General features: G+C 40.3%; 7 protein-coding genes and 2 long non-coding RNA genes across 60 annotated transcripts; 4 read left to right on the top strand and 5 right to left on the bottom strand.

The window, feature by feature from the left end:
* Window positions 1-30,818: 30,818 nt before the first annotated feature.
* On the bottom strand, window positions 30,819-34,756 carry LOC129736409 (uncharacterized). The gene is made up of 2 exons (XR_008732964.1): window positions 32,806-34,756; window positions 30,819-31,383 (listed from the first exon to the last, which is right to left on the bottom strand). It is a non-coding gene; the product is annotated as an uncharacterized LOC129736409 (long non-coding RNA).
* Window positions 34,757-35,277: 521 nt separating this feature from the next.
* Window positions 35,278-119,803, bottom strand: UBE3D (ubiquitin protein ligase E3D). 5 transcript variants are annotated; one of them, XM_055714051.1, is made up of 10 exons: window positions 119,669-119,803; window positions 118,964-119,163; window positions 116,952-117,042; window positions 109,314-109,545; window positions 103,392-103,461; window positions 100,846-100,915; window positions 99,888-99,996; window positions 94,595-94,764; window positions 70,140-70,278; window positions 35,278-36,962 (listed from the first exon to the last, which is right to left on the bottom strand). In XM_055714051.1, the coding sequence occupies exons 1-10, from the start codon at window positions 119,728-119,730 to the stop codon at window positions 36,942-36,944; spliced, it is 1,164 nt and encodes a 387-aa protein (XP_055570026.1). In that variant the 5' UTR covers window positions 119,731-119,803; the 3' UTR covers window positions 35,278-36,941. The 5 variants fall into 5 exon arrangements, with proteins under 5 accessions (XP_055570026.1, XP_055570027.1, XP_055570024.1 ...); XM_055714052.1 differs by lacking the exon at window positions 35,278-36,962 and adding an exon at window positions 45,815-46,041; XM_055714049.1 differs by lacking the exon at window positions 35,278-36,962 and adding an exon at window positions 64,140-65,963.
* Window positions 119,804-123,721: 3,918 nt separating this feature from the next.
* Window positions 123,722-191,832, top strand: DOP1A (DOP1 leucine zipper like protein A). Of its 11 annotated transcripts, XM_027797972.2 has the most exons (40): window positions 131,435-131,451; window positions 135,307-135,354; window positions 135,707-135,897; window positions 137,191-137,372; window positions 139,560-139,730; window positions 141,346-141,535; window positions 142,109-142,207; window positions 143,362-143,461; window positions 146,185-146,294; window positions 148,440-148,548; window positions 150,166-150,286; window positions 151,024-151,143; window positions 153,807-153,921; window positions 154,364-154,393; window positions 154,780-155,013; window positions 158,112-158,736; window positions 161,790-162,064; window positions 162,737-162,889; window positions 166,828-166,928; window positions 168,195-168,454; window positions 169,107-171,114; window positions 171,223-171,334; window positions 172,289-172,468; window positions 174,726-174,851; window positions 175,191-175,325; window positions 176,301-176,356; window positions 176,852-176,956; window positions 177,675-177,741; window positions 178,064-178,208; window positions 178,440-178,519; window positions 179,064-179,173; window positions 179,344-179,493; window positions 180,794-180,855; window positions 181,329-181,481; window positions 182,722-182,858; window positions 184,209-184,264; window positions 185,141-185,305; window positions 186,897-187,026; window positions 189,048-189,107; window positions 191,239-191,832. In XM_027797972.2, the coding sequence occupies exons 3-40, from the start codon at window positions 135,760-135,762 to the stop codon at window positions 191,542-191,544; spliced, it is 7,476 nt and encodes a 2,491-aa protein (XP_027653773.1). In that variant the 5' UTR covers window positions 131,435-131,451; window positions 135,307-135,354; window positions 135,707-135,759; the 3' UTR covers window positions 191,545-191,832. The 11 variants fall into 11 exon arrangements, 9 of the variants coding, with proteins under 9 accessions (XP_055570238.1, XP_055570241.1, XP_055570242.1 ...); XM_055714263.1 differs by lacking the exons at window positions 131,435-131,451; window positions 135,307-135,354 and adding an exon at window positions 123,722-123,820; XM_055714264.1 differs by lacking the exons at window positions 131,435-131,451; window positions 135,307-135,354 and adding an exon at window positions 123,858-123,878.
* PGM3 (phosphoglucomutase 3) lies at window positions 191,824-204,740 on the bottom strand. 3 transcript variants are annotated; one of them, XM_005434023.4, is made up of 13 exons: window positions 204,609-204,740; window positions 202,241-202,446; window positions 201,425-201,609; window positions 200,832-200,899; window positions 200,395-200,528; window positions 200,042-200,237; window positions 197,427-197,584; window positions 196,368-196,451; window positions 195,589-195,687; window positions 195,134-195,250; window positions 194,253-194,375; window positions 193,264-193,437; window positions 191,824-192,834 (listed from the first exon to the last, which is right to left on the bottom strand). In XM_005434023.4, the coding sequence occupies exons 1-13, from the start codon at window positions 204,706-204,708 to the stop codon at window positions 192,748-192,750; spliced, it is 1,731 nt and encodes a 576-aa protein (XP_005434080.2). In that variant the 5' UTR covers window positions 204,709-204,740; the 3' UTR covers window positions 191,824-192,747. The 3 variants fall into 3 exon arrangements, with proteins under 3 accessions (XP_005434080.2, XP_055570244.1, XP_027653782.1); XM_055714269.1 differs by lacking the exon at window positions 204,609-204,740 and adding an exon at window positions 202,833-202,950; XM_027797981.2 differs by lacking the exon at window positions 204,609-204,740 and adding an exon at window positions 202,709-202,731.
* Window positions 204,673-208,099, top strand: RWDD2A (RWD domain containing 2A). Its single transcript, XM_027797983.2, has 2 exons — window positions 204,673-204,805; window positions 206,568-208,099. The coding sequence occupies exons 1-2, from the start codon at window positions 204,788-204,790 to the stop codon at window positions 207,243-207,245; spliced, it is 696 nt and encodes a 231-aa protein (XP_027653784.1). The 5' UTR covers window positions 204,673-204,787; the 3' UTR covers window positions 207,246-208,099.
* Window positions 208,100-210,382: 2,283 nt separating this feature from the next.
* On the bottom strand, window positions 210,383-395,556 carry ME1 (malic enzyme 1). The gene is made up of 14 exons (XM_055714270.1): window positions 395,362-395,556; window positions 347,875-348,008; window positions 341,234-341,383; window positions 315,952-316,027; window positions 314,573-314,734; window positions 290,476-290,579; window positions 250,599-250,708; window positions 240,802-240,899; window positions 238,943-239,056; window positions 225,569-225,674; window positions 222,986-223,128; window positions 220,318-220,491; window positions 212,976-213,074; window positions 210,383-210,742 (listed from the first exon to the last, which is right to left on the bottom strand). Exons 1-14 carry the CDS (start codon window positions 395,461-395,463, stop codon window positions 210,584-210,586), a joined length of 1,731 nt encoding a protein of 576 aa, XP_055570245.1. The 5' UTR covers window positions 395,464-395,556; the 3' UTR covers window positions 210,383-210,583.
* Window positions 395,557-397,095: 1,539 nt separating this feature from the next.
* Window positions 397,096-398,189, top strand: LOC129736362 (uncharacterized). The gene is made up of 2 exons (XR_008732835.1): window positions 397,096-397,184; window positions 397,586-398,189. It is a non-coding gene; the product is annotated as an uncharacterized LOC129736362 (long non-coding RNA).
* Window positions 398,190-434,386: 36,197 nt separating this feature from the next.
* On the top strand, window positions 434,387-446,488 carry PRSS35 (serine protease 35). The gene is made up of 2 exons (XM_055714609.1): window positions 434,387-434,528; window positions 440,469-446,488. Exon 2 carries the CDS (start codon window positions 440,485-440,487, stop codon window positions 441,724-441,726), a length of 1,242 nt encoding a protein of 413 aa, XP_055570584.1. The 5' UTR covers window positions 434,387-434,528; window positions 440,469-440,484; the 3' UTR covers window positions 441,727-446,488.
* A 15,664-nt stretch (window positions 446,489-462,152) lies between these two features.
* SNAP91 (synaptosome associated protein 91) lies at window positions 462,153-533,235 on the bottom strand. 36 transcript variants are annotated; one of them, XM_055713269.1, is made up of 30 exons: window positions 533,085-533,235; window positions 532,010-532,174; window positions 512,240-512,382; window positions 511,079-511,154; window positions 509,220-509,322; window positions 507,583-507,676; window positions 506,221-506,332; window positions 504,705-504,811; window positions 503,297-503,338; window positions 499,574-499,644; window positions 498,104-498,131; window positions 496,605-496,714; window positions 495,343-495,443; window positions 490,341-490,355; window positions 490,025-490,195; window positions 483,767-483,874; window positions 482,994-483,251; window positions 482,709-482,786; window positions 482,530-482,601; window positions 481,966-482,049; window positions 481,002-481,085; window positions 474,641-474,778; window positions 473,205-473,354; window positions 471,837-471,867; window positions 470,494-470,605; window positions 469,577-469,600; window positions 467,357-467,440; window positions 467,182-467,286; window positions 464,867-464,967; window positions 463,528-463,574 (listed from the first exon to the last, which is right to left on the bottom strand). In XM_055713269.1, exons 2-29 carry the CDS (start codon window positions 532,137-532,139, stop codon window positions 464,875-464,877), a joined length of 2,724 nt encoding a protein of 907 aa, XP_055569244.1. In that variant the 5' UTR covers window positions 532,140-532,174; window positions 533,085-533,235; the 3' UTR covers window positions 463,528-463,574; window positions 464,867-464,874. The 36 variants fall into 36 exon arrangements, 30 of the variants coding, with proteins under 30 accessions (XP_055569252.1, XP_055569254.1, XP_055569261.1 ...); XM_055713271.1 differs by lacking the exon at window positions 533,085-533,235 and adding an exon at window positions 532,782-533,006 and having other exon boundaries at window positions 473,205-473,339; XM_055713268.1 differs by lacking the exon at window positions 533,085-533,235 and adding an exon at window positions 532,782-532,994.
* Window positions 533,236-576,716: the final 43,481 nt, after the last annotated feature.

Here is a 576,716-nt window from a genome sequence, read left to right as displayed (position 1 = left end):
GCTATTCAGAAATGCGCTGGCATTTGCAGACCAGTTGAAATGAAGCAATCACAGAAGTTCTTTGTCCCATTTCTCACATGAAATTCCCATTTGCTTACTGCACTGCACCTTCACCCTTGCCCTTGCTGGCTTGTTTATGCTCATGTTTACCTCTCTTTTGTATCCACTGGCATCTTCATATGTGTTTCATTACTAATTGTTTTCCTCTGTCAGTAAGTAAGACATTAGAAATTTGATGGCATTTCTGATCTCATCTAACCATGCACCACTTCTTATCTAACCGTGCACAGTGAGCCTTTCATTTTCCAAGGGTTTTCATTAATTTTCTGGGTGACCACCCAGCATGAGATGTGAGACCAAAGCCAGCACAGACTTGTTCCCTTGATCTCAGTTCAATAAAGAACAAAAATTGCCCTTTCACTACAAATATATTACATTGGGTGCAGATGTCAAGGCACCGGGGGGCTGCAGGGGTGGCCCCTGTGAGAAATGGCCGGGGGCTGCCCCGTGCTGGGCACAGACATTTCCAGCCAGAGGAAGGAGCAGCACAGGGCAGCATTCATGTACAGACTGCAACCCCCTCATTCCCCACCCCTCTGCGCTGCTTGAGGGTTAGAAGATCGGGAGCGAAGCAGTGAAGCTGAGCATGAAAAAGAGGGGTAGAAAGGTGCTAATTTAATGTTTTTCATTTTGTTTCTCACTAATCTATTTTAATTGGCAATAAATTAAAACTAATTTTCCCTCAGTCAAGTCGGTTTTGCCCAAAACAGTATTTGGTAGGCAATCTCCCATCTCTATCTCAACCCACGAGCTCTCTTGTTCATGTTTTTTTCCTGTTTTCTTCCTCCATCCCGCTGGAGGGGGTGAAGTGAGCAGCTGGGTGGGATTTTGGCTGTTAGCCATGGCTAAGCCTCTGCAACAAGGTTTTGTTCTGATGTTTGTGTTCTTAATCTCTCAGATCTAAGAGACTTTCCATCAAGCCCAGAATTTCAGAAACAAGACTCATGCCCTGCCTGCCCTCTGCTCTCCTCATATTCCAGTTCAGTCAAACATTTCAGCAATCCATTTAGATGCATTTTAAGCTTTAACACAGTTGTTATTAAGCAAAGCATTTCAGCGGGTTTGGGCATTAGTAATTAGAAACCTTCATTTTCACAGCTGAAATACTGACTGATTCAGTTCTCTTTCTGCCAGTTGCTGGAAGGTCTCCAGAAGCACGCCACATTATTCTTACTTAGCTTTTTCCTCAGAGCACTAAACTAGCCCGCATTTCTAACTAATGCTAGCACTTTTTATCCCAGCATGTTCCTTCTGATCCAAATATCGCAAAAAATTCAGACTTATATAAGACAGAGCCCTTTCTTTTCCCATCACACAGACATGTTGAACAATTAAAAGCTGCAAGTCCAAAAAGTATGCGCATTCCAAATTCACATCTGAAATACATCTTCTATTTTCAGGCAAAAAAAGGAGACAATTTAAAGCACATTACAAAAGAGAGAATAAGGGACGAGCTAGGCTCCTTAATAGCTGCTATCAGCTGTTATGACACAAGAATTTGATGATATATTTTGAGATATTTGGGGTATGAGGGCTAGTTTGGCACTCGGGGTGTACACAGTGTAACTTCCCCACTTTTCCTCCATATCCTACCTAGGCAGATGCCGGGAGACACACACAGGGCAGACACAGGGCACTTGGAGGACATCATTATCGACCTTACTGTACTCCCAGACCTTCTCCAGGTGTCTCCAAAGCAAGGAGGAAGGTAGGCACTCAGACACACACACACACACAGAGGAGAAATCTACAGTGAGACATAATTAACCATTGAACAGCTGCTAATGGGAACCGTTTATTGGAAGATTTAATACTAGTTTTCATGAGCAAGAAATGCTACTGCTGCGCTTCCAGGAACTGCTGCTGTTCTTGGGGATCCAGGCTCTCACATCTCCAGCTTGGGGCCCTTAATTCTAAAAGTGTAGGTTTTAATTCAATACAGTACTCTGCAATTAATTAGGACTCTCATTAAGGGAAATAAGTCTTTGCTATGTAACAAAATTCTGAAAGGAGCTTGCCATGTGACAGGTGGTGACTTAAAGGGAATGTGATCACTCTTGCTCTGAAACTCAGAAAGTTGCTTTTTAACACTGCAAGCACACAAGGAGAGCTAAAATTCGTATTTCTTGATCTGTTTCTGCCATGGTCAATCCTGTACCTGCAGATTTTTGCAATGTAATAGATGAATTTGTTCAGTATTTTCCTAACTCAGAAGCCACAGTGTCCTTTTAAAGTCTGGAGATACTCTTGAAAAGGATGTCATTACCAAATCTGACAGGTTCCTGCAGCAAGCATGCAATGAGTACATTTTAATACATTGTTAATTCAACTTTGTCAAATACAAGTCATCATTAGGCAGAGGAACATGAAGCAAGAAAGTAACTGTCGTTTTAAATCAGCTTCATATTGTAGTTATAGATTTCTAATATACATTTAATTACACTGATTACAAGCCCTTATAAATTATCAGCTAAGTCTTTGGGAATATGACTCCCTTTATTTCACCCTGCTTTAATTTATTGTTCCTAAATAGAGGACAATTATCATTTGCAGCCAGCTGCTCCTCAAACACACTAGAGAAAAGGGATTTGTTTCTGAAGCTCTTTCTCAGTTGTTTCTCCTTTTATATTTTTTTACACAAACACATTTCATGTGCTTTCTTTTTAAGGCCAACACACAGTCCTGTTTTATGGCCTCCCAGGACCAGCCATCACAAGCTTCTGAGTTTAGAAGGACTTTCAGTGGACGCCAGGGATGTGCCCATGAGGATGCAGGTGGCCAGTCATGCCCCAGACTCCATTTGGACAACTGAGTTGAAGTCTGCCCAGGATGGTAGCAGGAGTAGGCAGCAGAATGGTAGCTGGAGTAGGCAGCAGGATGGTAGCTGGAGTAGGCACCAGAATGGTAGCAGGAGTAGGCAGCAGAATGGTAGCTGGAGTAGGCAGCAGGATGGTAGCTGGAGTAGGCAGCAGGATGGTAGCTGGAGTAGGCAGCAGGATGGTAGCTGGAGTAGGCACCAGAATGGTAGCAGGAGTAGGCAGCAGAATGGTAGCTGGAGTAGGCAGCAGGATGGTAGCTGGAGTAGGCAGCAGAATGGTAGCTGGAGTAGGCAGCAGGATGGTAGCAGGAGTAGGCAGCAGGATGGTAGCTGGAGTAGGCAGCAGGATGGTAGCTGGAGTAGGCAGCAGGATGGTAGCTGGCGTGTGGGTCCCTGTCCCAGAACCTGTGAGCCCCTTGCACCCACCCAGCCAAGCAGGAGCGGGGCCCGCAGCTGAGACAAGGGAAGTGTGAACAGGAATTAAATAAAGTGGCAATGCATCAGAGGGAGTAAAAAGGGAGTTATTTTTCTTTGTTATTAGTCAGTCTTCTGGTCTGTTCTGTTGTAACACAACACCCAATAATAGCATATACATATATATCGTAGTGGTTGACCTTGGCTGGATGCCAGGTGCCCACCAAGCCGCTCTATCACTCCCCTCCTCATCAGAACAGGGTGGGGAGAAAATAAGATCGAAAAACCCTTTGGGATCAATATAAAGGCAGTTATAGGAGAAATTTAGACCCAGAGTCCCAAAGATGCGAAGCGTAAATGCAGGAAGTTCCTCTCCACAGTTTCAGGTGACATGAGAATATCGTGGCCTTACCTGGGCCAAGAGCTGGGCATGGTGCAAACAGGCTGAGTGTGGTGAGCTGCAGATGACAGGGCAATGCAAACCATGCCATAAGCCTTTGGTGGGCCATGGACCGACACCTGACAGTAAAGCATGCCCAAAACCATCGCAGAGGTGTAGCAGGGTGTCATTGTGGCGAGCCAGTGCTGACGCGTGGCTGTAATGACCCTCAGGGCTGGTGACAAGGGCAGCACTGTCACACAGATGTCCAACACTGCATAACATCTGAGCTGTCACCATCACGCACTGGAGCCAAGCCAAAGCCCAAAGCTCACCACTGGGACCAGCTGGAATGAGCATCACTAAATCACTGGAGAGATGGGAAGGGCAGGTCTCAGTTGGTGGGGGTGTCCAAGTGCATGAAAAGCCGTTTCTGGCAGAGCCTGACCCTTGCTTGGCCCGCTAAATTAGATCGAGCTTTGCAGCATCATGTTGTCTGGTGTTCCTATTCCTCCCCTTGGCATTAGGTAAAGCATGTCATAAAGATTTGCAAACTTGGAATATTCATTAGAAAAAGATGAATATTTTATCTTTGTCCTAGTAACAACCCTAACAGAAAAAGCTACTAAAAATTGCTTATTACAATTCTAAACTTAAATCAGCATAAAGGAGCAGAAAGCAAGCTGAAATAGCTGTAGGTAAAACCTGATTTAGGCAAAACAGGGCCGTGGTACAAAGAACACAGCTATCAGCCCCCTCAGGGTAACAGGAAATGCTTTTCGTGAAGTTCTGTTGACACAAACAGGACTACTGTGAGTGAACTAAGGAGAAGCCGTAAGGAATCAAGTTTAATGTAGCATTATAAATTTCAGTGCTCTGTAAGAATTAGAGGTAGGTAACAGACAGCTGGACTGTGACAAGAGTCTGTACAGCTCTTGTTAAAGACGTCTTTGGTAGAGGACAGATAAAAGAGCACTGTAAAATACCGCCCTTTCAGCAATGGATTAAAATCCGTGGTTGCTTTTGGGCAGAACATTGTTGCTTCCTTTTGCTTGCAATTGACCTTGGTCAGCTAACCAATGGACACTTGATTGAATTTATTCCGTTGTTAAATGCATAGGAAATTGTGCAGACAACCCAAATGGACTTTATTAGCAGCCTTAATGATTCAGCTCTGTATCAAGGAGAAGAGAGGAAGGTACAAGGCATAATTTTCTCACAAATATTCAAGATAATCATGCAGCAGAAAGCTGGGCTGTCTTTCCCTTTAATTTTTAATGACGCCCCCCTTCCCCACTTTTGCAATGGGATATCTGAAACAAGAGGTAGTACAGCTACTCCTACAGGAAAAAAACTAACCATTTCAAGATTTTTTTAATCTCAGGCTCATACCTCTGGGACCATGGTTCTGTGATCACTAGTGCTTATTAGTGTGCTCCACAGTACGAATATGATCCGAAGCAGGAACTTATTCCAGCTTGATGCAATCGGGAGCGCTGGCTGCAGAGGACGGCTGAAACCTGACCTTGTGTAGAGCTTCTCAGTACAAAGTTAGCCCACCTAACTCCTCTGGATCCAATCTGAAACCACAGGGTGCATTCATACCATGCCAACCTGCTGGATCATTTTGGGTCCAGTATCCAGAGTCCCGCAGCCAGACTTACCGTGCCATGCAACCACCGCCTTGGACCCAAAGTCCAAGCAAGTGCCCTTGGCAGTCCCAGAAACGTTAATTCACTCATGCCTGAACTCTGTAAAGAGGGTGTTGTCCATTGACTCCAGGCTAATTATATCAACACTAACCAAGGCTTAGTTAAAAGTTTAAAAGGTTTCTGATTTATTAACACTAAAACAACCATGATTTCTGATGTACGTTATGCGGTATCAGTATTGCACGCAGCCCTCCTGTCTGTAAGCAACAACAGCAGGGACTTAACAGCTTGGACAGAGACACGAGTCGTGATGTCTCCTGCATCCTCACGCTGTGACCCCCAGGCTGGAGGCACCGACGCACTGAACTACACAGCTCAGGTTGAGGTCTTGCAAGTCTCCACTGTGGTTTCATCGTACGCTTGCTTGTGCATGCTTTTACACGTGGCAGTGTGCTGATGCAGGGCCAGTGGCAACAACGGCATCCACTGCAGTTACCCAAGTCTAAACCAGAACTTTCAATGATTAGTTAAAATGTTTTAGACCATTCCTGCTTTCAGTGCCTTTCATTAACTTCTGCTTTTGGATTGGTAGTGTGTATCGGAACCGTCCTTGGCCTTTACATCACTGGACGATGCAAGTTTGCTTGAGGGATCTATTCCATTATACTTGTACACATCTGGGAAGAAATTCAGTTAGCACAATGCCTCAGAAATCACATGTATTTTCCTATAGCCCTAATTTGCTCATTTTAAGAGCAAAATAGAGACATAACTGCTGCATAACACCCATGCCCGTGTGATTTTCATCACTCTCCTGCAGGTGATCTAAGCTGCGCAGCAAGCATTTTGCAGCTCTTTAACAACAAAGACAAGCTGGTTCTTTATCTTTACCTTACTTTTCTCGTTGGCTTCCTTCAGTAGGCTTCTTCCTGGCTCCAGGGACAGCAGAGATCACTAACACAAATCTAATATTAGAAACGTCTTCAGAAGAGCAGCATTCATGGGAGTGTTCCTCACATGCCTGGTCCCCGCCAGCAGCAGGCAGCAGCATCAAGGGCATGGCGCTGGCCCACCTGCAGCCGTGTGCCAGGGACACAAATGCCCTGGCATTCACTCCCTGCTTGCAATAACTGTATCCCTTGCAAGTAATCTGGAAGAAGGAAAGGTGTGTAATAACCTTTACATGATTACTTTCAGTCACTGGTATCTTAAGGGTAGATTAAAATTATTCTCAGGGTTGAGAATAATATTTCTATATTGTTGCAAGGCCTAAGGAGCTACAGCAGCTTGAAAATAAGCTAGATATTACTTTTTCTTGAGTATTGGGCTCATCCGGAAGACGGTAAACAAGTCTGATGATGATAGGAAGCTGCAGTTTGCTACACAGCCATGGAATTGTATGGTTCTTACAGAGGGTATTTTGAGCAGTAACTTTACCAGCCCTCTCATCTCACAGTACAGGGCCAGGTACATTTAGAATTTTGCAGGTTTAATATCCAGCCCCACAAATAACTGAGAGGAAACTTATGCTCCTGTCTACAGGCATCTCACTACTGCCAAGATCTAGAGAACTGCATTTTCAAGTAAGACCATTTGTTAATGAAATGTAAAAATAGCTAAAAATCAGTTTCTCTCACCTCTTGTTTCACAGCAGGAAAAACAGCTTACAGTTCTGTAATACCTACCTAATGCCATGACAAAACCAGTGTGCAGATGTAGCAAGGTTATTTTTTGGTCTATCCAGTCTTCTGCAAGCCATTATCTTCCATCAACACCCTTCTTAACTTCTTAGCAGCATAACATTCTCTTTGCAGCTTGTTCAGCTTAACTTCCAATGCTTAAATATGACTTGATAAAAATAATTATTTCAGAAACCACACAATAACATTTCAAATAGGTAAACAGTTTGACTTAAGGTGGAATGGCTAATAAAATTATATATAGTACTGTCTGGTAACCAAAACCAAATAGAGAAAAGAGTAATTTCCTCAGGTGCTGGTCAGCACCAAATACTGCTGCTTCCAGAGGAGGCTGGCAAGGATGGAGAACAAAAGCCTTCCCTTCTAATACACCAATTTAAACCCAGACTGCCAAGGATTTTCCATAGAGACCACCTCGATACCTCTGATTAAGACAGTGGAGGCTGGGGAAGGAGGGGGGGTGGGGGGGTGGGGGTGGGAATCTGACCTCAAGTGCCACTTTCAAATTAAAATTGACATATAACTTACAAAAATAATGGGATCTGAGTTGCTGTTAGGAGTACTACCTCCAGTTAGTGAAAGGATACTGCCTGAAAAGTCATTTTCTAAAAAACATATGCTAGGACTGGCAGGGAGTCCGAAAGAAAGTGGTGTAATGACAGTGGCCAGTTCAGTGGAGAAGGAGAGGCTAATTCCTCCCTTCCCACCCCCTGTTTAATTTGAAGAAGGCAGGAATGATAGACAGATTCAAAGGACTAAGACAGAATTGGAGCATCCTCAAGGAAGACTCAATGGCCAATAAAGCTACTGTCCCATAAGCAACATCCAGCATAAGACTGGAGGAGTAAAGGTGAAAAAACCCCAGTAATATGTTTCAAGCTTACATAAGCTGAGAGGAGAAGCCTCCATGAGACTGAAACCTGCACCTTCCTTATATCCATCTACATGCACCAGGAACAGATATATTAATCTCAGTTCACTGTATTTTTCTGTCAGATACATAAAGCATGGGGCAAATAGTGCCTCCTTTTCATAAATCAGGTATCACCCAATAGCATAGGCAGAGCCTTGAAATACAGTGGAATGCCTTTGATTTCCAAAAATCTCTATTACAGTTGCAATAAAATTACAGAAAGGAGAGGCAGAACTGCCTGTATGCAAAAGAGTGCCCAGCAAAACTGGAAGTTTTAAACATGTATTTCTAAAATGCAGAGCAATAAACCCATGCTCACATTATCATCACCGCTCAGGCATTTAAAGATTTGCTAGACACATTCACCACGCCTGCAACCTTTTCTTTTTTTCCGTAGTGCAACATCATTAAATGAACAGCAGGACAACATTTCCAAAATGGACACATAACAACATGGGGAAATATGTTTCTCTAGATTCTCAGGCTGTTATTTCCAGCATAAATACTGTTCATCTTTGGTTTCTTATCTGTATTTTTAAGAGGATGGATAGGAAGACAACACACACAATGGGTGTAGAGGAATGAAGGCAGGTTAATTAACACTGATAACATACAGCTGTGGGCTGGCTTCAGGGGCGGTGGGCTGGCTGATGTGGATAACGTGCAGCTGTGGCTGGTTCCTGCTAAGTGGTTAAATAGCTCTAAGGGGTAGGGAAGGGGAGCACTGGATGAAGAGAGACCCAGAAGAAGCAGAGGGTGAGGGTGCCTGGGTGAAGAAGGGGACCTGGAAGAGGAGCCTGGAGAAGGAAGAAGTGGATGCAGCAGAGGCAAGAGGCAGGGTGGACTGGCCTGAAGAGGATGAAGAAACAGCACAGACAGTAGGTGAACTTTTGAAGCTTTGTAGAGGATTGGTGGCTGTGCTGGGGCAAGGTGTGGGGACTACTTGCTGAAGTTAACCTGGTGTGTGATGGTAAAAGCCTTGTTGCATCTAGCCAGTTTTGCTAGTGTTGTGACAAATTGGTATCTTCTGGTTTGCATATGCTAAAACTGTGATATAAGAAGGACAATATAAAAAATTATACCAGTACTGGAGCACAGTACTGATGGAGGCTGAGGGATTCTTTCAGTCCAAGCCACAGCTTTGGAAAAGGCTGCAGAGTAAACCAGGGGCATTGCCTGAAAGACTAGAAGACTTGCAAAGGAGGAGCAAGCTGGTGGAGGATATTGACATTGCTGATGGCTCTTATGAAGTTTGCTCCCCAGCCAGGGTGAGGAACCTGGTGGATGTTGGCCCAATGTTGAGTAGGGTCTTGGAGCTGGATCAGCCCCAAAGTGCTCTCCAACCTGTGCAACACTGTAGGTCTAGGATTATGTTCACTAACTGGTGTGTTGTTACTGTCTTGCCAGATTGTGGGGAGGAGAGGCAGGGTAAGCTTTGTGCCCTGGAACGGGCTGGTGGGTAGTTGTAGGCAGAGAGGCTCCTTTAATCCTGCCAGCATAACTGGGCAGTGCCCTCTTCACCTGAGGCCAGAATGCATTTTTCATGTGCTTGTTCTGCCCGTCAGGCCATATGTTTCTGGCCAGTGCACTGGACAGATGCCTCTGCCAGACATACTGACTTGCACGGATGTAAACATAATGTCAGCTGCAGAAGGGTGGCTGTTTTCATCCCCTTTGTGCTGCTATTACTGTCACGAAGAGCACTCCCTAGGAAAGGGACTCTCCCTCTGCCACCTTCTAGGCTGGGAGCCACGCCTGGCACCTCAGTGGTACCACAAACACCATGTTCCTGAAGCACAGCAGATTCTAACAGGATTTCGGAGAGCTTCACAGGGGACAAATCACACTTCTGTTTTACAAACAGCATGCAGAGATATGGGGAAATGGCAGTCACATACCAGATCCCAGTTTCTAATTCACAGTTTTATCCCATTGTCCTGGTTTCAGCTGGGATGGAGTTAATTACCTTCTCAGGAGCTGGTGTGGTGCTGTGTTTTGGCTTTGATGTGAGACTTGTCAGTTCCTCAGGCCCCACTAGCAAAAAGGCTGGAGGGGCACAAGGGATTGGGAGGGGACGCAGCCAGGACAGCTGACCCGAACTATCCAAAGGGATATTCCGTGCCATGGGTCGCCATGCCAGGTATATATACCCGGGGGGTTGGCCGGGGCAGGTGGGTCATTGCTGGGGACTGGCCGGGCATCAGTCAGCTGGCAGTGAGCAGTTGTACCGTGCGCCACGTGTTCTCTTCTGCCTTTCCCTCTGGATGTCATTCTTTCCATTCCCCTTTTCATTATAACTGTTATGGTCATCACTGTTACTATTGTTCTTTCATTTTTATTCTTTTTCAATTATTAAATTGTTCTCACCTCAACCCTTGAGTTTTACATCTCCTTCCAACTCTCATCCCCACCCCTCTGGGTGGCCGTGTGGTGCTTAGTTACCAGCCAGGGTTAAACCACAACACCTATTCACTTTCTCTAACCAGCTATTGCTTTCAGTCTGCACTAAGAGCAAAGCCACCAGCCCTTAAGGTCCCAGATCCCCAGCAAAATATAATCTGCAGCCCAGAGATGCCCTCAGGCTTTAAACTATACAAGCTGAGCTCCTGACTCACCTGCTGGGAAACCTGCCAGTAATTGATCTGCAACACTTCATCTTGTGGTGAGATTCATCATCAGCTTGGGATATTACTGAATTCCTAATGATATTAAAGACTTTATATTACTAGTACTGCATATTTAAAAAAAATATCTTTAACTTTCAGAAAGATCACTGCTGCTAGAAAGAACATGATCATAACTGCCACAGGAAGGGAAATGAAGATGAGGATTAGCCAGCAGATAGTGTCTGCAGGTAGTTTCTATGGATGAGGAGGGGAAATGGGGTCACTTTAATTCTAGAAGCAATTTGGTTGCTGAAGCTTGTCTTCATTTACATTTAAGTGGTTATTGTATCCTGCTTATGCACTGATGTCTGTTGTTTAACTTTAGGCTCTCAGTAGTCCATAGACAGCCTTTATGCTTTTTTAATCAAAGACTGGAACATCTTCCCTGTATTCCTTCTCCTATAACTTAAGCTTCACTGTTGCATATCAGTTCAGGAGACCTTTTTTCTGCTGACTGGATTTTTTCCAGTCTTTCTGCCACATCTTTTTTTAGCTTCTCAAGAAAATGGCCGGCTTTCTTTTTAAAGGGTCCTGAAGTCCTTCATGGGAGCCCAACAAACAGGGAGTTACTCTCTCCTTGGCAGTACAAAAACATTAAACAATTTCCTCGGTATTCTACAGGATGAAGGTCCTGAAACAAATATGAGGTTTTCCTTAACAGCCTTACAAGCCTAACATCAATGCTTTCTGTGGAACAGATCTATATAATCCCCAGGCCTCAAAAAGATTTTGTAATTACACCAAATCTTTTGTGAGAAACTCAGGAAAATTTTAGTGCATCACTGAGCAGTTAACATCTGTGATTTCCTACTGAGTTCTGAGGTTTAAATCAATTAGCAGTAATCGGGACTGTTTACAGTGGCCTTTCATGTGGAACAAGCATATGCTGGAATTCTAAACTAAATATTCAAGCTCCTGCACCAAGTGACCATACTGCAAATTTTAAAAAATATTTTGACCCTATGCTGTGCTGTTAGCTTAGTCAGTAACTTGTTGTTCTAAGCAGAAGCTATTTCTGGTCTCTTAAATAAAAGTGAAATCATAAGGTTTGGAGAAAGAAATTTTATTTTATGTTCTCCATTTTTCAACATATAACTGTTTATGCTGCACTAAAATCACACGAACCTGAATTAATTAAATGTAACAAAACAGCTAATTTTGCATGGAGTGGTCTTGAAAATTACCTTAATAGGCAGGAGGAAATAAACCTACCACATCAAATTACACTCAGAAGTGCTATATGTAGTTTTCATAAGGGATCAAAGCCACTGATAACAGTAGTTAGTTGTGCAAAATTATACTGTGCTGTTTTAAATAAACCTGCTGATCTTTCAGTATGGAGAAGGCATCAAACCAAGAAGCTAGCTGAGCATTTGCTGTGGCATTTCACTGGCCACCTGGAGGCAAATTCCCAGTTAGTCCCTAGCTAGTGCACCATGAGGAGGGAAGGAGCAGTACACTCCCAAACTTTCCATGGTTTGGGAGCTTTCTAAACATTAAATAAGAAATTGGGTTGATTTATTAAGAGTCTGCAAGTTCTTCATGTCTTTCAGTGGATTTACCAGTACTAGCGCTTCTGAAAATTGTCCTCATGGATGAGACTGAAAGTAAGTGCCAACCCATTGCAGATGCCTCAGCACCTGCAGAGGAAGAGAGATGCTGTTTATCCCTGTTTAGTAAATGGGAACAAGGAACTACTGAGAAGTCTTGACACAGAAGCTGACACACATGATTTGTGCTAGTGATGTTGAGAAGCTCTTTCACCTTTTCACAGGAGGGAAAGCTAGAAGGTGGCTGTTGATGTAAAAATGACTATCGTATATTAGAACTGAAGCAGAAAGGATTAGTACAAATGCTTATTTCAATACTGTTATATTGCCAGGGAAATATATAAAAAGATAATAGTTATTGGAGAAAGCCAGTTCAACAAAGAAATGCTTTTAAAAAATTGAAAGTTGAATGGAGACACAATTATATTTTGTTTAGGTCAATAGGCACTTTCACTCAAGAGGGCAATTATTGAATAGCAAACAAGAAGATGCAAAGCCATCATTACTCTGTAATCAACAAAGCCTGGAGCTGGTTTAGCAACTATAACCTGAGAACACCACAATCAGCCATTTGCCAGTGATTTTTTTTTTTAAGCTAGATAAATGTTTACATAAAGAAAAGCAGGGAAGGGTGGAAGTGCATGTAACTTCTTTGTGAATATACATCTGAATTTTTCAAAGAGTGCTTCCTGTTAACATTGTTCTCTTGGCAAGTCTCCTTCCCTGGGACCAGGAGTGTACGTGGGGGCCTGGAAAGCCACCAATCCCCACAATGCTTTTGCAAAAGGGGCAGGGCCACCACACCTTTCTCCTGCTGTTTTGCTACCCAAGACATTTTCACAGCTTTGTGACACAGTCATGTTGACTCCTGTTTAAAGACAGGAGCCTGCTAGCTGCCTTTCCCCCAGATCTTCAGCCGCATGGCCACTTGAACTCAGCCCTTCCTCAGCTGGATACTATTTGTCCTGTTTCTCCCCCTCCTCTTCAGCCCTCTGCACCCACTGGCCATCCCACCAGCGCCCTTGCCTCTGCACCCTGCTTTGGGCTTCTCTGCCCTTGGCATTTTACAGTCTGAGCACACACAGCTGCAAAGGGTTTGTCCTGTTGAGTATAATGTCTTCAAGGCAAAGAGTTATCCTGGAAGGTAAATGCCAAAAATACTGTTACTCCAACAGTAATGGACTGTCCTCACAGAATCACAGAGTAGTTGAGGTTGGAAGGGATCTCTGGAGGTCATCTCTTCCTAGGGCTAGTTGCCCAGACTGTGTCCAGACAGCTTCTGAATATCTCCACAAAGTCCCTGGGCAACCTGTGCCAGTGCTTGATTACCCTCACAGTAAAGTATTTCCTGATGTTCAGAGAGAAAATTCTGCATTTCAGTTTGCCCATCACCTCTTGTCTTGTCGCTGCTGAAAAGAGCCTGGCTCTGTCCTCTTTGCACTTTTCCTGGAGGTATTTGTATACACTGGTACAATTCCCCCGAGCCTTCTCTTCTTCAGGCTCACTATTCCCAGCTCCAGTGAGATGCTCTGGTCCCTTCATCATCTTCGTGGCTCTTTGGTGGATTCTCTCCAGGAGTTTTATGTCTCTCTTTTGCTGGGGAGCCCAGAACTGGACATGCACTGCAGGTATGGTCTCACCAGTGCTGAGTTCAACTTAGTCATCAATGACCTGGATGGAGGGAGAGAGCGCACCCTCAGCAGGTTTGCTGATGGTACAGAGCTGGGAGGAGTGGCTGACACACCAGGAGGCTGCGCTGCCATTCAGTGACACCTGGGCAGGCTGGAGAGCTGGGAGGAGAGGAACCTAATGAAGCTCAACAAAGGCAAGTGTAAGGTCCTGCACCTGCGGAGGGACAACCCCATGCACCAGCACAGGCCAGGGGTGACCTGCTGGAAGGCAGCTCTGCGGAGAAGGGCCTGGGGGTTCTGGGGGACAGCAAGCTGCCCATGAGCCAGCTGTGTGTCCTGGTGGCCAAGAAGGGCAATGGGATCATCTTGGGGGACATTAGGAGGAGCATGGCCAGCAGGGAGTTGATCTTTCTCCTTTAATCACAGAATGGTCAGGGTTGGAAGAGACCTCTGGAGATCATCCATTCCAAGCCAGCGCCCCTCCTAATGCAGCCCAGAACATCGTTACCCTTCTTGGCCGCAGGGGCATACAGCTGGCTCATGGGCAACTCGCTGTCCACCAGAACTCCCAGACTCTTCTCTGCCAGGCTGCTTTCCAGCTGGGCAGCCCCAGCCCATCCTGGTGCACGGGGTTGTTTCTCCCCAGGGGCAGGACCTGGCACTTCCCTGTGCTGAACTTCATGAGGTTCCTGTCATCTCATTTCTCTAGCCTGTCCAAGTCCCTCTAAATGGCAGCACAAACACCTGGCATATCAGCCACTCCCCCAAGTTTTGTGTCATCTTCATCCCCCTGACCCACCTCACCTGCAGGGGAAGCCCATGACCACAGCCAGAGTTGGGGGCCAGCCCGGAGCCCCGCTCCCAGGTCTGCCACGGGGAGCAGCCACGTGCCCATGAACCTGTCCCTCTGCTACTTGGGCTCTCTCCAAGGAGCACTCCTAGTGCAGAGGTGGCTGGAGGAGATTGTCCTCCAGAAGGCCGTACCCCCGGCCCACCGATGACCTGATACAGACTATTTATTTCACCCTGTGTAACTTGAACCATTTAAATCCTGCCTGCGCTGCGCAGCATGTGAATGAGGTCTGTTTGTGCAATTATCTTTCTGTAACCTAATTCTGCAGAACGTGGTTCTCATCTACATCGTGTCTCCTTTCCACTGCTCTGACATTGCAAAAAGGGACAGGCAGTTAAAGCCACTTCAGGAATCTTTGACCCAGCAAATACAGCAAAGCAAAGGAAAATAGGCTTACAGCCTTCCAGAAGTCCGACTGCATGTATTTTCTTTAACTGCAGCAGCTGTTCCTTGTTCTTTCTTCCTGTGCATTACCTGTGTGGGTTTGGCGCTTTTTTCATCCTAGCTGATCTTGTATCACCCTCCACGAGCTTTCTGAATGTAAGGCAGGTGATGCAAATTTAGAAATTCATCTTCCAAAATTTGTCACAGTCCAATTCTTTCACTATGGTTTCTATTTCAAACCCAAAACACCTCTAATTTGAGGAGGTGAGTAGTCTGTAATGATTAGGGTGATGACAGAGCAGGACAACTGATGTATTTTTTGTCCTGCCATCTCATCCCATTCTGATTCAAGAGAAGTGTTCAAATTGCCTTTAAATATATAATCTGATATTCAGGCTTCACTGTCTTTACATTAATATAGTGATATTGCGATGCTTTACTATAATTTCTAAGTCTTTCTTATCCATTGAACAACATGGGCCTCATATTAAACAGTTTCAAGTGTATTTGAGAGACGAAAGGTGACAGAACGGGCAATTACCTCATTTCTCATTAAAGATGACTTAGTACCCCAGGGACCCATATTAGAATAAATATTCTATCTCCTGTTTATTAACCTTTGTTCTTTAAAATAGTGAATGAGTGCTGATAAAGCTATCATTATTGTGACTGCCTCAGGAGCTGATGATGTTTTCCCAGCTCCTAATATGGTTTGGAGTCACCTTACCAAAAATAAACAGAACTTGACTCTATTATGCTCCACGCTGTCTGTATTTCTAACATACTTTAAACCTAAATATACGGGCAGTATCAGGTGATGTGTCACTATCTAATATGAATGAAACCTACTATGTAACTCTTGCAGAGTCTTATATATGCTAAGCTATAGTAAAGCAAGTGCAGAAATATGCAGAGTCCCTACATTTCCTTGGCCAATGTTTATTTTGGAGGGTGAGCTCTTTTTGGTAAGGAACATAAACACTCTTATGTTGTATAAGAACTGTCATCTGTCCTGCTTCCAACTGTAGCCAGAGCAAGCTGCTTCAAAAAGAAGTTTCCAAAATTCTAAATTTGGCTTTTTTAGAGCAACTTACTTGCTCAAACCAAAGACAAATGTCCTGAAGCAGAAGAGTTTATAAGGCTTCAATAACTGATAATTTTAGATCTGGTGATTTCCCCTTAATGCCAGAGTTAATGAAGTATTATTGTTTCAACTGCAGAACCTTAAAAGAAACAGAACAAACAATAAGGAAATAGAATAAGCACTGATTTAATAACAAAACAGGACCGTGCCTTGATGGAGAATAGGCAGCTGCAGCCAAGAAAAGTGGTGGAATATCTGGGTGCTACCATGTCATTTTGGACAAACATGGTAGGAATAAGTCCAGTAAGTATAAGAAACAAGATAACTGTAATCAAGAGGACTAAACTCTCAATGGGATCAGTCAACATCTTCAGAGCAAAGTAACTTGGTAGCATTTCTTATCCTTGTGCATATTAATATTTTTGGGCTCAGTGTCCAGACAACAAAAAGATGCTCTATCACATTGGCCTTTGCATAAAATTTCAAAATATTTCTTTTTCCAATCCAAAAATGCAACAAATTGGATGGCCTGTAAGGATTTCAAAGCTACCAAAGAGATTTAGGGCTGAGCTCAACCACGCTGCTATGGATGCCTGTCATGGACACAGGAAGAAGTGCTTTAGTCATTGCCTGTCTAATAAGCTGTGACCACGGACAGCAGACATGGGCTGAAAGCTGGATGCTCTGAATCACTCATTAAGTTTCTAAACGGCGCATGGGGGGACGGACATAATATGATTATCAAACGCACAGCCTCTACCAGCACTAATGGATCTGGGCAACAGCAAATTTTCACTGGCGTTAAAAAACCTCTGGAGAAAAAACCCAGCATTTATATACCCTCTTTATTTTTTGCTATAAAGATCCCCAAGAATGATGACAACTATTTTTGATAAGAACTGGAAGACATACCTAAAAGTCAGCTACACTGATTGCTTTGTTACCTTTTAACTTCTCTGCCTGATGGTCACGCTGACAGGTTTGACACTTTATTAAGTGGGGATTGGTAGCAATATCTTCTTGGGTAGACTCTTGACACCTACCTCATCTTATTATTTTCCTGTGCATCTCCTCCAAGGGCTGATTCATTTCAGTAGCATTTCTCACAAGCAGAACCCATTGGAGCACAAATTGACAGATGAGAATATGAAGACTTCCAGTTATCCAGCTCAGTACTCATAAGTGGTACAGGGAGCCATGCCAGAGGCAGCTAACCAGGACACTTGCTGAAGTCCCTCAAAACCGTACGTGTTACTGAGTGAATTTCAAAGGGAACACTCAGCCTTCCTAGTTTACTTACTCACTGAAAATTATACAATGTGAATCGAAACACAATCCCCCATTTCTCTGCTTGAGAGACCTGGCCAATTCTCTTGGACTGCAGAATATCTGTCTTACTGTATATGACAGGTATACAACAGAAATGAGCTCAGTATGATTTCAAATGAAAAAAAAAAAATACAGTAGGAAATACATAACAAGAGAAGAGAGTCCATATCCTATCTTTCTTAGATGAGCATCCCACCTATGGGCTAAATAGGTGAATGTCTTCTGCTTAGTGAATCGTAGCAATATTCTATGTAGTCAGCCACCAGAGCTGGCATGGAGAAAAGGGCAGGATTCCACGGCTGGTGCAGCAGAGCCCCACCTGTTACTGAACCATGAGATGATATTGCTGAGCCAGCCCTGCATGTGGAAAGACTCCTGTCTCAGGTACCCCATGTCCTGGTGATGAGTCTGTCACACAGCGAAGGTCAGGTCCTTTCAGGCAAAGGTGCAATCTGAATCTATGCCTTCTACAGCCCAGGTAAGAGCTCTGCCCACTTGGTCAGCATTTAAAATGGACTTGCACTGCTCTAGTCCTGTTGAAGAGGAAGTCTAATATTCACCACTCTTCCTTTTTTCTCCCCCCAAAGAGTGTTACACTTAACTCTGGGGTTCAGAGTCATTAAGAGGCAGGAGCCTGTCTCCCGTGCACCTCCTGGCTGCTTGCATTCTTCCCCTCCCGGGGGTGCAGCCCCGTGGGGCTGTGCACAGCATGGGCTCCATAATTCTGCTGGGCTGCTCTGCCAGTCCCACATGCCACAGCATCTCACCTTCATTTGTCAAGCTCGCTTTCAGCATGCCCTCAGCCTTACTTGTGGTTGCTAGGAAGTGCTGCTTTTTTGCTTGGGAAAACAAAAAAAGGAATGCAAAAAGAACTGGGTAAATACTTAGGGGCATGCGTTATTACATCTATGCCTTTGTTGCCTTGCTTAAGAGATGGCAGCAGTAATTCCCTTTGCTGCTTTATGACTTACAAGTGGGAGTATGGTGCTAACAAATGTTCTGACACGATTGCTGGTGAAGTACTTGCATCCCCAGCAAACCAGGAGCTGCTCATGAACAAAGAAAGAAATGGAGAAAGACAAGCTCGTCCTTAACATACAGGTCTGCTTTTTCAGAGAGGAACAAAACCACACCATGACTCAAGTGCACCAGTGGCAAATTCCCTCAAGGCTGCTGAGATTCTGGTGTGCTCACCAGCATCCTACCCTGCTAAGAGCCTCCGTAGGGATCCCTCAGTGAGGGAAGAGGTGACTTCCCCTCCTCGTCCCTAGGAGACCACTTTTAGGGCTGTGGCAGCCTTCAGCAAGAAACATCTTGTTTTTAACCAAGTACTTTAACTCCAGTAAGGTTAAAGCAAAATCCAAACTGGGGTGGTTATTTACAGCATCCAAAATAGACACCACAGTAACAAAGGTCGTTTAAGGCATATGAAAGAGGGCTATGCTTATCCTGCCTACAAGAGAAAGTATAAAAGGTCCTTTTTATTCAGTATCTCACCCATTTGCTGCAGGTGCTTTCCTGCCTGACATGTCAGGGATGTGGTCTCCCTCTGCATTATGTGTTGCAGGCTGCACTTGCCAAGAAAAAAACATTTCCTCTACACCATCATCTCTAACTAATCTCCTTTCCAGGGCCTCTCAGTAGATTTAGTTTTTCCTCTTGAAACTTTCTTTCTTTCCATCTTGAAACTTGCTTCCTTCTAACTTACTCAGCAGATGATCTTGACACTTCTCCAGTTAAATTAAGAAAGTCTCACTTCTCTGGAGATGCAAATGTCACTTTGTCAGACCAGCTGTCATCCCCTGTACTTTACTAGCCAACAAGCACCTTCATGACTGAGTGCCGCTTTACCTGCTGAACCTCTCCTTCCCTGCTATGGTGACTCAATTACTTTTAATGTGAAGGTGTTTCCAGGCACCGAAGCTTGTATTTAAAATGAGCTAGAATATGCATAAACACCCTTGGCACAAACATCTAATGTAACAAGTGAACACAGTCATTATCATCCCTTGAATGAGATGGTAAGACTGGGCTTAAGGCAGCTGAAGGAGACAGAGAGGAAAACCTTTCTTCCAAATAAGCCATGAAAATATCACAAAGCATTGACAACAGAACAGCCTTTGGCACCTACAACAGATATGTTCCTGGAAAATGTCATATTTTCAACCCACGGTAACTCTCTATGGAATGAAAGGCAAATCCAGTACAAGTAACAATTCAAGGGAAAAGTCCAAGCTATTTTGCACATACATTTGAATAAGGGTCAATTTTATTTTGAGCCTACTCTTGGGATGACCCGTTTCCGTTAAGGCTTTCTATATGTTTCTGGATGGGATGACAAGCAAATGACAATGGAGCTGACAGCTCTATTAGCTGCAGAAACAGGATGGGTGAAAGCTGCGTTGTATCACCTCTGGATAATGAGCTGGATTTCTGAATGCAGCCTAGATTCTTGCAGGACAAGCCCCAGTGTGACAGGGTTAGTGGTAGATGAAGCAACGCCAGCCTGAGGACTTCTTTTATATCCAGGGCCTTTACTAACGTAGCTACTATATATAGCGTAGAGAAGGCAGGGGAAGTCCTGAATAAGAGCTCTATGCTCAGCAGAAAGCACATTTCGGTTACCTGCAAAGGGCTTGCCGGACAAGCCTCTGAGCAACATGCTGCGGGTGTAATCAACCCAGTGTTTTCCCCGGCAGCACTCCACCCCAGCGCAGCTACAGGTCAGGCTGGTGATTCCTCACCTTTCCCTTTCCACTTGCACCACAGCTCAGGGGACTGGAGTCAGTGGCTGTAGGGGTGCAGACAGGGGGGTTCTCTCTGTTTCTGCTCCAGGACCTTTCTGCTCTCTCAAGAAAGGCAAGGCAGGATTCCCCGGGAGGAGCCAGGCGGGGTTCCTACACCGTGGTATGCTGCAGGGATGGGGGCAGCTCTGTGTATAAAGGCGTTAGTGTGTCATGATCAAATGCATCGAAGTCAGAGGTGGTGTTTGCCTGCAGCCGGGAAGCTCCCCGTTTGGGAATTCCTGGTATTCCTGCATTCAAACCAATGCTGGTTTTCCTCTATTAAAACATACACTGGAATCCTAACAAGCTATCCAGACACGGGCTGTTGCTAGGCATGCCTAAAACATCGGCAGTTGCTCTTTTTTGTCTCATCTTGCTTGGTTAGCTGTTGTAGAAATCTGCTTCTTCCAAGATTTTCCAGAGAAATACTTAACTGTGGAGAAATTTCTTCCCTTCTCTTCCCTTTCTTTGCCTGTGAAAAAAACCCTTTAAACAAGAAGGATTTTATAAAAGAGAAAGAAAAAAAAAAATGTAAAAGCACACAAAACCCCTGAACGACAACATTTCTGTTTCTATTCTGAAGTGGTATTAAAAACATGATTTACTGGAAAAATACGTGAAAAATATCCAAGAGAACTAACATATTCCAAGAGTTCTTTAGACTATTATCTTTGTGGAAAAAAACCATTTTTGGTGGAAAGGCATTAAACCTCTTTTATATAGGTATTTAATAAATGGCAAAAGTCAAGAAGGGAACAGAAAAAAGGCTTGCTATTATGTGGAAGCATAGAGACAGACACACAATAGGCATGGGGACAATATTTTTTGCCATATTCCTAACTCAGATTCTTGTCAGTACTGCAAGAGAGAGAAAATCCTTCTAGAATTCTTTACATTCTTTCATATAAAATCTCTCAGCACCCATTTTCTCCCTGCATTAACACAACTCACAGCACATTCAAACAAAACAAAAAACCCCCAGTTGTTTCCATTTTTTAGTTTATAACTTGAGTCCAGAAGAGCAGAAGGGCCTCCATTTGTGACATGGTGAAAATAAATGTAATGGGAAAGTGGGAGGTGCAAATGGTTACCTTTCAACTATTCCTTCATTGGCTGTACTAAATATACTTCTCAAGCATACTTTCAGATGGAGAATACTGGAATTGCTGTAGCTCTGCAGTGAAACAAGAGGGGGAAAAAATGCATGTTGATTTGAGAAAAGCAGATATGGAAGGTGATCCATGGGACTAAAGAGTGACAAATTCAGAAACTGCCAGACATTAATGAGATGTATTGATCTAATTAGCCAGTGTAACATCATTTATCATGCTAACCACAAGAGACATGCACATAAAAGCTAGTGTTTGAAGGTCACGCTCATCCATAACATACCTACCGTGCTACACAAATGTCCAGCTGTAGAGATCTGTTTTACCTGGGATCTGTTTTAGACTGGGAAAGAAGTTATTGAAAGACAGTTTTGAAAAGCCTCCGTATGAATAACACAGCGCTATACGTTGCAATCGGGTCCATTCATCCTCTTAATAATCCGGGGGTTCTGGATTCACAGTGTTTAGTGGATTTAAATATTGGAGGAAAACAATAAAGACTTACTTAAATGGTAGTATCTCTAACAAGGTTGGAACGTGTCAGGACATTTTATTGTTTTGTAAGGGCAGGTTCACACCTGCCAGTCTTTTCTCCCAACTGCCTCTGCCTGTTCGTTATTCAGGGAAGAACTTAAACAATGATAAGGCTCCGAAAGAATTCTCAGTAGGAAAAAGCTTCTTAAGGGCTCATTTACAGTCTCAGCTAAACAGGAGTAAGACTCAAGTACCCTGACGAGTGAAAAGAGTTCCTGGTGATACATGCCAGTGTAAATGAGAGCTTAATTTGGCCCTAAATGAGAAACTCTGTCAGCTGGGGGCTCAGATATCCTATAGAATTCAGTGCTGCCCCTCTGACACTGGGCATTTCTCTAATTGGAATTTCCTTACCTTAGTGTGAAATTATTATTTTTAATTAAGTATTTAATGCCGTTTTCTTTTTCATCTTTTCACTTCTAAAGCTTGTGAAAAGTGTTTTACGAGTCGTATTTGTTTCAGGTTTTAAGCAGTGCATGGAGCTGTTATCTTTCCTAAGCATCTATTTCTTTAATTGAAACTCCTATTCTAAAAAAGGCATAATAGCACTCATATCTATTAATTCCCCCACCCACCTTCCAACCAGGAAGAATGAGAAAGGTGCATACACCTTCCATACCCACTGCGTGCTGTTCTGGAAGCACAACTTGCCCTTTGATCGCATGAACCCTCGATCAGGGGAATCTCAGATTGCAACAAAACAAAACTTTGCAAACAAAGCAAAAGCCCTCCTGCGTTTCAGGGAGTGGGAAAGACTTCGGCACTAACACCTACACAAGTGACAATCAGCACGAGGTCAAACTCGGCTGCAATGACTTCTGCTTGTGCTCATTTTGGATGCCTCAGAGTTCAACAAGCATGTTGGAAATTAGAGCCCAATCACAACTTTTTCAGTAAGTCTGGTTTTGCTATATTTAAACTTCCTTTACAGTGGCTGCACAGGAGAGCCAGGCTGAAGGATGCTTTCTGCTATAGAAAGAAGCAGGGCTGGTTTATACTGTTTTGGCTCTGTTTTGTGCAGAAGACAGAGAGCTGAAGTCTTAATATAGGTCTTCTGTTTCTTCTCTCTTTGTCTGCCTCACCCCTACTTGTTACCTTTCGACGCTTTCTTCAGGGTAATTTAAATTATTATTTATTTTTTTTTTAAGTTAACACAGTACTAAAGGACCATTTCTAGCACAAAATGGCAAAAGTGATTGCCCAGGGAAGCTGGTGTTACTTTCAGAGGTTAGAGGGCTACATTCCTACTGACATAAGAGATACAGGTTGCACAGTCAGGAGTATTTGCATGGTGCATTAATAGCATCAAAGGAAAAAGCCTGGTTAATAGTTTTTTAGTGAGAATGCAGGCACTTAGCAGGGCCCGTTGGAAGAGTTCAGCCTTTAGCTTTCTAGGTTGTTTAATGTAATATTTCCTTTAGGACCCTGCCTTACTCTTCAGATGATGTTTCTCTTGCAGGGTACTCAAGCAGCAAGGGAACATCAGCAAATATGTGAAATTTTATCTGCTATTATCTACACTAGGGACAGGGCATTTATTTGCCCACTAACTTTCCTGTATTACATATACTTCCTAAAGACCTGTGGGATGTTCAGCCCAGATAATACAATGAAACTCAGATTATACAAAAACAGCACATACTTGAGAAGTCACCTCTTGCTCTCCATCAGTGACAACAAGGATAGACAGCATCCCTCCTAGGTCTTAGCAGCTGCCTGTAAAAAAAGGGACACCCCTGACAATTTATCTGAGCATCTGGAGTGCAGCACTTTCGAAAAGGGGTCTCCTAGAATCCCTTAAAAAGACAGGATTATTCTGCCTTCTGCAAGGCAAGCATTAGATCTGGATGGCAGAGGTGGAATTACATCTTTCAGACTAATCCTTGCTCCTTTATCCAAGGCAGGAAATTCCAAACTTGTCATCATAGCAACATGCACACTGCATAACCCATTTAACTTTTTGCTTTTCAAACAGATGGATTAAAACAAAAGAAGCAGTGCACATTTTAAGAAGTCTGGACACTATATTTATATGTATACTCATATATATATTATATATATATAATATATATACTCAATGAGGGTATAAACAAGCTGTTGCAGTTTAATAGAAGCAGAATTTCCCAGACTAGCATGAACTAATGGATAATTTGCTAAAACAGATCTGCAGTCTCCTTTTGCCATAGGAGCCCAGCTATTGTGCTGATTTCAACAAAAGAATGATTGCAACTACAATAAACACCCTGGAATCTTGAAAAATATGGGAAGATATCAGTTGCTGTCAAACAGTGCAGAAACAACACAGTAGTGAAACTAATAAATAAATACAAACAGGTTTAAGGCGTCCTCTTTAGCAACACTATCCTATGGGTTAAAGATGTGAAGATTTAGCTTTTAACCGTTCTGGCATACAAGGAACCCATCCTCTCCCCTGTGTAAATGCTTCAGTTCTTGTTCCTGGCTACATAAATCACAGGCAGGGTAAATGTATTATGAGTGAAGAGAAGGAAATAATATGATCTCCTAGCAGTCACTGGGAGCAACAGCTTTTCACATATGTGCCAAAATGCCACACAACTATTAGTATGGAACAAGATACACCTTCTTTTACAGTGTATAGTAAATCCATATTTTATCTATTAAATCCTTGACTGCTTGTCCCCAAACTCACAGTCTTTAACATGTTTCTCCTCATAACCTCTTTCAAGACTAGACTCTGCTTTTCTCCCATTTTATAATCGCAGATGGTAGACATAGCTAGAGACAGGTACAGATGCACAAGAAAGAATTGGGTGGCCACATCCCAGAGCGCCAGCCACAAAGCCCCAGGTTATACTGGGCAAAAGCCATAGCACTGAGAGATGAAAGAAGTCGCTGCTCTGATATAACGTGACAGTGAAGAAGGGCCGACAGAGTCCATAGATGCTTCTGACATGTTACAACTCCCTTGGGACAGTGGATACACCTGAAAGTGGGAGACAAACAGATAATACAACATTGATCACGTTGTCCACATTTTGTGATCACAAATCAGTTTTCTGTTGACAAGGCTCATTTTTCATGGCAGCATCTTTGTCTCCAAGCCTTTGCCAAACAGTTATAACTTCATCAGTGCATTTGGGAATACATTTAACAAAATTGCCTTTTGCAGAAGTGAGATAGCACCAAAGCAATGCAGTTCTGAAAAACAACACTGAGAGAAGGAGAAAAGCTATCTGGAAAAACTAGTGAAGATGGCCCTCAATTCCCTAATAAAACACCCCTGTGCATCGTTGCTTGCCTATTATTCTCTTTATGAATTACAGTAAAATGAAATTACCAGTTTTGCAATGTGTGCAACACTATTTCATTAGAAGGTAAGAAGTCAAAATTGCACTTTATTATCAACAAACTATGTCCGTATTACGACTACTCATATGAGACCTTTAATCTTGAATTCCTCAAGAAATCAGATGCACAAGACATTATTATTTGAAGTAGCGAGCCCAGTCCCTGAAGCTTTATAGGAGGCTGTGTCTAAACACACGACAAGCTGAGAACTCCTTAATGCTTTCCTCCAAATAATCAAAAGCCTTTCCATACACATCATCAAAAACTTAAACCCATGCTTAGATTATGTGGCAAAAAACTTCAAGGCAAAAAATACCAAATGTAGATTTCCTTTTGCGCATACTGTATCATCTTCGATTAGAGGATCATATTAAATTAATAACTAATAATAATCTGGGATCTCTTCTGCACCTGTACATATGGCATTCCTGTGCAACTGTTGTGCATGCATTAGGGCAATAAAGACCATGGTATGTTTTAATATACAAAACACATTGCTCATCAGAGACTCCTGCAGACACTCCGTCCATCCATCCTTGCCCTCAAAGCCAGGCCACTTCTATTAGTGGCCTTCTGTTTGAGCAACACTAGCTTGACATGAATTGTTACGTGAAACAGACTTAAGCAAGACAAAGCCCTTCTAGTTGGTGGTGGTAGGCAGAGGAATGCAGAACGTCATGGTGAGAGACCAGCCAGCCTTTGGCTGATTGTCATAGCTTGCATTTCAGAAACGTTACTAGTGACATGGTGAAGATCATGTCACGTATACTCAATAGATCACATTTTTAAACACAGCTTGATGGCAAAAAAGTTCCTTCCAAGTAAGTTTCAATAAAATACATCAATGACTTAGCACTTGCTGTCTGTGCTGCTGTCTCATGGAGCTTTGATTCAAGTCCATGATCCCAAAGTCCTCTCTTCCAGATATCTGAAAACTTGGGCTCGGGATACCTATCACACTTTCACAAAAGAAAACCTTATCACAGGGGCATCTCCAATTACGGAGGGACCTCACACAGAAACTCGGGACCATGGCAAACCCAAACACCTTCCCCTCCAAGGCATGCTTCTCTCACTCGCCTCTGCTAACAGATACACTAAGCAGGGTGCACGTTTAAAACAAGAAAACAATCACCCCATGAGATCGACACAGCAGGCACACTGCACCCCTCTTCTGCAGAGAGGAAGGTAAGGCACACCTGAGAGGCGCTGCCTGTGTTACAGAACACGCAGAGCTGCTCCAACACTGCAGCGAGGACAGACTCACGCCACACAGAATGCTGGGTCTTGTGGGTAACTGGCTAGCTGAAAAAGGTCTCATAGACATAGTCCAGCTGGCCGGACAAAAATGCACATCGCTCTCAGCTTACCTGAAGTAAAGCAAAAATACACTGTCTTTGGCTGTCCTTGTTACACAATAACAGGAAGGTTTTGGTGGGAAAAGAATGTTGCAGGTGGGAACAGATAACTACAGAAGAGAAACTAGGGGCGGGCTTGGTATTTAGGCAACTAACCAATAATGAGCTTAACTTTTGTAATTGTATGAGCTAATTATAACAAGGCATAAAAGGTGACTGTAAGAGACAATAAATGAAGTCTGCTGATCACTCATATTGAGTGACTGTGTCTTCCCTCCGTCGCAACAGGATCTGAAGAGTTCATAGTTCAAAAAAGCTTATATAGGATATAGTGCATTATTGTTACGAGCCTGGGATATAAATAAATTGCACATAGAAGAGCTAAAGCACAGGTCTGTCACAGGTCTGTCAAAAGGCTCTTTGAACGTTTATGCACTCAGGCAGGGAAAGTATGGGTCCACCAAGTCCCATCTGTAGCCACAAAGCTATCAAGGCTAAACCACCAAGCACTCAACCTCAGAGCAGCACCAATTTCCATCAACAACTACTGGAATTTGACCAGTCTTGCTCCCACCACCATACTTTGGTCTCAATTTATTATCAGGCTGCGTTTGGCATTCCCAGCAGAAGGGATGGAATATAATGCTGCGTTTCTTAAAGGAGCATTTGGTTACCGGAATGATAGTCTCTTTGTACCAAACATTAAAATTCCAAACTGCGGGGGGGGGGGGGGGGGGGGGGGGAACTAGAAAAAAAAAATTTGAATGGACCAGCAAGAGAGCGCTAAATAAGAACAAGACAATCTGCAATTTAACAGCTGAAACATATAATACAGCAACACCTGTCTACCACAGGCGGGGGACTCCATTCACTGGAGGTGAATGTATGGTCAGGAACATGTATGGTCTGGTGAGTGTCGATGACAGCTGAAGGGCTGATTCTGCTTGGTAGATCAGGACCGGCACAGGGCTTGGGATGACAGCATTGAGATCCTGACTTCTGCTGAGGTCTGATTTCAACCCTCAAGGTTCAGCCTCCCAGCGGAAACCAGGAAGAGAAGTAACTGCCCAGAGAGAATAGTAGTTCCGCCTATGAGCCAACCTTACTAAACATTTGCACTAGTGACCACAGCACAGTGACATGGTCCACTAGAAATGTTTTAAGAACATTTGCTGATGTGAAAGTCAGAAGCATCATAAATAAAGCAGGATCAGAAAACTAAGGAAAGAATCAAACATACAAAGCACAATGTGTGTATGTGTATATGTACACATAGCCGCAAAGCATAAGTACATGTGAAATACTTACGAAATAATTAGATTTTTCTGCCAGAGAATAGTGGCGTTCTTTGGGTCTCCACGGTTGGAAATGGAAGGGAAGAAGAGCTGGGGTGTCTGCTATGAACCACCAGTGTGCCGCAGACATGAAAAAAAGAGAAGCACTCACTAATGTGTGAAGTGAGGTGTTCCAAAAAGAAATAAGGAACCATCAGTGTCACTTTGATAAGATGCACACCTTGTGCACAATGGGCTCGCTCCTGCACAAGGGAGATTAATTCAAAGTGGGACTGACACAGAGTTTGGTAGAACACAAAGTCTATCTTTGGGAAAGAAACCACTAATAAAATGAACACCGAGGAGATGGAACTGTTCCCTAAACATGGAATGAGGTTTAAGAATCCAGGAAGAAATCTAACTACCTACATGAAGGAATGCTGTTGGCACAACAACAAATGGGTGTAAATTAGCCTGGGATACACTTACCCCAGAAATCAGAAGATTCCCATCAGAAGAGTAAGGCTTTGGGTCAGTTTTCCAGTAAGGACAGTAGGACAAAAAAATCCCCAACTGATTAAATTTAGGGTGGATCAGGATATGAAGAGAGTCACATGAGAGGGAACCACGTGGAAGTGTGCCAGCTGTACAGGAGATGATACCTAAGTGATGGGAAAAGTCTTGCAGGTTCTGAACTCCAGCTTTTTTGAAAATGCTTTAAAATTATGTTCTATGGCCAAAACAAAAATTATTAATACTAACAATGGAACATTTGTCTAGTAGAGTAAGAGACAAAAATCCACTTTACAATGTGAAATGATACACAGCAAAACAAATAGCCCACGTGAAGTCTTTTTTACTTATTAGTCTTCTGGCAACTATAACAACAAATTGCCGCTCGTTTCCACTTCAAACGAAAGTTTTCTAAATTTGGTGAAAGCTAATCTACTCTTGTGCAGATGGTGACTCTTGCTGAGCAAGTGTCAAAATATAGAAGAGGAAGGTACAGATTGTAACGCAGACCCTAGTAAATCCACGGGTAATTAGAAATATTAGTTAAAAAAATCAGCATTGCTATATGACAAGATGTTCTTTTGAGTTCATGAGACCATCGAAAAAACCCAATGAGCTAGGAAATATGTTTTCATTTGCAAATTATGACACCAATTCCAAAATCCCCAACCCACCAAAATGTTTCTTCATATGCCTGCAGCAATCTAAAAAGCACTTCTAAAGACAGGAAAAAACGTCCATCAGGCACGCTGTTAATATCTTTTCCCTCTAAGCATCTTACAGAGCCCTTTGTCACGCTGTGCTCCCTGTCTTCGGCTGGGCTCGCTCATGTCTTGTTTACTTACCTACACAGAGAACTGCCAGAGCTGTGTTTGCTGGATCGGAACAGACACCGCTCTTTGTACTCTTGAGATAAGAGGTTGCAACAGTCAAGCCGTGTTTGTGCATCTCAGCCACAAAATATGATCTTAATAATTACTGTGAATCAACTAAAACGACAACTTGTATCTTCTTCTCAATAGCCATTAATTTAAAAGGCACTCTTAATTTAGTGCATTTTCATTTTGCTTCAAGTTTAAGGATATTTATTCCAATAAATTTGCAAACCCCTTTTCAGCAACAAAGCAGAAACTGTAAATTGTCCCACACCTCTGTTTTCTTTTAAAGCTCAAACAAAGGACTGTTCTTGCTCTTCTCTTATTAGGTCCACATAAATCAAAGCCTGGTAAAGGGCAAGTCTAATAATCTGAGCGAACAGCCCGCGTGAACTATACAACCGGATCGTTACATGTCATGCTTCCCATTACTCACAGACAGAAACTTTTGACAAAGTTTACAAAGAAGTTGAGAGCAGAGCCACTGCATCATGAATATACTCAATAAGCCTATTAATCTAGGACTGTATCAGGCAGAGCTGATAGAGCACTGACGGAATTTCTTTCTCCCCTCTTCTTGTTTTGCAGCCAATGTCCTTCTGCTGCATTTTCACTCTTGCGCTGCACTGAGCCCTCCTGATATGGTGATACAATGACAACTGACTCCGTGGCTGTCACAGAATCACAATGTGGTCAGGGTGGGAAGGGACCTCTGGGGATCATCTCCTCCAGCCCCCTGATAAAGCAGCTTCACCTGGAGCAGGTGGCACAGAGTCGCATCCAGGCAGGTTTTGAATGTCTGCGGAGAAGGAGACCCCACAGCCTCTCTGGGCAGCCTGTCCCAGTGCTCTGCCACCATCAAGGTAAAGAAGTTCTTCCTTATATTCAGGTGGAGCTTCCTGTGTCACCGTTTGTGTCCGTTGCCCCTTGTCCTGTCACTGGGCACCACTGCAAGGAGCCTCGCCCCGTCCTCTGGACACACTTGCCCAGACGTGGTGTGAGGCCTTTCTGAGACATACCCAGCCCTATTTCTACACGCGTGCCAACTCAGTTCTATATTCTGAAGTGGGACTGAGAGGGGAAGACAAGAGACGTCACCTCCCTCCTGTCCACACTGCACGTTGTTGGCTGATGTAAACTGGCAATGGCTCCACTGAAGTCAGGACGGCTACAGCAGCTCTATCGTACTCGCGGTCCGTCCCTCATCCACGTAACTTGGTTTATGGCCACACAGGGACTTTTCTCCCAGCTGCACTGCTGAGCAAACAACCTTGTCGCCGACAGGAGACCCATGACCCTTATGATACAGTCATAGTTTTAAAAGTGAGGAAACACGTGTAGTAACAGACAAGATGGCCAGCCAGCTGGGGTTGTAATTAGCTGGTATCAATAATGAAGGTGTAAAGTCTGTTTCACAAGCCCCTAGCTGGTGGAGCTGCCAGTGACACAAACACATGGCAGAGCCCTCTGCAGGTCTGCCTTCCTGCCCGCACTACAGAAAACCCGGTTATGGCAAAAAACCCCCAACCAAACCAAACCAAACCAAACAAACAACAAAAAAAACCCACAAAAACTTTGCAATCTTAAGGAAATGATTAAAAGCATGTATGTTAAAATGACACTTTATATTTTGAAATAAAGTTTTCTGTTGTTTACATGGTAAATTAACACACATTTATGTCATCCCTGAACACAAGCGGGTGGAAGCAGCATCTATCACTAAGGACACAGTACACAGACCTGCACAATCCACGTGTTAAGACAATCGGATGGCGATGAAGCATGTACCACTGGACACGATACAGCAGTGACACAACAACATTACTGCCAGGTTCAAGAGAACAACATCTGAAAGTACTGAACCACAGAACCGCGGGATATGAACACAGCAATTGCTGTCCACAGTAAGAAAAATGCCATGTTTCAATCAGATACTGGAAGATACACATGTTGCTGCTGAGCTGTTAGCAGGTGAACCTGCAAAATTCCTGCTATTCTGTGAACATTGCCTAATGCTCCTCAGCATCTGCTAGAAGGCAATTCAGCCTGCTCCGAAAGAATAAACCAAAGTAGTCTAGTAAAGACAGAGTTGCTCGATGTTTCTATAATTTGTCCATCTGCAGATTTTTTGCAGTGCTTCTACAACAGTGATACTCTGGTAGCCAGAAAACCTGTGGAGGAAAACCGAAAGGAATGAGGCTGATGAGCTAATGCAGTACCTCAGACCAGTTACCTGTCATTTATAACGGAGCACAGTTGGCTAGGAGAGAAATGAAAGGACGCGAAGTCTAAAATTGAAACCACAAAGTGGTGTTCTGGGAGAATGAAAATGAAGGCAGCAAAACAGAAAGAAAATTACTGAAAAGCATTTGCATTTAAACCCAGAATGCTTGAGTGCAGAAAGATCTATTATAAATTTTAATTAAAGTTGCTCCTTATACAGACAAGTTTCTCTACACAGAAAAGTAAAATGGAGGTAAGCTAGAACTCGGCCTTTGACTCACAGGGCAATACCAGTACAGGTCCCTGATCAAGCCTTTTGTTATTATTGTTCAGTTTATTCTTCCATGCTCTAGTGGGGATTTAGACAAAGCTAGAGAGCCACCCTAATTTTGGAATTAAAATTAATCCCATTGGGACTCAATTTGGTACACCAATTTAACTAACCCAGTTAAATGGTCAAACCTGTTTAAAAGAAGTAACAAGTCCTACACTAGTATATTCCCCCTGTGACCCGTTAATGACAGAAACAATATTGTTGCTAATGGAGGGAACAGTACTGGTCTGACAGATAGGCATGTTTTCTGCACCACAGCGATAGCCATCTTTATAACCCAATAGCACATTAAAATTAAAGCTGACATTTTTAATATCTTCTTGTTGCCATACACTATTTGGAAACTGCATATTAGGAAAGGATGCACATCTATCTCAGTTAATGTGAGTGGGGGACTTCTTAACGTCATTGCTGATTTATTATTATTACTTTAAGACTAACAGCATGCTTGGCACTACAGAAAGCAAAAATTAAGACACTTTCTGCAGTGAAAAATGCAGACTTAACAGATAAAAAGTGCTGGGGAGAGAGGGCAAGCGATAAGAATGACAAAAAATTTCCTAAGAACACAGCTTCTAGGCTAAGTCCTGTCTTGCTGCGTGCTTTTCCATCTGCACGGAGATACTGCCTGCACACTTCAAAACCAACACGCTTTCTGTTATGGATGTATCCAAACACGGCATTTAGACTAGACTAAAATGTGCCACTAACTCTGGATGCTAAGAAAATAACACAGTAAATAATTGTACTAATTGTACTTAAACAACTTTTCAAAATGCTGATGTCAACAACCAAATGGCATCATGCTATTCAACAGACAGAGAAATGGAGGCAAGGTGTCACGGTCCACTCAGCGGACTCGTGATGGGTCGTTTACTATGATCTCAAAGTGCAAAAATCAAGGCGACCGCGCCAAGGGGTTACGCTCTAATCAAGCAGCACCACTTTATTGTTTGCCCATAAAGCGGCGTGCGATAGGTAGAAAGACAGAAAGTGAAGAAAAAATAAAGTAAAAAGGAAAGAGGATTATAGCTACCACCACGGGTCCAAGGCGTCCCTGTGGTCCCAGGTCCAGGCAGCGTCCCGCCGGTCCTTCCGATCGTCGTGATCCTTGGTGGCGATCTCCTAAAATTCAGTTGCTAAAGAGTCCTCTTTTATGCCGAGCAATACACGTTGCTCCTCCTCTGGCCCATGGATTGTTGTCAGTCTCTGCCTTCTTGAGCAAGATTATCACGCATGTTCTGGTTCGTCGTAACGACAACAGTTGTTGTGCGACCTTATCGTAGTTGTTCCTTCCAGGGCCGGGTATCAGGGAGCGGCACAGTACTCCTCGTACCGTGCAGTTCTCCTTCAGGGTCACTGGGTCTCGGTGTCCATGAGGAGCACATTCCATCTCCAGGTCTCTGTTAGCAATGTTGAGACAATATCGTTCTCTTTAGACCGACTCTTACACAAGGGCAGTGATAGGCAAAGGTCAAGGAAGGAGCCTTGATAGGAACTCAACACATTTTCTTAAGCCAAGTCCACTGTTCATGAGAGCCCATGGTTAACTGCTAAGATCGCCCTGAAAAAATGGCCCAGTTTTGCTTTTATAAAGCAGCTAGAATGCAAGAAAGTGTCGTGTGAAGCTGTCCCATTTCAAGTCCACTACTGGCTAAGTAGAAAAGATCACATAAGAAATAGGAGGGGAAAAAAAAGCCACAAGTGTTATCTGCAGAAACAGGAATTCTGAATAATGTATTGCCTGGTATCTGGGAAAGTATCAAAAATATATTTTTTTCCTGAACACGGCCTAAGAAATCTATTTTTAAATGGAAACGTGTCCGAGGCATTTATATATTATCATATGTGGTCTGATATTTTCCAGATAATGTCAATGGTTAAATGTTAATGGAGGTCTCAGAGCTGGAACCAAGAAAGGGGGAACATGACACTGTCCTGCCGAGATGCATCAGAAAGTTTTATTCTTTTTCTTTTGGGGACTTTGCAACTTCTGCTTCCAATCGTGGTGGGTTGACCCCAGCCAGCAGCTAAACACCCACTCAGCTGCTCACTCACACTCTCCCTCCCCATTCCTCCACCAGCATGACGGGGTAAAGAACAGGAAGATCAAAAGAAAATTTGCGGGTCAAGACAAAGACAGTTTAATAAGTGAAGCAAAGAGAAAGAAAAAAGGGAAACGAAACCAAGTGATGCAAACGCAGCAACTCACCACCTCCGACAAGCAGACCAATGCCTAGCTGTTCTGTGCGCAACCATGACCTCGACCCCGTTACCCCTTTCTTCCTCCACAGTTTTTACTGCTGTGCATGATGTCCCTTCGGGGGGGGACACAGCTGTCCCCACTGCGTCCCCCCACCTCCTCTCTTCTTGCCCATGCTCAGTCTATTCACTGGGGGGAGGTGGGGGCAGAGCAGGAAATCAAAGAGAAGGTCCAGGTATAGTCAAAACATTGGTGTGCTACCAGCACTGCGGGAGCCACAAACCCAAACCACAGCACCATACGGGCTGCTATGAAGAATATGTTAACTCCACCCCAGCAAGACCCAGTTCACCAACATATAGGGTAAAAAAGAACAAGGAAAATCTTTAAACATACGTAGCCAGAGGGCAAGCTCCTAAAAAGTTTAATGTTTTAAGTGTACACGCTGGGCTTAGCCCTCTCTCAGGTTGTTTCCTCAACCATTAGCTCCCACAGATGAGCAGCAGACCAGGCAGTATGGGAGTGATCTGTCTTTCATCTTCAGAAGGGTTTTTTTCCCCAAAAAATACTCCCAGTGAAATGTCTGCATTCATCATCTGGATGATGATCTGTCTGCACTGGAGCATCTCCCTTCTGAGGGAAGCCTGAGAGAGCTGGGGCTGGAGAGGAGAAGACTGGGAGGGGATCTGGTCAATGTCTACAGATACCTTAAGGGCGAGTGTCCAGAGGACGGGGCCAGGCCCCTTGCAGTGGTGCCCAGAGACAGGACAAGGGACAACGGGCACAAACGGTGACACAGGAAGCTCCACCTGAATATAAGGAAGAACTTCATTTTGATGGTGGCAGAGCACTGGGACAGGCTGCCCAGAGAGGCTGTGGGTCTCCTTCTCTGCAGACATTCAAAACCTGCCTGGATGCATTTCTGTGCAACCTGCTCCAGGTGAAGCTGCTTTATCAGGGGGCTGGAGGAGATGATCCCCAGAGGTCCATTCCCACCCTGACCCTGCTGTGATACTGTGATCATTCTGGAACCAAGTATGTTACCAGAGATAGATCAACTCTTTCTGGCCACAATACCAAAGGCGGCATGACATGACAGAGACTGAACCTCAAAAGCATAAATATTCTCTGACATAAGATGGCTCCATACATGCAAAACCTTAACAGGGGTAATTTAAATAGGTCGGAATAGATTTTAAAGATGGAGTATTTCTATGTGACATGAATGTCTTCCATCTGCAAATTGCTCAGGCATATTCTGGGAAGCTGAAACTGTCACAGAAATTAAGCAGAACAAACAGTAAACTGATTTAAAAAATATATTTTGTTCATAAAATGAGTAAACATTGGTGCATAGACAAAATACCTTAAAGCTAGATAATTTCGTCCCTGAATACAAAACTCCGAATACTTTTGTTCTTCCTTCAATACTGAAAACTACAATAATAACAGAAAAATACGATGATAACCAGACTGGGAGCTAGGAGGCCTCAGCTCCTTGTCTTTGGATGTGTAAAACCCAGATAAGGTGCCCAACACTTCGCAGGGTCAAGTCCTACATTATGATCATTTCATGAGTAAAGGACATGTTAACTTTGCTTGAAATCCAGGAACTTTCAGAGAAATCATCTAACAGTAATATTCCCTCCAGAGTCCATCCTCCTAAAAATAGTTTTCCAACAAAGTAGGATCTTTTTTTTTTTTAAGAGGGGCTTTGAAAAAGCCAGCCTACATAAACAGGCTCTCTTGTCTTTTTTGTTTGTTTATTTGTTGGTTTGGGGTTTTTTTTCTGTTTGAATACCTTTTTATACCCATTTTGAGAACTCAAGAATTGTCACGCTAGGTCAGCCGAACCATTCCAGTACCTGACTGATTTGCCAAGAGCAAGTTTGAGGAAAACTGCAGATAATGGAGGCAGATACGGGATAAGAACCTGGAGGGATCAGGGGTCCAAAAGAGATGGTTGATACTAAAGGATCACTTCCTTCTAGCTCAAAAGCAGTCAATTCCAATGAGCAGGAACTGAAAAAAAAATGCCAGGAGACATCTTACCTGTTCCTTAGCCTATGCATGTATACCATCCTGTTCTCCTGGACAAGGGAAGGCAAAAATTGCTGATAACTAAGTGAGTAATCCACTCCAAAGCCAAAAATGTTAACAACTTTTGTATTCCATGGAAATGTGCTGTCATTCCTGTGGAAGGCAACTGAGCATCCATAACAGACAATGATGATTCAGAGTAGCTGTATTGACTTGCTACAAGTATCTTTCACCTCCGGCAGTTTCTGCAAGGCCAGCCTTCACACACATGTTCTTTTTTGAATTTGAAGGAATAATTATTCCAAGTAAGCATAAAACCTTGATTTTCTAAAACATTACCAATTTTTAAAAATTCAAATGAGGTATAGGAATACATGAACTGTCTTCCCTCTCTCCCAAGAAGGAAGATAAACCTTAATGTGGAAACAATATACATGATAAACATATATATTTGACAGAAACTAGAATTTACATTTTAAAGTTGGACCTCTAACTTTACCAGAGCAAAGAAAGTAAAGACCTTATGTTAGCATCCAGGACGTTAAATATTTTAAAACCTTTCTCTCCTACCAGCTGTGAATTTTCCTACTGACATATAGGCCACTATCAAACACTGTCTGATACAGGTAGTACTAAGATACATAGATAATTTCTTTTTAGCAATCAAGAGATCGTAACAGTCATTCCAGCTGGATGTGACAGGAGTGACAGGTAAGTCACTCTTAGAATGACATCTAAGAACGTACTGGATGCAAAAGTTAATTCTCTCTGTCTTTGGCTTTGAAACACGTCCAGATATGAAGAGTAACACATTTTGTTTCGTATTGACAGTGGATTTTTTTCCTAGAAGTCACGTCATTGGAAGTCATCTCAATGTTTCTGCTGAAGATGAATTTCAGAATAGTCTTCAACACAGGTATCCACATTCTTCACATCTTCAAAAAGGCAACCTGTAAAAGGAAGCAAGAATAACACTGTGATTAGTCTCAACACTGTGGGTAAACCAAAGATGTTTCATTGTATTAACTGAAATTACATATTATAATCATCTTTTTATTTTATAAAAATAACACACTAACATAATGAAAGAGCAGAGGCTATATTTGAAAGCAGTGTTACTGTCCCATCACTTTTCTAATATGTGTCTCCTAAAATTCCCAAGCTTACTCTTTTTGCTCAAGCACTACACTGCACTTGTTGCTGAACTACATAGCAAACTCTTTTTTTCCCCCAGAATAACCAAGCACGAGGTGTTCATCTTGTCTAACTTAAAAGGCTATTTGATAGAATTTTGAAACTAGACCAGATTAAATCTTGGATATATTCCCTGTTTTGTCCAAGTATTAGCTTGTTTGAACAGTGCTGTTGCTGTAAGTGAAATCCTGATTCCAAAGTCAGGACTAAAACTCCTGATGGAAAGTCCAAAGTCGTAAAGAAAAAATGCCTTACATTTTAAAGTGACCAGGAACCAAAATCCTACCCTAGGGGAGAAGACAAATACTTGTATAAGATCAGAACATTGCAAATGACACTCTTCTTCTTTTTAGTGCACTAAGTGGACTGTCATGTCGACAGCTATTCAGAGGGAAGGTGAGCCATCTAATACAAGAGACCTATAGGATTTCTGCTGTCCCGACTCAGTTGTTCTTGGTCACATGCATGCAGCAGTTTCTTGCGTATGGTTTTGGTTTTGTTTAGCCTTCTTCAGAACCTGCAGGATACTAACTCAGAAAGTTAAGTTAGCTGACTAGAAACATAATCACATGTCCAGATTTTCATCTGCCAAGAAGATTGCCTCAGATATTCGATGGAGAACTTTGCTGATCACAAGGACAGAAAGAAAGATGGACAGATGCCACCACAGAAGGACAAAAAAAACCCAACCCCTGAACAACCACAAAAAAACCCAAAAAACCCAGAACAGTGTTCCAAAAAATATAGCCTGTATCTCCTACCCCACAAAAAACACACAAGAAAAACCCCCACATTTGAGACATACATTTCCCCTTTTTTTTCTCTCCAAGACCTTTCAACGTTCACTTAAGTGAAGATTCAAATTACTATCAACTACCACTTTGGATTTTCAGAGCTGACCTTCAATCACCAATCTACTTGATACCATGACTAAAGAATGCATGAAGAATGATCAACCAGAAGGAATTGAATTAAAGCATAAAATACCACCAAGTGTTCAGAACAGAGGGCAAAATAGAGTAAAGACATTTATTTGGATCCTATGCCCAAGGAATTTATAAGAGAGAGTTACATGTCTGCTATAGAGGATGCAAAAAATTAAGCAAGTTTTAACATATCTAAGAGACTTCTCAGAAAAACATTCATGCAAAGGATTCATATCTAAAATAACATGACTACGAGGCATGAATGGTTAAGAATAGCAATTCTTGGTTAAAGATGAAAAGAAACCCACTAACAGCTATTAGAAAGTTGCCATGTTGCTACATGGAAGGGTTTGTACAGACAAGACAACTGAGATCCCCAAAAGCTTCCACATTTCTGAATCATTCCTTTCTTCTTCCAAACTGGAACTAAAATTCAGAAACAATAATTTTCATGTAGAACATAATTTTTCAGAATCGTCTATCAGCAAACCTGCCCAGCAAATAGCTGGCTGGCCAGGGTGGAAGTCTGCCTGCTTGCCCATGAAAATCTCATCACACTGACATATTCCCACTAAGTGTTTTCATTCAGCTCAGTCAGCATTTTCCAACAAATTGGAAAAAGCTGTTACATCAAAAACATTTCTGTCAGCTCAAGCAAGGGGTGTTGCAAAAGCTAGAGACTACTCATCATGTAGGGAAATTTATCCACTAGGCCAAAGACTCCTACCCTGAAAGACATAAAATGAAAGGAAAATCAATACAACTGTCACCTTTCTCATTATTTAGTTGCTCAGATGAATAGAGACGCATAATTAATAGCAAATGTAAAAGATTACCTGTGGGAAGAGTCACAAGTTACAAGTAACAGAGGCTAGGGGTGAAATCCTGGCACCAATTAAGTCAAAGACAAAAGTCACATTGACTTTAACAAGGTGAGAAATTTGTCCTTACATTGCAAGGATAAAAAAGAAAAAAATCAAGAAAAGCGATAACCATCTCAATAGACAAGATTCAAAATTTTAAGCATATTTTTCTACCCAAGATTGCAGGCTCCTTTGACACACAGTTTTGAGGTATCATTAGAGTGGATATATTTGTTTAATTTGACTACTTGCTGTATTTTATAAATTTTCACTCCTTTGAGAGGATTATTTGCAACATAATGTTTCCCTAGACTGCCAGGCTCCCCTACTGACCAATAAATTGAAAAACATCAAAAAGAATCATTTATTATTTTCTGTATTTATATTTACTAACAATGTGAAATGAAAAGAGCACGTTAGATCATCCCTGCAGTTGACATAGCTAACAAAAAAAGGGATAACACATGGAAATCATAAACTGCTTAAAAAATACCTGCAACACATGAAGATATTTGAGATCAAAACCAACTGAAACTAAACCACTTAAGTTCCACCTTATCTGAAGTTCAATATGAAGAATATAAAATATTTCTTTATTGTAACTGTAGATGCTCTTGAATCTCTAAACAGCAGCAAACTATATGTTCTACATAATAAATGAATTATCATAGGTTGGGAAAGTGTTTTCCATGTATTAGAATACTTTCTCTGCAAGATAGACAACTACTGGCCTATTCCAGGTCTACTAGCAATTTTTTCGGCAAAGTCTGCAAATGCAGTATTTCACTGTTACTAGCACATTTTGAAAGAAAAATAATGTGCTGAACAGCTATCTGATCTATGAACTAAGGTTTATCACTAAATTCAGAATAAAAGTCAGTTTTGTAATCAGTTTGTTCACAGATTTTTAATTGACCTTACCTCAGCACGCTGTCCCCTTCTTAAATCACTCAGCATAGCTATCCATCATTAAGAACTGATTTTTATATTCTATTATCCTTACTTCTATAATGGGAGACATTGTTTTGTCATTTTCTTTCAATTATTTCTGAAGACAATAATGATATCCTATCTCATAGTATCAAGTGCATCTCAGCACTCCACCCCATTATTTTCCATGGAGCCAGAAGCTGCTAAGACCTGTGGATAATGAATGAACATAAACTCCACATTTTCAAGCATTTTAAGAGATATCAAAACAGAGGGAGCAGCAGAGCCCCGCAGACGTACAAAGGATATAGCTTACAAAATAATTTTTCTTTAAAAAATAAAGCAGAAAAAAACTTTGTTAAATGCTTTTGCAGCCAGGGCAAGTTAAGAAACCCAGGTTGTGATGTTCAATTCTAGAAGCTGTGCTCTCTTAGCTTTCCCAGGAAAATGCAAAATGTCAAACTGTTACGCATACTCCAAACTACATGAGAATGGTACTAAGGAGTGAGTAAAGCATCCTGACAGTGAGTGTACTTAATGTGGTCAAACTTTGCAACAGGTTGGCCAGACAAGCGATGCAATCTCCTTCTGTCCTTTGCATATTCCAAACCTGACCAGAGACAGCCTGGGGCAGCTGGCTCTGGCTGACCCTGCTTGAGTGGTGAGGTTGGACTGGGCAGTCTTCAGAGGTGCCCTCCAGCCTCAGTCATTCTGTGACTCAGTGATAATTTTGTACATACACACACACAAGCAAGTTAAGCGGCAGCACTATGCTGGTGGAAACTCTTTTACTATAAGCTACAAAACCAGAGGCTGACAATATTCTTTCCTCAGCAGGGAGAAGGCAGTTATGGTTTCAGTCTTTCTGAAACTTTCCAATAACATTTTATTTTATAGAGTGTTGGTTTATATTGGACATAAGGAAGAATGTTTTTATGATGAGGGTGGTGAGACATTGGTACAGATTGCCCCGAGAAGCTGGGAATGCCCCATCGTTCGAAGTGCTCAAGGCCAGGCTGGATGGGGCTTCGAGCATCCTGGTCTAGTGGAAGGTGTCCCTGCCCATGGCAGGGGGTTGGACCAGATGATTTTAAAGGTTCCTTCCGACCCAAACCATTCTGTAACTTTGTGTGTGTGTGTGGTTTCATCAAACTGTGCATCAAAGCATTCTATTGACTTTATACAACAAAAATCTCAAGACAACAGTGGGTAAAGGGAATTTCCTACTGTATTAAGCATCCATTCACAGAGTCAAAGACTGACGATTAACAGGTGAAAGAAAAAAGTTGTAATTTCAGAAAGTATTTTGAAAGCTATGAAGACCTAATGAACTAGGGAGATAAAAGAAGGTGGTTCCAGATGGCAGAAGCTGCTGGAAAGAAATCTCTTCTACCCAAGCAGTAACACTTGGTGAGCGGGTGGAGTGGATGACTGCTCTAAGAGAAGCAGAAGCATGACTGTAGGCAGCTAAACAATATATTTTATAAAGAAATGCAATCTGCAAATCCAGTGCATACAATCTGTCTTGTGGAGCTGACAACAGACAGAGGAAACAGCACTAAGAGAAAATCATTTTCTTGCCTAAAAAAAAAAAGTGAAGGAAAAGCAGTTCAATCTTTCAATCATCTGCAAGAAACAGAAAAGAAGCCAGATCCTTAATCTCAACAAAAGCTGAAAACCACTTTATGCCAGAAGATGCATTCCCATGCTCTAACACAAACTTTTAAACTGTTCTTATGTTTGAATTCTCTTTAAAGGAGACAACGTGAATCACGCATAAATAAATATCTCTGTGTTATGTCTGAGGACACAGAATTTCTAATACCTATGTCTCTCCCAAGAGCTAAACAAAAGCAGGTAGAAGACACACTACAGAATTTCTCTTCAGTATTGGAGAGGGAATTGTACTTGCCTTTACTCCTGCATAATAGAAAGGAAAAGAGTGGGCTGAAAGTAGTTACTTATGCTTCGGTTTGAGCAGAAGAAAATGAACCTATTAAACCTACGAACATTTCCTGAAATATGACTGTTCTAGTTTTGCTTTTCCATTGCACAACAAAGAACAAAACTCCACCACCAGGCTCAAAACTGAGGCTTAAATGCATAAGAGACATTTTACTGTTGTCTTCTTTGAACATTAGACCAATTTTTAGACAGTATCACACACAGTTCATAATGCCACATTGTGTTCTAGAACACAACTTACATGGCTATCTTAAATTATATCTACTGCAAGCGGACAATCTGTACAGATACCCGCGCTTTAATCCCGCACGTGTGCTGGTATGAAATCGGGCATGATTGAATGACTGCAGAGGAGGTGCTGATTATACACCAATGAGGCTACAGCCTACAATCAACGTCAAATGCTGTCTTCATTTCCACCAAGGCTGACAAGTAATCAAGCAATGCCACGCCATCCATGTGCGCAGGAAGATAGTAACCTCCCCAAAAAGACATGGTCAGCTGTGGGCAGACCTCTGCTCCTAGATCCAGCTGTAGTGGTGCATGACATTAACTTCACAGGCTCAATGGTTTCCCTCTGCAACAAGTTACTGTTCCTTTCTCCCCACAAAATGGCATTTCAAAATTTCTACCTAGCATCTGGTGAAATCAGACTGGTATGCTAAACTCTAGTCAGCGCTAACCAGATTGATTTATCCAAGAAACAAGACAGGGAGGGTTTGCACAAACAATTCTCCTGGCAGATCACAGGGAAGAGACTAAGCTCTGGTGGAAACAAGAGTGAAAAGCTGAGAATAGTCAGTCTTTTTCTCCACACATACAGCTGGGTTTGGAAGATAACATATACTCAAAGCATCAGACCAATGTCTAATTCACATACAGATTTGTATGGCACAAAAGCTATGGCTAGTGTTAAGTGTTGTGGTTTAATTCCTAATAATTACAGCTAGTACAAGCGCTTGGGTGGTTGCAATTAATAGTGCAGTCAAGATGCCCTGTACATAGAATACATCTCTACCTTGAAAAAAGAACCAGAGAAAGTAATATAAACATGTTTGTGTGAGTATAACTAAGCCTACACGTAACTCCTCCTCTGTATTTACCAATGCACTGGTACAACTACAGTGACAATGTGCATAAACACATAGAGAAGGCCATAAAAACGTGCCTGACATTTCTTACCTCTGTAAAATAAAGACAGATCAAGGAGTGGCAGCATTCAAGCATCTGCACCACACCTAGGTCCCAGCTCTATGAACAACTGAATTCTCTGCTCAGAGTTTGGTGTTCCCACAGCTGCTGACAAGGACCAGAGGAGCCAAAGGACTACTTCCTTCTCTGAGGTGCAACAGTGGTGCTCTTCCCATTCCTGCACCACCACCACCAGAAGCAGCGATGCCTTACAGTTGTTACCATTACCCTGTGGATTAGCATCTATTGGCAATGGCTGCTTACGAACAGCCACATTAAAACTTCAGAGTTCGCCTGCTTACCCATACCACACAGTTTACATATTCACACTCACCTAACAGTCAGGGACCAAGTCCGCTGGTGCACAAATAACCTGTGCCAGAATTACTTTTTGGCACCAGTGTGAATGAACGGACACAAAGCAGATGGCATTAGATGAGCAGAGACGTGAGAGAACATTAACTGCTATATTTATGCTCACTCCCACTGAATCCACAGACCCATAAAAAAGCATCTGTCTTTTCCAGACTTAATGCTACCAAGCTGTTGCATATCTCTGAGGCTGCTTCTGGTAAGTGCAAAGGCATTTTTAGAAGAAATTGGAGAGGAAGGCAGCATATTCACTACTAGAAGAATGAGAGGAGCCAGAGATGTCCCTACCGTGACAGTGCGGGATTTCCTTGTCTTAAGATGGCCTCCTGGTAGTCTGCAAACTGCCTGGCTGTACTCCAGCTGCAAAGTTGCCCTCTGTTACACTGATACTTAATTCTTTTTCCTACACTCCAGGTTCTTGGGAGGATAGCTGAACATGATGCCACTGTATGCCTGTTTCCCCTGTGCCACAGAGGTCATCTAAGTAGACTTGGCTGCTCTAATATCCCCTCCACAGACAATCAATGGCTGCCACTTATCGCAACATGCCAAAAACAATTGTTTCAGGTTCTCTCAGAAAGGGAAAGCTTCCCAACATGCTTTAAAGGCCATGCAGTGAGAAGCCTGGCTTTGAGTACACATCAGAATATGAAAAGTGTTCTACATCATTACCCTTCCTTGGCATTTTTGGACTAAGTGAAATGAGAAACCACCAGCCTGTGCTCACAGCAGCAGAACTTCACACCACTAGGCTAGTAAGTCTTAAATACTTTACTATGGAAAACAATTTCAAACAAAAATGTCACTAGAGGAATACAAGTCCATTGAAAAGGTCACTAAAACAATATTACAGTACTACAGGTTGACTGAGCAGATACTGCTGGACAAGCCAAGTTTCAAATATTTAGTCAAATAAGGAGCTAAAATTTAGGGTCAGTATAAAAGCCTTCATGATTATCACTACCATGCTTGAATTGCAATGCAGACAGAAACTAAAATATATCCAGAATACTCTCCGAGCCAAACACGGCAGCACTGTGCTGCAGGGGACTATGTTGGTGACAGCAATAATGAAGTCAACAGAAGCACATGTTGTGGAACTGTGCTACCCTGACAAGCTGAAACCCTGCAAATTGGGTTGAAGAATAAGTGTTTGTGGAACGGCAGCTTTGCAATCTGACCCACTAACCCCTACAAGGCTCAGATTTGGGTGTGGAAGAGAGGACATTTTGTGAAGGACTCCACAGGAGGTCAAGGCCATTCTTTAGCATATGTAACTGCAAGGAATTTCCCATCTCAAAGAGAAGCTGTTTCAAGCAGCTTGAAAGTCTTAACGAAAACCTATTTTTGGTCAGTGCTATACTACCACAGAAGCAGAGGAATGCTGCTGGCAACAAAAGCTGGGGAGAACTTGGCTTCAGTAGCCCTATCACCTAAACAACCAAATTCCCCAAGCACTTCTAGGAGAAGGCTGGGGGAAGGCAAGTCCTCTCCTGTACAACGTGAAAGGCACGGCGGATCTGTGGGCTTTCCAGTCTTCATTGCAGGAAGAAACTCATTAGAATGTCACTCTGACAAATCACTTTCTTCTTCTGTCCAAGCTAGGGAAGATATAAAATATAACCAAAACAACCAAGAAGAAAGTTAAGTAGATTCCTTTCATTTAATTGCTAGTGGAATTAATTGTAACCAAAGCAAGGATTTATTTTTTTTAAATATGATTTTTCATTCTGGTAATGTCCCTTCAGGATTGACAAAATAAACCCATCTATGAATCAGCATGCATTCTTTCAACTAATCCTTCCTAAAAGTATTAATTTCTTATAAGAACGAAGCTGGATTTGAAATGTGACAGAGATAAATGAGAAAAAGCAAAAGATTTCCTCTGAAGTCCCAGGCTGTGCACGTGCACTGCAAGCTATCTCTTTGCTAACACAACAGTTGCATGCCGAAGCTTTTTCAGGCTTTAGAGGGAAAACTATAAGCAGCTGCAAAAACAGTAGAAAATAAACTTCTTCATGTTGTCATTTTATATGAAGACAATAGTTGTTTGGTTTTTTTTTAAATTTTAGATCAAGTAGTTCTTTGCGTGAAAAAAGGAAAACTTTTTGGGTTGGTTTTTTTCAGGTTAAGTTGAGAATGCTATTATTCTTTTGATTCTTTACATCTAGATATGAGAAATCCCAAACTTCATGGCTTTATTTTGTCTTTTGCCAAGCCTTCCTCATTATACTACTTTTATTTCCATTGCAGACATTACTTCTTGTAAAGTAAAAAAAAAAAAAAAAAAAAAAAAAAAGGTACTCATCATTAAGACAGGCACAGAAACAGGAGTATTATTTACCTTTGTTAGTCTTAATACAGTTTCTCTCTTGAATGCAGACCACAGTGGGGGACGAAACTTGGTACTCATGTTGCATTGCAATTACTGATCCAAAGCAAACGAGGCTGCAAAACCCATGGAATTTAGGATTTTCTTAACACCAGATGATGTTTGGGTTTTACTGTAGTAATTACCATGATGAACTTCACACTAATCAGGCAATCCGAGCAGCACATATTTTTCTGCATCAAGTGGTTTTAAAGTGCTGTAGAAAAGACATTTGTTTAAGCACATACTTGTAAGGGCAGTTGGGAGACACGTGTTAACCTAAAACAAACAAGGCACTGCAAGCTGCTGTGTCAATTTACAGCACACTAGCTACATCCTAAAGCTAGAGATGTGAAGAAATTAATCCCTGGCACACCAAACCTGAACATACGATGCAGCTCCTAAAAACTTTTTAGCCTCCCCGAAAGGTGTTGCACAAGGCTGAATTGGAGAAGGTTACGTTTGCTACCCTTTCGAAGACCTGCACTTCAACGCACAGCTCGCCATTTCACACCTTCACACACAGAGCCTGCTGTCACAGCAGGATTTGCTCTGGGCCAATTTCCTGAAAGTCATGTCAGTCTAAGGCTCTGTTGTATTTTTGTAGTTCTCCTTCCATGAGATTTCTTTGCATTCTTGGAAATCTGTTTCAACTTGACCAGCGTCTACAATACCCAAGCATTTCCCCAGAAAGGGAAAGGAGCGAACACTGTTGCTGCTTAGCATCCCACAACTGCACCTCTTGTAGTATTTCAGCAATGAGGAAAAGAATAAAAAAAACAACACCCCTGAACAAGGCACTCTGCATAGTCTGATGCCTTTTAGAAGAAAGGTCTAGATAGAGAGATACATGGATTTACTTTTTGACCACAAAGCAAATAAATTGTAGCTAATTCCATAGGGAATAAATAGGCTCAACTAAGCAGCAACATAATTTCTCTTCATCAGTATCATCAAATCACCACTCTCAAAAGCAAGCTGATAAGGTATGGTGTATGTCAGGTGTGAGATCGGAGATCAGTCAGCACACTATACAGTTACTTCTTTGATGAGATGCTGGCTTTCCCAGGTCTGTGAAGTTCTGGTCATGTGCATGGCTGTGGCTCTCAATTAGATTTTCTTTGACAGTATTCTCTGCAATGTATTTTATGAAGCATCCTATCTCAGCAAAATACCCTCTTACTGTATTCCAATTCTACTATGACTTGAAGACAGGGAAGTGCTAATAAATGTGAAAGAGAAGCACTGGTTTTAGGTCTTTACTACACAGTAACATGCTCAGCTGGATTCTAAGCTGGCAAATGTTTCCTTCCTTCCTCTCCTCCTGTCCCTTTTGCCACGAAGTACTGTAGCAAACTCTAAAATAGGAAGGCAACTTCCAAGTGCTCCATCATCCAAATCAAGAAAATGAACAATATAGTCTTCTATTACCAGCTTGTTTTTCCAGCTCAAATGTTCCCTTCATCATAAACTATTATTTTCTCTATTATTCCCTAATATTGAACCATTCACCATGTTAACTCAGATCTTCCTTCTCCTATTTTTAACAACTTCCCCTGACATTTTTCTCCTCATACCAATCAATCCTTCTCCCCTAAACCCACACAATACACCTTCAGTCAGGATTTACTTCCAGCCCGTGCTATGGCTCATACTACTACAGTAGGAGACATGTCCCCATGCAGTCTTGCTCACACTGTTTCCCTAGGAAAAGCAACATTACTACAAAAATAATTATTTATTGTTGCCCAGCTGCAGCACCAGGCAAAATCTGCAAGCCAGAATCCCCTTCGGTGCCTGGCTGGAGAATGCCTGTTTCTTGCTTGTGTTTCTTGTCTTCTTTCTCCCTCCCATTAATAGGAGAAAAAATAGCAGGCTAAGATTATTTTAATTTTAGAAGCAATACGGTGGAAAGCTAAAGAGAACAAGGAACTGGAAGCATAAGGAGGACAAAGTAGTATCTCTTGCTAAAAACTGAAGTTTAGACAAGCATCCACACTAAATAAAAGAGCTATGTAATTGGTGTGGTGCGTTATCAAGGCTATCATACAAGTAACTACAAAACTTGGGTTTCCCTCATGCTCTCCGCAACTCTCAGTGTAATAGCAATACTGCAAAAATTATCTGCAGGAATCATCACTGGCAAGACACCAGAGCCATTAGATATTAGTGTTGTAGGTCAATGCATTTTTTAATTGTAACTTAATGAAAATAATTTTTTCTTCGTCCAAATTTAGCTACCTGTTTAAAAAGTCTGTTTGAGACCACTCGTAAGGCAACTTTCTCATCTCTTACACCAAGATGCTATAGCAAACCCAACAGATAGGTAAAACTGACAGGAGAAACTATGGAGCAGCACCAGAGGGCACCTGCTCTGTCTTCCATCTGACTGTCAGGAAAAGCTGTATTAAAAACTGATGTGGTAAAGTGCTTTAAACAAAGAAAGAAGCCAAGCACTTCTGGTTAATACTCTATCTGCTCATGGTCTGGTGGGTGAAGTTCCACTTTATTTTTGCTTTCATCTTCAAACTGTGTTTCAGTTATATCCAAAACCAAAATCAGCAAAAAACTGGAAGTTAAGAAATGGTCTATAATCTTAATTTCCTGCAATGTTTAGAGCTAGCAATGCACAGAAACCAGTACACAGACGTAAACTGGGTTTAGAGAGTCTCTCTCAGCAAATGGCACATGAGCAGAGCACACTGTGATGTCATGCTGGAACTGCTGCAATATCTTGCCAGATATTCAATGTTGCCACAGTGTAAGACATGGCCATCTCCTGTGTGCACATCCATTTCTGAATACACCAAACACAAACACCACCTGAAGTGCCACTTGAAATACCAAGAAGATGCGGGGAGGGGGCAGAGGGAGCATGACACAGAATGGATGCATCAGAGAACAACAGAAATAAATGATATCTTTTAATGAGAGGTATTTGGTTATGTGCTTACATTTACATGCAATTAAAACGGTCCAAACAGTCGATCTACCGTAACTCAAAAGAACAAGGTAGAGTACATTAAAGGAGAATGTGGCACTTTTAAGTAACACTTTGAAACTAGTTTGAACAGGTGTCTTCATTGGGTTATCTTTTGAAAACTTTATGGAAAAAAGCAAGTTTGAAAAATTAGCTGCTTAAATTCTCTCTTCGCTTCCTGGCAGTTAAAACTGGAATGAGAATAAATACCTCCCTGCGTGAGGTATGAGGATTAATTTGTTTGTGTATATAAATGGGTATTTAAGTATCAACTACTATTTTATTTTTAACACCTTATTGGGACTACTGCATTCCTACCCGAGTTCAGCTTTTGGCAAGAGATTAGGATGGGGTTAAAATGGGAACAGGTGTTTGGAAGATGATATGGCTGTAATAAAAGCACTAACCAAGAAGATGAAGGGAAAAATAATTTAAATACGGCATTCCTTTGTATCCTGTGAAATAGAGAGACACCCCAAAAAGAAAAAAACAAAATCACAACAACTAAGGGATATTTAGGAAGATGTCTTTGCCGGCTGTGATTCATTCCCAGGGGGACACAATCTGAGAAGGGCTGTCCTTTGGGCCGGGTCATCCTGCTCTTGTACAATCTCATGATGCCTGTTAAAAGGCCAGGCATTCAATACACAACAGTTTCACTGCTTAATGCTGGCTGGGTAATAGAACATTTTCAAAGCCTCAAAAGGATGTAGTTTAAGGTCACTATCAGTGAGATCTGAATCATTACTAGGTCAAACTGATTTTTATTTCTAGGAACCGTGCACATTCTTTTTTGCCAGCTGCGGCAAGAAGAAAAGCTGAAACCATCCATTTCAAGGTTCAAACACATGAAAACAGATGTTTTCTTGGTAAAAAGAAGAGTTGCTGACCTTGAAGCTTCATAATATTCATACATACATACAATATTCACCGTTTTTAGAATATCTTTCCCCCAACAACAGGTTAATTGAAGATAAAAGCTTTCAAGTGCTTTTTGAAAGCAGACTGTGCTCAAAACCCAGTCCTGCAAGCTAAACCTGTTCACATCAAGACGTACTATTATCTTCATACAACAGTAAAAGCAAATAAAGCAATGATTTTTAAAAGCAAAATTGTATGGCGAGGCGGGGAGGGGCAGGGAAGGTGTTTCAAGATGTGTGGTGTTTATTACTACTTTGTTTATTGCCATACTCCATGATAGTTTCTTGTAAGAGTAGCACATAATGTACAAAACAAATGTAATTTAACTACGGAGATACTAGGAAAATTCTCCACGTGCAGCATGCATTTTCAGCTGTGGGAACTCCCAGTATGGTTGACCCTCAAAACTCAAAAGTTAGACTGAGGATATTGTCAGAAACTGAAGTAGTTTTCTAGACTATATCAAAGTCCCATATCACTTTCACCATGAAAAAGCTTTCCTGTTGCCCGTGGAACAACTGAATGCAGTAATGTAATTTCGGCATGCTAGATGTTTATTTTGCTGGTATTAAATGATTTTTGCATTTTAAGAAGGTTTAATACAATTATCTTTGACTTCAGTATGTTTAAGGTGCATCCCTTCCAAGTATTTCTTGTCAGTAGTCACCCATGAGAGAATTAGTCTATTAAATTAGTAAGTCAGTAAGGAAGGCTTTAAAATGACTGACGACAGAGGATTATCTCTTCGAAAACAATACTGAAGAAAACAACCTTGACCTGAGACAAATTCACATGTCCTTTTGATTCTAATGACTTCATCAACAAGAACATGATTATTCAGAAGCTGAACTTGGTCCCATATCATTGATTCTGCACACACATTTGAACAGCTCAGAGTGGCTCAATTTAACTCCATTGTCCAAAGGAGGCAATTATTCATGTGGTGAAGTGCTTATGGGAATCAAATCTAGATTCATAAATGTCTTATGGAATCCTGCCCCTGACAGGCATCGGACTACTCTAAATACTTATTCTCTGTCAGGACAGAATTGGAAAATTTTGATGAATGCATCAGTTAATGATCATTCTTGAAGTCACTGGAAGACAACAAATTGGTTTTCCAAAAGGAAGGGTTGTACAAGGAACCAATGTGATTTTAAGATGGAATTTGACTAATTGATGATACGTGACATGTTATCTGCAATAGCAGGGGACTAAATTTAATGAAACACGAGTTCCATGTGGTCCTAGCTACAGACCATTCCAGTTACTGCAAGTCTATGGGATAAAAACTGATCACAAAAGCTGACTACATCTGACTACATAAAATCCACAGCTAAACCCTTTCTGAAAGAGTCTTTTCATCAAAGTCCCATCTCAGCCTGTCAACAGAGCAGCAACAGTGGGAAATGCAAGTTCACACTTTGCAAGCAGAGGTCAGATGGACCCTACACTGTCTGGCACCAGGACACTAACCTCCACTGCAGGGGCAGGACTGACCTTTTGAGACGATGACCTTTTACATACCCTAGAATCACCAAAAGGTTCTGAGTTTCAGAACTCTGATGTCCTTCCCCTCAATAAACCACCACTGTCAAAAACGGGAAAAAAATGCATAAGTGTTCAATAAATCAAAACCAAATCCGTCACTCCGGCCTTTTTTACTCGTCAAATGAAAAGCCAGAGATTCTACAAAGACCCTAGTAGCCTTCACTAACATATTTCCCCTGAGGAGTATGCATTTCTTTGGTGGCCGTTTAAGCAATAAGCAAATGCCCTTGCAAACTTCTCCCCCTGCTGTGTCGGCACAGCTGCATAGTCACTGGATAAGGCAAAAGGAGCAGAGGGAAGAGACAAGGTGACATGAACAAGAGGCCCAGGAGAGATGGAAGGGCCACCTTAAACCAGATCAAATAGTTTGCTGCTGAATATAAAAATACCACCCTCCATACCACAGCAATGTACAGGCCATAAAAATAGTAAAAATAAAGCTATAGTCAATGTCATGTGAAGGAACACTGAACGGACATGGTATTAAAATGTCTGGAAATACACTCTGAAAGCAGCAAGTCCTGTAGTCAGCTGGTCATGTCATTCGGCCTTACCCAAGGAAGTCACACAAGCAATACAGAAGGCACTTTTCTCTATTATATTATACTCTGTTACTTTTGGAAGTTATTTTCATGTCTGATTTATCATGGAAAATATAGGTAAATGATCCCGTTTGTCTTCCCCGACCTCCAAGTGACACTGCCTAGAAAGACCTTTGCTTTCTCCAGAGATGTCCGTTATTTCTTCTAAACTGTGAGGAAGAGTTCACAACCTTCAACATGTGAAAGGTAAAAAAAAAAAAAAAAAGCAAACAAACAGCAAAACCTCAGGCATTTACATACATTTAATAATCAAAGCCACCAAGCCCATCTCTCAAGAAAACCCTCAGAGGGTTGGATTATTAAAGCTGAGTACGGGTTCACCTATGCAACGGTGCAGCCTCTCTTTTTCCATCACCCTTATTTATCGACTTCATTTCAAGTAAGAACATAACAGCTCTGAAACTGAGGACTGTGTGTCCATCATCTACCACAACACACACTTGCACTGTGACGGAACCAAAGGCCTCAACAAGACAGAAATTCCTGCAAGCTGTCTCCTTGCACTGACAATTTATGCAGCTCACAAACTGCTCCTTCAGTATTCATCTCCTGCAGCCTCTCTTTCCTGTCCACTTTTGCTGTGCTTTGATTTAAATTTGAAAATAATCTCCATGGATCGTGCACCCTGCTTTTAATTTTTCAGCCAAGTGCTGTGCACAGCTTTTGTCTGTAATAGTAACAGATTGCCCAAGGACACACACAATGAGTCATGGAAAGAGTCAGGATTTCCTGGCTCTTTATCTGATGCTGAGACAAGGCCTCTCATGTTTCCAATTTTCAGGGGCTAGCAGGTGGGAGGGGAAGAGAAGAGATAGGAAGGGAAAAAAGATGGAGAGAGACTTTTTTAGATAAGCAAAACAGACAACTAGAAAAAAACGTGCACAAGCTCTTTCCCTGCTCAGTTTCAGATGACTGATGCAACAGTAATTGCAAAGTCTGCTGAACAGCTTAAATCTGGTTTTAAAAAATGGAATGAATAAAACAGAGGAAAAATTAACGGGCAGCAAAAAGACACAAAATTTGATGTTTCTTAAAGCAGAAACAAAATAACCAGTTCACTCAACAAGCTTTGAAACAAGAGAAAGGAATTTACATGCTTTCAGGGCAAGGGGATTTGGGAAGCTTGCTCCCAAATGGGACAGCAGGTAGCAGCATTAGCATATGCCCACCCCAGAACTGTGAAAAAATCTGTGGGCTGTGAACATGCAAGTAGGTGACATGAATCAACCCTCAGTGGAACACACTTCAAAAACAGTCTGTGTGTTACACTAGCCTATTTCACTTAGGAAGCTGGTTCCCTCAAGACCACCTATAATTAGCAAGAGGTGAGGAACATTCAAGAGACAAATATAGATCATGCAGAGGTGATGAATCAGCAGCCTGAAAATAATTAATATCCATCCTAATAATGCTACCTACTCCAAAAGACTGTGCAACAGTTTACGAGACCCATAATGTCACAAAGGAATAGGAAAATAATTTTTCATCCCCACAAAAGTAGGCCACCCATCATATTCTGAAGAGGGATCCAAGCGAAAAAAGACAAATGGATTTTGAGACAAGTTGTACTCATTTGTCACTGCAAAACACCGTTCACACGTGGGCTTTGGCAGCACTCTGGCTAACTGTCTGAAATGAGACCCATTTCAAAATAAAATAGATATTAAAACACTGGTGCCATAAAAGACTTTAACTACAATTACACATCTATGCCCACATGTATGGGATATTTAGGGACTGCTTGTCTCAGGGGTCTGGGATAATGAGATTATTTAGAGATGACTGCCTCAGGATACAACTAACTCAGAGTTCATGCATTTCATTACTATCTGTATTACAGCAACAGCAAAGAGTCTTGCTGTATTCATGACAAATAACTGTACTCCCAACCATACCCTACCTGAAGAGATCTAAAGCAACATCTAGCAGGTACAGTCAGCCCGATATTGTGGGAATGGAGATGGCTTCTTTGGGTCCCTCTAATTAAATGATTAACTGCAACGACAACTGTCACCATGAACAGCAAACTGTTTTAGCAGAGGATGAGAACAATGTGAGCCAGGAGGTGGTTCTTTTCAGATTCTCAATGGAAGGTAAGCATTAGCCTGTACGTTGCCAGGGGCCCTGCTGACAAAAGACACTGAAAGCCCGAGGTACTCAATGCACATTTTGCCTCAGTCTTTACTGGTACGACCAGCCTGCAGGAATCCCAGGCCCCTGAGACCTATGGGAAGAAGAAAACTTACCCTTGATGAAGGACGACCAGGTTACAAAACACTTAAAAGTGGACATACATCTGCATCAGGAAAGCTGTTTTGCTAGAAAGTTGAGGGAGGTGATTCTCCACCTCAACTCAGCACCAGTAAGGTCACATCTGGAGTGTTGGGTCCAGGTCTGGGCTCCCTAGTATGAGAATGATATGGATTTCCTGGAGCAAGGGCTAACAAAGGGCCATGAAGATGACTAAGGGACTGGAACATCCTTCATATGAGGAGAGGCTGAGAGCTGGGACTATTCAGCCTGGAGAAGGAAAGGTCCAGGGGAAACATATCAATGCGTATAAATACCTGAGGGGAGGGAGCGAAGATGAAAGAGCCAGTCTCTTCCCAGCAGTGCCCACTAACAGGACAAGAGCCAATGAGCACAAATTAAAGAGCGTGAAATTCCTTCTGAACACAAGAAAATACTTTTTCACTGTGAGGATGGTAGAACACTGGCACAGGTTGCCCGAGGAGGCTGTGGAGTCTCCATCCTCAGAGATATTTAAAAGCCAAATGGACACGGTCCAGGCAACTTGCTCTAGCTGACTGCTTTACTCAGCAGCGGGTTGGACCAGATGATATCAAGAGGTCACTTCCAACCTCAGTGACTCTGTAAATATATTTGTTACACACAGTTTTTGAAGTGAACAAGCTCATTTACAAAGACTGGTCATTAAGGCGTTCTTCAAGACAAACTGGTTTTGTAAAACCTCCAGACAAGACTTTTTCCACTCTGCCCTTTTTTTGGTGGATTTAGATGCGGTGCAAATTTCACTTTCCCTCTTCAGTTTGCTCCCTAAGCTTCCTTTTCTATGCCAACTTCTTTCATTCACTTGAAAGATATTTGAGTCAAATACTGGACAGAAAAGACATCTGAATTAAATATTATCTTGCAGTTTTGGTTGACTCACCTTCTTCCCTTCTCCTCCCCTTCTCCTTTACACCCTTTTTATATTACAATAAAGTATGAATCTGTCCTTCAGCTAGTAGTTCCATGCAATCCATATTATCCTCTTCAAAATCCTTTTTTTCCGCTTTTTTTTCTTTGGCTATTTTTTAGCCATTGAATACTTTCCAGTTGCAGATGAAAATAACAGTTAAGTTTTATTATTATGAGACCTTTTCTTGTACTGATAAAAATCTTATTATTCAAAACAAAGCTAGCACGGTTTCTTTAACAATGAGATTTTCATGTACATTTTTTATCTTCTTTTTAGAAACATTAATGACCTTCAAGGAGAATCAATTTTCCGGTTTCTTTCTTTCTATTCTTTTTCTTATTTTTTTAAATCCAATTTTACCATCAAGGACAAGCACACATGAAAAAATTATACACTGGATTCATAGCTCCCTTGAGGTATCATTCTGGACTACTGAAGTATAATTATTACAGTGCATTGGTCTGCTCTAAGACTTCCAAAATCTTCTTTAAAACTCCTTCCTTAGAGCAAGACCACTAAAAAATACATTGTTAAAACCTAATTACCTGCATCGTAAAAAAAAATAAATAGCACTTCACAAAATTCAATGAATGAAAAATAGCGTAAGTTAGTAGAAATGTAGACAGATGATAATCAAGAGCATAGAAATATGTAAGACCCAAAGTTGAGGATCATAGCGTGACCAGAAGGTTTGAATGAAATAACCTGAAGTTGCTCAAAATGTAATCAGCTTTATAAGACAAACATCAAGAAGTAGCAAAGACTGAAACCAGATACACAACATTTCTGCATGAAAACTTTTAAGTCTACTGTACTGAGTTAGTGAAAAAAAGAAAACTGAAAAAATGTTTGCCTCAGACTCCAAAAAAACAATCATTGTCCTGGACTTCTCACACTAAACCCCTTACTGCTTGACAGACAATTTGAACATATATATTTTTGTTTACTTTGAATACTGGCCACATTTCACTCATTTTGTATCCTGAATTTAAACATTTTTATACAAAATCCTATTGTACTGCATAGACAAATAAACTCAAAAAAGACTAATTACAAAAGGGATTTTGATCCCCAAAACTGTTATATCCCTTAGTAAGCCATATTAGATGAGTATGTTGTTTGCATGTGCAAGGATTACTTTTATAATGTTACTGATCCTACCTACGTTTCATTATTTTAAATCATTACTTTTCCTTTAGCTAACTTCTAAAAATAGTTTTTCTAGTCGTTAAATCTCAGACATCATTCCAAATACCCCATCTTTCACATTACTTATATTTTATGCACAGTCATAGATACACATCTGCTACGTATTACGCAAAGTCCAAGTAAAGAAAAAAAATGCTTTGCACTTTCCCTTTCTTTCATTTCTCTGGCTGATCTCTTTCTGACTGTGAAACATAAGGAAAGCCTGTTTAAAAGACAGACAGGCTGAAAGACAGAAGGAAAGAAAATCACAGACCTTGAACACCCGGAGTAAAAATTAAATTAGTTAACTGCTAGAAGCATGAAGCGTGAACGAAACAGAGAACCTTCCCATTATGAGGAACATTTATTCAGTGTTAATTAAATTCTTTTATTCAAAATCTATACTTACCCAAGCATAAAAATATTACATCATATCAACAACTGCAGAGTGTAAGCAAGTACTACACTATAAGCATCTTTTTCCCCATCTAGTGGAGGGAAGTCTTGAAATCATTTATACTGTCTGAAATCTTCAGAGACATGACAAAAAATAACATAAAACCCTCTGCATGAACCAGCAGCCAGTTATTAATTCACTTTCTTAGAAACAGCTATCAGAGACTAGCTCTAAGCATTTGCTTGCAAAGTTCACATGCAATAGCGTTAATAAGGAACTTTCCAAGAGTCTGCAATAATTAATTCTCTACAATATATCCAGCTGGCTGGTTTGTTCATTTGCAGTCCAGTTCTGTACTGCTGAAGCCAAAGAGAGTTTTGACATTAACTTCAATAGGTCCAGGTCCTCGCCTACAATGTTGAGTTTTCAATACAAACGCTCCAGGTGCATTTCTGCAATATGACACAAACTAACTAAAGCAAAGCTGCAACTACTAAGGGACCATCTCTAATATTTTTAAGCTTACAAGATGAGAAACAGGCTCCTAAATCTTCTGGTGGACACGCTAAATAGATTGCCTGACTTTCAAAACTGCTCAGTATTTGTTCACCCAAATGAGAACTGCAGGTAATAATGGCAATTTTGATTGGGTTAGCCAAAAATGGAATGGCAAGTCACTTCTGCATGAACAGAGAAGATTGTGAGACTAAGACAATGTCTTCACATGAAATTCTTTCTTCTGTGACTTGCATCTTCTTTGAGAGGATTACTTATAAAAAAAATGTTATGGATTGTTTCGAGAATTATTTTGGAAGATTTTATCAGGCACTCAGCTGTTTTGTAAATTACCTGAAATAGGTTGGGAAAAGAGTATAATCCAGCAACAACATTTTGAGGTGTTGCACCTTAATAAGTAACAGTACTTTAACCAGTATCATCAGTACTGTTGAAGAAGAGCCACACTTGACTTCTGCATTGCTTTGTATTAGGAATGCATGCTTTGCCTTGGCAGGAAAGGCTGACAGAAAATGATTAGCTAGTAAGCGTCACCAGAGTTTTCTTCAGCTTCTGAGCTACGCTTAAAAATATGTAAACAGCATCTCACTTCTGACAGTTCATTTTAACTGAACCCCAGGAGCACAGTAATTTCCAGATGGCATTGGAGCTCTGCTTCATCTAAATCTGGTGTTGCAGATACAACCTTGTTGAATGCTAGAGTCCTCAGAAGATGGTCCGAAACCCAGGCAAATGGGGGTCCTCCTAGGAAAGGTCAGAGCAGCAGTATGCTGCTGGAGCAGTGAGGTATTCTCAAGTTCCAATTGTCCAATATCATCAGCACTTGAGCAGAGAAAACTTTATCTGAAATTCATCTTTACTTACATGGTTAAACTTCAGTCCCTGAGGATTTATTAGCTACATGGGATGTCACATGGATTTAATTTTATTTGCTTTTGAATTTCTTCTCAAAGAATTCCAGGTCGAATTTTTTAAACTGAAAAAAAAATCGTAACCTTGTTCACTGGTACCAAGTTTAAGTCCAGATTTTAGAAAGAACACTACAAGAGAGGGCAAACCCAGGTCAAAAATAAAGAGTAGAAGAGGTGAGTAAAAGCATACAGAAGAGAATACAGTAAGTTTTACAGACAGTATTTAGTCACATTCTAAATATCACCTTAAACTAGAAATAACAGTCACTTAATGGAACATATCCCCAGGATAACCATGCAGAATAGACAGGTCTGATTAACTAGTCACTAGCTACTGCTCTATAAAAATACAGCTGAAAATGCATTTCCTTTCTGTGGAAGCAGAGCAAGCAACCTCAAATATGAAGGTTTCTGTGTGTTCAGAAGAATTTTTCATTTAATAAGAATTAAAGTTGATTCTACTTTGTTACAAAGAAGGATATAAAGCCCTGTTGTACCCCTCCTAGCCTCAGTTTTTCTACCTTACCTGAAAAGAGGCAAATACAATTAGATACCTGTAAGTACTAAAAGTTAGTTTTTTAGTTTTTAACCAGTGAAAAGATGTAAGAGAATTACAGGGCTGTCTGCTCATAAATGGTATGGAAACAAAGTAAATTGGTATCTAATAGAAATGAGAAAGTAACATGGAAACTCATCAGTGCAGAAAAGCCAAAGTGGTCAACAAAGAGGAAAACAAGGCAGTCCTAGAATTTAATTTCTGAAAAGCTGGCAGATGATGAATGGAATAGCCTTTGTTTGAAAATTGAAATAGAGAGTAAGCAACAGGCTCTCTGATGAGTTAAAAAATAAATGCATTAGCTAGTCACCCCCCATTACACAATGATAGACTTTTTTTTTGAGTGGGTTTATGAAAACAAAAAAAATGCCATTAAGAAAAACTTGTATCTAAAACTGAATTATGCAGGCAGATAGTTATTGATAAGAACCAGAACTAGGGTCGGTGGTACTAGTCACGGAAAGTGAGAACATCTGAACAGTACGTTTAGTCATTTTCAGGGCCATATTTAGGAATGCCAGGCATTCTGGAAGAACTCAGAAGTGGACTGATTAGCCAGTATCTTCACTTGTACAAGTTTTCAGGTGAGATCCTTTTTCATGTAGCCAAGGTGCTTAATACTAATTTTTTTCCTCTATTTTCCTTATAAAATTCAAGCTCACTAAAAGCAACAGAAGGAATATGGCTCCCTGATCTGTTCCATCAATTCACAATGTCACAGCTCACAAAAGTAATGAAGACTGGGAACTGGCATTTTAAAATAGTCTCTTTCTCTATACACTATGCTTTTATAGTTTACGTTAGTGATATGGGAATATCTTTTTTTTTCCATAAAGCAGAATCACTTCCTATTTTACTCGTCAAACTGCTGGGAGACAAATAAAGAAACGTTAACCAGAACGCCTGGCAAAAGTCCAAACAGCAATTACATTCTGCCCACCCAACACTCCCTGTGATCTCACTCAGCTATGGCATCTTCAGATTGCTGCAAGTTTTTCTACATGTTGTCAAATGGTTGTCACGTTTCACCTCAAGGCACAACAGCTTTAGGTTGTGTTAATGCTTACATGCTGTTCTGCCCTTCTCTTTCTTCTTCCTGTACGACTATTCCAAACCTTATTTTAGGAGCACTATGAAATGCATATGCTGAGATACCTCCTCACACACCCCTAGTACAAATGAGCATTTGCCCAACGGATCTTTTTTACTGGTCAAAGCAGCAAGCAGCTTAAGAGATGATGGAAATAATTTCTTTATGGTCAGTCAGAACTGTGCTGGTGTATGTCAGTGGGAACAGTAACAGCCTACTGGAAGAGCAGCTGGTCCATCTTCTTTCTTATACTTCCCTTCAGGTCCTTCCCTGCCCCTGGACAGACAGTGATCTGACCTGTTTCCCCACGTGATGTTTCTGCCCATTCTAGCTTTCCTAAAATCCAAACCTAAAGTTCTCTTACTTAACAAGCAAGACCTTTCAAGCACTACAATTTGTCATCAGCTACCACCCCCAGATCAAAGACCTATGATTGAAGCACAGAGATTTAGAGCACACTGCTCTCTTTACTGACATCACAACTGAATGATGGACTTCTGCTTCCGAGGCAAGGCAAACTGTATGTTTCTCATACAGGCACTACAGACTTCTTCACCAAAAGATTCATTCCAGACTAATTTTCAACTGACAATAAAAGGAGAACTTAACAACCCTCTTTCTTTTCTTCCACCATGTACTTTATCATAGTCAAGTCATCGATTCAATTATTAAGCTCCAGCTTTGCAGACTTCTGTACATTTGACCATCTGTCTCCTTGAAGACATCATTACCGTTTCCAACCCTAACACACAACACTATTGAGCTGCTCTGAGCATCTTGGCAAGCTGCCTGTCTGCTAATACAATGCTAGAATTCAGTGACATACTCATTCAGGATCCCTCAAAATTTTGTTATCTGTGATAAGAACATACCTAATCCAGGCTACAGCGGAAATCCAACAGGGTTGAACCCATGTATTTTTAAAACACCTGTAGACCTGCTAAGAAGGACCCTTATAAATACATCTTTTTTTCTGCAGAGCTTTCTGGACTTCCTCAGTAGCTTCAGAGCTTCCACCCAGACTCTTAATGCAAATGAATAGCACCATAGCTTTCCATAACAACACCCATTCACAAAGCACGCAGCATAAAAACATGAAACTTTAAGGAAAAATTTCCATTATAGAATCTCGCTATCTAATGACTCTGTTATTTTCAAAGCAACAGTTGTCTATCTAGCTCTATGCAGCTGATAACCAGGTTTCTGTACCTTGTTGGCTAGGAACATGAAACTTGCTCCTCACATAAATCAATCCATTAATTATAACCTGGACAGAGTTTAGACTAAATTACAGAAACCAAAGTTTAGGAGGGAAGCAGCCCTAAAGAGATATATTACCTATAAACCATGTTGAACATGTATAGCATTATTTGGTTGTGCACAGGGCTAAGTATTTCTTTTGAGCAAAGTCTGTTTCTCAGTCACAAAGGCAGCAGCCTCAGTTAATAAACAGAAATGGATGTTCTACAAGTGTATTAGGCCTCCCGTAAGACTCTTCTTTATGTATATATTTGAGTACATAAAGTATGGGTATTTGCCTGGTCTCCTTCCATAACACACTCACAGTATGGTGCCTGTTGATAAAGGACTCAAACTCTCAGTTTCTCTTTAACAGTGCATTATGGACACAAGCAGCGGATAATCAAAATGTAACAGATACACTTTTAGATTCTGGAACTATTTGGGAAAAGAAGAATGTTCACAATCGAAGCAAACAGAAATTAAAATGAGTGATATCAATCAGGCATTTTCACTGCTAATTAGCTCTGTCTTCACCCCTTTCAAGCAGCTGGTAACATGAGGTATATCACACTATCTAAAATGGATTTCTGCAATCAAAAGTATATTCACACCTAAACAGAAAATTACTTTATTAGTTTGCATGGCAAGCTCTTGGTAGCAAGGGGAGCTACAGGGGTGGCTTCTGTGAGAAGCTGCTAGAAGCTTCCCCCATGTCCGATGAAGCCAATGCCAGCTGGCTCCAAGACAGACTCACCACTGACCAAGGCCAAGCCCATCAGTGATGGTGGTAGCGCCTCTGGGATAACGTATTTACAAAGGGGAAAAACCTGCTGCACAACAGCAGCCGTGGGAGAGCAGTGAGACTATGTGAGAGCAGCAGCTCTGCAGACCCCCAGGCCAGTGCAGAAGGAGGGGGAGCAGCTGCTCCAGGCACCAGAGCAGAGATTCCCCTGCAGCCCGTGGTGCAGCCCACGGTGAGGCAGGCTGTGCCCTGCAGCCCGTGGAGATCCATGGTGGAGCAGATTTCCACCTGCAGCCCGTGGAGATCCATGGTGGAGCAGATTTCCACCTGCAGCCCGTGGAGATCCATGGTGGAGCAGATTTCCACCTGCAGCCCGTGCAGGACCCCACGCCAGAGCAGGGGCATGCCCCAGCGAGGCTGTGACCCCGTGGGAAGCCCACACCGGGGCAGGGTCCTGCGGGACCTGTGGCCCCTGGAGAGAGAGGAGCAGGTTTGCTGGAGCAGGTTTGCTGGCAGGACCTGTGGGCCCGTGGAAAGGACCCTCGCTGGAGCAGTGTGATCAAGGACGGCACCCCCTGGGAGGGACCCACGCTGGAGCAGTTCCTGAAGAGCTGCAGCCCGTGGGAAGGACTCCCATGGAGAGGTTCATGGGGGACTGTCCCCATGGGAGGGACCCCAGGCTGGAGCAGGGCAGAGTGTGAGGACCCTGCCCCTGAGGGGGAAGGAGCAGCAGAGACAATGTGTGATGGACTGACCCCAGCCCCCGTTGCCCGTTCCCTGTCCCCCTGCACTGTTGGAGGGAAAGGAGGTAGAAAAATCTGGAGTGAAGTTAAGTCTGGGAAGAAGGGAGGGGTTGGAGGAAGGTGGTTTTGTTGCTCATTACCCTGCTCTGATTTAATTGGTTATTAATTAAACTCATTTCTCCAAGTCGAGTCTGTTTTGCCCATGACAGTAATCGCTGAGGGATCTCCCTGTCCTTATCTTGATCCACAAAGTTTTCATTATATTTCCACTCCCCTGTCCAGCTGAGGAGGGGAGTGATAAAGTGGCTTTGGTGTGCACCTGGCATCCTGTCAGTGTCAGCCCACCACAATGACATGTTTGAGTACATTTTCGAAGAAAACTGCTTTGAAATCTATTACCAGATGCTGATGTTATAGGTGGCTGTTGCCAGATTCCAGGCAGAGGAAATTGCATGTAAATGACATGGTTCCTCTGGCAGATCTTCCCTCTCAAGCAGGAGGGGACTGTTTTTCCAGGGGTGGCATTTGCCTGTGTGCTACATGTATGCTGCTTCTCACGGGAAGCTCATGGGGGTTTTTTTTGTAATTATATCTACTTCTGTTTAGGGTATGCCCACCCTAAACATTCATTCTCTCTGATTTCTTCTCTATTGGAGAACTGTCTTGGAAGAAAAGAAGCATTTAGCTCTTCTGAGAAACTGAAGACAAATTGTGAATCTCAGTTTAGAGCCACTGCTGTCAATGTCCTGACTGGCCATCACTGAGCACTGAAGTGATCACAGAATTTTGTGCTTTTACAAGTAAGCTCAGCCTGCATTTTTCCATTCATAGCTTCATTTTAGGTTTACATGTGATTGACCTTGTTCTGTTTCAGGCCAATATAAGTAGGCAGCTCCTTTCTGTTAGAGGAAGTGTTGCCATGCCACATATCAGATAAGTGAGGTACCACCTTCCCATCAGCATCTCCAAAACAGCACCTGATATTGCAAAACCATCGACTACAAATGAGAGCCTGTGTTGCAGATATGGATGAGTCCTATATGGTTCACATAAGGAGGTACAGGACACTGCTCAATATACTCCTGCATTTGCAGAGCCAAACAGTTCTCAGCTAGGAAACATTATATTTTAATAGAGTTTACGCAGGATCAGTAGTATGAAATATTTTTGGTATGGTTCAACAAAGACTTAACAATACTAATCACAGTTCAATTAAAAAAAATGTTCCGTTACAGCTTGAGGCTCCAAGAGGGCTCAATGATCTTAAAGGTCTTTTCCAACCTAATAAATTCTATGATTCTATGATTCTGTAAGTGGATAGGCTCAGTGTTTAAGAAATACAACTGAACACTCTAGAGATACTTTTAAAAGACAGCTTGTAGTGAACACCAAGTCAGATAGCCTGAGTGGCATAATAAAGAACAACTTAATATAGGACAATTAAGTAGCAAACAAGAAAAATAAACCCATTATCTCTTAATTGAACTTAGAAAACTCTTATCATCCTGCAAAGAAGTATTTAGATTTGTCTTTGAAACACTCCCTTAATATCACTTGCTCTTGTCAGCATTTGTTCAATTTCACCCCACCCCCAATTATTTTGCAGTGTTTCAACAGAATTATTATGGCTTTTAGTAAAATGCAGACAAACACAACAAAAATCCCAAAATATACATGCATTATAACTTCTTTTATTTTAAACTCAATGAAATATTTGTATCCATATTTTACAAAACTTCACCTGCTTTCCTATATAGGGTTTAAGTACTTATTTCCTATATAAAGTAGTTTGAAATCAAACTTAAAAGCTTCCACGTAATCATCACAATAAACCAGAAAATTAAGCTATCCTATGTCATCCTGGAAACCTATCCAAGTTAGTCAAAACTAGAAAAAGCATACAGAAGCACTTTTATACTAATCTGCAAAACTCAAAACACCTTTAGTTTGGGGGAAATAGGAGCAGCCAAAAGAGGCTGACACTAACTACACTTAGTTTCTCCTCACTGTAGTTCACTGTAGTTTACGTTTTGTAAAACCGGTTAGTTAAGGGAAGCAAAAATTGTACTTCAACAAGAGACTGCAATGGAGTTGCAGTGGTTTCTCCATATTACTGTCGATGTTCATTCAGAGGTTTCAGAGATATAAGCAGTCAGCAAGCTTCAGAGAAATATTAAAAAACACCCTGACTGTCAAAAATAAGCCTACGGTATTTAGGTACTCATCCACTGTCTGCAAAATGTTACAGAATATACATATTCAAATCTATAATTCATTTTGTGGGAGATCCTCAGTAAGCAAGTAGTAAAATTGTAATTTAAAAAAAAAATGTTTTAAAATATAGTAAGCTATTTTACTGCATAAATGGACTTATTTATTTTTCCTTTCTGGGACAGTTTAACAAAAGACACAGTAGTTTTTAAAGCCATTCCTTCCCTTTTAATATTTTCATTTCTTAAATCACTATTTCCAAAATATTTTTGAACCAGAGTAGCTCCTTGTCTTGTCTTTGCTGCTGTTTAACAGTGCTCCAAAGGAGTGCAGTCCAATTTAAAAGAATCTGTGCAACTTCTCCAGCTCCAAATGCCCAGAATGGAACAAAAGAAGGAGCTGAGCAGATTTTTCTAAATTTTACTCAGCTGTTTGCTTCAAAAAGGACTGTCAGAAAACACAGATGCATCTGCAAGCGTCCTATATCTTCAGCTAACCTCTTTGTGCAATAAGCAAGTTTGGAAGTGCTTTACATGTATATACACACCCATAAAAAATAGAAGTATCAATACTAAAACCCATGAATATCAAAGCACACTTTAGTTCAGACCATGTGTAGACCTGAGATAACAGTAATTTTGTGTTTTGCCTTCCATGAGTCCTTTGAGTACTTCTGCTAGTCATATACTAGAGTCATTAAACTAAAATTAATACTATAGTTATTCATTCTTACGTTTTCTGAGCATCTTGCCACTTTATATCTCTAAACCTGTTGCTTTTAGGAAGTTTTCTGCACTCTACTAAAACAGAACTCGTCAGGCTGTTCTATGAGAAAATTTTTTTCCCCTCCTTTTTCTGGAAGCAAAGTAACTGGAAATGAGTTTTTCCTTTAGAGACATCTCTAGGAATGCTTACTGCAACAACAGAATGAACACTTCCTGTTTTTTCTTAACAAAAGCAGACAGTGTGATTATAAGTTATATACCAGTGGCATTGGGTGCAGCACCGAAGAATATCAAGGGCTATTTCAAACAAAATTTTGAAACTGTTCAGCAGTTCTTAATCACAATCTTCTTTCAATTTCATGCAACTCTAAAGTACGAATAAAATCATGATCTATTTCACCCTGAGAACTCTTGTTACAGTCTGTGGCATTATGAGTAGTGCCTTCAAATGGCAAGTAAAATGCCTGGTTTCTCACAATAACAGCGGTGAGAGAGGGTGTGCTGAACAGCCCCATATATCATCATAAGAACTCAATATCCAGGATATTTTCCGTTCACTGTGCTTGAATTCAGAGAAAGATGAGATAAGGTTAGCAAAACACAGCAGAGATTACTTGTCACTTTAAAGCATCTCCCTGTTGTTAACTGTTTTGTGTTGTAGGCTCTAAAATACCAACACATCTTCCCAGACTGTGACGAGGAGTAGTAGCTGAATAGTTCAGTGATAAAGTACATGATAACTAAAGTGGGTGCTAGCTCCAAGTGCTTGCAAGTATTAAGAATAATACACAAAGTCAAGCCCAACTGTTCCTAAAGCAAAGGGCTGACAGCTCAGGTGGGTGGAGCCAGAAAAATCAAGAGTGTAGTAAGATAACACAGCTTTCTGTGAAGTGTAAGGGACCTGGAGAGAGAGCAGGACAGAGCTCAGAGCACAAGCAAGCTAAAAAGTATTTTAATCTTTTCCAGTAGTGAACTCCCTTCTCCCTTCTTACTGCTTTCTGCGCTGCTCCAGGATAAATATCAAGTGCCTATTCCCTTGCTCTGAGACATCCTTAGTATTGGTGAGGGATTACAAGCCTGGGAAGGTGCAAGTCAGGGCTGCAAACCCATGTTCTCCAGTAAACCCAGGAACAGCCATCAACCAGCAATAGTTAGTTTATTCACTTTGGTCCCTCAGTTTCCAGGCTCAAGCTTCCCAAGATTTAACTCTCTACAGCCCACCAGAACAATGCCAATGTAACTGCACAGGTAAAATGAGAGATGAGCCAAAGCCAATCTAGTACCTAGGATCAACAGCCTGAGGAGCTCAAAAGCTGGCTGCAGTGAGCACCTTAAACTCAGCAGAGAGCTATGTAACATAGTCTGCTGCTGCTCCTCTCTACCAGGCTCCTCCAGTGACATAAATCACATTGAAAGATCTTCACAGGGTCAAAATGGAACTGAGAAGTGATTTCAAATATTGTGTTACTAAGCAGTAGCACACCATTGGAAAATGAAATGTAATTTATGTCTCAGCACAGATATGGAGTCTGCTAAGCTAGTCCCAGACAGCACTTCTAGAGCACAAAGCAGAACAGAGCTTATTACAGAGGTGATTAGCAACTAAGCACATTTCCTTCGTGTGCTTTTTACAACCTAAACATCATCCAATACATAGGTATACCAACTAAAAATCTGGCTTGTCAACACCGCCATAGTGTAATATAATAGGGAAAGAGGGTAAATACAGCCTCAGCACAGGGGTGTGGGTGAGAGAATTTTTGGTTGTCTAATTACAAACAATTGGATTTTTTAAAGCTATACTGACATAGTATCGGGAGTTAAACTGTAACTTCTAGATCACTACATATACAGATGCCCGTTAAAAGCATTTTCAAATACTGTATCAAAACATAAAGAAAAGCACCAGTGGAAACTATGGGTCCATTTCTCTCTACACCACGTGTCCTACAGTGGGAACACCTACAAAAGTTGAAAACTCTGCCACTTTCTGGGGTTGTTTCCTTCTAACTCCCCCAGCATCCAGATGCCTGTGAGAGCCTGGCCTCTTGTTGAACCAGACTGCCACACGTGGACAACAGGAAACTGTGACTATTTTTAGTTCAAATACAAGGATTATTGTAATATAGAATTAAAATGTTGGGGTTTTTTCTAGACTACTGCCAGGTCTAGGACTACTGCAAAGTAAAACAAAACTAGGTTTTTTTCATTTTGCCATTAGTCCTTTAAGACACATGAAATATCAGTTTTCAGTTAGTGCCCTTTTATTATTCCCTGTTTGATTCACAACTTTCACCATTTTGGATGCAGAGGGATCTTTATGCCCAGTGAACAGCACAATTTAATATCATTATTCAAACTCTTCACAGATCTTGACTTTTTCCAAGAAAAATATAGAAAACCTAGGACATGTAACTCTAGTATTTACTGTACAGAAAGTGAACATGAGTACAAAGAAGCAAGCCAGAAAAAAAACCTGATAAGGCTGACAGCCCATTGTAATGCCTCAGTGAAAAGCTTGGGCAAACTTCATTTCTGCTTCATGGATTCACAAACTGAAATCCAAACAAGATTCACAAGGATAAAAAGAAGTAAAACAGTATTTTCCTGGACAGTGTTTGCCCTCCAGGACAAACACTTGGTGATGCTGACTGTCTGTCAAAAAGAGTGAAAGCTGGAGACAAAGCTTATCAAAACAGCCATTTTCCTCTCCTCCCATTTGGCAAAATAGAACATTATCTTAGCAGAGTGGGTTTCAGAACTTCGGCTTTTCAAAATAATTTTTGCCTTTTGTGCTGCTGTGAAAGCACAGACACTGGCCATCAGCTTAAAACACAGCACCTTCAGCCTGAATTCATATTTGCAACCAAGACTGGACATCGTCCCATCACCTACTTTGGCACACAGGTGGGCAAACTAAGATCTGAGCAGGCCAGTGCTGGAAGACGCTGTCCCCTACAGTACTTCAGCAAAGCACTGTGAATTTGCTTTCAGCTGTTCCACTGAAATTTGAGTTCGAAAAGCCATGGTCAGAAGGTCTCCAGGGGATGCATGGGGCCCTCCAACCCCACAGTGACATAACCCTACCCTGACTTGCTTCCATGGTGGGCCTCTAGGGCATCAGTTCAACTCCAGACAGCCTCACGAAGCTAAAATGACCCAGGAGCAATCAAGCACAATCATGGAGTCTGGCAAGCAAAAAAGAAAAGTCTGGTGTTTTGTGTACTCTGAGGTAAAAACCCTTCCTGAATTTACTGATTCATATCTGCACCACTGGACAGTCACTTATCACTTCCTATCTCTACCCAGCTACACAAATCAAAGGAAATCCTAAAGGCACAACCTGGGACCGACTACGCACAGAAACAAGACGGGACACAGCCTCAGCATACAAGAAGGGACTCCCTGTTTAATCTATCGTGGGTAAAGCAGAGAAGACTTTACCACAGATTACCGGCAATGTAACAGACAAATAATATATCCCCCTGGATTACACAACCAAAATGTTCACTTCTTAACAGGAAATGTGGAATATTCAACTGCATGGATAACTAGTACTGGCCAATCTTTGAAATGTGCAATTTTCTCAATCTCACTCTGCTGGCATCCAGGAGATTCTTCAATTTTATGGCCTGTGAATGTACAAGCCAATAACAATTCTGACCTTGGATACTAAATACAATGTTGAAATGACTAATGGCTGCTGACACAGCCAGTATTTCGCTGTACACAGATCCCCTAGTTCACCATACACAGATCGCCTGTCACCAAGCTCACAAGACGCAAAGTGAGCAGACAATGCCGGTACATACTTATTTCCTAACATCTAGACAAGTTTTAGCTGTACATCAGTGTAACTCTATTAAAATCGATTAATTGATTTGGTTCATGACCATGTTCTTTCTGGCTCCACAATTCTACAATAAGATTATTTTTCAGTAAACATAACTCTGGAATACTAACTAAATGTGCCTTAACTACAAACTGGGAGTATGGACAAATAGAAGCTACCAGATTTCATGCTATAAACTGTTTAGGACACTCACTCCCACTAAGATGATGATTCTTCTATAGCTGCCAAGACAAACACAAATTCAGGGATGTTTACTGCTCAACAGCTGGTTACTTTAGTTTTGCATCAATACATAACTGATGGACTATGTAACTACAAGAGAAGACAAAAGCATCATAAAAAGGTTGAATTGATATGCCGTATCATCATGGATTGAGATGTCTGTGTGTTTCATTTGCTAAAATCGTATGTTTTCAGACACATGATAAATACAAAACACAATTTAACATGCCTGCAACAACATTTTCTTACGAAAATTTCTATGGCTGTGAAGAACTTCAAAAGTAACATACAGAGAACACTGGACAAAACTGTGAATGCTTCACTCAATTTCTGAGATATTTTTTTTTTAAAGTCAGCAAGATTCTATATAATGATCCTAGCTACTCCAGCCTAAATTTGATGAAATTTCTTTAACCATCTAACTTAATTTGAACGGTGATTCACTGTTTAAAAATCCAGTAACATTTCCTGCCTTGGTCTTCATTTAATACAAATGAAAGAAACAGCACTACCAGAAGTTCCCCATTGCTATATTTAATATAATGGAGAGTCATACGACTATAGAAGACAAACCTTTACTCTGAAAGGGTTTATGGGCCCCAGGGATCTCTCTTTTTTTTCTAGAAGTAATACTTTTATATTGAAATAGCAGACGTTACTCACCTGAAAAGAGTTCATGCATCGAAGCGAAGGTGGCAGAGAGCTGGTGCTCAAACTCAGTATCAACAGTAATTCCAAACATGTTTCTGATGGAAACTTTAAAGGATGAACTCCAATATCATCTTCCCATGCATCAGCAAGGCTATAAAGGGAAAAAAATATTTCATTTTCTAAAAATGTATTGAAAACTGAAGTTCCAAATAAGTATTAAGAACATCTCCTAGTATTGCGATAAAAGATTTTCCCTGTAGAAGTCTGTTAAGTGTTTTACCAGAAATACAAAGTGAGTTTACAGTACTTTAGTCGTACCACCAACCTTACAAAAGGATACATAATGTGAAAGGAAAACCTAGCATACATTAAAGCAATCCATTCATGTTTCTAATTTAAAGTTTAATTGTTTCTGAAACAAATTTCATCTGCCACTGACAATTTCCCATCATATAGTGGTCTATATAGAGAGTATTCTACATAGAACACAATGTCTCCAGTTTCAATGCTGTTTCTAGAAAGAAAAATATCTTTTCACTTCAGAAAAGACAGGAGGTCAGGCGTGATTTTCAAAATTGATGTTTATGATGCACTCACTGGAACCTTATTACAGTTTATACCAAGCGAAAACGCAATCCCAGATCATTTTATACAGCTTTCTTCTTTAGATGTATTAAAATAAATAGTATTTCTAGAGCTAGTCATAAAAAAAAACATTTTGAAAGCACACTTGGATAAACTGTTCCTGCTACCACATGCTGAAGAACACAATTAGTTCAACAAGATTAGCTCAAAACACAAGAACGTTCCACTTTCTATTGTTCAGGCTTGTTTCTTTCTTAATGCACATACTGTCAGACTGATCAGTGATCCAGTTAGTTTAATAATTTTACCTGAGCAGCTAGTATCAGATACTCCAGAGCAAGACAGACACCAATTATTCTCAGCTGATCTGAGAGCATCACTTTAGAAGACGATGCTTGCTACACTTCCATGTCCAAAGCTTCATGATTTCATAATTTTGTGGCCAGTTTATTTGAGGAAAAGACTGCATAAAGACATCTAGACTAATTATATTGCATTTCTTGTTTATTAATGGTTCAGTTATTAGTATTTCCTGAAACAATCCCAGTGTATTCCCTTATTACAAACAAACCATGTGTGTCCTAGCACTTACTGCTCCAGGAACACTCAAGTCAGGAATTAGTCTTTATGGCATTTAACACAAGTGGTTGTGGGAAGTTACTGCTTTATTGGATCATTTCTTTTGTTCTTCTTTACCCCTGTTACTCTTGGGAGTATTTTTCCATTGTGGAGGAAGGAGAAAAACATCTATGCATAAAAGAAAAGCAAACCAAAACAAAACAGCCACCCACCCACCCCTGTTTTTTCACCTTAGTTTCACAGAACCTTTCTGTATAAGGAGAGTTGTCTCACTTCCAGCTGCTATCGAAAGAGGTAGACTGGCTGCCAGTGCTCCCCATAAACTGAGCCCCCACAGAGGACAACTCAGCCCATCAGCTCAGTGCTTCCTCCCAGACCAATCCCAAATGCCTACAGTCTGAGCTGGCTGAGACTTCTGTGGCCAGGCAAACAAAAACTGTGGTTTGCTCTGCTGATCTTAAAAAATAGAACAACTCAATTTGACATTAAGATAGGGCAAATTGTCAGAAGGAGTTTTTGGGAGGGCTGAGGAAGAAGACAGGAAGGAAACCAGTAGGACTCAGATGTGTACATGGTAACTTTAGATGTAGACAGAATTTAGCATGCATGTGCTCTGTTCCCCTGCTCTTCAATACCTTTACTCAGCAATGAATTCTTGCTTCTAAACTTCCCTTGAGAGAAAGCAGGCTGGGCCAAGCCTGGCCCTTTTGTGAGTAAAGGCAAGAGCCAGCATAATTCCCAGACAGCATAGCTTGCTATGCTGGCTGAAAGGAATAAGGGGGAGGTAAAACAGATTAGCTGAAGAAAGGTGAGGTTAACAAGAGAAATAATGCTATTTCAAGTTCCTCCTTCTGCAAACATTCAACTTTTCCACATTGCAAAGAAGTTTTGAGATTCTGGACTTCCTAGTTTGACAAAAAAACCAATAATTATGACCCTCAGTATCAATAAAATTCATAAATTCTACACAGATTCTCTAAGTCATCACAGGGCGCAAGACTGCATCTGCTTTATGACAGGTAAAATCTCACCACTACATATTGACCTTGACAGTGTTTGAGGGAGATATGACTCAGCTTTAGAAACCAGGGTTTAAAACAATGAGATGTAGTAAAACATACTCAGTAAAATGGTCCAAACTAGGAGCATGCTCTAAGTTAAGAAAAGGGCATGTCAGAGTGAATTTGTTCACAGGACATTAAATCCACCTCTGTAAATCATTATCATCCAGTTTTGCCTGCCAGTGTTCTCACCAACAGGAAAACCCAAATAGTTCTAAGCATCCTGTCTGTCACTCCATCCTTTCCTCTTTTCGTTATGCTCTCCTTCCCTAGAACTCTTCAACTTCTTAGCCTATTTCAACCAAATTTTCTTAAGATCTCAAATACATCAGGTTTGGGGAAGTTTCGTGTTTTCCTGAAAATCAAGTGTCTGAGCAGTGAGGAGAAATCCACATTAGTTACTCCACAGTGAAAAGCTGCTGATGGAGCTCAGCCACATATATACTGGTTAATCAAGTGATACTTACCTGGGAAAATATTAGCATAAGCTCAACTATATGACATTTCTTTCTAGCAAAGCCAACTACTATAAGCAAAGTAAACATGTTCTTCACAGCCTACCATACTCCCTAATGAGTGAGCCAAACTGAGACTCAGTGCTTTTACTTAAGTGCACTCGATTTTGTGTGTTCAGGACAACTGAAAAATAAAACCTCTTAAGTTTTGGGGCAGGAACAAAGGTTGGTGATAATGGAACGGATCCCCAGTAATACCAAGAGTCAGAGCTCTTCCCAGTGTTTACCAAACTTGAGATGCAGCTTCTGCAGATCAAAGCAACACCTCAAACTCGCCCCTTCTGCTCCATCTACAAGTTCCTTTCATCCACGAAAACACAACAAACAGACATGAAATTAAATGATATAATCAAAACCTTGACATAACTTTCATTTTGAGAAAGACAGAACTGCATATGATGAATGTTAATCAAACTGTTCAATATATTTCTGGCATACATTTCAGAACTGAAGTAGGATAGAAAGTGAACACAGAATTCTACTCAAGGGACAAGACACTTGGCTACTGTGTTAGATGCTGATATGAAATAACTATGTGCTATGTGCTGAACTGTCAGAATGTAGCATTCAGAACCAGTAAGAAACAAAGATGAAAGGCTGAAGCTATTTTCCCCCTTGTATTTTTTAATGCTTTCTCTAAGGAAGGGGTTATTTGAAGGAGAAATTTAGGGCATGGTATGATTGTCACATTCCGATAACCAGTCAAAGAAATACAGCTAGGAAAGTAAAATTCGTACAGTGATATGTGAAAGACGTTTTAGAAACTGAAGTGGTATTTTCAAAGCTGTTTAGCCGATAAGAGTGGGAAATCCAGGGAAATTTGGATTTCTTTAAAAAAAAAAAAAAATCAGCAGCTGTTATCTGAAATTCAACCAATTAATTCTGAAAGCAGAGATGAGCAAAACTTGAAAACAACTACTCAGGTAAGACTAAAGATAGAACAATTACTTCTCCAGTAGAAGTAATTGATCATGATGTTTTCAGATAAGCACATTTGATTCATCATGCATCAGAGAACGGTATTTCTCCACTGCTCGTTATGGAATTGATCCCAATGAATTGCTAAATGCCTACATAGTTCAGAGTAACATTTGAAAACTGTGTCTTTAAAATACAAGGTTTAAGGCACCAAAATCATGAAATACATTTATTTCCTAATTCCTTGATATAAGTACTAGCAAACAGAGTCATCCATCAGGTTATGGAACCCACCCATAATGTCCTAAGTCTTCATGAAAAACACAATACTCACAGCATGTCAGTGAAGCAAGAGAAACCTTTGTATTTCAAAACCAGGAAAAAATGATAAGGATTCTCACAAGATTTTCAAAAACTGGACCAGACTTCTCACTGGACTGCATTTCTTTCAAAAGAAGGCCTCTTCCATCAGTGCCATTTATGGCTAGTAATCACCCTCCATTACACAGGAGATTCACTTCAAAATGCAACTGTCACAGCAACAGGCAAAATAAGTCTGCTTTTCAAGCGGAACAGGTAAGCCCTTTTTTCCTTTCCAAAGCATCCCCACCACCACCTCTGATTTACCAGACTACTTCTATAAATACATGAACTTAGGGTAGTCTACACAGCTGAAAACTGTAAAATGAAAAAGCTCTTACTCAGAGGACTACTGACTGTTCCTACCAAGGCACTGAATTAACTTGACTTGATTAGTTATGATCTACGTAAATGCGCTCTGCATTTAGGGCTGCAAATGCTGTGAAATCCTTGAAGGAGATTACTACGTTATTAGCTATGGCTTCAGTGTTTCGCTGAATCAAGGCCGTGCTGAAGAATCCAATATAAAAGCTGACAGAAACTCAGCCCTGAGTCTCAGAGTTCACTGAATGTTGTTAAGGCTGCCTTTCCACGAGCTACAGCTCTGATATAAATGACAGATGACTTTACTTAACCAAAGGACAAACCTGCTAAATTAAACAACTATTTGTAAAAATTATTTAATCTAAAAACATTTCTAAATTATGGTTGATGATGTGTCTATATACTTAATATACCGGGAGGCTAAGTTATTTATACTTTTAATTATCCTTGCAGTGATCTAAAAATGACATAAAAATCAATGCATGCTCATTAGCTACCTAACTCTTGCCAAAATTTAAATAATATGGAACACTAAGAAGTACAGTGCTTACACAGCCTACAGCAAATTCCTTTGGAAAAAACAATACAAAACAAAACCCAACTTTCTTTACAGAATCACTGCTTCCCTTCTAAAACAAACATCTGCAGTCTTGTTCTAATGTTGTTTATTATACATCCTCAGTAGCTGGGAATGTTGTGTGGGTTTTGAGCAAATCTTCCCTGGGATCTATACTACTTGCGTGGTTTCCTAAACGAATGTGTATTTAATGTCTCATAAGAGACAACAAAGGGAAGAACAGAAATTTAAGCCACTGGTGTCCTTGCAATGAAGTGAGTAAGAGAAGAGCAACGTATCAAGGGAAGTAAGAAGACAGACGCTAATGATCTAGGGATTCACATGAAGGAGGGGCTTTTTCAGATTTATTGCAATGGACTGCAGTGGCCCACAACAGAAGCTCCATTTCTAAGTTTTAAACCTTAATTTTTTTCAGTTCATCACTATAGAAACAGGATGAAGTTTTATTTAACTGAACTTCTATACTTTAAGTAGTCTTAAGTACTCTCTCCTATAAAGCATTCTTATAAGAAATTTACAGATATATCATCCTTATAATAAAGTTACATCATATATCTATTATATAGTACGTAGACTTCAATAGAGTATACAGAATTATATATTAATCATATATATTCATATTATTACACAATTATGTGTATTTCTATAAATTAATATAAACAGATATAATAGCTGTATACAGAAGCATGTGACCATTATTAACAGTCTTCTGTCTTTTTTTTTAATGCATATTTTGAATGGAAAAAACTATGCAATTCTGGAGTCAGGTCAAAAAGAAGTTTTCTAGAAATCCGCTACAAAAACAATTCAGCAGGCTTAAAAATACCTTATTCTACAAAATGTAAGTCCTTCTTGAATTTCAGTGTGACACCATTTGAAAAGGACAAGTTATTTAATACTAACAGGAAAGGCTTATAATGAAAATTCAAATTTAACCTCAACAGAGTACTGTCTGCCCATTGCCATAATATTTTTCAGAAGGGCTGACATAAGAAGTATCAAATGTTCTTGTAATGTTTCAAAGGGCCTTTGAAGTAAAATTATGCTATTTGTTCCAATGAATGCTTCTGTGATTTAAAATAGATACTCCACACACCGTTTTCTCATTTCTAACTCCAATATGTAGCATAGATTGGACAACTCCTGCTAAAAAGTACATTAAAAGACAGTGGATTCAATTATTCTGTGTGCATTAGAAAACTGCATATGAATCGCAACTACACTGTTTTTATTTCTGAATTTTAAATTATTTTACTACTTCTTGACATGTTTTGATTATTTTGAACTATTTAAGGGAAGTCAGAGAAGAAGTAAAAGCTGCCTATCTCAACCTGTAAAGTACAGGCCAAATTCTCTTTCTTTTGTTTCACACTAACCAACATTTTTATTAGACTCAACTGTCCTATATTAACTTAAACGTAACTACACTGGTTTTGGTACAGTTATTAAAAAATGCTACTAGCACGAATAAAAGCCTGTGAATAGCCCACAGAATTCAAATATTTTTTTTTGAAAGTGGTAAAGGGCAAAACAGAAAACCAAACAACAGTGTCAGTATATTGTGCCAAGGCAGACAAGGTTGTTTACAAGTAGATTATTCCTCTGAAGCACAGAAAGCTATCCTGACATAATGCATCATTTTGCATGGAAATAAATCTCGAGATTTTAATCCTGTCCAGGAGTATCTTTGCCCTGGAGCATATGATTTCAAAAGTAATACTCAACATACTTCTCCGGACTATAGATTTTTGGGTGTTCACCAACTGCTTTTCCACATTGCCTTCCCTCCTCCAGCTGGCTGCTATGCAATTTCAAAAGTATTAATTTTAAATTGCAAACCCTATCACCCATAAAGTATTTTCATTCCACTGCAAAACAGCACAAACTGTACAGTCTCTGCAGAAGACAAAACAGAATTTCAGCTGCAAGAATCACTGAAATAAAGCTTAAACATCCCATGGAAGGATTAGCAGGTGCTCATCTATTCTGCAACCTTTTATTTGAAGAGTCATAATATCTAAAAGGAACGTATGAAAAGCTAAATCAAGTGACAATGTCTAAAGCGGATTTACGTTCGATGGGACACCTAGATGTGTGGGACCACAAACACTTGCAAATGTACTAAACTTAAAATTCATAACAGTACTCAAACCATGCACAGATGGTCAGTGGGTATAACTATCATCTTTATTTAGTTTCAGCACCAGGTAAGCAAAAATAGGCTGACTGTAGAATGAAGAGAAAAAGGAATTTTAATTTTGCAGGAACTGACCTTGGACATAAAATCCCAAGCCTGCCAGGTACTTCCCAGGAAATGTTCTACCAGTAAAAGCACAGCGCGTAGAGTGGCAGCGACAGCTCCATCCACAGAGCCAACCCGTAACAGCAACTGCCTATGGGGAGAGAAATCCTTTCTTCATTCATCTGCCAGATTAAGAGTTTGTGGCAAAAGCTGAAGCTGTAAAAGCAGAAAACTGCAGCAAATCTTCATCAGTTACAATGAAGTTCTGCTTTAGAGCATCTGACCGAGGAATACAAGCTCATGGAGAAAACAGCTCCTGCTGGGCTTCTGATGCTCAAATATATAGACATAATACAAAGAAAACATGGCAGACAGAATTCAACAGGTTCACGATGTGTTTCCTTGAAACTACTTTTTACAATTCCCTATGTTATTTTAGCCGAGCTGGGTGCAAGAGCAGAACTCACATATTAATTTATAAGTTCTACAAAACCAAGAAAAGCATAGGAGCTTGGCTCTTGCTGGGCATTGCCTAAAGTCTGCTGTGACCGTTCTTGAACATCCAAACTGTGCAGAATTGCTGGTGCAGCTCCAAAGTACAATGTAATTGCAGACTTCTCAGCAGCAAAGCAACATGGTCCCACTAAAAGAAGTGAATTACTCTCATAAAAACTGCATGGCCAATGCTTTAGAATGTGCTTCTTCACTTTAACCGCTGTGTTAAGGCTTTAAGCTGCAGTTTTTGAATGTCTTACTGCATCCCAGGTGGAAAGAATTCAAGTAATTTTTGAAAACAATAAAGATTGGATTGTTGTAGCCAGATCACTGCTGATAATTCACCATATTGGAGGACGGCACTGCTGATGGTCATCACCATCTAGACTGGCAACAGTTCTTCACTCTAGACTGCAGTTTTCTTGGATATGCCTACAACTCAGAATGAATGGATAGCTTTGCCTGCTCCTCAAAATACTTTTCTTCACCTTTAGCACCTCTTGATTCCTTCCTGGATACATCTTACTCTACATTAGAACAGATGGCTCATAATTTCCCTAATGTATGGCAATAACTGTAGACTACTGTGCTTGGGATGGATGCAGAGGACAGAGAGCACTGTGCTATTGACCTATGGCTAAAAGCCTGACTGGTGCAATCTCACTTACAAGGAGTATCAAATGTGAGCAGCAGCACCACTGACCTAAAAAGCCTCCCTTCCCAGCATGTATCAACCCAGTACTCAAATTCTGAGGTTACATCTCTCTTTTTTTTTTTTTTTAATTTCTATTATTTATTTAACCTTCCAACACTTCAAGTATGTAGAAAAAAGAAGGGCCACTGCCCTGGCAAATGGGAGTAAGCAGCCTCTAATAACACTCATTTCCTAAAGGGCAGAAGTGCACAGTAGGGCTGTAGAAGAAAAAACTACTATGTAGAAGCTCCTTCACAGCAACCGCTGACGTCAATATGGCTACTCTACAGTAAACGCACAGTAATTCTAAACAGTGCACCCTTGAAAGATTTGTGTAGGTTCAAGGATACATTTCCAACTGTTCATGGGACTAGCGATGTCTGGTGGACCAGCTGCCTTCCTCAGCAGATTGTTCTTGTAACCATTGTTTTCAACCTACAGTTTTTTGTCATTGGGGGATTAACAAGGATGCCCTCCTCTATACAGCCACCTGTTTTACAGAAATTGTGTGAACAGTATCATTCCGACTGTTTATCTCCAAAATTGTCCAATGTATTTAAAAGTCAGGGGCAAGAGAAGGAGGGTGGGGGTAACCGGTGAGGCAGACAGAAAGTAGTTACACACATTTCATTTCCCCAGAGAAAGAGAACATTATTTGCCTCAGTGTACTTTTTCCGTAAACCAACCTCAAGAACTTACAGAACCTTATCAAAGGACAACTCTGCTTGTTACCTCTATTCACCTTCCTACTTGTATGCACAGTAGCCAGCATCTCCTGTACTTAGCCTACCTTCCCACCTGGAGACTGAGACAACAGGCTGCCTCTCAGCCCCTCCAGGCATCATGACACCAAGCAGAAGCCCCAAAGAAAACACAAAATGACTCTGCTCTCACCTGGGCTACACTTCCACAAAACTTTCCTACAGGAATGATTTTACAGACACTTTCCTCACTCCTTTCCCTCCCACAGGTTGGAAACTCCAATCAAAATATATGAGGAAGACTCAGGAGGAAGACATTTATCAATACGGGCATGTCCTGAGTTTTGAGTGCCCAGTTGCTATCAATAGCACTACTCTCCTGAGGTTTCTTTACAATTCATCCTGAAACTATAACCTTAATTTAAAAATGATCCAAAAGAGATGTTATATTGCAGAACATAAAACATATGGTGTCAAGTAACCTATCACAAATACAAGGATGCTTTACCTCAACAGAAAACTTGCCCATGTACAAATGCTACATTCAGCATCTGAGAATTACTTCACACCATGTAAAATGTGAAAAATTGATAAACAGGCAATCAAAAAGCCCAAATCCATCATTCAAAACAGTGGCATGGCAGATCAAATACAAAAAAAAAAATCTGAACTAGTTCAGAATGAAAGATTGCAAAAACCTCACCAGTGGTCTGCCTGGAGTCGTTAAGGGTCAGATGATTGCCACGGTGCTTAAGAAATAAAAGACTTGTCTCATTTGAAACGGCATTCAATTCGCTTCCATTCACCCCTTCAGTTCTCAGATGAGCAAATTATTCAAAGAGCAAATGCATAAGAGAAGTTTAAAGCTGCAGACAGAAAAGAACTTAGCTTTCAAATAGGAGCAAAACTTCTCATAATGAAAATAGGGGCAGTGAACCAAGCTGCACCACCTTAGCAAGGAATTTTATTAGTTATCTATTTCAAAAGGAACAAGTATCAGTGTCCAAGATTTAAAGACCACAAGTACCATTCTCGAACTCTTATAATAATTCTAAGCAGCACAAACACAAATTCAAGAATTATTTTATTTCAGCTTCTAATTTCAGCTGCGATTGACTTGTTTCCAGTTTCATCTGTTTGAAGTTCTCCTCTTCTCACCAAGACATTACTGAAGTCAGTCCAAAAATACGTGGGTCACTTGTCCAAAACAGCTACCAGATGATTTCTAAATTGGTAAATCTGATTAAAATATCTACAGAGTAGCAGCAACTGTGTTGTGTGCCCAGTTTCAATACCCATTATTGACAAACTCTAGAATCTCACAGATACTGCAGAAAAAAAAATATTCAAGAGAAAAAAGGTAATGGTTTGGGGCTTCATCAGTGTCCTGGTTTCAGCTGGGATAGAGTGAATTTTTTTCTTAGTAGCTGGTACAATGCTGTGCTTTGGATTTAGTATGAAAATAATGCTGATAACACACTAATGTTTTAATTGTTGCTAAGCAATGCTTACTCTAAGTCAAGGACTTTTCAAGTTTCCCATGCTCTGCCAGTGAGCAGGTACACAAGAAGCCAGGAGGGAGCACAGCCAGGACAGCTGACCCAAACTGGCCAAAGGGATATTCCATGCACTAGAATGTCATGCTCAGTATATAGATGGCTAATTTCTTGAGAGAAACAAAGAACATTTTAAAGTTTCTGGATATACAGATTGCTCAGATTTACAGAAGTGGAAATGTCTAAAGCAACTCTGTAACTTTGAAAATCTGAAACTTAAAACTTCCTACCAACCACACTATAGCCTCTTGTAAAATATTTTTCCTAAAAATATTAGTTTCAATTTTTATAATTTAATTAAATGGTCTAATTTTATATGAGATTTTTAATTTCCAAGCCCTTAGAAACACTTTAATTTCCTAGTTACTGAAAGAAAACAAGAGGGAGTTAAACACAAAGTACCTCATGAAATACATTCCATTTAATTCTCCTCCTATAGCTTCCTAGGAGAAGGCAGTAGGGGGACACTAAACTGAGGTCCCAACAGAGGTATACATGAGTAAAAATTACCTCACAGAGAAAGAACAGAGATTTGGGTGCTGAAGAATGAGGTAAAGAAATCAGCTTAATTGTACAGGAGAATTAATCCTCCTGTAAAGAATGAGACAGATCTTTTTCATCTTCTGTTTTTTTCTTCAGTGTCACAAGTAGTTTCCTTCTAACAATGATAAAAGTCTTCCCCTGCTGGTTCCTAGTACAGTGAAATGGCCTTAAAATTCAAGAGGTGCTGTCACTCCATTTTTCTTTTTATATTAGCGGTTAATAGTAACTTTGGCTTTGCAGTAAAGGGATACAGAGGAAAGATCCTTCATCCTTCTCTTCATGATTTCAGTTCTACGTTTATCAAATTCTCTTCATTTTAAAGTGCTCTGGACTGTCTGAAGAGCAGCTTTGCTCTGCATGGCTAAACATAGAGAAGTTTTTGTCTTTAACAAGGGCTTAGATAAATAATCCCAAGTCCCAGTGGGTCTTGTTAAAGCAACATCATAAATTTTTTATACTTCCTTATGAGTTTGGAAAAAAATATGTCTACGTATCAGTCTGAGCTCATGCTGACTAATGTGGCCTTAGGGAAGGGACTGCTGAAATTCAAGCGTCTAGCCATTAGAAATGAATTTATAGATCCAATTATGATAAATCAGCACAGGTTTATTAAGTAATGATTAATTTAAAAAATAATTAGTAGTTACAGCTGTAAATAGAAGACATGCAGAACCAATGCTTAAATGCTGTAAAGCCGGTGTAACCTGTTGTTTCCATGCACTGTGAGCACGCAAGGAGGTATTAGCATCACTCAGTTTTAGGTATTCAGTGACCTGATTGATGAGCAGGGATGAGATAGCTGATGAAGATACTGGTCCCAGCTGTTGACCCCGCCTGGAGATCTGAACTGCTCATCACTCATTTCCTAAACTGCCACCGTTCACAGTGCAGTGTCTTTAAACAATCCAAAACTGGCAACAATTTACCTTCAACCATATGCTCTAAACTGCAGCAGCTGAGGACTTGACTGTCAAGTGGCTCAGATGTCTGTGCTGCAAAAGGAGAGCAAACAGTTGGTACAGCTAAGACCATAACCAAAAAGCAGGGTTGGCTTAAACAAGACAGCTTAAGTTCCTCATCTAGGCAGCACAGGGAGAGCAGCAGTGAGGTGGTATCCTCCATGGGCGGGCAGCAAACGCAGTAAGCAGTGTCACATCCCCTTGTCTCGTTACCAGTGGTCATACTGCAGTCCCCAGTAAAGGCCCTAACCACAAACCAAGGGAGCATGGCATTAGGCACTATGTCAAAAATACGGCCCATAACCACAGAGCTCACAGCTCATCTATCACTTATTAGGACAGAGCTGCAGGTTGAACCTTCTAGGCAAATGATGTGAACTGTACTCACATTAGATGCCAGTATCTTCCCACCAGCTCTCTCCAACAGCCTACCTCTCACTGCTCCTCACCACTGCTGTCGGATCAACCAGCAGCCTCAATGCCAGCACCTAGTACCAGAGGGATGGTGTCTTTGATACACTGTGCTGTCCTAACAGTACCGAAATAGGTGTGCGTTCAGGGTCCTAGAGTGGCAACAAATAGTAACACTTACTTCCTCATCATAATCAAGTAGACAAGCAGAAAAGAAAAATTATTTTAAAAAAAGATCAAATTAAATCAAAGTTGAATGAACCAATCGTTTGTATGACCAGCGATGGCACAGTGCTGCTCTTGCCCTGTACTTACAGCTCTGGGTTCCCTGGCCACAGCATAAAGCACTTCCCTGGATGTTCTCATGCAGGTTATTCCTACCAGCTGTGCCACATGAAGATTTGCATATGCTTCATAAACCTTAATTCCCTTTTTAAGACCTATTATACCTAGCAGGAGGCCATTTCTGAAGTTGAAATGGATTTTCAGAACAATATAAAGATGAAAATGTTTTCTGGCCTCTGATTTTTAAACCTCTGGGTAAAACTAAATCACTTCCACAGTGCTGTTGATATTCCATATAGAAGTATTCACAAATACCAGGCACTCCAGAACATTATGCTTGAATCCAAAGGGAGAAGTTATCCTGCTGTACAAATAAAAGCTGTAATCACTGTTCACAAAAAGCTCTCTGCTTGCCGCTTTAAAGTTTTCTTTTTTCTGGTGTACTGACTTCAGAAGAGAAGGAAATTCAGTATTTCAAGATGTAAATACATGAACCTGCAGCAAAGTAAGGAATACCATGAATTACAGAACTGGTTGATCCTGAGAATTCACTGACAGCAAAATTTATTATTTCCACCCAATCAATCCAAACTATCATCAAACAAAAGCCTAATTACTAAAGTTAGAACTTCACATATGCCGTATCTTCCCCTTCCCACTGAAGCTGTAATTTTCCTGGAACAGTTTATTTTTATCATTGTTGTCTGTCTTCACTGATATGATTGTCCCAAAATTTGTACAAATGCTTACTCTCTGCAGTTATAACACAACACTGACATTAAAATATCAGGTGTGGCTACAAGTCAAATCCAACAAGCAATTAAATCCTAAAAAAAACCCAACAAACAAAAAACTCCAAAAAACAGCAGTCAAGAACACAGCCTCCTTTCTTAAAAATAACATTAAAGTTAATTCAAAAGCATAAACTGGCACAGCAATGTTTTTGACGTAGGTCACACGTGTCCAAACTACCTTATTTTACTACATCCCACAGCCCACTTTGAAACCTCACAGTAGACTCATTGCCAATCTGGAAAGATCAACTTTCCACTAGCCCCTTTTCCCTGTCCTCAGCCAGTATGTGTCCTCACATGTCTGTCAGGTTTCCTCTGTGCATGGAAATATTCCTCCACAAATCACCACTCCATCCTTCACAAAACTGTCCCTAGTTTTAACACCTCCTCTCCTCAGAACTAATTCCCAAGTTTTCCCTTTCAAGTGCTCTGAAGCTTTCCCCTTCTGTCACGGCAGAGATTTAACGGTGTCTGTACAACCCACGCTTACATCGATGGAGCCCTCCACAGCACTTGTGCAGCTCCTGCAGTCCTGCTGCTGACACAAAGCAGAGCTGGAGGAATCACACACGCCATCAGCCACCCTTCCGAGACAGCACTGTGGGGGCTGCACTGCGCACACACGTGTACCTTGATACAGTCAGATCAGTGAATCCAGGTTATTTTCGCTCTTTAATTTAGTTTTATGAGCTTTCATAAAATTTATGGATCAAGAAGCACGGAAACCTAGTCTCAGCTTAGCAGCACGAGGAACAGGAAGCGGAGACATAGAGCCTGGGAGCTCAGTCCTGGACATGAGCAAGAGCAACAGAAGAAAACAGGAAGAGAGAGGGGATCTAGACTGAAGATTAAATCTAGATTTAGCCAAGTTAAGTCAATGCTGATGCAGGAGCTGATGTTACAGACAGACTAAAACCCAGCTTTGATGAAAGGAAGTAAAGTAAGCATGGAAAGACTGAGACACAGACACGAGCTCAATGAGAAGAGAAGCCTTTGAGTAGATGACCTTGTTCAAAGCCAAGGTACAGCAGCTGAAAGTAAGACAGCTGCAGATAAAGTACTATAAATCCTCTGCAAATAAAGTTAATTAGAACGGACTTTAGATGTAGGAGAACAACCACAAGTAAAGAAATAATGCCATAATCGGTAATTACTAAACTCTTGAATAGCAGCTCAATCAAGACCGTGGTACCAGTGCAGCTCTCCATGTACATGCAATCTGGTCACTGAAGAGCTTCCAGACAGCAAAAGAAATATGTTGAAGGTGAACTTCAAAGTCTTTTGGCAGGTCCATGACAGAGTTGGAAAACTGAACTACAAGGCATCTCCCATCCAGAAAGCTCATCTCCCTGAAAAAACAGCAACTGTGTCGAAGCATTCCTTTTTGCAATTCTGTTACACTTGATCTTAAAAGCAATTCTGTTTCTTGACAACATTATTCCTACTAGAAGGCTCTGCAGGAACCTCACTGCTCTGATATTAGAAAGCTTCAAATCTCCAGTCTAAACTTTTTCATAATCAACTATATCTGTACGTTCTCTCCAATTTCTACTGAAGGCAATCAGTGAACATTACCGTTATCTGGTATGCACTACTACCCTATGTTCTTGAAGCAATCTGCTGACTTATACTTTCATCAGACCTAACTGGTGACACAAGAAACTCATCTGGACAACTGTGTTAAATTCACCGGTCCTATGTGTAAAGGAGAGCTGCAGAGATGCCAAAGATGTCTGCAGAATTGCTATGTTGGGGGGCAAAAAACAGCTTCTCAGTAATCAATTTCTTCATGCACTAGCCAGTGAGTTTCATCAGTTTCAGAAAAACAAAATATAGTTTTCAATAACATCTCTCAGCTCAGCTCAGAGTTTGTATTTCTTAATCATCATGACATGCTTGAAAAATCAGAGACCTTTATAATATTAATGACAAGCAGCCACTTCTGTTTGAAATATGACAGCTGAAGAGCAGTTTGCAACACTAATATGCAAACAGCTGAAAACAGAAAGTAGAGACTATCAATGGATAGATTTTTTAGGTACAACTACAACCAGTAACCCTTACATTTGTTAAGAATATTGGATTCAAAATGCATGAAATCATTAAATATCTGATGGCTGTTCTTAGAGTCCCTTTAAGTCCCTCTTTCAGAAGATGATTCTTTACATTACCAGCATTAATTCCAGCTAGTCAAAACTATGCTGGATTCTCTCCCCAACCCCCCTGCCCCACTTAAAAGCTACTCCCCAGCTTCTAGAGGAGGAAGTTTAAAATCTGGGGGGAAAAAAGTGTAAAAAACACTTAGAATGCTTCAGCAGTGTTTTCCGTAGGCCACACAATTATTTCCATCACAAGACACCAACTTCAGACAAAAATGAATGAACACATGACATCGCTCAGCTACATTGCTTTGTGAAAGACACACAATAGTCGGGAAGCCAGTCAACAAGGAAAAAGAAATACACATGAAAGTGCAAATACCTCAACAATATTCAATAGTTCCATATTAAAATAAAACAGTTTTGGAGGGTTCAGAAAAATCATTGTCTACAGGGGAACAAAAACTGTGATTAGTTTAAAACACAACTTCTAACCAGTTCTGCTACTGATACTATGCAGCTGCTCGGTACCAGCTGAAGAGCCCCAGCTGCAGCACTGGAGACACGGACATCCTGACAAACACGCCTGCAGTCATTTCCTTGAAGAGCCATCTTCAATGAGACATGGTAAAATTTTGCTTTCTCCAGGAAAGCCAGCGAAATCAGGGCCCACAGAAGCACTCGAGTTACTCCTGCACTCCTGCCTCCAGGCCTATGGAGAGCTCTAATATCAGAATCCAGTCAGTGTCACGGTGAAGTAAGGAAAAATTTGAAGGCTTAACAGGTATTATGGTAATGCATACACTTTGGGAAGAATGCAAACCAAATTTAGTAACTCTTTTAACAACAGACAGAAGGAAAATGGGCATGGTCAATCAAATAGCTCACTTCTGAGTAGATCTAATAGTCCTGCCTTCAGTAACTATTTGACTGAAATTCTAAAATTCTGCAAAAATTTATATTCCTGGAACACCACCTTCCACCTTTGCCGTCAGATCTCCTCTTCTTCCTCAAACACTCATATTCACACAGGTACCACTTGTTACACCTATTAGTTGTACAAGTTACTTCATCTATAGCTTAAGGCTAGTACGCAGAGGAGCCAGCATGAGGACTGCCTGTTCTGTTTTGATGCTTAACAGCATTCAAAATAAGCAACCAACAACAATATCCTATTGTTGTCACACACAAATGGAAATATCCTGAACAACTTCACAAATTAGCCTTCCTTGGTCTCAAGTCATACACTCCCAATCTTCTTTAGCCTTACTGATTTAAAAAGTATTGCAAGTTAAATTAGCAGCCTAAATAATTTTGTTAATCTAAGTACTGTTAGTTTACACAGCCTGTCATGGAGAAACACAATAGAAACAACAAATGCTAAGTAATTTAAAACAGACCAAGATCCTAGAATTTAGTACATCAAGTTTTGAGGTTTAAATAGTTCTTGTCAGCATTCTGTCCAGCAGGCTTTTATAAGTTTTATTTTTTCACTCTTGGCTCGTTATCGGATTCCTGCCCACTCAAATGGATCCCGCATTTAAAAGACATTGCAGGAGTTGAGTACTTACAGTCCCCGAGTGAACCTAACAGTCTCTCTAAGTCTGTGAGAAATGAAGTGTAAGCCTTTAAGTGAAAAGCTGCTATAGCTTGACATACGATTATGAATTTATCCCCAGCGGATCACTATTGCATTTAGGCTATCTGGCTTTCAAAACAGCAGTTTTACAAGGAAAGCAAAATGGGTATTTTAAATAGATATATATGTGTTATAGTAAGACCTGAACAGATGTGACATTGCTGACCCTCCAGCAAACCAGCCAGTAACTAACACCTAAATGTAATCAACAAGAATGCTGCATGCTGTAATCCCAATGCGAAGTTTAGGATCCCCATGTTCATCTTCCAGTAGGAAATCAGAATTGTTTACTAAAGCCCCAATCCCAAATCTAGAGGCAACTCACTGAAACTAGCAGGAGATCAGTTTAGAAGAGGTCAAAAGAGTACTACGCAGCAGTAGTGAACTTCTGGAACTTGCTGTTACAAGAGATTGTGGAGGCAGACACCACCAGTAAGATCAAAAAAAAAAAAATTACTCAAATTGCTGGTCAGAAGACACACGAACAGATAGTAAAGGAAACAGGCACAGCTGTACCCTCCAATATCGTTAATACACCTAATTGAGCTGAGCAGTACGAAGAAGTGCTGGAGCTCACATACATGCTCTGTTCTAAAGAACACATCTGGATGTCAGAGGGAGGATACTGGGCTAGACTGTACACTGCTATGGCCCAGAACGGCGTTTCTTACATTATTATCATCCTATAAAAGGTGAATTAACTACCTGGCAATGCAGCTCTTTTACACTACACTTTTAAAATTAGTTTCAGATAGTCTACCTGCTTTTACTTCACAATTTTTTCCCATTCAGCTTGACATTGCTTTCATTTCCAATCCTGAGATTCCCAAAAGAGCTTAGCTAGAGCAATATGCACCACAGAGACACGAGAACTATCAAAATGGTGCTTACCTGAATTAAAGTGTTCTATAAATAAATACAAAGAATAATATGGAAAAAAATATACAAGCCTGAATTATTTTTTTCATTCTACCATATTACAGAATTGCAAATCCTAATTCAAAAGCGTATTAAATGTGACAGAACTTAATAGCATACTTATCTATTTTTTCTAAAAAATTAGAACATAAGAAGTAGCTAAGCAATACCACTTACAGTCATTTTCTTACTTTTACATTGCCAATTAGTATGTACAGAGCATTTAACACTTCTAATGCAGAGTACAACAGCAGTACCCTGCAAGAGGAGTAGTGACACACATCAGCATCTTTCACGCAATGTAAGAAGAAAGGCAGGCTATTCATCAGATTATTATCAAATGGCTAAGCGATTTGGGATTGCAAAATCCCTTTTTAAAAAAAACAGTCAGAATCCTACCTCTTCCAACTTCAACGTGGTGTCAACTCTTTTAACTTGCTTCCATGAAAGAATTCAAGAAAGGAAGAGAAAAAAAAAATCTGGAACAAAACGATCTTTCACGATCAATTTATAATCATACCCACTCATTTAATCATTCCAGAAGTTTATTATACTACAGAAATCACCTTAAAGAAAGCACAGAACAGTGAAACATTGGTCACTCCTCAGTCAGTCAACTCTTGGTCTGTGCACTCCCATGTGTTTTCTACAGGCAAGAGTTACTGAAACACTATGAAAAGGCATTCTATTTCAGACGTACAAAAAATCAGTGAAACAGGACACAGTTTGGTGCTTTGATGAGATGTGAATTACTCTAGAGTTACATACAGAATAAAAGCCATTCTTGGGACAAATAAACAACATTCTGGAAAATATCAGTAACAGCTTCATAAACAGCTCGCTATACACTGACTGTAATAAATTCACTGGGACTCAAAACCTCCCGGTTTTCAGCCACAAACTGAATTTGCTAGCTTATTCTGTCCCTCTAAAGCTAATAAAACAAACAATTTCTGCATCATTTTTCAACTCTCAAATGATAAGCAGCAGATTCTTACATAGGAGAAGGCTCCTGCAAAACCTGTAAACCATTCAGAGAGACTCTAGATGCATATGAGAAATAAAAAGCTACCAATGACTTTTTGACAAAGCTTTGCCTAGCACACACATAAAGGGAAAAGTGTAATCTCCTTTAACTGTACCTTCACATATATTTTCTGAGATCAAGTTATGGTTGAATTGCCATGTAACTGTATTTTCAATTTTCTTCATACATTTTTATGACAATCTCACTTCAGCAGTATTTACCATTATCAGTCCCAGCAGTCAGGGTTGTTTGCATAAGGTGTTATTTGCCAAGAACCTGATAACTTGAAAGGAAGACCTCTTCTGTCTGCACAGCAGATTCAGAGGTGGAGAAAAGTGGAGGGAATCAACTTAATCACATACACATCTTCCATAAATATCTAAGTAAGAACGGAGCAGAAAATGCATGGGCCATCCTTCTGTAATGGGACTCAACGACACCCATAACATACTTTTTTCATAGGTGACAAAAAGAAATGACAGCATATATTTTCAACTAATTTGTTGTAGAACGATTGCTCACAAACCTCCCGCAAGGGTTGGAAGCCTAACTGCAGACAACCCCATCCAGAACTCGTGCTATCACACACCTAAGTGTTTCCAGCCCTCTTTAACAGCTGAAGGAGTAAGATACAAATCAACACAAAACTTAAAGGCTACCTTCAGGAAGATCAGAGGAATAGGGCTCTGCAAGGAGAAATGCCAAAAGCTACACTATAAATAGCATGTCTGGATATACCTAGCCATGTCTTAACTTCACAATAACTTAAAAGCTACTGAATGTTCTTAAGCAATGCAGTCTAACATACAGAGAATACCCAGCACGCAACTGTTACTAATTCATTGCCAAAACAAAGGTATATGGAGAGAGGCTCCTCATGACATGTTCTTAGTTAGGTCCTACTCCACATCTCAGTTGCTCTCCCAGATACTGGAACAAAAGAGATGCTTCTTTCATTTACAGACAACACGAAGCTGGGAAGGGCCATCAGAACACCACATGTTGGAAATCACAATGGCCACAGCCAACAGAGAAGGTTCTGAACAAAATTAGGATGTAATTTGACAAAGGCCAACTGCACAAAACCAGAGGAAGGCTGCTTATTAGACTGCAATCTACCAGAAAGGATCTGCTGGTCAACACGGATCAGCAAATGGAACATGAATCGGCGTGTTGTCAATAAAACAGTAGATGCCATGCAAGGGGTAATCACCTTCTCAGAAACGTTCAGCCTAACTCAGAACACATTTTTGTTACAGCAGGATCGGCCACCTCCAAACAGCTATAGCTCCAAAGAGGTTAATTATCACTGCAGCTGGTAACACTCAGCAGCCAGTAACGAACCGTGAACATTTATCCTACTCAAATGTTTGTTTCCTTTGCATTGTTAACATTTAGAGTAATCCTGAATGTAAGGTATGGTGAAGGACAGGCCAGTGATTTACTGGAGGAGAGTTTCGCTGCTCGCTGAAGCATGGTGGTGTTCACAGAACATAATTCCTAGTTTAAGGGGAAAAAACACTTCCGTATCTGAGCAACAGAAATAAGCATTATTTTAATTATGAAGAATTGCAAAACTGTGCCCTGAATAAAGATGGAATAAAATGAGTTTTGGAGTGAGACTGTACATTTCTCCTGACATCCTAGAAGTCTGGAAAAGAAAGATCACATATAAAAGCTACTACAGGCCCTCCAAGAGAAATACTCAACTGCATCCAAAGGAATCTAGACCGAAGGGTTACTTCAAACAGCAGGTGCCTGAATGTGAATTTAGGCAATCCCAGCTAGGCTCTCTCTAGCAGAGGCAGCTTGCCAGGGGAGAGTTTCACAAAGCCCAAGACCTTAACTGGTACGATGGAACCATGTATTTATCTGACAGTAAGTAGACTTATGCTTGTGTAAGTAAACTAAGTACAGATTTTCTTTCATTTCTTCACCCCGGTTTTACAAATGTGTGATTATGTTATTATGTTTAGATATTACAAATAAACACTTTTATTTCTAGATTACCTTAATCTGTCTTAACCTATGGCCCAGCTACTAAGCACAGACTCCAGTGTCCAAAGGTAAGAAAGGTGCTTCCCTCCCATCACACAGATCAGATTCTGCCACTTCAGGAATCAGACAGGACCTGAGTGTACCCAGTGACTCGCAACAATTGAAAAGGCTCTCTGACATGTAACAGGGTATTAGAGTGCACGCTTATCCCTTGCAACCGTTGGGGTCTAGGTCACAAGCAGACCTGTTGACTGCTTCCTGCACACGAGGTATCCTTGCTTACTCCCCACTTGCAGGGAGAAGACCATGGGCTCTCAAACCTTTGCATTATTTCAAAGGCAGGTGTGTGTGCAGAAACAAGCAAGGTAAGTATTATAATTATTGTTGAAATGTGGGCATCTAAAGCATTTGGAACTTGTGCTACTCAAGAAGTCAGACACGTCGTTCAGAATCCTTGAAATAATATTTGAGATCTAAACTCAAACACATTGCATTAAACAAGCTACGCTGGTTTTGATATTTTTGGTTCTGCTGTGTTTACATTCCTGTAATACAGAAAGACTTCAGACTTACTGCACAGATCCAAGCAGTACTTCAACCCAGCTAAGAGATGAGTTAGTGAAAACATACTGAAGTGCTAATGTCCTTTTTACTGTTCTTTACTAGAAATATATAAATGGGAAAACAATTCTAAACCAATAGTTACTTCAGTTTCTGAACCTTAAAAAGAACCCTCTGTTCTTTCTCTTCCATTGTTGCATTTGTCCAGGGACTGCACAGGGAAGATGTCAATTACTGTCAGAGGAGAATTAAAACCTTCTGCTCACTGCAAAATCCTAAAGATAAATAGAAAGTAATCTTCACAAACAAGTGATTCGTAACAAGTCTGTCTGGGGAACTGGAAAGAACTGACTATAATCTCAGTAAAATTCCGCCGCTGAGAACTCTATTCAAGAAAAGCATTTATGAATGCTAGGTAAGTGACTAAGTAGATATGACTTCTAGCTAAATAACACGTCAAATATATAACTCATAACTCAATGTGTGTTAATGTAATTACATGTTCTCAGTGATAAAGAACTGAAACTTGAAAGACAAAACTGTAAGTTACACTTCTGTAAGAGTTCCCTTACCACTTCTGTAAGTGCTAAGGGAAGTATTCATTTTAGAACAGGTAGTGATTCTTGCAATATCTCCCACTCTAAGAATAAGTTTAAATGATAGTGTTTTAAGATGTGTTTTGGATCACTAAATAACATTTAGATCACAAAGGTTTCCCAATGCCAGCTTCTGAAGCTACTATATTAGTAAAGGTAATTGTCCTCTTCCATGAATAATGTTAATTATGCATTATGACCTTTTCTCTGACTACTAGAATTTTGCATTCTCTCATGTCAAGAGTTAATTTCAGTTATTCAGTATTGGATCTGTTTGAAAAATGAAAGGATACACTTGGCAACATTCAGGATAAACGCTATGATGAATCACATGTTCTTGTAAGGTGTGTTTTTCTCCTACAAAAATATTTAAATTCATACGTACATGGTTGCTTGTCTGAGACAACATTTTTGCTGTACTTTTATGAGGTCTTGGGCTATAAATTAGCTGCATACGAACTGAATCTGGAGGGAATGTCTTCTAAATTTTAAATACATCTGTACATAGTTAGATCTGTCATCTAGTTTCCAAGTGTTTAAAGGAAAAACAACAAAACCAAACAACTGTTTAAGTGTGACCTGTACAAAACCAATGCTTTCTTTTCTATCACTGCAGAAACAAAAGCAGAAAATTATGCTAAAATCAGATTCCATCACCTGCAAACATTGGACCCACTGCTTAATCAATATTCTCTTATCTTTGTTCTCCAGCAGATGAAGGCTTTAACATGTTAGGCAGTGTATGCTTTTCATAATGTAGACTGCAAAGCTTGCTGAAATCAAATGCTTCCTTTATGAGAGCTCCAGTTGACTTGGGCACATCCAAGAAAAACATTTATATGGCATTATATTCAACCACCTTCCTTGCCTCTTCTCTCTTCCCTTCTCTCAAGGCCCTGTTTCTTTTTGAACTAATGCCACCACTGGGCTGAAAGCAAGTTAAAGCTAAACACAGAAAGGCTAGATAACTCAATGAACTTGCTGAATCATATCAAAAAAGGACTTTCCTTTTGAGGATATGCTACATGCTGAGAGTAAGCTATACTGATACAACATTACTTATGTTATTCTGCTAGGCTACATGCACAAGTATATTTTAACAGAGACATTGTTAGATGCATTGTCCATGTATACAAAGATGATTATTATGCTAATTTACTGAGACCCACCAGACAACACCTGTAGTGCTGAAGATAACTTGGCTTAAACAGACAAATTCCAGTCCTGTGAACAGCTCTTTCTCTTGCAAAACAAAGCATAATTTTAAGGCAAAAAAGGTCAAGACTGAAGCTGGAACAGGGAGGTAGGATTTGCTGAACTATTAACTAGCCACCTCTACCCTCTTGGCTTCAGCTGTACCAGAGGTCCAAATTCTTTACTGTGCGAGTGCAGAGAGGGTTATTCCCATAAATAACTTGACAGATGAGATCAGGTTTTCACACAAAACCCAGAAATTGAAGGCGAAGAAGAAGATCTAGTTAAACTTGCACAACATTCAGGAATCAGCCCATGCTCCTTACCTCCCCTCAATTTTTCCTCCTCCCTGAATTATATCACCTGGAGCTACAGCTGCAGGGTGGCATGGTCTGAGACTATATGGGCAGAACTCACCCATTGTCCATGGGATTCCTAGCACCACCATCCTTCCAGCTTCTGCCAAGAGCTGGAAAAATGGCCAAGCTCTGAAAGTTAACACAGGGGCGGGGGGGAATGCACAAACGCAAAAGCAATTACTCTCCTGTGTAATGGAGACAACTTCCATTTGTATTACATACCTAAGTTATCTACAAGTGCCCCTAGAAACAACATAACTCTTTAGTGCAAAAACTTAACAACTAGATTTTCTCCAAATACCAAATATGATTCCACTATTCCTCTGGTGCAGAGAGAGGGAGGGAGGGAGAGAGAGAGAGAGAGAAATTGTATGCCATTTGAACAGACTGTCCAAAGAACCTCAAAAAAATATTGCTGGTCTGAAATGCAATACAAATCAAAGATCAGAACCTGAGGTCAAAAAAGGCTGTACTTACTCCTTATTCCTGCTTTTAATGCATGGCTGGTAAAGGACTTTGACAGCATTCCAGGTCCCCACTGGTCCAGAGCTAGGCATGAAAATATCTCCAAACAGTGTAAAAACACTGTGGGAAGAGGAACTTCCTGAAGACTCCACTAGCAATGTGTCAGAATTTAAAAGCCACATCTAGAAATGAAGAAATAATTTATTTTACTGTAGTTTACATCAATTTCAATTTGTTCCTTTACTCTGATCCTAAATCAACTGATACTAAAGCCATATTCTCACAAAGTTTCTAATAAAGTGTTAAAAAACATAAGTTCATGGTTGATTATTCACACAGTCTGCAGTTTCTAGTAGAGAAAACAGGTTAATACAATAAACTGATGTCTGATTTATCACAGTCACTCACTCTTAAGAACATTATTTCTGTGAAGCTGCCTCTTTTTGTGGCTGCAGCACATACCCTTTGCTAGTAACAAAAGAAACAGTCCCATGTTGTCTGTTTCACTACCAAATGGATTATTTCTCTAATTTCATAGGTTTTTAAGAATCAGTCGAGCATATAATGTTGAAAAACTGAGGGGTAAAGACAGGGAACTGAAAGATTGCCCACTGGAAGTGCCAGAAATTAAAGTTTTTTAGAAAAAGCATGACAGTTATGACTGGATAGAGCTAAGACATGCAAGGAAAAAGACAGCAATTAATGTGGTCTGAAAGGAAGACTGGGATTTAGAAACAGTTGTAACAGACCTTTACTTGGAAAATAAATCTTTATCAAACTTGCTAATGGGACTGGCGCTCTTCAGCACTACATGTTCACAGGAATTCACAGGATATTTACTGGAGAGAGTTTTGAGAAAACTGAACTTTTTGCATCACATTATGGATCTAATTAAATCTTTGTGACTGTGCATCAGTATTCCAACTTGGATTCGGGGCTTTCATGCTAAGCACTGCACGAAAAAGTCAGGCTTTTCTTCTAATCACAGCCTGCAGAATGAAGTGATCCAAGTTACCAATGGAAATCAATTTTTACAAGTCCTGAGCCCATATGAAATGTTTATATATGAAAAATTTAACAGAGAAAACAGGATTTATGCAGTGCTGCTCACTAGAGTAATCTTCTGCTTCTCATGACCTAATCAGCTTCAAGTAAAACGTGATGTTAGGTAGCAGACATACGATGATATCCCCTGTAGGGGGAGAAAACCATTGTTAACAGGACACACAGTATATGTCATAATTGAATGTGACAGTCACAATTTATCAGAGCCCAAGGCTCAGAACATTACAATGGAAGCTTCATAAAAGAGGAATGAGATATATTGATAAAGATGTCTTGGGAGGAGATGGGAGGAGGAGAATCACTTTAGCATATGCACATAAATGATGACAAGCAACTGCACTTGGCTTAGGAAGTGGCTGTTCATCAGTTTCGCTCTGGTAACTCACTGTACACACCCATAGCCGAAACTGCAAAATATATCTCATTAGTCAGGACCACTGCACACGATGCTTTAAGCCAAGTGTTGAAGAGATGTTGAAGAAAATGGGGAAAAAAGAGAAGTGTCTTGTACATACAGGCCACTGCCAACACGCTTAGCTTTAACTAAACAGAGTTCCATCCTTTTGAAATTATTAACACTTCCCTGTGAAGAAGCCCCCTGGGATGCTTTTCAGAAAGGGGAATATCCTTCAAACTACTCTAGGAAACAATGCAGCAACAGCTGTCTGCTCCTTTCAGAATCCTTCTGCAGCTTGCTTTAGAGAAAGCGATCAAACCATTTCATTTGCATGGTCCATCTGAAATGTACTTCCTTCTACCACAAGCGTTGATATGTGGCGTCTCACAATAACATTCTACCGCTTGTTCAGAGTATGTCTTTGTCTCAACAGCAATACAACAGATCTGTATTAATAATTTAGTACACAATACAGAAAAAGCAAATGAATCTTTGTGGGTGGAAAGACACTTGGCCATGAAAAAATCAACTTCTGAAACTACATTTGCTTCTTCAGGCAATCATTTTCTTCTTCTCCTCTTGCATGAATTATTTTTTGATCTTGCTTTTGGTCTGAATGAACAATCACCCACCAAGATTTGGTGAGTTGACTCAAAGCAGTTTAGACATGAGACTTCTGGCTAATGTAGTTTCAAATTTTGATCTGTGCTTTCAACTAAGTTACTCAAAATGTAATCTTTCCTTCCTCCCTACCACTCTGTACAGCAGAGCCTGCACAACCAAATCCCTTTCATGTTAACTCCAGTAATAAAAGAATCTCTACAGAAAGATAGAAATATAAAGTTTAGAATCCATTCATAGTGTGGATTGATGACATTTTCTGAAATGACAGCAGCAGGAGAAAGCGTTTGGGTTTTTTGTTGGTGGTTTTCTAGTTGTGTTGGTTTGGGTTTTAGATCATCTTGTCAATAGGTTTCAAAGACGTTCTTATGAGAAAAGCTGAAATCTCAGTTACACTTCGTGATATTTGATTCAAACAGGTGAAATACTATGATTTACATTATGTGATCAGTTTCCTAAAACCTCAACCTGTGTCTGCAGCATCAATTTGTAGACAATCAGACATCAATTCAAATTTAACATGGCTAAAGAAAGCTGTTCTTCCTTGTTAGTTCTTTCTTAGCTATTGCAAACATTACCATTACTTAAATCATCACACAGGTCAATAATGCAAACATCTTTCATTACAGCTTCCTTGTCCTCACATTCAGGCTGTTAGATAAAGATGAGGTTTCCTCATATTACACAAAGAATAAAGCTAAGAGACCTGGGTAGTTAAGTCTCAACAGGTACTCATTATCTCACATCTTGATGACTGCAACATCCCCCTCTCCAACTGTGACAAACGCAAACTTGTTCTGCTCATGCCCTCCAAGACATGATTCAAGAACCAGTATCTGATTGACAGGTGTCTCTCATTTTGTTACGTATTTATTTTCCTGGGATATATTCCCACTCCCTCTCCATTCATTCCTGAAATACAAGCTGCCTTACTTTCAAAGCACTTTACAGCTTAATCTCACTCCAAAAAACCACCTTTTATTCAGTACTGCAAAACTGGAATGAGTATTCAAACACTCCAAACTATCGCACACCTTTTTTTGCCATATTTTCAGATACGTTTCTTTTGGGGTTTTATCAGGTTCATCACGTTCATAGGATAAATTCCCTATATTAATCCAGAAATCTACTTATTTACCTCTTTCAAACCTATCCTTTTTCATAAGTACAGAAAAAAAATTACTTCTATTAAGATGTTGCTATGCTGACCAATAATGTACCATTTTGCTTGTGTTCTCCTATATCACTATTCGCTTGCTGTCCTCACCTTATTCTCAGCTTGTAAGTCATGCAACTTCAAGGTAGGGAACCCTTCAACAGTGGAGCACAGCAAGGAGGCAAGTTATTCATCTTTTAGAGAATGTGAAAAGGGCAATGACACAGTTAGGACAAATACAAAAATCTGTATATGCCATCTTTTTTTTTCCTGGGAGACTTATTTATTGTCATCCTTTAAATAATAATTATAAAAAACCCCACAACATAAGCAGTATACAGCTTTCAGGAACTTGGTTATCACCAACTTAAACAACAGAAACTCAGTTATGATATCTGCAAATAACATAACTGGTAATGTCAAGTGATATACACAGAGGAAATAAGTATATGTAATATTTGTATGTTAAAAAGAAATCTAAAAAGACTTGTGAGAGACCTTAACCTTAATTACCTTACACACAGCCTAAGCTGTGTGTATTCATGTATGTAGGCACAACTGTGAAATAGGATCTTGGGCTTATTGTCAAAACAAGTGGGATAGCTGGTCCATGATGCATCAGTGTGTACTCACAGCCTCAAGCACCTACATTTTTTACTGTTTAGCTGTTTGCAACATTAATATAAACAATGCTCACATTACACTTGTGTCCACAAGGCCTCTGAGTCCTAAGATTTAACCCATGACTCCAGAACAACTGTTGGTGTGTATACAGTACCTAGAACCTCACCCTGGGCGTGAGTAAGGGCTTTCAGAGGTTAAACACACAAAAAAATACTAAAACCTCACTTATAAAAAGGAAGGATGCCAATCAGAAGCCAAACCCTATGCTAATTCAGCCTGCTCCTCTAATCAATACATTGGCAAAAATGCAACTCAGATTTAGGAGTAATGGCAATCTGCTAAATAAGGTGATTTTTCTGTTAGAAAATAACCTGTTCATTCTATATAAGCTACTAGACTTAAGCATCAGAATTTTAGGTGACTTGGAAAAACATATGCTACAAGGGAAAAATCACAATTTTTAATGACTCCTCAATTAGATTACAAATACTGACAATTATGAGTCTGCTCATGAGACCTTACTTTATCATCACAGAAGTATTTCTCAGTGGTTGCATAGATGTTATCTTGGCACTAAGATTTATTTAAAAGCAACATACATACACTTACCTCAGAATCTGGATGTTTGGAAATCACAGAACTTGGACAATGTGTATGTAGGTTTTATTTATTAATATATTTATTTAATTAGATTGCCTCCCTCAACAAAGTGCATCTATAAGTTTATCCAGGGCAGGAATCCACAATCATGTATTCCTTTATCTTTGTGTCTATGAATTACTCACACAAACTGCAAAATTACAAACTCCTTGCCTGTATCTAGTTTGTGAATAAAAGGTTATACCAAGTGCATAGTATTAAGATAATTCCAGACCCAAATTCCTATCCATCTTAACAGTTTGAGGAATTTAGCTGTCACTATTTAAATATCAAGTTTAACAGCATTAGAACATTAAGTATAATAGGCAATTTTATTTTTGTTTACACTTCACTTTGCAATGCAATGTACTGACTACATTAGAAGTCTCTGCTGACTTAAGACAATATTTGTGAAAGATGCTATACAATTTGATGAACTTCTGGTGATTAATGACAAGAAGCAGTGGACCAAGAAGATGAGATACATATTATAAAGTAAAAACTTGAGTTTTCCATAATTTCTGAATACAAAACACAGTGTTATTTCTGTGCTACTTGTGATGCACCTGTAGTACTTTCACTTCTATATTAATAGAGACAATTTCCATATGTACATCTACTTAAAATTAAAAACAGCAATAAATTTCTTACTTGAACAGAATTCTTCAGAACTACTTCAAGAATTCGAATTTCTTAATTTTCTTTAAATGTACAATCATGAGCAGCATAAACAATACATTTTAGGAACTGGGATTCATAGGTTGAACTTCTTCAGCAGGATAAAGATAAAAAAAACATCTTACCAGAATATAGCTTTTTCCGTTGTCCCCTTTTACAGCGAATCTAAACGTGCTTTTAGCAGAGGACAATTCCACAAGACACTGAGCAACCATGCTCTGTATGAATTGAGACCTGTTTAAGAAATAGCCGCGTATTATATGTTTTCATAACGACTGCATGCACCAACTCACTCATATCGATGCAGTACAAGTATATGAGTATCACCATACTGTTAATTCCACTACAGTCCTACAATCACTTTCTACTGAGAGATGGGACTTCTTTATCTTTCTCTTTCTCAAAACTAGAGGACTTTATATTTCCTGCCATATGAATTTTTTAATAGATCAGCAGTCTAAATTGTGCCACATCACTTACTTTGACCAACGCCAATTGTCAAATGCTGAATAAAAGCTTTTGTCTGTATACTTTACACATCTGAACACAAAGTTCAGAATGATGCACGTTTCAAATACAAATCACAAAAGAAAAGAACTGTGACTAACAGATAGTACAGGACACAAGATAGCTATATCAAGTTCTGTTTCATCTTAGTCTTAACATCAAATTGAATTTCTTGAAAATTCAAAAATGTCATTTCCAGTTAAATATTTCAAGCTTTACTTGATTTAACTTTATATAATATAACCTTCCATTTTCTTCATCAGTCACTAGACATAATGCAAACTTAAATAGTTCAAAATCAATAAATTTTGGCTTATCACCTGAATAGTGAGACATTGCAACAACTTATATAAACTCTCTCTCCTGCATCACACACAAACACACACAGAGAGAAGCAAACAAAATCATACATGACTGAATTCAGACTACAATACCTTTACAAAGCTTAATTCTGTGACAGCACTTTGTTACTTTATGTAATTTTTCAAGAAATTAAAATGTTAACTGCATTTCTAGCATCCTTCCTAAAACATAAATGTGAACAAATCATCTGATTTTTTTATTTTTATTTTTTACCTTGGTGTTGGGGTGAAACTTCCCTCAGATGGTCGAATAATCACCTCAGTGACATAATATTTAACGGTATCTAAAACGACAAAAACTTTTTTTGAGTACAACAGAACAACCGACTTGTTAAGAATAGAGTGTAAGTCACCGTATCACTAAATAAACTTCTGTTCAGTGTTCGATCAAGAGGTGGTCAAATTCTGCTTTGGTTTGTCGGAGGAAAAGCCACCAGTAACAGAAAACATACATTGCCAGAAGAAAACTGCTCTGAGCTAATTACATGATCAGCAGTTTGTCTTCTATATTGATCTTTGTTTAATGCTAGAAACAATCACCTTGAAACAAAGCAAGTAAGAGCTGAAGCCAAACCTGAAAGATGAATTGAAAGAACTTTCCTAAAGCACTGAGATCAGCATAGCTTACATAAGTGTTTTAGTACCCTCTGCTGCTCAGTACTGCTGCGGTGAATCACAAGAGACAGTTTTAATAACAGCACACACAGGAGAATAATTTTGGTCTTTGTTCAAAGAGCAGAATAGAACTCCTTTCCAAAAGTCACATTACCTCAACACTAATACTGCGTATCTTCTGAGTCTCAGTGTAGCTGTTCCCCAAAAGCTCCACTAAGACAGCCTTTAACACTAAATGGACGTGTTTGAGTACAGAATTTAACCCCCATCAATAAAGTCAGGTCAAAGATGATAATATTGAAATTCTGGATCTACGCTACAGACACTGCCTAGCCAGGGGCCCAGAAGAACAGGTTAAGCATAGAGAGCAATAAATTCATCCTACTAAGCCTTAGAATGTGAACAACAGTAGATTGATCAGTTCCATAAATTTCAAGGGTGCAAGGGATTGTCTCCTCTGATCTCTGTCCACACACACCATTAAAACTGGATGAAAGCAAGCATTTCCGGAAGATACTTAATATGTTTTAAAGATTCCAAAATCCTGGTAATCCCACCCGTTCTCCAGATAAGTACTACATGGTTTTAATTATCCTCACTGCTAGGAAATTATATTTTTACTTCTAAGTTAAATTTTAGTCTGCTACGTGTTGTGCCTAGTCCTGGAAGACAGGAAGAAAAGAAGCCAGCTCAGTCACTCCAGCTCCCCAGCTGCTACCCTGAGTAAGGAAGTGGTGCTACTGCTGCAAGAGCATTGGGAATTAAGATGTTTGCTTGCAGAGAAATAGAAAGTGGGATTTCCCAAGAAAAAAAATCACCCAAGTATACGGGGATAGAGTTGGGGGAAAGAATAGTCGACCTGGGAATTTAAAAGCCAAATCTGGCCTCCACAGCTACACCACTCTAATCTAGCTTTATCTTCAGGGCACTGATACCTGCTCCTGAGGAAGCACCAAAGCATGACAGTCAAGTCTGCTCTCTAGTGTTTTTTCACAGAGATGGTTGTGTCTAGACTTACACCATACATCCCTGATTAGGTTTTTTGTCTGTTCTTTGAACTCTATGTAAATTTCCTACAGTACTGTAAACAATGGATATGCTATATAACTTCAGCCATGTACAGAGTCCAAACCAAATCCCTGCACATCCACACAGCATTTGTTTTTTCCCATACCCCCACTGAGCACATCAATTACTGGTTGCTACAACCGTCTGAAGGTTTAGCTATTAAGGCACCCATTATTCATGACGATCTCTGAAGTCCTTTTACAACCACTGCTTTCCCAAAGTCACAACCTGCTTTGTGGGCTTTCAAACACCTTACCTTAAATGCGATTTTATTAAAGCCTGTACTGTTCAGATCCCTGTACAGGACAATCAGAACCTTCTGTAACAGAAGATCTTCTGTCTTGCATCTCCTCATGACTTATTTCTTATGCAGGCTTTGCTTTTTATGAAAAGTTGTTATATTCTCCAGATCTCTGAACTAAGGCAGGCTCACACTGACTGATGCAGAGGGAGAATGAAAGAATGAACACCACTAGTACCAGTCTTATCATTGATTCTCTCCTGTTAATAACTGCATTTTAAAAACCACCAGAGACTCATCTTTACACTACTTCAGGTAAACCCTGCTGATTCAATATAATGACAGTTTTTACATCAATAATCTCATTATCGGATGATGATGAAAGAGAACCTATTTCTTGGACAAGGCTTCCTTCACATGAAACCAGACTGGCTGCTATCAATCATATCTTTAGCTTCTAGTTCTGTGTTGCTGAAGCTCTGAATTAACCTTTCCATTATTCTGTAGGACTGACAGCAAAATAAACAACCTATAGTTTATCAGGCCTCATTTTTTACTGGGATTCCTAGTAAACTGGAATCATGCACTGAGTCTTCCAAAGCTTTGGAATAAACCAAATACACTACAGAAACATGGAAGAAGAAAATCCCTGTCATAAGCCACTTTCAAGGTCTAACAGTGGAAGTAACAATCTCAGCTGTTCCAGAAAGGAATGAGACAAACACACAGGAATCAGCCCTGCACCTTACTGATAAACTACTTTCCTCCAGAGTTTTTAAACTCCAGTGCTCAATGGCTGATGCAGTGGAGTCTAGTTTGGTTTGTACATCCCATACCTGATGATACTGTTTCTCCCACCATTGTCTTGCAGCGCTTACAAATTACTCTGGTATTTTCCTTTGATTTCTGTAGGACAAAGAAATGTCATTTAAATGTCACTTAGTTATTCTGAAAAAAAGAATATATAATTTTAGCACATTCTCCAGAGCAGATAGTGAACTTTGTATACTTGTTTCTGTTCTCTTTATGTTTACAAACACACATATTTGCATTCACTGCTTGAGCTTTCTACACTTTGACTTGCTTGTAAGTTTCATACTAGTTGTAATGTCTGGCAATATCTGCTGACCACACAGCACAAACTGAATAGCTAACAGGAGAATCTTGTCATATTGAGTGACTAGATAATAAAATGACAAGGTAAATTCGATTTTGATAAGGGCAAAATAATGCACATGAAAAGAAGTGTTCCAAAATACATGCATAAAATATGCTGCAACGTAACTACCATCACTCGGTACAAAGTTCTAGCCACTGTGGACAGTTTTATAAGGAACACCAGTCCAACATTCAACAGAGAACAGAAAATGTCCACAGAGTATTCTGAATTACTAGAGAACAGCTGAAGAACACAACATAGCACGATATTCCAGAAAGGTACAGTGGATTCTGTTATTGAACAACCCCACTCTCTCAACTCAAGCAGAAACAGAAAAAGTATTGACAAAGAATAAATATCAGAGGTGCAAAACAATTTCCATACATAGCAAGAAAACACATGTAATGGGAGAAAGCATGAAAGACAAAAACCTGAGGAGTATCATTGAGGTATATAAAAACATGGATGTTTAGGAAAAGCTGAAGAAGAAAAAAACATTTACTCTCATAGCTCACGCTACGAAATTATAACCTAGTTTGTATCAAATAAAAGGAAGGTGTTTGTCACATAGTGCATAATATAGTTTGGTACTCACTAGAGGCAAGTACTTTTCAGATTAAAAGTATACATAAGTTCAAAAAGTCTTCAGAAACTCAGGGGATGCAATGTTCATCAAAGGCTTATTAAAACCAAAAATGTGGACAACATCTAGTTCAAGAAGTCTCTACGCTGGCCAAAACATCACTCAATACCTGCCTTACTCTTATGTATCCATTACTGCCCATTGAAAAAGATCTCATTTCTGGATGAATCTGTGACATGCCCTAGTCACACTCCTACTAATTCCAGTGTTAATATGTAAATTCAGTATTCGTATCAAGATGTAAGTAAGCACAACTCCTACTTTAATCCAACGTCTAAATTCCAGAACTGGTTCTGTGTGGGCTGATTAACCTGGGCGTAGCACAGTACAACTCTGTTCCGGAAGCAGTATGTATATACAACCACTATGATGCTCCTGAGTTAATAAACCCTTATGGAGCTAGAAATCCTGAGAATGCAATGAGAAGACATCTAAACTGGATTTTTACATGTAGTCTGTGTATAATCACCTTTAAAATTGTTTATATAACATACAGTACATAAAAATACCCATGTGTAATTAAACAACTACTGGTTTATTGGCTTGGTTTATAAGTCCAAACTAGTCACTATCAACTTGCATATTGTAGCACATGCCTAAAAAATTAGTATTTCAATTTAACATAAATTAAACTGGTTGAGGGGGGAAATCTCCAAATTTATCTTTTTCTGCAACCTTTGTAAAAGATGGCAACAGTTCCCATGGATTCCAACTGGAGTGAACACACACGCACTCTCTAGAGGGCATAGTTTTCTTCATATTGCTTAGTATTCATATTTTAAAGTGTGTACGGTGATGACTTGTCGGACTGATGTCCAGAACAAAAAGTGGTGATCTGTGGCCTATCACATCACAAAATTCTTAAAACAAAATAAAAACAAACAAACAAACAAAAAGAGCAGCATGAAGTAAATCCAGTGGCCCTAGCTATCTCAGGTACACTTTTTGTCTTACAAGTAAGTTTTGAGGTATGTCCATTACAGTCTGTCTTCAGAACCTGGAGTGTGGACTCTCAAGACTACGCAGATTTCCAAGCACAATTATTCTAATAAAAAATTGAATAATGAATTGTTAATTGAGTTATTTTAATTCAGGTGCCTTAAAGGACATGTAGTCTGTCATTAGATTGGTGATGAAAGAGATTATAGATAAGTCAAACAGACACTGGGCCAATTTTTCCAGTTACTCTATGGAAGAGTGTAAGTACTTCCTGCTGCAATGACAGGAAAGGAGTAAACAAGGGAGGTAAAGGAGTTATACACACCAGCCTGGATAATTAGGCAAGTTGTGCTTAGTCTAACAATCTGCACTAAAATATAACCAAATGCCAGATGATATATCCAGAAACAGCAGGAACAACAAAGGCAGTGATGATAAAATAAAGGAATACATAGTAGAAGACAGCAAAAATCGAACTAATTTAGATGATGGTAGCTAATCAAACCAGAATTACTAGTGAGATGCTACAAAAGAAAGGGCAAACATGATCTCTGAATGCATGAGCAACTGAATAGTTGATACGGATAAACAAAAAACCAGAATATCTTCAGAATTAGTGAGATGATTACTGAAAAAATGGATCTATAAAGTATGCTGAAATTTTGGAAAATGCTTTGGAAAACTACTACAAAAATAATTTCCAGAAAATAAATACACCTTAGAGATAAAAAGAGATACAGAGTTGCAATTCTTAGTGTGCATAATTTAATAGAAGGCAGCAAAGAGGATGATTAACCACTGAAAGAGATTACCAAGGAATGTGATAAAGCTTCCATCACTTGAAGTATTAAATCAATATTGGACATCTTTCTCAAAGCTATAGCTCAGACAGAACTGATGGATTTGATGCTGGAAATACCTAACAGACTTCTCTGATCTGTACAATGCAAATAATACAGTGAACAGAAAGGACCACTCTGGCTCCACAAAAACCATAAAAGCATCCCACATCAAATCTGAACTTATGATCACAAAGTCCTGCTTGCTCCTCACAAACCAGGAATCAAACTAAAAGCCCCAGGGAGCGCCCAACAGCCTTTGCTAAAGCTTCAGAGAGCTATGTTGGAAGTACAGTCCCCTCATTATGGAGATCAGAAAAACATCTGGCTCATATATATGCAATCATCCCCTTTCCCATTTCCTACCTTTCTAGTCCTCTCAAACATACACAGTAAAATCACTTGCTTAACGTGAAAAGCAAGAGTAAGTAGAGAGGGTTTTGTGAAAACCGGTATTTGAGGTCGGTACAAATATTGCACAGCACAAGTATGTAATGTACAGTACTTCCTTGAAAGGTAAAACTTGAATGTTTTTTTCTGACTACAGTTACAGGTGCTAACTGAGAATTGTGCAGTACAGTACCTAAAAAACACGGCTAAATCGTATTATGCTTCAACAGAAAAAGCAAGTTTTAGCTAGACTAATTAAAACAATATATCTATTTGACAACTTGCAGCTGCTGGCAATTTGTGGATGGAGGTGGATCACCAGCCTAATATTTTCTGTTTCTACTCCTAAGGATCCCTGATACGGTGTCAGGGAAAATATTTTCCCCCAAGAGATACTATTAGGATGCTGCAAGACCATGTGACATTTAAAAACTATGTTACACTGGAAGACTAATAGATGTGAAAAATGTATTTGCAATGGATGGATGCTGTCTTGGTCCCACTGGAGGCTGGAAAAGATTAAGCATCTCTGGTACGTTTCTGCTACTATTTTGGTCATGGGCAAACACTTCCGAAAGAACTGCAATGCAATTAAAAAAGAACTTTCATACTGGGGCAGACTGCAACAATATTCTCTGAAATGAGAACACTTATTCCAATAGCAATCTATCTTGCCTCTAACTTTCTATTACTCGTATTATGGAAGAATTTTCTGTTTCATTATGAGGGTTTTTTTCCTTATTAGTCCAGTTTCTGCTGGATCTTACAGTTTTGCTCATTTGCTTGGCAACCAAGTGATGCTGGAAATAATCAAATGCAGAAATAAGAATTCATTGCAAGCGTGAACGATGTAGAAAGAAGGATTTGACACAAACAAGGAAACAATTCTAAACTTCAATGCAAGTTTAAGGAAGAAAACATGAAAATTCATCCACTAAACTACTATTGTATGCCTCTGACAGCAAATAGCCTCCCTCCTCATTCAAAAAATCTGCTGTTATCCTGATTTGACCCACATCTCAGTAACGTCTTTGCCCCACATCCTTTTACCATGTTTCTGCCTCAACACCATCTCTCTTCTCACGAACGTTCTCTTTGATTGATTGAAGAAGGGTGCTGGGTGGACTGCTCCTCTGTCTTTGGGCTGCAAAGCGAACTCCATGCACCCTGCCTCTTCCCGTCTTTGTTCCCACTGTTCTAAGATCTCTTTTGAGGCTATTGAAATATAAGATAATTCATTTTGGGAAGCTCTGGCAGAAGCACTGCCCTCTTGGAAATTTGGAATCTTTTGCTCAGCCTCCTTCTTAAGGATACTTAGAAGAAATAACTCCAATTGCCACAGAGTTAATCCAAATTAATCTGCTTCTCTCACGCTGATATCCTTTCAGGGTATCAGTTCTTATTTTCCCCTCCCCATATTCTGCTTCTCAAAGAACAATGGAACAAGAAACCAGTGGGACCACAGATGCAAGACTTGCAAATAAGAACTGTAGGACAGAACTATTCCCCAAGCAGATGGCTCACTTGGATGCATTGCACCAGCAACCGTTGAACTGTGAGAATCCCAGTGATTTAACTGTGGATAATACAAATCCCTAATGACGATAAGCAGCAGCAGCAGACAGGAATCAGGGTCTCTGGTGTTACTTCTCAGCAGATTAGAAGTTTCATGTTGGGAATCTGTACACAGCAAGTCATCAGCTGTTACAGATACAAGTTGCCAAGGCAGCAATCGTTGCCATAATTGCAGGATTTCAGTAATTAGGTTTAATATATGGTATTGGAAGCAAAGATGGTATCTGTAGGCCCAACCTTTGTCAGCACAAATACAGACAAGCAGCAGATTAACAGAAAAGGCTTTATGGAAATGGCTTTGATGACCTAAATTCCTGGATCTTCCTCTGGTAGAAGAAAATATTATTGCTTGAACTTTTAGACAAGTGCTAGACTTCTAAGATAAGTAAAGCACTGAATTTTCTTTCTTCATGGGTTCTATCCCACCATTGAGACAGTATCCCTAAAAATTTTTCTTTTTTCCTGGCAACAACAATTTTTGATGTTTCTAAGCCAAATGATAGCCTTCTTCCTAGAGACTCAGCTGGTGGATATATCCTCTCCTGGAACAACTCAGAAACATCAATATGAACAGTTGTAACTTGAGGTGGCAGGTCCCTTTCACTAGACAAAGCAGTCAAACAAACTCAATTTCCTTAACTGTATTCTAAGAGTATAAAACACTTAAATCCAGCCACAAAACACATTCTGATTTTTCCAAGTCTTTCTGAAGCTACAAAAAAGAGGAAAGAAAAAAAAAAAATCACACCTTCCTTTGATCATATTTAAGGCTATGCATCCAGTCATAGTTTGAGAAGAAAAAGCATTGTTAGTCCAGTTTCCTCCTCGTTCTTCACTCTACTACCCTTTGACAAACACCTAACCCATTACAGTTATTACCTTACTAAATGCTGATGTTCTTCACTCAGGACATTTTTGGTGGAAATATTTGAGTTTAAAACTACACAATTAAACAGTTTCTAATTCAATTTATAGAAAGACGTTCTTGCGTAACTAGGTCAATATCAAGACTATGGTGCATGCTTTAGAAAATGTAAATCGTAGTTTAGAGTATTTTCTGGCTTCTGTACAACTGAAGGTCAACAACTTTCTATGACCTTCAAAACAGCTCTGTAATACACACAAGTTAAATAAACCGGTGACAAAAAAGTGTTTTACAACTAAAAAAGTGCAAATACATTCACTTAAGAATTATTCAAACAAAATACTTTACCAAGTTGGAACCACTCTGAGAAGCATGGTGTCCACCCACTGAGCAGCACATGGGAGATTCAGACACATGTGATTCCTTTCCTGAATTCAACAGAAAAAAAGTGTCTCCAAGAAAACAGTCATCATGCTGAGGGTGCAAAGTGCTTCTGGCAAAGGGGTTAGGGTGACAACACCACTCTTCAATTAAAGCACTCCAATTTTCACTTGGTAGAGGAAGAACTCTGAGAAATTTCCTAAGAGGGAAGAAGAAAAATATATTTCAATATGTTACATTCTTTTCGAAGACACTAGAAGAGAGCTTAGATGCCTTACAAACAGCAGGGGCAAGTATGGCATTTTCTCAAAAGGAAGTGCTTGACTCTCCTTTCAGTCAAAGGCACTTTCTTTGGGTGAATTCTGAGAAAGCAATAGCTGAGTGTTTCCTGCCAAGTTTGTGATGAAGCATTTCCCAAGGGTGAATCTCCAATGATTGTAAGGCAGAACTTGGCATAATCCTCTCTTGAAATGAATCGCACAGCAAAAATAAAACAGTTCTACCCAGTCATGAAAAATGTAACAATGGGCATTTTGCAGTTATACTTATTATTACTTTTTGTAAAGTTCCCTTGTACCAAGTGTTGATATAAAAACAGAAACAGACTGATGCCACAGCAAGTGAAAACATGTCCTTTGAAGCCCTTCAAAGTCAGATACCAGACTGACAAATCTAAATCCTGAGAAAAATACACAGTATATCTTACTTTTTTTAAAAAAAAAGGGATAATGCAAATTTAATTTAGATTCAGATTAAACTTTCAGAAGTCACATACAAAAAATTCCAAATCTTTCTCCTGGGCAGTTTTATCAACCAAGGAGGCTGCTCCAGCCAATTCCAGACTTTGCTTCCATTATCAGTTGTATTAGGTTCATGTGGACAGGCTTTGGTAGAGCAGGGACTACAGAGATGGCTCCTGTGAGAAGCTGCTAGAAGCTTCCCCCGTGTCTGATGGAGCCAATGCCAGCTGGCTCCAAGACAGACCTGCCGCTGGCCAAGGCCGAGCCCATCACTGATGGTGACAGCGCCTCTGGGATAACATATTTAAGGAGGAGGGAAAAAACCTGCCTACAGCAGGAGCTAGGAGTGAGAATATGTGAAAGCAACAACCCTGCAGACCCCCCGGCCAGTGCAGAAGGAGGGGGAACAGCTGCTCCAGGCGCTGGAGCAGAGATTCCCCTGCAGCCCGTGGTGCAGCCCACGGTGAGGCAGGCTGTGCCCTGCAGCCCGTGGAGATCCATGGTGGAGCAGATTTCCACCTGCAGCCCGTGGAGATCCATGGTGGAGCAGATTTCCACCTGCAGCCCGTGGAGGACCCCACGCCAGAGCAGGGGGATGTCCCAGAGAGGCTGTGACCCCGTGGGAAGCCCACGCTGGAGCAGGATCCTGGCAGGACCTGTGGAGCCATGGAGAGAGGAGGCCACAATGAAGCAGTTTTGCTGGCAGGACTTGTGACCCTGTGGAAGGGACCCACACTGGAGCAGTTTGTGAAAAGCTGCAGTGCATGGGAAGGACTTATGCTGGAAAAGTTCGTGGAGAACTGTCTCCCATGGGAGAGACCCCAGGCTGGAGCAGGGCAGAGTGTGAGGACCCTCCCCCTGAGGGGGAAGGAGCATCAGAGACAGCATGTGATGGACTGACCCCAGCCCCATTCCCCATGGCCCTGTGCTGCTGCAGTGGGAGGAAGCAAAGAAAACCAGGAGTGAAATTAAACCCAGGAAGAAGAGAGGGGTAGGGGAAAATTGTTTTTAAGTGTTGCGTTTATTTCCCATTATCCTACTCTGATTTGAATTATAATAAACTAAACTAATTTCTCCAAGTTAAGTCTGTTTTGCCTGTGACAGTAATTGGTGAGCGATCTCCCTGTCCTCATCTCAACCCATGAGCCTTTCATTATATTTTCTCCCCCCTCTCCAGCTGAGAAGGGGACTGACAGAGCAGCTTTGGTGGGCACCTGGCATCCAGCCAGGGTCAACCCACCACATCAGTGTTGCTCTTAATTTATTTTCTTTGGCTACATACAGTGCCAGAGGATTTTATTAGCCATTATTTGGAATCACTGCTTTAAGTCATAAAATATACTCTTAAAGCTATAATATATATGTGTGGCTATATAAATACCAGCTTGGTCATTATGAGTGAGCGGTCAATGCTTTCCCGCCTACAGTTCCTATAGCTAGTCTGTGGTGCCATCACATGTGGTTTTCTTAAGAACATAAAAGTATTGATGGATACTGTCACTTTCTTTAATCTGTGTTTTCTAGAAAACTATTGCACTGGGCAGAAATTCAGCCCCTTTATCAAAACAACAGGCAATGGCTTTAACGGTATGCACCCCTCCAACAATTTTTCCTAGATGCACTGCTTGTTGCAGAGCTGCACTTTCTGCTGTGTTTGTTTAATTTTTTGCCTAGTTTCCTTGAATGCTCTCCTTTTATTCCCTTATTTTCTCTGCTGTTGCCTGAAACCATTACATAGAGCTCCCTGATTCTACTACTTACTTAAAATTTGCCAATACAACTTTGCTTATGGTGCTACTTTGTAAATAAACACACAGCTGCCAAGTCAAGTTACACATTCTCCCTTTCTTGCAGTTTACAGAGTATACTTTTCTGAAGATGCCAGTTCTTCCTATTATAGTTTCTGGTGCCTTTTGTGTTGTTGGGTAGGTGAAAGTACAATCTTCCATAAAAACTCCTTTCTTTTTGGATCGACAATACATTTTAAACTGTGCTTGCCCCACCTGCAGGTGAAACTTGGAATAACTCTTCCTCCGACCCAGCTTTATCATAACGCAGATCAACTCTTGGCCTAACCCATCACTGTCCTCACATCCTGTGGTCTTACAAATTGCCTGAGATATAACCACAATTCTGCCGTGGTGGGACATTAATACCGGTGTTGGCCTAATGATTAGTTTTAGCCTTGTCCAGTTAGTTCTAATGCCTGGACTCAGGCTGAAAAAAAGAAGTCTTTATTCCTGTGCATTGTTCTTCACGCTACAGCAACAAAAAATTGTATTGCTCAGCAATGTTTTTTCAAGTGGTACATACAGGGGGAAAAAAAAGACAGAGGTTATCTTAAGCTTCAGATTAGTGCTGTACAGTCTAATTAAATTACCCTTTCTTTACCCTTACAGTCTAGAGCATCAAGATCTTGAATTCTTGTCCAACAAAACCAGTTGTTCCAGCCAGTAGGAATTTCCTAAACAGACTCCTCCTAACTTTGAGCTATACAGAAAATATAGGATTTCCACTATATTTTAGGCTCTTGCCATTCATAGGTGGAAAGCCATATTCTGGATTACTAGAAGTGAGAAAGTGTAATACTCATTAAAACTTAGTTTTCTAGAAAGAAAAAAAAAAAAAGGAAAGGAAAAGATACTTGAAGTTTCCTGGGTGCTGACAAACTTGAGGCTGCTAAATGCAGTGATAAAACCCAGCTAACAGGAGGACTTATCTCCCCAAACTTGCTAATAACAACTGACTTTCCACTTTAGGCTGCCTTCACAGTCAGAGAGCAACACACACTTCTTAGGTTGGGACCTTTAAGAGAAACTTCCTCCTTCTGAAAGTGTCTAATATAGTCAGGGTGAATATCCTTCTGGAGGCAGTTCTCTGTCTCCAAACAGGAAGCCAAGGTAATTAACTTAGTTTTAAAAAGCTAGAAGTTAAGCAACAATCTAAGAATTCTCCCATAAGGATGCAATTCTTAGGTGGGCTTCCATGCTACAGTAAGTATTTGACCATAAAGATCCTTCTAAGGCTGGACTAAAAAAACTAATCTCTAACACAATTATTAACCAATACCCAAGGTCCCAGTAATATCATCATATCTACAGAAAATTCCAAAAACTGGAAGTAAAATGAACTTTAGACTTTTAAATACAAAGGCTTAAGTATAACACTTCTGTTCCGTTAGAGAAAAAGAGAAAGAAAAAGGATCCAACTGAATTTCTTTAACAGCAGTCTTCCTTATTTACTTACTAAAAAATCTTGGACAGCCAAGCTTGACAGTTAGTTGTCATGCTTAAGGCTATGTATGTAGGAAAAGTGTAATCAGAAGATCTCCCTTGCCATCACCTTTTCCATAGAATACTTACATAATACAAATTCTTAACATTTGGACTAAGGAAAACATTTATTCCTTAACAGTCAGCTTATGCAGTTTATTTTTCAAAACATTCAGTCTTGTATTGGGTTTGCATGGCAAGGTTTTGGTAGCAGGGGGGCTTACTGAGGTGGCTCCTGTGAGAAGCTGCTAGATGCTTCCCCTATGACTGATGAAGCCAAAGCCAGTCGGCTCCAAGACAAACCTGCTGCTGGCCAAGGCCATGCCCATCAGCAAAGTTGGTAGCACCTCTGAGATAACATATTTAAGAAGAGGGAAAAAACCCAACTGCATGACAAATTGCAGCGGTGGGAGAGCAGTGAGAATATGTGAGAGCAACAACTGTGCAGACACCAAGGTAAATGAAGAAAGAGGGGGAAGAGGTACCTCAGGCACCAGAGCAGAGATTCCCCTGCAGCCCGTGGTGCAGCCCACGGTGAGGCAGGCTGTGCCCTGCAGCCCGTGGAGATCCATGGTGGAGCAGATTTCCACCTGCAGCCCGTGGAGATCCATGGTGGAGCAGATTTCCACCTGCAGCCCGTGGAGGACCCCACGCCAGAGCAGGGGGATGCCCCAGCGAGGCTGTGACCCCGTGGGAAGCCCACACCGGGGCAGGGTCCTGCGGGACCTGTGGCCCCTGGAGAGAGAGGAGCAGGTTTGCTGGAGCAGGTTTGCTGGCAGGACCTGTGGACCCGCGGAAAGGACCCTCGCTGGAGCAGTGTGATCAAGGACGGCACCCCCTGGGAGGGACCCACGCTGGAGCAGTTCCTGAAGAGCTGCAGCCCGTGGGAAGGACTCCCATGGAGAGGTTCATGGGGGACTGTCCCCATGGGAGGGACCCCAGGCTGGAGCAGGGCAGAGTGTGAGGACCCTGCCCCTGAGGGGGAAGGAGCAACAGAGACAATGATGAACTGACCACAGCCCCCATTCCCCATGTCCCCCTGCACTGCTGGAGGGGAAGCAAGTAGAGAAAATCAAGAGTGAAGTTAAACAGAGGAAGAAGGGAGGGCTGGGGGGGAAACTGTTTTTAAGATTTAGGTTTTATTTCCCATTATCCTACTCTTATTTGATTGGTTATAAATTAAATTATTTTTTCTCCAAGTCGTGTCTGTTTTGCCTGTGACAGTAATTGGCGAGTGATCTCTTCCTGTCCTTATTGTGACCCACGAGCCTTTCATTATATTCTCTCCCCTATCCAGCTGAGAAGGAGAGTGATAGATGGCCTTTGGTGGGCACCTGGTGTCCAACCAGAGTCAACCCACCACAAGCCTTCAAGAATTTCTTCATGACAGAAATAAAGCCTTAAAGAATTATTTTATATATGAGCTATACTCAGCCTAACTGGAAGGAGAGCAAGAAAAAAGAAAGTATCCCAAATTCTTTGCAGATCTTAAATCAAGGAAGAAAAAAATATCTAATCGCTTCTTCTGATGTCGGTAATGTGGGGGTAATGGAGAAGCAACAAAGAGGATAACCCTAACCTTTGAAGTGCTATCAGATTCATGAAAATAAACAGACTAAGTCAGGGGATTTCAGAAAATGTATGGAGTCCATTTTGTTGCAATAAGGAAGGATCACTTACAATTAAACCATTCCCAACATATTTCTCTAATCTAGTCTTTAAAAGGACGGCTTCCTATGCAGTCCCTAACAGTAAAAAATAAGCTTTAGAATAGTTCTGTTTGGGGGGTTTTTGGGGTTTTTATGGTTTGTTTGGTTGTTTTTTTTTTAAATTGTAACCTAAATTCTTCTTGCTTCAACTGAAGACTACTGCCACCTTCTTTGCAGCAACTTCTTACATATTGGAAGAGCCTTAAATCTTCACAGCCTTATCTAAATTAAATCCCTTTTACTTCAATTTCTTCCCAAAGGTATCATTCTCTAGATCTCAGATTTTTCTTATTACAGACCTTTCCTAGTAATTCACACTTTACTAAGTTCGCCCTCACACAGTTCTGTAATTTCCCTTTGACCCCAACACCTGTGCTACCATTGTCACAGTCACTCTCCCTGCAGAGACCAACTCACTAATTCCGTAGCTACACGTACTGACTACACTACTGTCTTCCATTCGGAAGTGCTGGACCAGAATGTGTTGAATACACTGGCAGCCCAAATCTTCTACCCTTGTCTTAATATTTTTTTTAGTGATACCATTTGAGGGGCTCAGAGGTTCCCTGCAAGGAGAAATGCAAAATGAAGAGCCATGAACATGGCCTTCTTTTTTCTTTCTCAAAAATTCTGACTGCGTCATATTATAGGATGCAGAACCAAAAGATGTAAACTCTGTGCATATGAATTTGATGTGCTGAAATTCAGAGAACGCCCACTCAGAGATAAAAATATAAAAGTGCAGTATGTTTTGAAAGCAAGTGTTACTAACTGGGAATTAGAAGTTTCATTACAAAATAAGAGGTATTACTAGACTTTCTGGTGAGACATTTCAGAAGAGAGCCAGGAAATCCTCATTCAGTTAGATTCAAGCCAGACATAAATCCCTATGTATGACAAGAAAGTAACGAGAGTTCATAGAATACACCACACTTGTATTACAATTTTAAGTATTAGGAGTGACATAGATTACAAAAAGTTGCAAGTGCATCTCTAACAATTCTTACAGATACAGCCACAGCTATCAAAATCATTCATCAGCCAGAAAATGTGAAAACAAAGCAGCTTTTTATTAAAGTTCTCATTCACTCTGCAGACTTTGTAAGGAACAGAGATAAGGCCAAGTACACAGCTAAGAAACACCTCCTGTGTTTCCCAAATTGAGCATCCCTGAACTATGTGGAGGCTGGCTTTGTTTAGCAGATAGAAGGGAGCTGTGGTAAACACTCTCTTTCCAAGGAGCCACAGCAACATGACTGAAGGCAATTTACAAGAGACTGAGCAGAACTGAAGTGGACCCCCGATGTGCAGAGGGAGAAAGAAGTCTCAAATTTTCAGTTTTATTCCCTTCAACATAGCAAAGATGCCAGCCACTAACAGAATATAAGTATTTTTTAAATCAATGAAAACTATGAACACTTGCAATATTTCCAGGCCAAAATGTTTTATCTTTTTATTTGTACGGCAAAACCAGAAGCTATTATGATGAGTGCAAAGAGATTCCGTATGAGCAAAATGCACAGATCTCAAAGCAGAAATTTTGCACATAGGGAAGTCCAGCTACAAAAGGAAATGTCTTGCTCAAAACATAGCAGACCAGCAGGAAAGGAATCCAGATTTCCCAGCTACCAGGGCAATGCACCAAATTCCCTTTGTAAGGTACTTTTACTTTCTAGCCAGAAGGAAATCAAGAAGTAAATGAATGAAGAGTGAAAAACTGTTTCAGGTAATTTTGGTTTTAGTCATTCGTAGTGCTTCAAAATTGTTCTCATCTATAATTTTTTTAAAAATACCTTTTAGCTGTCTCTCTAAGTACACAAAACAACACGAATACCCATCACTATGGCGTTTATTGCTTTAAATACAAGACGCTGCAGCACTCACCGGTCTTTTACTATGATGTCACCACAGGACTGACAGTAAAAGACATAATTCTTCTGGGGTTTCAAGCTTTCCCTCAAAGTAAAAACGACATCTGTAAATAGAAGAAAACAGAGTAATCTTCAAAATTGTATAACGTTTTCAGTCACTTGTACAGAAAAATCCTGCCAAATGCCTCAAACCAAAAAAAAAAATCTAACAAAGTGAAATGCTGACATTTTAAACACAACTTTAATTTATTTACCTGTAGAAGCAAGTACCTAGATTTAGGAAAAACTTGCCATCTCCACCTCATGCCCCATATTGCTCAGTAGGGACTGTACATGTGAGTAATTATTTTAAAGGTGCAAACCCTCTCCACAGGGGAAGCCAAGATATTGATATCATTATGGAGATTGTATCAATTACAATCCAATGCCATTTTTCTGTATTGATATTTCTGCTAATCAGCATCTCTGCGATATGAGGGTACATCCCAACATGCAACACGAAACAGTCAAGGGGCGCGGGTGGGGCAGGCACGGACAGGACTAGTTTTAAATTTTCATGCAGGTAAGACAGCAGCCTCTGCGGTACCACCCAAGGAACAGATAGTGAGTAACACCCTCTGCAGGCCAGCAAAGCAAAAATGGTCTCACAAAAGCCAGCTCAGACAACTTTTCCAAATTAAAAAAAAAGCTATAAAAGTCTCTACAAATTATCAAATAACACTAGGTGGAAGAAAAGTAAAACTGTAAGCCTAGCTGTATGCAGCCTATGTTTTGCATTGTCCCCTTTCTCAAACTTAAACAATCAAAGTATGTTCTCAGCACTGGCATTCAGTATGTAAGATTTAGGTTGCAACCACAAACAAAAAGTACTTCAAAAGGTTCCAGAATTTCATAGGAGAGACTTCCAGTTTTGCACGCCAATATACAACATTAAAGGCTAACGAAGGTTACCCAATATATACATCAATGGCCATCTGGTTCACATAGATGTTCTTCATTGGTATGACTTCAAAGGTAAATTTTTTAAAACTTCATCCCTGATCTTTTGAAGTATGTCTCATTAATAAACACACACTAAATAATTTTTGTATAACTGAATTGTCAAAGCACATGTATAAATACAGATTCATATACAGAAGCAACCTCAGAATACCATACAATCACCAGAGTACTCCAGTGTGTTTCTGGTGCTGAAGCCATTCTTGTACATCACGTACTTTATTGGTCATTTCTACTTTAAAACCACAAAATGACAATTTTGTGTTATTTAATACATCTTTCTGTGTTACATCCTATTAAATGAATCTAAACATACTGACCTTGCATACTAGAATGAAAGCAAGCACCAGCTATACTACCAGGCTTCCTACTTATGCGATCACACCCTAGACCTGCATTAGCATCATGGAAACGAAGAAGGTAACTTCGTGGATGTTACCTGCAACACTAACCTCTGCAAACCGAGGCTGTGAGAACAGTAAGCCCCAACACAAAAATCACAATCCTTTAGGATTAAGTGGTCGGTGACAACCTTAGCACCCTAGCCTGGATGAATCGCAATACTTCATCTTCAGCTACCAAACATGAAATAGGAAGGAAAGAAAAGTATTTTGAAGCCATGTGGGAAAACACAGGGGAAGAACTGAGAGCGGTTCTCAAACTCCTACACAAAACACTTATTTAGCAACAGTGTTTCCCCTCTAGTATGTCACGTTTTGAACTTCTGATTTTTAAAGCCGACAAATTTATTAAATGTTATTAGCTCCTGTTTAAATCTTTAACTCAGAGCTAAAGAGAGCCTTTTAGGAAAAGCAACAGCATATGCACAATGCAAACCACGAACTCCAATTGGCCTGGGCCTGGTTTCGGGGTTTTTTTGCGCTGCAGAACCTACACTTCTGAGCCTGTTCGCACGTCCACTGAAAGCAGTAAGGTTTCCCGTAACCTGAAGCAGAGCAGCCTATTTTTTAAGCGACGTGCCGCGCCGCCCCCCCACCCACCGCCTAGGGCCCGCCCGGGCCTTACCGGCGCGGGGCGGCGGGCGGCGCAGGCCCGTGCGCAGGTGCAGGCCGCCGCCGGGGAGCCGCTGCAGGCCGCGGCAGGAGGACGGGGCCAGCCTGACCCCTGCCGGCAGCGCCGCCGCCTCGCAGCTCCCGCCACTTCTCACTTCCAGCCGTTCCGCGGCCACCGAAACGTCCACCGGCGAGCTGGGCCGTTCCGCCTCGCTGCGGACGCAAAGTACCGGGTTTACCTCAGGCTGGAGGCGTCAGGACGGGCCGGCCGAAGCGGGCGCCGGAGCTGGGCTACGCCTCGCCCGACGCAACGCGAACTCGGCGGCAGGCGGGGGGGACGCGACGGGAAGGCGGCGTGAGGGGGGCGCGGCGCCCGGCCGGCAGCGCGCAGCCAGGGGGACCGAGCCCGGGGGCGGCCCGCAGCTCCCCCGCGGCCCGAGCCGCGCCGGGGAGCCCACCCACTACACCGGGGTCGCCCGCGGAGCAATCGAGAGAAATAAACGACCGCTCTCAGGAAGCATTTATTTGCACCGTAACTCTGGCTCTTCCGAGTCGCGTAAGAAGAGAAGGGAAGGGCAGGGGGCCGAGTTCTCCCCTCCGCCCGCTCCCAGGCTAAAGACGCTAAAAGCCCGACCCGCCGCCCCAGCGCTTCCCCCCGCCGGCCCCGGCCGCTCCGCACGGGTCGAGCGGCGGAAGGCAGGCAGCACCCCCGCACTACCGGATAACCAGCAACGCGCTCTGCGTCCCCCGCCTGATCTCCAGCAGAAACCCCCCCGCCATGCCGGCAGGGGAACGGCGCCGCCCGCCCGCGCAGGGAGCGGCCGCTCTTCCGCCGCCCGCCCGCCACAGCGCCCCCTACCGCTGGCGCCGGCGCCGTCCGGGTGGCCGCGGCGGGAAACCGCGCCGGGTCGGCCGCCAGCCGCCCGCCACCTGCTCCGCGGGGTCGGGCCTCGGTCCCCTCCGGTCCCGGAGCCCTGAGGTCGAGGCCTGCACCGTCCGCCCGGGCAGCCGCCCCAGGACCCGGCTGGTCACACGGGGTTTTCTTAATGCCCAGTGTGAACCCCTTCGTGTGTCAACATCTGCCCGTCGTCTCCTGCCCTCCTAACCACGCCACCGCTGTGAGGAGAGCCTGGGTCCATCTTCTAGGGCACCTCCCCGCAGGCACTGGGGGCTGTGGCAGGTTCCCCCTGCGGAGCCATCTCACCTCACAGTGCTCCAGCACCAACCGTCCTGGTGGCATCCAGCATCTTGGCGCTGTTTATGGACACCTTCCCTGCAAGGGACGTGGGGGGAAGACAGGCACTGTCTCCTAGATGTGGTCTATCAAGCCCCAAGTAACGAGAGATAATCTGTCTCCTGGATCTGCACCAGGATGCTGTTGGCCCTTGTTGCTGCCAGGGCCAGGTCAGCTTGCAGCCCACCAGGGCCCCAGGCCCTTCCTCGCAGAGCTGCTCCCCAGCCGGGCACTCCTGCTCTCTACTGGTCCCCAGGGCTCATCCTTCCCAGGGGCACCAGTCCCCCACGATAACTAGGCAGTGTGAGATACAGGCTTCATTGGGTTCTATCAAAAGACTTTATCCACTGCCTTATCCTGAGCGGGTGGTCTGTAACATGTCTAAACCGAGGTGCCGCCCTCACTGGCTTCTCTTTTGACGATGACATGCATGCTCTGATCCAGCCCAATCAAGAGCTCCACATACCCAAGATGCTCTTTCACAGAGAGGGCAGGATCAGTGGCGCTCATGCAGATAAGCAGTTGGGGGTAGCAGGCTGAAGGACGGGCAAGCCTTGGCAATGTGCTTGCAACAAGTTCGATCCAAGCCTCTAGCAAGCATAAAACCCAGAGAGCAAGTCAGGCTGGCAGATGGGGTTCTCCATCCCTCCCAGCAGGGAGTCACCCACTACTCTTTTTATCTACCACTTTCTCATGGTGGTGCTGCTGCAGTTCTGGCTTGGTCAGCTGTGTGACTGTCCCCTAGCTCACGGGCACTGTCACCACTGCGTGCTTCATCCAGCACGCCACCCTCACAGTATGGAAGAGGCTGTCAATGGTCTGTATTTGACCACACCAAGGAAAGAAGTTTTGCTTTGGAAAAACCTAGTCTTTTGCAATGTTAAGTGTTTACATTTGATGACAGTGACAAGACCTTCTGCAATTGCAGAGAGTTATTTGAAAACATGATCTGCAAAGCTACAGAGGCAGATCTGCACATGTTAATTTTATAGCAATTTACTGTCTAAGACATGATTACTTTGAAGTAATCTTAGTCCTGGGAGATGGCAAAACCAAGTAGATGCCTTAGGAGAGTCCCAAAGAAGTAGATGGCGTAGAGTTAGATTCTGCGAGAAAAATACGGCAGACAATAGTTGGCTGAACTGCCTCAGACAAGTATTTTTCCTTACAAAGCTTGAATTTGCTCAAGTATTCTAAGATGCAGACTATATTATCTACATGCCATCCTGAGGGTGGTGTTTGGGGATTTTTTTGTTGTTTGCTTTTTTAAGAAGGAAAAATATTTAGTCCACATGGTGGCTTTCATTTCCAATTACTTCACAAACCAATGTACGTAAGGCAGGTTAAATTGTTCTGAGCAAGTAGGTCACACATCAAAGAGAATCCATGTAATTATAGGAGAATTGACTCCTAGTATTATTAGTAAAAGGACCTTGCGCCCTGATTTTACAAAGGCTTACACAAGGCTACAAAGTTATGAATAATCTTAAGTATTTGCAGGGTGTGAGCTTCATTTATTCAAAATTGTCTATTATAGGTTTCTCACCATTTCTGCAATGAAATAACTACACAAAAATTAAGGTTATTACCCTACAGAGCAAGTACACCGATCATAAGTGATGCATCTAGCTCGTGTTTTGACACCAACGTCATTAAAAGGAGACACTATTTAGGAATTGCTCCTTAGCGTGGTCACTTCCCGGTACTTCCCCTGCACCTCTGTTGCATTAGGGATGCTGAAGGGTACATGCCTGCCTATTTCCTTCAGTGTTCACTTACAAATGTGTTTGCCATCAATATTAATAATGTGTCCTTGAACCTATGGAAAGTGACCGAGTCCCCAGCCTCTGGCAGCAGTATGTTCTAGAAGTTCACAATTGGCTTTGCAGAAAGGCATTTTCTTTACATGTCGCAAAAATGATCTTCCAGTGTTTTCATGAGGTGCCTCCTCATTCTCATACGGCAGGATTTGGTTAACAACTTTGTATCTCTCATGATTTTGTACATCTCCGCCAATCCTTTCCCCTGCCTCCTCTCTCTCCATGCTGAGCAGTCCCAGCTGTTACTGCTCTGGCTGTGAGGCAGCACCATCCCTGCTCTGTGCCCTCCCCAACTCCTCTACATCCTTCTCGAGTTGTGCAGACAAGAACTGATGCACTAATCAACCTGAGGCTGCACCAGCCTTTTATACAGAAGCCAAACAACTACCTTTATCTTGTTCGCAATACTCTTCCCAATAACGCACGATGTTTGGCGGGGGGTGGTGTGTGGTTTTGATTGCCACTGCACATAAGGTTGATGAGACAATTTCAGAGCACTCTTTCAGAGCTCCGAGTTGTAACTGCCGCTACTAAATTCAGCAAAGGGGAAGCTTAGAAATCTAACCCCTTCACAGTGCAGGAGCATGTGAAAGCATGTAGTTACTGAAAGCACCATCACCTCTGTGAAGATCACTTTTAAACAGCTCCAAAAGCACCACCAACTCCAGTCGTGAATTAAATCTCCAATGCATTTCTAAGTATCTTCAAAGAAAAATAAGTGTAAATGCACCATCTTAATTGGAAATACACAGCCTGTAGAGTCATATTGAATGCCTCAGAAAGCCAGTGGGAATTGTCAGCTTTCCAAAAAGTAACTGTTTCTCATCTACTGAATCCTGGAGTATTTAATGAGCAAAGGAATTGCATCTCCTTTATTGTAATGCTGGCTGCTAACATAAGTCACTGAGCAGAAGATTAAAAAATATTATGAGATTTTCCCCCAGCAGTATTTTAGAAACATTTACTCGTCTTTCAAAGTCTGCAAGATGTATTATATAAACCGAATGCACTTTTTTTTTTTGCAGTTACTTAAGTCATCTATAACCGTAATAACTGTTTGTTATTATGAAGCCTGCTTAAATTTGAGAACTGTAACGATGACTTTGAAACTGAGTGCAGTTCAAGAACTGCACCCTTCATACCGTGGAACCGGCCGCTTGAAAATCCCTCTTGCAGTAAAAAATTCCTTTCACCGTTGTCCACATGCGCACTTTACACACCTTTCTGTGTAACAAGGCCTCCAGCATACTAACCGCAAGGTTTAGAAAAATCTGAATACAACCACTACAAACACAATAGTATTTTCTAAAGTTCCACTTGCATCCTGCTTTTACCTGCGCTGTATTCGGTGAACGATGTAAGTATGAGGCAAACCAAACACAAACACATACAGATAAGCCCCTTATTTGCACCAGCGCGTGTGTGCCCACCGACACGGTTTCCCGCGTGTGCCGCGACGCAACCAGCAGCAGCGAGGCCCAGGTGACGGCCGCCCGCGGCCCGCACGCAGCGCCGCCTCTCGCTCCGCACAACGCGCAGGTGAGGCCGCGCAGCCGCCTCCCGCGCCGGGCCCCCGCTGCCTCCCGCTACCGGCGGAGGGCGGCCCCGCCGGGCGCTGCGCGCTCCCGCAGCCGCACACCCCCGCCCGGCGCAGGAGCGCGCCTCCCGCCCGCTGCGCCTTTCCGGCCGCGGCCCGCCAGGGGGCGCGGAGCGGCGGCGCGGGGCGGGCGAGGCGCGCCGCAGTGCATGCCGGGAGCTGTCAGGGCGGTGCGGGGGTGACGGTGGCGGTCGGGCGCTTCCGGCTCGGGTCGCTCAGGTAACGCCGATCGCCCCGACGACCCCTCCTCTCCCTCCTCCGCCTCCCCCCGCCGCGGGTAGGCTGCGGGGCCTGGCGGCCGCCGCTCCCCTCCTCCCTCCCCGGCGCCGCGCCTGTGTTGGGGAGGGCGCCGCAGCCGAGCGGGGTCCGTGCCGGGAGCCGAGCCGGCCCTGTCCCCTCCCCTCCCCTCCCCTGCCCGTGCCGGGCCGCGGGCACCGCCGAGGAGGGCGAGGGCCGAACCGGGCCCGGGCTGGCTGTGGGGGCGGGGGACAGGTACCGAGGACCTGGGGAGAGCGGTTAGCCTGTTAATTGCCCTGCGTCAATTAGCCTGTGGCACCTGGCTCGGCGACTGCCGCTCCGTGGCCACCCTGCGCTCGCCGGTGCTGTCCCTCGCAGCGCACGGCGGCCCGGGTGGGTGCCCAGGTTGCCTTCCCCCCCCTCCCCGCCCCGGCACCTACCGCGGGCGCTGCTGGCCGGGCCTGGTTTCGCCCTTCTGGAGGGGCTTCCTCGGGGACCTCGTCCCGGCTGGGAGCAGGCTCGGCGTTCGGCTGCCACGGCAGTCCTGCTTTGACCTTGAGCGCAGGAGGGCTGTGGGCCTCTTTTGGGTCAGGTTCCTGGTGGCTGCCTTGCCTGCTTGGGTTGTTGCATGTGATGTTTGGAAGGATACGTGGGGCATATGGCTGTAGTTTGTGTAGTGCAGCGTTAAATTTCATCTGTTGATTCAGGGGTGGCCTTAAATCTTGTGACGCCCACTTGTAAAGCATAAATACGTGAGAATTTCTGGTGTTAAATGTTTTTTAGAAATAGCATTTGCATACCTGTAATAATAACCAGAAAAGCCTAAACAGTTTATCTCTTTAAGTATCCTAAAATATGCTGGCTGTGGGGTACAGGTTTTGATGAGCTTGTTCTGGGTGACTCAGTCCTTGTTTTTTCATTGCTGATTAGCAAGGACCCTTTCACTACGGGATCTTCTTTCTATATGCAGTAATGGTGAATTGTTACGGCTCTCAGGTTAACAGCGTAATGTGATACCTGAATTCCAATTATAGGAATGGGAAGGCTCTATCTAAACGGTAGTGGGCTAGATGCTTGCAGGTAAGAAGAGGGCATAATATAAGGTTGAAGATCATGGTCTTTCGTTTTTGTTGCCAAGCCTTGGTCTATCTGTGTTACATACTTAGGCTGGTCTGGCTGTCAGATTTGCTTCTTTGTTGGTTTTTTTTTTTGTTGTTGTTGTTTTGTTTTGGTTTGTTTTTTTTTTCTTTTTTTTTAAATATTGGTAACTTCAAAACCAGGCTGAAATACAGTAGACCATTTGCAGGTCTAATAGTAGTGTGATGTCTAAATATTGTGGTTATCCAAAATGTATAGTCATTTTTAATATGACGTGGAGGAATGTCATGTGGAGGAATGTCAGTCTGAAAGCAGTCAGAACGTTAGCAGTATAATTCCCAGGTTTGTTTTAACTGAAATGAGAATAGGCACTTCTGGAATCTAAGCAACCTGTATATGACAGATGGGGAAGCAGAGACTGAATTTCGAACTTACTGAATGTCTCACTTTCCGGGCTTGTTGGTAGCACCTGTGACAGTGGATGTCTAAACAACATCTTGCTAAGACAAGTTATCCTATGTCTTCAGTTACTGGAATGGCTGTGCATTCGAGTGGATAGTTATGTTCACAAGTTAGGCCATTTTTATACCAGTAGTGCAAAAATACTGGTACACTGACCACTGGAAATACTCATCACGGGCACAGCAAGCTACAGGGGTAAGAATGCAGACGGTCTGGTGGGCTCAGCCTATATTCTTCTGCCATTGTTCTCCATTTGAATAAGGGGAGGATGCTTCCACCTGCTCTCTGCTGGCTTAGTTTGCTTGACTGGAGTTACTGCAGTCCACCTTTAGTGTATTCTTGCCTAGCTGGGAATGATTGCTTAGCTGGGCTGACTGAAAATGCTTGTCACTGTTCTACTTTTTTTCTTTTTTATTTTGGTGTTTACATTGTATTCAATATGTAGTGTGTAGAAGATAACCAAGAAGAGGTATGAAGCATGTTGTAAAAAAAAAAAACTATTTTGGAAGTTGTTGAGAAAAATAGGAGATAGAAAAGAGATTAAACTAAATGATACCTCCTAAAGCGTGAAATGGAAAAATGGAAGTAATTTATTGGTATGCACATAAGTTGTCTTTCAGATTAATAATCATGTTGCCCTGACTTGTAGCTGAAAAGAAGTTGAATGATAAATAGAAACAGTAAGTGTTGCATTTCCCTCTGAGAGCTTGGGGAGAAGAAACACTGCAGGATGAACAATTTCATCCCAGTAACTGAAACAAGAAATGCGAAGAAAGCACCAAAGAGACTCAGTAAATGATTTCACTAGTCATCACATCCCTATTTTTATCAGAAACTTGTACTTCAATATAAGCATAAAAAATTATATAAAGCTGAGCAATGGTGCTTTGCTGAATTTGGTTTCTAGGATCACTTGCAAAAATGAAAGGGGATTTAACTTTATGTTTATGTTTTTTTCTGGCTTACTTCTGAGGATAAGGAGTGTGAACAAGTTTTGGTCCAGCCACCGTTTTCTAAACAGTCAGAAAATGATTCTGCTTTATAAATTCCTTTGAAATCTCTGCAGAATATGTGAAATTGGATGCATTGCAGAATATGACCACAATTTAGATAATGCATATACATTAAAATCAGAATAAAATGATATAAATTAATTAATTAATTTTAAATTTCAACCAGCAATATCTTAGGACCCTAGGGTATAATAACAAAGGAAGTTGGACAAAGTGTTGCCCAAATGCATTGTATTAAATGCTTACCTGAGTAAGGTGATGATAAGGATATGAAAACTTCTGACATGTTTTTGTGAAAAGAAGTATCAGGGTTGTTTGGAGAGAGAACATTAAACTCTTTTGAAGCTACATGTTATCACGGCAATGGGTATGGATGAATAAAAGGTTCATCTAAATTTTCAGTGTTAAAGTTATTGTAGAAAAATAATAAAAGTATAAATGAACAAGTCACCATTTATTTTTATTTTTTGTGTTAAGTTGGTAGATTCTGTGTTAAACTGTGTACTGGAATATTTAAAGAGATGTCACAATGTGAAGGCACAGTGTTACCCTGCAAGCAAGGCTCCTCTCTCAGTAGAGTGCTGCAGGCATTTATGTAAGACAGTGAAACTGATATAGGTCCTGTTTTTGTCTACCAAGCCGAAAAGAATCCGGAAGTTGGCAAACTCTCCTTTAAAACAACCTATAGTACAAATCAAAGTTTAAACGTAGTACTACTGGTTAGAGATTTTCTTAATTGTTAAGTTTGCTATAGCTTGCATGTTTGTTTGTTTAACAAACATGTTGACAGTAAAAAATAAGCAAGAAGAAAAAGAATACCTCAAGATAAGTTTTCCATCAGTAAATGCTTGTTAAAGATCAGAAGAGCTGGCTAGTTAAAAAGGAATTCTTTTCAGGGAGGGTATAGTAACCGTTTGAAGGTATGAGGTTGAAATGTAAAAGTGAAAATAACCTGTAGTTTATTTCAGGAAACTTGTCTTGTTATTGTGCTCAGACAGGTGGAGAGAATGTAACTATTTGAAATTATGTACTTACTTATCTGTCATTCCTCAACAGAGAGGACAGTAGCCCCAAAGCCTAGTCAAGCCTGTGAGACTTGGACAGTTCCACTGTGGACAGGAAAAGCACAAAGCTCACCGTGCTGACAGGTGGCACCAGAGCCATGGGGAGGGTGCAGTTGCACTGACATGGAACATACTCATTTTCTCTTTGGTAATGATTTTTCCAACCCACCAAACTTGTGTGCTTACTGTGGATTTAGCTATGTCAGATAAATACCTTCCATATTCTGTTTGGAGTTATTCAAGCAGCCTTATTTCTAGTATGCAGTCTTAGGATCTTTTTATGGAGGTGGGGCAACTGGTAACTGTGCTATGTAGCCTGTTTCATTGTGCATAACTGAAAAAGGCCCTACCAACCCAGGCGCAAGCTTACCTTATTCAGCAGGGCAACAGTCTGTTTTGCTCCAGGGAACAGTATGTGATACAATATATACAATGTTATAGTTAATTTCTGAGTAAGGATTTTGTGTTTCTGTTAGGCTCTGCATTGTCGAGGTGACTTATTGACTCCAGGAGGTTACATTTTTCACGTATTTAAAAAAATATAAAAATCTTAAATGTCATATTCTGCATTTGGGATTGTTGGGATGTCAGCCTGGAGACTGAAATGAAGATTATTGAAAAAAATGCCTTTACCCCAGTTGTTTACATTTCTTTGATGGATGCATTGCTGCTGTAATTTAAATTGGCTATAAAGATGGTAGCTCTGAACTGAGATGAAATGAAGTTTAAGGAGGAAACCTTCTGCAAACATGTCAAAAAAGTGCAGGTTAAATTCTAGGTATTCTTTTTGTTTTTCTCTCTCCTTCAAACGTGTAATTGAATAAGAGGTAAACGGCGATCAGTTCTAGATCTAGGTTGAAATATTAGTTGTTGAAATACAGTGGTCAACAAGGGGGAGAAGGGGACGAAGTAAGTGAGCATTGAAGGATAACTACAAATTCAAGGAAGAATTTCCCCATTTCTCTCTATGTTGTGTTATTCTGACTTAATCATCATTTTTTCTAAGTCATCTCTTTTTCTAAAAGACATTAGATATTTTGCATATTTAAAATAAGCATGGATGTCTGTAGTTTTGTTCATTTTAGATGTAAAATGCATGCTGATTAAGTTATAGTAGATAGATAATTCAGGAATCCTTTTTTTGCTAGAAAGGAAAAAAACATGGGAAAATAATATTTTAGGAAGAAGAAAATATTTTCAGTTCATGGTTGACCTGAATTATAATCAAGAAGATGCAAATCATCGCCTTTCATTTACTGAGTGATGGAAGTTCAGATCTGTGAAATCTGAATGTTTGATTTGATCTCAAGAAGGATGTGGTATTTTAAAAGTAGAACATTTAAGATTCCAGTGTTTATGTAGTGCAAGAGGACTTAACTGTGGAAGACAGTCGATGTTATGCTGTCATGCATATATATACAGACAACATACCACATTGTCACTGGAGCATCTGTTGTATGCCACTACAATGCTTTCATTGGCTAATATCTATTTATTTTGCTTTATTCATATTTTCTGGAATTAATTTTTAACTATTAGATGTGGTTAAAATACTTATTTGGCATTAAGTCAAAGTTTATTTTAACAGAGGAAACCTTTTATTGCTTTATTACAGCAGCACTTGGAGATCCCTGTAGTGAACAGGGCAGCTTTTCTCTTCATACTTTGCCACAAATGGTAAGAAGATCCAGAGTAGCATGTAGGCAAGAGTGCACAAGGGCTGGAAGAGAAGGGATCAGTAGTGTTCTGTTGGTGGGTCTGGAATCAAAATTTCAGTCTGGTATATCAAACTGTTTTGCAGTTCACCTGCAATATATTGAATAGCTGCAATAAAATAGAAGTGAGTAGAGAGGTTAAAATGCCACTCTAACTTTGTTTTTAAGAGGCAATTGAAAGAGACTTGTATTTACCAACAAAAGTAAGAAGTCTTTGGTCACTTTCTTCTCCCTCTGATAAACAGATAGACATGATTTGATACTTACTTCTGAAAAAATATGTTCTATAGCAAATACATTCACTTGGAGATTGTTCATAATTACAAATTTGTTTTCTTAAACAGTGAACAGAGAAGTTGATTACTAAGAAGGCTTCTTGTAGATTGCTTATGAATTTTTAAGCTTGTTACTTGTTCTTTCTGAACTCATGTCTGGTATGTCAGGCTTCGAAATACCATAAAAAAGCAATAGAAGAAAGAACATTTTACATACCTTATGTATTTCCATTAGTCTATGTTCAGTGGTAGATTTAGAGTTTTATTCCAGTCATCTTTCTTTTGTGACTTCCTGTACCTGCAGAGGAAGTGTACTTAGTTTCTTTTTACTGACAATTTGGTTTTTGTGTAATAATAAACACAAATAATTAACATGTTTTGCAGATTCTAAAACCAGAAGGAGGGAGCTCATCCAGTTGGGTGCCTACTCTGACCTCTGTAGTTCAAGCCATAGGTTTTCTCTATTTAATTCTTGTTCGATGAGAATCACTCTCAGGAAAACATCTTGTGTTGATTTAGCAGTGATTGCCAGTGTGGGTAACACACAGATTGTTGTGCTAATTTAATTTAATTTTGTCATGGAAAGGAATTTGAACACCTAAAGCAGTGTTGGTTTTCTGTGGAAAAATGTAATAACCTGTTTCCATTTGTGAATTTTGCCTGGCTGGAAAAGTGTACTGGGAAATTTTAAATCACAATATTAGATCTTATTAAGTGCTTGATACTGTTGCAGGATACTAACGACATCTTGGCTAATTACAGTTAATTATATAGTCAGGGTTGGTTTTTTTTTGCTTTATTTGGGTAATATGTGGGGATTTTGCATCTTTCATTACTGTATGGAATAGCAATTGGCCAAAATGACAAGCTCAAACACTTCTTATTTTTCAGAAGACATTAGAGATGCCTCTTTAAAACAGTCTGAGATGAGGACTCTGTAGAAAGTCAATTTAGAAATAATTAGCTGCAATTGGAAAATCTTCATCTTTGGTGATAGAAGAATATGTTTCCAACATTTCGTTTTTATCTTCAGAGCCTAGCCTGGGATTTGCAGTATTTATTTTGCCATTCATGCTTTTAAATGCTTCTGAGAGAAAGCAAAGCATAACAAATTACCAAATGACAAGGGTTCTGTTTGTATTAAGTCTATTTAAATAAAAATGTGTTTCTGCAGTTACCAGCTTGGTATATGGGCAGTGTACACAGCTTAAAAAGCAATAGCTCAGTATTGTGAAATTTTAGATTTTTCTCATCTGCTTTTTTATTATCTATTAGTTCTTTTACTTTATGTCCCGTAGCCACACTTGAAACAGTAAACAATTTTAGAAAAAGCCTTGAAATATTGCAAAGCTGAAACTCAGGAATTCAAAGGGAGCAAGTTTATGAGCTCAGGTTCTTCTAGTACTTGGGACAAATCTTGAGAATGTTTTAAGTGACATGACATACACAGATTTGTGCTCCACAGTGATCAGCCCCTTGACCTCTACCAAAGTGACCATTGCAGTGTTGCAGATTGGTGTGAAGCAGACAAATAGAGCAGTTCTGTGAGGCTTGAAAAATGTAAGAGCAGAACAGTAGCAAATCAAACCTGAAGAGGAGCTTTAGGGTACAACAGATACTGGAGAGCTTTAGGAATTAGTGGGAAGTCTTAGAACATTGTGATTAAATTGAGACAGAATCTAAATGAAAGCAGCTTTTATTGAGTAAATGTTGATAAAGCTGCTGTTCTTCTCAATCAAGTTTCTTTAGGTGAAAACCACTTAGAGCCTATTAAACAGGTTAGTAGTTTGTTGATGTGAGGCAGAAGGCCGTTAGGCATGCGAGCTGTGAAGGATGAGCACTTGCTGTGGAAAACACAGCTGTAGCAGTATCATCTTAATACGACTCAGAGGAAAACCAGGACTCCCTCACTGATGAAAGGAACCGAAGGCTGGTCTGTAAACACACTATGCACAACTCCCAGCAAAAGGAGATCCACAGCCCCAGGTAACTGCTTTCCTTGTCAAAGTCATGCTCAAAGACTACAGACATCTAGGAATATACAGAATTGTGCAGTGTCTGGTTTTTAATCCCCACAAGAAGGTGAAGTAGAAGGTATTAAGTGTCAAGACCTACTTCTGCAATCACTTATGATTTAAAGGTGGTTTTATGAAATAGTTTGAAAGTGTATAGCACTGCTTTGGTAGTTTTCTTCTCATGGATAATAAGTCTTCTGCTCAGACACCCCCTTTTACTTTTTGTCATCCATTAGGAGGAGGTATGGCCGTCTAACAGGTCAGTGATTACCTATGTCCAAACTCATGAGAGTGACTGAATCTTCAGTCTGAGAAGCTTGTCAGATCTCATTAGGAATGCCAAAAGGGGGGAACCAGCAAAAGCAAAAGAATGGTGCTCTTAATACCTTGTTCAAAACGATAAATAAAGACCATTAAAAGGGAAGTTGGCCCTAATGCTAAATGGTGATTGTAGAATGGCAAGATAAAAGTTTTATGCTTTGGGATGTTTGATGGTGTGGCAGAAACTGCTATTTTTCAATGATTTTAGTCTATTGAATTTTATTATTTATCTCATTTTTAAAAGTAGTAAATTCTGAAAGGTTAAGGGTGTGATACTTACAAGGAGGTAGACATTACTAAGCTTTAACATTGTATTGAAATACCAGTGCTGTAAAATTAAGTATTCTTAGATCTGCGGTTTTATTTTCGATGAAGAGAACAGAAAAGTATCAGTAAGAATGCATGACAGAAATAAGAAAATATTATTTTGGAGTATCTTCAGGCTAAGCAAAAAGTAAATCTTGTAGGACAAGTATAGTTTTACACGAGAGCTAATAAAAATGGATATTCCTGTAGTTTCAGTGGTCTTGGACTACAAATAGTGCCAAGTTTATAAAAATAATACATAAGATTTACATAGTATCTTCTCTGCATCCAGGACTTATTATGGCTACTGATATGGCTTGGAAGATATATTGTTTAAAATAGAGGCTCTTTATTGTGGGAAAAATTCTTTCTCTCCCTGTAACCTTGAACTATATAAACCCTTTTCTTTTTAAGAAAGAAAAATGAGACCATAACCATAGAGTAGTAAGAAAACAGTGGTTTTTTCTTCTCTATACAAAACTTCAAAATTACAAAATTAGCTAATAACATATGGATAAATGTAAACGTCAATTACATGGCTAAAGTAAATGCATTAGTATAAGCTGTGTGCAATAGACTTGTCTAAAAGTATAGGTTATTCAGTCAAAGTTGTTTTATGTTTCTAAAATGAATATTATGATCAGTTAGCAAGTCTGAAAAAAAGCTGCCTGTTTAACCCCATGTTCCTGCTGATTTTGTCTAACCTTTGATAATCCTGAATCAGTCCACTCTCAACTTTCAGGTTTTTCAAGCACTTGAGGAAGACAGAGCCCTGTTTTCCACTCAGCCAGAAGCGGTTACATTTATGCTTTATTACAAACCTTTTGCACTCTTGTGTGGATAAAAAAAGAATGTTGATGCTTTCTTCACTCAGAAAGCATTATTTGCTGTGTCAAGTTCTTTCTCCATCCTTTGTGCCTGAAAAATGAGAGTTGTGCTGCTTTTGTATGTTGGTCCTTTCTTCTTTTTTAGTGTTAATACTTTATTTTACTTTTGGAGTTCAGACGTTGGCAGTTGTGCATCTGTCTCTTTGAGAAATCTCTTGGCATTCTACAGCTTTTTCAAAGCAAACCTGATCTTTTTCTGGACTTAATCCAAAGAAAGATAGTTATTATAAAATAAACCAACATGAAATAGATTTTTTAGATAAAAAGTAAGATGTAAGTGCTTTACACCAGTGGGGTATTGTGAAATCTGTCAGTTTGGCACTCAGGATATGTTTTTGAAGTAATGGTTTGCATTTCTGTCCTGCCTTGGAGACAATCTGTCATTATTAGTCTGCAGTTAGAATCAGGAGTGCAAAAGGTTTGTAATTCTTGGCCTTTTTATTCACTTCTGCTGTCCCAGTTCTTTTTCTTCCTTTTGCCTGTCCCTTATTTTTCTTTTCTTGCAACTTCCCTTACAGTGCTGAGAAACCAGGAGGCGAGCAATATAAGGAGAAAGATAGTAACAAGGATAAAGAAATTGTTAATGTGGAATTTTTGTTGTTCTGTAGAAGAAAAGATAAATGTGATGACAACAGAAGAGGGGCTTGTCTGGCACTGTATATGTGCTTCTGCGTGAAAGGTTAGGGTGAGAGGGTTCTCAAAGGTCCCTCTCTGCAACCCAGAGTGGCAGTGTACTGTTTCTGACTGAAGTAACACTTTTTTTTAAGGTTCTTCTAGCACTTAAAACAAAAGCAAGTTTGGGAGAATTAAAGCTTATCTTCAGAAGCACCTGTTAATTAAAGGAACACAAGGAAGGGAGCAAATATCTGCCAGGGTACTTTGCGATAAATGACGAGATTACAGTCATGAAATTTTGAGCCTGGTTTACTACTGTCTTAATGTGGAGATGCTGGAGTATAGCTTTTTTCATTTTACCTTGTGGAGTACTGAAAAGGTGACAGTACTAGTAGTGACATAGTTGGTAGGTTTGAGGGTTGTTTTAAGAACATGGCAAGGAGTTGGCTTTCAGGTAGCTAACCAGTCCTACCTAGGCTTTTATGTTGTTCACTCAGTGGTAACTCCTTATGAGAACTGTTGACAAAGTTATTAAATAGCAGCTTCATAACCATTTTGAGGGGAACACTAAAGGGAGGGATAGTTGTAGTACAAATCAAATGAAAATTTTTATGTCTCCATATAAAACATTTTAAATTGATCATATAAACACTTTGCTGCCTTTTATCATATGTTTTTGATGCATCTTGCACAACTGGAGTGTGTTTATTACATGAAGTATTACAAATTGAATTGAGTTTTCTGATTGGTCTAAAAACACTTAAACTTCTTCCGAAGTAGAATTTAAAGATGAGTGTTTTTATTGTCTCCATCAACTTTAGAACCACCAGAAATCAGAATGTCACTTCTTATTTCTGTTAATTCTTCTGCTCTATTATTTCACAGGGATTTTTCATTTCAGAGTCCTGCTATTTTGTCATATTGCTGCTTACTGGGAATAGGGGCCAATGAGGCATTTTCTCCAGTCCTTTCTGAAAGGGCTCACTGAAGCTGCTGTTTTCAGCATGACTCTATTTATCATACCTAGTAGACAGTCTGATGAATACAGCTTCTTTATACCTGTTGTGTGGTTTGTTTGTGGGTTTTGGTCTACCATGCTTCAGCCTGTGCTTCTGCATGCAATTTTCTTCCCATTTCCCTTTAATTAAGACAGAAGAGATCAGCATCTGCTGGGTGTGAGGTTTCTTCTGAAGCTGAGTATCAGAGACAGCTCCCAAAAGACCCCAATTAAAAGGGGCACAAAACCTGCCCTTTTCACAAACATGCTACAATAGAATTTCCCGTTATGAGTTGTAATTGTTTGGGGTTAAAGTAGCTTTAAAGTCATATTTCTTTTTAATAGTGATTGAATTTCATGAAATAAATAGTGTGTGGCCTATAAACGTATGAGGTGATGTTTCTGGAACTAGAATACCTTAATTGCTCTGTGTAAACTACCATGTGATGAAAATGTAGAGAGTAAATTGCAAAAGCCTCTGATTACAGAACAATAGTAAACATATACTTTTGTTGTGCATTGATGATGAGAATATAAAAACAAAGTAGAGTTGCATCACTGAATTAGAATTCTAGGTCTTGTAAAAGCAAGTGTTGATGCATGACAGTACTACTGAATAATGTGTGACTATTGTATGTGTCCTTCATTCTTGTCTTTTGCCTGGAAGTGATTCAGTAAGATCAATATTCTCTGTTTTCAGAAGGGCTGATTTGTGGAAGGGTGGGTTTTTCTGGTGATGGACCCAGAGGTGAGGAAAAAAAAATGAATCCCTTTGTTGCATTGTTTAGAATAAAAAGCTTTTTGGGAGGGGCAGAACATTAATTTCCTAGGGGTTTTTGTTTGTTTTGTGTGGTGTTGGGTTGTGGTTTGTTTTTGTTTTTTCTTAAACAGAACTAGATTGCAAATATACTCTTTTAGACATGTGTTAAATATTTGTGTGCAATATGTTAGCTTTTGTTTAGAAATTGCTGTAAACTAATTTCAGTTTGATATTTTGTAATGCCTTTGAGGAAAATGTAGTGCTCTTTATAGAAAAGTATTTTAAGAATCTGTATCTGGAAACAATGGTTTCAGGGGGTTTTATTTTTTATTTTGAACAGGTAATGCCTGTACATGAATTGCAAGCTACTCTCTAGTGGGACACCGTGGGAGGATGAACACGGAGGAGCTGGAGCTACTGACTGATTCCAAGTACAGAAACTATGTAGCAGCTGTTGACAAAGCACTGAAGAACTTTGAATATTCCAGTGAATGGGCAGATTTAATATCGGCACTTGGAAAGCTGAACAAGGTATGCCTGACAGGTCTCTTAAGATTCAGGACCTGGCAAAGGGTATTGGTGTAAAAATGCAGAAGTGCAAGGTTCTAGCGGTCTAATATTCTTGCAAATATTCTAGCAGTCTGAGCCAAATATTGCCTGTATGCAAGGAGCAAACAAATCAAACAAATGCTTTTCTAAGACTTACAGTTGAACCCTTTATAATTGTAAGTAAAAGGAAAAGTTATTTACATTTCTAGGGGAAATAAATGCAACATCTTTTTCATTACAAACATTTAATTCTAAAGTCATTCAGTGTTACTGAAGTAGTGTGAAAAATAGCTGGTATAAATATCATATTTATATTCATAATATCACAATATATATCACGTTTATATTCATAAATATTTTTACAAAGCACAAGTTACAAGATGGGCTGAAATCATTCACTGACCAGAGAATGTTATTGTTCTGATTTGTTTTAACAGTTAATAAGCTGAATGTGTAATATCATCATGATCTTTAATAGCAGTTTACAAATGAATACCGATCCTGATATCCATAAAAAAAATCATGTTCTAATCAGTCCTGTATATTTCTAGGGATCTCCATCGAGTTCCCTTTACACACACACTCCCCAATATGAAGTTTTGCAGAATTTAGCATAGAAAGTCACGGATCTGATGCATTTAAATTCTACCCTTTAAACGAGGAAAATCAAGAATGACGGTAAAGTGGGCAATGCCAGTGGCATAATTTCTTTGTGTAAACTCCCATTTGTTTCAGTTTCACTGATTGTGGTAATACTTGCTGCATGTGTATACATAGTGAAGGCTATGGTACTGGGAAAGAAAAATCTGAAGATGTAAATGCAATTCTGTGTCCAGTTCTGAAGTGATTATATAGTTTCAGGCAGTGGTAAAGTTTTGTATGTTGTCTGCTCCATAACAGTTTCTTAAAGTTATCCCAGACTCGCCACCCACAGTTTAATAGTCCTCTTTGGGATGCTGGCAGTTGATTTTAACAGAGATAGTAATTTTTATCCTTAACAGGATGAGTAAAATGAAATGGACAAGCTGTAAGTAAGGAGATGATTGCAAGTGAAGTTTTGAATGCCTTCGCAATTCCATCTATAGCGAGTGTACAAGTGAAAGGCATTGCAAAGAAAAAGCTCCACAGTACCTCTTAAAAACTGAGGGTTTTTCTTGTGTTGTAACCTAGGTCTGTGTTGTGACTTACTGACCATGTTAAAGATCTCATGTATAAAACGTGCATTTGATGTTTAACTTGTGTTGTGCTGTTTTTCTTAACACGTTGATTTATCAGGTACTACAGAACAATGCAAAATACCAGGTGGTACCGAAAAAACTTACTATAGGCAAGCGCTTAGCACAATGTCTTCATCCAGCTTTGCCAGGAGGAGTTCATCGAAAGGCACTTGAAACATACGAGATCATTTTCAAAATCATTGGACCCAAGCGTTTGGCCAAAGATCTTTTCCTCTACAGGTACAGTGGTTTAAACAACACCATTCCAAATGCATAGTTGAGATGCTTTTGGTTTCCTACATTTTATATTAATAATATTGCTTTATTATATAGTAAGAAACAGTCTGTTTCTTCCCTCTTGTTACTGACGATTGTGTAGTACTCTTCTCCCAGATATTGTATATCAGAAGATAAACAGATCACCTGAACTTTTGTTAGAAACCAACTTTAGTGCTAGAAAACCTGGAATTTATTCTTTATTCATTGAAATTAACAAAACTTTGTGTATGTATGTTCAGTAATTGAAGTGTTAATGGTTATTTCAATGTATTCGCATTATATTTTTCTACTTTTTAAGTAGATTGGAAAAGAATTTGAGTGTATTTTATTGCAAGAAGCTTTCTTTTCCAAGCTATCAAATCAACAGAACAGAAAGATTGTCTTTTTTATTAGAATGGGGGGCAAGTACAAAATTTTTCTCACTGTCAGTCTCTAGAACTAGTGACAATGAAAAGGAAGGATAGCCTTGAAAAGTAAGTGTAGTGAAAATAAAATGATTCCTAAACTTCCAATAGGTTTTTGGTTGGGTGGGCAAGACATTAAGCTATTTATTATATAATGCATAGAGGGATGTGTGCATATCTGTATACATGCAGTCACACATGGTTCTTTATCCTTGGAGATTAAAATTTTGTCAGTTTGAGAAATAGTGGAATAGAATTCTGTTTAGGAAGCAAAGGTGTGTATTAATGATTGGAAATAAATTGTATGCCTTAACATCAGGTATTCTATCTTGCATTGTCAAGATGTTTATTTATAGTTGCATTTGGTGAGAGAGGGAAGTGTTTCAGTTCTGTTTTCACATGTTTTTAAAGATACTGTGAACTCATAGCTTGTGTTCTGGACTTGTTCAGTGATTCAGTAGTTGCAATATCTTGTTAACACTAAGTTCTAGGGTAGTGGAAAATGCTACCTTGTGTAATGTAACTATAAACCATTGTTGTGGATGCTTGGAAAAGACTGACATTCACAGTAAGGCATTATCAAAGTTTCCAGTATTTTACATGAAAGCAGAATGACAGTGTCTGAACATCAAATCTTAAAGGATGAGTAACAGCCTTACAAAGAAAGACTGTGGAGTAGTGTGCTGGTTACTGAACAAAAAGACATTTTCTGCAGAAAAAAAGAAACCAATTGACAATGGCAAAACAGTAGTTGTTCTAGATAGATAAAGGCAAATACAGTTTTTGCAAACACTTTGGTACTTTGGGAGGATTTTTTCCCCCCTCTCTAACATGGACAACATTGTATCCACAAAGATTTCTTTTTTGTTGTTGTTGTTGTAATTTGTAGCTGTATATTTTAAGGCCTTTGTCTCAAACTTACCTTTTTTACTGTTCTTTCATTTTCTTCTTCATGTGTTGAGGCTCTTCTGACCTGAGTCATCAGTGATTTTGAAACTTGCAGTTGTGTCCACATACCTTTGATTTTTGGTGCTATTTGTAATGATTTATGATATATATTAGCAATAGCAAAAATGTTTTTAGTGTGTAGGCAACTTAACTGGTCACATTTCTAACTTTCATGAGCTTAAGTTCATAGTAAACTTGAAAGATTCTTCCAATATTTTTAATCCTGTAAATGCTAAATCATGAACAGTGAATTTATTTTTAGTTTGAGAATCTGTTTTCAGACTGAATTTCTGAAGTAAATATATACTTTATTGCTACCTAACAGTGTAAATGCCTTAAAAGTTATCTTTAGGTTACTTGCTAAACTAAAACATTATTTTTCTTTTTTACTGGAAAGTATTTCTTTAACTGTCCTCAAATGTTCTCATCCATTCTTATTTTTTCTCAGTAAGTGCAAAGACAATGTATTGTTAAACACATTTTCCATTTTTATGTAGTTCAGCATGGGCAACATTAACATTTTGTCTTGCAGAGGTGCTTCTGGTTTATCATATTTGTTTTATTGGTGAAAGTCATCTCTGGGCCTTCAGTGCTTGCTGTCACAATACTAATAAAGCTCGTAATATTAACCTTGGCATGCCAACCTGCCAGTCTGAGAGGCAGTCATATTGTGTAGTGGTCTATGACTCTGCAAAATTCTAAGATAAAAACCTGATACTTATAACTACATTGGACATGCCTGTAGTTATCTCACATGAGAAGCTTCCTAAAAAACCATAAATTTTATTTTTCACAGTTCTGGATTATTTCCACTCCTTGCCAATGCTGCTATGTCTGTCAAGCCAACATTGTTGAGTCTGTATGAGATTTATTATCTCCCTTTGGGGAAAACTTTGAAACCAGGACTGCAAGGACTGTTAACTGGGATTCTGCCTGGGTTAGAAGAGGGGTCAGAGTATTATGAAAGGTAAGGATAGATATGTTAATGAGGTGATATGCTTGATTTGTGCTTTTTTTCCTGTGACTTTTCGTTAAATGCTTATAAGTAGATATTTTATTTGTTTTGATAGGTGGTATTCAATTTCATCCAGTCGTATTAATTGAAATGGAAAAGTATGGTAGAAGATTAATTTAACCGTTAGTTGTTCCTGTTATTGAAACGTAATTGACTTGAAGTAGCCTTAGTGTTATATGTTGGTCTCTGCTCCAAGTAACAAGTGATATGACAGGAGGAAATGGCCTCAAGTTGTGCCAGGGGAGGCTTATATTGGATATTAGGAAAAATGTTTTCACCAAAAGTTGTCAAGCATTGGAACAGGCTGCCCTTGGAAGTGGTGGAGTCACCATCCCTGGAGGTATTTAAAAGATGAGTAGGTGGGGCACTTAGGGACGTGGTTGAGTGGTGGACTTGGCATTGCTAGGTTAACGGTTGGACCCAGGAATTAAAGATCTTTTCCAACCTAAATGATTCTATGATTCTTGTTATGGATTGAGATATGTAACATCTTAGGAACATGCTGCTTGTTTCTTTTCTGTGGGTTTCCTCTAAGGCAGTACTGCTATATTACCCTTCTAATAATACATACTGTCTAAAATACATACTGCAACGGAGTTTAATATAACAAACAAAGCTTCCATCATTAAGATTTATTCGTTGTGATATCTAAATTGTCATTAAACCACCTATGTAAGAGACACCAATAATCCACCTATCTTTATAGGTTGTTGTTACTCTGTTTCTAGGAGGGGGTCCTGGGAGGCTGTAGCTTTTTTTTATCCAGCAAGACTAAACCCCACTTGAGTTATATTGCCTGTGGTGTATGGGGTGCTGAGGTAGAATCTTAACATATTAAAGGATGAAGTTACACTTCAAGGCTTTGAGTTCTTGGAATTATTTATGTACTTACATATTCTTGATATTTCCAGCTTCAGAAGCTAGAATTTTCGTGACTTGTAGGTGAAGAACAATGTAATGCTGTCTTTTTCTATTTCTGCATAGGTAGATACCCACAGTGTAGTTGGCATCACTACAACAGGGAACAAGGGGTACTCGGCTTGCCTTCGGGGGCCTACCATAGGGTGTAGAGGTGCTGCCGCGTGAGTGGGAAGAAATGAGGACAGGGAAGGGATTGCTTGTGCTCAAAGAATTGTGATATTTTTATGCCTTGTTATTGCCAGAAGTGCAGTGCTCAGTGCAAGGAATGAGAGGACAAAAGCCATTTGCTTGATTCTTTTGTTCAGTAGCTATGCTTTCCTGCTGTCTTTCTGAAACCTCTGCCTGTAGCAAGCATGGCTTTAAGTAGCAGATAAGGAAGTTATTTGGCTCTTTGTACAGAAGGAGCATATAAGGAGAAGCTGTGGGCAGGCAAGAGCATTTTGCAAGCCAGGTTGGCCCACAGGCCCACTGGTTGGATCACTTTGTTCAGGCTGCATTTTAAGGTTCAGTGTATAACGGGGGGCTTCTCTTGGTCTCTCAAAAAAAAATTTTGACCTTCCTGTAACAATGTGTATTTATTAAAATTGTAGGCCGGGGCAAGGGCTGTGATACATGTCTTAATTCAGCTGACTTGATTTTACTGCAGAACAAACACGCTGTTGGAGAAGGTTGCCTCGGCTGTGGATCAGTCGGCGTTCTACAGCGCTCTCTGGGGCAGCCTCCTCACAAGCCCTGCAGTTCGCTTGCCTGGGATCACCTATGTCCTCTCCCATTTGAATAGGAAGCTTTCAATGGAGGATCAACTCTACATAATTGGCAGTGACATTGAATTAATGGTAATGTTTCAGTTGTAATTGCAACAATGAAGACATTGCTGTTACTTATTTATATAATAATATACTTCCAGGGGATTAAAATGTATTCTCTATCTTTGAACGTAGACTTTGAAGAGATAAAAATGCCCGTTTATTTATTATAGCCTCAGTTCAGCTGATGGTTTTGTGCATAAGTATTGCAAAGCTCAGTTAGTTTCAGAACTTCTCTAGGTTTTGTATAAAACTCCATTCATGACACTTTTCAGTTAAAAGTGATTGAATTTTGTTGTATTTTTTTTTTTAAATGAGTTATTTTTGTCTCTTAAACTTAAGATATTAATTGGTAATATAAAAAAAGCAAAAGCTTAATGTTTGTATAGGTCAGGGAATCTTTATTGATTATATGTTTCATCAGTGGTAAAACTTTATTTTCAAATTTTTTCTTGTTTCATTATTCAGAATTCTAAAATAATTTCATTTTTGTACATATCACTATTTATAAGCTGTTCTTATTTTGTGAGTTTTCTTTTATATCTATCTTCTTAAAATAATACAGTAAGTAACTATTTTGGTGGTGGTCTGCTGTTACTTTAGGTGGAAGCAGTAAGCACATCGGTGCAAGACACCAGTGTTTTAGTACAGAGGAGCACGCTGGACCTTATCCTTTTTTGTTTTCCTTTCCACATGAGCCAGGTAGGTTATTAACATAAGAGAGATTCATTGTCAAACTCCTAAATCTACTCCACTTCTTAAGTCAGTAGCAGTATTCAGTCTGTCTTTGTTAATGATTTTCTCCAAGCTTGAAGCAGAGTCATATGTAATAATTTGATAGCTTTGGCTATTCTCATGTTTTGTGATCTCTGCCCTTCTGCTTTTTAACTTGATGTGTTAAAACTTTGAAGTTAACGTTAACTTCTGGATATGCAAACTCAATATAAATTATGATGTTTAGCTGACACAGAAGCTTTTAATTTGCTCTAATTTCATGAGAAAACAAATAATCTGTTCATGTGCAAGTTTCCAATTCTCAGTGTTCAAAAGCAGCAAAAGTTAATCCCCTTAGCATAACTGATTCAGAACACTAGAGAATTGAAAATGATTATTGGTTTTGGGTGAGTAGTTAGCCCTAGCAGTATGGGGAGACAGACCTTACAACTTCTAGGTATTTTTTTCTGGACTGCATTTATTCTTAGTTTTTAAATGATCTATGATTTTAAATTATCTAAAATATGTTTTTAAATGATCTATGATTAATTTTATCCTGGAGGAAAGTGCAGGTTTTCCGTAATTTCTAACAAATTGAGAATCAGTCCTGTAAGAAATTATGGAAAACCTGCACTTTCCTGTAAAGAATTGTGTTCTTGCTTGTGGAAGTGGTTTGTTCACATATATCGGTTACTATAGGAAAATTTGGAGTGTCTCTTATGTGCTAGAATAGTGAAAATATCAATACAGCATTTATTTTTTTTTAATAATAAGACTTATGGAAACATTAAAGTAGTAGAAGATTGAAAGGTATTTAAAATTCTTAAGTTATTTTTTAAAATTTATTTTTATATACTGGATTTTAGTTGAATTTGCTTCCAAGGCTTTTGCCTAATAAAGTGAAATGTAACAAAACTGAGCTGTTAATGGAGACAAGTATTTTTGCTGTTCGTGAAGGGTGCATACTATTACAAAGTGTCTATTCCAAATAGTCATGTTTTTGTTTCCTAAGAACAAAATTATGGGTTTTTGTAGTATTCCAAATTTAGAACATTAATATAACTATGTTTTAGTGCACATTAAGCTTCTAGCATAGCAAAATTACTTTTTATAGATAAATATAATCATGTTTCCAACTTCAGGCAACACGTCCAGACATGATCAGGATTTTGTCAGCAGCCCTTCATGTAGTACTGCGCAGGGATATGTCACTCAACCGAAGGCTTTACGCATGGCTTCTAGGTGGGTTTGTATCTCATTTCATTGTTCACTAGAAGTGGAGGAAGGATCATATGTTCATGAGCAGTATTTTGCTATATGACAGAGAAAGTTTCTTGGAAAAATGAAATCTTTAATTTGTATCATAAGGAAGAAAGACACTATCTCCATGAACAGAAAAGATGAAGAATGTGGTGCCAGAACTCTTTCCTGTTATATAAATTATTGGTACATTTTCATATAGCTGCAATTATGGGCCACATTAAGGGCAAGCATGGTGCACTGAGCCCATGTAAATAGATACTGAAAGGCAACTTCTGTCTACCTAAAAACATAAAATGGAAAAAATGGAGAACAGGCACTATAGAGTGTAAATGACAGTTGGAACGCAACCGTGTAGAAGGGATGAAAATAAAAGAATGCTGAAAAAACATTTATATTGCATTGATGGAGCAGACTTTAAGCTTCATTAGATAGTTGCATGGTTGAATTAACAAATCGCCAATCACTTACGTTCTCCATGCAAGTAGAACATTATTTCAAAACATTGACAAAACCAATCATTGACAGGATGCACACTTTTACTTCTGCCAAATGGCAGAATATCAATACAATACCCATTTAACTTTTTATATGAAACCAGTGTGTAAACAGAAGAGGGTAGCAGAAAATAATAGCTATTTGGAAGACCTAACTATTTAGGGAATCTTTAAAAACCCAGAAATTAACAAATTTTAGAAAACATTTATTCTTATCCAGCATGTTAATTTAAGATAATGAAGCCTGTTGTCATATGAAAATGGTGTGTTACTCTTTAAAACCGCTTTCAGCCCACTTTGAGAGAAGTCAGGATTTCTGACATGGGAGTTCCTAAGATTGTCACAGAAACTGGAGACAATGAAGTGTTTTCTGTACTTGAGGGGAAGTCTGTTTTATGGTCTGCTGTTACCTTTTTTGTTTGACTTCCCAGCTCACCAGCAAGCACATATGTGCTTCTCAGTCTACCCAGAAACCTTGGCAGCAGCTCTTGCATTTTTCCCACCTGATAGTTAAGACATCAGAGGGAGGTAGCCTGTGGGTGATTGGGGAGCGAGGAAATAGTCAAGGGGCATGAGAGAGAAATGAAGTTACAAAGGGAGGGAGGAAGTCAGAAACAGTGTTTTGCATGATGGGATTAGTTTTGTTCCTGTTGAAGTTGCAGGGGTTTAGAAAATAAATATGAAAAAATCCCAGCTTCTTTAGTTAATCATTTCTCAAGACACTGACTTGTGAATTACTTGTCTCTTGAAGAAAGTGAAATGCACTGTCATGTTCCATACCTACATTTTCCAGTTTAAGGAAAAAATAATTTCCAAATCAAACACTGCACTGATGTTTCATCAAAATTTGGTTAATTAGATATATGGTTTTGCTGTCATTGAAAAAGATATTTTATATGTTTAAAATATGTTGCTGTTTTAGTTGTTGAACTTTCTTCTGCAGCTATTTCATGAGCATAGTCTCCACTGAAAGATAATATAACTTCAGAAGATAGTTTAACAGTGACTGTTCCTGGTCCGGTTTTGTGAACATCTAGTACCTCCATCTGCTCTATATTTGGACAGATCTTATGGCAATATAGCTTTTTTGCTTGTTTTTCTTTAGACACTGTGCTGGTTTTATACTGTTTTATACTGATACTCTACTCCTAACAGAAAACATTAGGGGAAGGTGGGATCAGTTACGTTGAAAAACTCTGAAGTCTCATGTTCTGTACAATGTTAGTTAATTAGTGTTAACTATTCGTTCCTATTCTTTTATAACTGTGAGTGGTCTATTAACATTCTCAAGGAATAAAAATCACATTACATATCTTTAAGTCTAGTTTAGCTTAACCATTCTTAACAGTGGTTATTTTAAGTTGCTGCTAAAGGCTATGTATCTTCTCAGGCTTTCCTTCTATTTTTGTCACTTCGGGACAAAAACTGTGGAAACTACTGCTGTGGAACAGGGTGATACCCTGACCGACTTCTTGATTGATTTTATTTTTATTTTTTTATTTATTTATTTTCTTAAGCCTATTTTTTTGTAGAATAAAATATTTACTTGGTAAAACAAAAGATACAAACTTAGGAAACAAAGATCTGTCTCTGTGTAATTTTGAGTAATAAAACTGATTTTTTGTAATATGACTGATAGTCTAAGTGCCTTAGCATGTCTGTGTTTTGTGATAAATATATACAATACATAATTTTATTAAATTTTAATATAATTGTTCTTAATTACTCTTAAATAAAATTCAATATTTATATTATTATTTAAACAATAGTTATAGTATTAATGTAATATTGTGTGTCTATATAAAAATAAATTTTTATACTAGTAAATATTAATATTAAATATGTTTATATTTAAAATACTGAAGTTTGTGTTCTCATAATAATAATATTGAAATGTTTTTTGTGGGACAGACTATGTGGCTTGTGCAGTGTCTGTGAACGTTTGTTTCTTTTGTACAAGTAGTAATTTTGTTAATAATGTTGCATAAAAGTACAGTTTGTAATTTGCATGCAAACTGCTTGCATGGAATTATCATTTAGTTTCCTGTATTAAACTCTATAAAATCATCTTTCTCTTGCCAACATTACTTGGACTTCATCTTGGTAAGTTGTCAGTGCTAGTGTGTTGATTTCAAGTTTAAAGAAATTGGAAAAATATTCTATTAAGGGACAAATACTTAATTCATCTTGTTGTTTATCTGCTTGAAGGTTTTGATAACAATGGTGCCCCTATAGGGCCCAGAAGTACAAGGCACAGCAATCCTGAGGAGCATGCCACTTACTATTTCAACACCTTCTCTAAGGAGATGTTAGTCCAGGTAGCTGTATGATGTTTTATTGCTGCATGTATCTTCATAAATGGATGCTGATCAACGTTGTATCTTTCTTTTGACTTGCCATTTTGACATGACTGTGTAATTTCTCTGGTTTTGTGGTATTGTGTCCTGCTCATTTAAAACCTTCTCAGTGGAAAAATGAAGAACTGGGATAATGTGTTTCTTTAGGATAACAGTGTGATCAGGACAAATATTAGATTTCTCTCTCTCCTCTTCCACAATGAATGTAGCATACATGGAAGATATTTGATTATAAGCCCAGCACACTGGAGCCTGTTCTTTCACAAAGTGGCACTGGAGAATTTTCTTCTACTTCTGTAGATACGGAAACTTCTCTGTGTTTTGGGAGTTGCAGAAATTTGATCAGATAGTACTCAGAAGGTCTGAGTAAGAAGGGTCTTCCTCCTTTCTAGGCAAGGGGAATGTTTTTTCTGCTGTCCATTGGCAGTCAGGAATAGTTGAGCATAGTGGCAGTCATGCTGTTTGACCCTTAAAAGCCTTGCAAAGTGAGTTGTGAGATCCCCTGGCCTCAAGAACTGTGCTCCTTCTCTCACAGTAATTAAAGTATACAGATGTCTTTCAGGATGCTGTGAGTCTGATCTTGAGGTCAGGAAGACATTTTGTCATTAAGGCAAATTGATAAGGTCATGATTTTTCTGATACTCAGTGAGAATTGTGGGGCTCTATATGAGAATGAGCATGGGGACACCAATGTTAGTAGCTAACACAAGAATATTTAGCTCGTTACAACTTAAAGCTGATATCCAGCACAGAGCTCGCACTTTCAGTTTTATCTGAAGATAATGAGATCTACTGTTCTACTGATGAGGAAGAGACCCCAGAATTCCAGTGCAGCAAGGACCTTGTTGGAACTCTCACCCTTCTCTTGTCACCCTTCTGCCTCCCACAGCAGATTATTCAGAAATTATCCAAGTGTAGCGGTGAGGCCTGAATGAGATAGTTTCGCATGTACCTTCTATACAAAATGCGCTGAGCTTTTATTAATAAATGCCTATAATGTTGCTAGGTTGTGGTGGCCTTCATAAATCTATCCATCTTTCTAGCTTAATCAGTGTCATTAAAGCTTTTCTGTCTGAAAAAATTAACAGTGTAGAGTTGATAGTTAATTTGATTTTTTTGTTTGTTTTTGATTGTTTTGGTAGCAGGCACTACAGCTACAGTAGAATGGAGAATGGCCATTTTTTATAATGGGAATAATTCACATGTGTGTTTATTTTAAAGGTTTTTATGGACATTAAAATCCGTGGCTTGCTTTACATAATACAAATTGAACACGCCTTCAAAAACCATTTGCTGCTTTTGAAAGACTTTAAAAGCATTGCTCCTTTTTGCCTTCTTCCCTAGCAGTCTTTGTGTGTTCCTTTATCCAGTCCACCCTCATCTTATTCACTGATACAGTGTACTGAAAATTCTGACCTTCTAAAGGCACATTCAAGTACAGAAGATTTTCCTTTTAGGATACTGGCTGATAATACTTGGTTTATAGAGGACAGCAAGGTTGAACCTGTTTTCCTGCCTTTTTTAATTTCCCATCTCTCCTTTCTTTGTCCTCCTTCTTTAGAAGCTGTAAAAGAAACAAACTAGTTTTGATTCAGTGAAGCCAGTCACAGAGAGAAAACTAAGCAAAATCTGTGGTGGTTTTGTTGGCTTTTTAAAATTCTGCAGCTCATTCCCTGAACTGCTTCAGTATAGAAACTCAAGTTTCCCCATTTGTTTTGAAGTTGTCATTGCTATCTAGTCAACTTTGACTAAGTTTTCCACCACAATAGGTGAGTATATCCTAGATGGACAGTTTATTATTTATTAAGCCCTTAATAGATGCATGCCTTACCTTCTCAAACAGTTTCTACATCACTTCTCTTTTATTCTTACGGCATTTTGAATTGGTGTCTGTTTATAATATTTTATTTTGACTTTAAGTATATACAAGTTCTTTTCCACAGAAATCTTCTCATAGGTAAAGTTGAGAGAATACTTAAGCATGGAGCTGCAGTGAGATGAAATAGTGGTGTCCACTGCTGAGAATTTCCCCTTTATACACAGCTTTTATTGCATCTTTCTTTCAAAACCTGTTTCTGGTTTCTGATAAGCTTTTGCTCTTTGTAGGCCATGGTTGGAATATTACAAGTTAACGGGCATGGAGAAGAAAGCACATTGATGCAAGACTTAAAGCCTTTTCGAATTCTTATCAGTTTGCTGGATAAGCCTGAATTAGGTAAATTTTGTATTACTTCGTATTACTTCTAGTCTTTTAACTTGTTTTACATGGCTTCGCTTGGCTTTCTCTCTTGCTGGTCAAATTGAAAAAGCTGTATTCATAGTACTGGCAAGTTAGCTAGATTTCTTAGATCTTCCCAGTTGTATGTATGCTTTGTATTTGATTTGATGTATTCATTAGACTTTCAATACAGGAAATAGTATGTTGAAGTCGGAGAGAACTGACTGCATGTTGGAAGAAATGCAGATTGGATCTTTTCTATTTCTTTAATCAAATAGTGACTCTCACTGTTTTAAATCTCAGCTGTTGCTTTTGCTCTTTCTTCTAATATACACACAGAAATAAAAGATATTAACAAGACAACATTCCCCCACCCAACCACCACACCCCCAAAGAATTTATGCAGAGGAAGCAAGTATTTTTTTGAGTTTCTGGGCGGTTTGCCTGTTTGGGTTTTTTTTTTTGTTTGTTTCAGGGTTTGGGTTTTTTTTGGAGGTGGGTTTTTTTGGTGTTTTAATTTTCCTTTCCCCTGTTTAAAGTGTTTAAATGCACTTTTTAGTAGGTGAGTGCAGAGGACTGTGGGACAAAAATAGATGAGACAAAAGTATTTACAACAATTAAGTGTTGGATATTTTGCCTTTTTTCTTTTGGAATGACAGTTTTGGAGGTGACTGAAAAAATCAAAATAATTTTTGAAGTCTATCCTGAGGTTTGGGGACAGGATAATAAGAGCATAAAAATTCAATAATTAAACAGCACAACTTGGAAGGAAGCGGTTAAGACAACCACAAAGAAAAAATATCTGACGAACTTGTCATCTTCCTGGTATTTTGTGATTTCTGGGAGTCAGTTTAAATTTTCAGAGGCAATGTGTACATTAAGATTTCATGAAGTAAGCAGAGTTATGAGGATTCTTTGAGCAAACTGAAGGCAGCTCAATAAGGCTAGGAGAAAGCATGAGAAAGTAAAGGATATTTCAAGCAGGATTACTTAGTGAACAACTTTCAAAATAAGTTGTTGATTTTTTTCCTCAAACTTGAGATTTAGCTCAAATCTGAAGAAGCACTATTTCAAAAAGTATCCTGCAGACTGTATCTGGAACTAAAGAAAAGCTGCCTCAAATTAAAAGGAATGAAGATGCTCAAAATATTTTACCTTATATTTGCATTTAAATATTTGAGCTTATTTTTTGTGTGGTAACAGCATGAGCTAGCTTGATCAGGAATCCATGTAAGGACATTTACATGTTGCTAAACTAATAATCTGTCAGAAAGGATGTGTTGGATTGAGCGTGGGCTACACTGATGTGACTGTAGTTTTTGCACTGGGTGTTTTTGTATCCACAATTGTGTCATTGTACACACACTGTATGGGAAAAGAACTCCACTTGTGCTTTGTATACTCCTAGGCATTACAAATGCCCATGTATTTCTGGAATACAAAAGAACCTTCTGAAATTGAGGTAGTTTATGAAATTAAATAGAAAGAATTTCATGGTTTCAGTGACCAAAGCTCTTTTTCAGTTGACCACATAATGATTTGGATAGTTTTCAGATGTGGACTGTTAGCAGTGCTGTAATACATAAAACTGTGATTGCTGGTATTTCTCCCTAGGCCCTGCCATCTTAGAGGATGTACTGATTGAAGTGTTTCGAACATTATATACACAGTGCAAAGCAGAACTGGAGCTTCAGGCAGAACCTTCTTTCAACAAAGATCACACACAGCTAAGCAGGTGAATAAAGAATATACAGTATTTTGTATTAAATAATACATCTTTTTGTTGCTGAAACCATGACTGAAGCCTCTGGGACTGTGACCTGGTTTCTTCCATGGTACAGAATCCATTGACATTAATTGCAATTTCTGTGTTCAGTGCAAAGGTCTGAAAGGCTACAGCTTTTTTTTTTTTTTAGTAAATACTTAGCATACATTTTATTATTCATCCATGACAAAAATACTTGCTTAATACAGCTGGAAATCAGTATGTCAGTGGTTTAGATTAGTTGTGGCTTTCTTTACATCTGTATTACAATAAAAAAAAAAAAAAAGTGGACGGAGCTTTCTTTTAGGGTAAAAATGAAGAGTGCTATAAGGCAGCCAGAGAGGGGGATAGAAAGAGTTTCAAGATTTGAATTGAGTATCTTAAAAGGTGGAGGAAGTTCAAAGCTTGGGGTGGGTGGCAGGGGGGAAGGGAACAGTTGTAGGAATGGTCATGGGGAAAACAAATCTATAAAAAATGTGGTTAGAAGATAAATACTAAAGAAAGGTTAGAGAAGAAACCTAGCAACTGTGAAAAGACACTATGAGGAGCCTACCAATATACTGATCCCTAGAGCAACAACCACTGTGGGGGTGAGGGGAGGAGAATTTGTCAGTGTTAACTGGCAGTGGATAAACTCAGTGATGTGTAGTTACATAACTCAGAAATTAAGTGTAAAAATGTAAAACGTTCTTTTTATTTTCCTTCAGCAAACTGAGAGAAAACAAGAAAACAGCAGAATTGATTAAAACTGCCAATCTTCTCTTTAATTCCTTTGAGCCTTACTATATGTGGGATTACATCGCTCGTTGGTTTGAAGAATGTTGTAGGTAGGTTATAATACTTAATGTCTGTATGTGTGAAATTGAAGTTGGCTTTTGTTTTATAAGCTCTTTTACTTCAAAGAAGTTAGTCTGATGTGGTCGTTTATCTCTAAGTCTTTTTCTTCCCTATCCCTTTTAACTTTGATGTTTTGGCCAATTTCAGTCAGGTGTGATTGGTGGCTTCAGCAATGTGAGTTCTCACAAACTCAGTGTCTGGCTAAAATCAAGAATCAGAATTAGCACCTCCGCTGAAGGGAAGAGTCCAGAGTGATTTCAAAGCTAGTTTGTTTTGTTCTGTCTGGTACAGGATTACTCACTGGGTATCTAGAAAACCCATCAGCTTTACCAAGAGTGTCTTGTAGAATGTGTTATCTTTTGCCATGCTGTTTTAGGGAAGAAAACGTATGGAGACCTGTACATGGCAAGGAGAAAATCTTGTAAAACTTCTGTAGAATTTTTTTTTTCCATTCCTTATGGAATCATTGTCTGTGAGCCAACAGTGTGCTGTCATAAGTAAAGAAAACTGTCTTGAGCGATATTAGGGAGAGCATGGTCAGCAGGTGAGAGGAAGTTATTTTTCCCTTCACTTAGAGTTTCTAAGGTCATGTGTGGAATGTTGTGTCCCGGTTGGGGCATCCTGCCTGAGGAGGAGTTTTGGGAAAAAGGCTCTGGTAGAGGACTATTAATATGGTTGGGGTCATAGGTCATTGAATGGAGGTTGGGGTAGGTGAGTTTGGTTTAGCCTGAAAAAGAGGAGACCTGAATAGCAGCCTATGGCTTCCTGAAGGGCATTTACAAAGTTGGTACAGCCATACTTGTAGTAATGACTGCTGGTAAAACAAGGGACAGCAACACGTCTTGGCTCATGGGTTCAGGTTGGACTTCCAGAAAAGCTTTGCTAGGAACATGGTGTAGCAGTGGAATAAGTTACCCCAGGAAGGCTGTGGAGCTTCCTTGGGAGATTGCCAGGACTCTGCTAGACAAAACTGTGGATGAATATATCTAGTGTTGTTAGCAGTCCTGCTCAACATGGAGGTTGGACTAGATGAAATCCCTTCCAATATGCCTGTGACTTAATTTTTGTGTATTGGACTGAATTGCTAAAGGGAAAAAAAGAGCAACAACCAACAAGCTGCTTTACATATAAGTAGATTCTACTGTAAGTATATGTAAGGATACCAGATTACCTTATTAATATCTGGGGAATGTTTTTTCATTTGGTTTTGGGTTTTTCTTCACATGGCCTGCTGTGTTATCTCAGTTATTGCTTTCTGCTAAAAAAGATACAACATTAAATGAAAGCATAACCACTTGATTTTAAGCCATGAATGTGTAAGGTATCTTTATATCATCTAGTCTGATTGGTAAATCACAGTTATTACTTTTAAACCTATTTAGATATTCCTCTGAATTTGACTTAGGCTTTTTCTTATGATTTTCCCCCACTAAAAATTAAAAATGGAATTTCTTGTATCTAGTGTTTTCTCCTGTCTTAAGTATTGCTCCCTGCTGTTGAGCCTTCTTTCAAAGCTATTTTTGTTAAGGGGCTCTGAGTTGAAGTCAAGTCATCCTTTGTGAGGTATTACAATTAAACAAATATGTGAGTAATCGATGAAATGGTAGATCTCTCTGGGTAGGGGCACAGAATGTGAAAAGAATTTGTATTATGACTTACGCAAAGGGACCATTTTGCTTAGTAAAACAGGCTGCCAGTTTTATGAAGAGAGCTATCTGTTGTTGGAGAGATACAGTAACCCAATGGAGGTGTGGGTTAAGTAGAGAGCTACTTTTCAAACGTAGCTTACTAACACAGTGCAATTTAAATGTAATTTTTTAAATCTTTTTGTAATCTTTTGGTAAATACTGTCACTGTTTTAGACTTGGTTTCTGTAATGCTTCTATTTCAAATAAATCCTTTTTTCAGTCCTGCCCTGTATGTTCACAACCCCTTCCAAAACAGAGGGAAAGGAGTAGAATAGCTATTGCTGAAAATGTGACACTGCTCTCACCACTACCCCCAGCAGAATAAATGAATTGGAGAAACAAAATACTATTCCTTTTTTCATATCATTTGCTTATAATGTTGTTGGATTGCTACATAATTTCACGAGGGATTTACATTCCATTTTACTTCACTTAGCAATAAAACCCATCAGATTATAAATTCTTGTCAATAGTAAAACAATGCAGTCAACTGAAGTTGAAGTGGACATTTAGAAGAGCTTGTTTTGTTTTCCTCTTGCACAGCTTTAAAGCTTCATGGGCCTTTTATTTCACTTTTGGTTGTCTTTATCTCAAGTGCTATATTTTAGGTTTAGATTTCTTCAAAATTATTGTGCTTCCAGTAACACTATTCCTTAATTCTGTTATTGGTGCCAATGCTCATACCAGCAAATATTGCTGTATGTGGTAGAGTCACAAATGCAATTTTCTGTAGCCTGAATTTCCCTATTTTATGAATGAAGACTGGTTTACAGTGAAAGGCTGGTAGCTGCTTTGTCTGAAAGTCTGCAATGGGGCTAAATGAGCTACTCAAGCAATCTCTCGTTTTACTGTTACTTGTTTATAGGGATTATCGCTGATGTGTACATCTTTGCATTAAGTTACAGAAATATGGTCAATGTAAAGGTGAGGGAAAAGTATCGTGAAACCCTATTTGAATTTTGCAGGAGGACATTGCATGCCAGACTTCAAACTGGGCCTGGAGGTGGTAGTGAGCAATCTGAGTTACCCCTGACAAATTTCTGCTTGTTAGTGGATTTTTTGTTGGATATAGTTTCTTTGGTAAGAATTGCTTTATTTGTTGCTAATACTGGGATTCTGTATGTTCATAGTCCACAGAAATACTATATCTGCTTTGTTAATTGTTTTTTCCTGAAAGTATATTGCATTAATTGGAGGACACCTTTAGAAGTTTTGGTTTCATTGTATGATTCTTGATAGACTGACTGGATGTAAACAAAGTGGGTTTTATGATGCTTACACCTGAAAATTTTTGTCCATCCTCTATTTCTTTTCTCTAAAACTACACAGTATTCATTACTAATACAGTCTTTTGTAGTTTGGTATGCTGGCTTAGATATGTAGCTTTCTTTGAAGGCTCTTTTAAATGTCATGATAAGATGTATCATCTTTTACTGTTGGCATTGCTTAATGTAGCAAAGACTGTTCGAACTGTTTTTTCTATACCTGTCTTTCCTCAATTCTTTGCTTTCTCATTTCAAAGCCTACTAGAAGTATGAGAGTGCTGTGTCAGGTATGGCAATCAGCCTGTTTTCTCTTTAGTTCTTAATAACTTGTTTATCTTTCATTCTTAAAATTTTATGTGAAGGTTATTAAAATAATAGTAGTAGTATTCTTTAGCCTTGTTATGTTGTGTAATGTGTGTGTTTGTATAATGAACAATTCTGAAAATACATAAATATATTCGTTGTTTACCCAACTGTAAAGTTAATTTTGTAAATTTTTTTTAAGTAAAGCATGCATTTCTTTTTCTTGGATATTAAGATATTAATTTTTCTTTTTCTGTGTTCCATATGATTAGAACACAGTTAAGCAAATTATAGGACCCACTGTTTTAGAAGATAACTTTCAGCGTGGAATTTGGTGCTACAATAATGAGTTTTACTATTACTTTGTTAGGAGACTTACATTGAAATACAGACAGAACACTTGCCTCAGCTGTTGCTCAGGATGATTTCTGCATTGACGAGCCATCTTCATACTTTGCACTTGTCTGAGCTTACTGATTCTCTCAGGCTCTGCTCAAAGATCCTTAGTAAGGTTCAACCTCCATTGCTGTCTGCTGGTACAGATGGTATCTTGCAGCTTCCTAGTGGACACAGCAGCTCCATCAAAGAATGGGAAAATAAAAAGGTAACTGATTATGTTTTGCAGCATCATAGAAAAATACTTTTTGTGTGGAAAGCAAAAGTGGGATTTCTCAGTCTGTGCTGAACACCTACAAGTCTCTGATTAGATTCAGTTTAATGTATAATACATAGAAATTTGGATCATCTTAAGAAATTGTAATTGTACATTTCATTGTGGTAAACAGTCTTGATTCTTAATGTTTTTTATCTTGATTTAATATTATACATTTATAAATCACTTCAGAATCGGGGCGTAAGAATGAATTAATCAGCTAAGGTTTGAAGTTGTAATGCACTTCAGGAGTCTGATCATTTGGAAAAACTGGTCTCAGAAGAATTCTGAGTTTTAGTTGTGTCAGGCATATGTAGTTTCTCCTCTCACCCAATTTATATGCATCAGATTATTACTCATCATTTACTTTACCGTTCCTATAATCATTTAATAAAGAAACTGACCAGCCAGCAGTTCTTTTTTTTCTCTTTTAACACTGTATAGTTTGGCCTATGCAACTATGGCTCTGTAAGGTATGTTAAATTACATACCCCAAAATCCTTGTTCTCCACCTGAAGAAACCAGAGGAACATCATAGAATAATTTAGATTGGAAGTGACAGTTGCAGGTCACTGCTCAAAGCAGGATTCATTTCAAAGTTAGATTCTACTTTAGAGCTAGGTCAGGTCACTCAAGATCATATGCAGCTTAGTTTTGAAGGATGAGGATTCCACAACTTCTCTGTACAGCTTGTTTGTTTGCATTGTGTTATTTAATGAGAATTTTCATTGTTGCAGCTTGTGTTTGTTGCCTCTTGTTCTTTCACTGTAAATTTCTGAGCATGCCTACATCTGTTCAGGTAAATAATGGGAAGTCACAGACAGCAATTAAAGACGCCTTTTCCACCTCTTAGCATTCTTTTTCTTAAGATTGAGCCAGTCCAACTCTGAGTTGTTCCTTCTCTGTGAGGTGCTCCTGTGGTGGCCCTCCACTGGACTTACTCAGTACATCAATATTTTTTTTTTTTGTACTAATGAGTGCAAACTTGGATGCCATATTCCGGATGTGGTCTTAAAACTGCTGAGCAGAGGGGACCAATCACTTCCTTTGACTTGCTGGCTATACTTTTGCTAATACTGTCCTGTATGTGGATGGCCTTCTTTACTGGAAGGGTCCACTGCTAGCTCATGTTCACCTTGTCCATTAGGACTCCAGCATCCTTTATGCAGCATCCCATCCTTATTCTTTCTAGAAACCTGCCTGTTTGTTGTTTTGCCTTTTTTTTTTTTTTTATAAAACCTGTTTTGATTGAATGATATTACCCTTTGAACCATCAGTGGCCTTTTTCTTTCAATTGCAACTAATTGGTATGTAGCCATGGCTTCTGTTAAGAGATAGAGTGAAATTAATTAGCATGTTTCTGATCTCTCTTATGTTGTATTTTGTAAGGCTGGGTCACCCTTTGTGTCTTTGCAAGCTTTTTAGCTTTCACTGTCTCCTGTGTAGTATTTACTATCTCAAATTTTCGTTTTTATTCTTACTCAGTCTCTGATAAAACAAGTTGTAATTCACCATATATAATGGTGTGTTACGTTATATTTATTCATTAAAAAGTTATTCAGATTATTTAATGCTCAAATTCTGTATTTATGACAGTGATAGGATGTCAAACAGCAAGACAGCTTCTTGGGCAATGTCTGCCATCGCCAGTAAGATAGCCAGATGAGAAGCATGAGGGCATATTCTTTAACTGCATTTACTCCCAACTGATTCATGCATTTCGGTTTGTTTCCCTGTTCTCCTCAGGAGACTGTGCCACCAGTTGCCAACAGGACTATAGGGGGTTAGAGCAGCCCAGAAAGCTGCTATGGGTTCTTTTTGAGTAGAATCATCAATCAGATTTGTGCATATTCTGAACTGATGAGGAATTAAGGCTCAGGATGAGTCATGAAGAGCTGTTGTTGCCGGAGCAACCCTTCTTTATTGTTTCTAGGAGATGATTTTTTTTTTTCTTTCTGGTTACAAATCGTTAGTAGCTTTTAAATGCAAGTCTGTTTCTTTTTCTATAATTATAATTTCATATTAGAAAGAAATCCCCAACTTCCAGATCTCAGGATTGGTATATAAAAAGAAACATGCTAGTTAAAGTTTTATCATATATGCATCTATGAATTGAGATTCCATCCACATTTAATAGACAGTTTAAGTCGAAGAGCATGTCTTTTATTGAGAAATTGAGCTGGCTTTAGTAGTATAAATGTGGAAGTGAGAAAAATGTTTTAGGTTATGAAAGATTTTATTCTTCATTTACAGCTCCACAGACCATTTTTTTTAAGGTGTTTTGACAACTTGTAGTTGTGATGACACTGATCCTGCCTTCCTAATGTGACAAAACTTTAATAGTTGTGGTGGCTCTATCAGTAGTATATCTGAACAGTTACTATGTTAAAATAGTTTAATATCTGATGTGATTATTTACTTGTACAGTGAGAACTTAAAAAGTGTGATTGGAGAAGTGTATACTTTTTCCTACTCTCTCAAGTCTTCCCATTCTTCTCGGCTTGATGCTTCTGTTTTGTCTCCTTTGCCTGCAGGCATTTACTCCTGTATGACTACAGCAGTTTCTGATTAACAGATAAATATCTTGTCTTTTTGCAGAACATGCTAAAATCTACAGTATTAAAAGAAGCTAAAGTGACCGCAAGCAACATAGTTCAATGTCCTGCTTCCTGCTGGAAGTGGAGAGTTTTCTTTGATGAGTGAATATTTTGATTTATGATGCTGTATAAATTAATAATACCAGTGTCTATGCATTTCAACATTCTTTCATAAAAAAATAGACATTATTATGATATGAAGAAAATTTTAAAAGCAATCATATTTAAAGTATTTTACTTGATAAACAATGCTTCCTTTTTTTGTTATAGTTAGCTTTTGTCTGGCAAGGTTTCTGAAACACCAAGCATCGTCTTGCATAAAATGTATTTACATTAATAGATTTAAAACTGGAATAAAATTGTTCCTTTCAAATGGAGAAGCAAATAATTTTTTTTTTCATCAGGACCTAAATAACCCATTTTAAACAACAATTAAATTTTTATCTCAATCAGGTGCCGTCAATTTCACTTGAAAATCCTAATGATGTGTTTGAAGATGGTGAAAATCCTCCAAGCAGTCGATCATCAGAAAGTGGATTCACTGAGTTTGTACAGTACCAGGCAGATACAACTGATGACATTGACAGAGCACTGAATGAAGGTCACGGTGCGCCTGGCATTCCTATTATCGGTAGCACATCCTCAGAGACTGAAACAGGATCAACTGTGGGATCTGAGGAAACCGTTGTACAGCCTCCTTCCATAATGACACAGGGGACGGCAACTCGAAGTGGGAAAACGATCCAAAAGACTGCAATGCAGTGTTGTTTGGAGTATGTCCAACAGTTTTTAACCAGATTTATCAACCTGTATATCATTCAGAGTAATTCCTTGTCCCAGCCCTTAGGGGCAGAGCTTCCAGTAGACACCACTAGAGAGCAAGGACAGACCACAAAATGGGACAGAGAATCACGAGTTGATGCTAAGGTGAAGAAAACAAACAAGAAAAAAACACCGAAAGAATACCTTTCTGCCTTTATTGCTGCTTGTCAGCTGTACCTTGAATGTTCGAGCTTTCCTGTTTACATAGCTGAAGGAAACCGTACTTCGGAATTACATCCTGGGAAGCCTGAAGTTGGTAAGCTGCATTCTTCTTTGTTCTTTGCTGTTAAATATTTTTTTTCTTAATTATATAATATTCATGCTTTTTGTGTGTGTTGCCGTTTGCTATTCCTCTCAGAAATGTAAGTTCCTTTCTGTATCAACTGGTTTGCTTTTTGGAAACTAAACTATTTTCTCGTAGATTTTAAGAACATTGCTGGCATGGGATTTGACAGTAATTCATATTGGGGTGGCAAATATAAATTATGCAAACTGAAGCCTGAGAGTATAATCTAGATTTTAAGATGTTCCTCTTTACTGTATGGATCCACAATTTTATTCTTTGTCATAATAGCCACAGCTGAACATCAAGTATGTTTTCATCTTCATTTTTGGCAATTTTAGATTGATGTACTCATTTACCACTTTGTGCAATACATGGAAATTATAAGCTTCTGTCCAATAAAGATCATACCAAATAAGAAATTAATTTTACTTCGCTCCTGTTAAAGGAACAATTCTGGCAAACGATTCTAGGTACAGTTACATTAGAAAACAAAATAAAAATGGCGGGTTTTGTTAAGCGTGAACACATTCAGATACGGAAATGTGAATAAAATGAGGACAGTTCTGGATTACTGCAAAATGTGACATTTTAGACAGACAATCCTTTTTACAGTTTGTAAAGTCTTCAATTTACAGTTCAAATTTTGGTTCCACTTCTGATCTGTAGCTTGAGAATTGCTGCCTTAAAATGGTATTATGGTAGATAGCTTGGAGCATGCAAGAAATAGTTACAATAATTTTGGCTACTGTCATGATTATCTTCTGTGATTTTATTTTTTCTAGAAAACTTCATGGGTCCAGCTTTTTGTTCTTATCCACAACTTTCAAAATCTATTAAAGGCTAAGTGGTGGCCACTGCTTGGAGATGAATAGATTTTTGGCTTTTGGAAACAAGCATGTCAGTTTAACATGACGGCTTCTTCTATTCCTGTAGTCTTTAAGATGTGTTGTGTATGTCTTCATCATACAGCCAAGAGCAGAGCATATCTTTGACTTTGTGAGATCCAGACATATCAAATATTTATGTCAAATTGAAGGCAACTTGGTTACAGCTGTTTATTAATTAAGGTTATTGCAGTGCTAAAGGGGTGCTACCTTTTGTAAAAGATCTAGCACAAGATATTTGTGTTTCTACAGCATGACCCTGAAAAATGTGGTTTTGTTTTTGGTTTTTTTTCTTCCAAACACTAGCAGCCTACAAATGAGTGTTGTGGCAGAAGACTAAAAATATTTAAAACATCAGCTGTTTGTTTATTAGTTTTCTGTGGATATAGCACTTCTGATTATTGCTGCCTTGTAAACTCTAAAGGAGAAAACCTACAGAGCTTGAGTAGTGTGTGCCTTATATGAAGGCAGTGATTCTAGTGAATCCTTCTCACTTTGTTAAATGTCATGGATTTGCATTGCTCGTTCATCATCTGAACCTTCCCATTTGTGATGTTGCGTTTGCAGTCTATTAAACAGTGTGACTTTGAGGAATAAGCATAAAGTGTAGGCAGTTGAGATCAACAGGAAGGATTTTGTTGCAGATGAAACATCTATTGTACAGAATGGCAGGGTGGATGGAAATAGTGATGGGAATAGTGCTGCGTAGCTGTCCTGGGAGTCCTGCTTCCCATAACAGAGAATGCTGATGAAACAGAGAATGGAGAATGGAAGAATGATAGTTACCGTAATTCACACACGAGACTTTTTTTCATGTATTGATACATTTTTCTACTGCAGAAAAGGCTGGTTTTATTGAAGGGTTCTTAAATACAGAATATGTTTGTGGTGGGTTGCATTAGTGATGTGATCCAATTGCCTTTAATCACTGGTGAGAGTCATCATTCTGTTTATTTGAAGGACCCAAATTATTCTGATATTGATAGAACATAATTGTGCTTAAATTTTGCTGTATGCTTGAACTGTCAGATAAATGCATGCTATTTTTAATTGAAGAAATTAAAAAGGGGACTGAGTCAAGCTCAGAATAATGTTTGTATCTGTAAACTGTAGAACATGTGCAATTGTTAGGTATACTTAGGCTCCAATTTACATTGCAAAATTAACTATTTTGGCTATAAATTAGAACTTGCATCATCCTCTTAATTCTAAGTAGATGCTGTATTTGTGCCTATTAAATAATACCACTTCACTGGTGTCTGATTCTAGAAGCATTTGCCTATTTTAGGAACACCATCAATAGGGAGGATATTTTTGAAGATTTAAGAAAAACTACTTCGGTACCTCTAAAATAAGAGAGTACATTATTTACTTGGAGAGTTGACTGTGAATTTCAGGGAACAAGACTTGCATTATCAGGCCAGTGTATGGTATTGAGGGGATGGTAAGAAGAGGAAAACAACGACCTACAGTGAAAGCAGAGTATGATCTAACAGGATCGAGTTTCTGTCACCCAAAACATCAATTTTCACGGATACTTTTACTTTTAAAGTGTTGCCAGGAAAAATCTCTATATCATTTAGTCAGTTTAAATTTAGTTTATATATGTACATAATTCTGTAAGTATGTATATTGTAATGTATTTTATATGATAATATTACATGCTATGTATATTATATATTTTAAAAAACACTACAGATTTATTCCAGACTACAAACTACAGTGTTAAGGTATGATTGCTGGTCAAGAATTTCATGAAGGAGGACAGTGAATGAAAGGATGTGCAAACTACCAGAAGTCCAGTTTTGTCTAAAACATGAAATCATTTGGATGCATTTCCATAAAATTTATTTTACTTTTCCGTGTTCAAATTTTCCTGCTTATTTTTGGTTAGTAAACATTTGTAGCGATACAGTATTGCATTTTTAATTAGATTATTTTAATGATAGATACATATCAATTTGTATCTTTGTCCTGCATACATTATCCTAAAGCCATATAATGGGCAGGTTGAAATATGAAAGATAAAGGACAATTATGAATATGGTCATGGGATATAAGAGGAAAAGCACATAATACTTCAAGTCACTAAATTAATGTATCATCTGTGATTTTTTTTTTTTTTTTTTTTTATTTCAGACTGTGAACAAGTACAGCCTCCACTGTGGCTACAGACTTTAATGAGTGCTTGCAAGCAAGCAAGCGATTTCAGTGTTCAGGGTGTTACAATTTCCCTTGTGATGGACCTGGTTGGATTGACTCAATCTGTTGCTCTCGTCACTGGAGAAAATCTGAACAGTGTGGAAACGGCTCAGCCTCTTAGCCCTAACCAGGGAAGAGTGGCTGTGGTCATCAGACCTCCTCTTACGCAAGGCAATCTGAGATATATGGCTGAAAAGACAGATTTCTTCAAGGTACAAAGCAGTATCTCATTGCTGTTTTCTTTAGACTTCTTTTCCTGGCTGGTGAAGATTGCCAGTCTGGGCCACTTTACCATCCTTGGTATGGTAAACCAAATTTTCTTGCTGAGTATTTTGATAAGTTGTAACCTGTGCTAGACTCTAAATGAAAACGGATAGTAAGTTTTTCCGCTGTGATTGCTTTACTGACTGCTTGGGTGAAAATCTTTGTTTGAATGAATATTTTAAAAATATAAATAAAACCTGATTGAATAGCATCATTAATTAGCAAAGGTGTGAAACAGAGGTGTGCGTATTGTAGGACTGTGGTAAACCATAACCTCTGCCTTTGTGTGATTTATATAAGAAATCATTTACAAAAGAGAATCAGCAGCAGGGTATATTACGTAGTTAATTATATTTCAATGAAAACTTGTTTCTGGAGATGCCTGAGAGTTCTGAATCGTAACAGGAATTTTTATGTAGTAAGTTATTGCAATATTTCAAACAGTTGCTTATGTTCATACAAACAAAACAGAACAGTTTTATAGATTGCCTGTTGGTCATTTGGTGACATGAGATGTAATGTCTCCCATCATTGCAGAGAGCTCAACATAGTCTAGAACAAAACAAGGCATGATACTTATTCACCTGTGTCTCTTGCAACTTTTATTTTCATCTACAAAGCATATAGCTTTAACTCTTTGGGACCAGTTGGGTGATGGAACTCCTCAGCATCACCAGAAGAGTGTGGAGCTGTTCTACCAGCTGCACAACCTCGTTCCATCTTCTAGCATTTGTGAAGATGTTATTAGTCAGCAGCTGACTCACAGAGACAAGGCAAGTTGTTTATAGATATTTACTAAAAGATGAGTTAAGTATATAACTATAGAAATATATTTAGGAAAAGGACTTGGTGCCATAGGGAAGGGCATAAATAACTTCAGTATTGAAAAAAATGTTGCCTTGCATTGTTTCAAACATTAAAAATACTCTTATCTTTTACTTGCATGAAAAACATTAGATTTGCCTTTCCTCTGACACTGCCACCCTCTTTCCTATATTCCCACTCATAAGAAACCATAACCTTATGTCTGTAGGCGCTGAGCCCTGTTTTCGTGAATGTCCAGGTGTTTCACAAACCTTTGAAAAGTGTTTGTAATGTTAATAATTGAATATAGATTTTCTAGATTCCGTTCCAGTTGTCCTAACCACTCTTTTTTTAGCTGTACAGCTCCATCAAATTTAAGCACACTTTTGCTGTGTCCAGCTGTAATTCAGTCCTCTGGTGTGCTCCCTCCTATTTCATCTAACGCTCACATCTTGTCTAATCATTTGTTCTAATACAGCATCTAGACTTTCTGCTTCCTGTCCTCCACAGAACTTGGAGAAGCAACAACAGCCAGATTATTGTCATTACCATGTCTCTGTTGCTTTTCTTGATAGTGGGGTTGGATTGCTTCTTTGAGAGTTGTGTGTGGTCCCTTTTATCTTTCTGACCTTTTGCTTTCTCTTTTGTCTCTCTCTTAGCTGAGGTATTTACTGCCTTTCTCTTTATGTCACCATTTTTACATTTTTTTTACATTTTACATTTTTACAGTTTGAGATGTGTTTTCAATTCCTTTCCGTCTTTGTGAGACACATCCTTATAAGTCTGCTGCGTTTGATTTCATTAATTTGCTGCTTCAGCCTTAATTCCCTTTCTCTTTTAAGTGGCAGTGAATTGGGTTGGGTTTGGTTTTTTTTTCTTTCTGAGCATTTTTGTATATTATCTGATTCTGGCTTTTTGTAAGAATGAATGTAAATACAGCGGCTTTAATTAATAAGATTTTATTTTATTTCCAGGTCCCAAGGGCTGGGCTATATATTTCTGAGCTCCATCTTCTGACACTTGTCTCAGTTAATTATTTCCAGCTAAAGTGTTTCTGTGAGGTTGGGAAGTGGAGGAATTTCAGTAACTAAATACTTTTGATGGGGAAGAGTCATACAGAAGCCTCTTCAATCTCATGCAGCTCCTCTCTTCTCTAGTTATTTCTCCTAAAAAGATTTGAATTCTGACTATTTCTGCCATGTTTGCCAGTTCTAGAGGGCAATTAATAAACTGGTTTAACAGTAATTGCCAGTTTTCTGTGCATTTGTGCCTTTGTGGGAAATGTGCTTGCCTCCTCTGTGCTGACTGACATGGCAGCTGGGTTGTGAGTCGTCTGTGCATTTCTTTGCAATATGCCACTGAGGCTACTCTTTTCTTAAAGGTCTTTACTTTTCATCTCTGTCTCATGTTAAAAGCTACAGACTATAATTTGAGCAGAACCTCTTGAGTGATCTGAGAGCTGCTTCTTTGCCTCTGATAACACTGTTTCGTTTCTTGTTATTACTTTGTCCCTTGTCCTGCCTCATGTTCTGCTACCACAGGTTAGAATGTTTGCTCATGGCCCCACTTGGTGGATTTCTCCCATTCTTTATTGCTGTTCAAATGCCGCCTCTCTCTGGCTGTTTTTTATAAGTTATATAGGCTGCCCTAATGATTACTTCTGTTTTGCTATCAGTTTAGCTAATGAAAGCAGAATAGTATTTTCAGAATCTTTTGCAGCTGGCAGATATTCAGATTATTGACAAATGGTGGGGTTTTAAGTCTGTCATGAGCCTCTGCAGTTTCATGCTAGACAAAGGGAGCTTTTCAGCAACAGACTTATGTAGGAGACTGTATCTCTTATCAAAAGTTATGCTCAGATTCCTGATATATAAAGCACATGCTTAGGTTTTACTGTTGTTAGTAGGAGTTCTTGTTATGACAGGTACGCTTTTTTTTTTTTTTTTTTTTTTTTCCCTCCCCTCCCCTGGGAATTTGTTTGAGAGGCTGTTAGTGTTGACATTTCGCTTAAGACCTTTGTAGTGGTTCAAATTACAGATATATGAACTGTTCTCGCAGCCTGAACAGAATGAGTGATAGCTTAGGTGCTCTGGCAACTCATGGTTGTGTGACTTGAGAGGCAGTTACCTTTTTTCCTTTCTACCAGAGAGTAACCGGGTCAAAAAAAGCAAATGTGAGCCAGGCTGTCAATCACTGCAGTTCACAGCTTGGCATACTGAGAAAACTGCCAATGATTTACAGTTTTCAGTTATTAGGCTGGTCTGTGAACTACAGTGACTGTGGATGTGGCACTCACTCATTTCTGCCAAGCTTACTGTGAAAACAGGATTTCTTGCATCTTCTCAGCATGGATTGCACGGACTTTCACAAAGTCATCTGTATGTGTTTGAGAGTTGGTATTTTCACTCAGTATTCGGCAGATATTAGTGAATTGTTTTGTCTAATTGTAGATATTTTGCAGCAGTGTTGTGGGTTTTTTTTTTCCTGTGAGAAGCATATTTTTTCCTAAATACATGTGATGCTTGCTTTACTTTCCAAAATGCCATTTCTCTTGGGGTTTTTGGCCGGGGGGGTGTGGGGGGGTGGGTTTGGCTTCTGGCTTTTTTTTTTGTTTGTTTACATCTAGTGTGATCAGTCTTGTCCTTTCTGTAATTTTCAAATTCTGCAGCTTTTACTTAAAGTTTTCATTGTTGTGGCAGGTATTGGTCATATTAGGTGTTGCAAAGTTTATTAAGCTGTATGTTGTTAATTAAATCTGGAAGTATACCAGATTGTCACAGTGGTCTTAAGTTCTTAGTTCAGTCTCATTTTGATTAGAGGTAAATATACCTACTATTCATTCCCTATAATTTTATTTTAAGAAAAAAAAACAAGTGAAAGTCTTTGTCTCGTCTCAGCTTATCATCTAGTAGTTTAGTATAAGCCCTGATTGTATTTGACAGTAATTTTGATGTTTTACTCAATATAACTGTCCTGATTGCTGTGCTTTGTTTGTTCACCCCTACAACTGCTTAGTAGCTTCCTTTTTTCTTAGGTAAAGCTGGGTTTAGTACATGTGCCCATGTATGTGTGTCATAGCATGGCATTTACTGTTGTTTACAGCCTTGCTGAAATAACTTTGCCTTGATCAGCCACAGTAAAAAGATTAAGGCATAAAAATTGTTACTTTAATACCATTTTCACCATTGAATAGTCTGCATGTTATTACTAGTCATTAGAAGTCCCTTGGGCAGTAAGCATGTCCTATTTGTCCAAATAAAACAAATAAATCTCTTAAATTCCAGAGGTAAATTTGGCATTAGTGATGAACTCTTTAACTACATTGTATCTAGTTAGAAAATTCTTAGGTCTGTTTCTAGCCACCTTATTTTCCTTCCCTTGTTTCCATGGGTACCGTGTTTAATCCCATGGTTCCAGACACTATCTTTAAAAACTTTTTCTTCTTTCTCTGCCTCTGTATGCTTGAGCTTTCATATTGAAAAGCTTGCATGTTTCTTTCTGCAATCTTTTCATGATCTCTTCTAGTGCCTTGATAAATGTAGATAAACTCCCTGAAAACAGAGCTGTGCAACTTGTGGGAGTAAAATAAGTATTGTTCAAGCTATTGCATTAAGTATTTGGAACTTTTTCAAGCTAACTTTTGAAACTTAAGATGGCCAAGATCAAGAAGGGGGGCAATCCTTTCATGCTACTAAATTGTTCACAGAGACCTATTTTTGCCTGTTACTGGTTGTAATGTTGGAATATAGGAATGCATAGTCAAAAAAGTTAACAGTTTTGTTATATCTTTTAAGCTGCTGTATGCCTCTTTTTTTTTTTTTTTTTTTTTCTTTCCTTCCTCCCTCCTTCCCCTTCTTATCAGAGGTTGTCATATTCTGATAGATCTAATTTATAATTTGGTCCACAGAAAGTAAGAATGGAAGCTCATGCAAAGTTTGCAGTGCTATGGCATCTCACCCGTGACCTTCATATTAATAAGTCTTCTTCTTTTGGCCGTACTTTTGACAGGTTGGTGATTGCAAGTATGATTCAGTTGAAATAATTTTGCTTCAGAACCTTTACCTACATTGTAGTGGAAGCATAGAGTGTTTAGAAATTGGAGAACTACAGTGTAACTGTGAGAGCAAGGAAGGAGAACAAGAAATGACAAAATTATTTTCATGATTATGTAAGCTGTAAATTTTTATGGTAGCTGTAAAGAGTAGGGCAGGAATAGTCACGTGATTCATTGACTGTCACTGTGGTTAAAATATTTGAGTATACTGAACATAGTATCTGAGCTCTTACTTTGATTTGGTAAAAACAAATATAGGAGAGAGAACATAACCCAGAATTGAATTATATGAAAATGGAAAGTAACAGTAAAGCTAAGAAAACTTAAGAACAAAATTGCAAGTAAGCACTATAATATGAAAGTTCTTTTGTTTAGTCTGTGTGTTGTGTGTCATTTATGGCAAGCAGCAGAGGCTTTCTGTTTTGTGTTCTGGTATCAAACTGCCACCTTAGAAAAAACTGAATGATCCAGACTCTGAACTAGTCTAGTCTTCCTCAGCTAGTACAAATGTGGAAAAGTGCTTATTTAAATTTTCTAATACATACTTTGCTGTAGAAATCAGAGTAAAATGCTTGTTATTTCTTTGGCTTGATACTGTCACTCATTGCAGAAGTGGCGATAAATTCTGTACATACAGCTAAGATCTTACAAATGTGTACTACTGGAGGATGTTAAACAGTCAGTAAAATTCAGAGTCCAATATATATAATGCTTTTCCCCAAGTCTGGAAAGGATTCTAAAGGCTAAGACTATTAAAAGAAGAAAACTACAGGAGGAAGTGCTGAATTGTCAAGTATATTTCTCCTCTCCATCCATGATGAAAAGATTTTTGAATAAATTATCTTCTCTTTCCCATACATCTGTGTGAATTGGCTTTTAAAGTTTTTTATGTTTTTGTACTGCACTAGCACTTAGGCAACAAAAGTTTGTTATGCTAGTAGCTGTACAAATACCTGAACTGACTATACAACTGCTACTATTAGTGTAGCTATCTTAACTAACTTTATTACTAGCTCTTCCTGGCCATTTCTTCTTCAAGCTAGACTGAAATATAAAACTTCAGGTTGCAAAGTTTGGATTCCAAAGAAAATACTGTTTATATGGAGAAGACACTGGAGTATGTACTGACATGTTGAAATTCATCATATATCAGATTAAAATGAGATTATTCTGTTCTTAGTGTAGAATTTGTGCTAGGTTTATTCTTCTTTTTGTTCTAGATCTTTGTTTATCATGCTGGACAGCCTTAATAGCTTGGATGGTTCTACATGGTCAGTGGGGCAAGCCTGGTTAAATCAAGTGCTTCAGAGACATGATATTGCAAGGGTTCTTGAGCCTTTGCTCCTACTGCTTCTCCATCCAAAAACTCAGCGAGTTTCTGTTCAGCGGGTACAGGCTGAATGTTACTGGACTAAGTCTCCCTATCACCCTGAAGAAGAAAATGAAAAGCACTTTATGCAGAAGTTTAGTTGTGCTGATGGTATGTACTCAAGAAGACTTGTAGGAAGTTCCTTACTCAATTTATTTGTTATTTGCAGGCAGTATTAAAAGCAGAGTACAAATTTTTGTGGGTGACTCTCAAAACAAAGTGCTGGAATAGCAACTGCTTTGTGCACGCTTTTTCTAATTCAAGTTTTGGCATCCCAAGTATAATTGAGGTTTTGTTGTTCTTAGTAAATTTTCTTGTGTCTTACTGAAATTCAGTAGAAATTAAGAATATGGCTTGAAGCTTAACCAAGAAATGAAATGCTTTTATGAATTAGGACCACTGATGTGGGGCTGGCTGCAAACATACTGATAAGGTTTGAAGGTGTTTGCATGTATTGTGTAATTTTAGTAATATACTAATAATTCTTTTTTTTATGAAAACACAAGCAGATGAGACCACTTAAATTTTCATGGGAGAATTTTGCAGTTTCACTAAGGTCTGCTGCTAAAGGAATTTTGCTTTGGTCATGTGAATGTGTGTCATTTGCATATTAACATTATTTTTTTTTTCTCCTGTGAAGTGGAAAGACACTACTTACCATGCCTTTATAATCTGAAGTCTTGATAAATGTTTATATTCTAAATTCTTACTCTGAAGAACAAAATACTATGTGTTTAAATTTTTTTGTGTGTTTTTCTTTAAGCGTTTTCCCATGAGCCTGTAAGCCAAGGACAACTTATTATACCTAAAGAAGGCAATGAAAAACAACTTGCTATGGATGAAATGGAGAATTTCAGCCTGACTGTCAACCCTCTGAGTGACAGACTTTCGTTGTTAAGTACCAGCAGTGAGACCATACCAATGGTTGTGTCTGATTTTGACCTTCCTGACCACCAAGTTGAAATACTGCAGAGTTCTGACTCTGGCTGTTCTCAGTCATCTACTGGAGACAACATCAGTTATGAAGTGGAAACAGAAAGCCTGAGTGCTCAAGATAGCTCTCAGACTCTGAGAGAAGACTCGCCTGATGAAATTGTGCAACAGGTGGTTACAGATCTTATATGCAAAGTTGTAAGTGGGCTTGGCGAAGAGGCTGAACCTGTTAAACATAGTCTACGCTCTGAAGATACTTCATGTAAATTCAGTCCTCTGGATAACTCTGTGGAGGTGACAAAAAATGAAGATCAAAATATTCAAAGTAGTCAGAGTAGTTTGCTTAGTAATGACAGCTCCCAATTGCTATCAGCCTCAACTGAGACTGGACTTGAGAGCTTAGAAGATGAAATTTCAAGAAATAACTCTTCACCGTGTATTGCAGAAAGCCAGCAATCCCTCTCTGATCTCACTCTTGCTTCCACTGAATCAAAGTCCAGAAAGCAAAGCCACAGTAGTATTCAGTTCAGCTTTAAAGGAAAGCTACCAGAAAAAATGTCAGAAAAAGAAACAATTGTTAAAGAGGCTGGTAAGCAACCAGGTGCAAAACCTAAGGTGAAAATAGCTAAACGGAAAGATGAAGAGAAGAAGAAAGCACAAACAGAAAAGCTTAAACAAACAAATGTCTTCTTTAGTGATGGTCTTGATTTAGAAAACTGGTACAGTTGTGGGGAAGGAGAAATTTCAGAAATAGAAAGTGACGTGGGGTCCCCAGGCATGAGAAAATCTCCCAGCTTTAATATCCACCCATTGTATCAACATGTGCTGCTTTATCTCCAGCTGTATGACTCTTCAAGGACATTGTATGCTTTTTCTGCAATTAAAGCAATTCTCAAAACAAACCCTTCAGCTTTTGTAAGTGCTATCTCCACTACCAGTGTCAACAATGCATACACTCCTCAGCTTTCGTTGCTCCAGAACCTTCTAGCCAGGCATCGAATATCAGTTATGGGCAAGGATTTCTATAGTCACATCCCAGTTGATTCCAACCATAACTTTCGGAGCTCTATGTACATAGAAATTCTTATCTCCTTGTGTTTGTACTATATGCGGAGCCACTATCCGACTCATGTTAAAGTAACTTCGCAAGATCTAATAGGAAACCGTAATATGCAAATGATGAGTATAGAAATTCTGACCCTTCTCTTTGCTGAGTTGGCAAAAGTGATAGAAAGCTCTGCAAAGGGCTTTCCTAGTTTTATTTCAGACATGTTGTCCAAATGCAAGGTTCAGAAAGTGATCCTACATTGTCTGCTATCTTCTATCTTCAGTGCACAGAAATGGCACAGTGAAAAGATCGCTGGGAAAAACGTAGTGGCTGTAGAAGAAGGCTTCTCTGAAGACAGCCTTATAAATTTTTCTGAAGATGAATTTGACAGTGGTAGTACTCTGCAATCGCAGCTTTTAAAAGTACTTCAACGGCTAATTGTGTTGGAACACAGAGTAATGACTGTGCCTGAGGAAAATGAAACAGGCTTTGACTTTGTCATAACGGACTTGGAGCACATTGGCCCCCAGCAGCCAATGACTTCTCTTCAGTATTTACATTCCCAGCCCATAACCTGCCAAGGCATGTTTCTCTGCGCAGTGATACGAGCTTTACACCAGCACTGTGCCTGTAAAATGCATCCTCAGTGGATCGGCCTTATCACTTCTACGTTGCCTTACATGGGAAAAGTTCTTCAAAGGGTGGTTGTTTCAGTGACTCTTCAGCTCTGCAGGAACTTGGATAATTTAATTCAGCAGTATAAGTATGAAACAGGATTATCTGATAATAGGTATGTGTATGTAGAGGTGTATAATCTTTTTAAGCAGATTTGATTGTGTTGAATTGCTTTACAAACAGATCAAGCCATTAAAAACCAAAATATAAATTCTTATTTTAGGCCTCTCTGGATGGCATCAGTGACTCCCCCAGATATGGTTCTCACTTTATTAGAAGGGATCACAACAATAATTCATTACTGTCTCCTGGATCCATCTACACAGTATCATCAGGTAAAATTATCTTGGTGTCTGAGAGGTTCCTATGCAATATGTGTCTAATTAAGGACAGTGGTTATATTAGCAGATACGAAGATCCGAGTGGGAAAAATACCAAATATATTCTTTTAACTATGTTTTTTATTGATTATATACACATCTCAAACAGAAACCCAATTTTCTACTAATTATACTTTTGAGAGAATAGTCTTAGACTTTTTTGTTTCTCTTGTTTTGTTTTTTGGGGTTTAGGGGTGTTTTTTGTTATCCTGAAATAAGTAGGAATTCCTTAACATTCAGACCTCTAAAATGCCACTTCTTAGAGCTGACTTTGTTTTGTGGAACTTCCCATACTGATGCCTATCCTATTACTTTCTGGCTGGACTGTGTTCATCTTGCAATATATCAGAACTTTCTACTCCTTCTGTATATTCATAATTTATCTTTTTATTCAAGCAGTATTTTTAGATCTGATATTCTAAGCACAGTCTCTGTTAAGAATTTGCCCCAGATTCTGCAAGAAAATCTTTGTGCTGTTCTCTCTCTCTGCAATCTTGGTTTTGCTTTTTTTTTTTTTCTTCTTATGCCCCCTAGCCTTCCATTAATTTCAAAGTAACTGTTTATTGTCTGTGCAAGTAAATAATTTTACCTAGAGTTTTAGTTATATTTAAACTTTTGAAATAATTGTTTTGTGAAGATATAGGCAGATAATACAAAATCGATTGCTGTGGACGTGAGGCCTCATGTGTTCAGAATATGTTTGATATTGTGCAACTGAGAAGATTCTGTAACTATTATTTTTATTAGACTCAAAACCTGTATGTACTATAAGAATTACTGAAAAACTATTTTGAAGAGTTAAGGTTGAAAGCTTCCATGTCTGTTAAGTCTTAATTTACACTGTTTTATTTATGCTATTTATGTAGATATTTAATGTTCTTCATCCTCTCTCCCCTTCAAATCCACTAGCTTTTGGTTAATGTAGATCAGAAGCACTTGATTGAAGCACGCAATGGGATCCTCTCAATCTTGCATATGATCATGTCTTCTGTGACTTTGCTGTGGAGCATCCTTCACCTTGCAGATTCCTCAGAGAAAACTACTGCTGCTGCTGCATCCATTACCACTATTAATCTTGGGTCAACAAAGGTCAGAATATCAGGGATAATATCGAAGTTGTTCATTAATACTTTTATCAAACTAAATCCAATTCCATTCCCTTAAATGTAAATCAAGTTTTAATGCCTCTGGTCTCATCTACTCGCCTACCTCACAAACAGGGCTTTTATAAATGGATATTGAATCTGCTTTTAAATTTGAGTATATCAATTCAAGACAAAAATGTCTCAACTCTTTACTTTCTACAAAGAAAATTAAATCTATCCTGAAAAAAATTAACCCACCTTTTTATGCCTCAAAAGATATAAAATATATATATTGATGGAAAATCTTAACAAAAGAGAACTTTTCTTTTAAAGCATCTAGTACTTATGAACTAGGTCCTTTATTCATGCAATTCCCATGCAATGATGTTGCTGTGTGCGGGGAAATGTCATAGCAAATGGTGAGCTAGTGGTCATAAAGAGAACCTGGGAAGGGCTCAAACAGGACTATACTGAGAATGCTGCCTAGCCCAATTATTGGAAGCAGTTCAAACTTCTTATACTTCATATTATTTAATAGGAAATTATCATTTAAATTAGAAATATTTTAAAATAGGTTTTCCTTAAATAAATTGAATACTATCAAATCCGGTTTGTGGTGATGCTGTGTTACAGCCTTTTCAACCTTTGCCATTCAGATTGACTAATTAATCTAAGACTCCATGTCTTTGCACAGATAGCATCCATGGTCATATTTGTGTTGCCCATAGGGTTTCCTACTCACTGAAAGGAAGTGGGTATGTACTTGCTGATGGCCTATGATGTTATGCTGCTGCTGTGAAAAAAGGATAAGCTTTTGTACTCTGGTTAAACATTAACCCTTCTGTATGCTCCAGCTTTTGTTTAATTTGCCCATATCCATAGTATTCAAAAGAGCATTCAACATGTCCTGTATATGAAAAAGTCCAGTTTGAATTCAGTTTGTTCAGTGTAGCATCAGGATGGGTTATTTTAGTTGTTCACCTCATTGCTTTAGGGTGATGCTTTTGTAGCAGCCTTGGAGTTGGTGGATGTAGTTAAAAACACACAAAACTGGAACTCCACAGAATTGTGTGTCTAAAGTATAAAAAAGATATTTAAGGTTCAATACAACTAGGTTGCTTTGGAAGCCACACTCTTGGCAAGTGCATGAAATGTATACTCATACTCTGGGATCATATATAGCAGTTTCCTGCAAGCTTAGACAATTCCTACTGAAATATCTCTGACCGAGGTAAAAACGACTTACAGAAAACAGGTAGAAAGTGCGTTTTTGTCTAAAAGCTTCCTGTCATAGAAAAGAGGTCAATAAAACAGCTCAGGAAATAAATTTCCTGACCCAAGTGTGTCTCAATAACCTCTGACATGCTTAAAACCCCACATTTTTAAGAGTATCAGCAGTGAATGTTGTAGTCTTCCAGAGTAGCATTTTCTTCCTTTTAGGATTTCCCCATCAACTCCTGTTTTTTAATCTTTATCTCACTTGCTACAAAGCAAGTCCATCACTATTTGTGGCAGACGTGAACATCATCTTCATTTCTTCTTCCTAATTACCTTGTACCCATTTGATAATTGTTGCATCTCCACTTACATGTTTTTTTCCTGAATATATGCAAACCCATTTCTGCCCTTCTCGTAGGTCATATTCCATAGCACTAATCATTATAGTTTGAGTTCTGTGGGTTTGTGGTATGTTTCTTGAAGGTGTCCAAAACTGGACATGGTTGTAGTATGTTCTTTCAGGAGAAAAATTTAATGTCTTTCATTATGTGTGGCTCTTTATGAATGTTCTTCCCTCTTCTTGCAAAGTAGTCATGAAGAGTTTGTGATCCACTGTAGTCCCAAGACTTTTTTTTCCCTGCAGCACTGCTATCTAAAGAGTTTCTCATCCTCCGTCACTGAATTTGTATAGCCTTACCTTTGCATGCAAATATCAAGCCTTTATTGCAGCTTGTCTTTTTTCAGGATGCTTTTTGAGTTTGTCAGATCATTTTTAGTTTGTACCTTCCTATCAGTTGCTTCCCACTTCATTACTATTTGCGTATTTAACAAGTGTATTTTGTCTTCCCTTGTCTTAGTCATGAATAAAATGATTTAAGAGCACCAGATGTAGAATAAAGCTTTATGAACCCTCTGAGTGCATCCTTCCATTTTTATTAAAGGTAGTGATAGTTACCATCCAAGTATGGCTTTATAACTAGGTGTTTTGAACATAATGCTGAGAGTTTATCTAAAGGTGTATGTGTTCCGATTCCATATTTCAGAATTTGAGGCAGCAGATTCTTGAACTTTTGGGTCCGATTTCAATGAATCATGGTGTTCACTTCATGGCTGCTATTGCATTTGTGTGGAATGAAAGGAGGCAAAATAAAAATACTTCTAGGACAAAGGTATGTTTATACTACAATGATCACTTCAAATAGTGTTAATAGCTTTAAGTGATTTAGAAGCAAGGAGAAAATCAAGCATTCCAGTGAAAAAATACATAGTATGAAATATGGAGAATATTTATATTGCATTTCTAATTAGCAACTGTACTGTTGGGGAGCTACCAATTTATTTTAGAATAGGATAATCTTCCCAAATTCTTCAGGAAAAGAATAAGTGATTCCAAGTCTGTAGATGAACTGTTATTTGCTAACATTTCAATCCCATGAGGTCAGCTGCCTTAATTTTGGCATAGGCATTATCTGTGCTGATAATCTGTGGCATATATTTGATTTTTTTAGGTTATTCCTACAGCAGGTGAAGAACAACTTCTACTGGTTGAACTAGTTCGCTCTATCAGTGTTATGAGAACAGAGACTGTTATACAAACAGTGAAAGAAGTTTTGAAGCAGCCTCCAGCCATAGCAAAGGACAAGGTATGAAAACTGCAGGGATGCTATTGACTTATTTAATGTCCTCTTACTGAAGCTTAGGGTACTGCTGGTTGGGATACTTCATTCACAAAGCTGAGCAGTACGGTGTGAAAATTTTCATAGAATCAAAAAATCATTTAGGTTGGAAAAGACCTTTCAGATCATCAAGTCCAACCGTTAACCCAGGACTGCCAAGTCCACCACTAAACCATGGCCCTAAGCACCACATCTACGTGTTTTTTTTTAAACCTCCAGGGATGGTGATTCCACTATGGGCAACCTGCCTCAATGTCTGACCACCCTTTCCGTGAAGAAATTTTTACTAATACCTGGTATAAACCTCCCCTGACATAGCTTGAGGCTGTTTCCTCTTGTCTTATTGCTTGTTATCTGGGAGAAGAGACCAACACTCACTTGCCTACAGCCTCCTTTCAGGCAGCTGTAGAGAGCGATAAGGTCTCCCCTCAGCCTCCTTCCCTCCAGGCTAAACACCCCCAGTTCCCTCAGCTGCTCCTTGTAAGACTTGTTCTCTAGACCCTTCACCAGCTTCATTGCTCTATATATTTTCACAATATCAAACAGGTGGATGAATTTCTGGAGAGAAGTCATACCTGCTTAATCATTTACCATTTACTGAACAACTCCAGAATCATGTTTACTGCTTCTGTACAAGACAGTGTTTCATGGGGATAGGCTGCTTACATTAGGAAAACAGGTGCATATCCTAGATTCAGGTTGATTTTTTTTTTTTTTTTTTCCAGGTGGGAAAGGGAAGGGGAGAAAAGAGGGAATAAAAAAAAGGGGAGAATAACTTCATAGAAGGATGCCTAAATGGACATTCATAATATCCTGTTAATGAAATAAGCTATATCTTCAGACACTACAGTAACATTATAGCATTGTCAGTTTTGCCCTGGCAAGTGAGGAGAAAAGTCACTTTATTCTTCCTGATGACACAGGTTTTGTATCTTTTTCTAGAAACATCTTTCACTGGAAGTATGCATGTTGCAGTTTTTCTATGCTTATACTCAGAGGTAAGGCAAGAAGTTTAATTTCTTCTGTCATTAAGAAGCAGATGGACAATTTTAATATTTTACATCTTTTTATAATCCCTTGGATAAGAAATAGCCTGTGTAATATAAATCATGAGGGAAGAATGGGTTTGAACTGTAGGTGTCATAAAAAAGGGATTCATTTTGGGAGTTTCCTAGTTCTGCATCATCTTTCTTCCCCCACCTTAAAATCCTGCTGGAAATCTGCCCCCTGCCCAAAGAGAGCTGATCTTAATTGTGCTGTAACTCGTTACCATCCTGACTTTGGACTGAAAAGTACATCTTTTGAGTACACTGTTCTTCTCCCATCTTTTCTTAGTGACTTGATATAGCCACCTAATATTAAATGAAAACACAAAGAATCTGTATGAATGTTGATTCACAATATCTGACAGTAGAATTGTGAGGTAGAAAAAAAAATGGGGAATACCTGAGGGAGAAGCTGTGGTTTTCATTGCCATCACTGCTCTTTCTTAGGATTCCAGTGACCAGCTTAGTAGATAGCTGGGCAGCACTGCTACTTCTGTTAAAAGATTCCATCCAGGTTGGTCTTCCAGCTCCAGGACAATTCCTCATACTTGGGTAAGTGCTCTTGATATCCACAAATTATTTCCAAATAAGCTCAAAATCTAAGTGTGTAAAATCAAACAGAAGTGTTAGTATTTTCAAATCTTTAACACTTTTTTTTTTTGAGTGATAGAGCTACTGCCCAAATTTTGAGGGTTTTATTAAATAAGTTTCTTCTCTGAGGAATGGGGGTTACATATATTAAATTTTACATTACAATGTGATATAAACCACAATCTTACCTTACTGATTATTTGAGCGATTTAGGCTCTTCAAACAGTACATTAAAGTTTCTGATTTTTCTTAGAAAATAACTACAATGACTATTTCTTAGGTACGTGTAGATTTGCAACCCATTAGAAAGGATTCATTCTCAGTATGAAAGCTGTTTGTGGTGTGTTAGAAATAAAATATTGATTATGATTTTCTGTATAAAGCTTCAAGGACCATTTTCTTGAATTTCTGGAATTTATCTTCCCTAGTAAACAGTGCTGAAGATAACTTTGTGTGTAATCTAGTAAAATGTGTTCATGATAATGTTGATCATACCATAGTAGTTTAACTTAAGAAAATTGAAAGGATGTTTTCTAGAATATTGATAGATAGCAATGACTGAAGGCTTACTAAATAAATATTGTGCACATAAATTTCTTCAGATTTGTCCTAACTCTTAAAATTGCTGAATAATGTATTGTGAGAAGAAAATCCATATCTACTTGTGTATTTTTTTCAGTGTTCTTAATGAGTTCATTATGAAAAACCCAACTCTAGAAAATAAGAAAGATCAAAGAGATCTCCAGGTAAGAAATTTCTTATGTGTGTGTCTCCTTTTGAAAATATTGAACAATAAATGCTTGAATGTTCTAGAATTACCTGGTATATCAGTTCTGTAATCTGAATCGGCTCTTTACTATATTCTGCTTAGTACTATTTATAATCTCTTGAAAAAATCTCTTTTGCTGTGGCCTTATTAATTGATAATATAGAACAGAAGTGATTTGAAGGCAGTTCTAAACTTAATTAGTTATATAGATTTTTCTACAAAAGCACGTCAGGACAAAAAATACAGCCTTTCTGCACAAAGTTCTTAAAATGCTTGAGGTGTTTTTTTTTACCTACCAGGATGTAACGCACAAGATAGTGGATGCCATTGGGGCAATTGCTGGTTCTTCCTTGGAACAGACTACTTGGCTAAGACGAAACTTAGAGGTTAAGCCTTCCCCCAAGATTATGGTTGATGGAAACAACTTAGAATCGGATGTCGAAGGTAGTTTCATTTTAATCTGTATTTTAAACAAAACCTAAAGCCAAAATTAACAAAGAGGACAGCTTTACTATATTTGAATACATTAAAAATGCCTCAGTATTGTTCAGGCAGTAGTATCTTAATGTATCTAGCAAAGTCTTCAGAATATCTGCTTTTAAAATATGCTTGTAAGGTAAATAATAGCTTAAGAAAACTAACTCTGGACTTTTTTTTTTTTTTTTCCTTATTCAGATATACTGTCTCCAGCAATGGAAACTTCAAACATAACTCCATCTGTTTATAGTGTCCATGCACTGACCTTACTTTCTGAGGTAAATATCTTCTCAAATGTAGTAACTACTGTCTTATAGTATACTTGTATGTTGTGAAAAGCTTTGGACTAGAAGCTTGGGGAAAGGGAGTTGATGGGACACATTGATGTGAATGTATTCTGGGTCCTGTCATATAACAATATATAAAACTTTGTTACTAACACAGTTATAAGGATTCAGTGAGATGGATGAGGCATAAAGCAGTATAGAAAACTTTTTTGGTGGCAAATTTTGTGTGTTATTAGTGGTATGCATTATTTACTGCTGATAATTACAGTCAGTCTTTGTTTATTTTTTTTTCTTGCTTGTAGCTTATTCTGTAGAATGCTTTGCCCAATAGCTTGTGCTTCTGTATTTTTACATTAGTTTGTCTTAAAAATGATGGAACATTTATGCTCTGGATTTTGTATAGTACCTGAAATTTGATCACTTCCATTATAAAATAGAACATTCAGTAAGGGACATCATACCAAAAAAAAAGGCTGAATAGTAGATGAAAAGCAATTTGAGAATGCATGATAACTATCTTCCTCTCCTTATACAGGTTTTGGCTCATCTCTTGGATATGGTCTTCTACAGTGATGAAAAAGAGAGGGTTATTCCTTTGCTTGTAAATATTATGCACTATGTTGTTCCCTACCTCCGTAATCACAGGTATCTTTACAATATATTGAATTGATGTAGATCACTACAGCCAGTTGAAATTTGGTGGGTGACAATTAAGTTGAAACAAGCGTAATAAGGAAGAGATGTCTGTCAGACTTTATAGAAAACAACAATTCAGAATTGTTTCATGCTGGCTTTTTTTTTTTTTTTTTTTTTAGTGCTCATAATGCATCCAGCTATCGAGCCTGTGTCCAATTATTAAGCAGTCTTAGTGGGTATCAGTATACAAGGAGAGCATGGAAAAAGGAAGCATTTGACCTCTTTATGGATTCCAGTTTCTTCCAGATGGATGCCTCGTGTGTTAACCAGTAAGACTTTCTTTTTCCTGCTTATGTCAACGGCAGTTACAAATCTTATGTATACCATTACACAAGAGTATGTATAATGTGGACCAAAATTTCCCAACAGATCTCTGTTGAGAGAAATAGAGAGGGATATTCTGTGTTTCAGATTACCACGTGAAATGTGAAACTCGCTTACCTAAGGTATATTTCTATGCAGAAGTAAATTTTTTTTTCAATTTCAAGATACTATTTTTTAATCTGTTTTTTCCATGAGGAAAAAGTGGTTAACTTTTTATAGAATCATAGAATGGTTTGGGTTGGAAGGGACCTTAAAGATCATCCAGCTCCAACCCCCTGCCATGGGCAGGGACACCTTCCACCAGACCAGGTTGCCCCAAGCCCCATCCAGCCTGGCCCTGAGCACTCCCAGGGATGGGGCAGCCACAGCTTCTCTGGGCAGCCTGGGCCAGCGTCTCACCACCCTCGCAGTAAAGAATTTCTTCCCAATATCTAATCTAGATTTACCCTCTTTTTGTTTAAAACTCTGATCTCTCCTCCTATCACTACTTCCTGATAAAGAATCCCTCCCCATCCTTCCAGTAGGCCCCCTTTAAAAGTATTGGAAGGCAGCTAACCATAAGGTCTCCCCAGAGCCTTCTCCTCTCCAGGCTAAACAGCTCTCTCAGTCTGTATTCATAGGGCAGGTGCTGCAGCCATCTCATCACCTTGTGGCCCTCCTCTGGACCCATTCCAACAGGTCTATGTCCTTCTTATGCTGGGGACCCCAGAGCTGAGGGCAGCACTCCAGGTGGGATCTCAAAGAGTGGAGTAGAGGGGGAGAACTACCTCCCCTGACCTGCTAGTCATGCTTCTCTTGATACAGCCCAGGATACAGCTGGCTTTCTGGGCTGTGAGTGTGCATAGCCAGCTCGTAGTCAGTTTTTCATCTACTTATACTCCCAAGTCCTTCTCCACAGGGCTGCTCTCAGTCCATTCGCTGCCCAGCCTATATCCATGTTTAGGATTACTCCAACCTACATGCAGGACCTTGCACTTGGCCTTGTTGAACTTCATGAGGTTCACACAGGCCTACCTCTCTAGCCTGTCAAGGTCCCTCTGGATGGCATCCCTTATTTTCTTTGAGAAGGGGGGGCAGGAAATACAGTTTCAGATCAAATTGCGCCAAGTAAATGGTACCTGTATAGCAGAGAGCTTGCACTAGAAGCCTTAGCCTGAATTCAAAGAGCAGAAAAAGCTCTGTAAATATTCCTGTAAGTTCCTGCTTTTTTCTTGCTCTTCTGATTTGTGTGCAATCTTCTTTTAGTTGGAGAGCTATTATGGATAATTTGATGACACATGACAAAACCACATTCAGAGACTTGATGAGTAAGTATTTATTGATGTAGCAGTGACTTTTCTCCAAGGGAAACCTTAAAGGGAGAACAAATATCTTAAAAAAAATAAAATAAAATTTGTTCACCATTTATTCTGATCTGTTTGATTTATTCAGTGTTTTTCATGTTTTCTTCAACTATTTGTTTCTAGAGATTCCATAAGATAACTTGAAGTGAAAGAATTTGAGACCGTCCTGGCACACTAGATTTTGCCTATATGGCAAAGCTGATTAAGCAGAGCAGATGAGGGTGGTCGTGTTTGTTTGTTTGGGGTTTTTTGTTGCTTTTTTGTTGTTGTTTTTGTTTGCCTTTTTGTTAAAAAATACAAATTGCAGAACATGCATCTTCACCTACTTTTGAACTACATTTGTGCAATGAAAGTAAGAGTTATTTGTGCCTTAAAGTGAAACAGAAAGGAAATTTTGAAGTTCATCTCTGCGCTATGCATTTTTTTTTTTCTTTCAGCACGAGTGGCTGTGGCTCAGAGCAGCTCACTCAATCTGTTTGCTAATCGAGATGCAGAGCTGGAACAGCGTGCTATGCTCCTGAAGAGACTGGCTTTTGCAATTTTTAGCAGTGAGATAGACCAGTACCAGAAATACCTTCCAGACATACAAGGTCAGTAAAATTGTATCATTTAGTGGACTTCTGGACTTTGATGTTAACTGAGGAGTATTTGTACGACAGGGTAACATCAGGTAAATTTGTCCCCTGGAATATCAGTATGCGGTACCATTTCCATGGCTAGATGCAAAGTTTCTGCACATTTTGGTTAAAATGTTTTCAGTCTTAAATGATTACAAACTACACATACTTTGTGATTACCAGTTGACTTTTATCCAGGTTACTTCACTGATCTGTCATTTTATACCTTGATCAATGTCCTTGGGTACCTGCAATGTGCACTTTTATATGAATATCTGAAGTATAAACAGCTCTCAACTTGGGATAAATAGAAGGGCTGACCTTGAAGTTTTGAATTCTTGACTTCTCTGTTTTTTCTGCTGTTCTGTTTATCTGCCCTATTTATCACTGAAGAATACCTCTTCTAGTGACGTTTTTAAGTGATTGGGAACGGGAGCTGCTTAGTTTTATTCTAATATGATCCAAGTAGTTACAACAGCAGCTTCTAAATACATTGTCTTTTAGTACTACCAAGGTGGACACTTCAGTCTCTTCCTCCATATGGAAAGTCAATTGCATAATCTTTCTTGTTTCATTTGTTCCAGGATTTAGTCTTTGAAGGTTTTTTTGTGTTTTGTTTTGTTTGTTTTTGGGGTTTTTTTAAAGGTTTTTTTCCCCCAGTCACTGGCTGGGTTTACTGTGTTCAAGATACCAGGTGGTTTTACTGGTCTGAACTGCAAAGTGCATGTGGTGATTAGACTGAAAAATTTCTTTATGGATTTGCTTCTGATATGTTGAATGTTTAGAGGTGCTTATGTTTAAATAAGAGCATGTAATCCCTGTGTAATATCCCATATACTATGATGATTCAGCCTTTTAATAATAATATATCCTAGCTGTTCAGGCTGTTGTATTGTTTGGAATCTGTTGACTCCTCTTTTTGTAATCGGTGAAACACTGCATAAGGTGAACAAAGCTCCCAGATGCACTGCTGCATTCATTTATCTGGAGGACTTTAATCAAAATATGTAACTGTACTATATTGAGGTTTCTTGCTTTTGTTTGTTGCTTGGTGAAAGTGGTTCTTTTATACGCTGACAGACTAGAACTGTAGCAAAGTACTGAAACAGTAATATGGCAGATACTGAAAGTAAAAGTTGAGAGTAAATGAAGGAAGGAGAAAACATTAGTTGAAATTATTCTGAACTGAGGAAACCTTGGCTTTTTGTTTCAGAAAGGCTGGTAGAAAGTCTCCGTTTGCCCCAGGTGCCCACCCTTCATTCCCAAGTGTTCCTGTTTTTCAGAGTATTGCTTTTAAGAATGTCTCCACAGCACCTTACCTCTCTCTGGCCAACCATGATCACTGAACTGGTGAGTTGCATTTAGAATTCATGACTCGGAAAACCGGTGCAAATCTGAGATGGAGCCTTGTTCCACCTCAATGTTTTTAAGAAAATCTTTTCTAGATTTTGTGCATGTAAATGTACAATGGACATAAATTGAAAGCTGACTTACTTTCATAGTCCTGATGTCTGTTTTTTGCAACCAAATAGAATATCTGTTGGCTGAGGCTATTTAAGCTGTTCAGATGTCTCCTGAATTATTAAATTTGCATGTGCCCTCATTGTTCCATAGTGACTCCTACTTGAATTTCTGCCTGTGTATGTGTACACTCTCTACAATTCCCATTGCTGCTGTGCTCAGTGTCCCCTGTTTCTACTTTCCTAGTCATTCAGCCTTCTTCCTCCAGCAGTTAGGATGAGAACCCACATAAAGAAGGAGTCAGAATCTAGATTGTATTGGCAATTGGTGGTCATTCAGATCACACCAAGGCTGAAATTTTGTAACTAGATTTATACAAGACCTGACTCAGCTTTCTTCTTTCTCTTCTTTTACTCTACATAGCAAGACAGGAAAAGCATCTGTTTTCAGAGCTGCTACCTGTGGAGTCTCCAATGTTGGCTCCACTCTTTTGCTTTGGCAATGGGAATGGAGGAGAGTGGTTGGTGCATCCTGTGATCCGTTTAGTCTGTTTGGCAAGGAGTTCCTAAGACACTGGTTAACACAGATAGCAAATCAAAATTACTGCTGTGATTATTTTTTTTCCAGTTTTTTGTTTCTGTAGGCACCTAACCTAGCCCTTCATTAATAACAGATATAAACAATAGAAAGCGAAAAGTTATATAAAGTGTTTTAAAGATCAAGCGAATTGTTCTAGCAATAGATGCATTTGTTTTGAGCCTATCAATAGTATAAATAATAGAAAACCCAGTCTGCCCATTGTGACATTCTAATTCCTGTGCTGTCCCCTGGCCTTTACACAAGTTACCACAGTCCTGGAACTACTTTCAGTGGACACGTCTGTATTACTTCTGGGAATTCACATCTGAGCTTGACTGTTCTGTTATGTGATTCTTTATTCTCATTTCCTTTAGGTCTTGCTCTCTTTCTAAGTAGTGGAGGTGATTAGCCTCTGAAAACTTTCCTGGCCATAAAAGTGCCAGTTTGTGGTTTGTGCTTCTCAGGTTATATGTAAAGGATGAAAGAGCTTTAGGGTTCCAGTGTCCACTCAGAGCTCAGGGGGTTGTTTCATCATCCAGGAATGGAAATAAAGCTCTGAATAGTTCCTCTAATGCTTATTACTCAGGCCTCCCTACAGCGCTTTCCTGAGTCACAATCCATTAAAAAAATGGTATTTAAAATGTAGTATTTGATCTTCAGGTACAAGTGTTTTTACTGATGGAACAGGAGCTCACCGCTGATGAAGACATTTCCAGGTAAACTTACAAATGTCTCGTTTATTTAACTTGGTAACAGTCTTCTGGCATGCTGATGGGCAGCTGACTCATTCTTTAGAATTATTTGTCTTAGAATTGTCGAGCTTAAATGAGAAGGACAAGTAAAGGATAGTTCAGGACATACTGTTCGGGACAAAACAAAAAAGAAGTCCCACTGTCAGATTGCTCATAAACCACTAAGGTAAATCATGCAATACAAGTATGTTAGTTCTTACAGTGTCTTCCTGGCTGAAATGACACTGCTTCTGCCATTAAAATATGCATGGCATGACTTTATAGCTTTTCTGTATCATACACTTATTTAGAACAAGACTGATGCACTGGGTCTAAATAAAAATGTGATTTTTTTTTTTTCTGGTGTTAAAAGACATAAAGATAAGGTAGATAATTTTTCTTGTGTCATCGTCCTTTTCTGTCCTATCTACCTTCTGCATGGAATGATCCAGTTTTGGTCAATGCCAGAAGTAGAGGCAGATTTCTCAAAAGAACAGAGTAGTTATTTGCCCAAGTTGTGTTCTTTGCTTTTTTCCTAGATTCATTTTGTTCTTTTGAAAAATTTTCCCCTAAAATAAAGTGATCTCAACATGACTGGCAATTTTAAACTTTCTTTTAAATTGGATGTCGGATGGGAATGAGATACAGTGTAACATATTTATTATATATTAACATCTTGCTTTTTATATATACACACAAAACTCCACCCATAACACAGACTTGCAATGTTCCAGTTTGTTGTATGGATACAGGATTAAGCTGGTAAATAGTTTTGTGTTTGTAAAGGCAAGTCAGAAAGATGATGTTCCCATAGTGGCAGAAGGCTGTTATGACTCACCTGCATTCTGTAATTTATTTTAGAACTTCTGGCCCATCTGTTGCTGGTCTGGAGACAACATACACAGGCGGCAATGGTTTCTCCACGTCCTACAATAGCCAGAGATGGTTGAACCTGTACTTGTCTGCTTGCAAATTTCTGGACTTGGCCCTAGCTTTGCCATCTGAAAACCTGCCTCAGTTTCAGATGTGAGTAGAAGACATTGTCATTTAAGATCTTAGCTGTTTGCCCATGCCTCTTGGTAAAATTCTAGTGTATATATAAAAAAATATAATCATTTTTTTTCACATTTCCTTTTCTTTTCTGGCCTTTGCCCATGGCAGCCCAGGGTTCATTCCCTCCCAGTGTCAGAGTGGCCCCCCGAGCAAATGGTGCTACATACTAAATGAATTCAAGCTGGTTTGATTTAGCCTGTAGCAAGAGATTGTCCACACTTGTGAGCTAATCAGTAATAGTGATTTATTAAAGCATTTTATTTTTTAAAGGATTTAGTTGCAGTAATGTCTAAGAACTCAAAATATACCCACACATCTTAGTGACTAATGCATGAGATCAGAGAACTGCATGTTGTCTCAGCATGACTCACTGAAATTACTCGTGTGTGATCTGTCTGGAAGATGTTGCAACAAACCTGCATGTGAAGGGGACCCCATAGGTTTTTCTTGGTCACTGGTGTTTATGTGTGCAAACTGTTTCCTCAGTGCCTCTGCAATCCCATTCTGGGAGAAAAAAAAAAAAAAAAATGAATGCAAAACTGACATTTGCTAAAGACCCTACGAATGAGAGGCCACCAAAGACAAAAGAAAGTAACACGTCTCTTCCTCTACACCCACAGTGGTGACTCTGTCAGGACTGCCATGCTGGCACAGCTCTGTAGACGTTTGGTCACCGCTAACTGTCCTGTTATTTAAAAGACACTTGTGTGGGCTAGAGTGCAGAAGGACTCGCACACACTGTGTCAGTTTGTGCCCTGTAGTATTTCTAAATCTAAAGCTAATGTTGAAAGTTCCTTCATTTATTTTACTTTCTGGGTATTTGGCTCATAATTCTTGTTCAGGTCTCTAAGCTGTCCTCATCCCCATTATCAGCCAACCTAGTTTTATTTAGGTCATTACCGTGCACGTCTGGAAAGGCAACAGTAATGCTGAATCACACTGTATTTTACAGTGTTTTCACAGAGGCTTGCATTGAACTTTTAAGGACAGAAACTTTTTTTACCTTTACAGTTTGTAATGCAAGTAGCCAGCCCTTGCAGTGCAGCAAGGGGGCAGGGGTTGGGGGGTGGGGCATGGTATAGTATCAGTTAGTCCCGTTGGCCTATGAATAGGTAAAATAAGTTTGTTATCAACATAGTATATTAGGAACATTTTGTGTGTTATAGTAAGCATTGCAAATGTGTAGCAAAATGTTTTGAGTAACTTACGTATTTTATAATTCAGAATTGCTTTTAGTTCTCTTGCACACAATGAAGATGTGAATAGTACTGTTTTTAGCTTCTCTGTCTTATTTTGCTCTGGGCATCCACAAATACTTTAAGAAACTGTAGAGGAAAAGGACAATGCTACATTCTCGGCTATATTGCCTCCTGCTTTTCAGAATGTGCCTTTTCTATTCTTGCTTGTCAAACACTGATGCTTTTTGTATAGGTCAGCTCTGGGGTTTTTCCCCCTCTTTCTCTGGTACTTAACTAATTTCGTCATCCGCTCATATTTTTAGATCTAGCAGAAAAGCCTTGCATGTTCAGTAAGAATAATGTCTACTTGTGTTTTCTCATGACAGGTATCGTTGGGCTTTTATTCCAGAAGCATCAGACGATTCAGGCTTGGAAGTACGAAGACAGGGTACACACCAGAGGGAATTCAAACCGTATGTGGTGCGTCTAGCAAAACTGCTGCGAAAAAAAGCAAAGGTATGTTGTTTTCTTCCAGTTTTGCTTTTCATTGAAAACTTTTGTGCACAGTAACAAAACAGCATTGTTTTGTTTTGGATATTTATTTTTATAACAATGAAGATTGGAAAGGAGGTTATTTGGTGAGGGAGATTCACACTGGAGTAGCCCTGAGTCAGCATCAGGCAAAGGCCAGGTGTAGTTATATAAAACAAAACCAACAAAACCCCAAACAAACAAACAAAAAAATCCCTGGAAAAAAAAAATCCCAAAAACCAAACCAAACAAACCGCAAAACAACCCCAAACCTGCTATGGTCAAAAAAAGAGTATGTTCAGTGACTTTGGAGTTTCCAACTAGAAGTATTATTTGTAGTATTTGAATAAAAGTAAAATATGCTTGTATCTGATACATTTTAACATAAAAGCACTTTAAGATAGCCAGTCATATTTGTAGATACTAGTGTAACACACCTACCTTTTGAAACAGAAAAGCATTTTTGTTAATAATAATCACTTTGAAATAATTAGAAAACTGTTGCATTGCTAAAAATGACAGAACCAAGAGTTCTGATACTGTGCCAAGCCAGGGAGGACTGGATTTCTTCCCTGAAGCGGTTATGATGAATGGAAGAAGGCAGAGAACAGCTGAAACAGTTCTGGGGAAATCTTGGCTGCACAGTTTGTAGAGTGGGAGTCAAATTAGGGTTGTCATTATGTTCGTGCATGAGGTATATTAAAACCCTCGTTTGGGTGGGGTGGAGGCCTGATCAGTTAAAGAAGCTGATGGAAGCTGGCCAAGCCCTGTCCCAGGGAGTTCCCTCTGTTGCCTCGAAGTAAGAAAATTGCTGTCGGATACCTTGGTGCTCCTGCTGTGAGGACAGAGCCCCCTCTGGGCAGGCGCTTCACTGGGAAAGGTTGCTGGTGGGCCAGGGAAACAGAGGGAAGCTTGAAGCTATATGGGAGAAAACTTTGGAGTTGTGTTCTTGGGTTTCCCTCCAAATAGATGGCATTGTCAGGGCTGTAACGCTGGCAGCTTGCTGTAGCTACTGCATTAACAATCTGTAATTAATGTTTTCACTGAGTAAAGAAACTACAGCTGACATAAAAGTGTCTACATAAAATTTAGGGATAACTTAGTTGCAGGCAGGTCTGAACTACTCAAGCAGGGCTCGCAACTATAAGGGATAAAACAAGTACCTGAAGAATATCTGCATTCTTCGTTTTATTGGTTTTGAACCACGAAGATGAGACTAAATTTCTCTTCTCACACGCATAACGGAACAGTCAGCTTTAACTGACTGCTAATCAGGCACAGCCTTTAACCCTGATATTCAGGGTGGTGTGCTATACTTGTTAAAAGTTGTCACGCTCCAAATTAATCTCTCTGCATATGTATAATTATAAATTACATATGATGTATAAAATATGCCTGCTGGTAAGTAGTGTATGTTGAGATAGGTGCCTAATTCAGGACTTCCCCAGTATGCTTCAGGAATATAGAAAATCCTGGGATTTCTGGAACCCCCTAGTCACGACAGCAGTTGCACACTGTGAGCCACAGATAGGGGGTAGATAAAGAGATAAACATGAGGTAATGAATATTGACTTCCAGGCCACTTCCTCTTCGTGCAGAGGAGAATATTGTTGTGTATAGCTGTGGGGTTTTTCTTAGAAAATAACTGTTTCTGAGCAAAATGTTCTAGTGGATCTTAATTTTCCTTCAGAGCACTCGGACTAATGCTCAGATTCCTGTAGTATGGTGTTGATGAGGCTCCATTGTCTGAAGGAAACATGCTTAAAAAGCTCCTTCGGCACTACTGGCAATAAACAGAAGAACAAACTGGCAGTGCTGTTATTGTCTAATTGTGTCTTGGCCACACTAGCTCCAGAGTCTGCTGCTTCTGGACCATGGACTCCATGGGGCAGGTGACTTTTCTAGCTGAAGCACAGCACCCAACCAGCAACTGCACGGCCTTCACGGCAAAGTATTATTTTGATATATGAAATGCAGTCTGAAAGTTCTCCTCTTTCCTTCCACAGGACAAACAGGAGGACTTTAAGACGGTGGTTTTGGAGGGAATGGAGATGGCCAAGCATCAGGTGAGGGTGGCCTTTGATGCTTGAGTTGTGAAGCAAGCTTGCCATAATAATACTATCACCTCAAGGCCCTGGGCAGTATTTAGCTTTCAGTAAGAACTGAGAGAGATCAGTCTTGTTTAGAGGACAAAGCTGAGAGATTTTTGAAGTGAAAGAATCACAAGGGCTCTTATTTTCAAAGATAACTTAAAAAAATACTTCTAAGTTGGTTTTCTACATGAAATATATTACAAAAAGTTAGTTTAGTTCTAAGAAGAATTATAATCACTAATCTTTATAAATCAAATAATAATTTTTGCCAAATAGCAGATATAAAACACACAATCCCTAATCAATCTCTGTCAATTTAATTGATTGATTTAATTACCTGAGGAACTAGTGGTGTTTGCTTAGCAGATACTGATGTGAGGAAATGGCTTCGATGAGTTATATTTTGTTGCTCAGAAGGAGAACTGGTATTTGCACGTGCACCCCATTTGGTTGGCTGCTGTGTAACACTGACGCTGCATGCTGGAGGTAGTCCATGCTCACTGGGTAATACTGAGCACGGTAGAGAACCAGTACTGGAAAGCCACTCTTCTGTGAATCCAATGTGAAGTTTTTAAAGGAGAAATTTTAAACCAGTAGTTTTGTTAAAAGTAGGAGCCATCACCAACTCTGCGTTGGAATTCAGTCTTCCCTTTGTGGATGCTCATAATGAGCTTTTCTTTTCTTGAGATCTGTAGAGCTAGAATAGCAATCCCCTGTGACAGGGAGCCAACTCACCAGATTAAAATACTAAATACGTTCATACTGAATTTTAACATAGTTGTGTTTTTGTGAAACGTATGTCATGTAGACTCCTGAACTGCAGGACAGCTGCTTCATTTAAAGGGCAAAACCTGTATTTGCTAAAAGTATCATCTCCTGAAGAAAATCTGCTTGCACAAAGGCTATGCAATCTGTAATCCTCACCTTACTCTGCTCCCCACTGCTGTTCTTTCCCCTTCATTCTCCTTTTGTTACAAAGCCTGCTCTTCAGGAGCTTTGCAGCCTGCGGGGGGCTTGGACCTCTGCCTCAGCAGAGCAGGAGGGAGGCGCTGATCAGAGGTGGATCAGGAGGTGGCTCTCCTTGATGTGGCCTTTGTGCTGCTTTTCTCCTTCCTCAGAATAAAAATCAGTATTGCTGGAACTGTACTTCACAGTAGAAGCTCTGCCATACTGGTTTATTACTAACAGTCCAAACAAGGTGTTTCTGGTGGCAATAGTACCTTATTGTCTATTTTTAAATCTGTTTTCTGACTCAAAGGAAAAAAAAAAAAGAGTGAAGAGTACCATATAAGCAGCTGGATGTTGGCTGGTGCTCAGGTATTTTTGTATGCAGATATTTAAGGCAATGCTAAACAGGGTTACAGCAGCGTACTAACACTGCCTGTGAGCATCTGGTGTGTGACTGCTGCCTTTGCTGGTGGGGTTCCTGAAATTCCCTTGTAATTCCCCCCGTGAAATGGAAGGTGTGTAACCAAAGTCTTCTGAGAGCATGCGATGAGTAACTGAACCATTTGTTCAGAGCCTCCATGTGTGTTATTTCTGATACTGAGAACAGCACTGATTTTGCTTTTCCTGAAAACTCTGAACTCTAGCTCCAAGGTGAAAATGCTTTGTGTCTATTGTCACTTCCTCTGGGGTTTACTGTCACTAGCGCTGGCAGTAGGGGGATGTGCAAGTATTATTGGGGACCAGCCTGCTTTGGAAAGCAGCTGAAGTAGCACACAACTTACCCAAGCACAGCTTGGGCTGTTGATGTTAGCCAGGGGGATGCTGCACCAGGGCAGCGCGGTGGGTGCCAGGACAGGGGGGGCTGCCTGCCTTAGGCGCAGCCCCGTGCTGAGGCAGTGGACTCAGGTGCCCGCTGCAGCTTTCCCGTTAGCGTCAGCCGACTGGCTGCAGCCTGTACTCTCCGCCGCTGCGAAGCGTGGCGAGGGGAGGAGCAGAGTCTGCTTCAAAAGCTGCCCTCCAGCATTACGTGTATTTTGTTGATAGGACAAAGATTTTTGTAATCTAGAGAAATACTTTACAGGGCATTAGTCTTTTATTGTTACCTGTGCTGCTTCTGTTTTGTCCTGTATTAACTCCCATTTCTCTATATTTACAGAAAAACCCAGAGGAGGATAGCTCAGGGAAAACACTAAGTTGGGAACCAGGTCACTTGCTTTTAACCATCTACACTGTTCGCAGCATTGAGCAGCTTTTGCCTTTCTTCAATGTACTCAGCCAAGTTTTTAACAGCAAAGTCACAAGCAGATGTGTTGGACACTCAGGGAGCCCCGTCCTTTACCCCAACTGTTTTCCGAATAAGGACATAAAAATGGAGAACCTCAAGACCTTCTCCAGCAAAGCAAGACAAAAGATAGAAGAAATGGTCGAGAAGGATTTTCTTGAAGGTGTCATAAAAACATGAACCAAACTGGTACTACTCAGCTTATATGTAGTGTAACTATTTAAATGAAATACTGTATCTTTCCCAGTTGTATAGTATTCTTTTCTTACTTTGTATGTAACGAAATACTTAATGTTGTATTTAAGTTAAATATTTGTAAATAAGAGAAAAGTTCTGGAGGTGGCCTGAATCAAGTTTAAATATTGGTGGCTCATTGATTATGGTGCCTACTATTTAAAGTACATGTTTTGTTGTCTTGAGTTCTGTCTTTAAAAAATCCTAAAAAATACAAGGTGCACATTTTTTCAATTTGTTTCCAGTTTATTTTTGTCTTTTTTTTTTTTTTTTAAATCCACTGAAACTTGTGCTTGTTCAGCAATCTGGAAAATGCCATTATGCCAGAAGTTAATACAGGACTACGATGACAAACATGTCTGTCAGAGGTAGGTACCCTGAACTGAAACATGCAGAAGAGGATACTTGAGTATTGAAAATGTTACATCCTGTTGGCCCAGCCCCTTCACACTTAAGGGGAGCAGTAAGGGCCACAGAAGACAAACTTGTCTTTGTCCCTTCCCTCTTAAAAGTGATTCTAAATACTATTGCTGTAAACTGCTTTCTAAGTGATACTTTGTTATTTGCAAATGCTGTTTTTCATTACATTGTTTCCCCCTTGAACGGAGGTGAACTGAGTCTGAGGACCAGTGACAGCCTCTGCCATATGCTGTTTGCGCACAGATGATGCGCGGCTGTGGGGAGGCAGGGATGATGTTTCTGTAGCAGTGCTGTGGCTGCTGTGAGCACAGTCACAACAGAGCTCGAGTCAAACACAGCTACAGCAAGTGTGCCGAGGGTGTGGGAGCGGGACTTCAGACACAACGTGACAATAACTTCTGAAATAAGTTGGGTGGAGGCAGAATTCCTTCCAGGCATGACCAGGTCAATGACTGTCAAGAAATTAGTCACCTCTAGGTCACTTCAGCTTCAGAAGTTAGACAAACTCGACAGAGGGAAGGAGCGCGAAAACATTCGGCACAAGAGCATCTCATTAAGAGGTAAGTGGCTAACAGAGGTAAAGAATAAACAGAGTAATATTCCACTCAGTTCTGATCAATCCTTGCTACTGTTGGGAAGCGTTGGGTATGTTCACATTAGCAAACAGTAAAGAAAATAATATTAAAAAAGAAGTCAAGTTCTGAACTTTAACTGCAGTTGTATCATTTGTTATATAGGCTGGGGTGGTGCTCCTTTTCCACCAGCGAGGTGGTAAACAGCCAGGCTTACTTCATGGGCGAGGGCATCTGCGTTCTCCTGTGAAATATTAATAAAAGTTACACTGGTGTCAGCGTGAGAAGGTTCAAGCAAATATGTGATGTTAAGGCAAGTGTTCTGCAGATGCTGTGCTCCCTATATTGCTCTGTCATCCCGAGGTGTTTTGCCCAGGGAGGTGGTGGAATCACTGTTCCTGGAAGTTTAAAAAACACGCAGATGTGGTGCTTAGGGACATGGTTTAGTGGTAGATGTGGCAGTGTTAGGTTAATGGTTGGACTTGGTGCTCTCAAAGGTCTTTTTCAACCTAAATGATTCCATGATTCTATAACATCACTTAGTTTCCCAAATCTAGCCGCCTGTTAAGTGTGGTTAAATGTAAGCACACTTTCCCTCCATCACCCAGTGCTAAGCAGAAGATTGTTTAACATAAACAGATCTACTTAATAGGCATGTTGTTTAAGCGCTGACCTGTGTGTCCGCTTCAGCGTATATTCTAACTACATCTTCTGTTCCTGATGGACGGACAAATGCTCGTGATAGTTTGTACTTCTTTACAAGCGCATCAATTTTATCCTGTAGTCCTGGAGGTGTAACCGCACGCCTTTCTGCATCTGTTGTGTCAATAACTCGCCTGTCTGCAACCTGTAGCATCAGAAACAGCCAATTTATTTGCAACTGAGCTGTATCATGAGAGGAGAATGAAAAAGGTCATGGGTAAGACAGAACTTCAGGTTTTGATGTGTTGCACTGCCTAAATAAGAGCTCAGTTTGGGAGTTCCCTGCTCAACTTAAACACTTTGGGATCCCTGCTCAGCTACTGCTCTGTGTGTATTAACCAATCCTGGACAGGACGTGGCTGCTTGGTTTGGAAAAAGGGTCGGTTCTGAACATGCCACCTTGGTCAGCCTCTGAACTGAAGCCACAGCTGCTCCTAGGAGATCAGAAAGCTTAAACTCCTCTGGTTAATTTACTGCCCAGAGCTCCCTTACTCTGTCTAACAGAATGCTACCATGTGGGAGCCTGTTCTGCTCAAGCTCTTTGCCTAAATATTGGAGAAAATAAAGTAGTAAGAGCTTGAATATTCAAGTTACACAAAGTGGCACAGCAAGAAAAATCCAGTGGCCCAGCAGGCAGGGAAAAAATAGGATTTTTCTAATTTAAAAGTAAAGCAAGAGATAAGTTAAAATTTGAACAGTTCTGGTCAGGTTTTTCCATTTAACAAAGACAGCTGTTATTTCATCATTTGTATAAGTTGTATTTTGATTTTGGTCCAAGTGAGATTCTGGTCCCTTCTCAGGGTGGTTTTGGGGGTTGTTTGGCCTACTTCTGCCTTTTAATGGGGTGTTTCAGCTTTAAAATAAAGCTTTATCTTAGCTTTATCTTAGAAAGGCAAGAGACGGTCACAGCAGCACCCCAAGAGACTGCTGCAACCTGAGCCAGTGTGGTGTGTAACTCACCTCAATTTTGAGCAGCCGGTTTGGAAGGTCCGTGTAAAGAGCGTCCCACTGTTGCACAGTCAAACCTTTCAAAGCCAGGATTGCTTCGATAACCAGCATGTCTGAGATAGCATCACCAACTGTCTGTTAACGGGAAGGGAAAAGACAATGGAGCAGTCAACCGTGAAGAAACGAAGGCACGATTTGATCAGCAAGCTTCCAGATGAAGAAGGTGAAAATGCAGCCAGGCTGACTTCCCTCAGTCTGGGTAGCTGAGGGTGGCTGGCTTGTTTTGAGGGGTGGTGGTCGTTTGCTTTTACTTCCTTACCCCGCTGACCCTGTGGTACAGGGGAGAGCAGCGTAGGTGTACAGCTCTGCCAAGGGCAAGGGCTAGCTCTCACCTCTCTCAAGGAGGACTGGCACCTCACCTTTGTTCTGGGCTCAGGATGCTTAAAGCTAGCCCGTGAAGTATGATTTGGCACTGCCCCAGATGAATAACATCTGTGCAAAGACAGGGCATCCCAGGGCTGCGTGGACACAGGCACTGGACCACCCCCATCCTCCCATACTGGGTAAGTCAGTGAAAAACATCAGGTGAAAGACTACTTGCTGTTGGATCGTGAACAAGTCACGTCCTGTAACTAGGTGCCCATACTATCTCAGTCCCTTCTCGGGTCCTGAAGCCAAAAGACTGCACCAGATAATATTTTCTCATGAGTAGATGCAGAATGCTTTTATCTTTTTCTAAAGACGACTCTTTCTGCCCTTTTTTATCTTGACCCCCTCTATCGTGGCACCCTCCTTCCTGCTCCAGCAGTCCCTGGCAGTAGCCTGACGGGTACTCACAAACAGGGTTAGCCCCATGACTGCCAACTTAGTGATTTGTTTCTCTCAGTTTTTACCTGGTTAATCAGGTCAATCATGTTTTCAAGCACCTTTGCTGCTTCTCTTTTCTCATCATCTTTCTCTTCTTTTGCCAGTTCTCTTATATTAGTTTCAGCAGCTTTACTAAATAATATCTAGATTTAAAAAAAGGAGAGCTCGTCAAGATCAGCCCGCATCACAAACTGGGATACATGCAGCCATGAGAAAAAAAAAAAAAATATTACTAATTAAGCCCAAATAACCATCATTAATGTCTCCTACCATGAATTCCCATCCCCACGTAAAACACAGAGAACAGGGTGGCGACACTATGATAAAGACAGAAAGGGGAAAAAAGTCTGTTCTCAAATAAGGAGAGAAAAGTCTTGCTTATAAATGTAAGCAGGGAGTGAAAAGACCTCCTTTCTCTAGGTAACCCAACAATTTTTTTGTACGTATTGGCTGCTGTTATGCATTACATGCTCATACTTACTGTACCGTGTCCGTTTGCCTCAAAATAAACCCCAACATCAAACTCCTGGGCCTTGTGATGCAAGTGTTTCACTCCTGTTTTGACACAGTGCACAGGTACCTGCAGCCCAAGGAGATGCAGAGAATGTACAGTGTTACAGGCTCTCCTCGCTGCACCCAGGCAGGCTGTTACAATCTAACCTCTGTTTCACAGCTACTGCCTCCCCAGTGCTAAAATTATCCACTGTTTCTGCAAACCCGATTACAAAAAGATGATTTAATTTATTCAAGTGGAAGTAAAGGTTGGTTTTTTAAAATAAAAAAACAAAACCTCAAACAAAGAAAAACCTAATTCATTTTACGGCTTCAAGGAGCATACTAGATTTTCTATCCAAACTGAAATAATACTTTAGCTCTATTTCCGTAGCAAACAACATTTAGCCTTGTTGCAGAAAATAAAACAACCAGTCTCGAGGTATCAAGGGACCTTTACCAACTCACTTCGTTGCAAAGCCATAAAGTCCTCAACTTGTTCCAGAAGTTACAAGGGATTTTGTTTAGCTTTTGTCACACTTAAAAAAAAAAACCAAAACTAGTAAAAGCAGATCAGAACTTCTTCAGCTTTGCTCTCTTGCATCTGCTCTACCACCAAGAATTTAGTCACTACTGCAGGTTTGAAAGAGTAATTTATTTTTGCCAAGTTTTAAGTTTTCCTAGCAACCGTATATTACAGTACCATTTATTTTTAAAGTAAACAACATTCGCAGAAAACTAACAGGAAAAAAAAAAAGTGGAGAATACCTTCAGTGTTTCCTCAAGGTAGCGTGTTGAACTACCATTGGCGTATGCTGTCTGTACCACTGCCATCCTTAAGGTCTGTCCCACCTGAGCAAACCAAGGTGCAAAGTGCTTTACTGTCCGCGAGGCACAGAGCCAGACAAGTAGGACAAATGGAAGGACAATCAAAATTATTAAACATATGTTCTCCAAACACTTAAAACTCCTGGGCATCAAAGGACGGCAGCAGCTCACAAAGGACTTCTATATGTTTTATACAATACAAATTCTGTTCAAGTCTTTGTATAACATGTTTTTTGTGGCTGGTTTGAAGCAGCTCCCCAGGCTTAGGCTTTTTCAGACTTGGTAAGCTCAGTGCACTGGCCAGGCACATGGCATTACGTGAGCAGCAAAATCAAAGCTTCCAGTGCAAAGCAAGCAAAGGCTGGTGGCAAGCACAAGTTTTCCTCACTGGCCAGCTTCTCTGCCACAGTGCAAGAAATGAGCTGGTCTCTAAGAAAACAAAACCAGGACACCTTGTCTTGGTTTAGTATCATAGACACCAAGCCTAAGAGGACTTCTGAAAAACAAAAGCTTTTTCTCTCTATCCCCTGTGGGGAAAGGATGCTATGCAGCCATTAGCGGTTTTGGAATGATGACACATAACCCCCTTGACTGTCACAACCAAGTTCTCATGCAAAAGAAATTCCCAACCTTTATAAATCTTTAGAGAAAGGGAGAGGAAAGGACTGCACCCAAAATTAATGGAAGATACAGAAACAAAGAGAATGGAATATCAATACTTTGTACACTGCAACGGGAGAAGTTCTCTCCCACCAAGAAAAAGTTCCAGGTTAAAATGTCAGTGCTCAGATTTTTATTTGGAGTGTGGAAGTCACACCCTTGTAAAAACAACATTTTTGGCCATACCAATGAGGTACAGGACTGATCTCTTTTTAAACTGGGTTCACTTCAGGTCGATGTAGAGAGACCGCATACGTACAAACTAACACAGCTTCCTTAAGGCTATTTTACACTTTACAGATTAAAGTGTCAGCATCCATTTCATACGTTAAGAGTTACCTTGACAAGAAGTTCTTTAAGGAAGATACTAATTAAAGTTGCTATTTTATCTCCATCCAATAGGTGAAAATGGCCAGCTGCATCCTTATAGTAATAAACAATTCTATCTGCATCGCCATCAAATGAGCAGCATCTCTCATTGGGCTTCATGTCTAGCCCTAGTGCACACAGTTACAAACACAAGTTATAGATAGCAAAAAACACAGAACGTTTAAATTAGTCCCAGTGTGGATCTCACGCAGAAATCGGCTCTGTGCAGTCACACACACAAAACTAATGCTCTGAAACAGACATTGCTTTTACTAAGACACTTGCAACAGGGAAACTGTATCGAATGGCAACTGAAAAGTACATATTCAGATCAAAAATATATGTACTAATATAAAAAATGCAGGTTCTCTAATCATGTATTATGCTACGCTTTCTCCCCAGCTGTCCCAGAACTACTGTGTCTAGTCACATCTCTAAATTTCGGAAATAAGCACTGAATGTCAGTTATGGCACAACAGTTAAACAAGTTAAACAACAGTTAAAAAGCCTGCAGCAGAATACCCTCCCCTTTTCTCACGCACCGAGCATACCAAGCCGCATACATCACCCACAGACCAAGCTGAATGGCTTTGCCCCTGCAGCGCAGCAGGGAAAGCCAGTCGCAGAGTGGTACCCAGGGGCCTGCCTGACGTGAGTGGCAGCTGGCTGACCTCGGTTGGACACCCTTACTGCTCCTCTGAGCGGGGCCATGGCATGCTGCACACCCCTGGGTCTGGAAGCAAACCATGCTGGGGCAGAGGAGGGCTCCAGAGCCATGGCACCTGCATTTCCTGGCACACAGCAGGTCCACTGCACACTCTCGGTGTAACACTACTACATACTTCACCCTCCAAGACACATGGGAATTAACTATTTTTCCCTTGCATCAAAAATGCTTTTCTTCAGGAAATATTTCAGGCATGTTTAATTTTATTCCATTCCCACTTGACAGACCTGCACCTCCTTTTCGCTTCCTTTCACACAGGAGACACATTTGCCTAATGCAAGACAAGCACGCACCCTCATGCCTGCAAAGCCACCACTGAAGTGCAATTACAACAGGAGGTGGCACATAAATCCCACCATTGAAAAAAACCAACTCCACTCCAAAGCAACCATCACCAGGATTTCTCAGAGCGGTACAAAAACCATAAAAGTGGATCTGTTGGCTATAAAATACTTCATATTTACTTAGCTTAATAATCGATTTATATAACAATGTAGGTAGCGCATAAGGAGTACCTGCCTCAAAAACATTCCAGGCTTAATGCCAATAAAGCGATAACTAGGAAGAAGTCACAATCTGACACAGCAATGCCACACAAAAATGAACTGCTCTTTTATTAAGGTACATCTGGCTTTTCTTTAAGATGTCAGACACGTTAACCTCAGAACCTGTTTCTCAGAGACTGCAGCTGACCATTCCCTAGGCTAATTTCAGATGCCACCAGGAACACAGCAGGGAGATCCAAAGGACACGCTGCACCCTGCAATCCCTTCTTGGAAAAAAAACATTTTATCACACAAGCAGACAAGGAAAACTGGCCCACCTTGCTGACACCTTGTCCTTCAGAGAACAGGAAACTACAACACAAAACTGGCCTGTGTCTTCTCCTGCGTGCCTACAGCGATAGAGGACAATACATCCCACTGCCATAGAGCTCCCCGAGCTAAAGCATGAGGTAATGGCAACTGCAACATTTAACAGGTCGAGACTCCCTATGACTTTAAACAGGAAGCTGTTGCCACTTAACACTTCAGAGAAATCAAATAATTTACTTCAGTGAATGATTAGGAAATCACGTTTTCTTTTCAGAGCATATCCCCGCACAGAAACGACCAAGGAGTCTCCCCTCAGTCCCAGTCTAAAACCAGGATCCAGATGTGACACAAGCACCCATCCCTGGCAGGGACTGCTGCTGTGCTGCTCCTCCCCTTTCTGCATTTCTCCAGCACGCAAAGCAGCGTGGCAAGAGGGAAACACCACCATAACTTGGTGTTCAGATTTGGCTAGCAGCTGCAACAGGCTGTCAAACAGAGAACCCTTTCAGCCTCAAATAACCTAATACCCAAACTAGCCTGCTCCCTCAGTTCAAGGATTTCCTTTTATGCACTTTGCAGGAAATTGGTTGAAATTATTTCCTTACTGGTTTATGTCAATCAGTCTGCTGGCACCAAGCTTAATTACACCAGCTCTTCCTCAGGAACCCAGGAAAGTGTCTGCAGCCCCAGCCCACAATGTAAATCCTTCTTGATAACACAAAGGGAAGTAAAATAAATAACAGTAAGCCAGTCTGGACTGATCTTTGGACACCACCAACTTAACATTCAGACTGGATTGTCGCACATACTTCAGCCAGTCAGAGCTACACCGTATTCCTCCAAACAATCTAGACTAACATAAACTAGCGATGCACCAAACCCAGCCGTATAATTCTCTCTTTCCGTTGCACAAGCAGAACCATTCATGCGGTCACTGAGTAATAAACAGAGAGCTCACCTTATCTGAAGGTGATATGCCATTGCTAGACCCTGCGCTTTCAGATCTGGAGAAGAGATAAAAGGATATAAAACTGGCTACGTACCTCTAGGCGGTTTCTGGTGAACTTTCACAAAATCTGCACCACACAAGTGATTGAGTTTCTCCTTGGTTCCATCGTTATATAAGTGAATTAGCACCTCCTTTGGAAAGTAGGGCTTCATTTCTGATAGTTTCAGGGCTCCTATTCCATTCGCACAGTCAATCTTCAGGTACCTCTGACTCTCTCCAGAGCTGGGAGACTTAGCACAAGGGAAGAAGGGAGCAAGTGAACTCATACCCTAGTGAAACCACACCTAGAGACATGCTGACTTTGAAACTTCAGACCCAAACAGGCTAACAAACAGAGGATACTCATTTTGTACATTTGCATGAAGACGACAACACCTTAGTATTCACCTGTTTTATCAGTTCCGTAAAAGCTTTGGATAGTTTTTCATAATAACCTTCCAGCGTTGCTCTCCCATACTGCCCTTGGGTATTCTGACAGCGGACCATGTAATGCAGCTGTGGTGTTGTGATCAGACCATAATCTAGCATAAAATGAAAGCCACAATATTCAGAAACAGAATACTGAATTAATTCCTCCTTAAAAGTTGTACAGTATTTGCTATTCTACAATAAACAGACAAATGCATGAAATTCTTCAACTTCTCTTATGAAAAGATGAACCCCCTCCCGTCCCCCACCTTGCATTAAAGCCATACAACTACCCTGAAAGATCATAACAAGCAAAAATGGAAATAGTGTCTGGGCTACTGCCATAAGTCTACATAACAGAATTACATTTACATAAAAACTTGAAATCAGACTAGAACTGAAGAACTTTAACATACCATGGTACTGACCGCCTAGAACGAAGATACCATCTATTACTGACTGTGCAAGTTTCTCACTGCTTGGCCTGGAAAACAACAAATACAACTGATAACCTTTGCATAAGACACTTCTGCATGGATTTGGGATGGAAGCACAATGTGGAAGACGACTCCACAAGCTTCCTGCCAGTAGACTTAGATTCAATATGAAGAAAACCATACCTTTTTTCTATTGTAGGTGCCTCCCAATAAAGAAGCTTGAAAGCCACCAGCCCAGAGAATTGCAAAGACAAGTAAACTGCTGAATATATGTGGATGTCACACACTATCCACAAAAAAACCCCAATCACCAACCCCACAATAAAGCATCCTGTTCAGAAACAGTGCTAGGAAGTTCTCATAACTATCAGGGAAGCTAATATAGGAACAGCACTGGAAGAAATTTATTTATTCCTATGATCATAAATTAACAGGTAGCAGACTAGGCATAAAAAAAAAAAAAGAAAAAGTGCATAATCTGCCTGCAGAAGGCTAAACATCCAAAAGTATGCATGAACAAAATGTTGGCACTTCCATACAAGCAGCATACCTCTACAGCATTTTGTAATTACCTGGTGTCTCTACCAATAAAAAGTGAAGCATCTTCGTGCTGGTTCACTGCTGCTTTTTGGCAGATCTCAGTCATTATTTTCTGTAATTCTCCCTCCTCTGCATTTGCTAGTTGTGTGGCATACTCTTCCCAGGAAGGGTGCAGCATTTCTCCAAGAGGATCAACCAGCTTTACACCATTATCTTCCTTAGAAGAAAAAAGAACACAAGGTAGTAAGCCTAAAAGTAGGAAACAGATGTTTCTAAGAGAGAAGGACAGCCAACACGTGGTTCAATCACATTTCTTCTTCAAACATGGAGCACTTCTGGGAAGCAATCACTTAGCTGTTTATTTAACCTCCAACAAGCCCAAAAAACTAACGTAAAGAGCACATTAAGTAACCAACACTTCCCCCCTTACAGTTTTGGTATGAAAATTCATTTGACATTAAAACAACATAAGGGGAATTTCTAATAACCTGGAACACTCCACAGTGATTTGTAATTTGTAATTTTGATTTGTAATTGCCGTGTCTCCTTACTTTTAAAACACACAGATTTTGCACAAAGATTCACCTCTTCTCAAGGGCACTCCTAGCTTGCCAACATGACAAATTGTCTACATTGCAGCATTTCCACAGGAAAGAAAAATATGCTTGTGTATACAGGGAAAAGTAACTTCAGACTTGCTGGAGATGGTATTTACGGGGAGCAGGCTAAACATATCCTTTAAGCAGGTCCAAGTGCCTTCAAGGTCTGGTCTCTCAGTACCGTGAAGAGCTTTGATTCCACCGGACTGATCGCATCTACTTTCTTTTTAAAGAAAAGGTTGTTCTTACCTCAGGATTGTGAGATGCTGTAACCATGATGCCAATAGTAGATACCACAGCCTTAGACCGGAGGACGGCCAGCAAGCCCATGCGGAACATGACGTGATCCAGCTGTTCGGCCCTGGCACGAAATCCAGCGGTGCCATAATGAAGAGTAAGTCCGGCGGGTTTAGGATGTAATGCTGAGTATTTTTTAAGGGCTTCAGCATCCATTTCTAGAGAAGGAAGTAACACAGATGCGAGTGAGAAGACCTCAGGTCATTATAATTAGTTTCATATTTCGCACTTTAATTTTTAAGTCCACAGAGATCTTAAAACCATTCCTATCAACCCCCGCGGTGGGAATGCAAGGGGGGGGGCGCTCCATGAAGGAGCCCCTACATGCCCAGCACAGCACTCGATAAACAAAGCCCCACCAGATTTCACCAGATCACGAAGGGATGACGTGATCCAGGTGAGGAGAGCCACGGTTCTCACCCGGCCGGACCCAGGGATCCTAACAAAGTTATCGCACGGGGCTAGCCACTCGCACCGCACGTTAGCCACCCAACGACCCAGCCACGACGCCGGATATTAACTGTTGAGCTCAAAAGCAGCTTGCCCTGCCTCTCGGAGCCCTTGCAGCCGCAGGAAAACCCCAGCGGCGTCACCCGGATGCTTCACTCGGGCGGCGGCTCTGCTAAGGCGCTGCACGGACCCAGCGCGCTGCCAGCGCCACGGCTCCACCCCGCGCCGGGCACCCGAGGGGCCGGCAGCCGCCGGGCCGGGCCGGGCCGGGCCGGGCCGGGGAGGGACACCCCTAGCGCACGAGCGGCTCCAGCAGCCGCCTCCCTGCGCGGCTGAGGACCGCGGCGCCCGCGCAGCACCGCCCCCCGGGCCCACCGTGCGGGACCGGAGCCCCGACGGACCCCGACGGACCCCGACGGACCCCGACGGACCCCGACGGACCCCGACGGACCCCGACGGACCCCGACGGACCCCGACGGACCCCGACGGACCCCGACGGACCCCGACGGACCCCGACGGACCCCGACGGACCCCGACCCCGGGCGGGGCCGCCCGCGCTCACCCGCCGCCGCGCGCGCCCCTTCCGCCACGGCCGCGGCCACGCCCTCAGGCCGCGCCCGCCCAATGGCAGCGCGCTGGGCGGGGACGCAACCGCCACGTGGCGCCCGCGCCGCGCCCACTCGTGCGCTGGAGCCGGAGCCGGGGCGGCGGCCGCGGGCCCGGCCGTACGGCAGCGTAGCCCCCAGGCGGAGTCCGGAGCTAAGGCGAGGACCGGGCGTGTTCGAGAGCCTGTCGGTGACGGGCTCAGCTCCCGGTGACACCGAGTCTTGCACAATGTCACACACGGGACAGCCCGCCGGGGCTGCCCGCGCACACCAGCGTGGCGCCTCCTGCTGACCGGCTCGGCACGGCGCTGCCGTGTCCGTGGGGCACCGGGCGGTGCCACCCGCCGCGGGGTGCCAGCAGGGCCCGACGTTGTTTTATTCCTCGCCTCAGCGGCGCTTCCGAGCTCCCCGAGGCCGCCCGCCCGCCCGCGCCAGGCCCCGCAGCGGGCGCCGTGCTTCCCGCCAGGCGCTCGGGAGGGGCTGCGCCGAGGGAGCTGAGCTCGGGCGGGAGCCTCAGGCCGGGCCTCGGCCCGCCGGGGTTTACAACGGAGCGGGCGATCGGCGGAGAGCTGCCCGTACCCGCGCCGGCCGCCGCCCTCCGCCTCGGGCGAGTGGCCGCCTGGCCCCGCCGCACCGAGCGCGCGTGCGCGTCCCGTCCCCCCCCCCCCCCCCGCGGCTCGCGCAGCGGCCGTTCGGCGGCGGTCGATGGTGACGCGCCGCTCCCTCGCCTCAGCGGGCCCCGCCGGGCGGGGTGGGGGTGCGCGGCGCGAACAGCCGTACCGGTTCCGCTCCGCTCCGCCCCGGCAGCCCGGGCGGCCCCGGCCGGGCTGCTGACGCGCATGCGCGGCCGGCGCTGGCGGGCGGCGCCGCGTCCCCCGCCCCGGGAGAGCCGTGTGCTCGTTCCGGCTCCCAACGGCCTCGGGGCTCGCCCCCGGCGCCCGGCCGTCCCTCCCGCAGCCTGGCCGTGGAGCGCGGCCGTGGGGGGCTGACGCGTGAGCGCTCCGTACTCGGCCGAGCCTGGTCAGATTCCGCCCTCAGAACTCGGGGCCGCTCCCGGCGGAGGGACCGGCTGCCGGCGAGCCGCGACACCCCGCGTGGGACCAGGCCGCGGGCGGCAGGTGTGTATGGAGGGCGCGGCGGCGGAGGTCACGGTGAAAGAATGCCTGGAGCTCCAGCTGCTGGAGGTGGAAATGCTCCTTTCGATGTTTCCCCAAAAAGGTGAAATAGATCTGGACGAGGGTGCGGTGTCTGGCGTGCGGCGCTACCTGAGACACGCTGAAGGAGCTCTGCCCCCGCAGCTCCGGTATTCGGTCGCGGTTGATGTAGGGGAGGCAAAGGTGAGACCTTCCGCGTAGATGTGCTCATGTATGTTTTCGTTACGGCTTGTGCGCACACTTAAAAACTCTGCCCCAAAAAAAGGAAGAAACCACCAAATTTCTGTTGGATGTTTCAAAAGCTGACAGTAACAAAAAAGTCTTAGTTTTTGTTATTTATTTATTATTTACATATCTGGCCTGTCTTGGGACAAGAAGGGCTCATAGAGTTGCAGATAGCAATAGACAACTGGCATCAGTGGCACACAACATCCACAAGCACTTGGCTAGGGTTCTGCTTACGTGAGGGTTGTTAGTTTACTAGCTTGCAAAGATGTGTTACAAAGGCAGTGCTCCCTGCATGAGAATACGTACGCTGGACTTAACGTTAATCTAGCAAAACTGTCTTATTAATTCTCCCTTCCAGCCCATGCCACGTGTACTAACATTCATTGATCTGTATCTGAAATACAGTACTGTAAAAATAGCTTCAAATGGCAGAATACTATTAAGAAGAGTCACACAAACACTGAAACAAAATCAGCCTATGAATGGGGAAACAAAACATACAGTATAAGGACTTGCAGTAGTTTATCTGATTGAAGAAAAGGTTATATGTGACCGCTACGTGATGTAAGTACCTTGTGCAGAGAACATGGGTCTGCGTGTATAGTAATGCAGTGACTGAAAACTGAGAACAAACTCAACCTAGAAGCCATTTTCTTCAGAATAAGGATAATTAAGCATTACAGCAATTTACTGGGTAACAAGGTGGCCTCATGATTATTTGGAAACTGAGGTATAAGCTTAGGTATCTTCCTAAAATGCAATCTTTCACCAGCCTTCAGAGAAGTTTTATGAACTGTGCAGGATAGGCTTATGCAGGAAGAACTTTTTTTTTTTTTTTTTCCCATGTCGCTTTGTCAAGGAAGTTGGAAACATCATTAGTCATTTCACAATTAACTTCTTTCTGCAGGACTAATCATATGACTGTATATTGTAGTGAACGTCCCCTAATGGTATACAGGAGCCTCAAGCACTGAGGACACATGAATCCTCTCCTGCTGTTGGACCAGAGGCAGGGTTCCATTTCCAAAGAACTGTTTGGTGTTCTTTGGAAAAGGTGCTCCATTTGAAAACACTGTAGGAATAATCAAGAGAAATTCAACAGCCCAGGATTTATAGGAGATTACGATAGATAATCTAGAGGTTTCCCTCACCTAAAATGCACATAAATCCTTTTTTCCCCTCTAATCCTGAGAATGCTTCCTCTGTTAGGGTGAATGCTTGCTTAAAATAATAATAATACTGCATAGAATCATAGAATGGTTTGAGTTGGAAGGGACCTTAAAGATCATCTAGTTCCAACCCCCCTGCCATGTGCCTCTGTATACAGTATATAATCATATACGCAATCATAAACACTGTTTCATATAACTCCTGGCCTTGTTTTCCTGGGGTGGATCCAGCAACTGTGCCAAATTCATTGATCAGATGTGCATTTGGCAAGAGACAAGGCTCTCTAAAGCCACTTGCCCCTTGACTCCGGCAAACTCTTAGTTTATCGCTGTAGCAACACGGAGCACTTACTGATAACACACACTAGAAATATCCCTGGAAGGTAACTGCATACCTTCTTTGAAGCCACAGAGCTATTTCTAACAGCAGAAGAGAACAACCTTGATAACATTAGCCATGCTGGGAAAAGTTAGAGCACAGTGCAGCAAAAGAAAAGGAGCAGACAAAAGAATGAGTTATGGGGACAGAAGGAAAGTGGAAGTAGTTCTAGTCTTCAGGATGTTGCAATCTTAATTACATCTCATTATTTGCCTTTGACATCCAAGAAAAATCTACCATGTCTTTCAGTAGTTGCAGAATTCATTTTCTTTCTGTGTGTCTCCTGTTCTTAAGGTAAAAGTGGATTTGCAAGTACAGCTGCCTCATATGTATCCACATGTAGCTCCTCAGCTTTTTGCAAGATCAGACGCACTGCACAGACAGCAACAGTCGCAGCTCAACACTCGTCTCGCTTCTCACATCAGCTCTTTGGATTCAGGTGAGCTGCATATATATGAAGCTGTGCAATGGGTTAAAGACAACAGCCTGCCTTACCTGGAAAACAGTAAGATCTCTTCTGAAAGCGCTTCAAAAGAAGTCGTAGTTAAAGGAACATTGCATCGCATGTGGATCTACAGCCATCATATATATAGGCAGGAACTGAGGAAAAAGATTTTTGACTGTGCAAAGACGTTAAATCTGACAGGCTTCTGCCTAACAGGGAAACCTGGCGTCATCTGTGTGGAGGGGCTCCAGGAAAACTGTGAAGAGTTCTGGCGTGTTATTAGGTATCCCAACTGGAAGCATATTTCGTGCAAGCATGTGGAGAATATAGAAACAGAGGGAAGCATTGATAATCTTCGTCTCTTTCATGCTTTTGAAGACCTACAGTTTCAGGCACATGGTGATTATGGCCTGAGGAATGACTATCACATGGATCTTGGCCAGTTCTTAGAATTCCTGAAACAACATCAGAGCGGACACATTTTTCAGATTTTATTCGGTGTCGAAGGCAAACTTTCAGACAAGTAAGAAACTGTGTAAGGAGTTTTGGACAGCAGGAGGTGATGCTAACATTGAAATATTGCGCCTTATAGCTACTGTGAAAAGGGAAACTGTTTAACATGTGAGAAGAAAAGTTCAAGTAGTTAATCTTAGCTTCTGTTCTGAATTGCCACATTTTTGAGAGATATTTACTTTCTGAGACCCTAAAATTGGCATTTGTCACTATGAGCCACGGCTCCAAGTGCTTGCAAGGTGATAAACATCCCACACATATGCTGAATTACACACTTCTGTCTCCTTACCTGTTCCGTGCTGTGCAGACCTGTAAGTTAACTTCTGTGTACAGCTGTGGGATACCAAAGTGGCTGCAGTCACAGATTAACATGGTTTCCAATACAGAAGCACACCCAGCTCGGGGAAATCTCACTGCTACGTTCATGCAGTGTCTTTTACTGCTTCACAAAGCATCTGCTCTCACTTCATTCAAGTAATCCATGAAATGCAAAGGCTTGTGTCCAACCACAGGGCCAAGCTTTGCTTTTAAATAAAGGGTGGGGGGAAACAGAAAGAAGCCCACGTCACCGCATCCCTTGCATGCTTTGGGTAAATTCTATCACCAATACCACCATTTTCACAGTCCTCTTTCCTGTGATCTGATTATGGTTTGGTTATGTTAATAGTAGTTTTTCAGCTGCTCAGCTCATGGCATTTTATATTTACATTGTTAGGCCAAACACCTTGGAAATGAAAATGTGTAGGATGAGACAAAGTTTAGTGTTTCCTCTGTTTTCCCCCTACATTACAAAAGGAAATATATGTACAATATAGGAAAATGAAAATATAGATACATTATGCATTAAATAAAAATACACATAACTTTACCAATCTTTCCTGTGTCAAATTAATACCGAGAGACAATTTTCTAGCAACCTGTAACAGGAAATTATGTTAATGGCTCACTAGGCAGTGCTTTTCTACAGGGCAGTACGCTGGGTGTGTATTTAGATAGTGAATTGCAATTCAGTCTTCCAATCTAGAATGGATTATCATATTTAAATGTCACCAGTGTAATACGTAGATGAAGAATGCTACTGAGAAGTCCCCAGTAGCTTACTGCCTTCCACTTCGTCACTGAGCACCATAATGTGAAAACTGCTAGTGAGCAATAAAAGCAGACTTACTGTTGAGCTGTTCACATCTAAAACCCAGGCTATTTTGACAGCAGCTATTTCAAGACCGTATTTCAGTACACTCAGGTAACAACTACAAAAATAACAGGTATTACTCTATTTCAAGTAACACACAAGGAAATGTTTGAATACTTTTCCCATAATAGCGATATATTGAAATACAGAGGATGGCAGTGTGTCTGGTTGCTCAGTGATGAGGAATATATGCTCCTTCGCTGTGGTAGGTGTCTTGTTTGTATGATCACAATTTTGGCCAAAAGCACAGTAAAGCACAGGTTCCCGTTACACAGTGAGGGAGCAAGTGCCTCTCCTCTTTGTGAATTCAGGACCTGTGGTCTGCAGCTCTGGCAGAGCTGAGGGGCTGGACAAACAGTTAATTTTTTGGTTTTGCAGAGGTAATCACTATAGCATGATAAATGAAAATGTTCAAGTACACTTTGTTTCCAGAACTGTCCAGAAAGTATATTCACATTTTTCTGGGAGTGATAATTCTGTGACAACTGATAATCCTTTTTGTTTTGGTTTGGTTTTTTTGAACGTTGATGTATGAGCACAGATTCTACACAATCATGACTCAAACACAGTAAAATAATTTGCGTTCAGTCCTGTGGAGAAGTTGCCAAATAATAAACTTCTTCCTTTCAAGTGGCAAAACAAACTGGCTTAGAAGTAGGCCTTATCCGTAAGATTTCAACCAGAAGGAAACTGGAAGGGCAACAGTAGCATAGGTCAGAAGTTCTGTGCAGGAGAACAGTCAAACACTTGGGAGTTAGAGCTGTCTAAAGCTTTATTCTGAGCACAAGGTTTGTTCATTTTTTCTAAAGGAGGAAAACGCTGATAGTACCATCCAATCATGTATCCTCCTAAGGAAAACCACAGACTCATGACTTGTGTTTCTGGAAATGTTAATTATGAATCCAGAATAGTGCAGGTCATGAGTAGTATCCCTGGATGCTTCCGGTGAGGTTTGCAGAGGTAATCACTTTTTTTGTAGAAGAATAAGGGTCACTGTCGGGCATCACTGTTGATAACTGGTTGACAGATGAGAAAGGGTAAAAGAAGTTAGAATGTATCTTGAGTTGAAATTAGTGTGTAAATGAGCATAGTCAGCATGCTGAATTATTAATGAAGTTGTAAAAACTGAAGAATTGCTGAAGAAATTGAGGTAACCAGATCATTCAAATAGTAGTAAGGGAGATAGATAATAAATATTGAAGAATTAATAAAATGTGTTTTCTCTCCCCATAATGATGGACACTCTTCCTCATAACAATTAGTCATTTAGGAGACCTTAGCTGGGTGATTCAGGAGTTCTTTTTCAAAACTTTATCACATATGATGTGTTTCTAAAAATACATTGGTCTCGATACTACCGGAATTAATTTGGTTTAATACGTAAAAAACCTACCACTAGCCAGATAACTGATGTTTGTAAAAAAATACTTGGTCAAAAAGAAGCCTATTCCTAGCATTTTGGTGCGCCCTTGTGAAGAACACAGAGTCCAAGCACTTCCACGAACTTCGGGCCAAACAATTGCAGCATATCGGAACAGCAGTTATCTTGGTGGGGGAATGAAATCTCTGATCGTCACAGGACTTTAGCTTAGATAAGTAATGTAAAAATATTCTAATTAGACATAAACAAAAGGTTCTGCAGGTTCAGTTCTTGTTAGAAAATTTTCATTACTCCACACAGGAGTGACCAATAAGGCTTTTCTTTGGAGGAAAATGTTCTAACTTTACTGTTGTTTACAATTTTGTCGGTTTTTTAAAAAATCATTGCTTGACAATTTATGCAAATTACATTGTGACCTGTAATGGATTAAACAGTCATCACATGCATTTCTTAATTTTCCATGGTACCATTTGTCTACTTAAATTCTCATTGACAAAACTCAAGATAATGACCACTTACTTCAGTAACAAAGGGTAGGATAATCTCACTTAAAATATCCATCAACCAAACAACACAAATCTATTTCTCAGATTAGTTTTTATTTTCTGGTGTATAATTATTATGATTTCTTGATCTGAGTTTCTAACCAAATATTACAATTTAGAAAAAGTTTTCTGCATCTTAAAAAATTAGCTATTCTTAGGCTTCCTAGGCAGAAGTGTTCTGAACATTTTAATGCTTTTTAACTACTGATGGTTTGTTTCTTCTTCATTAAATATTTACAGTTTCACTTTCATGGCTTCTTCAGGCCAGGTGTAGGAGTCAGCTACAAAGCTGCTGTAATCGGTACTGTAAACCTGAGAGCGAATGAAGGCTTCTAGGTCCTTGGGCTGAGGGTAGGTGGAGGCCGTGTTATTCCTGTAGGCTTCTTCGGCGATCTAGAAGAATTAGATTAAAATCCTAATTACTACTGATAACTTTTTGAGTGCATTTAACAGGATTTTAAATGCCGTTTAAGTTTTTAATGCTGTAAAAAAGGAATTAGTTACAAAGCAAGGTAAGACTTCAACTTCTCTGGTGCTGACACCTATATTCCCACTGGATCCGGGCTAGTATACAGTGAGTAAGACTAGGAACAGGATGATGTTTGCGTTTAAGTGAGTCTGACTCATGCTAGTTTTGAACAGAATTAATGTCCTTGCTGTTACAAATACAGTGCTCCTCCTTGTCCAGTAATATCTGGGCTTTTGTTGTGCAGCAGTAGATAAAATATTCCACAAAACCCAAGCACTGAGATACAATTTCTGCTTTTCCATTATCAGGTTTCCCTGCTTTACCATCTCCATCCAAAGCCCTGTAAGAGAAGTGTGATTTGTTCAAAGGCTCCATGCTCCCTGCATATTAGTTTATTATTTGCTGTAGTTTGATAATATATTTCTTAAAGGTAAACTCATGAGAAAAAAATTAGTCCTACACTGTGCACAGGTTTCATTCTAGAAATGGTTGAGGGAGGAAATAAGAATATTTGCTTGCTTTCTCCTCACCCAGACCATGCCACACTGCATCAATTATGCGTTGTATAATTGCACATACACAATGTATAATAAGCACAAGTATAGCTGCAACAAAAATGAAGTTTAGAAGGGGTTGGAGCGCACTCAACGCATCAAAGTAGCCTCTCACATCTGAAGAACACCTGCTTGAGAAATGAGTATCTTTAGACTGGACAGTCATCTGTGAAACAAAAGAAGTTTGACAGGCTTGTTTTATGCAGCAGCACTCTTTGGAAAGATCTGCTTCAAACTGTATTTGTCAAACAGACAAATGCTCCTACTTTTGAATAAAAGGAAGACAATCTCCTTACTGATGTCTTCAGTTCTCTCTAAAATGTCAATGGTTTAGCTTGGTGAGAAGCTGAGACCTCAGATTAATGTATTTAGACTTCCTTTCTAGGATTAATCTGAAGCCCAACCTGATTTGACTGAGAAGCGCTTCAGGTGTTTATGGAAGAGTTTATCTTCAGGTCTGTATGCATAATCATCACGGTTGAATAAGGTGTGAATTTATACCCCGCATTTGGTTTTCAAAAAAATTTTGACCATATTCCTCCCCTGGAAAAGGCAGAGGCCATCTCTGAACCTCTTGTGCTATATGAGCCAGAATAGGTATTTGCAGGAATAGAATTTCAACAGAGATCGGGCAGAAAGAATCGTTTGGTAACATTTTTCCTTTTTTTGTATTTGCCAGATTTGTATTATGTCAAACACGCGGGCAGTTTGATTTTGCCTAAGGAATCTAGGTAACACTTTGGCATCTACAGAATGGAATTATTACTTGACTTGGAAGACAGGAATTCTGAAAAGGATTTACTTTTTTTCCTAATATACGGAATAATTAAACCAGGGAAACTGTTTCATGCATGAGGGCTCCTCGTTCTTCTTTCAAAAGAATATGCAGTAAGTGGAATTATTCACAGTAAGGTGACCAAAAGAGAAAACAATAATTGGAGCAAGAAAGGTCATAGAAGACCAGCAAAATAACCCCCTAAAATGCTGGGGAAAAAAAACCCCTAAAAATCAGAACAAGGGGAGAACTGGGATAAATTTATTATTTGAAAGCTTCCTTTTCTCTGCAGGGCAGCAAAATTTCTTGGGAAATTGCAGGTTTAGGTCAGTTACTGAAAAATCCATCTGCATCAGCTCTGTATTTGCCAGTAAAGACCAACCAACCGACCAACCTCTGACCCAAACTTGAGCCATAAACAAACAGCATCCCCCGCAGTTAGTTATTTTGATAGGGCAGAGTAAGGATGGGACAAAAGGGAATAGTGCCTGGACACAGGGTAACGTTTACTCTCTTGACAGGCAACTGATAATTATGAAGAGCCAAAAGCCTTCAGCTGTGCAGCTCGCGGGACCGTAAGCCTGGGGACTTGGTCCTACCTGGTGGACAGGACAGTTGGGGCTCTACAGACACAAACACTCCCTATAGTTCAGTATCTTTCCTTCTTGTTTTTGGATTACATTTACATTTTATGAATTTAAATTTCATTTTGAAAGCGCTACTTCTCCAAGACTGATTGACGTAAACCAACTTCAACTTCTGTAAAGGTTTTAGTTGATCAAATCAAACGCTCAATTACGTAGAGAGCATGGGAAGAAAATTACTCACCCTCACAGCAATTTTCAGTGACACGTGCTGAATAGTGACTAACGGAGGGTACAGACGACCTTCCTGTAAATTCTCCTCTGAAACTTGCTGAGCTATTACCTAGAAATAAAGAAGACATGCTTAACTTGAAATGCAGGTGCAGCTGTAACTTTATTAGACAGTGAACTCGCCTTAAGCAAAGAAATTGCTCTGCTTTGGCAATTCACACAGATACTGCTTAATCCACATAGGCAGCGTTTTTTACAACCACTCTTATCATTAGGAGTAGCTAAACAAGAGCTAGAAATTTAGGGAGTTATGCCCTTTTCTCAGACAGTTAAGACTTACTCAAGTCTTGAATAAATCCATGACACACATAAACTAGCAAATAGTTCACTGTGAGAAATAAAATCCAGCCATCAATTGTAGTTGGGTCAAAGACTTCTAAAATTAAAGAATCACTGGTTATGCTGAGAGTTGTCAAGTCATCCTGTGCAGAGAACAGAGCTGAAACCCTTCAGTGTAAAATGCTTCGAATAAAATTACTGGTGGCTGAGCAGGTTTGTGGCGTGTCCAGCTCACACATCTAGCCTGTATGAGATTGTAAAAGTAAGTATGGTCAACCGCAGAACAAAGTAAAATAAAATAAAGATTATCCAGGGTCTTTCAAAGCCCTGCTGATCACTGCAGTCAAGATTTAGAAACAGGAGGTCTAATGTTAAATTCTGGCTTGCTGGGACAGAAAAAAACATGTTGGTAGAAAATGCCTGTCCGCTGTACTTGAAGGCCACAGTGGGTCTGTCATCTCAACCATATCAAGTAACTGAAGAAGAAACTATTTTGCTCTCTGCTTGAGTTTTCACCACGCTGACCAGGGGAAACAAGGAACGATACAGAAGTTCTGATGCACGTCTGAGAGGAGCATCTCCTCTGTGGCTTGAATATTTTTGCTTGCTCTTCCTAGCAAGATTGGAAATGTTTTGTTGTCATTTCCAGCAATGAACAGACCAGGAAGGCATAGCAAGCTGGAGAAGTTGGTTTTTACTGTTTACTCATTGGCCATATGAAAAGCCTTCTATTACCATGAGGTGTGAGGAGATTCTCCGCAGAGTGAGGATAGACACTGCTTACACTGCTTGCACTGTCTGTTACGGGCTTATTTCATGAGCTTCCTCTATTCCTGCAACAGGCACCTTTTAAGAAGCAAAGGGTCCCGGGGACGCCTTTGGGTCTAATGATATTTCTGCTGTCATTAGCTAAAATCTGTTTGTCATTTGGGGATCTGAAATAGAAAACAGCCTTTCACGGTCATCCAGGTTGGAATTCACTGAGCCTGAGAATCAGCTGATGCCAGTTCGCTAACTTGTGTTCTACTTTGTAATCTCTTCGGTGGACTCAAAAGTTTTTGTTTCTTTAACTGCCCACCTTTGTACCTTCTAGGGAGCTGCTAGTTAGAACCAAATCTAAATATCTTCTAAGCAAACTAAGCACAAAATTAATTTATTAAAAGTGGTCTGACCTTATGCAGTTTCTAATAGCTACCATCACTAACATTCTTTACTACATTTATCAAAACAAATTATTAAAAAATGTTAAGAGAGATTTGCCTCAGCAGAATCCAAATTTCTATTTTCTCTATCTTGCTTTAGGACAGAAAGGAAATTACTCTGGGGAGGGGAGGTCAGCTGCCCTTTGAATAGCTGGGAACATGCAATGGTCACAAGGAAAGGAGGTTCTTTGTACAGTGCAAGCTCGTACTTGTTAAGTCTGTTACAGTTTATAAGCAGTTTCCATGGATATTTAGTACATTAGGCTTGCTCCTGGGGTGTATCCTTCCATCTAGTTTTATCTGAAAGGAAACCAGTCCCCCTCTCCCCACAAGACCATGCCACACTGTGGACCAAGGTGGACTATGTAGGGACACCAGGGAGATGTGCTCCGGAAGACCATTCTGACGCAAAATAGAAGAGTGATGTAGAGGCACCCTTAATGTTCCAGTCAGGAGAAATGATACATCTTTGTGCAATTACAGCTTAGATAACAGAAGGTTAGAACCAAATCATGGACTGATCCAGGAGTGGACACTACCGCGTGATGTGACCTGTAGGGGTGCTCCGTGGATGGAAGGAAAACTCGGGTCTGGTTAGCATCTGGTGGAGGCAGGTATGAGCCATTAAGAGGTTCTGAAAACACCAGGAAGTCCAGCAAACACTGTGAAATGAAATTGTTAACAAGGCTCGAAGAGAAAGCAAGAAGTGCTCTTTTGAGGGAACATACTAGGAAGATACGTGAAATGGAGCACAAACTGCTTCCTGTTGCATGTGTGAAATAGGACTTGCATACGTTACGTGCAGACGACTAGGACTGCATCAGAAGAGATGCCTGGCTATCATCAACTCGCCACCTTTCTAGCAGAACTAGGTAAATAGGGTGAATTAAAGAGAAAACACCGTAGTAACTCCAGGTTCAAAGAGAACCAGCGTTCTCTTCTGCAATCTACCCAGCACACTGGTAGGTGTAGCAAGTTTTCCCATGCAGAGTGGGAATGCTAACAAGAGCAACAAGAGATTACACTCCTGTTGAGCATAAGAAGTAAAGGAAAAATACTTGTTTACATTTTAATCTGCTGTTGAGAAATACAACAGAGGCAAAAACACACTAGGGGGAGCTACGGCAATGTAAAATCTGGTTTCTCTTTCCATGATAGCAACTAGGTTATTTAAAAACGATATGCAGCCCTTTGATAAAACATTATGTACATCTGAACGTGTAAAAGAGGAGCTTACAACATGAGATTTCTGCTGTTAACAGTTTAATGGGGCTCTGAAGGAAAGATAAAATCTTAAGAAATCAACAGCAAGCAAGTTGCTGTTAGCGTAATGCATCACTGAAACAAAAAGGTTTAGGAGTAGAGTATTTTACATTTTGTGGTGGGGTTGATAGAAAGCAAGCCACCAAACGTTTTGGTAGTGCTCGAAGTCGGAAAGGGAGCAAGCTTAACTATATAGATGCCATGATATTCCTTCTGACATATCCTATGACAGCTTTAAAAACTATGCAAAAACACAGAAACAAGCATTTTCAAAGAGAATGACACCTTCTTCACGTGATCTCTGAAAAATATTCCTTGAGAACATCAGTTCAGTGGCAGGGGAAAAACAATTAATCAAGATTTGTAATTATTAAGAAAATAAGAGGCAATACAGAAAATAAAATTATATTAATGTATAAATCTACAAAGTAACACTGCTTTGAACAGTGTGCATTTTTGCTCCACCTGCTTCAAACAAGAATGGGATAGAATCATGAGGGGTATAAAGAATAACAAGGATGATCAAAAGGTTATTTTTTCTACAAGGAGATAAAATATAATAAAATGGACTTGGGAGGGAAAAAAAAAAAAAGACGACAAATAAAATACAAAAGGCAACTGAAGGTGAACGTTTGAACATTTCTTATGGCACTATAGGGAACCCAAATCATCAGAGAGTAGAAAATCATAAGAGAAAGTTTCTTTTTGCACAGAACTCATAATTAAATTGTGACACTAATTGCCAATAGATGTTCAAATGTATAAACACGTTTAAAAAGCCACTAGGCTCGTTTATGAAAGAGAAATCCATACAGGGATAAAACTTCCAGTGCAGAAAGGCCATATAGTACAGGCTGCCAGCAGCTGAGAAGCCATTTCAGCAGAAGGATCACTCTGTATTTTCCCCCTTATTTATCCTCTTTTCCTCACTTCTGCTACTGATTGCTTTCACAGGAAGATACTGAGCTGTTTGGATCTTAGGTCCAACCCGGTATGGCTATTTTTATGTTTTAAATTTTAATTAAGCTTTTAATAGAAAAATTATCTAAGTCTTATTGCAGAACCTAAATGAAAGGCAGCCAAGACAGGAGAAATGCCATAAAGCAAATCGGGGCATCTTGGCTTTTGGAGGATGTATTCTCTGTAATGAAAAGATTTAACAGGATTATTTCTGGATTAATTTAACTGTATGTCACACATGCCAAAAATATTTCATTATTTCATAATTCTCTGTCCCTTTTGTTGTGTTTGTTAGGACTTAGAAGAATAGGTAATGTCCCTTGTCATCACAGAGCAATCGCCTACAATTAAGAGGTATTACAGCCCACAGTACCTTAGATTTATCGTCCAAAATCGAAGTTACATTCTATTTTACTTGGCAGGAAGAAAAGAACACTGAAATTAGAATTTATTGTAGTTACAGTATGTTATTTGTGACTTTTATCAGATTTAACAGGAGAGGTGAAGTGGCAAAGCAAGAAGACAGGAGGTGCAGGCATGCAGCCTGGGCTGCTTAATTTTTATACTTTCTTTTTTCAGGTAAGATACCACTACAGTCTGAGAAGGTCCCTCTGTCTAAAATGCATGTTTTGGGGCTTTAAATTTTGCAGCATCTTGAGTGCTTCCATCTCAAATGGAGAATACTAACCACTATTCTAAAACCCACATGAAACTATTTTGATTTTATCCTTCCATTAAAATAGCCAAGGAAACAAAACAAACGGCGCTTTTGCTTTTGCTTTGTACTGTAATTTCAGCTAAGGGCTTACGCAGCCCTTCCAGCCTTCACACCCCTGACACCTCTTCTGGCAAAGACTTCTCTGAAATCCATCAGTTGTCATCTTGCTTGGTAAGTGGCTGTAGCTCACCCAAGCCCCAGTCACACACTGCCTCCTCTCACACAAGCAAGGAGACCAGATGTGAATGCTCTTAGCTCCAGCCGTAAGGCAAGTAGCTATCCACTGAACTTGCTGCCAATAGAGAGCTTCTATGCAAGAAAAAAAAAAATAATACATTTTTACGTGTCAAACATTTCTAGGGATTTTACTAGAGGGAGGCAATTGTGTAGCAAAGCCTTTACCAAAAAACAGAAGAGTCAGGAGAGAACCTCTACCTCAAGAGAGAATTTAAAAGCTTCCCTGCAAATTCTGATACCATTTTACTTCCCTGACTGTTAAGTTTCTCTGTTCAGTTAAATTTCTTTGTTCAGAACAGATTTTGTTCTTAATAGACTGCCACTTGAAACACAGTTCAATCCACATATATGCCACCTTTCATCCATCAGCACTCTCTATATAGGAACCATTTCACCCAAACCAAAATGAAGCAACTTCTAGAATGAAATAAGACAACTGTTTAACACAGCAGTTTAGACCAGCAAGTGAGGATCACTGTATCCAACTGAAATTACAGGGGAGGATTTAAAAGGAGGATATAATTACCCAAAGACTTATGAGATGGATCATTGCCCTCCTAAGATGGTTAAAGCCAGTGGAGACAGTCTGGACTTTTTACTAATTTTAAAGATGGAAACTGTGAATGTCTGTCTTATAGAGGGCAAGCTGCTGGCAAACTTTTTTAAAGATGCCACAGTATGCACGTTAAAAAAACCTTCCAAAATCCAGCAAGAGCAGCATGCAAGTGCCCACCCTTTAAGAAAGCTTCATATGACAGGCTGCCAGTCATAGGATCATGTTGCCTATCAGTTGCCTCTGAGTGATTGTAAAGGACCATTTTTTTCCCTTTAATCCACGAAGAGGACACAAGAAGCAAGAATCTGGAATGCGATATCCCTTGGAGAAACTGCAAGAGTTGAGTCAGGCATTCTCACTTCTGCTAACTGGCATAGCTTTTATTTTTCCTTTTTTTTTTTTTTTTTTGTTTGTTTGTTTGTTTTTGGTAATTGTTCCACAATAGTTGCTAATTTCATTGCTTTAAGGCTTCCCCTGTGGGTTACCTACATTACCCATGTATTCCCAAGTGTACTTACACAGCTTCTTTGAAGATCAAGATGCTGCACTTTCATGAAGTTCTGTGGATGGTAATTGGTACGAACTGGACCGGGTAGAAATTACTACTGAAATGAACCTAGGTCAGTTAGAGTTAACTTAGTACACTGAGGGTAGCCTTCTTCCTTATTTCTGTACCCTTTAAAAAACCCAGAAAGCATCAGGCTTTTAACGACTGTGGATGGACATGGTCAGACCATCATGCACTGCTTAGGGCTTTCTAATCACTGAACCTGGGCTCCCTCTGAGCAGGATGAGCTTGGGAACACATTCTTGGGAGATAAGTAGCCAGCAGCTTCAGCAGGGATAACCTCCGTCACTCTGGATAGAAGGAAGCTGAGTCTATGAGGCTCATTATGTTGATCTTGGAGCCAGCCAAGAGCAGAACCAATGGAGGCAACGGAGGAGACAGGAACCCCAGGAAAGAGCAGGAAGAGGAGGAGAAGGAAAGGGTCAGAGCCAGGAGTGGTAAGGGTGCAATGGCACTATAGCAGATGGGGAGCAGAGATGATGGACCCAGAAAAGCACAGAAAATTACAATTTTATTAAGTGAGAAACAGCTACAGAAAGATGGACTTACCGTTTGGAGAGATTTTTTGTAAAACAAAACAAAACACGCTAAGCATTTGATTTTACTCACTGCTCGTAATTTATTTTGTTTGAATAAGGGATTCTAAAATAATAAGGGCCAGATTCTTCTTCCACATATGCTGAAGATGCAATCCTATGCATTTATGATATCGTAATATATGACAGTGGATGTCGGATTTTGAACAATCACTGGAAGTGGGTGGTGAACAGCTTCCAGAACCAAAAGTTTGCTCTGTTCATCTCTGGCCCACAGAGCGGAAATAAAGGAGGAGAGCTCACGTGTTGGATAGTGTCAGAACAAATCATAAAAAATTGCCTGAAGAAAGAAAAGAACCAGTGCAGAAAAGGACAGGAAAGAAAATGGGAAGAATAACATGGCAATTGTGGAGAACCATGGTGCAGGAAACCACAAGGCAACAAAGCCCTTTCCACTTGCTGTTGAAAGGGAGGTCCACAAAAAAACATGCCAAGAGCTTTACTCAAAACTAGCAAAAAGCTAAAAGGAACTAAAACAATTTTTGCAAGCAAAACACACACAAAAGTCACCCCAAAGCTACCACCTTCGAAATAGAATTCCTTTCAATCTAAAATCAAACCTATGTGCACATGTATGCAAACTGTACATACACGTATTCACCTGTGGTAACAAAGTACCGAAGTCCGTCTCGCTTGACAAGTGAAGTTTGTCAGATGACCCTTGGACCAAGTATTAACTATCTAAAAATAACTTGTTAATTTATAATTTTTATAATTATAAATTAGAGCTACATTATAAATTAGAATATAAATTAGAATTTATAAAAAACAACATACAACATACCTAGCAAATAAAGACCTTACACTGAAAGCACTATTTTTCCAATTTTAAAGATAAAGTTTAGCTATTTCAGTTTAATTGTTCATTATTACTAAGTTACTAAATTAAGGAATTAAATGATTTTTAATACAGTACCTCAGCGGTCGTGAGGAACACATCCTCGCCAATATGTTTCAGTCCACATGAAATAACGCCTAGGGCAACTCCTGGGAACACATAGGAATTGTTACCCTGTCCAGGATAGAGAGTTTGTCCGCTTGGAAGAGTGACAGGATCAAAAGGACTTCCACTGGCAAAAATGCCACGTCCCTAAATTGTAACGAGAAAGCCAAAGAAAGCACGTTAGTTGAGAGGATGCTGTTGAACTATTTCACACGTCCTTTTGAATATCTACCACGGTGGAAGCTGGGTTGCAGCTCTTTAGATGTCTTACGAGAGGGTGTTAGGGCTATTTGACTATGTTTCAAGAACATCAGGATGCTGATCCTAGAGGGCGATTCTCCGTGGCTATCTGATGTCAGACCATAATGGCTGCCTTGTTCAGGTAGGAGCCATCCATACAATCTAGAAGAGGAGAAACTGAAAGCCAGCTCTTATTATTCACTTTGTGTGTCCATGCCAGAAGAAGGGTACATGGGAAAAAGGTATACAGCTGGAGCTGTAAAACCCCAAGTGGACAACACTGGCATGGTAAAAATGGGTGATGCTACTGTATTATTTCCCCATCAACAGATCACCCACAAAAATAACACTAAGGCCACTAAATGTTGCATTTTTGGATGGGGCAGTTTCTGAGGAGCTGTGGGCAGGCAGAGCTCTCTGCTCCTCCCAATCTCTTCAACTCAGGCCCTTGCGCCCACCCCACAGCTCAACAGAATGGGGCAGAGCTTGCATCTCCCAGAAATGTCATCCCATGGTGCAACCTACAGCACAAGTTGGTGATGGGACCTCCTCTGCCAGGACCTTGTGGTTCCCCTCTTTGTGATATCCTGAGCAGGGTGAGGGCACATTGGCATGTGACCATCCGGTACTGATAAACCATAAGACTGTTTCCCAGCAGATTTTTGGGGAGTGCCGTGTAGCACTGTGGCTGACAGGGCCCAGGCACCCTGCCCCGACCAGTGCCAGGAGGCGGGATGGAAGAGCCAGCCTGTTTTGGGGACTTTGAGAATTTAGCTGTATTGGATACAAGTTACACCGTAACACTTGTCCTGAGGATGAGAGAACTGGCTCTTACTCAGTTGATACTGTAGTTCGTGGGGGACCTCTATACCTCTTCCCAGGACCCAAACAGAGGTGCAGCTCCACGCTGGCACACAGCACACATCAGGCAGCTGCAGGGAGGGACGGAGGCCTGAGGGGTGGCCCAGAAGTGCCAACAGGGCTCATGTTGGTAGAGGCTAAGAGGAATATTAGGCCTGGTATCATTCAGTAGCATGCGTGTTCAGAGTTGTCATATCATCGGAGTACCAAAAGATGGGCTGTCAGGGAGCTGCAAGTCCGACGGAGTCTCAGTGTTCCCCTGATGGGAGCAGATGCCAGCACCATCGAGTGCCGTTCCAGGGTGGCAGAAGAGACACCTCAGAGGTGACTCACTCTCAGCGCTACTTGTTCTCCCCTGGTTATTCCCGATACATGGGGAGAGAGAAGTAATTTCTACAGCAGGCAATGAGGTTTTGGACTCGGGAGGCGAGTGACACTGCGCAGGCTCCATGTCCGCAGCCCAGAGTCCCCTGGCTCTTGCCTTGCTGGGGAGGGAGCACCCTCAGATTTAAGCAGTGAATGTAGATGAGGAAGAAAAGCAGCTTTTATTTATGCTAGCATGCTGAAGTGATAAATGTCACTCTGAAATACTTCAGAGACATTTTGTATCAGAAGTATCTATGCCTATTTTAGAGAACTGGAAACGTGCATTTTAAAATATGCCACTGTTGCTATTCGGCTCTTCAGAAGAATACTGTGTTTGGTTTGGTGTCATGCAGTATTATCATGGAGGGATTATTATATGTTTTGGTGACAGATCAAATAACTTCAGTGCGTCTTTTGCTCTGCCTACCAGATGTCATTACTCGCTATAACCAACCCTTTACGTAGGCGGCTTCCCTGGCTCTTGCATTGCGCTGTAATTGTGCACCGGGGAATGCGCATGCTAAATTTGTCTTTTAAACGCTGTGAAACTGTCACTCAAACTGCCCTCGATTTGACAAGAAATCCAAACACAATCCGCTATGAAACACACACAGTCAAGTACTCATCCATTTCAAATTCTAGACTGAATTACAGAGCAATGTGTTCATTAGAACTTCTATAATACAGTAATAAATAAGCAAGCGCAGTTGTCTTAATTTTCCCTATGTTTCCATAATAGACATCTTTGTAAGGTGAGTTACCCCAGTTCTTAATAGAGAATTATTTTTAAAGTTTCTATCCTAAAGAGTATTTTAAAAATATCAAATGAAAGCACGCCACTGTGTGTCTATATTACACAAAGTGGTACTGTTCAAAAACAGGCATAAGGCTTTAATGATTGACAGTTACTGATGCTTCGGTTATAATAAACATTTTAAGTCTTGCCTGACACCAATAAAAGCTGTGCAATGTTTTTATGAGGGTGCAAGCATGTATTGACTTCAGTGAAATTGTCTTGATAAAATCTGAAAAACCTGTTACTTAACTCATTTTATCTACGCACAGAGACATGATTAGTACTTGCTACTCCACCCTCTGTCCTTCTCTCATTTTAAATTTTATTTCAGATTTACTTTTCACTACATATACTGAAGGGATGTTAAGCTTTGTTTACCTCTGTATATTTGTAACACTGCTCAGCAGTGCATTCTGCTTTGCTGGTGGGATTGCTGAGAGCAAAAATAATAGGATGTTTGTTTAAAGCAGCCATATCCTGAAGAATTTGTTTCGTAAAAGCACCACCAATTGCAGCAACTCCTAAAGAAAAACACACACATAACAAGCAGACAAATGAAATCAGTTCAAGGTAAGACATGCATGTCACCTTTAAAAGAACAGAGCTCTTTTTACTGCATACCTCCCTCTTTAAAATGGAGTTCAATCTTTTTCCTAACATAGTTAAAATGAAGTTTTGTACAAAAGATTTTGCAACAGTGAAACTTCAGTATTATCCCTAACATAAGACAGAACCCATTCACCACTGTATAGTTTGGTGAATTTCTCAATTACTTTTCTCAAGACCCTTTAAATAAAATAGAAATGTATCACCCAACCTGTAGGTAAGCCCAACAAGGAATAGATAGGTAGGTGCAACTCTGGCTCCTGATGGCTCATGCAACAGACTTGACAGTTTCTCCCAAATCCAGTGCGTCAGATTTGTTGGGGTTTTTTTCTGGCGTAATGAGTAAAGTTTCTGCCTTCCATAGGTCATCATTTTTTTTCATCTCCAGCCTCAGCTGATGAATAATCCCAATTTTGAGTCTAAGGCTTCCCTGACAGCAACAATTATTTTTTTTAATACATCCCTTTCCATCCCACCAGGGATGCTTTTCTGTTCTCCATACTGTCCACACTTACAAATGCTTTTCACAGGGACTAAATGCCCGTCTTGCCATATGAAAGTGTCTAACTTAGGTTGGATTCTGCTGCATGGCAGACACGTAGCCAGTATCACATCTTGGACCTCAGATGTTTCACAACCAAAAAGGGGTGTGTGTGATGTTTTTGAGATGCCAAGTACACCTGTCTTTCTGCCCAACCTACAAGAGCTGGCAAGCCAAGGATCAGTTTCTTGCTCTCCATATCTTCCGTGGAAAACAGGTAAACAGACCTTGCAGTAAAACTAAGGATCTTTATTTTCAGGGAGGCCCCTCTCACCTGGCTTGCAGACAAGGCAGCCTCCTCCCCAGTGCCTGGCACCCCACTCCCGCTTTCCACACTGCATCCCAGTTTCAAAAGCAGGGTTATAGACCTTAGTTTCTGGTTAATTCTGCAGTTGCCAAATGTTTAACGTCTTCTAAAACTGCTTCTGGACAGCCAATAGTAAGAACGACAGCTATCTTCAGATATAAAGTTAAAATAAAACACTCCGAACAATCTCACTGACTATCTCTTTTTTGTTATTCTTTTTAAAATTGCAATTTCTTATATTGGGTCAATCTAAAATAACTTTCCTTTGAGCCATCACAGGCAACGAAGTATACAAGAGGATTTGTTAAGACAGTCAAGTAAAACACTGGGAGGACTATCAACATATTTTCCTATGACTCCTGCTGTGCAGAGGAAGATACTGAATGACTAGACACCCAACCAAAAAAAACCCAGTATTAATTTTCATTGCTGTTTCTGTTGGAAAAGCCTTCATTATGCAGTACGGAAAGGAGAAAGTGACCTTGAGGGAAAGTGCCGCATAAGTTTATATATAAAAATGACACACAATAAACATACATATTTAATGACAGCAAATTATCCGTAAGCATCCACACACCTTTATGTAGACACATATCTCAGCTCAGTCAATCCATTCTTCTGTCCCACTAGCTTTTTCAGCCTTGTATTCTACTAAGTAAATACTCTAGACTACATGGTCTCTGTCTTGCAATCATATCTTTATGTAGCATAGAAAAAGAGAAGCTTCGTTTACCTCATTCATGATCATTGTCAAAAGCAGATTTTATTGAAGAAGGACCAAGATGAAAAGGTAGCTCTTAAAATAATTTTTTACTTAAAAAAAAAAAAAGAGGATAATTTTCACTGTGGCATTTCAGATTTTCCAGCATTTGAAGAATGATTTTACTAGCTAGATAGATTAATTTTCAAGTCTTAAATATTAGAAAAAAATGATTCAAGAGTACTTGCAGTTCACTCCTGAAACTGTCACTGAAATATAACAACCAAACTGCAGAGACTTGAGCAATCGTTTACTGAGATCATAATCCCACAGCTTTTGCAAAAGAAAAAGTGTTTGTAAAATCTGTGTTTTGGTCTGCACAAAGGACTGTTGGCTAAGGACCTAAATATGAGGGAAAAGAAGATTCAGATACAGCATGCTCATATTTGCATGCCTTATATACGCTCAGCTCCATTTTCTCAGTTTGTCTGAGGTTATTTGTATTACACCATCCACGTTAAATCAGAAGTAATTTAGGAAGGCGATCAGGTTCTCCATCAGATGTTTAACTAACTCAGATTATTCCCCCTGTAAAAAGGATGGCTTGGAGTGAAAGCAGTCTTACATGCTTGCATAGTTACTATTTGTTCAGTTGCTTAATAGGGTCCATTATGCACCTAGTGTTTTCTAAAAACACACAAAGGTAAACTCTCTTCAGAGGAACCTGATCTTGTCTTCAGACAGAGCCACATCCCCGTTTTTTTCCAACAAAGAATAAGGTCATTGCTTTAAAGTAAAAGAAATTACCTATTAGCACAGATGGTTTTATATCTTTAACAATATCTTCTAGATTTTTCATTTCACCATGTTCATGGGCAAAACGTTGTTTCTCAGATGTTAATGAGGCACGCCCCTGAGTAAGGAAAAAAAGGAAAAAATACTTATTACTAATGGAACCTAATATCCTGGGATAATCAGTTTACAAAGTATCTGGTTTAACATGTCCTATTTTCATTTCTACTTCTGTGTCTTAGCACCAAATAACACATTAGACAAAGTTACACTGCATACAGCTAACATGCTTAATAAAATTTAGGATTAATTCATTTCTCTAAGCAGTAGGTAAATTAAATTCAGTATTTTTACTTTAAATTTGTAACCGCTGTAGAAAACACTATATTAACAATTCTATGAAAGCATCATTAATTTCTTCTTTGAAGCATTCTTAAAGCTGTTTTACCTGTTAATATTTGGTCAAACGCTTGAAGTTAATAATGACAAAGTATAAGTGTATCTATATAGCAAACAGTACAGATGTGCCAGGGCGGGGAGTAGATTTGTAACTTAGCAAAATAAAAATAGTTTCTCCTAGCTTTTCCAGCTTTGCTCTTGTCTAAAAGTATAGAGACTATACGGGGGGGGGGGGGGGGGGAATATAGACTATAGGGAAGCCTATGTTTTGTTCCATATTTCTCATATTGAAGTCATTCATTCTTAAGGGCGGAATAAAAATAATTCTAACCAGATGTCTGGTGCACCGTTTTTGCATTAATAAAATTGACTCAGCTGTAAAACAACTTTCGTCTTGATCTACACCAGCAATTTCCACCCATCAATGCCCAACAAGGTTTCCAAATGGAATACGATAGATGCAGGAAAACCAGCTACAGAGTATCATTGACATCGACTGGGCTGCAAACAGGATTTGAGCTCAGTGTAAGTAACACGGAGTGCAGGGCAAGGAGTGGCCAGAAGCTGTGAAAATTCTATTAGTTGTCTAAATATGTGGACCTCCGCCTGTACACAGGCATCTGAGAATTTCAGCAAAAGAGTTTAAAATGCATGCACCTCCACCCCTCATTTTATTCTCTTGCCTGCCAAAAACATCACTACAAAGGCACTTTTCAAACACAGATCTAGAAGGTGGTGCCAGCCCCTCAAACATTTACAATTTCAGACAGCAAGAAGCAGATTATACAGATATATATAGGCAACTACATGAGGAAAATAGACTGCTAAATGTAATTTTGACCAGATAGCCAGAGCGAATACTTACCATCTCCCCAGCCACATCTTTTCCAGCTGATAAGATGAAAGTTTCCTTAATTTTAGCAAGTTAATTGAGACTATACTGAAGTACTGGAACAGAACTCATTCCACAATTCCACCAAAGTCTACGAACTTGACAATTTTGGCTCAAGTCTGTGCATACTATTGCATTCAAGCTGGAATTTGCATTTTTCCTTAATTTTAACAAAAATGAGAAACCTGATGCTACATTTCAGACCACAATTCTGTGATACGGCAGTATGTGGCTATCACAGAATCACAGCATGGTCAGGGTGGGAAGGGACCTCCAGAGATCATCTCATCCAGCCCCCTGCTAAAGCAGCTTCACCTACAGCAGGTCGCACAGTCACGTCCAGGCAGGTTTTGAATGTCTGCAGAGAAGGAGACCCCACAGCCTCTCTGGGCAGCCTGTCCCAGTGCTCTGCCACCATCAAAATGAAGTTCTTCCTCATATTCAGGTGGAACCTCTTGTGTTGCCGTTTGTGCCTGTTGCCCCTTGTCCTGTCCTGGGCACCACTGCAAGGAGCCTGGCCCCGTCCTCTGGACACTCGCCCTTAAGGTATCTGTAGACATTGACCAGATCCCCTCCCAGTCTTCTCCTCTCCAGGCTACACAGCCCCGTCTCTCTCAGCCTTTCCTCACAAGGGAGATGCTCCAGTCCCCTCACCATCTTCATAGCCCCCCGCTGGGCCCTCTCCAGCAGTTCCCTGTCTCCCGTGAACTGGGGAGCCCAGGACTGGACACAGCACTCCAGGTGTGGCCTCACCAGGGCAGAGCAGAGGGGGACGATAACCTCCCTCAAAACCTCCCTCGACCTGCTGGCCACGCTGCTCCTAATCCCCCCCAGCGTCCCATGGGCCTTCTTGGCCACCAGGACACACAGCTGGCTCGTGGGCAGCTTGCTGGCTATGCCAGTCCCACCACCGAAGCTCCTCTACTGGTCCTCGGAGAACCACCACAAGAGCTGGCAGGCAGACGGGCCATTTTTCCTTTCCAGCTGCAAGAGGAGCGCTTCCACCCGAGGGTCCCGGAGGAAGCCGCAAAAGGCTGTTTTGTGGTCGGGGCTGACTGAGCTGCTCTGCCTCACTGGGCACCAGCTCCTCTTGGCTCACCCATGATTACAAGGGATTTCCAGAGATTTATCCTCTTCTACAGATTTTCTTACATGACCAAAATACAGAGTTTTTAAATTAAGAGTGTTATGTCTGGATGTGCTTATACGGGCCTTAAGTGTTCTCCTAGAGCGATTAGCACGGAAATGCTGTGATATGGGTACCTGGTTGCCTCTGCGGGTAAAACGTGAAATCCTCAGCCTCAAGAGAATGTCGCAATAGTAACAATTTTTGGCATATTCATGCTCGAATCATTCCACTGTCGATACAGATTTTGAAGTCGGCCATCTCCCAGCACCCCAGCAGATGTCCCCACAGCCTACACGCACGGTTTCGATACATCTCATTTTAAAGAAGGAATTTTCCTTAGTATTTTCAGGGGGAAAATATGAAGTTTTCTTTTTAGTCATCAAAGAAAAAAAAAAGCATTTATGGCTTCCAGGCCAAAAGCTTCTTGCTAGGAGCAACTCTAAATATTATAATAACAGTAACTTTTCATTCTAAATGACTAAATGAAATCGAGATGCTCGATGGAGCCCGACTTGGAGGCAGGTTCCCTGGGGAGCCGGGAATGGGTGCCACGGGCCACCATCCGATCCCACGTTGCTGCTGCAGCTGGTTCCTTAAAAGCTTATCAGGCTGCTATTGAGGAAGCCAGTTTTTGATCTAGCCTTAACATCCAGCCTCCAGGAGACTGCCCTGGGCTACCAAGAAAAAAAAATCACCTCTAAGAGCTATGACCAGGTCATTCTTCAGGTTGCAGCACGCTGGTAGCTCTAAGTGCCTCCAGGATCTGCAGATCTGGGCAGATTTCTCCAGACAGGTGACCTCCGATTTTTTTCCACAGTGCATAACAGCTAAGAGCCCAGGCTGATATCTTAGTGAAGAAAAATGTTGATATTCTTTCGTTTCCATTTTTAATCAAAACACATAACCAAAGTCCTGCATGAACCAGTTATTTCTTTATACAGTTCTACACTTCATTGGCTTTTGAGGAGGTATTTTAATATTTTAAAAAGTAAGATCATGGCGGAGCTGTTAAAACACTTATTGATGCAACACCAAGGATTCAAAGCCCCATTTCCTACTGACATTGACGATCATCTCTCATTTAATTAGCTGCAAAGGTGTACTCAAACCGTAAGCTGCAACCCTTTCCAGGCAACTGGCTAGTGCTAGCCAGATGGGTCAGCTTAGGCCAGATTCCCTTCTGTCCCATCTTAATTTCTATCTGCCCTTAATTTTACACAGGGCATTCTACCATTCCAAAAACCAAAACCAACAACAAAAAAAAAACACACCAAAAAACCAACCCAAACGCAAATCCCAAACAATTTTACATTTATTTCTTTTTTCAGCTTTGGTCTGAATTAGCTTGATCCCATTAGTCAGAATGAATCACATCTCCAAGTAAATATTTTTCTAGTATATTAACTAAGAAAGAAATACTAAATTCTGTGGTTTAGCAAAAATAACAACAGCTATCTACACAGGGATTATTGCTTATAAAATAAATTATATGGTTAGGGTTTTTTTAATATATATTTTTAAATATACTGTCAGAAATGTATTTTAATTGTTAATTCAGTGATATTAAAGGAGATAACACAAGACCTCCCTAAGAACTGTGTCAGAGATTTCAAGGCCAGCCAGTTGATTTGATTACAAAACTCCAATAATTTACAGTACAGTGCTTTAGATAGTATTTTTTGTCCCCAAATTGGCAAATTCTTAAGTTCTGCTCTCCACAAAGTAGAGGAGCAGCAGCAAGAGCATGGCTAGCTTTCCTCCATGCCCTGCCAACAGGACAAGCAAGGACTTGGAAGAAGGAAGAAACAATTCAGTTTCGTGCATGCTTAACCTCAGAGTAAGGGGTTGCCAGTCCGTTTAGTACAAGCTTCCAGACATCCGCCCCTGAATGCCTATAGGCGGAACAAGAAATCATGGAGGCTTTGTCAGTCAGCAGAGAGAAGAGGATGAGCCAAAGTGTAAAATCTCAATTCTGCATTTGTGTGGTTTTCTGTCTTATCTCCCTCCTGACACTGGAAAGATGCAAAGCGGATGGACCTGTCAGTGCAGAGCTGCTCTGACTAAAAGATCTTCCAAAAGTGCAGAGCCCATCTTCTGATGTTTCATTTCCAGCCCTGCCTTTTGTACTCTATCTGCTGCTAGGAAATGAGCTGTAGAGGATCAACACAAAGCAGCATAAATCAGACTCTGGTCTGGTCTGCTTGCACCTCCATAATCCTAAAATACTAACAGCATACAGCTCACTGATGTTTCCCTTCTTCTACTAGGAAAAGGAAAAAATTTAAATACTACATACTAAGAAAGAATTTGAATAAGCTCTGGGGTTCTGTGTATGAAGCTCTGAGTCTTTTAAGCAGAAACATCATCTTCAATAACATTCATATTTGTCTTCTAAGTCCACTGTCTCGCTCTTTCAACATTATTAAAAATTCATTTGTTCATGAAAAGGGCTCAGAAAAATCGGCAATCTAAAGACATGCCCCTTTCAGTACCCCAAGCCTCAATACAGACTCACTGTTTCAGTGAAGGATGTCAACGCTTGCCATGCAGGGGAGGAATTTTTCCAGGGTTTCCTACTAAAGGAGGTTATTGCACCGTTGTTCAAACAGCAGTATGAAGACTCAACTAGGCCAGACAGCAGCTGTCTTAAGTTGTAATATGTTTTCTATGATATATAACAAGCACCTCTCCTACATAAAACGACACTCCCCAAATCCAAAAAGAAAGTCTTTCATACTGAAATCCACTGATTAACTAGGAGTTGACGTGGTACCTATGCAGCTGTTCAGAGGGGAATATACAAACTCGATTAGAAGGAGAAAGGTAAAGTTAGAAAAAGAGGCCGTATATCCTTCTTGGTTTAACTTCCCAAACGTTTCAGCACCACAAGAAACAAATAAAAAAAAGCACCAACATTTCGTTATATGTTTTTGCAATCCTATCTATTCGTATAGTATTTCCTTATCTTTTATAGAATAAGTAATTTCCTAGGGGTATTACAGTAAGTACGCTGAATTAAAAAACAAACAAACAAACAAACAAAAACCCCAAAAAACCACACCGCCACCACCACCTCTCCCTCCCCCCCGCATACTAAACTTCCAGGAAGACAACCATGGCATCTTTAATAGATACTCAGGCTGCCTGAATAAACTATATAATACCCCTTCACTAGAAAGCTGAAGAATATTAAAAACATTCAAAAAAAGTATTAAACCTTAAGTCCAAAGACTCAGTGAAAATGTCAGAAATCACTTTGGAGGGGAGAAGTATTGCCTCTGTCACAGTATCATTTTGTACCAAGAAACCTATGGGATATTTTGGATTTGAACAAAAGAGAACAAAGCAACCTGAAAACAGATACATTGCTATATTAGAAGTCACCATGGTATCTCAGATGGAAAGTAATATGAGCTAAATTCTTTATTAGCAAATGAGTAACAATGCAGACTGTGTTAAGTCAGCAGATGAAGTACAGAGATAAAGTAACAATAGTAGCATTCTCTGATGGTGACATTATGTATGAAAGATCAGGCTATCCTAAAATGTCTATACACCCTAATGGATGGGAGTCATTTGTATTATATATTATTACTAGAAACAGAAAAACAGAGTCACTTGGACACCAGGACCTTTTAATTCAAGGAGAAAAAGGAAGTAAACAGGGCTCAGTAGTTTATAGTTTTATGAAAAACTGCTTGTATTTTGGATTTGAACTGAAAGCAGTTCTTAGTTTTAGGGAGGGTTCTTAAGCTTTTAGTTTCAGAGGCTGATCAGCAGCAGAAGAAGCAAAGACGACACTGGGATCAGGCTTTAAGCAAATGTACATCAGACTTTCCACAGAAAGTTACTCATATCATCACGTTATAGAACCAAATGGAGGCTCAGATAACAAACAAAATTGACCCATCAATAAAACCCTGAGAAAATTCATATAAAACAGCTGTAAAAACAGGAGACCAGGCTGCACAGCATATATGTATGTGGGATATTACAAAACAGGCAAATCTTACAAATACCACCAACATGAAGTCTAAACGCCATGGCCTGTTTGAGCTGGTCCTGCCGGGGCTGCCCACGAACCAGGGCTGAGGAGCAGAGCAGTCTTATGTCAGTGAGGAGAGAGAGACAGGACTGAGAGCTCTCCAAGATTTGCCCTTCCCATCAGCTGGGAGGCAGCTGAGAATAAGCCAGAGCACCCTGATGACTGCACTGTCCCACATTAGAGGCAGTGCTGGCACTCATCCCGTCTCACAACCAGGGAGGCACAATTCTATTTATATAAACACTTGCCTCCATTCAACTGTGTCAACTGCAGCTTATTTAAACAAGAGAACAGAGATCAGTAGAGAGACAAATTAATACATTCATCTCAGGTTCTTAAATACTGAAGACATGAGAACCACAGATGACATGAGAACTGTAGACCAAACAGCAAAGCAGTCCATTAGCAAGCAGAGCATTTCCAACTGCGAATGATTTGGTTCTGCTTGCGTTTTGCCTGTGAGCTCCCTATTGCAGTGTTAGGAGCAAACCAGACAAAAAAGTAGTTGTTAAAGCATCAGGGAAGAAGGGTGGAGAAAAGAATGTGGTTAAGAGTCATGGGAGAAGGTGGTGAAACCTCTCCTGACAAGGAGATGACCTCTACACGGCTTCTTACCTCTTGCATCACAAGTAAATACATGGTCTAAAGGCTGTTGAGGAGCCATCCGGAGGGCTCTAGGCAGGCACTAGGCAGACAGCGCTGGGAGCTGAGGGACCTGCCCGGGGAGTCCCACACAAGCGTGAAAGGGAAGGGACAGGAGAGGCACAGAGAGCGTGCTAGGAGGGGACAGGCCAGGCCTCCCACCCTAGCCAGAACTCCAGGAGAGTTTTGGTTATGAAGATCTGCAAAACGTGGGGGGAAAAAAAAATAAAATAAAAAGGTGGAGGTATGGGCATGGATTTACTGGTCAGGGTGTTACTTAAGCCCAAGGGCTTGCAGGTGACAGGCACTCCTGTGCTGCTACCTCCTGTGTACATTTTGGTTTAGGAACTGAAAAGCAGAGACATGCAAGCCCTTCCAAATCCCCACACCAAGGCCTTAATTGTAACGTGACTGTGCCTCGGGATCAGTCCCATCACCTAACACCTAAAGGTGAAGAGAGCAGATTAAAACCAGATAAGGCAACTTGGGCACAGAAGTAATAAATAGTTTGTTGCCAACTGTATGAAAAAGACATACTTTTGAGGAGATAATATCCTAATGGTTGGCAGTAAAACAGATGATTTAGGTAAGAAATGTAATTCTGGTGTTGACTTTAAAACACAGGTAGAAGATTAGGGCTGTTTAAGTCATGTAAAATTTATAAGATACCCTTTCCATGTAAATAAGCTCACATGGTTAACAGGTAGGACAAAATTTACAAATACAATTAGTTCAAGAAGGTAAGATCTGAAAAATAGAGCAAGTCAGGAACCTACAGACCATGAGAAACAAAACGAAGCAAAACAGTCAAATAATTTCAGTAACAGAGCATGAGCAAGAGAAATCATAAACCATCCAAATTAGGTCACCATATCATCAGTACATCTAATGCACATGGTGTCAAAGAGGAAACAGTTACATGCTAACAAATTTAACACCCCAATTTTTGGTGGTTTCTCTTTCAGAGAAAATAGTGTGAGCATTCCTTGAGCACACCCCACCTTTTGCCTTGTCTTCATTTGTTTACATGCATTACTGATGGAGTATAAGTAATGCCACAAGTGTTCAAAGACAAATTAATGTGTTTCCTTTCTGCAAAACTTATACTTCATATAGAACACGATAAATGCAAGATGAAACCAGCGCGGATTACTTCCCCAGACATCAGAATAACTGAGAAAATAAACAAGGATTGCTTCATTGGGATATTACATGAGTAAAATAAGGCAGAAACTGCTTTAAGTGATTGTGGCGCCTTGGAGATACCCAAAACACTGCATCTTTTCTAAGATGTAAATCAGTTTTTTGGCTTAAAAAGTCCTAGCCAGTTGTAGTCAGCCAGAAATGAACTGATCAAGTAAAGAGTCAGAATAATTGACTGTTGATAAAAAGAAAGCCAGAAATAAGTAACAGTTAGCAGAAGAGTCAGACAAAAGGTTAAGTGGTATATAAAAGTCAACACTAAAACCATTATAAAATTAGTATCTAGAATGATATCCAAACTTTTTTTTAAAGTGTTATTGCTAAAATATATTAAAAAATTCAGTTACAATCAGACACTCTGGATGAGGTTTAGTTCAATATTAAGGTACTTGATTGTGAGCTCTAAAGGCTCTTTCACATGTTAGATGACTCTGGTGACCATAATGGGAGTGACCACATCTTTATGGCACTGAAATTCTGGTATCAGTCCCAAATGTCCCCCTTTCTCTTTCACCATTCTCTAAACAAAGATTGAACTACGTATGTATCCAGCTTTAACCAAACCATGAACTTTAATCAGGGTCATATCCACACCTAGTTAATTGGTTGTGAGTATCTTTTCCAAACAAGATTGCCAAGGGTATTCAAATGGGGCAAAGAAGAGGGAAAGTGAAAAATAAAATAAAATAAAATAAAATAAATTAAAGTATTATCTACAGGATTACCTGAGTATCTCTATTCTAAATAGTTAGGACCACAGAAATTTTTAACTTTGGGGTCTATTTCAGTCCTCCTCTTAGAAAGATCAATATTCTGAGGCCTTCAACTCAACAGATAATCTCACGCTTGCCATTCAGTCTGGGCTTCATTCAGATGATCTGAACAGGGGACAAGATCACACATCTAATGGACATTTAAAATACAAATCACTTGATTAGACACAAGTATTAGTGTGCTGATCTAGAAAGCACAGATTACTAAACTGTAAAAAGCAACATTGCTCCATGTTGACATATTTAAAATTAAAGATGACGTTCATCCCTATGTGAGGCAATTTCACTTGTCACTGGAGGTTATGTGGGACACAAGAGTCTAATGCTGTCTTGCAAATCACTACAAGAGAAGCTTGTTTGGCAGCCCAGGAACACTCCCATCAGCCTGTCCCTCCTCAGCAGAGAAGCATCCATCCTTAGCAGAGGGCAGGGGATTTCTACCGAGTCCCTTTAAATATTAAAAAAGTCTTATTATTTGCATCATATTCCTAGGCAGCTCCAAGAAGCATCTCGCCTATCACCCTACCCTGTTCTTGGTATTGCCAAGAAAGAAGCAGCAGCAGCTGCAGCACATTACTGTAACGCGCAGACAACGGTGAACCTCATGAATATCCCAATATTGTTTATTATTTCCTACCTCTTCCCACACAATATAACTTACTGTCTTTGAAGTTCATGGGTGAAGATTTTGCCACTAATATAGCTAAGCATGACACTATGGCAGCTTCAAAGCAGACAAAAAATGTGTTCACCACACATCACACATTTATGTATATTTGTGTGATTAATAGAAAAAAAATGGGAACATTGAGAACATGGGAAAGAAAAGGAATGTGGGAGACATTACCCATCACCTGTGTTCATATAGATAAATATCTATTCAGCAGTCGGAGAGAATGTGACAGAATTCAGAAATTCAGAATTAAAGATGAGTTCCAACTGCTTATGCATATTCTTCAAGTACACAAGAGTGCAAAAGCAACTTTAAAAGTGTCTTTTAATTAAACATTAAACTTCCATGTGATTGCACTGGGAGACTTAAGACAGGCATTTCAAGAGGAGTGATATCTGTTTCAAAAAGTCATACAGCTGAAGTGGCAAAATTCCAATGATATTATGATCTGCAAACCTTCCTCAGACACTTTTGGAGAAAAAATAGTTTCAAAAGGTGAAAGCATACTGAACAAATGAAAAAAAACAACCCAAGAACAATAACCCCAAACCAATATGAACATTATAAGGTCTCTAAAAGGAAGTAGAGAACACAACTACAGACAGCATAACAAACAGCCTTCATCACCAGCTCTTTCACCACAACATAGCAGAAAAGTTGGTCATCAGACTTGGTTTAATGAAAAAGATGGTTCCCGGGGGGCAGCAGCGGAGAGAATTAACAGGAAAATGAAAACACAGCTGCACTTGAACTAAAACTAAATAGCCACAAAGGAAAAATCTGCTACAAAAGCCTGATAAGTGACTTCGTGGCAGCTTTGGGGGGGCAGGGGAAGAAGGAAAAGGTGGAAACTGTTTGCAGTTAGATCAACAGAAGTTCCAGGGCTATTTTTCTTTGGTTTGCACTGGTTGAAATACTACAGAAAGTAGATGAAAGAAGAAACAATGTTTAAATATATAATCATGTATTGCAAAATTAACGATCAAAGGACAGCATTGAATAAAAATTATGTAAAAATTGGTTTAGTTGGACAAAGTAATCGCTGAGTCTTCAGAGAGTCTGTTATTTCTCATACTGCTAAAGCAACAGATCAGAATATTTCTAGGACTATATAGGTCTTCCTGCTTCAAGTAAAACTTTTGATCAAGCAGGTTTTGGTGAGGCAAATTTTAAGGGACTCTGAACAGATTTCCATTGATACACCTCCTTAGTCACAAGAGAGAGAAGTCAGTTTTGTTTAAGCAAAAGTCAGTTACCTGGCGATCTATGCTGTAGCTTAGCAAATCTTATCCTTGCAATAACGAAAAGGTTTCCCTCCCTTTCTACAGTTTTCTTACAAGTCTTCCTCATTTTACTTCGCTTACCTAACTTCTAAGGGTTTGGAAGGTCCTTCAAGTCTTGCAGCACTTTCCTGCAAGCAACTAAAGCCAAAATAATTTAAGTGGACCTAAAGAACAGCATTCTCTCTTAGGCCAGAAAAAGGAACCAGGACTAGCCTAGTTACTTACTTTATATATATGACTTCCCAGCAATTAAATCACAAGCTTCAAGAGGCTTATGTTGTATTTTCTTTCTTTAGCAAAGGGGCATTTTTTTATTTTTTCTTTTTTTTAGGGGAAAACAGCTGCAGAGAAAGCCAAGAGAGGGCTTGCAGAACCCTAGACCAAGGACGGGTTTCCTTATGCCCAGCTCAGGCCTTGCACTGAAGTATCTCCAGCTTCTAGGTCCTGCAGGTTTTCTACTCAAACACAGCACAGCAGTAAGCACCCACCCATTCTCAAGACCCCCAGGAGAGCCGGACGGGAAAAGTGGTGCTCCCAGTTCTTCCAGGAACACCAGCAACAGCGTGAAATGTGCACTATTGGCTCCCATTGCTTGCGTCAACATTTGGCCGCAGATTCAGCCCTAGTCTATCTCAGACAGCTGTTATGTCTGGCTATCACAAACAGTTCACAAATATACTCTAGGTAGGACATGAAATTCAGTGAACTACTTTTTGGACAAAACCCAAATCAAAGCCCCACCAAGAAGAATAAGCAGAGGAAAGGAACTTAGAGGCTGCGTGAGACGCTGGTTGGTTTTGGCACTGCTTGAGAGCGCTGCAGCTAGAAGGTGGTGAGGAAAGTATACAGTCACCAAGTCACTAAAAATTTAGAAACTGTGAAAGGAACGACTCGCTGCGTACCAAAAGCAACAACCCGGCTTCTCAGCTGACTAGCAAATTAGCAGTAAGAGGTGTAAAAGAAGCAGGAAGAAGAAACGAGCAGAAGAGAAGCAAGGCTGGATAACCACTCTGGCTGGACAGACATGCAGCTGAGACCTGTTTTACTGCTTCATGGCTGAGAAGTTCCCGCGCTTCTGCCCCTTTGCTTCCTTAACACCATCAGGAGGTGATTTTAGTTCAATTGTATTATTTGATAATCCCAACCTCTATGGTGGAGGAAACTGCAACACACCATTCTTCTTAGGCAACCTCTAGGTTTCAACACCCACAGAAGATACAGAGGCCTTCAGTCACGTGTCTTTGGATGCAAAAGCACATTAAATTAGATGAAACCCAAAAGGATTAAAAACACTAATTAAAACAAACAACAACAAAAAAAAATCAGAAAAAAAACCCTGTGTCTTTTATAGTAGCAAATACCAGCATTCTTCTGTACCTGATCAGGCTACTTTTGTGCTTTCTGGCATGGGATGTCCAAGATGACCTCAGTAATACTCTCCCATTTCAATATCTATGATCTTAGCATTTTCCCTTTAAACAGTACAAGTGAAAGGTGTTGTGGTGCTGTTCAATAAACCAACACTGATTCTGACTGCAGAATGCATGCTCCTGATGCAAATGTGTGTGAAATACAAAAGAACTTAAACATTAGATAGCTAAAGAACACTGTGCATAAGTGCAGTACCAACAAAGACCATAAACACCGCTAATCAACAGGAAAAGTGAAAAAGCAAGGCCAGCTGTCCTCTCCACCATTTCTTTAAAGTAGCTCACAAACTATTAAATACATAACCACCTTTTAAAACATACCAGTTTCTTTATTCTGGCGCATAGAAATCATATGTTTCTTTATTTTGGCACATGGAAGGAATGAGGTAAGGGTGACTGCTGAAGCCTCTCAGCAGATTCAAATTCTGACCAGTGTCGATAGCACTGCAGACCACAACATCTGCAACATGAGCTATATCACTGTGCATAGAAGATATTTCATGCCACATATCTCAGTGCTTGCAGAAGGATGACATGCTTGCGATCCTAATAATGTATCTATACATCTTTGTGCAAGACTGTACTAACAAATAATCGTCACGTTAACACAGGAAATACTAAACCCACAAGCTGAGCATTTATTTCCTTACATGTTTTTTCATGAACTGCAGAAAGATACCCTTCATTATGTCTTCATCCCTAACAGAAATAGAGAAGGAACTCCAAGCGTAATAACGCGCCCCCCGCCCCCAGCAGCATGGGAGTCTGTCATTCATTTAATACACATTAGAAAAGAAAAACAGCTTGCTATGTCAGGAGAGATAAATTGTAGTTGCTTTCACAGAAAATACCTTCTTGCCTTTATCTACACACTGCAAATAACTATCATGACATTTAAAAGAATGAGAAAATTGCATTACCTTTACTATTAATCCCTTGGAGTCAACCATCCATATCCTTTTGATAGCTGCATCTTTAGATATCCCTTCCTTTTCCATAGCCATAACAATAAGGTTTGCTATCCCCAGCGCAGCCTGAAGGAAAGAGAAGAAAAGTAGCATATAAAACCAAAAATGAAAGAAAACCCCTGCTTATTTCTTTCCTTTACCCACTATTTTAGGAAAATTTCTTGATTTTATTTAAAAGTGGATTTTTTTTTTTTCATAAACTCTAACGAACTGTTGCTACCATTTGGTAATTAGAAACAATAATGTAGCTAAATAATATAGACAAATCTTAAATCATATAGATTAAGTCATAGTATAGATAAAACTTAAGATAGCATTTACAGTGTGGAGAGCATTATAAATGTTTAAACTCTAATGAAAAATGCTAACACTGACATTTATTCCATGTAATAATCTCAGAATATATTAAACATTTTTTCTTCTGTGAAATATTTTGTTCATTAGGGTTTTTTGGTAATTTAAACTAAAGGAAATCACACTCTGCATACCAGAAAGCAAGATGCAATCCTAGAAGTTTTCTTGCTCTTATCTTTTTCTAAAATGTCCATCAAGAAGGTAAGCCTCCTTTTACCTACTGTTCATGTGTCTTGTAAGTCTAAACTTGGCTGTGCTCCCAGTGAAAGCAGGGGCAAGAAAAATTCACTTATCAATATTTTGCTGAAACATGTATCATTCTTACTGGATTTTGTAATATTTCATCCAACAGATCAAATGTCATACAGATACAGATTTAAAAACAGGCAACAAAATGAGCCAACAGACCACTCAGTATTTCTGAGTACCAACTCACATGCATATTTATGGGGTTGATTCTGTTTCATGTTCTTTTTCAGTTTCAACAAGAATCAAATGAGATTCCACTTTAGTTAACAAATAAAGTTTTATTACGAATGAGTTCCCATGGCAGGGATGATATCTACCATTACACGCCTTTGCAGCAACAGGCACACTGACAATACTAATGAAAAAAAACAAACGTTGGACTCCGTGGATTCATCTGCCTGTTGAACATGGAGCAAAACCAGGGGAAGGAACTTCAGAGAGACAGACAGTCTTTATGTACAAAGCCATTGACGTGCCAGACACGGATGCAAGTTGTTCTGAAAACTACAGACCTGATCTCAGTACCAAATACTGAATCAAATTAAAGATATTTGGACAAAGCTGGATTAGTATTTTGCGCCTACTGGGGTGTTTGGTGAACATGAATATTTTTCAGAAGCCCGCATGGGGCTGTAGACTTCATAAAAGAGATGACAGCTAGCCACACTGTAGGTAATTACAACCTTCACTTGTGTGTCAGTGGCTTAGAAAATTACACTGAAAAATTGGTATAAAAAAATAACGTGCATAAAAATCTTCAGAAATTGATAATCTCAACATGCAGAATACTGAAAAACTATATTTAATGACAGGAAAAATGAAAGGAGCACTACTTCTTACTAAATAACACTGACCTTGGTAAATACATTTTATTTCATTTCTCTTTGGTGGCTTGATACGTTTCCTCATCTTTCCAAAAAATTTGGTTTGTTTATATTGACAGCAATTAAGTAATTTATAGCTGAAGAGCTAAAACCTGAAGTTTTGATAAGAGAACAGAGCTCCGCAAAATGTCTTATGAAAAAGGCTTGACCAGATGATCAGAGGTTTTTTTGTAAGTTTACATTTAAATTAAGAACCAACTTTCAGCAGGTGTTAGTGATCATTCTACTTATTTAATCTTCTTGTTAACTGGGTATATGTAACTTGATTAAATATTAAGAAAAATCTTCATAGTACAGTTTTTCCTGATGTATAAGAACACATACCTCTCCAGCTCCCTGGAACAACACTGTGTGATCTGATAACCTGTTCTTGGTGATACGCAGAGCTGCAAGAAGACCTGCGACAGCCACAGATGCAGTTCCTGAAATAAAAAAAACACGAATATATTTGGTTATTCTGGAAATAATTACAAAACATTGTATTTTAAATAATTCCACAGCATCTTTCACCTAAAAGATACAAGTATTTATGGCAGTAACAAAAAGTTCAGTGCAGTTGTTCTATTTTATTCTTATGTAAGTTAAATGCAACTGGGGATATCTTCAGAGTAACATTAAGTAAAATATGATTGATCGATTCTACTGGATGGCCATAATGGGTGGGACATTTGAACTATTAAAAAAAATTTTGGTTATGACCCTTTTCAGAAGGAAAAGGTGTGAGAGCCCAGACAGAAGTATTTTGAAGGACTCCAGATACTGAAAATTAAAATCCTGGTCTAATTTCTTGAATAGATATACTTCAAATACATTAAAATACAAGAGTAAAATAAAACTTTATTTCTCATGGGGATGTTGTCAGAGTAGAAGAGCAAACTGTGAACATTTACAGAGAGGCTAAGCTAGCTGAAAGAGTAAGTCCAGCTTATTTAAGACACCAACTACCCTACTGCCTCTGAAAGCCCTCAGGACTCAAGTTCACTGTGAAATGGGTTCCAGCATACTAGCACCTAAAACACTGGAAGTACCTTTTAACTCTGTCTTTCAGTTATGCCACAGTGGGGGAAAAGGCAGGGGGGGTGGAACCAGATGATCTTTAAGGTCCTTTGCAACCCAAACCACTCTATGGTCCTATGATTTAGTTTTATGATTTAGCCTGTGGAGGCCTTTCTTCTCCAAATCAGAACCACAAAGGTTAAGATACTTGTCTGCCTTTGAATGGAAAGATTTTGGTCCTCATCAGGAGAAACACCTATTAATAAAAAGTAGGGCAAAAAAGTAGAGCAAAAGAGGGATCTCAAGCAGGCGTCTAACTCAAACCTGTTCCCAATGGCAGGATCAACCATACATCTGTGATTTCTGGCAGACCTTTGCCTAACTTGTTCCTACCATCTTCTTTTGAACACTCCTATGATCTCCTCAGCAAGCTATTCCAGCACTTCAATATATTTTTTGTACAAAACTTCAAATCTAAATGTTTTTTGGGTGTTTTCCCTCTTCTGTTTTGGCCTCCTGTTTCCTACCACTGGAAAACCCGTTCTTTTCCCTTTGCAACAAGATGTATATTATCTACATCTTGTTATAATGTCATACCGATACAGATTAAAAAACAAGCAACAAAATGAGCCAACAGACCACTCAGTATTTCTGAGTACCAACTCATGCATATTTATGGGGTTGATTCTGTTTCATGTTCTTTTTCAGTTTCAACGAGAATCAAATGAGATTCCACTTCTTTAGTTAGCAAATAAAGTTTTATTACGAATGAGTTCCCATGGCAGGGATGATATCTACCATTACACGCCTTTGCAGCAACAGGCACACTGACAATACTAATGAAAAAAAAAAAACATGTTAGACTGTGGATTCATCTGCCTGTTGAACATGGAGCAAAACCAGGGGAAGGCACTTCAGAGAGTTAATGGTGGCTAATGATGTCCAACCTGCTTTCCTTATGTGAAACAATCCCATATCTTCCACTTTTTTTCAGAAAGTCATGTTTTCTAAAACACTTAGCACTTATTTCTCTCTTCTGGACTTTATCCATTTGTTTCTTAACTTTCTTGAATTGCAGCACCCAAATCTATACACAACACTGCAGCTTAATCATTAGCACTGCTGAGTCTAGCTGTCAGCTTCTGTCAGGCTGAAGTATTTAGCAACCAGGACCTGATATCTGGCTCTTCTGATCCAAAGACCAGTTAACTCCTCCCCAGAAAAGCCTACTGGAGGGGGGAAGGCCTTCCTCCATGGATTACTGACTTCAGGTAACAAGCTTGTATTTTTCACGAATGATCATTGTCACTAAAGCCCAGGCACAAGGTGGACTGAAAAAAGACAGTCAAGAGTCCTTATTCCTGCAAGGAACTTGGATCCACTAAATACCAGGGGAAAAAAACCTAAGAAAGTGCATCAGTTTTCAACAAGTTCACAGAACCCATAAAGACATCCTGTGGATGGGGAATATGGCAGTGTGGCAGATCATGCCAGCAGAAAATTTGTGCTCCATGTGTCTTACTAGAGGAGATTCCCAAGAACCAATAGCAGGCAGCACTGGTTTCATCAGGACTGAAAAAAATGTTTCAGCCACTAACAACTAGGTACTGAAAGTGGAAAAATGGGTTTCGACAGTCTCTGAAGATTAATGATGACTATTTGATTTGGAGAGAGTTGAACAACAGGGAGAAAAACACAGGCCCTAAGATGTCCCCCTTGTTCAGTTCTGGAAGTAAGAACCAAATTCTTCCTTCTCCAGGCAGCAGCTGCCATTGACTAACCCAAGGAAACCAAAGATGAAGCCATAAATGATTTTGAGAAACCCACAAGAACTTGCAGGAAGGACATCTGCTGCTCCCGTTCCTGATCACCGCAGCCCTAACTGCAACTGTCTACAAGCCACCCAGTGGCTCTTGAGAGGAGATTCCACATTGCTACGAATTTTTCCTTCAGAAAAAGTGTGAAATAGGTACGGCCGGCCCCCCAGAAGACTTGACCCAGACTATGCACATCGGACATTTGCCCTCAACATGCAGCTCCCCTGAAGGATGTACTTTCGCTATTCACAAAGTCTACTTTCATAAGCCAGGCAAAGTTTAAAGCTGAGGTAACAGTAATCATTACATTAACCTCAAGGACATGCTCAAAATAGGTATTTAGATTGCAGGTACACAGACCATTAAGTTTCACACACATGTAGCTAAGGAACTAAAAGAATGGAAATAGTAAGCAGCCTGGTACTGGGTAAACCTCTCCTTAAAAGACATCATTTCGGTCTTGAAGGCTGGGCTTGAAACTGTGGTTTATAGGTAGGATCATCTGAATTTCATGAATAGTCACTTTTAAAAAAATAAATAGTAAACCTTAGTAAAATTTAAAAACACATATTAGAGTTAGAAGGCCCCTTAGAAAGTAACTTTTTGAGGTAAGTCTACCCAAACAGTTCAAACACATGTCTTTAGAAGTAAAAAGTTTGTTACGTGCTTTTGATTATGACTTTTCCTTTCAATCACCAGAAATACAGGCCACCTTGTTCTCAGCTCACTTAATGTTGGGACCATACAAATTTGTCATTTTTAGTTATTTAGTCATTTTTATGACTTGTTCTGAGAGGTGAGATCATCTGCTCTCTTCTCCCTCATTACTAAATAAAAAAAATCTAAAAAATGGTTCCTCTCCAACACAGCTTTGGGAACAACAACTGCTGGGCTGAGACACTTCCACCCCACAGTATCCAAGAGCTAGCTTGTTTCTTTCCCAGATGCAATTAAGTCTTCCTCTGGCAAGTGCCAAACTGGCAAAGGCCAAAAATGGCAAAAGAGAGAAGTCAGACTGCGCTCTCAGTTTCCCTTGGTACTCTACCAAACGCTCCTCATAACCAGCAATAAAAAAAATCCCATCCTCTCGTTGGATGCCAAATTCTTTCTTCTATTTTATATTACGCAGCTGTGCTTGCAGGGGAGGAGGAAGCCTACATGGCTCATTCCTAAGACCATCCAGCTGGTCTGAAAAAGAAAGCTGAGCTGGAGCACTGTAAGGTCCTGCTTCTAGTCGTTGAAGACAGAAGTTGTGGCCACCGCAGCACCCTGTCCTCATCAAAGGACTTCTCAAAGAGCCAGGAAAGCTGCTCTTCAAGCTGCTTTCTGGCAAGAGAGATAAAATGAAACACCGTAAACTTATAACGGGTGGGAACGGTGGGATCCTGCTTATCTTCGTGGCTGATGTACTGTTGCTAAGCTTGTTAGCCAGAAAAATGGACTACAATTAAGTATTACCAGTTGGGATATCTTTACTAATTCTATTACAATACTGTCTTCTGTTTTAAGGAAAAAGAAAAGAGATACATTGAATGTCAGTAACATTTTGCATTGATTATTTACACAGGGTGTGAGTTATCACTACCTGTATGCTCATTATAAGGGTAATTCATAACAAAGGTTATAATAGCAATATATAAAGGCTTAAATAACACATTCCTCACGAATCACGATTTGCACAGAAGAACTGCTCTAAAAATGGTATTTTAAAAAACCTCCACATCAGTTTTATTCAGCCATTTGACTCTAAAAAGCATAATAACTCAGTTTATTAGATTACTGAACCCACTATCACTGCTGCTGGCAGTGGCTGTCATCACTCCTCGTCAGCAGCTTCCCTTATTCCTTCCTATTGAAAGGGGGGCACCGGCAGTGTGAATAGCAGATCTGTTTAACCGGAACTGCTCTGACTAACAGCATGACCTTAAATTTCACCCTGAATACTGACTTGCGTTTTTGAAAAGAATCAAAATGCAATTCACATCCGTCTGCCAAAGCCTAACCACTTCTTACGGTCATTACGAAGCAGAAACAGAAGTTCGCTGCTTTTCCGACTGTCATCACTATAGGAAGGAGAGAAATGGCTTCGCTTCCCTCTCCCACAGAGCACAGGTTAAATCCCTTGTGTGCAGAATAAGATAAGACATTGTTCGCAGATACGATTTTGAAAACCGATTCCATTTCCCCCAAATTTCTACAAGAATAACCATGGCAAGTTTAACAAAGGATATTTTCTAAAGTGGTGTCAACTGCTATGGCAGCAAACACTTCGTTATAGTTTTCCAGGAAGGTGAGTCATATCTTGTAAAAATATGGTAGATGTAAAATTTCAAAGGACACTATTCTTTATCAAGTCTTTGCTTTCTGTCCAAGATTCTTTAGCCTTACTTGTTACTGTAAACTGCACAAGTGAGCATGAATATGTCAAAGGAAATCCTAGAGAACACGGCCTTTTGGGGTTGGCACATTATAAATGCTTTGGAGCACAGAGTCTTCTTTCAGCAGATGCCACAATTAATGAAAAAAGGGAGAAAAAAGCCTCAAAACACGAGGAATAAGAACTTCATTTTTATTGGATGTAGCTTAATTTAAATTAGCAAGAAATGGCTTAGGGCACCGAAGCATTTGTCCATTATTTAAAGTTTTAAAAACTAAAAATTTGTAATCAAGTATGAATAGTTCCTTTATGTCATTTTCCCTACCTCATCTTAACATGCTAGAAAACAAGAAAGGGAGAGGAATTTCTGCAGCACATCCTAAAGTCTGAAGTATTCATTCTGGACTAAAAGTTTAGGAAGTGTTAAAAATAAAATCCATATTTCTCAATACACAGCATAATAGAAATCACATGTTGACACAGCCAGCCTGCCAAATAACACCGCATAGAGTGCCAGGATAAACATAAATCCATTCCCCTCTCCTATACTTAGTGGCGATAGAAGGTGAGCGTAAAGATCATATCTAAAAGGTGTAATCCTGGTTGCCAGTGAGGCCAGTGCTGTGGCTGTGGGCAGTTCAATAGCACTGGCTTTTTTTCTCCTGGCCGTGAACTGGCTTTTCAAAGCTCTGCACGTGCACTGCCCTGCTCTGCAGCTGCAGCAGGCAGGCAGCGCAGAGGGGGAAAGGCTCCGGTGAAGGAGAACTGGAGCCCTGCTAAAAGAGCAACCCTTCGGTGTATTTGGAAAGGGATACGGAGCCCCTGAAGCGCAAGGTGGCTGAGGCTCAGAGGTCATCTGATGCAACCAACCCCCCTGCTCAAGCTGGGCCACCTGGAGCTGGTTGCCCAGGAACGTGGAGAGAATGGATTTCTTTTTTTAACCCATAAATACACATACTTGTATAGATACCCGGAAAATATGCAAAAGCTCCAGGGGGGAATTTACTTGAAAGCATACTGACTTCAATGTAAATTTACCCCTGAGTAAGAGAGGTGATATCCTCAATGTACTGCAAAAAACATGTACTTCACATAACCCTACAGTATATGTCACAATAGAATTTTTCTTATTACTTTATTTTTAAAATCCCAGTGTCTGTTCACCTGGAAGCAAATGTCACTCCGTATTATGAAAGAAGTTTTCTACAGTTTGCACATAGTATCAGAATTTGAGATATATGATATCAACATATGAGCCATTACATGTCATTCAACTTTGCATTTTCCAAATTCTTGGCCAGAGAAAGAACTGGAAGCCCCGTGCCCATCACAACCACAACAACAAACCGCAAACCTTCTTTACAACTTGACTTTCAAGAACTGGAATTTCCAGGTACCAAATGTATCATTTCCAATGTCAATGTTAAAAATAATTAAATCTTGAAAAGGAGAATGCTTTTGACAGAGAAATTCTGATTTCTGGGAACTGTGCTGACTTAACGTTAAATTGGTTATAACATAACTTCCAGGTATAATTTTCCTAATTATTCAAATGGCAGCCTGCTGAACATTTAGCATATATTTTAAATCAAACCACGCAAGTAAGATGGAATAATAATCATCTTAAATTATGTGTGCTCTATATTTTTATTTTAGGTCTGTTTCTTTTGATAAAATTTTGATGCAATTAAACAGTACAGCTGTTAAAATCTAATGACATCTAAGGTCATGATGGATACCAAGGTTAATTCCAATCCAATGCAATCTCTCCATGTAAATATTTTTGTTGGCATAAAATACAGGCTTTGTCTCCATAATGGGTGAAAGCATTGCAACTGCGGGCACAGTGAAATAAGAACTATTACACTAGAACAGGGGTCCTCAAACTACGGCTCGCGGGCCGGGTACGGCCCCCCAGGGTCCTCAATCCGGCCCCCGGTATTTACAGACCCCCCCGCCGGGGGTTGGGGGGGGAACCAAGCAGCCGCAGATGGCCTGCTGCCACTTCATCCGCGCCGGCCCCCTGGTTAAAAAGTTCGAGGACCCCTGCACCAGAATAAAAACAGTATTATACTGCATAGAGAAACACTTATTTTGTGTAGATTGGCTTATGCTGCAGAAGTTTGTCATTGTCAGTTGAGACAATTTTGAAGTACAGGTGTGGGGAAAAAAATCAAAAGGCAAAAATCAAAAATTGAAATAATTGACCTGCATAGAGGCAGCAAGGCTAGAGAAATCTATGCCGCTATTTCAGATTTATCCACGTCAGCAATGACTACAACCAGCTACCACATGATAAGCACTGAGAGACCCACATAAAACAAATGCACGGCTCCCAAGATGCGCAAGCATGCCTTAAGCCCCTGACTGTACTCAAGCAGTGAAAACATTTTCAGCAGGCACACCAAAACCAAGGTGGGGTGGAAAGGGAGCGGTACAGCACCCTGCTCTGCCCCAGCTGGCTCTGATGAGGGGCAGGCAGGTACCACCAGAGCTGACTCCACCAGAGGACAGAATTTCGGACACTACAATCCTGGACTTGTACCTAGGACTTCTTTAACCGATCATAAGAGATTTGTTCAATATCCCCGCAGCAGGGAAGGGAACAGGATAGTTTTTCCAAGGGAATTTGCAGCCTCTCAAACTGTGAATTGCAACCCTGCCTCCTTCCAGGGGTCATCAAGAAGAAAACATCTTCCACCCTGATAAACAGCTTGCTTTGGCAACACAAGCCCCTGTTCTTCTTCTGGCATTGGTCCATTCCCAGGCAGAGGTTGGAGAGAAAAAAACACCCACATCTCATATCTCGAAGAAAATTCCACCCTGTTCTTAGGACTCCTTCTTCCTAAATATATTGGAGATGAGCAAAGCTATCAACCTGATCTAATTCAGGTATTTCTAAATGTTGTGAAGCTTGACATTATGATATTAATTAATATTTCTCCCATAGAGGAAATTATGATTAAAAAAACCCAATTTTGGAAAATGCTCCTTAATAATTAGGGAGAACCAGACAAAAGCATTTGTTTTGAACCCAAGGCTTTCACTGATATTTATTTCCAAGAATCACATTCTATATGTTTCACAGAGGGGAAAAAAAAAAACAACAAAGCAGCAAGGTGATTTGTCATCAGAATAAAACTAAAGAAGAATCCAAGGAAAGAAGTGAATAATTTTTCCCTAAAGTGACACTATTGTTATTGTGTTTGTAAAAACATATTTGAAAATATAAATATGAAGAAATTCTCATAATTGCAGAGAGAAAAAATTCACCACCCATCCAAAACCCAAGACACTTTCTAGAATGATAAAATAAGAGCAATTTTATTATTCCAATACAGATTTATAGCAGTTGGTAATAACCCTGTTTGCCCTTGTTCCTAATTCCTTGAGTACAGAGCGGGGACATAGAAAACGTTACAAAGTAAAGGATGTGACCATGCTGTAGCAGGGATGGAGACAAAACTGTTTCCAGAAATTCTTAAATACATCTATAGGTGACCCTTAACGGCCAACCTTTAGTGGTTTTATAAGATCAGTGTTTTGGCAGACACTTTTTTCCAAATGTTCTGCAATGGTGTTAGGGACGTGCCGACGCCCTGCAAATAGGTGCGAGCTAACAGAAGGCAACTGCATTTTCCAAGTTACTACCTGCAAACGGGTATTCAGCTTGCCATATTTTCTTTATCTTTTATAGTGTCTGGCAGGAGTCAGGATTATACATTACAGGTTTTTTAGATCTGAGGTACTTAAAGGTCCTCCTCATTGCATCACTAAGATATATAGGAAGCCTTTTTCTGAATAACTGAAGGCAGTGAAAAAAGACACAAACCCTTCCATGAAACTTATTAAACATTTCTTTCAATTTCATATGGCTAGCCAAATCCCTAAACAGCAGAAAGATGAGGGCTATTTGAATCCACCACTATGTGCTGAGTCCCTGAAATAAGACCTAGGTTCCAAGAATGACTCAAGAATGACTTTCTGGAAAACTCAAGCTCCTAACACTTGGCTTAAAGTGTCACGGCAAACTCCCATTTTTGATCCTGTCACTGCTGAGGACCTCCATCTACCCAAGGACACATGAGGCGGTAAGAGGCAGATGGGTGCCCAGGGCCCTCCTTGAGTACCTCTCTCCAGCAGGTTGTCTGACTTCAGTCTCCTCTCACGGATGGGAGCCTACTGCCCTAGAGAAAGTTATTTTCCAGTGCTGTTTTCCTGACATGAAATAAGGCAACCCAAGCAGCAGCATCTGCCACTTCAGCCTTGCCTGTCTTTACTTTCAGGAGGGAAGGGACACGATGCCCATCTAGACTGATCACTGGGGGAATCCCCCTTGCTGACGTTTCCCATCCTAGATCTTTTCCTTTTGCCAGCTGCTACAAATTATTCCGATGGGAAAGTAGAGTCAGGGGGGTAATTTCCCTCTAAAATTGAAAGCAGCCCTGAGACTGCAAGGAAAATTAGAAGGATATTTAACCGAGTTGTCAGTTTAAGAACTGAAATACAGACTGACATTTATCAAGCAAGCTCTGCTGCATGGAGGAACAGTGAAGCAGTTGTCACTGAAGTGACATAAAAACTGAGGGAAGTACAGTCCAGGCTTGAGCTTTGACATTTGCCCAACAATCTGAAGTTAATAATTTATATGAGAAAGCCATTCACACACTAAACTATTAAAAAACCCCTGAAGAGTGAACATCTAAACAAAGCATGAAGCATAATGAGAGGGGAGACACCAGGAGCAAACACAGCTCACCAGAAACCCAAGCTGAGGAAACCCAAAGCAAAATGTGACCAGTACTGAACACCTCCAAGCATCACAGGAAAGCTGATACATTTTTCTCCCTCTGGTACATGAATTCAGCCTAATTTTTCTGGCTTGTAAGCATCACAAAAATGAAGAGAAGAGAAGAGAAAGAGTCTGTTACCTTGAATGTCGTCATTGAAAGTGCAATACTTGTTACGGTACTTGTGCAGGAGGCGGAATGCATTAGCATTAGCAAAATCCTCAAACTGAATGAGGCAGTTCATGCCATACCTGGAAAGACAAAAAATTGTGCATCACATTATAAATAATAAATAATTGTATGTTCAAAAGCTATTCACGTTTGCAGTCAGATTCTGAATACAAGTATAATATGATTTATACATCTACTAATATGTTTCTGTCATATTCTGTATCTTTACATTCATATAAATTGTCTGGAAGGCATAATTAGACTACTAATACACTTTACTCAGTTCTAAGTTAAGAATAAAAGATCAGGGAAAAAGGCTTTCATCTCTCTGCAGACATCTCAGCAGAAGTCTTCACTGAGCAATCAGCTAGTGAGCAAAAAAATGGGCCCCACAAGGAAGGTAGTGAAAAGGTAACACGCTCAGAACACGGATTTTATTTTATTGTCATTATGCAGGTCAGCAGCATGCTATCACTCCCAACACTATGCTCGACCATTCTTATTATAAAAGAGGTTTTGATCAGAAACAGGGTTAATCTAGACAAATGTTAAACATGTGAGAGCACTTTAAGGAAGGGAAGTGATAGCTGCAAACGTGAAACACGTTACGCTTGGCTAACATACAGTGAAACCTGGGGTATACGCAGAAACACATACACCTACTGTTTAAATGGATTGTCAAAACTGATTTTTTGATATTAATACTGGATATTTCTTAAACAGCACTCTACAAATCAATGTTACCATCCATTCTGCTGTTTTCTCATCCTTGTAGCTCGTGAAGCAATTCAAACTGACATTTCCTGTAGTACTTTGAAATCTCTATACACTGTCTTTTGAAAATATAGTACACAGTTGCATCAGATGAGCAATTTCTATCATTTAGCTGATATGACTATTTAGATAGAGGCCAGCTCAACAGCACGGGAAAGTAACTTCTGATGAACCTTGTGGTAACAGTCTTAAAGTTAATGCCAATTGCTACATTTTCTGGACACAATTTACTGTGTTACCTTGCTGCCTTGGGCCCACTGTGCACCAAGGCTGCACTACCAACACCGAGCCAAACCCAGCATTTTTCTAGCATAGGTAGGTGCCTATGTTGACTTCAATAGGCATAAGGGATCTCAATAATATCTAAAAATTATCAGAGAGGGGAACAAGAGTATTTTTTAAAAAAATAAGGAAACTCCAGACTCCTGGCACTAGACTCATATGCCAGTACCTAACAAGTAAAGAACTGCTCTGGTGTGCCAATAAGGTAACTCCTAAAACGAAAGTTAATAATAAGCTAAATTAATTTAATATTACTACTATGCATCCTCCAGTCCTTAGATGTATTCCAACAGTACTGCCTCTGGATTCCTTGCTTAACATTCCCATATGGCATTTTCAAATAGTTTCTTAAAACAACAACAACAAAAACCCCCACAAAAATCCTAAAAAACATTGAAGACATTTTTAGACAAAAACTCTGTAAAGACTGAATTCAAGCTCACGGCACACTGGCAACTTTAAAAAACCCAACCCATAGCTTGATAACTGTCAGTCTCATAAGGGGGGTGGGGTGGGTGGAAGTAAAGCAGGAAAAGTTTAAAATATAAGGTTAGTTCTAAAACCGTCTCTACAAGTTTGGAACTGGAAATACCACACAAACATTATCCCACCCTGGAATAATATTCCAAGAAAAGTTCTTTAAAACCCCAGTATCTTAAACTGAAATAAACCTAACGACATTTTGCACAGACTAAGGAACCATTTGATTAAGAATTTAAATTAGTATTGCATTAAGATGTTGCTATGAAATTATTAACGCTAGGGTCTAACAAGGCAAGATGTCAACAGCACATGTCCTGTTTGAGGAGGTTTTTCCTTATCTGCTAACAGCACAAATCCAAGAGAGACAATCAAGCAGTTCCTGCTTCATCCAGAAAACCCACACATACACCTACCGAGCAGTTCAGTATAAATAATCTACTCCAATTTTAATCGAGTTTTACTCTAAACCATACATGTGTTTGGCAACCACATTAAGCAAAGCCATCAATATAAGGAAAAGGACAAAAATTCCTTTAACTAAATTAGTTTCCATGGAAATCACATACTTACAGCCATATTACAATTAACCAAAACTACTGGGATTCCACTGGCAGGAATGGTAATCCCTGCTGAAAATAAATACATCTTCAGGTTTTATGGAAAAACCTGGACTACTTCAGCAGCATAATGACAGGCAACTGTTTATAAGAGAATTTGGTGGGTCAGTAATTCAGTACAGAAAATTACAATGAAGTTCAAACAAGAAAGTGGAGCTACATTTCAATAATTAATTTAAATTTCTAACCTGATTCAGTATCTGACATGAATTTCTGTGATTCCGTAAGGGTCCAGGAGCTGGCAGCTGGATAATAATATCAGACTGATGAGATTAACACTCTGGAATCCTGGAGCTTGGTTAGAAATGTTTCTTGGATGTAATTAACCCAATGTCTGTCTCTTTATTTTACCATATATAACATTCCATTTTCTCATCTGTATTTGATTTTTCTCCATTTACTTACCATTACCTTTGTAGGCATGGATCAAAACTCCCTGTGAAGTATATTAAATCAGTGTCCCTGTAGAAAACACTCATCCTATACTGGGCTCACTATCCATACTAGTACTCTGAGCAAGATACCATGGCTGTTTAATGAAAATGGAAAAAATGCAGGCAATATAATTCTGGGCCTTCGTGATTTTGGGATCATAGCAGGAAAATTTCTAAGCAGCAGCCTTATTCATTGCAAGTGTTACACATGACACCCAGGTAGAAACCTGAGACTTCAGTGCTGGCCGTGACCAGTCGAACCTCATAAGATTTGTGAAGTTTGAGGCCTATGACCTCAAAAGAAATCTAATGAAGTCCAGTCACTGGGTACCCATGACAGACAAGAAAACGACAGTGTTTCTCTGCTTGGGGTATTCCCATTCCCAAACCCACTAACAGATGAAGCAATACAAAATAGTTAATCTCTGGCATTCCAGAAAATCCCCTTGCAATAATGAATTGGCTATGAAGGTGCCACACAGTTCTGGAAGCAGTGACCACACCAAAACAGCCATCAGTCCTTCTATGACTTCCACATCTTATTATGACAATCACTTACAGCATGAAGTTGAGCCAAAACCTAAAATGAGGTTCACAGCCAACAACCCAGTTCCACTTTCCTCCCTGCATCACTCCACAGTAACCTTCCACCCCTGCTGCGCTCTGATGGGATGGTCTTAGGTTGTGGTTTCTCCACTACACAGGAAAACGGTTTGAATCAACCCTCTTAAAAGCAGAGCACGTCCTCTCCGTTTGTAGCTCATACCCTACTCTCAGAAATGTTTGGTTTGGAACTGCACCTCTTCATAGGTGGGTATTGCAGACAAAGGACTTCCAGGTGAGAAGGGGACCAAGCACCTTACTGCTTTTCCATCAGCAGTCACCAAACCATGTTGTGCCATCCAAACAACTCTGATTCCAGCAGCTGTGGGCTGCTACACTGCTTTATTCATATTACCTTTCAAACATTATGGAAAAACAAAAGAAAGCATACACCTATCCTACAATGTTACAATCTTATCATCCACCATCAATACCTTATACAGATTGACTTCACTAAGCTTCCTCAGATGACACAATGACTAATCAGGCACATCCAGAAGCAAGTAACTGAGGTTTGCTACAAACAAAATCATCAGATGTAAAAATACCATGAAATAGTTGTGGTGGTTGACTGTTAGAGGGGGCACGTTAAAAGGAAAAGGCCTGCAGCTGAGTGCCAGCAGCTCCAGGTAGGACAAGATTAGGAGGCAAAGTTACAAGGAACTGTCATGATAGGAAACACTGTAAGAGATGTTCCTCTGTATTTCAAAAGCAGCGCGCTACATATCGTAATAGTGTGAAATAAGGGCGTTACCCTGTATGCTGCTTACCTAAGTAATTAGACTCGATCATCACATACCTCTAGGAGAATTTCACCTTCCTATTTGAAATGTTAAAGCATACACATTGAAAATGTAATTTAAAATCCTTTTAATTTGAACATGTCACCAACAAAAGAGTCAGGAGCAAGCAGACCTTGCACGCAGTTACAATGCTTACAAATATGGTCACATACAACACATCACATCTTATCACTTACTCTAAACAGAGACAACATTGCTCCAGCTATCACTGCTCTTGACTGAGGGATGCATAGGGGATAACTGGGGAAATGGAGAAACAACTAACAGGCATGTTCATATTGAAAGCTGGTACAAAGAAACGTAAGAGAGAACCTGTTCAGTGGGGACCAACTGTCTTAACCAGAACACTCGAGGAAACGATGGGGATAATCCTAGACTACCAAAAATATGAAAATGAATGAAAATCAGGGAGACATTCATCTTCAGTGCACAACCATAACAAATGCCCTAGTGAATTCTTAACTATTTTCTCTTTCTGGAAAACACTTTTCTGATAGCAATAGCTTGGCTTGAGTAGCCTGGCTAGGACTGCCGGATCCTTGCAGGCAAGTGTTTTGTAGCTGTAAATTCCTCTCTTCTGCCTGTTGGGGATCTGTCACTGTGGTTGCTTATTAAACATATATAAATCATCCCTAGAAAGTGATAATCCAGGTCACTGTTCCTCCCCATAAATCCTGTTTTGTCACCCACATCTTTTTGTGTACTTGGACCTTAGTCTCCTGCTCTGAGTCATACAAGCAGTCTGAATCAGGATCCAACCGGACAGAAGTTCAAAGCCATGTCTCCTTTTTATGTTATGGACAGAAAATACGGACAAGAGTGGTGGCAAATATGCAACATCAGACTTGTCACCAAGTATGGGAGGCAAACATTGGATAATGGATTAAAAAGAACCATCCCAATGAATAATATGTGGCTGCCAGAAAACACTGGTTCCAATCTCCTCCCAAATTACAACATATATTGTGTGACAGTCTTAGCTTAGTTTTCCCCATTTATAAATAAATTTATAGTCAATTGTCTGTGACAACAATGTTAAATTTTTCAAATAATTCTACAGATTATATATTTATGTAACAGGCTGGAGAAAAATGCTCACAGCTCTTTAACCAGCCCAAATATACAGTACTAGCATTTTGGCAACCTGATGCTCTTAAGAATCTCAAACAGGGAAAACCCTCAAGAATCCAGTGGGAGCTATAAAAGTTTGGGCATCATTTTGAATTCATACCATATGATCAGTAAAATCCAGGCTTACTTCTACAGTTAAGAATTTTTTCTGGAAATATATTTGGATCATTTGTTCTTATTGCCAGCCATTGTTTTGGAAACCTTCCTAAAGGAACAAGTGGTTGCTTTTTAGGTTTTTAGAGCTTCCAAAATCCTATTTGCCTATTTTCTTTGTTCATATGGGCCTGGAACTGAAAAGGCCTTAGAAACCATCAGAAGTGGTTGCTGCCACCCATTCCTGAGAAGGAGCAAAACCAAAATGATAGCAACCCTGGCATCCTCTCCCTTGCCTCGTGCGTCATGCAGCCGCTCCACCAGCCAGAGCCATTTATAGTGCACCAGGACGATGTGGAAACCATCTCCTTCCTCCCCACTCTAAATGCTGTAAGCTTGTTCATCTCCATACATCCCGCTGCTCAAAACAGATTTAAAGTGTAACAGCCACTGCTATAAACTCCTCTTTGTGCCAGAGCTTTCAGAAGGATGCCTTCCCACCTTCCCTCCAGACAGTTCTTATGACAGGACGCCTTCTCTTCCTGCTCTCCCCCTAGCTATCTTTAACTTCATTTCAAAAAGCCACTAAACTGATGCAGTGAGGTCATACATCCATCCTAGCACTTCTTCCACTACAATTTTAACCTGCTGGTTAAATTCAACCAAATTTGACTGAGGGGGATACAGTTTTCCACAGCAATCGCTACGCGTATGTTCTGCGGAAAGAGGTGGCCAAGATGAGAAACCCTCCAGCAAGCACCACAGCCACTCTGCAGCAGATGTTACTGCTCATGCTGCCTGACAGCCTGATGTGCTACAGCTGCACAGGACAGAAATCTGCTCACAGTGTACTCGGCTCTAACCAGTGCTACAATCCAAATACCTTCCCAGAAGAGGTATCATTAAATGACAGGTAACTTTTTCTCCCTCTCCTAAACTGGACCAGCAAGTCGGAGGCAGGACATCCTTTACAGGAAGAGATTTTCTGAAGAACTTAAGAGAAACTGTCAGCATCTCTGCTTTCCGCATGAATGACCCTATTTAATTTCCACCACTCCCCTCCCCACAGGCAGTCCTTGTGTTTATCTTATCCACAGAAAACATTTACTTTCTTAGGAGCATTTTCCATAGCCATTTTCTGTTTCCGAACCAATCCTTGCCCTGATGAGCTCGGTACATATCAGACCAGGCATGGGGGTGAGACAGCAGCATTTAGCACCCAACCTAGTACGGGCAGCAGACCCTTACTTCATTCACGTTCTCCTTAAGGAAACACAACCCTACAAAAATTTCCAAGTTACTATTCCCTGGCAAGGCCATAGTGCTACAGTGTCTGCGGTGCAGCCCTGCTTCTAACACTCCTCTGCTTGTTCCTTCCCTATCCGGAACGGGTTTGGTATTATTTCCATGGTCTTTCTGTCCTGGGAGCGGTGAGGAGAATGGGCTGGAGAAGGCTCATAATTTCTGCTTTTTTGCCCCCCCTCAGCCAACACTGCTACATGTGTAGAATTTGCCAGCTTTGGGAACAGCAAGGCTTCGGAGCAGAGCGGTGCTGAGTTCGGAAGGTCTTGTGGTCGGTCGCCCTTCAAGTTGTTGCTCATGAGCAGAGAATTAAAACCAGATTCTCTGTCTGCAATCAGACACTATTTACGTAAAGGGCTTCTCTTATGCGAAAAGGTAATTAAATTGAAAGTTTTTTGTGGTATACTAACATAATTACTAGAAGAAAAAGATGATCTGCTTTTTAAACTTAATTTTCATCAGCTTGATTCATCACACTGTGTTAGCAAGGACTACTTGCTCTTTAAATTGAATCCTTAGAAGTCCATCCTACTGAAACATTAAGTTGAAAACACTTCTAAACACATCCTGTCTAATTTTTGTGCACTTTCAAAGTGCTGTTAAAGAATTCTATTGAGGTCGTCAGAGAATCTGAACTAGATTTCTTCTACTTCAAGAGCTGATTGAATTAACTATGGGATGTCTCAGGGCTGTAAAAGAAAGAGACTGAAATAATTAAGCATACGTTACCACTGTTGTAAAGACTAATTTCTTGTTGTAAAAATACCCATATTTTATTTCGAGATTAGATATTTGTTCTACAGTACTTCACACAGCAGCAATGTCAGGAACTGGGCTCGATCATAACTTTGACTTTTCCAGTGCATGTGTATAGAGTCTTGCAACAGAAATATGAAGGCTGATATGAATGAAGTAAGAATGGAAATGTACGCACTACTGGAAGCAGCAGCAAAACCAAGGTGAAAACGGTGGCACACACAGATAACAAAGGACAAAGCTGACTGCAGGAAAATTAAAAATGCCTTGTTTACATCAAGACAAGCAGGCTTGAGCTCTGGTAAGGCCACATCACAGCCAACTCTTGGACCAGGACCTTGCACCTGGACAACAGCAGAAGAGCAACAATAGCAATTTCCTGTCACAGCACATCACATATGCCACTCCTTATCCTGTGTACACAGCAAGAAGTCATATTACAGTGCAAACAAATTCAGCATGAGAACACACAGACAAATGGACAGCAGACTTGCCTAAAATTTATGGAGGCTGAATTAAGCAAAACTCCGAGGCAAAATAACCATGCCAGCATAGTTGCGGGATACTAAAGGCAAAAAGCCCTGTATAAAATCGTTTGTCACCACTCACTCCCAGGAGCCCAGAAAAAGCAATGAGGACTCAACAGCCAGAGCCCTTTTGTCTTCAGTGTTGCATATGAGCAATCCTCACCAGACCACGTGAACACATACATCCTGATGCTTTGAGTATGCAGGTGTGAGACTGACTGATTAAAATCAGTTTAGAGATTTTGTAACATAAAACCAAATTCTCTCTTCTGTAACATTTGCACTGAGCGCTGTCAAGTTAATTTCCTTTGGTGGACTGCATCAAGTTGCCTCCTCCTTGACTGTGTAACTGTCCCCTCAGCAGGAAGGTGGTTGGATGACACAGTACTGAGATACAGTATAACACATGTTATACAAATAAATAATATTTTTGAAATTACACAAAGTCAGACACGAGCAAAACTCTTACACTCAGTTCCTGACATGCACAAACATCAGCCCCAGCAGACTAGACCAGACTAGACCATGAAGAAACATACCATGCAAACTTCCACAAACGCAGAGGTGTGCAAGCTTGGCTAATGGTCAAGTTAAATCTGAGGAGGAAGAAAACTGTATTGTACATTTTGGTAGTTTTCCTCCTTAAAGAAAAAAGTTCCATGTGGATTCGAAGTAAACAGCAAATGGAGTTACTGTGAAGTTTTCTCATGAATTTGTATTGGTTCACTTGTTACCTGATCCTGCCCCCACAGAAGCCAGAAGTAAAACTCCAGGAGCCTGAAAATGTAATTCTACCTCTCCTAGCTATTCCACTGCTTTTTCCAGTATAACCACTCAGCTGCTTTAACTGTGACTTAGACTAAAGAACAATCTCAAATTACTCTCAGTTTTATATTCACTTAAAAGAGATGAGTGCAGATTTGAGACAGATGATCTGAGACTTTTTTTTTTTTTCAGCTTCTTCAGTTCTTCTGTAGAGACTTGGCACTGTGACACCTCTGGCTGAGGGAGGGAAGGGTACCGAACAGATGGATTGGTCAAGTGTCTGAGCAGGCTAAATCAAAAAAACAGAGAATCAAGAAAGAAATCCATCTCAGCTGGAAACAGTGAGTAGCTTTATTCCTCATGAATCTTCAGCTGTAGCTAAAGGTGTGTGTCACATCTTGCCTTCCCAAAATATAGAGTGGTCCTCAGCAAGCCCTTCAAGCTTACTTTTTTAATTTCAATTAAATAGCTTTATACTAAACCAAAAAAAGAACTGTTGTGACCAAATAAAGAGCATCTAAAATAGTTAAGCTGTAGGATAAGTCAACCTACACAGCTTAAATCATTTGAATCTGGTTTCAAATGGGTGTTTCCTGGTCACATCATAACTGCAATCTTTAAACATTCGTTAAAAAGTCAGTGATTATTACTGTCTGGTTTAGACTGTCAGGAATTTTACTTTGCCAAGAAAAGCACCAGAAAGCCACAGTTCTAAGGTTTCCCCTGTGTTAGCATGCCAGGTGCACACTTTACAAATAAGATTCTTAATGCTCTAAATTTTGACAAAAGTTATCAAAAAGAAGTGCGTGCAGCAGCAGTTGAACAGTGGTCAACAACAACATAGGGCTGTCAGGGAAGTCCTCTATAGATCTTCTAGGATGAAAGCCTGGATTCCTAAAACTGGATGTGAAATGTTCTGGACAAGTTCTCAGAGTTCTGTATTAAAATGAGAGTTGCACTTGCAAAAGGTAACGCTGTCTGTTTGGCTGCAAAAATTAGTTTTGCATTGACTGTGTGTACTTTAAGGTGGCATTTTGTTTATACAAGCTGTATCTGATTTTCTTGAGAATGAACTTTCATGTATTCACCGCCCAGACACTAATTTTCCCCACTTTCCAAAAGGGGGGAGGGTTTGCATTACAGCAACAAAAATAAAAAGAGATCCTTGGCTGATAATTCTACACCAGAAAGTTTCATAATAATTTTTCAGTTCTATTTATTTAACTGCAATGCATAACACTGAAAAATACTATCTCAACAAAGGTTAAGTTATTAAGGTATTGACTTAAACATATGAGAATTTCAGCTTGGGTCAACAGAATTATTCCTTTGCTTTAACTTAAGTGCATGCTTTGATGCCTTACTGAATCGGGTCCCAGTAATTTATAGCAAATGAATGCCTTTTTAGAAAAGATATTGTATTTTTTGCCAGAATCTTTTAAAGATTTCTAAGTGGCTTTAGGAGGTTAAAACAAGATGCCTGCATTTGCTTTACATATTTGATTATATTTGCAAGAGTTTATAGATATTTTCCCTAAAATAGAAGATGCAGTTGCATAGCCAAATCCATACAAAGCCCGGGGCAGCACATCTGCTCTTTTCCCCTGCTATTTAAGGCATAATGAACAGATGGAAATCTCACTTCCACACTGACAGCCTTCACCTTGACTGTTAAAAGGCAAAGAAGTAATGACCTTTCAGAAATGTCAAAGGAAGGCTGGTAACAGGAATACTTAAAAGTATTTCCAGCAGATGAAATACACTCCTTAATCTTTGTACCGTTTGATGGTTCGTGAAACACACCTCTCCCTCCCTATATTCTTGATGGTGTTTTTAACGCATTAAAATATCTTATGCACCTGCAACAGAAACTGCACTTGAGAAAAGAAGAATATCAGAAGCTAGACCAACGAAACTGAGAATTTAGAATTTAAGGAAGAAGGAGCTTACTATTTTCAAAGCATTCTTTAGTTAGCGCATGCTGTTTGACTTGAGGAACTGTGAATATCGCAATGGAGTACCACAGAATGGCTAAGGCTGCACACACCGCTGGAGATACCTTGCCTACGCCCCTGCTCAAGTATGGTCAGCTAAAGCAGGCTGTGCAGGACCACATCCAGATGGCTTTTGGATATCTTCAGGGATGGAGACTCCACAACCTCTGGTCAACCTGCACTAATGCTTGGTCACCCTCACAGTAAAACAAATAGTTTCTTAAACTTCTCTTACATTTAAGCACAATGTGTCTATTTGCTCTTGTCCTGTCACCGGGCACCACTTATCAACAGCCTGGCTCTGTCTTCCCTTCACCCTCCCTTCCAATATCTGCACACACCAGTGAGATCTCTCTGAGCTGCTGCTTCTCCGGGGTAAACAACCCCAGCTCTCAGTCTCTCTTCACAGGAGAGATGCTCCAATCCATCATCTCAGTGGCCGTTCACTAGTCACTCTCCAGTATGTCACTCCTGTACTGGGGAAGCCAGAACTGGATATGGCGCTCCAGGTGAATATGGATGATAAAATCTAACTAACCATATAATGTGTGTTATTTGTATATATGTATTTGACATAATAAAAAGACTTACTTTTTTCCATTTAGGCAAGACAAACTTCACCGTGTGTCAAAATGATTTATATGCAAATAATGAGAGTTAATAAAAATGAGGATAGGATAGGATAGGATTTGGCTAGCTTTTCAGTGCCAAACCCACTTCCATTTACATTAACGCCTTTAGAACTAGATCTAACTGATCCATACTATAGTTATGAAGAAAGCTCTTTATTGTACACAAAATCAGTAACTCCATTATGCCTCGAGTTGATGCTGGTCTTTACTCAGCATCAATAATTGAAGGTGGGGCAGGAACGGGTTTCTTCTGTGTACATATAAGTCAGAAAAATTACGTTTTTTAAAGCATTCTTCAGCTTTCTCCCCTTCTGGTTTACAGCTTCACTGGCTCTCTAACTGCTGTGAGGGGCTAAGTGCTTTTAAATCTCACAGATGCGTCAAGTTGGAGGTACCTGACATGTCATGAGGCTGGATCTGAGGAACAGACTTCCTTCTTCCACAACGGTTCCATGGCAAACACTGTACTGCCTTTGCACCGTAATCTCAGTTACGTATGAAACTTGGAACTGGAAACCCCTGCACTTCACCAGGGAGCTATTATACCACTGTGCAGAAAAGATTCACCTTTATTACATTTCTTCCAGGATCAACTTCAATGGAGAACTGACAGCATCAGACAAAATCCTGGGACTTCAGGAACGGTATTTGAGAAGCCCTTTGGCACTGCATACTCTCATGGTACTTGATGGTAAAGACACTGGTTCTTCAAGTGTCTCCTCATATTTCCCCAAGACTGAGAGGAAGTAGGTTGCAGGAGAATGTTTTTGTAGGTTGTTCCATTACTGATTTTAGGTTTCTACAGTTAATAACGTGAAAACTTGCGCTCTACCTTGGACACATCAGAGATTGTTTTCCAAAATAGCTCACAGTTTATGTATAAGAAAGTTATTCCACACCCCTAACTGGACAGCATGGTATATTCCTTCAATCGTTATTTTCCTTAAGCACCGTTTTGGAGGGAAGGGAAGCATATAACAGAAATTCATCTCAAACATCCAGGAAGGCGAGCTGGGACTTTTGAGTACCACAGCAACTGCTGAATTCTGTAATATGTCTCACTCCAGCCACTGGTATCCAGTATATTCTAGCAATGATAGTTCATGCTAGAAACTGGTTTTAACATACAGTCATACCAAAACTGGGAAAGTAAAAAAAAGCTCAAAATTAATTTGGAATCCCTTCAGTCAAACTCAATACTGCTGACTCATGAAAAGCTCAAGCATATGAAATAATTTTCCTAGATGGGTAAATGCATCCGTTGAGATATTTCAGTAGGAGAAGACAGACGAGGGTTGAAAGGAAGTGTCACATTGTCACATCTCATCTGAAGTACCTTGGGACAGAATTTCATCTTAGGCCTGGGGTGGTCTTAGGCACTGTGGAATGAATGCCTTTGCAATCATACACAGGGAGAGAAAATCAACCTTCAGATGCTAGCTGTGGTTGTATGGACTTCTGTATTTTGGACAGAAATATGGCAGCCTGGTCTCTTGCAACACACTTTCCTTGCAAAGTCAGTCTGTAGGATGCCTGCTTAACAGACCGCCCTCTCAGAGACTTCCAAAGAAGAGGAACCTCAGCTTCTAGTCATCGTGCTTAGGGGAGATGCTGAAGGACCAACTCTGAGGAAACTGGCAACGTCTCCATGTCTGTGGTTTACCAGCTTCCCCAGTATGCAGGTCAGCAGTGTCAAAGACTAGAGCCCAGAAACACGGGATTCAAGGCTTCCTAAGAAAATCAGTAAGTTGTATGTCCTTGAGCACAGTGAACGTTAGAGGTTTTCTAATCCTAAAGAGCAAGGGAAGATGACCTACCTATTCCTGGCCACTCTTCAGTTCCACTCTGACTCAAAGGAGAAAGAAAGAAGCATGGAACATTTGCTACATTGATATCAATTCAGTTTATGTAATTTATGCCCAGCACTGCTTTAGAAAAAGATACGTGCCCGGACAAAGTCTGACTTTCTCCTATGTGATTTTAAAATTCTTCATAATCATGCTGTGATGATGCAGTTTCTGCCACCATCCTGTTCAGAGGGTTTTTTTACATTCGAAGAAATAACCTTGACATTTATAATTGCCTGAAGTCAATCTCACTGTGTTTAGGGATGGCATTACTCTGGAAAACACCAGATCAGTGTGCCACAGCTCTTATTTTGTCTAAATCTTCTGTCAGACACTGGCTCAAAGGACATCCAACTTCCAATTTTGGTTTTGACTCTATTCCAAGAACACCATCTACCTGGGCTCTAAGATGTTTTCCTGAGGTATACCTTAAGCATTTGATCTTTTTTCCATTCCGCTCTATTTGCATACTTAAGATAATTCACACAATTAAACTATAAGACTAAATCTCTGCTGTCCATTACATACAATCTAAATATCATTGGGAGACAGGTCCAGGGGCAACTCAGTAAAAGGAGATGGAGAGGAAGAAAAACAGCCTTTATCACTCCAGTGAGCCTTACAGGAATTAATGCTTAGACACAATGTTATTAATTTTTTATAATGACAAAAACATAGAAAAAATTAAAATAATTACTAATGACATTTACACATGACACAAAGATTGAGGTGGTTGTAAATTATGAAACAGGGTGCTATTTTTAAGATGACAAAGACAGAAATATATTTATTTCAATGTGGCCAAATGTAGATTTATCAAGCAAGGGCCAAAACTGAAGAACACTATTCTGGAAAGATACACTTCAAAGAAAGCTATAGGTAACGGGCACATAACATTGCTCAACAAATGTCACAGCCAAAAAGGTTAACATAAATAAGGGCTGTACAGATAAGGGATTATCAAATACAGATGGAGTAATATCACCTTTATATCTGGCATAGTATAAACAATGCTCTGACCATTTCTGATGTCTATAATTAAAGGATTAAATATCAAAAACAATTGACACTAACCAAAAGTCCCATTTTATACAGAAGGTCAAATAAGTTTAAAAAAAAGTTTTCTGGCTTTATAAACTTGCAGTGCACTGAACATGGCTAGAAAAATGCTTAAATAACAGACAATTTCCAACATTAAATTATGTTGACACACTCAGCACTCTACAGGATGGTTGAAAGGACTTACAAAAGGTAGAGTTTGAACAGTAATCTGAAGGAAGCGAGAAAAAGTTGTGTTGCAGATGTAACAAGATGTATTGCACCTTAAAGATGAAAAAAAAAAAATCCTCTTAAGCGAAAAATGAAAAAAAAACCCCAAAATCCAACGATGTGGTAGGTAGCAGAGCTGAGATGGAGGTAGCAATAAAGCTGTTTAGAACCATGAAAGGATAAAAACTGTTTTGGTGTAGTAAAGCAATGTGCAGCCAATAAGGATATTATCTAAAAAGAAAGTGTGAACAAAGCCCAGGAGAGGAGGAAGAGTTTGGCAGCAGCATTTGGACCATCTGGAATGAAACCAAGTGTGTATCGCAAAGGCCGGAATCACTGTAATCCATGAGGGAGGCTACCCAAGACTATAAATGTTTTAACATCTCTTCTAATAAAAAGATAAGCATAGAGAAGAACATAGAGAAGACATCAGATTTATCTTACACATCCTAGTGAGATGGAGAGTACCGTTACTTCCCTTGCAGATGGGTGAGTTCTGTTTGAGTAGCACTACTAGTGCAATTCATTCTTCCAGCTCAATGCTATTCAGCAGCAATCAAACAGCAAGACAAACAGGTAACACTACCAGTGCGCATCACACAGAAGATATCCCAAACCAGAAAACACAATAAAAACAAATATGTGTTCAGCCAAATGCTTTAGTTCCTGGGAATGGTGTCCTGCCCTTCCTCAGACAGCATCCTTCCTTCTTTCTGCCCTTCCCTCCGCAGTTGTATAAACCAGTAAGAATCTGGACTATAGCTTCTATACTGTGCATTATCGTACAAGGATCACAGATTCTTTAAAGAAAAATGCACCAGGCACTTTCTGATCACGCCAGGAGATTACCGTTCTGCTTTCCGATCACCTCTGCAAATGAAATAGCAAACCAAGTTGACAAACACACATTTAATCTGCTGCAGTTGGCACCAGCAAGCTAAAGTAAATCACTGCCTTTCAGAAGAAGACAGAAATCATGTAAGTTCAGAAGGGCTCCACAGGTTGTACACAGCTGCCTTTAAGAAAAATTCTCCTGTATTTGTGATGGTTGGCCTAAACTTGGAGCACTTCCCAGTCAAATACAGCGCATTTTGCAACTGCCTTAGCACATGTGGCATCCTGACCAACCACACTGACATTACAAAAGCGGGTTGCAGCTGCTTGGTTGCTCTCTAGCTTCACATGTGATGGACAACTCTGGTTATTCTGGACCAGGAAAGGAGGAGTTCACAGGGGGAAAAAGACCCCAACATGCTTAGACCAATGACCAGGAAAAATCAGGTCAGAAGTATATAAATTTTTTTTAACAAAACTTTGTACTGATGAAGTGCAGTATCACCTGTTTAAAGGTAAGAAAGAAAAAAACCTGAGAGAATACTTTTCCAAAGCACTCAAGTAATTGCCTGTTTTGAAAATGTTAGCCAGAATTTAAGGGAAATTCCCATTTTATTAACACCAACTCATTTTTCTACAGCTTTACTAATATGTTTTATACAATGTTCAAAACTCCACACAAAGAGTAAACCTTCAAAGACTAAAAAAAACCCTTTTCATGGCTCTTTGATACTACAAAAGTTGTCACCACTATTAATATTTAAATGAAGACAAGACTTCATGTATTAGCTTCAAAAATCACCCCTAATTGGATTTATAGTTGGGAAAAATTGGAGGAATGTTTATAAACTTTGCCATAGAAGTGGAATACTCAAGCTCAATAAAACGGTATATTTACAAAAGTAATGTTTTTTCCAGAAGTCATCATAAAGAAATAATAGCCACTCTTGCTTTCATTGCAGAAACAGAGCTTTCTGAAATCCCTAGAGAGAAAGGGAAAGTATGAGCACCATATTTTACATTGAAAAACTGGCAATGCTTTCAGCTGACCTACACTGGACATTTTTGCAGGCTGTGCTAGCGGCTATGGTCACGTTTCATCGTCATGAATTCAGCTTTCTTAAAAATTGCCTTTGAAGCAAGTTCAAAGTTTTCAGACCAAATTGTCTCACTGGTAAACTTATATTCAAATCTTTATTAACAATGACTGGAAAAAGGGTTAATTGGAGACTAAACTAAGGTCCCAGAAGTGTTCTGATTCTATTTTAACATTTTAAACAGGTGGTTGGAAGTTCTAGATGGCTCCTCCTCAAATATTCAAGATCCTGGGGATTATATCAGTGATCTCAAAAGAGTAATGGATAAAATTATAGCTCTTATAATTGGGGACCAGGTGAGAAAAGGAAGTGGCTGCACACTCCTCAGAACTGTTTATAACCCTCTGCTGAGCTCAGTGCTATCTATCCTTCTCACAGTGTCATTCAGACCTTCCTCAGGAAACCTCAGACGTGTACCAAATGGTCTCCCAATTTCTGGCACGGGCTGAAGAGAGAAACTGATGTTTAACATGTTATTTCAGATTATAGAGGGAGCACACTAACGAGATGCATTTTTTCTCTGATTTTATTTCAGGCTGTTTAGAAACTAATGATACATCTAGACTAGAATCCATGGATACCACTGTAGCATATAGACTTTGCAGAAGTCTGTATGTGCACTTCAAATTTCCTGGCTCAGATACCAAGCTTGGTGAGAGAGTAGGATGTACCAAATAGTTACAAAGAATATTTTTTATATTCTTTCTAAACTCTATCTGTATTATTTGCCTTTTTGCATATAACTCACTTATTCCTTGCTTTTCTGAATATTAATCTAACAAAATAGCTTTCTATATATTTTAATGGACTTGGTAAATTGGTTTTTCAGAGATGAGCTGCTGGAATTTTTACTGGATTCAATCACTGTTGAAGATGCACAGTATTTCTGAAACTAGACCCAGGCCACACCATTCTGGAAGGACTGAGGGGAATCATGAAGGATTCTTCTACTTACACTAATTCCAGATTCTCTAATTTTGGTGTTTGAAACAAAATTCTATGACTAATCATTCAAAGTTATTAACTTATATGTATTCCAATGACTTCAGAGAATTTGATTCTTTTAAGAGGTATGTTCAGGATATTTTGCCTAAACTTACTGAAGTAATCAAGATGTGGATATTTTTAAGTCCCCTGTTCATGATTTATTGATCAGATGTCCATCTGCCTTTTAAGATGAGTTAATATTACTTTTCACTAGCTAACAATATGACTTCTGTTCTTTGTTGTCCTGGTCAGTATTAAATGTTCACATCTATAGTTAGAATTACTTGGTCCACTTGAGTTCTCATTATTTGAGTCTGTTACGTGCAGAACAGCATAGCGCCAACTGAGGTTGGTCATACTGAAGCAGTTTAAGAATGTCAGTTAACACAACTTATTTTTTACAGTTACTCATTCACAATATAGAGTTGGATTCTCCAGACTCCTAAGGTCACCTTGCATCTCAAAAAGTAGCATCTTAAATCACAGAAGAGATCACAGAATTTTGCTTGCATAGATGAATCATTCTGTCACCTCAAGCCAGCCAGGAACGTAACTTCTGGAGTAAGGAAAAGGTATTTAATAGGTTTTGCAGAAAAAAATATGTGGATGTGGAAAAAATATGGCAAAGTATTCTACTTCTGTGCAATGTCTACACGATGTAATCAAGCCCATAATAAAGAAAATCAAAGTAAACGTATTTTTTCCTTCTGTAGTGGGTTCTTGAGAATAAACAACTTCAGCTTGCCATGCTAAGGAAGCTCAACAATTATTATTACACAGTATAAAGCAAAACATCTGAATTGTCTGTGTACTTCCTAGGACTGTGGGTTTTCTGAAGGAGAGCTAATACATTCATGGTATTATATTACATAGTCTAAAAAAGCAACCAAAGGTTAATTATGCTTATCCTATAATAATAATTTTATCTATTTCTTTCAACTACTTGTCTGAAAGCTATTTTTCCTTTCAGTCACCTAATACATATGATTTTTTTTAGAGGCTATCAACCCATTACATGTTGGAATTACAGCAAGCACAGAACACCCATAAAAGCACTGTGTGACACAACACCATAATGGGTGCCTGCAAGTGCGCGAACCTGCTCACCCTACTCCATCTTCAGCAGTAATGCTGCACAACTCTCAAAATACTTATTTTTGCAGAAAGGCAGGGAGAAAGGAGATGGAGATGCTACAATCATTTTTCTTCCAGTCATGCAGAAGTAAAAGCAAATACACGTATGTACACATTACCATTCCAGGAAGAGATGTCTACATGGGAAGAAGTCTATCGAAGAAATGCAATTAATAGATAAAATAATGCTTCCAACTTGTACAATATCAGACAGATATCTAAACGTGCATGTTAAACACTGACTGTGGCATCTGAGGTGGCCCCCAAAATCCATCCCTCACTTGACGGTTGCAATTCAGTGGATGCATATGACCCATAACATACTGTATATAATCAGAATTATGCTATCAAACACTGTTCCTTTTACATAAATTGTCATGTACTAACAAAGAAGCTCATCTGGACCCCCTTAATAAAAAATTACTTGCTGATCATGTTTTTCTTACAACAGAGAGCTTAGAGATTGGCATCTATATTTCTCCTTGATCTCCAAGTCTCCAGCTTCTACATCTTTGTGAGCTACAGACAGAGCTAAAACTTGGTTTGATTAATATTTCATGAGATACTAATAGGATCATCTGTACATCAAAATAAAATTAAAAAAAAGAAAGTAAACAGCAAATGTTTCCATTCACTGCCAAACTGAACTGTTTTAGAACCACATATCGTATTCAATCATGTGCTCAAGAACGCAAAAGATAATGAAGAGATCATTGCTTCTGCATCAAGAAGCTATGAAAGAAGAGGCTGACTGAAAAATAAGAATGGCACAAGAAAGAATAACTGTTACACTTCGAAACTGTCCATTTTCTTACAATTGCAATGTTCTATTTAATAGATTAAAAGGGAAGCTCATATAGCAGGAAATGGTCAGGAACATCAGGCTGTCCGTCTATCCCACTGTTAAAGCACCTTCTATTTTCCTAGTTTATTTTTGTAAGCTGTATTAACCAGCAAAAAAAAAAAAAAAGATTTATGTGATTAATGAAAATACATTTTGAAATTTATCATTTTTCACAAGCTGTGGGAAAGCTGCCGTCTGACCCTAAACATTTAGTGAAAGGACAACCACCAAACACGGAGACTGCTGTCAGTAGGGGATTGCACCACTACTGAACATCTTCCTTCATGATTCTGGAGGAAACTCCTCCAGAGTTCAGGGAAAATTTCCTCTTACACAGGAACCCAGCCAATTTCTTTTTGTTTTTGTTTGTCTCAGGGCTCTGACAGGCAATGATAAACTGAACTCCGCTGAAAATTAGGATCAGATGGTGAACGGAGAGTAGTTCTGTAAACCTCTCACAATTTGACAACGCCAACAGAAGAGTCTCCCTTCATTCTATATCTCTCCCCTATATGATTTAGGAAGCTAGATCATCTGGATCAAGCCATTAGCTACTGTAATCAGGGTGGGGGTTTTTTGTTGAATTTATTCAGTTTATCATCCAGTGCTCAAAAGACATTGACACTGGGATGGATTTTTGGTCAGGAAACATATCCATTACACTGCTTCCCATCCCCCACTTCCCCCAAGAAGGCCAGGAAAGATGTACAATAACTGTAGTTGTCTGCAAAGCCTCTTCCCTAGAGATGGGAATAATGAGCTTTTGGAAATGTTTAAAGTCTACTAAGTAAGAAAAGCATCTAGCTATGATCTGGTAAAACAGTTTTAATGCCATGAGATTCCACTCAATATCTTCAGTACTATTATTTTTAACTAAAAAACCCCTAGGACTACAGCCAATTTTATACTTCTGGAATTATTATTGTTTTATAAATTTTTATATATATACACACATGTATGTTTTAAAACATCTGCATTTCCTGGCATTCAATATATACAGCTAGTGCTTCAAATCTTGATAAAATTCAGCTAAATAATCAAGTCTCCACCCATCTCCAAATATTTAAAGTACAAATGTATCCAAAATATTTTCAGTTTCTTTCCCTTTGTTTGAACTAATAATAAAAAAAAAAAGCACAAAAAAAGCAGGACATTAAGATTTTGCAAATTCATAAATATTATATCATTTCTGGGATAACATCTCAGAAGAGTGAGAATATACTTTCTTCAGGGATTCCTCCATGCATTTCTGGTTGGGAGCATGGATAGTGTTGTGAAAATAATTACAACCTTTAAATACAGGGAAAAGAACTCGGCCTACACACTCAAAGTCAGTGTATCAACGGCTAGCAAGTACAAGCTACTGTGTAGTATAAAGACTGATAACTGCCACACAGAGAAACCCTATAAGTATCAGCTCTGGATGTCCATTTGTCAACTTCCAGATGTAGTTTCTTATCCTTCAAACGTCAGCAGAAGCTAGAAGCATCATGAAAGCTAGCACGCACTAGCCAAACATGCTCAAAGTTGGCCTCTTAAGCGTAGCGTTCGGCAGCTAAACTTTTTCAAAGCTTGGCTCGAGTCTCCAGCACAAATTCTAGAAGACTTCTGAAGTCGTGACCAGTAATGCCATGACCTGAGCTCCAAAGGAATCTCCTCTCTGAGGAAGAATGACACTGTGGCTTTCACTCTGTCCTACAAAAATCCCCTCATTAGCTCTCAGCTTTCATCTCTAGTCCAAAAAAATCTCTATTGCCTTGTTTGTAGTTTCAAAGTACTTTAAAGAACTTCTTAATAGATCAAAGTGGATTTTAGATGCCGGAATATCTTATTTTTCCTGATATTCCTGCAGTGTTTTCTTTATACAAATTTGAACACCAATCCAGTAAGCGTTGCTGTAAAGGACAGCCTTATCTTTATGCCAAGAGACAGACAATTTGTTCTTGTAGAAGTACAGGCTATACCCTAACCAGGACTATCTGGACCACACCTGATGTCTGAAAATCCCACAGTTCTTCAAACTGCAAGACTACAAACAAACTATAGAATCCCTTTTTACATTAACATTGAGAACAACTCCTCACCATATTGCATCATCCAAAGTGAAAAATATGTACTTCTCTCAACGAAGCCGAAGCTCACAGAGAATAGAATAATTCCAGATGGAAGGGACCTACGATGATCATCTGGATTAACTGACTACCTCAGGGCTGACCAAAAGGCAAGGCGTATTATGCATTGCCCAAAAGCTCTTAATCACTGACCTAATGTATTTTGCTTTGGTCCAAGGTACAGCTAGCAAACAGAAAGAAGCTTGTTAGTGCAGAAGTAAGGCTGCACAAAATTTAGCTGGATCCCTTTAAACACATTAGATCTGCATGTCAGTACCAGAGCAGACCTAACTGGGAGAGACCTAGCAAGCTGTGAAGAAGGGGGCTGCAACCCAAGCATTAAGACCAGATGGTTGTTACATGGAAAACAGGTGAGATCTGTCACTGGAAAGGAGCAGCTACACATACAAAAAGAGGAAAAAATGCACGTGGAGCAAACCTGACTTTTCTCCAATACATTCACACCTATTTACAGCACTGATAATCACCATATGGTTTTGACCATAATTTTATGTTGCAACATCAATGTTCAAGTAATATATATCAACTATAGAACTCCCCAGGCTTTCATTTTTTATTTTTGTTTATTAGTAGGGTTTGTGACTACAAATATTTTAAAAATATGTATGACAGATTTGGAATTGTACCAGCAAAATTAATAGTACTGTAGGAGCAGTCCTTGGGACAGTAGGATACGTGGCAAAAGTCCTAAGTCAGTATTCACTACACAATCTTTTTTGGATATTTTGCAGAGTTTAAATTATAAACAGATGTTTGTGGGAAGAAACTCTGTCTACTCTTTCTTACATACAATGTATTAATCACTCTAAAATAAGACTATAAAGATAGTATCTTGCTGCGTCGTTAGTACTTAGCAAGGTTACTAAATACTTCATTTATTTCCCATTTGGGACAAAGCTCAAGAAGCAAAATTTGAGATGCTTCAATGATCTACAAAATATTATAAAAACTATTTAAATATTTATACTCTTGAGATTGACAAAAGGAACTGATGCCCCACCATGCTGGACAGTGGCAGAAGACAGAATCTCTGCCTTCAAGGGCCACGCATCCAAAGAAAAACAATCATCCTATGCCCTTTCTGAGACTGAATATAAAAGCAAACTAGTTTAAGAAAGAATGAACACAATTTAGTTATGTTATAACATTGGCTTCTTATTTTCATGGGGACAGTGATAGCAAGGAAGTAGTCAAGAAGCTGAAAAGCAGCAGTTGTTGCTTATCATGTGTATATCCCTTATTAAGAGACTGGGAAGGCCAGGACCTGTGCTGTGCTATGACAGAGCCAGCCAAAGAACCAATGCTGTGGGACATATCACAGCCACCAGCAAGGGCACAACAGAGACCTCAGAAGTCAGGAGATCATGAAATGAAGTGATCAAACACCACAACCAATACTTTTAGAAAACCTCAGACTCAGAATCACAAATCAACAACAGCTAGGACACAGAAGGATTAGAGAGAACTATAGATAAGAACATAAATGGGTATGAAAACAGGTAGGACGGGATAGAATAAATCTCTTCAGAGAGAAGGGGGCAATAAAGGAGGAAGCAGAATTGGAACTTGGGGAAGTCAATCAGGCAGAAAAGGCGACAGGATGGGATACCACTGGTAAAAGGCAGCTATAGGAAGCAAGCAAAAACTGAAACATAAAAAAATTTGGAATGAGTGAGTCAACGAGATGTTGCAGACTTATTACATGCAAGCAAGCATTTCAGAACTTTAGGTCTGACTTCCACACTGACTTAGAGCTTATGTACTGTAGCTACTGCTCAGACTGCAAAGCTGAACAATATTTTGTGCTACCCAGCTGCAGCAGATGGTTTGTTGCAGGCAGCATAACGGTTCCTTTTCTCATTTAATTTACTGGTGAAGTAGGGCACTGTCCTGTTAAGCAAGGAACATTCAAGCCACATCACACCAGACATGATTAGTCTTTAACAGTTTCCGCTCTCCCAAGGAAGGAATTCAAGCAGACCACAAATAATCATGCCATGACATTCAAAACCTAAGGTCTATACCATATTAGAGGAAAAATTACACAATTGGTCATTCTGCCATCAGTTACTTGATCAGGAATGCCTAAATCTGCAAAATCTTGCAATTTACTTTTTTGTTTGTTTTTGGATGCTTCACTATTCTTAATCTGTAGCATTGTTGTGATAGAAGCTGCTATCATTTAGTGGCGGTGTAGTTCACTCACAGTGGTCCCTACGGTAAGGAATCTCAGCTAGTGTTTAATAGCACAAAAAGTATAACCCACCAGTGGTCCTCTCACACAGCACACAGAAGAGCAAAGCACACAAAAAGAAAATATCATATATTTCCCAGCAGAGGACCACCTCCCATTAAATCCTCCTTCCAAGCATATGACAGTCACGCCTGTGTTACAAGTCTCAAAGTGGCACTTCTGAGCAGCAGAACACTGGACTTAAATACTTAATAGCTGAATAAGAAAACCCAAACATTAAGGTTATTATAAATGAAGGAACACAGGTGACATTTAAACGAAGTCTTCAACCACAGGCACAATCTGAATCTAAGCGTCAGGCATTATAAATGAAGAGTGTCCACAGCACAGATGGTAGTTAAGGTTATGACTACTGTAAACTGTATAGCATTTCACAGTGGCAAAAGCAATCTAGGACAGGTCTATTTTGTACCATCAGCACTGCTCAGAACTTCAAAATTAATTCGTAGCACTGCCTTGCCTTGTAACTGAGAAGTGGGTAGCATGCTAGCACTTGTTTTCTGCCTTCTACTTCTCCCAAAAGTCAGTTCCTTTTAATTTCATAACTTTGTACTACAAAAAATTGCCTAAAATTAAAATATTCTTTTAAAGAATTAAATAATTAAAATAAAAATGGAATTGCTTTCTATTCCAACCATTCTTATCCAAAGGAGATATTTACTACTGTTTGTACACACAACTCTGCTTCTTTGGCCTGTATGTCCATATTTGACTTCTAAAATTGGACACAGTAGTGGAGCTTGGTGCCTTCTATAAAAACCACTTTTCTCTGTGAAGAAGCAAAATTTAGCCTTGTCCATTTCTCTTAGAATAATTGAAAATAGCTCTAAAGTCACTTCTGTAACCTGGAAGAATAAATGCAGTGGAAAACACCTAAAAAGCCTAGGCAGTTTAATTAACATTAATTTTAAAGTTTTGTCTTACAGAACCGGGCATTTCTTTAAAAATTTCTTCCAGCTTTGATTACATATTTATCACCTTGCTTAGTCTGTATCGGTGCAGTTAAATTATATACCTGAAACCCCGCCGACACCTATATGCAAAACAATCTTTCCAATGACTCAAATACTAAGGCACAGAAGATGACTTAAAACTGCCAGCCCCATGAGTGGCATCACTATGCTTATCAGCCAAAAAAAGTACCTTAGGTGGATATTCCCCCCACCTTTTTTTTTTCCCCCAATCAGAGTAGGATTTCTAACAAAGAAAGAAGGCAGGGTGACAAAAATGAGATAACATTAAAAAACTGTTCTATAGTACAGTGTGGCAGTACTCACTGAAGCTGAAACTACTTTAGTGGCTTTCTTTCAAGCACAGACTATGTTCTTTGTCAAAAATCTGGTTTTGTCCCGTGTTCTGTGAAACGGTTATTCAACATTGCCTCTGCTCCTTAAGCTAAACCTGCTGCCAACAAGCCTCAACTGAGAAAACCCTATAGCTCCAGTAACCTTTTCAACTGCTTAAGTGCTTATTAACTCATTGCTCTCAACCATCTGACCTCCTGCTCCCAAACACAGAGTAGAAGAACCTGTTTCAGCACCTAATTCTAAAACAAAAGTACGTTGTGCAGATACTTGAGTCCTAGAAAACACAGATGTTGCCTTGTCTTCTACCCTCAAGTTTTCACTATAACGTGCTTTTATACCAATAGCTGCAATTCCAAATTCTGCTGTTCTGCAATACAACAAACACCTGGATGGCTACAGCAAGTCCTGTGGAAGAAGACGTTTTCCACCAATGCTGAATATTTGCAGAAGGCATCTTGAATTCAGTGAGGGTGTATTGGGATTGACTCCAACGCAAGTATGACAAGATTTATTTTACAAAGTCACTGTAACAGGAATATTGTTGAATATAATTTCAGGACAAAGTATGGAAATTTCTTTCCTGGGGGGGGCAAAAAAAAGAAGTCTCTTGGAAGTCTACATAAAAAACAAAATAGGGTTTTCTGGAGGCCTGGGTAAACTCAAAATAATGCCAAAATGATGCTAAGCAAATGTCTTTTACATATGCTGTAATGTTGCTTTTGTTCATGTGCAAAATTTAGTGTGTCTCCATAATATTTAATATATGTTTTTAAAATAAAACAAGTAAAAAAAATGCTACAGCATATTTTGGCATTGATCAAATCTGCCTTTTAAAATTCCTCAGTTTACTCAAGTTTGTGTTTAATATTAAGGAAAAAAATATTAAATAAGATATAGCCCTATGTAACCCCTTTGATACTTATTTAACATGAAAATTGCATCCAGACCAAATGAACTTGGCCCCAAATCTAAATCAAAGGCCTTAAGAATGCATCGTTCATTGCAGTCCTGTGATTGACTTCTATTGACCCTCCAATCTAGATTTCTTAATTTGTTTGTCAGTGCCGCTGCTGAAAAGGCAGGTCTTATTTAAAAACCATGTATCCTACACTCCCAGTGAATTAACAACAAAGCCACACAGCCCCCCCTCTTCCTGCATCCACCTCGGTTTTCCTTGCTGTGCCAAAGACGAGCACCAAAGCCTGCCTGCCTATAGAGCTCGAAGGAGGCGGCGCTGGGGACAAAGGCAAAGTGGTGCCAGTTCTTACTTGCAGAGAGCAACGCACAGGCGCTGTCTGCTAACACAACCGAACAGCACAGCCGCCGGTACCTGATCCGTTCAGGTAGAAGCTTGTGGAAAATGCACAAGTGGATGCTAATACATCACAATTCCCTCGTGAGTTTTATTTCGGATTTTTTTGCAAATAAGCCACCCAAATGTCTTTAGGGGCCTTGCAGCATTTGTAGATGGTGCTGTGACGAGGTGAGGATGCTTCGCAACTGAATCTGACATCAAGATCCTATCTCCAGTGCTTCCCATGTGTATTATTTCAAAAATGGCCATCATGCAACAACCAGCATATGCTGGCATTTTAGCTAAGAGCAACAGATGAGCAGCTGGTTCCCATTTTGAAATCTGATTTGGAAAATATACAAAACCAGCTGCACTCAGTTCTCTTATTCTGAAAATACTGTTCTTTAAAAATATTTTCCATATATAATTTACAGCTTCTATCCTTTTCTGGCAAAGAAAAGAAAACAAACCCCTAGCACTGTGTAGCCTGGCTTAAACTGAAAAAATCACTTTTTTAATACAAATTTAGAATCATTAGCAATTTTAATAGAGCACTACTTTGTAATTGTTATGATATTCTTAAATCAGCTGGTATAAATGTGAAGGAACAATGATTTAACTAGCTTTTTTTCCTGTATAAATTCAGTAGAACCACTGCAGTCCCACAGCTGAAGAAATGTAGTATTACAGAAGTCAAACACATGCTCAGATCATAATCAATTTTTCAGAAGAAAAGATTAATCGAAGCCTTTTTAATAAAAACTCGATACCGTAAAAAGATCTTTAAATGTCTGGACCAATATGCCTGGCCACAGACTCCATAAGTTTTACAGATTACTCCAGGGCTGACAAATGCAAAACCTCTAACAAGGCAGGCTTTTTATTCGGCATCTACTGAAAGAAGCTAAAAAATAATGTATTTTTTTAAAATTCATTAATTTTAATGGTGCAGGACCAAAGTATAAGTAAGTGGACATTTTTGCTAAATTTTAATTCTCATAGTCCGTTGAAGCATGTGAGATACGACATTACTGTGAGAATTGCAGTATTTCAGAGACTTGCACCACAAGTATTTTCTATCAAGTATGCAACCACAAACCCAGATAACATCTAGGCAAAAAAATATGCTGTTTAAACATTTTCAAAGCTTGTAAAGAACCTAAAATTAATACAATAGAAGTTTAATTACATGTGGCAGCTAATAGCTTATTAAAAGAGCACTATTTTTTCCTGCATTTTTTCTTAATATGCTTTCAGGTTTGCAGACTCTTCTGATATTAATAACTATCATTACAACATTTCAGTGTATCTAACAGACACAAATAAATTTGCTCCTATTCGTATGTTTTGTAAAAGGAAAAATAACTCCTGTGCATGTTTTCTAGATCAGAGCTCTATCCTGAGCAAGAGCAATGATTCCAAATACCTATTCCACTGAGGCCCTTAAGAAAGGGAAACAAAAAAAAAAAAAAAAAGAAAAAAGAAAAAAAAAAAAGGAATTTACTTTTAGCAGTTGGAATTAATCACAAAGCAATGATAATAAAAATAATTTTATAGTATCATTTTAACTACATATTTGCAGAAGTAATACCTTCTATGATTCTATGCTTCTAGAAAGGTTTAACTTTTTCTAGCAGTACTTAACTCCATTTTTCTGAAAATGAGCTATGCAGATTTTAAGAAAACCCTGCCAGCAATCCCTTTCCAGTAGCCATTTACACTTGATACAGACCAGCAAGCAGATGAATGATTAACTTTGATGGTAAAATCCACCAAAATCTGAAATAAAGTTAGCCAATTAAGTGATACTTCTCTCGCTGTTTCCAAAGTATAATGTTTGAAACAGGCAACTTTCTGGTTCTGTACTAAGCGAAATTCCACTTTTAGAAGGAGAACTATCAAAGTAACATTGTGCCAGAGATAAAACAGTAAAGAATTTACTTCTGCAAGAGCCAGCGCAGGGAAAGCAGTAGAAATTCTTCCCCCTAATTATTAGCAAGGTTCTAAAAAGGTAAGGGGTTAGAAGAAAAAGAACTTTGAATCACTGAAACCCCAATCTATTTTTCAAAATGTACTGTGTTCTCTCATATACGCCCCCAGTTACATAAAGATGACCTACCAGATAACTATTATCTGTTTCTGCAGGTATAATCAGCATCCCTTGGAACACCAGAAATCTAGTTATTTGAATAAACTCACTTATCAAATTGCAAAGAACTTTTGTAATTAAACAAGCGCATTAGCTAAACTTGATCCATTCAGATGCTGTTAGCACTGGCACCACTGTGGGCGTCAATGAAGTGTCAGCTAATTGCACTTACATATGGCAGTGGGTCTGAAGCGTCGTGTTGCATTTTTCAGTCATTTCCAGGCTAATATATTTTACAGTGGTGCATAAACACTAGTGATTGCTAATGCAGAAATATAATGTGTATCTGGAATTTCCAAAAAGCGTCAAAAATTCTGTGGTTACCAAATACTGTCGCCTTACTTCTACATTAAACAAAGAAACAACGAATCAGTAAAGTAAATAGGCTGCACAATCTTGCAGTTAAAAGCTGTAGACTTTAGCTCCCTTCAATTAAACAACATCTCAGTATGCCTTATTGGCATGAAACCGGTACAGAGATGACTGCAGGATTAGGAGGAGAGAGGCAGTTCTATGCATTCAAAACAAGTCAAGTGCAAAATCTGCAAGCAACTTCTAATTTTACCAAAATGGTAGCGATATGAGAAGTTGGTCAGGGATAGCTCTATAGGTGGAAGGCTACCCCATAGGATATTTAGGGGTTTCCTCTATTTGTTACAGTCTTGCTGTGCAACACTAAAAAGGTCACTCAAAGCCAGTGTTTGAAAGCCTCCGAGCACCTAGAGATACAGACAGACATTGGGGCTTGGCACAGATGCTCAAACGCAGGAATCTCGTGCCATACGAAACACTCAAGGATATCCACGGCACCAGCACAGAGCTGACAGATGTGATTGAGGATGTGTGAGACAACTATGGTACCTGGACCAGCAGCTGGAGGCCAGACAGGGTGTGACACTGGACCCCTATGTTTAGGCAACTGGATTGTGCCCAGGAGGACACTTAGATCCAGTTTTGTCATCCGTTGCTTTAGTTCTCACATATAAAAGGGGAAATATTTTACTCTGCAACAGCTTTAAGGACTATAAAGAGGCCAGACTGATGGAGAATGCAGTAAAAGACACTGTCCATGTTTATTATACTGAAATGACATGGAAAAAGTCTTTAAGCAGGATGTTCCTGACACAGAAGATACTTCATTTAAGGTACTCTGTATTATTTTTAAATGGATCATACTTACTGATACTGATAATGTATACAACTCCAGAATTCAGTTCTAACATGCTTTTGGATCCCAGTCCCAAATCCCTGGCTGACAGTTCATATCACAAGGTTTGCACAGGATACGGTTAAATACTTGCATTTTCTAAGTCAGCGTTTAAATTCACAGTTAAGCACCAAAAAAAGATGTATCCTGATTTTCAGAAGTGTCATATGTCTACACTTCGGTAGGCTATATTGCTATGTAAGGACATATGGATTACTACTGCAGATTCTAGGACAGACAGGGAAACCACTGAAGTTTCCATCGCAATTTCCTGGGAAGACTGTACAAAAACTTGTTTGTGAGCCCTTGATTCCAGCAAGTGCTCTGTCTCGCAACAATCTCAAGGAGCATGGATAATAAAATTCTGGGAATACTGTAATTTGTCAAATCTGAGAGTACAGTTGTTTGCCTAATGCCCGATTGCTTACAAGAAAAAACTTTGATACTCGGGTATGAAAAGATCTGAAATAATTTACTTCAGTTCTAGGATATACACTGAAGATCCATGGCAACGTATCTATTCTCTCACGCTAGATTTGGTTTGAAAAGGGTACAACTACAGTGTAAAACAGTATAAAAATACAGTTATACAACCATTTGCAAGTACCTGACATATCAAACAGTGAGCCATGATAGGAAAGGTAACAAATGCCGCTTAGAATGAAATAAATATTTGATATAAGCATATATGCACTGTACATTAGGATATGTAATCAGAGACAAATGATACACAAACACCACAGTAGCATCTGTAATCTAAAAGCATACTACATGAAAAATATGAGGTGTTGATACTATCCTCTGTTTTTGTGAGGCTCAGGACAGAAATGGATGAGGGAAAGGTCTGTGCTGAGTTGGGGCTACCCATGTGCTGGTGACAGAATAAATTCCCCTCCATGTCACCTCCTGCTGCAGACACTACCATGGAATAAAGTTCCTTGGGGACATTTCCTCAACACCCAAGGACACTGCCCCCTGCCCCAGCCAAGTACAGCTGGGATGCAAGATGTTAGTAAAAGAGGTCCTTGCCTCCAGCTACAGATCCTTAACCCATGTCAAAAGGTTTAAAAAATAGTAGATAACATATTGGTATCAGAACATTTACAGTGTTACTATACTCCTTTTCCGCTTATTGTATTACCTGAACATTTTAGTGTCACTGATGTTGTCCACCATTAATGTCAACAGCACGGATGCAGGTTTACTCAGTCAAACCGCAAAGGAACTGGGCAGGTATCACAGATTCTCTACTGGGAACAAACCGAGTGAGACAGTCTTTTGGTAGAGCAGGTGTTGGCCTGTTACTGTTCCAGGTGCAAGTCATAAGGGATCATTTAAAAATAACTAAGAACAACATATATTTCTACGCTCTATGTAAGTTCTAAACAAAAAAACCCCAGAAAGTAGGTAATAGACCATGTTATATAAAAATTCCATTTTCAAAACCGCCTGCTGATTTACAGTTTTCTAGCACTTCTATTCAGAATCAGGGCCAAACAAACAGAGCCTCTGAAGACGCAATTCCTTAAGGAAGACTGAGGCCAGTCACCTCTAATAACTTCCCTCTACCACACTCATACATTTGTTCTAAATTCTTTGTCAGGTGTATGGATTTTTACATTTTTAGCTTAGTCCAGTCAAATAATTTAAGACAGTGATGTCTTAATAAATGAAAATAAAAAATCTGTTTTATTGCCAGTGGCAAAACAAGTTAGCGATACCCAAATGATGAACAGGTTATATCAGTGATATTTATTAACGACTTATTATTTGTAGGCAACTGGGCACCAACAACGTTTATAATCCACAGCAGAAATAAAACAAGGGAATAGCCCTCATTCATACATGTCACAACTGCATCACCCCAGACAACAACCAACACTTGGGTGGTGGTGTGTACTGGGTTTGCATGGCCAGGTTTTGGTAGCAGGGTGCTACAGGGGTGGCTTCTGTGGGAAACTCCTCGAAGCTCCCCTCACATCTGATGGAACCAAAGCCAGCCAGCTCTAAGATGGACCCACTCTTTGCCAAGGCCGAGCCCATCAGCAACAGTGGTAGTGCCTCTGGGATAGCGTATTTGAGAAAAGGGGGAAAAACACCTCTGCAACAAATTGCAACGGAAGAGAGGAGTGAGACTATGTGAGAGCAACAACCCTGCAGACCCCCAGGCCAGTGCAGAAGGAGGGGGAGCAGCTGCTCCAGGCGCTGGAGCAGAGATTCCCCTGCAGCCCGTGGTGCAGCCCACGGTGAGGCAGGCTGTGCCCTGCAGCCCGTGGAGATCCATGGTGGAGCAGATTTCCACCTGCAGCCCGTGGAGATCCATGGTGGAGCAGATTTCCACCTGCAGCCCGTGGAGATCCATGGTGGAGCAGATTTCCACCTGCAGCCCGTGGAGATCCATGGTGGAGCAGATTTCCACCTGCAGCCCGTGGAGGACCCCACTCTGGGGCAGGGCAGAGTGTGAGGACCCTCCCCCTGAGGAGGAAGGAGCAGCAGAGACAGCATGTGAGGGACTGACCCCAGCCCCCATTGCTGCTCGGTAGAGAAATCAGCAGTGAAGCTGAGCCCGGGAAGAAGGGAGGGGTGGGGGAAAGGTGCTTTCAAGTTTTGGTTTTATTTCCCATTATCCTGCTCTGATCTGAATTACAGTACAGTAATTTCTCCACATCAAGAGTGTTTTGCCTGTGACGGTAATAGTTGAGCGATCTCCCTGTCCTCATCTCGACCCACGAGCCTTTCATTATATTTTCTCTCCCCTGTCCAGCTGAGAAGGGGACTGACAGAGCAGCTTTGGTGGGCACCTGGCATCCAGCCAGGGTCAACCCACCACATGGTGTTTTTTACATCCCACTAAACCCAAGGTGAAGCTCTTAGATGTTCTGGATCTGGTCAAGTAATGTGCCATCCTAAGCAGTGGACCTGTTGTGCTTAACTAAAACACAGCAGCCCCACCAGTCCCTGGGTCTGCAGCAAGGACTCCACTATATCCTCTTAAACATTTCATATTCTTTATTTTACATTTTATCTGATAAATGCTGTTTCCTTTAAAAAGAGAACTGACCTAGACCCTGACATCAATGTTATGCATTACAGAAAGTGCACTGCCTGGAACGTTTCTCTATCATGAAGCAGAACGGACGAAAACATCTGTAGTCTCAGAAGCCTGGGCAGGATTGTAATAGTCAAGTTTCCTTCTTACCCCTGTGACACTTACTCTGAGACAGTAACAAGCAGTTTTAACTCTAAAAGTCCTACTCAAGCAATAGACCAGGAAATTCAGAGTATCAGCTCTTTGATCTATGTCATCTACCCAGGGCAGTCAACAAGCCATATGTTAAAACTTCTTGTAACTGGCACATATGCCTCAGAGGCTGCAAAGAAACAGGAGATCTAAGTCCTTCCTAGATGGGAGATGACCACGGCAGTTGGTCAGGCCCTCTCATGCAGGGCAGGGTTGGTTTGGGCAGGGTAAGGACATCTAGGTCAGTCCAGGAGGACACCACTGACTCTGGCTTCGGCAGGATCTGCTGCCTTCTGCCCTCCCACAGCAGGGCTTTATTTCACCAGCAAACCTGAGGCTACCAAAGTCCAGCTGCTGTTGGCATCCTGCAGCCCCAGCCTGGGCTGAGCTGCTGCAGAGGCACCCGTGGGCTTGGCCTGAGCCGCTGCCACGATCGGCAATCTCAGGTGGTAGCAGGTGCAGTCTGGGTGAGCCACTGAGTAACGCACGGCAGTGTCACTGTCTGGCATCGGGGTACCCAATCCCATTAGCCAAACTGAGAGCTGAAACGTAGGTAGAAATAATTCTTGACTTGTAATGGGAGAGACACAGAGCTGGGATTAGAGGGACAGATATCTTATTACATTCTAATGTGAACTGCAGCCAAAAATTTGATATTTTACTTTACTAGAGTTTCCAAAGGAAAAAAATAAATGAAGAAACTGCTGCTTCTGATGGCCTGGAAAACTACTATACTTCAGTGACAACAATATAAACCTTGTTAAAATGTTACACTCACACAAATTATTCAAATAAAGCAACATTCGCTCCGTTTACAACACCATTACACCAGCTAGCTTCTGTTGAGAATCCTGTCCACCATTTGCTGGAGCTATAAAAGAGGAAGGAAAGTAACTGAGATCACCCAGGCCTTTTCCATTTGAAAAATCCCTTCTTAAAATAGTTTGGAGAAGAAAAGCCTGAGAACTGTGTGTTCTTCACTTGTTGGGTTTTGAATGACTGCAGCAAGTCTGGGACATAGCTGAGCAATTCTGGAACATGGACACATCCAATTCTGAGCTCCGGAATCAGTTTTGGTACAAGAGGCACATTAAAAGTACTAAAAATATTCCCACACTCTATCTTGTCTCACAAAAACAAAACAATAGCCTTCCCCCTCAATACTGTGTTTGATGGTCTCATTACTCTTTGTTTTCTTTAAGGGATGAATGACATTTTATTTCTTCAAGGCTTCTCTGCTGATCTTTGCTAAGAATTTCTCTAACGTCTCGCATTACAAACAATAATAGGGCTCTTTCTACAAATAATCTTGATGTGATTAGGGTCTGTCTATCCTGCTGTGATTTTGCTTCACTGACAGATTCACTTTTCCTTATGCCACTTACTGTATCCGAAAGGTTTGTAAAAGATACACTGGTGACATTTCCAGCAATCAAATATAATTTAACCACCAAATCAGCCAGCAGGAAAGGGAAGAAGAGGGGTACCAGGCACCAAATAACAAAAAAAAAAAAAGATTGCTTGCCTATATTCTTCTTTCTGTGACGTATTGTTTATAAGGATATTAGTATCGCGGGTGAGTTTACTAACCTGCTCCCCCTTACCTAATGGAATATACAGAAGTAGATACCTTCTACGCAGTCCTCCTTCCTCCAGCTCTGAGTCCCCTGGATCTGGCAACCGAAGCAGCACCAAGTGCGTACACAAGCCTCCCATCTCAGAAAACATCCCACAGCTAAGTTACTTCTCTTTTTCTCCTGCCTAGACAGGCTATGACAATTCCAGGCAGGGTACCCCACTAAGCACCACCGCCTGGGGAAAGGTTCAGGGTTCCTTAACAAACTTCCTAGAGGTGGCATCATCTGCTGCCACTTTAAATGTTGCAAGTGACAGTAGCTGCAAGTCATCATGGCTAATCACAAAATTTGAAGATTCAAGAATTTGACGATTTTCCTCATCGCAGCTGCTTGAACTAGGATAAAAAAAATAAACCCTGCTTATCAAACTGCTTGAGTTTTTCTCTTCCACAACAGTCTCCACTGTCCAAAGCAATCATCCCTGCTTTAAAACCACAATGTTTTTGAGTCTGAGGGCCTTTTTAATAAGTCTCAGCAAGAAGCAAAAAAAGACAAAATGAGTCTGATAGGCAAACAATCTACAGATCCTCCTGAATGGTTTTACCCTGTCAGTATAAAAAGCAAAGTCCACCTGGGAGCCTAGGTGGGCATGAACTCTGAGCTCAGGCAGTTTCAGGAAGAACACAAACCCATCAATGACTGGAAATGAACTTCAGGTGTAACCACAGGAAGGAACGGAGGGAAGGTTCAAAGAGCAATTGTAACTGCGGCCAAGGCAGCGTATGGGCTTCTGCCTAAGGACCCACCTTTCTCTCATCCTGCTGTCTACAGTGAATTTATAATATATTACATTCTATACATATACATAGACTATTACAGGGACAATAGAATTACCTACTATGAAGGTAATTCACTGAACGGTGGAAGCAGCAGGTAGTCATAGACTTGAAACATTTGCCACAAAGTGTCCCGGTCCCACCGAGGGACAAAATCTGCAAACAGATAAATCTTTACCACATTGGCCATAGGAGGGAGTTGTTGCAGCAGTATTTCTTCCTGCGCACTTTAACTTGAACAATATGGGAATGTATAGGCACGATATAAGTCTTGGTCTTGCACCACTACAGTGCAGAAGAGGGCAGGGGCACCAGTGTTCTTGTATTCGCAACCTGTGCCTGAACATACTGTCAGAACCATTGTGTTGTCCAACCAGCTCCTTAATGACGCACAGCTATAAGCACCTTTTATGTTGACTTCTTGCCCAGTATATTCTCTTGCCAAAACTAAGGGGTGTTTGAATTAAGAGTTGATCGCAAATGTAATTATATTCTAATGTAATCTACTAAATGAAAACATTAATAAAATGCTTACATATTTTTGTGGATGTATTACATTTACAGTTGTCCTCAAAGTTAGATAAACTGTACTTACCACAAAACACTGTTTTAAAGCAACACATGATGTGAAATGAAATTCTGCTACCATCTGTGAATAATGTAATCAGGCAAATGAGGAATAATGACTACATCATGGTAATTTAGGACAGAACATACTGAATTACAATTGTCAGCAGCTTGGTTTATAGCTCACAAACTTGAGAAAAGCACAGCATATAAAAAGTGGGGAAGGATTTCATTAAAATATGATTACAAAAGAGAATATAAATGACACATGATATTACTTTTCAAGGGTCCACCACCATTATTTCCATTTTGAAATTAAACTGAAAACACCATTGCACATGCACAGAAAAATAATTTCAATGACATAGGGTTGCTTTTATGCATCACAAATCCATGGGGTTTAGCCTATAACAGAATAATTCTGCTAAATCCTTCAGGGTTGCGATAGGTGGGCAAGAAATATGGGAATTACAACAGATTCTTTCATTTTTCTACAAGTTTCCTATCTGTTCACAGATCATAGGTGCAAGTCAGTATTGTCCCTCCCCAGTGTACAGTGCCTTCCATTGGGGATGGTCGACAGCAGAAAGCAAACTGGTAGGATGCTGTTCTTGCCTACTCTGGCATTTTTTTGAGGCCTTCAAGGTAGAGTTATCTTTACCAGATTTGTGAAAATGAAGTGTCTTTCAAAATAAGGAAAAAATTTCCAGAGCCTTTAAAGCTACTTCTTGCATCAGACAAGGAAATTCAAGTCCCTCTTATTAAAAAGGTGCTTTTTTTCCTTTCCCTTCATTTCTTGTTCCATCTCCATTCTGCATACTTTCCCCTCCAGCATTTCCATAATCCCTTCACTGTTGTACATGAATACCTTTTGGCCACTGATATATTTCTCTTTGCATCACCACAGGCAAGTAGGGAAGAAATAGGAACTGGAATAAAAAAAATAGAGTTATTTCCTCTGGTTACACAGGAAGCCTTGGTGGATCCTGGCTACCAAAGTCTTGTTTAGCCGCTCCTCCTCTCAGAGTGTCCTCTGTAAACATAGATATTTAAGAACAACTTTTCATTTGGAAAAATTTACTAGTCTGTATAAAACGTTTTATGACTCATTTCTCCATAGGGCAGAAATTTAACAAACGTTTCCGAATTCCAGTTTGATCTATGTTCCTCAGTGATGAAGATAACTGTCCATTTTTTCTCATGTTATAAAACATTCCTTCTATTTAGAATATTCCTGTTATCCCAAATGACTGCACTGACACAAAAGCAAGAAACACCTGGTAATATCCAGAGAAATTAAAGCACCTTGCCCTCAAAGGGCAGCTGCTGGCACTGGTAATAAATAAATAAACAGATGAATGTATACATACGTAAATAAATAAAAGCTGTTCACTGGATTTATGTCAACAGAAATCCAGATACTTTCCATATGCTTCTGCCTTCTCACATCTGGGAAAAATCACATTGTACTAGTTCCATTCTGCCATAATAGCACACTGGGTACTGTACCAAAATCTTTTTGTAATGTACGGTTTAAGTTGTGGGGGTTTTTAAGATCCTGACTCTTTCATAAATAATTGTTTCATAAGAAGAACTTTTGGGAGATAAACAGGAGAAGAAGCTGAGAAGAAGAAAGTATTGTAGCTGATGAAACTATACCTTCATATGACACACCTTTTTATAAAGTATTTTCTTTATTACACATCATGACATTTATTGTATTAAGGTGATGTTTCAACATGAAACACTATGAATCATGTTGCATCAGCTCATAAAAATACAGATTTTCAAAATTTAACAATAAATCAAGCTGATATACGTGTCTAGGAAGATTCCTTGGAAGCCAATGAAAAACCTGTACAAATTGCAGTGCCCTGTACAGCCGCCTATTGCTGCTTATTCCCAGGCAGGGCTGCTAAAACCTGGCTCCCACTTTTATTAGCATTTGGCTTCACTGAAGAATCATGAGGGTGAAAAAGGTCTGAAAAGTAGGTAGTAACACGGTTTTCCAACTTGAAAACATTTCTCATCACCTTAAAAGCCCACCTTTAAATTTGGCTTATTAAAAATACAGGACAGCTTTGTGGTTTATGATGTTCATGGTTATGCATGGCTTGGAAACACTACCCCATGGTACTAAAAACACGACAACAGATTTCCCTAGAACTCCGCCCATTCTCAGAGTTGATTAGGCAGTGCTACATAAAAAAGCCTCTTCTGGAGTACCCTGGCAATAACCAACAATAAATATGACTAGCCTAAAATGTCATAGTGCAAACGTGCATCTAAGATTAGTGAAGCAAACACCTCCTCTGCGAAACAGGCAGCAGGAGGCTAAGAAAAGTGAAAAGAAAAACGTAAGAGAAACTTTCACAAGGAAAAGAACTAGCATTTAACCAAAGTGTACAATTACTTCGATCACCACAGTGGCTGGCAAGGGAAAGTAATACACAATAAAGCAAATAATGACCTGCATCTTTAAGTCAGACCCACCACACCAGAATCAGCTACAAGCACTGAATCTGCCAGTAGCAGACTAAACAGAAATTTTAAATTAGGACCATATGAAAATATTGAGCAAATAAACTTGATTTTGACTGAACTACATCACTTTTCCCTTCCTTAGCAAATGAGTATCATAATCAGTACGGATGTCACACTGCGGCCGAAACAATTCACAAGTAAACCATGCAAAGTTTGAGTTACGATTTGTAAGTGCTCCACTTTAAACATGAAATAAATGACCCTACTGCAGACCACGAGAGATTTAGCTGAGAACGAACTGATCTTTCACAAGGTCAAGAAAACACAAATTGCTCAAAAATTGCTCAAAATTATAGAGTTTGAAAGACGTTTAAGTAAAAGGAGCATGTCAACCAGACCTTCAAACATTATTGAGATAATCTTCTACTCGACTTTGACAATTTCCTTCAGTATGAAGAATTGTGGTTCATTTTAAATAAAGGGTATGTTAGAGATTCTCAAGATGTGGTCCACCCAGCAATTTCTAATGCTCTGAACATTCTATCAGGAAGATGAAAATGCACCATTTTTATCTGAAAGGGAATACTCAGAAGAGGAGCAAACACATTACAGGGTGGAGCCAAACCAGCAACTTCCATAGCAAGATTATGAACAAGGGAGTGTCAGCCAGCTGGGGGTGATGGGGAAGAGTAGAGTAATGCATGAAGGCGTATATGCTTCAGGGGTGGAAATTAATACTACCTGCCAAGTTTCTTTTGCACAGGAACCAGGGCAGGAAGAGCAGAGGTTGCACACATCCAGGTAATGCTCCAACACAGAGTCAAAACACAGGTGTGTCACAAGCCAAGACCGAGGAGCTGGAAAGTATTTCCAGGTCCCTCAGCTCAGCCCCAGTGCGGGGTACAGATGCAGCAAACACATTCTGCTAAGAATCCTGGCACTTGGGCTATTTTAGGTATACACATTGAATACAGGGCTAGAATTCCAAATATTTTTAAAAAACAAGGAAAATACGAGTAAACGTGTTATTTGACATGTGAGAAGAACTACTTTATGCATCATGGTCTAATAATAAACTTAACTACTTTCTGTATAGGAAAAAAGAAGCAAGAGAGAGAGCTGACTTGGTATAGATACCACATCTGAAAACAACACATTGCAAGCTTAGTCCTGTCGTGGTGCTGGTGGGGGCAGAGGCAGGCATTGCCACGTGTGATGCTTCTTTCAGGCTGCTGACGTCTCTCATATGAAATCACAGAGACAGATAAAATTAGGCAGACACAGCACAAGGCATAGAAAATTACTAGGCAAATACTTAACAATGCAAATCTCAAAAAAAAAAAAAAAGTTTGAAAAAGTAGTTCACTCATACCAAGATGAGTTTGACCACTCATGCAGTGAATTCGTAAAACCGCAATATTGAAGGCAAGTAGTTCAGGCAGCTATAAACTCCTAAAATACTATGCTCAAAATAAAAATCATCAGGAATCTAACAACCTTGTCTTCCTTTCGTAAGCTACTGATCCTTATTTCTCCCAAAATGAAGGTCATGGTGGAATTCACCAACGAATAGCACAGATAGATCACATACCTTGAAGTCACAGCTTCCATGAATTCATCAAGAAGATCATCGTAGGCTTGACCTCTGATTCTCTTGTGTCTCAACCCAATATACAAAGGATCTTTCAGCAATGCCTGTTAAAAAAAAATATGTTTGAACTCTTATATAGGCAAGTTACACTAGTACACTCTAAGTTAATAAGAAAGGGACAATACAGTGTTTGAGGATTAACCCAGGCATATGAAGTACATATCCATTTATCTAACTCTATATAAAGAGTGAAGAAACACACCAAAGAGATTAAAGAAACAGCCTTTTGTATGAAGGAAAAGGGATACCCTAGTCTCAAAGGAAGTGTATTGTTTCCAAGTGAAAAAGTAAAAGTTTATTCTGGGAAGTCAGGTTTCAAAAGTATTTTTTAAAGCTTTAGTTGGTACATTTCTCTTTTTCCTTTACATTCTGAGAGTGCTCTGGTGCTCTGACATTTTTAAAAAGCTAATTTCTTTACTTTTATCATCATGTTTCACAAATCTCTCCTAGAGTCCATCAACTGTGTTGATGAGCTGATATTCAGAAAATGTGCTGCTTTCTAAAATTCAGTATGCCAAAACATAAATAAGCCTTTAACCTTTGTCTTCCAAGCTTTTTAAATTATCAGTTTAGATTCCAGCAGTCTCCATTTCAGTTATGCATGTCCATCAGTTGGGTATGATTTCTGAATTTTTATATGCTTAAATCCTGTACTTTTCTTCCTTTAGATTCACGAGCCAGACTTTCCCCTGGGTCCACAAAAACACCAAGCCTGTAATATTCCATGTCTTCATTACTAGAAGGTCTTGTTTTGGTCTGATGTATTTCCACATTATAACATGAATTACAAAACGTATTCAAAGTGTTTTGCAATTACTTTTGACAATTCTCTCCAGCTACAGCACTTCCCCAGCCTCAACACTTTCACTGGCTCTCCCAGGAACTCTCATATAAAGACACTCTTTGCTATTATTTTTCACAGGCCTCTGAAAATGAATAAGCTAATTTCTCCATTGTACCTAGCGTGCAATCCTCCCACACATGTCCAAACGACTTGCAGCATCACTCAGGAGCTTGACTAAATTTTTTTCTTCCAAAACCAATTTGCAAAACCAACAGGGCTGCAGAAATTTGTGCACCAGCTTCAACTAGGAAAACATAATAAAGAAAAATACAGACCATCTCTCCTTCCAAGACAGAGCCTTCAACTACAACATGAAGCAAAAAGCCTGGAGAGCTTGCTCGGCCTGCTTCAGGCTGGGAAGCAGAAATCTGATTTCTATATTTTAGAAAAGTGTCTAAATTCCCTCCACAGCTTTTCTATGTTGTAGAACCGAAAAATCCTCTGGGTCAAAAGCCCCTGCTAAAGACTAATTTTGTATCAATATGAAACTTAAAAACTTTGGTGTATTCTCTGCCTCCCCTGGGAGTATCCTGAGGCAGACCTACAGATAGAGACGTTTGTCTCTCCCTCAATTTTCTCTCCACTTCCGTAAAATGTAAAGACATCAGATTAGAAGTTTTTTTAAGAACCAAGCAGGACTAAAAGCTGATTTTTCTAAAACTGTTGCTAAATTCACCACCATTTCAAAACAGACTTTCAGAAGTTGTTAGTTCAACTCTTTGGAGAATGAATAAAGCTCAAAATTAAAATTTCTTTCTAAATGAAGATGAAGTCATTACATTATATTTTATTCATTCCCTTCACCAATTCTATGTAGCATTCACATTTAAGTAGCATATTCGTTGGCTGAAATAATTTTACCTGTGTATTTACATTACTCTAGGTGTTCTAGCAGCAAAATCAAAATCATAATTATGCACCTATTCTAGATGCTGCAGGAAAAGCTGGCAAGAGCTTGATATCAGTTATCTTCCAAAGTAATTTCCCCTTTTGTATGGTGGTCTTCTTTTATACAATAATTTCCAAATTTGTAGTCAAGAACTATTTCTGGAATTAATTTTTTCATTTCCCTTTTGAGTTTGCGTAGTTATTTAAAATTACCTCAGGAAAATCTGACAAAACAAAGATGATTTTATTTCTCTGGGAGATAAGTTCACAGGAATCACAAACGAACTCTTTAGCAATCTGAAATCTTAAGACAAGTTTGAAAACCCTGTGGGAGTTGCCTTGTGCTTCCCACCAGACTGAGCACACACAAGGTTGGAAAGCAGAACTGCTGAGCAGCCGGAGCTTCTGTCAGGAGCATCGCAGTAGGATTCAGCAATCTCATTTCTAAAATTGAATTGCCGCAGCATTCCATGCCACTAAACTGCGACTGCTCCGTGTCCTGTGCAAGGATACCACATACTCCAAGGTCCAACTCAGCGTAAGTAGCTTAACCCCTTTCCAACTACCATAACTCTTCTTCCTAAATTGATCTGTTCTTTTAACATACTCCCACAAGCTTTTTATTAAACAACGTCTGTTTTCCCATTTGTAAAACAAAGCTCAAAATGGAGGGGAAAAGAAAAAAAAAAAATCTTTGGTCCATTTATTTTTTAAATTCTGAGGACATGTTTCCAAAACACGTTGCAGCCACTCTGAGTCATGCTGTCTGTTTCCTTCAAGAAGCCAGCTTAAGTTGAGCAGTAATTCTGTGAAAGTTCAAGAAAAACAGGCATTTGCACTTACGAGGTTTACAAAGTGCTAAAGAAGCCATGGGTCTGCCTTGAAACACAGGCTCTTACGCTCCTTTTGCCACTTGCGCATCTTTCATTTCTGTGAGCATTTAAATCTATAGGCAACACTCAAACTCAGAACCCTGAAACAGCTCCATTCATAAGATCTCTACATGAATTTATTCACATATCTTCAAGGCTGAAATTTGATGTGGAATATTTAAAACAATTAATACAGTGTTTCTAGGGTATGTTTAAACTTCCAGCCTGGGAAGTCTCACAAGCAGAGACAATTAATTCAGCGACACATCTCTGATGAAAAGCTTGGCCAGCTATACACTGAGAGTTCAAAATTCCTTTACAGCTCAGTGCATTCTGCTTCACAAACGTTACAGTTCGACAAGAAATAGCCCCAAAAAGTTCCTTTATAGTCCTGTTTGGAACAACGTATGAAGAAACCCGGGGCGGAGACAAAAGAATGAAACATTCAGCAAGTGAAAAGAACAGTGGTCATGTCTGAGCCCTGAGTGGCAAACCATTGTGGAGCCGCTCCCTTTCCAAAGGGCACTGAAGAATGAATAAGCTGCTTAAGCACATTATCCCCTTATTCAGGTCAACACCATGCAAACCGGGTCTGTAGTGGTTGTTTTTAGAGGGTTCACACATCTTGAGAGATTAACATTTGCTATCGACTATTTCATGGCTTTCAAAACAGATTACCAAAAAGAATGTTCCATCCTACAATCGAGTATGTCAAGCTGACATGATGATTAGGTACTTTTCCTCAATGACTTGGGTTTCTTTTGTTCCCCAGCTTGTTGTCAAAGCTGAAACTTTGTTTTGTTCTTTTGGAAATCGAACCTCCTTCAAAATATAACTCCGCTTTTTTTCAGGTTAGTGGGTTTGTTATGCGTATTAAATGGTTCTGAAAAAGTTGATGCGAGTTTATTTTTAGACACACTTACCCTAATGCTAAAAAAAAAAAAAAAAAAAAAAAAAAAAGTTCTACAACATCGAGGTTTAGCAATGCGGTACATTCAAGCTTTAACAGAAATAAGGTTTTACAAGAATGAAGGGTTTAATTGAGGTTCTGGTACTGGAAATACCATGTAGATCTACTTAGAATTAGCTGTGTAAAATAACAAAGAGTTCTTTGAAGCACCACCTGAGTGTATTAAAACTGTAATGACCTTTGGGGTTTTAGCAAAAAGGCAAGCCGTTTATACCATCTTACTTGTGCACACTTATAGTAAAGAGATCAGCAAACCATCAAAGCTCAAGCAAGGCTTGAGCTGTGCACCTGGCTCTAATTTAGCTACAAAAGCCAAACCAGCAAGAAACAGAAAATTGCACACTTAAATATTTCATCAGTTGAGAACAAACATGCTGAAATGTCATCTATTCCCAAACTTGGCACTGAGACATTTCTTTGGAACAGATACATATTGTAGTGAACAGCTTCATGGAAAATGGGAGGTGAAGAATTGCAAGACACCGAACCTTTCCACTCACAAAGACGGCAGCAGAAAGCGTGCAGAACCTCCCAGTGGCACCTAGAAACTGGTGTACAGTAATGCTTCAGAGCAGCAAGCCCCCCCATGCCATTAAAATGTCAAAACTCTCCAGCAGTTCTACAATGGGAAATGATTTGCATTAGATCCACAGTTATAAAATTAAAGGAGCACTACATTTGTATGGGACATCAGAAACTTTGGGACAAAGACATGCCACATGCCAGAAGTGAAGCACGTTTCAGAGTATGATTGGTCTAACAGGGGAATGCTGCTTCTTTTTCAAGTGTTAATATTTTCTTGTATTAATACACCGTAAATGCTTTCTCTACACTTCTTGTCTCTATTTTCATAGGCTGGTGAGAACAGGGGAATTTCTGTTCTCCAGGAAGGCTGGGCATTTCAACCTTTCTTTTTTTGGTTCCACACTGACATTTCACTCAATGTGAAACTTTTTCCAATTAAAGTTAGCCAGTCAGAAACAACGTCAACATTTTGGACTTAACTTCAGCTTCTATCAATAATAATTACCCAGTAATCAATCTGTGTTGATTTAAATTTTTGGTTTGTAAGCACTAACATGCTGAATCACAATTTTCTGTCGTGCAAGAACAGCTTACAGCTACAAAATACTTTTTATGGCATTAGGAAGACTACATAAGATTTCAATTTATATTAGACTAGGAAGACATTTTTCTTTGAATAAACTTATTTTGAAGTCCGAAATTCAGGATGATGCCCCTAAAATGTGTAACTGATTCTATGTTTCCAAATGCTAACTGAGTTTTGTATGTGCTGAATGCTGCAAATAACACTGACATTAATTAGTTTTGAGGCTGTAGCAATAATACTTCGCAAAAAGTATAGCAATAATACTTCGCAAAAAGAAGTTTCATAATCAGACAGCTAACGCTTTTTTAAAAAATTTTGTTTTCTTTGAACTACATTGGCCCCATGACATACATACTAAGAAGAGATCACAGCCCCTCCTATTGAAAAGACTAGACCTTTGTCAACACATTTGCAAACGCAAGGGGCCTCTTGCACAAGAAAAAAGGGGACTCATCCTCTGTTTCTCCCCAAAAGAAGGAGACCTCATCTTTGGAAGTCTCAGCTAACACTATAACTGGACATCCCAAACAGACAGGTACTGGCATATAGAGCATCACCTCTCTTCGTACCTCGGTTTCCTCCAGGCGATCCCCCATAGGACAAGATGTCACAGAAGATCCCAAAATAGGAGGCTGAAAAATGGGTATCACAATGGGTCATTCTAGGTATAAATAAAGGAGGAAGAAACCCACACGTTGGACATGAGTTTAAAAATCAAGCCCAACTGTGCTAGACTTTTCAAACCCAAGTGGATGCCAGTACTTGAGAGACAAAGATAACATGTATGTGGACAATAGTTGTACTGCGGACCATAGTTGTACTATAACTAACATTTTCCCCAACTGCAACCCTAAAAGCACCACTGAAAACTGTCTACCGTCTGTCCAGACAAAATTCTAGCGTAGCAGCATGAAGAATTTAAATGATAACACATTCATAATGTTCAGTTGACATCAGTCTTAAATACAGTGCTTGAAGGGAACAATTTCTGTGAAAAAAAAAAAAAACTAATAGCAAAGAATATGATGCATTTTTGAGACAGTTCAAAATAAAAAAAATTATTAATACTCCGATGATGCTATATCCTAATGCAACAGAAAAGAAGTTACAGTATTTCAAATTATGTTTAAAATAACTTAAGATTGTGCTAAAAAATACAGAGAATATTCTCTTCCATACATGCGTAGTGATCCTGTAGTTTTGCCCAGCTACATTCGACATTTTCAGTTATTTCTCCTTAAAGACAGGCTTGACTTATCCAATCCAACTTGTTTCTTTTCGTAAGTTTGTTTATCTGTCAGTTTCACCTTTTTGCTTGCCTTCTGCTCAGGAAGCTGACTCATTTCTTAACCTGAAGAGGAATTATCAGTTGTAGCTTTGATCGCACCCTGAACCCTGTTGCTTATACTGTAGTTATTTCCATGCATGCAGACTGCTTTACCCAGCTGAAAAATTGTCGGCTCCAGTGAACTTCAGTTTAACAACAAAATAAAGATCACTCTAATGGCTGGAAAGAATGCTTCACGGAGGAATCTCGTAACATTACTATGAAATTACTGCAGCCTGTCCCCAAGCAAGAGACTGCACAAAGCCAGGCTGTGCCAAGGACATTCTGTGGGCTGCATCCAGCACACGTATGTGGCACCACATAAAGGCCCCAGTGTGCGAGGGCTGCGCGCCGAGTGGGCGCCATCCCTCCCGCTCTCTGCACAGCAGCATCCCTCCTGCCCTCCTCATGGGTACCAGAAGGAAGTCAAACTCACTCCCCTGCACGAGTGTGCAAAGCTGAAGACCATTTAGTCCCCTCAGGGTAACATTTACAAACATGCGTAAAACATATGAAATAGAGAGAGCTATGTGGGCTGTCATTAGCAAGGGAGCACCAAGTGCAACACCCGAAGAGAAGGTGCTGCAGCAAGAGGCAAGATGAACTTAATCCTTCAAAGGCTGTTGTGCCATCTGCTCTTCGAGGGCAATGCATCGGTGTTTGTGTCCACGAGTCGGTTTGTGGAACCAAGTGATGGGTGAAAATCTCAAGGGCTGCTGATGCTGCAGGGGCAGGCAGCAGTGTTGCTTTCTGGTTTGAGTCTGTTAGGTACAGAGACTCATAGAATCACATTATCACAAAGCGGTTTGGGTAAGAAGGGACCTTAAAGATCACCCAGTTCCAACCCCCCTGCCATGGGCAGGGACACCTTCCACTGGACCAGGTTGTTCAAAGCCCCATCAATCCTCTTAGTTTACCTGCAAATACTGGCAATTATAAAATAGTTGTTAGAAATCAAAAGCTTATCTCATGATTTTTAGTTATAATTCAAGATTTCCAAGCTTGAAACTCACAATACCAGCTACAGACAGGTGCCCATCAATGACATTTGACTAAGGAAGTTATTTTCTAGGCTGACTTTTCCATTCTCAACAAGCTGGAATTCACAGGGATATCTGAAGTTCTCTTCTGGATTGGCTCTGAAAATTATAAGCAATACACAGTATAGCTAGGCTAACTGTTTATTTGCACACTTTATATTGAATACTAAAACCCAGGTTTTTTAAAGGCAGTAATACATCAGATGAATTGCACCTTTTTCAGAGCAATTAGGCTTCTGTTCCACCTGCTTACCTTTCCAGTACACAGTCTGGGACATTCATACAAAAATGATAAAGCTTTTCCAGCAAGTCTCTATTGCTATTATAATTTTTCTTGCAGTAAAATTAATTGCAGAATTTAGCAAAAATTGCTCTGCACACCTTGGTTCTTTATATCAGTTTCCAATAAGGAAAGACCTGGGAATACAGCTGAGCAGGGAAGCATACCCCAGACTACATCTTTGCTAGCCAACAGATAAAGCAAAAAATTATGGTCTTTCCCTGAAATTTAAATGCCACTAGAACTTTTTTTCAGGTAAACCAGCTTATGTTAATGCTTTTCAACCAGGTTAACTTCTAAAAACTATTAGAAGCAAGTATCACAGAACTACCATCACTGAATGTGCAGCACAAGCCATGTACTGTTCATAAGGAGAAAAACAGGTCTTTTCCTCAGGACTGGATTTGATATTGTTTATGTAAGTACTGTTAACTGGAAAAACAAACAAATCTGCCTTCAAAGTTAGCAAGTTAGTCAGTTTTTCATACTAGAAAACTAAAAACTGAGTTTTTCAGTTGTAAACATACAATTGTGCCAACATCTTCTGTCGACTGACAGTTAGCTTCAAAATTAAAATCATAAAGTCTTTGCTAAGCTGATCTTCATAGCATTAGAGTTCTTTTCCCAGTACCATGCTTGCGTATCACCACCACGTGAATGCATCGGGTCCTTTTTTTAAGTCTACATTTAACTTCTACACCAAGTAGCAGCTATGCCAAGCAGGTCATTACTAAGGCACTTGATTACCAGGAGGAAGGGGAAAAGATTTCTAATCTTGGCATTTCCTTAATTTACACAAAAGAAAAAGTACAGAAATATCGATTTTCTTTGTAACTCGTGCCAACTTGAAAACAATGGCATGCTTTGTGTGAACACAGCACTGTCACCATGGGTGGAATACAGAGGCAGCTGTATTCCGGGTACAAGCACTAAGTGCAGACAAGCAACATATCTACAGTAACACACTTGAACGATCATTTCATTTGCTCTTTACTGCAAAACTCTTAAAAAATGCTGAATTTACATCTTCCAGCAGATGGCTGAAAGTTTTGTAGGGACAGCTAGCGCAGAACCTCCCTGAAATTTTTATTTTATGCTTATTTATTGTTTGAAGGACCCTAGATAAATTTAAGTAAACTTCACCAGAGGTTTTCTAACTTTTCTTCAACATCATCATCTGACTATAACCTGTCTTTCTCCATAGATGGAAAATATGTGATCGCACATAAATAGTCACAGGTATTATTTCAGTGCATATTTTCTAGTTGTGCTACTAAGCTAGGAAACTCTCCCAGTTTCTCAGCTTGACAATTACCTTTCGAAAGAGCTTTATAAACAGAGTAAGAGCAAAAACCTCTCATGTCTCATGTAACAGGATAAAGTCACAAGTGGCTGCAGGACACCCTGGGCTGAAGAAGCCCTTCGGCAAAATCGCTAGTGCCAACCAGCCATGAGAAAACTCCATTCTGGGCTTCTCTCACAAGCCCTGAAATGTGCAGTTTCCCACTAACAGAGCTCAGGCAACAGCCTACTGCTCTCCCTACAAATGCTTCTCTCTTCCTTAGACATAACACATTAGTCCCATTGAATGCTGCTTTCTGCCTCTTCCTCAGGAGGTCACAAATGATTTTGAAACAAAAGAGCATCACCACAATGTCTCAGGCGGTACTGCTGCACTAGTTCAGGCTAGCGTGCATCATATCTGCTGCCAGAATTGCATCTAGCAGAGTTAGTAAGGAGATCTGAGAGGCCAAATTCATTGTGTATTTTAAGAAAAATAAAATAAACAGCAAGATAAATACTCTGCATTATGTTTAACAGTCTCAGAGAATTCTGATGTTAACATCTGCTTGCAGGAATAGGGACGATGCCAATTCCACAAATGCCTGTAATTTGAGTTGGAACTTGGAAGACACACAGAACCATGGTTTTGGAGCAACATTTCATCAGACAAAATTTTAGGATGCATAAGTCTTTTATACAGCAAAACTGAAAACAAATGGTTGTCTGCATGCCAGTGGCATTCCTTGAAAAACTTAATCATTTGCCTATTGAGAAAACAATAGTCCTGAAGAATCCGACATAGTTTAGGACTTCAGCAGATTGTGCTGCATATGATCATTAATATTTTAACATACAAATAATCAGAATGCAAAGAAATCTGAGAAGTCTCTTGTATTTTATTCGTATAATCATCAGACCACCTAATAAGAACCCCCCTGGAAACCCGACATCTACTTCCTATAAAATCTTTTACTGTATCCCAGAAAATGCTCAGACTAACCATTAAGCTCCCTATACAACTGACCTTCAACAGCCCCCATACAGTAAATGATGACTTCTTCATGAACCCCACCAGCTACATGGCTAAAACCTCAATCTGCACGTCCTGTTACACATCAAGAAACATTTAACGATGTTACATGTGCATCGATGTACATGTACAATGTAGATCGATGCTACATTGCTACATTTTGAAATACAGCTGATGGATAACAGGAACTGGAAGCTACAGAAATAATTGCCACGACCAAACTTGTGAAGTTTATTGCTCTCAAAAAACATGAGGGGGGGCGTGATGGACCCTACACGAGGATGTAGCAGTAAGTGCTTATAGTAAATCACAGGAGGTGGCCAAACAGGAATATTTAAGAAGGGCCTGCACAGTTCCCACAGTAGCCTGCATAGTACCCTAAAAACAAATCCAGCCTCAGTGAAACTTTCTATAGAAGTTGGAGATATTTTTCTTTTATTTTTTTTCCTGCAAAGTTACCAGCATTGTAGCTATCTTAATATATTATCTTATTCAGCTTAATAAGAGAGTATGACAAGATAGAGCTGCTTGAGGTGGTTCAAACACTTTTAACACATCAAACATTCCTACACCATTTTTGCAAAGCAACAAACACACATTACTCCCTTTATTTTCATCCACTTACATTTCCAAATTTTGTTTAGGACTGGCAGCTGAAATTTCTGAATGCAAGGAGTCATCCAGCTTTCAACACCATACAAAAAATGAAAAAATAAAATAAAACAATCAAATGACAAACCACCAGCTACAAAGTGAATCAGAGAAAAGCAAAGACATTCTTTTGAGGACAGTACCAGTAAACTTTTTCTTTTAAGTAATATTAAGAATAGCATCTAAATAATTTTCCTTCACCTAGTAAATGACAAAGTAACAAACTTTTAAAAAAAAGTCTTAAAGATCTCATTTTCATTGATCTTTAATATTCTACTAATAAAAAGGATTTTGCTAGTATTGTATCGGCTCACACATTCTGACAGCACAAAAAGTGTGTCTTGAGTCCGTCCCAAAATTAATGGAACAGAAGTATAAGATCAACAGCTACACCATTTACAAAACCGAAAATATTTTCCCATGTTATCAGTAAATCACATTTCTATATCAACAGTTCTGATATTTTGTTTTGATTTTTTTTTTTTTAATTCATTCATATGTAACTGTAATTCTCCATCGCTTGTTGCGGCCTCTTCTTAGTTCTATTAAAATTAAGTCTCTTTACGTCATTTACTTCCATAAGCTACTCCCACATGGTCCTTCATCAAGATGTCTTTGACCCTGACATCCCTATCTCCTGTGCTGACACTCAGCCACTTTCTTTACTAAAGCCAAATGGGTTGGGCCTCTTCTTACATAAACAAGTCACATCAACAATGTCCTTTTGACTGGCAATTATTAAACAAGTCTGGTGTTACTATTTTGGCACTGGCATCTCAGCTTGCCTATATGTGTGTTCTAGCACCAGAAGAAAAGGGAAAAGTAGTTCTGTGCACAAAGTAGATGTGCTAGTACAAGGCCAGCATTTGTAAGAGCATCTTACGGTCACCAGGTGACGTGTTTATCCCAGACACCAGGCCAGCTTCTGTGGAGGCACAACAGATGCATCTTATCCCACCTTCTGTGATTTATGAGCTGTATTTATGGCTCATTCCCTCTCATCTTCTCCATTGCCTGTCAAAGTGCTGAGGACACAGATAGCTAGCAGTTGCTATTTCAGAAAGTATGGAAGACAACCAAAACAAACATTATGTGTTGCCATCTTTGAGTATGAAGAGTTGGAAATGTCTAACGTATCTTGAAATAAAGTCTGCCATCAGTTTGGTCTATGGATATTCATGCATGCTATCCAACATAAACATTTCCAGATATTCATTTCTGCCCTTTTTTATAGATCCCCTTGTGCTGAAAGGTGAAATAAGAAGAAATGAAATGGACTGACAGAACTGCCAGTAACATTGGTGGCCAGCTCATTCTTTCTAATGTCAGCTGAAACTGAGACTTAAATCCCATGTCACCATGTATATTCTTTCTGCTAAAAACTTCCCCTCTTCAACTTCTCTGCTCTTGAAAATTGTTGCAGATATGCTGTTTGGTAAATGTGAAAATCTGAAGCACCACCTGGCTTCGTCACATTTTCCATGGTCTAATGAAACAGAGTATTTCACAAAACAAATATTCATAAATAGCATGTTTCATAAAAATAGATGAACAGTCTCAGACAAAGAATACCATGTATTCCTAGCCAAAATGGCAAACTCTAAAGGACAACAATGGATCAAAAGTAACAATTGCTGAGGTTTTCTCATGCACTAAGCAGTAGGATGGCATTTCTCAAAGGTAGAAAGAGTTTGCTTAAATTAGCTTGACATAAGTTCTGAAACAAGAATTAGTCTCTGTAGAAGCCTCCTGAGCTACAGCAACAGTATATCAGCCGCAGAGAGAAAGTGGAGTGCAAACTGAGTATGAATTCGTATATCTAACTCAAGCACCTATACGGGGTATTTCAGTACCTAAACTAGTCCAAGCTCTTTTTGCAGTACACAGACAAAAAAGAGACAGCTTTAAAATACAGTTCATCGGATCAATTTGAGACAGCTACTCTACAAGAAAAAGCATCTGCTCCTTTTCGTAAAACTCATTTAGGATGATTAGCTCAGGTTCAGATGACTCCAGCTCCGCATCCCTTTCTCAGCCATTCTGAGCTTACCTAGTCTGATGATGGGGCGCCAGATTCTCAAGACTAATAATTCAAGACTATAATGGTCCATTCCACTGAACCTGAAGTATGGGAAAGGCAAAAAGAGAACAGGCAGAAATATCGCTGCCTGAGTGGGTATACTATAGAAGTCCAGATTTAGGTTTAGTGCACAGGCAATACAGAAAGGCTGGATGGTTACAAGAAGATTGCAAACACTAATCTCTAGTATTTTATAAAAGTGTAAGAGTATTTTAAGCAGAGGCAACATAGGATGATGGTGGATGTAAGTCTGGCACTGAAATACATGATAGCATTTTATACTACATGCATGTTAAAAAGATAGTATGATCTTGAAAGTCTACTTAATTTAATTGTACTAGAACAATTAGATGAGTTTTAAAAATTGCAGTAACCTTCTGTTGTACAATGACAACAGTAAGCCCCTGGTGAAAAAAAAATAAGACTTACTCTCTCTTGTTTTTTTTTAATTTATTTAAAAAGAAGTGTAAGTATCTTTGCTAATGAAAGGAAATGTAAATCAAGGCATTTTTGATCCCTGTATTAAGGCAAAAGGAGATGAGCATTATAACATTAGTTATGTAAACGCAGAATGCCTTTCTACTATTAAAGAAAAGAGCACATTACAAGTGAATGCAGCATTAAACAAAATGCTGTTAGTGTACATCTTATGAAACTGAGAAAAATATTCAAAAAGGATATATGTTTAGAAGTCAAGCCCGTTTAAATTTGAGTTTCATTGGTAAAACTGCTGTTGTTCACAGTTGCTGAGCTATGCCTAAGAAACTATGAGAAAAGCATCTAAATGAAAACAAGGGTTGTGATATAATACATTCCCACGGGAAAACCACTGTAAAGAATAGCAAATGATCTACATTTGCAAATAAGTCAAAACAGTTAACAGCTCTAAATATGGTGGGAAATGCTGTTCCCATTTGTGCACAATTATTTCATAAACAGGGTAGGCAGTGTTTTGTATTTCAGCTCTCTTAATACACGATTAGTAGAATGCGTTCCCTAGGAAGCACAACGGGACACTGCCTTCTAATGAAAGTTTCATATAACCAAGGAACTGCACAGTAAGGCAGAAGATACAGTAGAAATAGTAATTTAAAAAAATAAATTGCAGAAGACTATGGACAAAATAGAAGACAAACTTAGAGTTTCTTCAAAAGGCAGTCTTTAAAAGACTGAAAGAGATTGGAAACCTCAGTATCTTGGGTGAATTTTGTCTCTCGGGATTCCCTTCCTGGAACCCCATCTCAACAACACGCTGCAGCCACTTCAGGCAAGGGTTCTACACCACAGAGGGTAAAAAAACCTTCCTGACTAAAGCCATATGCAGTTTTGAGGATACACTTGAAAGTATAAATTAGGAAATTTATTACTAGAGTATTCAGCAAAACACCTGATTGTTAAGATTTTTAATTGCAGAAGTGAATTCTGAAATATAGCAACATTCACTATTAAAACCAATGAAAATAATTGTGTAAAACACACCATCAGCAAATTATTTTCTGATTTCTCGCAAGAAAATTATGATGCAAGAGGTCTCCTTGACTGTTACTGAACTGCATTTTTAGGCTACCCTAACAGATAACATTAACTGCTAACAACAGTTTCCTTGGCATTCGCTCGGAGCTCAGGTCCACTCCGCAGGACTCTACCGACTCAGGGAGAAAAGCCAACAGTAAAGAATGAGCCATTTTCCTTTCCTAAGACTTAAGACAGTAACTGCTTGGCTAGTAAGCTTTTATGGCCTTTTCTTTCTTTCTTTCTTTTTATTTCTTGTAGTTATCTGTTACTCAAGATGCCTGATGCATCTTGTCAGTGAGCATGCACACCTGCGCACATCACATTGGATATGTTGGGGGGGGGGGGGGAAGAGTCTGTGAAAATTGATTATAGCTCTCATATGGGAACATATGGAGGAAAAAAAAGCACAGACAAGTCAGATGCAAGCTAACATGCAGACTGACACATTTAACAAGATTAAAACAGGAAATGTGGTTTCCAAATAAAACACAGTATTCAAAAAACCAGAATATTCTGTACAATAAAGGTCTTTCTATCCAGTAACAATTTACCATTTCTGTTGCTGACAGAGCTCTGTGAAAATACAGAATATATTAACTCTATGTATGATGTAATGGACATATCTGTGTGTGCACAAACACTTCCACATAAATTAATGCAAAGTCTGAATGTGCACCTATGGTTAGATTGAAATGGGGATTCTCTATTACTTCCTTCCTCCTCTCATCACATTATCAACCACAAGTTACTCAACAAATACTACCTAACTTTGTGCAGCTCAGTACAATGGGATCAAATATAAAAAGTTTTGACTAAAGCCCTGAGTAGAGTGACCTTTGGAAAGTCTTATTGCTCTGATTCATTATTTGTGATGATATTAATGTCTGTACTAGAATAAAATAATCTGATATGTCAAAACTTAAGTTTAACCTTTTTTCCACAAGATTCAGAAAAGCACATAAAAAATGGCAGTTTCTTCCACATCTGTATTGTCAAAGTAAAGTGAAGAAAACTCAGTGCATGCAAAAAAAAACACAGAAGAAGAATTCTAATATGCTACGGAAGATGATCTTGGATAAGTAGTCATTTAACCACACCTTTCACTACCATCTTGGCAGGAATTTCAGTATTAAATAATACCAGTCACACAGCCCTATTTATTCACTGGAAATGTGGGAATATTCTGAAATTCTGATGGATATTTTCATGTCTGCATTTTTTTTTTCTTACTTCCGTTGTCAGCAATTCATGTATTTCGAAATATTAAATTTCCAAATCAAATCTGTGGGAAAACTGTAGTTGTTAAATATCCCCATGCCTCCTCTTGCTCGCTATAGTAATCTGTATGTAAGGCTCTGTGCCAGTCCACACATCCCAGGGTGTACCTCACCAGCTCAGCAACATGGGGGCAATGAAGCTTCATAGGAAACACAATCAAGCAGAAACTCCTGATACACAGAGAAAAAATACTGAGGCATGAAAAATCCCAAAAAAGTGATGGAATCGACTTTAGGATTTAAATTATAACGCCACCTCCACCAAATACATAAAGTAAAACCTCAAACCAGCTTATCACACTATTTATCAGTGGGTTTAGAACATCCCATAGATCTCAATCCTTAAAGTACAAGAGGTTTGGGCTTAAGTTTGTAGTGGATTGTAACAGAGGGAACAGATTTGACATATTACTCTGGGGAAAAAATAAAATAAAGTTTATCATATCCTGTGAAGTACTCACTTCACATCTACAACAAACAGAAAATACTAAGGAGACAAAACCAGCAATAATAACATGTTGCTTACAAAGGACATGAAATTTTAATATACGTGAAGACAATAAAAAGATGCTGCTATGTTTAAAAGTCCAAAGAAGACTCAAGGGACGTTAGCATTTGCCAATGGTATGTTTCTAATATACAGCAGATAAAGCACTAATATCTAGCTAAAACTCCTCTGTAATAATAAAAATGCCACTCCATTTGAATATTGAAATATCATACAGGTGTTTTCCTTCAGGTTTTCATGAATTACCTTAGCAGTATGTATACTGCATGGCCGCATGATTAACTATGTCCTTCACCGAATATACCACGTAGAAACTATTACCTGGAATCTGGAGCAACTTTGGCAGTAACTGAACTTTTAAATTAAAAAGCAGATGCTTAATGAGAAATAAATAAATAAATTTGTCACCATATTACACTCATTTTACAATAGCTGTACTTTCAATAGCATGTATAAAAACTGGTGCAAACTACCCTCTCATTCTGATAAAATTCAATGATTTTGATCAATACTTCCTCCTAAGAGTAGACTGGACTTGTCAAGATATTGCTTTGGATATACAATATTCCACAAGATCACATACCTGAATCTTTAGTTTTCAATTTATTTCAAGTTTCCCTTGAGGCAAGTTTATTACATCTAATTTCTTGTCTGTTGCCTAAAGCTTGTGATTTCGTTTACTCTTCCTCACCTGTTTCATTACTTTCTACGTGCTCTATTGAATATGCAACCTGGCAAGCTCACAAGACTCAATACCTGAGAAATAGAAAGCTAGGAATTTGCAGAACAGAATAATGTAAAGTAACGTTTGACAGAAAAAGCGATCTACAACTTAGTCAAAAGACTGAGTTCAAAATGTGTTACTAACAAATCAGCAGCATACGGCAGAAACGTATTCAGATGGTAAATCCAGATTATTATTACACCTACAAACTCTCGACACATCTGAGTTAAAATACAAAGTCAAAATAACTTTTGAAACTTTTCAAGTTGTGAACATATTACCAGACATACTGTAACTATTCACTAAGAGCATTCAAGAGTAAGAAAAGGAAAGCTCTCCAAAAAATGCTGAAAAACATCAGCTGTCTGATACTTGTGATCCACTCAAGCATGTCACCCAACAGCCCCTGCACTGAGGACAAACGGTGGCTCTTGTAAGAAACATCCCTTCCCCAGATCATTCTTTAGGTCTGCAAGTATAATATGGAGACTGGCACAGTTTCAGGTGTTCCTGTTGTTTAAATAAAGCATGTTTAGTTGGGATGGGCAATGCCATATTCATTTCAGAGGTGGAATTTTCTGAAACACACTGAAAGATGATTCTAAACCCCCCAGTTTTAGAAGACAGATCTATAAAAACAGATTGTACTTGCCCATTTCCTCCTCTAACACATATTCAGTCCACTCCAAATAACTGAACAAACTTTAAAGGAGTCTACCAATTCCCAAAAATTAAATTATATTTTTTCCTTCTGCACAATGGCCTAGACAGAACTGTAATTCAGAAAGTACTTTAATTTTCAGTACTTCTAAACACTGAAAAAAAAAAAAAAAAGAAAGAAAAGAAAAAATGGCTTATGACATTGACTCTAGGAAAAGTAATATCCTACCACAATATTTTCTTGCCAACTGGAAGCCAGGAAGGAGGAGGGAAAAGGAATATTAATGTATTTTCTCCTTCGTTCAAGTGTTGGCAGTCTACTACCAGGGAAGGATCTAGCAGCAAGATGTAAGGGGGGGGAAAAATTCCACAAGTAATACAGAACTTAGCTGGTGAAAGAGATTGCAATTACCTCCTACCAGCATGACACAGACAGATGGTAGCCAAATGATAAAAAACCCACAGAAGATTTACTCCATCAATAGTTTTACAAATGTTCATGCCTGGAATTGAGCACCATTGAGCCACAGCATTACCTTTGAGAACCTTCCCTGGTCTGACTGTTTTGTGGAACGTGGGAAAAAGCCTCTCAGTCAACCACATTAATTTGGTCTGTAACATTTTAACATAGCTAAATGAGAAGCTGTGTATCTAGAAACTTCCTGTTTTGATCACACACTGAGTCATTTTATTTCAGAAATACTCAGAACTACTAGGGAGCACACTAGAGAATATAACCTAGAAGTGAGATTCCCATATATGCACCAGATAAAAAAAGAGATCCTTTTTTTATAGACAGGAGCAACCTCTACTCATAGAATTCAGGAAATACTACTACTATTTTACAGCAAAACTATCACTGAAATGGTGCCTCTAGTTCTAAAAACCATTGTTCAAGGGGAAGGCAAAAGGACATTTTTAAAATCAGAGAGCATAATCATTCCATAACACATTTATTACATAAAAACCTGTGTAAAAGTGCCACTCATCTATATACAAATGCCAACTGTGACTGTCTTGTATTTACAGATCCCTCCAGCTGTACACAATTTACATGATTTGTTTGATACATTTATATCTTTAGAATGATAAGATATGAAATTGCAGGTTTCCTCTATACTCAGCTTTCTTCTGTCCAGGTTTATATTTTGGTTGCAATATGAATAATAACAGCAGGTTTGTTTCTGTTTTCTCAAGAGTTTCTCATAGGTAGGTATTTTTCAAGAATACGAATTTTGGAAGGCTGGTACCAGTTCTTATGTATGACAAAGTAATTTGGGGAAATGCAGTAAGCTAACTAGCACAAGTTAAAGAACTGAGCTTGAATTTGCACCTCAGCTGTTCTGGATTCAGTCTTCCACCATGGATGCCTGTCATTCCTCCAGAGGAGTCAGAACTGCCAGCCCAGTCATGCTCATTGACCTATTTAGGGCAAGTGTGAGAACTGTTACATTCCTGCATTTAGATACTTGTAGGAAGTTAAGGGAAAAAATATTCCGAAGAAAAGCATGCAGGAAATAACTTGAAATAGCAGCCCACAAGTCCCTGAAGTGTGGCAGACGAAGGAGTAGCTGCCCCGCGTTTCTCTCTTGTGCATTGTTCAATATTTAAATGTCTGTATTTGACAGTTATAGGAATAAAGAATGGCTTCAGAGACACACTTGCAAAAAAGTGAACTGACCGTCACGATTCATCCATACCTTAATGGCATAGATGTATATATATACACACATCTGAGACCAGACAGCTATTTAACCATGTCTACCCAGGGCAACAGGATTGTGTGTCCAGCTGCTTTGAAGCCATCATCACAGCTGTAGCCAGAGTAACTCCTGGCACCTGGGCAATCCTGATGGCTGGTTTGTGGCCGCTGTCCTGGTGCTCAGAGCACCAAGATGCCTTCTGCTAGAAGCTGCCTATCTAAAAAGTCCTTTCACTACCAGCTTTCACTACCAGCTGTCTGGGCTTTTCCGTGTTGTGTGGAAGTACTGTTTGGAAAAGTTGGATGCTTTCTACCTAAGCTGACATATATGGTCAATGGTTTATGTTTAAATGGTAATACACAATTAATCATTCCAAAATCAACACAACTGGCCTTTGCCAGTATTGAATTTGCACATGCAGTCAGTCCAGGATTGTTCTGGCAGCCCTGAACTTGTCAAAGCCTCTCTTGTAAGGTACCAAATAAACACAGTTCTCATTCCTCTGTTAAGCATCCGTTATTAGATTAAGATTTTTATGGTCAGAAGAAATCCTTTCACCACTGGTTTGACTTCTATATAACATGAGCCATCACTCTTCCTAGATTCCATTCCTGCTCTGGCTGAATAATAGCATTTTAACCAAACCACGTCTCGTCTATGACCCTCGGACACTAAAAGTATTGCCTCGAAATCATCGATAGAGATACTAAACATTGCAGAGCTGAAAAAAACCCCCTGAAATACCATAAAACCACAACTATTTTATTATTCCTCACAGAAATATATGTTTTAAATCACATTCTTTTAGTAACACAGGAGGCCTGCTTTGTTTTTTCATTGGTCCAGTTTCTTAAAAGGAACATTATCAATTCAAATGTGTTACTGAAGGTAAAAAATAAGTCAGCCAAAAATCTGCAAACTCGCTTTAACATTAGATTACATTTGTTTTTAATAAGCCCATTCCAAGCAATAGCTATTTTACCCTCAATTCTTGATGAGTCAAACTTTCTGATTTTACTTAACTCTTTATCTAAGGTTACAGCACCAGGACCACTGTATTTTAAATAACAGTCTTAACTTTAATCCATTCTTCCTGAACCTCTCAGTTCATCCCAGATATAATAAAAACCCCAGTATTTACTCCCCAGCCAGCTCAGCATGGTCCAGAAAGCTTTTACCAGAGGTTTTTTTTAAAAAAGAACTGGCCAAAGCTTTATTTTGACATTCTGATTTAAGGATCTTGACAAATTTTTAAAGCTTTGGTTTAACATATTAATTTGCTGTTAACAAAATGGAAAAAAAAGACTTCTTGCCATGATAGATAAAACTGACATTTTAAAAATATCTACCACGTTTATACTGACAATCTATTACTTCCACAGTATTATAAGTACTACCATTAAGGTAAAGCATCAGGAACAACAGAAAATCTCATTCTTACTGTTCACAATTAATACGGATTAAGTTTCTTTTCTTTAGTGTCTTTTGCTTTTTTATTGCCTGTAAACCCAGTCTTTTAACTTGGTTTCTATTATTGGGTTTTGCTGTTCGGTTGGGGTTTTTAAACTGACAGTTTTCACATCCCTGTAAGCTAGGGTGATTTTTAACCAACAGGCTTGCCTCAATGTTGTTTATTTTGTGAGAGTTTAATAGCATGTTTTAAGTAGCAAACAATCATTATTCATATTGTAACATTTAAACATTTTCCCTTGACTTGGCTTAAGTATTTCCATTCCTTAAACCATCCTGCTTACAGTGCTGAGTACATGTGTTTCGGGTAGGTCTCCATTAAGTTGTAGCTGCCTGTACCTTGACAACCATTTCTTTTTCTTCTGCAGTTTGTATCTTTAACCATTTCAAGGTGATTAACCTTTACCTCTATAACGCTAGATGAATGCCCAGAATACAGAGATTGCATCACCTCAGGATTTCCTACAACACTTTCATACTGAGACTAGTGCCTGAGGATGTTTTACTTGGGTTGAAATGCCACCTAAGAAGCACCATCCTCACACTTGAAACATGCACGGCTACTGGGTAAGGCATTTTTAGTGAGACTGTGACTGTCTGTAGTAAATAACTAATGGTACTCCAAATAACATTTTAAATGCTTTGGATAAAAACGTCCTATCAGCAATTACTTGCCTCCAATGTGCCAATGCCTTACAAAACAGGTATGTTATTTTTGGCAGTAGTCAACAGCACTTCTCTGGACTCTCAGTCTCACACTGATTACATGGAGTAATTTACTAGTTTAGTCACGCAAGTCTTTCTACTAAGTCCATTCTTACCCATAAACAATTAGTTTCCATTTCTCTTGCTTATTATCTAGGCAACTGTACAAAAATGCTTTGCTTCTCTTCTCTTTCCTTTGTTTTATAAGTAGCAGGATAATACGCCAGCTAATAATCCCTCTGCTAACACTAATGGTAATAAGGCTTTTAATAATCATCAGAAATCAAGTGAGTTGCTCCTCAGAGTTTCTGTTTTGAGTCCTGTATACAGCAAAACAACACAGGATGAGAATTTGTGAAGGTTTTTTTGCAATCTGCTTTAGAGTAAGACTTAATTTTCTAGAGAATTTGCAGGTTGTGCACAACTGTATTATAGTTGCCAAAAATACGTTTTAAAACTTATTTTAAAGAGGCCCCCACAGAATGGGAGAAGGAACTAATCTAAATGGAAAACATCTGCACATTTAAAAAAACACGTTCAGCATAATTACTATTTATATGTGCTCAAGATATGAGTGATTTCTATTGTATCTTATTATGGAAAACCCTGGTCAGAGTAAGAAAATCTAGCATAAAAATACAGTTATTTGTCCAAGAGGTTTAGATTTTAAGATAAGGAATTGCAGTGCAATTCCACAGCAGCTTGACCTAATACATCAGCTTAGCCAGAAAAATGTGATTGCTTTTCAGTCGTTTCAGTTTTCTGCAGTGGCTCACCACCTGGTTACATGAACACCAGCATTAGGGAGGGGACACGGGTATGCTGCTGGGTGACCGGGAGGGTGTTAGAAGGCAGAAATTAATAGAGCTGGTGCCCTAGGATCCCTGACTTTGAAGTAGCCAGGGAACTACACCCACAGTCCCATTAATTAACACTATCAGGCCCATGTAATCTCTTCAGTCAAGGGGTACAGCAATAAAGTCCCACCTGTTCATAACCCAGCAGCAGAATTCAGAGGTCTCATTCCCAGTTACAGCTGTTGAATAAATGCTTAAGCATCTGAGCAACCAGTTCCTACTGGAAAAAAAGCCACCAAACATCTACGTTTCGAAATGTAGTCTAGCACAACCCTGCAAGAGCAATTGTGCTGCCTCTGGACTCGACCATAACCTAACCATGATGCACAGCCTTGATTTCTCTCATGCTGCCGACTCCTCCTCACCCCTGCAAAAACCCAGATGAGCATAAACGGCACTGATACGTAAGCTAATATAATTCCTTGCATCTGCTACAGCACTGGAAAAAAACAACAAAAATAACTCTTTACTCAACCCCCCATTCATTCAAACTTAGTTTAAGGTCTCTGGTACCAGTAAATTTAGCTGGGTATTTTAGGCTGTTGGCCAGCACACGTATGTCTGAGCTCGATACGCGCCAGGGCAGACACAAAAAGCAGCCCGGCAGAAGCAGTCCTGTGCTGCCCTGCTAACTGCCGTGCTGCCTGGGGACTCAAACAGGCTCAGCCTCTAACTGCACTGTACAACTGAACTGAAGCAGTTCGTAATACGGTTGTAAAATCAGAAGTCATATTCTAAAGAGAAACAACAAAAAGGCATTCTCCTGATCCGAAGGCAGGTGTTTCAGAGCATCAACAAACCCCAGCTCACATGATTTTTATGCATCTTGTAATACTTTAGGTTTGCCACTCTTTCATACGCATTGAACTCATTGCTTAGTCACAAGAAGAGTGACATGAGAGTTGAGCTACTGGTATGGGTAAGCTTGTTTAGCTATTTGTGTGTGTAAGATATCTTTCCAGAAAATAACGTGCTATGAAAAACTGAAAATTACAATTAAATTCAAGCAAAAAAGCAAAATTTAAAGCCTACTGCAGTATCAGAATACAATTACCTGCCTAGAAACATTCAGTAACAGATTAAAGAACCAGCCCAGCTGCTCAAACCAGAAATAAAAACACTTTATAGCTAATGAGACTTGTATGTGATTTGGTATGGCTACGCGCTACAGTGGTCAGATACATCTCACAAAGAAGTTTGCTTTCGGAAGCGGGGTCTTGGGGGATAAAGAGAGGGTAGCAGGCTATTCCGCCGTTCATTAATGCTTTCATGATGTATTGTCTAAGCTATCCCGGCTGGGCAGGGGTGGAGGTGTGTGTATAAAGCTGAAGATGCACACACCCAACCCAACAATCCAGAAGTCCCAGCTAAATTTACTGGTACAGGAATGCTTTATTTACTTATAATACACATAAACCTCTGATACATTTGTCATGCACAAAGTTTAATACTTGCATCATTTATAATATAACATTTGTTTACTTCTGCTAAAGCACAATGATATTGCTGGTGATAGTTAATTTGACATCATTCAGAGTCACTAATTCAAGTATTCTTTCAGAAAAAAAAGAAGGAAGAACAGGGGCCAAGTAATTAACTAGTAATCCCGGGAGCCCTGGAAACAACAGAGCCAATGTTCAACAACTTTAAATCTCTGCACTTCACACAAATGGGAAGCCAAGTTAAAGAGGGCAAGGTCCACTTACTTGAAGCACTAGGACCTCATTTGGGGAAAACTCATAACATTGCAGTGCTTTCTATAGCTAAAGTCAACGTACAACTGAAGTACATAGACTCACATTCCCAGCACAGATCAGGCTATAGCTTCAAGCTGTTCACCAAAATGAGGGGCACAGTCAGAATTCCCATCTGAAGTCACTGCAGAGGAATTCTGCAGCAGAAGTGGAGAAAGAATGCTGCCTTAAATTGAACTTTTAACTCTATTGTCCCCATCTTCTTGAAATCTAATTTCCCTTACCGCTTTTTAATGTGTACAATTATGCAGCACGTTTTTACAGACAACTGCGTCCTTAAATTACTTGAGCCTTACCAATCTACACTGTGCATTAGGATGAGTGTATTTGTACTGTCCATTAGGTTGATACCTTTTGCATAGGAGTTTTCAGTTTGCACATAACCAAAGGCGGTACCATAACACAGAAAAACAACCTTTTACTATTCAACTTTTATGTACTTCCCTTCAAAAAGCTAACGCTCACTACACCCCAGAAAAGTATTTACCTCGTTATCTGTTCCCACATCCAACATCACTGGTAGACACTCATTAGGTTTTACTCCTCCACATGCCGTATAAAGTGCCAGTTTACCAACAGGAATGCCCATTCCATAACAGCCAAGGTCTCCCAGACCAAGAATACGCTCTCCATCTGTCACCACAATAGCCTGGAGAAAGAAACAAAAGCACTGTAAAAATCACTTCTTTCTTTCTATGTACTAAGTATTCCTTTCTATGTACTAAGTATTCCATTATCTTCTTACCATCATTTTTTTGATTTTTTTATATGAGTTTTAACAGGTACCAAAAAAAAATCAATAGGACAACAAAGGCCCAGAACAGTTTTATTGTATTTTGTGGCAGTTGTTACACTCTTTTAGACTCTTGCTTCATTGGAAAAGGGACTTTCATATAAGTTTTTTAAGAATACACAGGAGAAATATTTAGTATTACATTACAAGGGAACTGGCATTGTTCCCTCTTACATTTTTCTGTCAACAGTATGAGAACAGAATAGGAAGGGAAAGGAAGTTATCCACAAAAAAAGAAGAACCCCAGACTCCTGGGTTTTGTCATGGCTGTTTTCAGCAGAACCTGAGCCAGCCACTCCTGCTGGCCTTTGACAGGGCCGTCTACAGCCACCTCGTTCTTACCCTTCAAAGATGTATTTCTTCTTCCCTTGAGCAAATAACACACTCCATCATACTTATACATATGAGGAAGTATGTGTTTTCATTGACAGAAATACAATAACTCAGCAAACCCCACAAAACTGTCTGTGCTATAAAGGAAGGGTTTTCGTAGTACAGGATAGAAGTGGTCAGTATGGCAAGCAGCTGACAACACACTAATCTCCTTGTCAAACTCTGTGAAAAACCATTTTAGTTGGAAATTTAGTATTTTTTGTGAGAAAGCCCATCAGGTATCATGCGTGGAGAACTATTAACCCAAACGCTAGAAGGGGTCGCCAAGAGATCTCGTGGAGTGTCCGCCCTTGGAAATCAAAACCCACAGGCTGGACAGAGCCCTGAGCAACCTGCCCTGGCTGACCTTGCTTGAGCAGGAAGGATGGACTAGATGATCTCCAGAGGTGCCTTCCTACCTCAACCACTCTGTGATTCCCCGAAACGCAGAAAAACAATCAGGGTTTTTTTTCAAAGGATAATATTCAATGTAATTGACGGATTAATCAGTATAGGATGCCTATACCTAAACAAACAAGGTTTTAAAGCCCTCAAAGTTTGGCTGCAATGGCGTTTCTTTAAAAAAAGAGCTAAGAAATCACCAAAATCTAATTGATAAAAAGCTTATAAAAACATCTTAACCAAGTTGCCTTGGGTGCAGAAAGATGTCAGCTTTGTCATGCAACTAAAACTGAACTTACCTTGATAATATTTTCTGGCCAGGACTTAAGCAATGTAGCAATGTGTCCTCGGTCATGGATAGTAATAAAAAGACCTCTGCAAATAAAAAAATACTTTTCATATAAGCAGGCAATTAAATATTTCAGTATAAATCTATTAAATAATAAATTAACTCTACGCAAATGTTTGCAAAGTACATAGATTCAGTTCAATAGTAAGTGCTCGATTTTGTGTGAATGAGTAAATTAAACGTCTGCATTTAGTATTAGTCAGAGAACATGTCACTCAGTAAAGCTCCACTGACCAGCAAGAGCCTGTAAGAGTCATTTCTGAAAATTGCCAAGTTTGATTTTAAAGCTTACTGAGCACTTGATGTGTTCAAATGTGTTTGTTAATTGTCCCAGACCACAAAACATGTTCATCGTATGACAGTGATCACTAGTGCCCCAGCCATCCTAACTTTCACAGACAAGAACAGGCCTAAGTTTTAATCTATGAGCAAAACCGTCCTTTGTCATTCGATAAAATAATTTAAGAGCATTCAGTGTCAGAAAACAGTCCATTACTTCTCTCTTTGATTTGAAAGCATGCAGCACATGCTACAGTGATGAGCCTACCAAATTTTTACTTTGAAGAGCGTTTGTAAGTTGGCCTTTAGTTCCATCAGTACAGAAGAGTATAAAACAAAATGACAGAAAAGTGTAATTCTCATTTCATTTTTTATTTATTATAGAAGAAAAATCAATACAGTATCTTATCCTACTCTTCAGCATTTCATTCTTCATTTATTTTACTTGACATGCAGACATACATCCAGGTCCACTCAGACTGAATTCCATTTCTTATCTACGTTGCTCATGCGAGATAGTGGGAAAATATTCTCCCGCTACATTCACTCTCAAAAACCATGAAGAAAACATCAATGAAGAAGTGCATGCCAAAGATGCTTTCCTGTCATTAAACTATGCATTAGTAAGTATAAGGAGTTGTCATCTGGAATTATTCTAAAGGATTTCATCCATGTATTATAAAAATTATAACGTAAAAATCAGAGAAGAATACTGAAAATTAAATTAAATCTAAGTCTATTATAATATATCCCATCTCACAGAAGTGGGTACATGACCATGTGCACCTAAATAAAACTAGTAACTCAGGGAAATGCTTATCAGATATGACCACAAGTATTCCAAGTCAAGCAAAAAATATCCTGCAGCCTTAAAAAGTATATTAGTCAAGACACCAAAATTACTCCAAACATTATATTTCATTTCATATGTTTATATATTTCATACATATTAGATTATATATGTATTTGTACATATAAATTATCACATATTCTATATTGTTAATGTTGAATTTTATAGTGAATGCCACATTTAAGTGTCTTCCTCCCCTCTTTCATGTCAAAAATAGACAACATAAATTATTATTTTGGACAAAAGGCAGTGTAAGAGACACTGCAATTAACCAAAGTATTTCTTAATCTTAAAGCTAATGATTCAGAAAGAGAAACCACAACCTCAGGTAGCTAATTAAATAAAAACTGGCATGCTCTAAAAGGGAACATACATATGCACTGTATAAAGGAAAAAAAAAATAATCAGCCATTTCTGGTCAGATATTTTTAACTGTTCAAATTTCATTTTATGCATTTCCCCCTAGAACTGGGAATTCTCTGATCCTGCCATTCCCAATTAATTCCTCTTCTGTGCCTATTCCCTTTGCTCAGAACAAACATACCAGATGATTACATCAGTTGTTTCTTAATAAGTAATGCCTGTCAGCAGACTAATTCTTACACCCCAGCGGAAATGACCATCCTCAGGGGCAGGAGGGTTAATATTTACAGCACTTTTCAGAAGTTGTGGTATTTACAACATAGAAGCATTTCTATTTGTGAGCCAGCTACCTGAAAAAAGATGGCCCTAACAGTGAAACGCCATAAAGCAGCAAAGCAAAATAAATGTGGATGCTTCCTTTCTCATGTGTTGTACAGTGAGACACTTTATAAAACATTGTGTAAACTGTCAAATCATTAAATACAGCTTAGCAAAATTGCTAGCCTCGGAGACAGTCAGTTGTGAGAGACGAGCATGTGAAAGGAAAGGAAGAAACGAAGAGCGCAGGAGGAAAGCCACCTAGAGCCATCACCCCTCTCCTTGCCCCCACCCTCCAATTCACACTGGCCTAATAGATTTGTGTTAAATGAAGCAAGATTTTGTATTGATTTTCTGAAGAGCTGGAGCTCAGCCCAGCGTGGTTAAATGACCTCTTCCTTGCAAGCTAAGGAGAGAGGTCTCCATGAATAAAATCCCCGGCAGAGAAAAATAAAGGCAGGGTGGCTACTCCAGAAGGAATTTTTGTTAAAACATTTGTAAGGACCTTTGAATAAGCTTTGAGAGCGTATTTCAGAAATCTGTCCAAGCAGGATCACATTCAAACTACAATGAAAAATAGGGGCTGAAGTGTAAACACTCATGTCAAAAGCATTTCACTCCCCTCCTTCGCCCCTTCCCTCCATTCTTTCTGTAGATTAATGACACGTTTCTGGACAAATGGCCCTGAGTGAGAAGATAACCCTAGATTTAAGGGCACAGAATAAGAGGTAAGAATCTTTTATTCTTTTATCTGGATCTATTTTCATCATCTCTCATTCCCTTAGTTAAAGCACTTTTCTCCTTTAAGGTGTCCTCCGCGAGAAGCTGCACCAAGTTGCAAGAGGAACCCCAGCTTGCAACGGTGTCAGCCACAAGAATATTCAACCTACGTTACTAAGACTGAACTTGCTGGCAATTCTACCTGCAGACAACCACCAAAAGGCAGCATTATGTATTTTTAATTTTTCATGAGGTCATGCTATGTTCAGGAAAGGCACCAACCCATGAGGTTATTACAAGTGGGACAGGGTGACACAAGCTGACAAGGTAGCCAACCATTAGCTACCTAGCAGACATTATAGTTCTTTTTGGCTGGCATAGCACAGCCGTGAGAAGCGTCAAGAAAGAGGCAAGCTACACAATTTCATTTGGATTATGTATTTCAGTCCAGAAATAAGACAAAATTATACACTTGAGTATAATCTTAGTAATAATTGCTGTCATGGCAGTGACGCAGACCCTGCTCTGCTGGATGCAGAGCAAGAGACAGCCCATGTGATGTGCATCTTGTCTGACACAGTGCTTCAGGATGGGGCTGCTACTGCACATGGGCAAGTAACATTTCAGCACATGGAGAAAGAAGCAAGATACAGAAAATATTGCTTAAATATAGGGTTTTGTTTAAAAATAATAATAAAAAAAAAGATGAGGAAAAATATGCTGCTTGTTTTTCAGCATGCACATATTCAAATATCTGACAAAGCCATCTCATGGGAAAGTGGGCTTAAGTTGTCCTGTACACACTTGCAGAGCAGCCCAGCTTGGCAAGCTCACTGTAAAAGCAAGCATAGGTTTTTACGACATGGTACAGTCCTTTCTATTTAAACTGACAACTCTGTTACACATATCTTTTCTTAAAAGCCAACAAAATGAGACCTGCTGAGGCTTAAAAGGCCAATAAGCAAAATGTGACTTGAAAATTACTTGAAGCTTGCAGCAGCAGATTAGTCTTCAAATTAATGTGTTCATTTTGAACCTAGCACAATGCAGATCAACGTGGAACCTGCCTGAGCACATAATGCAGAAGGGCTCATCTTCAGTCACTTTGGCCCTTCAGCCTCCAGTTCAGCACTGGTTTATACCCGTCTAGCCAAAGGGATCACTTCTACCTATGCCCACTTGAAACAGTCAGACAATATACGAAACTTCAGCAGAGGAATAATTATGTAAAGAATTAACTATGCCACCTTTCTTGTCCCACCACCAGTAAGACCAGAGCCCTGAAGAGTGAGGGGGAACCCAACACTAGGGCACCGAGACCCACCCAACAAAGGGTGGATCTATTTTGTGTCACTGAGCTCACTACATTCTAGCAGATTTTACCAGCTATGTGGAGGTCATTTTGCATCACATAATTTGGCTCTGGTTTATTAGATCACTGATCTATGAAAACAAAGTAAACAGAATTAAATGGCATGCTTGTTTATTATCCTTCAAGGAACTAATGTCCCACCAACAATGTATTTGTCTATTTTCTATTAAAGAACAGTTTAGAAAAATGTGTCATAGTAACAGAAAAATCCTTTCTTTCCTCTTCTTTTAATAACAGGAGGCAATCTAACATGCCTCAGAAAATGCCAAATATTTTTTAATGAAAAAAGTTCAAACTTTTCTCACAACCTTACATGTTCAAAACTGTTATTTGAATTATGAACTGTACATCGAATTACATTAGAAGTGACTTCACTTCCCCAGGCGGCCTACATCAACAAGCTTAACAATAATAATAACAATAAAAAAATCTCAGGGACCAGCCTCAGTCTATTTCTGAGCCTAGACTTCCCCAAACTCCTGCACTTTGTAAGAAAGAGGTAAACTATTTCCCTAGTCCCTGCTGAAATTCCCTCCTATTTTTGTCGAGACTATAAGTGGTACAATACAGACATTGTACTAGAAACTAAGAGTACTTATATCCCCCCCCGCCCCAACGTTCTGCTATTTTTTCACCAAGAAATAACAACATTTCCTATTGTAGCTGTTTAATACGGTATCCCATCATCATATAAAATACACTCAAACTTTTAATTACATCTTACCTTACCAAGTTCCTTTGCATAGTAACATCCATTCCAAGACCTCTGAGGTCTAATAAATACAGCTGGTGGACTGATTTAAGAAATGCAGCTGTTCACGGATTTATTTATTTTTTTACCTTTCCCCCTGTACAGGGGTGAATTTCATTACCTTATAGTGCACAGGCATTTCTTTCAGTAAATAATATAGTTGATGCCGAAATTGCAACTGCTGCTGACCTTCATCCTGAATTCATCAGTATTACAGAAACCTGGGCTTTACATTCTCTAGACATCGCATATTCAACCCATATGCAAACAGAAAAGTTTGTAAGAAGAAAAAAAAAAAAAAAAAAGATTAATTCAAAACCCAATATCAAAAATAGGACAGGAGCATTAAGAAAAGAGTACGTACCGGTAACACCTCTGAAAGCCTGGACATGTACATGAAGCAAGATATAGTCCATAAAACAGGTAAGTACTAGCAGTACATGAAGGACATTGGAGAAGAAAATATTAACTCAGAAAAGACATAAAAGTTTATAAATAAACTGTTGTTTCATGCTTGGCGTATGGTCTCCTAAATGACTGATTATAAATAGTTACCTTTTAGAAGAAAGTGACTTCAAGTATTCTGGAAGAGAGATGCTAACATCTGCCAACTCCAGTTAGCTATACTTAAAAGAATAATGGAAGCCTTATCATAAATTTTAATAGTGACTCAGAAGCCCCATTTGGCACAGGGATGTAAGGAAATAATTAAAATACAGCAAAATACAGTGTTCATAATCACTGTAAACGGGAAATATCGAGGGGTCTCAACAGTCAATCTTCAGCTATAGGAGCAAACCAGGATTAAGTCTTATTTTAAGTCTCCCTTCTGAAAATGCTGTTTTGTGGCACTCCTTACCCAGCCTTGGCCGCCTGGGTAGCACTTTCACATGCCCAAGTCCATCAAAGCTGCTTATCAATCCCTGTTGGTAAGGGCAGTGCTTTAACAGTTACTACAGTTTAAAATAGCATCTACGTAGCAGAGACAAGTAAGTTCAGGGCACTTAAATAACAGTACAGTCTACAAGGTGAATTAGCCTTAAGAGCAGGAAAGTGATGAAACTAACCTGAAAGACAGCAGCTGTAAGCCTGGCATTTGAAAATATGACCGCAGGGGAATAAGGTTTCAGAATAGAAAGGATGGGGTTTGGAAGAGTAAAAGGCACATAACTCCAGTGAGACAAAGATTCAGATGCTCTGGAATCTTTACTATAGGTGTTATTATTTAAAAATAAGTAATAATGATAACGATAGTAATAAAATATTTTTTTAAAAAAAAAGACAGCTAGGGTAGGTAGATTATTTTGGTGCAAGCCTCAGCAAGCTGCAGTGCTCCAGATGCTGCACATCCAAGAATAAAAGTAAATATGGTATCCGCACTATGCTCAGCCCTGCCTAAGAGCTTCGACTGAAGTCCATGCCTCTGCATTGCCCCTTTGACGATGGACACTGCGCACTTCAACGAGCCTCATCCAGGTAGCACTATAGTCAGAAGAGCTGGTCCAAACAACCCCATGGGTTGCAGGAACTCCCAGATGGACTTCCTCTGCCCACACCTTGTGTTTTACTTCCAGCAATCTCCGTTGGCAAAACAATGCAATGCAGCTGGATTGGTGCATTTTCAAATACAGCCAGAGCCGCCCACAGAACCGACTTCAGGTATCAGCACGTTCCTTCCACCACATGTAGGACTGGGGAAGTGGGGAACCCCGGGCTGCTGCTCAATAACTTGCAACACAGAAAGCCATAACGCTCTTGATCCACCTCCGGGCAGGGGACAGATCACACAGACGTTGCCCCACCTGCCCTTCTGCATCTGAAACAGGTTCCAGAGCTTGCATACAGCATATATTTTATAAATTGCAACACAACACAGTGGTGAGAGTAAAAATGGACAAGTTGTCCATAGCAGTACAGACTGAAGGCAAATGAAAAAGGAAAAGAGAAAAAACCTGCACAGAGATGCCATCCTATTAACTTTTCTCCAACAAATCTGGACTCTCCCAGCCCTCCGAGAGCCTGATTTTTGCTGCCAAAGTGTGTAATCTCTACGTTGCTACTTTGAGCATATAAAGACTTTTGCACAAGGAACATTTTTTGCTTGAAACATTCTGCTTTCACTTTGTCAGAATGCCAATCAGGTAAACTCAGATTCTAGACCTGGGCAATGAAGTCAGACCTTTGTACAACAAAAAGCAACCCAATGAAGCAGTTCCCCAACTGCTCTCATTCAACACAAAATACATTCCATTGTTAAAATAACCTGAGCAAAACATTATAAGCCTTACATAGCAAAACTTTAAAACCAATTTTACATGGCACAAGAAGCAATTATAGCTTGTTGCTTTGCTAATAATTCAAAAGTCTCTACTTCATTTTGGAAACCATAACATGGACCTCAAACTAATTCAAATGAAAATTAAGAGTACTTCACAGTAAAAGCAACACTTCATGGACTTTGTCATTGCAGACTTTTTGCATGACTTCTATAAAATACTCATTATTGTATATCTAGATAACATTGTTTTTTAATTAGTCCTTCACCTTCTTCACCTGCAAGAGCACAGCACAGCATTTTGTGATCTTAAATATTCAGACTGTAAAGATGTATTCTTTTCATCCAGCAACAGAGTAGAACTTCTTTATATTCACTTCTTAAAAACATGAATTTGATGATTTAACTATATTCCTAAGGTATCATTCACCTACACAACCAGCTTTTATGTATTGTTCTTAACCACATAACAGCAATTCAATGGGATGTGTTTGTTTGAAAAAGCAGACTTTGAGAAATTGTATAGAGCCAGAGCTGTTTTGCTCCAGAAGCTACTTAAATTCTTCTGACAGTTGCTCAATAAATAACTGCATTAATTACACTCTAATAGACACAAATAGAACTATTTGAAGACTGTGAATGAGAGAATGATTTGCCAGAGCCAGACCCATTCATTTTCAAGACAAAAAATAACCCACTGTTCTGCTTCAATAGCTATCATGTTTGTATTATTTTATCCTAATATTAACTGTGCAAAGAACCATCAACTAACAACACCAACCATGTATCTACTAGGAATCTTGCAATGCTAATGATGTTCTTTTAAAAAACCTTTTAAACGTTATTTAAACTGTGAAGTACTCAGACAAGTGAGATCACTGTCCATCTATTTACTTCAACAACTTGTGCTGCCCTGGCTCATTGGAACATGGAAAATTTCCAGTATTTAGACAATAGCATCCTTTAAGCCAGTTTTCACTGACGTTTAAAGCACCATCATTTGCTCTCAATAACTACTAACAAGGACAAAAGTGAAGACGTTAAAAATGCTTCTTCTTAGGGCGTATCCTACTCAAATTTCACTTTAATGAAGAAGTCAATTCTGAAAAGAGAGAGACACTATCTTCCATTTGTAGAGCTCACCTTGCCTGCTGAAAAGGAACCAAGGAAACCACTCAGTTTGTCTCAGTGACAGAGCAGTTCCTAATGCAAGAGCTGCAGGGCTAGGAGGTAACAAGCCAGGAGGCTGGCAGGCTGATGTCAAAACGTCTGAGTTAAACCTGTCATACAAGATTGCCAGCGAGCATCCACGTACAGAGCAGAGGTGTTTCACCCAGGCTTCAGCTGCCTGTGTACAGCGTTTGGTGACATCTCCGACACCCATGTCCTGAGGGCACAGAGATGACAGCACCATCAAGGTTACCTGGGACCACTGGAGACGACCCAGTCCAAGCCGCCTTCCCAAGCAGGGTCAGGTAGAGCAGCTATTTTGCCTTGGCTTCCCCGATGTAAAAATTTGGTATGGAATGTGAATTTTCCCTAGTTTTTAGTAAAGAATGTTAGCAGTAAAAAGAAAAAAGCTGTTCTAGCAGAGTTTGCTGTTCACAAGACCAAATGTTTTGCAGATGGTGCTCCACTCCAAACACACACAGAAACCTACTACTGCTTTCAGTGGAAATTGTATCAGCAGACAGCAACTGAAATTACATCTCCTGTATTTTGGCACATAAAGGTAGGTATAACACTCTGAAACAGTACAGATCTATCTTAAAACATGCAGGTGGTAAACAGAAAGTATTTAATCTTAGAAAAAAATAGCAAGAAGGCTTTCACATCACAAGCATTACTCTGAGTGAGAGAATTGACAAAAAGACAGTAAATAAGTTATTGAAGCCATTTTTAAATCCTTACAAACCAGACATTTTCTTCCAACTTCCCAGAGCAGCTGTGGGTGCCCCATCCCTGGGAGTGCTCAGGGCCAGGCTGGATGGGGCTTGGAGCAACCTGGTCTGGTGGAAGGTGGAAGGTGTCCCTGCCCATGGCAGGGGGTTGGAACTGGGTGATCTTTAAGGTCCCTTCCAACCCAACCCATTCTATGATTCTATGATACGATTACTTAGAAACCTTTACTTTTAAGAGAATTAAATAGAGGCACAGCATGAGTAATGTGCCCTACAATTACTAAAATAGCAGAAGAAATTAAAAATAATGTGATTTGGGTTGAAAGGCAAGTGATTTATTCAGCCTCAATTTTTTCCACAGACTACTCTCCTACCATTCACAGAAGTTATATTTAAATCATTTTTGCTTAAATTTTGATTTTAATATTTGACTGTTAAAAACAACAAAAAAAAATTACAAATGGGCTTGAGTTTATTGCCTGCTAGAGTATACGGTGTCTTCCTCAGGATCTCACAGTGAATCAGTAATCTCTCAGAGCATCACCTGAGGGAGAAGCATGAAGACTCATTAATGCAAAATAATCCATGTGATTGGATTCTCATACACCCACATTGTCTGTAATATTCCTGCCAGTTGTTTGTTCAGTGATTAATACGGCTGGCTTATGTATGCCTCGGCTCACCATCATATAGAGCAAGGGCAAGTGCAGTGCTGAGAGACCTGCAGGAAAGATCATGCCTAGGGAGAGCTGCAGCTGGAGGCACAAAGGGTACCTGCACTGGTGTTCAAAAACCTCTTGGGTCTGAAATCAGGTGCTTATTTTAAACAGATGAGTCCATCGATGCCAACCAAACTGCTTAAGTGCAGCACTGATGGCAGCATCAGGTGCCAGGACAACAGTGGGAAGGTCCCAGCAATCCACAAGCATCCACTCCTGTCCTGCCCTTGTCCCGTTTGGGGTCTGCAGCTCCCACATGCAAGACTCTGGGCTCAGCCTTACTGGGACTGAGCCACCGCTGAATGGCCTAAAGTACTGCAAAGTGGGATTTTCGGGAGAGAGAAGAGAGTTTGCATCAGACATCATTTTGTTCAGCTTCCCACACCCCGAGGCGCAGCGGGGCACGCGCATCTGCACACACCCTTCTTCCCCACGCTTTCATCCAGCTGCTCACCTGCTTCCATGCTACTCGTATCTCAGCCACATGAAAACAGGAGTTTTCAGCTTGTTGTGATAAACAATGGGAAATTTGAGCAAGGCATACAGCACAAAGCTTTCAGATAGCTATTTGCACATTTGCACCAAGTATGAGCATTTAGAAGCAAAATATTTGTTAATAAAAGGTGACAAAATTATCTTCCAAATAAATACCATGTCAACTACAATGATTTTCTTTCTACTGTAATCAGCAATGTGAATAGGCGTAGTTTACTTCTGATTGTACGCAAAATGTGTCCACCTCCTAAAATGGCATTTAAATGACAACTGTTCAGTGTTCGCTAATGACAAAAACTATCCCACTTGTGCGTGACAATTTATCCTGTTGTTCTGCCCTCACAACCAACAAGCTGGACTTCGATGGCCACTGGGAAACATCTGAAGCTGCAACAGCAGATGGAGAATTTCAGGTCTGATTTGGTGCTTCAAAGTAACAGTTTCGCTGCTAAACAAGTAAACCTGTCACAGAACTGACTTCCCTGGTCAGATATTACTTTTCACCACTTCAAAATCTTATGATCATTGTTTATAAATTCACATGCAAAATATATCAATCGTTGTCTAGTGAAAATGTGTCTAGTTTTGTATTAAACAAATTCCAGTTCTTTGGAATAACACATTATTCTCATAATAAGAGGCTGGTAATGATTTTTTTTAACTGGTATTTTGCTCATTTCCCTTGTGTACTTATTTTAGTGGTTGGGATCATTGAATACCTTGATAACATTATTTGACAGATTTCTTAGGAAACTTAAAAACTGAAGTAGTTTCAGCAGTAACGTTTTGATTAGGCTACACATATCCATAAAAACTTTCTAAAACCCAGAACTAAGCCTGACTACATTTCAAACCAACCCAAACCGTTTGACCGTTTGGGACACTCATCTTTAAAAAGCATGTAACGACTGAAATCTTACAGGTTAGAGTCTTAGTTAAAATTGCAGCAAATTTTAACACCGACCTTAAGCTAAAATATTTTAGAAAGTTCAACGGAATATTACAAGAACCGGCCCAAATATATATCAGTTTAGTCTGAACTCCAAAAAAGTACTGTGGTAGCAGTCCCTTGGGTTCAGCTGTACTTCCATCTCACACCCAGTTTTTGTTGATTTCTTTTGGCCTCTCCATTTTAACTAATTTGTTACAATTACTGCACCTATAGCAAAACTACAATAATTACCAATATTTTATGCCCTTATTTTCCATTTTCAAAAATACAAGCCTTAAAAATAGAACAATGCAAACAACCTGACCAGAGCATTATTTCTGCTCTTATTTCCTGTTAAATTTACAACACGCATGAATGTTTGAGACAGACAAAATTTTTAGGACTGTGTCCAACAACAGCTTTTAACATGGGAAAAAGCTGCAGGACCAGACTGAAAAACCAAGAGGCACACATGCTTATTTTTAAGACTTATTTTATCTGATGTTAACAAAGTTCCAACATACCAGTTCTTTTTTGAATTCAGTCATGGAAAAAGTGAGTGTTAAAATTTTACCAGCAAAACCTACGAAATGAATGTTTATATTTTCTATATAATATGTATTTAATTATAGGGAACTTACTATATTTAAGTTTAAACTAGTGATTTTCTGAGTCAATTAAAAATCACTAGTAGCCTTTACCATAAAATTTGAGAAAAAAAATTTACTAGATAGAATCCCAAGGTCACATTTTAAGCATTAAATGTCTGGAATGTACCTGTCCCACTGTCAGAAAAATTAACCTCATCCATTAGAGGAAAATGATCTTATACTTTCTCTCCTTTTTATATAAATTCAGCCATGACCCCATGCAAAATTTTTCATTTCATAAAGTCAGTAGCAACATTTTGGGAAAAAATGCAGCATGCAATGATATCATCTAAGGCAAACGGCTAATACTATTGCCAGCATTTAGCATGTACCTAAGAAACAAAGCAGCACGGGATATGGAATGGACGTAGCAAGGACTCTTGGAGACAGTCTCATGGGGTCATGGAGGTATTCAAAAAGCATCATCTAGTAGCCAGAGCAGAACTGTTTCTGAGCCATTATTTGTGAGCTCCCTACCTGTTCAAGGGACTTGAACGCTCAAGCCCGATTTCACAAAAAGGGACCGGCTTTTCTGAGGACAATGCCATTGAAAGTCTAGAAGCCATACTTTAAGTCATCTTTCAAAGGTGACGTTTGTTTCATTGTAAAACTTGAATGCAATGTACCAACCACCCATCAAACGAGGCTACAACCATCCTCAAGAAGAATCTCATTTCGGTGCGTGCACTGGAGTATTTTTACATTCTATGTGAAGTGGCAAATTGAAAATAGAAGTAGATACATCGCTTGCAGCAAATGGAAATAGGGCAGAATTTAAGACTTTTTAGATATGCTGTTTAATTGAGAATCACAAATCCCCCATGCTTGTATTCTAGATATTTGCAGAAGAAACATCGATTAATTGAACAGAAAGCAAACCGTGTTCTGTGTTTCCACTTTCCGAAGTAAACATCTACGTGTCATGTTTAAGGAGTTCATTCTGGATGGCTAGGTAAGACTCCCAAAGACATACTGTTGCCTAAAACAGGCCGCATGAACTGCCTGCCACCCAACATACAGTGCAGCAGACCTGTACATTTGTATGTGCTTAGCACAAATCTAAAGAACTACTCCAGGATAAAAATTGAAACAAACAAAAAAATGCCCTCTACTGTATGACAGCTGCCATAATATGGTGAATATCTGTAAATGGAAATGTGCTGCTGTGTCTCTGAACATTAGAGCTTCACGTCAGCAACAGTAAACTGTTCCCTTAGATGGAACACTCCACCAAAAAGTCCCAAACAGTACTTAATTTCCTTATTCTAGAGTACGCTAAAATAAAATTGTGATGTCTCCTAAATTCCCTTTTTCCTTACGACTAAAGAGAAATTCAAGTTAAATGTGGTTTGCTTTGGGAATAATGGGGCAAAAATGAGAACCGGCTTTTGACCATCTTTCTGCCAAAGGCATAGGTTCTCATTCAGCGCAAACTGAAGCTTGCTTTTGTTTTTTCACGCTTGTCCGTAAATGGTTCTCTGGAGTCATCCCTTATTTCTGCTGATTGATTTATGGCCCATCAATCAATGTCTGCCTCTGGCTAGAAGTCCTTGCTTTTGTTTGGTTTATATGCCTTCTTACTGTTTTGTCTGTCATTTGATCTATGCTCCCAGCAGTCTCTTGTACACTTACAGCTGTTTCTAAAAAAATACTGGGTTTACTGCATGTGATTTAATCACTCAATTAATACTTATTACGTAAAGCAGAACTGACTTGCAATGAGACCACTTAACTCAGAGAGCAGTGGTCAAGATGACAGACACCTTACTAAACCTCCCCCACCCAACTGCACACTACACTACATTAATACTACTCTACAATAGATTTGGTAAAGTTGTTATGGCCTGGTCTTTTTATATTTAAATTTATTATAATTCACACTGCTGACACACTTTATTGAACAGCGTACTTAAGAAAACAGTTGTAAAAAGCTATAAAACTTTGCTAAAAATGATGAAAATGCCATACAAGAATAAAAGGGCTCATTTCTACCCCAAAACTTTTGTCTTGCCTTATTCAGAAGCCTCATAGCAGCAGCAGCAGCATACAGCTGTTTCAAAAGCAGTGTGTAAAAATCTCCCCAACTAAAAGCATCTAGTCATAAATACAGAGAATCACAAGATACGTGAAAACACACAATCATCCCAAAATCTTTACACCCTCTCTTCCCTTTAAATTTTCCATTTTAAGACCTAACTACTTACCCTACCTATTTAGAAAGCTTCTAGACAGAGACACAAAACTATGATGTTACAATATCCAAACTACTGCAAAGTTAGAGTGATTTCATTGGGGTTTTTCCTTCCTTTATGGGACTTCAACAAATACAGTTGCAGGAATAACTTAGAATTTTTTTTTAAAGCTACTATATCTTGGATTGGGAATGCAACAATGAGGCAATGTTGGACTGCTGAGTAATGACAGCATTTTGAACAGAGAAGCTGCTGAATGTCAGCAGGGGATCTGGGTGGTGCCTAAGGACGTGCCACAAATGTACAGAAAACAAGAGAAATTCCAGTGTAAGCACACCCCTAAAGGAAAACATCCTCTGGGCATGGGCTGGGATATATACAGAATGAGCTAACAAAGCACTGTACAGTTTCTAAGTCATTTGTGTCTCATCCAAAATACTACTGGTACCTCATTTTGCAGTATCAGGAGACAGCAATGGGAATTACTGGGGACTTGGAAAAAACTCTGCATAGAAGAAGAGAGTAGGATTCCTCGATCTCTAGGAAGATCTTAATATTTTTGAAAAACCCAATACTAAATGCTTACTAGTCACCTGTAACAGTTCTTTGCTACATGCTCATGTTGTCAACACATACATCGCTACTGCTGGTGATACCTATTTGTAAGCATATGCATAAAATCATTTCTTATCTCACTGGTATCTGGAAGTAAGTCCTTTCCCCTCCACAGCATAGCCCTAGGAAGGGAGAGAGAAGCACACACTTTTTTTCTTAGTACTTCCCAAGCAATGAATTGCAAGTTTAAATAGCACACGGAAGGGCAAGGGGATACCCTGTGAATGCACACACTTCGTATCTCCAAGAGCAGCCAACAGCTACAGAGAAGTAGCCAGTCTTCTTCCTTTAAGTGCTCCTCCATATGTAAATGCAGCCTACCAAGCAACCCCGGCAATGCTTGCCTTGGGAAGCGTTACCTCCTCCAGGAGGGTTTCACAATAGACACTTCCATGAAAACCGAAGGACTGCCATCCAAAATTGCAAACAACGAACTCCTCAGCAACAGCAAGTTTAACATCGATGTTAAATAGCAATTAGCACTAGTATCTGGCATAGGAGCACTCAGCAAAGAAGTCACAGCTACTGCTTAAGTTGGTAACCATCAGCTGACTCCGCTGCGCAGTGAACAGCACGGGCAATTTCATTTTAACGACACAGCATCCATGCAATTGTCCCCCTCTTTGAGAGTCCTTTGGATGTCCCAGCACACCGCAAGATAAGATATAAGGTTTTTGAAAGGACCTTTTATTGTCAGTCTAAAAGCATGCCTGACGCTGAAGGTGTGCACAACAGCTTCAATAAATAAGCTGTGGCTTTTCCTCCATTCCTAACCTCTTTTCACCAAAACCCCAGACCATTTATTCTTCACAGATAGTTTCTAACTTTACAGTTTCTGGCTGTATTTGGCTGCACTCAAAGATTTACCTCACCTCCTGCAGCAAAACAGATGCATTTCTCTAGAGAGAAGCCTAGGAGTAAACCAGCATATATGTCATAGGCGGGGATGTGGTGGCCAAAGGCCCGGAGCAAAATATGCAGTAATTGAGACCGACAGCAGAAACATATTTATTATTGCTAAGTATGTTCCTAAAGATTAAAAATAATCTGTTCTTTCTCTGAAAGCCACTCCAAACGACAAGAGATTGAGACCCTTCGGTGCAAGGCTGACATTAATACACTGAAGATCACCAGCTGCAAAAAAATTTGAGTCTCCAAGACAAGGATCTTAAAACCAAAATTATCACCTGCTTTATGCTGGAGCCACCAGCATCAGTGCTGTGTCTTGCTTTACTGGGAGCACTGTCTTGGAGAATCTGACATTACTAGGATCATCCACAAAGGGCTTCACACCATCTGGATAAGTGAATCTGAAAATTCAAGTTCCTGTTCCAAAGGCTGATCAGACACCTGAAAAAATCTCGGACCTTCCTATTTGTTCATGTGGCAGAAGTTGTCACATTGTCTGTGTTGTCCTAAATGAGTGCTAGAATGGTGCAGAATTCCAGTCCACAGGAATGGATGCAATACACAAACTATTGTCAGCTGTAGCCCACTGCTTCAGGGATGTCCAAGGCCCTGGGAGGCAACTATGCCTATCATTTTGCACAAGAGGTAAAGATGAAGTAACACCCGTTTGCAGACATTGTGTGGGATCTGGTAGTCTGCCCTTGTAAAGGTGCTGAACTAGGGGAAGTTACGGCGTTCTCATTGAAGCAAGTGACTCTTAAAGCTTTGCCTTGGGGGCCAAAGGATGCTGACAATTAGGGAGCTGTATAAATCTGGCAGGTTGACAGAGGCTGTTTCACAAGGGGAAAATTTTGGTAGATAGATACTGCTTGAATACAGTAGGACAGAGACAATGAGTAGACCTCTCCTATAGCGTATTAGCTGGCACTTCAGTGATGCTCACAAGTCTTTGGCCAAATCGAGGTGTGAAAACTAAATAAAATCTCTGCCCTTAAAGTACATTTCATTAAGGAATGTACTACTTCAGGAAATCTGGAAGCTTGTAACCAGAAAGCAGTATTTGTGGGCTAGCATAGAATCAATATCTCTCTAAAAAGTCAGGAAAAAAAAGGAAGACATTGAAGAGTAGCGTGGTTATGTGTTGGTATAAGTCCTAATTATTGATATGAAAATACAACTTACCAAAAGACTGTTTCTACTTTGAAAATGCAGTGATACAATTTATTTGCTGAAAAGGGTATGGCTTACCTTTTATGTGGTATTGGCACTAGAGAGAAAAAATTAGTCAAAGCCATTTAACTTGGGATCATGTACTTTCTGTCCAGTCTTCTGCACGTAGATCCACAAGATGACTGTTTTAACAAATGAAACAAGAAGGGTCTAATAAACACTGCATTAATAACTGGCACACAAACTGTCCTCCCCATGTGATGAAAAGCATCAGTAAGAAACATCTTTGTTTCAGAGGACTCTCTCAGCAGGATGCATAGTGAGGAAGATAATCCTCCTATGCCAAAACCCATCGAAATTTCAGTTCCCATTGGTTCAGAGCGCAGATGCCCTTGAAAAGATAAATTTGAGTCCTCCAGATTTATGGAGGGGGAACTTTCTGTTCTAAGCTTACACAAGAGATAGTGGAAATGTGTAAAAATAGCAGTACCAACCCAAATGAGGACAGGGATCCTCCGGAAATATCCAGGACTGCGTGAGGGAAACGGACAAAGAAACAAAGAGACAGGCACGCTCAGTACTTTAGTTTTGGCACTCTTGCACAGAAATCACTCAGGATGTCTGCAGAAGAGCCCCGAGGCTCACTAGCTGTCTTCCTCAGAAGACTGTGCTAAGAGGGGAAAGAAAATCACCAAACATCATCTGCTGCCAAACATTTTCAAAGTCATGTTTTGAGTAGGGATGGCCTCATTTCCTCCTGTTCACAGCCCAGATGTACTCCCTCCAGAAAAAACACAGCAATGTACCATCAAGAGGTATGAACTTCGGTCTGAAAGCCAGAAATTCCATGCTTGTGATGTGTTTTAGGACAAAGCTTTTATGACCATGATGAAATGCCCCTAGAAGATTACCTGCATAAGAAATCATGTATGCAGCTCATGAGGGTAAGAGGCAGCTAATAATAGGTAAAGCTCCAACTCTGACAAGACTAAATGAAAGAACAGGTCAGAGCCTGACTCCTGCAAATACCACCCCCTTCCACCAATGCCGCAGGTAATACCTACATGCAAGCACTAAGCACACACAAAAAATAACACCGCATGGAGGAATCATATTTCATAATTCTAGGTCAGGACTATGCCTTCTTAGTTCAGCACAGACTAATCATACACAATTTTATTCTAAGGTGCAATGTTAATAAAAGGAGGAAAAAAAAAAAAATCACACTAAATGGTAAACCCTATTGCCAAAATATTACCAAAAGCCATTAATTTAACACGGTTCATGAGAGACCAGATGACTACATACAAATATAACCTAAAGAATACCCTAATGATTTAAAAAATCAGGACCTAACTTTTTTCATTCAAATATTTATTAGAACAAGGAATTGGCTTAACATTCACAGAGTACTCTAAGTCCAAAATGAGCCCAGCTGACATCTTCTATGCAAGATTCTCACACGTTCCCCTGCAGCAGCATTACTGGCTGCTGACAGACCAAGTTGAATACACCTTGGGCACAATCCAGCCTAGTGTATTTCTAGAAAACACTCTAGGAGAAGAGAGGAATTCAAAACTCCTGTGCTGTGCCAATTCTCCTTTTCCAAATTTTCAGAGCAGGGCAAATGTTATGCTAGGAGAATCTATTAGCCGAGCTGAGGAAGCAACAGCATGCTTAGCTAAGTTTTAGCTTGATGAAGGTAACAGAGCAGATCAGAATCATGCCAAAGAGGAGAATTACTGGGTGTCATGAGATGTCATGGTGCTTGAATTCAGTGGAAAGGCTACACAAAAAATAACAAGACAAAAAGCTGCCTGGAAAGTGTCAACCACTGTACGTTCACAAGACACAAAAGTGAAAATCACAAACCAACACATATTTCAAAAGTGCTGGGTGAGGGGCTGCAACTGCCATTATTGCCAGGTTTTTGAATTCAGTAAAAGACAGATTATATAAATGAGAAGAAATGCTACAACTATGTTAATTCTCTGTCGTGATGTTCAGACTACCTTGCCACTTGAGCCGTGTTGTTAATAAACAGAGCCCACACCAGTGCCTGCTGGAGAATGGAACTCCAACAGGTTATTCTCAAAGAAGCATTTTCCTGTATTTTATGTCTTTATTGCAACACGTTTTGATTTCAGACTGCCCTAATGATCAAACTCTTACAAGAGATCACTTAAAAAAAACCCCACACTGTCTTTTTTTCACTTCCAGATGAAAATTCTATATATTTCTCAGAGAAAAGTTACTAGGAAAAACAACTCTGAAACTATTGTTTTATCTTTTAGTATAATTTCATGTTACACAATAATCAGTTCTCACTAAATGAAGATACAAGGACAATTATCCATAGTAACAATGAGATTAATAAAGTCTCTAAATATATAGGTAACTGTTTTGCTTGGGAAAAACATCTAGATGTGCTGAAAAAATTCTAAGGGGGCAGTTATACTGGTGAATAAATTAGGTCAAATGAATCCAGACCTTCTGGTCTCAATCAAGAAAATGCCACTGATCTGAGGGCGAGACAGACAATCACAAAGACGCACCAGGAACTGAACTTTCTTGGCTCATGTGATCCAGGAGTACTTGACAAGTTTTTGGCCTCCTGTAAGCCAAACTTGTTTCTGAAGATATTTGGGTGTCAAAGGCATTCAATGGAATTAAGAAAAAGAAAAATCCAGACTCCAGTGAAAGCCTCATTTAAAAACCACCAAAAAATCCCCTATGAAATGTACCACAGGATCAGCCTTGTGCTGGCAAACAGACTGCAACTTCTGTTGTCAAGGTCTAATATTTCATATGTTCTCTCAGAGGAAATAAGTATTTCCTTATTCTCTAATTCATTCTCTTTATAAAAAAGCTGTGGTATCTTGCAGCTGACAATCTCAATATGTAAACATTACTATGTCAACAAAAAAAAAAACGTCACACTTGTAGCACTTGCACTCGTTGCCGTGCATATGAACTAGTGTAAATGTAAATGCATACACAATAAATGTAAATAAATACATTCCTTTTGAGGAACAGGAGGGAAGGAACCGATCTCAAATTTGTACGTGCTGAGTCAGTCACACATTTCAGTGCAGGAGGCAATCTGGTACAGTATCAGCACTGGCAAACTGAGTATTTAGCATGATAAATTGCCTCAGTTGGTACTAAAGACTGTTAATAACATTCCAAGTGCTCTCTAGAAGTATCAAAAGAGCTAAACCAAACACATTTTAAAAATGCTTATTAAAAGTAAATTCAAAATGTAATCTGTCTTAGACTGGGGTGAATAAGAGGCCTCTAGATAGGCTATGTCTACTTATCTGTGAGGAAGGAAAACAAGAAAAAAACCACGGAGTTGAAAGAATTATTGCAGAAGAAAACTTCTGTGAGAACAGTTTGCTGAAAAAGATCTGCCTTATATGTTAAAAAAAAAAAAATAGACATAACTTCAAAGCTAAGGCTGATATACTTTGCCTTTTAAGAGACTGCATCTGTATCTTCAATCCGCAGCATCAGATTCAATATAGCTGTTTTAAATATGGTTCCTAGTCAGCTTGACAGCATGTGACTGCATCGGGAAGTTATTTCAGAGGAACTTTGCCATGCCTTTGTGGCTGCAACAGTTAGCAGGGCTTGCTCTGTTCACATTCTGTTTGAAATGGCTTTTCCTTCTAGGAATGGAAATACACAAACAGTCACCTAACATTCTGACAACTCCAAAGTCATCAGCATAGCAATACTTGGCAATTTTAACTCCCCTGTCTAAACGCTAAGTTTACACAAGAACCTTAAACTCCTGGGTGTTCTCTATACAATGTAAAAAGTTGATTTTGGATTCTTAGAGGAAATTTCCATTGAGCTTTCCCATATTTATTCTTTTTGGATTAAAGAACTGTTATATTTTAGAAATCCATTTATAGAAACAGATTGTTTCTTGGTAGGTCAGAAAAAGCTGTCATATATGTGCACACACACTTTGTGCAACAAGAGTGTTTTACTTTAGGAATCTGTTTTTAAATGGTGGACAGAAACTCTGCACCAAAAAAAGGGACTTAGAGATTCTGCGATAACACTCTTAATGATGGAATGATCACTGCAATAAAAATCACAACTCCATTACATTCCCAGCATAAGCCTTTAAAGCTTTTACCTGTACAGGTCCAAATTCCTTCTCTGACCTACCCCCTGGAGGAGCCTCTTTCTTCCCTCGTCCTCCTTAACGGTTGTGAGGAAGACTGTAGTGGTCTTCTAAGTTATGTTTCTGTAACTATGTGGTGTAGGTAGGTGCATGTTACAGATCTGCTAGCAGATCTGTACTGTTTATTTCTAGAATAATGCTCTTATTCATTAAACTGGTGGATTTTAAGCTGAATATTCAGAGTGAGTAATGCAATCTTGAGTTCAGCTTGAATTTTACAAACAAATGTCAATTATTCAGACAAGCTTCAAACCAGTGAGTCAAGTTACTTTGCAGCTGGTTCTCTTGAGAAACATTGCTTAATCAGTCAGCTGGTCAGCCATGAATGTTTATTCTGTAATTGCAAAATACTGCTTCAGGACGAAAAACATCTCGCCTGAGCCACAGTGTCCTGCTGTAACTGTAAGCACATCATGTGAGCCCCTAAAGTCTTCTAAAGACACGTAAGGGAGTACAGAAGATGATCTCATTTAATGATCCCATGAGACACCTATTTTTTTTTACTCTAATTTCCATTATTCCTTGCCTGAAGACATAACTTGTGAGCCAAGGGCTTCAAAATTACTTCACAATGTAAAGAAATCTAACTGAATATAAAAAGAACTTTACAGATTTAAACTGAATAATAAGACATTGCCTTGCAACTTCCAGTGTGAGAAACAGGAACTGCAGCAATTGTATAATTTTTAACTTATTTACCTATTTAAATAAGTCTGTTTCTAACAGGATTTTTGTTGAACTACATAGTATCAAACATTTTCTGAGCTGTGGGAAGAGACAGTAATAAAAATATTTTGAAATAAAAAATATTCTGAAAGAAAAACCTTCATTGATCAGTAAAGACAGAATTTAGATATGCATCAGCACAAAAGAGATACACACAGTTCCTACAGATAAGACCCTTTTTTTAAGTTATGATGAGATTGAATCTTTTTCCTGAATTGTAACAACAGAAAAAAAAAAATCAGCTAATAAAACCCACAAGAGCATACAGACCTGGACTACATTTCCTATTTTTTACTTCTTTTTTCCTTCCGTATCGTAAATTAAATGCTTATTTTTTCTTCCTTGGAAGAAAGTCACGAAGGGTGCCATTTATGAGGGACAGAATCATAGAATGGTTTGGGTTGGAAGGGACCTTAAAGATCATCCAGTTCCAACCCCCCTGCCATGGGCAGGGACACCTTCCACCGGACCAGGTTGCTCCAAGCCCCATCCAGCCTGGCCCTGAGCACTCCCAGGGATGGGGCATCCACAGCTGCTCTGGGCAGCCTGTGCCAGCGTTTTACCACACTCCCAGTAAAGAATTTCTTCCTCATACCTTATCCAAATCTATCCTCTCCCAGTTTAAAGCCATTCCTCCTTGTCCTATCACTACATGCCCTTGGTCCGTCTCCAGCTTCCTTGTAGCCTCCTTTAGGTACCGGAAGGATGCTGGTATATAATGCTTAATGCTAATGAGTCACAGTCTAGAATACAATTTCAAACCAAATGAAACTGATTGCTTTGCACAACTGTTTTTGTAATAATTTAGAAAAGTGTTTTCTTAGAAAAAAACAGATCTCTGTAACAGAGTGCAGTGCAAGATCACAAAGTATGGGTATTTCTTAAGCAGCAAAGAATCTGCCAAAAGGGAAACTCTTTACAGTCCTCCTCCAACACCTCTAATGAACACTGGCATCAGCTGGGTGGCGTGGGAAGATGAGAGCAGGTAGTGAGATAACATGAACATAACAGTTGGGAATTTTAGACGGAAGAGTAAACATCCACTTGGCAGATGATATTTTCTTCTTAAGAAAAAAAAAATAGTTATGAGATCCTCATTAGGCAAAAGATGATTGTACACATTTTTCAGCCATCTTTACTTAAATGAGCCATTAAAACATTTATTTGAAAGTAGTGAGGCAATTCAGCAGGACTAGAAATAAAACAGACTTCTATAAATATCTTACGCATCTCCCCAGACAGTCAATCACGTATACAAAGCATACATGTAGTTGGGGAAGCAGCAGACAGATGAATATAGCCCAGGCTGACTTCAGTAGCTCAAGAACACAACTGAATACCAGAAAACACATCAGTTAAAACAAGACTCAGTATTGTTTAAAACATCGTTACTTCATTAGCAGCTCAACTGCAGTAAAAACATAGTGTGAAATACCAAATTATGGAATGTCCTGTAAAGCTATATACTTTTTAAATTAAATGATAAGGGAAAGAAATTACTGAAGTAGTATAATCTGCCTTGAATTTGTGCTTTATCAATAAGGAAATGAACACTTTTTTTGAAGAAAAATCAGACTTCACTCCAGTATTGGTAAATAAAATCATACTTTTAAGAACATACAAATATGAGGGTGCTTAAGGAGCAACTGAATCATCACTCTGTTCAGAATAGCTAAATACATCATCAGAATGGAAGTTCACTATCCATGTGCCAGAATAACAAGCTTTTTAAAGTAGGACAGAGGAAACTCCACGGGGAACACAGAAAGTTAGCACAATATTATTTATATGCACTGGTAGTTTTATACTGCAGTCGTTTGCTGAGTTGAGAAAGTTCAGCTTGCTATTCCAAAGCCTGCACAATTTATGTATTACTGCTATTATGCCTTGCTTTTGAAAGATTTTTATATCATATTTGAAACTAAAAGGAAAATAAAATGTAAACTTGTTATGTCACACATTAATGATTCAAACAAATCTATAAAATTTTAAACTCTACTAAATTCTCTTTAGAGGAGAGGCTAAAGAGTGGCTTAGTTGCACAGTGCAGAACTCAGAAGTTCTTGTTTCCCAGTATATCTGTACTAACTGCATGTTTATAGTGTAATTTGTTTCAAGTTAACTATACGGATCCATAAATTTATTGGTGACAGCAATGTCAGCTAGGATTTTAGTCTTAATAACTAGAGGAGAAATATTTAGGGCATCTTTTCAAGTCATCTGCAGACAAAAATTCCACCAAATAAATAAAACCCAAACAAACCCAAAACAAAACGCAAACGGTTGACATATTTCCTCTCCCTGTCCCTACCTCCCAAATTGTTTTTTTTTGCCCATGTCCTGAGTATGCTTAGGATCAGACCAAAGAATGGAGTTCAGGAGTCTGAAAATCTCTAAAGGGGACTGGTGGGTTGTTCCAATTGCTGTGCAAGCTGTGCCTCACCGGTTGCAGACTGACACTCAGCTCAACTGCTGTCTAATTTAACAGGTTTTTTTTTTCTCCACAGATCCTCCGCTGGTCTGGGGAGAAAGTGAAAGGTCCATACGTTGGCAGAGGTGCTCCTTGTGCAGTATCTTGTACAGCAATGGATATCAAAACAAGGGGCAATGAGACCAGCCTAGGCAAAGCCTTCATTTCCAGACAGACTCAGCACTTCCTGGAAGGCCAATAAAATCACCATGGTGGTAAATACTGAGGGGAAAAAAGGAGATGCCTTCTCTTGCTAGGGGAGGCACCTAAAAGCCACAGATCATTAAACAGGTTTAAGTAAGCATTCTTGAGGTCTTTTTGAACTTTTCAATGTGTATAGATGTGGGAATTCTGCAGTTGGCCAGATGGTCCTGACTCATTCTGTCAGTCACAAGGCCAAAATGATTTTTATGTTAACAACAACAAAACCTTGAAACTGTAAGTCTTCTCCCTCAAATACCTCCTGCTGAAGAATTTGTGAGCAGTCATTTGTTCCCTTTAAACTTGCAAGCTTCTTATTTTCAGTCAATGCCTTGACTGTAAAAAACTTATTTGTGTTAAAACAGCTATGCACATACAGCCCATTTATCTTTTCCTTTGCCAGAAAATCGTACAGAAGGCTCCAAAGTCTTGTTCCAGAGTTTGCACTTGAAGGCACTGCTATACACAAGGTTCTCAGACAGCAACCGCCATAAATCTGAAATTCTGTGGGGTGATGTTCAAGGGCAGAGTGAAACAGAAGCATCTATCCTTCTTTCACACCACTTCCTCATGACTCTATAAATACAGATATTGTATACGGAATAAAAGCACTCCACTGCTTTCCTGATTATTGATTGTTTTTAAGAAGCCTGTAGGTACAATATAACACATCCTTAGTTTGTATACATATTATTTTTATATATATATATGTATATAATACCTATAAAATAGATATTTAATAGATAGAAGTATTTATATATACATACACACACTACACACACACACAGAGGTAAAAGTCTATGCTCTTTAGGCTGATAATACAAACCCAAGACCTAAGGATCCATTCTTCTGTGGTCTTGCAACATGCAGACCTTGCAACGTTTAGTATTCTAAAAAGTCAGTTAACGAGATTAATAACGTACTCATGTATTGATACAATGAAAACAACAGTTTTCCCTCTTAATGCAATACAAAATATGGTTTAACGCAGACCAAAAGAGTAGTTTGAATTATCTCAGTTATTGTAGTTTTGGCTTACATTCAGCTGTGTTAGAAAACCCCTGCAGAAACCTGCCAAGAGGAAAATAAGATACAATTACTTTTATTTGAAGTATAAACTTACATACCTTGGCCTCCGAAATGCTAAACCATATTGTTGGCAAGCCAGTCCAACAGTGGGAGTATAAACAATAGGCATGAACCTTTCAATGTCAGAAGTCAGCACTTTATAGAAAAGCTTCTCATTTCGATCCTGAAGACTCATTAGTAGAATATATCTGTGGAGAATTACATATAATTAGACAGACATCAAGTAAACATATAAAGTAAATTCAGGAACACAAAGGTGTTTAGGTAAGTAATTAAAGCTACATGTATTCTATAGCAGCCTCTTTCTTGCTAGGAGTATTTAAACTCCTCCTTGTCTTAATAGCACAAAGGGTTCGGATACAAAGGACAACAAACTGGTTAAGGCAGAGAGAAGCTGAAACCATCACAAAGTTGACAGATTCCACGTACTCAGGAAGCTAATCTCTCACAGGTATAAAACACTATGCTGCAATTGAGTATTTGGTCTGTCAGAATCTAATCCATACATATCAGTTGTTCCACTTGAAATGAGACCATCATTAAATAAAACTTAATTACGTTTACTCTCTTGCCCCCAAAAATTGAAGCAAAAATGTTAGCTTTTTCTGCTCTTGCCTTGATAGAAATTTCGCTTAAATCCAGACTAATACTTCAAATAAATATTTCACCTGAATACTGTAGGAAAAAGCTTTCAAAAACAAACCTTTAGTCCCCGAAGTCTATGTAATGAAATCTGCAATGTTTTATCTCTAAATGGAAGTCAATTTTTGATTGCATTTGAATAAGTGTTATATTTATTTACAAAGAAAACCAATGAGAAGAAAAAAATATCAGAAAAATGACAGTAAAAAATAGTTCATGTTAAACTTGATCTACTTTTGACTACCATCACTCTCATACTGAATAAATCCGCTACTGCTCCAAGGTTCCATCCGGGAGGCCAAATTTCAGTGCTGGGTATGACACATGAGGTGAGTCTATGAGTGACTTCAGGTTATACTAGCTCACACTGGTATGACTCTGGTCACTTTGTGAACACTTAATATTTAGAAATTTGATGATCCTAAACCTCACCTCTTTATTCACTAGCTTTAGTAAGGTGAAGTATTACTTCTAAAATTAAGTAGTCTTCTATACCAATAGGCTTACATAAAAACTAACAATTTATGCATACAATTTACATAGGTTGTTGGGTTTTTTATTTACAAAGGATTACTAATTACTTATATTTAAAAAGTTTAATATGCCCATCATTTTATTACATATGTTGAGGGAATGTACACAACACAGTCATTCCAAAAACCTGGAGGTCTGTGTATTTTATTATTCACATGAACTTTCCTTCAGCATACTCATCACATGTGCCGATAAAATCTGATTCATACTTTAGGAAGATACAAATATAGTCAGGTGATTATGTAACGAAGAACAGTTTAGCAAATCCACATTCGTTACTTGATATCCCTGTATATCAGGGAAGCATTTATTTCACAATTCGCTATATAAACCTTTAACAAGCACTATAAGCAAGGCTACTGCAGCCGGCTTGGCAGCTGGCGACTGTAATGAGGTGACAGAAGTAAGGCAAAAGAGTGTCCCTTCCCTTGTGTCACTAAGGGTACTTTAGACCCTAAGGAGATCTAGAAAAGATCTAGATGGGGGTTTATTTTCTTATTTGCATTTATCATGCCACTTTTATATTCAGGATATTGCAAAGATAATAACTGTGTACTACTTATACTTTCAAATATGACATACTTGGCCAGCCATATCCAAATCAACCTAAGTAATATTATAAAGTGAAAAATACTTATAGAGAAGTATTTTTGACCAGAAGGCTACTTTTCAGAAGTAGATACAAAAGAGCTCTTCTTTCTCGGCACAGTAACTTGCTTAGGGGTATCAACTTTCTCAAAAATTCTTTAAGAGGAAAACCAAAAACGCTTGATCCTCAATGTGGTGTTGGTTGTCATGCATTAGACAAGTATGCATCTTTAGCAACATCCAAGTAATCTACACAACCAAAAGCACTGTGTTTTTAAAATAAATATATTTAAAATGCAGTATTTAATGGAGTCGTTTACTGAAGCCCACATTTAATTGAAAACAAGCAATAAAACACTAAGAACAATCATTTGTGCTATAAAAGGGAAAAAAATATTATCTATCCTCAGAGAAGGAGTCTTGAACAAAGATTTCAGGAAAGAGTTTCAGAGGATGAAAACCAAGGTCTGGAAGTAAGACAGAGGGGATGGCCAAGCATTCACACTTCAGTATGTCAGTTTTCCCCTTGCCTTCACTTCACCTATGCTAGTCTGCTGTTATGAAGGGAATGAAATACAGTGGCAACAGAAGGATATAAACCAAATATTATCCAAAACCCAAAAGAAAACTGACATAACTACCAGAAAATTACTAATGATTTCTTGAGATAACTGGCCCTACTATCACTGGCATGCATTTTACAAGGAAAATGGAAGGGTAAAAAAACCCACAACCAAACCTCGAGTTTGTTTGCTCTTATCTTGCAAAACATGAGAGCAAACAATGAAAGTGGGAGAAAACACTATTATTTTTAACCTGCGTAAGATACTTAGCTCCATTACTTTGCATCATCAGTATCTATATAGAAATGCTACTAAAGACATTTGTAATATAATGTATAAAGAACTGAAAAAAAGCCAACAAAGTAACACTGTATTCTCTGGAAAAGTGATATGATGGAACCTCTCCTAATGTTCACACATCCAGTATAACACTTCACCAGTGTGACTCTGAAGAAAGAAAAGCCCAGACAGAAGATGTGTCAGGGGCAACGATTTCAATGTCAATACAAAGCAAGAAGAAAGACAATTAAGAACATACAGGGGAGAAAAAAAAAAAAAAAAAAAAAAAAGATTACTTGCAGAAGCCATTACATCTTTTCCAAATTAAGTTAGAGGAATAGATCTCCTGTTACTGGCTTCCTTTTTGCCAGGCATACTGGGCAATATATTTGCTGCTGTTTCACATTCATTTTGTGTACAAACTCTTGGTATTTCAGAATGCAGCAATTCCATGCTGAAAGTCAGCAAGGGAGTTTCAGCGGTGCCAAAACATAGCATGCCATGGTACTGTCAGCTTGGCTTGATGGATTTACACACATCCTCTTTCCAATCAAAACCAGAGCAAGCTACAATCCTGCCAGTGCAAGATGCTCTCATACACAGCATTAATGTTTCATCAGACTATACCCTTCTGTCTAAGGTACTTAACAGCTTCCACCTCTGCAATATTCAAATGCTTGTACTCAATCTTCTGTATTTGGACATAAACCATGCAGGTATACACACGATAGCAAATTTGAGCTCTACAAGGAAAACAACAGCTTCCCTTCATCTCTTTTCAATCACTGCACCTATGGGAGTGAAGACTATGCCAGATGCATACTGGAAAAAAAAAAATTCTAGAATTAGTATATTTACATTCAGTAGAAGGCAACACCTGCACGCTTTTAGGCAAGGTTGTCCTTCAGCACCTGCCTGTACAGGGAGCGCTTGAGATTTCCTTTCAAGTTCCAGTTAAAATAGTCAATGTCTTCTGGCATTCTCCATCAGTGAAGGCATTCAAGGAGTAACTGCGGTAGGATCGCAGTCACTCTTCCCTTTAAAATGCTTTGATACAAATGTAAATACAGGGACCAGAGTTCACATATTTCCTTGAAGGACTGAGCTCACACATGTAATGCACATGTTCTCAGAGCAGGGTCTCTACTGACATACCACAATAAAATTGTCAGACACCTGACTTACCAACACAGCTGCAAATAACATTTCAATGTGCACGTTTTTCCATGCTCAATTCACACAAGCATTTTATCTCTGCAAAGGAGCCCAAGATGCAACCATTGATAGGCTTAAAAGGAAGCATCTTCTGCGTGCTGATGTTACCAAGTCTTTCAATCAGTGGTCTTAAATATAAACTTACCCATGTAATGAACAAATGATTTTATTTTGCTAAAAACTGGAGAAAACACCACAGCAATATCATGCCCCACTAATATGAGAGGCAAATGTTTTTTTATCACAACGTGGCATGACATGAATAGTCAATCTTGGCCTGCTAGGTGTTCACACAGAATACAAATATGACTTCTTAAAGAAACAGTTTCATTTGAGGGGGACTTGTGGATTTATACAAATTTAATTGTTTAAGGACCAGCCTGATTTCATTTACACAAATCTGCATTGATCAAAGATTACCTCTTATTTTTTAACTGCTGTGGACCTGCATCACACAATCATAGACTGGCTAAGGCTGAAAGTGACCTTTGGAGTTCCCACACCCAATCCCCTGCTCAAAGCAGTCAACGAGAGCAGGTTGTCCAGGAGCATGTTCACTCAGGATTTTAATATCTCCAAGGTTGGAGACTCCATCCCAGCTCACCCTGCATTATAAATGCAGCCACACAGTTTATTCAGACTAAAATTATGGCTGGACCAAAAATTATGGTTGAGAAAACCCCACTGCTACACGCCACAGAATAAGACTGGTAAATAAACATAGCTTTTAATTTTTTTTTTCTTTTGTTAATTAATAAATTCTTAATTGAAGTATTTTGACTAGTGATCACACAGTAAGAACGACTAACTTTTCATAGTTTCAAGTTATTCCTATGAACCAAAGACTTACTAGTTTTCTCAGCCAAAGTACATCACTAAACCCTATTAACAACAACACATTTGCACTGCAAAGCTGCACAGTAAAATATAACCTTTATACCAAAAAAAGACGTTATACTAAAAACTGGCTTTATGGTATAAAATGGCAAGCTAAAGCCTAATGCTCAAGACACACGGATGTAATATGTTTATGTTTGTACTTCTGTTTTAAGAATGTCTGGTCACAGAAGAAGGAGATAAATTTCTTCCATACCCAACTATTTATCTGGAAAAGAGAAAGTGCAAAAGAACACTCATAGGTAGGAAATAATGATATTGAGGTTTTGTTTAATTAATTACATACAGTCATTAAGCTTAAAAGGGACAGATTTTGGGGGAAAAAAAGCACCTGAAGCAAATGGCTTCTGGAAAGCCTTTTTATTTACATTTCTTTCTAAACATAGTTATATTTATTTATACTTGTGTATTATTTGTGTCTATCACACATGCATTAAGTGTACTCAAAAAAAAAAGGTTTTTTTTCCTTCCCCACCCTCAAGACAGACAGATTTTTCTTTCCTTTCTTTTAACATGATAAAGCAAGTTTTCTGCAAAGTATTCCCACAATACTCAGAGACAGTTATTTTTATTTGATGAGTCCCAGTGCAATCAAAACTTCAGTATACGGTGTTTTATTGTGGTTCAAATCAAGCTTTTCATACTCTGTCATTTAAAACTGACAGATTACTTCTTTTTTTCCTTTCCTGCAGGAATTCCTAATTTTAGTGAAAAGCCATTTAAATATCCACTTTTTTTTTTTCCTAAAACAATATTTAATTAATATTTTGGAAATACTGCTGCTCTCCTCTTGAATTTCACATAGCTAGACTAGTAACTTTCAATCTTGAAGTACTGAGAAATACAAGTCATTTTCTCCTATGACCTGAAGTAAGAGCAAAACTTCTTTGCTAGTTAAGAAAAACAAAATAATGGGGTAAAAGGCCTTTTTTTTTTTTTTTTCCCCTTGCTTTTAAGTTACAGGTAGAAAGAAATTCCAGCAATTCAAGTAGAATCAAACAACTGAAACAGCCTTAAAGTTTTAAATGCCCTGAAACACATGAAATGACAAACTGTATCATGAAGGGAATACTTCAAGGCAGAAGTAAGGAGGAGATGAGGACAGAAGGACAGAGACGGTTTTCTCCTATGGTAATGTCAATGCTTGGTGGGGTCTCCATGAGATTTTACGCTTTGCTACATGCAAGGACTCAGACTAAAACATTCCAGCCTGGGAAGCTACTACTCTTGTGCTAACTGATAATGCCCTCCCTGAGAGCATTTAGAACAGATAACACAGTCATGAGCTCTTCACTTACAAGGAAGGCTGTGCTCATCCTATCCTGCCTCCCTAAAAAACAAAGATTGTGGCAACTTTAAATTATAGAAAAGCCTTGCTACCAACAGACAGGTATCTGAAAGCCATGTTATTACATACAAATAACAAGACAACCCACAACAGAGAAAAAAGCAAGGCATGGGAGTAAAAATAAAGTAGTAGCATCCTAGGGCCTATAAAACACTGAGGGGGGGAAAAACCCAACTATCAGAGTATTCATAAATGTTTAAAGCCCTCCACAGCTTTTTTCTTTAAAAAAAATCAAACACAACAACACTATAGTACATACAGATTTTATATATTTGTTTTAATGCATATGTATCTATATGCATGTAAAAACGTTAGTGACTGTTAGTTTCACTAAAACTTTAGAGTTCATTTGCTTCTGATGACCTTTGTATCATTTAGTTATTGAAATAATAAGTTCATGTGAACGGCACTGGAATATTGCAATTTAAAATTGGGAGTTGATTTTCTGAAGAAAGCATTCTAGCAAAAAAGTATGTATTTAGCTTAATGATTCCCAACCATCAACCACCACAGCTTGAAAAAAAACCCACAACATTTCGTCTGTACTACCATAAAAAAGAAAAAAGGGATTATGGTTTGATAACTGGGGTAAAGTTTCATAGCCATACTTTACCGGTCTAGGTCAGATGTCAGTCTTTCAAAATTCTTCAGAATACCATAAACCTGGGCATCTTGACCAAGAAAGCAAGGTGGCAATAATCCATGAATATTCAACTGTTGTCTCTCCTCCAAGGTAAAAGCCATGCCCTGAAAAATAGAAAAATAAAAAACATTTTTTATACATATATATGAGACACGTCCCTTTTAAGAAAATTCTGCAGCAAAATAAAGGACAGGTAAGGTCAGCATTCGAAAACGTAATTATTAAACAGAATTAGTAATTATGCAATGATTTTGGAAAAAGTTTTTATTGAGTCATAAGAGAACAGGCCCGTACAGTACAATAACTCCAGCCCAGCACAGAATATGTTAAGGACCTCTGACACTGCAGGATTACCAGTAAAAATATTAAGTTACAGCTGAAGAAGACAGCAGCAGTATATTCTCACTTACTCATTTGTTTGGCCACTTTCTAAACACAAAGCATGGATAATATTCATTTTCAGTGTAAACATTATGCTTTTGGTATCTGGAAAATTTTCAAGACCATTAGTATATCTCAGACGTTCATGTGAATTTTCAACAGAACTCTGTGATACAATATAGTCATGTCTATCATTTTATAGTCAAAAAGCCTGATTGAGCACCTACTGAAGTCAGTCAACAGAAACATGGCCATAGCAATGCAAACTTGTTTTTCAAATTCAAATTCCATTACAGTAAGAAAAACCTATACAGACTGACTGGATTTCCTTTACTGCATTCAGAAAAGACATGTAAAAGTATTTAGTATGTTACATGGGCAGTCACAGAATGCTCAACACTTACATCCAGCTTGTGGATTGACAGAGACTGCCAAACAGCTGCTTTTTAATAAGGTCTGTCTAAAATATCTTCGGAAATTACCCAAGCTATTGTAAGAAGCAGATGCCTTTACAGCAGAAACATGACCATGGGTTTAGCACACCAGTATCGAACAGCCTGACTGCTGATTTTTTGTTTTGCTGTGGCAACTACAGCCAGGCAGGACTGACGGATAGCATCAGACCTTTGATAGTTTTAGGGGATATAAAGAATGTCAGAGGAGTTTCTTCCATATGCGACTTATGAAATCTAAACATTGGCTTCACACTAGAGCCACTGGTTGGTGGCTTGACACACGTTACAGCTCTCCTTTAGCATCGCCCTGCACTGCTTCTATGGTAGAATCCGTACTGGCAGATCTGTCTTCGAGGTCTCTCTTAGGTTAACACCAAAAATGTCTATAATCTTTGCAACATGGTTATCACGTAGCTTAAACATATTCAAAAGTTAATGTACTAGAGATTAGATAGCATTCATTACTCTGTCAAGAAGATATACATATGTGTGTGTGTATACACATATGTAGACAAGCCATTACACACTTACCTGATATTCAACACCTACTGTACCACTATATACAAAGTACATTGTTTTTTATGAAAAAATATCTGAGAAAACACCTTGGGCAATATGAAAGAGGAAAAAATGGCAATGGGAATGTTCCTGCATTTACTCTCCTGTGGAAAATGAATACTACTAAGATACTTTCACAACTACCTCTATAAATATACTTCTAAAATTTCTTTGTTTGTGCTACCATCAGAATTAGCTAGGTCAACAAGTGATAGGAAAACCTAGGTAAAGAAAAAGCACAAATATAAAACGCATCCTTCAGTGTACATTTGCACTACTCTTGCCTTTTCCAGAGAACAAATTCACGATCCCTTACACAATGCCATTACTGCCCTTCACACACCACCTAGTGAGTGATACAACATGATAAATACATACCAGCTAGTTTGATTACCTGGACAGGCGTCTTTTCTATTTTCAGAAATAGTCACCTCACAGGGCTCATTCTTAAGAACAAAAGAATACTACAAAACCTTCCTGTCTTTTATTACTCTACACTTCATATACCATTCTTAATCTAAATAAATTTCAAGTGGTTATGTCATTGTTGCTTGGAAAAAAGTAGGAAAAAACAAACGCTTAAGGCAACCCCACCACACTGTCTGCACTAAAACGTCATTAATCAAGTTATTACCCTAAAGTGAAATGATGACCCAAAAAAAGGAAAAGAAAAATTTCATAATGAACATTTCACAGAACATCAAACATTTCCAGAACATGCTTCCCCCACACATAGACATGGAGGGAAACCAAGTTTAATAAAGGTCAGTAACTGTTTTGCTATAGTTTTCCATGCACTCAAGATTTCAAAGGTTTCCAACAGCATACACAAACCCTGTCTTTTCTTGACCCTCCATGAATTTTCTGTGGCCAGATACGTAACGAGTGTCTTCAGCTGCTATCACATCTTGAAAAGACCATGGAGGAAGAGACAGTCAACACTCCTCAGGAGTTTATTCAAAGTTGATCCCTCTTATCTCCGGTAGACTCTTCTTGGCTTTAAAAAAACACACATAAAAGCTGTGCACGCGTGCTTACATGCACATACACTTCAGCATGAGTTCCAAATGGCTGGACTTTTGGGAGCTGCATAGTTTTAGTGGATTTCTCAGTGCTGGCAATGAAGTGGCAATCCAATTATTCTCTGCATCTCTCCCCTGTTACTACTAGTTAAATTTTCTGAAAGAATAACATTCACAAAGGTCTGTGTTTTCCTTCACTTTAGGAATAAGATATGTACTTTAATTACCACGATAAAGTTGCCCCTCTTACTGGAAAATAAATTTTATTTAGACACTGGAAAAGTTGATGCATCTTGCCAAGTGCCTTTCTAAAAAAGCACTTTGTCTTGGAATAGCATGTTTTCCACATATTGCTACAGCTTCTACAGTAAATGTTAATTTCTTTTGGACATTACTACAAAAATGCAGCACCCATCTATACCTCCTGCTATACCTGGTTTGAAAATTCTCCACTTGCACAGTCTTATTTGGCACATGTATTATGAATTTTTCAAATTTCTCAGATGGAATGTTAGTTCCTTTCCCCCCCTCACATACCATACACATTCTCAAAAGAATTATCATGAAAACATACCACCTGATGATATAATAAAAGACGGCCATTTTATGAAATATGCGTATGCTATTTCATCTGCTTACAATAGAAAGAGCTCAGCTACATAAAATTTGATGGTTTATGTCTAGATTTCTTCCACTAACTTCTCAGATTCTCGCTTCTACGTCAGAATTCTTGGTTTTCTCCTGTTTCAAGTGCCGTTTCCCAGGCATCCAGCAGAGAGGGCTCTAGGTCCAGCTTGGTTTACACACTCCTTTCTCTTCCCGAGAGCCGCACTTTGTGCTCACCTGGACGGGACACACTTCCACCATCTAAAGTGCTCCCCAGTTGTAGCAAGAGCCGTGGGCATTCTTATTTTTCACTCTGAATTACAAATAAGTTGTCCAAGAAGAACAACGGTGTGACAATCTAAAAGCAGCACAAGGGCATGAGACCACAACCATAAATATTAACCTCTGCCTAAATCGTTTTGATATATTCACTGCTCTATGCCATCAAAAGATAACATATCCAACATAGAAATTAAAAGTATAGTTATTATTAAGCCTCCCATGTAGGGGGTTGCAGTTCTTCAATGGTTGTGTTTATATGCTCCTTTATATGCTCTGGTTTTGGTAAAATCAAGTTGTTCTTCAAACCCTCATCATCCTCTTTTCTCACAAACTTTTTGGTCAAGCTGTTGGGTTGGGGTTTTTTATTGTTCCTTAGACACAAATTCCCTCTTGCATTCTCAATTGTGCAGAAAGCTCTTTGAGTCTGTTTTTTCCATTTTCATTTTCAAGAAGTTTGACTCACTGCAAACGCATTTAATTCTGAATCCGTCTCTCCATTTGTAATGTTGTGAAGTTTTGTAATTGCAGCAGTGATTGCTATTACTGCAGATTACTCAGTAGTCTTTCATTATTTAATCTCTACAGGTTTATCAGCTCAGCTCTTAACTATATATTGTCTGCCCAGCCTCTCTTTTTTCCCCCCAAACCCCTCAACTACAAGATTGTTTTATTGTGACATGTATACGTGTTCAGTTGCAGTACTGAAAAGCCATAAAACAGAATAAACAGCACAACATCATCTTGTATCAGATAGCTTTTTGCACTGGCTTTCAATTGAATTCTCTGGCAATGTTTGAGAAAACAGAGAGCATGTTCAAAATATTTCAAGAGCTGTTTCAGCCTATGTTCAGACAAGTCTTACCCCTTAACGCAAATCAGATTGCATTGACATAGTTTTTGTTTAGATAGCATATCTGAAGCTCATCTAATTGCTAAGTTTATAAAGACTTCTTAAGAAAAAAAGACAGTGCACTAAAGTAATGTGTGTATCCTGTTTGCACACTAACAAGATTCAGCTTCACTAAAGGAGCCAGAACCATCTCCAAACAGTATTCATTGCAGGGATCCTCCCCCAGTTTCTTTCAGGACTTAGCCCTCTTTTGTTTCAGTAGGCCAAAATTTCTGGTTTTAGAAACTCCTACTCATTTAGGAAAAAAAACTTATTTCCTTCTCTTGGCCTCACTGCAGGTATGCCGCAAAGCCATTAGGTTGACAGCATGCAGAAGGAGCCACATCCAAGGTTCTCTGACTCAGTGACTCTCTCCTCAGCCTCTGGTAGGAGAAGATCAAGACCCGTAAAACTCCAGGTCATCCCTGGAACTAAGGAAACAATCATCAACACCAACATCCAAACTCAAGCGCCCACGTATATATTTGAGCTGACTGTGTCTGTGGAGGGGGGAGGGAAGAAATGAAGAGCAAGGTAAAAAAGTATAGCAAGGAGGTATATCTAGAAGTACCATCTATTCTACAAGAAAGAGATCTTTTGGATTGCTGTTCTAAGGTATTACTAAAGAAAAATCACACTCTCTGAAGTATTTTGGGAACAACAGGCAAGCAGGTTCATCATTGTCTCAGAGTCCATCAAAGAGTAAAAAAACCTCTCCATTAAAAAACTCATTCTATGTATCTAAATCATAAAAGTAACCCTGAGCAGAGTAAAAGAGGTCAGGGAGCACTCTGCCAGGCAAAGCTCAGAGAAAATCCCACAGCTTCCTGAAATACAAGTCTGCTCAAGAGCTGAACCAATTCTTTGAACCAATGGACTTGTAGAACCCTACATTTCCATATTCTTAAAAAAAAAAAAAAAAAAAAAAAAAAGGAAATGCAAACAAGATGAATGCTCTTGGCTAAAAGACCAAAAACATTTTCTGGTTACTGGAGAAGAGGTTTTTTCCCCCAAGATGTGTCAAATGACAAATCAGTAGTTGCCAGTCGCATATCACCTCTTACCGCTCACACCATTTTACGCACAAGGCTTCAGGAGAAATTCAACTGCAGAACTAGACACAGTCCTTAGGAAAGCATGATCTTTGATATGCATAACTAGTACTGTTAAGGAAGAATCCAAGTCAAAATTAAGAAAACAATTTTCTTTTGCTTTATTTTAAGGAAAATCTCTTAGGCTGAGGAAGCAACAAAATGTATGTATAGTCCTGCTAGGTATGAGCTACTTAAAGAGTTTCAGGCACCCAAAATATCATAAGCCCCCTTAAGAACAGAATATTAAAAAAAAGCCAAACCCCAAAAAAACCCCTGAATACAACCGTGCAAAATTTTACATGTTCAAAGAATTTTTTATAAAATCTCTATAAAAATATAGCGCACATGATTTATCAAGTGCTATAAGCTACATTTAAGAGTTTAATGATCTGCACATCCAATTGAGATATTTTATATAATTAGTATTTTTAACAAACCACCTTAAAAACAGGCAAAAATCACATTTTACAATCATTTGCCTTCCATTTCGCGTTTTTATTATCTGAACATGACTTCAGAGAAACCATACAAATACTTTAAATACTACATGCCCAACGCTCATTTCAAGGCACAATACCCCAGGAAATAGTTAGAATAACTAATCTGAGCGCACTCTGTGTAATAAACTCATTCTGCTGAAAACAAATGTGGTTCATGGCAAGGCACTGGGCTTGGAGCATTACATGTGGCTAAAGATGTTAGTGTTAGTTCTCTACCCATTCTTGTCATGACTGACAAAAAATATTATAAGCACAGGCGAGACTAATGCAGCTATCTGCGTGAACATCTCTTCTGCAGCCAGCACTTTAGGCCAGACCAGTCACACAAAGCATCCCTGCAGGTAAGGAGAGGGGAGTAATTTTTTTAACAGTGCAAATTCACACATAATTTTCTGTCACCAAGGGTCTTCTTTCAGACCTGAGGAAAAATTTAGCTCTGCAAACCAACAATTTACATTAACTCAGAGCTTCACATGCCTTCTTAGGAATGATTTGTTGTAAAAACTATATGCAAAATACGGCCTTGAATAGCAGAATCCAATTTTGATGATAAAAAAATCAGGATTATTAAAATTTTAGAGACAAAAAGTCTCTTTTAAATGGTACTCTTGAAGACAAGGGAGAAAGATGACAAGTACAATTACAAGTTGGTAAGAAGAAAGGGTATGATCAGCAACAGAAAGTTACCACAGTTTGAAGATGTGTAGCCTTGAGTTAAGAAATGAAAACTGAATATGAAAACGCAAACCTTCTGTTGTAACCCTCTGGTAACCCACACAGAAAAAAGCTCAATGAATTTTCAGAAGCAAAGATTAGCAACCATTTGCAATGAAATCTTGTTTAAGATACTCTCAGACTGCAAGTAGAAAAGTCACTGATGAGACAGAACTGCCATTTAAAAAAAAAAAAAAAAACAAACTACAGTAGTTTTTTCCCCAAAACGATGCTCAGATCCCCACATGGGCATTTAGTGGGGCACATCGATCAGTTATGGATTCTGCATTTTGGATTAAGGTTTAAAAATGGTGATTAGCAATCCACTCACTTCTTTGGCAGAGGAACTGTGGGTTTGTTGTCTTTACACAGTACCTAGCACACAGGTACCTTGGCCCAGAGCCGAGATCCCTAAAACAGCAGCGAATCCTGCTACCAAGTGCCTGCACTGGAGCTTGGAAAGGCCAGGCACATACAGGTAACCACCCTGGCTGGCAGGGGGAAGGAGAAAGTCAGAAAAGGAGGACTGGTGAAGTGCAAACTGCAGAACCCAGTTTAGATAAAGGACTTGTGAACAGGCATGCATCAGGACTTGTGAGACTGCAAGACACACTGAAGGTAAATAAAAATAATAATAAAAAAAAAAACTTGTATAGTTGTATAGTTGATGGGCACAGCACTGACTGTATAAGCAAAGAAGGAACTGTCCTAGTTTCAACTATAAAATACCAAAAGGCAGAGGTTCTGGTTTATGCATATTTTTTAAACACAGCTTTTTAACAAGTATTTAAGTTGAAGAACTACATTCTGCCATTTGGCATTTATAATTTCAAGGCTGTTTTTCCAGAGTTGTGATTTATCTGCTGCAGCCTGTTGAATGCACAATTTTTTTTGCAGTTTTCAGGAAAGCTGAGAGATCTGAAGTATATTCACAGCTCAATTCTAGGTCCATACGATTTTCAAAAGCCAACTTAAAAAGTCAACAGGGGAAACTGAAACAAAAGTCAAAACCAGCTTCCAACAAATAAAGGACAAATAAATACAGTAGCTAATAAACACATCCAGGGACTTATGACTCAAAACTGATGCAGATGGCCAGAAGGAAATCAGACTTCTCTTGGCAAATTCATCATGGGAATGTGTGGGCAGCTTGGCAGCCTTGCAGTGAGCTGATAGAGTGATTGCATACAAGCATGATTCAGACCAGCACATCAGAAATGACTCATCATAGCATTTCTAATTTAGCAGCCTTCCTTTAACCTACTGTAAGCAATTATCTGAGTAAGTAAGCAAACCTATTTTAAGTAACTTTTTGTATATATGTTTTATTATACATATACGCAGTAAAATCTTTTTGCATTGCACAATCCCTCCTCACGTTAAGTCTGTGAAGGCTGTATTACACAAACAGCACACAATAACAAGCTGAACAGTAAAACAAGTCACCCAGATAATGATATATAAAAATATATCACATGCTGTAGTATAATGTAGGATGGGACTGAATCTAGTTAGACACTAAATTAGGTGTTCATACGCAGTGTAGGTAGCTATCCCTTCCATGATAAATATAGAGTATTTAGTACTGATTAAAATAAAAAGCCTAAAGATCCAGCTCACCCTAGAATAGTTACCTTGTAGTCAGTAATTCCAACTGCTCCAATGACTATACCAACTATAGATCAAATCCAGATTTGTACACATAGGCACCTGCTGTCAGCTGAGAGGCTGGAAGGTGCTGGAGAAATCAACACTGAATAGCTCGTTATGGCAATGATATCAGCTATAAATCAGCTGCATGGGAGACTTGCACAGCAACAGATGAAAGCCAGGCACAACACTCCTCTGTATCTCAAAGGGCACTAGATGCTTACATGTGGACTGCTGCATCAAGCCCCGATTGTCCTTTTGACGCCTCAATCCACACGTCCCATTAAAAATCATCTTACCCTGAATCCTTCATATTATTACAGGAATTTTTAATCTAAAAGCAACCAAAAAAATGCAAAAAACTAGAGCTGCATTTGTACGCTGGTTGTCTTAAAAGCATATTTCACATAGTTTTAAAGACATAAAATTATCTACAAAGTACATGTAAGGGGACAGAAACGCCCAGCACCAACCTCCCAAACCTGTACGTCTTACAGCACCTGCAGCTGAAATGGTTAAGATGCTCAGGGAGAGCTGTGTTAGAGCAAGATCTGCAGAGGTGCCTAGCCTCCCGCTTCTCAGGTGAGAGTAACAGTCCCACAGTTTAGCAAGCATGAGCTGGTGTGAACGTGCTGCTCCATAGGCCCCCTTGTCCGTGGATAGAAAGTACCTTCCAGAACACAGGAGGCAACACTGTGCCCGCCGAGAGGCAGCATGTGAAGCCTCCCAAGATCTGCTGAGCTCCAGAGACAGGTCATGCTGCTCACTCCACAAGAGCTGAAAAACTCCTCACACCCAGAGTCGTCAGCTGTGCACGAGGACCCCAGCACACGCTCCCCTCAAACCGCGCAACTCAGACCACATCCAGGGGGTGGCTGCTGCATCCAGACAAGGGCTGTGGAGAGATACCTGATGAAACCAGGGGCCCCGAGGGACTTTCTGAACACCCAGCTCAAAGGCGCATCAGTACAAGCCCCTGGGGCTGCCCTCCCCAGGGCTGCTGCTCCCACCCGGGGGCTACAATGAACATGTGCATGAGCGAACTGCAAGCTGGCTCAACTGGCAGTTATCTGTAGTAGCTTGATTCTGTCAGTAATAACAGCTAAATTCATAACAGACTTACTAAACCACGCTGGTTGTGATCTGTATCTCCCCTGACTCAGTCCCCTAGCAGGGACATCGCGCCTGGGCAGAGAGACCCGTCTCAGCTCTCTTGGTTGCTGCTTGCAGACAAGACCAAACAGCAGTGTGAAACACAGCTTAAACTGTAGAGCCAAAGCTGAACAAATATTCAGAGGGTTTTTTTCGTCCATGGCTATTTCTGAGCCATTTTTATTAGTTTAAAACTCCCTTGGGATGTGTTGACCCTGCAAGAGGCCTACTTAGGAAAGCTCTGGCTATGGGAACTATTTGGAAGGAGACAACAGCAGTTTACAACATCGCTTTCCAATTTGTTGAACATATTTTTATGACAATTTTCAACACAGTTTACCTATGCTATAGATTAAAAACACTTCAGAGCTCTAATCCCTTGGATGACTCATAGTAGCAAAATTAATCTTGTTAATTACTGCCTTCATCAATCTTGTCTGTCTTCTACAGATGTATCAATGTGCAGCTGCATTTTTCAAATTAGAAATTATGGCCACAGGAATTAAAAATTCCATGCATGACAGTGATCTTGTTTTTAAATAAAAAAATCACTAAGTTTTACTCAACCGTATCTGAAATTCTACTTAACAAGTTAATTCACATGTATAGTAGATGCTGTGAGTCAGTAGTGGTATAACTCTAATCAAGGATGCCTGCGATGCTGCCAGTGGAATAACTAACATGGAATCTCTATTTCTGAGTGAATTTTAGACAAGCATAGTATCAGCTGATGTGAATATGTTGCTAACCAGAATGATTCCAAATAAAATGCCAAATAAAAGCTAACTGCAATAATTTTATAAAGTACAGTCTCCAAGTATGCAGTCTCCAATGCACAATATTTACATTTGAAAAATCAGATATTGAGATATGATTTTCATGTAGGTAGAAGAGGAATTTCAATGGCTGCCAAAAATTCCATCTGTCTAAAATAAGTACTTAACCAAATACAGGTTAGTAAGCTGTGAAATCCTGAGGGGACTTCATAACCTGATATGCTTAACAGATTTTATTGTTGCCTTTCAGAGACTAAACAGATTACCAACTACCGTATTCTGGGCTTGTGATAAAACTGAGCAACAAATTTCTCTTCCCTAGCATGATAAATAACACAAATATTTTAAATAAATAAAAACTATAACACAGAATTGCTTAGAGGATGGCAGAGGCCAATCTCAATGCTAAGGTCCTCGCTTCTAGCACTGCAATGGTATAAATGAAACCTAAAGAAACAGTCCAAGATAATGCAACACAAATGGACATGAGCAGAAAGAAATGGCAGAAGGCACCTTTCTGCAGAACGACTGCAAAGAAGGTGCAAACTTGAGGCTTGTTTGTGGGCAATTAAAAAAAAAAAAAAAAGAAAAAGCATCTTCTACATTATGACAACTCAAAAAAGTAAATCTTTCCTCTGATGAGCTGGCTACTAAGTGCCTACTTGGCTTGCAGTTGCTGATACACAGATGCCTGACATCTATGTTTTCCTTCTCTCCCAGTTTCATCCCGGGTAGGTGCTTTTCTTGACCCATAGCTGCTCCTACCCATGTGGTCCTCAAGCTGAAAGATGACTACATGGCAACAGCTCCTTCCACACCTTTAACAGTACCAGCATCATCAGCTTGGGAGGATTCTCCCTACTGCACCGATGTGGTGAGAGGGAGACTGGCCAACCTGATGAAACTTGAAGATTTGACCCAAGAGCCAAGGGTACTGAATTGTGCTGACATCAGTCACACAGATGATCACATTACCCATGGGTAACATACTGTTTCACTGTGTCTAAAAGTTATGTGTCTATTTGAAATTAGTCCTCTGGGGACCCTCCACAAACTATGGAGAAAGACTGAGCGGGACTCTGGAAGGTACCCTTTTCTCTTTTTTGTACTATAATGTAAACAAGTATTTCAGACTAAATGCATGAGGTGAATTCTTTCCATTGCCATAGGCAATCCAGGATTTCTACTACCACACTCTATGACCTGTAAGTTTTTTGGTCATATGCAGTCATAGCATATATTGCATGCCTATCAATCATTTCCCATGCTACAGATTGCAACTTACTTTTCCTTTTGTTATCTCAGTCTAAGAGCTGGTAATACATGTATACATGAAAATGGCAAAGCCTATCCAAACCCTTTGTTTGGGGAGCCTGCTTCAACCAACCTTGGCATTTGTTCTCAGAATTCAGCAGTACATTAACACCAAACTGTACAATAAAATCAGTACATTAAACCCAAACTTTTGCAACGTGCAAAATCAACACTCTGAATGTACCTAATCTATAAGCACATCCTTAATTGCTACCCAGCAGGTAGATATTTGTTCCATTCTTGCCATAACAGTAAATATCCTACTTGCAATATTCTCTTATAAGTAGAAATCTATTCCTTCTCACTGAAAAATCACTGAAAATTCATGTTATCACAAAAAGTGTTATCACAAAATGACAAAGAACAATTGCCAAATTACAACTTTGAGTCAGCTGACCAGCAAATAGCAACAGATTCTCTTCTTTAATCACAAAGTAAACATTTAAAGCTGTACATAAGAATATATGTACATTTGTATCTATATATGTAATCTGTATTATTACCCTGTTTACATCCCTTTTTTTTAAAAAAAAAAAAAAGTTCATGTGCTTTAGGACAGAGGCCCATCAACGATCAGGTGACCATACAGCATCTGCTTCAGATGACATTAACTAGCTGTTTCAGCTGTAGTTCTGTTCTGTACAAGTGTCACAGTTAGAACTAACAGAAATATTTAATTTTCTTTGGTGGAATACGCAAAAAGCTTTCATGTTTTAAAATTCTGGTTTTGGTAGGATTTGTTTTCATTATGTCAGCCTTTAACCCAAGTAAGTATCTTCATTTAATGTACCATGAAGTTTTGCAAGAGCATGGTGGCATATGGTACATCACAATATCCCACCAGCACCCACTATATGTTTCTTGGTCAAACCCGAATTTATATTTGCACATTGAAATAGAAGAACTAATGGGAAGTAGCTGCTACATGCCTTTGACAGAAAGGTATCTTTAAAGAGACAATCCTGCCCATAGGTATATTTTCCTTACTTGATTTATAATCTACAGCGTGACCAAGTTCCTATTCACATACCAAAATTTAGATGTCTTGATCTGTAAACTGAATCCCAGCTGATATCATTTCTAGTCAGCAATAGATCCAAGACTCAAATACAAACCTTCCCAACACCTCCAATCTCAAATTCCTACTTACAGTAAAGTAGTTGTCAGCTTTTCTTTAAACTGATTTATTCTTGCAATAAAAATATTGTGCAGTGCCCATGCACATTTTACTTTTATCATCCAAATGTTTTGTAACCAAGTTTTCCAGAAAAGTCTCATCAAACCGATACTCAGCCTCTTAACGCAAGACCTGTTTTCTAAGTAACACAGTTGACTTATTTTACTAATACCAGTACTGACTTGGACTGAACTGGGTGCAACAGCGTTTTCTTGCTGGAACTTCCCTCAAGTCAAACAGGTCTCCTGGATACATCCAGGCTATGCAACTCACTAGCAGAAATGGCTGGCTCCAGTGACATGCATGTGGAAAGCTAACATCAAATACCTAAACCTAAAAAAACGTATGTACCCCCGATTTCTGGTCTAAGCATCAGCACAGCATCACTTACCCTCAATAAGCAAACAAATTGTAAGCCATCAGTGAAGCCTTGCAGACTAGGAACAAGAGGGAATAGCTCTTAAGTAACCCAAGTATCCCAGTCTCTAAAAGAAGCACCCACAGACAGATGTACTTCCCTTACTGACAATGGGCATTTAATGGGTATTGGGAAACGTGCAGGGCTATCAAGAACACTGCAGTTTCTCCCTGAAAAAAATATACAAGTGCATATGCAGAATTGCAGACCTTTCCCCGAAACCGTAATCACCAATCTCTTCCTTCCACAGTATCGCCAGAATTTATTGATGCTGCCACTCTGAAAAGTAACTTTTCCCTCCCTCCTTCTCCCCAGGCATCCCCAGCTGAAAAGAGCTTTGCGCTGCGCCTGTGAGGAGAGAAACAAAACTTCTAATTAAGACACACAGAAATGAGAGACAAGCATATGATGATTCCTTGAATAATATTGGATAGATTGTAAGATATCTAGTATGCAGCTGTAGTACTGAACCACTCTACGATCACAGTTGACTTGCACTACCCTGACATCCTAAGTCCAAGCAACCAGCCAGGTCTTACAACCTGGAAAACAAACTCTGGGCTTGCGATCTAACCACCTATCTTCGGATCAGCATTGTGCAACCATTGATTTCTCTCTTCTTAAAGGCAGTATCACATAACCAGTAACTGCAAACAATAAATCACACTGCCTTCTTCATTAAGCAAGTAGAAATGTTAGCTAACTTAATTGGCTTCAAAAAGAATTAATAAAAAAAATATGGCAAAAGATAATATTACTAGGTCATTATACTTCACTTTCTGATAAACTATGCCAGACAGAGTTATATTACCTAAAATGTAATTTAATTTCCATGGCCTCAACCCTTATTTTCCAGACTATATCAGATGGCTATTCAAGAATGTAAAAAAAAAAAATATATCTGTGTGGATAATAATGGTGAATGTTTTTATCATGTTTAATGCAAAAAACAAAAAAACACTCCCAAAAAACAACCACTCTGAACTTCACTATAAATCTGTGCCAAATACTTAATCCTTGACAGCTTTATGAAATGTTGGGGGCTATCCTACCACTCTTTTCCCTTTACAAAGTACAATACAGTGCAAGTGTAAAAGCAGATGGCTTTTATAGTCAGAAACGAAAACACTAAGAAAAAGAAAATTCTTCAGATAACAGACCCATCTCTAACACCTCTGAAAAAGTGCATCATCAAGGGCCTCACAGGATTCTGACCATGCATAAATCAAAGCATTCACTGAGGAAATAATCCAATCCTGTTTTGAAGCAAGAAATTCTTCTACTCATATACATATAGCCAACATAAATATAACAAAAAACCCTCTCCATTTTTTTTTTTTTGGCAGTTCGTAGCACATTTGCATGCTTCATTGTCAGTAGTATCAAAACTTGGTGTGTGGCGGGATGACCCTGGCTAAATGCCTGGTGCCTACCAGAGCCACTCTATTGCGCTCCCCTCCTCAGCCGGACAGGGGAGAGGAAATATAATGAAAACTTTGTGGATCAAGATAAGGACAGGGAGATCCCTCAGCGATTACTGTCACGGGCAAAACAAACTTGACTTGGGGAAATTAGTTTAATATATTTCCAATCAAATCAGAATAGGATAATGAGAAAATAAAACCCAAATGTTAAAACATGTTCCCCCACCCCTCTCCTCTTCCCAGGCTCAAGTTTACTCCTGATTTCTCTACCTCCTCCCCCCAGCAGCGCAGGGGGACAGGGAGCGAGGGCTGGGGTCAGTCCATCACACATTGTCTCTGCTGCTCCTTCCCCCTCAGGGGCAGGGTCCTCACACTCTGCCCTGCTCCAGCCTGGGGTCCCTCCCATGGGGACAGTCCCCCATGAACCTCTCCATGGGAGTCCTTCCCACGGGCTGCAGCTCTTCAGGAACTGCTCCAGCGTGGGTCCCTCCCAGGGGGTGCAGTCCTTGATCACACTGCTCCAGCGAGGGTCCTTTCCGCGGGTCCACAGGTCCTGCCAGCAAACCTGCTCCAGCAAACCTGCTCCTCTCTCTCCAGGGGCCACAGGTCCCGCAGGACCCTGCCCCGGTGTGGGCTTCCCACGGGGTCACAGCCTCGCTGGGGCATCCCCCTGCTCTGGCGTGGGGTCCTCCACGGGCTGCAGGTGGAAATCTGCTCCACCATGGATCTCCACGGGCTGCAGGTGGAAATCTGCTCCACCATGGATCTCCACGGGCTGCAGGTGGAAATCTGCTCCACCATGGATCTCCACGGGCTGCAGGTGGAAATCTGCTCCACCATGGATCTCCACGGGCTGCAGGTGGAAATCTGCTCCACCATGGATCTCCACGGGCTGCAGGGCACAGCCTGCCTCACCGTGGGCTGCACCACGGGCTGCAGGGGAATCTCTGCTCCAGCGCCTGGAGCAGCTGCTCCCCCTCCTTCTGCACTGGCCTGGGGGTCTGCAGGGTTGTTGCTCTCACATAGTCTCACTGCTCTCTCCCATTGCAATTTGTTGTGCAGATTTTTTTTCCTCCTTTTTGAATATGTTATCCCAGAGGCGCTACCACTGCTCAGCCTTGGCCAGCGGTGGGTCCGCCTTGGAGCTGGCTGGCATTGGCTCCATTGGACACAGGGGAAGCTTCTAGCAGAAGCCACCCTAGTAGCCCCCTGCTACCAAAACCTTGTCATGCAAACACAATACATAGTGAAAGAATGTATAAATAATCAATAGTTTTCTTTTCTTTACATACATTGTTAGTTTTGCTTAGTATGTAGCAATGAAGCACCTGTTCCATGACTGGGTCTTTTTTCTATTTTGAATTCTTAAACACTCAGAGTAGCCATCAGCAACCACACTCATTACTAGAACCACAGGCAAAAATTATCACAGCATCTGAAATAGAAGCTAAGGCATAGAAGAGTGCAGATAACTTTGTCATACAGTTATACATTTTCCTGAAAATGATAAGCTTATCTGAACTTTGCTACTATTTTGTTTCATTCTATCTCCTTAGTTTAAGGCTGGAGGGAAAGAAAATCAAGGACCAGATTAACTAAGAAGGCAAGCTCTTAAAACATAAACTAAGCGGGAAAAAGAAGATACAATGAGCTCAGAATTTTAGCACGAGCTCCGATTGTGTTACCTAAAACTGTCATTTAACCAGTTACGGATTGAAAGCAAAGCCATGCAACAGCCCTCCACAGCACGCAAAAAGTTAGCTGATCGAAGAAAGATTTCTACTAATGGCAGAACAATTTCACTTAAAACTGCTGTACCAGATGGATTCTTACAGCTCTGCTTTTGCCAAGATACAACCTGTATATCAATTGTATCTGCTTAGAATCTGCACAGGAAAGAACAGGCTGAAATAAACCATGGAAAAAGCTTTGATAAAATGCAGTATATCACTTTTCATTTGACTGGTCTCCAAAAGAGCTAAACTTGTCAAAGCAAATACTTGATTAAAGAAAAGTGAGTATTATGGAAATAAAGCCTGAATGGTATTTAAGGAAACCAGCCAATATAAAAACATCTGAATTTTCTATCAGGCACACAAGGGTTCTACCTGAAAGGAAATTCACGAAGGTGAAAAAATGCCAAGAATCCCCTCCCAGCAGACCCGATTCACTTCAAGTTGCTACTGTTTTCAAAGAAAATGAAGGATTTACTCGCCCTTTTATCCACCTGTGCCACTCACAGAGAAACTCAAGTCTAAACCAACACGAAAACAAAAACAAAACAGAAAAAAACCAACCCACCGAACAAAACAAAATTATTTTAACACTTTCCTATGCCAACACCGAAGAACATATCCTGGCATTAAACACAAGCACATTTGATTGAACCTGAAGGAAATGTTGCCCCTCCATTCCCACTTTTCACATTTTCTAGCATCCAATTATGCAGCCTCATTAGAAGCTTCTTCTAGCTACCTAACTGCTGCTTTTCATACAGGAAACTATGGTGCCAGATCTACCATTTGCACAAAATGAGAACCAATATCTTGTTTAAACCTGATTAATGTGGAGTAGGCATTAACCACTCCCCTGATATAAGCCTGTTCTGGACACACTGATCCAGCAGATCTATAAACACAGTGTTTACACAATATAGTAGAGGAATTGGTAACATGGAAGAGGAAGTAGTTTTGAGGTAAACTGGCAAAACACAGCCTTTTCAGGATAATAGCTAAGACATTAAAAAAAAAAAACCCAACATTTATGCAATGAAGGCAAAGTATAAGACTGTGACAGATCTAAGGGTCTTTTAAGACTAAGATTTTTAAACCTAACAGGGTTTAAGTTTTACATGGGGTCCTTAAGCTTAAAATACCTATTTGCAACATATTTTAGGCGACAGTGAGAGATGTACTCAAGCTAAGAAAGATAGCCATTAATTTTCATCAGTTTCATAACCACTTAACTACAGAAAATGCCCACTTCCTGAAACATTGCAACAATCCACAGTAATGCGAACCAGACCTAGAAAGACCAAAATTACGACCCTTTCAAGCAAAACTGAACAAAAAAATACAGTAATGAAACCAACTCAGAAAGACACTTGTGTTCTATTTGTTTGTTTGTTAGCCTCCACATTACAAATTAGCACACTCACTAAACTTTATTAGTTCCTAAAGTCCAAATGGCATATTCTTATTATTCATTACAGGTGATGGAAACAGGCAAAAAGGCCCTCAAATAACGAGGACTATATTAAAAAAGCAATCCTCTCCACCAAAGTCCTAGCTGAAATCCATGATGCAGTGGATCCACATGACTTGAGCCAGCATCACTTCCAGCATTATCCTCCCTGAAAACCCAAGGAAAAGCTTCCTTTGGAGTGCATTACCTTTCTGGACACTGTTATGCAAAACTTTTTATGATTTGGTTGTTTGAAAGGAAAATGCAGCCCTTTCTTTGCCATTCTTAATAAACAAAGTTTAAGATTCACAAAGTACCTGACAATTAGAAGACCAGCCGACGAAGAAGAGGAAAGCGTAACACAGAAGTACACTGTGCTTCTCATTCATCTAGTGCATGCAATGTAGCTGAAGCCATCACTGGGAATTTTGATTTATTAATTTTACTGTTTCTACACATATTTGACAGTATACTTTATTTCCAGTTTGGCAGTAGATAACCTTCAAATGTATCCGTTGCACGCTATTATGGGAACTCCCACATGAGTATGTTAAGGACCTGCACTGTCTTCAAGGGCAAGAAAGGGAGATAAGAAAAGAAACGGATACAAAAAAATCCAACATTGACACATTTTGACATCAAGGCAAAATTTTCCTTTCATGTGTGTCAGGATTTTACTCTAAAAGATGAAAGGATCACAAAAAAAAGGCTCCAAAAAAATGAAACAAAATGCACATAGTTACTTTCTCAACTCAAACAGCAAAACAAATTGAACCAAAAGTGTTTCAAAGAGCACAAAAACTTGCTCTTTATCTTCAGTCACCAAAACTGCCTTGTTGGGGTTTCAGACAGCTTACGGTAGAAACTACAGACGGAAAAGTAGACCATATTCACAGTGGTTGTCTGTACCTCGACTACCTATACTATAGTAATACTGCCAGACACTATTCAAACTGTTTCACATGAAGGTATAGGAGCCTTCAGACGTTTACAATCACTCCCGATGACCAGGTACCTGAAGCTTGATGCCCAGCTAAAAATCTTTAGTTATTTTACCATTGGTCCTGACTGTTTTGCCAAATGTACCACTGTTTGTTGTGTGAAGGGGAAGCAGCTATCCTCCAAACCAGAGTGGCTGGCTTCAAGGCTGGCTCTCCTGCTCCAAAAGGGCTGGTCTCAAAAGTGGTTTCTGGTGTTGTACAGAAGCACCAGTTTTAAATCCCTCAGCATAGCAAAGCAATCCCTGAAAGGAACAGATTTCTGTTCTGAGTACTGGCACCCAAAATAAGAGCATATGTCTAAGCGATAATATGCAAAATTTTCCAATGACAGCTTGTTTTTCTAGTAGGAAAAGTGATTTACATAGACTGAACTTTAGGATCCATTTACAGGATTCATGAGAAAAAATGGTTTCCTTATAGTAAAAAACCCACTTCTCACTATACACAGGAAGCAAACTTTAGTACTGCAAAGTCACTAGCCTTCCTGAGGACACAGACCCCATTTAGTTGTGTCTATCTGCCTCTCACAGCGGCCAAAAGACGTAGCTGACTTTTTTCCTAGAAAACAAGTAAAACCAGGAAAGGCACAATAAGGAGCTGCTGGGAGCTGCCGAAAGAGCACAACAGAAAGCAGAGAAACAGTGCAGAACTGAAGTGATGAGGCCGAAAGCAATGGAAATGGAAAAGTGAGCAGAAGGCCCAAGCAGCTGGGGAACAAAAAGCTAGCTAACCAAGTGTAACAGTAACAGATTTTTTTTTCTATGGGTAACTGAAATAGAGCTCAAAGGTAGGAGTCATGAACAATATAGAGCAAGTCCAACCTGTCATGGAAACAGTAGGTCAGGGAACAGACATGAATGCAAATGTGAAGGCTGAAGAAATCAAGCTCATAAGAGCACAAGAATGAGAAGAGCTTTGGGCAGCTGCAACCTGCTTCACACACAATAAACACACACACAAAGCACCTTACCTTGCTCTTTGCTCCTAATTACACCTGGATGGAAAGCTTAAATCACACTGCAAAAGGTAACATTTCCCTTCCCAGGCAGGGGTGGGCAGCCTCAACAGCACAGGGGATGGGCACTGCATTGGAGAGAGAAGCAGGGGTCTCCAGCAGCACTGAAAAAACTATAACCTGGTGAATGCACACTTACAGTGATGATGGGCATTCACTAGTACTGGAATTAATGCCTTGGCCAAGTTACTTGTTTCCACCTACTATCATTATCTAAGCTCTAAGTTCACCATATCACCATCTTCAAACTTTTTTCATGTATCCTGACAGAACAAGTATTTCTGTACAACTTTCATTTCAGACCTACACGTACCCTTCCAGGCTGACCCTCCATCACAAGCAACTGAAACAACACTTTAATGACACCCCACCACCACCACCTTCCACTGGGCAGCATGAAGCACTTCCACTGACTCCAAGCCCAAGAGCAACATTCCTGATTTATCAATGTGGGAAAAGCAACTACGTTCTGAAAGGGCACCACAGAAACACTTCTCATGTGTTGCACTATCCCACTGGAAGTTCACAAGGATAAATCCTGAATCCCAGTTGGCTTTTAGAGGGAATGAAAAATCACACACTTAGAGGGGAATACAAGTGTCCCTCAAACGAAGCAGGTACCCAAAACGTGTCATCCACTGGGAAAGCATCTCCCAGCTTGGCAAGTTTTTAAAGCTGGAATCTTTAAATTACTGTGTTGAACCAGAACTTTTACTAGTCCTCTGCAAAATGAATGCTTTTGTTCAAGGGCTTAAAGAAGTCTAGTACTAGTAAAAAAAGTCTAGTACTATATAAAACAATTTAACCCACACACACACACACACACTAGATACTCTAATTTCTCCCACATGTGGGAGAATGAGCTGAGCAGCATTTAGAGACTTCTCACGTTTTGTATTCTGAAGTAGGGACACACATTGCAATAGGTACATATGCAACTCAAAAAAACCCAGATAACTAGAAAATTCTGGATTTGTGTGCATGGAATCCACATCATTTATCCTGTTACACATACACACATATTCCTGATGAACTAGGTAACTTCCTCCACAGACTACACTATCTGCCAAAGAAGAACCATCATCTAATACAAACAACGAAAGGAAAATGCCATTTTTAAGTAAAAGTAACTAAGTCCCAAAGCTTTTGTTTGGGTTACTTCCTATGATACTATGCTATCTAATGTCTGTCATTTCTGAAGCGTCAGTGATAGCCAAGTTTAAGATCTGTTACCTAAAAGTAGATCAGGAGAACTTCTTGGCTGGGCTCATGTAGCTCTGTCCTTCCTCCCATTGTCCTTCCCAGTCGATCTCATACGCAAAACTGTGTCAAGTTTGAATGCCTTTTCACTCTTCGCTATCAGTTACACCGTTAAGGAAATCTGCCTCTTTAAAACCAAAACCCAGCCAACTCACCTCCTTCTGAGAGGAATTCTACATTGCAGGAAATTCACAGTCTTTCAGAAATTAAACATTTTTGTTTGGTTAGTTGTTTCAGATGGATGTTGCATGAAAATACACAGCAGTGACAGAAGTCCACCAACAATACGCCGAAGATTTTAGCATACTTTCTAATGCATGAAAGCAAACCTTTTACCGAGACAATTAGTTATCTTCTCACACACTTCTTTTCAAATACACAACAGTATTAAAAAGTCACCATTGTTTATTCAGTTTAAGAAATAACACTTATTTCTTTCTGCTCTTTGCCTTCCATTAGCTTCCCAAGCATTTGTGCTGATTTTAGATGTATGGACTGACTTTAGGGTTTTTTTTAAATAAAAAAAAATAGATTGGCAAATCACATAAACAATACTGTAGGCAGCTTGGATAAAACAGAATCCAAGTAACAGAAATCACATGATTATAAAAGCCCCCTTCTCTCCCTGAACTGCTCTGCAAACCCAGCCACATGCTGGGCTCTGGAATGGCAGACCAGAAATTGATAATACCACTTAGGTTAGCACTATTTGATAGATAATTATCGCTGAAGAGGGAGCAGGTCTAGACTTCTGGGGGTTTTTATTTCCCCTTCTGAACAGAGGAAACCACTAAAATACGAGGTTCCTTCAAAATTGGATGCTGAAAAGCCCACCTTAGACAATGGTGAACCTAAGGTTCACATGCCCTACGTACACTTGTTCTTATAGGCACATATGTTAACTGGAAAAAAAACAAACTTGTTTCCCCCTTTGACAAGAACACTCAAAAAATATTTTAGTTACATCTTTGTAGTTGTAATGAACTCTCACATCACTCAACATTTTCCTGGCAGCTTGAGTCCCACAGGACAGTAATTATAAGCTTAACTTCTAAAGCGTTTGATTTAGAAAAACTTTTTGTCCTCAAGTTGATAAAATGTCCATGAGAGACATAAAACCATGGATGACAGAAACCTTTAAACTAGCCCCTTGGCAACACTTGTGAAAAGAGACAGAAACACACTGTTGGGTCAGAAGATGAAAGGCAGGACAACTGATAGGAAAAAATGGGATTTCTGGGGTTAATTTCCTCTTGTAGCATCTAACCCTGCACATATATGGCATTTTGGCTGTATCAAAGTGAAAAGAGAGAGGTTGTTTTTAATCAAAGAATTTACAGTCCTATGTTCTCACTCATAAAATCAGCAGGTGCATACCTAACTGTCTGAACCACCCGTATCCATTTAAATAATGAGAAAAGTTTTTTGAAAAATACAGAAAAATGATTAGCTGGACATTATTTTAAGAGAACAAAATTTTACAATCTAGTTAGCCATGAAATCCAAACCATTATTATACGCATGCAGTTTCCGTTAACAACAAATAAAAGAGAATCATGCAGATGGGAAAGAACTTCAGGAGGTCCCCTGGCCCAGCCCCTACTCAGAGCAGCATGCCATGACTTGATAAGCCACATGCAATTTACTCCACTGTGATACCCAGGACAGAGTCTCACCCAGCATCGTCAGCAAGTAAAACATTTTTTTTCAGCCAGGAACACTGCTTTCATCTGCTGCAGCCTACATTTTCTTCCACTAGGAAATAAGTGTTACCAGTTCTCTATCCAACAGCAAAGTAATTTTGTACCATTTGTAATTTAATCTTTAGACAACCAAATTACTATAAAGCCCATCTTAAAATGCTGCCTCTAAACTCTGTCCTCTTTCTCATTTTTGATTTTGAGTGTTTTTAGTTTCTCAACATCTATGTGGTCTTCCAAAATAATTGTTTATTTTTTTATTTTATCTAATAATAAATGAGAAAAGGGATAATTTTCACTTCCTTTTTGTAAGCTTTTCTCATTTTGTTGACACTTGTTTTCTCTCCTTATCTTCCCTGGGCTTTGTCCATCTTTCCTTCAGCCTCTACTCCCCTGTGGTCCCTGACAGGATTTTCTAGATCATAGTGGGGTTTTTGGTTTGGGTTTGCATTTTTCCTACATATGAGTTTTTAGAAATTGAAAGGACCAGTTTGCAATACTTCTTCAAAAAGGCAAACAACAAAAATGTTGCAGAAATATTTTCTGAAGACAACTGTTAAGTATTTGTTTTCACATTTTCATTTTAGAAAATGAGTAAGAAATTTAAGAAATGCTTCCTCTTCTAACTTCATCTTTTTCTGGACAGAATCTAGCAGCTAATTGGCTTCCCTGTTTGAGGGCACATACACTTCTTGCAACAGAAGAAAGCATAATAAATATCTCCTAACGTACTATCAGCTTTTCTGTGTTTACTTGAACGAAACTTTCTCATTTTAGGATCAATTTTGTAGAATCTACTGGGTTTCCATGGGAAATTTGGTTGAGATTATGAGCCATGAGAAGATTAATCTAGCCTCATTTTCTCTAATTAACAACCTCCTGTTATCCATGATTTAATGTGAATGACTAATGCCTGAAAGACAGTCATCTCTTTTCCTTTGGATTGTCCTAAACACAGTTAATACTGCTTCCGAGTTAGATCATAGAAATATTTATAGCACCAATGTGAAATTTTTGCTTCAGCACAGCACAGATAATTAGAGACAGATAAATATTTTTTCCTTATTATGTCTACTGTGTTTACTCATCCTGCACTCTTTGGCAATTTAGAAACAAAATCTAAAGTCCAACCCTGTCAAGGAAGACATTGCTGGAGAGACTTTTTTAGGTCAATTCTCACCCTTGAACAGTTTTTACTAAACAAAGAATCACCAAAAAAAGTCAGTAGACGTTGCAGCAATATTGAAGTAGAGTGATTTTAAGACAAACCACAAATATTCTGTCGTTAAACATCTGGATTTTTCACAGTTCAACAACAATGCCCTACTGTACCTGCTAACTGATTAATATATTTCTAAGGTACACAAAAAATATGAATTCCAGAAGGGACCATTCTCATCTGCTTACAGAAAAGTAATTCAGAATTAAAGTAGTATTATTATAAACACTACAGAAGGTAAGAGGTTTCAGCAGTGCAGGGAAGAGAGCGATCCTTCTCTCTCACATTGTTTCGGCTTGAGCTCCGCAGATACCAAGATGTGGAGTCCCTCTGTGCAGGCTCTTGTCCAACATAGGACCAGTCCACATTAAGCCCACAGAGATGGTTGTGTCAGACTAGATCACATGGAAGAAGTCACAAACTCCAGCGAAGCAGTTATGCAAGCAACAGCCCTGACCTATGTGCCAGCAGAAAAATGCTTTTGGAAGATCAGTTCTTGTTGCCTAGGACAAGAAACTTGCTCCTGCAGACATACATGCCATCCCCATGAGAGGGCTCTACCGACACGGCGGAATCAGCCGAGGCTCTGTCGCAGCCCTCCACAAAATCACCGCTGTCCCTCCCCGCGACAGCCTTCAAGAGCAGCTCTTCACATCATTGCCATTAAAAAAAAAAAAAAAAAAAGTATGTCTGGTTAAATAATTTAAATAATTTCGGTCTGTGTAGCTTGTTTCTGCTGAACAGCTTGTGCAAGCAGCCCTTTAAACACACATGCACACCAAAACCTGCTTCAGCCTGGTCACTCGTTACTAACAGGATTTGTACCAAATGAAATGGCAACTAATATATAACCCTAGTTAATGCAGTACCATGAGCGAAATTAAAAGCATTGTTATTCTCCTTGCTGAGGGAAAGCAGATCGCAAGGCCACGCAGGTCATTTCTGAAGCAGGGAAGGTGAAACGGATCATCAGTCAGGACAACATATTTACAAAACCTGAAGCGTATCCAGCTCCTTGAATGAGGTGATTCTTGCAGGCACATCATCAACTTCCTCATGCAGAAATACAAAGGAAAACATAACTACTCTTGCAGGAAGAAAACTTTCTGGCACCCTTTCAGACTGTGACACAACATGAACGCTGAAGTACACGATTTGTATTCTGCCTTGGTTTTGAAATCTGCATCAAAAGGCCTATCCAGACTGCTCTATATCCTACAAATGAAACTTTTTAGTTTTGTCAAGGATTAGTGTTTAGCCATCAGAAAGATTTACATAACCATCCAAAACCAGTTTTCCAGGTGATACTCCTGTATAGGACTTTTTAACTCCAGAAGGAGTTTTCTCTTAGGTATACACACAACAGAGAAGCATAAAAATCAGGGGATACATCACTGATATTAATGAATACAAATACTATTGCATGTTCTTTCCAGTACTTTTTAGGAGGAATCATGGAAAAGCTGGCCTGTGGGTGATCTCACGGGCTATCAGAAGATGCTTTACCCCAAAAGCTGGTTCTTTGTTCTTCATCTCCACATTGTGCTAGAACAAGCTCTAATGATTCCTTTATTTATTTGTTTTATGGGTTTCGTGCCTTGAATGTATATGCAGAAATTGTATAAATGGGAGGGGTTGCAACCTTGAAACCCCAATGGAGTTTGGGAATTTAAATTACATATGTACCTGCCAGCATGAGGAACCGCAAACATATTAGCATCCTGGCAGCAGGTCAGCAACAGGTGAGTGAGGCCAGGAGAATCTCCATTTGAACTCCAGTCCAGATGCAAGTGTTTTGGTCTTAGTCAGGGCTAAGCAATAGTGAGAGGGACCTCCCATAAAAAAAAAAGATACTACTAGCTTAACAGCATAAAGGCAGTTAGCTGTATTATTATTTTTAATATCTCATATAAAATAGCACTTCCTTAAGACATTACACAAGAAGATAACAGTAGCCATCTAACCGTAGTAAGAGTTGCAGGAATTTCAGCATGACACTTCATTACTGTATGGTTTTTTCCTTCCAAATACAGTTGGAGTAAACATGCAGGAACACACTGACCCAAAGACTACCCACCCAAAGTGATGAGATAAGAGCCAAGGAAAGGAAGCTGAAAATATGCTGGCTAAGGGTTTAATACCCATAGCGTACAAGACCTTTTGTCAGGAAGGAAAGGGAAGAGAACAGCCAGCTCTGCTTATCTTGAAGCTGAGAAGAAATACAGGAGGGATTGCTGGCACCACCGATGTCGAAACAAGTTCTGGATCCTCAGGATTCAATGCAGTTATGCATTGGACCCCACCTAATTTTTAGAAGACCAGGTAAAGCAAGTGCAGCAGAAATATTTTCATCAGTCTCACTCTGAGTGCAAAACTTTCTGGTGGTTCTTAAAGAATTAGTCCCGATCTCCGGATCCACAGACACAGAGTAAGCACTGCTCCCAGCCAAGGTTTTCCCTAAGCTGTTTCTATGTGTAAGTGGAAAGACACAAAAGCATGTTGTGCATAGCCAGGTCTACATGTCTGTTTATTCACTCTTCTGCTATGGCATTCTACAAATAACGAATTTCTCTCAAGTACAGCAAACTATCTGCAGGAAGCTAGCCAGTAGTGTTTTAAGTTGCCTTTGCTAGCTTTAACAATTCACTCAACTGGAGCAGATGACAGCTTGGAAGTGAAATGACAGGACACTCCCATGGAAGTGCTGCCTGCATTGTGGTACATGTCTAATCTCACTGATCTTATTTATTTATAGGTGAAATTATGTCACTTCTTTATTATGAGAAGGATGGTTGCTCAAGCAGAAAAACACCCCAATAAATCAGCACTAACTTTGACCCACAACTATTTCATCCATTGGGTCTGATAAACAAGTGAAATTCTCAGAAAGGGTATTGTCTTCTCGTGCATGGATTTATTCCATAGCATACATCTAAATATATTTAAAACACCCTATGAAACACTTTCACTGCACTAAAAGCTGTTGGGACCTATAGAAATCCTTAAGACCAGACAAAGTTTTTGAATCCCTTATTTTTTAGTTTTATATATATATATATTAGGTGCACACACATGAGTTTTTTTCTTTGAATGGGATGCAGGCTAGAGAATCAAGTTTCCCGATTGTCACTACTCGCTGCATTTGGCTTATATTGTAGAACAGTCTCAGAGCACTTGAAGTGAATTATTTTTGGGTAAAAAATAATTAGAAGATATGTTCCAGGAGTTCACCTAATAAATCCGAGCTGTAAGCAGGCATTCAGTCCATAGGATCGGGCTATGGTTAGCCCAAAAGCTACCACAACAAAAAGCAAGCTAAAAAAACCCAAAAACCAACAAAACCCAACCCACATCTCCTGTTCCCTACCAAAGATAAAAAACCCAATAAAATAAAATAAATTCCAGATCAAAAAAATCTAAGAAATGTAAAAAACCTCCCGCTCCCCCCAAAATTTTAAAATCTATTTTTAAATAGCTCCAAGCCTCAGACTTTCCTGAAGAAATCCTTGACACTGTATATTGTAGGCATCTGGTCTACAGATCAACGCTATTTGCTATTGAAAACACAGGCCATGAAGGGCAGAATGTTTACTACTTGCATACAGTTTGCAAATCTATATATGTAAGAGCATTACTTTAAGATGTAAGAGCTTGCTGTGGAAACTATTCTAGTAAGCATGGGGTACTGCAAGTGCTCTGCTTTTCTCTTCAATGGAATACAGAACAAAAAATCCTCACATTATCCTTTATGGTGTACTTGTCATATTTCCACCGACATGTTAACATAAGCAAGAATAATATGATTAAATTATTCTGAATTGGGTAGTCATAAAGAATTACACATGACTCAGAACAACTGAAAATTTAAAAAACAGCCTATAATTCCAAGAGGAGCAAGAGCAGCAGATTTTGGCTTTCACCCTAAAAAGAGGTTCCTGGTCAGTGGAGAGTCTGAGTCACCAAGATGTTTTGTGCTATTTCTACTCCACCGTCATTGATTAGGCCAAGTGCAGTCCCAATATTTCCTCTTTATCATTAGCCAAACTTCATGGTTTTTTCTTCTCTCTTGTAAGCTCCATAGCTAGCACAGCTCTAGAAGATGAGTTTCTTCTTCAGTTGCCAAGATTACTGAGCCCGTAGAGCCCCAGCCTGTCTGAGCAGGCTAAGGCTACAAGGCAGGTGGTCAGTTAGCTAGCCAATGCCATGGAGGTTTCTTTAAACCTTCTCTGAAGCAGACAGCACATTCAGCAAGGTTTCAGAGCAATGGCGTAAGATTTTCTCAGGAATCCAAAGGTAAAAGCATATACGCATCCCCATTTCCTATAAGCTATAGGTCCACCAGACTATTTGATCTGGTTTCATTCCATTCACACACATTGCAGTACTTTGAAGTTGTCCCTGCTTTGAGCAAAAAGCCGGACCACAAACTCCAGCGGTCCTTTCCAACCTAAATTATTCTGTGATGCTGGGTCTTAGTTTCTAGGCTACTATTAGGGCATCCAGAAACCACTGAGAATCCAAACAAACCTCAAAGCTGTAAAACAACTTTAAGAAACTTAACTGGCATGGTAACAGCTGACAGCTGAAAATGGACAGGAAAAAAAAAAGAGAACAAAAAGATTCCAAAGATTGAGACAGAAATCTAGCCAGATGAATATGAATTGCCCCCTTTCCCAGGTGAGCAAAATCAGTTATGATCTGATGCCAAACCATCCTTTCTACCTGGCTTGAACTCTCAACTACACCAACCTATCTGTAGGTAGCTAGCCAGAAGAGTTTCAAGTTGCCTTCTCTAGCTTTCATACTAGTTTATTTAGTAACAGAGGTAGGACCTACTTTAACAATTCACTCAACCGGAGCAGATGACAGCTCAAAACAGCTGGTGTGGAGGCTTTTCAAACCTTTCACGTATACATCTCCTTTGCAGCACACTTGGACTGTAGTTTAATTTCCATGCACCAAAACCTCTGAGAGATCTAAATGAGCAGAGGAAAGTGAAAACAACCGGAGGGCGGGAAATCATCACAGCTGATTTGCTCTGTAGACCCAGCCAGAAGGTTTTCAACCTGGGAATTAAATTTCTTTAGTGATGAGGGGATTGTCCATTTAGTAGTTATTAGGATAATTCCTTGAAGTTAATACTAACAATTTAGCTTTAGAAACAGCCCCAGATGGCTCCCTCTTAGGCCAGATGGGGCAGGATGGGATGAGAACTACAGGGTTCTGCTAGACCCTTCCCCTGCAACAGCTACTTACGCAAAGAGAATGAAGCTCTAAAGAGAAAGCACTGCCTTGGGTTTGGCTGAATAAGTATTTCCCAGCCTCCCAAGGTGCTGCTCTACTTGCACTGTATTTCCTTTATAGAAGTGTTGATAGCACTTTGAAAATTCCACAGATAGCAGCAGAGGAACCAGAGACACAATAGCTTCTCTTTTTTACAGTATTCCAAAACTTGCACAGCATTGCCAAGAGACTTGTATTCAACAGAATTTATGAGTTTGACAGAGAGGTCATGCACAAGTGCTATGTGTATGCAGATATTTCTTCCTCCTTCTGCTATTTATATACAGAGAATATAAATGCTTAGCTGAATGACTGAAAACTCTGGCTGCAGTAGATACCAGCAATAGTAACCAGCTACCAGGCTGACAAACTTTCCTTGTTCCTTCAGTACCTACAAGGTGAGTCCCTGGACCACAGGTCGCTGTTCTTATGGTAGACTTTAATCTCCTTCACTTGTGCTGCAAAAGCAACATGACAGGACACAAAAAATCCAGGAGATTACTGGAGAGTGTTAAGAGATGATATAGGAGATACTGGGTGAGCCAGCCAAGGGCGATGCAGAGCTGGATCAGCTCTTCTACAAATTAAGAAAGACCTGACTGGGGATACAATAATCAATGCCAGCCTTGGGTGAAGTGACCATAGTCTAGCACCATATCATAGTTCAATATCCCAAGGGGACTGAGGAGGACAAGTAGGACGTTACAGACTGGACTTAAGCCAAGGGTAAATCATCCTTACTCATCCTGATTGTCTTCTATGGTAAAATGACCGGAATTATGGACAAAGGGAGAGAGATGTCATTTATCTCACCTTAAGGAAGGCTGTCAAAACTGGGGCCCAAAAAATCCTTGCACCCAAGTGGGAATATTACAGTCTAGATGGGTGAATGACCAGCTGGGTATAAACCTCTTGTTGGATGATGGAACTAAGAAGGAAATTGTTAATGGGTTATATTCCACCTGCAGGCCAGTAAGAAGTGGAGTGCTGCAGCAGTCTGTAATGGGACTTGTTCTGTTTAGCATCTTTATCAACAACCTAGAGAACGCAATGGAACATTCTCATCAGGTTTGCAGATGACACCAAATAGGGGCAACCATGGATACACCCAAGAGCAGGGCTGCCATCTGAAGGAACTTAGCCTGGAGGAGCGGGCTGACAGAAACATTATGAAATTCAACAAGGACAAATGCAAAATGCTGCAACCTGGAAAGGAAACAATACAGGCTGCAGTGGTTCAGGCTGGTGACAGATTGGCTGAGGAGAAGCAAGTCTGTAAAAAAGGACCTGGTGGACGACAAATTGAGCAGAAGCCACCAGTGCACACAGGCAACAAAGGCAGTCGACACTATCCTGGGCTATATTAGCCACAGCATAGCATACTAACAGGAGCACAGACTGAGGGAAACGATTGTACTGCTTTACTTGGCACCCGTTAGACTACATTTATGGTAAGAGTACAACAAAGACATCAATTATCTGGAGCGAGTTCAGTAAAGGGCCACCAAGATGATCAGGGGCTAAAGCACATCCCCTATTAGGGAACTGGAGAAGAGGTTTTAGGGGGCCCTAGTAGCAGCCTACCAGCACCTGTGCTGAGGCTACATAGAAGACAGAGCCAGGCTCTTCACAGCAGTACACGGCAGAAGGACAAGAGACAACAGGCATAAAACAAGACAGGCTCAGACTGTGTAGAAGGAAAAAAAAAAAACAACCATCCTTCCATGAGCACGAACACATACATAGGTTGCCCAGAGAAGCTGTATAGTCTCCATCCTTAAAGGTTTTCATGACCCGACAGGATACAGCCCTGAGCAAGCTGTATTCTTTCATATATGACCCCACTTTGCGTGGGAGGTTAGGCTTAGACACCTCGCAAGATCCCTTCCAACAGGAATTACTCTATGGTTTTATAATATTCCACTCACATTCCCCATTATGATAGTACCAGCTCCTTTCACTAAGTAGCATTCAGACAGTGATCTTCATAGTTTTAGGAAAAAAAAAGGATCATCTCAAGAAGCATCACAGTTTTTAGCACCAGACACTGGAAATAACTAACTTCATGTTGAGGAATGCCGGGTACTTTCATTTCAATGGGTTTATATTATTATTGTTGCTGACGTTACTCTTTAAGTCGGGCAGGGTAAAAAAATGAACACACACTCGCGCTGGTTTCACACATCTAAGCAAGCCAGCTGAACCTGGGCCAAAACATTGGAAATACTTACTGAGATAGGCCAGTTGCAGTGCAACAAACATATACCAAAAAGAAGTTCCCCAAAATTAAACCAACATGCTTCGACAAAACCCAGTAGTCAGATAAAATGTCAGCGCGCAGACTAAATTGGGTAGGTTAAGTCATGGAAAAGGCTTATAAAAATACTCTCTTTGCAAGTTCCTTAGCATGGATAACTACAGGAGAGCGAGTAATTTTGTTTAGAAGGTATTCTTTTAAAACCCAGGACATGCTGTTGTGATTATTTTGAATGCTTCAGTCCCACATGCCACATCTGACAAAACCACTCAATCGTTAACTTGCATTTTCCTTTAACTACTCATTTCAAGGCAGAGTGAATACCGGCATACATGATCTAGACAGGCTGAGGCTCTCTTCACGCTGTGACCCAAAAGAAGTTTCCAGCCAGCACAGATTCTGCTCCTGCAAACATGTATTTGCTGTTGCAAACAGAAGCACGTTTGCCTTGACCACATATATTGTCAACTGAAGAAAGGACAGGACAGGTAGGGAAAATTCAAGTCTAACCCATGTTGGACTGCTCACAAGGCTACTACTGGAATTCCAACACCCAGAGCACCAAAATAAGATCAATGAGGGTATTATTAATGAGATTTGCTGAGGATAACAGATTCACAGAACCCAGAGCAGATTCACCATAACGGGTCCAGTTTCAGTTTTCTACAGCTGTATGACCAACTACTGCCACAGCAGCTTTGCCTACGTACTGAAGCGTGTAAGAGGCCAGCACAAGATAAATGGGGCTTTTATGCACGTGCCATGTTTCCTCATAGTATCTGAAAGATTATTTCCGTGCATTTAAGTAAATAGATGCCCGCAAGTATTTTCAGGGCCAAAAAACGCTTATCATTGTATACTTTGAGAGTTGCATTGCTGGCAGTCTGGAGCACAGCCAGACAAGCATTACCTTTCTGTAGCTACTTATATAATTAAGTGTTTTCAGGGTTAGGTTCACGGATATTAATTCATCATGTAGGCTTTCTGGTTGCTGCTGAATTCCTATAATAGAAAACAGAAATATTTTCTGAAATAACAAATTATTACAAAATATAGGAAGATTAAGATAAAATTCAGTATTTTGACATGAAAATAGATTCATTTTGCTAATTGTTAAACCACCAAGATATCTTTCAAAGAAAACGTTCTTTTGCTTGTTATTTACACTACAGAAGTATAATTTCTAAGAATGCCATAACAATTCATACATTAAAAAAAAAAAATGCAGCTCCTTCTGTTTAAAGGACATATCTATGCATTGGTTTTAGCATATTTTAGAAAATAAAATTTTTAAAAGGATATCTTTGAGGGCAACAGTCAGCTCCGCTACACAAGGTATGGCAGGAGTTTTATTCAGCCTTTAGACATCTTCTGTGTGGGACATTTTCTCTAGGGAATCGACATCAGAATCCTAAGTGTGCGAAAAGAGTGTATTTCAGATTTGTATCACCTCTGCCTATCCAATAGCTAGCAAAGTCTTCAGATTGCTAAATATACCATTAGAAAGTCATCCTTCATTCACGTCATCACATGAATTTCAGTCCTGGAGTCATGAATTCTAGCTTCTTGAAGAAATGAAGTTTCACCGAGTTAAAAACTACCAAGTAGTGGTTAGTGGAAGGTTGAAATACCTTTTCTTGTATTGACAGGAAGCGTTGACCTGAGTTTCCTCAGGCGTTCAGCTGATAAATAGCGAACACTTTCTCACCTCTTCTCCCCACTCCGCTGGAATGGATGTAACTCTTAGCAATGCTGCCCAGGACCAGGAGGCTTAGAGGAGGCAGCCAAGGGTCAGCTACCACTTCATCTAATTGGAACTAATCTTCATGTGGCACAGCATGGCCTGAAGCCAGAAGCAGGTTTAGCTACACAAATGGATGATTTCTTCCTGCCTATTCAGAGCTTCCATTCCCCCCCAGCATTCAGCCCTGGCCACGATTTGCAGCCCTGTCTAATGGATTGTCCTGGGAACTGTAATGCAGGAGGCTGTACATGCACTAACACCTTCTGTACTTGTCATTGCATTAAGGCAGAAGGTAGAAGGACACGGACAAAATATGCAGGACCATAGAGATAGACACGGGTCTACTTAGCTGTGCCTTTAAAAGCAATAGCAGCCTGCTGACTGATTACTGTAAAAACTGGAGGATGATTCCCCCCAAAGAAAGAAAATTGTAATAGATACTAGATTATAGCAGTACAAAAACAACATAGCAAAACAGTCTCTAAAATGACTGATTATGCAAAGCCAAGTACTTTATACTAGCTTTGATCCTCAAAATTTCCCAAATGCTGCTTGCCTTTTCAGATGAGAAAACTAAATGACTAAGATTTAATAATCACAATTGCATGACCTAGTTTCCAGTCCAGTGCCCAACCTACTACAATATTTTGTCTCTCTTGCTGAAGCAGAGCTCACTAATTAAAGGAGAAAAAAAAATGTGTGTACTCATAGTCATTACATAGTTCTGAAGTAAGACAAAGAAAGCTTTTAAAGGTTTGTGAAGTGTACCTCAGAGCAAAGCAGGATGAGTGTCTGTTAGTCACACACCCTGTTTAAATTTCTAGTGGAACATTATGACATATAAACTGTACTTTCCTACATTCATCTATTATTCTTACCTGTTTTACCCACAACATCTTTATTGAAGAATAAAGTTAGAGGACTCAGTAACTATAGAACCAGAACAAAGTTATTTCTTGCCATAAACTACACAAAAGTAAGAAGTTTAGGAAACAAAATTGGTTTGAATGGTGTGTTTCTTTATCCTACAGAATTTTTACTTTTTTTTTTTTTTTGTAAGAATTACACCTCAGAAGGAAGCACTTTTTATTTTCTACTTTGAGTTTATCCATGTACTCCAAGAAGCACAAGAGCTCAATACCTCACACAGCCTGGCAGGAGAGCAGAGGCTCCAGTTTCACGCAGACCCCTGACCTGAACACTTCTGCTCTTCTGGCAAATGCGAGGCCAGTGGCTACAAGGCAGAGCCGGACCGGTCATGTTTCCCCAGGTAAGATGGAAAGTGAGATGTTCTACTTTCCCCGAGCTTAGATAAAGTGTTCCTTTCAAGCAGTAGCTGAGGGCATGTGGTGAAAGCCACCTTCAATACAGAAAAAAAAAAAAAAAAAAAAAAAGCAGTACAGTAAGACACCTTTGCTGGTCACCTGTTTACACAGGCTCACCTACGTTTAATTCTCACCTATAATCGATGTATTTAGTTCAATCACTGCAGTGTTCTAAATGTAAGAATTTGTATACTCTATACAAAGTAAAAAACAAATACATTTAGAATTATCAAGCTATTTTAAGGGCCATTCCTTATTTCTTCACCTGACCCTTGACTGACCTAGTAAATAGACAGCCATGCCAAATCCGCTACCACATGAGCGAGAGGAAGGCTTTATCCAGCCTTCACTTAGAGAAAGCAATGCAATTGGTAAGCCTCATCCTTAAAGACAATTTGGCATGAAATCTTGTCTTAAAAAAAAAAGCAACACAAAAAAAATTATAAACTACACTGCTTTTATGCCCTCCTAAGACTATAAAAGTGTATGCCTTAAAGACATAAATTTGTATGCTTTAGAAGACAAACAGATGTCTCAAACTCTGTTGAAAATTGTATTACCTCAAGCTTGTCGTTACACATAAGCTATGCACAGAAATAATACACCAAATTTCATAAACGTCATGAAAAGATGTTTGTTACACAAACTAGTAATTTTTTTCCAAGAGCTTCAGTGAATAAATAACCTGTGCAGAGGAAAAGCTTTGAAACGTATGAAGGAACCAGCTCTCCTTCACCAGGCCTGAAAGCTTTAGACAAAATCTGTAAAATGACATCTAAACTCAGCAGCAGCCCGAAAAAACAAGGAGCTCGGCGAGAAGAAAGTAGAAAGGGGCTTCACTGAGCTTCAACACTTCAACGTGCTCCTGGGATAGAGGCAATCCAAAACATCCTAGGACAGAGTTATGCTGGAATCAGGACAACTGTCCTACTTGGGCTCCAGATAAGAGCAAGGTAAGAATTTCAGAGAAAACTTGGGAATGAAGATGTCAAGCAGTCACCTAAAACATCTGATCTGATGAAGACCAAAAAGCCTGGGCAGAGCACGGAACAAACTGCTCCCAGATCTCACTCCTGCACAAGGTCTATCACAGCACTCTCCAAACCAGCCAGCTGCAACAAGGTCTTTTACCATCTCATACCAACACACTCTTCATGCCAGTCCCACTGCTGCCTTCTCGTCTCTCCTCACCCAAGGCATGCAGGCTCTCCTCTTGCTTCTTCCTTGGCTGCCCAACCACTTAACTTCACCAGCCACAGCTGCACCTTGTCTGCATCGGCCAACCCACAGCTGTATATTACCAGTGTTAATATCAGTGCCTTCATTCCTCTACAAAGGTTCAAGAGGTTGAATCCCCAGTCTCCTGGTACAAGCTCTTCATTCCTCACTCTGCACTTGCTCCTGGAACGTGACTTTTAACAATGGCTTATGCCTGGGAAAAACCAAAGCTACATAAACTTCAGGACCTTAAGATAATACTCTAACTACTGCTACAGCACAAAATCAAGAGTTTGAAATGTATTTTCATAATAACTTCCATTTGCCTATAAATACTAGCAGATAAATTTACCTTCCAATAGTCAGTATCTTAATATCCAGCAAGGATTTTATTGCATATATTTATCATGGACTAAAATGGCTCAACATGTCAGCATTAGGATTCAATATTCTGTACTTGAAAGAATCTTAAAATGTTTTTTCAGCTATTACCCTTCTACTTTACATAAAGAAACTCCATTGTAATTATAACATGTTTAACAATGGCAAAAAGGTCCTACAAAATCTTGAAAAGTCCTTTTTAAGAGTTTTAGAACCATATACTTAATCAGCCACCAGCTGGTGAAGTACTGCATTTTAACACCTCACAGTTTTAATCTAAGTTTGTTAACTGGATAGTAGTCTCTCCAGATCTTAAGCTAAAACAGAATGGAGACATGTGTGCGTAAGAAGCAAAGATGCAGGAGCATCATCAATACCTTCAAAAAGGCATCTAGCTACCAACTAACACAAACAGGCTTCCTCTGCTTCAGGCACATTGCTCCTGTCTAATCCCTCCAAAAAAACATCATACAAGACTTGAGATTCAAGCCAAGTCAAACCAACATTAAGCGCTTCACAGACTCAGGAACTCACTTTAGCAATACAGTGTTCTGTTCTGACTTCTATCTGTTAACTATAGAGCTCTTTTGTACTATTTAGGTAAAGAGGCTTTACTGCCTCTTCCATAAATACACCTCCACACATAAATCTGCTTTCTAAAGTCAGGTATTTGGAGGAAGAAATCCAGTAAGTCAGCTAAGACACCAGTACTGAAAATGTTATAGCGTGCTTCATGATCACCACTATGCATTCATCTCCAGGACACATTTAAGGCAAAGATATTTTTTAAAAGTCATTAGTAAAAGCCAAAATTATTTTTGCCTTTGTGGAAAAGGGAATGAGGTATTTCATAACAATTCTTTTCCTCTCTTGCAAAGCAGTGATTCTGTACTATCCAACCTCCATGCCAAAAGCCAACTTAAAAGTGTATCACTCATGGGGGACAAGAGGAAGCAAGCTGAACTGTGATATCCCATCTGAAATGGATGCTAAAATCATTTAATACCTCCTAAAACCTACTCTGTCTCAAAAATACAGACATTTCATTAATAAGACAGATGAATCTAAAATACTAACTCAAGACTAAAGACTGAGTTTATTTAAGCAAAGCTACATTGAACCAAAAGTGTTTGCAATTTTTTAAACCACTCGTAGGGATACTTCTTTCACAAATACACCAAAAAAAAGCCAGAACAGTGACTTTAGCTTAATATTAAACTTTGTTATTAAAGAAAAAAATCAGTTTTTCTAAGCCACAGATAACAGTCTCTACTTGAACAATAAAAGTAAAAACCTAAGCATAAACACGCAATGATAAAATGCATTGCTGCTCTATGCTTCATTTACATTTTAAGAGTAAAACGGTGATGAATTTCCTTTCTGAACTCTTATACCAGACAAGTACATCCTGATGTATTTCTACATCTTTGGCTGAAAGCCACAAGTATTCAAAGCATAAGTGCTTTTTTTTCAGTTCTATGTTATGTATTTTTTATGTATATGAAAAGTGTTTACTCCACACTTCCTCTGCTTCCTCTACACCGTAAACAACCTCAAGTCCTGCAGAGTATTGTGTTTCACACAGGAATAGGCACCAACAGTGTCCAAGTAAACTACAGACACTGATTTCAACAGAAAGCACACAGTGCCCGCAAGAAACTGCCTCCAGGGTGCCCTGTGACCTCCTTCTTCTAAGTCAGGATTTTTGCTTCCTGAATCATGCAACAAATTATATTAGCAAAGCTTGAGCTTTGATAAGAACTAAACTTGTTTTCTTATGCATGCAATTCAGGTTTTTTTTAAAATTAACTCCTAAAAAAGATACTTCCTGAGGAATATGCATGAAATAATTCTCATACAACATTAATTTAGAGATCTGTTTTACCAGACACATATTTGGCTTTCTCCATGGCATTTTTTTCCCTCTGAAATCACCCACAGATTTGCAGTAGTTAAAGTCACTAATTAATAAAAAAAATGAGATCGTGTAACATTCATCATTTTACATTAAAATTAGACTAGTTTCAGAAAGGTTGGACCAGCTAAAAATGTTTATGTTGAACACTGAATTAATATTTCAACATTTCCTTCTAAATGGGCTGCTAGGAATCAAGTTTTAGAAGTCTGTAGAGGTTAAGAGTGCTCAAGCTCTCCAAGTGACAAAGGGGTTTGGTTTTTTAAAAGGATTAATGCACCAGTGCTAATTTCATGCCAGTTTTGCAGCAGCTTCCCCTCCTGAATCCCTCTGCCATTAATTTACTTTCCACTTACACAACTAAAGCTAGTGTCAGGTCCTTAGTTCTTTCTCTAGTATCACTCTACAAAAAATTATCTTCCTTATAAAAGCCATGAGCTTATTTGTGATTTTGGTCAAATCTAGATTCCCTATGGCTGTGTACCGTGGCAGTCCTGGCTCCTAGAGGTCTGTTACATGCATCCTACTGACAATCCTTTGAGGCAGTCTTAAAATTCCTACTATCTTGCTATATGTCATGAAATCATGAAAATTAGTCAAAATTATAACCCAACATGTTATAACTACACAGCAATTTTCTTACTTGTCTGAAAGCATATCATTATTATTGGCCCTAGAAAAAAATTCTGCAATATTTCTAAAACAAATTCATAGAGTTTCAATATGCTTGACAGCAATCATTTACTCCTCAATTATAGGTATAAGGCTACTTATAAAAGTGCTGTTGAGGGGAGAAAGGGGAAGGTGAAGAAAAGAGTGACTGACATAAAAGTTCAATCTATGCGGGCATTATAGGGTGAGTATTAACATAAACGATTCAACTATATTTTGACACTTTCTCAAAGTAATTATTAGATGGCTCCCTCTACCTTGTTTGACTTTGATATTTTTTGAAGATGAACAGACATCGAGCATGTTCCCCAGAGAGCTTGCACAGTTGCAATTTCAGAACACAAGTCAATTCATAGTTATTGAGAACAGGACACCCACAATAAATACCACATCTTAATATATAAATTGGTAAGACAGACTTCTCATGTCTGCAAGCCCTGCTGGAAGGCAGCACCGCTGACTGCGCACGATACCCTTCTCCCTGGATGATACAGCAGAATATTCTAGTGTCAAGCCAAATGCATCCTCCACCTCTGACTAGAAACCGTCAGCATCTTTATTTAAACATTTTTATTCCTGTGTCAGGTAAAACATTGCAAGCACCAAAGCTTTTGCCTGGTCTCTGACAAGTTAACACGTAGTCTTGCTACTTCTACCCATCCATTAGGAAGTTTATTCCAAGTTCCACCTATCCCAGTGTTGCAGACACACGGCTACTGTTTCAAGTTTGCCTGCAGCTTTGGTGTACAAAACTCTGGCTACCATATATTACAAATTGGTAATTCTACAGCATTTTATTGCCTTTCTCCTATAACAGATTTAGCTTTTTGATGTGTTAAACCAGACAATGGGGATAATTACTGTAAAATTATTCCCAGTCACGGGCCTGGCCAGCACTGCCCTGGCACAAAATAAAGAGAAAGCCCCTCCATGAAAGAGAAGGACATTCAAACAAAGCTTAACTAATGGCCTACTACTGTCAAACTGTTTTTAATCATGGCCAAGGAGAGAGTCAGAAAAAATCAGAGAAGATAAAGAGGTCTAGAAGCATCAGCCAGAGCCCTGGCAACACAGCAACTCACCAGCCAGCGCACGCACACAGCGCCAGATGTTACAACACCTGGCTTGTGCCAGTAGAGACACGGCCTCTGCGCCCACTTCTACAAAAGCCAGCTCTGTGGCTCGTCACAGGGTATGTTCCCCAAACTGGCACCTTTCCTAGTTATATGATAGCTTTGGATCTCCTAAACCTCCCACTGAAGACAGACAATCCCTTACACTCAGAAGCTGTGAGGCTGTGCCTTCCTCCAATGATGGCCTCGGTAACTTCACTGGAAAAGTCTTTTCAAAGCAAGTTCACAAATCACCAGCTTTTTAACAGAAGGTTGTGTGTGTATACCAGCATGATCAAATATAGCACTATTCATTAAATCTAAAGGTCCTTAATTGATACCCATTTACAATCTAATTATTGTTACATAGATGCTTGAAACATCTCAGTGCTACTGTGGTATCACAGCAACCACGCCAACAAAAATACACATAATTCTTCAAATTCAGTTCCATGCACTAAAGCTTTGATGATAGGCATGTATGTGTACCTCTGGGTCAGAAGTCCACAGGTACTTGTCTCAGTAGGACAGGCTTAACTCAGTGCTGAATGAAGATGATGAATGCATAAAGATGAATGTACAACCATCACACGCCGGCTGGCACTAAACACGTAAGCAGGTCCTTCCTAACACTGCACCTGTACACAGCAAATGGAATTGTCTGTTCTGTCTGTTCTTTTTTATTTTAAAGCATCCCACTCTGTTCAACACTATCACTAAGCAGAAAAAAAAAAAAAAAAAAAAAAAAAAACCACAACAAAACAAACGAAAAAACCCCATATCCAAAACCCACTAGAGGTTTAAGCACATGTTAAATGTCCTACTCCTATTAACACTCGCAGAAGAGAATTTCTTCTTTTTTTTGTTTCGGGTACATGAAATTGAACAGACTACCCTGTGCATCTCATTACACAGGCACACAAACCCACCGGTGTTCTTATTTCTGTTCTTTTCCCCCTTTCCATGCTACTCTTCCAGCCACAAGGGGCCACAGAGCTCTCAAGCAACCACCATATATTCGCTTCAGCCTGGGGAGAGTGAAGGACAGCTTACAAGAGCTCTCCAGATTTGCAGGGAGCACAAAACCACTTGCTACTGTGGCTGAACTCTGAGAATTATGTCCTCCAGCAAATGACGCTTTTGACACTTCTTCGAAACAGCTGCTCCACTGTAAAATTCTCTAATATAAACTGGGAAAACCTAATTGAAGGGTATTAATACGCTGTTTCAGGCCTCCAAAAGTAACATATTTAGCCCAATGGCAGTGGGCCACTTAGCCATCGGAGCTTGGAGCAACGAGACCTTCGGTGTGAAACCTCGCATCAAGCCCCACCGGCCTGGGCTACAGCAGCCACCAGCGAGTCAGGCACTGAACACACAGCTCACGGGAGCAGGCAAGGAAGGAGAGGAAAAGGCATGACAAAGCAAAGGTGGCACATTTTAACTTGGGGTCACTGCTTAATGCGAAACACTGCTGTCACGTGCATTTCATTTCCTCCTTTCCTCAGAGGGAAGCAAGGCCGGGGGAGAGAAGCTTGTGCCTGCTGCAGCCGCAACTTCTTTCTTTTTCAGAGACGGCGCCATACAAAAGACTGATTCAGCAGAACTGGATATATAAAGTGAAGAATGCAAAATAAGAACTTCTGTACTCTGAAATACGCTTCTGCAGAAAGCACAAATACTCTCTGCAGTTTATTTTACCTAGACAGAAGTACAATTTCTCAGTGAGCTCTTATCCTACTTGTTGTCAACATGCATCAATAAGATTAAAAAACCAACACCCAATTTCTGTGGCCAGCATGTCTATAAAACCTAGCACAGAAAAGCACATTTAACCTGTTCTAAATACACAAATCGTGTCTGCAAGGTGCTCTGTGCCAGGATTAATGTTTCTATTCAAGTAGCGTTTATAACCAGTGGGCGTAGGATTCCTCAGCCTAAAGAAAAAAGGTCAGCCTTGTTTGATTTAAATTACTGAAGTTCACAAGAAAATTACACAACTGAAAGTGTTTTTAATGCCTGAAATAGCTTCACAGCAAAACAATTCTAGGTTTCAGCTTCTTGTGGTAACTCATACACTATTCAATTGCTATTACTGCTATATAGCTTATTACATAACTTCTCCTTCATTTTATTTGCTTTTAATTCAAGTCACAGACTTTTGTTCCCAGCTCACTGTCTCAGCACTCTTATTTTGTAACTGCAAGTAAAGGACTGGAGGCCAACAGGACGAAAAGAACACCAACTGCAGCAACTTACCTCCTACGTCATGGACGAAGTAGAAGGAGGCAATGAATGCTGCAAGCTGTATATGTAAAATGGAAGACAGTGGTTAAATGGTCTGATTTAAATACTTTGTGCTTTTCCCAAGGCTCCTCTCTTATTAATAGTATGAAGGAAAAACCTGCCTTAAAGTAAGAAAGGTGGAAAAAAGCATGGGATTAATTTTTAAAGCCCATTCACACATACTGTAAATAAAAGCACTCGTGCAGAAAACATCCTGCATCACAACTCCTCCCTCGCACCTTCAAGAAAGTGATTTCAAGAAAGGAGAATACGCTGGCAATGCGAGAATGTCCTCACCCAGCCCTATGGTATCCACCAGTGAGCCACTGCTGAGCTCATGCCCCAGACAGCTCTGGCAGGAGCCAGCCTCACTTGGAGAACCTCCTATTTTACACTGCCGTTCCACAGAACAGCCACTCCAGTGTCAGAGAACCCAGCAATAGATCAAAAATGAGATGCTCACCAAGCACACAGGCAAAATCAATACAAGTTCACTCTAAAAGGTTTCAAAGACCAGATTGATTTGCTTTCTCTGCTAGCACAACCACTGTACCATTTACTCTTGTCAAAGACCAAAAAAATAGAATGTGCTTATTCTTATCAAGATCAGAATTGCTCTGCTAGGTGATCTGATGGGGCTAAGAACCAGGAAATATTGCTGTTAAAAATTACAAAGTTGCAAAGGGTAAAAAGTTTATAGGAAAAAGGGAGGTAGACGATAGTGACAGTGATCAGCAGCTGTAGCCCCCTCCAAAATTCCTCAAATTACACCTTTAATTTCACATGGAGCTGACCACCTTCCAGTCTAAAAGACACTACCATACTTACTACCGCTTAATATGGAATCATCCCTTGCAATGCCAAGTAACCTCCAAAAAAACTATTTTATGAATGAATATAGATACTTCTAATATGCCATTTTAAGGACTTTTTTCCTCCTCCATGCCCAGCTTCGTCAGTTTTCTTCTCAAAATATCTATCTACAGCTAAGGCAAAAGCAACACGCAATGAGCACTGGCCAGTCCAGAGGAACCCAGCCAAAGTACACGCAGGTTTTAAGATATGAAAATACGAACATTACCAATGGAAGGAAAAAAGACTTCTACTGCTTGGTATTTGACAAAACAGATTTATTTAGAGAAGCTTCTTAAATGTTTCATCTCTTTTACCCACCAGATAGAGAAAATCTCACCGGAATGCTTCTGATTTCTTTGCTGAGGTCTGGGTTTTCTGAGGCCCATTACAGGGTCACCAACAAATGTCAGAGTTTTAAGGCCCTTTTTATAAGTCACCAACATCAATCACAGGATTATACTTTCTCAAAATCAAATTTGATTTTAGTGAAGCAACTAGCTGTATACAGAACAAAATGTATCTGCGTTTTACAAGCATTCTCCTCCCACTGTCTGAAACACAGGGGCAAAATGGGAAGACCATGCTTCTCTCTAGCTCAGATAACAATTTCGCTTGAATTAAAAAAAAAAAAACTAAAACAACACAAACTTTAAAATTGTTTTGCAGTAAATTAATACACATAACTTATGTAACCTGATAGGAAAGAACAAGCATTCATATCTTAATAACCCCCTAATAAACTGCTCATCCTGGAACTGATTAGTCTGAGAAAGTATCACCAAAGGCGTCCTTCACTCTTTTACTCCTTCTGAGGGATCCAGTTTGGCCACTGTCAGAAATAAGACGTTGCAATAAATGGACCTTTGGTCTGTTCCAGTACAGTTCTTACATAGTAAATCCCATAGAGAGTTATTGGACTGACAGCCAACAACTAATGTCACAGCTTAGTTGAGAGGGGTTAGTATTAAGCATCTGGGGAGGGGGGGGGGAGCCCTCCAGCACTTATATTTAATAGAATCGCTAATTTCCTGCTTGCTGAACCGCTCTGCATGAATACGAAAGCAGCCTGTAAGCAAAGCACTTCTCCAATGGCAGTTTCTCAATCAGGGACGTGTTTAGACTTGGCAACTAATGCAGGCTATTGGAACAGTTTGGTATTGAAATATGTGTTTGCATATTTTCACACTGAGATTCTGAAAATAAGCAGCTTATGGGAACTTATGATTCATTTAAACAATATTAAAAGGCAAAAAAATTAAAGATGAGGTGAAAGTTCAGCGCTAAATGATTTGGGTGCTTTAAAACTGCAAACTTGTACATTGAATAAAGCATAAATGAGATTTATAGGAGGAGGAGAGCAAATTAGTTTCGGCCTTCTGTAATTCATCAGCTTAAAGAGCATATAACTCCCAGCCAAAGGTTGCTAATGCAGTCTATTTCAATGAAAAGTGAAACTGTTTGTTTTCCTTGTATATTTCCTTGCTCTTTACAATGTGTTTAAGTTGCCTGAGGGGAAAAAAAACCCAAACAAACAAAAACCAATTACCAAAAAAGTTCTAAATACACTTTTAAACACTACGGACCTAAAATCTCAGATGATAAACTGAATCATTATTATTGCCCAAAGAGCTGGCTATGTAGCCTCAAGTAATTAAACTCAGTATGTTACAATCTGCTGTTCCTCATGATTTTTGACGCGTCCCTGCTGCTGAGATGGGGCAAGCCACTCAGTGGCCTTGTAAAGGCAGCAATGGTTTCATATGTAGGCAAAAAATGCCCTGATGTTGGGGGGGCGGGGGCGGGGGGCGACAAAAAAACCAACAAAACACAAACCCACTAAGCATTTTTATGAAGTTTTCCTTCAGTGAAGTTTGTACACGTTTGTGAATTACTGACATTACCTAGGGCTTCAACATACTTCAGCGCTTAGTATGTTCTGGAAATTTTGTCATCCAGGTAGAAGTAAAGAGGAAGCGGAAAAGAAGACATTTGGGTGTTTACCCTGGCACCCCTAGAGCCCTTTCTCGCACCTCTTCCCAGCCATCGTGGTCAAGTATAAAAAGTGATGTACACACCCAACGTGCAGAAATCCAGCTTTATTGTTGGATGAGTGGGGCACTAAGTGGAGGTAGCTATTTATAAAAAAAATAAAAATAATCTAGCTCCTTATTTCTTCTTACATCTATTTTTAAAGAAGTCCAAGTGTAAATAGTTCCCCGTCAAAATTTCAACTTGTCTGAGACAAGGAATGCATTACTTGAGGATGCAAGCCCTCAAGCTTTCACATGTTCTAGCACACTTCAGCTGTAGCTGCTTGACAGACCAGCTGTCTTTGGCTTAAGAGACCCCGAAAACATCATTTGTCTTATTTTTCTACTAGTGACTGCTAGATACCATTCTCAGTACTTACAGTTTACTTTTGCCAAGTATATGCAAATAGTACTATTCAAACTGGTACTGGATCCAAAAGAAAGTGCTGATACCAAGGAACTGCAGCTCTTAGGCAGGGCCCAAGAGATAGAAAGTTCTGGCACTTCTGCAGAATTGCAAACAATCCCTGTACTTTAGAATCATTACAGGAGATATTTTATCTACTTCAAATTGAGTTCTCTGCAATATGATGCTTGTTTAACAGCCTTGGCAATAGAAAGTGAACTGGGAGTACCAGCTCCCCTGCATGCAGGCAGGCCACAAGCTATCAAACTGGCAACTATGTTGGCAGCCCTCAACATATTTAATTGCACTTCCCATGAATATTTAAATATTTGGCAATCAGATATATATATATATTATGGGGTGCATGCGTGTCTGTATATATATATAAGGGTATAATACATCCACATCCACCAAAAATCACTTGTCAGTCAGAAAACTGGATCACCCATTGTTCACTAGACCAGGACCAGACTCTCCTCACATGCAAAAAGACTGAATTTTTCAGCTGACCTTTTCTAACACCAAACTCTGCATTAGCTGGGTAGAGGGTAGATGTAGCTGATAATGAACAACTATTTTTTCCTGCTTCTCTGCTGCACCATACATATGTGCTATGCCGCAGCTGAGGGGGAGGGGAGAATAAAGCTTAAGCCAGGAAATCAAGCAAGACCCTTCCTCATTAGCACCTCATCTCCAGGTATGCTGTTCAGGGGCAAGATGTATGATGGTTGAGGGGAAAAAGGTAGCAATGACCCTGCTTTGCTACCAACTGCCCTTTATCAATGCACTTTAGAATAAGCCCCATTTTACTTCTTAAAATAAAGTGGCGTTTTTTCTCAGGTTGGCTTTCCTGGTTGTTCTGAATCAGACTTTTTCCGTGAATACTGCAGCTGCTTAAAAGCAATCCCAAGCAAAATAGTCTCTCCTTGGTTTCTTCTTGGGAGTTTTCTATTTTGGTTAATTTTCCTTTCACCTGACCTCAGGAGGCCTTCTCAGGCCTACACGTAGACAGACATAAGACAGCCTCTGAGAAAATTTTGTAGTCAAGCACCAAGACTAATAAAAGCGCTATTCATCTAACTAATACGTGGAGCTTTCAGCGATGAGTCAACCTATCCAGTAAAACTAGAGACATATTTTTTGTCAATTGACTCAACCCAGCAGTAAGTAAAATGACTGCCTATACATTCTAGTGCAGAGGCACAAGACAGAGCACCGTTAAAAGTAACATGCAAGAACAAATTTGGGGCTAATGACTTGACCAAGGCTTCATGTGCTAGGTGTGGCATATTTACCCATTTTTCATTTTAGCAGCGAATCCAGGGCCTGTCATGCCAACAAAGTAGATTTTGCTGTGTGAACTTTGCATCTTTATCAGAGCCGTGCAAACAGTTACTTACTCAGCGTTATTTTCTCCAGATTAGCTTAACATGTTTAGATGCTTGTATCAAGCTGAATTACTATTCTTAAACAAATGGGAGATGCGTCAAAAAGGTTTTGCTGTGTAACGGCAGCTCTTGCAAGCTGGGTGCCTTTGCCGATGCGGAGCAGAGGGGAACCGGAGCTGAATTTCACTGCAGGCGGAACGGCGCTGATAAAATGCCCCTTCCACCTGCCAGGGGATAAAACGTAGGACGGCACGAAAAGCCAGGCCCTCCCGCAGGGAGACAAGGTGGGGCACCCATGGGAAAGAGCGCTGGCAGAGAAGGAGGGCACCGGGCAAACACAGGCACGGCAGCGGGACCTCGCACCCGAGCGGCACAACTCCGCGCAGCATCCTCCGCCTCCCGCCGCGGCAGCGGGGATGGCGCCGCCGCCCGCCGCGGGCTCCGCGCCCCGGGGCTGGTGGGACGGGGGCGGACACGGCGCTCGCCGCCGCCCGCGGGCTCCCGGCGCCCCGAAGGAAGAGGAAGCGCCGCCCGGCCCGCAGGAAGTACCGCCGCCCCACCGGGGCCCGGCACGGCGGCCGCTGCGCGGGGGCGGGCCGGGCGCTGCGCCGCGACAGGTGGCGGCGGCGGGAGGCGGCCCGGCCCGGCGCCCCCCCGCCTCGGGCCCGGCTCCGGCTGCGGCGGCAGCGCCCGGCCGCGGCAGGTTTCTCCGTCCCCCGCGGGCGGACGGCGGGCCGGGCGAGGGAGAGGGCTCCCGCCCTCGGCGCCCGGCGGCCCTGCCCCGCCCGCCCCTACCTTGTTGAGGTGCGGGTCGCGGAGCACCTCGTAGCCCCTCTTCATGGTGACCTGCAGGGGCCGGCCGCCGCGCCGGCTCTCGGCCGCCTTCCCTGCTTGCATGGCGCGGCGAGGCTCGCTGCCGTCAGGTCGCTGCGGGAGCGGAGGCGAAGCGGCGGCTCCTCCTGCTGAGGTGACCGCCCGGCGGGGTGGGATGATCCTGCCGGCGGGGAGGGAGGGAGGGGGCAGAGCCGCGGCGAGACGCCGCCGCCGGGGGGGTCACCGGGGCGCCGCTGAGTCACCGGCAGCTCCGCGCAGCGCGGACGGGCGGGCGCCCAGGTGCGACGCGGGGCAGCGCGGGGTGCGGGCCCGAGCCCCCCGGCGGGCCCGGCGGTTGCGAAGGCTATGCAGCCCGCCCTGCCTCGGACCGCCGCGGGGAGCCTCTCCAGGTCGCCCTGGGCCCGTTAGAGGCGGGCTGGTCTCCGTCACCTGCCGAGGGGGAGATGGCAGCACCCGCTCTCCCGCATCCCGCCGAGTGTCGCGGGGGGCCCGGCGCCGGGAGCACCCGCCGGGCGCTGACAAGCGCCGCAGCGCGGATCCCCCGCACCCGGCCACACGCTAGAGCTGCGCCCGGGCGCTTCAGCAGCAGTCGGGTTTCACTTTCCTTCTACTGTTAAATGCCGCTGAAACCCAACCTTCCCCGAGGGGGCTGGGCTGCAGCGCTGTGCGCGGCCAGGAGCGTGTGTTTGCGGTGATTAGCTGCGGGCTGCGGGGGCGCGGCGTGCCGGCTTCGGCTGTGCTGTTTGGGGTCACCCTGCTCGGCGGGGAGGGTGTTTGGGCAGAGCAGGTGTTCAGCTGGTGCGTGCTGCTACCCCTAACATTTGTCTGCAGTATGTGCGGGAATTGTTTGCGTGCGGTCCATCATGCACTGTACGACTGTGGCTTTATTCCTCTAAACTCGCATCTGTAAGCAGAAATAATTTCCTTACAGATATTACGGTCCTGCTAGAGAAATCACACAGTGTAAAACGAGTGGCTAGAAAAATACTGAAGGATGGAGGGCTTTCTCCTCTGTTGTCAGGCCACAAACAGACCGAAACTTTGTAGCTCTTTTAAACTTACCTCTTCACATCTAATCTGTAGGCCTTGTGTCCATTCTAGTACTGCATAGTTTATTAAAAAATAAACAAGAAAAAAAGGCTCCCACAGAATCCATCCTTTTCTGAACTTCCTATTAAGTAGCTCCAAAAAGTTCATTTGGGGTTAATTAACAAAGGAAAATTCAAAGGGTTCCAAGTCTGTATTTCTGGAAACTAGATTAGGAAGTCAGCAGAAAATTCGGTAAATAAACTTCTCCCTCAGTCCATCGTCTCAGAAGTATTATGGAAAGCAGTATTAATAAAAAGCTTTCAACAACTTTTAAACCTGGAGCCTTTGTGACTAATTTTCCAGCTGTCCTTGGATTTGCGTGGGTAGCTGAATATCTGCCTACCCAAGTACTGAATATTACCTTCAGTAGGTATCATGGATATCAAGGTTGCGTTTTAGGTCTTTCTTAGTCATGATAAAAAGAAAAAGCAACATAGAAACAGCCCTTTTCCTTTCTTTATGAGTACACTGAAACCATTCTGATAGAATACTAATGTAAATGCAACATTTTCGTCCAAGAGAGAGCAATGTACATTGGTGTAATTTTTATCTTCATGTTGCAACAGTGTCTATAAAAAACACCTCTTTGATTTATGCCAAAAGTCACTGCAATCGCTGCGAGTACCTGTGTTCTGAGGTCTGACCCCTGCAAAGGACTTGTCCTCACCTCACTCACCTCACCCCAGTTATAAAAGGTATGTAATGAAACAGCCAATTGAGGTGAAGTTCATTTGGATATTTTTTTTTTTTCACGTGATCAGACTTCAGAAAACATTTACTATTGTAAGTACAAATTTATTCCTCCCTGTCTTCCTAAAAACAGAATTTATCCTGTTTGTTATGTTCAAACACTAATAAAAACAAAATGTAACTCTCCATTAGGATGAATGTGTCCCTGAGTTACAAGAATGGCAACAGACCTTTTCAGCGGATGACCAAAGAAACAAGAAAAAGGCCACTTGAGGCCTGGAACATTTTAGCATTTAACAGGATTAGGAGGGATTTATTTGTCCAAGTCTGCTTCTATTGATTGCTTTCCTTGCTAGTGTTCATAACCTCCTGTGTATTTTGTCACGTAATTGTATTGCCTTTGCAGAGTATCTTTGAGCAAGACAAATTTTAGAGTGGCTCTTCAAGGACCTCACATTTGAATTGCAAAACCAGTTCAAAATGGGCCAAAGGAATAACGTTCAGCAGTTACATCTGCAGTGAGAGGTGGTTATTCCAAAAAAAAAATGGCATTGCACAATAAAGCTGTATTACAAGAATATAAATAAAGCCTTTTTAAGTGGCCAAATTATTTTTTATGGCTGTGTATGTGATATAGGTATTTTTGCAAATGTTAGCCCACATTAAGATAAATGATTTGTGAGCATCCTATGTTATCAGGCTGTTTGTGACAGAAAATACAGTGGCTTTTCCCTTCTGGAAGGTACCTGATTCTGTTTCTCAAATGGTTTCACTTGGAACACTTTTAAAACTCCTACTTATAATTTTTCATAAGTACCTATATTGATGATTTTCTCCTCCTACCCCCTACACTTACCGTCTCTCTCAAATGTCTCCGGATGTACTATGGACATATGGAAAGCTCTACTTGAAATAGAAAAAAGAGACTAGAAGGAACATTGGTCATCTAGCGTGCCTTAGTATCTCAACCTAGTGTTAAAAAGCTCCAATAAATAAGGCTTCACAGTCTGCTTTGGAAAGTCAACTGTAAGGAGAAAGAAGTACAGGAAAGAAAACTTGTTGCCAAAGTAGTTAATTAAGATGACTGACTCAGTTTAAATATTTAAGAAGGGAGCCTGGGAAACGTCCCTCTGTCAGACTATGACTGATCAGAGGATTTGGACCCCCTCGAACCATTGTTTGAAGCACTGCTGAGCCTGGGATCTCCGTATCCTGCTGTGGCACTGGGGAGGAGTTAGCTTCCAGAGCTACCAGTTCGGAAGAAGAAAAAGGGAACTCCTACATCCTGATGAAAACACTCAATTAACTAGTATTTAGGGCAGTACTTGTATTTCATGTCTAACATACCCCATCAAGATCTGTAGTTGATCTATTACCAACTGATAAGTGTTGCGTGCTCACTATGGGTAGTGGTACTCCAGCCAAGACCTCACTCACCAGCCCTGAATCAGCTGAGGACTTCACATGTTTTACCAATGGCAATTCCCTTTACACTTCTCAGCACAGTGTTTGCTTTTTTTGCAATAGTGCAACACCATTAACTCATGCTAGGTTTGCAATCCAGCATAACCCCATGTCCTTTCCTGCGGGGATATGACCTGAATGAGTTCATAGAATCATAGAATTGTTTAAGTTGGAAAAGACAATTTTAAGATCAAGTCCAACTGTTAATTTAGCACTGCTGAGTCTACCGGCAAACCATGGGCCTAAGTGCCACATCCACGTGTCTTTTAAATACCTTCAGGGATGGTGACTCAACCATGTCCCTTGGCAGACTGTTCCAAATGCTTGACCACCCTTTTGGGGAAGAAATTTTTCCTAATATCCAATCTAAACGTCCCCTGGGCAACTTGAGGCTGTTTTTTCTTGTCCTGCCCCTTGTTATCTGGGAGAAGAGACCAACCCCCACCTCGCTACAGTCTCCTTTCAGGTAGTTGCAGAGAGCAGTAAGATGTCCCCCAGTCTCCTTTTCTCCAGGGTAAACACCCCCAGTTCCCTCAGCTGCTCCTCATAAGACTTGTGCTCCAGATCCTTCATTGGCTTTGTTGCCCTTCTCTGGACACGCTTCAGCACCTCAAATGTCATTTTTGTAGCGAGAGGTCTAAAACTGAACCCAGGATTTGAGTTACGGCGTCACCAGTACACAGACCCCACAAGTACAGGGGGACAGTCCCTTCCCTAGTCCTGCTGGCCCCACTGTTTCCAATACAAGCCTGCACGCTGTTGCCCTCCTGGCCACAGTGATGGCTCATGTTCAGCCGGCTGCCAGCCAGCACCCCTAGACCCTTTCCCACCAGGCAGCTTTCCAGCCCCTCTTCTCCAAGCCTGCAGTGCTGCGTGGGGTTGTGGTGACCCAAGTGCAGGACCTGGCACTTCTCTGTGTTGAACTTCATAGAATTAGCCTTGGCGCATTGGTCCAGACACCCCCGTAGAAAACATCCACAGCCTTTCCCTCCTCCGCTAGGCAGGTCACCTTGTCATAGGAGATCAGGTCAGGCAGGCAGGACCTGCCTTTCATAACCCCTGCTGGCGGGGCCCGATCCCCAGTTGTCCTGCACATGCTGTGTGATGGCCTCAGGGTGACCTGCTCCACAACCTTCCCCGGCGCTGAGGTCAGGCTGACAGGGCTGTCGTTCCCTGGATCCTCCTTCCGGCCCTTCTTGTAGATGGGTGTCACATTTGCTGACTTCCAGTGAACTGGGACACCCCACCCACCCCTGGTTTGCCAAGTCTGCTGATAGATGATCGAAGGTGGCTCGGTGAGCACTTCTGCCAGCTCCCTCAGTGCCCCTGGGTGGATCCCACCTGGCCCCATAGACTTGTGTGTGTCCGAGTGGAGCAGCAGGTCACTGACCATGTCCCCTTGGATTACGGGGGCTTCGTTCTGCTCCCCATCCCTGTCTTCCAGCGCAGGGAGCTGGGTACCCTGAGAACAACTGGTCTTAATATTAGAGACTGAGAGGGAAAAAAGGCATTAGAGTACCTCAGCCTTTCCTCGTCCTTTGGCACTATGCTTTCCCCCACATCCAATAAAGGATGGAGATTCTCCTTAGCCGCCTTTTTATTGCCAATGCATTTATAGAAACATGTGTTTCTATAAATTTGTGTATTGAGTTATAAATTTTTATTGAGTTCTAAATTTGTTTATTGAGTTGGCAATATCAGGTAAATTTGGCAGACAAAAGATTGGCTTTAAAAAAGGTGAATTGTTTAATGATTTAAAACCAGGACTGAAGCATTTTTAAAGTCTCTATTACATAAACATTTTACAGTAGCATTAGCAATCTTGACGCTTGGTAATTTGAAAATTGTGTTCATTTTTTGACCATGGGGAAGCATGGTTTTAGTTAGTTAAGTTGAAGGAGAAGCAAAAATCAAACAGCATAAGCAGTACATGGTTATTGTTTAATTTTAATGTTGATATTTTTTTATTATCTAGAAGTGTGGCTTGTAACTCAAAGGTGGAATTTTTTAAAAAAATTACTTTGAAATAGAGAACGTACTCCTGAAGTTAAGCAAGGAATCCAATAGTAGGTTTGAAGTGCCAGCATTCCCAGGTGACCACCAGCCCTGCCCGTCCCAGGGGTCCTCCCACCCTGCCCACTGCCCATGACCCATTTCAGCCCCCCAGGGCCATCGGCCACTGCTCCAGCTCCACCACAACCCTGCTTGTACCTGGCCACAGGTCCTGCCAGTGTGGACCCTGACCACCCGCCGGCTGGCTTCGCAGCGCGGCCTCAGCCAGCCTCATCACTATGGACTTGCTCAGAGATCACAGGGCTGTGTCTGACCACAGTTACCCCCGCCAGGCCTGACCCTGCTTCACGTTCCCTGCTCAACCTCCCACCAGCCTCAGCAGCACAGCAGACCTGGATGGGGGCTGCCCACAGCCTGCCCTGCTCCTTCACGGGGGCTGGTGGGATGAGCCCTGGGGGGGAGCCCTGCCACGCTGACCCACGGCATGCCCTGGCATGGCAGTTACTGAGAAGGCAGAGCCAGGTTCTTGTCACAGATGACTGCAATGCCAAGAGGCAGCAGTAGCAAGGTGCACCTGGAGAACATCCAGCTGGGCTTAAGCACAACATTTTCCACCCAGAAGGGTGGTGAGCACCAGAGCAGGCTGCTAGAGAGATCGAGGAGTTTCATGCCTGGAGATTTTCAAAATTTGACAAGACAAGGTCCCGAGCAACCCAGTCTGGCTTTGAAGTTCAGCTTGTTTTGAACAGGACGTTGTGCCAGATGAACTTCAGGTGTCCTTTCCAGCCTGGACTGTTAGATGATTCTGTCGGTAGTATGCTGCTGAGAATGACTTCTCTGAACCTGCAGGCATTTCTATAGGAATTCCATCACAGCCACAAAAGGCTGTTCCTTTTCAGGAGCTCACCAACTTTCTGTGATCTTGCTCCCTCATTTCTGTTTTTTCTCTTTTTCTTTTTCATCTCTTTTTCCACTTAGGCATGCATCTGTTTAGCCAGTGGGATTTTTACCCAGAACTGTCTTTGTACCCCTCATACTTTACCCCTTTCTTGCAAAAGTTTTATCCTGCATGACTTAAATCTAATTAAACAGTTTAACTTCAACAACTGGCGGTAAGTATCTTAAGACTCCACAAATTTGGAGACCAATGCCAGAGTCACAGAAATACTAAAATTATTTCATTGTAGCATACATAAAATATATATTAAAATAATACACCAGTAAAAATGTCTGTTGCAATTTTTATTAGTTGACATTGCATAGTCCAGGCATTGCAGGAAAAAAGCCCTACCTGGCCAACACATGTTGCTGGATGTGTTGAAGCACTATGAGGGAATATCCACGCACACGGTACCACTAGCCACCTGCATCAGTTTTCAAGACAGCTGTAAATTGGAGGCAGGTAGAAGTAGTCATATGCCTATACAGCCATTCATTTGTGCTGCACAGTGTGCCTGGGGTAGAACGAGAATTTAATTCTCCCACATCCCAGTGTTATTGTTTTGACTTGTAGATCGTGCCCTTCTTATAACAGTAAATCTAGCACAAGGCAAATAAAATATATATGCTACAGTGCAGCATGTTCTCAGAAGATATTCTGGCCCAATTTATGATTCAAGGAGAATAAATAATGCTTGAAGTATGCTTCCAAACTTTTTTAAGTATTTGCCCAAATAGTGCAGAGTTTTCTATGAATTTTCCCATTTCTACAAAAAAAAAAAAATATATATATTCAGAAGAGGCCTAACTATTCACTGCTTTGTTGTCACTTAATCACACAAGAACAGATCTAACATGAGCAGTAATAGATTTGCAAAGGTGGTCTAAAATGCTTCTATTCTGAATATACTTACACTCTGGAGTGACTTAAATGACCTACATAAAGGTATGGTAAATCACATTCCTTCTCTTCAAACCACACAAAATACTTGAAAAAAATCTTCCTTGAAATATCCTTTTTAAATTAATTTCCTGAATTGGCTGGTGATGAGGAATGAAAAGTATTTCTAGATTTCCAAGCCTGCTTATCTGAAATATATGAAATCTTTACAGTGCTATCTTTTCATCACTAATGAAAATGCCTTCATTTAACACTACACATAGTTATATAAACTTAGATGTGCACACATATTTCCATCTCAAATGTTTTAGAGATATGTGGAAGAATGTTTCGGATTATTAGAATTAAAATTTTTTAGACTGTTATGATAAGTGTCCTGGAAAAATTTTTCTTGGCTTTATTTTAGTTGCACTAACAATGAATCTGGAGCTGAAGATTATTCAATGCCAAAATTAAATTACTATGACTTTATGGTATGATTTCTATCATAATACTGGGAGTTCACTGTCTTGCTAGAAATAATAGGATTTATAAAAAGGCCCCAAATAGCATTTTTACTTAAATTGGTGTATCAGATGTATGTTCCAGCAATAAGAGTGGTAATTCCGCAAGACTTCTTCCATTGTTTATAAAAATGGGGTGAATACTTTCAGCTCTGCCAATTTCAGACATAATTCCAAACAACTTCAGCACCTTTAGGATAAATTTGGAATGGAATTAGCAAGTGCACTTCCATTGTTTGCTTCCATGGTTATGTCTGGCACAGTAATTTTAACGGTTTAGCAACTGACAAAGCATGCTCAGAAATTCTCTTCTTAACTACTTCCTCTCCTGTAGCAGGGCAGATGTTTTGGGTAGCCTGTGAAGGGCTTTTTCTTTTCCCTGTGCTAATTACCATAAATATTTTGGAGATTGTCCCACAAATTCCATTTTGTTTTCCAAATCATTAGCAATGTTAAAAACAAACCTTCTGACAAAAGGATTGGCAGAAGCTCAAGCATGATTCCTGGTTGATCAGAAACCCTTCCTTACGCAAAGGAAGTCGTGTGGGGTCCATTACATGCAGTTTCCTTGCCAAAGCAGAGGAGGTTTAGGGCATGAGATTCCAGCCATACTTCAGGGTTTTATGTACAAATAATTTAGACAAGACCAATTAAAAGTTAAAATTAAAAGTTGAGATCAGCTAAATCAACAGGGAAGAAGAATAAGGCAAAAGTTTATAAGGTAATGAATTGCTGCCACTGTGCTTTAACAGGAGGCTGTAGATTAGGTACAAGGAATCATGGTCCTCGAAAGCTCTGATGCCTGGTTTGTAAATACCTCTAAAAGGCCCAGACAGCCTCAGCACGAGTACAAAACAGAAGGGAAAAAATAACATTGTTTATCATTTTACCAAGCTTAGCACCTAAAAGGGAACACTTGAGTAAGGGCTCATGAGTAGTCCCCAGAGATGATTCTTTTCAGGTCACACTTCACTAGAGGACAAATAAAAGCATTTCTCTCCAACCGTTCTTGAGGTCATTCTCAACCTCGTGATTACTCCGGTAGTAGCAGTCAACGTCCCATGAATTTATTCACTGATAGATCTATTCACCTTGCTGTCCAAAGAGCTATTCTAAACAGCTCTATAACGGCCGTCAGAGGTGTGGATACTATAGCTTTTATGCAGTGGTTATGTGTACCCTAAAATCTTAATAAGGAGTTAACAAGCGTCTAACAAAGATAAACAAAGCTGCATTCCTACACAGATAACAATAACTTGCCATACCCAAAATTGAAAAGGATGCCGTATTTCTAAGACAATACTTTGAACATTAATTAACCTGGTCATTTTGAGTGTTGACACTATTTTCTAAATAGCATTATGTTCTTTTACAACGTTAAGATTATTTATTCTGAAACTTAATTTGCAAAAATACATAATATTATTCTCTGTTATGCCCAAGAAATTAAATAACAGAGACTTTGTTTAAGCAGCAAATTTTATGATTTAAAGTGGTCGTACACAAGATAATTCACCATTGCTGTGGATTTTCAGTTACAGGACAATGATGACAGGGTTTCAGAAATAATGTGGCGTTGTTGCCTGTGCATAGCAATTAGTTAGTGGCCTAGTTCAGATGAGAGTTTCAGTGTTTTATAAAATGTCCAAAGAATAGCTGTCCCAGTTAACATAATTAACTGCAAGGGACAGTTGAAGGGCACAGTTTATTTATTTCAGGAAACATTAATAAAAAATTAAATAAATTTGGGCTATAAACAAGCTCTTGGGAGAAATATGAGTAAATGGGAAATTCTAGGAGGGCACGTAGAGTGGACTGATAAAAACATCATTACACAGCACTAGATATCTTACCTGGCAAATAATCAGATGTCTTCTTGCTTAAGTTTGTGAGCTGTTTTATTGATTCATACTTGCAAGAAGCAAGAAGAGATTTCCTGAAGTATTACTTAAAAAGTGTTTAAGAGTGTTCATGTAAAATAAAAAAACCCAAAAAAACCCGAAACTAAAAATCCTTAAAATGGTTTAATCCTATCAGGAGAGAACAGTATGTCTAAATCAATATCACTACTTGATACTCTATCCTACCATTACTGATTGTGGAGTCCTCATAACTTTTTAAGGAATGTTCACGCCGTGGCTTTCCCCTGTCATTACCCAAAACCTCTAAATATCCATTAAAAACAGAATGTTATTTGTTTTGAGCAAATCCCATCTCTATATAGCCCATGCAGTTTGTGCTGCAACATCTCAAAAGGAAGCACTACTAAGGGAAAGAGAACAGCAGAGGTACTGCTGAGACATAGTCCCTTTAAAAAGTACCCTATAAGCTCCCACACCATTGTATGCCAGTATTGAAGACTCTTCTTATCCTCCATCACTCTGTGCCACAACGTGAGCACAGAAAGCACCTTTTCATGATTAACTGCCTGGGCTCAGCCTAGCTAGGGCCATAGTATCAGGTCTACAGCCACAGAACTACAGCCTGCAAACCCACTCGTAATTAGGCTTGCATAGGTGTAGGGCTCAGTGTGCCACAGTCATATGGACGATATTAACCACAGTGATCAGGATCCCTATCCAAATTATTCTGTGGGCAGTAAAGTCTTCCATACAGTTGGGCAAATGTACAAGCATGAATTATGAGAACTGTCATACTTGGTCTGACTAAAGGGCCACCTATCACAACACCCTGTTTTTAAGAGCAACAGGTAGTGGTTTCTTTGGGAAAGATCATAAGAAACACAGCATTCCTTGGCACCCCCTCTCTGTACATGGCGACAACTCGCAGGGACTAGGGACTTCCCGAGGCAGAGTTTACAAGCAGACCACCACATTTAACAGGCATGGATTTTGTCTGATCCTTCTCAGAACCCCTATACTTTGGTTTATACAATGTCCTAGTGGATTGTGTTTCATTTCGAAACAATGTATTGTTGTTATGTTAATATATGATGAGGTGTGTTCTCAGATCTCATCTGACAATTTTGCTGGATGACACCTACTTTTGTAGTATGAGAAATAATAAATAATCATTATGTATTTATACTCTTCACAACCATTAAAATATAAAGAACTGTGTTTTCTCCCACTGCAGTAGTTTCTTTTCCAAGCTGAAGTGTTACATTTTTCTGAGCTCACCCTCTATGTTTTTTTCTAGTTTTTGCTAAAACTTTTTGGAGTTGAGATGACCACTAAAGCAGACAGTGTCCAAGATGTAAGTGTACTACGTATGACTTTTTACAACATCACAGTCAGAGTTTGTCTTTTGTTTTCAGTTTCTGTGTACAAATAGTTTCTGAAACAGTATTCAAATTTTTTTTTACTGCCTCTAAAATTCCGTGCCAGTATTCAGAGAATTATCTATGACGACTCAGTGGCCTCTTTCCTAAGTGGTCTTAAGTACGTTAGAGTAATCCATTGTGTGTGTGTGTAATATTTGGATTAAATATAATATGCTGTTTCATTACCCACTCACTTGGTATTGCAAGGACTTTTGAAACTGTATCTCACTCCACCTCTCTCCTGCAGCTGTAAGTGTACGGTCAGGCTTTTTTCAGCCAAGCTCTCTGACATAAGAACATAGTTTCATGAGTCGGAAGACAAGACTTTCTCAAAATCCTGATATCATGTATCTTTTATGTGGTTCTTGGAATGGTTCTCATGAACTTGCCCCAGTGGTGAACAAATGCTGCAGGAGACATTATCTGTGGTAACTGAACTATGGGTACAAGTATTATCCTTGTTCCCCACAAAGTGTAAGCTCTCCATTCTCTGAAAGCCAGTATTTTTCCTATTTCTAATGCCCATAATCTTTGGTCAAACCACAAAACCTCCATTGCTGCAACTTTTTGAATGGTTGATTGGCCAACACTAATCAGGATTGCAGGAGACACGCACAGTTTGCACATAGCTGTACTTCGGAGCACAGTGGCAACTTACCTCCACACTAACCAGCTGCTCGGACACTTACGAATCAACTAGACATTTAAAGTCAGCATAACAGTGATCCTACTCTGTTATGCTGATTCTGTTGTATTAAAAGCACTGGTCTACAGAGGGGCAGTTATGAATTTGTTGCAACCACCCAGCACACCAAGAAGAAATAATTTCCGAGCCCTGTATGTTGTGGTCTCACTAGGTACTTATTCCACAACAAATTTATATGCAGGAGTAGATCACAGCCATTTACTAGTTTATACCCTCGTAGAAACTGAAATAAGCAAATAGAAAACTGAACGTGAAGGGGTTTGACAAATACCTTCGAATACATCTGCATGAAGGACAAGGAAAGGCAACAGATGTCTTGCAATGCAGACTGGTCCCAAAGCAAGTCCAGTTAGTGTGGCACAGTAAATGTGTGCTGTGTTCCCAGAAATCATAGTGGCTGAGATGCCATCACTATAAAGTTTAGCATGTATTTATTCTTGGTAGTGCCGACTCCAGGTGGTGGGCTCGGACATGAGGAAACAAAAAAGGGATATAGGTGGTACTATTAACATATTTTAAAGATAAATGTCAGCATTCTTTATCACATTAAGGCTTCTCCATCATAAAGTGACAGATCTTGCCTCCTAAAACAGCCACCTAAAGGTGGTGGGCTTTTTCTTTCTTTTGTTACCAGAATAACTATTAATAAAAAAATAATTAACGCTTCTAGTGCAGGAGTCCCCAAATTTATTTTTTTCACTGTGTGATGTAGCTATCACATTAACTAGTGAAATTTAGGTGGACTGCAAAGCAGATCTGCAAGAAGGCGGGAGGTCATGGTCCATGCAGTGCATCCATAAAATAGACAACTGAGTTTCAGCCTCTTTCTCTGTAATTCTTATTCCTGTAACTGATTATAGACTTTTCTGTGATGAAGTTATACTACATACTTGGGTTGACTTGGTCATGTGTGCCTCAAAACTGAGCTAATTTGATTTCTTTCCTGGTAAAAATATATTTATTCCAACTGAGTCAGAATCCAGTGTGCAGTTTAGACCTCAATCTCCAAAGGAATTGTTTGTTCTAAGAATCAGCTACGTGGGATGTGCAGTGAGTCCAGACTTGAGGCTTTGAACAAATTGTTCAGCTGAAACAGGGAAGGTAACTTCCCTGTATTACGAGGTGTGATTTTAACTTCTCTTTAAATTATATCTCTGTTCAAATGGTATGAAGTGGTTGCTCTCAGGCCAAATGTTGGTATGTTCAGGTTTAGGACATTTTATGGTTGGGCCAGGAACAGAAGCTGTCAGAAACATAATTTCCATCTCAGGGGAGCGCCACTGTAATTACTGTGTCCTAATGAGCATGACAGTGCAAAGATGCAATGAGAGCACATGTTTTAGTAACATAGCCTTTGCACAACATTTAATCTCCAAACTATTTTGTAAAGACCAAGCGAATAATCTCCATGTCACCTATCTGGAAACATGTAGCTGCACTTTTTTACTTACATTTTGTGAAACATTATACCGAGTAAATAAGTGCCCATGATACAAAGTGCTGAGCACCCTGAAATTCTTTTATTTCCAGAATGTACCTATTGCTTTTCTAGAACTGTGCCTTTCATAATTTAGCAGCTTTCATAGGGAATATTTTCATGACTGTTCAGTTATTAATTAATTTTCTGTCATGTAGGACCTTGATCTAGAGTCAGGATGTGCTAGTGTATACTAAAAGATATAGTCCCTGCCTCCTGAGTTTGCAAACTGAGGTCCTGATCCAGCAAACATCTGTGTGAGTATTATATTTTAATATGTGTGAGAGGTTCCCATTAAACTTCCACTGGGAAAAATTTACAGAAAGACCACACCTGCTGAGCTTCAGCCTTCTGGCAAGTGCACTACAGAGGCCTAATGGGATCTCACGGAGAAGAAAGGCTGCCTGCATTTAAAAAGGGTGTGAACCTTCCAAGCTCTCAGGGTACATGCAAGTTGATATTTGGATAACCCAACAGCTATGCATATAAATTGTCAGGGAAAATTAATGAGTGGTGCATGTGCAGTATATCAAACGTCTCAGTGTCTCAACCAATATTTTCATATGCACCAAAGTGCACATTCCTTGCTGAGGTTTATATACAATGAGACATGTTTAAAGTTTAAGAAGCCACATCATTTGAATGTATCTGAATGTAGAAACTAGTGACCCACTTTCTTCAATAACCAGGAAGCACTTTTTGTGTTTAGTCATGAATTTCTAAAGAAAGTAAAGGGGTTTGTGCTCAAGCAATCCTGAGACAGTTCATAATAAGATTTAATTTTGAAGTTTAAAAGAAATGAAAGTGCTATCTCAGTCATGGCTTCAGTTTCTAATTTGTTTCCCTCAGCCACATTTTTTTTTTTCATGGAACCTACTCTAATGCATTTTTAAGAAGCTATGTTACATTTGATATATGCAAAATCTGTAAATCAAGTATATATCCTTTATGTTGTACATGGATTCCATGCTACAACTGTAAATCTCACATTTCTTTATTTCTGATGACTGATCTTAATCTCTTCGTACTGGCTTTGGCATGGTAGGGATTATTTACGTCCTAAAGTTGTTAGCCGTTGTCTTAATCAGACCTGAACGTTCTACAGCTCTTGCCAGCCTTGCTGTGGCTCTCAGTCCTCCCTTTCCCTTCCCACCCCAAGCTCCTCAATAGGTCTGCTATGTCATTTGGGGTTAAGGTACAGCACGTTTTATCGGTTTAGCTTGTGAATCTTCTCCTCTATACCTATAGGTGGCATTTGTACCAACGTATAGAATGATGAGCCTTCCCTGTAGTTTCTAAAAATTTCTTTGATATCTCAAAATGATTTCTCTCAAATAGCAATCCAGGTTCCTGGGCACCGTAGATTTAATTCAAGATATATTAGAAAGATTGTGCATGAAGTGGAGACTTAAATTTAGCTTTTATCCTCAACATTTTTCCCCCTGTTAACCGAACCAGCTATTGCAGCAGCCTGTTCATTTCTAAGAGCAGTGATCCCACCTCCTGCAGAGGCTGCCACACTACTAACTCCCTCCTGCGAGGTGCTGAGAGCTCTGGCCCTCATTCATCAAAGTCTTTAGATATCTAGCTACTGGACTAAGATCGGTGTCTAACGCTTTTCAGGGTAAAGCTTTGCTCCAAGAAGGATTGTTCATTCTTTGCTCCTGTCAGAGGATGGGTCCTAAAAAAAGGAGTTAATCTATTCTTCCTGATTTGATTGTCTGGCAGGAGACAGACTATTACGCCAGACTGGAGAACCCTAAAATTAGCTCTATTTACAATATCCCATTCAAACAGATGGTTTGCTCTGTAATGATGCTAAGATTATGGCAAGCTGTATATATCTGTGTAAAAGTTGAATTATTAATAAAAAGAAATTAATAGCTAATCTAACACATTTTAACTTTATTATTATTTCATCAAGCAATAATGAAGTGGGAATTTGGCTGCTATACTAAAAACATAGCTAATTATTTTTTAATTAAGAACGTAGAAGTACGTGGACTGCACAGAAAAACAGTGAATAAATTAATTCATATATATCTTGGGAGACAACACAACTTTGAGTTAGGACTTACACAGCAATTTAATCTGTGAACTGTGAACTTAGAGAAGGGCAAACTATTTCAAATGCACAGGAGGTATGTTCCTCAGGAAAGGAAAATGTTTGGATCATCTAACTGGCACTCATTTACAATGCATTTTAGTGTGAAAAAGGAAAATAAATTTTAAATGTGGCCTTCTTTTTTTAAACATTAATATATAAGGACCCCCCACACATAAGGCTTGCCTCAATTTGGCCAACTGAAGTACAAGTTTAAAGCCTGAGCCATTACAGGCAAGCTGCAGAGAGGGAGACAAACCTCTTACCTGTGCTCCATTCTCCTCTGGAGTCAGGATCTCTTAAGTGCTTTCTTCAGGAGGACCAGAAAACCTTGGCTTTCACTCCAGCACCCATTACGTTACTGTTGCTGCTCTCAAGTGAATGAATTTATTCTCCACAACCATGACATCTTGTGAATTGTTACTACAAGACAAACCATTGATGTCCTTTCTCAAGCCCCAAGAGAGGGCGTAAACGTTATATCCTGTTGATAACATCTGGAAGTGATCTATTTCTGCAAGTACACACTTACATAATAAGTATATACGGATGGACACAAAGCAACATGCAGTAGATGCACTGAATGTAGTCACTAAAGCCATGGCTTGATGTGCAGCGGTGCCACCCCGAGTCACTCGCTTCCACAGCATCTCTGTGCTGCTGGAACCGTTTCTGGAGGTGACACAGTAAAGTGGATCAGCAGCTCAATTTGATTATAAGTAACTAACTATTTTCTGCTGGCTTTTTGCTAACTGAATAATTATCTACACTTTGTATGACCCACATAGAGCTATACACCAGCACATCGAAGTGACACAAGAAGGCTGGGAGGGGGAATGCCAGAAATAATTTGGCGGTGGCACCGAAAATCTGCATGATACCCCTGTCCCCGAGTTACCAGTGGAAACCTGCAAATTTGTTTTCAATGTAAATCAAAAATAAGTATTAAAAGGACCCTTTCTACATAGGAGAGCTTTGTAGTTCAGGCTCTGAAAAGGACTTGGCCTTCTGCCAGAGAACCTGCCTGTGAACATGAATGATCATGCAGTTACTGGCTGTCCAACCTTGTCCGGAAAGACCTGTTGCAAAGGTATGTTTCTTAAATCTGTGAAGTACTCGCATAGTGAAAGCTAGACAGGCAAGAGGAGTTAGAATGAAAAGCAAAAAATCCAAAAAGCACTGAATTTATTGAGGCATAACATGCTGTATATGGTTCTGTTTCTTTGGAAGTGACTTGCAGGTGGTTGCAAATACTATTTACTAACTATTCTGCAGTGATGGCACTTGTCTCCGACTAACCAATTTCACTTTTCATTTCAGATTTCCTGTGGTCTCACACATTTCCCAGTACAATAATAATAAGTCTTACATTATTTGCATCCAAGAACAAATGACGCCTAGTAATACTGCACTTGCTATTTGTTTTTTGGATCTGCTGAGGTATCCTGAAGCCCAGCTGAGTATCTGGGGAGGCAGCTCTAAAGAGCCTTGAAAAATTATTTTGGTAGGTTTTTGAGATAACTTTTTCCTTTCTGAATCTTCCAACCTTGTAATCATACAGGTGCACATTGACCCCTTTAACCTTTCAAGCTTAAATGAAGTGGGACAGCTCAGAGACATGTAGTTTAGTTTTGGTTATCGATTCGAAAACAAGGCACAGAGCCAGGGTATCTATCAGGTTTGTGGGGTAGGGTGTTGGGTTTTAGTTGTGTTTTGGTTTTTTTTTCTTTTTCTCTTCTGGGGCGGCAGTAGGGCTCAGGGGTGGCTTCTGTGAGAAACTGCTAGAAGCTTCCCCTGTGTCCAATGGAGCCAAAGCCAACCAGCTCCAAGATGGACCCACTGCTGGCCAAGGCCAAGCACATCAGCAAGGGTGGTAGCACCTCTGTAATAGCATATTTGAGAAAGGGAAAAAAACCTGCTGCACAACAGCATCCAGGGGAGAGGAGTGAGAATATGTGAGAACAACAACCCTGCAGACACCAAGGTCAGTGCAGAAGGGGGGGCAGGGGGTGCTTCAGGCACCGCAGCAGAGTCCCCTGCTGTCACACCACTCTCCAAACTATCGAGCTACAACAAGGTCTTTTACCATCACATTCCACGATACTCTTCATGCCAGTCTCTCTGCTGCCTTCTCCTTGTCTCTCCTCATCCAGGGTACATGTGCTCTCTCTGCTTTTCTCTCTTCCTCGGCTGCTCTCTCTTCTTGGCTGCCCAACCACTTCACAGAACCAGCCACAGCTGCACGTTATCCACATCAGCCAGCCCACCGCCCCTGAAGCCAGCCCACAGCTGTATGTTATCAGTGTTAATTAACCTGCCTTCATTCCTCTACATCCTGCAGCCTGTGGTGAAGCCCACAGTGAGGCAGGCTGTGTCCTGCAGCCCATGGAGATCCATGGTGGAGCCAATATCCACCTGCAGCCTGTGGAGAACCCCATGCTGGAGCAGGGGGATGCCCTAAGGAGGCTGTGACCCCATAGAAAGGACCCTCGCTGGAGCAGTCTGATCCTGAAGGACTGCATTCTGTCTGAGGGATGCACACTGGAGCAGTTCCTGAAGAGCTGCAGCCCGTGGGAAGGACCTACTTTGGAGAGGTTCATGGAGAACTGTCTCCCATGGGAGAGACCCCAGGGTGGAGCAGGGCAGTGTGAGGACCCTGCCCCTGAGGGGGAAGGAGCAGCACAGACAGTGTGTGATGGACTGACCCCAGCCCCATTCCCCATGGCCCTGTGCTGCTGGGGGGAGACAACAGAGAAATCAGGAGTGAGGTTGAGCCCAGGAAGAAGGGAAGCATAGGGGGAAGGTGTTTTATAGGTTTGTTCTTATTGCTTATTATGCTAATACTATACTAATAATCAGAATTGATAAATTAAACTAAGTCAAGTCTGGTTTGCCTATGACAGTAATTGCTGAGTGATCTCCCTGTCCTCTTTTCAATCCATGAGCTTTTAATTATATTTTCTCTCCCCTGTCCAGCTGAGGAGGGGAGCAATAGAGTGGGTTTGGTGGGTGCCTGGCATTCAGCCAGGGTCAGCCCCCCAGAGCCGGTAAGAAGACATTTTGTAAGTGCAGTCTTTGGGCACATGACAAGAAAGCATTTGTAATGCTATCCTGATAATCTGTAGTGATTTGAAATCCTAGTGTAGTTTCTGTATCACTAGCTTTGTTATTTGATTAAAGCCCAACAGAGCATTAAGGATTACATTTGGTTGAGGATGAATGATTTACAATTACTTAGAAAAAATAAAGGTATTAAGGAATGTGCCATGTTCATTTATTTGACAAATGAGCGTAAAGCTACCTACAAAAACAGTTCAGAATGTAGCAGCACCTGGATCGTAATGTATTTTGTAGAAGCGATGAAGAAAGTAATTAGAGAACTGTAAAAACAACGCCAGGAGGTATAGCTAAGATCTAGCTCACTGGGAATGCAGGGGCTGACTTCACTGCACTCCACAGCCGTGCTGGGCCCTTCCCGTGATCGACCTGGTGGTGACAGTCAGTAGCCTGAGGAATCCGCAAGCAGGGAAGATACAAGGGCATGCTATACTTGGGAGTTAGGGCATGGTTTGATGGAATCCAGCCTGGGATTTGTACAAGGGGATCATTGTAATTAATCTGTGTTACAACAGCCGCTAAAATCCTCAGCCATATGTGGTGCTTTTGGATTGAGAGGGCAAAACACATAAGTTACAGTACCATGAAGAAAAGATCCGTTGTGTGAAAGCCCTTCTTCAAGTTCCAATGCCTTATTGAAATTTCTCCTTAAACTTGGAACAAAATTAATTTCTCAAATAGCTGAAATGGTATTTTTTAATTCTCATAGCTTTTTGACTAAGAGTATTCTCAAAAGAAAAAAAGAGTCTACAGTTAATCAGGAAGTGAGAAGCTAACTTTCTGAAGTGCAAGTAAAAATTCATGCCATGAGCATTCATCTCATGTTGACTACTGCACTGCTATATTATATAGGGATTGAATTAAAGAATTAATTGATGGTTTGAAACTGATGGGTTGCAAATGCCAAGCTTTTAGTATTTTCCAGTTTAATGACAATATTACTACAGTAATGTTGACATCTAGCTTTTTAAAACACTGCGCTTTCTTAATTTGTTTATATTGGCAATCTTTGATATTTCACAGTAGTGTAGGAAACACCTAGTGATGACTGATTTAAGCCACTTGCTGCCTGTTTTAATTTGATAATGATATTGCTGCGTCAACATCAAGGATCAACAGCATAACGTGCAGCATTGCAAGTGTAAAGAAACAAACTGTTCCAAAAAAGTCTAATTATGCAGATTTATCTATGTAAATATTTGTTAGTTTAGGCTGTTGAGTTCCAGTGTTATGAAGGGTTCATATATTCCATGTCTATTACATGCATCACATAGGTACTAATTGTTTGTGCTCTGTATGTTTCGGCAGTCCTAACTAGGCTGCTGGCCACACTGAAGTGTGAAGACAAAGAGATAATAACCCTTACAACTGATAATATTGCACCATTTCTAGCTTCCATTAAGGACAATATAGCTTTTTCATTGACTTCTTCAGCATGGAGGCTGTTACCCCTGTATCTGGGATTTTTTCAAGTATCTTCTTAGTGGATGGGAAAGACATGCAGATTACAGAAAAGGCAGTATAAATGGAAAGTACATCAACTCTTCAGCTTGTCTGACAAATAAACCATTATTTTTCCATAGAAACTGTGCAGGCAATCTCTGCACTGCTGCTAGTCTCATTCAATGAGGTCTGAATCCCTGCTTCTCTTTGCAGGCCTCAGGGCTACATAATGAAGGTATTTGTTATGGCTCCCTAAAGAAGGTAGCACTTCCCTTTCCAATCCTTGACTCTACTGGAAGCTGCACTTCCCACAAGGAGCAGAAACACCTCTTTTATTAAAAGAGCAGTGGTCACCTACGGACATATCTAGAGACTGGCTAGGTAACTTCCCCTGAGAGATGTTGGTTGGTTTTTGTTTGTTTTTTTTTATTTATTTCCTTAATTGTTGCTTTATAATTCTCCTTATTAAAAAAGATAACATGATAGAGGACTTCAACTAATCAAAGACTCCTCATCAAAAGCAGACATGAACTGAGGGAGGCCAAGGTCATAATCGGCAGTCTGATCCATCCTCCCACATTCAGCTTTTGCCTAAACTGGCAGAAGCTCCCCATCACATTGGAGAAGGACACAGGGTGGTTTCTGGCCTCTCCCAGAACTACACCTCTGTCCCTAGGGGTGATCAGGGGAAGTCTGGGAGGATGAACTAAACCATTATTCTGCTTTAGCCTTCTGAGTTCACTCAGACCTACAGGTCTGGGTGCTCCTAAAATGCAATTGTAGGTACTATTTTGAATGGTGCTAATATTCCCCATCCACATATTATCCTAGTAGTTACAGCAACTCCCAAGTAACCAGGAGCTTTGGGCTCAGTCTCTTCTCAGCCTGGTGTGGTTTGATGGCTTCATGGTGCTTTTCACATCTTCCATGTCTTGACTAGCTGGGCTGGAGCTACTGAAATTGCTGCAAATAGGGCCAGGGAAGGCAGATGGTACTTCTGTGTTCCTTCTGCTCCTTCAAGTCCAGGTTCTTCAGAAGAGGGCTCAAGTGGAGCTCAAGTGGGTAGGATTCTTCCATCTACAGCTTGATCTAAACTCACTCCAAAAATTAGGTGAGCTCACTAGGATTTTCTAAGTTGGGGTGGAATTGCATGAGAAGCAAATTCTTTAATTCAAGGCTCTGGACCCTATCACACAGGAGACCACTTAAAAAAATAAGGCTATAAGAAAAACTGTACTGGGACAAACCAACAACCTGCTAGCTCTAAGCACAGCCTCCAAACGTGCATACTGAGCACACTAAATACTTGTTGAGCAGTTTCCTGCAGCTCATGAAGGTGAAAAAAAATGAAGCACAAGAAATAAGCACCAACATGCTAGCCTGCACCCCTCTGAGAAGCATACTTTGTGAGGACCAATGGCAAAGAGCCAGGACTGCTGGAGACAATTCCCCACGATTTCATGGCATAATATATGTTAAAAAAAATAAAGGCTTCTTTTCACATTTAAAAAAACCGTATGACTAGTGGTATCTTCTGTTGGAGCTGCACCTTCAAGATTTGCAAGATCTCATCAATTAATGTGCCTTCTGTAGAAAAAAGATATGCTTTCTCCTTCTGGAGCACCCAGAGATGGTCTTTTTACATGGCTTATTCAATTTTTGAGAAAATCCACTGAGATTTTCTGCCTCAGTTCTCATGTCTCCATTGAGGCAGATGTTTTTATGCCTAAAATATGTCAACAGACATCTTTCACTATAAGAAAACTGCTTTCTGTCTCTCTCCTGCTGCCAGCAAAAGTCAGACCAGGTTAAAAAAATTGAAGCAGTGGCTACTAGCAAACATTGGAGTGACACTTCCCAGAGTACTTTCCTGAGTGAGGTCTGGCTCTGGAGCTGACTGGGCTAGAGGAGGTGCATTTGAACTGAAGGAGGTTCATTTACATAAAAAGCCTGGAACAGATTTTGCTTCCATGAATTTCTCCAAACCATTTTTGATTTATGTGAACTTTTAGTATCCACAACATTATGAGGCACAGAGGTGCACAGGTTAATTATGTATGCATGTAAAGGTACTTCCTTTTGTCTATTTTGAATGTGACCTGCATATTTCATTTGATGTTGATCCTACTGGAGAAAACCAGTGAAAAATCATTCCTTATTTCCTATCTCCATGCTACACAGGATTTATAAACTTCTTTTTCCTAGATGAACTTTTTCCAGAATGTTTTCCATTTTCTCATATTGAACCTGTTTGATACTTTGTATCCTTTATTGTCATTCCCTTTTTTTATTATGTCGTTTCTGAGATGGATGAAGAGAACTGCACATGGTATTCAAGGTGTGGAGACATCTTCAATTTATTTTATTGTGGCATAGTACTATTTTCCATGGTTTTGCTCTGTTCTTTCCCAATAATTCCTAACTTTCTGTCTGCTTTTACAGCTGCTCAACACTGAGGTGATATTTTCATAGAAAAAACTGTTTATATGGCAGGATTTCAGACCATAAAAGCAATCATCTACCCTGGTTCCACCACTGTATATGTTAAGCTGAAATTGTTTCTTCCCATAATTAATCATAATTTTCCCACAGTAATCTCTACTGGATTTCATCTGCCATTTTATTACCTGTACACTTGTTGAGTAGCAACCACATCACACTCATATCCTTTTGCAGCTCTTCATAACGGCCATAATTTTTAACTTACTTCAGTGAGTGACAGTACACTGGCAAATATTGTCTGTGTTCTTGAAGGCCTTTCTTGGGTTTATCTTATGTTCTAAGAGTTTGAAAGAAAAGGGTGTACTGTATCTTCAAGAAACTCCTGCTCATGGGAGGAAAATGTCCTTCCATGCTGGGCTCTGGCTACTTTAAGAAATGGAAGATCTGATGAAGCTCAGAGGAGGATGCTTAGGTACCAGTGGTAAGCTTTCCAATTTCTTCCCTAGGTAATCGGATCTCTTCTTCAGCCAGAGAGACCTAATATATCAGTCCTAATATATCATCTCTGTGAGCTAAATTGCCGGAAAAGCTTATGATCTAACTTCAGAAAAATTCCCTGAGAAAACAAATAATTTATTTTCCCAGATACCTGGACTTGAGAATGCAGAATGCAATATTTAGGGTAGATAAGCAAAAAGCTAAAGGCAAAAGAAATATATTAGAACTTACTCTCAGTAAATTAAACGGAAATGCGGCTGTTTTCTTTAATGAATGACAAAATGCAGTGGTTAGCCTTGGGAATGACACTCTCTCACAAGCAGGCAGGAGAGCGCTGGAGTGCTTTCTTTGTCCAGCATTCAGGTTCCCTGACTCCCTACTTACCCTCTGCCCCAGCCTTTTCAGACCTTTCCCCTTCTGGCATGGAATTAATGCTGACCCTGTACAGAGAAGCTAATTCCTCACACATCTTCCTCACCTATCCATCAAGCCCTGCAGCCTCTAACCCTAAACAGCAGGACAAAGATTTCCAATACTAAAGTCCTCTTTCTTCTGTGGACAGGAGCCAAGGGGAAATTTCCTATCTCTTCCTTTCAAGCAGCCACGGGTTCTCCTCATGGGCTTTAGCCTTTAATAACCCTGACCATGTTCTCAGGCATGGATTTTCACACTCACAAGTTTTCTCTGGCTCCCTTCTGCCAAGCTGTGTTGCACTCGGTGCTTGATCCAGTATCTAATTTCACTAGCCACAGTTTTTCTTGGCAAAACTGTAAAGGGTCTTAATTCGCTGATGTCATTTGTCTATTTAATTATTGCATTTTTATTTTTTCCTGTAATTGATGTCTCTGCCAGAAGTGCTATAACTATTAAATTGTGGTTAGTTCATTAAAATAAAAAATGTTGAAAAATGTTAACAGTATTCTGCTTTTGCCCTTAATTATTAAAGTATTTTGTATAATTTCAAATGATTTATTATTATGTGAGGAGGAGTTTGGTAGCCAGATACAGTAAGAATATGAAGTTGTTCCAAATTCAGATCAAAACCAGGGCTGTTTTCATTTGAAACCTGAAATTACAAGACTAATTTTCACATGAAATACTTACCCACACAGACAGCTAAAGGAACAGTTACTGTGTAAAATACTTAATGTGATTAAAGCAGCTCATGAAATTCCCTATATGTACTCATTTTGTGTCTTTGTTTTCAACTATGATATATGTGTTACAGCACCAAGATCTGACAGTTATGAGTCGAGTCCTACTATTGGTGAAATGGCAAAACAGAAGAGTCCTTTCCCCTGTGTAGAATGTAAGGTAGGATATCTTGCAGATTTCTTTATTTAGTCCTTACACCACTCATTTCTGTAAGAATAGGTCAAACATTAATGACATTTAGGTGGGTTTTTTGCATTCTCCAAAATCATGAGGTGAGGGGATAGGGCTATAAACTAAAGATTGTAATTTAATTTTCTGTTTGTCAGCAGCTGGACATTTCTGAAGTTTATACAGACCTTTCACAGTTCACAGTGTAATATCTGCAAAAGTCACAAGATCATGTGCAATCTTACTTTTGTTTTCCTTTTGTGCATAGGATTATCTTGTACTGGAATTCCAGAACAGTGGGAAACAGAAGGAAGCAAAAGAAATATGAAACTAGCATGAGAAATATTGGATAAAAAGATGGAAAGAAACAAAACCTGCCATTTCTACTAAACTAGCAAATATGAAAGCTCAAAATTCAGTGTTCTTGCAAAGATTTTGAATATATGGCTTCATAAGAAGTATAACAGCACAGAACACTGATATCTCACTTTTCTCTGTAACTGATAGAGTGGAGAAAGGAAACTGTGTGAACAACCACCTCTCAAGTACTGGAATTTTTCTTCTTACGGTCTGCTCTTTCTTACAGAGAAATGTAAAACAGTCGTATGGGAAAACAGGATGATGAAGTTTTAAGTATATTTGTTGTGAGAGATTCAGTCTCAAGATATGACCTCTGCTACTTATTTTGAAAAAGATAGAACAATGTGGATATAATCTTCCCATAAAAGACAAAACTCTGGAAATCATGGAGAGACAGAATCCACTACACATAAAGAACTGGATTACAGTTCCCATTTACAGAAATGTTTCATGATTAAAGTATCCTAAAAAAATAACAAAGGAGACATTAGGAGCACAAAACCTGAGCTTTCAGACTATTTAAAAAAACTTTTGGACTTCAATCCTTTAATCAGGGATTCACAGTCATGTCCACATCAGACCACAAGAATCTCAAAGGATCAATAATCTAAAAAATTACTATTACCTTGTGGCTTGGGGTTTTTTCTTTTCTTTAAATCTATCAAAAATATTTATTCTTTAATTAATCTTCTAATTCTAAGATTGAGATTATTTTTTTAAGAAAGTAAATTTCCAAATCATCCTCCATTATACTTATTCATAACTTGATCCAGAAAAAATCGTATTCTTCTCTAATTTTCATCAGTGGGAGACAGTTGCTATAAAATAGCTCATGATTAAGCACCACTGAACTGACATCATATTGAGAATGGGATTTACCTCATCTAAATTTAGCCACCTGAGAGTTTAGCGTCTGTGAGTTATTCCAAAAAGGTAACTTAAGCCATTCAAGCTAATCTTTCTAGGCTCCCTCTATAGTTTTCTACAGATTCAAAGCCAAAACCCCTAATTGCTCTGCATTGACCCTTGAAACCCTTATTAAATGCCTCTCCTTTGTCCCGCATGCCTTACTAGCCCTCCTTGTCTTTAATCGAGTCATAAAGTTTCCTTTGATAGATCCTAGAGACAAAAAACATCTCACCCTAAAACAGATGGAGTAGATAAAGCTACAGAATATTGTGAGCTTGTAGCTTGAGTTGATTTTTTTTCCTCCATTGCTAAACACAAAATCTGGAAAAATCCAGAGGAAGCTGATTAGCTTAATGAAAGACACAGAGAGTTTATGCCAGAGGTATTGACAGTCTTGAAGTAGCTTATGTCTAAGTCTCCCAGAAAGAAATCCAAATTGAATACCTGGAATATACTGAAGGAAATGGTATGTAATTACTTGCACTGTGGTCCTGTTTTAGCTGAAATAAATAAACAACTGGAAACATACCAGGTTTAAGCTGAAGGTTTAGTTTGGACCGAACAATGGCTGGAATGAACAATCATACTGGTGAGGCATCTCATTCTGGTAGTGCTTATTCCCATACACTGATATTGATACAGTGAATGCATTAAAGTGGCATGAAAACAGTCAACAAAATGGGAAGAGATATCTGTCATTAATTTTTAAATGAAGACCACTGTACACAATTTATTTTATTATATTATTTTTTTAAGAAACTCATTATGATAGCATTGGCTCAGTTACTGTAACATTTTTATGGAAACTGATTTATGACACACTGTAGCTATATAAATTCTATAGGCTCTTATTCTTTGATGTAAAACTACTATGATGTTATGATGTCAATCCTTGCGCAATTTAATTTCTAAAGAATGCACTGGAATACTGACAGCTATGATAACAATGTGATGTGAGAGAAATAGCTCAAATAAGAATTTTTCCTTGACATATACTTGAATAATTTTATATTATATGGAGCTTACATTGATAAAATGTGGAAGCAGAACTTTGCTCTTAGTTCTTTCTTATTAATTGGGTATAAACCATACAGTGTAAAAATTAGCAAGACTCCATGTACTCTCCCATAGCTTTTACGCCTGGTGTTGAGATGCAGCTATTGATTGTGGGTTCGTTCAGCTGATTTCCAGTATGCCCAGGGAACATAAGATGCTTTTGAGGTGAATGAAAGACTTAACAATTAGGCCTGCAGCTATTTCTGTGAGCTTGTGAAGGTCCAAACCATGCATAAATGCCCAGAGCAGACCATCTGGCTATGACCTATTTATTGAAAATAAGAGGCCTTTTTCTGTGAAGGCAGCCACAGACTCCCTCCTTCGTCTTTTCCACCATATGATTGCAGCAGTGACAGTCCCACAGAAGTCACTCTCAACACGACTTTCCGTAACTACTTTTCTGTCTTCAGGAGAAATGACAATCTCTAACTGGCCTTTATGAAATTATTCTGCTTATCAATAAGAACCTAAATACCCTCCTTATCAATCAGCAATTTCTGAAACATGCAGACTTTTCATCTAATACAATACAAGACTCATCAAGTAAAACACCTGAGAAAGACAGAGGTGGCTGTGGTAAGGGAGGCTGAAAGCCCAGTGTGCTCTGTTGTGGGTTCTCCATCCTGCGAGACATATCGGATCACCTGCACAACTACAAAGCCCAAAGCTTAATTTTGCAGTTCTGTAATAGCACTGAATCTGAAATCTAAGAAACTATTTAAGACTAGCTAAATTGCTAAATTGATTTTAATGCTTTAGTTAATATCTGTAACTAGGGCCCAAAATCAACATGGTTAGAAAGATCCTTTACCAACTATTTCAATTTCACTGTTGTGTGCTGGGAATGAAAGAGGAATAGAAGAATAAGGAGGTTTCAATTAAACCAATTTAATTTTCTTTGATCATGTAATACAGGGTTAATAAGAAATAATTCTTTGTTCCTATAACTTCTGTGATTTGATTGCCTCCTTTCTAAATTGGGTGATTTGGCCCAATGATGACTTAACCATGTAGTATTTTTAACTCAATGAACTTCTGATTCAATATCAGTTTAAACCTTGATTTGAAGAATTATCTTAATTCCTACGTAGAATATTGACATTTTTGGTACTTTAAGTCTTAGCAATATTGTCAGTGTTGTAATGTTTGCTTATTACAAAGCAATGGAATTTGTTTTTTGCAAACATTAGCAGAACTGGTTTATTCTTTGGACAGCAGAATAGGCTTGAAAAATAAACAACCAGTAAATTAGCTGAGGTACATTAGTTTGGCCCACTCTACAAATTAAAACCTTTATCCAATAGCATTTCACACTTTTAGTAATTCATGGCAGTAATTAATTAATCTTATCTCTTTTTAAAATTATATGTTAGAAGTCAAAACAAAACTTTTCTTGAAGGAAAATAGGAACATTTTATAAAAGGAGAATTTTTCCTAGAGTCATCTCAAAAAAGACCCATTCTAGAATTAATAAATGAGACTAACCAGCTGCAATACTGTATGTTTTACTAGAAAGAGCTGAGTCAGTGGAACTGAACCCAGTGTTTCCAATACTTTCTGGCAAGTGAAAGAATAAAGAATCAAAAAATGAAGTCAGGATCATACTCTGGGAATACCATCATATTTTTCTAATGAACCCCATTCAATAAAATCTTAATTGAACATTTTAGAGTTAAGATAATAATGCTACTAAGCAGCAATATAGATTGCTGAAGTCAACAAAGCATGACTGCTAATGTAAATAAGAAAAATTCAGATACATGAATTTGCCCATTAGTCTTACCTTATGCCCTTTGGATTTTATTTTCTGTGCTTCAGTTTTTAACCTCGGTGTCATATTCATGTATTATTAAATCACTAACAACTGTTTAAAAAGCTTGGCTTTCTGTAGCCCGGTGAATAATCTGGATGAGCTGTTTACCTCCCTAGAGGAATTTTCCTATGCAGAAGCCAGTGTGACATCCACTCAGACAATTCGTAGGCATAGCTTTGTTTGTGATGGGCTCTGCTTGTACACATAATTTGAAAATAATCAGAGGGTTGTAGTGATTTTTTTTCTGGAAATTTGACCCATTACACTTGCTGCTTAAGTTTTACATCACTCATGTTGGTAAGTACACAATGCATTTTTGTGCCACAGGATACTCAAATTAATCAAATAATTCAATTATGCACTTGACATTCTTACAAACAGCATATGCTTGTGATACTTGGCCTTGTTTGCAAATGTACACGTAAGTGTTGTGTGCAATGCTCCATATCTATGTAAAGTTACGCCAACATGAAGACAGCGGTTATCCTGTTCTAGGCCTGTGTAAGCACACAGCTTTGAAAGTTTGAATAAATTGCTGAAGGTACCTCGATGGGGATTAAATTCATGAAGTTCCAAGAGGGCAGATGCTCCCTTTCTAAATACTGCTAGCTGCCACATCCCCATTCAGACTTTCAGCAGGTTCCAGGTAGCAATGCAAACACATTAGTCCTAAGCCAAATGTATCCAACTGTGGAAAATTTTGGCATCTAGCAACATCTGGTCATGTGCTAAATCCAAGCCAAGCCAGCCAGCCTGGGTCTTTCCTTTTTAATTCCTCCCCTGTGATTTGACAGATCTTGCAGGAAAAGTGCAGAAGAGTTGACGGAGACACTAATAGCTCTGTAGCTTTGCTCAGCCACTCTGAGGTTCATACAGCCCATCGCAGGCTGCAGTAAATGGCTATACATTGTAAGACCTTCCCATGGTTGAGAAAGAGAGTAATAAACTTGAAAACAGAATTAAAAATTAACTGGGAGAGAATCTCATTGACTTGGGACCCTCATTCTCTGGAAGAGTTTTACATTGTCCTAGAGGACTCCCTTTTATCATGCTGTTAGTAACTGGGAAGCTTTCTCCTGGCTAGGTGCTTGTTTAACTTGGAAGGCCTATGCCATTTTGTTCTGTAGTAAGCCTGTTATTTAGGCATCAGTCTTTGGCATATATTTGCCAAAGTAAACCAAAGGACTGGGCATTTCCATATGCTTTTTGGCATTCTATAGTTCTTTCTCTAATCTATGTGACTTCAGCCAGTGTCTTCCTACTGCTACTCAGCACTGACCACCAAAGGGCAAGAAAGTACAAAGCTAATACATGGTAAATGAATTATTTTTTTAAAAAAAGCTCATATTAGAGAAAATTGAAATTCAGAACAATCTCATCAAAGTCAGTTCTGAACATGGACAAATGGAAAAATGCTTTCTGGAACAGCAAAGGTATCTTTTGTGTTCTTAGATAAAACTGCTGAACTAACTAAATAGGTTTAAACAGGAACTGCTTCTAGACTGTAGCTTGAATGCCAATTTTCAAATGAGGATATATTTTTAGATGCAGTTCATGAATTGCTAAACCCGAGATTTTTAAGTGGAAATGCAGAGCTGTTTCTGCAACAGTGTGCTGTCAGTAATTATGATTAAAACAGAATGGGCACTGGCACAAGCAGAGCAACTGCATCTATTTAAATCTCTTCTAAAACCAGTGTTATGGCAACTGAAGTAATGTACGTATTTTATCCCATGCTGCAAAAATTCATTTATTATTTGTGTTATTATTATTTATAAAATCTTTATCCAAAACCAGGACTCTACAGTCATCTGCTGATTGTAGATGACTAAGGAGAGAGTAAAGTGATAATGGTCTGTGTGCTTGGTTTCTGCCCATCGATAGCCTAAGTGTGATGAGTGTTCTCCAGGTGTCACACAAAGGGAGAGCTTTAAGGAAGGATTTGAAATGGCATCATGAAGTAAGAGAGAAGCTGCTTTTGAAGTGAGAGGGAGAGCAGGGAGGCAACACCAGAAGCAGGCAAAGTGTGATGGTGTTTGTTCAAACACGTAATGCGTGGAAAATACTGGATTATGTTACAGACAGTGAGAGGAGTTGTCACTGTAACAATAAACAGGACCTTAATGAAAATGAAATGAAGAAGCACAAGCCACAGATGAAGACAAATAGCTTATGCTTGCTGTGATAGAGAAGGGTTATCCATCCAGTAGTCCCACAACTTCTGGTAATAAACTGAACGTGTATAAATGTTTGCCTCTGCTGAAAACAAGGTGAAGTTCATACAAATACAAGAGGCAGGCAAATTCCACCTCAGGGAGTTTTGACAAAATATACTTTTAATGAGGATTTGGTAACTGAATCATGTGCAGTTGTTGGTTTAAAAATCTTGGCTGAGCAGAGGTATGTGGATGGGTGATAATTCTTTAGAAGAGTATCAGTTTTCCATTAAAATTTGGGGTTATAATTTTTCATTTATTTTAACTTACGTGAAATTAGTTCTAAAGTTGATCTTCTTTCATCTGTTTTGCTTTAATACAGTTAAACTATGCAAGGAGACTATGGGCTACAGAGTTAATCAGAAGCAAAAAGTGTAATGGGTAGAGAAAGAGAATCTATCTGGTTATTGAACCTCCACCATCATTCTTCTCTCAAGACCTGATACAAAGGCCTGGGAATTTTTTCTGTTTTGCTTGGGCTTTGGGTTTGTCTCCCATACCTTACCAGTTGTACCAATAAGCAGGCCAAATAAATCAGTGGGGATGAATATTATATTGGTATCAAATAATCCATAGAGTTGTGGAAGATGCCACCAAAGATGGATTCTGCAATACATTTAATTCAAAAAGTCATTCAAAATTAAAAGTGCGGATATGCTAGGATAATAAATAAACCAATACGCTACTGTTGATCTGATGATACCTCTGAAAGTATTGGTCTGACATGAACTGCTTTCAAGTGTTGTTAGTGTCCCGCTCTGCACTGCTTGCATTGCATGTTTCATTGCAAATGTTATAGCTTGACAACCTGCTAGAGAGTTTTGAGGCAGGAATGAACAGAAGCAGAACTTCCTCTCAAACAAATTCAGCTCACATCATAGTTAAGTTAGCTCTTGTTTTGCCAACTGCTCTCCAGACTTACACCCAGATTTACAGTTTTCCCAAGCAACACCTGAAAAAGATAACAATAACGTGTTTTCTAATTTTTATCTTATTTTTTGTCAGGGCAATCAAACTATTTTGTTAATTTGCCTGCCACAGGGGGAAAATGCATGCTGTAGCTCGTTCCTTCTGTCTTTCCTTGTCACCATACAGATCCTGTGAGAAAAGCCTCAGTGGGTCTCTGCGTGACTGCATGAGGATGCACCTTGCCTGAACCTGGCATTGTAATGAGTGATAGTGAAAGAGAATGAGTTGCCAGACAGTCTTAGGACATGTCTTCACTAACATCAAGGTCAAATTTAGGTCAGGCTTTAAAAAAAAAAAAAAAGCTTAATTGTGTCTCAGTATCTATTTATGTTTATCTGTGGTTTCTTTCTGAGGATACTTTCGCCTGTAACCTCTTGAGAGCAATGCTAGACCTTCAGAAATCCTTAGGGCACTAGTACAGTCAGAACGGCAGACAGAAGACATGATTCTATGCAAACACTACTGCAGAAATCAACACTGAGAAAGTGCAAAGGGGTGTCTGATTACAGTGAAGAGTTTCTGCCTTCCCTTTCCTTGTTGAACTATTCACTGTGTTGTTAGCATGTGGAAATGATTCCAGCAGCAAGCTGAAAACCTACAGACAGCTTTAAAACTATTAGAAATATGCAGAGACTTTGAGAGCCAAGAATAGTTACGCGTATTTACTTCAATCTCCTGCACAGTATCACCCACAAAAAAGATCCCCCTTTACTTTAGCTGCAGCTGTAATTCCTCCCTTCAGTTACCGGCATGACGGAGTCCTGCCTAATGCAGTGGAGAATACATGAACAGAAAACATAGGAGAGAGATATGTGGGGTGCAAAACAGAAAATTGAAGATTGCATTAAAAATGTGTCCCGCATGTTGTTTGGTCCTGGTTTTCCCTGCCAGTTTCAGAGATCCCAAAATAATGTATGCTTAACGTCCTCTGGACAGCAACAAGGCCCACCTGGCAACCCCAATGCTGTTATTTACCATGGGTTTTGGCAACAAATTTAGTGTTGTTTTCCTAATAGTAATCATGGTGCTGAGAGGTATAAAATGCCTGTGTTAGTTTCAGTGGAATATAAAGTTTGAAGTCTGAAGTGAAATCTTAAAAATTCCAACATTAGGAGCTATTACACTGTTAATAATTTTAGCAGAAACATCCAGCTATTTTGGGGTTGTGAATGGAATTTTAAAACAGTATCACCAGGTTTTCTTCAGATCTAACTTTATACCTACAGTTTACTAAGAATAAAAAAAAAAAAAAGAAAAAGATTTGCCTTTTGATGGAACACTATTCTGGAATGTGGTTAAGTAAATGGTTCTTTTAAGGTGTGGTTTTTCCCTCAGGTTTATATTCAATTTATAAGTCATGCAGCTATAGCTGAAAAATTAATCTTGTACTCTCCTGGGCATGTTTGTGATGGCAGTAAATGGTTTATGGTCACCTTCAGTTACCACTGATAATAAAGACAATATTCCTTACTACCCTTGGATTAAGGCCAACATCCTCCCCCCCACTTTTTTTTTTCTGAGCTCTTGAAAATGCAGTTTCTGTTACTGCACCTTTTCCTACTTTGTCCATACTTCTAGAGGAAGATTGCTTCAATATTCTGTTTGGAAGTACCACAGGCACTCAGTTTTATTCAGAATGTCACATTTTCTCTGGTAATGTATTGCTGTCAATTCCTTATTAACAAAGGAATGTCAAAAAAAAATTAAGATGCACATTTAACAGCCACTGACTCTCTGCTGGTTTCAATACCGAGATTAGGCACCATGTTCATCTTTCCCTGGAATCTCTTCTCCCCTTTTGGGTCAATCATGCTGATGGTAGCTAAAATCTTATTTTATCTAACATGTCAACATTACTCTATTAACTCTCCTCTGTGGTATGCTGTTTCCATTATAGGAATTTAGAGGCTTGGGGAGGGAATGAATATTCAGCTTTAGCCAGACAAAGTCAGGGTTTTTTCCAAAATTTCTCAGTCTCTGGACATGCACTTCTTTTCTCCTCACATCGAAATGTCATTTATCCATATCATAGTATGCTGTATTACCACCTACAGTTCACTGATTTTCCAGTAAAGGTGCCGGTGAGCACAATGGGAATGCCAGTTGGAGGAAACTGTTTCCTTCAAAGTAATATGCTCACAAAAATGGTGTGGGTTCTTTTTTTCCTCAACAGTACCTGCCTGCAACCTGCCAACACATCATGTGTATAAAAATATTTGCCATCTGACACATCTCCAGAAATAAATACCTCTCTTTATGGAAATTTTCCTCAAAGAAAATGTTCACTATATATATATATATATATATATATATATATATATATATATAATCTCCATGAGGAGACACATCAGGTAAGAATTACAGGTTTTGCTCTTTTAGCAATGATGAGTGAACAATCAACTCTTTTTCTACTAAACACATGAATGTCAGAACAATGAGCCTGCCCAGCTTGATTTTCAACTGCTGTTCTAGGGGGAGACAAAAAAGATGAAAGGCAGGAGCTGGGTGGTGGTGGGGCTATTAACTTCCTTGATTCTGCAGAATTAGGAAAGCCTCTCTCCTATGGGTGATATGCTTACATATATCCAAATTTTTTTTTATTTTTTTTTTGGAAGAAAGCATCCTCTTGATTTGACCACAGCTTGACATGGTTTTAACTCCGAAATTGGACGTTTATCTGTCTGTACTACTACAAAGCAGTGGGGGTTTTTCCAAGTCTATTATTTACCCATATATCTAGTTCATACACTCCTATTGTGAAAATCAGGTCACAACTAGATGCCTTGAGTTTCACACCGCTCCTTCATCATCTGTAAGTTCTTGTGTTGATGACACTGCACTTATGGCTAATATCCTTATTTCTGGCACTATACTCCCCTCGTACACCTACATCCAATTTAAAATAACTACCTCACCAGCCTGTACTGCAATAGTCCATTGGTCTATGCAGAATCCTCCTGAGCTAGCGATGCTGTTGTCATCCTCTTTGTCCCCACTGTGCACACTTAAAAATGATGCAATTTATTGCAGTTCTTGTGTCTTTTCCAAGTCCTCAAAGCCAGGGTCTCTAACAGAGGTCTGTTTCATTCAGTGTTTTAGTCTAACCAGTCAGCATTGTGTCATAGGAACATCTGAACAGCACAATGAGCAACCCCAACTGGTCCACAAAACAAAAGGGCTTCTGTGGCAACAAGCTGCCACAGAAGAGACACTACCATGGAGACCATTCTTGATCCTGTAAGAAAGATCCATTGTGTTTCACATCCCTTTATTCTGAGAGCAGTAGGAATTATCTCACTTCCATTGATCATGAGTCAATGAGTTATCCGAAGTTTACTGTTTGAGGACTGTAGAAGTGTTAAAGCTCATAAAAAAATAGTCTTCCTGAGACAAGAAAAGTAGAAAGGAAATGAAACATATGATATCAGCTGAGCTGGAAGAGCACCCAGAGGTAGCTTGAGAATTAAAGTGTGAAGAAAAGAGAGTTACCTGCACCATCAAGTAATCGCTAGTTTTGCAATAAAGTACATGTATACATGAGCAGAAGAAAGACTGAAGGGAAGAAGGGAAGAGATTAAAGCTGACTACCTCGGGGTATGGCAAGGGACTATGCACTGAACTTTTAATTTGGTGATAGGTACTTGCATTCTTTTTGAAATCTATGAAACTTGTTTCGGTTTTCCTGAGTTGTACCTGCCTGTTTTCTCTTCCTATAAATCACATGTGAAAGAATATTCTGTGGCTAGGTATATCTGCCTGCTAAGGCATAATGCACTATATGGAATACAATTCGGAGACTGCAGACAAGGCACGTTGTTGCTACTATCAAATATTTTTTGCATGTGTGCAAGACCCACATGAGAGCATTGTAAGGCCAGATGACATTCCAGGGGCAGCTGCCCAGCCGGTACATCCATGGTCAGCATATGTTGCCCACAGGCAAAGGTGCAGCTCCTATCTCAAATTTCTACCTGAAAAAAGATCTAGGAGAATCTTACTAGGAAACATTTTGTACCTTTTCTACCCTAACATAACAATACTACAGTTCTGTGAATTCACTCAAATCCAGGGTACAAATCTGATGGTAAAAACTTGGGGGTTTTCTCTCTATTGTCTTTATAGATGCAGGAAGAATTTTGATAGAAGTCAGTACATTCTTGATGTTAATGCAGATTTGGTTTTATTTTTTTCTCTGACACTTTTTATTACTATTTATTTATTTTGGGTGTCAGTCTTTCAAAGCTCAGTTCCAAGTGAACATCTCTCAGTTGGTATACAATGTCAAACTTATTTTTGGAACATGTAGAAATTCCGAAAGGGCTCACTAATCTTCTAATGAGATAAAATTACTTCTGAAGGATAAAATTAGCATGCTGGAAGTCTTCCAACAATTATATTTTTACAGCCCCACCATGTATATTATACAGTGTGTTTCTAAAGAAACAGTACTCTGAAATATGTATTCCTCATGTTTTTTGCAAACTATATTTTGAGGAAATTTTTAATGTGATACTTATTTTTTTTAAAAAAAAAAGCCCTCTAAATTTTTATAAAGAATTATTGAAAATGCATCATCTTTTATTGCAAGAAATAAAATATTAGTAATGAAACAGGATTAAAGAAAAATGGTTTAAAATAATTAAAAAACATGAATATAAGTTGTGCTCGTAAATTTATTCTAATTTTTCTACAAAATTTTTTACAATGTTTTACAAAGTTTGAGAACTTGCAGTGAGTGTCACTGAGAAGAAAGAGGAATGTGAAAGCAGGAGTCAAATCTATTAGTATTAGACAGGTAATCTTTCAGGTAAAAAAAGAAAGCATGAAATAAATGGTGCAGCCCAGATTCTGAAAGCAGGAGTGAGCAGAGCGATGCAGCAGAAACACATTGATCCCATCATCCGGAGTGCAGTAAACAGAAATGAACCTCTGCTAGCCAAATTTTCTGAAAGATAGGAAACAAACTATAGGACTAAGGGATCAGTTTTTGTAGGACTGATAGATTACCAATAGCAATCTGCTGACCCTGCACTGTTCAGCGTATTCATAAATGACCTGGAAAGGGGATCAGTAGTCAAGTCACAAAGTTTAATGAGGCTATCAAGTTATTTAGGTTAATAAAGATGACACAACCTTGAAGATCTGCAGACAAGTTTATGGAAGGGAGAGACTGATCAATAAAATGGCAGATGGATTTCAATGTAGATAAATGTGAATTGATGTAGAAGGGGGGAAATGGTCCTTACTTCAAGTATGAAAAGGCAGGTTCTGATCTGGTCATTACTTCTCAGGAGAGAGAGTCCTGGAGTTATGAAAAGGGCTCCATGGGAACATCAGCCTGGTGCTCAACAGCTGCCAAAAAAAATAAAAAGTACCAGGAAGTGTTAAGAAATCAGTAGAAAACTAAACAAAGACTATCTTCCTCGTGCCACAGAAATCCATATTTTGCTCGCATCTTCTGTATAGGTAAAGCATCACAGAAATATTGGTTGAGAGGGACCTCTGCAGGTCACCGAGTCCCACCAAGCTCCTACTTGAAGCAGAACTACTGCCAACACTTGACCAGGTCAGCAGTGGCTCTGCATAGCTAAATGTTGGAAATGACCAAGGATGGCAATTCCACAACATGTCTGGGCAATTTTTTCCAGTGTTGCATGTTCCTTTTGGCGAAGAAATTTTTCCCAGTCTGAACCTCCCAAGCTGCAGTTGCTGTTGCTCAACACAGCTGCCCAATGCTAGTAGCTGTTGCTTCTTGTTTTCTACTTGCCACTGCCAGGAAGGGTTTGCCTGCATCATCTTTTGGATGCTGTTCTGGTCCCTGCATGTCAGCAGTAGGATGGGAAACAGGAATGTCTTTCATGTAAAGCACAGCTAACTTAGCTAGAATCCTTCAAGGCCGGAGAAGGGCTACGAAGTGTAGGATAAAGAATTAGTGAGCATCAAATGAAGCTAGCAGTAGCTGGTTGAAAATGCACAAAAGGAGGCAGGTTTTTGCACAACACATGGCTGACCTGTGGAACTTGTCACCACAGCAGGTCATAGGTTCTACAGATCTATGTAGGTTTAAGGGAAGATGGGCAAGTAATGGAAGAAATCCAGTGAAGATTACTAAGGTCATAGAAACTACATCTACCTCAGAAAATCTCCGAGTTTGAAATAATGGTGGCAGAAAAAGTGCTGGAGGGGACTATTGCATGAGCTTGCTCTTTACTAATGCGACATGACATAGGTCCAGCAAAGCCCTTGGCCTCACCCAGTATGGAAACTCTTATGTTCAAGAAATTGCTTGTCACGTATTTCTGTCTTGCCTTGTTAATTAAATGGGGAATTCTTCAGCTCATTTTCTCAGGCACATGAATAATTATTATTACACATTGGTTTTAAATCGTATGCACAACAGCAACAAAACCAGAACTGCAAACAAAATTTACATTTTGAAGAAATCAACCCCAGTCTTTGAAAGAAAACTGCAGGGTGCAGTTCCTGGCCAAAGGCTTATTTGGAATCTATTTATATAATTGGTACCACTAAATTTCAGAAGTTAAGTCTTTAAAAAGAAGGATATCCCTACAATTAATACAATGAAACAGTACTCTGGAGATCTCAGTCTGATCTCTAGCAATGCCACAAATTTCCAGCTGGTTTTGGCAAAAAAAGCGGGCCCTCACCTAGTGTGAGGGGAGTTTTCAGCAGATGAACTCACTTAGGCTAAGTAAGATGAACTTACTTAGGCTAAGCACTTCCAAAAGTGCTTAGTGAACGAGCTTTTCACCTTGCGGTGGAGAGCTTTGGGGAGGACCTGATTGTAGTACAAGGGGCTGATCCATGGAGGACCACCACCCAAAGCTTTCTGCCTTGAGAGGGGAGATGAAAGGGACACCAAGGGAAGGGGGAAGCAGAAAAAGAGGGGTCAAAAGTGATGAGAAAAGGAGGGAGGCCTTTCGCACCTGGCTTCTGAGGCCCTGGGGAGTGGGGCCAGGAGGGTCCCTGAGGAGCGGAGGGTCCCTGAGGAGCGAGGCCAGGAGGGTCCCTGAGGAGCGCGGCCGGGAGGGTCCCTGAGGAGCCGAGGGTCCCTGAGGAGCGCGGCCGGGAGGGTCCCTGAGGGGCGAGGGCCGGGGGGCGCGGGCAGGCCACGGGTCCGGGTCACGCTTCTCCCCGCAGCCGCAAGCCCCGTGCCAGCCCGGGGACCTTCCTGTGGAGCCGGCAGCCGCTCCCCGCCTTCCCCAACAGCCCCGCGGCGGGTCAGGGCGGAGCGGCCCGTCCCACTGCCGCTGCCACCGCCACCGCCCGGCCCCGTCGTGCCCGACAGCCCCGGCCCAGCGCAGGTGGCGCAGAGCGGGCGGTGCGGCGCCCCCCCGCCATTTCCCCCCGGGACGGGGTCCCTCCGCCTCCCCTCTTGTCTCCGCCTCCCCCCCCCGGCCCGGGCAGCCTCTCCCGCCCCGTCCCTGAGCGGGTCACCCCGGCTCCCCGCCCGGCGCCGAGAGGAAGCCTCTCCCGGGGCGATGCGCCTCCCCGCCCGGCAGGCTGAGCCCCTTCTTCCCTTCCCATCCGAGGAGATACCGGGATCTGCCTCCGCTCCGCTCCCCTCGGCCCTCCCCCTCTCGCCCTCCCGGCCTCCTCCCTCTCGCCTCCTTTTTCCTTTTTTTTTTTTTTTTTTTCCTTTTTCCATCCCCTCCCCCGCCTGGGAAGACCTGGCCGCTCCCCCCGCCCCGTCCTCAGTAGCCGCGGGCGCTGGGCGGCGGGCGGGCGGCGCGGGGAGCCTGCGCCCCGGGGCTGTGGCCTCCTTCCCCTCCGTCGTCCTGCGGGGTGCCAGGTATGAACGCGACCCTTCCCGGCGCCCGCGGGGGACAGCCTGTGCCGAGCGACCTGGCCGGGGCAGCGCTGGCCGGGCCGGCTGGGAGCTGGGGATGGGGGCTGAGGGTGGCTGCCCGGGGCCGGGGCAGCCCTGGGGCCGGGGACCGGGCAGTCCTAGGGAACGTCCGTAAGGTGATTTTTTTTTTTTTTTCCCCGATGTCATTCTTCCTACACGGGTCGTTTTAAAACACGATGAGGCTGAGCGATGTCAGTACGTCGGGCTTGGCAGCTGAAGGGTTTTGTGTAAAGCTCCTGCCTCTTTAGCCTGATGGATATACTTTTCAGAGGACCAAAACGTGACACGTTTCTTCGGTCCTTTTTTCGTATTATTATTTGAAGCTAGTTTCACAAGACGGCTAACGGGACAGAAGCAAGCGGCGTTATTTATCGGGCTTCCAGGGGTTTGTCTCTGTGCTGTGTCTTCTGCGGGGAGCGGGCAATGAGCCTCCTCACCCTTCAAAACAACCTCTCCTTTAACTCTGATTCACCCTCTCAGTACTCGCGCTACCATCCCCGCGCTGTTCTGGAGCTGACACTAATTTCATCCAGATTCGTCACTGCTGGAAGCAGATTTATCTTGGAATGGCAAAAACCGCCGTGCCAAGGTATTTAAACTTGCAGGCTTTGGAGAAAGGGAAGTCCTTTGGACCAGGCGCGGAAAAGCAGAGCCTCCCGCGGAAAGCAGGACCAGGGGATGGCTAAAGAGCTGTAGAGTTAAAGCCTTCCTCTCCAAACCCTCGGCTTCTCCAAGGAAAACCCTGGGCTTTACCAAGCCAAGGCATAGGAGCGGCCGGCAGAAGCAGAGCGGGCGGTGGAAAGGCGGCCATCCCAGAAAAGCCCCCCGTCCCCCACCGTTCCTCCGGCTGGTTCCCGGCCGGTGCCCGTCCGCTCCCGCCCCGGCGGCCGCCCCGGCTGGCAGGGCTCGACGCCCGGAGCCGCTCAGCGGCGGAGCGGCGACAGGGACACCCCTCACTCCTCGCCTCCTCCCAGCCCGGAGGAGAGGGGAGAAGAGCTCGGCGGCGGGGAGGGTTGGGGGGCGCGGGGGCTGCCGCAGGGCCAGCCCGGGACCCGGACCCGGGGGCCGCCGGCAGAGGGTTAAGGCTGGGCCGCTGCCGGCTGTCCGGGGGCGCCACCCCGCGGCCACGGCGGGGGCAGCCGGCGCAGGGGAAGGGAAGACCCGTCGGAGGTGAAGCCCCCGTTCCCGTCGCCGTTCGCATCCCCCTTTCTTTATTTCCCCCTGCGTGCGTGATTTCCGAAATGAGCTGTCACACCTGCAGTGTAAATTAGTTCTTCTTATGCCTACTGAAGCGGCTTAAATTCTGTAAGAGCCAGGAGTCGCAGAGGGGTTTTCTGTGTAAGAGCAGAGCGCCTAACACAGAGTGAGCACGCCCGGAGGGGTGAAGGGGGCAGCGGCGGATAAGGCTGAGGTAATGCTTTCTTCCAGGGAGTGTGAGATTTCCAAAATTTGTCCTTTGTTTTGCTTTCTCAGAGTAGATCCATTAATTCCAACTTTCAGGCCATTTCAAGGCCAAAAACAGTTAAAAGAGCTGGTGACTGTAGCAGCCTCTAATATTTTATGGTCTGAAAATTGCATTTAAAAGTATGTGAGCTTTAAAATTTAAAAGTATGTAAGTTTGAAATGGGCTGACTTTCCTGCAAAAAGAAGGAAACCCCAGAGCAGAGGCTGCACTGAACAGACCAAGATAAAATGCTGCCAGGTAGCTGGACACAACTTATCTTCTGTCTGAGCTACACTGATAGGGAAATTCCCTCTGGGGTAGCCTGACATATTCTAGGTCTGCTTGACTACAAGCCTTTCCCTGACCATTTGAGATGCATTGTGTCGGAGTATGATAGGTTATAATGATCGAATATTTGAAGGGTATCCTGAAAAGTTAGGACATGGGTAGATTTTGTCTTGGGAATTCAGAAAAAATTGATGTTGGAAGCAAGAAGTGAGAAGAACTGAAAATATTTTTAATTGAATACATCTGGCAGCTGGAATGCCACCACACGGGGAGTCCTTACCATTATCAGCTGAATTTGGAAACTGGAGGAAGAATTTCAACATTTTCATGGAGCTGGGGCTCTCACTTTCTAGTCTTCTCTGTCTTCTCTGAAGCAATTCATCCTACCATAAATACAGAGCTGACTCAAGGCTTCTAATTACTCTAAGCCAACCCAGACTTGTATGGGAAAAGGCAAGGAGAGGGCAGAGCAGCCTGGGTTTTGGAAGAAGAGTGGAGAACCACGTGGCAGAAAGTGTGAGTAACTGTTGAGGGTTTTTCCTTGCATTTAGCCTGTAGCCTTCTCGGGGCCTTTCCTCCTTCCTCTGGAGGCTGTATTCTCTCTTCCCTTCTGTCACCCTGCAAAGGGTGCCTTTGCAGCTGTCTACACATTTCTATCCCCAACATCTGGCAAGAGGAACCCCTGTGTTTCCCCCTGGCTGGCAACCTGTACTGGGCCATGGAAACTGCTGATGTTGCCCGTGCTTGAAGCTGGCCTTGCGTAAATTGAAAAGATTGTGTTAGTAAACAGAGCTTGAGTGCATGGCTGTAAATGACAATGCTGCCTAGTAGGACAACTGCTCTGGTCTGTAATGAGAATTACCATTTTTATCAAGTTCCTCAGCTTGGACTTCTTCCAGTTCTACTGAAGTGTAGTTAGTTCATTAGGAGCAACAAGTAGTTCATTATAAATGATGAAAATCTTGGCTTCCAAGACAGCTTTTGTAAGTAGTGAGCATTTGATTACAGTATTTCAAATGGGAGGCTCCAATGCATCTATTGAGGGTTCTGTGTTTCAGGTTTTTTTCTTTTTAAAGAGTGGTGGAGGAGAGCCATAGTACTCCACTCATTTGCTTGCAGAAAGTCTCTCTATAAAGCACAGTGAGTTATGGGTCCAGCTAGGAGGACTTCAGCCATCACAGTGGAATAACATCAATGCAGGCACCCCTAAGACTTTCGGTATGAACTAGCAGTTAGTGAATGAACTTTCCTTAGGGCTCACAAAATTGAGCTACAGAGAAATATCAAATACCCAGACCCTGAGGAAGATCTGAGAAAGGGAGGAGTATTCCAGGAAAGAACATAGAAAAGGCATTCTCGAGCCTGACAGAAGAGCTGTGTTTCTTAATACCTTGTATCTGTTCAACAGTGATATTAGGGCAAAGCAATTTAAAACCAGCTTTCCCCATTTAATATTCCATTATTTGTCATCAAACCGTGCTAGCTGGAGACAGGCTGAATGTAAAAAAGAGGAGATACTTCCCCATGCAACATGTACAGCTGTGGAACTCCTTGATGCTGAACATTGTGGATGCAAAATTTTATATGGGTTCAAGGGAAGACTGGGCAGCTATGGGAGAGAAATCCACTGAGGTTTCCTCACGCTACAGAAACTGCCTCTGGTTTAAAGTCCATGAGGTGCAACTGGTTATAAGATAAGAGGCTATGAGGGAGGAGAGACATACATGGTTGCCCTATTCTTGTGCTCTACCCAATGCATCCAGATTTGGCCAGGGTCAGAAACAGGATTTTAGGCGAGATGGACCTTTGGTCAGGCCAAGGAAAGCTGTTCTTATATTCTCAACATAGTATTTCTGTATTTTGACACCTTATAATTGATCCATAGATACATAAAATTATCATTCCTTTTCAAATTTAGTACTAATTGATCAATAACCAGAGCAACAGTTTGAAGGTAACTAAAAGTTAATGTTTAAATACGTGCATTTCTGCTATACCAGTAACAGGCTGGTATGGTCAACTGGAATCTGCAGAATCTTGTGCCTGGGACCACTCTGCTCTGCTTTCAAAACCTTCAGATATCTTTTAGTATGACTACATACACTCCAGAGCTTAGGCCTGTGAGTCACTGTAATCTCCAGATGTCTTAACAAAGTCCATGCATCTCCAAAACTTGAGTTAGCTACTTTAAATCCAGGTTGGGTATCTTTATACTGTATTGTAAAATGTGTTTTATGTATATCCGACTAAGTAAACTCTGGGTCAAAGTTGGTGTCCCATGCTGGTGAAGGTGAAAAGCATCAAAAATTATGCAAAAACAAAACCACCCTCTGAATTGGGCATCAGAAGCAACAAGCTGTATTTGAACTGTAGCGCTTAGCTAAAAAGGGGTAATTATTACCTCTTATAGACAAGAACTGTGCCTATATGGTGAAGGTGCCTCAAAATTATAGGAGTCATTTGTCCATTTTACAGCTTTTAAACTGATGTTACCACTTCTTTTTCCGTGTTGCATACATACTCCTCATTTTTCATGCTAGATCTTTCTCTAGCTCGTAACCAGGCTGTTTCACTGGATAACAGTAGTTATTCTAAGCTCAGCCCGAGAAGAGGAAAGCAGTTATCTTTGCACTGGTTTACATTGCCATTACTACGTAAACCAGAGAGCTGAACTACATATATATCCTTGAATTGCTTGGCTTTGAAAGTTTAATCATAGGCCGTTTTTTTTTCTGCACAGCTGAGGTTTCCATGTAATTGGAATGAAGGATATGAGAACAGAATACAGCTTTCCCCATGGCAGCAGCCAGTAGTTGGTTAATGCCATGGATACCACTGCTGCCAGAGGAGAAATATGGTCTTTTCAGTAATGCTTTGAGCTCAGAATCAAGACTTCTGGGTTCAGTTTCTGGCTCTGCCACAGGCTTCTAACAATTTTGCATTCTTTCTGCGTGTTTCCCAACTACAGATGGGAGTAATACTGCTTTTTGTCTTTCTCACTTAAAGTATTAGCTTTTTTTTGTGGTGCATCACCCCATCTAGGTGGGGCTTTCCACATGTGATCATAAGACACAGACAGCACGGTTCCTGCAGCCTTTGCGGGATCCTGCAGGAAAAAGGCGTGTGATGAGTCAGCAGATTTGTCCCTCCTACTTGGCTGGGCTTTCCTGCGTGTATATGACTAGGAGACTCTTCTAGACCAGCAACCTTCTACTTTCCCCACTCACGTCTCCCCTCCAACCATAGATTTTACAATTTTTTGACATTCTGAGAGAGATTGAGACACCCACACGTAGAAAATGAATGAGGTTTCGGTGGCCACAGCACACAGGGAGATACAACACAGGATCTGCAGGAGACTCATGCCTTTCAGAGCAGCAGAAGCTGAAAGCATTTAAAATGGAACTTTCCAGCTTGTTTAGGTGCCCAAATTGCTCCATCTGTCACATCCAGACAACATAAACTTTAAAAGGGCAAAAGAGATGTTTCTAAGTTAGTTCCTTGGGAGAACTATTAACAAAGCGCCATTTTCCATGGCAGGCAGGTTCACAGGTCTTAGCTGGGTGTGTAATGCAGAACCGTTGGTGACTTTTAGGTCACTTAAAGCTGCTGCTTTTTTGGCCATTACACGAAAGAGCACAATTGGTCTGGTTTCCTAAGGGTTCCTAAGTCTCATGAGCATAGTCTGTCTGTCCATCCCTGCCTGATTACCAACTTTTGAATGCAATTTTTGAATGCATTGGTGGTTTTCAACCATGTTCTACCTACAGCCAGTAGCTATAGAGAAAAGCAGCATGAGCGTAAAGCATAATTGCATTCCTATGGAATAAATAAAAACAGGGTGCTGTACAGCGTGGGATGACTCAGACTGCTGTCCCACTGAGGGAAAACTAGGTAAAATTCAGCCGTTTCCACCTTCCAGTAGGTAGCTCAGCATGGATGCTGGCTGAGTCGTTTGCATCCATCTTGCTAGAGACTGTTGGAAGCATCAGAGGCAATACAGGGAATGTCTGAGGCATTTCTATTTTGAGCAGAGTGTTAAATTCTGTTCCCGTGATGTCAGCGCTAATATTGCATGATTATACTTTGAAGATAGTAAGATAACTGTGTATTTCCAAAGCGTATTTTCAAATCTCTCTTTCTTGTTTTAGAAAAAAAATAGATAAAATGGAGCACATGTTACTGGTATTCATGTTTTTCATACCTGTATTGAGTCTCACTGATGGAACAGAAACCGAGCAAGATTTTACTTGGCACTTAAAGAAGATTCCCCAGATTGTGAGTGAAAGAACTTTCTCCCTTGACAGCCCCAAATTTGAAGCAAAAACCAAATTAGAGCTGAACAGCGTATGTGGAATTGAATGTCAAAGAAAATTGCCGGTGCCGAGCTTGTCGGAGTTGAAGGACCTCTTCTCCTATGAAACCATTTTTGAAAATGGCACACGGACCCTGACTGAAGTGAATGTCCTCGGTCTAGTGCTTGACCCAGCTGGAAACACAACCACACAAAGGTCTTCGAGAAAGAAGAGGCAGATATACGGAACGGACAGTAGGTTCAGCATCTATGACAAGCGGTTTATGACCAACTTTCCGTTCAACACAGCTGTGAAGATCTCCACTGGCTGTAGTGGCATTCTCATTTCCCCCAAGCATGTGCTAACAGCTGCCCACTGTCTGCACAACGGCAAGGACTATGTTAAGGGCAGCAAAAGACTGAGGGTGGGCCTGATGAAGACGAAATCCAGAGGCGAGGGCAGGAAACGCAAAGGTGCTAAAAGAAACAGGAGAGAAGTTTCTGCGGCCCAAGAGGATCCTGAAGTTGCCCCAGAACTAAGGCGACAATCCAAAGGTGGTGGGAGAAAGCAGAGGAGATCTGGGAGGAAGCAGGGGACCTCAGATGGCATGCCCTCCTTCCAGTGGACGAGGGTGAAGAGTACCCACATCCCAAAAGGCTGGTTTAAGGGTGTGTCTGGGGATATTGCCCTAGATTATGATTATGCTGTTCTTGAGCTCAAGCGTCCCCACAAAAGGAAATACATGGAGCTGGGAATAAGCCCAACAATCAAAATGATGCCTGGGAGCATGATCCACTTCTCAGGTTTTGACAATGATCGATCTGGGCAGCTGGTCTATAGATTTTGTAGCATTTCTGATGAGTCCAATGATCTCTTTTATCAGTACTGTGATGCTGAACCTGGCTCCACTGGATCTGGTGTCTATCTCCGTCTTAAGGAGCCAAACAAAAAGAAGTGGAAACGCAAGATCATCGCTGTTTACTCTGGCCATCAGTGGGTGGATGTCAATGGTGAACAGCAGGATTACAATGTAGCAGTAAGAATTACTCCTCTCAAATATGCCCAGATTTGCTTCTGGATACACGGGAATGATGAGAATTGCACACAGGGCTGAAGAGAGCTGAACCTGACTCACTCGGCACCCGTACTACCATAGAGCGCAAGTCTGCAGCAGCACTTACTGGAAGAACATCACTCCATGTCAGGATGTTTTCGAACTCAAAGCTCACAAGTAATCTTATGGTGACTTGAGGAGCGCTGAATTGCTGGGGGGTGGGTAGAATTGTCAAACAAAATATTTCCAATTGTAATCAACCCTAGATATGCCCTTAAAATCCCAAACTATATTTATGTTTGCAATTGTGATAAATTCAAATAATTCACATCAGAAAAAAAATGACTACACCTGTTTGTCATTTTTTTTCCAAGGGAAGAATTGAAGTCTCAAACTGGTATTATTAAACAATATCTATTTTTCCAATGGATTTGCTTTTCTCAGGGTTCTGTTTCAATTCTTCAAATACAATTCTGCATTATGTGCAGAATGATCCAAAGAACTGCATGAGACCAAGACATTCTTTGGGCATTCTGTAAAGACCACAGCTCCACATTGAGAAGCAGCAGTCTAGTTCATGCATGTTAGTTTGGAAAACTTCCTCCTCTGGTTGCTGCAGGAAGAATTCCACGGAATTCCCAAATTTCTGTAGCTGAAGATTAGACCTTAAAGACAAGTTTCTCTTCATTGCTCAGTAAAACCAGAAAAAATAAGCCAATGAACGTGGAAGTGTCCGTGTTTGGAAGAAGAAACATCAGTACATAATTTAATGCCTTTAAATCTTCTTTGAAAGCTATAGAAGTCTTAAACACATGCATTTGCATTCCAATTAGTATTTGGAGAGCTGTAGGTTTAGTTTCTAGTCAAATGTTTAGCTTTACCATTGGAAGAAGTCACTGACTTCTGAAGTGGCTATCTGACAATCATTTAGAGCTTCACAGATGATAGATTTTTTGGGTGCTAACCATTTTTGCAGTTTTTATAAATTACTTTTATACAAGTTCAGCTTTATAGATAGGATTGTATGTATTAGACTGGGAGATGGAAAGCAATATTTTAGTTTGGCTTTATATGGTTTTGCAAAATGGGTAGTTTTAATGATGTCATATTCAGACTCCACCTCAACATGAGTTACAAGGTTAAACTAAAAATTTCTCCCAACTACATTATACCACCTTCTGAATGGTAGAATTACCCCGTACCTTGTAACAGATATCTTGTTAGATAGCAGAAGTAGTTAGCAGATACTTTGGTTCAATATGTTTGCTGAACCATGTATTTAATGAAACACGAAGTGAGCTTGACTTTTACACAACTTTAAACACAAATCACCTTTTTAAAAATCATTGTTGATTGCTACACAGTCTATATCTTTTATTTTACATGAAGAATTTGAAGTGCACAGGATTGTTACGGTGCTACGTTAATCTAATAACATAAAATGGTACTGTGTGTTTCCGATCATATCCTTGGGTTTCCATATTTTTAAGATTATTCACCACCACAATATTTCATTTTTTTGATCATAAGTTCATGCTGACCAAAATGTATTTTCTTCCTGTGCAGAAGATAAAAAATATAACAAGGTTTTAAAATACTATATGTTTGTTGGTATCTTTAAAATATACTTGTAATATCTTTTAACGAAATAAGATCATTTTTAATAACCCACTTTTTTGTAGAAGATTGAAAGTATAAAACCTGACATTTGGAATGTGCAAGCAACTTTCTTTGTCATATTATTGCCAAAGCATAAAAATTTTAGACTTGCTTCCATACCATAATTCTTACAATATTTAATTAATTGGAAGAGATCCCATTTTAAAAGAAACTATTTCTTTTAATGTTAGCCTTTCCAGGGAACACTTCAGTTTTCTTTTTTTATTTTTTTTTTATTTGGTGTGATTGTTTGCAGAAAACTAATAATAATTTTCAAAGTTTAGAAATTAATGTCCAAGATTTTAAGGTTAATTATTTTTGTTAACATCTCTAGTAAGACGTATGGCTTTGCTGATAGTACTTTTAAATCACCTCAGTCCAGTAATTAATACTCTAGCTCCATGCAATGGGCCTACAATATTCTTTAGTCAGCTGTGTAATGTTTTTCTTAAGTGCCTTTTTCCGTAGTTACTGTGACAAATAAGGTACCACACCATTAATCCAATACAAGTTAACCTAGGTCCATGGATTTTGTTACAATTATTCTCATTATTGATGTGGGTCCAAGACCAATCAAGATAAGGTGGCTTAGTAATTCTTGGTTTGGTGAGTCTTATTTAGGTGTACTCCTTAGGAACGGAAATATAATCTATTTCTTTATTAGTCTGGGAATCAGGGAGAAGGTAAGAATGAAACATCTTGATGTCAGTTTTCAAAAGGTCTTGTTATAGTAATCATCTGCTGTAAATACCTCAGCCACAACCTGAAGTTCTCATACCAGGCTGATAAAAAATGTTTATCCTCAGAGGATAAATGTTAGATGCTCAGTGCCTCATTTTATGGTACTAAGAGATGAAAGAAGCTGGCCAGAGCAACACAAAAATGAATCAAAACTATATCTATATTTAAGCCTCTGTGCCTGAGTGCCCATGGAAATATATGGGCTTGAAGAGCATGTGCCATTGTGACTGGGTCAGCACCTTCAGGCAAGGGAATGCAGGCACAAGAAGACACAGACAAAATGTTATTCCTGTTTTATCTGCATTCTGGGCAACATTTCAGTCTGCCACTTGGCCTAACAGAGAAGAAAACACTTTATGTAGGCATCGTGACTGCTTACTACAGGGACTTCCAAAATAGTTAATAAATCAGGTACTTACACAAGACCCCAGGAGGTCAGCGTCCCACTTAGAGCTCTTAGTACCAGCCATTGCAAATGGGACAAGAATTTCTGAGGCATTATCATCTCAGATTTTCTTAAAACCCCCTGCAGTTAGTATCTAGTTATCAATGAGAAAACACAAGGAGGGGGGTTGTTCTTGGTAGATCAGATCTGCTGTTGTCTAGGACGCCAGCATCAAGGCTGGGTTCCCAGCCCCGAAGGACACGAGCCCTTGTGATGTTTTCCCAAAGGATTTTTCCTTCTTTCAAGTTCTGGGCTGTACATCATTTGTTTTCATCCGTACTAATGCCTTTCCATAAGAGTTGTTGTAGTAGATCTTTTTCTGTAACTATTCTTGGCTTTACGAAAAAACAAACTCAAGTCAAATCCCTTTTCTGCTAGGGTACTACTGGCAATTTGTAAAGTTAACAATTAGTTTTTCCCAGGCCAAAGCTATACATGCTCATATACAAACTGTTAAGGCACCCAGATCAGCTTCTGCAAGGCACTTGTTCATGCATTTCATTTGGGGCTCTGAGACATATGATGGAAGTCAAACAGATTATCTGCAATGTGAAAAATAAAGTCTAAGTTTGTATTATTTTAACAAAAGAAAAATACAATGTTCAGTAGCAAAATTATTTCTGTTATACAAGATATAGAGTACCCAGTGCTTTAAAAATTGCTTAAAGAAACTCTTTGACTCAGTTTAGAATTTACCATCCATCCAAATTTTTTAGATTTATGAGTCTGTGTGGAGTGTGAATCAGCACAGAATATGGCTTAAGTAAAAAAAAAAATATATATCTACATGTAGAGGAGAGAAGCAGCTGGGGAGTTCCTCCTATTCTGCTGATAAGGGATGGCTCAGTAGCAAACAGCAATTAATACAGAAAGAGAGAGCAAGAGAAGTAGGTGGTACGGAAGACCAGGAAGACAGAGGTGGTATACAAGGGATAACGAAGGTGTGAAAAGTAATAGATGAAATGGCTGCGAGATAGCAGAGGGACCTATTGTAAGAAAGAGTAGGCAGCTGGTAAAGGTATGACAGTATAAATTAAGATGTAAAAATCACAAGTTACAGGAACGGTCTCCTTTTGCTGTTAAAGATGATGCAGTCCTTCCCAGCCAACAGTACCAAGGAAAGGGCTGTGAGAGGGCTCAGGTTCTGGCAGGGACCACTAGCACACAGGGGTTCTGACCCTGATCTACAGTCCATGCACAAAGTTGCAGGGATTACACTTGTGCTCATTTAGGGTCCCTGGAGCCCTGGTGAAAAGGCTTGGCCGCATGAACCTCCCAGCAACCAGGTCAGCAAGAGTGTAGTGAGTAAAGGGAATTTCTTTCACCTGAAATTTTCTCAGATGTGACATTTTGTTGGGATTCCTGTAAAGGCTATTCCCCACTGGGAAAAAAAAAACCAACAAACCCCAAACAAAAAACCCACCAAAAAACTCCAAACAAAAAAACCCTCAGACTTGAAGAATTTAAATGTTGGGTCCATTTTTTGCATTTACCTAACAAATTCTAGCCAATTTTTTTTTTTCAAATACCTTCTGTTTCTGTTTGATCTCTTTGTAAAAATTTAATCAACTGCTTCTGATTTTAAAGCACAGAACATTGAAGATACTTCCATCTACAAATTCCTGGATTAAAGGATGAATGGGGGGCAGCGGGGAGAATATTGTTAAATTGAAAGCTTAAAATTGCACACTAATCTCAAAGGATTTGGATGTATATTTTAGTCCCTGTTGCACCAGCCCTTTGCTCCAAGTGTGAGATAGCATTTAGGTTAAAAACCTCCAGAGGTAGCTTTGATGATTGTTTAATGTTCTTAACTTCTTAAAGACTGACAGCAAATTCAAAAAGTGTGTTTTTATAGTATTTTTAACTGCACAGAATGACAACTAATTTGGGAGAATAAATGCAAAGCTTTGCTATATTAAGGTATTATACAATGCACATACTATGTCAATAAATATTTTCCATTGGTTTTCTTTTCCTCTGTCATGATGTAGTTTGTTAGCTGTGGTGGTGTTACACAAACTCCATTCTGTAAACGCTTGTAACAGGTTATCAGTGACTCATCCGTGACATGGTCTTACAAGATATTAATGTCTCTTCGAATTTGTTCTGGGAAAAAAACTCCTTGTCTATGCCTGTCTTCAAGATAATTACTCCATGAATAGATTTGATGAGTTAAAAAAAAAACTGGTTCAGCAAGGAAATGACTCACAGATTATGCCACAATTTATTAATTCTGAAATAAGTAATTAGTTCTGTTTCTGCTGTTAGCCATTGTTGTGTTTTCTACCCCAGAGAGCTGTTGAACCAGGCCAAATTAAAAGTGTGTAGAATATTATAATCTTGGTTCTCAGCATTATCTTAACTCTGTGCCCTTGAAAGTGGTGCTGATTTGATCACTGACAGTAAAAGGAGAGGTTTTCGGCAAGGACAAGAGCTGCTGGAAGTATGTAATGGAAAGTTTAGAAATGGTTACAGCAGTGATTAACAGTGTGTCTAATACGAGCAGTATTTAACAGGGGTCTGGATAGGGCTTCCCCACCAGGTCTGGTGGTCCTTACACAGGGAGGGAGTAAGTGCCAGTGGGGAATAAATAGGTCTGACAGCTTCGTCACCTGGACCAAAGTCCATTGGGGGCTGGTAAAAGGGTCTAAGGACTTTCATTGCTGGAGTCTACTTTTTTCCAGCTTCTGGGAGAACGTCTTGGTGCCCAAGAATTTTTTCTCAGCCCCTATCCGGGGAACACAAGCAAAGACCCGGGGTGACAGCTGTGTCCTCTGCAGGCCACTCCCAAGCTGCTGGCAGGGATGTGGCCACTCTGATGGAAGATACATTCCAAGACATGCTCATATTCTCATGGGCCCTGGGGGACTTGATCTGGCCTCCTACCCAAACATCTATTCAGCCCTAAAATGTTCCGATACAGCCCAGTTCCTTGTGCAGGCATTTTCCTGTCATACTTCCAGTTCCCATCATCTTTAAAAAATGCTCAGAAGGCATTCACCAAATAACAGCAACTCAAATCCACCAAAGAAGTGGCATCTTATGCCAGTTATTATGCAGGTATTCCTGATGAACCTTTCATTCCTCTTCCTTGGAATATGTCTTTAAGCCTTGATAATGGCTTACCCTTCAGCTGTTATTGCTAAGAGAAAGGATCAGATATACTGGAAAAGCTACACAAATAATTTAGAAAGATTGTGCCTCTTGGCAATTATGTACGCACCATAGTTATTGCAGTTGCTATGGCTCTACCTCTTTTCCATGTGAGAGAGTTTGAAAACATTGGATGAAACCAAGTTGGGCTGGTATTCAGACAAATTACTCAGCTGCCCTTTGGCTGCAGTTGCAGCATTCTCCCACTCCTCCCCTCCCGTTTAATTTCCAACTTTATGGATTAAATGCTGGCTTCAGCTTTGCTTAATCAAAGACGAAAGCAGCCTGGAGACGGCACACGTCAAAAGGACCCTTTCTGGCTGTACCTCTGCGGGCATCTTGAAGCAGGGCAGGACCCAGAAGGAGAAGATGACATGAGAAGGCAAAGGTAAACAAAGATGAAGACCCTGATGAACAGCAAAAAACCACAGTGCCTTACTGAATGGAAGAAAACATGATTTCTATTTTTTCTACAGTGAAAGGCAACCCTAGTTTTTACATTCCTTTGCCTTCTCTTGAATGATTAACTCATGAGCTAAATATTGTTGGCTTTTGTAGAGGAGAGAACCAACCAGCTGAGTGGTGGGGATACAACATGCCCTCAAATGCCAGGAGGGGCTTCCCCTCCCCAGCACACACCCCAAAAATAATAATAATAATAATAAATATATATAATTCTAAATTACCTCAAAGGGGATTTACTAGTAATATGAAGGGGAAAAAATTGTTTTAAAGTAATCTCTAAGACAAGCACCGTATTTTTATTTACGTAAAACACAGATATTTTGAAAAGTATGTATGCATAAAGTCAACGGAGACTTTATAGATATGTGGGGCATATGGGTTTTTCTGCCACGCTCATCTGTGGAGGACATGGATGTTCCAGAGCTGCAGTGAGTTACATGGTGAAAGAACTAGTTGCTGGTTGTCTATCCCACCACCTCCCCACAGGAGCAGGGATTTATTGTGCTACCAAACTCTTGCTGCTTGTTGTGAGTTTGGGCTCAGACCTGGTCTTCTTAAATGGTGGACATGAACAGAGGCTTCCAGGCATGTGGCCACTGACGTTTCAGGTTTTCTGTATTTTGCTGTATGTATCCGCAGAGAATGTATGAAGTCATTTTAAATAAAGGTGGGTTGAAACAGTAAGCTCCTGTAACTAAACAAACACTGCATCACATTCTGCTCTCATTTACAGTAATAAAAATTAGAGGGAAATTAGATCCACCACATATTATATGAACTTACTTGTTATAGAATGTTATACCCTCGGCATTTATGATCTGTAAACATGTTCATTTCTTTTAGAAAGAAATAAAAAGGAAGCCAATACTCAAAATGGAAATTAGCTTTGACAGCGTTCAATTTAGATATGATACTTTATTGCTTGTAAATTAACCTGTTACAACAGTCATCTGTGATCAACTAATGCTGCTTATACGACTCATATGCTCGAGTCCTTCACTTCTTACTGACTGATTTTTTTTCCTTACTGGTTGGGACTAAATAAATGAGGCATCTGTGCAATGACCAATGTGAGGTTAGTTTTCTTGTCCATACTGTTATACTGTGAAAACAGTGTCCACAAGCTTAAAAAAAAAAATACAGCTGCCACCACTAATTGTATTTTATTACCTTTAAACTGCTAGAGAATTGTCTTTACGGGATTGTGACTTCGGAAGCAGCTTTTGCTCAGCTATTTTGATGTACAGATCCATGGTACACCCTATACACACACACAAGGAGGGGCAGTTTTAAATTTGTCTTCAGCTTGAAGGCTCTGCAGAGATTGCATTCACTATCTCCAGCTACAAACATAAAAGAAACGGCATACAGTGTTTGTGTATTTCCCCTCAGTTCAGCAGTAACCTTTGCTTCCTTCACATTAACATCAACTTTGCCCCCACCCTATGCTCTACCCATTTATTATCAGGCTACTAAAGCACCTTTTCTTGATTTTCTTTTGCGTATCAGAATGTTTACACACAGGCCACTTCTGATCTTGCAGATGCACTTTTTTCACCTCAATCTTATCCCTAGGAATTCTTTTTCATGTCTTTGACTCTTACCTTATGGCAACCATTTTTGTAGTGGGGAAAACTGCTGGCTCTCCCTGCTCCAGTAAATGTATGGACTTGATGCTGCTGCTCCCCAGCCAGACAGCTGTGAAACCTGTGCCTCAGTCCTACAAGCAACAGACTCCATTGATTCCCTGTTCACTTCTGGGTGCTGCTTCAGGCTGCTTTCCTTCATCTTCAAACAGCTTTACATCAGGCATGCACACAGCTGAGGGATGAAGGAGACTACAGAACCCATTCCTTGCTCTGCTGCAGAGACTTTGGAGAAAATGCAGCCGGGGTGGGCACAGACCCCGTCCTCCCAATATTCCCATCACTGATGTGCAGGCTCAGATGTCTCTTGTCCTGTGAATCTTGTGCTGAGCCTCTCCCACTGCACAAAGAGCACCATCCCATCCCATCCCATCCCATCCCGTCCCGTTCCGTCCCGTCCCACCCATCCCATCCCAAACTCCCTCTAGGAAAGGAAGCTCTTTGAGTGGGACAGCTCCTGCCAGGGCCCCAGGCAAGGGCTGCGCTAGGGAAGGGGGGGGGGGGGGGGGGGCTTCCTGTAGGGCTCACCTTGGCTCCTCTTGCTCCAGCCTCTCCTTCAGCACCTCGGTTGACCAGAGCATCTTCACAGTCCCACTGTGCCCACGCTTCCTCAGGGTCCCGCCCTTTGGTGTGGAGCTAGTTTTTCTCTCTGTACTTCAGCTTTTTTTACACACTGCTTGCAACTTCATCTCACACTTCCCTGCCCATCTTGGGTGTTCTCTGTTCCTAATTACACCTTTTTAATCTTTTTAATTGTGCCCACTTTGGGGGTTCACCTCGTTTTCTACTTAACCACCAAACATCTAAAATTAAATTAGTTAAATAATGGCTGCCCACTGGTGCTGTACAGCGAGGAACTTGGCTTTCTGTCCAAGAGAAACCACTTCAAGGTGCTATTAAGGTAACAGCTGCAAACAGAAAACTATGGGCAAAACCACTGCGAGCAAACCAGTGTTCACAGCTTCAAAACAGTGCAGCGAATCTGGAGCCAGCCTTGGGAAATGCCTTCATAAACACTGAGTCAATGTAAACACAAGCTGCCAGCTGAAGGAGCTATCTTGTGACATCCCTAACAAAACAGTTCCAATAGGTCACAGTCTCTGGACCCCAGCAGCAAGCACAGGGTTAATCTCCTAGACACACCCTACCCTCCCAGGGAAGCTTTATTTAATTCCACTGCTTTGACTGACTTAAAAAACAACAATAATTTGATGCTATTAATCAGATTATACTAACTGGGCTGTAAATGGCTCCTGTAGCCTCGTAAGATCCACTGGAATAACAGTTTCAAGCAAAAAGCAAACCATCCCCAGCAGGGAGATGTGCCTGTGTGGGAGCCACATCTGCTCAGCACCTGGAGCAATTCGGCAGGGTCCTTTTCGGTAGCTGGCTGCGGGTAAGGTTTATTACATGTTATTTAAGCCTGCTGCCAAGGGAATGTCTTGTTGCAGCAGCCTTCTAGGGCTTATCCAAAGACTAAGCCTGGAAAAGAAAACTATGGATGTTGTAGATACGTCTTATCTGTAGCATTTCCTTGTGTACCATTTGCAAAAGAGAAAATCACAACTCCACAGAGGCGGTAAAGCCTCCATATTCCAGCATGTCCAGTGAAGAGCACCTGCTTTTTTCCCCCCTCAATACCATTAAACAGCATAAAATTAAAACAGTGTAAATACTGGAAATAACTTAAGAAACTATATTCTTCCTCATAGCCCTATACTCAGCCCCTTTTTCAACGTGAAAGGTGGAGCCAGGGCTGTGAGCACAGGCTGTTTGCCGAGCCCGTGCTGGCCCTCATGCACTTGTCCCTTGCCCCACCAGTCACAGCCCACATACAGAGCCAAAATTACATGGTTCTGGGACACGGGGGTGCAGCCACATACTTCTCCAGGCCACAATGCAGCTTTTTTGTTTGTTTGTTTGTTTGTTTTAATTTGGCAAAGGCTAAGCTCAAGGCAAATATTTTCAGACATATAAAAAGTCACATTTCTAGATCTAGAAGCCAGCTCCCTCCTCCTAATTTGAAAGCAATTTTTTTGTAAATTTTTGGGCTTGCCTGGCAACGTCGCTGTGAAACCAAGCATGCCCTGGTAGAAACATGATAAAGATACTGTTCAGAGATACAAGACCAGTGGGAAGCAAGGTTACCTATGAAACAGATAACTGCCAAAAATCACTGCAAGATTCACAACCATTCTTAAAAAGAAGACCTGACATGATTTTTTTCTACTACCTATTGACTAAGTGCATAGAAAAAAAAATTTCAAGAAATTAGTTTAATTTTTTTTGGGGGGGGGCTTTGATTTGGTTTTGGTTTTGTTTATTTTAGTGGGATGCCGATGTCATTACCCTCTCCGCAGAGGGTTTTTTAGGCAGTTCCACCAATTATAGAATGAGGGGTTCAGCAGGTCACGCTATAAGCCCTGGCGCAATCCAAAGGCAGTAGCTCCCGTCGGTGATGATGATCAACCTTCTACTGACAACAGAGTCAGTATCTTTGGGCAGATACCTAAACAACATCCAGATATTACAGCCATTAAAACCCACACAAATTTTCCATGAGAGCAGAGCAGTTCAGACCTATGTCATGGCCAGATGACAGCTGGTAGCTGTATTTTGCCTTGCCCTATTGCTCCTTACACATTTCATGGCATGTGAATGCAGCACAGCTAGCAAGGAAAAGAAACTTCAGCTCTGGATCTGGTAAATGCTACCACCATACCTATTCGAGAGGCACCTGAAATTCTTCCTTCTGCTATTTCCAGCTACTTGCATTATGTTCATTGTAAGATTCCCCTAGATGGGTACATTCATTACCTTGCAAGCCAGGACCCTGCTGCTGACCCCTGCCTGCACAGTGGGGCACCTCACACCAAATGCGCTGCTCCATATGCTTTTGTGTCAGGGGCAGCCTCTAGTCTGCAGCCCAGAGAAACTGCCGATACACCAGCACTAGCTAGGGTTACCCAACAAGGTATTTTACATTTTCCAAACTGTGCATAGTGTCTTCATTACAAAAAAACATAGTTTCAGACTTCAGAGACCCTGCTGAAAATCCAGTACGAAGTGTATCATGCATACAGGTATGTATACATATATATGGTACGTCAGTGACTACTGTATGTATACATAACTGTACAATACATTCATAGTAGTGTGATTGCAAATGTGATACCCAATCGGTATCTGAAGAGGAGCTAATGACGTTGTCACAGCATCTGAGACCCTGATTTTGTGCCCACACATTGCTCTGTCTCCTCCATTACCTCCTCCATCTCGCTCCAGAGACTACAGCTACTTCTTGTTTCTGTCTCTCCTGCCAGACTGTCATGGTTCAACCCCAGCTGGCAACCGAGCACCACCCAGCTGCTCCCTCACTGCCTCCACGGCGGGATGGGGGAGAGAATCAGAAGGGTAAAAGTGAGAAAACTCATGGGTTGAGATAAAGATGGTTTAATACGTGAAGCAAAAGCCACGCACGCAAGCAAAGCAGAACAAGGAATTCATTCACCACTTCCCCTGGCACCAGGTGTTCAGCCATCCCCAGGAAAGCCGGGCTCCGTCGTGTGTGACAGGTACTTGGGAAGACAAACGCCATCCCTCCGCACGTTCCCTCTTCCTCCTTCTCCCCCAGCTTTATATGCTGAGCGTGGCGCCATGTGGTATGGGACATCCCTTTGGTCAGCTGGGGTCAGCTGCCCCAGCGGTGCCCCCTCCCAGCTCCTTGTGCCCCCCCAGCCCTCCTGCTGGCAGGGCCTGAGAAGCTGAAAAGTCCTTGACTCAGCATGAACATTATTTAGCAACAACTAAAAACATCAGTGTGTTATCAACATTATTCTCATACTAAAGCCAAAACACAGCACTGCACCAACTACTGAGAAGAAAATTAATTCTATCCCAGCCAAAATCAGCTGAGCAAGCTGTATGTGCAAGAAATACAGTCTGAGGATCCTGCAGTCAAAGGGCTGAGGGAAGATGGACAGTCCCTTCTTCTACAGAGCCACTCTGTCCTGTCGTCTTTGCTGTATGCTGGATTCTTCCAGGACAACTCCCCATGCCCACAGAGATCCAACCACTTGAAAAGCAGGGTGCAGAGATGCAGCCCATGGTCTCTCTCCTCCTCCACAAATTTCTTCCTTTGCTGAAAAGATTTAGCAATGTGCTGAGTCTTACTAATGTCACAAAGGGCCAACCAGTTACGCTCAGTACCAAAACTATTTAAACCAAAACTAATAAAACCGAATTTATTCCTTTTAGAAGTTATGTCCTTTTTAAAAATTTCTATTCCTGTTTTTTGTTGGGTTTTTTTTTTCCCAAAAACGGCTACACACTAAGCACAAATGTAGGCTGAAGGCAATTGCTTAAACCACAGCTCTTCAGGAAGAGCTTTAAGAGCAGCACAGGCTGACCACGGCCCAACAATCCAATGGGGAAAATGCAGATGCCACACTTGGATCTATAACTGGGAGCCTGGCTCGCAAGCCCTGGCACATGGTATTCCTGTTACACACAGCACAGGCGTGCCTTCGCTCTGCTGCCGGGTCCTGTTTTGGATGCTGCACTTCACGGGAGGCACAGACTAGCTGGAGAGCGCAGGGAATATCAAGATCAACCAGGTATCTAGAAAACTTGACTGGCAAGGAAAGATTGAAGACAGGCAGCGTAAGACAGAAGGATGGCCGTGGTAACTGCCCAAATATCATCTTTGCTGCTGCAAAGAACAAAGGGAGTATCGCCACAGACAGAAGAAATCACAGCTCAATGCGCAGCGAGGAGGAATCACATAATACAGTAACAGCAGCTTCCTCAGGGTGAAGGTGGTGATGTCCTGCAGTGTGTTTGGAAAAGCTGTGGTGTGATGGAGGTCTTTTAGAAAAATCTGTTGGGAATTATACAATTTTGGCTTCAGAGTAGGTGGCTCTCTGTTTTCTGTGATTTCTATCTTACGATCCTGACCAGCAGTCTGAAAGTGGGAACTTCACATGCTCTGAATGCATTGCCTTTGCAGCGGAGTGCAGCAAGCTGTTGGTCTCATTTATCTGTAGCAGAGAGCCAACTTTTAAGTGAAACAGCATGCACAGTTACACAGAACTTTTATACTGGCAATAAAATGCTTTGGCCAAGGGAAAAACATTATAATTCACACAAGAGTCTGTTCCAGTAAAGCGTAGATTGCATCAGCTTAGCTCTTCAGTTTGGCTAGGGGAAAACGATTTCATTTTTAGTTGCATCTCTCCTCTATCTCTGACAGATTTATCAAAATACTGGACTTACCAGTTAAAGTTTCCAGCCACTGTAAATTGAGTCTCAAATGGCAAAGCCTGGCTGGCAAGCTGAACTGTGCAACTAGAAAAATAATATTCTGTAAGCCTTCCAGCTATTTTGAAGGTCATTAAATGAGAGAAGCACATCCACAACAGGTTCTTCAAGCAAAATGTGCTGAACTGGACTGTAAAGTGTTCATACACAAGACCAGCTACTTAATTTAAAGATGGCCAGGCCAACGACTTGCAATACTACGTTGGTGTGTTTTACTTAAAATATAAGTGAGTTTTTTTCTTATGTTAGCCCCAAAGGGGTGAAGGTACAACCAAGACAACACTGCAGGTTTGAGATGGGGGACTTCCCTTGCTGATGACAGAAAGTGTCTGGGGGATACAGCCTGGCATAGATACCACTGCAGCTCCCAGGTCTTGCAATTTTTTGTAGTCTTCTGTTCCTCTAAAATCTGCATTTGAATGAAGTATAAGTGATTTGCCCATTTCTCCATATACACTCCTCATATAAAGAGGGATGGAGGGATAACATTTGCAATTTTTTTGAGGTATTTCTAAAAGCTGTTAAAAACACAAACAACCCAAATCTAGCCTTCAACATCTGTCGTGGAAGAAAAAAAAAGGGGAAAAAAAAAAGGGAAAAAAAAAAAAGAGTTGTCTGGAAAATTCACAAGCCAGGCTAAATGACAGAGTAGGATTAGAGTCTATCTTGATGATCAGTCATGAAATCAAATGTCTAAAGCAGCAAAATATTTTAAAAGATACATAAGCTACTTCATTACAATAAATGTTTGCCAGGATCCCGAAATCCTGGGGAAATCAATCCTGGATACAAAATACTGTATTTTGGGTGGACAGAACAGTGAAACGCTTTTCTGATTTGTACTGATTACATATGTGCAAGATGTGTATACCAAAACCTACTGTTACATCTTATTAATCATCAAGAACAGAATCTGTCAGGCTATGTCTTAAATGCTTCAGAAGACAAATGCTTCACTCAGGAACCACCAGGTGCACTTTTTCTAAATAACCGAAGACATCAGTTTCTGGAGAAATCAGGAAGGCTTAAGCAAACATGGAAACAAGTGTTAGCTGTCCTCCAGTAACACGGTTATAGAGCTGCTCGGGAGAAATAGGTTTACTTAGTAGTATCTCAAGAGTAAAAAGTGTGTGGAACATTACAGACTTACACACACATACACATGTTAGTTTTATAATTAATACAATCCTAAACAACAGCTGGTTATTTAAATAGAAAATAGGCTTACTGTCACTATGGAATTTATTTATGCTACTTTGAAAAAGAACAGTATCTTTGGTACGGTTTCTTTGTTAATAAATGGAAATCAGCTCTCTCCCTAGTCTGTACGAGGACTATGGTAATAAGAAGGTGCATATCTTGGATTATCTTGGATTTTAAACCATAAAGGGAATTTGTAGAGAGAAAAAAAAAATGAATGAATTATTAGCCAAATAACTAGCCTAATTTAATTTCACAGAAGTTTATGAGGATTCTTAAAAACAGCCCATGCACAAAACCAGATAGAAGCACTACTGGGTGATGTGTACGAGATTGGAGTTCATGGAGCTTTTGTGTCAATTAAAAATGGGCTACAGTGTATTGAATGCTGCCTTGCTTCTCTCCCTGTCTGGGCCTGGACCATGCCTTAGAGAGTAAAACATTTTAGCCATCCTACAGGCATCACAGGTGGTAAAATATTTTGAGAGAGAAGCAAATTTCCAGCATGCCTTACCTTGGAGCCAAGGGCTCTATAAGCAAATTCTGCACAACCAGATCTTCAAGAAAGTATAATGAGGTGAGCAGCTGGGTTTCCATCAGTACTGTTTCTGAAATGGGATGTATCAAGCTACAGGGAAGGTTTAGGTTGCGCTGCTGCAAAGGTTCACAGGAAGAAACACAAAGCAAACTGCAATGCTGGTGGCACAGGACCCAGGCAGCAAGGTGACGTTGCTAGCTGCCTGCAAATTCATACATATATTTCATTATATATATTTATTTGTATATTTAAATATATATTTAACATCAGGAGAAGTCATGTCCTGCAAAGTGCAGGGCTGAGCAAGGCTCAGTGTGTTTGCTCATCCCGGAGCAGCAGGGATGCTAGACAGGTGTGAGATACTGTCATGGTGGGCGGGAGGGGAGCTGAGAACTGGTGATTTCAATACATTGCTGGAAACCTCTTCTTACAAGCACAAAGGGAATTATGTGCTTCATCCCAAAGGTGTGCCCACAGCAACAGATCCTCAAATTTGGTTCTCCCGTGAAAGTGGAAAGACCAAAATCTCAAAGGGGCTGAAGCCCTGTGAACAACAGAAGATAGCTTGTGCAAAGGTTCAGGAATCAGTAGATTCAAAGATGCTAATACCTTAGCCAGGATTTGTATCGCAAAACATTCTTATTTATACAGTATGTTGGTCTCAGTTTTACTGATTTCCCCCCATTTCTTCCTTTGCTAATCTACTAAAATTGTTTTTTCCATATTTCAAAAGAGAAGTGGTCTATTATACTCCTTGGTTTTTCAAAACAAAGCCAAACTTCAAGGTTTTGAAACTACTCTTTCAGTTGGCTGGAGCCAGTGTGGGATTATTCCAGTAAGGAATCACATATCATATGAATCATAGAATGGTTTGGGTTGGAAGAGACCTTAAAGATCACCCAGTTCCAAGCCCCTGCCATGGGCAGCGACACCTTCCACCAGACCAGGTTGCTCCAAGCCCCATCCAGCCTGGCCCTGAGCACTCCCAGGGATGGGGCACCCACAGCTTCTCTGGGCAGCCTGGGCCAGCATCTCACCACCCTCGTAGTGAAGAATTCCCTCCTTCTATCTAATCTAAACCTACCCTCTTCCAGTTTAAAGCCATTCCCCCTTGTCCTATGGCTATAGGCCCTACTAAAAAGTCTGTCCCCATCTTCCCTATAAAGCCCCTTTAGGCACTGGAAGGTGCTATAAGGTTTCCCTGGAGCCTTTTCTTCTCCAGGCTGAGCAACCCCAACTCTCTCAGCCTGTCTTCATTCATTCAAGAAATGCTCCAGCCCTCTGAAGAACCACTAAAAAACCTCTTGATTGATCAACCCAGGTTGACAGGGTATCATTACAGATACATCATAGATGTGTAGTCTTACAACTAACTTTAGACTTTAATTTGTCCTACTCTTGCATTTGAGTAGCATTTCAAAAAATCCCCTTTATACATAGGCACACTTAGGGTATGAAATACTGCTGCTTTTAAAGCCTGGTGTCTGCTTGCACCTGTACCTTGCTCTTGTGCACAAAACCTGTTGGCTGACATTTAATGCCCAAGCCGCAGGCCTGCAGCAGTTCACAAGGCTGAGGGCACAGAGCTACCAGCACCCTGGGGTCACTCTGTACCCCCATGGCTCCATCGCCCATCCCCTCCCTCAATTACAGACAACCTGCAGCCCAAAGAACACACATCTACCCCCGCCCCCCCATTCCCTAGCACATCCATCCTAACCCCCTTCTCTTTCCCCTCCTTAGCGCAATACTCTCCTCGCTCCCGCACAGGCAGCCTCTTTCCAGGCCTGGGCGGGCAAGAGTGCAGACAAGGACTATGGGGAGGAGCAACCCTTTAGAGGGCAGGGGGGGATCCCTCCGACTCTGTGTGACAGAGATCCCACCAGCCTCTGCGTAGCCACCATTGAGAACAACTAACCTGTCTCCAACTACCAGTTTCACCCTGAAAGATTGACTCAGCTTTCCCTCTTGTCTGAGATCACAGTTCCTTGGATCTTTGCATCGTTCCAGCAGCTTCACGTATCATGTGCCTTCAACGTACCTGCTGCTGCGCTTAGTGGTATCAAATCTCTGCTTCCAACAGAGTGGGTTAGTGCTTTGGCAAGGCCTTCAAAATAGATGGCTACTTCAGGTATTTACAATATTGGGGTAAACTGACAAGTCTCTTCTATCACACTGAACTGTATTTCCAAAATACGGGTCAACCTTCACCATGCTGACCCACGAGCATTTGGATGTCGGTGCTTTACAGTGCTGCTGCAGGGTAGACATTCATCAGACCCTCCACAGCCAGAGAAGAGGTTTTCTCTCCTTAGTCCTTGCAGTGCATGTCACACCCACACGTTTCTTCACTTGCTTCAGTTTCTGCTTTTGCTTTGGTAACTCCCAAAGGCAACAAATCTTACACTGATAATTGCATTCAGAGATGTCCTGGGCAACAGAACAAGCATCAGGCTTTTGCTACCCACATCATCTGCAGAGCTTAATTAAGGGAAAGGGAAGAGGTGGTGAAGCTTTAGGAGCAAAGATCTGGAACAGAAAAAATGGCAGTGCTGTCTGCTTTAATGTATGCATAGCCTCTCTCCTTCTGTAATCCCGTCTCTGAAATTCTTATTTCACCCCCTCGTTACCACTCAGTGTCTGCCACTTCCCACACTGATCACAGCACTAGAGATATACAATATATAGAAAAAAATATTTTCCCCTTTTAACAAAATTCCTGATGTATTTCATGTTCTAGAAGAGGTGGATCGCTTAATGCAGTGTATCATCTTTGTGTCAGTGCCACTGCTTCTATCACAGCAAGTTTCAGCTGCCTTTTCTAGGTGTTAAGAGCTATTGGGAACTTTTTTCCCCACGCAGAGTAAGTTGCCTGAGCAGGCAGCTCTTATTCTGGGGTGAGAGAAGGGGAAGGCAGAGCAGGAGCAAAGATTGATGCCAAAAAGACAAAAACAATGTCAGCTGTGGCTCCTGGACATTTCATGAACTGGATGCTGTCACATGCCAGTAAGTAGCACCTCATATTCCCAAAGTCTCAATCACATTTACAAAGCAAATCTTCCCCACTTCCTCCCCCTTCCCCCAGTTTTGCTCTAGACTTTCCTGCTTTGTTTTTAAGGCAAGTCTCTAGCCTTTGCAGTTGCCTTACTAAATCTTAAGAACGTAAGTTCAGGTAGCAGCCTGATTTTGCAACCTGCCTGAAATGCTACGGGGCTCCCCAGGATCTTAGAAGGCAACAACAATTTCGTTCTCACCATCCAGGCTTTCACCTGGGGAAAAACCAGCACCAACCCAGAAGCCCTCAGCTCAAGCTACAGTACACTTTGAAAGGCATACATTATAAAACACAGGTAAAAATCTCAAATAAAGCCAATTAAAATTAACGACAAATGACTGGGGAAAAGGAGTAAGAGACGCTGCTAGCCCCAAACATTAAAATAATGAGCTAGTTCTGAAGAGTAAGTTGGGGTTTTTTTGTTCAGCCCTCTACAGCCAGCTGAGTTCATGTTCTCCAGGTATTTATCACTACTTAAGGACCCAAGGCTTATGGGGGGAAGCTACAAAAGTCTCATGTGACCAGAGGTGCCAGTTTCTGAAGAAGCCAGCACACAGAACAGCAAGAGCTTGGGTAAGGGACGTATCAGCTGTCTGAAACCTTTCCTCCCCTCATGAAAAATGCAGGGGAAGAACAGCTTCTTCCTCCCACAGATGGGAGCCCTCCTCCCCACCCACTCTTCTCTGTAGCTTGTATTGAGAAGTGGTTAGTCATAGCAGGACACAGATGCATTCGTGCCTGGATGATGAAACTGAGATGATAACGTGTTCTTGTCTACAGGCCAGGAGACAAGCACTTGTTTTCCTTGCAAGCCAGATTTTATAACTCCTTAGCGATGGGGAAAGCAAGAGTCATTTTCAGTTTAGTCTTACTCGGCATACTGGGGAAAAACACTGGTTTTACTTCCCACCACACACAGGCTTCATGCTCTTCCACCAAGTTTGCTTCCTGTCCAGGTTTCCATTTCCTCACAGGACATCAAATGCCACACAACCCACAGGCTTGCACAGAGCCGCTGGCCATGAGATCTATAGAAGACTAATAAGAACGAGGACCAAGGGTTGTGGACATGGCTGAAGCTGATGCAGAAAGGCAATTACTGGCAGAGAAAAAAAGCCCTCATGTGAGGTTGGGCCCCTCGAAATATTACAAAATATTTCAATATTACAATATTAATTACGGTTATTAATTACAAATATTAATTTGCAATTTAGTTAATTTGAATAAGGGAGACTAATGAACTGGTCTGAAAATATTTCCATGTTTGGTTATGACTGTCCTCTGAAAAATGCTGTCCTTACTCTGAGAAGACATGCACAACTTGGGGTAAGAAGTCAAGTGCTCCCTGTGTTTGGCATCACAGCACATAGGAAGGATGGGCAAAACAATGGGGAGCCCTTCTGGGGCTGCAGGTACTGACCTTGCGAGAAAACAGCGATTTGCTGAGCCTTAGAGATGTCCAGTTCAGAACAACCTGACTCGACAGGGAGCTCATCCTAAGGCTGAAGTATTAAAATCAACTTTTCCAAGGCCAGACTTCATTGATTCAGAATACCAACGCAGTAGCAAGTAAAAAACCCAAATGAACAATCAAAAAACCTCTTAAGCAATGGCACTCTCCTACTGGTTACACAGCTTGGAAATGCCTTTGAAATCCAAGATTCAAACCTTACCAGAGTGCGATCAAGTCATTTCAGTGCTTTGCTGTTTATAAAGTACTTTGAAGTGGCCCTTGGCATTCAGTACTGCTTCATCACTTCATTTTGTTACCAAATTAAGGTCTCCTTGTTAGTCACCTCATACTAGAAAGACTTTAATGTACTAAACTGTACATTTTCTCCTCCTTTCATCCTGCCATAAGATGAACCATAGCACAAGCAATTCCTGGAGCACTGTAGCTGCGCTAGCTCCCAATAAACTGTTGAATGATACCTCGTAGGAAAGAAATCAGGGCCAGTATTACAAACTAGCACAGTTCTAACGTTGCTCTACTTTAAGGAGAATGAGAAGCTTTAATGAAGCCTCACGAGGTGCTACAGGTCAAACTGGAGACTTCTGCTCGCCCTCTCCCCACTTCACCTGTGGCTTTGCGCTCGGTCTGGCTTTGTACGGCTCTCTCCTGCACTGCTTAAAGGTGACCAGAGGCCAATACCGCGTGCAGCAGACTCAGCAGTCAGTGTCAGGACCTGTGCACATTTTTCCCCTCTCGGAGTGTATTATTGTGCTCAAGATCTCAATGATCATGAAACTGGCAACAAGATATTTACTTTGATCAAGGTGTTTATTGCATCTCAGAGGGCACACATGCACTGGGGGTTTTTGTTTTGTTTTGTTTTTTTTCGTTGTTTTTAAACTGAAATACAAAGAAAAGCCATTTTGAAATTAGCTTTTTCTAGAACTTTCCCATTACGGTGTATGTTATCCCCACAGCAAATTCAGATACAACCACTTTTAATGGTACCATACATTGATTAAATAGTTCATTTGAAAGACTTTAGGTGAATATCTTTCCAACCCAATATGCTTTTACAGAGAACTGCCAAGCCACTTGTAACACTGATCAACAGTGACCTCATCGAAGAGTCAAGATCTTACGCCAAGCCATCAGCAGAAACAGTATGAGAACAAATAAAAATTAAAGAAACACAGTATGTACAGTAAAGGGCATGGATCTCTGGATCAGAATTAAATCTAATCACCAATAGTACAAAAGCTACTCACAGCGCATTCGGGGCAATGGAGAAAACACTAGCCTAAGGCATACACAGGTAAGCACTAAATTAAGAGATGTACGTAAGAACTGAACAGAAACGGGTAACATCACTTGTAATGTTTTGACTACAGATACACCAAAGAGTGCTCTTGTATTTGAAATCCCTTAATGCCAGCACAACTATGGTTGCTTTTTCCAACTACACGGAGAGAAACTGACCCTTTACATTTTCAGTGCATTTAGCAAGAACTGATAAATAAGCCAATTTTAAATGCAAAAACTTAAATAATTAAAATAGATTAAAAAATAAAACCAGCAATAAATATGGTATTCTTTCAGATATGATTTTTCATTCTTGGTAAGTCATCGAAAAAGTAGTTGTTATGGAAGTTTATATTACTTTAAATTATCTTAACATATACAGTGCCACAAAAATAAAACATTTTTTTCCACGACAATTGAGATTCCTGTGACTGGGAGAAAAAAAAATGTATTCCGCACAATTTTATAAGTATTTTTCTTACTATCTGGTATTATCACACTATATTTCGTAACAGATAAAGGAGAAATTAAGTCCTAGGGAAATTTTAGGTGTCCTCAAAAAGTTATATACATTGAAACCTTCAAAAAACCACAGACATCGCTCCAAATGGCTCACCAAACAACAGCTGCATAATCTGCCCCCATGGGATAGGTTCAGAAAAGCACTAGAAGGCATCAGAAACATACATCCATTGTTTAAATTGTAAAACACAAATAACCCAAGTACACAAATTTCGAGAAAGTAGGGATAACAGCTAAGGTAGTACACATTCCTAATGTTCACTTTCACAGCTGTGCTACACGTTTCAGGAGGAAGAGAAAGTCTGAGTAAGCGCTGGGTTTGGTACTGGTGGCTCACTTTGAAACTCTGAGCATCTGTTTGTAGACTCCAAACTCATGTTTTTATCATCCAGTCAGAAAAACTGCAGCTGTGAATACAGAAAAGTATTAGATGAAAACCAGAATAATGAGTTAGATAAAGCACGTTCTAAAAAGCGAACCAAATCTCCTCGTGACTTCACACCTCAAAGGAGATGTTAGCAGCTTTTAATGAAGCAGCCGTCTTCCTCTTCCCACAGACAGGTATGAATCTGTCTACTATAAACTCAAGTTGAAAGCAGCGAGTCCCAGCAATGAAGGTGCATCTCCACTCCTGGCCATCTCCACCAAGTGCCAGGTACAACTCCCCAGGGCTGGAATTTGGAGAAGGGGGAAGTGGGACTGGGTGGTGCCTGCTAAAAGGAGCCTGCTCCCATCCACTGCTGCCAATTCCAGTGCAGAGGGGGCTTAGAACAAGTCTTAGAATTAAGCTATAGGAAGAAAGAAAAGGGACTTATGAAGAAGACTTTTAAGATAGGTAATGATTGTCCTCTCCCCACCTGGCAAATTATCCTAGTCTTAGTTACAAAATGCCTTCTTTATTTCTGCATTATTATTATTTTTAATTGGCTTCAATGTTCGATTTGATCTGACTTTTCTACTTTGCCCCTCTTCAACATCTTTCTCTAAAACCCCCACGGTAATGGTTTTGCCTTTTTTTCCTTCCCTTCTGTAGAACTTTTTTTGCTTCTCCTCCATTGTTTCTTTTCATTTACTCCTCTGTTCTTGCCCACTGCTGTTCTACACAGCGCTGCTCAGGACCTCATGCCTGAGCGTTCAGAAAAGCAAAGCCTTGAAAATTTGTATGGCTGGGGAGAACATTAGCTGGCAGCAGTTAAGAGATGCAAACAACTTTCCCTTGAAGATCAGGACATGCAAGTTTCTCCTCTTTTGATCCCTTTGCGCCTATGTTACCAATCCATTTCCACATCCACAAGCCTCCTCACCACTGTTTTGCCCCCAGTATTTGTACCCTGTTATGATTCTATTTGTTTCAGTATTCATTTCAGGGCGAAAAAACCCAAACCATTAACCCTTGGATTGAATTTTCACAATTCACAATTTCACAAGGTGAAAATGGAAGTTATAGACCAAAGAGAACTTCTCCTGGCAGTCACTTTTGGCAAAAAAAGTAGCCAAAAGACAAGCTTTCAGGCTAAAATTAAGAGCCTGGGCAGACCATTCTGTTTTCTGTGTAAACCACCACAATATCAGTGCACGTTTCTACCTATCTCTGCAGCTACGATGTTATCAGTCATATTCAATCTACCAAGCTAACCAACACCTGTGTGCCAGACACGTACCACAGCGTAACATGCTTAGGCAGGCAGTCACAGAATACCTTATCGTTTACAAGAAATCCTTGATGTTAAGATCCGCTAATGGGTCCTTTGTTGGAGGTTTCTTGGGACTCTGAGTAGCAGGAGTTGGGCTTGGAGAAAGCTAACAGACGCCAGCCAGGAAGGCAGAAAAAAACAAAGCAGACAAGGATACACAAGCATTAGGTAGATACAGCCGGTTCTCAGACAAGCACACTGCAAGCATACAAAGTTCTCATTTTTCTGCAAGTTCAGCGTGCTGCCATTTGGCTCAAGCATTGTTCAGACTCCACCCTTACTACAGGGTCAACAATGTTTGGCTGGTTTAATGGATAAAGTTATAGACACTGTATATTCTAATCAGCATAGCTTCAAGTCTCTCTCTCCCTGCAAGACAGAATGCTGTCAGGATCATCAACCCAGACAGAAGTTAAGCAATTGTTAGTCGTTAAACACTGAGGTGCAGAATAAGCAGAGTGCATGCTGCAGAGTATAGCTGAAAACCCTTGCGACTGGCATTTAACTACAAGTTGTTCTACACCAGTAAGGCAAATAAGAGTCCAAAGCGTACTGGAGACGTGACTATATTATACCCTGTCCCTCCTCTGGTAGTTATAAAAATCATCAGTTATTCCACAGAAAATGTTAAGGTTTTGAAGTTCCGTGCAACCGCTCTCATTAGGAAGCCAAATGATTCTCTACCATGTCCTTACTCCTCCCCGTCCCCTACCTTACTCAGGGTACTAGAGGTGTTTTATGTGTAGCCCTGGCACCTTGATGACTAACCTTTGAGAAAAAAAATAAATACATTTGTGTCTTCCATAGTATTATTCTTGATAATAGATGCGCAGAGACAGTTTTAAGGCGGGAGGAAAAGAAGACCAAATACCTTCTCACTTAGAGCAGTTTCAAGTTCTTCCATTCCTTCACAGAAAACCCAGACAAACTTCAACGGGAACGTGGTTCCCTACTTGAAAAGTGTGGTTTGATACAGGTTGATTGCTTAATATTTGCAAAAAAAGGGAGGTGGCTTTTCTTTCAAGTTTCAAGTGTTTCAAGTGTTACAAGACAGATTTGAGAGCTGCAGCACCGAATTCCATCTCCCAGCCTACCTGAAGGACAAGGTGGACTTCCAACTTACAAAGAAGCATAATGCTATAGCTAAGTCATTCCCTGCTTTTCCTCTGCAAAGACCCTTTCCTTTTCAAAGTTATTACAAACCAAATTCTACTTTGAAAAAAAAGCCTGGAACAGGTATTATGACTTAAGTTGCATCACCTACTGGCTATGAGCTAGAAGCTTTGTATCAGAGTGCTGCACTTCCAAACTTACCAGCTTCAAGTTAAAAAGAACCCTTAGGAAAGTATGAGAAGCAGCTGATACCACCTGCTTCAACGTGAAGGATGGTTATGTCTCCATTCACCCAACCTACTTCCGCATTAATTACTCCATTAGATTTTTTTCATCATATTAATCAAAGGACTTATCACTGGCAACCAGTGACCTCTGACATAATCTTTCTTGGTTGTTTTTAATTAGTATAGAATTAAGAATAGGCTTGCTTTGGTTTTAGGTGGCCAACCTTGTGTCTGTCTAAATATGTGACTGTCACAAAGCCAGACTAAGTAAATAGAGTTTAAAACCATGAAAAACAAAGCAGTGTCATGTATCTCCCACTTACAAAAGAATATAGACTGACTGAAGACTGAAATTACTCATTTGCACTCCCCCTTAATGTAAGTTAGAAGAAAAACCTCATAGTACTTAAATTTGCACGCTGCTGTGAAAAGCGTGCATCCTGAGCACTCCGACATCCCATACGTTACGGTCATTCACACTTGAATGCAGTTGTTTTGCACCACAAGAAACCCAGCAGGCTACCAGTCTGAAACAAAGTTGTATCTATCGAGAAACAGCTGTCATCCAAGAACTGGAGACTTTAGCTTGTTCACAAGCAGAAGGTTGGTTTTCTGAAGAAACTCTTGGTGGGCTGGGAGGGAAGTTGTTGAGCGCAGCTCTAGTAAATTTTGACAAGCTCTAAGCAGAATAGGAATGCCCACCAGCTCCACTTTGAGCTTTACTGAAATATCCCCCAAAACCACATCCTGGATGCCAATAGCTGTAGGAGACTTTTCAAACCTGTCCCGTTGGTCTCATACAAGGGAATCGAAAAAAATCAAAGTGGTTCATGCGATCTGCCACCAGTCAGGCAGCTGATACTGTAAGAAATCTCATTTACATGTCTACAGGTAGAATTGAACTGAAATAATCTGTACACACAAGCTACTTTTTAGAGAAATGGAGAGCAATTAAACATTCATCTAGCAGTAAGACTTACCTGTACACCAGGGCCAGTGGCAGCTCCAAATGGTGGCCTCATCATAGGCTGCCCATACATAACTGGCTGCTGGGGCATCATTGGTACACCTGTGCCTGCTGGGGGCTGTAAATTAACACAGTGTGAGCAGGGCTCCGGGTGAAGAAAGGAAAGCAGCGTAACAAGAGAGACTCACCATCCCAAATGCTGCTCCTGGCTGTGGGACAGGTGGAGTACCTCCTGTGGTAGGAACAGCACTTGCCGGAGGCACGGCTCCCGTCTAAAACATTTTTTAAAAAAATGTCTAAAAATGCAGGAATCTCTGTAACACCAGCCATCTGGAAACCACATGGAGTCTCCAGCGTTCCCAAAGTTGTTCTGGAAAGTAGGACTGTTATGTAGCAGGTAATACCTAACCTCCAAACTACAATGCTTCAAAGAATGAGTTGAACGAGTCCTTACACTGATGCTCAGCTTGCTGCTTCATAAGCAAGCAAGGGTGACAGACTCCATTCTCTCATGAATGGAGTCAATCTACTGAATACAACCCAAAATAGGCTCACGAAAGTATGTACTTTCCTCCTCCTCTACATAGTGTAAGAAAGTATCCCAACTTCATAATTGCTAGCCAACACACTATAGCACTTGCTGTAGCACTGTGTTTTAGTAAAAGCTTAAGCAGGTTGTAAAGCTAAGGAAAATAACTGCTATAATTAGCTTCCAATTATTAAAAAAAAAAAAAAAAAAGTATTTTTCTGCAGTGAGATTCATTTAAGTTGAAGAGTAAGTCCACACTTAAGCCGCAATCACAACCATTACGTACTTTACTGGGGAGAATTTAGTTTACCTTGCTATGCTTTTCATGCATATGCTTAACTTGTTATGGTTTTAAGGTGACCTTCAACTAGGATTCAGGAAGACAGAACTGTTAGTTTAGTAGTCTGATCGGATATACAGCGCAACAGCATCTTTGAACAAGGCCACCCCCTTATCTAGCACAACCTACACATCATCCCTCTTGGTTCCTTTATCTGTAACTTTCCATGCACAGTCTCCTTATGGCCTCAAAAGCATCCAGGTCTCTCTTTTTCACAGGAGTATATACAGCTCAAATTATTAACAACTCTAAAGAGAGGCAGGAAACATTCAAGGAAGGCATTTAAAATTGGTAGTAGGCTTTTTAGGAATCTCATTACTGCTATCGTATGTCCTAAGTATACTGGCCCAATTTCTTAAGCTATTACAGAAGCTGTAGGGTCATGTCCAAGCCTCCACACCCCTTACGACCTACCCTGAATCAGTTATATCCCACCACATTTGGAGAACAGCTAGCACACTTTCAGTTCAAAGGACACTGTGTCTCTGGAGATACGTTGGAATTACTCACTGCACAGTCCACTTCTGTGAATGCTGCATTCACTGCCCTTGGTTGATCCTTGCTTCCAGACTAAAATATGCCAGTTTCTTAGGAAACCAGAAACAAGCCAAGATTAACCTGTTCCAGATTCATTAATAATTACTTATTATTCTATATACTATACTCTTTATACTCTATTCCAGCCTGAAAGTTTTCTAGGGAGCATTTAAATTAAAAGCCGTACTGTGCTAGCAGCACAGCTGTCCCCAGGCTAAAACCAACATCTGGACACTCAGGTATGCAAAGCAAGGTGACATCAGATGCAGTAACTGGACCGCAGCCACAGGAACACAACGTAGCTTGAAATCCAGTTAGGCAGATGCCAAGAAAATGGCCACACAAACTGAATCTGCCTTTGCCCCAAAGCACTAAGATCACTTGAGGAAACAGACTTGTGAAATTCTGCTGATTTTAATCCAGAAGGTGAAAGGTCACAAGGAAGGGAAGAAGTGACCAAAGTGACCAAACCATAAATGGTTCAACAGTGACATGAAGCAAAGCTTCATTTCAGTGTCCACATTTATTTTTCCTGCAGATCTAGTTTTCTTTACTTTCAAAAAATACCTGAATGCGTGACTTCGAAGATATATATACAGCACCCAAGTTTCATGAAATGCTATCAAACCCACCCAGCTTTCCAGAAAGGCTCGTTACTTATCAAATGGTAAAGCCACTACAAGATTAGGCTGATGTTACAGACGTTAGAAATTTCAAGTAGTACAAGACATCAAATAGTTCACATCCCAGTAAAGACAGTTTGAAGCCATCATTTTCAAGCTTACAGGACAGAAATGGTTAATCACTGCTACCATATTCAAGTACACATTGCCCGAGAATTGCCTGCTGGACAGGCTGTCCAAGAAGAGCCATGTTAGGTAGCTTCTAGCTAGTTTTAAGCCAGTGGTAATAACTGTAATGCAGGTGGAGTGCTGTTAGTGTCTTCATGTTTAGTAAGTAAGTACAATAAGAGATTAAAAAAAAATAAATAAAATCACTTACGCTGTACAGTATTGCCCAGCCTTTCTATTAAGAAAAAAAGTTGACATTACAACTAATACATTCAATGAAGTACCAAGTTCAGGGAATACTTGTGTCTTCCATAAGGTTAAGGAACAAGCTGGAACGTGCTTAAGAGTCACGTTAACACCTGGCTGTGGCAGCAGGGATCTGAACTGGTCATGCTCCCCCTTGACAGTCGTTTTCTTCCCTTTCCAACCCAACTTTTTCAAATGGAGGACATTTTATGCCCTGTGCGACTTTGATGAGACGAAGTATGACCCCTCTTCAGATTACTCTTGTAGCTTACTCGTGATCAAGTTGCTCTTGAGCCAAATTTAGATTTTTAGCTCAATGCAACCCCCTTCTCTCAAAGCTAGTGCCTTCTGATACGTTTTAAAGGGCAGTTTTAGCTTTTCCAACAGACTGCTTTACTCTGCCAAACAAGCTAATCAGTTCTGATCTGACATCAATCACTTGATCAGTATGAATATCGCGTAGTTAGTCTTTTGATCTGCTTCATTCAGGGAAGCTTGAGAAAAACTTATTTTCCTCTCCTTCCAGTACTTCAGCTTTGGATCAATACTATTGTCTTTGGGCAACTGACCTGGGGCTGGTGTTGGCAAGACCTACACGGCTAACCACACACCTGGAAACGTCCACAGGTATTAAGTGTACATGTAGAGTAATATCTTGATACATATGCTAGTATATTTTTCGTTGCCCTGGTCTCAATGATTGATTTATGCCAGCTGTAAATCTGGTCTTAAAAATGTGACTTGAAACAATCATACCATTTATACAGAAGCAAGCTCTTTACCTGAAGTAGACTTCAGGAGCCGTGCCTACACGTACGCTTGCATAGTCTCGTAAAATATTGAGGTTTCAATACCAGTGGTATCGATGGATTAACTACCTACCAATGGACCGCTGGGGACACCACCAGTTGACCATGTTGCAGGTGCTACTTTTGGCTGCCAGTTGGCTCCTCCTGTGAGCTTCTTTTCTCCAGCGTTCCACTGAAGGTCTCCCCTAACAGACGGGGAGACAGACAGGGCCATTATTTACATACCCTCACAGTGAAAATGAAAACCAATTGCGGCATACATGAACGTTAGGCTTGCAGCTACGTTAGTTTACGGTGTATGCAGTTTAAGTTATTAACGGACAGGTACACTTTCGGAGTCACTCAGTTTCAAGGGTTGTTAGCAGCAGAAACCAGTACGCTCTATATTGAAGTCAGCTATATAGTTATGGCCTTTGGAGTGAGAATTAAAAAGAGGTTTTATTTAGTATTGAATGAAGGTAAAGTATTATTACTATTTCTTATTATTATCGTTACGCCCTTGAAAAGTAGGAAGAGGGACTGCTACTGCCTGTTCTAAGGGGCCAGGCAAGTAGCACTGCCTGCTAGAAGTCTTTGAAAGGTCATTTCATTGCTGGAAATCTTGCTCAAACAGCTGAAGGAGGAAAGCATTCGGTTCTGAAAAAAGTTGATAGAAGATAAACACATCAATCATAGAATAAAAGGGCCGTTGCAAACCCAGGTTTTGTTAGAGGCCATTCTATCCAGAATAAGAAACACCATTTGAATGAAGTAGATTGAAGGAAGGTAAGTTCTGGGGATAAACCTCATGATGTGTTTATACATATCCCCCCTATCATCTCCACAGAGGCACAAAACATTTTGAAGTACACGCATCATAAACTGGTCTTGCATACAGAGGAAGACTAAGCACAGAAGGAAGCAATCAGATTAAGATACATTCAAAAATCAATGCAATGATGTAAATACTTCTTCTTGCAAAAATAAGCTTTTCACTTCTTTTCTCTTTTACAAGTATTCCAATGCCTATACGATAAGCACATCCCGTGTCTGTAAAAAGATAACAAAACTATTACATATTAGCCTAGATTACTGAGGGGAGCTATAGAATTTATTATCTGGACTATTTTTCCATTTTAAGTTGTTTGGAAATCAGCTGTCCGATATGAAAACAGTGATTTACATAAAGAATTCTAGGACTCAGATTAAAGCAAGCAAGTTTAAAAGCTACGTCAGGAGCATTTAACCTTAATTATTCAGTGAATCTGTACAGAATAGAATACTTCTTCCAGAATTTTTCTGAACTGATTTTTTGGGTGCGAGGGGGCGCATAAATTCATTGATTCTTAAAAAACACTGAAATAGATGCAACATTATAAAGCAGAGTTGAGAACTTTTTTTTTTCTTTCTTTTTTTTAAAAACAAAGTTGAACTTACTTTTTCGAAGTGGTACCAGAAATGCCAAGATCTGAAAAATCATAAGAAAAAAGGAAGTCGTGTTCAGTAAAGTAAAGCACGTAAAAGTAACAGCTCATGTTTCATTGCACATGGGCTTATACAGAGTAATAAAGTTTCAGCTGTCCTCATTTAGGCAGCATCAGAGGACTGGCCACATCTACCCCTTCTTCTTTAGGACAAACATTTGAGGAACCCTGCAGATGTCTTGTGCTTGAAGAAGCCGGTTTTGCTCCATAAGCAAACTCAAGTAACAATATATTTAGGTCTACAAAATGCTGAGTTATTTAAGGGCACCAAGCTATTTGCCATGAATGACAACACTAGTTTCTGTTCCTCATTATACGTACGGGAATAAAAAGCTATTTTTCACAGGCACATAGATCTGAATGTTACCTGGAAGATTTGCAATGCTTTATCTGCTCTATCATACATGGAAGCTGCAAGTAGTTTCCTTAATAACTCTTTGGAAAAAGTTTTAAGCTAAGTTGTAACATGACCAGTACACGTCCTGTAAGTGACAAATGGCTAAGTTTGTTTTTCTCCCCCAAACCTGGACGTAGCAAATGACTGGCAGAAGTGGTTTCAAGTGATTAACAGCCCTTCTGACTTCTAAGCATGGTCATTTCCCCCGACACCTACCAGGATAGTATGCATCCTAAGTTCAGTTATATCTTGGCTGTGGTGTGTATACATATACTAACACAGTATTCCATTTACGCAATCCTCCAAAATACAACTTCAGTAGTATCACACCTTGGCCTAGGTGTGCCTCTTCGGTTTTTTAGGGGGCTGTGGATATTTATCTCTATTTATAAAGGCTCTAGCCCTTCTACTACTACAGGAAAGAGAACACTTTTTAGTTCAGCATTTCAAGAACATGCTTTGGAAATTTCACTGTTGGCTGCTGTGCACTCCTGACCCCACTGCTGCTCCTCCTCCCGTTAAGCAAGAAGTCAGCCATTTGGTCCACCAGCTTTTCTGCCTAAATTCCACACTGCTGTCAGATGCTTTGGACAATGTTTACCTCCCCATCCACTATTACACAGGGGCAGACCCATTAAGGGTCTGATGTGTCTGTGAATGTACCTGGGATGTTCGTGCATTACAAATCCCACCTACCATACACAGATCCCATTACTTGACTCAGATCCTGGGCACAAACAGGGACAAGTTGTGAAGCCAGACTACAAGTTATCTGGATCAGGCCTTATTCCTGCCTATAGCTTCCTGATCTGCCCAGGGAAACAGAAGGACATTGAAGCAAGCTAAAACACGGGGGTATTTGGCACTGTGGGAAAGTAACGTAGTTGTACGCCACACCATTTAGACCCAAAATTTGTCACTTACTGCCTACTAAGTTTGCAAGAGATGAATCAAGATCGCTCCCGAGGCCCTTGCTTGCTGCTGAAGCAGTGACTGTTGCTGTGGCTGAAGGTACTATAGACTGGCCCGAAGGAACCATAGTTGGCATAAGAAGATCACCTAAGCCATCAAACACTGGAAGTGAAAGGAAAAAGGGTTAGAACAGCAGCTGTGGTAAGACAAACACTACCTGCCACTTTGCTGTTGCTCCAACAAATATAGCACAGACAATCACATCACAAGTCTTACCAAAACACTGTTTGACGTTAGAAGTAATGCCAACAAGGGCATGCATGTCATTTTACTAGACACTGAATGTACAGTAATCCTGAAAGAGCTATACTGATGCGAACTAGTATGAGAAGACATGCCTAGAAGGACTTTAAATGGAAAGTTAAATCTCCATAGACACAACACCACTTCCACATGACACTATTTTTTCTTACAGCCATCCCTAGAGAGATGTCAGATGCACACACACTTGTTAGGAGATATTCATTTAAAGGTTTTTAAAATGAACATCTTGCAGCAAACACCAGTCAGAATTACTGTGACGAAGGCAGTCTTATACCTTGACATCTTACAGCAACAGGATTGGAAGTCTCAAGATGTTACTATTGACTTGCAAGCAGCAGGGAATTGGGAAAGCCTACTAACATCTTATAAGATCAGAAGGAACCAGAACCATCCACACTGACAGAGCCAACCCTTATTAGTCCAGTCATCTAACTCGGAAGTTAATTTTTAGATCCCTTGAAGTCAAACCACCTGGTATATCTTATGTCAGCGTTCTATCTTCTGATCTGTGTTTGAGGTACATGCTAATGTTAAGTCTATAGGAAGGGGTAGCATGTGCACTGGCAAGCAACCAATTAACCAAGCAGCAGTACTACTTCAACTTTTTTTTTTTTTTTCTTGTTCAGTTGCAGAACTCACCAATTTTAAGTTTGTAGCAAGGACCCAGCATGGAAAACATAGAATGGAAGAGATGCAAACAGAACGATAGCAGTGATGAAAGTTTAAGCTTATAGTCAGGCAAAGAACGTGAACTCTGTCTCCATTTTGTGTACACTCAGGTGCCATGCAAGCTCAAAAATAGCTTCAGCAGGAGCAGCAATACGACTTGCCTATATACTCGATTTACAGAAGTGTTTTCCTTGCATAATCCCTGATTCTGGATCTCAAGCACATGCAAGGATGTTTACACTAGTTTGTTTTTTACTGACATAGTAGAATAAAAAATGGGTACAGAGAGCTGTAGGGCACACAACAACCTTAACATCATCCTGAGTTCTTCCAGTAGAGAAGGAAGAGGGAAATAACTGATATTGCCTGTACTCAGAGCCTAAATATGGCGTCATTCACTCATCTAACACATAAAACACATTAGAAAATTCACAGGAAGAAACCCTGTGGCTCACCTGATGCATCAAATGAACTGCCAGTCGTTGGAGCTGTTGTCCCAAAAGCTGCATCAAAGTTAGGCTGTAGTAAGCTGGTTTGAGCTGGAGTGACTGGGGATGGTGATGGAGAGGGAGCAATAAAAGAACCTCCAAAGCCTTGAAAAAGCCACATAAAAAGAGATGTGGACATTAGAGTCAGTCGTCCTGGGCTGTGTTTAACAAAAGCTCAATCTATACAAGGTGGAATGAGACACAATTCTTAGCAGACCATTATAAATAACTCCACACTACACAAGCACCCTTGGTATGCCAGGTCTGACCCAGTGAATTTTGGGAGAGTCACCAATAACAACTTTAATGTTTGTTATTTAGATTTCTGCAGAGACAGACCAACAGAGTAGAGAACACACTTCTTCCAGTACTACGTGCTATTGCTCTAGGTAAATAATCTCACAGGCAGAATGCATCAAACAAGGATTAGTTCAGAAAAAAGAGAAACAGAGAACTAACTTGAGAAAAGCTTATGATGACCCATCAACTACTTTGGAACCTCAATTCAGAAGGCAGTGTTTTACTAATCTAATTTAGCTTCTCTCACCATCTTAAAACATCCTGGTCTCCTTCATCAAGATGTCTTCAAGCTGCTGAACCCCCACACTCCCATGCCAAAGCAGGATCAAGAGCATCCACAAGTGAACTGCTTGTAGGCTGGAGAATATATCATATATTATAAACCCTATATTTATATAAATAAATCCTACTCATGGAGATTCTCTAGCCTGCAAGCAATGCACTTCCAAGCTTGGTTATTCTCAAAATCCCTCCCTTGCCCTCCATATAATTTGACCTCCCTTGCAATTAAATCTTATTTGTATTATCTACAGACTCTGGAAACTGATTAAATATGCAAAGACTCTGGCAAAACGAGACCAGACATATGACACTTTCTCAGTTCTCTTTAGCCTACAAGCCGTTCCTCTTATCCAATCTTCTTGACAGTGATGTCTGAGTCCTCTGTACTACATCTTCAGTCTCAGCCTTGTTTTTTCCCAGCTGCCCTCGCATAGAAAGGATCAGATCCCAGCTTAGTGCTCCAACCACGACTACACAAATACGGTGGGAAGAGCATATTCTTTTGCCGCAGCTGAGCACAAGACAGCGACGAGCCCACGCTCTACCACTGCCTTTAGTTTCTTTTCAGGGAACATCCTGCCTTACAGTCTACTGTCCCTATCTGTCCGGCTAACCACTGCTGCCTGTGGATAGAAGCTCGAACATTTACTCATTTGAAATTTCTCCTTTAGATAGTTTTCTCAACTTTGTAGAGACCATTTTAAATCCTATTCTTGTATAAAGTAAATACAGACATTTTCATGTGGGTGAAATCTGAAAAATTTGGCATGCTACTCCAACAGTCACATTGTTGAAATTCAGTACCAAATACAACTTATCAATTTAGAAGAGATCATCTTTTACATGAAACCCTTATCGCTGCTTTCTGCCTTTGTACTTAGTTCGTTCGTACCACTCTTGTTTAAGCAGTCAACTAATTCCTTTCTTCTTCTGTCTTCAGCTTTCTTTAGTTACCAGTTCAGTGGGGAAGCCTGCTTTTTAATAATGGGAAAATAAAGAAAATTCTGAAGATCCTCGAACCACCTTTTTTATCCAGACTGCTTTCCACGGTCACAGGGTATATTCGATTACAGCACATTATGCAGACATCTTATTGTACTGGTTTTGGCTGGGATTGAGTTAATTTTTTCCGTATTAGTTTGTATGGGACTATGTTTTGGATTTGTGCTGGAAACAGTGTTGACAGTACAGGGATGTTTTAGTTGTTGCTGAGCAGGGCTTGCAGAGTCCTTTCTGTGTCTCACCCCACCCCAGCAGCGAGCAGGCTGGGGGTGCACAAGAAGCTGGGAGGGGGCACAGCTGGGACAGCTGGCCCCAACTGGCCAAAGGGGTATTCCATACCACACCACATCATGCTCAGCAAGAAAAAGCTGGGGGAAGAAGAAGGAAGGGTGTCGGAATGATAATGTTTTGTCTTCCCAAGTACCTGTCACACGTGACGGAGCCCTGCTTTCCTGGAGACAGCTGAACACCTGCCCACCAATGGGAAGTGGTGAATGAATTCCTTGTTCTGCTTTGCTTGCACGCACAGCTTTTTCTTTGCCTATTAAAGTGTCTTTATCTCAACCCACAAGTCTTCTCACTTTTACTCTTCAGATTCTCTCCCCCATCCCACCGTGGGGGGAGTGAGGGAGCAGCTGGGTGGTGCTCAGTTGCTGGTTGGGTTTAAACCATGACACTTGCAGTGACAAGAGCACATTTCCCAGCTATGAAATCGAGCATCTGCCAGGCATTTAACTATGAGACAGGCTAGAGCTCAACATACAGAACCTGTGCTCAAATTGCAAGCATCCACTATATCAAGTGTTACTGTGAGATCTCAGACGCTGTCTCTGAAAACGTTTCTTTCTCAAAGAACACAGTAAGACTAAACACCAAACACTTACATATTGAAAGAGTTAGAGAAATGTATACACACACACTTGATGCAAGCATCAGACTTATTTACACATCAGATGCATGTTTCAGAAGAGAAGTGAGTTAGCAGCAGCTAACTGTATTCAAACCCAAACGCTCAGCAGGGAAATGAGAGTGGTGTGCCATCACCTGGGCACCAGGCCAGAAACTTGCTCCACCACCAGCAAACAGGTTTAGTTGTGGAACACCTGCTCTATAGGAACAACTACATTGGCCCCAGAGACAGCTGGGAGAGGACAGCAAACCTGACTATGCACTACAGGTCGAGGAGAAAACAACCTGATTAGAAATACCTCATAAATTATGTCCTTCAGCTGAAGCTTGCCAGATTGCAGGCAATGACCAAACCCACTCTGATTGTAAGTTAAACCGGTCCCTTCAGATGCTACCGACCAGGCGCCCTGGCTGGAGCCAGGGAAGCAGCAGCGGGAAGCAGAGCAGCCTGCTTTCTGCAGTCCCAAGTAAAGAACTTTTCAAAAGCCTGTGTGAGCTTCCCTACTTCAGGGTTCCGGCACCACAAAGCCCTTATCACCCAAATCTTAGTCCACAGTAAGCCACACGTTCACACATGCTAACTCTGAATCTGGACAAACGTACTGGGATCAGAGATCTGTCCTCAGCTCTCCAAGGTCTGTTCTCGAAGCGGGTTTGTCACGGCATAATTTAGGTTGGAAGGGAACTCTGGAGGTCAGCCAGCCCAACACCTTGCTCAAAGCTGCTGGCCTGGTGCAATCAGGTTGCCCAGAGATCTGCCTTGACACCTCCAAGAGGACCGACTCCACTGCCTCTCTGGGCAGCCTACTGTCATATCTGACCATCCTCATGGTAAAAATAAAAGAATCCCAGTATTCAACTGGAGTTTCCCACCCACATTGCCTTGTTTCCTATCGCTGTGCACCTCCAATAAGAACCTGGCTAGTGTTCCCTGTGTCCTCCGGTGAGGAAATTTAGACACGAACGAGGCCTCCCTTTTGCCTTCTCTTCTCAAGGCTGAATGGACCCAGTTCCCAGCCTCTGCTCATACGTCATGTGCACCAGGTCACCGTCTTGGTGGCCCTCCACTGAACTCACTCTGGTATGTCTTGATCACCCACGTCAAGGGATTCTCTAACACATTCCAGAAGTCCCCTGCATTACCTGTGCCCAGCCGTATTCCCTGTTGCCCTTCCAGCCCATACTGTGGTGGCTAAAGTTGCTGCCAAAGCCTGTGACAGTGGGGCTTTCTGCAGGCTCCCTCTACTGCCTCTTCTTGACCAGGTGGTCTGTAGCAGACACATGCTAACACATCACTGATGCTGGCTTATCCTCTGATCCTTACGTACAAGCTCTGTCCTAGTCCATCACCTGTCCCAAGGCAAAGCTCCATCCATTCAACTATCTGCAAAAAAGGTACCTATCTGCAAAGAATCAGTCCAGAAGCAGGCTGACGAGATACACGGATGACAAAAGGCAGTTGACTGGAGCAATTCCTAAAGCTCTGGAGCCATCTAAAGATCCTGTGCTCAGTTAGATCCTTTCCATATCCCGAATGAGAACAAGGAGCTGGGCAGCACGGCATAACTTAATTCCTGTAAGATTCTGCTTAAAAAGTTATCTAAGGTTTTGCAAAGCCCCATAAAGTGTCTGTTCTCCAGCTACAGAAGAGAGTTCTCCCCAGCTTCAGGTAAAGTTTGCATGATGATTGGTCTTAATTCCACAGCTTTTAGCCTTGCACAATTTAACAGCAACATCTGGCACAAAAGCCATAGAAACGCTTTAATAAATTAAGTTCTAGCTGTCTAGGACTTGCACAAGACCCAGAGACAGTCTGCAGAAACAGCAGCAACCGAGTCAGAAGTATTGTCTGGACATCCCTAACTGCCCAGTTTTGAGGTTGCTTTTACTTACGCATTCACGTAAGGTTTTTTTACAGGAACATGCTATTAGGGTATGTACTGGGATAGACCTAGAAGGGTGAAAGGTTAGATTATTGTATTTATCAGCGTAGGTCTAGTCTTGCCTGGTGAGAGGCTTAAAAAAGTATGAAAAACATTCTACCACAATTTCTAAGTGAGCCAGGAAGAGACCAGAAACTTTTTTGACAGCAGAACACTTAAGACAGTGACGCATAGTAAGTATACTCATAATACTATGCATATGAACACTGAGTACAATGAAACACTCATAAACCATGAAGGACAAGCCGTCAGCCACCATATGAATTCTGGACACTCTTGAATTTAAAACTGGATTACACTGCAGGCTATACATCTGCCATTATTTAGGGTGAACAAATGTTTAGCAATATGCTGTGATGTTTGCAGAATATCTGTATCTGCCAAAAAAAAAATAAATTAAGTCTACTTGGAGAAAAAAATAAAATTTTAAAAGAAATCACTTATTCACCCCAACCACTTCAGGTCTGCTTGAGTATTTATAACTCACAACCTATAACATTTCTTTTATAATTTAGGTTTTGATTCAATGTGACTCATCAGATTCAGAGAGCACACTGCTGAAGTTTAAGCCATCTGGAGCGTAATTCCTACTGGAATTTAAGCTTAGTTACAGATAAGGAGATAAAATATTTTGTATTGTAATGTTTGCATAAGCAGGATTAGCTTCTGCCTGACAACATCTTTGCACCCAGTCCCCCGATAACACACACGACTGAAAAACCACTGGTATCTTTCAGCATCTGCTACTTTAAGCCTATACTCCTCATGCAACGGAGAGCCTCTCATGAGCATAAAAAGGAAAAACATACACAGGGTTGGACCTCTGACACAGTGTAAGCTGGCGTGAGAGACCTTCAGACTTACAGACAGCAGCTGATGTCAGGGCCCACCACACCTGGAGCGGTCAGCAGTTGCATAAAGGGCAGACTATCACTCCAGCTCAGAATTAATGCACAGAGGTACAACACAAAGCTAAGAATCATCTTCGAAGTTCATGAAAGATAACCTACCAACGAATTCTACTCACAAATTCACATTTTGGAAACATGGGGACAAACTGAGTCAAGTCTTCCTGAAACCAGAAGTGCATTAGTTTCCTTTAAACTTGAGGAAGGCAGCTGGGATCTTGTTCTCTACAAACTTCAAACCGGGATGGGGAGGAGTCACAACTGTTTAGCACACTCACTATAGCCACCAAAATACATGGTGGTTTAGCATGAATTTTGGAGAATGGTACAAACAGAACTCAGCTGAAGCTGCTTACTTGTAGTATGCTGACTACAATGATACAGTTATTCAGCTTTTGAAATAGGGCGTGACAGTGATGCCACACTCAGCATAGCAGAGACCTCATTTCACCCAGTGTGACGAGAGGGTCACCATCACTTCTATGCCCTTGTCCTCAGAAAAGCTCTTTCTCGTCAGCCTGCTCTCCTTGGCTAAATGCAAGACTGCTGCCAAGTCATTCATCCAAGCTCCTAACACTTAAGTGTGTAACCTGCCTCAATTAAATCAACGGAGAAATCGAGATGTATTAGAAGTAAGGAACAAGTAGCATAGCCTGCAATACTGCTTAAGTACTGCTACAGTCAGCCAAAGAAACTTTACGTACACACTCCTATACAGTGAACAGTATAGAAAAACAGCAGGAGGTAGGAAAATGAGGAGCATAGGAAGAAGGTAATCTAGGACATTAACTCGTACTTCAGTATAGCCCCTCCCCTGTAATTCACTGTACTTTTAATTTAAGACATCTAAAGTACTAAGAAATCTTGTAAACAAGTATTTTATTCCACTGCAGAAGTCCACTTACACCCAAGGAACATAAAAGATTTCAAAGACCATTTCTTAGTTTGCCTTAAAATAACAATTTGCTAGAAGTTCTTTATTACCAGCAAGTAGGTCTGCAGAAGCTGAGGAACTAGAAGCAGCCTGGGTTGCGGGCTGGGGTTCAGAAGCACTACTTCCAAAAGCATCTAAAGGGAATTCCAGAAAGCATCAAAAAAAGGTGAACAGTTCAATATTAAATGCATCAATTCATCACTTAAGGTAAACAAAAGATGACAAAAGGATAACCACTTCATTCATCAGAAGAAGTAAATGAAAGCGTTTGGCCATCTCTATTGCAAAGCAGTACCACGGATGTAAAGTGCAGGTGGAAAAAAGGAGGGGCAACAAACCAACACTTGAGAGGAATCTCTTCTCTTTTTAGTTGAGCCTCTTCTCAGAAAATCCATGCAAACCACAGCATTTTAGACAAGAGGGCTAAGCCCTTTGGAGGTGAACGCATCAGACGAGAGTTTGGAGTTAATTCCAGACAGAACCTACTGACTCATATTAAGTCTTTTTAGAGGAGTATGCCACTAATGTTTGAAAATTCACTACTTCTGAGCAACACTTCTGTTCTACAACACTCCTAGAGTTGGCTGGCCCATCCTAATTTCCACCTTGTCAAATCCCACAAAGATCCTGTAATTCAGATAACCCAGTCCGAGACAAGTCACCCTCAAAACTTCAGCTGCTTTGAGAAACGGAACTGAGAGAAAACAACATGACCACGGAGAGTTGCAAAGAAGAAAAAAAGAACACAACAGACTTTTACTGGATCGCTGAGGAAGAGCCACACATGCGTTGACTGAAAACAGAATGGCAAGTGTCATGACAATGAAATGAGCATGCTGACAGCTTATTTGCAGTTCGTTATTGTGCAGTACTAAGAACTGGGCATGCTAGTCTTAGCTGTCATGCTACACAGAAAAGCTGTGAGAAGGGGGAAACCTCAGCTTTAGCAAAGCGCAAAGGTAATTGAGATGAAGTGATTCAACTCTGAAGTGGTGAGGAAAGAAAAATACCCACCACCAAATAGGTCAATCACACCTGAAGAATCCACCTTTGCTGGAGAGGCAGTGGGTAGAGGAGAGGGGGCTGCAAATGCATCCACTGCAGTAAGCATAGGATAAATAATATTTAGTATCAGCAAGGCAACAATGATAGCTAAATATTTCAAAGCCACATGGGCTCCACCAGTTAGAACGACAGGGTTGGTAAATTCAGGTAGCAGTCTTCAGAACTGCAAACAGAAAGTGTTACATTTCTCACACTGCAACTGAAAACCACAGTACTTTAACGAAAACATTGCGTATTAAGAAAATTCTTATGCCTGGAGGATTTACTCTCTCAACAACTACATTACTTACTCAGCTTCAGTGTCAGCCACTTCACAGCTTGCATCTTCAGCAACTGCACATCTTGTGACCAAAGCATCAAACCCACAACTTAGTATTTCAGCTTAAAGATGTAAATTGGTAATAAGTGTTTTTTGGTTGTTTTTTTTTTGTTGTTTTTTATTTTACTCTTGGGGAAACAAAAACAAGCAAACCCAGGAAGTCTGTAAGATGGCCTGTGAAAACAAGCACTCACCAGATAAGAGATCAGCAGTGAGAGAACTCTCAGGCACAGGAGAAGCTCCATGCGGCGGAGATGAAAAAGCATCTTCCAGAAATGAAAGAAAAACCGAGGAGAAGTAAGTATCACTCAAGTCAGTTTACACCATTACACGGCATCAAAGCAGCAGAGTATTGGAAGAATTCTCTCTTTACCTGTACCAAAGAGATCTATGCTAGGAGTAGCATCTGGTTTAGGTGCTGCGGGTACATCAGGAACAGACTCAAATAAATCTAAGGCCAAGAACATAACACATCTTTAACTCATTTTTGAAAAGCAGGACTGAAAGCAGAACTTCCATGTTTTATACATCATATTTTGAATTAATAGGCTCTCTGGTTTGAAAGCCCAGCACACAGCATGCATGCAACAATGATTTGTTTGTTCTGTACTCCTGACAGATCAATCCAACAGAATCAAAGAGTTAAAAACAAAATTACCACCAAAGATATCTAGAGCAGGAGGAGCGGAGGTGGTGGTGGTAGCAGTAGTGGTGGCGGTAGTGGTAGTGGCAGTAGCTGTAGTAGCAGTAGCAGCAGCAGCAACAGCAGCAGCTGGAGAAGGAGTTGTTGCAGGAACTGGAGTGGCTGCACTAGTTGTAGGGGTAACTACAGGAACAGCAGTCTCTGTTGGCTTCATAGCAAAGAGGTCCAGCTCAGGAGCAGCCTCTGCACTACCTTCGGATGGGGCAAAGGGGTCTTGTAAAAAGGAGAGGGGAAATATTTGTGTATACGTACTTAGGATCAGCGAGGGAGGAAGTCAAGAACAAAGCAACTACAGGCAATGCACATACTGCAAATACACGCACGCACACAGAGGAGGTCGTTAACATTTAGCTTACTTATTCAGACATGTTACTTATGTTTTTCCAAAATAAAGACCACCTGAAGGGCTGAGCAGGCTAGTTAAAGGGGAGAACTTTCAAAGGCTCTTTGACAAGGCCAAAAAAAGACAGAAATATGACAAAAGAATATCCACTTTAGCAGGTTACTGCTTACAAAACTCAGCACTGATAGAATTGTCCATTAGCACTACCAAATAAGTACAAAGTTACTGGGACTCAGTAACAGGCAGTTTTGTTAGGCATGCTCTTCAGTCTAACATTTGTTTTGACCAATTGCAAACACTACGAAAATTTCAGAAAAACACACTGCCATGTAGTTTAAACAAAAAGCCAGCAAAACAAGAGACTATCTAATGACATAAAACCCACCATTTCCTGAACATGCATCAAGAGCTGCTGCTACAGGGGTTGGGGTAGCTGGTGCTGCTGCCCCTTCAGCCGCTGCAGGGGCTTCCCCAGGAGAAGCTGCAAAGGCATCTTGGGTGCAGTTTAAGAACAGAAATTAAAAGGAAAAAGGATAAAGAGAAGAAAAATATAGTAAAAGAACCAAGTTAAATTGCACAGGTAGATCCCCTTATACAACATGAATGTTCTTACTCTGACAGCAAGACAAGTCATGCAGCACAAAACGCTCTGCCTCTCCCCCAACCCCACATGAGCAGGTTCTAGACAGGGTTTGAAGATAGAGCTTCTCTGGTTGCCTGCAGGAAGTACAGTGAGTGTAAAATAAGGCATTATTCTCATTGTATAAGGGTTCAGAGCAGCATGCTCATGTACTACCCAAAATTAACTAAAGAGCGAGCAGAGGTATGGCAGTAAGTTGGTGTTTATAAAAAAACTAAAAACTTGCATGCTCAAAGCCTGTAATATGTGTTATTGATCTGTAACTGTGAATTTACTCGCACAGTGCTTTGTGAACTTAAGCACCATTACAAATAACAGTTCAATTACATCAGCACGAGATCTGCATCTACCATTTCTCAGTTTTGAGCCAAGTCAGTCATGCAACATCTGAGAAATTGAACTTACTTGTTTCTTGACAGTATTCCAATTGGATCTTTCTGAAGCCATAACCTGATGCATAGGTTATATTTACTCAGCTTGCTTCTGACAGATCAAGGATCTTAACTACTGGCCAGCCATAGTGTGTCTCTCCTCCTTTTAGGATCACCTCTAGGCCAACCAACCGAGTCAGGGAAAACAACTGTTTGGAGGTTTTGGAATGACTTGCTCATGAGTTTTCTTTGACCATTTTTTTCCTTGCCACTTGCTAAGTGGTATGTTTAAATTTTAAGCTCTGAACTTTCACAGCATTATTCCTAGGCTTAAACCACCATCTGTAGCTCTTAATTCCATGAAGTAGTCCTAATGGACAACGCCATTTGGACTATCCTCATAGGCAAGCTTTTTCTTCACAAAAAGACTGCACAATTAAGATCAAATGCTTCAAGATGCTCATAAAGGCCATTTTTCTACTGCTACAAAGTTAGCAAGTTAAAAAAATAAAATCTGTTGGGGAATACTGCAATTGCACTGTTAAACTACTACAGGAAAAAGCTTACCATGCTTTAACTTGAGTGTCAATTTTAAAATGAAAACAACCATTTTAAAAACAAGTTTGTGCCACTTAATCTAAAAAGCTCAAAAGAACATGCACTGAAACTTCAACAGAAGAGATGAAAGCCTTGTACAATAGAATTAAAATGAGTTAGTAGCAAAAAAAGGCCTGCTAATAAGCCATTTCAAATACAATTCTATTTTTCACGTAACAGGGTTCAACAACAAAACTGGATGGCAGTTGTCCAAGTAAAAAAATCGTAATTTGTCAAACATCACAGTGTTGTATGTATACCAGACACTGGCATACATCCTATAGAAGAAATTCAACACAGCACTGGACTGAAGAGTTTTGAATGGTACTGCTTAAGAACATGCTATGCATATGGTCATGTGGGTTGGGGTCTGCTCTACAGGGCCAGCTTTCAGATAGAGGGTCACCCTGGGCTCTTCCAAAAAAGCTTATTTCTATCCACACAAGCTTGTAGGTCATCAACAGCACAGAAGTTGGTCAATGCTATTTATAATTACCTCCCAGAATGAAAGGATAGCCTCCAGGTTTCATACGAAGTGGTGTTTCAGAATGCATACAGTTAGTCACTAGTTCTATGCTGGGACCACTTCAGCCTCAGAGCAACACCCGTTCCTGTCCAGATGTGAACTACTGAGGTTCCACATACAGCAGCCATAGAAATTCAGGTGGGCACAAATTCCTTCCAGTCCATAGATGGAAGGGAACGGCTAGCGTGGCATCAGCTTTATTATTTATTGCCACTTCCAAATACGAATAGGTTGTTGCCAAGCGTATCATATTCTTTAGCATCATAGTTGGGTTAAATAGCAGGTGGGATAAACACCTAAGTTCATAATGGAATCTAAAGAAAAAACTTTAAATATTAGTTACTCTGAGAAGTTCAAGAAAACTTATGTAAGCACAGAGACAAACCAACATAACCAGGTGACCCTACAGCTCACAGTTCAAACCAATGGTTTGCTGGGTTGTTGTTTTTTTTAAGTTAATACTTATCAAGTTCACTGAAGCCTTTCAAAAGGCTGTGCTGCACCTGCACAGATGCCCTCTGCTAAAAGCCAGTATGACATGCAGAAATTGATACAATTAAGTATTGCATGTTTTATTACTAAAAAACAGATTGGAATGTTTCTTTTTTTGTTTCTCCATATTGGCACAGTAACCCCACATTTGCATTTCCAGCACTGTAAGAAGATCTCCCTTTACAGCAGTTACTGTATATACTCAGTTTATGCCTCTTTACATTTGTGCATCTTCTGCTTCAGAAGTGAATCTAGTTTTTGACTTTTAGAATCAAGTAGCACATGATCCTCGCTTGGGTTTAAGATGTTGCTGAAACCTTTGCAAGTTCACACTACACGGAACAGCCGTTAGGAGTGATAGCTATGTATTCTGTACTGCAAACACTTAAATTGTTAAATAAAATCAGTTCTTATTGAAGTGATGTGCAAACAATGGCATTTTTAAGTTCTGAAACACTGAAGCAGTGCTTCAACACATCTTGTCTGCAGCAAAGTAAGTGTTCTTGAAGAGCGATCTGTTTAATTTCATAAATTCAGGCTTCATCTGACATCATGGCATCAATATACAACAAAAGTTACTCACGAATGACGATACTTATGTATGACTTATAATCATTTAATGTATTATGCAACATCTGAAACAACCCTATGGCAAGTCACAAGTATTTGAAAGATCATAGAACTAAAGTGTACAGGTGAGCAGAATTCTTTTCTTGTTTCCACATTTTTTTTCCTCTTCAGTCACCCTTCATTACTTTGGCATGGAAAACCTGGCTTAACAAGAAACACCCCACTAGGATCACTGCTAGGAAATAATAGTAAGAATTATGGGATTTTTGTTGTTGTTTTTTAAAACTTTAAAAAAAAAGTTTTCATTTTAAAATAATTTTAAAACACTTTAAAATAAGTGCTGGTTTGCTACAAGCATGTTCCAGCATGAGGGACATTCATTTGCCAAGTGCCAAAAAGTCTCAATCACTTTGCCTTTAGTTTCTTTAAAGGGAAAACCACAGTTCCCTGCCTGCTTGTGATTAATACTGAATACTTAATAACTGACATTTGCACAGTGTCTGCCATGAATTTTTACTTGCACCACTTACACTATAATCGCACAACAAAATATAACTCAAGAACACGTTATTAGCATCCAAAAATACTGTGTCCAAATTCTATTATTGAGGTACAGGGCATTTCAAGATCTTTCGCCTTTCCTATACATTTCCCCCTCTCAGGAATGATTCCAGCTGCACTTTGAAAACAGCCTCCTCTTCTTTATCTTGGAAACAAGATAAGGAATTCTTCAAGTTGGCCCAGGTAACTGACAGCTTGCCCATTAATCAGACTGAATTCTTCAAAAAAGCTATGCTGGATCAATCCTGCATTTCTCATCTGCTTTCCAAAAGCATGTTAAGACATGAAGACATAAAGCAGAGCTGCTTCTCCTCTTAAAGACAAAGCCCAGTCCCAGGCAACATGCAGGCTCCTATCAGCTGAAGTACCAGCGATGCAGTGCAAGAGAATTCAACAGTCATTCCTGCCAAGTCTCCTCTTCTGCTTCTTCCATCACCTTGGCTGTCTCTCTCCTGCAGCTTTCAGCTTCCTTTCCCTACCCAGCCACTCCCTGAAGACTCTACATTCTTTCTCCCGAGATCACTGGTCCTGTATCTTCCCCTACCACACCTCCCCACAAGGGATTGCATAAGGCAACTAAGAACTGGCAAGCTGCAAAAAGTTAACATGACCTTGAAGACTGTATCTCTAGCAGACCTCAAAGATCAAATACCTACTTTAAGATTAACTGTAAGCTTTCCTGGCACCAAAAAAGCTAGAGTGACAGTGTCTGCCCTCAGACTACCACTTCTTGCACCGTACGTAGTCTTGAAGTAAAAAGGAATGTTGGTATGGGATACCAGTTACAGCACAGGAGTCAGACCGAAAAAAAGAAACCAAACCAAAAACCAAACAAAAAAACCCAAAGAAAGAAACAAACAAAAAAACCACAAGCAGAGAGACGGAAGTTCAATATGGACTCCAGGATCCTAAAAGGGTCTGGCCTGCGGGTGTCTTGAAGGCACTGCAAAAGTACGTTCACTGCTGAGTGTGTTAAGAATTTTTTCCTTCTTGAAAACCAGAAGTTTTCTGCTATTGTAAATAACAAAACCTTGCTTTGTCCTGAAGTGTTCCAGGAAAAAGTCAGCATTTATCTACTACACAATCCACTGGAGATTTATAGTATTCGAGCAAGAAAATACATTCTCTTTTAAAAAAACTATCAAGTCACAGAAGTCTGGATGCTGCAAAAGTATAATTCTTTCCACACTGGAGAATGAAGGCAACTCCACTTGCTAACATGTGCCACTAAGTAATCTAATGATCAGTTAAATCTCTAGAAACTAAATGCATCCAGCTCTTTGCCACTGATTTGGTAGCAGCCATTTTTCCAGGCACAGAATAGTGCAAAAGGTAGAAAAAAGGAAGGGTACATCTTGCTGCTGGAAGCAGTAGCACTGGAAGAATATGCAACAGTAGGTGTTTTTCTAATCCTGTTGCAAGTTTACAGTGATTTCTAGCCATTTAACTATCATTTAATTTTTTTAAAAGGTCATATATCTATGCTAAATTACTAATGTAATTTGAAAGTGCTGTATCCAAGACTGGCTCGACCCCAGCATCTACACACCAGAAGTTTCATGCGCTGTACATCTGCAGCAGTGTTAACAAGCACAGGCCTTGGCTTCTGCAACAGTCTTCTGAGAGTAACGAACATCAGAATCTCTCTTGCGCCTAGTGGTGTCCAGAACCATTGCCCACAACTATTTTAAAATTGCTTCTGAACTGCCTGACCCTGTGGCACTTGACCTATTATCCATCTTTGTAAAAGGAGGAGTTAAGTAGCAGGTAGCAGCTGTACTCCTTTCTTACAGCTTCTCAGCAGTTCCACTGGGGATATCTTGGAGCTGTCTGTCTAAGTCAAAAAAGTCCTAAAAAACTTCTAACCGGGAACCTTGAGTCTTTAGGAAACACCTGTTTATGTGTGAGACCTCTCCAGAACTCCTGTCAGTAGAAGCGATAAAAACACCACACTCCACTCAGAACATACTGGAATTCAGTTTTGCTAGCAAGGATGTTATTACTAATTCCTGACATACATGGTCATACTAGAAGAGAAACCTACAAAAATACTGTGGTCAGGTGATCTTAAACATGTTAGTAGTTTGTAAATCAGAAATTTTTTCTATTAACCTGGGCTGGTATAGTGCTGAAAAGAAACGGTAATTTCTGACATGCTGCTGACAAGCCTCCTGCTCCATGGGAGTGACAAGAAAACTGACAACATACAGGGGGAAATTTATTCTTATTCATGAGGTTAGCAGCTACCATGAGAGACTGAAAGAGCATAGCTAAACTCAAAGAATATGTTTCTTACACATCAGTTGTATAGTTGGCATTTAGTCCGAGTTCACTGCCACTTTAATTTACTATTAATGCTACATGAAATAAAACCCAGATTCAAGAACACTGAAATATAGTAGTTTCTGCTGGCTCCATACTACATTTACTGAAAGGACTCAGAAGAAACACAACAGAGCTCAAGCGCCACATGTAATGAAGGGGCAGGAAGCTGCCACATCCATCCTCAGCAACTACGAAAGCACAACTGCGTTTCCCACAGATTGTAGTACAGTGCATAGTTACTGAATAATGTGGAAAGAATACCTGCTTATCCGGGTGTGCACCTGAAACCTAATTTTTTTTTGCTGTTCAACCATAAAGTAATTCAGTCTTAAGTGTGCACAGTTTTCCATTTCCATATACATGCAGAGGAGTCTATCAACTAAAAGCACAGCAAACAACGAGGCAGTTGGACAGTTTACATTTCCTGTTCCATCTAGCATCCAACACACAGGCACCTCTGGCAGAATTGATTAAATCAGAGGCCTTGAATCAGTAGCTGAACTCAGTATTGCTTCATCTACCTTATGAGCTGGCATAGAGCACTAGAGCAACCAAACTAACCTCCAAAGAGATCCACTTCAGCAGTGGCAGCAGTAATAGTTGTGGTTGTAGCAGCGGCAGCTGAAGTAGTTGCAGTATCAGTAGTTGCAGCAGTAGTTGCACTAGGCTCTGGGGCAAATGGATCTGAAATCTGTGGCTCAGAGGTAACACCGGAAAGTGCAGCCAGATTATCTATATGCAACCACATAATGAAGATCAAACAGGAAAAGTAAGGGGAAGAGGGAGAGAGACCACAATTACTCAGCTCCAGAAAGCTGGAGCTTTTAATAAGGAGTCTTAACATTCAAAAGTCTTAAAAATCAAAAATGTTACTCACCCTCTCCCAAGAGGTCTAGTGATTGTCCGTTACAATGACAGCAGAATAAAGAAACAGACTAATTAGTAGAACTGCCAGACTGAAGATGTTCGTTAGCCATATGTTCATTCTTTTAAGTGACATATCTAGGTTAAACAATTTCTGCACTTGATCTTCCAGCATTCAAGAAGTTACTGTTACATGAAAAAGTTCATTCTGTTCAATAACTCTATTCAAAACAGAACCAGTATGTAAGTTTCACAGAGGTGTTAAGTTCTTTAATATCTAATCAGCAAGATGTTCAGACACTGGTAGTATTTATCACTTCTGTTTTATACAGCTGGTTTTCTTTGCTTAAACTGTAACAAAGAGAACCAGGTAGTTGCCTGTAAGGGTAGTACCTTTCACCACCCCAGGGTACACCCAAGAACCACTTCTTTAGAAGCTCGATTCATCACTAGACTACTTCTCTCTTGCATTTGGCCTAGCAGTGTAGAGAGTAAGACCAGAAGTAAGGTAGACTTCTTTGAAGTTCATGAGCAGCTCTCATCCCCCAAGAACACTGCGAATTTTAAATTCAAGTTCCTGGGCCTAACAGCACACAGCTTCAAGACTTTCATCAAGTAAGAGTGTACACAGGGAGAGTGAGCCCCAGCGAATCCCAGTGCTCCCATACAAGTACAGTAAACAGGCACTGTCGAAGCTTATTTAAATCAATAAGCTAATAGCAGAACATGCTCGGGTACCAAAGAGAATCTCAAGATAATTCTGCTTAGTTGCACGTATTTTCTAGGCCAAAGTAGTTAGAAAGCAGTCAAAATCAACATGACAGTCATTAAAAGTAGGCAGAATTCAGCTTATTGTTCTGCCGAAGTGAGCTGTTGCGATCCACCCACCAGCCCTGCAGCCCTTCACAAAACTGGCACCAAAGCCAGGGTACTCTAGCAGAGAGCAGCCTGAAATACAGTGTTCAGTGACTTCAGGATACAATGCATGGCATCCCTACTGCCCCAAGTATATTCCGAGAGGCAAACAGGCTGTGGTTCTTGTACTCAAGACAACTATTTAGCAAAGAAAAAACAGGAGACCGGCTCCTCTTTGAAAGCTTCTCCTGCATTTGTAATAGAGCAAGCAGAAACAGCCACCTCTGCTAACACTTGCTATGAGGACCATGACTGATTGACAATATAAGCAGGTTGGCTCTGTTCCAACTTTGGTTCCTTAGTTAACTGTTTCTGGAAGTCAGTGAAACATCTTTAATGACAGACTTCCCCACAAACTGATGTCCTCTAAGATTAGTCAGATTGAGCTCAAAGTGAGCTTTGCCTAGATAAACCCCAACTACATGCTATAAAAAAAAAATCTGTGAAAACTAACCCGTCTGGCCTATTACATTTTTATACTGCAGTTAGAATAGTCTGAGCTCAACAACTGCCTATTTACTAGCCAGTAGCTCGGCCTGGCTCCTAGATTCCTTGTACATGTAACAGAGTCATGGCTTCATCTGATGCACACCGAACAGTGAGCGGAGTCCAGATGCTTTTCTGTGGGTCAGTATGGAGGAAGCAAAATGACTTGAGCAAGCACAGCTCAATCTTCACAAGTTTGTCTTTATTTTACAGTACTTGTTAAAAAGCTACCAAGGAACCACATGCAGGTATTTTCGTAATTGGCTCCTTGGGAGAACTCTACTTGAGACTGACTGAACAAGCCGAGGTAAGTCAAAACACCATTCTGAAAGAACATTAACAGTGTATTAGAGATGTAGCACTCTGGTATTTCATTACTGCACACCAGGTGGATGTCTCACAGCTAGACGTGAAACAAGCAACTGCTGGCAAACTCTTACCTTCTATTAGCTTCTTCTTCAACGCATTTTTGTTATCCAATTATGTTATAGATCACAATACAGTGAAATTACAATTATCCAGCATGGCAATCTACCTTTACTCTTAATACTGGAAGGATTAAAACCAATGCTCTATTGTACAGTAATATTTAACTATACTAATAGAAAATCCATGTTCTAATGCACACTGCAAGGTAGTTAGTTCAGTAGTTAGAAATTCAAGTCAGTCTGCTTTTACACCTGAGAGTCAAACCTCATGAGGCTGCAGAATTTGACCTACTGTATTTTTTGTAATATTAAAGTCAAATTTGCTTGCCAAATGCCTATCTATTCACCTTGCGGTATGTTGCAGGCAACTTGTTACCCTACCTTGATCATCTCCTGTTAGCACAAAAGTGTAGATTTTCACGTTATAGTTCATTTGCTAGATAACTTACACTGTATTCAGAAATATACTAGTTATACAACAAAGTATACAGTGCACTGTCTATACCACTAAATACACAGTGTACTATACCAAATATACAGTGTATGCCAGAATACATGGAATCTACACTGCCAGTGAGATTGAGAAAGCAGGATCATTTGTTGGTGATGTATTCCTGAGGTTTATGTGACATGTAAAGTGGCATTTTGATGTTGCATCTTTAAGTACTTGCTATTTACATTTTCCCAACTATTCTGAACTGCAGCAATTCTTCCAGCTTCCTCTCCCTACTACTTTCTGACAAGTTGCTGTGTTAACTTGCTGTGGGCCAGAAGAGTTCTGCAGATGAGGAAGAAGCTCAAGTAGCAGGGAGGCACTGTTATACATTCTCCCAAAAGGCCTGGGTGGAAGAAAGCTCATCTTTTCCAGCCTCCTGCTCAGAACAGCATTACACCCAACACCAGATCAGGGCAGTAATGGCTTTGCCTAGTCAGGCCTTGAAGAATCTCCAGGAACGGAGAGTCCACTGGCTCACATCGGGGTCCTGCTCCACTACTGCCTTACCCTCCAAGTGAAATAATTTTGCCTCACGTCCAGTCTAGCTCTGAAGCTGCAGTATGTTGTTACCCTTCATTATAATCAACTATCACTTCCAACCAGATTTTGGCTCTGCTCTGTAACTCCCCTTCAAGTAGCTGTAGGCCACTAGTAAGAGTTCCCTTTAGCCTCCTCTTTGCCAGATGACAGCAGCCCAGCTCCCTCAGTCTCTCACTGCAGAGATGTGGTCTAGATCCCTGGAGTCCTGCCAGTCTTCTGCCAACCCCCTCTCCCTTAAACAGGAGAGCCCAGAACTGGATGCAGAATTCCTGATGTGGCCTCACCTGCACTATTTAGAAGGCTCTGTAGTACCTGTGAGGTTGTGCAATTTGTAGTGACTAGTGGCTTCATCCTCCAGATTTAGTTTAAAAAAACCCAACACCTTAACACAGGCTGAAAGGATTTCTCATTACCAGATGAAACATTAATGGAAATTTCAGTATTTTCACCACAAAGGCATTCCAGTTCTCCATTTATGCATGTCTGATATGGTGTTTGGCAATTATTTAAAACAGTTGAAAAAAAGAAAAAAGAAAATAAAAAGGGCAAGATTCTGGTGTAGTAACAGGTCATCATACCTGGACTCCTGCCAGCAGTAAAGCAGGCAAACCTGAAGCTTACTAAGATACCAAAATGCTATTCTGAAAGACAAGACTGAAGTATACTTGAGGTCAGTGATAATCTTGACCAAAGGAAGAAAAGTTAGCTGTCCTTTTCTGTTGTGGAGTAAGAGGACTAGGTGCATTACAACTCAATTTTAGTTTTCAGTAATTCAGAAGACCAAAAACACCTAAGTTCCAAACTACAGGTGCTTTGTTCAAAAGAGCAAAGAAAAAACCCAAATAAATCTGCTTTCAATTGCAATGTGAATCAGTATTTTACAATATTAATGGCTATTTACTCTGCATAACTGTGCAACTGCCTAAAAAATTAACTGAGAGGCCTGAGCTCTTTTGAACATCTCAAAAGCTTGTGTTCCAGTACTTGGCAATGACAAAGCAAGACAAATAGGATGCAATCAAAAACTGCAGAATAATTAGTCCCAGGCATCCTAGAATAGATGACTTTTTGGTCTTGTTTTCTGGGTAAGATTATACTTCAGTTAATAAAACTGACACTTCTGGAAAAAATAAAGTAAATCCATTCAACAGATTAAACTGGAATATGCAAAACATGGTCTGTGTGACAGCCGTAGCTAGCCTCTCATTATGAAATGGCTGAGATACAATGTCACCTTTAATGAACTAAAGCTAAAAAGAGAAATGTGGCATGCAGAAGCCACTAGTACCCAGTATCAGCATTCACGGCAGTCAGCGTGACTCAGTGTACCACTCTTACCGTGAGAGCGCTGATGAGTTCATTAAGCAGCCACACCAGCTTTCTTAACATTACACCGCAGTGGGTTTACAACTGTGTAAGTTAAATCACATTTACTGGCCTAATTCATTGTCTTCACAGGACAGGAGAGAACACTGCCTGCATGTGTTGCGGTCCTCTCCAGTTCGGCAGCTGCCAGTGCTGCTGGGAACAACAGGCTCAGCTCACCACAGAGCTCACCTTTCAGACTGGTTAGGTATTCCTCTCTGAAAGCATTCAGCCCTCTGCTTCTGTTTTCATACTATTATTCTAAGCGGACAAGGAAGATTTTAATAAAACGTGTTAGGGGTTGTCAGAGGTAATCACACTTGCAGCAGAACTAATTTGTCACCGTTGGCTTTAGATGCATCGCTGCTTTAAAAGGTGTTTTTGACTCTCCCCCTACTGATCTGTGGGCTTTGCTTTATGAACAGCAGAGCCGACTTCTGCCCTCACCTTGCCCATGAACACGAGCAGTTCTAGTTCTTCTGTTTTAAAGTGCCTACCCTACCTGTTCACCTTCAGCCATCCCCCTCCTGCTCACTTTTAGTCACATAATCCTGGCTCCTCCCAGCTTTGCAGTCAGGCCCTTATAAGCAGCTTATACCACTATGCATATCCCTGGAAAAAGAAGTAGCCTTGTGCTGCGAAGGGATGCCTGACTGTCAGGTCAGCAGAAGCCTGGCATTGAGCTGGGCACATCCTGTGCTAGCAGAGAAAGAGCCAAGGTTCAGTTCAGCCAGGCAAGAAGATGGAGACTGCAAGAACAGATGCTGACAGCGAGGTTTTTCTACCTCCCCATGAAGTGGCTCCAGCAGGGGCTGCTGGAGCTGCCTGCCCAGTAGCGGCGAAATCTGGCTGAAGATCCAGAAGATCGCTGGATGGTTTGGAAGAGCTGCCAAGGAAAGGAAGAGAGTTATTATTAAATACTGGAGGAATTTGCCCACTTTAATCAAGTATAGAAACACAATCATGACAGGATTGTAGGAATTACCCTTTGTTTGTACGACTGATGAAATCACTGAGAGACACTTGGGGTTTTTTAGGCCTTGGGATCAGAGCAGTGGCCATAAACACCTCTACTGCAGTAAATGCTGAGAACACATTACACCCTAGGATGGAACCTTAACTTTCTTTCATTACTTGACAATGGCATTATAACAGATCTATGAGACTTTAACAATCCTAAAAAAAACCAAAAAACAAACAAAAAAAACCCCACCCAAAACCAAGGTCTCAGGTGGCCCCTAAGAACAGGGCACATAACTGCTGTGACTGAAAACAGCTCCATTCTACTTCAATATTTCATTGTGCCATATCAGAAAGCAAGAAATCTGCATTTCCAGGCAATAAATAGGCATTAGGCAGAAGAGAGCTGGCAAAACTACAACCTAAGCCAGTCAGATATATGCTTAGGAAACAAGGTCTTGTTCCTTTAGAACACTGAAATAATAAACAGTAGAAGCTCTTTCTTCAGTTATTTAACTGAAATTTAACTGAAGTTAGTCACGTCTTCAGACTTTTGGTTCAAGCTTAGAGCTTTTACATTTCTAGAGTTCTTTCACTTCTGCTCATCACAATGCGCAACAGCAGTTTGTTCTGGTCTTAACTTGAAAGTACTGTTCAGATTTTCTCATTGGTCAAATGTTTATTTTTTATTTTAACCTCCAAAAGTTCACTATTTTTGTGCTTCGTTAAGTGATTTGAACAGCAAGAAAAAGGAATCTTAATCCAGCAGTTTTAGAAACAGAAAACTGAAAGTCAGTAAAAACTAATTTGGATTTGCACTTTACTTCACTCTATTAAATTAAAAGTTTGTTTGGAATGGTAGTACACACTAGTACACTGAAAGCAAATCAGTGGCTACAATTATTATATATATTTTTTGTGTGTTACAGCTCATTTGTGATCTACACTGGTAGAAGAATGTAGCCCACTCAATACTGATGTATATTACCTGTAAAGTACACAAAATCTTGCAGGCAAGCCTCCTGTTACAGGTGTGACTTCAGCACCTACACCAAGCTCAGTAACTCAAATATGCTTTTTAACTTACCTGACTGGAGCAGCTGTAGATGAAGTTGCAAAAAGATCAACTGGAGGAGATGTATCAATAGTTTTTGCTGGAGTAGAACTAGGAGATGTAACAGTTGTGGCTGGCGAAGACTGGAGAAAAATTTTAAATACACATTCAATATACCAACATTTCTCCACAGGTAACTCGTGCATAGATTCACTTGCTTTAAAAATCTAATTTTGACATCAGGTCTTCTTATTGTGAGCTGTTCCCCCCTTTGAAAGAATGTAAGGATGATTGGGCTAAGTTTTCAGAGGGTGGTGGAGCTGAGAAACTCCAAGGTGACTCCACCTAGCAATGCCTGGCTCAAGACAAAATGCCTATTGCATGCATTCAGAGAACCTGCAGACACCAGTGGACAGTCTCATATGAGCTTTGGTCCCTCACGTTGAAGACTCACCCAACACCTAAGTAACTGACTCAGGCTTGTGATCTGGAGTTGCCTTACCTGCCTTTTAAATCCCAGTTAGGGTAACTAACAGTTCCTATGTGTCAAAGGATTCTCAGCAAGTTCCAAGAAAATAGTTTGCTCCCCAGCAAACTCCCTCCTCTCAGTTTTAAGACCATCCTGAAGATGGGAGAAACAAAACATTTCTGTGGGTTTGTTTCTACGTTTTGTCCTCAGAATGAAATATCTGTTCATCCCCAACATCACCTTAGTATTGTAACCACAGAAATGGTGGGAGAAGAGATATGGTTAGAAGCCGAGTTAAAAGTGTGTACGTAAACCCTCAAACTGAAGAGAATTTAAAGAGCCATCAACAGCTAACAGTTAAGTCCTTGTGAAGATGTAAAAGACACCTCAGCCTATGATTTTGCTTCATTAGCTCCTCCAATTCTGGATGAAGATACCTTAAGTATGGCAAGGACAGACACCCAGGAGAGTATTTTGCAACTCTTCCGTGCACTTGAAGACTCAAGTTACCTTGAAGAGTATCAATTTAATTCTAAAAGATACTATGAGCTTTGTCACAGCATCTCACACGCTAGAGAGATCCTTTTCTTAACGGACGAAAACAAGTCCTATGTTTGCCATTCTGACTACTTTCAAGAAAGAAAAAGTCAGAACTTCCTCCTAAAAAGCTGCAAATAAAGTGAAGAATTTGGAGGAGAAACAGTACGGAGTAAGTTTTTCACTGACATGAGGAATAAGGGGAAATAAAATAAATAAAAAAAAAAAGTTGAGATAGATATGCCTCTTTTATGCTTTCACAAAGCATGACCATCAAATCCTGGCAAAGCTGCTTAGCATCCTGCACTGGTATAAGCACTATAGTCCTTCAGATCAGTGAAGTACTTTTATGGGGCTACTATTTACAAGGCCATTAAAAGATGCAGTTTTGTCAATTAAGTAGGGCCTAGATGGCAAAGTCTAAAAAGCTGATTAGGAGATAGAAACTGAATTTTTTATGCTATTAAGATGTTCTAAAGCATTATCACCCAAACAAGAATTAACTACAGCAACTGGCAGTATTTACCTTGCTCAGAGGAGAAGGAGCCCCAGATCTAGAAAAAAAAAAAGGGGATTTTCAGATAAGTACACTTTTTGAAACTATGTTTCTGGTCATTAAAAATCCTGTAAAAAGACCAAAACCTAAGTGTGACAGCTTTCTGGACTTCTCTATAATTGCATGCCCTCGCCATTTCTCAAAATTCCATGTGCTACTTTAGACAAGGACTGCAAATTTTACTGCAAATTTTCATTTCAAATCTTAATGTTTTAAGCTAATTGGTATCACTGGATTATTCTGCCTTTTAAGTAAGTTCTACTAAATGGAGGAAAGGCAGAGATGCATGCAAATGTCTTTCTGTTGGGCCTACAGGAGCAAGTAGGAAAGAGTTACTAGGGCAAGATGTCACCATTATGACCATAATGTCACATTATAAAACCATGCAACAGCAGCAGAACACCAGTAGTATGGAAGCAGTTCTCCAACACAAGTGTCAGCAAATTTTCAGTCTGCTGTTCTTTTAAAGAAAGTCAGAGTTACTTTAAAATAATGATATTTATAAGTATGGAAACAGCTGGAAATCTAAGCTGAAAGTTCTCCCACATGCAAGAAAAATCACACTAACACCCACCAACAGGGCCTTAATCACAAGTCAAAATGTACGTTGGTGCATTTGTTTACTTTCGTCATTATAAGGTACGAAAATACTGCCACATATTTTTAGAGTTGTTTTGATGTAAAAGAAAGGAGGATCTGACGTTAAAACTGCACCAATATTGAACTAGCATCCATCCTATAGGTGGCTTGAGTTGGGCAAGTCCTAGGAGCTGTAGAATTGATTAGAAGATCTGGAGCTATGACAGAAATGACCAAAAGTAACTCAATAACTATATACAAATATAGTTATACTTAATAACTATATAAAAAACTATATAAAAAAGCAAGCAACAGTTTAGGTACAGTTTAAAGAAGATATCTATTTCTAAGTGTTCAAGCTATCTTAAAAAAACCCCAAACATCATCACATCTGCATGCAAGCGATATGCAAATATATGTACTTACCCTTCGCTAAATTGCAAGGAACGCAACAGTAAAAGAGAAAACACAGGTTTAGCTTAATCCTTCCTAGACTTAGCCATGACAAGTATCTAGTAAGAAGATGCAGAGCCATTAGAAAACAAATTTTGATAATAAAAGCCTTTGCAGCAGGGAAAAACAGTTCCTTCTAGGAGTTTTCCACAGTTAATTTTACTTAATTTGGGGAAATGTGTAGTTGTTCAGTGTGTTGCTGCCCTCCCCGCCCCCCTCCAACCCGTGTAAGGAAAAAAAAAGGTTGCCATTAAGATGACTTTGTAAGAGAAAGGAAAAGCTTAGTCCTAGCAGGGCTTATTTTCCAACTAAGTGACAAAAAGAGGTTGGGGGAGGCAAACCTAAACATCAGCTGGTCTCACACTGTTACTACTATGCCTTGATACATGGTATAACATATATACCTACTTGTTGCCAGGTTTTTTTCCTTCCAGTGAGTTTAGATGTTGCTCAAGGGTCTCCATGAGACTGCTAGGAGCCTTGAAAGCAAAGAGAAAGATACGCTTCTAAACACACTGCATTGACCTAATGATACTTTGAAATCTCACACCCACTTCCCTGAAGCCCACCATGTGCATGCTCATGCTGTTATTTTATTTACGCTACTGAAAACAGTGGATTTCCATGCTAGAAGTATTCAGGCAAAGACAGCTTTTGAAAGATAATACTGTGTCCAAATTTGCAGAGAGAAGACATTTACCTCTGCTAAATAGCACCTGAAGCCTTAAATCCAGGGTGTGCTGCTCATCATGCTTTCAGTCAGTATTAAACACTGACAACAGCACAGGTATCCACAGGGTTAATTTTAAGAGTTATAGGTTCAAGGTCATCCTTTCAGTTTCGATTTTAGTCAGACCTCCCAACACCTCTTTCATGACTAGAGGGTTAGGTAATATTTGCAGTCTAAACAAAACAAACTAAAAGTCCTTTCCCATACCCAAAGCAAAAACCCCTTTGGTTCAAGACTCCCAACGTCACAAAACTGTTTCTTCTCAAAATGGCAGCCAACCACAGGTTACTAAGCCCAGCAGCAAACTCACAATTCAGAAAGATTATTATTTTAGACATCGACAAAACCCAGGCTTTTCCAGGCCTCCCTGATCTTAAGATCCATTTTAAGCAACTTTTTTGTGGTCAGGCAATACCCCCAGGCATGCACTTGCTGTTACAATGGTAGATAGGAGAAGTAGTTGTAAATGCAAACAGTGTGCATAGCTACTCCAGTGTAGAGTCCAGATAAGTAGACTCCTACAAGATCAACAAGCAAGGAGGAAACCCTTGAGAGATAAAGTAGCATATAACAGTCAAGTATTTCACCAGGGTTACCGGTTCATCAATGGTACAGTCTTTAAATGGGAAATTCTCTTTATCAGTCTCTTTCAGATCAACCACAATTCCTGACAGCAATACCTACGGTGTTTTTAATAAATAGTGTTTTTAATAAATAATGTTTTTAATTTCAGGGTACACATATGCATGAAAAAAGTCAGTCTGAGATGCTTGAAAACAGACTATCCACTGCTCCTGTGTACAGTGTGCTGAAAACCAGCTGGCCTGCTAAGCCAGACATTTTAGGATGCTTAGTACCTGCTGGTACCAATGGACAGCTAATTGTACTTACAGCATCTGCATATTAATTTTGACATTAAAGCTAAGCAGTAAGGTAACTTAACACATGCAGAAATTTAAAATGTTCAAAAAAATCCTTAAATGATGGCTTGAGTTTAAATATGTCCTACATACATATGCAATGCAGGAACATCTTAACCATTGCTGCTTTTTTAGGCATATTTATTCATGTTCAACTAATTTGAGCACAATTAAAAATCCGGTTAAACACAAGTAACTTAGTTACAAGAATTCTCCAGCAGCAAGAAAAACAGGAACAAAGGCTCCCATTTGCTTAAAAAAAAATAACAAAAAACCCCAGACTTCTACATATTAAAAAAGGCTACAGCATAAGATACAAGTTGTACCTCCTTAAGCAGAAAGCTATATTTAAAAAAAAAAATTAAAAATCCATTATTTCCTGTTACCAGTTACCTCTACACATTTTAAATAGCTTTCCAATATACTATTCACAGGTTTCTTAAAAGCCAACAAGGTAACTGGAAACTCTCATCTATCAAACAATTCACAGAGGAAGCTTCAGAAAATTTCTACCTAGATGCAACAATTTGGGAGTTAAATATTGTCTGGTATCTATTTTGCAACACTGAACATTGCTTAATTTCTTCTAGATACTGCTTCAACATTAGACTAATTTAGCAGTCAGCACTGTGGTAGAACCTTAGAGATGGGTTCCCCACTAGCTATTTGGAGCAAGACTGCCATAGTTTAAGAATTGCTAATAACTACAAATGAGCCAAGCTCTTCAGCTGCCAAGACGCCTCCACAGCCTCCAAAACTTTGCAGCCACACTAGGAAGTCCAAAGATGACAGCTATTGACCTGTATTTCAGTACTGCGGCCACTTGTTTGGATTTACAGAGTACGTACACACACCCAGCGTCAACACAACCAACTTCTTGTGCAATATTACTGATATCGGCATGACTTGCTTTAGGAATGTAGGTATACCACTGGTATTATATACAATTATATATTATTTATTAGCTGAGATTCAGTTTTTATGATTCACTTTGCATTTATTTCTCACGGAGATACACTGCCTAGGTCTTGTACACAATCTACAGCATGTTGCAGATTAGCCTTACCAAGTGAGTCCCAAGCAGCCTTTGGGGGAATATAGCTATGAGCGGCTACCTGAGAAGACCACTGAAGTGGTCAGGCAGTTGGACTAGACAACCGTCGTAGATCCCTTCCTTCCAAAAGAACCATTCTATTAGATTTTAAAGTGCTGGTTCATAAGGTGAAAGGGACCCTCTGGCAAAAGTAACTAAGGCACTGCCGAGCCAGTGTGGTACTGACTGATGATGCAGAACAGGGCTTGTGCAGTCCCAGCAGGCAGCCTTTCCAGCAGACTGATGCAACACAAACAGATGCAGACAGAAGTGCTACAGGAATTTATAAAGCATATTTCATTAACTGAGTTTGAGGCGAGTACTTCTGGTTCAAGGATTTAGTTGATGACTGACTGGACCCTGTTGAAAAAGAGCCCCTGAGGTACAGTTAGGTGAACAAACTACTGCAGCTGTTTCAGAATTGGATTTGATATTCTACGTGCTACAAGAAGTCTAAGCTTTCCTCTGCTAAAGACAGGCTGGACTTCATATCCCCGTAGCATCTGAAACTCATAAAGATTAAAATTCTCCACCTTCACATCATGTCTCACTTTCAGAATTTAACCGCCTTTTTAACCAAGACAACCACTATTCCAACACTGACTGAAACCAGGCTTTCAAGAGGCTTTCAGAAACTGCATATACATAAGTTACGAACACATTCAAAAGTTAGGATTTACAACTGTTAAGCAGTTTGGGCTGCTCTTCTGTTCCGATTTTACTGGCATCAACACTGCCACGAGTCTTCAGCATGGATCTCTTCTTCCAAGTAAATATTCTTTCCACATTAAACACAAAGCCAGGCACTCAGGCCAATTTGCAAGCAATACTGAAAATGGGCCAGCACAAAAGAATTTAAGCAGCTACAGCATAAGAGAATTTTGATGTTAAAAAGTTGTGATGCATACTGACAGATGTTAGAAGTTTTGGTGCATACTGACAGAGAAGTTCAGCAATCAAATCACAACTTCTGCATTTAAACTTCAAGTTCACTGTACCTAGAGCAAGACAGTAGTGCTAGTGCTGCTCTGACTTTCATCTCTGGACCAAGACTGTGTCAAGGAGAGATTATTAAGCAAGTCACTCCACAATCTCTACACAGTCGATTGTCAAAAATGAACTTGAGCTACAAGCTGTGAAAATCTGTCCTTTAGCAAGGAAAGAGCAAAACAGTCCACCCTTCAACTACAGGTTGGAAGTCATAATGAAAGACATTAATTATGTCAGTCTTAAAAAATAGCTTTGGGCAGTTCTTATTTGCAAGCTGGGAGGGCTTTAAAATGTTAGGTGGTATGACTTCCTACCAACATTTACATTCCTGGTATGCTTCCTAATTACAGAACTTTCAGTTATTACACAGACCCAAGAAGACTACAAGAGAAGCTTACCTGCGTAAGATCAGGGATATCACCTTTGTCAATTCCAACTTGCTGTGGATGTAAAAAGTAAAATGTTAAGTGCATTATTCAACTGCAGCAGGCACTAATTTTGACTAGAACTGTGGTACTCTTGCTCTTCAACCTTTAATGCACTTTTTATCTTTAGAAAAAAAGACTACAAAGTTAGCAAGTGCAGATGCCCATCTTTCCAGTAGCTACTACCTTCAAAAACCTGCAGCAGTCTTATTTTTTTTAACAAATTAAACATCCATTAAAAAAAAAGGGGAGGTGGGGGGGTGGAAGCGAGTTTGATTCCACCCAAGTAAAGTGCATATTCCATACTGCAAGTCAGGTAGGGCTTTCTGGTCATACAGTCTTGTCTCAGAAGACAGCATTACTGAACTGCCAAACACACGCTGTCCAGATACCTGACTATCCTAATGAAGTTCCCTAAAATTCAGCCAGTACACAAATCCTAGAAGGCATCACCAAAAAATGCTAATGCTCAAGTCACTTTGTTGTTCCACCCTTCTCTCCTAGCATTTCAAATACAGCAAGATGAGGTTTAAATCTTCTATTAGTTGTCCTGTTGCTTCACCATAGCTCTTTGAAGTGCCTCTTGGTTTAGCTTTTGCAGAAGAACAAGTTCCACTGCACCTAGTCATCCCAAAGTACAGTCACTACAATCCCTGTCCTGCAAAGCTGACCTATAGATGTCTAAAGTACTTCAGTCCGCAAAGTTCAACATTCATAGCTGACATGCCATGCCATTTGGGAGTCTAGCAGGCTTCTTCATAAATAGTTAAGCAAATTTGCAAAGAAAGAATCTTTTTATTCAGCTCATTACTGCTGTCCATTACAATGAAGCATGAAACATGGAAAATGTGCATTTTGTGCCAAGGAGCCAACTACCACAAATGAGAGCCTAGTAAAAGAGTTAAGTAACCACGTAACATTTATATTATCCACATAAGAGGATGATAACAAGATCAGAATCAGGAAAATCTCACATTCCAGTTAACTTGTAGCTGGCTGCAAAGATTTAAAAAGCAGAGTTATAAAATCATTGCACTTTTATTCCTAATTGCTCTATCTTCCTCTAATGTTCAACCCTGTCCTAGAAGCATGCATTTATTGCAATGCTATCAAGAAATATTGATATGGTTGAAGTCATGTCATCTGTTAACATTACCAGGAAAGTTGAGGCTGGCTGCACAGTAGAAAGATGTGGAAGTCCTAAGCAGGTCTTAACTACCTCAAGAAGAGCTGAACAATCAGATCCAGGAACTTATATACTGCCTCACATCTGTACACAGTGAGTCAGATGCTTAACAAGTGCAATTAATATTTTATATCAGTGCTAAAATAATCACAAAATACTTAAGTGTCAGACTCCAGAAGACTGGAAGTCACTTACCTCTGCAACTTTAAGAAACTCTGATACTCTGGTCATTCGAGTAAGAAATCGTTTGTAGATTTCAAGAGCATCTTTACATTGTCCCTTTTTCATTTCAAAAAATTTCTCTAGAGAAACAATTTGGCAAATTTCAGTTAAGTTATCTTACATTAGGTCTGCATTCATCAGCAACTCTAGTTTTCAGGAAAATCACACTTCAAGAATATTGCACTCCATTAACATTTTTCTACTCCGACACTAATCTAGTGGTGTTCCTAGTCCTTAGCAGAATTTAGAAATCGGGCTTGCTGAGCTGCTAAAGAATTATATAGACTGGAAAACTGCACCCCAACCAGCTGTAGCATTGTGTGTGATGTAAACCAGGTTTTTAAAAATAAAACGTAAGGAGGTGAAGTAGCTACCAAACTTTAAATTCAAAGCAATTAAGGATACTTAAACATATATTAATACATCCTCTCCCAAATTGTATTTATGCCAAAGAACAGTACTTTCTCTACTTGAGTAGCTCTCTAAAGTTGGTTTGTGCCCATTATCAAGCACAACTGCCACATACTTCAACCTGAACTTACGCTTTAAGTAGCAGTAAACAGCAAAATCTCAGTCCAGTTTTTATGCCCAACACATTTCTATCTGCTCCATAAGCTTCCCATGCCTATAGTTTCAGTCAAGACACTTTTCTGAAACCACCAGAAAGTGTTGCAACATGGGTACAAAAAAACCTGTCTGAGCTTTACAGCTCAGGAAAATCTTCTTGACTGTTTAGTCCCTGTAACCTCTCTGTTTCTTCCTTTTCTAGTTGCAGCCAGAGTTTTAGGTCAGTCATGCTGGCCAAGCAATCTCAGTTTTCAGTTGTCTTTATATACCCGCTGAGGTGCTCAAAAGTTTTAATAGTTGAAGCTTATTTTCTACAGGGTCAGTTATGTTTCCAGCAGTTTACAGCAACTCCTGGTGTTAGACTTCATCACAAAGCCTTTTGCAGGCACAGCTTAAGGTATGTTATGCTGGTGATCATGCCAAGCTGTCTGATCACCAACATGCTCACAGCCTTCTATAGACCTCGTAGGCTGGCAGTAGGTAGGATTCTGGAGGAGATCCAGCTTTGGCAGCCACGCTTTCAGACAGATCAGGAATGTTATTCAGGAGTATATTTCTTCATCTAAGGCTACCACATAGCATATAAAAGAGAAGAATCTGTGCATCTTAGAAATGCAATCAAAGAGTAAAAGTTGCTTTGCTAACCTTGCAGGATGTATTATGCAAGCTCACACAGCACTGTACATTTCTTAAGCACAGAGTCTTTAAGTAGACATCTGTACAATTTTAAGAGCGTATGAAAATCCAGCCTCAGACAAACACTAACGTAAGAGGTTATGGCTTAAAGTTTTCTCTCACTTCAGAATAGAACCCATCAAGAAAAATGTAGTTTTAATGAAAGTTAAGTCAAAAATCTGAAGCAGATTTGAAACTCGTTTTTCACTCGCACATGGTTGTGAGACATAGACACCAGGTTACTTACCTAGTAAGTTAATAACCCCATCATTGTAGCAAGCAAAAAGTTTGATAAGATCTTTAAACAGAAGCATGAACGCAGCATTTATGACACCATTTGTCAGTTCATTTGGATGAACCTACAAATAAAATACCAGTTATTTACAACAGATGTATTGATTGCAGTCAGAATTTTTTAGCTTGCACCAGGTATCCGATGCTGTTATAGACAGAATCAAGCGCTGAATACAAGCTTTCACACAAAGAAACCAAATGAAGGTTTCAGTTAGCAGATCACGGATTGCTTTCTTCACCACTCCAAAACAATCCACCACGCCACAGGAGTATCCCCATCAACAGTAAACACCTTAGTCTTGACTCCTTCACCTATCACAAAGAGGAGGAAGGCAGAAATGCTATTAACAAAGTTTTAATGAAACTGGACAAAAGATGTCAGTTCACAGCAGAGCTTGCCAAAACCTCAGCAGTCTACAAGATAATACAGTCGGGTTAATGATGTCGAGACACTTCCAACTCCTACGTTAACTTAGGCAGAACATAAGTGCTCATTTAAAAAAAGATCTTTCTTTGATTAAAAACATCTCCTCTTCTGAGACCGCTATCACTATTGCTATCCTATTTAAAGAACAAAAAAACCCACTAGGCTTTCCTCCGAAAGCTGTAATAGGCCCTGTCTTCCACCTGGAAGCGTGTCCTTCTGCCCACCAAAAACAGAAGAACCTCAAGACCGATTCTTTCAAAGACCTCTCTGCAATGTTACACTGTACCTCCTACAACAACTGACCCCTGTTTTTATCCTTAAGGCAGATAAACAATCTGACCAACATTCATAACATTATAAATACATTGTAGACACTTATTTCTATGAAGAGTCTAGATTAAAAGTTTAGTCAAGTTAGTTTACAGCTGAAAACCAGATGAAGATTTTGAGGAAGCCAATGCACATGTATTTTAATTGCTCTTTCCCTTCTCCCAAAAATAAATTGGCTGCCAAGAGACAGAAAAAAAGATTCTTCAGTCTCCTTTGTTTTGTCCATTTCTTCCCCTCACTGCTGAAGCAGAAGATAAAACTCCCAACTCCAAGTCAGCATTCCTCAATGCCCCTCACTTCCCAGGCTGCTCCTCTACCCTCTCTACAAAAAAATATTGTAATAAAAAAAAAAATGTAGTGCAATCTGCACAAATCACATGTATAGGAAAGGGCCATCCTTCACCGCACTACCTCAGTGGGACACTGCAAAGAGGGGTTTCTGGCCCACACGAAAGGATGATCAGTAAAGCATTACCTACAAGGTGAAATGTATTCATTACAACACAGCACTGGTAAGTCACTGCCCCATGTGAATGCTGGGTCAGCTTCAATACATACATCAAATTCAAGTAGTGCATCAATTTGTTCCTGCAATATTGGCATACTCTTCAGCAGCTTTTCAGGTGCCATTGTTCTCATTACACCATCAGCTCTGCAAGAGGGAATACAGATTAGAAGCCATGGCATTTCCCCTTTCCTTTCCCCTAAACTGATTTCTTGTATAAATTTAACTTTAAAGCAGCTATAATCCATTTCAAACATCTGGAGCACTGTCTGATTCTCCTGCTTCTCACATTATCATGAGAGCTGGCATGAAAAATACTTCATCCAGCCACCCTCCCTGACAGCAGGTGAGGCAAGGTTTTGTGCTAGAGTGATGAATGAAGAGATTGATCTCTTTATGGAATGAAGACACTGAGAGTTTGAATAACTTGACAGGAAATACTGTCACAGAAGTACTTAGAGACCTGATAGTCTTTGTGCATTAAGTTTGCTAAGAATAACTAACGACAACTCATTGCTGACATGTCTGTGGGCGCTGGAGACAAAACCACTCCATAAGCTGGTTTCTTCTCCCATCAAGTGCCACAATATATGCATGCCAATTCAGCGACAATTTAAATCAGGGCAATCTTTGCTTACAGTTTCCTTCCTCGGTATTCCTGGTACTAATTAATTCCATTACTCCTTCAGAGCTCTTCCACTGACTTTGACCTGCCTTATCAGTCCTGAACCATTACTCCGATGGGATCACGCAGCAGTCATGGATGTGTGGCATTCCTTAATTGCCACCCATAGTCTTATGGCTGTCTTCACGCATGCCCATTTTTATTCTGAATATCGCAAACCTGCACAACCACCACGATGTATTGCCCCGTTCTGGCTGCTGACAGGTACAGCATCTCCTCTCTGGAAACGCACACCGTTATTGTTACTTTATGCTATATTCTGAGGCATCACCTTGTCTCGAGCACCACAGATAACACACGTAGAAAACCTTTCCAAGAACATACAGCAAGGCAGGAATATAAGGATCACCAGAAACCCAAATTTAAGTTTATTTAACATGAAGTGTTCAAAGGCACTAGGTGACAAAGGGAACTTAGATGCTAGCACTACAGCAGCCTGCTGGATCAAAGCTTGCCAGAAATATCAACCCAACTAGCTACCAGTCTGCCTATCAAAAGCATCTTAGTGTTTCCTATTCCAGATAGGTTCAAGAGATAACTACTCTGGTCCCCACTATGAGAATGGCATCCAACTACACAGCAAAGCTGTAGGCCCTATACCTTCTGGCAGTTTGAGAAGCAGAAGAGGAAAGCCTGGCAGCAACGCCTACATTAACAGCTCAGAATCCCAAGCTGCAGAATACACTGGAACTGCCAGAAGGATCCTGTACACAACTCATGATTAGCAGGAGCATCATTAGCATGCAGTCAATTAAGCTGCACCTTCAGTGGGTGTTAAACCACTTGCTGTGTTGTCTGTGCTTCAAGAGAGAATCTTGAGCCACTAACGTTCCAGCTAGAAGAGTCAGAGACCAAAAAAATGTTCTGATAAATACCAACATACTACGCTGGCCTGGGTTAACAAGAGCAAAGTCACTGAAACACTAAAATTAAGCGCAGTGCCACAAACGAGACTTTAATGGGTCAGACAACCCTATCAGTTTACATACTTAAAATTTTGCTTACCCTTTCTTCACTCTTGCAAAGTCAAATGCCATTTGTCTGTAGGAAAATGCTTTTTCATTCAAGTATCTACTATAACGCCTTATAAAGGTGGACATGTCATAACCTGCAAAAAACAGTCATGCATTTTACATTTCATTTTCATGCTTGTTTGGAGGTTCTTTACTAATTGATAATATACAGTCAAGAGACCCTAAGGTGATCTCTGTTGCACTACACATCTCCACACAGAGAACAGGCATCACAAGACATCTTCCAGCTTCTGAAGGAAAAGCTGCACAAAACAGTCTACTGGCGTCCTCTGCTTCCAACAGATTCAACCAAGGCACCAGTGGCATGGTTCCTGGAGAAACCTGCTAGTGGCTTTTACACAGTTATGTGGTAACATAACTTGACAGCGAAATTTTTACCACTCTGTTAATGGGGAAAAAATGTCAATTTTACAAAAAGTTTTTACTGAACTGGTGCCTGACTTCCAGGATAAAGATAGATTTCAACTTAAAACACTCCTGCTATTTTATATATGTCAGTGCCTCCAACTCTTATAGGGACATTCAAAATTCCCCTGACTAGGTTTACCATAACAAAGAAATTATGATGGCATTCACAGAGATTAGCATCTTCTTTGAACTATGACACCAGAGATCTTCAAGGCACATAATACTGTACAAGAAGCCTCAAACTTCAAGTATTACAGTCTATCCTTCAGGTATTAATTTCAAAGTTTCTTCCTTTAAGCTACAGAAATGTGTGCAGAAGCCAACTCATCCTCCTCTTCAGTACAATTCCCTTTTTGCTACCTTCGCTAAAATCCACACCCCTTGACTTAGTCATTGACTGTATATTTTTTTTAATACCTCTCAACATGAAGTATCTCTGCCAACTTAGGCTTAGCACTACCAACTCTGATACCTCATTATCTGTGACACACTGTGTATTAGCTATGAAATGGCAATTTAAGTTTAAAGAAAGTGGCAAAGAACAAAAATGTGCATTTAACAGAATTCATTGCTGCCAAATGACAGTATCTTTGAGCAGGCGTAGCATGTTTTCCTTAGACATACACAGCTTTAATATTTGTTTGGCTTTGCTCCTGCCCCATGTTACCACTTCTGAAAGACGCTCAAGTCTTTTTGGTGTCACATGTCTCCATCGAGAGATGGAGTAACGCGGCATCGCTTCGATCCTGCCCATTATTGTAGCATTCCCACATTCTGCATGCAGTCTGCAAATACTCTCTGAAAGCTGCAGAATTTTGAGTTTTCTCTCTTCTCTAGTAAAAGTACCATGAAACAGCTTTTCCTCTGTTAAGTTAGGGAACAGGGAAAGTCACTAATAATTCCAGAGTCAAAAGTAGAAAAGCAAAATTTGTAAGCTTTAGAGGGAACAACTCCTTAATTTCTGCCTAGACCTTTCTAAATTCACTACTAAAACCAAAACCAGCTAGTGTCCACCCGGCCCCAGTTAAACACTTGTAGATAATTCCTAAGAAAAGCAGTGTCCCCAGGCAACCAAATTACCATTTAAGACTGAGTAAAAACCAAAAACCTAAATGGAAAGTTATCCATTTCATCCTTAACTCCTGTAACAGCTAAGGAGATAGCTGACTTGGCCCAGATTTCAACCAGCACTTTCTAAGGGAGTTTCACAGTTTCACCTTTTGGCTAAAACTTTTCCATGAACTGAGAAACACTGTTCTGAAGTTGTTCAGCAGTTCACTTGAGCTACTGTATTCCTTAAGTACTTATAAATGGCTTCAGTAGCACATTTTTATATTATTTGCATTTTATGAATGAAGGAGCAAACTAACAATAGTATCTCATGTAAAATCTTGTTGCGATTATAGACATGAGTAGGCTTACCATGAGATCCACTTTTGTCCAGAAAATTGCTGAGATTGAACAATGTGTTTCTAGATGCCAGGTACTGAATAAATCTCTGCAACACAAAGTTATTTTCTTATCACAGGCTGTATCTGAAGGCTTTGTACCTTCTAGTGGGAAGATTACCAGTCTAGTTCCAGCAGACACACTCGAAAACCCAGATTTTTGTCTCTAGTCTGCAGCACCTTCCTCAAAACCTTTTTCACCCATTCATATTAATTGCATTTAGCCTGAATCTCTACAAAACACCCTACTATATACATAAAAATAGATCCTGTGCAGAATACAAACCAGATTGTGGAAGGAGCAATAAAAGTGGTTAATTCTCAGAGATTTGAGGAAGCACAAGATATATCTGCTTACAAAGCAGCACATCCAGGCTAGTCCAAGACTTCTCAATCCAGCAGCCCCCAGTTTCAGCCAAGCCAAGGGCCTGTTTTAGTAACAAGGAGGCCCCACACCAAGTACAAGGACTAACAGCCTGAAACAGTTACAGCATGCAAATCAGAACATTGGCCAAAACTTGGAACAGAAAAATAGGACAGGAATAAAAATTTACGCTGTGACACTGGAGAAGTTCATTGCATGAAAACACTTCATATACAGCCAGGGAGGAATTGTTCCACAGGCATACAAAAGCTCTTTAAGTAAGTTTTTTGGTTTTATGCAGACATACGAGTCTGTAGAGCTCAATGAAAAGCAAGCACAAGGAAAACACAATCCAAAAGACTATCAAGCTGAATTTACAGATCTAGGAAGATTTTAACATTCATGCAGAGAGGGCAGCTGTTTGGATGGCAGTACACATGTGCCAGAACATCAACTTCGATGCCAGTCAAAAAGTCACAGGTAGTCTTTAATCCTGCATAGCTCTGTTTTCAGACAGCGCATCAACTGCCAGCATTGCTGAACAGCCTGCTGCTTGCTCTTACGCTATGGTTTTGTAAATAAAGAGACAGATAATCAGCATGCCTTCAACTACGTTGTTAAAGGTAAATTTGCTCCTCATCAAGAATCATTCTTGCCCTTTGTTGCCAGGTTATTACTGGTTCAGAAGAGATGCCTTTGAACTACTAACGTTTTTGGCTTGGAGTCTGCCCAGTGCCAATGTGGTCTCAAGAGAAAGCTGATTACACTTACCTCATTGCCATGAACCATTAGATGATGTGTGGTGACTAAGGCTTTAAATACGACCACCCAGCTACTATTTGTTGCTCGCTCAAAAAGCGTATCAGCCATCTGAGGAATATTCACGTTTGTTTCGTTAGTTGCTTGGATCAAATCTGTAAAAGAGAGAAAAGGAAGGTGTTAGATGCTACAAGAAAGACAAAAAAGTTTGCAGCATGACTAAGCTCTCAGCCCGCCAGGCTGCAGGCCATAGCTGTGACTAACAGCAAGTCAGTGCTTGCGTTCCACATTTAAAAAAGAAACAAAACCCCCTCAAAAAATAAGACTGTATTAGTACATGCTGACAGCAACACTGGTCTGACTCTTCTGTCCAACAGTACTAGCTTTCCAAGAATTCTGTCCTGAGCTATGCCCCAGCCTTACTCCATCTTCATCCCAGCTAACTGTGGCAGTTCACTACCTCTGGGTTAGATGAACGAGTATTACCGAACCCTTCACTTGCAAGCAATATGTCAAGCACAAACTGAACCCAGTCACATCAGCAAAAAGAGTTACCAACTGAAACAGATGCTCCAGTTATCTCAGAGGTTAGTTTCATCTACTGCTACAGCACACCTCATAGTCTCTACAGACCTAGACAGCAGAAAGGTGGATTCAGGCATGCATTAAGACCTCTTCAACAGCAGGAAAGAGCAAGGATAGACATTAGTTTATACTGAAGAGTAATAGCCTTCTGCAAGCAACTGCACCTTACACAGAAGAAATAAAACATTAGACTGTCTTAGGGTACAAGAATAAAATATAGTTTTATGTCCTGTGCATTAGGAAGGTGTAGACTTGCACAGAAGAATATGCAAAATTAAGATAAATACTTCAATCATAAGCAGTAGGGCTGCAACCTTTCTACTAGCATCTATGTCCCACATCTACTGACAGGATTTTTGACATACGACAGGTGATGTCTGTAGGTGATTACCTACAGACCCTTGCTAAGCAGCCAGCAATGACCTTCTACAAGCTATCGCCTGTTTTTGAGGCACAGCTGGAAACTGCATACTGCAACTACATGAACAAAACCTGCGTGATGCCAGACACAACCCCAGCAAGATTTCAGGAGACAACTTCATGCAACACAAAGAGCACAGAATACAGACCTAGTTGTAGGGCTGAGGCTTAAAGTTTGAAGACCTAAGTAGGAAAAGTTAAAAACTTTTAATTACTAGACTAAGCATTATGTGTGTTATTAACGAATATACTCATCTTTACTTTCCCTGAGAAGACAGTATCATTGTTAATGATCTTCCATGTATTTCTTTCCACCCTGCCCCAAGGCTAGAGATGTCCATCCAACTATTCAAGTCATTCTGTGACGACAGATATCCTTCCCTAGAAGCAGACAGGCTATTCTGTTGACTGATCCTTGCACACCTAAACTATGAGAGTCTGCTGCAAACACTCTACAGGGCTTCAGATCACCTGGGCAGCAGGGACACCACAGACTTGCTTTCCCTCCCCAGCACAACCCCATACATCGGGGGGTATTAACACTGCTAAGAGCAGAAAGTCAAGTACAGACTGTTGTTAAACCACTGATTATGCCTCTGCCGGGCAGGAAAAGTCCAGAGGATGGGACTGTCTAAACAGACTGGTAAGTGACATCAGCTGCTGAGAACCACCAGGTATGTTTCAGAAACCCACACTGTTGTACCAGAAGCATTCAGAAGTTTAGTAATTTATTTTCTTTTTTTAATCCATGCAAGTGATTTTTAGGGTGTTGTGGGTTTTTTTGTTTGTTTTACTTCTGTTAAAGAGACCAGTTTAAGATGGAAGAAGTCTACAGCTCAGAGTCAGAAGCCTGTGAAAAATACAGTGCTTGTGTTTATAACAGTCTTTCGTAAGTGCATAAGGGCTACAAGTTGTCTTCAGTTTCAGGTCAGTGGAATGATTTTCTGTAATGAGACAGAAGACAAATTACATATGTTTGCTAAGTTCAATTTTAAAATGTTTGTTGTGGTGTGGTTTTGTTTTGGTTGTGGGTGTGTCTTTTTTTTTTTCAGAAGATCTTCTGTAGCCTAAGTTAATTTCTATAACCTCAGTAGTACTGCTCTTCAAGGAGGCAGTTCTGCAGACAAAGCATTACCATAGTAAAGCCCTGCTATCAAATGACAACTGTTCAAGCTCACAAAATTCCAACAATTCCCCTCGATATCGTTGTACAAACAGGCCAATAAACTTTTATTCTGTACTGCTGATTAATGCACTATAGAAGACAGCGGTTTGTAAAAGCCTAGAAGCAAGTCACAAGTGGCTTGCTCACCATTTACCCTGTATTCAGAGCTTTTACTGCAGATGACAGCATTTGTCCTCAATATAAAGAAACATGCAAGTCCTAAGTTAGAGTATGTAGCTCATCATGAAGAGGGGTGCTGTAAGTTGTGCATTCCATCGGCGGATGTTAAGATAATGAAACTTCAGAGTCGTACACCCACAGCAATGCCAGCAATGGAGGCTACAAAGCACTACTCATATATGCTACTACAGCACTGCTTCAAAAAATCACCCAGGCATTTCTGCCTCCTCTCCAAACTGCTGGAAGGTACAGCATATCAGCCTGCAGCTCTGAATGTTTTAGGACACAAGTAATTACAGTGTGCCGAGCAGAGGGGTATGATTAAATTTAAACCTACTACTTTCAGAGCACAGAAGAGAATTACACCACACATGAAGATTTCACTTGTCATCTGAGAGGGGAAAAGAAAAGATGAGGGGTTAATTTTTGCAGAGCTGTTCCCCATTAAGTCACACCACAACGTTAAGGTATTCAAGCTTCCTGGGTTTCTTTCCCCAATACCATAAAGTCTCAGCTTAAGCAGCAATCATCAGCATCTGGAGCAACTCACAAGCATAGATAACGTCAACAAACTCTTGAGCAGCAGAGTTTGGTGGCTGAGCTAAATTTTAAAATAAGACTTGGCAAAATTAATTTGACGTCAGTGCGGTAAGGAAGGGTAGGTACAAGGAAAAAGAAAACTACATTTTCAAAAGATACAGATTCAAACATTTACTGGTGGGACAGAAACTTTGTTTTCGAAAGAGACAATGACATTCAGTCTTCCACACAAGTCACAGGTGGACTTGTTAACACAAAGCAGATAACCTTAATAAGTACCAGATGAAGAACAGCCCAGAAGCCACATAAAGCAATCTTACAAAGTTGATTCCATCTGGGGTACACACAAGAAGGACAAACAAGGATTAAAGGTACCTCCTGATGAAGTTTCTGCTACTGCAGGCATCCGTGTCAAGTATACTGACAGCTAATCCCCAAACCCAGAAACCGAGCTCAAATACAGATTCCAAGCCGAGTAAGAGATCGGGAATTGTACAGCAGTAGCAGCAAGTGCTTTCATCAGGACTTTCACAGAAATCAGGTAGTTGGAGTATGATGACCTATATACCCTTCATTTGAATCTATTTGTTTACTGTGGGACTAAATTATAATTGCCAAGTCACAGTACATGATTTCTCCTATTCCCTCTCTTCGCATTTTGATAGCTGCTATTTTGAAGCCTTATTCAGTCTAGAGATCCTTGTTTAAATTATAATTTGGACTTCAATATAATTTTTCTAGTTAAGTTTTGCAATACAAAACCAATGCATAAAGATTAAATAAATGGTTGCCAACTGTTTAACACCAAAACTTAAACATCAGTCTTAGATCAGCCAACTTTTTGACCCAGTGTCCTGGTTTCAGCTGGAATAGAGTTAATTTTCTTCCTAGTAGCTGGTGCAGTGCTGGGTTTTGGGTGTGAGACCATGTTGACAGCACACTGATGGGTTTGGTTGTTGCTGGGTCATGTTCACACTAAATCAAGGACTTTTCCGTTTCTTGGGCCCTGCCAGCCAGAGGGCTGGAGGGGCACGGGAATCTGGGAGGGGACACAGCCAGGACAGGTGACCCGAACTAGGTATTCCATACCATATGATATCATGCTGATCATATATAAGCTGGGGGAAGAAGGAATGGGGACATTTGGCATTATGGCATTTGTCTTCCCAAGTAACCATTATGTGTGATGGAGCCCTGCTGTCCTGGGGATGGCTGAACTCCTGCCTGCCGATGGAAAGTGGTGAACAAATTCCTTGCTTTGCTTTGCTTGCGTGCGCGGCTTTTGCTTTACCTGTTAAACCGTTCTTATCTCAACCCTTGAGTTTCACATCCCTTTCCAATTCTCCTCCCCATCCCTCTGGATGAGGGGGGAGTGAGCGAGCGGCTGCGTGGTACTTGGTTGCCAGCTAGGGTTAAACCGTAACACCCAGCTGACATCTGCAACTTAATTAGGGAAGCAGAACTGGAGTATGATTAACACCTTCATTAATAAAAGGATACAAAAACTGAAGATCAGTACAGGGTTCAGTGAGGAAGACACTTTGGTGCTTCATGACCTTTTAAAGGGACCACTAAAAGATGTGACTAGTTTTGGTGTTTGTTAAGATCATAAGGAAGGGAAAAAGCAAAAAAAAAAAAAAGAGTGAAAGATTTCAAGAAAGTTTCAGGATTTCAGACATCAGTCTCATTAAAAACCACTTCCTGGTTTTGAGAGGGGGTTTTTTTTAATGAAAGATTATACAACACTTTAAAGAATCTCTCTTATTCCTTTACCTTTTCAGATTGTATTCTGGATCTGGGCAGGGGTTTTTTCCCCATTTTGTTTTAAGGGTTTTTAACTTAATTCTTTAATAAACAGATCTGGGATTCCTCAGTTCAAGGTTAATTATTCACAATCTATATTTCAGTATGCAGGGGAACAGCAGCAGAGCACAAGACCTCTCTGTTCAGAGGGATATTGTTGCCAGCAGCCAAGAGCAGCTGTTATTCCAGGTTGAATTAACATGTGAGCTACCTTAGCATCTGAGCTGTGTCATACATTCAGTTCCTACACTTTGCCAAATCTCTTTGGCAGTAGTAAACAGACCTTCCTCACTATTATGTTGAACACAATAGTCTTCACAAGTTTTTCTTTCTTCTAAGTATTTAAATAATGCCTTGAATCTATAGAAAACGAAATGCAGGATTGTTCCAAATCCAGACGAGTCAAGAACAGAAAGAAGTGGCTTAAAGTAAAAGTTTACAAGCCTCACTCAACCAAAAAAGTTAAATAGGCAAGTAACAGTACAAGTCCTCCTTGCAAGATGCAGAACTGTATGAGGAAGCTACTACATCATTGTGCTAACCAATGCAAGACTGAACTTCCAGGTCTACAGAAGACTGACCACAAAACAGTACTGAAAAGCAGAACAAAGTCACCAGTTTCTGCTTCTACAATAATTGCTCATGAGAATGTTAGATGATTTTAATGATGTTGGCTTTGACTATCAAGCAATTCCACAAACAAGAGTTGGGGATTTATTTGTGGGGTTAAAGTTTACCATCTACTTTTTTCACCACTAGCTTGCCCTGTTCTCCACCAACATGCATCATAATCCAGCTTGTAATAATCTCCCCAAGCAGAGGAGCAATTCATGCCGTCTCCTCCTTCCTCCCCAAAAGCCCACCTCAAGAGCTACTACATCTCACCTTGACTCCAGCGAGTCTACCCTTTAAAGTCCGGCATGTTGCAGATATTGCCTATGCACTTTCATGCCTACGCCAGCTCAACAAACCTAACACAATCTTCCACAGAGTGCATGCTCTCCAGGTACTTCAACGACTTTCCCAGTAATGCAGCTACAGTCCTTATGACTACAAATAACTAGGGAGACTGTTACCTCCTCTCTCCAAAGACCACCCCGTCCTCAAATGTATCTCAGGCTCTTGCGAGGACAAATATTTACTGCAGATCCTGAAGTCTGAGAGGTCATGGCAGTCAGTCCTTGAACTACACAACTGCACCCCACACCAAGACAACATTGTATATACAATTTCTTCCTCTCTGCCTGTTCACAGGCATACTTTTACTACGCGCAGTAGTGTTTATGCACTTAATATACACTCAAGAAAAAAAAAAGCTTCTTCCCTATCAAGCATGTGAGAAGTCTGCAGCAAGACAGGGCAGATGACTTCAAATACCAGCAAATTTCTGTTCAAGCTTCCTCCATTTCTCAAACTGCAAGTTTACTTAGCCTTAAAATCATCTTATTATCGCACTACTTCTTTTTACTTTTTAAATACAACAGTGCACCACTTCCTATATCACCAAATACCTGTTTTGGAAACAAAGCTGAAAAATCTGCTACATTGCTGGATTTTATTCCAATGCACTTTCATATGGTTTGCACCCCTCCTTCCCCACCACAATCAAGGCAAAATATTTTGCTCTAAGTCACCTGCAAAAATCACCTCAGCTCATTAGCGCAGTATTAAACTAGTTGTTGGATTTATCCCTTTTGGTCCTTAATGATTTATCATACGTTTCTTCCTCCTGAGAGGTTCATGTGCAGCTCTCTTGGAAAGGTGAAAATAAAAGCCAACTCTCAGGTAGTCTTCTACTAGATCTGAAAGGGTGCAACCAAGGCAACTGTCTCCCTAAGTACTAATAATGGGGGAAAGTGTGATCATACTCTGTTAAAAAAAATAAATTATTGCCATAAGCAACTCCAAGCTCCATGAACTATGAATACTTTTTGCTTAAAAGTTCCCCGAACGTACTGCTCCACTGCCTCTGGAGGACAATAATGTGCATTAACTGTACTGTTTACATTGGAGTTCTCTCCTTAAGCATTGTACAACTGAAAGATGACATTCAGGCCAGCTCAAGTTTAAGCAGCATTCATACGGGGTTTTTTTTAAGAATTGTCTTTAAGACTGTTAATTAATTGGTGATGAATATATTTTATGGACAGTCTGAGACCTTACTGACACGTGTGATCCAACTATTCAGAAGAATAAAAGCTTCAGTTTTACTCAGGAATTAAATATCTGGAACAATAGAGCTGTCACGCAGAAGATGAGCTACACGAACTCCCTAGTACAAACATAGTAAGGAAAGCAGCTTTTTAGCCTCACGCACGAAGCCAGAACACTAAGCAAAGGGGAAAAGGCCCCATGGTCAAAGAATCCTGCCTGATTTCTTCCCAACCACAGCCACCATAGCTTTTCCAAGCAGCTTCACTCCATGAAGAGCCTTAGTTACTAAGCATAGAACCTTTCCCTTGTCCAAAGTAGTAAGAAGCTCAGTCCTGAACCTCATTTGTACCAACATCACTCACTTTGAATACCAAAGAACCTGCCTCAGGCAAGAATACAAGTTCAGCAAAACAGGGGAAAGAGAAGAAATCACGACTCTACATGATCCCTTCCTCTCACTCAGAGACCCCATTTCAGACCTCTTTTCCACCCAAATCCTGCTCCACAACTAGCTCAACAGAAACATGTATTTTTCTGCTCAAAGACAAGAATTGGGTAGTTCTGCTTATGTTGATATGAAACATCAAGTAGTTCTGGAGCGAGATGTGCCGCTTCTCTATTTTACTGATTTACTGCAAATAGCAGCTGAGCCACAAATCATCACTGTACTACCATTTTTGCACAGCTCAATAGTTTAAGATATACAAAATGCCATTTGCATTTGGTGGACACCAACTGAAGGTTATAAGGTTAAAATATAAAAGCAATTGTCTTGGAGAAATGCTATTCCCCATCCTATTGTAATATGGCATCTCAGATGCCAAACCCTTGAGGAGGAAGGGACGTGGAAAAAACCCTACTAGCACTACAGGTAGCATTTGTGTTAACCATTTGACCAATAACTTTTATCTGATATCCTGTAATAAGGAACTTTTATCCCATATGGTGAATCTCTGACTTCATTCTACAAGCCATTTCCTCAGCAGTTCAAACCTGGATGCCTTAACCAAAATAGACATTAATTTAGAGAAGAAATACGTAACTGCGGCCACCAGCCAATCTTCTGCCAAACCTTCAAAGCATTCACTCAGTTCCCTCTAAGGGGTACTATTGTTCTCTCCATCCATGCAAGCATTAAAGCGACAGCCTCATTGCATCCGAGGTCTTGCTGCAAACAGAACAAGTTTAAAGGGGATATATTGTTGCAAGATTATTGCTTAGAAGGATAAAAGTCAGTAAGATCTAGTTAATCGACTACTGCAACTAGATACCAGGATTCCAGCTGTGGCTTATGATTACGCTTCCATGAGGGTGAACAACCCCTAACACTACCTGTTGGTTATATCAATTCATAACTCTCATCACTTGGCCGTTTACTGGAATATCACTAACAGGATCAACTGCGTCTTTTGTCCGGAACAGCACAGATACACTAGAAAAGTAAGGATTTCGTGTTTGCCACAGCAGCATGGGGTCATTTACGGTAACCTCTCTACTAGCGCATTTTCTAATCAGCCTTTACATGTTGGGCTGATCTTACGCTCCAGCCATACCTGGCAGAAAGTGGTAATCAACCGAGGTGGGGCACATGAGCTATCTGAGTTGCTGTGCTGTTGGTTCTTATTCTGAGAAGAATGAACCCTGGTTAGTGCTTTCCACCCCGAAATGATCTACTTTCTTCAGAAATCTGTTCGTTTTTAATAAACTTGTTGAAAGGAAACTAGCCTACCAACTCTGCCCAGAACAGCAATTTGTAATCTTCTTCAAATGGGAATCAGACTGAAAACATACTGGAAGCAGCCTGATGTTTCAGCTGCACTACTTAACTGTTACGTGTTGGGAATACATAAAAAAATAGGGTGTGGATGAGACAACAGGCAAGCAACTTCAGTGACACGTTAGCTAGCTACAGCCTGTATGCTAGGAACAGGTCAGCTGAGTAGGCAGGCTCAGCAGCTGACGTACCCAGCTTTCAACATCCAGACTGTGGTCCATGGTTTGCCTGGTCTCTCAGCAGAATTCCTCTGACAGCCCAGCGATTTTGTCAGTGGATGCCACATGACAATGCAACTTTGAGTAGGGTCAGCCTCAAAAATAACCAAACAAGGCCAGAGAGCCCATGCACTCGGCCAAGCTGACAAGCCACTACAAGCTCGGCATGGGTTGAAATTCTTATACTGGGAATGAAATGCCCACAACTATGCAGTCAGTCCTGTTGAAAACAAGGACATATCTGTAGGAAAGAAGAAAACAACTGCAATGCAAACCTGTCTACGCAGCTGGTGCAAGAGTATGGCCTCCTAGAAGTATACCGAAGCAGCTGCAACTAAACAGCAAGTACTTTATAATACGGGTGCAATCATTTTAATCCATTTTGTCTTGTATCTGTATATCTATAAAGCAACAGAAAGACCACAAGAGTCCCTAAATTAAACCTGGTGGATTTTGTTGTGGGTTTTTTGTTTGGTTGTTTGGGTGTATTTTTTTTTCTTTTTTATTGTTGTTGTTTTGTTGTTGCTGTTCAGGTTTTTTTTTGTTTTGGGTAGTTGTGTTTGTTTGTGGGGTTTTTGTGGTTTTGTTGTGTTTGTTTGTTGGGTTGTTTTTTTTTACAAACTAACTGATGTCCTTCACAATTAGACAGAGCTTTACTCTCTCCTTGCTAAAAATAAAAAAACGAATGTGCAATTCCTTTATGTTCATTCCCCTGTACTACACCAGTTAAACAAGAATCCTTTGCATCTGCCACATGACAGGTGAGTTTAAGTCTCACTTGAAAAACCACCAACTACCAGTAGACTTTACTCTTCAACATGAGCCTGCAGCCTTTCATATACTGCAGATTTCTTGATGTTGCAAAAGAATTCTGTTAAATTCAATGGAACACCCACCTGAGAAATGGAAGATAGTTAGGACTACTAACATTTTTAAAAAAACTGACAGTATTTAAGTTGCTACCTAACAGTTCAAAGTCACCAGTGCCGCTGGAAGATGTGTTTGCCACTGGCAGCGAAGTCTCCTATCAAGCTATTGATGACTGGGGAAGTTGGAATTAATCACAGAGGCTCACATCCACACAGCAAAGCTTCATGCAACGTCAGATCTCTGGAAGAGCCAGAAGTGTCAAGTAAAGTCCAAAGCACAATACGGAGGTAAGTTTTGAAAGGTAGCTTCTCATAATACAGCCTAAGCAATTTCCAGCTTCCTGATAAGAGGAAGTTCTTTAAACTCACCTATTCCAAACACAGCAAACTTTGCCTGTTAATACTCTTGCCATTCACAAATAACAGAGCAATCGAAATTTAAATCAAGCTTAGCAAAACTAGGAAGAGTCTACCTGGCTTAGAAAGAAAGATCAGATCAGGAAGTCACAGGCATGGCTCACATATGAAAATAGCATTCTGCTTCAGATGCCAGTAATGAAACATCACTGATGATAAAACGTACATGTTTTCAAAACACTGGCACACTAGATATGCTGACTTCCTCTGGCTTGCTGCCCCTTTGCAGAATGTACGTTCTCCTATAAATAGGTTTCGATATAGCTGTAAAACTTCAATTAAGAGCTACAGGCACAATAACCATACAGAGTCAGGCAGCAAGATCCAAACCCAAGTCTCAATTTGAAAACATTAGATTTTAAAACTCCAGGGCTGCTAAAGAACTGATGCAATGACGTGTTAAAGCTTTCATCTATATTTGACCTCTACATAATGAGAAACAGTGGCCTTCAGAGCCAGCAAACAGGCCAGCTGGCTTCCCCCTTTCATATAAGTCTGAAACAAGTGAAAGGAAGAGTTATTTTAAAAACCGTTTGAACTCCCACTTAAGTGCACGTATGTGGGCTCTTCAATTATGTGTAAAGATGTATGTGCTAGCTCGTGCAGTCCTGCACTGTGGCAAGATAACAATCACTTGCCCACTTTGCAGACCTTCCTCTAAACTTGTAACCTCACATACGTTCTAAGAATGTGGGTGACAAGTCAGCATGTTTTAGTCATGCTTTCAGCAGTCATGTCTTCCCCTCACTTCTATGAAGGACCATTTGAGAACGTTCTGTAAACTATCAGAGATACTTAAGAGATGTAACAAAGCTATGCCCGAGGCACTAGGAGCCTGCCAGGCTCTGCAGGCTCACTGCTGACCATCTGTTATGGAAGCACCTGCTGCCGTTGTGTCATCCGCGCTCGTGCCAAGCCATGAGCCAGTTTGCAGCGACCGACTGCACGGTCAGTAGTCAAGTCACAGTCTCGTCCCACCTCTTTAAGACAGCAAAGTTTAAGACACTTTCTTGAAAAGACTTTTCTTTGTTCCTTTATAGATACGGTAGAACAATCTTGGCTCAATTGAACACCAAACTCTCCAATCTACCCTTACCGGTGTCTCACATCTCAGCCATAGCCTAGTCTCCTAAATACCTAGAAACAGCCACCAAAGAACATGGCCTTCTTTTTCATTCCTTTGCAAAAGTAAAGCCACCTTGGCAAAGCACAAGGCTCAACTGTTTTGTTAGAGCTCTGCGGCCCAACTATGACACAGGAGTTCCTGCCAACTAGCTTCCTACCTGTGGTAATTTCGCATATTGGCTTATAACCAAGACAAAGAGTTGATTGCCACGAGTCATACCCAACCTGCAGACACGTCCTGTCAGCAACTTGCAGTTCTCAGTACATACAAGAGGCAGGGTGTGCTTTCTTGGTGGTCTTCAAGTATGGTCATGCCTATGTACTCACAAAATCTCCTCTACAAGAAATATCATAACACATTTGGGTTTTATTAATAGCTAGAAAAAACAGACTCTAGGAAAGGCAACTGACTGACACACTGCCTCAGCTCAAATGGCCAGAGTACAGATTACGCAAACACACAACGTCAGCGTGACACCAGGACTTTTCAGCATCCAATTCCTTTCATTAAACTAAGTTAAGATAGAGATATAATCTAAAACGAAGCATGAGATAGCATTATCCTGGGCAGGGAGGAGGAACAGAAAGGTACTTAGACGTGGTTGATCCAGAAGTCAGTGGTAACACAGTGCACTGCCATTTCCTATACTGTGCCTACAACTACACTGCAAGCCTCAGACCGCCTAGTGGATGCACCATTTGCCAGTAGCCTAGAAAAAAACCTGTTCTAGGATTCCACCTACATTCACAGTGACATTTCAAGACTGATGTCCAATTTGTGGTGCTAGTCCAGATTGCTGGTATACTCCCTTTCCTAGTAGATTACAACTTCCAGCTGCTTCAGCAAATGTGTTTCACAACCTAAAGAGAAGAATTTTTTATGAACACGAGCATCTTACTGACTACCAGCTATGACTGTTGAATATACCTCTGAGCTCACTCTTGTAAAGCTTGTTTTGCATTGACTTTCAGTGTTTTCAAACAGCTCTGCAGAAGTAACCATGATCAAAATAGCAAGATTAAAAATATTAGAAACAGTTTTAAGGGACTAGCAAGCAGTTTGCAAGACTCCAGAAAAAGCAGACTTAACCATGCTCTACAAAGTGACAAGCTAGTCTCTGCTTAGTATTCCAACTGCCTTCCATCAATTGCCAACATCTGGTTTATTCAGTTTTTATTTAAGACACCAAGCTCTCATCCAAGAAAAATTTTGGCCAGTAGGAAAATCAAGCAACCATGCTGAGTCTGACAGTCTGGGATACTCTAATATCCACTTACCAGCAAAGCTTCATACTGCAATCTTGCTGGTGCTGCTGACTCAGGAGAACAAAGTACTGCTGCAAACCCTGTGCTACAGATCACTGCCCGCAAAATTACTAGGAAGGCTTCTTCTATCATATCACTTGGTTTGAGTTCAGGGTTCAGCCCCATGCTAGATGACCCATTCTTTCAGCACACTAGATGTCCTGTGCCGAGATTTAGACCCTGATTTCCTGGGTTGCTTTATTCCTTGCTTTTTAATTTTCATGGTATTTGAAACTCCTCTCTCCAAGCCAGGCAGAATATTGCTCCTAATCCACATGCCATGTGTTGAAGTTTGGAGATTCAAGTTTCATCAGACACTCACTGGTGAGACTACTACATCTCCCCTAGGCACACATCAGAACTTGTGCTCTTCCACACCTGCCTGCATCCTGATACAAGCCTTGAAAAGAAGCTCCAAAAAGGAACAGGGGATGTTAACTTAATGATACTGTTTGGTACCACTGACTCATCTTTAGACTATAGTAAGACTAAGGGAGGGAATATAATGTTACTCCCCCTGACCCCCCCCCCCAAAAAAAAAAAAATTCCCCACCCCTAGAAACACTGGAGCCAGCTCCTTCAGCAATACCACATGTCCACAGCTGACAGAAGAAGGTCTCTCCTTTTCTCTTCTGTGGGAGCAGGGCGTATATTGGGAGCACATGGCAAGGCTTTGTTAGCAAAGGGGAATGCTGCAGCTGTGATCTTTGAGAATAGGGGTTCTTTCACAGGCTGCAGGGGGTATCTGCTCCAGCACCATGGAAATCCTGCTCTACCTCTGACCTTGGTGTTCCCTCCGCCATTTCTTGCTTTCTCCCTCCTCCTGCTCCTCTGCCTGCCCAGTGTTTTCTGCCCTTTAAGTATGTTTTCCTGGAAGTGCATAAGCTTGGTGGATGGGCTCAGCTGTGTCCTGTGGAGAGTCCATTGTGGCACTGGCTGCATCTGGCACAGTGCATGCCCTGGTCTCTCCTCGGAGAGGCCACTCCTGCAGCCAACACCTTGCCATGGACACCCAGGACTGGGGAAAAGGCAAGTACGGTAGGAAGAGCAAAGCAGTCTTGAGTATCTTTAAGAGGCAGAAAAAATACTAGAAGCAGGTGCACTTCTGCTCTATTAGCATTTCTTTGGAAGTGGAGACTAAGAGGGCAGCAAATTCTCCTCCTTGGCTACCAATTTCTCCATTCAGCAAGAAGCAGGGAAGACTAATAGCATACAAAATGCTCTATGCCCTTCGGAGTCATGCTGTCATCTACTTTTAAGCACTTCAGAGGATCCTTCAGCGGGCAGAGACACAGAAACACGGACCAACCACACCAACAGAGCACTTCCTTGGAGACTTCACAGAACTCCTCACTAGGACAGGCCCAGGTAAGGCACACACAGAAGATGAAGGGTTTAAGAACCAGGCTGGGAAATCACGAGGCACAGATCAAATCAAACCACAGGAAATCAAACCGCAGATTTTTATTTTGTTTGTTTGAAAGATGTTCAATTGCTGCCATCCAGGACCTAAGGGAGTAACACTATGAGATTACTATGAAACATATTGAACTACTAAATAGAAATTCTTAAAACCGTGGACTGATCACTGCCATACTGACCATCTCATGAACAGGGGGTCTCAGAGAAAGACACAGCTACTCCATTATCAAGGTCTACTCATGGTAGTCAGTACAGCAGAAAGACCTGACTTGTCCCAGAATGTGTCACCCATGACCTTGACAAAGAATATCTAACAGAAGGATCTTGATGACTATTGAAAACGGAGTAAGAATACATGCCTTCAGCTGAGGAAAAAACAAGGGGAGGGAGGGTAGGACAAGTCAATCTAGCTTTATCAAGTTACACTGTTTGGATGAAAGAAAGTTTAATATTACACTGCCTACCCACCCTTCTGTTTCCTCATCCTCCCTTTCCTTTCCTTAGGCATTGTACCATAACACAACTTAAAACACAGAAAGTTCAGATGTTTCAACTTTCGTATCTTAACACAAATTCAAACCTCTACTCAACTTGAAGCATATTTTGAAAAAGTTTTAGTTAGCCAAGTCTTAGCTTACTCAAAAAGGCAGCCTTCCCTTGGTACAACACATGCCGTAAAAACAGTATGGGGCTGAGAGGGGGAACTGAAAGTTAATGCCATTGAAATACTCAAGATCAACTAATCTAAAAAGCCTTCTTACTAGCTCCCCTTGCCCATGACAGACATTTCTACTCCTATTCAGAGATCAACACACTTCCAAATGAAGTGAGTCTTCAATACTGTTTTGGGAAAGGACACAGGAGAAGCCCACAGAAACAGAGATCTGTTCATAAAGGCCAATGAGAAGTCCCTAGATACATACACACCCACACAAATAAATGTGCTAATCCAATATCCATTAATGAATTAAAGAAAAGAATTGCTTGTTTAGATTTTTTTTCTTTTCAGGTCTGAAAGAGATCCATTGGGGTCACAAGGAGTTCACAATTTAGAATACACCCCAGCTGTGATAACAAACACCAAAACAGTGTATTACTGCTGATCTTCAATGCTAACTTAAAGTCGGTTCTCTCATACCTGGAAACTGTGACAATTGCTGCAATACAAAATACAGTGAAACATACAAAAGTAGTTTCACTAGTAAAGTGCAAAGGATTAAGCCCTGTTTGTACAGAGACTCCATTCTTGGCAATTTTCTTGAAGGTACTTCCACAGCCATAAAGACAAAGTGTCACTTGGACTGCAGAGCAATGCAGTACTCGTACGTCTGCGCTACTCCCGCTAGGAAAGTAGCCCAAGTGCCAACAGACTTGGAACACACCCCAGATCACTTCAATAGCAAACAACTTCTGAAATATGCATCCAAGTTAACCTTAACAGTCGCTGAAATCTAGTGACTCAAGATAGCTCCACTGACACACCCCCCACACACCCCTCTTCCAAAAAACAGAGACAGACTTATTCCTCAGGAATGAAATAGAGGTTTCTAAGACTAACCTGTGGGGACTAGCAACTTTATCTTTACTGAGACTAGGAAAAAAGTTTAACCCATTGATTTTGCCTAACAGCCACTTCTGTTTCAACACAAGATACTACAGTGATTCAAACTTCAGGTCATGCCCACAGCTTGTAGAAGAAAGGCAAATCACTGCAGAAACTAAAGTGTCTGTATAAGTAAAATACTGATACCAGCCCTGCAGTTCAGTTACCAGCATGAATTAAACTATAAATTTCTTTTTAGAGCCTTTGTTTGCCAGCCACATACAAATATGCAAAATTAGACTTGGGATGGAAAGATGTTACTACAGATACACAGGTCATCTCCACAGCCACAGAAAATCAAGTTCTGATCTTCATCTGCTTTTTTTCCACATTTCATGAAAATCTCTCAGCTCTTGTTCAGGCCTCCAGAAGGGCCTTCTACCTTACGAGAATTAGTCTGAAGAAGTAAGCAGGCATCACATGGTCTTTTCAGAACACACACTCCAGAACTTCCTCCTGCTGCAAAACAGTTCACTCGACAAAGTAAGTCAAGGAAAATCCCAGCCACTTTGAACATTTTCAGCAGACACGTACTTGTTACAACCAACTGCAGATGCAACAACCTCACTAGTTTCCAACTCGCTTCCCTAAATGAGAGCTTGACAGTCTGTTTCTGAGTGAGATCCTTTATAAAAGGAGCTGAATTCAAGTCTACCTATTTTCTTCTCATCTATCGTGTGTTTTAACATTTGAAAGTCAAGTTGGTTCCCTCCTCCAAAAGCTTCTCCCTGTTGATACCATCAGTCACCCCCATTCAAGGCTGGAAGCTGCCTTTTACTTGCCCCCCACAATTAAACCCTCAGTGAAGCCTTAACACATCTTTCACAACAATTCTGAGAATGAAAATTCTATGCTGTGCACTAGGATTGCCTGCCCAGTTGAACTACTTACCACACCTTGAAGTAGCCCATATATCTCATTCACCCACTCTGCAATGGCTTTTCTCGCTGCATCAAAATCAAGTTGCTAACCCCCACTTCTTCATGGGAATACTCGCCTCATTTGCTGTATCTAATTGTTATTTATTTAATACTATGTGGTTAGCTGAGGGAGATGAATCCATACCACTGTGGTGAATTCAAGACAACTTTAAGATAATACCAGTTTGGTAAGTCCAAAAGGATCAGAGCTCTAACATGCCAACTGCAACAGCTTGCCCCAAACTATCAGAGCATCCTAGATTTACATTCCTTTTCTCCCCACAGGGACTTGCAAAATGCATTTAATGCCATCTGACACTACTCCCAGCAGCTGCTGGAAATTCACTAGTATGAGAGTTGGCATTCAAGAACATGGTAAATCTCACTAATGAGTATATGATAGCAACCTAATCGTACCTCAGTACGTGACAAGCCTGTGCAGTACCCGGAGCCCATGCCAAAGGACAGACGCTACAGAACATCCATACCAAAGCCCGTATTTGAAAGCTATGCAAGTATGAAAACCCACACAAAGGTAAACACTTAGCAGCTCAGCTTTTGTTCACAGAAGACATTCATTCTGTTCTCCCTTCCTCACACACATGCACTCATACCCAGATCATGCTTTTTATTCCTCAGAGCAAATTCCCTTTAGGTAGTACTCACTTAAAACAAAAACAAAAACAACCAACAACCAAAAAACAACTAAACCAAATCAAAAAATGACCCCACAACTTGTCACCTATCATCTTTTTATAACCCTCCGAAACTAATACCTCCGGCAAAAAACATTAAGGACAGGCACGATTGTCCCATCCTCACAGGACTACTTAACTCATGCTAAATAGTTGATCTCTCCATTTAATTTACAAAGCCCAGTTGCTATACAGGGCAGTGGAAGATAGGTTGTGTGACATCACACCTGGCCACTAAGAAACTAAATAAAATTATGAAGCTCCCTAAGGGTGCAGAACTGCCACACCAATACTAGAATTACAGCTCTTCATAAAGCACCGCTCCAACCATCGCTTTCTGGTACCTGAAGCTTTAATTAGCTAAATCCTTCACACCTTGACTCAAAGCTTATCTTAAGGCATTGGCAAGTGTTATCCTTCATTCCCTTCTCCCTATCTTCAAATGCTACTTACCCACCCTGAAATGCAGTCAGCCATGTGCCTCAGATCTACCTCCACACAGCAGTACCTCCTGCGTGCGTGGGGGCATTGCTCTTTCAGTGGATGAACTTGTGATTTACTCTCGTTGCAATTATATAAAGCCCATTTCAACACTTGTTCACAAGACATACATCAAAGTTCAAGGAACTGTATATCAATTCATAGTTATGAGGAGATGCCTCAGGTTTAAGAGCCTGAGAATATTTTTCTTTTAAAACATGAGCTTGATTTTCATTTATAGTTCACAATTTTAAATGTGTGTATCTCCCACCAACAAGATTCTGTCTCTAACGATACCAGATACTTAAACTCTCAGCTATTACATATAAGCTTGGAAAATAGAAGGAAAAATTAATAGTTATTGATGTCCCCAGGAAATGATCACTTCTCTTCCTCTTGTGTGTCTTACATGCAGGCGGGTATTAAATCACATGGAATACTACCAGCTTCAGTCTCCCCCAAGCTCATTTTCTGAAGGAGTAATACTAGCACCGATATCCAAACACAGTCCCTTTCCAGACCTTAATATAGCACCAGTAAATAATTTCTACCTCACTTTAATCTTGCCTATTCTAGATAGTACTTTTATTTATATATATAAACATATACACATATATGTGTATATATATAAGAATACACACAGAGACACAGCATGCTACTACATACAAGAGCTACGCTTTTTTTTTTTTTAAGCTGAGTAACAGATACAGTAGGACAGTCCAGACACAACCTACAGATTAAGAAGTGTTGACAGCTACAAAGCAGCAACATAGGAGACATCAATAACCAAGATGTTTGTTTTTTTTTAAAAATCTACAAGAAAACAGGAGAGGATATCTATCAAGACCACTGATCTATTTAAACAACGGTTTAGACTCAAGTCAGTCTTCAATCAATGCTGCTTATGTCAGCATCTCTTAGACATATATACAAGAGTATTTAGATATACTGGAAGATTGGCATGCTGTTTGCCACTTCAAGGGTTAGGTAAGAAGTCATTAGAATGGAAATCTGGAATATCTTCCAGAAGTAATAGTACCTCCTTTTAATAAATACATCATCATCAGAACTGTACTTACATGCACCTGCACCAGCATTACTTAGTAACAGCCAGCAGCCAAAAGACCGCTTGGTATAAAACCTGCTGATCTTTACTTGAAAGCATTTCTTGTCATGCCCAAAAAAGAATGGGAAAACCATTTAATTTTAGACATTAAAACCTGCTGTTGATCTACTGAGTTAAATGCTGGACAGAGTTACTACTGGTAAACATGGCCAATTAACCTCATGCAATCAAATTCTTTCACCATTCTACTCCTTGGTGTCTCCAAGCAGGGACTGACAGTTGAGTGGGTTGAAAAGAAACAAAATTGTCAAGACAAAACATCACTAGCTCATTGGTTTTTTAAGAAACATTTTGACTTCAGCCTTGTTTCATGCATTAACTAGCCAATGCCAGTACAGAATAGATCATAAGTCTATGAGACAAAGTCACCAGCCATCTTCAACAAAATATGTTGTAAACTATCGGACAGCTCATGAAGTCGCTGTCAGATATTTGGGACCCCAGCAACAGCCCTTACGTTCTCCAAAGGCTGTCCCAATCTACAGCATAGCGTTATCCAAGTGCCTTGCCATTTAAGCACACCATCATCTAAACCCCTTCAGAGGTCTGCTGTGGAGATGGCCACACTCCCACCAGCGCCTGGCCAGCTCCCGGCGTAGCATTTATGTCTCTGCCTAGTGTAATCCTCACCAAAGTAGACAGTGACAAGCGCATGTCCGTTTTGCCCTGTGTCCAATTCCCTCCTCTCTTTCCGAGCCCCTGCTCCACATGGCACCCTTCGCACTGCCTTCCTCGATAAAAGGCAAGAGGTCATCAGGGAAAAAAAAAAAAAAAAATGGCCGAAAGAGCAGTATTATGCAATAAGAGACGAAATGCAACAATAACTCATCCTCTCCTGGAGACATCTCATAAACCTTCCAGTTTGCAAGCTGGATGGCAGCAAGCGCGACGGCCAGACGGCTCAGAGGCACAGCACGGAGCCCCGCGGGCTGCCCCCGCCGCCCCGGGCCTTCGCTGGGGAAAGAAAAAAGGGATGCTCACAGTCCAGGTGCTTTTTCTTGGGCCCCATCACTTCATGCGTGGTGGCTTTGCAGACGGCTCTGGCTACGGCTGATCCCGTAACGCTGTACTGAGCAGCTGCGATGCGATCTGTCAGCGTCTGACCCGACATCTTCGCCTGGCGTGCCTGCTGCTGCCTGCTCGGCTCTGCGGAAAACACGGGAGGGGAAGGGGAGATCCCGGGTTTATCGCCGAGGGGAGGGGGGGCCGGGGGTGGCACGGCAGGGACACGCACGGACACACACGGCCACGCCACACGCACAATGGTCCGCCAGGCAGCCCGGCCCCTCCCGAGGCGCAGCCCCCCCGCCCCCTTGTGTAAACCCTTGCCTCCCTAGCAGCCGCCCGGGGCAAAAAAAAATAATAAAAAAAAAATTAAAAAAAAAAAAAAAGAAGAAGGGTATTTCAGACGCTGCAGGGAAAGGACGAGGAGGAAACAACGATGGCAGCAGGCACACAAACAACGTACGAGCCCCCGGAAAGGGGGGAAAGGACCCGGACCCCCCCCACCTGCCCGGCAGCGCCCGCCCCCCGAGCCGGCCCGCAGAGAAGCCGCCGCCGCGCCCCGGCCCCGCCGCAGCGCCCGCCCCGCCGCCTCCCCGGTGGGGGATTATGGCACCGTTGCGCCATGTTATGCCCTCCCGGTGCCCCCCCCCCGCGATGGGGAACGGGGCACCGCTGGATGCGGCGGCGCCCAGCGCCATGCAGCAGCCCGGGGCGGGGGAAGAGGACGAAGCGAGCGCCGGCGGCCGACCTGTCAGTGCGTCCTTCCCTGCCGGCCTCCTGCCGCCGCCGCTCCGGGGAGAGCGCCCCGCCTCCCGCCGCGACCGCTCCCCAGCCCGGCCCGCCGCGCTGCCCGCCGGTGAGGAGCCCCGCGGCGCAGCAGCCCCCCCTCCCTCCCCCCGGCCCCGGTAGCCCCAGGTGCGGGGCGGGCTGCCCCCTCCCGCCGCCGGGGATGCGCTGGGCGTCGGCAGCCGCCGCTGCTATTTCCAGCCGGCGGCTTAATCCTCCCGCAGCCTAATCCCCGCGCTACTGCCGCAGCAGCGCCGCCCCCTACCCCGGTGCAGAGGGCGGGACGGAGCGGAGCGCCGCCGCCGCCGCAGATCGGTGGCCCGGCGCAGTCAGGTGACCCCGCGCGGTGCGAGCGGGCCGGGCCGTGCCGGGCCACCCGGTACCGCGGGGCAGAGCCCCCCGCCCCGCCGCGCCCTCGCTCGGTGTGCGGCGAGGCGCCGCCACCCCCACCCACATCCCCATCCCCATCCCCGCCGCGACTCCCGCCTCCCGCCCGGAGCTGCTCCCACGGGGGTGCTGACCGGGGGAGCCCGGTGGGTGTCCGCGGGGCCCGGAGGTTGGGGACGGGGGAGCCACTGGTGCTTCCCCTGTCTGCAGCGCGGTCCCGCCGTTAACGCCTAAAACAACGCGCCGAGGGATCCCGGAACGGCACACACACACTAGATTTCTCCAGAATCTTTTCATGATGTTGTTATTGTTATCGAAGATACCCAAAATATGGCTCCGGAGGGGGTTTCTTTCTGTTATCTAAGGTACCCCAAAGGTCCAGGTTGCAACACAGCGCTGTGCCAGGGAGGGTATATTTTGTTTTATTTTACACAATTTTCTTGTGTAGTTGAAGCCTAACGGGGTGATCTGTGGAGTACTGAGAAATGTGGCATACATATATTACCATAAATTGGCTGAACTTAGTTTGGGAGTAAAGTGATTTAAGGGGGTGGGGTCTAAAGGAAATGGTACTGGTAGCAATTACTGCGAGCTGCCGTTAGAACAAATTTCAGAAGATGGTGTAAGTGCATGTTATTAATTAGCTGAAGAAAACAGGATGTACAGGCAGCATTGAAGATTTGTGCATATGAAGTGGTAATTGGGTTGTGTTGCCTACAAAGTCATACAGCACCATTTCCATTGTGCCAGGAGCAGAATACTGACAACGGACCGTGGTCTGTGACGGTATGAAACAGCAGCTTTTTTTACTATTTCTTTACTTTTTTTCTCTTTTTTACCTAACAACAGAGAGATTTTCAAGTCCTAGGTAGCCTGAAAGCTTGGGAATCCTGTTAAAACAATGCTCTAAAGTTCAAATTCCAATTTTATGGAAAATCTCTTCCAAAATAACTGTTCAAAGGGTGCTTGTTTACATTGAAGAAAGGTGTTTGAAATTTCAGGCTTTCAATACTAGTTAAATTGCCTTCCTTTTTGCAGAGCAGGTAGAGATGTTTGGATTTCAAGATTCAAATGTTTTCTCAAATGCAGTGCTTGAATACAGAGAGGGGTTTCATTCCAAAAAAGATGTAAAGCATATGTCGCAAAACGCTAGCAATAGGCATGAGGAGTCTGCAAACTTGGAATGTTCCCATAAGTGAGACACTTATATTCCAATAGTGCAAACGTGCCTCTGCTTCTCAGCTCTATTCAATAATCGGTAGCAAATGGATAAATGCTGGAGTTGCACAGAAAGATAATATAACACTGTTCTTTAGCATTACTATAGCCTATTTTTCAAGTACGGAGAAATTTTAGTAATATTCGGAAACCATGTTTAATTTACCACAGAAATGTTAACTTCCATTCTTAGAGATTCATCTTTAATGGAGTGATTGGGGGGACCTCAAAGCTTGTCTTAGCAGAGGCACACAAACAGTTTTTCCTCTGTACTTCACAGTCAGTTATTGGGGTCACAGCACCAATCGATTTCAGAGAAGAGAAACAGTAGGGATCTACAGATACTTCATGTTCCATTAATGGCATTAAAAGTGATTCTGAATTCTTCTCGCTAATACTGACAGGATTTTAGAATGGCTTGACTTCCAAAAAGACAGGAGGTTTCTTTTGAACTGGTATATAGTAGAAGAAAAAATACAGACACTGTTTCGGAGTTTGCTGATTCCACCCCACAAGAATTTAGAGTAGCTTTACTTGCCACAAGCAAGATAGTTTTCAATTTTACGCTACACAAAGTATTTAATTAGTGATGTGACATTTTATTAATGACTAGTGTACATCTTCAAGTGTGAAGGTCTGGATACTTTCTGAACTACTCCATATCGTTATCAGTAGCTTCTGTCACTGAGATTCTCAGCTGTGTTACCAGAAACTATGATTGTTAATATTCAGCTCATTTTATATCTTCATATTGTCAAAATATTTAAGCAGAAGATAAGCCAGACAATTTGTACTATTGCCTTAAAATTTATGTGTTGCAAACTGAATTTAAATGCAAAGAATAGAGTTCTTCCAGTGTTTTGGTTCTAAGCCAGCAGATGGCCAAGTCATGATCTGGAGTATGCAAAGGAACAAATTGCAGGATTGCAATTACAGAAGCAAATTTAAGATATTAATTTATCTGCCATTACTTGTATATTCAGCAACAAATAACCAGTGTCATGAATAAAAACCACTATGAAAGTTTGTCTTGTTTACATCTGTACCATGTTTGGTCAGTACTGCTCTACATGGGGCTTCTCTGTTTCTTCTCAGCGTTGGTTGATGGACTTCCATTGACAGCCACATACAAAGACTTTGTTAAGCAAAAGCAGGATCACTTGACCCTGAGAGGTTCAAGAGGTATTTCAGGCAAATCTCATTCTCAACAAGCACGTCACCTGAGTTTTTGATGCATGACGATCTTTCTGAAAACCTAAGACGCTTCAAGAGAGTGAGACGAGACTCCGAGTTAACAATTCAGAGTAAAGGGATGTGTTCTACTGAAGCTGTATTGCTTTTGGATTTAAAAACAACCACCACCATCCAAAATAATAAGCCAACCCCACAAACCCCACAAAACAGTATTTCAGGTTTGTAATAAAAGCCACACAGGAAATAGGAACCATCTTGAATAAGGAGAGGCCATGGCGGGAGCTCCCCAGGCCTAAATAGACAGGGGCTTGGGGTAACCATTTGGCGAGGTAGTTTTAGACTCAGTCCCGCAAAGTTTTCTGGTGAGCTGGCTCCGTGAAACCCACATGGAGGGAAGGAGGCACGTCTAGAGGCACCTGAATTCTGCACCAGAGATGCCCATGTCTCAGGTGATGTAAAACATATAGGCTCTATTTCATGCACTTTAAGTTAGGGTTTTCTTTCACTGTATTTCTGCTTTTTTTATTTCCCAGTTTTTCCTCTCAGCTCTTCCAGTTCTTCTGCCAGCTTCGATGCCCTTTCCTCCTGCCTTCGCAGCCCAGGCGGAGGTTCAGACCCCATCCTGTCTGTGCCCAGGCCAGCATCGGGCCCAGCGCTTTGCTTCTCCCTCATGCTCTCAGGGCCAGTGGTACAAACAGCGCTCCTGGAGAGGCTGGCTGTAACCATAGTGATACCAGCAGTCCTCAACAGATCTGTTTAGCTCTGGGAAGGGGGAGAAAAGGACTTTTGAAAGGAGGAGCATCCTCCTGACTTTGTATCAGGTTGATGGAGCCAGTATTCTCCCTCTATGGTACCTGCAGCAGAAGTTGCAAAACACCAGTAGATACCCAAATCATGCAATACCCAGGAGTTTCTGTGCTTCTGCTGTGAAATATAACCTCATCGCCTGGTGTTGGGTGGTGTCTGTCCACAACAATTCATTCAGCCTCTGTACCTCTTTAATGGCAGCTTTTCCAGTAGTTCCTTTGGTTACTGTGACAAAAAGCACCAATGAGAAATTAAAGCAGGTTGTCAATTTTCCAGTCAGAATGATGGGCCATGAAAGACCTAGCCTGAATGTGCTCATACAATCCAAGTAGACTATTTGCTAAATTTTGTGAAACTAATTGAATCTACGAGAACAACAATACACGGTGGTACAAATACAGGCTAGGAGGTGTGAGTACACACTCTATGTCCCATAGAAAATGCCTTTTTGTGTTTTTGAAGAACTTAAAAAATTAAAATTTGTCATTTATAGAAGAGAGAGAATTGATATGAGAGAGAAAGTTATACAAATAATAGTTAACAGGCTCTTCTACTGGTCATTAAGCCATATCAAACCAAGGTCATGTTCTGCAGAATATGGAGCGACTGGCATATTGCAGTGTTGATGATTACAGAAAGGTGGTGATTGGCATATGTTGTACTGTTCTGTACAGAGCAACCAGCTGTGTTCCTTCCCCTTATCCAGCATGCTGGTTCCCACCAGGACAACCTTAACATCTGCATAATCTGAGACCTCTGTTGACTGATGCGTTAGTGGTCCTCATCATCCACATCACAAGGATAACTTTTGCTGCTGGAGTAGCTTTTGGCTTGGGTCTGGCAATAACACAAAGGTTAATAGACCAGAAATGGGACAGGTGGACACATGTATCAGAAATGGGATGAAAGTCCTCTAATTACAAAAGTACCTCTGAAACTCCTCGCTATTTGGTATTGATTTTGGTCATTCGTTTTATAATCTTGGTAGAGCCTCCAATGCAAAAGTCTGGAGTTATGAAATATAATAAATTTCCACACAACAGACTTGGGCTAGGCTTATTTTTGTCTATTTTTTACCTTTTCTTTTATGCTAAGAGTTAATCTTATTCTATGGATTTATTTAAACATTCTATGAATTTATTCTGTGTACCAAAAGCTACCTAACTCGCTGCTTCTATAGGTAATGTGTATTCTAATATATTCAATGTAGAAATAGCAGCTGTATATTGGTATTAGACAGATGTGAGAATTAATTTAAGAAAGTCCGCAGGTTATCTTAAATACAAATATTTAATATTCCATTGAAGCTGCTGATAGCGGGAAGGGGAACATCTGTCAAACAATTTAGGTGAAGTCATGCTAGGCTTCACAGACATCAGCATGAAACAGATTTGCAGCAGCATACAGAGACAGATAATTTACTACTAATTGACTTTTAAAAATTATTACTTATTGACTAATTGATGGTCCTGTCTTTGAACACAAAGTAACTCTGAAGGCACTGATCACAGCTGCATCATTTCCTCAGAGAGAAGAATGCTGCCTGAAATAAAGCCCAAATTTCATTTCTCCATGTGCTATAGAAATTGTGATCCATGGAACAGACAACAGACTGTTGTCTAACCTACCTTGGCTTTGTGCTCATTGAATTTTTCTGGTCAAGCAAACCCAGCTTTTTTGGGTAAAGGTGTATTATTTTGTTATTCATACTCACAAAATGCCAACATTTTGCTGTCAATGGTGAATTGCTATTGTATTAATAATTGCAATAATTATACAATTGTGGTAATTGTATTTTAGTACAGTAGCGGCTGTAGCCTGGCTATGGCCATCATGTACAGAACCAGGGATGCTTCATTGACTGTCACTTGTCCAACTTCTGTCTGCTCTGCCAGTGCAAGCATTATGCTGCTGTAGCTTACATTGAGGAGAAGCAGCATAAGTGGCACAAACTATGGCTAAGAGGCAGTTAGCAATGATTTGCAAAGGAGAAAACATCTCTATATTCTTCCAAAAAGAAAAGGCTGTCAGGAGAAGGCAATTTCATTTATTTGCTGTGCTAAATCAGTAAAGCATTGCTACCATCCTGAAACCTAAGCCTGGCATCTCACCTGCTTGTTTGGCTCTTGGCAGCAAATCTAGGTGGGAAATTGTCCATTTCTGCAAAAGGGGGGCTGCCGTTAAACAGTAACTTTAACATGCTGAATACTTTTTGGTAAACTATGTGCATTTACAACATGTTTTTATTGTACATGTTATCCAGCATCTGCAGGAGCTGATGGACAGAGAGTGTTAGGCAAAAGCTATTAAGAGCGTGCGTGGGCCTTCAGTCAAGGCCAGGAAGGACAACCCCAGCCCTGCTCAAGAGCTCTGCCAGATGATGTGAACTGTTTATTTGAGCTTTTCTGCATCCTAGAAGCAGGTTTAAACCAAATAAGAATTTGGTGTATTATAGAAAGAAGCCCAACTACAAGGAAGAGGTTGCTGGGGTTGAGCATAATGCATTTTCCTCGTGGTCAGTGGAAGTGTGCTACCATGCAAACTTCAGGGCTGAGCTCAACCACATGCCATATGCCCCATCTGCTGCTGCTCTAGGTTCAGAAATACACATCTGCACAGGAAAGTGACAGCAGAGTATTGTCAAAGTCTGCTAAGAAATTTCTGAAGTTATAATTTCAGTGACAGATTTGTTCAGCAGAGGTTCAATAGGTGTCAGATATATGTCAAATACAAGTAATATTTTGCAACCCAGAGGGTAGAATAAGTTTTAGGCAAAAATAAAAGCACATATCTAATAGGGGAGGCTTGAAATCATAAATGACCAAATCGACCTGTGTCCACTTGAAAAGAAACTGGATTAGGCAATTAGATACATTAATGTATGCTGAAACATATATGCAGATATGTATATCATAGTGATTTTTTTCCTATTTTTTTACAATACTTAATCTTTTAATAGTTCTGGTATTTTCAGTGCACATTAGAATTTTGCTAAGGCCTCTGAACAGAAAGCTCCGTCTGCTAATGTAAGACCAAATTCTTCTGCAATGCTTTTGAAGTGGTAGCATGACTGGTATGGCTTGGTAAGTTCTCACTTCCTACTCTTCCAAGCTTGAAGTTGCTCTTTAACTGAATCTGTCCACCCACAGGAGAACGCTTTTGATTGTACTGGCCTCCAGTGGCAACCTAAGGGCCATTGCGGTGGTGGGATGTAGTCAGTCAGCTCCTTATTCTTGACTTCATGCCATATACATTTAATTGGTCTTGCACAATGTTGACTGTGTAACAGCCATACAAAGGACTAAGGCCTTCTGATTTTTGATTGCTTGGCAAACTGGGATCGTTACCAACACTTTAATACAGTCAAGTGCATATATCTAGAAGCAAATCCTATAAGATTACTTGCTGGAAAGCTTTTACTCTGAAAAAGGATTAGGGGTCATAGCAGGCAAACAACATATTTGACCTTCCAGTGTGATGCTGTGTGGAAAGACCTGGTCAGACTTACAATTTTATAATCAGATACCACCAACAGGACTGGGGTGTAATTTTCATTTCTGTGTATGGCATGGATGACACTGGCAATCCAAGACTACTGAAGTTCTGATTTTCGTGCCCTCTTTAAAGAATTTTGAGAAAATGACTAATGTTAGGAAGCTCTTTCTGTCCTCTTGATAGAGAGGTCCATGTATCCCCTCATGATAGACATATGGACCATGGATATAGGCTGCTTTCCACAAAGGGGAAGAATTTTTCTATTTCTCCAAATTAGCTAAATCATTTGATAAGAGGAAACAGAAGAGGACAAATAATTTTCTTTGTCAGGAGCATCTGTAAGAGATATGATTTTATTTCTGGCATTTTTTTTCTGTCCAGCTGTAGATGTTGCTACTATTTCTGTAGAGAGATATGCATCCTTTGCACAGGATGGTTGGTTCAAGCTGCCTCCAAGCCAAAAGAGAGATTTTCCACTGTCTCTCACAGGGGCAGGACTCTACTCAGGGTGTTTGCAACCTCCAATCCTGACAGAGAGAACTGTAATGAACATTGACAAATCTAAGTTCCCTTGCCCATTCCTTAGCTCACTGTGCAGTCTGATAATTACCACTTACTTGGAAAAAACATATATTCCAGCACAGGATGAAAACTGGCCACTCCTGTGTTTGCACGAACACCATGAAGGTAAGTATTTAGCATAGGCATTGCCCAGTGCAACCTTGATGCTCACTGCTGCTCTTCCTCCAACAGTTCTCTCCAGTAGCGCATGTAATGTGGACATGTTTGCTTGCCTGTGGGGCATTCCCTATTTTTTTTTTTTTCTGGTTCTGGGATGATATTCTCGTTTCATCAAAGCTGCTTACACTAGAATAGAAACCCGGAAAAAGCAGTCCTCAACTTCTTGAAAATCAGGACTATAAAAAACAGTCATGGATTTGGCATTGGGTAGACAGGTGAGTTCATTTTATGCTTAAAACCATGGTAGGGATGTTTCCTTAGAGGCTACACTGTTAGGTTATCACAAGAAAGCATAATTTCCACAAGAGAGGCAGGACCTGATCTTAGTATAAATTACTGCTTTAAAAAGTATGCATCGTCCAAAGATATTCATGATATTATGTTGAGTTCAGCCTATGAGAAGAACGAGCCAAACACTATTGAGATTTTTCAATCTTCAACTGTCTGATGAGACAGACTGTTTTCAATAAGTGCTGAGTGCCAGAGCTCTCTTTGTAAATGATGGTACTATGAGTATCTTGCAGCTCAGGAAAGTGTTGTTGGTTTTTTTAAGATCCAAAGATTGGCAGGCACAAAGTTATTGACCCTGCCTCAGATTAAAAATGGCTTATGTGGGAGCTAATATTGCGCTAAATTTGGTGTGAAGTAGGGGATTCAAGTCTAGAACTAAAAAAATGTGATGCTTTTAAGCATGCATACTTGCACATGTAGCATGTATGGTTTCATCAAGAAATGCTGCTTCCAGTGGGCAGAACAGGGAAAAGGATCTCTAGGAGGATTAAGAGAAGTGGCTTGATAACCAGGTACTCCCAGAGTGAGGCCGCATAAAAGTGTAGTAGGGCCTGCAAGAGCAGGAGGCTAAAGATGATTACAAATTCTTACACCTGAAAGAGAGGAACAGCCTCTAGAAGCAAACGTGTCAAGACCAAGATGTGGACAGAGACTGTCGATCTGACCATGCCTACTGGGCTACTTATTTATATCCCTGGGTATATAGTTAGTGCCTGTATGGAAGACTTAAGTCTAAAATCATAACTGATCCAGATCTAGCATAAGTCTCATTTCTGTGTTGCTAATAGAAAAATTATGGCCATTATTGAATAGCATTGATTGTTGACATTTTTGCTTCACAACGTACTTTGCTTTAGCCTACATTTCTATGGCATCCTTCATTCAGAGAACTCCAGGTACTTCACAAATGCTAATTTAACCTCCCAACTTCACTGTGTGGAAGGTAAGTATTATTATCCCCAGGGACTGCCTTCGCTTTACGGGGAGGAAGTGTTTACTACATTGCTGGCACTGCTAGAGACCTTCTGTAATAAGCTGTTTGTGGCGCTAGAGACCTAAGCAGCAAAACCAATAATGGCCTATCTTTGTTCAGTGTGAAACAATTCTGCTAGTAAATCTCTAGGCAGTAAGTTTAAAAATGTGCAGGAAAATGCAGCTGAGTGAAAAAAATAATATAAAAAGGCACAGCAAGATGTCATATAGAAAATACACATATCATGTTATACTCCGTTTATGTTTTGGTGTACAAACAGTATTGATAAACATGTGGACACATATATATGTGTCTTTCAGCTGTGTAAATTGCAGTTAGTAAGTCTTACTGCTGCACTTAACAGTGGAGAATATGTAAGTTTATCTTTTTGCATCTTTTTTGCATTTACTGTGTCAGACTTGGCAGATCAGGGCAGAACACTCAGTATTTGTGGGTGTTACGTCTTGATGAATTTGAGTGGGACTGCTGTAGAGGAAGGCTAGCCCACTGCATAATGCTAACATATTTATATGTCTTTTCAATAATTAATTGTATGCATTTCTGTCTCTTTAGTAAGGTTTCATAGGAATAAACAGCCTTTTCTGTGTAACATGCAGGATTAGATATTGCTTTTTATTTACACTGAATTTCACTGGGATTATAAAGCTATTTGATAACTGCTTGTGAAGAAGACAAAACATGCATACCATTCCTTTAAAACTGGAATGTATGCATTTTATGTACATTAATAGTAGTATCATTGTTAAAGAAATTAATTTTTTGGTAGGGATGAACAGGTCTTTCTCTCTCAGGACTGACACTGGGTAATTTACTAAATCCATTATTAAAGTTTGATATCCAGAATGCCTGATAGTCATTCTGATCTCTGATAATGACTTTGGAATAGATGTAATGAAGTGGAATAACTAATTTAGATAGCATCTTGTCAACATCATTATTAATTCAAACCACCCATTTTTGAAGATTAAAGTAGCTTTTGATGATCTGCATTGGCAAAGAAAGAACTGAGCAGAACAGTGGGGCTGGATTTCCAGTCCGCTGCCACCATTCATGCCACTCCTGCCCCATAAAGGGTCTGGAAGCCCACCAGGATCATCCCACAAGTATTTCTAGTGGCATAAAAGCAATAAGTGCATGGGATGCTGTCTCTTTCCAGCCATTCAGTAGGAAAGGTGGCTGATCTCAACCATGAATGACAGTAATGGGGATGCTGCAGCCCTTCATCATGGTTTCTCTAACCTGTATCAGGCACCAAAGAGAATTTCAGCAGTCACTGCAATGCATCAAATAGTCCATAGCTCAGCTGTACCAATGAAGCGAGGCCTAAATTATGTGGTAAGCTTTTATTTAGAATGCCAGCGCAGTTTGTAGAGTTAATTCAAACTGTTAGAGATTACCATAGCATTTAGACTGTTTGGATGATACGAGACAGCGCAGGAGTGCCCCTGCATGCTCTGATTTTTAGCATGTTGGTTCTTCACTGCCCTCAGACATCCTTGAAATGTTACTGAACTGCCTCAAAAAAATCTGAAGAAAGAAAAAGAAGTTTGCTTCTGTATCACTGGCTCACAACCTGGGGAAAACAAAACCAGAACTCTTCAAGCTTTCTTTTCTATTGTGCACTAGTAGCAAAAGATCCTGAGGTAACACCTGTTTACACAAATAAATCTGATGCAGGCAGCCTTGCCCACTCACCCCTCGCACACTTACAATTCTCTGCCCTAGTTACCTTGGAGGGTTAATGTCTGATAGCCTTGTTTTACAATTCAGCCATGCTCTGGACCAGTATTCCTATAAAAAGTTTTCATATAGATGCTTTACAAGCGCATGGAATGTAAGAGGAGGGTAATATTAGATGTGATGGATTTTCTGTGTGTGTTGATGCAGAAGTAAAAGCTTCTTGGTCTTACTAGCTTCATTCACAGTCAGTGGTCCAAATTACACGAAGTGTAAGACCTTGCACAAAGGCTCTGTGAGAATGATGTGATTCTTCTGAGACAAAGTGTGGTTAAGGAAGACCACCAAAGTCTTTATGGAAATCAAGCACACTCTCTTTACAAAGTAAAATCCCACACAAATTCAGGAATCCAAAGAACCTGGATACAATAATGTTTGGGTTTTTTTTAATTACAGTTTTGTCATTTGCGTTGCTGTAGAGGTTTATTGAAACTTTCAGAAATTTCACTATTCGTGTCAGGTGAAATAGGAAGTCAGGTCTAGTTAAAACATTTGCTGTCAACCCTCACACACAAAGCTATAAACAAATAAAAATTCTCTCTGAAACTCACTGAGCAATCTTTAAATTTTGTACTGTTTGCTGATTTTGAACAATTGGATGAGGTGGATTCCTCATGATTGCTAAGCAATAGGAGTCCACAAACTTGGTTTTGGCTCATGTTCAATCGACAGTAACAAGAAACTTCTTTTGGTATTGTTGGGGAAAATTATATAGCTAAGACATCTGTTCAAGTACATACGCATCTTCAGGTTGTGTTTTTTTTAAAGCAAGGGTAGCTAAGCATCTCTTTCTCTATGTCAAATACATAGCAAATAAAGAATAAGTAATATTTCTGAGTGGCTTTGGATATATTCCAACGTGGGTCATCATATTTCTGTTCTCCCCAAAGGACAACACTAAATCATAAAAATTCACATCAAAGAACAGGGTGTTCTTAAAATAATAAGAAACTGCAGTGAACCTGCTTCAGGCACCCACTTGAGGGACAAGCAAAAAACCAGCTACTTAACATATAATGATCTAAATGACGTATTCTCAGCTTGAAATCAGTTGAGGATACTTTGGGGTAGCTTCTTGAGAGGGGGTTACCTAAGCAAGGAACACTTTCATGTTGCTTTTTACAATACCTAACATGTAAGTATTGTCTTGAAAAGAGTAAACTGAAATTTTCTTGGAAAAACAATCATTGAGAAAAAAATAAAAAATGAAAACATGGGTATAAAATGAAAATAAGCTAGACACCTGTAACGGGAAACACAGGATCGTTGCAGAAACATTGCTCTTCAGTTCTCACTCAGAAGGGTGATGTCCTTGTCTTTGGCTATTTCCATATTCTATAACCTTTTTCAAAGTTATGTGTAGCTTTAGTTGTCATTTACACTTCTGTCATCATTACAACAGAGTTCATTGTGCTGGCAATACCACAAATTTGAAGAGATGGAGATCTAGCTCTAGGAATATGATTCATTTTTTGAAATGTGAACATCTATCTGAGCTATTTATCTGTTTTCTAGCCAAGAAGTGGCAATTCTGAGGTACAATCCATCTTTTCATAAAACAGATGCCTTCATAAAGATCAGATGAATCCCACATATTTCTCTCCTTTAACAATAAAGGAAAGCCAGGTAATGAGCTACACACAAATATTCATGGTGTGGGCATCTAAAGTGACCTAAGGCAAATCTTACAGCTTCACCAATTTATTTAAACTTTGAGGCCTTTAATTCTCTGTTAACACTGTTTTAACCCCTGAATGAATGATGCAAAGCAGGGATGATTGGATAGGACATTTGACAAGTATTAGGTCTGGAAATCACATAACATACTGCAGCCACTCCAGTATCTTCATATGATTCTGCCAGGGATTTCGAGGATATTACCAGTTCCTTATAGCTGACAATTTCAGAGGCTGCTCAAGTGTGGGACAAACACCTGGTCTTTAGCAATAATAAAGGCTCCAGGCTGTATCAAAGGTCACAAAACCTGACACCTGCTGAGCTGCTGAAAATACTTCTCCTCCTCTGCAGTCCTTTTTGTTTTTTTTAAAAAAAAAAAAAAAAAAAAAAAAAGATATTTTAGAGAGGGCAAAATTAGAGCTCTCCACAAATCTTGAGTGAATGGGCTTTCACATTTTTCCTTGAAACTCAATGGGAGAGGTGGGGAAAGAGAAAGGGAGGAAAATTCCCTCTGTTTTGCAGATGTAGATAGAGAAGGAACAGGACATTTGCTCCTCCGGTGGGCTGAAGTAGTGGCTGCTTCCCTAGAAAACACTTTCTGACCTGTTTGTGCCATGTCCTTTTATATCCTACTTTATATCCCACTACTTACATGATCCAGTAATATTAGAGCAGAGGAAGTTGCTGTGATTTATCCAGCTGCCTACATACCTGTTTCAGGGATTTCCCTCTTGCACTGCTCAGGCACCCCACAGGCTATTCCCACCCTGTCCATGCAGCTGTGTAGGATGGGCAAAAGGGGTTTACCTTAATATTACCATTCCATTCCCTCAGCAAGTTCACTTATTTCTGAGAGATCTTACTAGAAATACAACACTAAGATCTTAATCCAGTGTAAATCATGGCTATTTTATCTTTGGATAAGAAACTGTCTGCAAAATTTAGAAAAAGATGCTGTACTGTTGTACCCAGTTCAGTGACAGACCCAGTGGCAGCTCCAGTGCCTTTTAGCTAGGGGGGGTGTCAGAAGAAAATTTAGTGAGACTCTGTGCATGTTCACAAGTGTGCAAGCAAGCACACACAGTGCGATGGCAATTTTAGAGATCATGATCTCACAGAATAAGAAGGCATCACAGCACATGGGAAGTATATGGAGATGTGCACACACACTAGCCCTTGGTGCTTTTTCTAAGCTCATACAAACTTGGGGAAAAAAATCTTTCCTTAAAGCAGAATGGAATCTGATCCGCTTATATGTAAGCACTGGGGAAGCAACTGGTAGGAAAGATTCAGGTCGGTGTGTATATCTACTGAAAAGTCCCTCACTGTGGAAGGTGAGTGCTGACTGTGGGACTACAAAGGGAACAAGTTATTCTTTGATGTGAATAAAAGTTTTAGAATTTGGATCTAAGAGAGCATCCTGAATATGTTTAGATTTGCTTTCCTCAATTTTTTTATTTGCATAGAGGTGGCAGACATAGATCATCACAACATACACTACTTCAGCACTTTTGCAACAAATAGCTGATGCATAATCTTTCAGAACTGAAAATAATTTTCATTTCATGTAATGTTTCTTTCTATGATTCAGTACCTTCTGTGATTTCAAGATGCATTTGATTGCTGACAAATATACATAGATTTCTTGTATTTAGTACTTTAGTTTACAAAAGGAATGTTTTCACTGCCAGGACATACACTTTAATAAATATTGTTCTACATTCTGACAATTTTTTTATTTTATATGCTAAAAAATGACCAATAAGGTACATATTCATTCCAGATTACTGTCTCATGTTTCTATAATAGAACAAACTGGTATTTGACCACCAGCTAGCCAGCAGTCTTGCTACAGGTTTTAAAGTCACAGCTAGACATAATACTAATTCTACTATCAAAAAACAATCATGGAACAATTCACCACCCTAAACCTTTAATTCAGCCTAATCTGTGCACACGTAAGAGATGCTAATCTTCCCCCCTCCCCCCCGTTTTTTTTTAATTAAAATCTGTAAGGCCAAGGAACAGAGTGAGATATGACACTGATTTTATATGCTTGCGTTCTGGCTCACTTGTGATGGCAGTGCTGAGAGCATGCGAAGCAATGCTTGTTTAACGTGATTTACACAGTTATTCTTCCTGAATTTTTCCTCGAAAATCCAAATCATTCTGTCACTGATAGGACCAAATATCAAATGTATAAATCAGTGCAGTTGTTAAGATAAGAGTATAGACACTTCAAGAGTTATTAAAATAAGCTATAATTTAATTCAAGGGGCTAACAGTCAGTAAAGGCTAAGTCCAATTTGCCTTACTTATGTGAGTTACTACATTGCAATGAGATCAGTCACCTAACGTAAGTGGGAGCTGGTTCTGTAACAAATCTGCAAACAGGCACACAAAAATGGAGTGAATCCTGAAATACTATTTTTAGCTTGCTCTCATTGTGTCTCTAATATTATAGAGGTCTCCTAGTAGTGACAGTTTTAGCCTTGGCTCTCTTGCTTTTTGAGAGATGAAGTCAGTCCTTCATCTGAATGTTTTTTTCATACTTTAATATCCTTATCAGTTTTACTTGAAAGCTAGGCTAGAAAAATGAATAATAAATTTGATGAGAGCTGGTTAAAGAAAGCATTGCATTGAATCTGGATTGCTCCCAGCTGTCTTAATTGAACAAAGGGAAAGTTTCCAAATACACCTTCGATATTGGCTGACTGCCTTAAAAGTTCTCTGAAGCTAGAAGAAAAAGTCCTTCCTCTCCAAATTAAAGCACATACTGTAAAAAAAACACTATGCTATTAAAATCTGTTGTATGAAGTTAAATCAGAAATAATATAAAACAGATTATTTCATTACAAGTTGGCATCAGCATCAAGTTATACCATGTATCTGGTTTGGTATTTGAATAGATAACAGGATTCTAGTTTTTGTCATTGTGTAATTTTGCATATGGATAAAAAACTTTTTAAAAGCAAAAAGTCCTGTTCTTATTTGGGTAGATGTAAATCAGTAAAAGTGCCGGCACGATTTCCTATTGATGTAGAAGTCAGTCTGCAAGGTCTGGCCCCAAATTGGAACGGGGGCTGCTGATACCTGGAGGCAATTGAAGAGAGCTGGCTGGTGGCACCAAAAGAATCGACTGGAGCTTGGATTATTTTACCATCTAGAGAGAAGATAAACCCAAAGTGTGGTGTTCCATGGAGCCGCATTGTCCCTTCAATACAGTACCCAGTGGTCGGTTGTGGCCAAAGGTCTGCATAGCCCTGATTTCCAGCAGAAGCTGAAGGGCAATGAGGTAGGTAGGTTGATGACTATCAGTGAAGAGAATTCCTGCCTTATTGTGTTGGTGCTTTCTGACAGTGGGATGAGATTCCTGCATCCCTAAACTGCAGGAAACTCCTTCTGGTGATGGGAAGGGCCTGTCAGAGAGGCAATATGAAGCCTGTGGTGGCAAAGCTTTGCAAGGACTTTTCCAGGGGTGGAGGAACAGCAGCACAGCAGTTGTTAGCATCCCTCCACCATGTGTATTCTGAAACACAATATCCATGCATTTCTCAGCAAAAAACCCTTTAAAATCGACAGTTTTGCCTGGTATGGCACTCCTGGGCTGCAGTCTGCCAAAACCCACGAGTGAGATGTCAAGGACCTTATGGAAATGGGTGTGTAACACTGTGAAGGTGGCACTTGTGTAATTGAAGGCAGTGGTATTTGTACATCATGTGTAACAGCCTGCTCTCCCACCATAAGACCAAAGATTTTTCCATATGGAAATTGTACCAGCATCTCAAGAGCAGCAGAAACATGTGATTTTCATAGTAAATAAGCCTGAGCAGAGGAAGGCAGCACAAAAAGTACATATTTAAAACAAAAGGGAGTTAATGATTATTATCTGTACATTATATTTCAGTCTGCTCACAACAGCAATCTGGCTTACCTTCTTCATACATAATTTCCTGTATTTGTCATATAAATTGCGAGTTCATGGGAGCTGCTATTTGCCACTGGCTATATGGCAATTACACCCAAATTATACTAAAAAATTAGTACACATAGAGTTCAGTGTGCAGAGGCATGTAATTAAAGAATGTTAATGTTTTTAACCAGCTATTCAGCCTCTGAAAAGTTAGGGAGTGCCAAAATTAGAAAAGTAACTCAAATTTAGCTCATTTGTGCATATGGTTAATAATACCGTACCTAACGACACAGTCACATCCTTTTCCCACAGCATTTCTGCCTCATTTTGTCTAGAGAATGGACAGACCTCACTGAGGGGCAAGCTAATCAAATATTCAGCTTTCAGTAAGTTCAGGCCTTACTTACACGTTATTAACACAATTATTCAAATCCTCTAATGAATTATTAATCTCCTTATGAGACTTACTGTTTGCAGTATTATCAGTGTTTACCAACGTTAATCAGTGTATCCGTGCAGCTCTGTTTTGAGGTTACTCTTCCCTCAGTTTTATGCCCAGGGACCTGAGACAGAGACCTGAAGAACAGATGTTAAACCCAGAATTATCAAGTATTATGCAAATTTGGGTGCCCAATTTTAGAAGCTCAGAGCCTGATTTTTTTCCATGTGTTCAATTTGCAGCTAGCAATTTTAAATGCAGCTGTGAATGTTCAGCCCTTTTCTAATTTAGACCCAGATGCCTACCGTTGGGCCACAAGAAAATGAGAAATGACAGAGGCAGGGATAACATCAATCTCTCCAGGACTGAATTCAATTGTCTGCAGTCCCCTGCCTCATTTGCTGCACATTTCATAACTTCTGGAGGCAGGGAAGCAGGAGTCACACTGACAACAGCTAGACCAGTTACATGACCCCAAAACCCATTTTAATTATCTGATTGCATATAGGCTTTTATCCAGTTCTGTCTGCTTATTTAGTGTGGAGAAAGAATGATCTTCAGAAAAATACCATAATGCAAACAGACCAAGTTGTACATGAAGCTTCATTCTAGCATTTCCCAGATATTGAGAGCCTGACTTTGCAAACTCTGCTTTCTTTTATAGCATGCTACCTAAGCCTTCTCTAGTGCATCATCACACTAATATCCAGGGGGCACCTCCATGCAAAATATTGAAATTATTTATTAATAAAAGGTTTTTAAATTTTTTCCCTAGTGTTATGCTCTGGAGAAGAACTGTCTTGTAGTGAAAGCTTAAGGCAAGGAAATAAATTTAGTTCCACAACTGGTTCTGCCATAAACTTTCTTAGTGACCTTGGGCACTCCTTATCCTTGCTGTCATTCCCTTTAATCATCTTGAGGACTAGCACAAGGTCTGCTTCAGGGTAGTTTTGTGGAATTCAACTCATTATTCTTGGTAGAGGGTCAGATTCTCAGGTGGAGTGTGCTATTGAAGTGTGAAGCATTATGCAATACCGTGCTGCAACAGAAGTGTCAACCAAGTGGTGTTATGAAGCACTAATAATGGTATAAATGTATTAGGAGATAAGTCCTCATAAATTTTTTACTTAAATAAATTTACTTACATACATTTAATTGCTGATTTCTCCTTATCCTGACTGTGATGATTAGATACCAAGGCTCTGATGGCTAGTATAAATTGTCCAGCATCACTGCCCAGCTTCAGAGCTGCATTTACCCAGAACACCAAGTAAATACATCCAGCTTGACTTTAACTGGGATGACTCGGAGTCCAAACAGAAGTCACTGTAGTTCTATGTATTTCACACCCTGCTTCTGGCAAATTCTTTAGCTTTTTCATTTACTGCTATAGCCTTAGCTTTGTCAACTTTGTAGGAGTCTTGGCTACAGGAGCCTAGCCCCCACATAGTCCATTTTTTCTATAAGAGTCTAACATTAGTTAATAAATGTAGCTATGTGATTGCCACCCGAGAGACATTTTTAAGGACATTTGTAGTGGAATGAAGCTGGGTTAATTAGCATTGATAATATACAGCTGTGGGCTGGCTTCAGGGGTGGTGGGTTGGCCGATGTAGACAAGGTGTAGCTGTGGCTGGTGAAGTTAAGTGGTTGAGAGCCAACGAAGAGAGAGCAGCCGAGGAAGAAGCAGAGAAGAGGAAGAAGCAAGAGGAGAGAGAACACGTGCCATGGGTGAGGAGAGACAAGGAAAAGGCAGCAGAGGGACTGTATGAAGAGTACGCTGGTATGAGATGGTAAAAGACTTCATTGCAGCTTGATGGTTTGGAGAGTGCTGTGACAGACATTCACCTGGCTTTCCAAGTATGGTTAAGCAGTGCAAGATACCAATAAATAATATTTAAACATGATTGAGAGCAAGCTAAACAAAGCATTTCAGAATTGTCCTTGGGGGTTACTGTCAAATGTAAATATTTCTAATGGGGCTTTACATGGGATGCATGGCTGCAGCACATGCAATGCTCTCCATGATCTATAGCAGATCTATAACACTCCAGGTCTGCAGAGGACAAGGACTGGCAATATGCTTATGATGAGGACTGGGCTGTCATACACAGTGCTCTGAACAATTTAGTTAACTGCACCAAATTATACTTCAATATAGCCCAAAGCAGTCTTACGCACCTTGGAACAATGTACTCAGACTGTGTCTTGGTAAGGGAGATGTGGCCAGGAGGGGATGTGAGGACCACGGCAGGCAAGCAGCTCACCGTGAGAACCCCGCACCACACACAGTGTGCTTGCATGGGGTTGCAACCATCAGAAGTGTGGGAAGATAATGTTGGAGGTGTGGCTGGTGAAGCAGATATTGAAACACCATGTAGAGTCTATGTACACATCTTTAGAAGGCAGGGGATAATGAAAAAAAAAAGTGCAAGCAAAAGACACAGAAATGAGATATCTGGTAAGGTGCCAGAAATTGCAGTCTTTACTTGGGGTACTTAAAGCTGCTAGAATTTTTAAAAAGAGGTTAAATTACAGTGAATCAGCATCTTTCCGGAGAAATTATGATAGGTAGGATAACTCTTTTCAGTTTGGGAAGGAAAGCTATAAAATACCAGTGCCTAGAATTTTAAACTGGGCAAAATTAATAGGCTAGAAGATAGGATTCTTTTTAGTGGGATAGTAACTAATCATGAGAACATGTCACCACCAAGGATAGTGATGGATTTTTCTGTCCCTTTGGATTCACAGCTTGGATGCCACCTGGAGGATAGGCAGCAGTCCAACACAATATCAATATCATCAGTGATATACAGGACGATCTAATGATCCCTTTTGACCTGATACTGAAGGAACTGAAGTTCATGGGAGTTCTGCCATTGACTTTAACGAAGGCAGGATTTCATCTTCTGTTCCCAAGGCTTTAATAATGGAAAAGGTATTAATTACCTCTGCTCAAATGAATGGAGGCAGAGTGATGTGCAGTACCGTGGAGGAAAGCTGCCAACAGAAAGCAGCAATGATGTAAGTTGAAACCATCTTCTTGTTTTGTGGGGTTTTTTTTAATGAGTATTTTCTGCATTTCAGCTGCATAGTCTTGAGGCACATCTGTGTGGTCAGTTCTAATTATAGAACACTTCTGGGATGCAACCCCACGTACAGCGGGAACCAGGGCTGCATCACAGGCTTTGGAAAGCAGCAGATGAGAGGGGAGATCCTAGTGATTCAGATTTCGCCAAAAGAATGGATGCGATTTTAGTAATTGAAGGTGAGCGATGTTGTCAAAGATGGGGCAAACTGAAGGTCATCTGTGTTCTCAGTGAAGGGAAGCAGGATTAACAGCAGCAGATAATTCTGGACTTTGGAAATGATGCATATTTGTCAATGAGCCAAGAGAAAAGATAGATTCTTCTGCTTCAGCGGGGTTGACTATTGCTTCAACTTCAGAAACTGGCTTATTTGTGTAGCTGCATTTAGATGCTTTGCCAGAAGTGAAGCCGCTGGCTGTGCACTAGTTTCTTTTAATAAAGACATGTTCAAATGTTACAAATCTGCAAGTGTTTCTTTCCTTTCTATCTCTGCAGCATACCCTGCACATAAAAGGCTCATCAGTTATTTTACCCCTTCCCAGTTAAGAAGAGCTGGAATATTTTCTATAATAAAAAATACTGGGTTTAAAGGTCAAGTACCACAAATACTGTGATAATACTGCAGCTATTGAAAGCATACTTTTGATTTTCCCGTTTTCTTATAAATTGGCATTTTGAGGCACCAGATCATGAAATGTAAGTGATCCCTCTAAGATATGGACACAATCCAGTAAAATACGGACGTATATTTGAGATGGATGCATACCCACAGGCAAGACCACGAATGTACAACTGATCAGAAAGTCTTAGAATCATAGACTATGAAGTAGCCCCCAAAAGGATTTCAACATTAAATATTTCAAAGATTAGTGATAGTGAGTATGTACAGTAAGCCATCAGAATAATCAAAGAAAAATGATTCATTTTATTCTGTAGCTCTTTGAAAACAGTGATTCCTCCCATGAGCGTGGAGAGGAAAAATGCATAAATGAGGCTTATATCAGGGACAGTTGATAATCTGGAACCCACTTTCTCATTCAGAAAACCCTTAAATTCCAAACTGAGTTTGTAACAGCCTCACCCTGGAACAAAGATTACATGAATACACCTATATGCTTTAGCCATCCAAATACAGAGCTTGGTCTTTCTTGGGAAGCAGAAGCCATTAGGACCTGGTCCACAGTGACTTAGTTTGGCCTCTGCTGGGGCCTGTCTGGTGCAGCTGAGCAGAGGCAGAGCTTAGGAAGACAAGACAGCCAACTTAAGTCACTGCACCGAAGCAATGTGAAAAACCCTCCTCCATCCTCTTATGGGACTGTTGTGTGAAAAAAAGGTCAAAAGAAGGGTAGCCTTCATTAAAAGTGATGTCGTGAAAGAACCAATGGAGGTTGTATCATTGCATGACCTACTGTGAGTCTCTGCTGGGGCTACAGATCCCAGATTGGAACGCCCTCATGCAAAAGAAACAAATTATAAATTCCTTATAAATGGTGAGGCTAAAAATCTATCATCTAATCACAGGAATGTAGATGTCAGGCCATAAATCCAGAAAAGAAATTCTATGACCTATAATGCAAGGACTTAGAACCTCTTTATCCTGCAGTGAACAGCCTAACAAAAAAATGGTATGAATATGCTGAGGTCCAAAGGGAAATGAAGACAACACAGCATTCATATACTGGCATTCACTTTCACCTGTTTGATTTGCATAAAATCACTGTGTTTTTTCATGATAATTAGACCCGGGATGTATGAATTCTGCATTGCTCTTTCTGAAATGACCTATGATCTAAAGGATTCACTTAGTGTCAGTGCTGCTTCATCTCCTTATCCAAAACCATAAAAGGTTTTCCTTCCTGTTGAAATAAGTGCGTTTGTAAGTGCCAAGTATTACAATCCTGTCGTCTGAAGAAGAGCAAACTCATCATTTCAGATGTATGTGGCTGAGGCTGGCCACAATGTTTACTACCCTTAAAGTAATTGCACTTGTAAAGCTTAAAATGTTATTTCTCTGGCTATTTATTGATCAGTTTGATTTTCCAAAGCCAGACACCTCTTCAAGGCTTCTATACACCATACTCAAACCACAAACAATGCCAATTGTGCCATGCCAACTGGGTCACTTCCATGAAAATAATTGTATTTTTAAAGTTCATTGTACCTTGTTTTCCCCTCTTCTGTTTTTCCCTTTTCTGTCAGGTGGCAAGAGAATGACAGCATGTCAGAGAGGTCTGCCTGGTCCAGCCTTACTTCTGCCTCCAGCCTAAATTGGGAAGGAAGAGGATAGTTGAGTAAAAGACCTCTTAAGAAATTCCTATGGTTGTTAGACTATCAGGGGATAGTTTTACTATCACTGACCAAATTCAGACACTCTTAACAGTGCCATATGCAATCCTATTGCCTGTACTTTTGATATTACAAAAGCCATCAAAATTCTTTATAAGTGCTGCTGTGACGTTACACCTACTCGCCTTGAGAAGAAAAGGTCCCAGCAGCACAATGTTGCCATTTGACAGCTTCATCGTATTCAACTCTCTTTCAGTCATCCTGCAGATACTTATGCTATATTCACAGTTGGGGGGGGGTCTCTTTAATTTTTTTGTGTATTTTGTATGTCATTTGTATGTATTTTCTTTCTTTTTTTTTTCCTACTCCCCACCTACATTTATTGCTTTCCTTATATATATATATATATACCTTAAACAGTTTAGGTAACTACCATTGGTTCATTACATTTGGTTTCTACAGATGCTGGAATACTTGGAAGCAATACCTCTTTCTAAGTATTGTCATTTTCTTAAATCCAACAAAGTCATTTACAGCCTATTAGCAAAGTAAAAATCACCAGTGGTGTGGTACTTTCAAATTCTGAGCCTTCAAACCCCTGGCTAGTAAAATTCTGGCTTGTGTAATCTAGAACAATCTTATTATCAATGCGAAACAGCTGATCTTAGTCAAAATATGGGAATGAATCTCCCAGCCCCCTTCTCTGGCTCACAAACATGCAGATGCACACCACCTTCTTCACTCGAGTACTACACCAGAAACCTCACTGATGCTGTCAGGAGATGCCCTGCATTAGTAAACATCAGATGACTGAGACTATAGATATGGATCTGTAGACAATTTTTGAGTCATTTGGCTATTTAAAAAATCAGTTAAGATATCCTCTTCTTTTAAATTCAGTAGAAGTTCCCACAACCCAAACTGACTAACCAGCATTGCAGCCGTTAATTAGGTCAGTAGGAATTATTGGCTCAATATTATGAGTTATTGGAGGAGATTCAGAGGTCTGTTTTATACAAAGACTGCACCAGCTGGTCGTGTGCTGTCAGTAGCTCTGAAAAGATAGCAATGCACTCAATGGGATTCAGTTCCAGGTCAACACACCTGAATTTAAGTGCCTACTGTTGTCGCCACACAGGCATCTAGAGCTTTGTGAACATCCCTTGACTGTCCTGCTGGGCCACGAGCTCCTGCTGCAGAATGGTTTGGGACTCCTGCAGGTCCCACTGTCATATGTGGCAGCTCTGTGTGGAAGAGTGAGATAAGCAAGGGCACCTTGCACAAGGTGCCTGGGCGTGGGCGCTGCATCCCACTCATGCCCTCTTTCAGAGGCGGTGGGAGTTTGGACACTTGGCCCACATGTAGACCTAGATGCAGACATCTATGTGCAGGTGTTTGCATCCTTCACTGTGTGTCATCTAGAAGACAGACTAATTTCAAGAGGTTGTTTAGCAACACCCAAGGTTGGTCCTAGCCTTGATGTGCCCTAAATTTCTCCAGAATTTCTTTGGGAAAACTCAGAGCTGCCCACAAATGCAGTCAGACAGTGCGGCTGAACCCAGAGGGCAGAGAGAAGAGACACAGACCTCTCCCTTGGGACACAGAAGCTCTCCAGGCGGCGCTGAGTTTGTGCACATGCCCTTTCTGGCACTGCTGGCTGCCCCCTGCAGAAGAGCTACTGCTGGGAAGGGAGCCGGTAGGCAGCACGGCTGGCATTGCTTGCCAAGAGATGGGCACACAGACGTGCTGCAGCATTGTCGGGGATGAACGATGCTGTCAAGGCCTCTGTTTAGCTACTCAGTAGTCTTTACATCTGAGTTGTCTTTGCAAAGCCATGGTCACAGCCAGACAGCATCCCCCAAAAGAACACAGCAACCACTGGCCATGGCACTGGCTGGTGCCCATCCTTGAGGATGCATGGGAGTAAGAAGGGGATGACACAGCAACTAATGTCTGTAATGAATACATCATTTGTGTACAAAACCAGATGCTGTAGCACCATGTTTCCTCTTCTCCAGTAAAGTTTCCTAACTCCAAACCCCAAATTAATATATTGTGCTTGGCTGTGAAGGCCAATCTGAAAAGTATTTAGCAACTCCAGAAGCCTTTAGGAGCTCACTGGTAGTGTCCAACAGCTGGTAGAGAAGTGATACATGAATATCCATAGACATATTTATAGATGCATTGCATATCAGTGTAGTTGCTGATCTCATTAAAACACATCTGCATGCTTGCCTTCCTAAAATAATCCTGGGATGTGTGAACGAGTATCTGGCCGTAGATGGCACCAGACAACCACGAGCAGAGCAATCCCTTCCTGCTGCTGGAGCAGCCTGGCTGAGGCTGCTGGCTTGCTGCTGCACCCCGGGCAGCCCCAGCAACAGACTGTATGCCATGAGAGCCTAGAAATTTCACAACTTCTGCTGCCAAGACACCATCCTGTATATCCCCTCAAAATCATATAGCCTTTCTGAGCTTCACAATCATTTGTTCCTGTTTAATTCCACCACCACCACCCCTCCCCTAGTAGTTTTTTTTCTTTAATTACAGCAGCACAAAAAAAAGCCCTATCACAGTCATGGATGTAGTATGTTGGCACTTTGAAAGAGCACAGGAATGGACCATTGCTGGTCTGAAGACCTAGCAGACTGCTGCATAGGATTGTACGTCATGAAGCCTAATTTTTGCTTTTGTAAGCACTTAGGTGAAGTAATTCTGTTCATAAACTGATGAAGCTCTATCTTAAAATCTAGTTACTGGTTTTTATTCTCACAACAGTTATTGGGGTGGCGTTTTGCTCCTGTGCTTCTCCAAAACTTAGAAAGGTTTTAATTTCCAACCTAGATTAATTCATGGACATATTATCCTATTTCATTCCTGTACCAACACTGTGCTTTAACTTAAACAGCTCTCCTCCCTACCTGGTACCTCCTGCTTCCCGTCAGAGCCATTAGACTCCATGACTCCCAGCCATGGGCTCACTGGCTTGGGAGGAAGACATGTGCTCTTTTAGCCTTCATCTCTCTACCCTGAAGATATGCCCAGAGCTTTTCCCTCCTTGGCTCAGCTGACACTGGGACTAGAGCATTGCAGGCCGGGTAAAGGGCTTATAAGGACGTCAGCTTGATGAGGGCCATTCAGAGGGCATGAGCCAGGTGAGAACAGGGGAAAGATGAGTAAGGAGTAAACAAGCAAGGAAAGAAGTGAGGGGATGAGATCTCTGGAGAAGGGGCAATGAGGTTGAGCGCTGGTGCAGATGGCTTGGGGGAGATTGCGTCTCTCAACTAGCTTTGGAGGCTTCTGTCACTACCTATTATGAGACTACCACAAAGGCTAGAAAACAGGCATTGTGGACCACGTGTGAGGTCAAGGCCCTTCTCAATTCACTTCATGCTATTGCCTGTTGTCCTGGAGTCTTGCCATTAGGGTCATCAGTCTCCTACAGCTTGCTAACCAGATGCTCTCCTGACCCGCTGGCATCCTGCAGCTGTGTGCACCTTGGTGCCCACTCATTCGCCAAACTTGACAGTTAAACTGGATCCCCGTGGTGATCCTGCAGCATTTCCCAGAGCACCCTCCTTCAAACCATTTGCTTGCCCTCAAGCACAATGTGCTGTTATTCTCCATCCCTCCTTCTCCTTCCCTCCACCTCAGCTATGGCCGCCTGGAAACTCCCCTCACCATGCCTTCCTTGTACAGTTAAGCTAATATTTTTCCTGTGTGGAGGCCTTAGTAAATACTTTGCAGAGGTCCACGCAGGCGTCCCTCCTCTCTGAAGTAGGTAACTTATTTTGGAAAGAGGAAACTGAAAATAAGTAAGATTAACCAACAAACAGGTGTACTGACAACACTGGGTGTTCACTTGCCCAGAGGGGGGCAATTTGTCCCCAGCCATAGCTACTATGCTTTGGCCTATCTCTACTACTCTTTTTGCAAACTTAAATGCACGTACTGAAGTGAAGTTTTGTGTATAGTTAAGAACAGGGGCTGGGAAGTTGGCATGTTGCTGGGTCTGAAGGTCTGCTTTCATAATCCTCAGCTCAGATGTGCAGTGTTACCTCTGAGAGGACTCCTTGCCCTTCATTACATTTCCATTTCATTTTAGTCAATGAGCATTGACGGATACTGAGTGACCTTTTCTGGGACTAAAAAGGGGAAAGTGCCACGTGGATATGAAAACAGGATGGGCAAATTTATTTTGCAAACACAAATTTGAATTTTTAAGACTTTGTTCAGCACAGGTCTCTCATTAAACATAGATTATAAGCTCCAGAAATCAAGGATTGTCTTCTGTATTCTGTAGCACAATTTAGCTATGAAAACAATAACAATTCTGTTGGGAGTTTTGCCTCAGTAAAGATTGAACACAAAGTACGGAACTAGAACATAAAAAAGGCTCAACTGGCTCAGCCCAATAATTCATATAGGGTCTTCATCCTAGGAGAAGGCAAAAGGACAGGGGGAATGTAAAGGGATAGTGCTTTACATCTGCAGCTTTCAAGAGTCTGGCTCTTGCTCTGGTTTGTATTCTGCTTGCGCTCAACTCGTCTCAACATTGTAGTAAAATGTTTCACGTCCCTGACGTGTTTCTTTCCTTTTGACCAGGTGGTGGAGGCAAAGCTAATATAGTCTCAAGGCTTCTGATTAACACCAACATTTACTTGAGCAGATGCACAAATTATATGTAAAATAGATAAATTTATATCCAGACTCTGATATCACAGCTTCTTCTCTCACTTAGCACAAAGTAAATTAACCTAAGCATCCCTTTTCTACCGTATTTGCTATTGGTCATACATGATAACTGTGATATGTCCAAATAACAGTTGTAGTCCATATTCACAAGCTTTCTGCAATTCATATTAGTATATTTTCATATTTAAAGTACATTTCTGTCCAACAGAATGAAATGCTGATTTATATCAGCTCACTACAGGAAAACAGAAAGGAGAGATGGTATGACTAGACTGGCCTTTATCTGAGCCAGGTGGAATTAAACCAACATTTTCTATCCTTCTTTCTGTTTGTTTAATAACGTAATAGCAATTTTATTTTATGAATTAAAAACTTTCCCTGAACCTTATCCGTCCTTCCATTCCTTTTAACCTTTCAGTCTTTTTCTTTTTTTCTTCTGATTTGCTTTTCTGTATTACCAATGACCCCTCCTGAATTAATATTCATATAAAAAAAGAATGTTTTCAGCTTCATTTTGAAATTTATTTTCTGTCATCTCCTTCACATAAATTAATTCTAAAGCAGAGTACCACATAAATCCACCTGCCTTCCTGCAGATCCCAGGACACCTAATATCAAACTGATGCATTTTAGATAGGCTGAGTGTTACCCGTTTCCCAGAACCTAGCAGCGCTAGGGGTGGGTTAGTATGATCTCAGGCAGTAAAACCATCTCCATTATGCACAGGCAGGTAGAAAGTTCCCAAGGTCCCCAGCATGTCTGAGCTCGTGGAAAATGAAAAGAGTCAGGTCCCGGAGAGATTTGGAGCATGTGCTGGTGGTGGCATGGAGGGTGTTTCTTTTTCCTGACCCTGAAGCCTTGAAGCATGAGATTTGATTATAATCATTGTCCTATTGCAGAGCTGCAAAATTTATGAGCATTAAGAACACAGCAGCGAGTTTCCTTTTCTCTATAGAAGATCACCAGTGGGTATATAAAGTAAGCCCCAGATTTCAAATGCACACATGTGCAGACAACACACACAGCTTTCCCTACCATGCCCTCAGGCAGGAGGGAGAGAGCTAATTCACCTGAAAGTACATGAGCAGCATCTATTGCTTTCCTGGGTAAAGTGTTCAGTCATTCACTCCTGTTTCTTTTTAAAATATTTTCATTTCATCTAAGCTCAGCTGATAATTGCTGGACCGCGTTTTGCTCCTGTTTCCAAGGATGAAATGATCCCAGCTTCTCCATATGAGACAAGGTTATCGAGTCACCTCCCAGCTTCTTCTCATGAAAGGATTTTCCTAATCTCTGTGTTATTTCTGCGTCTATCCTCCAGGCCGGTGCAGTGTAGGTGCTCTCCCAGCTGGGTTGCATGGGGGGCAGGTGTACCTCCTCACTCACAGGCCACCTCCCTCCCCAGGCGACCTCTCCTTCCCTGCGGCTGCTTCTAGAAGCAGTGCTGTACCACAATTTGTCTTCTCCCCCACATTTCCCTTTCCCATTTTGTTCTCCTCAGAGCCGCTCATTTCCAGCATATTTTTTCACACTGAGAATGTGTAGAAATACCCTTTTGCCCCCAATAACTGGTTCTTACTTTTGTAGATGTTAGAAGAAACCCTACTGCATCAGGACCATGTACGCATCAGATCCAGAGAACTATGTAGCCAATTCCTAGTACATATTACCGATGCAGTCTTCTGAGATCCAAAATCTTGTCAGCAAAGGCTTTGTGACTCACCCTGTGAATCATCAGCATAAATGCTGAGTAGCCTTGGACTAGAAACTGAACGCTGGGAGACCCAGCAAAACCAGCCTGGTTCATCAGAGGTCTCTGTTCTCATCTAGCTTGAGACCTGTCTGTGAACATCTGGATTTACCACTTGCCTTCTTAATTTCACCAGATAACAGCTTTTAGATCTAAATAGAAATATAAAATTATATTTAAAAAATAACTATATTTCAAATATAAATATGTATTTTTTATATAGAAATGCTCTGTGGAAACCCATGTAGATTGCATTGACACATTGTTGCTATTGCCCAAACTGTAACCGAGTCAAAGACAGTGAAATTTCATTTAAGATCTACCTTCCATGAAACCATGACATTTATTACTTCTATTTTCAGCCTCTACCTCTTTGCTCCTACAGTCTTACAGAAATCATTCCAGTGTTTTGCCTGTTACCTTCCATATATTTTCCCCTCTTTTTAATATTGCAAATGAATACATTGAAATATTTCAATACCTTGAGATATTACTGTTAGTGGTTATAAGATCTCTTCGTATACTTCCTTTGAAGTCCTTGGTGTGAAATCTCTAGACCTGTGCACTTGAAAATGTTTTAGTAGGTACCACTTTGCGTTCTCCTGTGTTAATTTTATAAAAATAGAAAAGAAAGTTTCTGTGCCAGCTGAAAAAATGTTGCTGTGGTTTGTGTTTTTCTTTTTCACTACATAGGCTGAGCAGAGAGCTGGTTGTTTAATACCCCTGAAGTCTATGGAGCAAATCTGAGTCTCATGTGAGAACTTCACCTGAAAGCTTTTAGGCAGCAGCTTCAGGGAACCCTCTCTCCACTGTGGCAGGGGGTGTTCAGGGCTGCCCACTGCACCACACATCCCTTGGTACCTGCCACGTTCACCAACACGCACAGCACTCATGGCTATTCCATCTTCTGAATTCCCTTTCAGCTACATGATTTGCAGGTTTTGGATTTACATCCTGATCAGCTACAATGTGATTCACCAGATGATTTTTCTAAGCATTCAGAGAGTTACAAAGAAAGCAGCGTTTCTGGTTTTAGTACTCTAACTACAGTTTAATGACATGCTGTGCATTTACTTCCCCCCTGCTCTACAGCTTTTCTCTCCCCAACACTTAATTCTGATCTTCAGGGTGCATTTAAACCCTACAAATTTTAGCAGATTACAAAGCAGTTACCATCTATCTTGCCGTGATTGCATTACTAGTCTTATTTTCTCTCCAGAGTTATTACTTATGATACCTATAACAGGCCTTCCCCTACAGACCCTAACTGATATTGATGTTATTGATGACTGTGTTTTGGGAGCTCTGCCTCTCTGTTGAGGCAGGGCATTTTGCTCTCAGATTGCACGAAATACTAATTATCATTTTTAGTATATTGAATTTTACATTACATAAATTGGAGCAGATGATTTAAATCACTTTGCCTTAGGTGTGGAAATAGGCTTCCCATGGCCAGCTTACACCTACCACTGGAGTGGACTTTGGGGACACATCACAGTTTGGCCACAGTAACCCTGACCAAGTGATTGCTGGAGTGGTTTGAGATCACTCTGTGTACTCCAGAGGTTTCCACATGAGCTACAGCCATCTTCAGTTGTTTCTTTCTTGTCACATTGCAGAATGAAAGCCAGTAGTTGGCTGTTTTTTTTCCTCTGGACTATCATTGCTAGTGAAAAATAACAATTAAAAGCTTGCTGTTTCATAGAATCATAGAATGGTTTGGGTTGGAAGGGACCTTTAAAGGCCGTCTAGTCCAACCCCTCTGCAATGAGCAGGGACATTTTCAACTAGATCAGGTTGCTCAGAGCCTCATCCAACCTGACTTTGAATGTTTCCAGGGATGGGACACCTATCACCTGTCTGGGCAACCTGTTCCAGAAGCTTCAGAAAGTTTTGCTTAACCTGAAGGACAAAATTCATGGCATGAGATGAAAGTGCCAGGAACTGGTTTGGTTCTCAGTGTACTATGGATGTGAACCTAAGCACCAGCTGTGTTAACTGAAATATTAATAGTAAATACTGATGGCTTTCTGCTGTCAGTTGGTTTTGTGAAACGCTTCTGATGCTTTAAGCAAATTGTCCACGAGAGCTAAGCAGGTCGACAAAACCATGTTCAGCTAAGAGAAAGAGATATGCTCGGATATACTTAAATATTGGGTTACATTAATTTGGACATCAATTACCCGACAACATCTTTCTGAGTTAACTTGCCTTTGAAGGCATACATGTGTGAGCTTACTTAATTTTTAATGTGTTAGAGAGTTCATATATGATCTCTCAGTCATGTTAAGTGAGACACATTCTCAAGGAAGTTATATAATACTAAGGGGAAATATTAAACATGAACCTATTTTTTATAATTAATAGCTATGTTGCCAGTACAGGTGAGAAATGCTAAAATATGTTGATTAAATGCTGGCTGATGTTGGGCAAGCATGTGAAACAGCTGAAGATCAATATAATCATAAACATAAAGGTGAAGTCTTCATCCTAAAGGAACCAAGCCAGCCTTTCAAGGAACTGCAAAACGTGGGAACTGTCACTGACATTGGATCCATGCACAGGCTAAGAGTAGTTAGTGGTCCACCAAAGAAGCCTGGCGCTTCTTTCAGCTGAGCTGTGGTTTTGTTAAAATATTAAAGATGCATAGCATCAAAACCACTAAATATCACAACTAAGCCTTTTTACATCACTCTACTTTTTATACATGACAGTTGCAGGTTCCCTAGACAAGCAGTGATTCCGTGGGTACATTAACACGAGTCACACGTGCATTCACAGGGCAATAAAACTGTTAGTGTATGCCTGGGAAAGCACTGCTTTTATTATAAAGCAAATATGTAAATGCGTTTGCTTTGTGTAGGAGCTCCTCCACTCCTTTTTCCAAAAGACACAGAGGGAACAATGAAAATATCAAATGAAACACCATGCAGTTTGAGAAGAGAATATGTATTTCTCTGGCCTCTTGTTAGAAATGCAATTAGCTTTCCAAACCATCACTTACTTCCTTATGTGGGTAGCATGGAGGATGCAAAAATTTACAGTGCTCAAGTAGAGCTACAGAAGATGGCAAGTGACAGAGAGGTTTTGCTCCCAGATCCTCTTAACAGGGCACGGGACTTCTGCAGTCGGCACAGCACCTCAGCCTGAAACAACAGCAATCCCCAAGAATGCTTTGAGTGACAGATCAGCAAACTCTGAAACCAAAAGCAGTTTCTTTCAGTGAGCTGATCTGAGTACAGGAAGAATAATATCTTTTTTATGATGCTTTCCCAGGGTATACCACACAGGAATTATAGCTATAATATGGTACAACTTATTTAAATGGCAGTGCTTTACTTAAAAGACGTGAGACTAACTCAGGAGTTACTCCTCACTGGTAGTTGGTTCTGAACCAAAGATTTCATTGTAGTAAGTTTAAAAAAAGGATATTACTCTCTAACATGTCTCAGCTAGTAGAGCAGGAAAAGAGAATAAGCATTAAAGTACAACACATGCTCAAATGAAACATTATCATTAACAAGGTTTGTTAGTCAAGTGTCCAGTGTAAGTCAGTCTGTGCTACAACAGGCTGAATGGGAATTTCTGAGGCTTTCTGCATGGCTAAGAAGTCAAAACGATGGATCCTGATTTGTGACATCGCAGAGCTTTTGTTACCTTAGGTGCTCCAATACCCCTGTGAGGCCTGGTCTCCACTGAAGTTAACTAGGGGAGATTTAATCACAGGTCTAAGACCTACATTTTTTTTCTTCTACCTTAGATTTAGTTATTAGGCTTTCATTTTTCAAGTTCTTGTTTATCTTCCTTCATATCATTAAATGTAACAACCAGCAAACTCCGATTTTGAATCTTCAGGGATTGTGACAAATGTGAGATGATGAAAAACTTCAGGATAAAATGCCTGCCAGGGACCCCCAAAGTGAAATTCTCAGGACATTTCTTTATTTTGTGCTGATAAATCTAGCTGAAAGAAAACAGGATCTTTGTTTCTTAAGACTTTGTTTCCTTCCACTATTTCTTTCCTATACTAAGCTGCAGATTGTAATCCTGTTTGTCATCACAGTCTGTCGTGGGAATTATGATATTAAGCCATTCTCACTGACGGCAAAACTCCTTTTGACTTAGGAACACAGGCAACCACATTGTGTAATCTTTTTCCTCAGTTTACATGATATAGAGTCAGCCCTAAGTCATCAAATGGGAAAAAAAAGTAAAATACTCCACTCTCAGATAAGAAGAATAAGCAGAATGTTCTAGGTATAAGAAAAATACTCTCAAATTTATCTGTTTCTGTGTCAGGCATTTTTAAAAAGTGTTCAGCATCCCTTACTTACTGAAAGATAGTTTATTCACCAGGCTCAAGGCGTTTGAATATCTTATGTAAGGCTCCTCAGGATTGAGAAACACAATATCAGAGACTATGAACAAAAATTTCATTCTGGGCTCTATGCTTTCTGCATAAGATTGTGCAAACTGTCCTGCAGAAGCATGTGATCTGCAGTGGAGCAGGATCCCCCAGTCAGAGAGGCACCAGCACTGCTCAGCGTAGCACAGCTCATGGCAACGCAGAGAGATGCTCTGGGGACTGAATGAATCCCCAGGACCAGCCTTATGTCATTTGCTTTCTTGTCAGGGTGTGACCCCAGTTTTGATATCATTTCATCACGAAGAAGTCTTGACCTTATTCAGTCCCGATCGCTGTTTTCCCCCACTGCCCTCTTGTTAAATCAATAGGTGCAAAGGCAGTGAAACTTGGCTTATGAATGTTGGCATCTAACCTTGATCTATTAAAAAAATGGAAAGAGAGAAATCAAAACATCAATAACTGTACAGAACTTTTCTTATAGACACAGAGGATATTTAATAGAAAGGAAATGCTGTATGAGTAACAATATACAGGGTACTGGGTGCAACGCAACGATCTGCAGATTTCCCACTATGCTTTTTGTGCACCTGGAGCAAGGAATGTACTTTCAACCTCTTTTTATTTTACATTATGGAAATATGCAGCCTAAGAAGACACAAAAGTAACTAAGAAGTTACACAGAATCTCCGTGTACGTAAAGATCATCCTCTAAAGGACAGCTCACCTTGAGTCTCTCCATAGGTTCTGCCCAAGACAAGCAATTCTCTATACTTGCAAGTGATCATACCTGCAAACTCTGTGCTTTCCTTGCCTCATTTTGTGCATTGTGTCGATTGAAGGTGGAGCCAGATCTGCTCGGAAAATTGCCAAGGTTATCAAAATACACTCTCAAGGTTTACAGTGAAGAAGGAAAAAATTGGAGGTTTCACACTAACAGCTGAGCTAATGAGGGAAGAGATTCAGACAGCACGCATTCAGCTTTTCTCCGCTGATCTCTGGAGGAAAGGCAGGTCATTCTCATTCTGAAGAAATGCCGACAGGGAGCGTTAAAATTGGAACTGAGAAACCCTGCGCTGAATGTAGGGGAGGTGAGTGAGCAGGAGAATGAGGTAAAATCAGCGCTGAAAGACACTGTATCAGTGACACAGTTGACAAGGGAGGTCCTCAAGGACGAAAAGAGACGGCGTTGGAAATGCTTCTGCACAAGGAAGCCTTGAAAGCCAAGTAAAAATAGATATATATATATTTGAGCTACAAAATACATTTTAACTACCTAAGCTGTGCGTGAGGATCTTGAGAATAGTGTGACTTTCCTACTCCCAGGATAATCATGCCAATAGACATAAATTACGTTTAGGCATCTGACAGCAGCCTCCTCACGTGGGCTGCAGGCGGAGGTTTCAGCAGTAAGGCACTCACACCCGACAGCTGTGTCCTCCTCCTGCCAGCCCAGTGCCTCTGCTCCCTCTCTGCTGGCTTTTCCCCTGACCCCCCCTTAGGTGCTTTTCCCTGTGTTCCACTCCTTACACCCATGTCCCCAGCTGATGTAGCTGATGTGTTGAGAGGGCTTGGGCTCCTCTTGCCCACTCGTGATTTGTTCGCCTCTGCAGATTCAGGGGATGCTATCATATGCGATTCAGGGGATGCTATCATATGTGATTCAGTGAATCCTGAAATATTTTCTGGACAACAGAAAAAATGTCCTCACAAGAGTTAGAAACCTTCTCCCTCCCCCATCAGGATGGCCTGTTGCCTCCTGATTAGGCTATTTTCTGGGAAAGTTGAAGACCTGAGCTTCAATTCTTTCAGCCTGGCATAACAGTTAAACAGATATATCCTGGGGCAGAACTCAGCTGAGATCTCCCGGCTGGTTTACAAGACTCACCAACCCCTCTTCAGCTGACAAATAAGGCAGATAAAATGGACATATCCCACAGCAGTCCATGGTTCACCCTGTCCTATCCCTGAATTTAGGCCTCCAAACACAGCGATTTGTTTTTCTGTTCAGTTCAAGATACACAACTCTGTGGATATGAATAGGAAGTTCCTGTGCACATTACGTCTACGGCATTTCTAATTGTAATATAATTTGGACTTTCAGGAAGGCTGGTCAGATGTGAAAATGTAAAGGGAACTGATCCTGATGATAACGATAAGGACAACTAACTAACAAAGGGGCGTTTGGTGTTTAGCTCATGTTCTCTGAGACAACAGCCTGATAATAAAAGGGAACAAAAGAAATGTGATGAATGAGAGTGGGACTTCTAAGAGGAAACAAAACACAGTTGCAAACAAAGATAGTGAAATAATAGGGATCCTTTAAACCAGCTGGCATTTTCCCGCAGAACCTACAACACACAAAATTCACATAGGCCAGAGAGTCTGATGGCTAAACATGTATGCATGTGTAAACAAGATGTAGTTTGGAGGCAGGAAAAGGGTAAGGTCTAGATGATGTGTTGGCTGAATGGAACATTAATGGGGTCAATTCAGCCTTCAGTGCTCATAAAACTTCAAAGACTTACTTAAATATATTTCTAGCCTGCATTTCAAATGAAAAATAATCTTGGATGCAAGCATTTCCCTATTTTCAGATTTTACAACACAGATTTTGCCACTTAGCAATAGAACACAAAATGGCAAGTACAAAAACTTAGTAAGTCAACCTGTTTTTTCTGCGTCCAGTTTGTATGAAATAGAAATAATAAAGAGTACCATGGCAAGTAACCAGGCCAAGGCCTGATGTCTTCCAGTGCAAATGGATGCAGGTGTTCTTGTTTCCTTTTGCAGAAATACTGACAGTTTAGAAACCCCTTGAGCTTTCTCTTTCTACATAGTATTCAAAAGCATAAGAAACAACAACAAAAATCCCATTTTACCATATTTTCACTGCTGAGATTAAACATGGCTTAATTACAAAGAGAAACAAGATCCAACTTCATTGCTCAGTCTCATTAACTCCAAGTTCAAATTATTGCATTTCTGATGCATCACTGGGCCAGCGCGCAAGGCACAGATCCCCGCAGTGCTCCAAAGCTACCTTACCCAAAACCCCTAGGGAAGCATCACAGATCCTCCAGCAGACCCACAGGACCTCAGCTGTGCTGCCACTGGTAAGCCATTGCTCTATCGCATCGTTGTTTTCAAATCCCCCTTCTTGTGAACGAGTTGAAGAGTTGATGGCTGCAATGCCGTTCCTCTGAGTACGCCCTGAGCAGAGCCCTCCTTTCCCAAGAGACCCATCAGCTCCAAACCTGTGCGATCATATGGCACTTCCACAGCATCAGCATGGGCAATTCCTGCACATGGTTCCCCTGTGCCCCCAACTGCCCACCTCAAACACCAGTCAGCGGTTCAAAAACCAACACAAATAAAGTGAATTCTGAAGAGTGGAGTGTTACACAGCCCCTCAGATGGGGAGGAGGGTCTGCTGGGGCAGTGTGAGCAAGTGATTGGACTGGCACAGAGATGCAATCCCTGTGCTGATAAGGCCACCTGAAATTTCTAGGAAACGCTGCTCTGCTAGTGTTGGCCCCTGTTGGTCAATATACAAACTCATTTATAACGATGCACATGCCTGTGTACGTGTGCCTTTTACATATCTGTGTAAAAGGTAGATTGGGGGGATACAAACTTGGACAAAAGTAACTCGAACTCCTCCAGACTGTGGCAGGGGGTCTGCAAAAAATCCAAGCTACTCCCTGTCATTGGGAAATATCTGCAGACTTAAGTTCTAGTTACTCAGGGAGCTGGGTTTCATTGTGGGTCTTGTTTTGTTTTGTTTTGGTTTGGTTTGGTTTGTTTTGTTTTGGTTTGGTTTGGTTTGGTTTGGTTTTGGTTTGGTTTGGTTTGGTTTGGTTTGGTTTGGTTTGGTTTGGTTTGGTTTGGTTTGGTTTGGTTTGGTTTGGTTTGGTTTGGTTTGGTTTGGTTTGGTTTGGTTTGGTTTGGTTTGGTTTGGTTTGGTTTGGTTTGGTTTAATTATGGGAGGACCATTTAGAAGCTTCTCAGCATAGATCCCCCTCCTTATCCCAAAGAAATGATTTCATGTAGTCACACAAGTCATTCCACTCCACTCCTTCCTAAGTAAGAAGCGTGATCAACACTTGCTAGAAAAACTTGCAGGACCATTTGTAAAAATAGCTGAAGCTGTGTTGTTTGTATTAGCACTCTGAGCTATTCCCAAGCTGAGACCAGATCTTTGTGTTTGCTCAGGCATAATGGGAAGTGTTAATGTTTACTGAGTCAGAACACTGTTGCTTAAGGAGCTTAATTAAATTTATCACTCCTGCCTCATGGTGTCTCAAGACAAGTCACAGAATGCACTGAGCCATCAGAAAAAGGCAGATAAGCACAACCACATTTTCCATGTTTTCTGAGTAACCAACTGCAACGAGGGGAAGTATCAGTCTGAAAATAACTCTATTACTGTTAACATTTTTTCTTACCAAATTCTCACTATAACAGAAGAATGCGAAGGTGAAAATAATTGAGCTGTGCATTGAGAGGGATATATTTCATATGAATTAAAGATGTTTATCCTCATTGAAATAACCAGACAGGGGGTTGCTGTGCTTCATTCAGTTAAGGAAGACTTGGTATTCATGTTTATTTTCCACTTACAAATGAAAGCCCCTGGGATATGATAACTTAGCTGGAGCTGTTCGTCTGGAAATTATCACTTGGAATCCAGCCCAGTTTGCAATAATCAAAGGTTATTATCTGACGTGTAGAAGTGGAGAAAATAATAACTTGGGTTTTCCTCCAACTTTTAAATTACTTTGGTCAGAATATAATAGCAGCTACCCCTGGCTAGGTAGGGCGCCTGTCCAGGCACGATTCTGACAGTGCATGCTGAAAAGGATGGAATGTATCTGCCTTATCTATGTCTGATACTTTTTAAAACTTCTCTATGCTTTTGGTCTGTATGGCACCTTGTGGCAATGAGTTTCTCAGCTTATTTACACAATGTATGAAAAAGCATATTCTGTTAACTTTAAGCCTGCTATATGCAACTTCATACGATGCTTCTAGATCTTGGGTTATGAGAAATAGCTGTTCACTATCTCTGTATCGTTAATAATTTGCAGAGATGCAATATAATTCTTTATGTCACCTTTTTTCTAAGCTGAAGAGTCCTATAATGTTTAGTCCCCTTGCCCCGGCACTGTTTCCAGTCTCTGATTCTAATTGCTGCCTTTCTGTATCTTTTCTAGTTATATTTTATCAGTGGAGCAAAGTCCACGCAATACTCAAGAGACAGTTTCACCAATGGCTCACAGGGTGGTATAATTATGGGGTTTGTTTCATTTTGATATCTTCACTTAATGAGTTGTTGATACCTTAAACAAGGTCTAGTGCATTGGTGAAACGTGACTTCAACCTTTACAAGCCATGCTTACTTCTTCACATATAAAACATTTACCTTTTCTTCATTCTTTTATGACTCTTGTCATTAACATTTGACTAACTTCACCATTTGTAAGCAGCTCCCTCCCTGAACTTGGGATGTTGATGCCTTTTCCATTTTTGCAGGGATACTGGATTTGAGTACCTCGGGCTCGTTGCTACAGAGTTATTCCTCTGTAGTCCTATGTGGAAATAGCTCCTGCAGACTTCTCAGGATTAAACCTAGAGCGGCTTTTCCTCTTGCGGATCAACTGACTAGTTAGGCCAAGAAGTAAAACTGTCTACAACTGTCATGTCCAAATAATACCATGCTCTGAACATTTCCTAATGCCCCTGCAGACAGCTGAAGTCTCCCACTGCACCTACCCAACCTTTGTAGCCTTTAATCTGAGGGTGTTTTGCAGCTGTTGTCACCAGTCAAGTCACTAGCACCACAGCCTTGACCATCAGGTGAATTTACATGCTTAACTTTACCCGCTGAACAGGCAAACATTTTCTCAGAGCTTGCCAGGCAGGCTCCTGAGCTCGTTGTCAGCAGGGAGGGATGGGCACTTGCAGAGGGGGGCTGGTTCCACCTATGTGGAGCCCTGTCTCGGGATGGGGTGGGCTGTCTTCTAGATAGGCTGGTCTGACCTCCGAGTACAGGACAACAGGTGTTTCACTACTGCTCCTTCTTGGATAGGGAATTTCAACCCAAATGGATTTTACAGCATATTTTCGTTGTTACTAATTTGAAACTTAGCTTTCTCTTAACAACTGCTACTGCTCCTCTCTCTAATGGTGTAATCTTCTCTGTTATTCAGATATATTTGTACTCTACTCTATTACAGTATCCCATTGATTATTTTCTAGCAGATGCCTACTATTGCAAACTTTTAAAATTAAATGTTCCAGTTCACTAATCTCCATCCTTAGACTCCCAGCAGTCCCACAGAGTGCTTTTATGTGGTATATTGATCTAATTGCTTTTTGTATGGCCTATTTTCTTTGGATTGTTTGCACTGATCTTGATTGTTTCCTATCTGGATTTTGTCGTCTTCTCTCAGGCACGCAGGGTGTTTTTAATTTCACTCTTTTCATAATGAGTTAGTCCAACTGGCATGCTCTCCTGCACCTGTCGCCTTGTCCTCAGTCCTCCATTTAAAAACGCTCCTACAATATGTTTTTGCATCTTGAGTGTTAGGAGGCTCCTTCCACTCCACCTTGAAAGCTGGGGGCTGTGTTTGCCTTTATTCTGTTTGCCAGAATGCCGGTTTATGTAAACAAAGATAGTACTGGAGATATTCAGGGAACAGAAATCTTAACTGATTATTATGAATGTGTGTAACGTCCTCAAGGGGAAACTTGATCATAGCAGTCCAATTCAACAAAGAGAGCAGAGAGGTGTGATGAGTCTGTCCGTCTTGCTGACAGACTTCCTCGACACAGCTCAGTATGGTTAGGAGGAACTTCAAAACCAAATTTATTAAAAACAGAGATGCATTTTTTAAAATAAACAATATTCAAGTATTTCTCAGCCTGTTCTCAGTCATATGAAAATAAAGGAACACGCACACTTGCGCACACAGAGATTAACCTTTTGAAGTAAATGATTTATTGAAAATTATACCCTCAGTTCCAGTGATCACTGAGGTGTGCTATTAAACTGAGCTAATTTCTTGTGTCTGACTCAGAAAGCCGTGACCCCGACTGTCACTATCGTTTGCACGTGTAGCACAGAGGAGGATGCAAAACCCACATCCTCCTTCTCCAGGGAGCGCTCCCAGAAAGCTTACACTGCTGCTCCTTTCTGTCCTTGACATCTGTCCAGATTTGTCCTGCTGCTTGGCCTGTGATAGGGAATCCCATGTCCAGGTAAAGCCCATGAAATAACAAAGCCTTATGCCATGCGTGCCTCTGCTCTTTCTCCACCATCAGCCTCACACACACACATAAAGGATGTGCTGGGGAGGCTGAGGCTGTTCATCGATACAAGTCTTTGCAGAGCATTCCCAGTGCTTCCTCTCTCATTCCACTATGCCAAGGGCATCTTGGATGCAAGGGAGGTTTAAGCCTGGTCAAGCCAGTACTTCTCAGGCATATTACCTACAGACACCCCACACCACACCCCCCAAATCTGGAATTCTCCAGAAGATTAAAGCTATTAGCATTTATGATATGATGACTGAGAGCAAGGAGCTGAAAACTCTGTGTGAAACTTCCTATGTGTGTTGTGCATGCAGAAACCCTTGGGTATTTTACACAGAAATGTTGATTATAATTATAGTACTGGAACATCTTTATCTGCCAAAGCGTCTGCCTTGCACCTGCTCTCCTGCCACAGAAAGAGAGCAGTGAGAAAGAACACAGGCTGCAGCAGGAAAGGGAAGAAAAATAGTAACCTCTTTAGAAAAACTCCATCGGTTTTTCTTCAAACAATTTTTTTCTTGGCCTCAGTGTGGGGAGAAAAAAGCACAGCTCTTCCACTGTTCCCTTGCTCATGTATATAAGCAATCTTGTGAATAGCATCTCAGCTCTACAGTTCTTTGAAGAACTGAAATGAAAGGATGGATCCTCAGAAGATGGTGTTTTCTCTTTGTCTGGTTGAGCAGGCCCAGGTCTTGCAATGTCAAGACATGCTTTCTCTCCCTCCCTCCAGTGGGAAGGTGTTTATTGGCACTGCGGCATCTGCTGAGAATCGATACAACTCCCTTGTGGTTCAAAGTAAAGTCACCGCAGGTTTCAGAAGGAGTCAGGGCAGGCTTTAAAACCGTATTTCCTTTTGAGGCCATTGAATCCCTTCTAGATCGCCAAAGTGCTGCCAGTCAACATGAGGGTTTTTTTCTGAGAAAGGCAAAAAATGCACCAGGAAATGAAGTCCTCAACTATTCTGCAGTTACTACATAGCCCTGGTTTTTATCTGTTACTAATATGGGTCCAAATTCAAAGAAAAAGACTGTTTCAACAAGGCACTTAAGAATGTATATGTATAGAAATTGCTTTAACAGAGCGTTCACTTAGTATTTGTACAAATTATGCCTAGCACTCTCTATTCATGTCCTCTGAATCCTCTCTAAGAAAAACAGTAAATAATTAAACCCACCATCAAATATATATGTTTCAATTTACTTAAAATATTTATTTCAGGCAAAAACCTACTTGGTGCACATGTCAGACAACATTTTATTTTGGAGCATTTGCTGAACACTAATGTCACAGACAATATGAATGATCTCTTGCAGTGCTGAGATAATGAATACCCAAGGCAATCATTTCCATGATGAGCTCTGCATTTCATCTGGAAAACCCTCTGAACATACTTTGCATTTTAAGTCGTTTCTTCTTAGTAGCAGCACTATTTTAAAAAATATATATTTGTCAAAACTTACATACTTAGGAAGAGATATATAACAATGTTTAGATTTGTTATGTGTCAGTTTCCAACTAGGTCATATAAGTTCAGGTAAAAGTTAATTTAGTATGTATTTCATATATATATATATATAAAAATAAACATACCATATATGTATTCACAGTATTTATCTATATAATATATATATACGTGTTATGAGATGGTAAGAATAGATCTATATTATATATATTTTATATAGAATGTTTTTTCACAGTATAAACATAAATATAGATATAGATATAAATATATGGTCTTTGAAGGTAAGGAAAACCAAAAGGCAAGAATTTACAATGCCTAGTACAGCCATAAAGTATTTCAATAACAACAACAACAACAAAAAGTGTGTGATATGAACTGATATTTTGGTGAAAGAACCAGTTTAAGAAGACAGGAGGTAAATGTAATGGAAAAAATTCAGACTTTTTTTTTATACTTATGCTCCAGCAATGCCTGGAGGCCAGTGAGATACTTGGCCCACTAACAAAATACTAATTATTTGGAGACTTCTGTTCCACGGAGTAAAGCCACATCAGTAACTTGGAAAATGAGATCTGTGGAGTTCTTAAAGGGCGCTAATGAAGAAAATCCATCAGGAGAAAATTTAAAAAATGAGACAAGAAAATTTCCAATAATGTGATATCACAATGATTTGCTATTCTGTACTTTGTATCGTGAATGCTAGGATGTACAAGAATGCAATGTGTGATAATGAGACTGTGCTGCAGGTCAGAGAGGAAATAAATAAATAAAATGCTGAGTAGAGGAAGCTGATAAAAATATTGAGGATGCAGCTTTAAAAACATTGTGATAGTGGTCTTTGGATTCTTTGGAAATGACAAATTTATGCCCGTCAGAGAAAATTTGCTATTATCTACTTTAGAAATTTTCCCTGTAGTAATTGGTATATACATATATTTATATCAAAACCAAACATTTCACCTCCTAGTTTATCACCCAATATAAAATATATTGAATATTTTCATATATTTTATTGTGGATACTCTAATATCTCGAATATTAAGGTGGGGCATATAAAGACATGCACAGAAGTTTTTGAGGGAAATTAAAAAGGGGAGGATCTGAGGCAAAATCTCCAGATGGAATAAACCACAGACACAATTGTCTCACACTCACAGACAATCATGTGTCAAAACAACATTATTAAGACTGTGATAGTGAGCACCAAGAAGTTAGAAAAATACCAGAATCATCGTTGTCTACACAGATTCAGTTCACGTGCGTATACGCATTAAGGCAGTCAATGGCATCACCATCTTCTGTTTTTCACAAGCTCCTTCCCCCTCGCAGTGCCCAGAATAGGTGATGACAATGTATTGAATTGCTGTTCAATATATCATTTGTTCTCTGTACAGCCTGCACGCTCCAACGGTTTTCTTGCATAGCAAAAACTTACAGACCGGATTTCAAAATGCTGCTCTGATGGGTTTTCTGCAGTGCCAGTAACCATGGTGGCTGCAAGAATAAATGAACAAAGTTCACAGGGCCTTTAAGGATTGGGCGTGCCTTACTACTGCTGCCATTTTATACATAGGTAATTAAGGACACATCCTAATGTTAAAAAGGCTCTTTAAACCTGGCTGGCCAGTTTGAGATAATGATGATCTTGTTTTTCCATAGCCTTGAATTATGAGGCATGATTCTCATTAATTTCAGCTGCTGTCATAAGCCTTAGATCCATAGTGTCCAACCTATTTAGGACACACAAATGCAAGGGGGAATTTGCACTTCAAACCCTGGGAGGGCTGGATGTAAACACTTCTACAAATCGTACTGCAGACTCTTGTATCAGACACACAAATATAGAAACACGTTGGGATTCACATCACCCAGCCTGAGACACCTAAAAGCTATTTTCAAGCTAAACTAGTTCAGCTAAACGTTTCTAAGTTAAAGCAGTCATCTTTTAGAGTCAGTAGAGAGTCATAGACTGTGCCACAGACTTTGTCGTCTTGCCTGCCCTGTACATTTCAGACAGACAACTCATCTTAGGATGAAATCAG

This window comes from Falco cherrug, chromosome 6 (genome assembly GCF_023634085.1).
Source record: "Falco cherrug isolate bFalChe1 chromosome 6, bFalChe1.pri, whole genome shotgun sequence".
Taxonomy (NCBI): domain Eukaryota; kingdom Metazoa; phylum Chordata; class Aves; order Falconiformes; family Falconidae; genus Falco; species Falco cherrug.
This window is presented reverse-complemented; position numbering and strand designations above follow the sequence as displayed.

Excerpts from the sequence above, each read along its gene's own strand:
- UBE3D (XM_055714049.1), bottom strand. The coding sequence starts at position 119,730 with ATGGCGGGGGGGTTTCTGCTGGAGATCAGGCGGGGGACGCAGAGCGCG. Across the intron at positions 119,164-119,668 it reads AGCGCGTTGCTGGTTATCCG|CGAGGCGGAACGGCCCAGCT; the intron begins GTAGTGCGGGGG and ends TTGCGTCCGCAG. Across the intron at positions 65,964-70,139 it reads GATGCATGAACTCTTTTCAG|CACAGTGAACGGAAAATATC; the intron begins GTGAGTAACGTC and ends TCTGAATTCAAG.
- DOP1A (XM_055714263.1), top strand. The coding sequence starts at position 135,760 with ATGAACACGGAGGAGCTGGAGCTACTGACTGATTCCAAGTACAGAAAC. Across the intron at positions 153,922-154,363 it reads TGTTGGATATAGTTTCTTTG|CCTACTAGAAGTATGAGAGT; the intron begins GTAAGAATTGCT and ends CTCATTTCAAAG. Across the intron at positions 178,520-179,063 it reads CACTGACCTTACTTTCTGAG|GTTTTGGCTCATCTCTTGGA; the intron begins GTAAATATCTTC and ends CTCCTTATACAG.
- PGM3 (XM_005434023.4), bottom strand. The coding sequence starts at position 204,708 with ATGAGCACATCTACGCGGAAGGTCTCACCTTTGCCTCCCCTACATCAA. Across the intron at positions 201,610-202,240 it reads CAGCATCTCACAATCCTGAG|GAAGATAATGGTGTAAAGCT; the intron begins GTAAGAACAACC and ends TTTTCTTCTAAG. Across the intron at positions 195,688-196,367 it reads ACCTTGAGGAAACACTGAAG|GTACCTGTGCACTGTGTCAA; the intron begins GTATTCTCCACT and ends CTTGGGCTGCAG.
- ME1 (XM_055714270.1), bottom strand. The coding sequence starts at position 395,463 with ATGCAAGCAGGGAAGGCGGCCGAGAGCCGGCGCGGCGGCCGGCCCCTG. Across the intron at positions 348,009-395,361 it reads GCGACCCGCACCTCAACAAG|GGCATGGCTTTTACCTTGGA; the intron begins GTAGGGGCGGGC and ends TCTATTTTTCAG. Across the intron at positions 314,735-315,951 it reads GGCCAGAAAATATTATCAAG|GCTATTGTGGTGACAGATGG; the intron begins GTAAGTTCAGTT and ends TTCTTTCTCCAG.
- PRSS35 (XM_055714609.1), top strand. The coding sequence starts at position 440,485 with ATGGAGCACATGTTACTGGTATTCATGTTTTTCATACCTGTATTGAGT.
- SNAP91 (XM_055713269.1), bottom strand. The coding sequence starts at position 532,139 with ATGTCGGGTCAGACGCTGACAGATCGCATCGCAGCTGCTCAGTACAGC. Across the intron at positions 503,339-504,704 it reads AGTTTCTTAAAGTTGCAGAG|CAAGTTGGAATTGACAAAGG; the intron begins GTAAGTGACTTC and ends TTACATCCACAG. Across the intron at positions 482,050-482,529 it reads CACTGCTGATCTCTTATCTG|TGGATGCATTTGCAGCCCCC; the intron begins GTGAGTGCTTGT and ends TGCTTACTGCAG.